At 42.6% G+C, this 537,090-nt stretch overlaps 1 protein-coding gene across 4 annotated transcripts; it reads left to right on the top strand.

Moving 5' to 3' along the window:
* Positions 1-54,170: 54,170 nt before the first annotated feature.
* LTBP1 (latent transforming growth factor beta binding protein 1) lies at positions 54,171-451,223 on the top strand (the record flags this gene model as incomplete). Of its 4 annotated transcripts, none has more annotated exons than XM_080814316.1 (34): positions 54,171-54,667; positions 55,690-55,760; positions 98,423-98,720; positions 191,690-191,859; positions 218,081-218,248; positions 261,431-261,655; positions 262,852-263,126; positions 284,538-284,640; positions 289,199-289,270; positions 309,692-309,814; positions 318,633-318,800; positions 321,670-321,738; positions 323,898-323,920; positions 326,972-327,071; positions 327,582-327,680; positions 338,775-338,900; positions 340,211-340,336; positions 340,741-340,863; positions 344,338-344,457; positions 355,718-355,840; positions 360,806-360,928; positions 362,923-363,045; positions 370,516-370,638; positions 376,064-376,189; positions 403,652-403,777; positions 407,104-407,247; positions 420,982-421,158; positions 421,910-421,996; positions 423,978-424,106; positions 424,791-424,931; positions 425,556-425,726; positions 445,001-445,123; positions 448,841-448,990; positions 450,177-451,223. In XM_080814316.1, 34 exons carry the CDS (start codon positions 54,171-54,173, stop codon positions 450,356-450,358), a joined length of 5,004 nt encoding a protein of 1,667 aa, XP_080670442.1. In that variant the 3' UTR covers positions 450,359-451,223. The 4 variants fall into 4 exon arrangements, with proteins under 4 accessions (XP_080670442.1, XP_080670441.1, XP_080670440.1 ...); XM_080814315.1 differs by having other exon boundaries at positions 321,511-321,738; XM_080814314.1 differs by lacking the exons at positions 54,171-54,667; positions 55,690-55,760; positions 98,423-98,720; positions 191,690-191,859; positions 403,652-403,777 and having other exon boundaries at positions 218,026-218,248.
* Between the last annotated feature and the right edge of the window lie 85,867 nt (positions 451,224-537,090).

The raw sequence follows: 537,090 nt of genomic DNA, 5'->3' as shown, positions 1-537,090 counted from the left end.
AGAGGAAGGCAGGTCAGTGGGCCTGGAGGCCCCAGAAGGAAGCTCTGCCTAGGAGAGCCTCTTTGAGATCAGTTGATGGGAAGGTCTGTCACCCCAGGGGACTCACTCTTCTGGCTCGAGGAAAGGTCTAGGGGGCAGGAGCCAGATCTGATTTCCCCGCTGGTGACTCACAGGGCCTTGCACAGATAGAGTTAGTGATTGACAAGTGTCGAGGAGCTGACGAGCCTTTTCTGTGACTCCTTATTAGTGGGGCCAGAAAGTGAAGATAGGAACGAATCAGCGCTGATGGGCTCCACAAATTCGTCATGTTTAGAGACAGCTGCGTTTGGACAGTTACATCCGAGATCTGGGTTCCTTCCTGGAAACTCAGCAAGCAATGGTTCTCTTAAATCAGCATGTGGTGAACTCATCTAATGGACGGTCTGGAGTCGGAGGAGGCTGGGGCTCAGATCTCCTCTCAGCTCCATGAGCCCAGAGAATGTGGCCAAACCACCTGAGGGCACAGTTTTCTCTGCAGTGAAATGGGTTGATCCCACACTGCCTGTGTCATAGGCTTTTCTTATAGGTCAGATGAGCTCATGTCTGCATGCTGCACCCCAAGGACTTAACAAGTGATGGCCAGGTCATCACAAACTAGGGAATGATGTACTATGTCACCAGATCAAGATACCTCAGCAGCAAAGGGGGCATAAAAAACAAGTGGAATGTTAACTTTCTGAAAAGTTTACTTACTCACCAATAGACTGTTTGTTACATAGGTGGACCTACAGAATGGTTCTATTCAGGGACTCTTCTCAAATATAAAAGTTCTTTTGAACAAATGAAAGAACATAAATCCGTTATATTAAAGCAAATTTGCATGAAATCTTGCCATTTGCGACGACGTGGATGGAACTAGAGGGTATCATGCTTAGCGAAATAAGTCAATCGGAGAAAGACAACTATCATATGATCTCCCTGATATGAGGAAGTGGAGATGCAAGGCGGGGGAGGGGTTGGGGGGAGGTAGGAAAAGAAAAAATGAAAAGATGGGATTGGGAGGGAGACAAACCATAAAAGACTCAATCTCAAGAAACAGACTGAGGGTTGCAGGGCGGGGGGGACGGGAGAGGGTGGTGGGGAAATGGACATTGGGGAGGGTATGGGCTATGATGAGTGCTGTGAAATGTGTAAACCTGGCGGTTCACAGACCTGTACCCCTGGGATAAAAATACATTATATGTTTATTAAAATAAAAAAATTAAAAAAAAAAAGCAAATTTGATCTGGACGTTAAAAAAATTTTCAGCAGAATCATTATTCTTAATACATATTTATGTACTTTAATCCATTTCTTAGCGTAAGTGTCATGGTGTTTTTTTGTAGAATGTATTTTTAAAAGCTTTATTTATTTAGACAACTCCCTCGAGCAGCAGGGAGGGGCAGAGAGAGAGGGAGAATCTCAAGCAGACTCTGCACTGAGCACAAGCCCAATGCGCATCTCGATCCCATGATCCTGAAGTCATGACCTGAGCTGAAATCAAGAGTTGGACACACAGTGGGCTGAACCACCCAGGCGTCCCTGCAGAATGTGTTCTTAAATAGTTTAATTATTTTTAACTTTTTGTACAAAATTGTCTGCATTTGGGGCTTAAGAAATTTGAAATTGCTGATACTTACATTGACTTCTCTATAGATCATAATATATTTAACTGAGAAAATATTCTCTTTACAGGGGCAAGAGCTATCCTGCTAAACGAAGGCTATTCTCAATTCTAATTTTTTAAAATATTGAAAAGTGTAAATAATTTGGCCCAGATGTTTGCTCAGGTAATTTTGGCCTTCATTCAGAGTTCCTATTTTTGACAAATATTTTTACAATACGACTTGTTGAATAAATTGTCTCTGTGTATGATTCTTTTGAATGGTTCACCAAATTTAGATGATTCAAAATTACAGACCTTCTCAATTACATTCTATTCTGGGATAGAATTTAAATTTATCCAAATAAAAATAGAAGCTCCATCAAAATCTTCTCACAGGTTGAGATCATCTAGAGGACAATTACAGAATTTCAAAATACTTCATTAGAGCATGATTGTGCCCCATTCCCCCCACTTTTGCGAGGTACATTTCAATGTCTTCCTGTTTGTGGACTGGCTTCATGGGCTTGTGACTTGTGCAATCACACAGAACCCAGGACTTAGATGGGCTCCACACTTGGCTGACTCTTCTGCTGTTGCCATCTTAAAATTCTTAATTTTTTAACAAGCATTTTCATTTTGAATTAGGCCTTGCAAATTATGTAGCTGTCCTGCTTGTTTGTCTTGGTTTTCAATAATTGCAAATTTCCAAAAGCTTCAAGCTCAAAAGCTGAATTTAAAACAAAACAAAACAACAAAAAAAAAGGGACACCTGGGTGGTGCAGTCAGTTAAGCATCTGCCTTTGGCTTAGGTCATGACCCCAGGGTCCTGGGATCGAGTCCTGCATCGGGCTCCCTGCTCAGTAGGGTGCCTGCTTCTCCCTCTGCTTGCCTCTCGCTCTGCCCGCTGCACCCCCTGCTTGTGCTCTCTCTCTCTCTGACAAATAAATAAATGAAATCTTTTAAAAAAAGAAAGAAAGAAAGGAATTCCAAAATTACCCAGTACTTTGAAGACTTCCAAATGATTTTGAAGTTCCAAATGCAACTCAAAGTTGTAAGACACTTAGGATGATTTTAAGAAAATCATTTATCGTAAAGACTCAGATATTCTGAGTCATTTGATGGGCAAGAAGGAGAATTCTATGATCCAGTTACTTGTGTGTGTGTGTGTGTGTGTGTGTGTACGGTTTGACAACTCAGCTTCCACTCCCCTTGAGAGACCCCCACAGCTTGTTTGAACAAAAGCACTAATTATACATGTTCCACTACCCAGTCCAAGTACATTTCTGCTCCACAAGTTCTTATATTAGTAAGAATACTGTTTCTACCAGGATTCTGTAGCCATCAAAATACACCACCTCAAAAACCAAGTTTCTTTTCAATGATGACATTTTTAAAAAAGATTTTATTTATTTGTTTGAGAGAGAGAGAGAGAGAGAGAGAGAGTGCACAAGCAGGGGCAGGAGTAGAGGGAGAGGGAGAAGCAGGTTCCCCACCAAACAGGGGAGCCCGATGTGGGACTTGATCCCAGGACGGTGGGATCATGACCTGAGCTGAAGGCAGATGCTTAACGACTGAGCCACCCAGGTGTCCCACCCTGAATTAGGTTTTCAAAAAAAGGAACCATTATTAGAATTAAGACGTTTCTTGTTTGAAGTATCTGAAGCCCCTTATAGAAAGCTGGAGTCATTTCTCAATTGACGTAGCGCTCCTTCTGCTAAAGGCGACTCATCAGCTGCTAATACTTCGTTGTTCAGTTAGGCACACGAAACACTGGCACTGAACGTGGAGGAGGGGAGGAGTGGAGGGAGAGGGGGAAGCAGGTTCCCCACCAAACAGGGCAGCCCGCTATGGGGCTCCCCACAAGTGAGGAAGTCAGTTTAGAGGAGCAGTCACTGCATCTGAATAAAAGCTCAGCTGCACGGAGTAAAGGAAAACGCACCTGTGCACCTGCTTAGTGCGAGATGGCGATCTTTGTGTCCTGTCTCTGTATCCAGTTCACTTTTGAAGTAAAAGCTGATGTTTCTTTAGCAAAATCGTGTTTTTGGGTTTTCACGATGCTATCCCCACAGTAGAATCAAGAGGTCAGTGATATATGCAAGTTATTCATTTTATCTATGACTTTAATATTTTAATTTTCCCCTAAACGTGTGCTTTGATCTTTCCGAGCTGATTGCTGCCCCAAGAGTCTATTGCGAAAGAAAAAGATGTTATCCAACAGGGTAATAAATAATAGTTGTAGATACACCGACAAAATGACTGTAAGCAAGAGTATTCACACAGCAGTCTGTGCTCTGTGATGGGGACACTCAGCTTCTGTTTCCTGCCCGTGTATCCTTTACCTCTACCCTGGGCTTTCCCGCATTTCCCACCGACCCTGTGGGTGTGTGCACCTCCTGGCCCCCCAGCAGAGACTAGGGAGGGGCGGTGGGCAGTGGGATCACTCACCACCACCCAGTCCCTAGGAACTGGTGGCTGGCCATGCTGCATTTTACCATGCTGTCCTCCAAAGGTGGTGTGAGCTGCACCTTCTCAGGAAATGGTTAGGGAAGAGAAAAGGGTGTTGCTGGTCCTCTTTCTGAGTTTACCGAAGAAAAAGTGAGATCTGAGGGTATTGCCCTTGTGTCTCAACAGTAGTGTTCAAGACTGGTAGAGGCTGGGAATGCCACGTGCAGGCCTAAGCCCATCCAGTGTGTTTGATTCCAGTATTATTAATAAGGTGTTTTAAAACAAAGCATCTGATAGGTGTTAAACTGCCTGGCATTGTCCCAGAAACACCTGGAGAGATAGCCACCCTGATCACCCGCGATTGCTTTGGTTGTCCTATGACTTCCTGATGAAACATAATATGACACGAATTTTATCAACAACTTCTACATCTCATTCCATTTAAGCGTGAAGGAAAGAGTGAAGTTGGTATAGTCTAGAACAGGACGGTGTAAAGCAACAAGATGAATGTCAACTCAGGGGGCCCATTTGGATACCACGACTTACCTCTCCTGGAAGCCAGATCCCAGAGACCATTTCTGATCATTTCCTTACTGGTCTGGAGCTATTTTTAGCTAAAGCAGGCTGGATTCTTGAGGAGAAGGGGAAATCTAGGTAATTTATCTTACTCTTGCTCCGTAAGCCTGGGGCCTATGAACGTTTGGTTGGGTCTGTAACACTGAAATCCCCTTTTAACTGTGCCCTCAGTGAAGTGTCAGGAAATCACTACCTTTTTTGGGGCGCGGGGGCTGGTGTTAGAAGTCCAACATTGTATGGGAGACCAGCTACATACAAGTTGTGTAAACTTTATTGTCTGAGGGCTTCATCACCTGTGAAATGGCCCTCACAGCAAGGACTGCCAACACATCTGGGTCAGAGCAGCTGGGAACAATTTTCAGTTGGAAAAATAACCTATGTGGAAAAGCAGCATAGACTTTCATCATATACTGGCTGGTTGTAAACTAAGGCCATGTCAGGGAGAAATTCCAAAGGCTTGTTTTTCTATTCAGTTACAGTCAGATATTTCTGGGGCACACAAGGTGCACATTTCCCAGGCGACAGGTCATTACAATAAAATGAACTGGGTCACCTTATTACCTTTCTTGAGTCCTTTACTAGTGGATTTTGGGAAACAGATGCTGAATGTTTAACAAAATCCATATATGGCTTTGTTAGGGCTTTTCCACAGGAACCTGATCTACATGAGGTCCCCATGGAGAAAACATATCAAGGTAAACAAGGATGATCTAACACAGGTTAAAATTGTAGTTTTTGAAGGATTTACTTGTTTATCTCAGGGAGAAAGAGAGCATGTGTGTGTTCACACATTAGGGAGGGATGAGAGAATCCCAAGCAGACTCCATGCTGAGTGTGGAGCCTGAGGTGGGGCTTGATCTCGGGATGCTGAGATCATGATCTCGGGATGTTGAGTCAAAACCAAGAGTCGGACACTTAACTGACTGCACCACCCAAGTGCCCCCAAATTGTATTTTTTTTAATATCAAATAATGCCCCGTGAACTTAGGTGACCAGATGACTGATAATCGGGACGTTCAGAGAGAAGAAACAGCAAAGAGGGTTTTTAAACCAGGAGGGATATTTTAAATTTGGAATTGCTTATGTTTTAAGTGTAAGATATCCTGCTCTTTTCCTGGTTTAGAAAGCAAAAAGCACGAGTGAACCAGAAAAGACCTCGAATAGCTAAAGGAATATTGAAAAAGAAAGCCAAAGTTGGTGGCATCACAATTCCGGACTTCAAGCTCTATTACAAAGCTGTCATCATCAAGACAGTATGGTACTGGCACAAAAACAGACACATAGATCAATGCAACAGAATAGAGAGCCCAGAAATAGACCCTCAACTCTATGGTCAACTAATCTCTGACAAAGCAGAAAGAATGTCCAATGGATAAAAGACAGCCTCTTCAACAAATGGTGTTGGGAAAATTGGACAGCCACATGCAGAAAAATGAAACTGGACCATTTCCTTACACCACACACAAAAATAGACTCAAAATGGATGAAGGACCTCAATGTGAGAAAGGAATCCATCAAAATCCTTGAGGAGAACACAGGGAACAACCTCTTTGACCTCAGCTGCAGCAACTTTTTCCTAGGAACATCGCCAAAGGCAAAGGAAGCAAGGGCAAAAATGAACTATTGCGACTTCATCAAGATCAAAAGTTTTTGCACATCAAAGGAAACAGTCAACAAAACCAAAAGACAACTGACAGAATGCGAGAAGATATTTGCAAATGACATATCAGATTAAGGGTTAGTATCCAAAATCTATAAAGAGCTTAGCAAACTCAACACCCAAAGAACAAATAATCCAATCAAGAAATGGGCAGAGGACCTGAACAGACATTTCTTCAAAGAAGACATCCAGATGGCCAACAGACTCATGAAAAAGTGCTCCACATCACTCGGCATCAGGGAAACACAAAACCACAATGAGATACCACCTCACACCAGTCAGAATGGCTAAAATTAACAAGTCAGGAAATGACATGCTGGCGAGGATGCGGAGAAAGGGGAAATCTCCTACACTGTTGGTGGGAATGCAAGCTGGTGCAACCACTCTGGAAAACAGCATGGAGTTTCCTCAAAAAGTTGAAAATAGAGCTACCTTATGACCCAGCAATTGCATTACTGGGTATTTACCCTGAAGATACAAATTCAGTGATCCGAAGGGACACGTGCACCCGAATGTTTATAGCAGCAATGTCCATAATAGCCAAACTATGGAAAGAACCTAGATGTCCATTAACAGATGAATGGACAAAGAAGATGTGAGATACACACAGACACACACACACACACACACACACACACACACATATACACAATGGAATACTATGCAGCCATCAAGAGAAATGAAATCTTGCCATTTGTGATGATGTGGATGGAACTAGAGGGTATTATGCTTAGCGAAATAAGTCAGTCAGAGAAAGACAACTATCATATGATCTCCCTGATATGAGGAAGTGGAGATGCAACGTTGGGGATTTGAGGGGTAGGAAAAGAATAAATGAAACAAGATGGGATCAGGAGGAAGACAAACCAAAAGAGACTCTTAATGTCAGAAAACAAACTGAGGGTTGCTGGGGGAGGGAGGTAGGGAGGGGGTGGTGGGGTTATGGTCATTGGGGATGGTATGTGCTATGGTGAGTGCTGTGAAGTTTGTAAACCTGGCGATTCACAGACCTGTACCCCTGGGGCTAATAATACATTATATGTTTATTAAAAAATTAAAAAATTAAAAAAAAAAAGCATGAGTGGACTTCAATCCACAGAGTGTTTAAGAAATAGAACTACACCTAGGGTGCCTGGGTGGCTCAGTCGTCAAACATCTGCCTTCTGCTCATGATCCCAGCATCCTGGGTTTGAGCTCTGCGTCTGGCTCTCTGCTCGGCGGGAAGCCTGCTTCTCCCTTTCCCACTCCCCCTGCTTGTGTTCCCTCTCTCGCTGTCTCTCTCTGTCAAATAAATAAATAAAATCTTTAAAAAATGTAAAAAAAGAAAGAAAGAAATAGAACTACACCTGATATTTATAAACTCTACCTAGACTTGTATCTTGTCAAAGTTGAAGGCTTTCTCTTTGCCCCAAAGACAGGATAAAATCTTAGTTTCCTACATTTTCACTTGTAATTGTTATTCCACTATTCTTTAAATATTTTGTGATTTCTAATTTCAAAAAACTTGTTACTGTAGGGAAATATAACATTGCCCATTTTAATCATTTTCAAGTGTACAATACAGTGGCATTACATTTATATACAATTTTGTGTAACCATCTCGACTGTTTTCAGAGATTATTTTTTTATTTTTTATTTCTTAAGCTTTACCAAGATAGGATGCTTAAGAATTAAGAGGGAAAAATACATGACTTTGCTTTAAAGTGAGATCAAGAAGCAATTGTTTGCCATCTTCCTTCCTGGGAAAACAGACTGACTGTTCCTGAGAGAGCTCTTGGTAAGTATATCCGTTATCTGTCAACATGTTGTGCTTACCCCTGTTTTGAACTCTGCTTTTATTCTAGGATGGTCGTAAACCAGGGAAAATCTACAAAAATCTGTAAGTGCTCTGAAAAGAAATTCCAAGCCTATATGGCTGGCATGGGAGCCGAGGGGGAACTTTATTATGTTCTTATTGGGAAGAAACAAAAGTCATTCAAGCCCCATAATGGTTGGATGTGACAGTGCATGTCAGCTACCTAGGGGGACAGAGAGGAGTTGAGTTGCTGAACTTCTGCCATTCAGATTGTGTATGAATGTTATTTAAAATGGAGATGCTTATATAATGAAATCTCGGAATGTGATTACATTAAAGGAAATCAGTAAAGTAAAAGTAACTTTAGACTTTCTGTCTCCCCGAAGCCCATGATCTTCAGATCTAGCCACTCTCCTGCTTCCAGGATGTTTATCTCTCCTAAATGTCCCATATTAATGTCCACACAGACTCCCTTGTCAGCTCTAGCCCACCTTCAGGCAGGAGCAAAGCTCTGTTGAAGTCCTATTTGAAATATTTATGGTCTCTTCTGGAACCTGTCTCTTCTGTTTGGAAATCACAGTTGCAGAAGACTCAGAAGTGAAAGGTTTAATTGTAAATGTCCCTTGAAGAGAAACATGGAAGTGGGACTATCAGTTTAACTTAACAATTTATTCCATCGAGATATCCATCGTGATATTTATACATGACAGAAATATGGCAAAATAGCGCATCTGTGAAATCACTATGGTTACTATGTAAGTGTTGCTTCTATTATTCTCTATACTTTTCTGAGCGTACTGTGACAAAAATGAATAAATGCAATTTCTGGAGTTGACAAAGCAGGAGAGATCATCTTTCTGTAGGCAAAGGCTACTTCGCCATTCTGTTAATTTGGAATTGACGGGCCTTCCTAGAATAAAGTTGCTCGCCAACTCCCAAGCAGTCTTCTCTGCACATCTTTTGACACGGATTGAATCGTGGCCCCCAGCCCACAGGCTCATCTCATGACATTGGTCCATGGGGGTACTACAGCCTTTTCACTACAGTGAAAGAACATTTTCAATAAGTACTAAAGATTGGGCCACATTGGCCGGTTTGGAAACTGTGATGAGTGAGTTCAGAAAATAAATTGTTCTGATTCTTTGGAGCTTTTAGGCTTTGAACAAAATAATGAATAACCCTTGGTAATTAAATGCCTTGTTTGTTTTTGGTTCTTTTGAATGCAGTCAAGGGAAGGAATGGAAAGGAAAGAAGTGCTCAGGAGACCCCCAAAAGCACTTTGGCACTCACCAATGCAGCCAGATGATGAATAACACAGTGGGGGTGCCTGGCTAAGTAGGTCCTATTTCTGTGTTGTTCAATAACACTAGGAAACATGCTTTAGTTCAAAGCTTTACTTCTCTTCAAGTGTCTCCAATCAGCATCACATAGCCTTTGGTAATGCTAGAGTGATTTCAGTGTACCAAGTGTCTTTGAGTGGTTGTCTGAGGGAATAAAGCTAAGGAGAGAAGAGGGCAGACAGAGGGCATCTGACCACAAAGACTGGGAATTTCACTGGTTTGTGGGAGAATTCCTTGGCTAGTACCTCTGGGAAGTGGGGTGATTTATAGCAAAGATTCCCAGGCGTACATGCTCTTAATAACAAAGAGGTCTTTGCGACGCAGGCTTGGCGAGGATGTTTTTAGCTGCAAGTAACCACAGACCCAGCCGAGGGTGGCTTAAGCCCTGAGGGGGTTCATGCTCTTGCACACGTCCTAAAGTAGGCACACTCCACCCAACCCACGCGGACTGCTGACTCCTCTTCTCATTGGCTTTCCGGATTTCTCCTCCTCTCTGTGTATCGGGAGCATCATGTCCATTCACAACAGCGTCTTGTGGCATGGTTAGCCCATCCTTGGGGTCCCGATTAGGGTCCCAGAAATTGACTCCTCTTGGTGAGGAGGTGCTAAGAGCAGTGCCACTGAGGACAGTTGAGACTGAAAAGCCTGAGAAGAGCAATACAAGTAAGAGAGAGATGTGTACTGTGAACAGGGTCCCTCCGGTTCTTAGAAGGACCCATCTACCTACGGTCACTGTTTCCTGACTTCTGAGATAAGGCAGCCAGTCAGTTGAGTGAAACCAACACTGTACTCCATAGACTACTGTTGGCACAATGCCTTGAGGACAAAACATCTTCTCAGAAGTGGTCGTGAATGAAAGAGTTTACTCTAGGTAGATGTACATTTTCTATGTTAACACGATAACATCGCCTTATATTTGTGTGATACAAGCACCGTGAGGGCCTGGATTTTGTGTTATTTACTACCGGACCAGCAGTGCCTAAACCAATAAACAGCATATAGAAGGTTCTCAAATATTTGCCTAAAGATTGAGTAATGGTAGTGGCATTTTAATTTGCTAGTTAAGAGGCACCTAGAAAAAAAGTGGGAGGGAGAGAAAGATCTGGGTTTAAGCTCCAGCCTTGTGGAATCCTTTCTGTTGAAGTTAGTTTTGTTTTTTTTTTTCTCTGTAAAATGGGGCTAAGAGAAAAGTGTTTTGTCAGGTTGTGGTGAAGATATAAAGAATTAATACATGTAAAGTGCTTGGAACCGTAGTTCTCAGAAAGTGCTAACTATTTATTATCATTACTACTGCTACTAAGTTCTGAATTTTTCGGTTGGCTTATTGGTAAAATGAGGATAATAAAAAGGTTATCCCATTTTGAGGATTAAATAAGACAGCGTCCGTTCCTTCTTCATGCTGTTAGGTATGGTGTTAGAAACAGGGTAAGGATATCTGAATAAACTATGACCCATAGTTAATTCTAATGTATCAATATTGGTTCAGTAGTAGTGACAAATGTATCACACAAATATAAGATGTTAACAATAAGGGAAACTGGGAGTCAGGTATACCAGAACTCTCTATACTATTTGGCACCTGTTCTAGAAATCTTAAAACTATTATAACATTTAAAGTTTAATAGAAATAAAATAACCAGGCTAGGAGGACAACAACAACAACAACAACAAAGGTGCAAAGAAGAAAAAAGAAAAAATGGGACAGATCGAAAACAAAGAGCAGATGATGTATTTCACCCAACCTTATAGACAATTATGTCAGTTGATGGTCTAAATATTCCAGTTAAAAGCCAGATATTGTCAGATCAGATTTTTCAAAAAAGAGCAAGTTCTAGTGTATGTGGTGTATATAAGCACTTTAAATAAAGATGTAGGCAGATTAAAAAAAAATAACAACACGTATGCCAGTCAAACACTAAACAAGAGAAAGCTGGAGTATATGTAGTAATATAAGACAAAGTCAAGTTCATCACAAGGAATATTGCCAGGGATAAAGAAGAATGTTTCACAATAATGAAGAGATCAGTTTATTAAGAGCACATGGCAATCTTTAACATGTATGTACCTAATAATAGACAAAGGAAAAGAGACGAAAAGAAAAACTGATTAAACTGAAAGAAAAATAGAGAACTGGACAGTTTTCATCAAAGATTTCAACCCTCTTCTCTCAGTAATTGTTAGAAAAATTAGCAAAAAGGAAATCAGTAAGAATATAAAAGATAAGTGAAGATAGGACTGGAAAAAAGGTATCAACATTCCTCCCCCAAACAACAGAATCAACAAAGTTCATGTCCTATAAATAACACATAGAAGGTTGCCACTTTTTAAGTCCAGTCTACACATCTCAACCTTTAGCTGAAATGCTTAGTGTCTAATGTTTGATGTAATTTCTGATAGGTTGGGTTTATGAATAATCTTGCTTTGTTTTCTACTTATCTCACATATTCTTTGTTTCTTCTTTTTTACCTTCTCTTAGACCTATTTATTATTATTATATTATTTAAGTAGGCTTCACACACAGCATAGAACCCAGTGTGGGGCTTAAACTCATGACCCTGAGATCAAGACCTGAGCTGAGATCCAGAGTCAGACACTTAAGCCATGAAGCCACCCAGGCGTCCCTGGTTATTATTTTTATATTCCTTTTATCTCCTGTACTAGGTCTTAACTACGCCTCTATTTTTTTGAATGGTGGCTCTAGTGTCTTCAATACACAACTTTAATATATCACTGTCTACATTGAATAAATATGATAGCCCTTCATGGACAAAATAATAACCTTAAAACACTTTAATTCCATTTTACCCCTTCATTCCTTAGCACTATTTTGTTATACGCTTTACTTCTACATATGTTACAAACCCCACAATACTTGCTATTATTTTTATCTAAACATTCAAATATTTTTTAAAAATTTAAAAAGTGAAAAACTGTCTTCTCTATTTACCGACATATTTACTTTTTTCCAGTGCTTTTCATTCCTTCCTGTAGATTCAGGCTTCCATTGGGCATAACCTCCCTATTCACATAAGTCTCCAGAGACTGTAGTGATGTAAACAAAATGGCCCATTTATTGTACTGTGGATCTGCTGGTAACACATCTTCTCAGATCTTGTTTGTTTGCAAATGTCCTTATTTCTTCCTTATTTTAAAGTATCTTTTCACTGGAGATAGAATTCTAGGTTGATAATTGTTTTTTGTTGTTATTGTTCAGCACTTTAATGGTGGTATTCCATTGTTTTCCAGATTCTACTATTTCTTTTCTTTAAAAAAAATTTTTATTTATTTATTTGAGAGAGAGAGAGAGAGAGGGAGGGAGCACACACATGCGAGAGCAGGGGGAGGGGCAGGGGAAGAGGGAGAGAATCTCCAGCAGACTCTGTACTGAGGGTAGAACCCAACGTAAGGCTTGACCCCACAGCTCTGAGATCATGAGCTGAGCAGAAATCAAGAGTCAGAGACTTAACCAACTAAGCCATTCAGGTGCCCCTTTAATATTTTTAATTTCTCTGTATTTTTTGTTAGGTCATTTGTATTGACCTGTTTTCAAATTCTCCAATACTTTCTTTTTTCTGTGTCCAGTATTCTTAGGAATTTAGTTCACTTACCTTTCTTTGTGTCCACAGCTTTTCACTGTTCACTAGCTTCAAAGACTTAAAGACACAGATACAGATGTAGATATAGATAAAAATTTTCCTTTGGCAAGAGCAACAGGCTTTCATAATTGTCTACATTTTGGTAGGAATTAGAACCTGCAGTGGTTCTTGAATAATCTTAAATCATCCAGGGAACTTGTTAAAAATTCATATTCCTAAGAAATGTCATTGGACACCAGACAATATGTAGGGTACTAAAAATTCTCCAAATGGTTCTGATCAAGAGTCCCCAGGTGCTCTTTGAAAAACACTTATTTGTTAAAAGCCTGAAGTCAAAATAAGTAGTTGGCAGTTGGAAAATGCAAATCAGCCTCAACTGAGATCTAAGTAACTATCAGAAACCTGTCAGATTGCTTTACTAAACACAAATTTAAAAACAAAATAACATAATTTAAACAAATGGGCACATGTGGAATCAGACACAACCTAAAATGGCCAAAAGCCAGGTAGTTACTCCATTTCAGAAGGTATTAACTCACGTTGGGCTATGGCTCTTCAGTAAGCCAACGGGAGACATAATTAGACAACTCGGGGGAAGCAAGAACATCTTCGTAGATAAGTTTGTGGGTGTCGGTGTTCTGGCACAGCTCTCGAGGATCTCTAGAGAGGAATATAAATGAATGAAAACACCTGGATTGACTCTGCCCCAAACAATCCTAAGGCTTCGAGCCCTGGAACAAATACCAAGAGCCAGAGTCATTAACTGACATATTATGTGACTAATTTTTAAACAAACATACCGGAAACTGTACATTCAAATGAGTGCTGTCTATCAAATGTTCAACAGGTATAATGCAAAAAGACAAGTTGAGTATCAATTCCACATCATTGGTTGGGTGCCATGAAGAGCTGGATCCAGCTCAGCAGGAAAGAGTGGCTTCATCTACTGTCAAGATTGCCATGAGAACGATGGGAGACAGTGGGAACTCATGTGCTATATGTCTATATCTACCTTCCTGGTTTAATGGTAAGATCCCTGGAATTGGGGTTTGAAGATCTAAACTTGAAACTTGGTTCTGCCATTTACCAGCTGTGAGATCTTTGAAAAGACATTTTGTAAGCCTCGATTTCTTTAATTTAATGACAATTCATCTTAAAAGATATTTCCACTCTCTGTTTTATAGATATAACCCCTTAATATTTTATAAAGCAGTGGTTGTAAACTATTCAAAGAAGTCACATTGGTAGCCTATAGTCATATTCACAACAGTTTGGTCATTGTACATAATACTTTGGGAGTGCATTAACAAATGGTTTGAGCAACTTGGAAAAAACACTTTGACATGTATTCTTTTTCTTATAATTCCAGCCAGATCACTAACAAATTGATCAAGAACCAAATAACAACATTGGTTCTTTACCAAAATAAAATCCACTATCAATGGATGAAGATTTGCTACCCATGGATTCTTAAATAGGGTATGCCACAGGCTTTTGAAGATTCTTCCCAAAGAAGAACTCCTAAAATGATTTGTGCAATGGAAGTTTCATTAGTGTAAGAGTATGATCTTCTAAAAGTATTATACTGAAGGCCAAAATTCACTTGAATGTGTAACTTCCTGTTAGCTTGTTTAATAAACCAGTCATTTTGCATTAGGCTCTCATGCCACGTATAACATATCACCACGTATTGAATCAGAATGATGCTCACAGGCTAATCCTGCAGTAATCTCTAGGAAGGCACAAGTGATGCGAACAAGGAGCCCAGGTGAATCCTCAGCCTCTGACGGAGATGGAATCGGAGTTCTGGAAATCTTACTGATAATGTTAATATCCAAGCGACCAACTGTTGGCAACTCCAGAACTATGAAATATGGACTTCATACAGCTGCAAAAATACTGTCATGTTCATAAACAACTACTGTGACTATAGTGAAATAAGAAATACTGAAAAAAAAGCAACCAAATAGTCCTTGGGAGGAGTGTCTTTTAGCATTGCTGTCTGGGCTTTTGAAGAGGATGTCGGTACAATTCTAATCCTAAACTATTGTGGAAGGTGAACTGGGTCTTGAGGGGCCCCTGTCCTGGGCCCTGAACTTTTGAGGGTCATACTCTTGTCTTCCTGTCTCTATGAGGGGAGGAGTCACAGACACAAAAGGACATACCATCTTAAGTCTACTTTAGTAGGAAGAAATCTAGGATGGTACACTAGATTCCTATTTTCCTCTTTCCTTGAATGCAGCAAGACCTATTAATATGATGGTTGTCATTCATGCAAATAGGTTATATTACATGGCAAAAGTGAAGGGCTTTGGAGATGTAATTATAGCTTCCAATCAGTTGATTATAAGTCAATCAAGAGACTGTCCTGGGTGGTTCTGACCTAATCAGGCAAAATCCCTTAAAAGGGGGACTGAGCCCTTGCTAAGAAGAAAAATTCTCCTACTGGCCTTGGAAAAGCAAGTTGCCACAGGTTCTACAGCCCCGAGGGACTGAATTCTGCCAATAACCAATGAGCTTGGTAAAGGACCCTGAGCCTCCGGTGAGACCCCAGCTCTGGTTGACATCTTGACTGCAGCCTGATGAGATCCTGAGCAGAAGACCAAGCTAAGCCATGCATGGACTCTTGGCCCCTGGAAACTACCAAATAATAAATACCTGCTGTTGGAAGCCATTACATTTATGGTGATTTGAGGTGACAGCCTAGAACACTGGTTCACCCATGTTCATCTTCTGGCTGGTGGTACACAACATATGGTCTGTTACTACTGGTCCATGGTGAGATAAATACAGAAAGTAAGGGTAAATGTTCCATACTTTCTATGGCAATTCGATACTTCTTGAACATTTTAATTGTATTTTACAAAAGTATGGGTCCACAGTAGAGTGGACATTTAAAAAAAAAGAAAAACAACTGGGAGTAGCTCTTCACCAGAGAAGCACAGTTTCTAGTTCATGATCTAGGTAACTGGAACCCCAAATTCCCTGCACAAATTGTGGCAAGCCACTTTCAGAGCCTGCCCAGTCCTCTTCTCTGGTCTGCCTATCCAATGACATGCGGTGCTGCTGCTGAGCTAATCCTAGGCCTGAGTGTGGCCAAGGGGCAGCTCTTTATAGGGGAGGGAGGCTGGAGGGAAGCATGGGTCAGAGTGTCCACAGGTGAATGTGAGCCCTTGAACATGCTGGTGAGGAGATAGGAAGAGACGGGGAAAGGAGGGTATAACCAGGGGTCGGGGGCTATGGATAGCTTTCTACACACTCTCTCACAGTTCCCTGATGAACCGTTGGGAATCCATCTTTCGAAAATGAGATATGGCTTTCATGTCATTGTGAAGGTCTGTTGATCAAGGTAGGAGGAAAGAACATATTTTACTTAATGTTGTGTTATTTTTATTTGTATTTTTAAACATTCTAGACTGAGGCTCTGTGGGCTGCCATTTGTACTCTTCACTGGCCTTGCAGAGGCTGAGTGAGTCTGGTGTGTGATCATTACTCATGGGTCACTTCCAAGTTCTTTTTCCAGGGCCTGCAAACCTAGAACCCTGGTTTGCTAAAATGCTAAGTGAAAGATATTGTTCATTTTGTCTCTAGTGAAGGGCTCTCTGCACTGATTAACTTTTTTCCCCATTTTTTCTTAAGAGTGTGAAGTGGGTTATCCTGGATCCACAATATGCAGCAGGAACCAGGGGATCCAGCACTTTTCTTGAACATTATTTCAGATCCTCAGCAGTAGACGGACACTGTAAGAGACCACGCATTTGCCACAGTGTGGTACACTAAATAATGGCCCCCTAATCCCTGGAACTATGAATGTTACCTTACGTGTTCAAAGGCATTGTGCAGATATGATTAAGTTAAGGACTTTGAAATGGGGAGATAAATTGGATTATCTGGGTGGCCCTTCAATGCAATCCTAAGTGTCCTTACAAGAGGGCAGCAAAGGGAGATTTGACTCAGAAGAAGGAAATAAGACACTGAACAATGATGTTCCACTGCTGGCTTTGAAGAAGGAGTAAGGATCCCAAAGCCAGGGAATGCAAAGAACGCAGTTCTAGAGCTGGAAAAGGGAGGGAAAAGGATTCTTCCCTGGAGCCACCAAAAGGTGTGCAGCCCTCCTGATACTTTGATTTTGGCTCAGTCAGCTGATTGCGGATTCTGACCTTTCAGCTGCCAAATGTGTGATGATTTGTTACAGCAGCCATAGGAAACGAATACATTAGGCTCTTGCCTTCCATCTGAATTAAGAGTCTGGGGTCTTGGTGTGCACGTGCAACCATTACCAGTTTTCTAGATGCTATTCTGGAGATAGGCACTGTGGAATACGCCATATAGAGGAGAAGGAAGAGAACAATATAGTCCCAAAAGGCATGCTTCCAAAGCAGTGTGGAAGGTTGGGTCCCAGCTGATATACTACTTTAGAACACAAGGGTGTTTCCTTAAAAAACAAAAACAAAACACAGAAGGAATGCTGAAAAGGGCTATATATGTGTTCAGCTTTATTCCCACAGTGGACATTTATGACGTCTCAGCCCCTGCTGATAGCTTGACTGACAGACAATCAAGGGACACGTAGGACTTCCATCTATAAATGGCCCCGAGCACACCCGAGAGGGAGTGTGCTTTAGGGCAAGCTTTGGAGACCAGATGGAAATGAAAAGTTGAAACGGAGCAAAGGAAATTCAGGGAGGCTAGGGAACAGATGTTCCCAACCAAGATGTCTGAGCTTGGAGTCATCTTCTGATCACTAGGAGAGAGTGAGTGAGAAGCTCTGGGTCTGAGGTGACTGGCGTGTGATGAGTGTTTGTGGGCAGATAAGGGGAGCCTCTCACCTCTCCCTCCGCTGAAGCTTTGGGTCAGACCCAAGGACTGTGGATGCTGTTGAGACCCTAGGAGTGCCGAGGGGTGGAGAAGACGAGACTCACTTTCTCCACCCTCTTCTCTGAGCCTCAGAGGGGAGCTCAGACTATTTTGGAAAGATCCGTAGGCACTTCTCCCAAATGGCCTTTTTTGGGTCCCTTTGGCTCCAGCCCACGAACACATTCTGTATTTTTCTATTTATGCACGTGTCTGGGTCCAGCCCGCAAAAGTGTTGCTGAAAGCCACTGGGTAGCACCTCTGTCATCCCTGAAGGACTTGTGGTCACTCACTTCCATCTCGGCTTCACAAATGTGTTTTCTGGTTTTTTCTTCTTTTCCTGAATCAAACTCACCAACCATAATATTCTCCAAATAGCTGCAAAACCATCTCGCTTAACTAGTCTAACTTTGGATCCAACTTACATCAAAAGCAAAACAATAGTGAATAGAATTTACCACCCCAAATCCATGTACCTCTGCTGGCTTCTCAAGAGTTCAGTGTTCACCTGTTGTGAATGGCAGTGACGCGAGTGGTGAGAAGCCAGCTGCCCTCCATGTTTGCTCTGGGCTTCAACTCTTTCTGCCTGAGACTTGGTGTAGTATGTGCTTCTGTCTCTCCTGGGAGAGGGGATCCGTGGGGCAAGGGAGCGTGCTGTTCTCATTTTCATGTTCTCTCCTCTTGCCCACCCCCAGGCCTCCTCCCCTGCCCTTGGTTCTCCACCGATTTGGCAACTTTGACAACTGCCACAGTTTGGCACTGAATGAATAGGAGCCTTCACACGTGAGTTATTTAGCAAAAGGGGAGCAGAAGTATCTCAAATGTGCATAACCAGTTTGATAGGTTTTTGAATATCACATCTTATGGTATCTCTACAATGTCCCTGTGAGGTCAACATAAGTAGTAAGAGTTCCATTGAACATGTCTAGAAAATCGAAGTCTGGAAGTGTTGGGATTTTACCTAGGTCACGTTAAGTTCTGTTTCTTACTCTGCTCTCTTTGCCATGACACCGTGAAGCTTTGGTTCATTTAGTTGACCTCCAGTAAAGTTCTAACCGTTCTCATTTTTGCAAGTGGGGAGGAGACTGGGACCTAGGCATCTGAGTTTTGACCAGCGGTAAATCGTGCCAATAAGGTTGTAACTGGGGTCCCATAGGTTGGAAAGTCTCAGTAAACCCATCACTCTATCTGTAACCCAAAAGGACACCTTGGTAATTCTGAACCACGGCAGTTAAACCACAATACCGACTTTTGTTTTCTGACTGCTGATCTCTTACTTACATTAGGTCATTTTGTTGGGAGTGAGGGTGGGAGGCTCCTGGTAGTGATTTCCGGAAAGAAAACTCTTACCCTTGGGTGCATATGAATGAAGACTCACAGCGCCCAGAGGGTCTGCCAGCCGCTTGTTCCCCTTTCCATGGGGCGCTGCCACTCCACATCGGAGTCCACACGGGAGGCTAACTGGGATTTCCTTTCTCTTGGTGGCCCAGTCCCCTCACAGTCCCGTCTGCCTTTAGACCCACCGTTCCCAGGGCTCTCTTCCTCAGCCACGTATATTCAGCCTGAAGGGACAGCAGCAGTCGGTGAGGGGAGGGCCTTCCAGCATGACAGCGGTGTGAGAGGCACTCTGGTTTCGCCACAAGTAAGAGCCTCAGGGTCCTCAGAGTGGGCCTGCGAACAGCTCAGCGGGGGGGAGACTGAGGAGAACTTCCAGACACAAGAAGACAATTTCTAAGAGGTCCCGGGAGGAACTGATGTGATCACAGTATGAGGTGTGAGGGCTTTGGGGTTCCAGAAAATTCCTCAGGGTGGGGTGAGGCGAGGCGGGGCAGCAGCAGGGGAGGGAGGTTGAGCAAGACCGCAGGCTGCACCTGATAATGGTTAATAAGTTTAGCCTCTGCACCTGTCACTTCATCCCCTCAACGCCCCCAAGAGGGAGAGTCATTCTCCCTCTCTCGCTGTCTCTCTTTACTTTTTTTAACTATTATTTTTTCCTCTCTTTTAGTATTTTTTATTTGTAGGGAGAGAGAGAGAGAGAGAAAGCATGTGTGTGGTGACAGGGGAAGGGGAGAGGGAGAGAGAGAATCCGAAGTGGGCTCCATGTCCAGTGCGGAGCCTGACACGGGGCTCGATCCCAGGACCCTGAGATCGTGACCTGAGCTGAACTCAAGAGTGGGGTGCTCAACCGCCTGAGCCACCCAGGCTCCAACCCTGTCTCTTTTTTAAACGGATGAGAGAATTGTGGCTTCAGGGGGTAAGCTATTCCTTCCAGATGGCCCCCGGAGTGTGAACCCTGGTACCCCGACTTCAGAGGCCGGGTCCTTGGCTGCTACATTGATGCAGAGACCAGAAGAGCCTCGACGTTAGGGTGAATCTTCAGATACCGGGTATTCGACTAGCGCAAAAGGGGGCTTCAGAGTGTACTAGCTGGCTACTGACTACCTGTTAAGGGCTTTATCTTATTATTTTTTTTAAAGATTTATTTATTTGAGGGAGAGAGAGAGTTGGGGGGGAGGGGCAGAGGGACAGAGAATCTCAACGAGACTCCCTGCTGAGCTCAGAGCCCCACACGGGGTCAGTCTCACGATCCTGCTATCCCGACCTGAGCTGAAATCACATGTGGGACGCGTCACTGACTGAGCCACGCACGCTCCCCAGGAGCTCTATCTCATTAATCCTTACAACCTCTTCCCGAGGACAGCGGAGTTACTGCCCTGTTACAGGTGAGGACATTGAGTTACAGAGATGTTAAGCAACTTCCTCCACAGTCACACAGCTAGTACGGTGTGGGTCAGAACTTGAATTCAGGTATGTCTGATTGAAAACAGGTATGTTTACATGCTTACCATGGTGATACGCAAAGTATAAAAATAAGCTGATGTCACAAATGATGTTTTGATGTTCTAAACCAGGGGTTCTTCCCTGGGGCAAGTTTAGCCTCGAGGGGATGTGTGGCAATGTCTGGGAGCATTTTTGATGGACACAGCTGAGAGGGGTGTGCTACTGGCATCTCACGGACCAAGGCCAGGGATTCTGCTCCACGGCCTATAATACAACAAAGAATTCCCAAAATGTCAATAATGCCAAGGTTAAGAAACCCTGGTCTAAATTTAAATAAATTCGAACGCACTTGGAAGAAATAGCATGTTTTTTATTCCACTATAAATTCCAAGGTCAAAGGATCCTGATTCCGGTTTCCTTCCAACTTTGCTCCTTGCAGAAGCTTTTGGGCAATGGAACTACAGTGCCCATGGGGATGAATGGCGTGAGTGCCACTGGTGGGCGGCCCCTAGCGCTGCCCACCTCACGAGAAGCCTACCTCACCAGCCCCCGGGGCAGGCATGATTAGGGCTCCTTGGAGATGGGGCAGCTGTTTCTTATTCGCTAGTTGTTGGGCATTCTTCAGGAGACAGTTAAACCCTCTCAAATGTAAAGAATTTTTTGAATATAACAATATATCAGGGCTGCAGCCTATCCTCCTGCAGGTCCTACCCTGAGGCTGAGTCAGGGCTGAAATCCCTGGCGTGACGGGCTCTAATTTGACATGGACACCAGATAAGCTAGCAAAGACTCAACCCTCCCCAGGCCTAGGTGTGAGCAGCTGACTTGTCCATTTTTTTGATTGAGAAAATATATAATGACCCCTTAACAACTCTGAACTCAGGAACACCTTAAAGTGAACTTAACATTTTATTCATCGTGGCAACATCTACACTTTTGAAAAATTGTAGTGCCGGCATAAACCAGGGGTGACTTAAACGCGGTCTGCAGACAGTGCTTGGCCCGTACGGGTTCATGGACTGTGCTGTTATTCCAAGTTCTCCCAGGACTCTGGGGCTGCGGGACCAGCAATGCTGCCCTAGACCTCTGTGCACAAAATTTATTCTATTCCCTAGTTGAAGAATTTATTTTGGGGCAGAGGGCCAGTTGGCAAAATAGGAACATTTTACACATTATTGTTGCACAATAAAAAATTCAAATGTTAAACATTTTCGGTTTTCACAGTTGTTGGAAAGAAATTAAGCCCTTGGATGAAAACCAAAGAAATAATGGGATCTATGACCCCTGTCCCAAACTCTCCTTCTCCTGCTGGCCTGCCACAGCCTTGCTGTTCTTGCATTGGAAAATTTTCCCTTGTCCACTAGACGAGCACCATCCAGTAAAAATATAATGCTAGCCACATCGGCCATGTAAAACTTTCTGGTAGCCACACTAAGAAAGTAAAAAGAAAGAGTTGAAATTAATTTTAATAGCCTATTTTATTTAATCTAATATGGCAAAAATATTATTGTTTCAACATGTGGTCAATATTTTAAAAAATATTCATATATACTGGAAATAATATGTGTGCTGACATGTACACTGTAACACTAATGTTGTACATGATCGAACAATGAAGTGTAGTACTACCAAGACAATAAAGTTGTGTTTAGCAGGAAGGTATTTTATACTAGTTCCATTTTAAAATTTAGAATTAAATTAATCGAAAGGATATAAAATGTAAAACTCCGTGTTTCAGTCATACGGGCCCCATCTCAAGGGTTCAACAGCCACATGTGGAGAGGCAACTGTATTGGACAGCACAGCTCTAGACCTTACATGTGATTTAACAGGCCTCTAGAAACCTCACAGAGCCCATCATCATGGGTCAGTGGTTTTGGAGAGAAGTTCTAGAACCTTCTCTGTGGGACATCAGAGCAGACCGGTGGTGGAGGTTGGGAAGATCTGGGTTTATGTTTAACATAAAAACTTCCTGTGGTGTTAGTGCATTTCAGGCTGGTGTTCCCCTGTGGAGATGAAGTATTATCTGCCATTTTGGGCCCAGTGGTCCCAAGCAGGCTGGTTTGCTGGTCTCCTTTGACTTTGTTTCAAGGAGCCTGATTTTCAAAAGGATTCAGAAAGGCAAACTCCTGAGAAAAAATTTCATGGATGAACGTCAGGCTGAAGCCAATGGGGGATAAGGATGGCAGGCTGGAGGGGGTCCCTTCTCTGACAGAACACCACCCCGGTGCTGGAAGAAAGCACTGTGATTTGGTTAAAGCTGGGAGGAAGATCATCAAGATCAAAAGCTTTTGCACAGCAAAGGAAACAGTTAACAAAACCAAAAGACAACTGACAGAATGGGAGAAGATATTTGCAAACGACATATCAGATAAAGGGCTAGTATCCAAAATCTATAAAGAGCTTATCAAACTCAATACCCAAAGAACAAATAATCCAGTCAAGAAATGGGCAGAGGACATGAACAGACATTTCTGCAAAGAAGACATCCAGATGGCCAACAGACACATGAAAAAATGCTCCACATCCCTCGGCATCAGGGAAATACAAATCAAAACCACAATGAGATACCACCTCACACCAGTCAGAATGGCTAAAATTAACAAGTCAAGAAATGACAGATGCTGGCGAGGATGCGGAGAGAGGGGAACCCTCCTACACTGCTGGTGGGAATGCAAGCTGGTGCAACCACTCTGGAAAACAGTGTGGAGGTTCCTCAAAAAACTGAAAATAGAGCTACCCTACGACCCAGCAATTGCACTACTGGGTATATATCCTAAAGATACAAACGTGGTGCTCCGAAGGGGCACATGCACCCGAAGGTTTATAGCAGCAATGTCCACAATAGCCAAACTGTGGAAAGAGCCTAGATGTCCATCAACAGATGAATGGATAAAGAAGATGTGGTATATATACATAATGGAACACTATGCAGCCATCAAAAGACATGAAATCTTGCCATTTGCGACGACGTGGATGGAACTAGAGGGTATCATGCTTAGCGAAATAAGTCAATCGGAGAAAGACAGCTATCATATGATCTCTTTGATATGAGGAAGTGGAGATGCAATGCGGGGGGTTTGGGGGGAGGTAGGAAAAGAAAAAATGAAAAGATGGGATTGGGAGGGATACAAACCATAAAAGACTCAATCTCAAAAAACAGACTGAGGGTTGCAGGGGGGAGGGGGGACGGGAGAGGGTGGTGGGGAAATGGACATTGGGGAGGGTATGTACTATGATGAGTGCTGTGAAATGTGTAAACCTGGCGGTTCACAGACCTGTACCCCTGGGGATAAAAATACATTATATGTTTATTAAAATTAAAAAAAATTAAATAAAAAATTAAAAAAAAAAGCTGGGAGGAAGAAAGAGCACCTTAAAAAAAAAAAAAAATCAAGCAAATCAGGCAGAGAAGTTGAAATGGCCACAGAGCAGCAAACCAAGGTCTACACAGTTACCGTGAAATAGTATGTGCTCAGTACCTCTACTGACCTCTTAGTTCAGAATATTTTAATAATTGGACACACCCAAAATATGTTTAGCATCGCACCACCTGCTGCTTTCTCGTGGCCACTATTATTGTCATCAGCTCTGATCCCAATGTTTGCCATATTATTGGATATCCTGTGAAACAGAATCTAAAAATATATCCTTTTTTTCCCTCTAAATTGGTCCTAACCTTACAACTGGGGTAGCAACTACAACACTGTTGCCTATTTTTTTTTTTACTCTCACGGATTAGGTAATAATATTACATTTCCCCAGCGCATGCTAGTCTGTTTGCCCTTGGCTTGGTATTTGAAGAATATATTTATAAACCAAGGCCGGGCTACATTTTATCCCATGCAATTGTCCCATGCGGTTACGGGTTTATAGATTTGTGGTCTCCCAGTGTTTTCGGTCTCACACTGAACTGACTCTTCCCACTGACGTTCCTCCGCCCAAGTTATTTCCATCTCTGAGAATTTCTCAAGCGCTGTTTCTGTGGTGGGAGGACAAAGGAGTAACAGGCTCCACACTCAAAGCCTCTTTAAATGCGGGACTTGCATGCGGAATCTCCTCCTCGAATGGAGAAGGTCTGGACTCAAGGATGGAAGGATTTAGGGAGGAGTCGAAGCAGCCGGTTTGCCTGGCCTTGTGCGTCCCTCTTGGGTGGCTGCTGTTATGAGGGCCTTCAGGCATGTTCTGAGAAAGCCAATTAAAGCAGAAAAGCCCCTTAGAACCGATTCTATTGCCCCCGATATGGCTGTTAAACTTAGAACTTTCAGAAAGCAACCCAGTGCTTCCCGTGCTCTGAGAGCAGCTGAGACGTACGGCTGACTTTTTCTGCGACTTTCTCAAACAACCCTGTTATGTTCGTACATTTATTAGTAGATGACTCTGTTAGAAACAAAGAGGGTGAGAGTCCTTGACTGTAGGATCAGCTCATGGAGAAGAACACACGTTTCTGTTTTCTTGTGCAGAGCACCTGAGTCAAACACACGGATTGTTTCCAGGGTCTGTGGCCGTACCACATTTTACCTGGGAAGGCTGGTTTAAGAATTTTATTTCTGTTTGGTTTCAAATAAAACCCAGCTAATTTATTTTCACAAACGCACATTGCCTCTGTTAAAATAGAAAACACCTGATTTTCTTCTTGCTTTCCCTTTGTAACTATCGTTTGCCATTTGTCTTCATCCTCAAGAAGGAGTTGAACTTCTTACAGACATTAACCCAAGTGGAAATAATTGACCAAAGTCCTAACCTTGTTCTTTATGAGAAATACGAGACTCCAGGGATTCGAACTCTTGGCAATCATCACAGATTTTGCCCAAGAAGCAGGACCTGGGCAGGAAGGAACTATAGGTGTCTTTTGCCGTGTTTATATGGAGGTGGATTCTGGGTTTTACAAATAGAGAAATACTGTACAAGTCCATGGGGATACTGAAGTGAAATGAAGACAAAGAGAAAGATCCTTTTGTATTTTAAGACCGAATAGTAGAGCCAAGTCAGAGAAGTGAGAGCATAAAGGTAAAGATATTACAACATTATTGTTTGCTCTCTTTACTTCCCTTTAGGGGACATCTCTCAGAGGGAGTTCCGTTTCACAATGTGGATGGAAGATGTATTAAAAAAATTTTTAACCCAGAGTAGCCAAAAGCCTTAAAAAAAAGGAACAAAGTTGGAGACACACACTCCCTGATTTCAGAACCTACTGCAAAGCTACAGTAAGCGAGCTCGTGGTGTATTGGCATAGGATAGGCAGATGGGCCAGTGGAATAGTACTGAGATTCCAGAAATAAACCCATAAATCTATGACTAGCTGATTTTCAACAAGAATGGGGAAAGAACAGTTTTCTCAATGGTGCTGGGACAACCGCTTGTCCATATGCAAACAAATGAACACAGAACCCTACTTCACCCCATACATCAAAATTCAAAATGGATCAAAGATCTCAACGTAAGGGCTGAAACTATGAAACTCTTAGAAGAAAAGATAGGTCCGGCAAGTGGCTTCTGGCCCCAGGCCCTAAGATTTGGTGTGTGGGCCACACGAGCCTCCCTGATCAATGGACTAGCCCATTCTGAGAGCTCTGAGATGCCACTCCAGAGGAAGACAGGCCTTTCTTGGAGTGGGCTGTCAACGTGGGCACCAACGCCTCACAGTGGCTTAAATCAAATTAGTAAGTGGCGGGGGGGGGGGGGGCTTGATTTCTGAGCACCCGGAGATGCTACTACAGTGGTGTCCCTTTGCTAACCGGGGAGAAGCTTTGAGGAAGTGGTAGCTGAAGTCCCATGTGGGGGCGAAGAGCCGTCATAACTTGGGCTGGCTGCATTTCTAAAACAATATTCTCTGTTCTACAGCACCTAGAATATTTTATAATCCGAACGGGCGGGTCGCCTCTTGGCTTGCATTAGTGAGATGCTATTGTCTCAATGAGTGTAAATCTCAGCTCTGTTCCCTTTGGGTGAGTTCTGAGGCCTCCGACTGCTGCTCCGTGGTCTTGCTAGGAGCCTCATGAGGAGCATATGAATGTGCAGACGACAAGAACAGATGTCAGAGCCCCCAGAAGATCAAAGTGCCCGGGCTGCCTTAGAAAAATCTGCCGGGGCCACGTAGTCCTCTGAATGTGCAGGAAGACCGTCATAAATATTTAATACAGATTTGTGCAATCGAATCGACTCCAAAGCAAATATCTTCTTTACATTTTTAAAAATTTTTAAAAATTTAATTGAGGCGTAGTTGACATCTAATAAGGGAGTTTCAGGCATACAGCATAATGGTGCAACAATTAGATACACGACAAAATGCTCACCATGGTACGTGTGTTACAATATTATTGACAAAAGCGACATATTCTCAACCGTTCCATGGCCAGAAGCCTCGGGAAAAATGGTCACCGCTGTTCTCCTCCCCTAGCGGATGGCCATTTCCCTGATATCCTAATTAATTTGGTGCAAGGAAAATGTTCTCTTCTCTGTATGAAAACTACCCTGAAGTTGTTTTTGCGGTTGTCTTTTTGAAACTGAAAAGAAGAACACATTGGAAACCAGAAGGGTTTTATGACTCAGGAAAAGAGAGCTCCCAGAGGGGCCCGGGCTGTTTTTCTTCCATCTTTCTCTTTTACATTCTCTGAATCTCTTTTTGGATTATTTTAAAAAAGTTTCTTCACTTGCCCCTCCGCATTTCCAGACTTCTCTTTCTGGTCCTGGCACCATTTCCTCCAGGTTAGTTTCCTGCTTTCTTTTGCTTCTCCGCATGAGGAGGCCCATATTATTGCCTGGGCTTCTTGCTCATGTATACTTAGGAGCTCATACTTATTTTTTTCTCTTGTGGATAAAAATGAGCAGAAAGCCAAGAGGATGATTTTTAAAAAGAGACTCTCCGCACAGGCCTGCTTCAGATTGAGCTGAATCCTTCCTGGGAGGTCACACTTAATGGACACTGCATTGTTTGTACCCTTTGGTTCAACGGGCGAATTCCATTATCTTTCACATTGTGCGCTTTTCTGGGAAGACGGTTCCCGGTACATCTGGATAAAACAAATGTCGAATGGGGAAAAAAAAAAAAACCGAAAGTAGATATTTTGAAGACCTATCCAAACATCATTCAGGCCATCTATGCCAAAACCCGCATGTGGTACTAAAATCTTTCTTTTTCAAACATGGTTTTCTCCAAAGAACCATCCAGAAGTCGCTCCTGTGTGAAAGCTCTTTAACCATTTCTACTTTGTGGTTTTTAACAGGCATGTCTTTGCCTGGTCGAGGTTATCACCCAGCGTTCCATAGACATGCAATTCTGATGAGTCCATGACGTCTCATTTAAGAAATCACCTGCCGCTATGGGTAAAAAGTGACAAGGGCAACTCGTCTTGCCATATGGTATGAGCGATCTCTGTCCCCAGATATGCACTTCCTGTGGTGTGACCAATGGTCCTGTGGGACAATACGCGTTACGACACAGACAGTTAGACAAAACACCCCACTGGAGGTGAAACTGCAGTCTGAGCCCCTGAGCCAGAAACACGCAAACTCACACCTGCTGGCCCACGTTGCAGCTTGCTTTCCTCCTCTAATTTTTTTTTCCTTTCCGAAAAAGAAAATTAAACATCAGACAAATTTAATGTGGAGGAAAGCATGCAGGGTGAGGTTCCCCCAGATACTTAATTCAGTTAGTGATTCGTTAAGTGGCCTAACTACAGATAGCTTGAGGGGCTTGACTGAGGCCAAGCTGTTTGTGATTTGAGGTTTAAACCCTCATGTTTCACTGTTGTCGGACATTGGACGTGGCGTAGCTGGCTGACAACACGGCGGATCTTGGCTCCACAGTTGTCTGTGGTTTGGTCCTTGTTCTCCTTTAAAGACTGGTATATTCTAGAAAAGCATCCCTGCCCCAATCGAATTCTCGTGGATACTGTTGTTCGTCCCCGATATTTATGACTCTTGAAGGCAGGGATGTTTCTGTGGGTGGAAGGTGGGATTATGTGGAGAAAGATAGGGATGAGAGGGTTCATTTTGGGAGGGTCATTCTGACACAAAAAACTCTTCAGGCTATTAAATGTCAAAAACCTTCTTTTAAAAGAGAATTTCTCCTGATGCTACAAGAGGAAGATGTTTGTGCTGCCTTTAGTCACATTTATGGTATTCGTGTCTGGTAGGTATCAAGGTATATTATGTGCTTTGAAAGCATAGGTGTCTTCTATATTTTAATTTATGAATAGCCTATAACTGTACAAGCTATAAGCAAATATTATATACAGACATACATATATGTAGGCAAAGTTTACATTCAGTTTTCCTAGTATTTGTGTTGTTTTTTCCCAGGAGCACTGTACGTTCCCCTGGAAATGATTTATCGGTGCTTGTGATGGAAGATTCTAACTGGTGGGAACTGAAGTCTGCTTTCTGGAGCTTTTGGTAGACTTGCAGCAAAAGCAGTTACCTTCGCAGGAGTTCTGTTCTGTTCTCTTGTCATCGTTGAATCAAATATAGCCGTAGTCTTTCCAGTCCTTGCTGTGGGCTCACTTCTGGGTCCCATCCTGCAGCATCCTTTCCTGTGGCTACTCAGGGCCTGCCATCCCAGTCCAGTCTTATACCATTCTAGCCATGGGTCTTCAAACTCCCTTTTTGATTCATCAGTAAATTCTGTCTCTTGTACCTCAAAAATTTTTTGAATGGACTGCTTTCCAGCTGGACACCACACTCTCAGTTGACACTACTGTGTCATCTAAATGCTGCAGTCACCTCCCCGGGGCTCTCTCTGCTCCCCCCACCTCCTGCCCCAGCCAGGCTCCCTTTAGTTCTGGGAATGAGTCAAGCTCTTTTCGGTCTCAGGAACCCACTGTTCCCTCTGTCCCAAAGCATTCACATAACCCTACACTTGTCATGGGGATCTCAGCCCAGATGTCACCCCCTCAGAGTAGTTTTGTCCCTCACACCATCTTTCAAGTAGGGACTCACTGTTACTCTATATCCATCCCTATTCTTTCCTTCCTGGCTTTTGCTTTGACCTGTAATTATGTTCCTTGTTTTGCCTATTGTTGATGTTCCTCCCAAAGACTCTCAGTCCCAGGAAGGTAGGAACTGTATACTTTTTCTTGAGCATCATGATACAATACAATTTTGGAAATACTTTAATAGTTTCCATTTTTCATGTATCCTCGGTGCTTAGTATGGGCACAAGGTAGGTGCTTAGTAAATGCTTGTGGAATGAATGAGTGAACAGAAAATATTTTTAAAAGTTCAGGAAAAATCCACCTACTTAAAATTTTTGCTGTTGGTCCTAGTTCTGTTTTCTAAGGCAATGCAAAATGATTCTACAGATCCTTGGACATGAGCACATTTCAAATCTTTGCTATGTTTCTTAGTCATCTCTGATTTCTGTGCTGTGTACTTCTCTCAACCTTCTTTATATGGTGTGGCTGCCACTTCTCATGACAATGATCACTTTCTTTTGGAAGACCCTAGTTTGACAACAGCCCTCATAAAAAAAAAAAAAAAAAGTTATGTTCTGACCCACAGGGTCCTTTTGGGCTCACCCTCCTTGATGAGAATCACATCCAGCTTATAGATCTTTAATTTTCAGGGTCTTTCTCCCCCCTCCCCCACACCACCTAACACATTGCAAAATAGAACAAATTTCCTAAGATTTCTGACATCTTTCCCATTCTGCGTGACTTTTCAAACTCACTCTCAGTGACTCTTCAAATTCTTTTTACACTCTGGAATAGAATTTGTCTGGACTTAGAGGTTTGAAATCACTTATTAGATTTTTCTTTTCCCCTCATTTACTGTGTATGGGAAGCTGTGTGGTCTCCTTTGCCCCACAGTGAGAATTCAGAATCTGTCCTCATTGTGCTGAGTGTTTGAAAATTTGGACTTTTGGTCGCCTGTTAATGTTGCGTTGTCTTCTTGACCCTGTCACTTCCTTGTTTTTCTCCTCCTTTCCTTCTTTTATCTTTCTCCCTTTGTTCTGTCTCCTCTTTCTCCCTCCTTCTCCCCTTCCAACCCTCCTTCTTTCTTCTCCTCCCACCCCATTTTTTCTCTCTGAACAGAGCCTTTCACGGAACAAACACTTTTCTTATGTTTCTCTGGGGAAATCTCTCCCATTTCTTGCATTTCTCCTTAGCTGAGGATTTAGCCTTCCTGAAAACCTTCATTTCTTATATTGTTCTTGGGTATGTGTCGTGAACATGTCCTTTAAAACACATGAGTTCATGAGAAAGTTTCTGTAGGACCACACTGGCTCAGGAATTTACTTATCCGGTTCCTTTCCCCTGGAATTGTTCATTATTACATCACCTTAGAATTTATGTAATGTTCCCCTTCCTTGCTATAATCGACTCCCAAATGGGACAAGATCATGTTCTCCCAGGGTCCCTATAATTTCTGTACAGAAAACAGGTTATTCTCATTGGTTAAAATCATATCCAGAATGGCAGTTTCTCCTTCTATCTGAGAGCTGGAATTGTTAGCAAGGAATGTAAAAAATTTTATAAGCAACGCTATTTTGGCAAAATGTGACTTCCAACAGATATAAAGATAGCTCAAGTCCCCGTTGGCTTGACTGCTTGCTTGTGGTTGTATGGCTGGCTTTCCGAAAGCCTCCTCCTTGCCTGGGCCATCCACAGTGAACACCCACCCTAGAAGGATGCTTGTTTATATTTTGGCTATAATTCTACGCTGCTTCTCCCCTGAATCAGGGCCTTTCTGTACAGAACCAGGCCATCTTTTTTCATCCCTTGTTTGTATATAAGCCTGCTTCTCCTGTTTCCCTTGCATGGTCTACTTCCTGCTTCTGCCACATTTTGGGCAGGTGTCCCAGCTCACCTCTGTGAGGATGGCCATGCATACGGGAAACAATCAAAGTCCTCTTTCTTTGGATTTCATCCACTGTGAATCAAAGTCAGAGGTATTTTAGCATGTAAGGGCTTTTCCTGAGGTGTTTCTATTTTCAGCTAGGACTTTGGGATGAGGTTTGGTTGACCTGGTCCAGTGATTGTGCCTGTTCTCTCCCTTGATCCCATCTCCTTGATAAGACTTTCCCTCTGAGTTCCTTGTATTTCATTCTTCTTTGTCCATTTTTGCTAAGAATCTTGTGTATGGGAAATTCCTCTGGGACTTTGTCTGTTCCTCCGATCGCAGTCAAAGTTACTGGTGACCCTCCAGGAACGAAAACAAAACATAGGCCATGCAAACTGGCAGGGAGAAGGAGACGTAAGATCTTTATTTGGTGGACAGTGTGGTTTTGCTCTTATGCTGTTGATTGGAATGCAAACGGGTACAGCCACTCTGGAAAACAGTATGGAGGTTCCTCAAAATGTTAAAAACAGTGCTGCCCTACAACTCAGCACTACTGGGTATTTACCCCAAAGATACAGATGTGGTGAAAAAAAGGGCACATGCCTCCCAATGTTCATAGCAGTGATGTCCACAATAGCCAAACTGTGGAAGGAGCAGAGATACCCCTCACTTGATGCATGGATAAAGAAGATGTGGTCCATACATACAATGGAATATTGCTCAGCCATCAGAAAGGATGAATACCCAACTTTTCCATCAGCTTGGATGGGACTGAAGGGTACTATGCTAAATGAATTAAGTTAATCAGAGAAAGACAAGTATGCTATGGTTTTACTCCTTTGTGGAACATAAGGAATAGCACAGAGAAACATAGGGGAAGGGAGGGAAAACTGATTTGGAAGAAATCGGAGAGGGAGCCAAACGATGAAAGATTCTTGACTCTGAGAAACAAACTGAGGGTTGCTGAAGGGAGGTGGTGGGGGGATGGGGCACCTGGGTGATGGGCATTAAGGAGAGCACGTGATGTATGAGCCCTGGGTGTTATACACAACTGGCGACTCATTGAACACTACATCTGAAACTAATGATGTACTGTACCTTGGCTAATTGGATTTAAATTAGAAAAATAAAGTTGCATTACACACACACACATAACCAGATGAGACGTACACACAAGGGGGGCACATCTTGACCATGAGGCTTCCTGCCCATCACTGTGTGGCTCTCTCAGGGGCACAAAAAGCAGCTCTCCCTTTGTTCCTAGAGTAGAAGAAGGGGCTGTGCTTGGGTGAAGGGGAGATTTGAGGAAGGAGGTAGGACTGCAGGAGGGATAACGGGCTTTGGCAGGGGACTGTCCTGCACGGTTCGGCCTCCTCTGCCCTCATGTCCAGCAGATAAACCAGACTGTCTTTCTGGCTCCCGTGGGGCTGGGAGGAACATCCTCCCCACCCTGTTCTCACATGGCCTCCCCTCTTCCTGCTAGGATTATGTCCCACCTATACACATACCACTTCCTGCCCTGCCTGCCCTGGTGGCTCCCCTCCCCCCAGGACCTCATGGAAGCAGGCAGCTTAGTCCCCAAGCTGCCCACACCTGTGGCCCACACCCTCCACTGCTTCCATCCCCATGTCTCCAGGACCCAGACTGCTGTCTCTGCATCCGTGCTTTTCCCACTGGCCTCCTGCGCTGTACCTGAGGCCGGACACGGGCAAGTGGTAGGGACTTCCGGACCACAGGTGGAGGCTTATGAAATGGCCCATTTGTAGAATGTGTGGGGTATGCAGTTGATGCAAGATATAGACTTGGGTTCTTTTTTTATTCATTTGAGAGAGAGAGCAAGCAAGAGAATGAGTGGGGGAGAGCAGAGGGAGAAGCAGACTTCCCGCTGAGCAGGGAACCCGATGTGGGGCTCTATCTCAGGACCCTGAGATCATGACCTGAGTCGAAGGCAGTGGCTTAACTGACTGAGCCGCCCAGGTGCCCCCAGACTTAAGTTCTAAATCCAAATTTTGCCATTTTCCAGTCAGGAGATCATTCTGAGTCTCAGAATCCCTATGTGTAAGAAATGGGTAAGAACCCTAATGAGGCCCTCACCTGTTTACACACACAGAATACATGCTCACCACATATGTCAATGTTTCCTTCTATAAAATGGATAAAATAATATCAACTTTTTGCATTTATTTTGAGGGAAGATAAATAAGCACATTAAATAGTACCTAGAATTAATAGCTCTTGTGGGGAGATGTGTACACTACTGGTTAGGGTGATTAACTTTGGAGTCAGATTGAGTTTGAGACTTGCCTCTGTCACTAACTAGCTGTGTGGTGCAGGCAAGACATTGAACCTTTCTAAGTCTAGTTTTCCTCAGTTATAAAATGGGAACAATTATAGAACCCACCGTCTAGAGCTGTCACGATGACATGAGACTATCTAGGCAGACGTGCAAGGCAAGGGCTTGGTGCCTACTGAGGGCTCCAGGAGATGTTGTTACCATTCATATTGATCATTTTGTTCTCCCTGCTGCCCTCTCCTGCCCTGGCTGCCTGGTAGGTGAGGGAAAGAAGGGGGACCATGGGCAGAAGACCCCAGAAGGTGTAAGAGAGATTCAAGCCCTTGGGAGAGAGGGAGAGTGGGCCATAGAAGCAGCTGGAAAGGACGAGCTCAGAGAGGATGTGGGTTTACAGGATGAGCACCTGGCACTGGGTTCCTTTTATTCTTAAGCCTTTTCCATCATTTTTATGGGCTGGTGGGTAGACGTTTGCTGAAAGGGCCTCTCCACCTGGATCTCATTGGAATCGTGCAGCCTTTCTCTTTGCTGAACATTTTTCTATCCCAGTAACCATATAAATGTTCCATTTGTGATGTAATTGTTCTGTTTCAGATTTGCTTTCCTAAACTGAGGAGTGGAGTATCCAAAACATCTGAGACAATGGCTTGAATGTAACACTTGGTGTGATGAACTCTTTATTTCCTGTGGTTTACATTTCTTTGTCCTATTTAGTCGTCTACACTCTGGCTCTTGGTGGAGGCTCCAAAGGTCAGAGGCTGTACTGTGAGGAGGATGGAAAGAGGAGGCCAGTTACTTCTATTGTAAATTTTCCACATCCTGGAGAGTAGGGCTAAGCATCAGCTAAACAGAGCAAGCTTTCACTTGTTTGGAAATACAGTGCAATCATGATTCTTATTTTTGTTGCTTAAAATGTCTGCAGAAAAGAACCAGTTTCTGCCAAAATTATAAAGAAAATCCTGTGTGGCTTTAGCTGTCCATCGCAGTGACTTTTTCTTGGAGCCAAGGACTCCCTCCCTCTTCTTGGAGCTGCCAGATAACCACACATGGAGAGAGGAAGGAGGAATCAGGAACAGGCTAGACTTTAACACTGACATTTCCAAGGGTAGAAAATGGACCTGATCTTGTTCAATGAGGAGAGGATCTAGAACAATAATTATTTAGTTGTCAGAAAGTGAAAGGAGGAATGGGTCAAAGTCAAAACATGTGGGTTCAAGCCCCATTTCTCTATTCACTTATTTAAATGAGATAATTTCCCTGTTTCTGACCCCTACCCCTAGCCTCGTGCATAGGGTTTGGATCAGAGCAGAGCCTTGCCGTCCAGACGATAAACCTTCACTTGAAGATGGGGCAGAATGACTATCCTCGTCCTGCCCAGAATCTGTGGCGGCCCAAGGGCTTGGGGCAAACATCTGCATCCACGTGCAGCTCTCAAGTGGCCTGTGGGCTGTGGGTATGTGACCATGAGGAAGGACGAGCAGATAGGTGTTGCACACTTATTCATGAGCTCATCTGTGACATCTTCGAGAACACCCAGAAGCCACGGGGGGAGGTTTTAGGTAATGAAGGCATTGGGTGGGGCGGTTGGGTAACCCTTAAGGGCTTATAGTCCCACTGACAGAGCCTTCATTTTAAGGGGACCTCACAAGTTGGTGAGGCCTGGGGACATTTGAGGCACCTGTACCTTGTAGGGTTTCAGTGTTGATGAAAAGAGAGAAAGGCCATGAGAAAGCACTTTGCAAATTTTGAAGTGCTTTCGAATGGTATTATGGGTAACACTTTCTGGAATCTGGTGTGCCTCCTGCTAGGATCTCACTGGAGGCTCTGCCAAGGTCACATGTAGGTCGGATAGAGTTGCAGGTAACCAGGATACAGAAATGGCCTCCCGAGGAGTCCCATGGGAGTTTTACTGAGTACTTGTTGTGTCCCAAGTATTCTTCTATCTGCTTAGGATGCAAAGGTGATGTTCTTTAGGAGCTCACAATCCAAACAGGGTCTCTCTTTCTAGGCCCTACACCCTAAGGCCTGCTCTGGAATGGATTCGAGAGCCTGAAAGAACTCACCCAGCCTCCTTTGAGCCTCCATCTTCGCCAGGGTCCGGGCTGCCGTGAGATCCCCCAGATCCAAGTGCCCAAGGTAACAGGAGTGTGTTGCCCACTTCGGGGCTGGCTGCAGCCTCCATCCCCATCAGCAGAAGGTAGGGGACCTCACAGCTGAGTTTACAGCCAAGAAGAGGACCATGAGCTTTCAGTAGACAGTTTGTCTCTTCTGCCTCCAAAGTATCAATTTTACTGCAACAATGGACTGAGTAGCTCTTGGAAGTAACCACAAGGGTGAAGGCCCCAGCCGGGGTCAGGAGGGTAAACAGGTTTCTGCCCTAAAGCAAGGGCACCACGGGAGTGTGAGTGAGTAGGTATCGTGAGTCAAGGAAACTATCCAGGGAGTTCTTCACTGATGAGGAGGCCCCGCTAAGATTCCTTCAGACAACTTGGTTCTGTGTTCGCCGCAATCCCTACTCTACAAGGGCCGGTGGGTGACTTAAAAGGAAGGCATTCAGCACCGCTCCACCGACCCAGTAGGCATGTCAGATGTATGTGTGCGTGGGCGGCCCCCCAGAGGAACCACACGGTTGCTGTCATCAAGAACCCACCATCTGGGTGGGCAAAATGGGTGAAGGGTGTCAAAAGGTACAAACTTCCCAAAAAAAAAAAAAAAGGTACAAACTTCCAGTTACAAAACAAGAAAGTCATGGGCATGTCATGGACAGCATGGTTACTGTAGCTAGTAATACCATATTGTGTATTTGAAAGTTGCTAAGAGAACAGATCTTAAGAGTTCTCCTCACAAGAAGAAAGGTTTGCAACTGTGTGGTGATGGATGTTAACTACACTTACTGTGGTGATCCTTTCACAGTATATACAAGTATCGAACTGTTATGTCCTACACCTGACCCTAGTATAATATCATACGTCAGTTACATCTTAGTTAAAAAAAGAAATCTCACAGGGGCCCCTGGGTGGCTCAGTTGGTTAAGCATCTGCCTTTGGCTCAGGTCGTGATCCCAAGGTCCTGGGATGGAGCCCTGCATCAGGCTCCCCACTCAGCAGGGAGTCTGCTTGTCCCTCTCCCTCTGCCGCTGACTCCTACGCTCTCTCTCTCTCCACTCTCTCCCTCCAATAAATAAATAAAATCCTAAAACAAACAAACAAACCCAAAAAACAAAAAAACCATGTCACAGTCTTCTGCAGGGCTTGGCAAACTATGGCATGTGGGTTGAACCTGGTTTATGGATTCTTTTCGTAAACAATGTTTTATTTGAATCAGACACACCCATTTGCTTACATATTGTCTATGTCTGCCTTTGTACCCACTCTACCAGCAAAGTTGAGTGGTTGGCACAGAGGATTTATGGTCCACATAACCTAAAATACAGACTGTGGGAGGCTGTAACTCTCCAGAAAAAATTTGTCCACCCCTGTTTTTGTGAGAGACACACAGCCATGCCTGGTTAATTCTAGTTCTTGGCTGTGGGAGACGATGGTGGTGAGGGGCAGAGAGGGCTGGTTGGCTGGATGTTGCCCAAGGGCTTTGCCATAGTTGGTGGACCTGTCCTCAGCCCTGCAGGTCCAGAAGCTGGACTTTGTCAGTCCCCCAGTCATGACAACAGAGTTCATGGTGGGCCAACAGGCACCAAAAGCAAAGACTGATGGACTGGCTGAAAACAAAGATACTGTGAGGGATAGTCCTTTCAGGGACTAGAATGGCTTCTAGGGGGCTGCCCTTTCTGCATACTGTGACACTTACCCAAGTGTGGCTCGTTTTCTTGAGCTTTCCTGATGAGCATGACTAGATTGTAGGAAGCCTTCCAGGAGAGCTGGGGTCAAGTGAGACTAGAAGAAGAAACTAGCCCTGCCCCTGGCCAGACAATATCATTCCAGTGTCTGGAGTCTACTGCCCTCCACTGTATACCCTCACCTCCCATTACCATCGTCCTCCCTGGAGAAGGTTGGGAAAATGCCAGAATGTGCTGCTTTGGAGCCCACCCTACTCTGAGAGCCCCGGCTTCTGTGTTTTTTTAAAAGATTTTATTAATTTATTTGACAGAGAGAGAGAGATCACAGGTAGGCAGAGAGGCAGGCAGAGATAGAGGGGGAAGCAGGCTCCCGGCTGAGCAGAGAGCCCGATGCAGGCCTCGATCCCAGGACCCTGAGACCATGACCTGAGCCGACGGCAGAGGCTTAACCCACTGAGCCACCCAGGTACCCTTCTTCTGTTAACACAGGCTTTCTGCAGCTACATTCACATCGCTGGCTAAAAGCTATGGCTGTTGCTGGTAGAGGAGTGGCTCCTGTAAACCTAGCAGGCTCTTTTGTCCTTTTGGGCTCACGGGAGGAGGGCGACCTCCCATCTCTGTGCTCAGGTTCTGGAGGGCACCTCACTGTCTCCCTCTGTCCAGCCGCTGGCAGCCGACAACCTTGAGCTGTGCTCTCATGGAGGCGTAATCAAGATGCTATCTGACGGCAGAGGAGGGCGCCCTTCATCCTGACTTAAGTTTTGGGAAAAGGCTTTTTAGCAGAGGTGATACTTGATCTGGGCTTTGGAGGAGGCAGGGCCTTTAAGAGGCAGAGCGGTGGGAGAAGGGCATCCAGGCAGGGAGGAATGTGAGCCGTCCCGGAGGTGGCCTGAAGGCTGCAATGACCGCCAGAAGCGTGGAGAGGCGGAAGGAGAGAGAGAAGGAGAGAGAAGGCTCTGGGGACGCGGGACGGGAGATGGAGCAGCAAAGAGACCAAATCGGACTGGAGGGGCCGGTGTGCTTGGGTTTTCTTCGGAAGGCAGTAGGAAACGTCCTGAGCTTTTGGGCAAGGTGGGAACTTGCTGAGTTCTTTTTTTTTTTTTTTTTTAAGATTTTATTTATTTATTTGACAGACAGAGATCACAAGTAGGCAGAGAGGCAGGCAGAGAGAGGAGGAAGCAGGCTCCATGCTTAGCATAGAGTCCGATGTGGGGCTCGATCCCAGGACCCCGGGATCACGACCCGAGCCGAAGGCAGAGGCCTCAACCCACTGAGCCACCCAGGCGCCCCGAGTTCTTGCTGAGTTTAGCAAATAAGCCCAGCAGCCATGGGAAGTGCAGATTCAAAGTCAGGAAACTCTTCGGGGTTTGGCGAGGGTCTGGGTGAGACAGGGGCGGTGGGGATGGGATAGAAGCGAGGGAGGCCGCTTCAGAGAGACAGCAGCCCTCATCAGGGAGGGCTGCAGGAGGCTAATAGGCCCCTTCAGTTTCAATCCAGAATGAGGGGTTGGTGGTGTTGATGGAGTCGTGTTCTTAGGAGGAAGCATGGGGAGAACATGATGAGTTGGGGAGGAGAATAAGGAATGTCTTAGGTCCAGGTGAAAGCAAATGGGACAACAGGTGACAACAAAGAGGTGAGTTGTCAAGCTGGACTCATTTCCCTATGCGTGTTAGCGAAAGCAAAGAGAAGACACATCAGCCAGGGGAAAAGTATAGAAGAAAAGATAGAGCGATTGAGCCCGGAGTCTTGGAGAACGGCCCCTGAAGAGATGAAGCCTGCACACCCATTCATTTCATTCATTCATTCATTGGGTCAGCAAAATTGGGCATCTACCATGGGCAGGTCCTGGGCACCAAGGGTGCAGAGGGAAACCAATCCTGCCTCCCAGAGCTCATGGTAAGGGAGGTGTGGCACCCTGTGGAGGAGGGGAGTGGGGAAGAGCAGGGTCTGACAGTGTTGACTGCCCCCCCCCGGGGGGGGCCAAGAGGTGGGGTGGAAGGGGGGGCAAAGGAGAGAGCTGGGGGAGGAGAGATGGAGGCACAAAGGGGATCCCTGCAACTCTTTCTCCTGCCTCACCTCTGCCCTACAGTGAATGCTGGCCTAATCAGGTTTACCTCCGTAGCCATAGCAACCGCTGGGTGTGGTGTTGTTGCACATTCTTGAAACCTGAAGGGTGGAAGTGACTTTATATCAAGTTACGCACAAATTAGAAATACAGCCATTTCCCTGTCTCTTAAAACGTTCTCTTAAAGGCTTGCCATGTTTTCTCTCTGCGGAGCGCATTTTCCCACTCTCTTTCATTCACCAGGACCCTGAGCCAGGACCTATATCTACTAACAGAGTATTAAAGATGCAAAATGCAATTATTCTGTTTTCTGATGATGAAAGTGCTCATTGTAAAAACTTGACAAGGAGACTATAAAGTGGAAAATACAAATTATTCATTTCCTGTCACTCTTAAAATTGTTTTCCCTCCCAATCCGGTTTCTAGATGCATTTTACAAATTTGTGATCATTTTGTATTCAGTTTTATGGATTATTTTGTTCACTCATTAGAGCATGGGTATTCCCCAATGTCACTAAAATAGCTATAAAAACATTTTATCCCACATAGGCTTCACACTTTAACCACTCCTATGTTATTCATTTAGGTTCCTTCTAATCTTTCTCATTTGGATGCAGCAACTCTCCACCTTCATATATAAATTTTCGTCCCTGACTCTCAAAGCCCTTCTCACTTCAAAATGATCTTTTACATAATTTTTCCTAGAATCCTTGCATTTAAACGAGTAATCTCTCACAAATATCAGAGTTATTAATACGATGAAAAGTGATTATATCATCCTTTGCCTCAAAAAGCAAGTTACTGGGCGCCTGGGTGGCTCAGTTGGTTGAACGACTGCCTTCGGCTCAGGTCATGATCCCGGACTTTCAGGATCGAGTCCCGCATCGGGCTCCCAGCTCCTTGGGGAGTCTGCTTCTCTCTCTGACCTTCTCCTCTCTCATGCTCTCTCTCACTCATTCTCTCTCAAATAGATAAATAAAATCTTTAAAAAAAAAAAAAAAGCAAGTTACTTTGAAATTTTATCTGATTATTTTGTAAACTTCATTTGTAAGTCAGGAAATGGAACCCAAACTAGAGTAGTGATGACATGCATGTATCCATTTATTTAGGTAAGGGAGAGGGGGAGAGAGAGAATCCTACGGAAGCTCCACTCCCAGTGCCATCCCCATGGTCCTGAGATCATGACCTGAGCAAAATGGAGAGTTGGATGCTTCACGGACTGAGCCATCCAGATGCCCCAAATTGCATTTATTTTAAAAATTAATTGATTTTTTAGTTGAAGTATAGTTGACGGATTGCATTTATTTCTGACTCACCACGAAACCCCAGTTTTCCACCAATGCTTGCTTGAATTCCACAGAGATAACACTAGTGGGACTATTTTTTCATATTTTTAGGTTTGTCAGAGAATATTAACTTTGAACCTCGTTTTTTTCTCATGTCTCTCTTTACATTTAATTTATTTTCTTTGTCTTATTTTAATGTCATTTTTTGTGAAGATCAGAGGTTACTCCAGAAAGCAAATAGTCATTTTTGTTTGCTGGAAAAATGTGTTTGCCTTATAGATATTTCTCAATTATTTTACTTTCAAACATTTGTGGTACTTCTGTTTTAAGTGTTTCTTATAAGAAGAATATGGTTGGGTTTTTAAAAATATTTTAAACTGGGAAGTTTAATTCATTATTATCTTTTGTGATCATTGATGTATTTGGGTTTATTTTTACTATCTTTTTCATGTTTTCTATTTGTCTTAGGAAGTTCTAATTCCACCTTTTCCCTCCTCTAGTGCTTGGAGACTTAGAGTCTGTTGTATTTTTTAATGTGCAAAGTTGTTATATTTACTCTTTTCCTAAAACTTAGTGCTTTAACTCTTTCCAATTTATAAGCCATCATTGTCCAGTCTTTTATTTCTATTAAAAATGTTTCGCAAAATGCACGTGCATGCCGACACTTAAGAACACTATGTATCTACTATTTTACGAAACAGAATATTACCTCTATTTTAGAGGTCCATGTTCTACCTCCCTCCCCAATTTTTTGAACTTCACAAATCAGGTGTTACCAGTAGTGTTGATGTTTATTTCTGTGTATCCATAGGATCACCATGTCCTTTGCTCAACCATCCTTCTTACACCTCACATCTCCCTTCCGTGGTCTTTTTCCTTTTTCCTAAAGTATATCCTTTTAAGTACTTCCTTTGCTAGGAGTCTGATGACAGTAAATTAGCTTAGCTTTTGTTCATCTAAACCCATCTCTATTCGGTCCTCATTCTTCAAGCATAAATTTCGCTGGATAAGCAATTATAGATTGACAATTCTTTCTTTCAGCACCTTCAAGACATTATCTTACAGTATTTTTGGGGTCTGTTAATTGTTCATGAGATATCAGACATCAAGTAGGTAAGCTGTCTTGTTTGGGTTCCTTTTAAACTATTCAATTTGCCTTTAACATTTAGCAATTTCACCAGGATGACTCTGGCTATAAATTTTTTTTTCAGTATTTTGTATGTCCTAAATTTAGGGATCCATGAAAATTCTTGAATATCGTCCCTCTCCCAATTTTTTCGTACTTAGACTTCCACATCTATTAATCTCTCTTTCATAATTTCCTCCTCTTTATCTCTCTGTATTATATCCAAAGTAATTTTGTCATATCCAGCTTTCAACTTACTAATTATGTTTTTTAGTCATTCTAATCTGTTAGTTAACACATGTATGGAATCTTAAAATTTCAACTACATCTTCTACTTCTAGAAATTGAGAATCTGCCTTGATATTTATGATGGTATTTTATTTTTTATTTATATATTAAATTAAAAAATGAAAACATACTTTTTTCATTTTTACTTAAATTCAGTTAATTAATACATAATATATGATTTTTAATTTTAATAAACATATAATCATAATGTATGATTGGTTTCTGAGTAGATGTCAGTGATTCATCAGTCTTATATAATATCCAGGGCCCATTACATCACATGAAAACATACTTATTTTATGAACTATGACCTGCCAGCCAACACTGGCACACTGTCTTTGTAAATAAAGGTTTATTAGAACATAGCTAAATCCATTGATTTACATATGGCCTGTGTCTGCTTTCACTCTAGAATAGCAAAGTAGAGTTTTTAAAATTTTTTTGCTTTTGCTTTTGCTTTTGTTTTTGTTTTTGTTTTTAAATTGAGTCTTCTCGACAGAGACTGTGCAGTTTGCAAAACCTAAAATATATACTACCTGGCCTGTTGGAGGAAGTTTGCCAAGCTCTCTCTCTACACATGGTAACGTTAACACCTGAAGACCTCATGTCTTTGATTCTGCTGCTTGATTATTCCTGCTAAGTCCCTTTCATGATGTCTTGTGATTTTTTACTGGGAGCTCATTTTTATTGGGGCATTATCTGTGAGAATTTTGTGAGACTTCACTTGAGAGAATATTCTTTCTATTTGTGTTTCCTTTGCCAAGTACCTAGGAACTACTAAGCCAGGACTATTTTAAATTCGTTTCTCTGGCTTAAAATAGTTTTGCAATAGGCAAGTAGAGTGAATTTGAACCACAGTTTGAGGCCTGGTTTGTGGTTATTAGCTTTGGGTGCGGGGGGCACTGGGGTGGGGCATGAAGGACTCTTTCTTCCAACCGAAATCAAAGCTGAGGCACAAAGCTTTTCTTTGCTGTCGCCCCTGCAGGGCAAATACTTTTTAGTCCACTCTTTCACTGAAAATGTGGGCTTTTGGGGACTTATTCTAAAGTCTCTATGCTGACACTCTACTGCCTTGTTTTCTCTGCGCCTCACCCCCCCAAAGGCAAAGGCCCTTAGGGGTCTTGAGGCCTTAAGGCCTGACTAAAGGAACATTTACCAGCTCATTGTGGATTCTGGTTTCTATTGCATTTTTCACCTCTGAGGATATACCTTAATTTCTTGCCAACTTGGCTATTCATTTTATCCAGCATTTTATAGGTGTTTTTCAGGGGAGGATTTTTAGGATACGGAGTTTGTCATGTTGCTGGAAATAAATGTCACGAAAAATTTAAATTAAAAAATGTACAGTTAGAATATTGGAAACAGGAAAATTTTGTAACACCTCTACAGGTTCCAGGCCTACCTGGTATTTACCTCTGTCTGAATTATGCGTCGTGTCTCTGGAGTCTGAAACCAGGCCTCATATAGAGTGGGGAAAGGAGGGGAGGGGCAAAACTGTTTCTGTAAAGGGATTTGCAGGCCGTACTCAACAACTCAGTTCTGCCACAGTATTGGGAAAGCAGCCATAATTACGTACTGTGTAATTAATGGGCATGGCTGTGTTCCAATAAAACTTTATTTATAGAAATGGGCAGTGAGCTGGAGGTTAATGAACCCCTTTAAGCATCAGTTTCCTCCTCTCTAAAAATAAATATAATAATACTACCTGTGTTGTACATAGGTTGTGTACATTAAATTAATGAAATTAAATTAATGAAATTGCATAAATGCTAGTGTTAGCTATGATGATGATGCCAGCAAGAGGATAATGATTTCAAACCAGTGCCCTGATTTTTCAAGATTTTTAGGGCATCTTCACTTTAAAATATCCCACTCAGATTGAAGTCTTGCTTATACTCCATTTCTATTACAGGTTGATAGGAGATTCTGTTCACTGTTGTTCCCCAGGGGCCCAGACTGATGGAGCAGCCACTATCTTGAAATTGCTGGTCACTACAAAGGGAAGAAGCTCTGGCAGGTCTTGCAGCAACAATTAAATGCTTGGTCTGCAAGTAACCATGTCATTTCTATGCGCACGTCATGGTCAGAATTGGTCAAACCTTCTCCTCCCATCTGTGTCCCCCTGGTTGTTGGGAACACTGTCAGCAGAAAGATGTCACCTATTGGAGCTTCCAGAAGTACCTGAACTGCAGGACTGCCTTATCCAAGGTTACCCTCTTCCTAGGACAGCCCACATGCAGTACTGTTGCAGGTAAGGTTACTGAGGCCCGACTACTTTAACCCAATGTAGGGCAACTCAATGGCCATTTTAGCTCCAGAGATCCCTGTGGATTTGGCTTAGCCTGTTGGGCAACTTGACGTCTTCCTCTGCCCAATCCTGCTTCCTTCTCCTCCTTTCCACAAGGGCTGCTCCCAATGACACTCCTTAATGGATATCCTGTATACTGAACTGCATCTCAGGGTTCTGAGAATCCAACCTCTGACACCCATGCCCAAGAGGGAAGGGCTGGGAATATCTCCTGAGGAGCTCTGAGGTTTACCCACTCACTAAAAGAGAGTCTAAAATTCAAGCATTGATAATAGTTAATATTTATTGAGCAATGACCTGCCCATATGATATACTAAAAAGTGTTACTTGGATTAGCTCATTTAATTCCTAACACACTATGCATCGGACCAAGGAATTAGATGAGGAGATGGTGAGCTATGGCCCACAGACCAAATCTGCCCCTGCCCACTGCTTTGTGTAATGTCTATGCTTCTTTCATACTGTAATGGCTGAGTTGTCGCAGTAGAGACTATATGGCCTACAATGTTGAAAATATTTACCATCTGACCCTTTTGAGAAAAAGCTTGCCGAGCCGTGGGTGGGTATTGTTTCCATTTTATAGGTAAGAAAATAGACGCTTAGACCTGTTCATGATTCATTTGTCACAGAATGCCATTTTTTAGTTATAGAGACAACCTGCTATCGAACGACTTCTTTCTGTGACGGCAGGTGCAGAACCTTCCTATACCATTTATGGGCCTTTGTAAGGGCTCAGTGAATGAATACAAAGGATTCTCTTCCCTTTACTTCCTTCCACCACCTCCCTTTGTCAAACTGAAATCTCCTCTTCCATTTCCATTTTTAATCCTCTCCTAGACTGATTCTGTCTTCTGCAAACTTGAAATAGTGAACCTCGTGACTTCTCTCCACTGGGTGAGGAGCGCGAGGAGCTCATGGGTTTTGGTATCTGTGACTCTCAAACCGCTGGAGAAAGCTCCATTGTTCCAGAATGCTTTCTTTCCACAGGAAAGTGTTAGGGCAGTAAACGTGTAGAAGCTGAGCTGAATACCAGGACACACTTCAAGATCACCGAGAACTTACTCTGTGTGCTGACCCATAAAGTGATCAAATAAAGTGGAGCCTTGATGGTCTTTGGATCTAAGGCCGAGATGATCGATTTCCAACTGCCTCCAGCTGAGAAGTGGTTCCCGGGACAGCACTGAGTAACTCAAAATCATTCCCCCATAAAAGTGATTGTTCAAGGGGGATTCAAGAGCTTCGTTCCTTAACGCCCAGCCAGCTGCTTCCTAGATTCACCCAGAGCATGGGGCTGGGCTCCCAAATTTCATTCCCATACTTGGAGGCCGAAGGAAGAACTGAGCTCAGGTTGTTTGGCACCAAAGTCTGTCCTCTTAGCGGCACATTCTATTCCTTCCCGGCATGCAAATACCCAGGATTCGGTATGCACATCGGGTGGGTGCTGCTCTGTGCACACAGACAGACTTTCTGCCAGTGGTTTTCTAGCATTAGCTGCCGAAGGACTGTAGGAAGGGACTCCACCTAGACACTTTATCCGGTGCCTTCTAACGAATTTCCCCAACTTTCAGAGAGAAGCCTGAATCTAGTCAGCAATATTAGGTCCCTAAGCAAAAATTTCGGAAGCCCTTTCCCATTTTTGTTATTTGAAAAAAACGTTGGTCATCAAAATTGTCTAGGGAATGAATGAATGATAGAGTCAATGACTGAATCTATCTCCAGATCCTTGACAACTTAAGGATCTTGGACAAGGTGTGTGCTCATGATGGAAAAAAAAAAATACAGTTTTGTTATTGTGGACTGAAGTCAGGTGTCTAATGAGATAGTCATTTACTCTCAACAAACACTTCTACATCACATTTACTATGACTTGCCCACTCTGTTGGGCAGTGGGGTTATGACCCACAAGATCTCTGTCCTTAATACAGGCCTCCAGGGATGAAGTGGAGGTCTGGAAGACAGTGTGGGTGTGGACAGGTGACCTGTGACGCGGGGAGGAAGATGGGTGGGGGCGGGCAGTGTTGTGGGGAGTGATGTAAAGACCGAAGATGTTCTTTCTAGTAAGTGAAATGGAAGTGTAACCTCCATTCGGTGGGTTGGAAAGGGTTAAGAGGAAAGTTCTGGGGCAGCTGGCAGATGTAACCTGATCCCTCTCAGCAGTAGCCTGGGCTTTAAAACCTGGAAACCAGGAGGAATCACAGACACTGGGCTGGTTTTACTGGTCTCCCCTCACTGTTTATAAAGCCAGGCCTTTCCTTGCAGAGCTGGTGTTTCCTCAGTGGTGTGAGTTACTTCTGCGTGCAGCTCAGTGCGTCCATGTTACATGGATTTTTACTAGTTGCACTCTCTGAGTACATCTTGGTCTTCAATAATAGGGCAAGATGAGAGGGCAACCAAGAAGAGAAGCTTTAAAAACACTGACTATTTTAATATATATCTCTGGCAGTGTAACAGTTTTCAGACACAAGTATGACAAAACTCTTTCTATAGAACTTTCCAAACCATTAATTCAGAGGTAGGAAACTTCCTACCACTGCTCCATTTGGGTAGAGCAATTTCATTTAGGTTGGGGGGAAGCTTGGGCAAACCCCCGGGCTCAGCAGGACCCTGCCTGCAAGCTAAAGTTACTGCATCAGAATCAAACCTCAATGATGGTTAACCACAACTTGCCTTAATTCTGGTTCATCTTCCTAGGACCAAGAATCAAGAAAAAAAGCTTCCCCTGCAGGAAATGTTCTACATCTGTTACAAAGCATGTATTGTGTGCTTACTGCCTAGGATGGACAATAGATGCTCTAAGGGTTAGCAGTGAGAATCAGATGAGGTTTCGATGGCCCCAGGAGCTTCATGGAAGCAATTTTGAAGGAGGGAAAGGACTTGGTTGAGCAGATGATGGTTTTTCCGGAGCAGAAGCTAGAGGAAGGAGTATGAGTGTCCCCCCCCTTTTTTTTAGAGAGAAAGAAGAGATATAGGTAGATAAATGTAGCTGGAACACAAGGTTCATTTGGGGGAGTAGCCCAAGATGGGTTGTAACAGTGAGAAGGAGGCAATTTATGAAGGAACTTGGATCTCAGAAAACAGAAAGACTGGCTAGGAATTGGTATGTAGAGACGGTATAGTAACTTCTCTCACTTTCTTCTTTTTTCTAGACTGCTTTTCTTATTTTTAAAGATTTTATTTATTTGACAGAGAGGGAGAGAAATAGTACAATCAGGAGGAGCTGCAGGGGGAGTGGGAGAAGCCCTGTCCCCCACTGGCCAGGGAGCTGGATGCGGGGCTCTGGGATCATGACCTGAGCTGAAGGCTGCCACTTAACCCACTGAGTCACCCAGCTGCCCTTCTAGGTTGCTTTATTTACTATACGATCATCCATTGGGTGGAAAGCAGAGAAAATATTACGAAATAAAATTAGAACCATGTGTTAAACTCAGGCAGCATCACATTCTAGTGCCATTGGGTGAAAATTCTAAATAGGGCAAGAGACGTAACAATTACTAATGCCCCGAAATTTAAATTGAGAAGCAATTCCAGTACCTCAGCAACCTGGGAAGCACTGAAGCTGATGTACAGCAGGAGGGTGCCTTTTAAAATCGGATCACAGGGGGCACCTGGGTGGCTCAGTGGGTTAAATCTCCGCCTTTGACTCAGGTCATGATCTCCGGGGTCCTGGGATCGAGTCCTGCATTGGGCTCTCTGCTCAGCGGGGAGCCTGCTTCCCCCTCTCTCTCTGCCTGTCTCTCTGTCAAATAAATTAAAAAAAAAAAACAACCTTATAAAAAAAAAAGAAGAACAAACATTTTTTAAAAATTGGATCACAGTTTATAAATAGTTGTATCTGAGCGAAGAGAGCCTTACTTTGTTTGCCCACCTGGTCCTCCACCAACCTTGCAGGTGTCTGGGCATCTTGAAATGTAAGTTTAAGCCGGGGAAACCAGGAATGTTCCTTGACGGAATGGGAGGTCAAAGGAGTGTTTAAAACTGAGATGCCAAAGTGCGACGCAAGCATTTGGGATCCAGTCTCTGATCAGAGGCAAGCATTTCGTAGATTGCTTTGGAGAGGGGCCCCGCAGGTCAGCGTACACATGAGTGTACACGCGAGTGTACACACGAGTGTTTTCCAAGATTCAAACTCCTTGAGATGAAGAATATAATTCAGTTGTGCTCCCTTGAATGCTGACCTACCAGTGGCCCAATGAGGATTAGGGGCTGTGAATGACAAGTGTACAATTGTATTGATACCTGTTTAATTATTATGCAGCTTCAGGTTTTATGTTCAAAAGCTCTGAATAAATGGCTAAGAAAAACTTCAGTGAGAGCTAAACGAATACACAGTTTTTAGTTAGCAGGAAGAGAGGCGTTTTGTTGTCTTCCGAAGCTGTCATTACGTGATACTCAACCTTAATTTTATAAAGGCAGGTGAGAAGGGGACCAGAATAATTAGAGTGATTTAGTGCACACAGAACTGTACTTTCAGTGAGTTTACTTTTATTGACTGGCTCTTCTAAATTTGTAGGAAGGCAGCCCATGACCCTGACCTTGTTTCCTCTTACGGGTTTCATTTCTCGGTCTGACGGTCCTTTAGCAGTACTCACCACCCCTGTCATTATTTGTCTTGGGCCTGATGAACCCCATTCGACTGCCTACTCCATGGGGACAGGGTCTGTATTGCCACGGTCAGGCACAAAGGCACTTGCTGGCCCAGGGGCATCTCTGGGCTAGTCCAACTAGGCATTATTTTCACGTCTTCCTCTGAAATGGAAGTCTGGTTTGGTTTTGCTGGAAGGGTCTACCTAGGCTAGCTCAAGGCCCCAGGGTGGTTCAATAAATGTTTATTGAGGGACAACTGAAGATGTTTAAATTTCAAACCTGAAACTTTGCAGGGAAGGGAAACACTGGGCTAAACCTCGATTCTGCTTGTTTCTCAATTCCAGGGGTGGCTCATCTTTCTCTGCGAATCAGGCCCGTCTCCGTGTTGCTCACACAGCTGGCTGACACGCTGACATCTTCATCAGATGAAGCTCTGCTGTATTTCTTCATTTGTAAAGCTTCATGTGGCTTTTCCTGGAAGTTCAGTGAAATGTGGAGGAGATCACACATGTCTCATCTCCCTCACTCCTGCTTTTGGATGGAATGGTTGAAAGAACAAGGGAGACAGCAAAGGAAGAACCCAGTTGTGGGCATCTGAGCGGAAGCTGGGGTCCTTGGCTACCTGCTGGGGTGGGAGCGTTTGGGGTTTCGGGACCCTCCTGCCTCATGTGGAGGTGGGCAGCCAGACAGCCACAGCCTGCTAGCCCCTTCTGGGGTCGCAGGTTTACTTCCAGCCCAAACCTGGACAAGCTGTTGCTCAGGTCAGAACTGACAAACGTTCCGCCGTCAGGATCCTAGTGAGGAGCCTGAGAAAATTAGCCCCCAGGTTCTGGGTATAATCTTTGGGTACTTACACTTCAGTGGTAAGTTTTTCCTTTTTGCCTCCTCCCACTACTCTGTGTATCCCCTTCCCCATTCACTGATTCCTACTGCATTCCCCCGTTCATTCCTCACCCATCCTTTCCTCTGTGCTCCTCTGCTCCTCCCTCCTCCACCGCGGCCCCTCTTTCTGTCTTCACGCGCTTTCTCTCCTGTTTCCTGGGCTCCTTCGCTTTTCCGGTCCTCAGTCTCTGTCTCCTTCTTCCTCTACCGTTTGTCTGCGACCAACGAACTTTCTGTTGCTCTCTTTCCTTTTCTTTTTTAAAGAATTTCTTGATGAAATGAGAAGAGGACTCAAAGGGGCTCCGGGAAGTCCTCGGCTGGGAGAAAACTTAGGCAGAAGCGCTTCTGATCACAGGCAGCCACTAAATTTGATTTGTAGTTGATCCTAAATGTAGGAAAAGATTTTCAATGACAAAACTCATAACGTGTAAGGATGAGGGAACCTGGCTGCATTTTGAGTTTGACTAATGGTTTCAAAGTGCTTTAAAGCGTTAGGCATTTGCCAGCCTTCCTTTCTTCCCCTAATCCTCAAACCCATGAGTTTTATGGGAAACATAATCCTCTTTTCTGATTCATTTACACTTAGCTCATCTGAGTATTGTTTTGTAAAAACCATCTAAAGTCCAAGAAACTTTATGAGATCTTTAAAGACTTTTTTTTTTTTGAACCAGGAAGTTGGATACTGCCAATATAAACGGACCTTGAAACCTAGGGGGCGTGGGTCCAAAAACCATGGCATTAAACTGGGTCTAGAATTGGCAAAGGCTGGTCCCCGTGCCTGACAGGAACTGGGCTTTCACTTTCAGAATAATAGTGAGTTGAGTGTTTAGATGATTAACCATCTCATATGGGTAACAGCATATTTTTCTAGGATCATCTTCCTAGTCATGTAGATAGCAAGAGACTGATGGTGGAAAACTGTTACTTTGCCAGTGTTTTCTGACTAGATTGGGGCTGCTTACTTATTACCAGATTAATAGTTGTGTATACACACATGTATACCGACCCATATGTAGATCCTTTAGGGATGAGACCTACAATCACACTGGAGATTCTTTGTGTGGTTACATTTCAGAGTTGATCTATGATATATCCGACTCTGTCATAAAACAGTTTGTAATCAGGCTGAAGATCCGTTGAATACCCACTTGTTTATTGCTTTGGGTCGAGAGAAAGGAAGCCTGCATTGTATCTTTTTTTTTTTTTTTTTTAAAGATTTTATTTATTTATGTGACAGACGGAGATCGCAGAGAAGCAGGCAGAGAGAGGAGGAAGCAGGCTCCCTGCTGAGCAGAAAGCCCTATGCGGGGCTTGATTCCAGGACCCTGGGATCATGACCCGAGCGGAAGGCAGAGGCTTTAACCCACTGAGCCACCCAGGCGCCCCTGCATTGTATCTTTTTTGACGGTGGAAAACATTTTTCTGCAGAGCCATGCAGCGTGGTTATGGTCATTGCTCTCCCCAAATGTGAGGCCTCAGGGTGACCTCGAGGCCCTCTGGAAACAGGCTCAAACAGGTGAAATGAGTTGCTCAACTTCCCCAGGGAAGCATGGTCGCAGCGACAGAGCCCAGAGTGTGGCTCCATATCCAGGCTCTGCCCTCTACAAGGCAGCTGCCTCTTACTGACTGAAACTGGTCCATCTGTGTGGGTCCTGTGAGTGGCCCCCAAGAAGAGTGTACCCGGCACAGCAGACTAAAATCTGGTCCTCTGGTGATGCTGTCCTTCACTGTTTCCTGAGATTTCCCTGCCTGACACCTCTCCTCTTCTGTCCCACTGCTTCAGAATGGACTTTGCTTCTAGACAACTCTTCCTCCCATGCGTTTCGACTGCTGCTGTATAATCCCTACTTGAGAGGTAAAATCTCTGTAGGCTGATTTGAATTGCAGGTAGGAAATATTTTCCCTCTATATTGTGAATTTTCCATGAGATCAAAAAGAATAATGGGTAGTACCGTGACACTGGCCTCATACAAATCAGGTCCTGTTTTATGAAGCTTTTATTATCATTATCTCAAAGTGTCACTTAATTCAGTTGTTACTTATTATCCTTATTTTTTAAGCTTTCATTTATTTACATCTTGTCTCCCTAACCAGATAGGAAGCTTCTCCAAGACAAAGGGGTTATGCCTTGGGGTTCTGTGTATGTGCAGAGGGTCAGCCTCTGTCCTTGCCTCAGTAGTTTCTGGGTGGATATTTACTAGCTCCTATCGTGTCTTTTTACAGAACTCAATGCTAGGAGGCAGTTTCTTGACCCACCCTCCTTCCTCAATCTTCTCAGCTAGTTCTCTTTGGCTTGGCTCAGAGACTGACCTTGAATGACCTCACTGATCCTGTCCATAGGGACCCCGGATGTTCTTAGAGCCACAGACCGTTAGTGCTGGAAAGTACTTTTAATCCAACTTTTCTGTAATGGAGGAGGAAGTGGAGGTTCAGGGATGAGAGGTGGACTGCCCGTGGTCTTTTGGCTCATTAGCTACAGTGTTAGGACTGAACTGCAGTCTTTCCCTCCAGTCCGGTGCTATTTAATCTATGGCAGTGGCTCTCTTGTGTTCTCACATGAAACTGGAGCTCAGGCAGATGCACTGAGGCCCCCCTCTGCCGAGTCAAATGCTGGAGGTCTTTCTCCAATGTACAGAAAAAAGAGATTAATGAATTATCTTCGACTTTACATTGTTTTCCATTAATTTTTTTTTTAAGCCATCATCACCTGCTACCAATTGTCTATGAGCCAATGCCAGCAGACAACAGGACAAGATTACCCACAAATAGATATGAACAAGAACAATCACAGCCTTGGAAGCGAAATCTCATTTTTAGTTTTAAGAAACTAGACTGCTATGCCTATGGGTTTTCTAATGCATTCATATAATAAACTTGTACATTCTGCCGGAGACACTGTTTTAAGTTCAAATGCTAGAGTATATCATTATTTCACCGCTTTCCCCAGAGAGCACTATGAAATCCAGGGACTGTCCCTGGAACATTCTGCATTTCCCTTAATGTGATTTTGGGTCATCGGCAGTGAGTGATCCTTCCCTTTCAGATGGGGGTCCAAGAAACTGAGCTCACCTTTTTAAAAAAATACTAAATGGCTTCGGGTTGTCATGGATCCCAAAGTCTGTATTCCTATTCTAAAGGCCTTTTCACCAAAAGCGGGATTGCTTTTGGGGTTGACTGACGCCAGCCGCGGTTTTCCCAGTCCACGCGGGCGCCCCCTGCTGCCCACCCCGCACCGTCGTCCACGCCGAGCTGGGAGTAGGGTACCAGAAGCTGCAGACCGAGACAGAGTCACGCGGGGTTTACGATCTCAAAGAGAACCATCTAAACGCTTTCCCATGGACAGCTCGGCGCCTTCGGAGCAGTCCTTCCTAGGGTTCGATCTGGTATTTTAATCCAACACCTCGCATGTATCCGAGCAAACACGGGTGAGAAAATGCCTTCCAAGCCATACGAAACGAATCCTGTGGGGCTTCCAGCAGGAAAGGACCGGTCAGTGGCTCTGCCGAATCCTTTGTCCTTCCCCGGGACACGGGGCCGGGGACCTCTGCCTTGCCGCCCCACAGTAACAATCTATGTGGATGTGGAGGGTGGCGGCGCGTTCTCGGGCTCATCTCACGCTTTCCCCAATTAGGATTTACTGCCTGACGTCACGTCTGCCGGAGATTGGCTGTTCGGATCTGACACTCGGTTCCACGGCGAGAGCAACTTTTTAAAGACTTTGCAGCCGCGGCTGCCTCCGAGCGTCCCGCGCGCTCACGCTCGCCCTCGCCCGCTCTGCCCCCGGCCCGGCGCGGCGCCCCCCTGCACCCGCGGCCACGCGAGCGGACCCTCACCTTGCGCAGCCCGCTCGCCTCGCCCCTCCCCTCCCCTCCCGGGCTCCGCTCCCCACCCCACCCCCACGCCCGCCCCCTCCTCCCCGCCGCTTTCGGCTGGGGTCTGGGGCCGCTCGGGCGCCCGCAGAACTTCCTCTCCGGCAACCGAGTTCTCCTCGTCCCGCCTCCCGGGCTCTAGGGCAGCCGGAGCGCGCGCGGGCGGCCGCACCGGGCGAGCCGCACGGCCGGGGGCGGGCGCCGGGGCAGCCGGCTCGGGCCCGCGATGGCGGGGCCCTGGCTCAGGTGGGGGCTGCTGCTCTGGGCAGGGCTGCTCGCGTCGTCGGCGCACGGCCGGGTGCGGAGGATCACGTACGTGGTGCGCCCGGGCCCCGGCCTGCCGGCGGGCGCCTTAACCCTAGGCGGGCCCCCGCGCCCGCGGACCTTCAACGTCGCGCTCGACGCCAGGTACAGCCGCGGCTCGGCGGGCGCCGGCGCCCCCAGCCGCGCCTCCCCGGGGGCCCCCTCCGAGCGGACGCGCCGCACGAGCCAGCCCGGCGGCGCGGCCCTGCAGGGGCTCCGGCGGCCGCCGCCGCCGCCGCCGCCGGAGCCGGCGCGGCCCGGGGCCCCCGGCGGGCAGCTCCACCCCAAGCCCGGCGGTCACCCGGCGGCCGCCCCGTTCGCCAAACAAGGCAGGCAAGTCGTGCGCTCCAAAGTGCCGCCGGAGAGCCAGAGCGGCGGGGGCTCGAGGCTGCAGGTTCAGCAGAAGCAGCAGCTGCAGGGGTAAGCCCACACCCTCCCTCCGCGGCGCGTGCGGCCCGCGCCCGGACCCGCGGAGCCGGGGCCCCTGGGAGCCCGGCGGCGGCCGTGGGGCTGCCTCCTCCTTCCCCGCCCGCCCGCGCCGCGCGAGGAGCCGGGTGTGGGAAGCCCAGGGACTTGGAGGACGGGCTCCGAGGGCATTGTTTCTCAGCTGCGGGTAAACACAAAAGGCATTTCTGCCTGGGGCGTAACCTCCTGTGCGCGAACCTAACTGCTCCTAGAAGATGGGCGGACGCATGAGGTCACTACAACTCACTCCCTCAGCATCAATTAAACTTTGCAACTCAGTTTAAAATTTTTTTCTAGTTAGTGAAACAAAAAACGTCCTGGGAGGGCTGGCTGTAAAGATCAGCCCCTGTTCGGTGGCCTGAAGCTTCTCAGCGTCCTAGAAATTGTGGGTTGAGCTTCCGTGCACCTGTGGGGTCTGCTTTCTCCGGGCGGGGGTGTCTCCGCACTGACAGAAATTTCGGTCGGAAAGTTTCTGTTACTGGGCGCGGATAAACATCCTTACTGCCCCCTTCCCCATTAATCACAGGTCCAGGGTATGGGGGATAGCTTTTTTTTTTTTTTTTTGCCCATTTGGTTCTTTTCTTCATGGCTAGTTCCAGGCATTGATGGTGATCTCACCCGTTTGGACGCTTCTCTCTCAAACTCAGATTGAGTTTCAACTGCGGGTGAGATAATGTACAAAAGACACTTGGCTCTACATTGGGGGTTAAGAAAATAACTTATGTGGATCTCGTTCTTCCCTCTTGTGTTATGCAGGCGTTTTGGTTCTCCTGTCTTCCCGTGATGCATGGTCTTTACCCTTCTCCCTGGGGACCCTTGGGCACTCCCCGCTTGGGCATCCTCAGTGTGGCTTAGGACTCTCTGGAAGCCAGAGGAATGTGGAAGCAGGAGGCTGGCTTGCAGGAACCCCTAGAAGCTTGGATTCTCTGGAAGAGAACGTTGCTACTGCTGGACTCAGAGGTCTTGCTTTGTTTTAGGGTCAATGTCTGTGGAGGGCAGTGCTGCCATGGCTGGAGTAAGGCCCCTGGCTCCCAGAGGTGCACCAAACGTAAGTTTCCCTGTTCAGTGTGGCCCTGCACAGTGGGCAGAGTGGGGCTGTCCACATGGGGGGTGAAGGATTCCACAGGGGTCACATGAAGGGGCTAATGCTGTCCTGGAGAAATTAACATCTGCAATGCAGTGTACCCCATCAGCCTCAGCCTTCATCACCACCCATAAAGGTTGGGTCACAGTAATGATGGTACGAGTGCGGCAATGTATTGTACAGAACTGGGCCATGGGTGTAGGGTTCCCTTGTCCCCAACTGAGTATTAATCATGGTCACACCGGCGGATCAGGAGCTAGGAAATATTTCCCAGTGGAGAATATGCCATACACCAAACCAGTACAGTGAACTCAAACCTGGATATGGATGAATGAAAAACTTCAAGTTGATGGCGGGAGGGGAATAGGTAGTAGGTGGCCCAGTTCTGGAATAAAATATCAGCAGTTTTTAAAGCTTTCTGAAAACAGCAATGAGAATCCTCCATCCTTGAGGCCTGATTGTTTCTCACGAGGTGACCACTTTGACAAGTAGGGTTTCCTTTCGTGCTTCTCCAATTAATTCACATTGTAGCAGTGTTTTAGAAAAATGTATTGTTGGGACATACAGGTTTGAGAACACCAGAGAACATTTTCCTGATCAGTGTAAAGTTAAGGATTCAGTGAAAACATATTTTGAGGCTCTGCTGGGTAAGTTGACTCTGTCTGTTGCAAATTAGAAATTTAAAAATCTTCCACTCAAACTTTAGCATTCTTAGGTGTTCTCAGCATGGAGCTTGAGCCAAAAACGTTGTGGATTGGAATCCAAAATTTAGGTGCTTATTGGTATTTAGCAACTAGGATTTAGCAATTTGCCTTATATATCATTTGGGTTTTAAAATACTGTTTTAATATTTTAAATATCTTGGGACACCTGGGCGGTTCAGTTGGTTGAGTGTCTGCCTTCAGCTCAGGTCATGATCCCAGGATCTTGGGATCGAGTACCACATCGGGCCTCTTTCTCAGTGGGGAGCCTGCTTCTCCTTCTGCTCACCGCTCCCTCTGCCTGCTGCTCGCCCCCCTGCTTGTGCTCTCTTTCTTCCCTCTGACAAGTAAATAAAAATAAAATTAAATTTAAAATTTTTAAAAATATTTGAAATTTAAATATTTAAAATAAAAGGTAGTTTGGATTTTAAAATACTGGAAAAAATTTCTCGTGCAGTCATTCTGGTGAACTTGCTTGTTAAAAAAATACCTTCACTCCTTGAAAGAAACAGGAGGACTTTGGCATAATGGCCTGGGTTTTGTAGAAAGGAATGTCTGGATGGGTTAGGATTTAACTGTGATCAAGGAGTAATGGCAGATATGAACTCACTCTCCGCCTCCTGATTATTGAACTCAAACCATTAGATCAGAAATGCTGAGGGTTGTAGGCATTTAAACTGTCATAATTTTTCACTTTTTCTTAGATTACACTTGACAATAGTGCACCAGCATTTTCTTGAATTTACGAAGAAATCAGGTCCAATTACACACAATTTCCTCCCTTCAGTATCTCCTTCTGCTCAAAACCTGATAGGATATCAGAACATGGAGATAACCCACCCATGACAACACCATGGCAGTGGGATGCTGCTGTGTAAAGACTGGAAATACAGAGCAGGATTTCATAGACAGTGGGTGGGTTCTCTTCCTTGATGCCCATTGGGATGCACCAAGACTTGAAGACATATACTTCACAAATGATGCAATCAAGTGCCTTTTCTGAAAAGGTTGTCTGAGGATTTGGGTCTCCAAAGGTGTCTCAGAAGATCCTAAGATGCCCTGGAAAGGAGAGCAGCCGGAGCTTCAGGAACCACTTCATGGCTTCCTGCTTCCCTGGGAGAGGGAGGCAAGGGCACAGTTGTGCCTAGGTTTGGCTGGGTTTGCCCTCTCGTGACCCTGGAAGAAGCTGCAGAAGGCTGTGGGTCAGAACCCTTACTGCGTGGTCCCAGAGGAGGCTGCTACATTGATTGAGTCTAACAGTACCTACAAGAAATATGCGTGGCTTTTGGTTTAGGTTCTCTTTCCGATTCCTAGAAGTTAGCCCTTGGATGGCATGGGGTCTAAGCACCGCAACATCCCTTTCTTTTTTGATGATCTTCAGCATTCAGAGAATTGGCCTTCCTATACTGCCCAGTCTGACAAGTTAATTCAGGCCCAAGTGCTAGAAATGTATAGCACAGCTCATTTCAGGAATAATTTTTAAAAGTGATGCTGGGGTAGGCCAGTGCCCAGTGTGAGGTAATCTACGTGCCAGGTGGTTATGTTTCAATGGGAGACTTGTTCTGAGTATGTGGGAGGACCAGAGAGATGAAGGACTCTTCTGCCTTTGGACAGGACGACTGGGGTTCCTGCTCATGCTGTGGAGCTTGTGTCCACGCTTGAGCCTTATGCTACTAGAAAAACCCCTGGCTGGGAGTTCAAATCCTTTGTGGCCTGAAGGGATTCACTCGACCTCTCTGACCCCATATTTTCCCATCCAGAAATGATTGTGCTAAAACCTTGCCCGCTTTGTTGGATTGTTCCAGGTATCCAGGTGAAAGAGAAAACGTATAAAAGCCTTGATGAAACCAGAAAGAGTCTTAGTTACTGTTGGATTAAGCCAAACAAATCCTGACTCATTACTTGGTTTTCTTTTTTTTCCTATGTGTGTCTCCCCAGCTGGTGTCATCATTGTTTTCTTTGTAAATAATATAGATATGGATCTGTTTTTGATGTAGTTTAGGGTCGGGGGGAAGGGGAAAGAGTGCTCAGGGGGTACAAAGTTTCAGTTACACAAGATGAATCAGTTCTGGGGATCTAATGGACATACTGTATCTGTCGTTAGCAATCCTACTTGAAATTTGCTCAGATTGTAGATCTTAAAGTGTTCTACTTTCTAAACGGCATTAACTGTATGAGGCGATAGCTATGTTAATTAGCTTGATTGTGGTGATTCTTTCACAACATACGTGTATATCAAAACATCACGTATTGTAAATATATACAATTTTTATTTGTCAATTAGTCCTCAATAATGCTTGGGGGGGGGCGAGAATAAATGAAAAAGCCAGTTACTCCCATGCTGTCCTGGCTTTGATTACCAAGAAAAAAGAAAGCAGTTTGTTCTGAATGATTTATTTTAATAGAACTTTAAAAGTGACCAAGTATTAGAGTATTTGTGTGTCTCTAGTTTTCTTTGGATAAAGCTTGCTATTTAGAGGCAAGAGTACTCCCCTAAGGTGTACATAATTAAATGGAAAAAATCCCGACACCATTTTTGTGACTGTAACTACTTCAGGAAGTGCTGGTGAACTTGGGATTGCAAAATAAATTGATTTGTGGTCTTTTTCCTCTCTCACTTCCTTATTTTGCTGAATTGAACAATTGCGCCTGAGTATTCTATATTGTCCTTAATACACAAACATGAAATTCCCCCTTAAGATAGTCGTCATCCTAAAATGGATATGCATGTTTAAACGTACCACCCAGGATGCCTCCTAATTGTCATTATATTTGGAGGATAATTGACAATTAGCTAAAGAATTTCAGTTTATATAGGTCGTGTCCAATGGATGCCAAAAATATTTCTGTGTGAGAGATCGGTTGTGTTTATGTTGTTCAGTTTGCTTAATCCAGTGAGGAAAATAAGGTGCCCCTGCAGCCAGACTGCATTGTTTTTAGTTGATTGAAACTTAATTTAAATGTGCCACAGGCAAATGCTTCTCAAGACTGCAGATTTAGTGAGCCTTGCATTGCAAATCCGATGTGAGCCTGGCAGGCAGCAGACCCACACTGCAGCAGGGAATGCCTTTGTGCGTCCACAAAGGTGGTTTTAGGGGCTCCAGCCACCCAGTCTTTTCTAGACGTGCCCAGTTGCATGTTAATGCTGCTTTTCTAGACATCCTTTGTGTGTGGACCTCTAGAAGCCGAATGTATGGTGCGGGATATGCCTTTTTAGTTCTTACGACTGAGATGATAGTGATCGTCTGTTTTGGGCAAAAGTGATGGCATCACATTTGTTCTCTTTCCAAAGAGTTAACATTTAGAGGAGGGTCTTTGTTGCTTAGACACTCTATCTTCCACTCGGGGCGTTAAATCCCTGATGGGTACTGTTTTTGCCTCTCCTCATTTTTGCATTTTTTCCCTCGGTTCAAACTGAACCTACCCCTTATTGGTTCTTGCAGTCTTTTTTGTTCCCTCCTCGGGGTAGGTGTGGGCTAGAGAGAGACACAGCCAGTGGGCTCAGCTTGAAAGGAGACCGGATTGGGAGCAGAGGACATAAAAGAGTGGAGGCAGATGAGGGTGAGGCCAGCTTGGTGGAGGGAGGAGGACGGAAGAGGAAAGCTGGCAGATAGGGGTCCCGTGCGGGTGCCTGGCACTTTGCAGACCCTCCGTAAACGTATGGATGGTTCTTTCATTTATTCAGCGGATATCTGCTTAGCTTTTACCATGTGCCAGGTTCTATGAATAGAGGAGAAATGCAGCCAGCTGCACGGAGTACAGGTCTGTTTTTACTCACTGAACTCATGGCACATCAAATGACTTGTTCTCTCCTTAGCAAGAAACAGAAAAATCGATATTCCATTGCTTTTCCATTGGCATTCAGCCCACACTGCTTTGGAAAACACACACACACACACCCAAACCTAGCAGTGTTCCGTAATTGTACGCAGAGGAGACAGCTACGTATACCCTTAGTGTGCAGAGACGCAGTGGATGGCATCCTCTAGGAGGGAGTAGTGTGGCCGGAGTTCAGGTGACCGAGAGCGCTCTTCAGGCCGTCTCCTGTTCCGCTTGGCTCCACGTTGCATCAGCCAAGCTTGGGAGTCAGGCCCAGAACGATTGCACATTTTTCGTATGCCTGCTATGGCCATTGACGGCTGCTTTGCCAATAGATCTGCCGTGAGGTTTTACCATGGCAGCTGCCGGGAGCAGGGGTGGGAGGGTCGGCTGGAAAATCTTGTCATGTGGCACAGACAGCCCGGCAAAGGGAGAGAGACCCAGAGGTCAAGTTCACCCTGGGTCAAATATGTGTTCTCAGCACTAGTTAAAACAAACATGGAGGAACCATAAATTCTGTGTTGCGATAGAGCTTAAACCTTGTCAGTGAAGGCCTCCTCCAGCCCTCGGGCCGGCCTGGACACCCTGCCTGCTCCTGCCTGGCCTGGTTTATTGAAGTGTTTCTCTGCCCAGTGAACCCTTGGCCCTTAGGAAGCCTGACTTGTTGAAAGGACCTTTGGCAACCTCGGGAGTTTGCCGTTTCTGACCCTGTTATTTGTTGTCTTGGATATGCCAAACATACTCAAACATGTTTGGGAGCTCGAACTGAATTTTCCTGAAACGCACATTTTGTTTCCAAGTCCTTCCCAGCGATGAGCAGGGGGAGCTGGAGTGCTTGGGGCTGTGTCATCCCTCTTAACACTGACCAAGATCAGAGCAAACACCGAGGTGCTGCGGGGGGAGGACAACTTGCAAAGTGCTTTCTTACACGTGGGGAGTGTTTTCTTGATCTTTGCACCCTGTGCGGGTGGGAGAGGCAGGTATGACTTATTACCTCCTTTCCAGGCAGGGGGGCACCTGCTTGGACCCTATCTCAGATCTTGTGGCTCCTGATTCCTGGTTCTTTCCGCTGCCTTGGGCTCCCTGGACATCCAGTGCCGGGGCCCCTCCTGTCAGCCTCGTTACGGGTTGGCTCTTATGGCCTGAATTCACTTGGTTGAGTTCAGTTCCCAAGCTGTGTGAGTTTGCAAGGGCTGGCCATAACATAGCACCACAAACTGGTGGCTTAGGACAGCAGAGCTTTATTGTCAGAGTTCTGGAGACTGGAAGTCCAAAATCAGGGTGTGGACAGGGTTATAGGTCCTTCAGGGCTATGCAGGAAGGGTCTGTTCCGGGTCTCCCTTCTTAACTTGCAGAAGGCCTTCTTCTCCCTGTCTTCCTGCATATCATCCTCCTCCTATGTGTGTCTGTCTTTGTGTCAAGTTTCCCCTTTTGATCAGGACACCAGACCTCCCCTAATGACCTCATTTTAACTAAATTACCTCCGTAGACTCTTGACTCCAAATAGGGTCCATATAAAGTCACACATGAAGGTACTGGGGGTCAGGACTCCAATACATTTTGCAGGGGGTGGGGATGGGAGGATATAATCAGCTCATAGAGTAAGGCCAAAGATGCTGTGCACATGACTTGAGAGGCAGGCTACTTAAAACTTGGCGTCCCGGGGCACCTGGGTGGCTCAGTCAGTTAAGTGTCTGCCTTTGGCTCGGGTAGTGATCCCGGGGTCCTGAGATTGAACTCCATGTTGGCCACCCTGCTCAGCGGAGAGTCTGCTTCTCCCTCTGCCACTCCCACTGCTTGTGCTCCCTCACTCTCTCTCTCAAATAAATAAATAAAGTCTTTTAAAAAAAAAGACTTGGCGTCCCTAGCAACGACCCAAAGATGAGAGGATGTAGAAGCCGAGTTGGGCCCCTCCCATGCAATCTGTGACTGCGGATCTGTCTCCGCGTTTTCCCCAGTGCAGGAGCTCTGGCTGTTCCGGGGAGTGGGAGAAATAACGAACAGGCTGCTGGTGATTTTGGTTATGACTGTGGCCATTTTTACGTGGCCTGTTTATAACTGTGGCACAGTGGTTAAGGGTCCTAGTCCTGGTTTTGGCTCAGGTCATGGTCTCAGGGTCTCGAGATGGAGCTTCGTATTGGGCTCTGGGCTCCCCTCAGAGTCTGCTTCAGATTCTCTCTCTCTCCCTCGCTCTTGCCCTCTCTCAAATAACTAAATGGATCTTTAAAATACTACCACTACTACTACACTACTACTACTTCTAGATTGGTGGTTCCTAAATGTGAATGTGCAATTGATCCCAGGAGGAGTTTATTAAACTGCTTTATGGAACCCGCGTCTCGGGTTTTTAGCAGGCACCGCAGGTGATGCTAATGAGGGTAGTCTGCGTTTTGAGAAGCAGTGATCCAGAAGGAACCCTTTCCTGGACATTATTTACAACTCTGTGTATGGATCTCTATTATTTATTTATTTTTAAAGATTTTATTTATATATTTGGCAGACAGAGATCACAAGAAGGCAGGGAGGCAGGCAGAGAGAGAGGAGGAAGCAGGCTCTCCACAGAGCAGAGAGCCCGTTGCGGGGCTCAATCCCAGGACCCTGGGATCATGACCTGAGCTGAAGGCAGAGGCTTTAACCCACTGAGCCACCCAGGCACCCCTGTATGGAACTTTAAAAGCCCAAGCACAACATTTAACAATTTAGGAACTCCTCAAGGCCAGAGCCCTTGGAATACTGGTTTAGCTTGGTGTTGAATAGTACATACAGAGATTACTGCAGATAAGTTTACTTCATGCAGTTTTTCTAGTTAGTTGAATGTCTGATAGATACATGTACATCATTGTAAGAGTTGAAAATATGCAAAATTGTTAACGATACATACATAGGTGCTCTTGAAATGTTTTTCAAAATGGTTTAAGCACTTTGAAATACATTGGTTCCCCCCCCAACTAGATGTTCTATTTTTAATTATAAAATATTTTAAATACACAAAAACATAGAACATAATACATCCAACAGCTGCCCATCAGGGTCATGTTTTTAAAAACTTCCCGATGTGGTCATTAAGCACATGATTTATAGATAAGGGAGAGACTACGGTCTTATCTTGCCCTAAATGCGTGTTTTACTAATGATGTTTCCTGTCTTGTTAGTGGAGAGAAAATAGTACATAATTTGTTAGTGTGACACAAATTAGTTGTTTCGGGACTTATGGAAAAACCCATCAGAGCTGAATGTATTTGTATATGCTCATGTGTACCTATTAATTTGCCTCGCTTATTAAGGATTGGACATTTCATGTAGGCACAGTGCATCGGATGTCAAGAATCTGTGTGCCTAAGACAGTGTGGTTACGCGAAGGGAATACTGCCGATTACTAGTTCCCCTCCCCCTCCCAGCCTACCTACCTTTCTTTGCCTTCCTCCTCTTTCTCCCCTTACCAGGTCTGTATTTTCTTACCCTGAACCAGAAGGCATTGTAGGTCATTGGTTAGAAGTTCAGTGCTTGGGGGCACTTGGATGACTCAGTCGGTTGAGAGTCTGACTCTTGATTTCGACTCAGATCATGATCTCAGGGTCATGATATTGAGTCCCATGTTGGGCTCCATGCGAGCATGGAGTCTGCATTAAGATTCTGTTTCTCCCTCTGTTCCTTCTCTGCCATCCCACTTTTTAAAAAGAAAAAAAAAAAGAAGTTCAGTCTTTGGAGTTAGGATACAGGGCTCCTGTCTGGATGTGAACACCTCGTCACTGTGAGACCAGGGAGGTGGGGGTGGGGGGGAAGACTAGGTTACCCCGTGGACAGAACTGCTAGAGTAATTGTCTGGACCACCAGAGGCTTGTTGGGGAACCAACAAGTAACATACATTACTTCATGTTGGTTCCCCAACAAGCCTCTGAATGGTGGTCCAGACAAACGTGCATGCCGAGCTGGACTCCTGCCCAACTGTATTCAAGCTCTCCGGGGTTTCCATTCTGCCCTGGTGCACCCCCTCCCGGGCACCCCTGCCTTTTACACATCCCTGTTTGTGTTTCTCAGGTCCCCTGGTGAACACCATGGCTCCCTCTTCCCTTCTCTCAGAGGACCGTAATTTCACTCTTTCTTGGCTCTGGGGATAGGTGGACCCGGCGGGGAGAGGCGTCGGTCTCCCCATCAGTGTGGAGCGAGATTTTCTCTGTGTCACATTAAGCACCCAGGCTCCGTTCCTTGTGGTGGCATCAGCGCTAACCCTAACTGAATTGAATAGAGTTGGACTAGCGTCTCTCCGATGTTGTATGCTAAATACTGTCCTCGAAACCCTGTCTAGAGAATTCTCCTTCCTTTCTTCTTTGCGTACTGTCACCTTTTGGCAATCATTTCCATTTGGATTTCTTTGCCCTTGTGCTTCTCCTTGCCTGCCAGACACTGCTTATTATGACAGCGTTTCAAGGGCACACCACCTTACTCTGTTTCCTCCAGCTTTCTTTCTGGAGGCTGCCCTGGCATGGCCCAAACTTTAAGACAACTTTTCCTTTCTCCCTGCCAATTTTAGAATCTTTCTGCTCAACATCATCTGATAGAGATTTGGGACCAAGTAAAATGAATGTTGTATGATTTTCCCTGTAATTTTAGATCCCTGAATACTGCTCTTGGCCAGCTCTCCTATTCCCCGTGGCTCCCTCACTGCACCACATTTGAGTAATATCGTTGGCACAGACGTACGTAAACAGTTTGCGAAATGTCATGTTTTGTAAATTAGATGGATGGGCTGGTTTCTGAATCCGTGCCATTGGTTCTGCTGGACCAGAGGAAAGATGAGTTTGGCTCATGGATGGGAAGATGAATTTGAGGAAGGTGTTGCCACTCTGGGATTGACGAGGGCCAACCGAACTGATGGGATCTGTTCCTCAAAGGGGAGAACTAAAGGCTGGATGTATTTTGGTGATGAGTTAAGGAACGATCTTCACAGAGGAGATAGTTGTTCCGAGGTGAGAACAGGTAGCGCAAAGTTATGGGAGAAGGTAGCTCTGGCCCTGTGCAGGGACCTAGAAGTGAAGTTGGTTGCGTTATCTGAGAGGGCCAGAGAGATAGGTGATCAGGGAGCTAGAGCTATATCCTGGTCAGGTCTTGTGGGCTGTGGAAGGCCATAAATAACACAGGGAACTTGTAAATGCAGGTGGATTTTATTGTTAAGGAATAAAACGCAATACAGGATTTGTTTTTTTACAGCACCTCTTCGAAGTCATGGACAAAGAATGATTTAAATTGAAAATTCATTCAATTTTTTTTCTATTGATGTAATTTTTTTTTTTAATGGATGAGAAAAACTGCATATGGAACAGTGAAGGCCAGTGGCACAAATGACCATCATAACCTGACTGACTGCGTTGTGCCCAGATCACCAGACCAGCCCCTGGGCTGATGGCAGCCCCAGGCCTCTGCCAAGCTCTGGGAGACACGAAAGGTGAACGGTTCTCCAGAGCCACTGGCCAAGATTTAGGAAGAAAGCTTGAGGGTTAAGAAAAGAAAAGCCTCTGGTCACTGCTGTGTTCAATGGCAAATTAGTGGGGATCTGCATATGGGTCTAAATTTTAAAAAATGTTAAATTCTTTAAAAATGACAGCTAAGAATCCCATTTGCCACCATGGCAAATTCAGAGAGCAGTTAGGATGTGTTAAATTCAGAGTATACAATTTTTGGAATACACTGGAATGCTGTTCTGAGGTTTCGTTCAATGCACCGCTCCAAGCCCCATCTAATTTGACAAATTGTGGGGCGAGCCTGGGGTAGGAGCAAAGGCCACCTCGGCTGGGCCTTGGGGGCAGTTGCTCACTGTCCCTGGGAGATTTTGTTCTTGTTTGTAAATGAGGTTAATAATACTGTTGGCTAGCCTCCCGTTTTGTAGTAAACATCAAATAAAATGAGGTTCATGAAAATGCTTCACAAAAAAGCTGTCAAAACATGCGGTGATGTTATTATTAAGTTTTTTCCTGGCTGTTCCGTGAGAAGTTTTCGGTTTGGGGAATTTTTTTTTTAAAGGTTTTATTTATTTGAGAGAGCGAGTTAGCGAGAGAGCACAAGCTGGGGGAAGGGCAGAGGAAGAGGGGAAGCAGACTTCCCACTGAGCAGGGAGCCCGACTCGACTGGGGACTCCATCCCAGGACTTGGAGATCATGACCTGAGCCTAAGGCAGATGCTTAACCAAATGAGCCACCCAGGCGCCCCCAGTTTGTGAAATTTTTGTCTATAATGTGTTGGTATATTTGTTGTCTTGAAAAATTGGAGGCTTAGTGTATTACAGTAGGTTTTTGATGATTACAGATCTGCGTCTTACATCTTTATATTGATGGGGCTGTTTACCGAAGGTTAATAGTCTCTGTGGGGAATGGCCTGGAAGTAGGTTTGAAAATAAACAAAAATACCTAAATCCCCACTTTTATGCCCCCTCCACTCAGTTGACTGGCTTTGTCCCCTTAAAAGTAGGGTGTAAGCAAAGACAAGTATCCTTTCAAGAGAGCTATGTTTCTTTCTTAACTGTGATAGTGAAAAGATTATGTTAACTTAGTCCAAAATTTCTTGGTAATTGGAGGTGAAATAATATGGATGATAAGGAAATTAAAGGCAAGGACCCTGTTTTTGTTTTACTTTTTATCCATTAGGAAGTTGGCCTACACAGTGGTTCTGTGTGCACAATAGACCCTCAGTAAGGTCTCTTGATTAATAAGCATTACAAGTCACGTTTGTTTCTGAGGGAGAGACCAGCTGAAATTCATTTAAATCAGTGGCTACTGAGATTATGTTATCAAGCAGGTCCTTTTGTAGGAGAGACTGTATATTACAGCCAATCTTCCTGTGTAACCATTTTTAATGCTCAGTTTTGAGTCTTTGGGGCTCTTTCTTGGGTAAAATTGCCCCATTCCGTCCGATAGTATAGACGGCTTGACTGGCACTCCACAAACCTGGTGGTTCTCAAGAGTGTGGTCCCTAAACCAGGGATAGTAGTAGTGCCTGGGAACTTGGAAATGCAGAGTCTCAGGCCCTGTCCTGGACAGGCTGCACCAGAAACTAGGCAGGGGGCCCAGCACTCTGTGTGTGTGTGTGGTTTTTTTTGTTGTTGTTGTTGTTGTTTGTTTGTTGTTTTTAAGATTTTATTTATTTCAGGTAGAAACAAGTGAGACCACATGATCGGGGGTGAGGGGCAGAGACGGAGAAGCTAGCTCCCGTCTGAGCAGGGAGCCTGATGTGGGGCTTGATGCCTGGACCTTGAGATCATGACCTGAGCGGAAAGCAGATGCTTAACTAACTGAGCCACCTGGGCGCCCCCAGCGCTCTGTGTTTTAACGGGCCTTCTGGGCAACGCTAAAGCAGCTGGGTTGAGAACCAGTGCTCTAGATACACCCAGTCCCTCCTCCTTTTCATCGTGTAGACAGAGGAGGGGTGCAGGGAGGTTGGTTCCCTTCGGTTCTAGGCCTTGGGGACTAGAAGCTTGTCTTCTCGCCCTTCTCAAGGGCATGAGGGCAGCTCCCCAGTCTCAGACGGGCACCTTGTAATCCAAGCCGTGCACATCACTACATGTTCTGTTCTGCACGCTCCTGGCGGGGACCTCAGAAGCCATTTTGCCATTCAGTGAATGTGTGTTTGTTCCTTTGGGACTTTCTAGCTCTTTTCTGTTCTTTACTGTGGATGACGCTTAAATCACACTTCTTCATATTCTTCATAGCTGCTTGTATCAAGGTGTGGTGCCTGGACCCCTTGTGTGGTCCCCCTTGGGATGTGTAACAAACCAGGGTGTGGGGCCCCACCCCAGTCTTACCAAACTGGAGCCCTCAGGGGTGACCCCATGAGCCTGATTTTCACAAGCACTTAAGGACCAAGCCACACTGAGGGTTGAGGATGCTGGGCTTAAAGGGGGTACACCAGAATAAAAGATGCAAAAGGCCAGGAATGAAGAGAAAGGTATTAACAGCATTAGTAAAAGTAACAGAAGTGAATGTGACATTTTGTTTTGGAAGCAGGTGCCATTACTCGTTTCCAAAATAGTTCAAAAGTGAAATGAAGAGCGAGCTCTTGTCCAGAACATGCCCTCAGCGTTGGCCGGGACCAAGCTTTCTTGTGTGAGGATGAGGACGTTGGGATGGAGAAGGGATGAGGCGGTGTTGCTTGGCCATTCCTTGGGGTCCTGCTGGCTCCGTCCTGCACGTTGCTGAGGGAATGCATCAGATGTTTGGAAACAGCCCAGTTAAGAATTTCAGCAATGAGCCACACTTTTATTAGATGTGTTTTTAGGAAAGGAATTCCCTGTTATGAGACCAGGAACCTTTGTAGAAAGAGCTGAAAGAGTTGCTTTACTTTTCCTGTGAAATAGGGGGTCCCCCCCCATTAGGTATTTTTGTTCTTTCTGCAAAATAAATGAATGCAAAGACACTTCACCTGAATATCGAGAAAAAATTAGGTAAAAAAAAATATCTATTTCCTTTCCAAGTAGAAAGATTTGGTGGGGAGCGGGGGCGGGGGCAAGGCTTATTTAAATCATCAGTTTTTGTGATAATGGTTCTACCTGGTTGAAAGTAATTATTTTATCTTCTTTTCCCAATGTGAGCAAATTTTCTGCATGTTACTTTTGATAAAGCACCCAAATGTTTATCCTGTAGACAAGCACAGCCTTAGAAAACGGTATTCACATTTTGAAAAGACCCAAATTTGAGGAATTGCTGGGTTTTAAAAATCCTTAGTTCTTACTCCTTTGGTCTTAGTGTGGGTAAACACTTTTTTTTTTTTTTTAAAATAACTGCTAATGTTTTAATAGTTGATTCGTCTCTCTATATATGTCCTCGGAAGTCTATTTCTTGTGTTGACCTCAACTTTTCATTTCCCCTCACTAACTCTGAAGCGCCTACTGTGTAAAAGGCCGGGAGCTAAGACTGCAGTCAGGACGTTGCTCTGCGGGGCTCACAGCCCAAGTGGAAGGCCAAGAGGGTCGCAGCACTAGGATTGTGGCAGATACGCCTTAGTCTAGTTCCCTCCCCTCGAGTGCGGGCAGAACCTCCAACTCGCTTCCAGTCAGTAGTATTCTGTTCTAGGCAGAGGTGATGGATGTCCCCTCCTTGGTTATGTTACGTTGTATAGGACCCTTTCTTAGCTGATGCCAGTGAGAGAGTTCTGGCTGGCTTGGAAAAAGGAAGCTGCCCATTGTGCTCGTGGCTTGCCTTGGAGAGAGCCACAGGGCAGGAAAGTGGGGGTGGTCTCTCACCGGTAGGCAGGGTGAAGCTGGAGCCCTCAGTCCTATGGCCACCAAGGAAATGAATTCTGCCAACTACCTGAATGATCTTGGAAGTAGTCTTCCTCAGTCCAACCTCAGATGAGACTGCAGCCTGGCCGACACCTTGATTCAGGGTCTTGAGACCCTGGAGTAGAGGACTTACTTATTCTGTGCCCAGACGACTAACTCATGGAATCTATGAGATAATGAATGTGTATTCTCGGAAGGTACTAAGGTGTTGATAACTTCTTAGACAGTAAGAGGAAACTAATACCAGGAAGGATGTGTAGATCTTGGAGGGTCCTGCCTGGAGGCCTCCAGGCCCGAGGGCAGTGGGCGTCTGTAGGATGCTATAGGAGAGATGATGGACTGGAGGTCATTTTAGGCAGGACCCTTTGGTCTAAGTGAAAGATACACAGACCAGCTAAAGGAAAAGAGGCTGTTTATTGGCAGGTAACTGGGGATCCTAAAGTTTATGCTGGCTTCAACCCTTACTGGATTCAGGGGTTCAAATCATCAAATCAAGACCAAACCAGCTACATCATTTACAGGGCCCAGTGCAAAATGGAAATGGTAGGAACCATTGTTTAAAAAAAAGCATTAGGCTAAGTGTTACCTATTGATAGTTTCTAAGCAAGAATAAGCATAACCAAGTGTAAATCTTGCATTATCACCATTTTGGGAGCTGCTGTGTCAGTCCGTTATTGTGCTTACCAATATTCTGTTCATATGCATTTGGCAGAGGTCTGGCTGGGTAACTCGAAGTCTCCTGTGTCTATGGGGTGTTGTGATCTCCAGGCATTCTGTGGGACAGGACTGCTTCTAGAGCTCCTGTTTAGTTTTCAGATTTCAACCCAGGGATCCATATTTATATCATATCATATGGGACAAGTACTGGGTATGTAAAAATGCACTTTTTAAAGTGCGATTCAGTTTTAGTAACCTTTCTGTGAAGTTCTAATGGAGTTCCATTTAAAAAAAAATGTCACTTGGAAACAAATAGAGTGAGTTTTCCAAAGCTTAACACAGTTGGGTTGGAGTGATCTTACCCTTTACTATTTCCCTAGATGCTTGCATGAAGACTGATATCTGGGTCCTTAACCACATTTTCATGGATTTGGATGCTTTTCCTATAGGTTTCTTGAACACCGCTTTTGAGGACTGTTTTATAAACTGTTGCGTAGATTGAGGTGTGTATGGGAGTCATCCCCAGGTTCTCTGGTCTCATTCATAGCACGGCATTGCAGAGCAGCTGCGTGGGTCAAGTTATGTTTCATTAGTAAACGTTATGACTCATTTTGGACTTCAGATCCTACCTGTCTGTGCAGCATTTTCATCTGGGTAGGAGACCACTGAGGCTTTTGGGTGACACGTCCACATGCCTGTAAGAGAAGTCAGTCGTCCTGGGACCGTTGGAGGGAAGCAGATCTGCTGCTTTGTTCATTCTTCATGGTGACGGTTCATCCCTCACAGATCAACCGTTTATTTTCAGAGATTATAATGGCTACTCCCCCTGGCTCAAAGTGGGATTACTCAGTTAATAAAGATAGCCGTAGCATATTTTTGAAAGTGCGATGACAAAATTTTGACTCGGGCAAAAGAGAGTGTTTATTTTGTTTCGCTTGAGATTGTTACTCATTTGACTTTTTATCTCCCGTTGCAGAACTTGTTGTGGATAGTTATAAAAGATGACCTCACATTAGCTTCTCTTTTTTTTTTTAATATTTGTCCACATCAGTGCCTGTAACTACAGAGGATTCAAGCCCATGCCTTTTTCTCAATGGACCTCAGGTGTCCAGGATTGCATGAATCCTACCTTTTGGTTCATTGTTCATTATCATTATTACTTGCAGGCAAACCTTTATGAATCTAAGGGCTTAAATAATCTGTCTTAGAGTTGTGTCATTGAACTTCATTGAAGTTTGCAAAGCAATCACGTCCTGAATTATCTACATATTAAGCTGGCTTTTGATGGATCTGGAAAATGTTTTAAAATCACATGTAGAAGGAAAATGAGAAAAACAACGGTTTGGGATCAGAGGACGAACTCTCTGGCTTCTTTGACTTTTTATGGCACAACTTCAGGGTTAAGGGACAGTGATGCTTGGCTGAGCGACACAGGGTAAGGTTTCAGGACACTGTTTTCAGTTGTTACAAGATGGTACGTGCTCATCATCTTCAGTGGGCGAACTGGGTGGCTTAGGCTCCTATTTGGAAATGACCTAGGAAGTCAGACATTTAATTCAACTCCCCCATCCCTGTTCTAACCCAGGCATCCTCCAGGCTCTTACAGCGCAGGCCAGCGAGCCTGTACTTGAATCCTTTTAGAGAAAGAAGCTCATTTTTCCCCGATACCCCTTTTATTTGACATGCAACTTTGTGAAAAATAAAACTGATTTTTGTGTTGCTGAAGTGTGCTTTTTAAAAAATAATTTTAAAAAATTTTTATGAACATAGAATGTATTATTAGCCCCAGGGGTACAGGTCTGTGAATCGCCAGGTTTACACACTTCACAGCACTCACCATAGCACATACCCTCCCCAGTGTCCATAACCCCATTACCCTCTCCCTACCCTCCTCCCCCCGGCAACCCTCAGTTTGTTTTGTGAGATTAAGAGTCTCTTATGGTTTGTCTCCCTCCCGATCCCATCTTGTTTCATTTACTATTTTCCTATCCCCCAAGCCCCCTACATTGCATCTCCACTTCCCATATCAGGGAGATCATATGATAGTTGTCCTTCTCCGATTGACTTATTTTGCTAAGCATAATACCCTCTAGTTCCATCCACATTGTCGCAAATAGCAAGATTTCATTTCTTTTGATGGCTGCATAGTATTCCATTGTATATGTATACCACTTCTTCTTTATCCATTTGTCTGTTGATGGACATCTAGGTTCTTTTCATAGTTTGGCTCTTGTGGACATTGCTGCTATAAACATTCAGGTGCACATGCTCCTTCGGATCACTACGTTTATATCTTTAGGGTAAATACCCAGTAGTGCAATTGAAGCATGCTTTCTTATAAGTTCTGTCCATTTGCTAGAGTTGGTTTTTACTTGTAGGTGATAAAAAGGAGTCCTCATGTGGATAAGAAATTTTTCAAAATATTGGAAGAGGTGAGATGATTATAAACAAGCTTATAACTCTTGTTTCTCCTTGATAGCATCTGAAAACATCTGCTAATACCAGATGCTAGTACCAGTTGTGTGGGAAGCACTCTTCTAGCGGGCGCTGGGGTAGAAGACCTTTGTGGGGACACAAGGAGGGTTTGGTTCCTACCAGTCAAGAGTCAGCCCAGTGTAAGATAGATCTGAAAAGCACCTGGGCTGATACAAGTGCGGATCAAGTGCCGCTGGGCTTCAAAGGCAAGAGACTGATCTCAAACTCAGTCAGGCGTGTTAGCCAAGCTCCAGAGCAGGATCGGGAGGGAGTCGAGACAGCCGTAGGGTGTTTTTGGAGGCTGAGTCTGGGAGTAGGGCCTTCCAGGCAGAGACCAGTGTGAACAAAAGCCCAGCGGTGAGAACCAGAAGTTGTGTCCTAGAAGAGGATTTCCATTTGCTCAGACTATAGGCTCCTTGGAGAGGACGGAAGGTGGGGGTAGGGGGGTGAAGTGGTAGGTTGAGCCCAGAGCCCGGAGAAGCTTGATTCCTCACCTCCTTTGTCTGTCCAGCAGCACCATGATTCCATGGCAAGGGCACAGACCTGGATTTGAATCCAGGTCTTGTCCTAGAACCTCAACGGCGGAGCCTCAGATGGAGATCTGTGTCCATCATAAAGGGGGTTGCACGACATGTGAAGAATCCAGCACCCTGCCTGGTACTTGGCAGAGTCCTGGTGAACAGCAGCTGTTAGGATTTCTGAGTTTGACAGGCTTAGAGAAGCTGGGGGGCGACGTGAACAGACCCTGCCGTGGGGATGCGGGGGCGTTTTCAGGGGAAATCCACCTCCGAGGCGGTGCTCCAGGTTAGGAAGGAAGGTGTTAGAAAGAGGCGGCACAGACGTGGATTGAGGAGGAAGACCCAGATTTCAGGTTTTGGGCGGGAGGGAGAAGGGAGAGAAGTTGCTTCAGGATTCTGTGGGGGAAGGAGGGTGGGCCCGACGGCTGTGGCGGGTGTTGGGTGTTGGGCACGCTGCCGTGCGGGATCTGGCAGGCCCTCCAGGTGGAGAGAGAGGCTGGGCCTGAGAGGTGAGCTGACCAGTGGGGAAATTCAGTCCAGGCGGGTGCACGAGGAGCCGGGACCTAAAAGGGGCTCATTTAAAAGCAGAGAAAGGAATGAATTCAAGAGACACAGTGAAAGCAAACTTGGCGGCGACAGTCTGACAGATGATTCCCGGTGTCTTAAGAGTTCTCAGGGAAAACCCAACACAATCGTCACATTGTTTTTACACACGCACGCACACACACACACTCACTCTCTATACACAAGTTCAATCCAAACACCATCTATTATTTAGGCCTGTTAGTTTCCTCAGAAAAAGCCTTCAGGAAATCCTCTGCTCTCCCAGAGAATGTGTCTATATTTAGAAGACTTTTAGAGAAAGCCTATTGTTAAATTCTCGTTTACTGGCTAATCACTAAGAGACTGTAGAAATGTAAATCACACGGCCATAGGGAGTGGGCAGTGGGAAGAAAGCGGCCGTTTTTATTCTATTGAAGACCATGAAGTAAAAACATGATTTGGTCCTTTGTGACCCCCCGGGAACCCAAGAAGGGTGGCACTGGCAGCGACCACAGGGATCCTCTTGTATAACGAAAAGGGAGCTGAGGCCCAGAGCATTGTGACTGGTCCAGGGTCACACAGCTCATTAGAGGCAGAGCCTGTAGCCTGATGCTAAGCATTCCTGCCGCTTGAATTAACCCATTCTTCCCAGGCCAGGACCTTGGGGCTATTTTCCCAAGTGGGTGGCCCAGACGCAGGGGTCTTCAGTGAGGAATGTGTGCTTGTGTGCCTGTGCTGGCCCATCCAGCTGCAGGACTCGAGACCTGGACTGTGACAAAGAACTGAGGGCCGACCTGCATGATCATTGCTATACCCTCATGACTGTGAGAAGAGCTTTCTAACAAGTGTCCCACAGAGGAAAGGGCTTAACGTGAAACATGAACCCCCTGTCCTTGGCAGTCCTGCGGCAGAAGCTGTCATCCATCCGTCTGCTCACGTTAACAGTAGTTAACATTCCCTGAGAGCTGACCGTGTGCTTGGCACAGTTCTGCATGTGTTCCAAGGCTTATATCTCATTTTATCCTTAGTATCTCTATGGGACAGGTACAGTCATGATGCTGATTTTATGGGTTAGGAGAGTAAGACCAGAGAGATTGTCGGTAGGGTAACCTGCCCACAGTGACACAACAGGGAGTGGTGGACCAGGATCATACCCACCCATGGGACCCCAGAGCCCTCAGGCTTACTCCGTGCTAGTGGGTCTCAGTCTTTGTTGCCAGTGGAGTATCTGGGGAAGATTGTAAAAATCCCAGGTCTGAGGCTACGTCCCATATTAGTTGAATCAGATTCTCTGAGGGTGGCACCTTACATGAGTATGTTTTTTATATGTTTAGTGTTTTATATCCATATCATATCAGTGTACCTTACAAAGCCTGCTTGCTGTGGGGTCTGCAGGTGGGTAGGGTGGGAAACCAGCGCTTGCCTGAGTATTTTTTTAAAAGCTCTGCAGATGATTTCAAAGGGGCAAGGTCGAGAACCATGGATCGGTGCCACAGCCAGTGGGTTAGTGGAGCGCCGTGCTTTTCAGACTAACGGGCACGGGAATTTCCCGGAGGTCGTGTTAAAATGCAGCTTGTGATCCAGAAGGTCTGGGCTGGGCCAGAGGTATGGCATTTCTTACAGGTGCCCAGGGGAGGCTGTGTGATTACTCTTTGAGTTTCCTTTATTGGCTGAAGACTAAGCATCAAGGTCCCTTCCAACTCTAAGAGTCGAAGTCTCTGCTGTCAGAACTATCCCGTGTTTGTGGTCTTACTGAGTAGCAGCCCTCTGCTGAGTGCGTTACAGACATTATCTCCTGTTCTCTTAGCAACACCCAAAGGAGATACTGTTTCCCCCATTTCTGAGATGAGGAAATGGAAGCCTCATGAGTTTAGCCAGCATCCCGACCTGAGTCTTCTGAATCTAACACGTGTGTGATTAACCACCTTATCCCACCTTATACACATAGATGTTGTTCCCAAGACGGGCTTCTGTGGCAGGTCCTCTCTAACCCCGTGCATTAGGTTTACAACCCGAGAGGAAAGGCTCCCAGGGAACTCAGTGGTTACCTGGAGCTTTTCTGGTTCCCCGTGGCCTTTTTCTCTTTTCCTTCTGGTGGACCTAGTAGTGGCTGCTGAGAAAGTGTCTCACGTGTGCAGTGGTGGCATCTTATCATGAAGTGTGTTTGGGATGTTCAGACTGATTTCCAGTAAAATTGGGTGTCAGTCCCAGAAATGTTGATTGCATTTACAAGAGGCAAATTCTCGATCCATGTGTGGTCTCGGGCTTGGTGGACCACACGAGTCCCTTTTGTGAAGCTTGTTGAGCTGTAATTTTTGGGCTCTTTCCCAGGACGCCTGTGGATTGGGCCTGGTGACATGCTTTTGAAAGTTCCTCAGACTGTTCTGATGTACCTAATATTTAAAACCATGGTCTTCATGGTTCTCCAAGTGTGGTTTCTGGGCTGTCAGCATAAGCATCACCTGAGAACTTGTTAGCAATGCAAAATGTGGGGCCCTACCCTAGACGTGTTGAACTAGAAATTATAGGGGTGGGTCGAGGAGTTTGTTTTAACAAGCCCTCCAGGTGATTCCAGAGTTCGAGAACCACGAGATCCTTGCTTCTCAAAATGGGATCCAGGGGCCAGTAGCATCTTTGACTCTGTTGGACATGCAGGGCCTCTGGCTCCAATTCCAGCAACTGAGTCAAAATCTTCATTTTGATAAAATATCTACATAGTCCCTTTTGAGAAGCCTTGCTCTAGACAGTGGTTTTCTTCCCTGATGGTGCATTTAAAAAAAAAAAAAGGTTGATTCATTTATTTGAGGCAGGGAGGGGCAGAGGGAGAGAATCTTCAAGCACTGAGTGGGGAGCCCGACGCAGAGCTCAGTCCCACGACCCATGAGATCATGACCTGAGCCAAAACCCAAGAGTGAGATGCTCAATCTCCTGAGCCACCCAGGTGTCCCTGGCTGCGTCATCACCCAAGAGGCCTTTAAAAAATACCCAGGCCCTACCCCCACCCAAAGCAATTAAGGCAGGATCTGTGAGGTTGGGTGGGACCTAGACATCTAGTTTGTAAAATTTCTCAGGTGATTCTTGTGGAGCAAACCGTGGTCCGCTGGTCAAAGCCATTCTTTGGTACCTAGTTGTCTGCAATTCTGTTCTCAGTCTTAAGCGGTAAGGCTGAACCGGAGTCAGGGCTCCAAGCCGTGTCTCCTTCCTGCTGCCAGCATGTGACTGGACATCCAGGCTCTGGGGATGAAGGCCCAGGGACTGGGCAGGAGAACTCCCTGTCCAAAGAGATGAGGAAGGATAACTTCTTTTGATATTTTCAGGTAAGAGCGGGAGAGATTGAAGGAGATTGGGGTGGGGAGATGCATAGACAACATAGTTTGGTGTGGGGTGTGGAAATGAGGGATGGTGTCTGTTCTCTGGCCTCAGGCCACAGGATTTCTCACCCCTGATGCTCATAAGAATCACCCTAACAATGCAGATTCCTGGGCTCCCGAGAGCCGGTGTCTGTAGGGCTTGGGAAGGGCCCAGGAGCTGGCAGGGTTAACACGCTTCCCCAAATGATTCTGATATAAAACTTAAGCAACCCCCTTGGAGACTCACACTGCTCCAGGGTTCTATTTAGCTGGTCCTCAGGATAGCCTGGAGGAACGGAAACAGGTAGGTCCTCAGGGCCCAGACCCAGCTTTGCTAGTTCGCTGGATCTGGTGGGGCTCAGGAATCATATGTTTAATAAGCAGCCTCTGCCTTTCAGATTGCTCTCAGAAACCCTCAGGTATCCACTGAAATATGTCAGGGGCTGCCCGAGGGGGAGAGGTGAGAGGAGATGTAAGGTGTGTGGAAGGTGCTCAGACACCCCTTGCTGTTTTATATATTAAGCTTCAGTGTAAAATTGCATTTGAAGGAGGATTTAACCTTTTAAAAATTTGGAGAGTGAGTCCTAGATTGATGCACATTGATGCAGACCACTCTGAATTTGGCCACAGTTGTGGCTTAGACACATCTGTGCTTAAGGCACATCTGTGCCATATGGCACCCCCCCCCCAATCCTTTCCATCACTTGACCTCAGTCTCTGAGCTGCTTTGTATTTGGCCCGTGGTGCTTACTGTGCTGAGTGACCCCAGCCCTACTCCTATTGCAGGATTGCCAGACTCTGCCTTTTGCCCCTGGTACCATGCTCCTTTGCAGCTAATGGAATGCTGGTCACCCCAAAGACCCCATTTGCAAGCTCACGGTACCTTAGACAAGTGACCCTCAAACATGACCAGGACTCTCAGTTTTTCGTGCATCAGAATCATCTGGAGTGCTTGGTAAAGCAGATTGCTGGATTCCACAGATCTGAGGTGGTGTATGAGAACTTGCATTTCTAGTAAGATCCCAGGTGATCCGTGCTGCCAGTCCAGGGAGCACCCTACCAGCCCCTGCCTTCAGATTAAACCTGTTGATACAGGTGGGGCCTAATTCTCCTGCCACATGTATTTTCTCATTGGGTAGTCCCGGTAGAGGAAATGTCTTGCTGAAGAGTAACCAGTAAGTGGAATGAAGAACTCAGTGTCAGCAAGGATTATGGCTCAGTCCTGAATGTGCTCATTAAGGTTGGCTGGGCTCGGCCTCCAAGCTGACCGCTGTCTCCTACATGGTTTCTGCAGGAAAGTGCATTGCACGGGGTGTTCTTTGCCTCTCATCACACGGACTTTGCCAGACGCGCTTGGGTCAGTGACGGATCTGGCCAAAGCTTTGCATTGCCTGTGGCTTGGTCAGGCAAGAGTGTGTCACTGAACACAGGTTATCAGGAATGCAAATATTTTCTCCCCCCTGAAACAAGTAGTGAAAGGAAAGAGTGTTATTAATGGTCTTTTCCAGGAGTTCCCCCCCTTACCATCTCAGACTTCGGCGCAGAGCTGGGTGTGGTGCGGTGGGAGAGAGGGCCATCCTCCCGGTGGCCCGGCAGACACAGGCTCGTGGTCCCTGCCCTGTGGGCAGAGGTGTCGCCAGTCACTGGTGGGAAAGCCCCCTTGGTTGTTGAACGGTCTGACCAGGCAAATGACTATAATGATTGTTACAGTTTTAAAAAAACAGCCCTCAAGCTTCTTCACTGCGTAGCGGTTCAGCTCTGTGGTGGAAGAGATTTGGTTTTAGTTTTTAGCAGATCACCCAGGTGACTCCCCTCGCTAGTCTTGAACACACACAGTTTTAGTTAATGAGGTAATTACGTTTGTGCAGGTGAGAGGGCAGGCATCTGTGGGGTGGTGAGCGGAAAATGTGTTTCATGTTCAGTGGGGTGGAATCAGCAGAACCACCCTCTCCTTTTGGCCCGTGCGTGGGGGTCCGCGCTGTCTGGGAATCCGGATGACTCCTTCCAGATGAGCATGGGCACAGCTGCTGATAGGCACTAGGTGGGGGGGACCCTGGAAGGGCAGGACCTGGCGCTCGTCTCCCGGGTGCTCTTGGGGGTTTTTCAGCCCTCTTCATCTTGCCCACAGATGGAAGTAGATCATTAAAAACAGAAAAAGGCTTCTGGGCATGACATTAGGGAAAAAAAAATCCTTAGCACTGTCCCCTTGTAGGTCTTTCTTGTTCTGCCCTGGGCTGCCCACCTTAGAAGCCTCAGATTAGATTTTGGCCTTCCCTGCTAGAATCACAATAGGTAGAATAATAAAAACTAAGAATTTGGGTGGGCTTCTTGGGTTCCAGACACGGTGCTAGCTGCTGAACGTTGAGGTGGGTCCTTCATAGCGTGGTTGCATCTTGTGTGCATAATAAGCTGGAGGTACTTGCGTGGGCTTGGCTGAGGGAGAGCCATGGTGTGTAAATGAAGAAATGGGGACCTGTTCAAACGCAGAAAGACATTTGGAGAGTTCAGAAGTTGGCGACCCTCGATTGATACATACGCAAGGGTAATTCTGACTACATGTGATTTTCATCTTAGGTACTCAGTCCCATCCTGGTTCCTCTCCAAAAGGTGAGACTCCTTTCTACTATCTCCATCTTCCAGCTGTTGAACTTGAAGCTTAAAAGGCTAAGATGACTGGCTAAAGGTCATGTGGCTGTAGGAGATGGGACTCAGATTTAAACCAAGAGACTCTGACTCCAAAGCTCATCTCCTTGGGATACTGAGACATACCGTATGTACTCAGCTGGGCAGCGGGGTGATGAAGGAGCTTGAGACAGTGCCCACGTGAGGAACAGCTGCAGAATGAGTATGATGTCAGGAGGAAAGAAGCCACAGGTGGCGTGGTAGAGCCTTTTTCAAATATTGGGGAAAGAGGAGTCATTGAATGGAAGCAATGGGTAGATGGGTTTTAACTCAATATAAGGAAAAGTCTTTTTTTTTTTTTTTTTAAGATTTCTGTATCCGTTTTGGAGGGAGAGAGAAAGAGCATGAACAGAGGCAGAGAGAGGAGAAACTCAAGCAGACTTTTTGCTGAGTGTGGAGCCCAGTGCAGGGCTTGATCTCACAACCCTGAGATCATGACCCGAGCTGAAACTGAGTTGGATGCTTAACCGACTGTGCCACCCAGGTGTCCCAACGAAAAGTCTTTTAAAAAGATGGATTGTTCAGGGCGCCTGGGTGGCTCAGTGGGTTAAGCCTCTGCCTTTTGCTCAGGTCATGATCTCAGGGTCCTGGGATCTTGTCCCACATTGGGCTCTCTGCTTGGCAGGGAGCCTGCTTCCCCCTCTCTCTCTGCTGCCTCTCTGCCTACTTGTGATCTCTGTCTCTCTGTCAAATAAATAAATACAATCTTTAAAAAAAAAAAGAAGATGAACTGTTCAAAGATGACCTGAGCTGTTGGTGGGTGGAGATCCTTATTGGAGGTGCTTGACTTAGACTGTAGAGGAATTTTAATCCTTGATGAGGTCCTGCTTATTCTCACAGTCTCTGACGTAAGCTTTGGCCACAGCTGGGCCAATTTATGTTATCCTAGATTCCTTGAGCTTTATAAGCCGGTTGATGGAATTGCCTTATATGGGCATGGCGGTTTTGTTTTACTGAAACTTATCAAGATAAAACTCATATATCATGTAATTCACACACTTAAAGTGTACAGTTCCAGCATCCCGGTGGCTCAGTCAGTTAGGCATCTGCCTTTGGCTCAGGTCTTGATCCCAGGGTCCTGGGACGGAGCCCTATATAAGGCCCCCTGCTCAGGAGGGAGTCTGCTTCTCCCTCTGCCCTCCAGCCCCCAACTCATGCATGTGCTCACTTTCTCTCTCTCTCGCAAAAATAAAATCTTAGGAAAAAAGTGCACAGTTAGATTTTTTTTTGTTTTGTTTTTGCATATTGCATTATTTATAAAATGGCAAACTGTGTATAACAAAATTGGTAAAATAGTATTTGGTTGCGGCAATTATTATCAAACATGAGTATTTTTTTCTGTGCCTGGTAACTTGGTCAGATACTCATAGGAAGCTGGCCTTATATTTGATCCAGTTCAGTGCTCGAGAATACATAGGTACGGAGGTCTGTGCTGCGTTTTCTCCCTGCTTCACAGGGTTCCTGAGGTTATTAATCACATCTGTGCTAGTGTTTAGTGAGAGGACTTGATCACACAGTCACCGTTTGAAGTGTTCTTACAGGGCGATCAAGTGTGGTGGAATTAGCAGAAGCCCTGGCATGGGATGTGGTGAATCTTCTTTGGGAAGACTATTTCTGCAATGTGTTGTTGCAAGACAAATTACCCTACTTTGTGGCTGAAAACAAACATGTATTTACTCATGATTTTGCAATGTGGCAGGGTTTAATAGGGACACCTCATTCCTGTACCATGTGACATCAGCTTGGGTGGCTTGTGAGTGGCTTTACTTCCAAGGGAGAATACGTACGTGACTGGCAAGATAATGCTGGAGGCTGGCTGGTTGGGAGCTCAGAAGGGGCTGTTGGTTAGAGGTCTCAGTTCTCCTCCATCCAGGTCTCTCCAGGTGGTTGCTTGGGCTTCCCCAGAACCTGGTGGCTGGGTTCCAAGATGGAAGAAGTGTTGCTTCCTGGCCTTTTTAGTGCTCAGGTTGTTCAGAGGTCTCAGAATGGTACTTCTGCATTTCCTGGTGGAACAGTCATAGACCCAGCTCAGGTTTGGGGGAGGGGAGAGCATAAGCTCCACCTTTTGATGGGAGGAGAGGCATCTGCCACTAAGGAGGGGTGGAATTGTTTGGGGTCATCTTTAGAGACTAGCTGCCACAAAGAACCACAGTAGTCCTTTCTCTCTTTCTTCCTCCTTCCCACTCCACAGAAGCCTGCTGCTGGTCACAGTAGGAGCTGGTGATGAGCCATGGGAAGAAATCTAAGAAAAATACAAAAAAATGGGTACTAGGAATACACTATTTTTAGGAGATTGTGGTTTAAGAATAAATGACTTCATAGTCTGTTAAATAGGTAGTTGTGAGAAATTCGTGATTGTATTTTTAGCTTCATTAAAATCTCTGCTTCCAGAATTGTTGTGTAAAATGTCCTTATTTTCTTTCTCTTTATTAGGTTTTTCCAGAATGGATTAGAAAATTTAGCAGTTCCGGGGCACCTGGATGGTCAGTGGGTTAAGCCTCTGCCTTTGGCTCAGGTCATGGTCTCAGGGTCCTGGGATCAAGCCCCGCATCGGGCTCTCTGCTCATCAGGGAGCCTGCTTTCCCTTCTCTCTGCCTGCCTCTCTGCCTACTTGTGATCTCTCTCTCTCTCTCTGTCAAATAAATAAGTAAAATCTTTAAGAAAAAAAAAAAAGAAAATTTAGCAGTTCCACTTTGTAAGAAAACAGAGGCAACCAAAATTACTATTAATAGAAGTTGGTTATATATGGAATATTTTGAACAATAGAATTACTTTGATTAAATCTTTAAAAACTTCTGTGACCGTTTACTGAAAAACAAAAGCATTAAGAATTTGGGAAGAGTAACACCCAGTTATTATCACTTAATAAGTTTGCATAATGTTTTAGAGGGAAATAAAATTGACGACTTCTAAAAAAATAATTCTTGCTTTTAATAATTATTTAAATGTGTTTCCTAATGACGTAATTTTTACTTCTGATCAGATGTGACAGATTATGGAAGAGACTTTAGAGATCAGTTAAATTAAAAGACAATTTAGATACAGGGGCGCCTGGGTGGCTCAGTGGGTTAAAGCCTCTGCCTGGGATCGATCCCTGTGTCGGGCTCTCTGCTCAGCGGGGAGCCTGCTTCCCTTCCTCTCTCTCTCTGCCTGCCTCTCTGCCTATTTGTGATCTCTGTCTGTCAAATAAATAAATAAAATCTTAAAAAAAAAAAAAAGACAATTTAGATGCAGATGGAAAGGCAGGCCCACCGTATGGGTAAAAGGAGCCACTAAACTAATTTCTCTAGCAGGATGTTGTAAATGAGAATGCTCTCTAAACAATTTTTGATTTTATATATTAAGGTTTTGAAAAGAGAGCTTTTGCTTGTTCCTTTCAGCTGCTTGCTGAGGAGCCCTCAGACTCCACGGTTCTATTTCAGCTTCAATGCTGAAAATACTATCACATTTCACAGTAAGAGAAGGACTAATTATTTACAAATACATCTTCTGCTGGGCAGCTTCTTTCCATTAGAGGAATGGCCTTAGAGTTCACCGTGAGGCTTGACCTGTTCTCTGCAGGATATAAGAGCCGAATTACCATGGTCTCTGTAGCAGGGGCCGTGTCCACAGCCTGTCCGATGTTTGCGTTCTGCCGTGATGCTCGGGCATCAGTGACATTTGCAAGTGTTTTTATTTTAGCGAGGAAAGGCTCTGGCCTGACTGGGGCTGTGTCTTCCAGGGTCTTCCCGTCCTTGGTTATGTAAACTCCTAACATACCTTAAGAAATGCTGTCAAAATAAATGGTAATTTTTAAAAAGATTTTATTTATTTATTTGACAGACAGAGATCACAAGTAGACAGAGAGGTTGGCAGAGAGAGAGAGGGGGAAGCAAGCTACCCGCTGAGCAGAGCGCCCGATGTGGGACCCGATCCCAGGATCCTGGGATCATGACCTGAGCTGAAGGCAGAGGCTTTAACCCACTGAGCCACCCAGGCACCCCTATAAATGGTAATTTTTAAAGGCTCTGTGTCACTCATGTAGCCATGATTCTTTATTCACTTAAGAAAATTAGTTTGTAAATATGAGAACAATTATGTAATATTCTAGCCTAATGATACTGTCACTTTGTTCCCGCCGCAGTTCTACTCTGGATGATTAAGTGTGGGAGAGAAAGAGGGAAAAAAAAAGGTAGTTGCTTATATTTAATCCATTCTGAAAGGCTGTTTTGTTTTAGGTAAATGTAAAGTTCTAATAGTAGAAATACAATTATATCCCAGATAGAGATATGATCTGTTTCTTAAAAGCTTCCTTGAAGGCTATTTTGGGGCACATGTGGGATGAATTTGGTACATAGGGTAATAATATTAATAGCTGACACCTGTCTAGCGCTGCTCTGAACCAGGCACTGTTTTAAGTGGGCTTGGTTATAGTCATTTAATCAATATAGAAACCCTCTTTTTTTTTCCCTCATTCCCATTTCACAGATGGGAAAACTGAGTTGCCAAAAAGGTCATGGAAACAAACCCAAAGATACACAGCTAGTCACCATCTCAGAGGGGCTTGGTTTGGGCTGTCTGGCTTTGGTGGGTTCTTTACCACTATGTGATACTCTGTAATCAAAGTAAAGTTTCCTTAGTCTTTTTTTCCCTTTATTTTAATCCAAGTTTCAGATAGTTTTATAAGGCAGTCGTTTTGGCCTTATAAAACTTATTTTTTATTGCTCTGATTTTTCAAAAAAGCTTCTCTTGTTTAAGATATTTGGTTGATGAAAATAAAAGAAGTCAGCTTTTCAAACAGATTAAACATGTTAATAATAGAACAAGACCTATTACCCAATCATAGTATACTAAGAATAAGTTTTAAAGTAAAAAGTGTAAGTTCTAATATAGTACAGTTACCATAAAGTGTCATGTATGGTGCTCTGTCTCACGTACTGTTTCGATTGTGGAAATTACAGCCCTTAAACAGTTAAGCATGTTTAAACAAGCCCTTAAGTGAACTAACATTTCTTTTCCAAAAAGTATTGTTAATTTTTGCCATACTACAAAACAACAGGTTATTTTTTAAAATCTGGAAAGTATAATATGGCATAAACAAAATTAATAACATATAATTTTACCACTCGTAGATAAATAAATCATGTTCACATTCAGGTATGTTTTTCTTCCCAGCCTTTATTCATGTGTCCATTTATTCAACAATTATTATCTTCTATGAGCCAGACTTTATTCTAGGCCTTGGGGGAAAGAGTTGTGACTAAAATAGTCTGTCTTGCTGTGGAGGGAAGAACAGAACAGACAGTGAATAGATAAATGTCCGGTAGGGATAAGTGCTTTGAAGAAATAGGAGGCAGAGGAAGGGACTAGAGAGAGGCCCAGAGGCTGCTGCTTGGGAGCAGCTGGTCACAGGGGAGGCTGAGTGACGTGAGGAAGGCAGCTTGTAATATCTGGGGGAGAACATGCTGAGTGGGGTGCACCCAGTGCAAGGGCCCTACAGTGGAAGCCGGTGTGCTGGGAGTATGGCGCTCCAGGAGTGCTGGGAAATGATGGGGGGCACGTGGCAGAGACTCGCGGCCATGGAAATAAGGGCTTAGCAGGGGTGAGATGGAAGCCCTGGAGGGTTTGGAGCAGAGGGGTGATGTTCTCATAACCTTTGGTTCTAACAGGATCTCTCTGGCTGTCCTGGTGAGCACAGACTGCAGGGGACAAGGTGGCTGGAGGAAGGGTTTGAGGGAAGGTGGTGAGAAATGGTTACATTCAGGATGTATTGAAAGGTCAGGGTCACAGGGTTTGAGTTGGATTAGATGTGTGGTATGAGATAAAGAGAAGACTCCAATATGTCAGTTGGGTGTGACACGTTGAAATATTACCCTGTTCTAGTTCCCTTGTGGAAGTCCTAAGTTCCAGGTTCCCAGAATGTGACCACCTTTGAGAACATTATCACTGGAGGTGTGATCGGTTAAGAAGAGGTCCTACTGGGGTGGAGGGGGTGGCGAATCCAGTATAACCAGTGTCCTTATGAAGGGGGTAATTGGACACAGACACTCAGAGAGGGGAGACGTGACGGCACAGAGAGCTTCTCCAAGCAGCTTCTCTAAGCCAGGAGTGCCTGAGACTACCAGGAGCGCGGGGAGAAGAAGTGAGACAGATTCTCTCACCGCTCAGAAGAGACCAACCACTCTGACCCCTTGGTCTCCAACTCCTGTCTCCAGAGCTGAGACAATGACTTTCTGTTGTTCCAGCCATCCTGTTTGTGGCACTTGGTGATCGCGCCCCAGCAAACTCGTGCACTCGGTGAGCACCTTGGTGAATGGCAGTGCTTTCCAAGGAGATGAATGCTGAAGGGGGGCCTCTTGTGGAGTTTGGGGTGGGTGGGGTGGGGGAGCCAGGCTATGCTCGGTTTGAGAAGTCTGTTAGCTCTCCATGTGGAGCTGTCGAGGCGGCAGCTGAACGTGGATCTCTGCAGTTCAGATAGAAGGACCTGGCCTAGATCTAACTTTGGGCACAGTCTCCGTGGAAATCAGAGCCGTGGCCCTGGATGAGATCACCAGGAGAAGGGTCCAAGGACCAAGCAAGCCTTGGGCATTTTCAGCAGAGGCCAGGAAGGGGAAAAATAGCCAGAGGGAGACTGAGGGGCTGGCGGTGTGTGGCCTCTCAGCTAAGGGAAGAGGGTGGTGAGGAAGGAGGGACTGATCCACTGTGAATCAGAGCACTGGCTGGCCTTGGCCAGGAACGAGAAAGCCCATTAGACGGGCAGCCCGGAGGCCACAGGCAACTCTGACAAGATCCATTCAGTGGACAGGGAGAGGTGCAAAGCTGACTGGAGTGAGTTCCAGAGCGAGTGGGAACTTTTTAATGTATTTCTTTTTATCCCATGCCATTAAAAATGTCTTGGAAACATTGTTTTTTAATGATTACCGCATTCCATGACTTTTATCCGTTTGTTGTTATGGGTAAGATGTTTCTATTTTGTACTACTAAGGTGATTGCAATACTGTGGTGGCCATATTTGGGTATCCGATTTCCTAGGTTAGGGATAGCAAAACACAAACCAAACAGGCACTAGTGTTTCTAGGTCTGAATCCGACAATATGGCCGATCGCCGTACAGAAGGTCTGTACCTGTGGACGGTCTTGTTGGCAATGTGAGAGCTGGCTTGTCTCCCTGCACGCCTCGCGTCCACCTGTTTCTGGGTTGACTGGGGCATCTGGAGGAGCGGTAGGTTACACAGAGGATGATGGGCGTCAGAGTTGTGTTCCTGAGGTGTGGGATAACCTCTCTGCTGGTCACAGTAAACTGTACTGTGGCGGAGTACAGGACACATAGATTTAGGAACAGCTTGTAATTCCTTCCTCACCCTGCTGAGCCTGATCTCTAACGAAAAGTTGCTCTGGAGCCAGCAGAGTCCATTTTTTATCTTGATTCATTAAAATCTTCATTTTTTAAAAAAGATCTATTTATTTATTTGAAAGAGAGAGAGAGGGAGAGAATGAGGCCGGGAGGGACAGAGGGGAAGGCAGAGAGAGACTCCTCAAGCAGACACTGCTGAGTGCAGAACCCAGTGAGGGTCTTGGTCCCAGGACCCGGAAATCATGACCTGAATTGAAATCCGGAGTCCGATGCCTAACCGACTGGGCCACCCGGGCACCCCTGCATTTTGCTTTTTAATGGCCTTGTGGCAGGTTTCTTTGCTCACATTTGGCTCCATACTCCAGGGCCAGGCCTATGTGTTACCCACTTCTCTCAGCTTTCAGATCTAGTCCTAAGTTCATGATCTCAGGGAGGTCTTTTCTAATCTCCTAAATCCCATATGGGTGGGCCCTCCTCTGTACCATCCTTTTTTTGAAATGCTTATAATAGTGATAGTCACTGCTTCTGTCAGTCTTCTTCCTGGGCCATGAGTTTCCCAGGGCGGAGGTGGCATTTTCTCATGTGCAGTTCTAGTCACAGGGCATAGGATAGTGCCTGGTACAAAATGGAATGCAGGATTGCCCCTCAGTGTTTGGTTCAGTGAAGGACCACGAAGGCGCAGGTCAAACTTAGCAATTGGTCACAGGGCACACAGCAAGGGTGTAGGGTTGGGGCGTTTCAGACTCAGATCGGTGTGGCTCCAAAGCCCAGTGTCATCTGCTTCCATCCGTAGGTGAGCTTGGGCAGGGGGATTTTCTCGCTCCTCCAGGAAACAAACCATTTGAAGAATTCTTTGTATCCTTTGTGGTCCCCTGGATATAATACATCAGAATATTTGTCATTTACCCAATGAGGGCCCCTCATTTCTCATTCCTTCTATACCTTTTGTTCCAGCACATAACTGTACAGTAATTTTTTAAAAAATACTAATCTTTCCTAACTGGCCTCTGATCTCCTTGAGAGCACATTTGTCTCTTCATCTTTTTATCCACAGTTCTTGGCACAGTGCTAGGATGTGGGTCTTAATGTGTGAATGAGTGAAGAAGGATAATATGATGGGATTAAAACACATTATAGATTTATTACTTAGAAATACGTGGTCTTCTTTTTTTTTTTTTTTAAAGATTATTTATTTATTTATTTGACAGATCACAAGTAGGCAGAGACACAGGCTGAGAGAGAGAGGAGGAAGCAGGCTCCCTGCTGAGCAGAGAGCCCGATGCGGGGCTCGATCCCAGGACCCTGGGATCATGACCTGAGCCGAAGGCAGAGGCTTTAACCCACTGAGCCACCCAGGGGCCCAATATGTGGTCTTCTAATGAACTATAAAGATGTCAATTATAATCATACTCCATATGTGCATAATATTTTACAGTCTGTAGAACTCAAGATTTGTCACAGACTTGTGACAGAACTCAAGGTTTGTCACACATATGTACGAGCATTAGTGCACAAAACAAAATTATACTGTTGGAGAAGGTGGTCAGTAACTCACAAAATAACATTGGGTTTTTATTCATAGTAAGAGTATCCACATTTAAAAAACTTAACAGTATGACATTAAAATTCTAATTTTGAATGGTTGTAATCGCATACTTGACCTGTGTGCTTCTTTTGGATTTTTCGTTGGCATAAATAACACTGCTGTGGCTGACTTATGTATGTGCCTAGTTATTTCGTTTTTTTATTATTAGCATACATTTCTAGAAATGAGGCTACTGAAATATTTGAAACCTATTGTTAAACTGGTTTCTGAGAATATTACTTTTATTTATATTAATACTTTTAGGGGACTTTAAAAAAAAAAAAACTAGCCGAGTATTGTATCTCCTCATTTTTGTTTGTATTTCTTTTGATAATTTGGACATTACCCCATGGATTTATTTACTAACTGCATTTTCTTTTGTCTTCATTGTCTGTTTCTGTCCTCCTTTCTTTTTTTCCCCTCCCAATTTTGGTCTTAATTTGTTAAAGGCACCTTTTATCTTTTCTATATAAGAGCATTTCCTGAAAATTTTTTTCTGTTTTTTCTCTTCCTTTTGCTATTTTAAATTAAATGTTGATATGGTCTAAACTGTAGCTCTTTGACGTTGCTTTCTTTTCTTTTCTGACTGACTTAAAAAAAAAAGTCAAACGTTAATAAAATGGCAGTAATAAGGGCAGAAACAGAACCCAGCAAAAACCACTGCTGGTGGTTTTTCATTACATGACTTACGACTTAATTACGTTATATTCCATGAGTGGTTTCACCGTTCTGGATGGCATTGGGAGGACTCTGCTTGGCCTCTGCTGACCACCTATTTTAAATTAAATCACGCAGTAACAAGCTACTCCTGCTGAGCTCAGGCTTCCAGAACTTCTACCTTCCAGAACACAGCTCCCGGGGAATTAGGCAGATGGCAGCTCAGTACTTGACATCAAGGCATTAAACTCCTGAAAAAGCCGGGAAATTCTGCACCTAACCTTTGTGACTTGTATTCTGTGTAATTTGTGCTGACTGTCTGCACAACCATCTGACTGTCTGCTTGGGTCAGTTGTCACTTGAGATAGAGAGTGGATGACAAAAGCAAACAGGATAGGAAAGAGTGGGGAGAAAGGCCGGGCTAGTTGGCAGCCTGACCTGGAAAGAGGACCTGAACACACGCACATAAACCACTGCCCCCCACCCCCCACACCCCTGCCTGAGGTACTTCTCACCGGTGTCCCTAAAGATTAAAACCCACAAGGTTTAGTATATGTGTTGGTGCTTGGTTCACCTACCAGAAAATTCGGTGATGGGGAATTCTTCATTATTTCATGAGGCTGGATAGAAAAGGCATCAGGATGTTATGCTAATGTTTTTTGCTCTTGAGGGATTCGGAGGAAGCTGACCCAGAGACATTTGCAAGGCAAACACAGCATTTATTTGGGTTTGGTACAAGGAGCAGACAGAGTTAGACTAAAATGTGTGACCTCATGCTATGTTTCTTGTGATCTGATATCCCTTAGTGTTGTTGAATAACTTCAAAGGGCAGCTGGGAATTACTGTGAAGACACACACAGCAAAGCCATTTCTCACCTGCTGTCTCTGATCACAGAAGACACAGTGAGACTCACATTTCTCTGCGGGACACATGCAGGAGACATGCTACAACTTGTCTGGAGAGAAAAGCGAGGGGGTAGAGAGTCATCTTGTTGGCCCTGTGTGGGCCGGGACGAGTTTTAAATATAACGAAGAGTTACTTTTTTAGAATTAAAAGCAGTAGAGGCTGAACCTCAGGGTATGCGTTGTTTCCTAAAAATACAATCGTCGAACTTTTAAAGAACATTAGGATCCGCTTGTCCACCGGCGTAGGAATCAAATAGGGAAGATATGGGCGAGTATTTGTTTAGGGTAGAACTTGAGAATTTGTTTCAAATGACGAAAAGGTGTTTTCAGAAGCTTGCTCTGGCCTCCAGGATACAGTAAAATTTTGTCGTATGTCCTCTTCACCCGTGTCTTAATGTCAGCTTTCTGCAAGCCCAGGCTCTGCAGTTGAGCTCATCATTGTCATGGGGGCAGTTTCTGACACTGACCTGCCTCATCCTCGTGAGCCCCTCCTCACCCCCTGTGTAAGGAACAGGTGTTCACTGCCTTCTGTTCTTAATTGCCTTCTGTCGCATTGTTTTTTAAAAATTATTTTGATTTTGAAAAATAAAGTATACAGAAAAGTACAAAGGGTACAGTCGTAAATCCCAATTCATATACTATGCACAGCTAATATAGGTAAGCTCGTTGTCTTATTTGCTATCCTTCTTTAAGAAAAAAACTCCAGTAAAGTGATTTATTTTCTTCTCTAGTATTGTTCTGCTTCTAAGAGGTGATCACTGTCACGAATTGAGTGTGAATCCAGTTTTTATGCTTTTGTTGATTTCCTATGTCTATAAAAATGATTAGCATTTTATATATTTTAAAAATTGCAGGGATACTTATATCAAGAAGAGTATCACAAAGTAGCATCATGTAATTTACTTTCTCGATGAATGTATTTTCAAGATCTCTCCATGTGGCTGGGTATAGACCTGGATCGTGATTTTACCTGCTGTCTAGTGTTTCATTGTACAAATATATCACAGTTTATCAATGCCACTATTTTCCTACTGTTCATGGTGTGCAGTGAACATTGCTTGAGTACATGACAGCCTAGAAGTGCAATTGCCAGCCCTTAGGGATTTCACATTAGAACCTTACTGAATACTGCCAAACTGCTCTTTGCAGAGGTGAATGTAAAATAACCTGTGAGCATTATGTAAGAGTTCCCATCTCCCTATATCTTTGCTAACACCGGGTGATGGCGAGTCTCTGGACTGTAGAACTGCATCCCAATGCTGTTTTGGTCTGCAGTTCTCAGATAATGGGAGAGGTTGGATATCTTTTCAGATTTATTTGTCACTCCCATTTCATGATCTGTGAATAACTAATTCATATCTTTTGTCCATTTTGGGGGCATTTCCTTTGATTTTTAGGAATTCTTGATCTACCTGGTTATAATCCTTTGTTAAATCTATCGCAAGCATCTTTGTCATTTGTCTTTCAATTTTGTGTATAGTGTCTTTTAAATTATATTCTAGTCAAGTTTGGGGCGCCTGGGTGACTTAGTTGGTTAAGCATCTGACTCTTGATTTTCCTTCAGGTCATGATCTCAGTATGTGAGATTGAGCCCCGTATCAGGCTCTGGACTGGGCATGGAGTCTACTTAAGATTCTCTCTCTCTCTCTCTCTTTCTCTCTGGATATAGTCAGGTTCATCAATCCTTTTTGATTTTTACTTCCCGTTTCAGATTTGAGAAATTCTTCTTTACCCCAAATCAGGAAGAGATTCTGTCACATTTTCATTTCAAGTTTTTAAAGGTCTAGAATGTATATTTCTTAGGTGGGTAGGGCTCAGATTTTAATTCTTTAGACGAATGTCTGTTTTCCAACACCATTACATAGCCTAGTGCTTCTCTACAGATTTGTTGTGTCGCCATCATGTCGCAAGACTTCATGTTTTCGTCCGTTTCTAAGCTTTATATCACACTGTATTGATCTGTTTCTTTATCTCTGAACCAGTTCTGCATTATCGCTTATAATAGTTTGTAGAGTCTTTGTATTTACATAGACATTTACTTAAATTGAAAATTTACTTAAATTTAAATTTTACTTAAATTGAAAATAATGATAAACTTGTGTCTTCCTTCTGGTTCTGAGACCTTTCTTTTCTTTTTCTTCGTGTGTCCTGTTGGCTGGAACCTGCAACACAACATTAGCTACTGGAGGTTATGGGAGGCATTTAGACCCTACGTCTCCCACTTTGATAGGAAGCCCTCTACAGCTTCCTTATAGTACTTGCTGTAGGGTTTGGTATGCTGTTTGTTGTGGGATTTGGTGTAGGTACTCTTTACCAGAACAAGGAAATCCCCTTGTATTCCTAGTTGGCTAACAATTTTTGTTATTATGAGTAGTGATGGGTTTTATTGGAAGACTTTCTGCATTCATTGGGATAAGTTCTCGTTTGATTTTTTAACACGGGGAATTCCATAGACAGGATTTGCTGACATGAAAGCCATCCTGTATTTCTGGAATTCTGCTTGCTCTTCTGTTTTTCAAATACTAATATTTTATTTAGGTATTTTGTATCTGTGTTTTTAACTGGTTTGTGTGTTAGTTTCCTTTCATGTACTGTTCTTGGCCTGATATTAACATTGAAGTCTTCCTATCCTCTTTATTTATTTTTTTTAACTCACATTTTAGTTAAACTACAGTGCAGTATTGGTTTCTGGAGTAGAATTCACTGACTTAGCCCTTAAGTACAACACCTAGTGCTCATCACATCAGGTGCCCTTATTTATTTATTTATTTAAAGATTTTATTTATTTATTTGATAGAGATCACAAGTAGTCAGAGAGGTAGGCAGAGAGGGAGGGGGGGAAGCAGGCTCCCTGCTGAGCAGAGATCCCAATGCAGGCCTCCATCCCAGGACCCTGGGATCATGACCTGAGCTGAAGGCAGAGGCTTTAACCCACTGAGCCACCCAGGCACCCCAGGTGTCCTTTTTTAATACCCGTCACCCATCTAGCCCACCCCCCACCCACCTCCCTTGCTATCCTCTTTAAAGGAGTTTAATTCTGGGGACCCTGCTGAATGTCCTGACTTTGGTGGGGGCAGGACTGAGAATTTGCTCACCATAGGTCCTGGCCTCCTGGTGTTCTGGCCTCTGCCTGTGCAGCTTCACCTGCCGGTCAAGGTTCAGGGGACAGTCTGTAGGTCTCCGAACCATCTCCACGTGCAGGCTCCTCACAGAAGGTCTTGTTTGTTTGTTTTGCGTCTGAACTTCTTAGGCTAATCCCCTTAACATGCTTTTCCACTGGAGGCTTAGTAACTTATCACAGCTCTTACCGTAAGTGCATTGTGATGTTCTTTTCCGTTAGTCCTTCACCAGCTTGTTTCGGAGAGTCGCCTCCCTTCAGAGTTCTTCTGGAACACATTGGGTCTGAGCTTCTGAAATTGTTTCTTTAAGAAAGTAGACTCCCCACTGCTTGATCCCAGGACCCTGAGATCATGACCTGAGCTGAAGGCAGATGCTTCCGCTGACTGAGCCACCCAGGCGCACCCAAGAGCATATTGTTTAAATGCCACTACAGATCTACATTAGCAGAGTATATTCAAATACTGATTTTTGTTTAAAAACGTCTTTGAAGGATTGGACATTTGATCAAAGATGCCACATGCAAATGAAGTCCAGAGGTGTAGACTGTTGTGATGTAACAGCTTAGGAGTGTACTGATTATATTCTTTACAGATGTCCTCAGATCACAGCATAATTTGGAAAGGAGTGGCGCTGCTTTCACACCATTTAGTTGACCAAGATGCAGTTAAAGCTGCCGTCCTAGGCTGCAGAAAGTTCTGCATTAGCCAATTACTTGACCTCAGTGGATAATGTAGTTTGGGAAATGCGAGGACTTGTTGGGAGATGATTAATGATGTGCGGCCGTACATGGGGACTGTGATAAGAATGATGGGAGGGGATGGGAGTTTGGGCGATGAACAGGTCGTGGTAGGAGTGGGCAGGCATTTGGGAAGGACTTCAGAGAGAAGGAAGACGTTCTATACAAGTCAGAGCTTGTGGGGCCTGTGTTTTAGGACAGGGCACCGTGTGCAGAAGCAAGGAGTGGTGGGCTTCTGCAGAGACGGGCCGACAGCAGTGGGGGTAGAAAGGGGGTCGGGGCAGGTGTAGGGGGTCTTAAAGGTGTCTCATGGGCAGCTAACATATGCTGAAAGCTTTTGAATGAAGGAGAAAAAGTCCAAAGAGCTGCATTTTACGAAACCCAGTCTGTCAGCAAGTCTGGATTAGGATTTTGCTCAAGTTTGGCTGCACATTGCAATTACCTGGAGACTTTAAAAAAGCAAAAAGCAAAAACCAGAACTGATGTCTCAGCCCCTCCCCCAGAGATTCTGGTTCAGAGCCTGGCGTTAGCCTTGGGTTTTGAGAGTTTTAAAAGCTCCCCAGGCGATTCTAATGTGGGGCTAAGCCTGAGAACCGAGGCCCAAGCTGCTGGTAAGATCTTGATGTAGTGTTTACTCATTGTGTTGAACCACTTCTGGCTGGGCCAATGCAGAATCACTGGTGGAAAAAGTATTTTTAAAGTGCTTCTGTAACATTTATTTATAATATTCCACATACTTGAGTGCCTTGGTTAGAATACCTTTTTTTTTACATTGCCTACAGATTTTTACATTGGAAGTAAATGCTGACAAATAAACTTTTGGAAGGGACCTATAATCATCTTGGGAATTTGGTCCTAGGGAAGTTTTTAAAATTTTTTGCATTAAAAATAAAAGGGCAACAATGTAAAACAAACACATTTATCACCGCAAGAATTCAATAAAATAAATGCAACTGTAGTGTGAAAACACCAAATTTGCCCTTATAAAAATATACCTCCTAATGTATGGAATTATTGAGCCACTATATTGTACACCTGAAAATACTATAACACTGTATGCTAATGATAGTGGAATTAGAAAAAAAAAAAAATCCTCAAAGACTGGCTGGTGGAAGAGTGCCAGTTTCCAAACACTGTATGTCTGTCCGTGGTTTTCACACTTGATGATACATCTGCCTCACGTAGAGGACGGTCGGACTGCTGGGCTGCCGTTTCCGGTTCGCAGGCCCCGGGGCGGCCCGAGAATGTGCATTTCTAGAGGGCTTCCGCATGCGGCTGCTGGTCCGGGCACCACGCTTTGGGAAGCGAGAACCGCGCCTGTGTGAGGTCCCAGTTCCGAGGAAAAATGGCTTGATAAAATGTGGTTGCAGGACGTGAGTTTTGCTTGTCTTTTCATGTCAGGGGAGGGGCTTATCTTGGCAATTAGGGACTGTGTCCCCCGAACCCCCTGCCCCAGGTCGAGCCAGCCCCCACTGTCTGCGTGCTCCAGGAAGCTGCTTCTAGAGGCTTCCTGGGGTAGGTGGGAGAGAACATTGTCTACTTGTTCTCCTTACTGTTCTTTCAACATTTACTGCAAAAGGGTGGTAGTGTATCCAGTCACACTACTATATAACACGTCCTTTCTCTTACAGTAGAACATTTTTGGCAAATTTGTTGAAAATTCTTTCCCTGCCTCCCACACTCTACCAAATTTGAAGAACTAAAAAAAATCTCTACCCTTCTCTACTTCCGAACCATCCACGTCCTCCTCCTAAAGGCAGGTTCTTGTTGTGTACTCTCAGTGGTATTTTGGAAGATTTCACGATTGGTCCCTATCTAGGTACCAGCTTTTGTCAGCTGCTCTGTGCAGCCTTCCTGCTAGATGAGGGGACGTTTGCAGTACACCTTGGTTGGGAGGAGAAGCGGAAATCATTCTCAGATGTTCAAATGAAACGTGTTTCTAATTGAAAGCATGAAGAGAATGTGTATGTGAGAGTGCCTGGGGGGTGATCTCTGGTACAGGCGTAGCTTCGAAAGCCCAGTCCTGTTCTCCCTCGTGGCTACTTCTGTTCTCTCTGGGTGGAGCCCATTTCCATTCTTGTGACATTCCATAAATAACCGTGGCAGAGGAGGGACCCAGTGGTCATCAGTTGGCCAAGAAAATGCTGATGAATTAGAATCCTGAACCCTGGAAGTGCATAGTTTTGGGCTTTGAATTCTAGAAGCCTAATTTGAGCTCTTTAAGAGCTCTTCGGGACCATTTTAGAAAAAAGCAGTTACTGCCCTCCTCCTGCCCCCAGACATGTACAGGTACAGAGGCCAAGGTTAAATAACTTACCCCAAGGTCATCAAAGGAGTTGACTGCATTTTTCTTTGCTTTTTAAGAATCCTTTCCCACTTTTGGAAAATTTGTCCGCCTAGCATTCTGACATTTGACGGTCATTTCTTATCATTATTTGCTATAACTAATATGAATCATATTGTACGACGATGGGAAAAGTATCTTCTCTCTTTTATAAAGGATCAGGAGGTCGAAGGGCTTTTAGGTCTTGGTCATTCGGCTTCTCCATTAACTGAGCCTCCTCTGTTCATGTCCCTCATCTATTTTGTAAATGTTTGTGGACTGAATCTGGCATTGAATGTTACGGATATTTGTAGTGTGATCTATCTGAGGACCAAGAGTTAAAGTTAAAAGTGGACTGTTAAAAAAATCAGTTGGCATAAATCAGTGCATTTGGGCAAATAAAGAAGAAACTGAAGGAATCCTGTCCATCAGCCTATAACGTCAACCTAATACACCTAATAAAATTTAAGTCCGTAACCGCTAAACTCCTCTAGTACCTTGCCTACGATGAAATCCGTTGACCTCAGGTCAGTGATTCGGAATACATGCATCCTATCGGATAGGAGATAAAGAGCTCATTTCTTTTTGGTTGCCTTCCGTTGTAACATGAGGAATGGTGTACAGGGCACTGGCTTTTAAAAACAAAAGTATGAAAGTGTATGTTGGATGCTTCTCAATCTGTGCATCCTTCTGCCCCGTAAAAATAAGAAAGTGGGTTGGACTACATTTCTCAGTCACTCCAAGCTCTGATAGCTTATGCCAGATGAAGTCTGTCGTTTTGGGGGTTTGAAGTGGAACTTGTTTTTTTGTTTGTTTATTTGTTTGTTTTGCTGAGTCTTATTTGGATACCTAAAATTGACATAGAGCACAGTTTAAGAAGAAGGGCAAAGCATTTTCTTAAGTTTTTCCTTTGTTTCTGATGCATTTCTTAGCGGCACTGTGACAGAGTGGTTAGGAATGATGATGTTGTAGCCAGGTCACTTGGATTCAATTCCCAGCTCTTCTGTTTACTCTCAATCATGTGACCTTTGGCAAGTTACATAACCCCTGTGTGTCTGTTTCTTCCAACAGTTAAATAGGCAAAATAAAACATCTACTTAACAGCAGTTGCCAGGGGATTAAATTTGTCGATACCTCATGAGAACAGTGCCTAGCACAGAGGAAGCCATTAATAAATATGAGCTATCGTCATCGTCATCGTTGTCATTGCCATCTTGTTTTGTCTAAAATTATTTTTTGTTTTTGAGAGGCAGTGTGCGTGGTGGTGGGAGAGGGACAGAGAGAGAGAAGGAGAACCTTAATCATGCTCCTGTCACAGGGCTTGAGCTCAAGGCCTTGAGATTATGACCTGAGCCCAAACCAAGAGCTGGAAGCTTAACCAACCAAGCCACTTAGGCACCCCTCCATCATGGTTTGTTTTTTTTTTTTAATTTTTTTAAAAAGATTTTATATATTTATTTGACAGAAAGACACAGTGAGAGAGGGAGCACAAGCACGGGGAGTGGGAGAGGGAGAAGCAAGCTTCCTGCTGAACAGGGAGCCTGATGTGGGGCTCGATCCCAGGACTCTGGAATCATGACCCGAGTGCAAGGCAGCCACTTAACCGACTGAGCCACCCAGGTGCTCGTCCATCATGTTTTTAAATACAGTTTTATTTTTTGGGGGAAAAATACTGGTGCTAATGTGAAGGCTTTGGAAGAATTTGTGAAGTCTACAAAACTTTTCTTTTTTAAAGATTTTATTTATTTATTTGACAGAGAGAGATCACCAGTAGGCAGGCAGAGAGAGAGGGGGAAGCAGGCTCCCCGCTGCGCAGAGAGCCCGTTGCGGGGTTCGATCCCAGGACCCAGAGATCATGACCTGAGCCGAAAGCAGAGGCTTTAACCCCCTGAGTCGACCAGGTGCCTCTACAAAGCTTTTCTTCAAAGTCGTGTCTTCTGTTGTCTTTCTGCAGCAAGCTGTGTTCCACCGTGCCAGAATGGAGGGATGTGTCTCCGGCCTCAACTCTGTGTGTGTAAACCGGGGACCAAGGGCAAAGCCTGTGAGACCACAGCTGCCCAGGACACCTCATCACCAGGCTTTGGAGGGCAGAGTCCTGGGGCTGCTTCCTCCTGGGTCCCTCCTGAGCAAGCAGCAAAGCGCACCTCACTGAAGAAGGCAGACGGTCTACCACGAGTCAGTCCCGTGGCCCAGATGACCTTGACCCTCAAGCCGAAGCCTTCAGTGGGACTGTCCCAGCAGATTCATTCTCAGTGAGTGTTTCAGCTTGCCTCCGCTCAGGAGCACCTTCATTATTGTCCTGGATGCATTGCTTTTAGTCACTCCACTTGTTCTGCACAATTTGCTGAAATCACTTGGATAATAATGTCTTCTCTTGCCTTAAGGTTGACACATCAAGTCTCTTAAACATTTTTGGTGGATGTGTTTAGCCCCTGCAGGGAAGACTGACCATAAACATAAACCAAAGCCTCAGAGGGGACTAGGGGAATCAAGGTGGGACAAGGGTAACAAAGATAGCTGTTTGTGATGCAGTCGTGAGTTAAAAAATTCTTCTTTTTTAGCGGGGTGGGGGAAGTGTCTAGAGTTTTGAAATAATTTAAGAAGAGAAACAGGAGGGAAGTTTGCAAAGACACATGGAAATGGCAGGAACGCCACACTGCATGGAGACGGTATTCAAGTGAGCAGGAACCCTGGGAAAGAGCATTTCTCAACCTCGGTAGCAGGTTAAGTGTCTCTTCTAGTAACACCATGTTTACGTCCTAGTTGCCACCCAGGTCCATTTTTGGTGAATGAGCTTGTGTTCTATTTATGGGAACGTGGTTTTTTTCTTAGCGTTTGGAAGTAAGTGCCATTCTGCACACAATGAGGACTCCTGGATGAGACTGCTTATCCCCGCCCTCCTCTGAGCGGCTGGGGGAGCAGCTCCTCAGCACCCAGCGGCCTTATGTCCATTGTTTCCTTCTAATTAGCTCCTCGACAGAGATAACAAGACTCAGAATGTACTGCAACTCTCACTTGTCATTTGTCTAGGAATGTAAAATACAGGAAGTTCTCCACTTGAAAATGGGCTCGACCCAGTGGTTCATTTGTAAGTCATTGCTGGGAATTTGGAATACTTTCCCCCCCTGGAGACAGCTTCCACATGGCAACTGGTATCCAGGCAGCCCACAGGAGTTATTTAATCTGCTAGTATAGATGAAATTACCCTAATTTATACTTCCCCTTCAAGTAGGCCACCTACTGTCCCAGCTGAGTGGGGTCCTCATATTTTTTCCTCTCTCTTCTTCTTCCCTCCTCACCGTTCTGTTTTTCTTTCATTTTTCTCTCTAATTCTTCTTGTCCTTCTGTCCTACCATGATAAACAGATGGGGGGAGGGCTGGTTGGAAAGCTGACCACTTTGTTAGCATTTCCTTTGGAGAGTGCAGCCCACGACAAGGATTGGCAGGTCCGGCGAATCCGTAGTCATGGCTCACTCTGTGTCAGGGACTCTTTCAAGTGCTTTGCCTGTATTCTGAATTTACAACTCACAGGGACCCCCGTAAGGTGGGTACTATGATGAACCCCATTTTACAGATATGGAAACTGAGGGTGTACAGAGTGGTATGTAATATGTAACCCTTAATAAATGGATAATATTCACACATGTTAGGCTTTAAATAGAGGCAGTTAGGACTCGGCATCTGTGCCTTGAAGTAGAGGGTGACAACTTTTTCTGCAAAGGGCCGGGTAATAAATATTTTCAGCTTTGTGATGGCTTCTGTTGTAGCTTCTCAACTCTGCTGTTGTAGATGCGGCCACAGATGATGCATAAACGAACGGGGGTGACTGATTCAATAAAACTTATTGACAGACACTGAAATTTGAATTTCGTATAAATTTCACATGTCACCCAATATTCTTCTTTTGTTTTTTCCCCTGCTCAACCATTAAAAAAATGTAAGTGTATAAGAATTCTTAGCTTGTAGGTTATACCAAAACAGGCTATAGGCCAGCTTTGGCCTATGAGCTGTGCTTTACTGACCTTTTCTCCAAAAAGATAATGGTGCTTTTTTGGGCCAGAACGCGGATGGAACTGTGTGTCCTTGAAATGATACAAAGCTTTGATGATCTCCTAGCTAGACATCTCTCTTCTAGCATTGGTCTTGATCTTAAAAACAAAGAACAATTCCGTGTTGAACCGTGCCTTGGCAATCAAGAGTCAGGTTACCGTGCATTGCAATTATTTTTTTCTTGCCTTACTACTTACATAAACTGTGAAGTAATTTACAAGCGATAGCATTCATCTTGAATATCACCGTCTCCTGTTACAGTTTGACCCTCTGTGATGTGTATATATAGGTTGTTAGTAAGAACCATATGTCAGAAGTCAGATAAAGGAGGAACTTTTTCTTTCTTTTTTTGGTAGCAGCCGTATAATTTAGACAAGAATGTTTTGAGTCAAAGAGGTGGCTAAGGTTTCAGCTCAAACACGGCTTTGGAAAAATAAGTCAGTAGATAAATTTGCTTCAGAGGCTTCATCTGCTGAATGAAGACACTTTTTACCCTGGTGTTGTTACAGGGTGTGTGTGCGTGGGTGTGCTTTTGGGTAAGGAGACGGGATAGCCTGAGGCACTAGCAATTCTGACAGTTTCTTAATAAACTTTTATAGGTTACCCTGTTAGCTGGGCACTGCAAGGGGTACTAAGAGGTACACGATCCAGTTCTGCTTTTAAGGAACTTTTGAAATGATCGATGAGCTGTAACTTTCGAGGGACACAAAGTCAGGGGGTGCAGCTGGCCTGTGGATGATTTTAGGTAATGACTGAATCACCTGAAACCGCATTTAATCAAACCGCCAAAGAACACATATGATGGGACCACTTTCCGCTGCTTTTGGGAGATGGAACAATTCTTAAGTTAGCTTTTTTTTTTTTTTTTTTTAAGACTGCCTACTTTAGGGGAGCTTCAAGGTTTTGTGTTATTTTAATCTACTGAGGGAGGAGATTGATTAAGCCCCCTTGAGGTGCTTGTAGACATAAAGATAGCTACAATATCAAAATGTGTGTTTAGTGTTCTACTCATTCTGTGACATCTGAAGCCCTTCAGTCTTGATCATTTATTCCCCAAGCTGTTAACTGAGCACATGCTAGGTACCACACATGCTGGGTACGGAATGAGCGGATAAACAAAATGTGTGCTTTCTTGGAGTTTAGGGTCTCCGAAGAGGGAGACCATTGCACTTGGCATAATTAAACCATTATGACAATTGCTGTGGTAAAAATTGCAATGAGGGTCCAGGAGTGCTGGGTGGGTGCAGGGTGGGACGGCATGGGGGCTCTGGTGATCTTAATAGGCTGTCAGGGAAAACCCAACTGAGAAGACGACCTTCAAGCAAAGGCCTGAAGGAAGTGAGAGCATGAACCCGGAAGAAGGGTGTGTGCCATTACTTACCCACTGCTGTGTAACAGATCACCTCAGAACTCCATAGCCTAAAGCAGTAAACATTTATTGTCTGACAGTCTCTGTAGAGGACAACCCCAGAGAGTTGTGGCTCAGTGTCTTTCATGAGGTTCCATTCCACCAGGGCAGCTCAACTAGGGCTGGAGTTCACTCACTCCCCTGGCTGTTGGAAGGAGGCTTCCCTTCCTCTCAGCACGGAGCTCTCTGAGAACCGCCTGAGGGTCCTCACAGCATGGCTGCTGGCTCCCTCCAAGACCAGTGATCCCCTGCTGGAGAGAGCAAGGAGAAAGCCGCAGAGCCTTTGTAGTCTTTAGCCTTGAAAATACACACCTTCACTCCCACTGTATTCTCCTCATTAGGAATGAGTCTAAGTCAGATGTACCCTCAAAGGGAGTGAAATTAAGCTGCTCTGCTTGAAGGGACAAATATCAAAGAATTTTAGGACGTATTTAAAAAAGACCACATTTAGGATATGATTGGATTGGAACTTGATCTAGATGTAGACCAGTGGTAATAAAAGGTTTTAAGGATCGGTTGAAAAACCAAGTTAAACACTTACGATTTTAACAAAACAATTCCAAAAATCTACGACAAAGCAAAATAGAGAAAAAGAAAGGAATACAGAGGGAAACTATAGTTTAAAAGAGGCTTAAGAAACATGCTAACTAATCACAATGTTTGGCCGATGTCTATCCTGATTAAAAAAAAAAGTAAATAAAAGCAAAAAGTGATGTATAGGTGAATCATGAAAATGCTGACATTGACCAGAAACTTAGTGGTAGCAAAGGATGATTGTTGAGTTGGGGGGCTGTGATGAAAACATTATAGTTCCATAAGGAGAATGATGTTAAAGTATTTGCAGATGAAATCCCATGCTGTCTGAGCTTTGATTGAAATTATTCAGTGGGTTGAGGTGTAGAGGTAGTGAGATTGGCCATGAGGGGATAATTATTGAAGGGGGATGATGGGTCCCTGGGGGTTTCTCACAGAGCTCTATTTTTGATGTTTTCTGTAACAACGATGATAGAACAAACCAAGAGAGAATTTCAAGTGGGAGGAACGTTGTGATTTTTTTTTTTTTCTGCCTTGGAAAATTAATCTGGCTGTAGTGTCTGCAGTGGATTAGCCGGAGAGGTCACTGGAGGATGGCTCCGTAACAGGTGTGAGGAAGGCCGTGAACTCAGGAGTGCCTGTACGTGAAAAACCTTGGCATGTTGTGAAATGTGGGAGGCAGAGGTGAAGAGGATTGGGTGTGATCCAAGCTTGGGACTGTGGGAGGAAGGAGAGATACGGAGGTCTTCCCATCCTGCTGTTTTTGAAGGTTTCTTCTGTAATATCATGGGTCTCCAAGGTCTCTGAAGTATACTCTGATACTTGGTGAATGGATGGTCTCTGACAGAGCTTTATGGGTGAATAGCCGGGATCATTCTCTGTACTGTTCTGTCAGGGACGAAAAGCTAGTGGACGTCTGTGGTTCACGGAAGGACACTTGAGTAGCTCTTGGTTTCGAAAGACCCCGACCGGGGCATTCTGGCAGGAGTCATTGCTGTAGATGGTCGTTTCATTCACGCTTTTCATGGAAGGTGTTCATTATTACGGTGTTCCTTTTTCCGGTTTTGGCAGGCCACATCACAGCTACTCTGTGAGCTAAAGAAAAGACCAAAGGATGCCTCCTCCTCCTGTATGCAGATCTTGGCAGCCACTTCTGATTCTTTGAACTTCTTCTTGACCTTGGGAAATTCCGTATTAACGTTTCAGGTTACTCTCAGAGCATATCCTGTAGATGTTATCTGCATACGGCTCTCAATGACTTTGTCGGAGAATTGCCACTGGTAGGTCACCCGTGCACCTCTAGTGTCTGTCTTTCGTCCTCTATGCAAAAAGGTGTTAATGCTTATAAGTTGTGGTGGGGAGATTCCACAAAGGAGCAAAATTCAAAATTGTTCAGCGTTCCAGAACTTTTTCATCACCTGTCAGTATCATTATTCACATATATATTGAAGTGTCCCATAAAAGTTTGCTGTCAGTCCTCTGCGTTGCTCACTGAGACTGTTTGGACTTGTATAAAATGTCTGTCTTTATCCTTGTTAATCATGATGGGTGTTACAGGCACTGACCATGGAACCACACGGGGAGGTTGTGAGGGCCAGTCTTTAGCTGCTGATGTCTTTTTGTCACTGGAGAGGGTTGGTACAAATGACCGCTGCTTTGCCAAGTGGGAGCTGTTATCTCTACGGTATAAAGAGGAAGCACTTTCGCGGGAGACACTGTACCCAGTCCCCTCTCTTGGAGCTTGAGAAGGAAGTCTGGTTTCACTCAGGATATGGATGTCAAATCTATCTGGGGAGCTCACATGTGTCTCATCTTTTTTTTCTTCCTTGATGATGGCTCTTTTCATCATCTTGTGGTGTCCTGATGTTAGAGAGGATGGTGGTTAGTTTCCCTGGAAAAATCCTGTCCTGTCTCAGTCCAGGTGAGGGGACTGCATTTATCTTATGGCATTAACTTTCCCTCTTTTTCATTCTCTTCTTCCCAGGAATATGGTGAAGAGAAAGGAAGCAAATGAGCCAGTGTTCTTTTAAAAGACAAGAGTAATTCAAATGCATTCTATATTTATCAAGTGAGCTCATAGTATGCCAGATATTTTCTAAATATAGGCAAGGCCCTTTAGAATCCACATTGACATGACGGGTTCCACTTTCCAAGTTCTTGAGAACTGAATACTTTGCATTTACCATGGGTTAGTGGATAGGAGGCAGTGCTGAGTGATGTCTGTGCCGGGGAGAAGGGGGTGCTATGGTGTCCTTTATCTTTGTCTCATTCTTACCTTCCTGTCACTGTGGTTGTGAGTCTTAAAAAAAAAAAAAAAAAAAGCCCAAACCCCAAAATTATATGCCGTGATATCTGTAAGCTTGGGGGGCTTAGTGTAATGTTCTTTCTTTCCAGTACTTTCTTCTACTTAACAGCAACAACAACAATGAAATGTAAGCTCCTTCCCTTTATTTGGGTTTCCTCATGCTACCCTGAAAGGGGGGGGACCTCATTATAAAACTATACCAACAGGGTGCCTGGGTGGCTCAGTTGGTTGGGTGACTGCCTTCAGCTCAGGTCATGATCCTGGAGTTCCGGGACCGAATCCCACATCAGGCTCCCTGCCCAGAAGGGAGTCTGGTTCTCTCCCTGACCTCTCTCCTCTTATGCGCGCGTGCTCTCTCTCTCTAATAAATAAATAAGAAAAATATTTAAACAACAACAACAAAACCTACACCAACAGTTAAAACTCTGGGGAGAAATTTTAAACTTTTTGTAGCATAATAATTGAGATTGGGATCTTACCTAAACTTATGAAGCAAGTCAAGGAAATGGTCAGTACTTGAATGGGCAGTTTCCCCAAATGATCTCTAAGCCTAGAGGTGGGGGACCTTGCTCAGTCTTGACCCTCACCCCCTACTCTGTTGATCATCCCACGGGGCTCCTTTCTATGCTTCCTCTACCCCCCATTATCATAAGACTCACTACACACTTTTTCATCTCTTTATCGCCATAGGTACACAGAAGGGCTTTGATAAATGTTGAATACATTTTTTCAGTTTTTTTCTAGAGGAAAAAAAAATAAGGTCTAAGTCCTTGTCTGAGTATTGTCTCATGAATACCTACCTGTATTGCAAAGAGTTACGTTTTGCTCTTGGAATAATGCTCTTTGCCTTTGTAAAGCCCTGAATGCTTTGCAGAGTACTTTGCATTCCTGTTGTATCTGAGCTACTTAACATGTCTATGCAATGAAGGTCTTGATCCTACGTGATGGTGTGGGAAAAAAGGCAGAGTGGCAGAAAGTTGATGAAAAAGAACTCAATCCAAGGATTTTAGTGTACGTTTTATGACACTGTAGGGATGGGTTGAGAACTCATAGTTTGAACCAGTGATTGCTTTTATCATTTTATATGTGTATTTTAAACTTAAAAAATTGAAGTTTAATTGAGATTACATACATAAGAGTCCACAAATCAAAAGTGCATTAAGCCGAGCGATTATTCCAAAGCGATAACACGCTTCTGTAAGTATCACCCACGTCAGAGTAGAACATGCCAGAACCACATAAGCCCCCGTGTTCCTAGATCTGCCGTCTCCCTCCTTCCTAAAGGGAGCTGCTGTCTTGACGTCTAACACCAGAAATCCAGCTCTTTAACAGTGTATCTGTCAACGAATCATATAGTTCATGTTTTTTCACTCCTTGTTATGTCTCAGATTCGTCTGTGTGGTTGTGTGCGGCTGGAGTTCAAGGGCCAGTGCCAGAGACTACTGGATGTTTAGAGTTTTTCTAGTTTTTGATTCTTGGGACTAAGGCTGTGGAGGTGGGTATGTGTGGGAATTCCAGAAGATGACCTTCGTGAATTCATCAGAAAAACACGCCCAATGGGACATAACCTTGTCAAGGTTTGAGAAGGACTTCATGAGCCGTTGTGCAGTGTGTGCTCATATTAGTATCATCTGTTGGTCAGCACTATTTTGTTTGTCGGCACTTAGGGAAAATGGTGAGGTGAGAAGGTGTTTGAGGACCTGGAAGCAGGGCACCTTTTCTCCTGAGTGGGACTTGGCAGGAGGACAGAACTGTGGGATGGGGATGGGAGAGGCAGGGGGAGGGGAGGGGAGGTGACTTGTGCATTGCCCTGTCTGCACCCCACTGAGTCCCATGAGGAAGGCTGCGCCAGGAGTAGTTTTGAGATAGAACCAGCAGCTGGCTGGGTTTAAGTTCTGGTGAAAGGTACATAAGGAATTGGAAACTCAAAAATGTGCAATTAAAAAGGGCAGGTGTGCAACGATGTGCATGGAACCAGAAGGTATTATGCTGAGCAAAATAAGTCAATCAGAGAAAGACAATTATCATATGATCTCCCTGATAGGAGGAATTTAAGAGGCAGTGTAGGGGGTTTGGAGGGTAGGGAAGGAAATAATGAAGCAAGGTGGGATTGGGAGGGAGACAAACTATAAGAGACTCTTAATCTCATAAAACAAACTGAAGTTTGCTGGGCGGTGGGGTGTTAGGGAGAGGCTGGTTGGGTTATGGATACTGGGGAGGGTATGTGCTATGCTGAATGCTGTGAAATGTGTAAGCCTGATGATTCACAGACCTGTACCCCTAGGACAAATAATATATGTTAATAAAAATAATTTTTTAAAAAAGGGCAGATAGAATTTGCTTTCCAGTTTCATTGCTAGAAATCAGGATGTTGTTTCAGTGTTTTATGCTGTCCCAGTTCTCTTTCATCTGCCTCTTCCTTCTTCCACTTTTAAGGACACTTGTAATTATATTGGGCTCATCTGGAAAATTCAGGATAACTTCCTCCATGTCAGAGTCAGCTGATTAGCAGCAGCCTTAACTTCATTTGCAACTTTAATTTCCCTTTGCCAGGTACCCTAATATATTGACAGGTTCTGGATGTGGACATCTTTGAGGGGCTTGGTAAAATTATTTTGCTAATAATGCTAAAGCCATTATTCTGACTTCCAGAATATTTTCTTAAGGACTCAGCCTTGTTTTTGTGATCTTCCCTGATATTCAAGAGTGAGCCATAGTCACAAGGGATAGTAATCATCAAGGCACCCTTCCATTAATAACATAGCCAGACCTTATGACTCTGATAAAAGTTAGATTTAAGCATTTCACATAGATTGAAGAACTAAATGTAGCCCCCACTGTTCTCTGAAATCTTGGGACCAGCATCCTCAGGTACGTGGTGGCTGGAAGAGGGAAAAACCAAGAGCCTAGAGCTGTCCAGGAAGCAGGAGGGGCCCTGGTTCTCCTTATGCCCTTAGCCTTGTGGAGCTGGCATTGAAAAACCAACACCAGTCACGAACAAGTACTTTTTGGCATACAACAGCCCCAAGCACTAGACAAGTGGCTTGGGGGCTCTGATTGCAGTGCTCTTTGTGGCGGGCAGTTAGGAAGGGGTGGGCAGACATGTAGAGGAGAGGGGAAAGAGCCAGGCATGTCCCTTCCTTCCACAATTCGACTGGAGCTCTTGAGCCTGATAATGAATTCCCCGTAGGATTATTTTGTGTTGAAATAAATTTGTGCACCGGAAATGAATTAGTTGTCCAAGGACTTGTTGCAGTTGATGATGGAACTGGGATGGAAACACACGTGAATCCCCTGATAAGCAGTTGGGGCCAATTGCAACATGGTGGACACATGGAACCCATGAGCTTTAGGCCTGGCTGATCCCAAAACGGAGAATGATTTTTAGAGCCTGACTTTGGGTGTTGCCTAGATTACAGTAAAAATCCTTCTCTACATTTGGATATGTCTGGCATTCTATAGATACTGCCCGTGAATCCTTCCAAGGTGCCCCTAGGGTTGCACTAAATCTTTTTTCCTTGTTTTCCTTGGCTTAACAGTTTGTTTATGTTCAAGCAGCATGTAGACTAAATTTTAAGACTAAACTTTTATAGCTGTTCTCTGCCCCAGCATTGCCTGGGATCAGAATAAAGAACCTGTAAAAAAAAAAAAAAAAAAGAAAAAAGAACCTGTAAGACGTACATCCTCTGTGAGGGAGGTGATGAGCGCAACTCACATTATAAAAAATAAGCATAAGAAGGAAATGACAAAACAAGTTCATGTGTATGGTAAACCTGCTTAGAGTTAGTACGTTTTCACTGTGGCTCTCAAGGTTGAGTATATTTTTGACCTTTTTATCTGTTCCTTGAATTCGTTAGAGATGACCTAGCAAAAAGAGCCGGTCCTGGGGTTCCAGAGGCAGGAACTTCGAAGTGGGAAGAATGTCTCCTTAAACCCTGTGAAGAAAAGAAACCCTAGATTTCACCAACCCAGGGAAAAATGTCTGTCATTTTTCAGGACTGCTATTTCTGGACAAGATGTTTATGTGTTTGTGCAGGATAGCAGGAGGAACCGGGAAGACTGGATGAAATTAAACCGTGGATTGGAGAATGTTCCTGTACCCGCTAGAGTTAGGTGGATTTTCTCATGAGTAGGGTGGGAAGGCTCTGGCTGGCCCTGTATCCCAGGTGCCTGGGATTTTATCAAGTATGAAGTCTGGTCCACAACTGGAGGATCTTTTCAAAATACAAGTCTCGTCTTGCCTTGCTCCATGTAAGAGCCTGCGGTGGCTTCTCTGTGCTCTGAGGAGAAAGATGAGTTCTCCCCTCCTGGGACATCAGGCTCCCTGGTCTCATCTTGCACGCTGTCCCCTCGTTGTCATCATGCCCAGGCACTAGCCTGTCACCATGTCCCAGGCAGCTCCTTAACCCTGTCCAGCTCCTTCCTGACACATTGCCTGCAGTCTGCCCCCTCCCTCGCCTGTGCTCCTCTTCTCTGCTAACACCTGCTCGTTTTCCTGCTTTCCGTTTTCTCAGGGAAGCATTCCCTGACACCTCTGTTACTCCCTCAAAGATGCTGTCATGACACCGTTTCCCCATCCTCTCCCTTCACAGCATTCATTTCAGTTTGTGTGATTTACTCTTCTTGGCACAAGGCTTCCTCGGTGAATGAATAAATGTAGGTGATACTTGGACAGCTCTGGATCCAGAGGTCTGGCCATGCAGGAATGCAGATAGTAGCCCATCGGTGAAGCTGCCTCAGTTTCCTCCAAGTAATCTGAAGAGACCAGTTTAATGAGTCATTGAGGAGAGGAGGCAAAAGGTGACTCCATCTCCCCCAGCCCCATCTGGGCCAGCAGTTCTGCCCCGACACATCATTCTATGGTGGTGCTTCTAGGTGACGGTAGGACCCACTTGCTGTCTATCTCTGACAATTACAGATTCTGTTTAGTTCTCCGGATCATCTCTTCTTGGCCTTTGCAAAGTCAGGTCTTCTCGCTCCTTGCATTTCTTCAAATGCCAATGACTGCTGAGAGGCACGTTAGCAAGTAGAAAAGGGACTGCTAAGCCCAGGCAGCCAGTTTCTTGGGAAAATGGCTGAAATGGACACTGAAAATCCATTTTATGAGCTTGAACTTCCTAGTCCTCATGAGTATTTAATGAAATATTAATTGATTTGCACCTTGATGGAAGATTGGGTGCAGTTCTCAAAAGCAAACAGGGAGGGGCAGGCAAACTTAATTTTTTTCATTTAGAGTTATTTTTCACTTAGACTGAAACCATTTTTCACTTAGAGTTCCTATGGTTCCAGAGTACATGATTCATGGAGTTGGCTCACACCTAAATGCAAGGAAATATTTTATCAATATCAGTGTCTTTGAAAAGAATTACTCCTGGGACGCCTGGGTGGCTCAGTCATTAAGCATTTGCCTTGGGCTCAGGTCATGATCCTGGGGGTCCTGGGATTGAGCCCTGCATCGGGCTCTCCGCTCTGTGGGAAGCCTGCTTCTCCCTCTCCCACTCCCCTTGTTTGTGTTCCCTCTGTTGCTGTGTCTCTCTCTGTCAAATAAATTTTTAAAATCTTTAAAAAAGGAATCCTGGTTATTTGTCCCTTTTGAGAGTTATTTGAGTGAAATGGGAAATGGAACAAGAATGCATTGGGTACAACCTTTTTTCCATCAAACATCTTCATCCAGCACAGATCATAAAATTTTATAGCATAAAAAGATGAATGTCTTGCCCAGAGTCACATGGGTGGGTAGTAACAGAGCTGTGACTTGAACCCGACCACTTCTTAGTCTACATTCTCCTTGCTGTTTTTTTTATATGCCATTGTCAGACTCTTTGCTATCAAAGTGTAGGAAAAAAATTTGCACAGTATTTTTGAAGCCAAAAACCTAAAAAAGATAGAGGGGTGATGAAAAATTTGAGTCATTTCATGAATTTTCAAATAAAACACTGTTGTTTGACAAAAAGTTGTTTATTTTCTAAACAATCAAGGTTCACTTACCAAAATGTGTCCTGTCTTAAGAAAATGTGAGTTACTTCTTTATCGTAAGTTACCAATGTAGAGGCTGTTTTCAAATCCTTAAAAAGCTATTGGAGTGTCTGCCACAGATACAGAATTTACTTTTTAAAAATTCTCATATTATGGCTTTAAAAAAATATTTTATTCACATTAGAGATAGATAGAGCATGGGCAGGGGGAGGAGCAGAAGGAGAGAGAGAAGCAGACTCCGCACTAAGCGGGCTTGGGAAGTCCCACGTGAGGCTCAGTCCCACGACCCTGGGATCATGACCTGAGCTGAAATCAAGAGTTAGACGCTTAACCAGCTGAGCCACCCAGACGCCCCTCGTCTTCAGGCTTTCTTGACGTAGGCATCACTTTTATTGCTTGTGAAGCACACCGCTTTTATTCTTTGCCGGATGTTGGTGTTTTGCCAAGTGCTGGTATTTGGGGATTTGATGGACAGAGTCTAAAGTGAGACATCATTCTTCCTTAATTTGTTCAAAGCCTCTTTCTGCAGCAGCTAATCCTTCCTAATTATATTTCTAGGAAGGATGTTCTTAACTCCAAGATGACATGGACATTTTGAGATGATTAAGATGCACTTCACTGAGTAAAGGAATTTGAAAGGAAATGCTTTCTGTTTTTCATACCTCACTCAGGAAGTACAACAGCCATTCACCTTCTAGGCGCTCCATGAAACTCTCCCCTTTCCGTTCCTCTTCCGTTCCTGTAGCTCCTCTGGATCTCCTGGCTTTAAGAAGCTATTTTGAAGGAGAAAAACAGGATTCCTTAAAAAAAAAAACAAAACAAAACAAAAAAAAACCCATGTCCATGAGTGAGGCAAGCACTTCACAACTTAATTGCCTTCATGTCTTAAAAGGTGACTTGTGAATGTAAATAGTTGGAAAATTTAGTGTATTAGAAATGCTTTATGTAAGGTTGAAACACTTTGCCATCTCCTTGATTTTCTTTGTTGCCATGTTGCTTTGTATTACTGGAAGGCAGTGATTTTTATGTGAAGAATAAATAGATTAGTGTTGTGTGTATTAGATCATTTCAGATCCTTAATATTTTGAACAGAGTATGTGTGGTCACTGATAAAACAAATGAATGATAGTCTGTAGAGCATTAGTGGTTCTGAATATTCCTAAGGAGTATGATTTTATCACATTGCTCACAGATTAATTTCAGTTTGTTTTTCTTGTTATTTTTTTACTGAGGTTGAACAGTTTCCAAATGTTTATTAGCCCTTTGTGTTTTTATGTATAGTCTGTTAACATTCTTTATCCCATTTAAATTTCTATTTGCAGAGAATTTCTATGTAATTTCTAGAAATGTTCTTTTTTTATTTGTAAGAGCTTTTTAAACATTACAGATCTCTTTGTGAGACTTTTTTTTTTAAAAAAGATTTTATTTGAAAGAGAGAGCATGAGTGGGGGGAGGGGCAGGGAGAGACACAGACTCCTCTCTGAGCAGGGAGCCTAACATGGGCTCCATCCCAGGACCCTAGGATCATGGCTTAAGCCAAAGGCAGACACTTAACTGACTAAGCCACCCAGGTGCCCCCTTTTTTGTGAAACATTTCAAGAAATCTCAAAGTTGGGGGGGGCTTGTATGCAAAGAATGTTATTAGTACCTACTGAATTTTTTATTCCCTAATTTGGAAGAAACTTCTTAAACTGAATTTTTGAAAACTCTACTCACCTGGGAGGACAAGAATACAATCAGTGACTCGGGTAATGTATTTTAGAACACTTCAGTCCTATGGGAGGCTTGTTGGTTGACACAAATATAAATCTTTAGGTACTGTTGAACCATCTTAATTTTCAAGATGATTAAGCTTGTATAGTTCTTCGTGTATTTTTAACTCTGTTGCCTTATCCCAGGTTCACCATAGTGGAGACAGAAACTCTGTTCTCCTCACCTCTGCGATACAAAAATAAATTTACTATAATTGTTTCATTTAGTTTGTCAATAAATAGTGCCAACCATATGCCAAGTGCTGTTCTAGGCATTCTGGTTGGAGGATCAGGCTAACATACTGATAATAAGGGATAATACCGTATTGACTGGTAAACTAGGTAGTATCTGTTACAGATTCTAGTGGAGAATAAGGAAGGGGGCCATCAGTAGGGACTGGAGTAAAGGAAGACTTACTAGAATCTGGAGGACTTCGAAAGTGAAGGGGAGGCTGGCCTTTATTTTATTTTTTTATTTTTTAAAATTTTGTTAACATATCATGTATTATTTGTTTCAGGGGTACAGGTCTGTGATTCATCAGTCTTATATAATTCACAGCACTCACCATAGCACAAACCCTCCCCAGTGTCCATCACCCACCCACCCCACCCCTCCCACACTCCCTCCACCCCAGCAACCCTCAGTTTGTTTCCTGAGATTAAGGGTCTCTTATGGTTTGTCTCCCTCTCTGGTTTCTTCTTGTTTCATTTTCCCCTCTCTTTCCCTATGACCTGTCTTGTTTCTCAAATTCCTCATTTCAGTGTGATTATATGATAATTGTTTCTCTCATTAACTTATTTCATTTAGCATAATATCCTCTAGTTCCAAACACATTGTTGCAAATGGCAAGATTTCAGGTATTTTGATGGCTGCATAATAGTCCATTGTCTATATATACCACATCTTCTTTATGCATTCATCTGTTGATGGACATCTGGGCTCTTTCCATAGTTTGGCTGTTGTGGACATTGCTACTATAAACATTGGGGTGCACGTGGCCCTTTGGATCACTACATTTGTATCTTGGGGTAAATACCCAGCAGTGTAATTGCTGGGGGGGTGGTAGCTCTATTTTCAACATTTTGAGGAATCTCCATGCTGTTTTCCAGAGTGGCTGCACCAGCTTGCATTCCTACGAACAGTGTAGGAGGGTTCCCCTTTCTCCACATCCTCACCAACACCTGTTGTTTCTTGACTTGTTAATTTTAGCCATTCTGACTGGTGTGAGGTGGTGTCAAAGGGCTACTATCCGAAATCTATAAAGAACTTATCAAACTCAACACCCAAAGAACAATCCAATCAAGAAATGGGCAGAGGACATGAACAGACATTTCTGCAAAGACGACATCCAGATGGCCAACAGACCCGTGAAAAAGTGCTCCACATCACTCGGCATCAGGGAAATACAAATCAAAACCACAGTGAGAAGCTGGCCATTACGTAAAGGATATGACAGGTTGGAAGATATGGTGGAAATGAATCTCTGATTTCCGTAGGACAAGTGGAAGGTTGATCTATTTGGGGGGAATTGAAGAACAGTAGGAGGTGAGATTGAGTGGATGGATCCAGATACTGGCTTTGACCGTTGGGGAGAGAGCCTTCGAGTGGGGCTGTGAGCAATGGAGAGGTGCTCCTGAAGAAGGGTAAGGTTCCCTGTGGGGAGACGGGTCAGACTAGTACTGTGGAAATGTGAGGAGGGCCCAGGTGGTGGTTGCGTAGGTGAGAGAAAGGTTCCTGTGGGAGCAGGCCTTGTAGCCCACCTACTTCTCACAGTGACTTCTGGAATCTAATTTTCTTTAAAAATAGAAGGGATGCAGACTAGCAGTCCAGGAAACCCTTCCTTTGGTTCCAGACTAAGGAGTTACGTGGAGTCTAATGTTTCTCTCTCTCTCCCTAGATACATTAAGTCAAAGAATCTGTCATCTTAGCCACTTTAGGAAAGAAGGATGGGGGGTTGTCTTTGAAAGCTTTCTTTTTTTTCTTCTTCCACTCTGCCCCTGAATTCAAGTTCATGGACCTGTAATCAGAAGCAGGTTCTATTTCCTTCTGTGTTGATCAAACCAACACTCTTCTGAATGCATTTGGTGACCATTCGTCATGCTCTGTAGAAAAGTCGGGGTCTCTTTTTTCTTTGTCAGATGTTTCAGACTCCAGTTTTCTACCTTGACGTTTTTTGGTTCTATGGCTTTTGCCCTGGTGTGTTATCTTTGCTCCTTCCAGTATAAGTCTCTGTGCATCTGCTCTGTGGTTTTCGTGCTATGCTAGGAGTGCTCAGCTCACCAGTATTCCCCCTCCAGTAGGTGACTGAACTCCCACGTTGTTTATGATGTCATTACTGATCACTGAAAAGTGAGCCTTGGCTACTTGGGCATGTGTGCACACACAGGTGTCTAACAGCCTCCATGATGATTGGCTCTAGATATCTTTCTAGTTGGATTGCATTATCTGACTTCTAGTTGGATTGTATTCTCATTAGTTGTTATTGAAAATAATGTAATAAAAAGAACAATAATTAAAATCTGAAACAGAGTTCATTATTTATTGTGTAATGTTAAATCATAAATTTTGTTTCAGATTTCACTTATGTTTGTTGTTTAGCTTAGCTATGGAGGGCCTGGGGGTTGTTAGGAAGTTTTTTGATTTGCTCTGGGAAGTAATTGGTCCACCCCAGGTTACCTGAGAGTAATGCTAGTATTGTCTTTCACAAAAATCAGAAATACTTTCCAAAGCCAGTGAAGAAATACTGTGCTTCTCTTAAAAAAATACCTTGTATTTATCACCTTTATATTCAGATTAATTTAGGATGTTCATTAAAGCATAAGGATTTTCTCCTAATTTGAAGGGATACATGTACCCCATGTTTATAGCAGCATTATCAACAATAGCCAGTAATGGAAAGAGCCCAAATTTAAAGAAGATGTGGTGTACACACACACACACACACACACACACACACACACACCCCACAGAAGAATATTACTCAGCCATAAAAAAGAGTGAAAACTCACCATTTGCAATGACGTGGATGGAGCTAGAGAGTATTATACTAAGTGAAGTGAATTAGAGAAACACAAATACCATATGATTTCACTCAAGTGTGGAATTTAAGAAACAAAACAAACGAACCTCTTACAGGCAAACCAAGAAACAGACTCTTATCCTGATTTTTTTTTTTTTATTATGTTCAGGTAGCCACCATATAGTACATCATTAGTTTGTAATGTAGTGTTCAGCAATGCATTAGTTGCTTATAACACCCTGTGTTCATCACCACACGTGCCCTCCTTAATACCCATCACCTGGTTACCCCATACCCCGACCCTCCTCCCTTCTGTAACCCTGAGCTTGTTTTCCAGAGTCCAGAGTCTCTCATGATTCGTCTCCCTCTCTGATTTTTTCCCATTCAGTTTTCCCTCCCTTCCCCTATGGTCCTCCGTGCTATTCCTTATGTTCCACATATGAGCGAAACCATATGATGATTGTTTTTCTCTGCTTGACTTATTTCACTCAGCATAATCTCCTCCAGTCCCATCCGTGTTGATGCAAATGGTGGGTATTCATCCTTTCTGATGGCTGAGTAATATTCTATTGTATACATAGACCACATCTTCTCTATCCATTCATCTAGTGAAGGGCATCTTGGCTCCTTTCACAGTTTGGCTATCGTGGACATTGCTGCTGTGAACATTGGGGGTGCATGTCCTCCTTTTCACTATGTTTGTATGTTTGGGGTAAATACCTTATAATGCAATTGCTGGGTCATAGAGCAACTCTGTTTTTAACATCTTGAGGAGCCTCCATACTGTTTTCCAGAGTGGCTGCACCAGCTTGCGTTCCTACCAACAGCGTCAGAGGGTTCCCCTTTTTCCACATCCTTGCCGACACTTGTTTCCTGTCTTGTTAATTTTTGCCATTCTAACTGGTGTAACGTGATGTCTCGTTGTGGTTTTTATTTGTATTTCCCTGATGGCTAGTGACGTCGAGCATTTTTTCATGTGTCAAGAAACAGACTCTTCACTGTAGAGAACACACTGATGGTTGCGGGAGGGGAGGTGGGCAAGGGGGATGGGCTAAATGGGTGCTGGGGAGGAAGGAGGGCACTTGTGATGAGCACCAGGTATTGTATGTAAGTGATGAATCACTGAATTCTATACCTGAAACTAATATTACACTGTGTGTTAACTAGAATTTAAATAAAAACTTGGGAAAAAAAACCCCATAAGGATTTTTGATCAAGCTTTACTAGACAGTCTTTGGCAACAAATCAGAAGAAATGATTTGGGAGCTCCAATTTCACATGTATTTATTGAGTAATTTACTGTGGTCCAGGTACTGTGCTAGGCTCAAGTAAATGTTTTTGAATTTCAGCAAATAACCTGTGCCTGTTGTTTCTTTCTTCCTTTTCTATTTCCAGAATGGGTAATTACCTTGGTGTTTTTAGTAGAGAGCTGCTTTTTTTTTTTTTTAATAGAACAAAGCCTATGTAGTGTTCTTCCCTTTGCTGGCATGAAGTCAGATGTTTGACTTGTTCCATCAAAGTCCAGTCAAAAGGCCTGAAATTAATTAATCAAAAGATTAGCTCCCTGTCTCATCACACCGGGCACCATTTCTGACTTGCAGACATGGTACCCAGGAAGACGGAGCCAAACCCTAACACACCTTACAAACTAAAACCACTTCAGTTGTGGGCAAATAAATGAGAACCGGGAAAGAGATTTTTGCCTGATCAGAAACACGCAGCGATAATAGTGCGTCGATTCCTCGCTCCTGTTGAGTTTTTGAAGAAAGGGGTAGGCCAGCCGCAGGATGAAAGGGCATCTGTGTGTGTGTGATACTTCGCAGAAGCCGCATCTGAAAGCTTAACTGGCTGCAGCTGGACAGGCTTCCTTTCGTATGGAGACGCTGCCTCTAGTGTTGAGGGAGAAAACACACCCTAGGAACTAGTGCGACATTATGGTGCCATCTGTCTTGAAAATGAATTATTTTTTTTTATTGTCTGCTTCATAGCAGTTCCCAGATAACCGAGAAACGTCAATGAGCCTTGGTGCTTTGCACATGGACACATTCCTGCTGGCCAGAGCCTTGCAAAGGCTTGATTTCCAAACGGTAATCACGTCAGGACCTATCGCTGTGGTGTGATGAGGCTGCTTGCCCTAAAGCTCCCAAGAATTGCACCCTGACCCAGGTTCCTGGGCGAAAGAAGAGTTCATGGGGGCCACCTGGGTGGCTCAGTTGTTAAACTGTCTGTCTTCGGCTCAGGTCATGGTCCCAGGGTCCTGGGATCGAGCTCCGCACTGGGCTCTCTGCTCTGTGGTAAGCTTGCTTCTCCCTCTCCTGCTCCCCCTGCTTGTGTTCCCTCTCTCACTGTCAAATAAATAAATAAAATCTTTAAGAGGAAGACAAAAAAGAACACACGGAACAGCCCTCACACCTTCTCTCTCCAGATCCAGGACATCTTCCTCTGCGATGGTATTTCCCCCCTGCCCCAAATTCAGAGTTTCACTTTTTCCTATGAGCATTTTGAGTTTCTTTTCAAGGGGATGATGGCATGGATACACAAATCTACAGAGTTGAAAAATGAGACAAAACTTGAAGGTTGGGTTCTTAAGGGAAAAAAAAGCTGAAAATGCTCTTACTGCTCAGTTTTTCTTAAATCGAAACGAGGAATACTAGAAACATTTGGGTGATAGAAGTGCTCATCAATATTAATGAAGATTTTTAAAAGTTTAAATGTTTAGAGTCGACAAAGCAATGGTGCCCTACGGGAGTGTTTTTTCTCTTTGGTACGCTGGACTGCTACTTGAAATTGTGTAATGTAAGTGTGTAGAAACCTCCGTTAAACTATTAACATTTGCATTTTAAAGTCTGCCTGGATGAGAAAATGGATTTAGTATTTCATATCCTCTAGAATGATGACAGGCTATAGAAGTGCAGGACAGTGCTGGCAAGTTTTCAAAGGCATTCTTCCCTGGTCTGGATACCATCATAGACGCAAATGGAGTTGGTGGATTTATTATATACATAACATGTATAATAGTTTGGAAGTTGGGTGGGTTTTTTTGTTGTTGTTTTTTGTTTTGTTTTAAGCACATTGGTTAGAGTTGATTAAAGTGTTTGAAATAGTGTCTGGTTTAAAAATCTTGGGGGCTGATTGTCTTTCGTTTAAAAAAAGACTCAGAACTAATGAACGAATATAGAAAATGCAGGCATCCACGCTGATCAGTTCCTGAAAGGATTTCGGTTGAGAAATGTGGACATGATTTGAACTTTTACGATTATGCCATCGGGCAGCAGGTGGCAAGCTTTGCTTTTCAATGAACTCCGGTTTTATTTTTGAACCACGGAATGCCAAAATTTGAAGGTGGTTTGAATCCACTGGAATATGTCATTTCTTGGCAGCGCAACCTCGAACCACCTCCTTTGCTCATTGTGCATAATTGCCTTTCTTTGGATGCTGAAGCTGATTCCCTCAGTTCCCTTTGTTGCAGATGGATAGGAATTAATTCATACGAGCACAACGCTTTATCCTCTTGTGATTTTAGCAACACATTGCGGGTGGATAAAATAAATTAAAAACAAATGAGTTTTGGGGGGCAATCCCTGTATGGTTTGTATGAGGTTTTGTTGTACAGCCTTAATACTAACACACACACACACACCCCTTATTTTGCTTCCACTTAAAAAAAAAAAATCACTTCTAACTGACTAGAAATCTTGATGCGGAGGTCTGACAAACAAAACTGAGTGGAGTTCCGTGAAAGATTTTTTGGAAACTTCAGCAAGAAGAATACTTTTTGAGCCCCGAATTAAAACACATTGTCTTCCCGTAGGCTGTACGGTGTGTTTAGTCTGGAGGTGATCTCCTGTCTGGTAAAGAGACTCAGTGTAAAGATGGGAGTGATAGTAAGGTGGGCATCGGATTATTTTGTCAACTGTTATACTCTATATCAAATTTTCTTCTTGGTAGTTATGCATTGTGGAAACACCTGGGGGAACAGAAGAATGAAGAAGCATGTGAATCATTGTGAACATTTGAACATTTAATGGTCTACGAATATTCAGCACCTGCTGTGCGTTCCATTTTTCCTGTGCCTTTTGTTAGAAATGAGTTCATATGGGCTATGCTATTTTATGTACATAATTTTTTATGTGTTCTCAAGTTTTCCTCTTTTCTAGTGCTACTTAAAAAAAATTTTTTTTTGGAAGTACCACCTACCAAAAACTATGCTTTACAACACATGCATCAAGGACAGTAATGACAAATCAAAATTCTCAGACGCACTGCCCAACTGAAGAAATGAAACCCTGTCATTGTTAGAGGCTCCTGGTGTGACCTTTCTCCATACTTTATCCTCTTTCTTCCACAAAGTAACTTGTATTAAACATTTTCTGCTTTTTAAAATAGCTTTATTATGTTTTTCAGTACTTCTGAACACTTACTTTAGCCAGTTTTTCACTTTTCAGTAAACCTATTTATATTCTCCCGAGACTAGCTTTTCTTGCACAGGTGTTACTGATCTTCACCTGTAGTAGGGGCTCTCAAACTTGTGTCTGTCTGATTCACCTGGACGATTTTTTTTTTTAAGTGTCCTCCATGCCCGGCATGGAGCCCAACGTGGGGCTTGAACTCATGTCTCTGAGATCAAGACGTGAACCAGGATCAACAGTTAGACACTCAACCAACTGAACCACACAGGTGTGTGCCGCCACTGCCCCCCACTCCCCCGAGGATTTCTAAAACCTGACTTGCTGCCCTCCCCACCTTAGTTTCTAATTCAGTAGGTCTGGGGAGGAGAGTTTGCTTGGTTAACAAACTTGTAGGTGATGCTAATGCTGTTGCTGTCGGGACCATGCTTGGAGAACCAAGGATGATCCTGAGGGTTTATAGTGGGACTTAGTTTGTTTTTCCTTTTTCTGGTGTCCAATTATAGGAACACACCACAGTTTGTATATCCTTTCTCCTGGTGAAGGGTATCTGACTTTCCAGTGTTTGGCTGTTCCAACAGTGTTGTTATGAGCATTTTTCTTGTAAGTCTTCCGTTAGACATTTTTAAGAGTTTTACGCAGTAGAATAAAAAAATCAGTATTTAAGGGTAAGTTTTGTTTCATGAGACTTATGTTTTTTTATATTGGCTGAAAGAACTTTTTATTCTTTTTATGTGTATCAGATTCAGTGGACACTTAGTTCAGTTTGGTGGCCAGTTCCTTAGCTTTTGCCTTTCTCAGCTTGGCAGTGTGAGCCACAGACTTTGGACCCGGACGTTGCCTTTCCAGTGACCGCAAATCTCCTCCTATCCGTCAGTGGTCCTGGTGGCTTCCCACAGCTTAGCCAGAGCTCCTTTGTCTACCAAGTTAACCTGTGTGAAGGCTACAGTGGTCGAGGTCTTCCTGTGAACCAGACACCCCAGCCTGGCCGTCCCCTTGATGATGTCATAGGGAACCCCCATCTTATGACACAGGGTAGGCAGGAGGACAGTCAGATCAATGGGACCCACACTGTGTGCAATACTTGTTTTCCACCAAGGTGGTCACAGTATTAAGCCCAACTTGAAGGACCCCCTTAGGGGGGCCATCCCTTTTGCCGGCAGCTTTCTCCTCCACCCAGGCCAACAATCTCTGCTGCTTCTTTTTGTCTCTGGTCTGTTGGGCAGTGCAAGGCCTGGGGGAGCTGATTAATTGTGGGAGGCACTTTCAGACAGTCCTGGAGATAGCCCTCTGCCGCATCCGCCACAGGTAGTGGGGCCATTTGTTGAAGTGGTTGAGGTCCCTTTTGGGTTGGATGCCAGAATTGTCTGATGCCAGAATTCTTGGGCCTTTTCTCAAGGGATGGGCCACCTTCTTGTCCTCCTGCTTCTTCACAACAGCATGGTCAGGGGCCACCTTCTTCCTTTAGCCTGCCTGCCTTTCGGCATCTTGGATGGCTGGAAGAGAGAGATGGCGTACCTCTTTGTAGTGAGCTCTTGTCAAAGCTTGAAACCACTCATCTTGGGTAAATGGATCAAAGTTTTTGTTTTATTGTGTTGTCTTGATTTAAAAAAGAAATCCTTCCCTGGGACGCCTGGGTGTCTCAGTCGGTTAAGCATCTGACTCAATTTCGGCTCAGGTCCTGATTTCAGGGTTGTGAGATCGAGCTCTGAGTCTGGCTCCATGCCGAGCCTGGAGCCTGCTTAGGAGTCTCTCTCTCCCTCCCCACACCCCTCCCCCCCAACAGAAAAAAAAGATCCTTCCCTAATGCATTGTTTTTGAGGTAATTTTCTATTCTTATTTTCCTTTCACATTTGTTTAATGCACCTGGAATTGAGTGTGGTGTGATTTTATTTTCCATATGGATAACGTACCATTTATTAATTCCTCCCTGCTCAAAACCTGATACCATAGCTATCATTTGCAAACTTCTAAATAGATTCGAGTTTCTGGATTCTCTGTCCTGGTCCATTGGTCTCTGTCCTTGAGCCAATACCTCATGTACTATAATTGTATCTCAAGTCTTGGTAGGCAAATGCTCCCTCTTCATTTTTTAGCTATGTTTCCACATAATTGTAGAATTGGCTTGTCACTTAAAAAACCCAGCAAAATCTGGCTAGCATTTTGATTGAAATTGCATTGAACTAGTATATAATTTTGATGTGAATATGCATCTTTTTTGTACTTTCTATTCATAAATGTAATATCCCTCCATTTTATTTAGATCATCTTTAATGTTTTTGAATATTTTCTACTCATTTTTATGAAAATTCTGCACATCTTTTGTGAGGCCTATTGCTCCAATACTCCTGGTTGCTGTTGTAGTGGAATCTTTTCTAAAATTTCATCTTTCAAATATGCTTTCCTATAGAAATGAGGTTTCCTGTTTTTCTGTGCACTGAAACTTTGCTAAAGTTACTCTAGTACATTGGTATTTTGAGGTTTTTTTTTTTTAAGATTATTTATTTATTTATTTATTATTTGAGAGAGAGTGAGAATGCATAATGAGAGGGAATGGCAGAGGGAGAGAGAGGAGCAGACTCTCCGCTGAGCAGGGAGCCCAATGCAGGGGTTGACTCCACGATGCTAGGATCATGACCTGATCTGAAGGCAGATGCTTAACTGACTGAGCCACTCAGGTGCCCATATTCTGAGTTTTGTACAGAGAATTACATCATGTATGATGCCTTTGTTTTTCTTAAGATTTTATTTATTTGACAGAGAGACAGAGAGAGAGAGAGGGAACACAAGTAGGAGAGTGGGAGAGGGAAAAGTAGGCTCCCCGCTGAGCTGGGAGCCCGATGCCGGTCTTGATCCCGGGACCCTGGGATCATTACCTGAGCTGACGGCAGTCGCTTAACCAACTGAGCCACCCAGGTGCCCCCATATGATGCCTTTCTTTTCCTCATCTTTATAACTGTAATTTTTGTGCCTTGTGGCACTGGCTGGGGCCTTTAGTTCATTGTGAAACAGAAGCAGGGATAGTGGGTGTGGACCCTTTCTTTTCTTCATTGGAGACCACATTTGCTGTAGGCTTTTTGTAGATACGTTTATGAAGTTAAGAACAGCTCCTTCATTGCTAGATTGTTGAGAGTATCTGCTACAGGTGTTGAGTTTGGTCTGTTGGTTTGATCATATCACTTCCTTTTATCTTCAATGTGGAGATTAAAAGAGTTGGTAATGTTGGAATAACCTTGCATTTGTATAATAAATTTCAATGATGTCTTTTTTAAACCTGTCATTGCTTTCAGTTTGCATCACTTTTCATGAGTGAGACTGGCGTATAATTCTGCTTTCTCACATTGCTTTGATAAGATTTTGTTATTAAAGTTATGTTAGTATAATAGAAAGAGCTGGAGAGTGTTCTTTCCCAGTCTGTTCTTGAAAATTTTGTGTAAGATTGGATGTTTGGTAAAACTGGCTTATAAAACTGTTTGGGTATTTTCCATGTAGGGTGATCTAATTTTTAGTGTCATTTTGTACTTTAAAAAAAAAATTGTATTTATTTGACAGCTCACAAGTAGGCAGAGGCAGGCAGAGAGAGAGGGGGAAGCAGGCTCCCCGCTGAGCAAAGAACCCGATGCGAGGCTCGATCCCAGGACCCTGAGATCATAACCTGAGCCAAAGGCAGAGGCTTAACCCACTGAGTCACCCATACGCCCCTGTACTATTATTATTTGCTAAAATTTTTCTTTCTCTTTCTTTTTTTGGGGGTGGGGCGATGGTTCTCTTAGATTGATTAGTCTTCCTCTCGTCATTCCTCTCTCCTTCCCCACAAACTACTTTGCATGATACACCCTGTTTCTGTTCTTCCTGGTTATCACACATGTTTTCCTCAAATCAACATGTATTTAAATTAACCAAGGCAAAGGTATTCTGTATTTTTACCCTCCTACCAAACAACATAAGGCCTTAGGCTACTTAAGCTTGGGTTTCTTCCTCCAGAGGTCTGAGCTACTATTTTTCAAGCTTTCAAGGAAAAAACAAAAACAAAATGAAAAAACTTTAATTCTACGAAGTAGATAATCTGTCGTAGCTTTATATAGCCAATATTTATTTTTGATCGTCACACATATTTGCCACTTTTTTTGGTTTGTTCTCTATTCCTACTTGCATTTTATACATTCTCTCTGGGACAGTTTTTCTTAAAGTGCCTGTCTTAGAAATTCCTGTGGTAAGGGTCTTTTTATTCCATCAAATCCTGGGTGTGCAGTGGTCGCTGGTCTGTTAGCTTTTCCTCAGTATTTGGGAGCCATTTTGCCACTGGCTTGTGGCTGCCCTGGTTAACTGTCGGTGAATCAGCTGGAGATCTGACTCTTGTTCCTCTCTGGGCAGTCACTTTTCTGTTTAGATTTTAAAAATTTGTCTTGCTTGGAATTTATTAGGATTGCCTGTGAGGATTCGTGTTTATGCTTTGGGAAAGTTTTTAAGTCCTTTTTTCTCCCTTCGACTTCTTGCCTCTTCCCACGTTCCTCCTTTTACACGTGCGATTAGACAACTATTATACCTTTTCCTTGTATTCCCTGTGTCTCTCCTGTGTTTCCTTGTCTCTGAGCTGCATCGAGGTTCTTTTTTTTTTTTTTTTTTGACAGAGAGACGGAGAGTACAAGTGCGGGGGGTTGGGGTGCAGAGGGAGAGAGGGAGCTGCATCGAGGTTCTTTTTTTTTTTTTGAAGATTTTATTTATTTGACAGAGAGAGCGAGTACAAGCATGGGGGGTTGTGGAGAGAGAGAGAGGGGAGAAACAGACTCCCCGCTGAGCAGGGAGCCCAATGTGGCACTCGATCCCAGAACCCTGAGATCATGACCTGAGCCAAAGGCAAACGCTGAACCCACTGAGCCACCCAGGCACCCCTCGAAGTGCATTTCTTGTAGTTCTCTAATTCTTGATTGAACTCTGTTATACCTGCTGTCAGTTTCCCCATTTCAAATGTTAATTATTTATGTTTAAAAGTTCTGTTTTTCAAACCTCTCTAGTCTATAGCAATCTTTAATCAACCAGTCATAATTTCAACATCTTCCCTATGCATACTAAATACACTCACATCCTGTATCTTAAAATCCCGGTGGAATAATTGGCAGTTGTTACTGGACTGATCCTACAGTTCGATTTGCATGCGTCTGTGCGTGCTAATCTCGGTCTTATTTCTTTGTGCATTTTATGTTTCTGATTGTGAGTAAATGTTCACTGGCTTTATATCTCTAGCATTCCTCCGATCTAAGTTTTCAGGTATGTCCCTATGGAGGGTGTTTGTGTTTGCGTTTCAGAAGTTCCTGGAGGTACCAACTTTTCCCCCAATTGGAGTTGCTCTTGTTCTGGTCACTCAGGTATTTTTCAGTTGACTGCCAGACATCTACAAAGGTCGACCTGTCATGAGGAATTCTCACCTGAGGTTATTTTTGTCGTTAGCCTAATTTTTCATGTTCAGCCAAAGCCGTAGCTGAGACAGCCACGTATCCTCACGTGCCCGCTGTAGGGTGGTTTTCTCTGGTTCACTTACTAGAAGTGTTTGTTTTGTCTTATGTGGAGTCTGTTACCTTGTACAGTTACCAGGTTTGTTCCTGTGCCCCATGCAGCACATTGGAACCTGTAATCGAGGCATCCAGAAACGGCAGATGCCCCTCCAGGGCACATTCCTGTTCTGGTGCCAATTCATTTCCCTGGATTCATCCTCTCTGGTTGTTTCTGGCCTCCGAGAGTTTCTCTGACTCTCGTGCCAGCTCCACCGTAGTTGGATATTTTGTCCAGCAATTTTCTTTGTTTGATAACTGGCAGATTTTCTCTGGACATCTAACCCTCTGTTTTGCCAGAAGTAATTTATTTTAAAGAGTTTTCATTCTGAGAAATTAGAAACCTAATATTTGGGGGATAAGCCATAAAGTTCCTTGTGCTGCAAGGAGCTCAGATCACAGTTGAATAACCAGACGCCAGGTCTTTGGAGAGATTGGTGCATTCTTTTCCTTGTAATTTGTAGCATGAGAAGTCTTGTGAAAACCTCGCTTTTGGTGGGGGGGAGCTCTTTCAACTGAATGGCCAGTGAGCCTGAGGGATCTGCAGAGTACTCTGGGGCAGCTTTTCTCCGCATCTGTTCCTTGGCACCCTGACTGGGATACCTGTGCTTTGGGCTGTGCCTCTAGTTCTTGCCCTTTGTTTTTCGTGGCCATCCTAGTAGTTAAACCCTGTCTCCTGTTGCTTTATTTTGCTCAGTAGTTGCATGTGGGCATTCTTTAGCTCTCACAAACATGTGAGGGAGAGTACTGATGAGTATATGCGGAGGCTAAATTGGCTTTTATGTGTTCTAATCCCACGTTTCTCGTTTAGAGTTTGAGAGAAAATTGAACTGTTTATTTTAAGGGAGGAGGAGAGAGATAGTAATTTGGGGTAGGAAAAGGGCAGACACATACTTGTTGCTTCTACTCCTGTGGCAGAAAGAAAAACATAACTGCTGTCACAAGAAAGAGTAGAAGCTCCATCGATAGATATTTTCTTAAGCCGTGAATACTCCTGAATTAGTGTACCTGCATAGTAATGGAAATAATTGATCTCTTTGACCATGCTGTTTTCCTGGGTTTAAGTTGTAATCCTTTAAGTTTAGATGTTTTAGAGTCTTCCCTTACAGTGACCACCTGTAAACTTGGCAGCCTGTAGAACCTTGCCCAAAATATCAGGACACCAAGTAAAACATCTTTTCTAACCGAAATTGAGATCAAATATATCTTTGGCTGACCAATTCTAATCCCAAACTTGTCTAAGTCATTGAGAAATTACATGTTATGTTTGTGGGGGGTATAATAACATAATCATAGGTAATTAAATTGAATTGAGGGAGTCAATGAAATTACTTTTTTTTGGTCCCATACTATTTCTTTTTCAGGAATCTGGGTTGGAATTTGATAACCAACACTTTAGTATGTCAGTATCAAACCTGGGGTGATACTTTTGGAAAGGGAGGTCCTGAGGTGAGGGAAGGCTGACTGTGGTTGCTTAAAGTTGAGGTTTTAGATCTGAAATGCTGTATTTTGTTCTCTATTCTTTTCTATTCTGTTCTATTCTCAAGGAGAGATCAGAGAAGAGATCCAACAGGACAGGTTTTTGGAGTCCAGAAGTGGTGGGTGAAGTCTATGTAGAGCAGAAGACAGAGATCTATGGAATTTTTATCTCTTGGCATAGAAGAACATGAGCCTGGGTTATTTGAAGGCTAAGCTTGGGTTTGCCCTCCTGAGTAGTGATTACCCGAGGCCATAATCCCTAGTGCCTGAGGATCTGCAAGCAGAAGGGGACCTGTTAGTCGGAGGGAATGCACTGGGGATTAGAGCATGGCTGTGGACTGAGGTTTGCTTGCGGTGGGCGTTGTGGACTCCAGCTCCAGAGAGAGCTTCCTCATCATGTGTGATGGGAATGGAGCCCTTTCTTTGCTGTTGAGGAGCTCACGGTCCCATGGTACATACACATGCACACACACACAATACTACTTTCTTGCAATAAAGATCACGGGAGAGGTTTTGCAGCAGGTGCTCTGGGAGTTGAGAGGACGACTTACCATTTCCTTCTCCATCAGACCTAAACCCTTTGTTAAGGTCTTCCATCATATGGGCCCACCTACCAGTTGCTCAGCCCTGTTTTGCACTGTTCTCCAGCTGATGCCTCCTGCTCCCTGGGGACCACTTTCCTCTCCTGACTTCCCCTGTGCTCCTTCCCAGCTCCCCACTTCCTTCCTCTCACCTCTGTCTTGCAGATCCTCCCTTGAATCATGAGATACAGTCTCTTGTTCCAAGAACTTCCCAGGAACTCCGATGACAGCCAGCATTTATTCATGCTGGAGTTCTGCAGACACGGTCTCGTAACAGGGACAGGGTTCGAGTCAATGACTTTACAGCAGAGACCCAGAGTGGCTGGAACAGAGCCACCTCTAGGGTGACGCAAGGTTGTGTGCTATCCTGGGTGGGGGAGGGTGTGATTCTTTTTAGTGCTGAACTGTCAGGAGGTCTGGGAGAGCTTCCTGAGTGGAGCTGCCCTAGGAGGTAGGTGCCCAGAATTGCATGTTTGCCTATCTGCTCTGTAAGGGTACAAGCATGTTTACCAAGGTAACACTGTGCTGGTGGGACCTACCCGCCAAAGTGACAACTAGTAAGACCTTGAGCCCACACCTGTCTGACCTTCAGAAGTGATCCTGAGCCCCTTAACCCCGCACCACTCCACACAGCTTGTGGGTAGCCATTCAGAGTCTTGTGTTTACCATTTCCTCTGGGTCTAGCCTATTTCTCTTAGCTGGATGGCTCTCTGATGGTAGCTGACTACAGGTCCTTTGGCAAGGGTGCCCTTTACTTTCTAAGAAGCTGCCAAACTGTTTGTCACAGTGACCGTCCCATTTTGTATTCTTCACATAGCGTGTGAACGTTCCAGTGGCTCCATGTCCTTATCAGCACTGAATAGTGTCAGGTTTTCTTTGTGCCATTCTAATAGATGTATAGCAGTAGCTCACTGTGGTTTTAATGTGGATTTTTCTGGATTAAAAATGCTGAGCTTTTTTTTTTTTTTCATCTGTTTATTTGCCATCTGTATATTTTCTTTGAAGGGTCTGGTTCTTTTGCCCATGTTTTTAATTGGGCTGTTTGCTTTCTTGTTACAGCTTCTTTTTTCCCTTTAACAGAACTTCCTTTTCAGGGATTTGTTAATTAGGTTTTCAGTGCGTTTGATATAAACAGTTTATAAAGTGCTTCAAAGAAGATGCTCTAGGAGTGGTTGCCAAGGAAAACGAAGATGGACTTTGGTTCTGACTAGGGCAGGAGTGGTGAGGGTGTGCTTTCCTCAGTGTGGTTTTGAAACAGGAGGACACAAAAAAGAGAGAGAGAAGAGCCAGAAAGCACAGGAGGGACTTTGATCTTCAGTCTAAAAAGGAAAACAGGGATTTGTTTGGTTGCCAGTGAAAGCTGGGAGATTTAGAAATGCCAAAGCGATGGTTTACCCTGAAAAGAGCAGTTGAACAACAAGAAGAAGAACTGTCCATCCTTTTCTGCCCAGAATTGGGTGAGGCCAGGCCAGTGGGAGATTACTACCACTGGACAGTGAGGTCAAATTATTTTGTAACCTAGAGTGAGCGGATATTGCATACTTTTAGGAAGGGTAAGAATGTCTTAATTTATGCCTAGATATTGACAATAGGTATGTATTTTCAACATCCATTCTGATTTTTTTTTCTTTTTTTTTAAATATTGGTTGGCGTCTGTGTGAACTTCTGAGAAGGAATCTGTAAGGCTGAAGCACTCCCTGCCTGTCACCTGACTTGTGGAAGAACCAACCAGCGGTCTCGTACTGGGGTTCAAGGCTGGAAGGGCTTTGGACTCCATCCCCCACCCCCGTGTTTTTTAACACTGTTGTGTATATGAGTGTTTTTAAGGGGTATGGTGACATGGGCTCTTTGGGGCTCTACAAGAGCTTATAGTCCCCAAAGGCAGTGAATCTCCGGTCTAGAGGGTGTGCTTGGCAAATTGGCTGTGGTGATGGCAGTGCAAACACTCCGTGTCTCAGCTTGAAAATATCACGGCAGGAAGTCCTGCGTCAGATGAAACTGGTGTACGTTAAAGCCGTGAGATTGAGCCCAGAGTCCAGAGTCTTTTCTGCTTTTGCAGAAGCAGCTTTGATTCTCTTTCCGACATAATTAGCAACTGGCCAAGAAAACACTTTTTTCACTTATTAAAAGGACTCCAGATAATCTGTGTTCCTGATTATGTGGCTATAATTGTAGAAAAATTTATAGTGTTTAATAAAAAATAAACCCAGCTTCTAGGGTGGGCTGAATTTATGCAGTACCATGCTCTGTATTAGAGAAGACAAAACAGGGTAAAACGTTGTTGAGATGATGAGGGCCGTCTACGCAGAGCGTGGAGCACGAGAGCAGTCAGAGGGGAGAGCAGCTTGGGCTAGAGTGACAGTTATTACCTGTGGATGGACGGTTAGTAGTTGATAGGTCCAGAGGGGAGGACATATAAGGAGAAATTGGGCTGATTGTGCTTTACCTGGAGTATTCCAGTAGGGGAATAGATGCAAGTGAGTTTAAAAATGCAACATAGGGGAAATGCTGGTTCGGAAAATGAGCCTGATGGTGGAGGGCCAGGCGTGTTGTAGAGCAAAACAGGGGGCAAGGAGCAGTGATTCTATTGACTCATAGACTCTGGGCTCAAAGTATAGATCTCTGCTCCGTTAAAAAAAAAAAAAATCCCATATGTTCAGAAGGAAAAGTGCTTCGACCTCTTATTGTGTAAAAGTTGTTAAAAGAAAGGACAGTTTTTTTTTTGTTTTTTTTTTTTAAACAAACTACCATGGAGGGACCCTGAATAAGTTGGGAGCCATAGTGTTTCCAGGCACCATTTGGGAGTGGTGGGTTCAGAGAGGTGTTGTAAAGAGAACAAAAATGCAATGAGGCATTTGGAAGCATCTGGGGATTTCAGGTGGCCGACGGTTGTCTTGGTGGAAAAGAGATGAAGAGCGTTCATTTAGTAGAAGGAGGTGTATGACCGTAATTGAACCCATTCCTTAGAGTACAGCCAAGTGCTGGCAGGAATGACAGAACCAGAACTAGGAAAAGATTTTGGAGGGCAGTACTGGTCCTCCAGATTCCTCCCGGAGGAGAACACTCTTGTTGGTTCTACTAGTAGAAGAAGACCAGTTAGCTGGGTTTGAAGTGCTTGCAACAGTGACACTCTTGACCTGACATGTGGATGGTGACAGTAGCACTTTCGAGAGTAAGGGGCTCACTGAGACTCCAGACCTGAGTAAGACATTCCTCTGGGGTACAAGAAAACAACAGATATTCTGTTGATATTTACTTCTGTCTGAAGATAGGAATTGTCCTTTACTAATAGTCTAGCTACAGATTGCCCCCCCCCCCCCCCCCCCCCCCGCCTTCAGTATACAATGGTTGGGAACGAGGTTTGGAGCCCTGAGGCATTTTGGGGGAAGAGTGTGCATTCTGCTGACAGGGGAGGCTGACTCTGGACAGCGGTTTCTCTCTACCCAATTAAGTAGGTTAACAGATTACAGCATCTTAAATAGCCAAAAAATCTTACAGCGCATCACACTGGCATGGGGGGTGATCCTTGTAATCTCTGGTGCCACAGAAGCTGATGGGAGCAAATTACCTAAAGGAGCTGTGGAGTGTGGATTAGGAAATTTTCTCACAAAGTCAGGCATTTCAAAACTTTTGGCCTTTTAAATGATACTTGGCTGTGGTATTGTTACCCTTTAGATATTAAAAAAAAAACGAATGCACATAATCTGCTTTCAAAGTTAGAGGTGATAAGTTAATGAATAAGAAAGTGAGCTTTTCCTTTTAACCGTCTTGTGCTACAAAGTGAACATCTGTAAAATAAGTATGGACACACTTCGATCGTTAAATGGTTTTCATCGGGGAAAACAATCGTTGGGTGATCTGCAGACTCCTTTCTTGATACTTGAAAATCTTCAACTAAAATCTTGCAAACAAAGGGTTTCAAACCCAGTGGAGACTTTTGTCAAAATGGAACACTTTCCAATTAGTTTGCAAGACCAACGGACTGACAGGGAAAATGGAAAGTTCCTAATTTTAGTACAGAAGCTTTTGGGTAATTAGTGTAGGAGACTGAAACCAGAGAATTAAAACCTTAAGAAGAGTTCTGCCGTTTGGATCTGTGTGTCTGTGTCAGGTGTCATTTTTAAGCTAGAGCAGATTCTGAAGCTAAATATTGAAATACACTGTATTTCAGCCATTTCCAAGGTCTGATTCCACCACAGAGTGTTAAACCAAGATTTAGAAAAATAACGAAGCACATTCTGTGACAGAGTCACTGAAAGAAATGTTTTTAGTGAAAACAAAAAGGATTAAGAAGAGCAGAATGCATTTTGAAATTTTTTTTTTTTAAGATTTTATTTATTTATTTGACAGAGATCACAAGTAGGCAGAGAGGCAGGCAGAGAGAGAGAGAGGAAGAAGCAGGCTCTCTGCTGAGCAGAGAGCCCAATGCGGGGCTCCATCCCAGGACCCTTGGATCATGACCTGAGCTGAAGGCAGAGGCTTTAACCCACTGAGCCACCCAAGTGCCCCACGTTTTGAAATTCTTAATGTCATCTTTATCTCAGCCTTCTCAATTGATGTTTTTGAGTATGTTTTAAATGTACGTGTTAACGGAGTGGAACATGTGTATTGGGGGTTAGACTAAAGTTCCCCCCCACCCCCCCGCAATAAAGGACATGACTCTAAACGTTGGGAGGCCGCTGGTCAACAGAAGGAGAGCTGCTGGGAACTTTCTTAACACAATCATCCGGGTTTCTGAGGGATCGGGGGATGTCGCTGGGATCTGAGTCTCTTCCACCCCGGAGTGGGAGCTCCAGTGGTGGAGGAGGAAGAAGAACTAGGAGCCTTCTTGGAAGATTGGTGGCGGTGGGGGAAGGGGTGCTTATTTTCGGGGTGGAGGCCCCACCTGAACTAGGCTGTGGGGAAGGGTTCCAGTGAAGGAGGCAGGACTGTGTCCTGCTGGTGAGGGCCTGGCACGCCGGAGGACGGGAGGAAATGCCTTAACAGAGGTTCTGCCTGGCCTGTTTTGCTTTCCATCTCTGGCAGCAACGGTTTTGATCCTGAATTCTGTCTTTAGAATGGCACTGTCCAATAGCAATATAATGTGAGCCACATGTGTAATTTTAAATTTTCTGGTAGCTATATTAAAAGGTGAAGCAGATGAAATGATTCAGTAACACTATTTAACCCCAGATACCCAAAATATCATCTCCTCATGTAATCAATATATGAATGAGATTTTGGGTTTGTTTTTTTTCCCCCCTCGCTAAGTTTTTAAAACCAGCATACAGTTGATGCTTATGACACCTCATTTGAGATGAGCCACGTTTGAATGCTCATTGACCAGTGCTGGTGCAGCTTTAGACCATCAATCAGAAATGTTACAGCAAAGTGAAAAGGAACCTGGAGATCATCCAGCTTGTGGGTTGAGGGGCCTGGCTGGCTTAAGGATCTTCTCCTACCCACTTTTTTTTTTTTTAAAGTAAGCTCTATGCCTTACGTGGGGCTTGAACTCACAACCCTGAGATCAAGAGTTGTACAATCTATCGACTGAGCCAGCCAGGCGGCCCTCCTACCCCCCATTTTTTAAAAGCTGGAGTCCTGTGTGTGTGTGTATGTGTGTGTGTGTGTGTGTGTATGTATGTATATGTATATATGCTGTGTTCTCGATCACTGATTGATACAGGATATACCTATGAGCTCTTACTCCAGAATTTGCTAACAGCAATATATATATATGTGTATATATATATATATTTAGAGATTTTATTTATTTATTTGACAGAGAGAGAGAGATCACAAGTAGGCAGAGAGGCAGGCAGCGAGAGAGAGGGAAGCAGGCGCCCCACGCAGGGCTGGATCCCAGGACCCTGAGATCACGACCTGAGCCAAAGGCAGAGGCTTAACCCACTGAGCCACCCAGGTGCCCTATATTTTTTTAAATAGATTTATTTATTTATTTGAGAGAGAGAGCGCACATGTGCTTGTGTGCTCGTCCGAGTTGTGGGAGGGGCAGAGGGAGAGAAAGAATCCCCAGCAGACGCCCTGCCAAGTGCAGAGCCCGACAGGGGCCTTGATCTCACCACCCTGAGATTGAGACTTGAGCTGAAACCTAGAGTTGGCTGCTCAACCGACTGAGCCACCCAGGCCCCTCAGACTCCTGTATATTTGTAAAGAATACATAGTAGTTAACTGATTTGAACACCTTTTTGTAGCCAACATACAGGTGCCTTGGGTACAGTTCCTGGAACCTCAGGTTTGTTTTTTTTTTCCAGGCAGGGAAAGATAGAATGACCACTTTTTACCTTTTGACAGTGGCTCAACGAAGAGAGATTACATATAAGGTCATGCAGATGTCTCTGTCCCCCGCACGTGCTCAGGGTGGTGTGGAAGAGCTCAGACCCGTGGGGGGTCGTGGGGAGTGGGGGTGGCGGGCAAGGCCCCAGACTTGGAAAGAACACTTGGCTTCAGGTTTCTTTTTTCGTTCCACACCAGCTTCATCATTCGGGCAAGTCTGGGGACCTCCCGGTGAGGTTTCCGAAGCTAGAACGTGAACGTGATCGTTGGTCATGGTGTTAAGGTCAAGTCTGAGGGGGGGCAGGGGAGCACGGTAAAAAGCGCTGTTAAGAACTGCGGAGCGCTCTGCAGGGCTGCCGAGTGACGGGTGAGAACCGAGAACGGAGAGGCCGTCAGGTAGCTGCCGAGCGGACATGGAGCCTTCTCCAGCCGGGCCTGTGAAATATTTGTACTGTTCAGAGCTGGGTTTCGTGGTGACTTGGTTGTCTGCCAGGCGGCTCCTGGGTTCCCACAGCTTGTGTTGCCAAGGGGGGTGGGGGGGAGCGTGCGCCGAGCTGCGCCGGTCTGCTGCCCTGGCCTGTGCGTGGCGTGCCCAAGGGGCCCCCCGGGGGCCAGGCGTGCAGGTGCCTCATCACCAAACGGCGGTTCGTTGCTGCTCCCACATCTCGCTCTGTCTCCAGCCCGACAACCGTCTCAATCCTAGAAAGCTATCAGCTCTCGTCAGGGAACGCAGAACCCGAGGAGTCAGGCACATATTTTCACTTCCTTTCTGAAGGCTACAGCCTCTTTTCAAGTTTTACTTGAATCCCGACCCGTGGTTTGCGGAAGTTGTGTGAATTTTAAACGTGTGTGTGTACAGAGCTCGGGGTTAGCTTCGCGCGTCTCCGTCCAGTGTCACAACAGTGCTTTTGAGGGGGGCACAGCCTGGTCTTCTGCCTGTGCGTCAGGGGGACAGGCTGCGAGGACTTGCCGGCGCTTTTCTGTCAGGCGCCACGGAACTTGGGTGTCCTGGGGGTGCGGTGGAGGAAGGGCTGTGTTCTCGACCACTGATACGGGGACTACCTATGAGCTCTTACTCCAGAATCTGCTGACAGCAAATACTCGCCCGTGTGCTATTTGGGAAAACTTAAGGTGAAAATCTTTTAGTGATGCTGCTTCTTTGAAAGCGGTGTTTGCTGATGTTCACTTTGTGAACCAATTTTAATGTTCGTATTTAGCGAAGATTGAGTTAGGGTCTTTATTTATTTTTTTAAAGATTTTATTTATTTATTTGACAGAGGGCACAAGTAGAGGGAGAAGCAGGCTCCCCACACAGGAAGGGGAGCCCGATGTGGGACTCGATCCTAAAACCCTGGGATCATGACCTGGGCCGAAGGCAATCGCTTAACAGGCTGAGCCACCCAGGCACCCTAAATTAGGTTCTTTAAACATATTTAAACATTGTCTCTCCAAGAGTGAATGGGACAATTTGGGGGAAAACAGACAGACAAAGCCCCTTTTATTGAAATCTGGGAGAATGGGTTTAAAAATCCCAAATCGTTAATGTCTAATATTATGTGAGATAGTCAAGAACCTGATTTACTATTTGGCAAATATTTTTGACCAAAAACTTAGGCTGTCTAGAAGAGAAAGACCAAGGTATAGGACAAAGCAGAAACGGAGATGCTAAGGGAAATTAGTTTATTGAGGAGATACTAATAACAAATTTTTTTTTCCCCCTTAAGTGTTATTTTAGAATACAGCCTAGTTAAAATCTGTTATCTTGGATTCCATGATTTTTGGGTTGCTTTCACTTTTGAAATGCCAGTCTCCTATTGAATTTCTACCCATCCACCTTTCCCCCCTTAGATTTGGGCAAGAGGGACTGGGAGAAGGGACTGGGAGAAGGAACTGGTGCGTGGTCTACTCTTTCCAGGCTGGGGCAGGGAAGAGGAGTGAGTATAAGGGACAGATGTCCATTGGTGATGTCAATGGACAACCACTTTTGGTAGGATACTCACAAGAAAGCTCAAGCTCTCTTTAATCTTCAGTGAGGACTTAATCTTTAATTATCTTTAGGGATAAACGAAGTTATGCTGTGACTAACAATTTCAATAAACGAACGTATTTATGTCACTGTCCAGTGTGGCACCATGGCTCATATGCCAGCTCTTCTCCAGTAGGGAATCAGAGGCCCAGGGGATTGCATTTTGTAATTCCTCATCTTGTGGTTCTTCACTTTCATCTCCAAGTTCAGGAGAAAGGAAGAGAGCAGGGGAGGGGAGGGAGGGAGAAAGAGGAGATTCATGCCTTCTCTCTCTTTGATGATGGGTTTTTTGTTTGTTTTTTTCTAATACACCTACAATTACCTGCCTGTTGCTCAGATTCCCATGGGGGGAAACTTAGGGGTCCTAACTTAAATCCAAGGAAGCCTAGGAAATGGGAGTCCCTCTATGGGCCCCAGGAAGGTAAAAACAACAACAACAACAAAACAAACAAAAAAACCCCCATCCGGCAAACACAGTATGTTGTCACTGCTCCACTGCGTTTCTCTGACATCCTCCTGACTCATAGGAAGGTCACTCTACTGTGGCCCACACTAATGGAAGCACAGGCTGTTTGCCTTAGACTCCGGCTCCATTCTGCCCGGCTGCTTGTTTTCTTCTCTCCTGTTCCGACAGGCACCGTGCGCTGCAGGACAATTGCCAGTCTCTGTGTGTGCTGGGAAATCCCAAATTCTCTAAGAGGTTCAAATGGACTATCTTTCCTTGCTTCACTTTCAGAAAGACCCAGTTCCCTACAAGGTGATTGACTTGATTACTCTCTTCTGTATTCTTTTCTCAGTCCTCTCCTTTATAGTTCGGGCTTGGAGTTACAGGGCGGACATCAACTGCCCAGCAGATACCTCTTACATATAGAACGAAGGCATCTCTTTTATGGAAAATGAGAGGATTTTCTGTTTAATTCCACAAAATCATGAGTTGCCATAGAAACAGTTGACAATTCAGAATCTTTTAAAATGATTTTTCTTCTGGGAATATTAACAAGGTGCTCAAATGTTTATTCAGTATATTTCAAAATTCCTTATAGTATTGGCATATTTTATTTCATTGAGTTAATATGAAGTATGAGTCACCATGGAGTAAATTTGACTCAAGTATTTGATTTGTTATTATTATACAAGCTTTATTTTGGAATAACTGTAGATTTACAGAAAAATTGCAAGGATAATACAGGGACTTCCCATATATCTTTCACACTGGTGCTTAAGATGATGATTTGAATTAGTTCTAATATACTCATTAAGAGGTTTCCTTAATGTTAACATCTTATACAACCTTGGTAAATTTGTCACAACTAGGAAATTAACACTGGTATACTGCTATTAACTAAGCTATAGATTTCATCCTGATTTCACCAGTTTTTCCATTAATGACCTTTTTCTGTTCCAAGTTCAGTCTAGGATACCACTTTGTACTCAGTTGTCTTGTCTCCTTAATAAACTCTATAATCTAGTACAGTTTTTCATTCTTCTCTTGTTTTTTTAATAAACCTTGACATTTCTGAAAGTATTTTTGTAGTATGTCACTCAACTTGGGTTTAATCAGTGTTTTTTTTATGATGGGACTGGGATTATGGGCTTGGGAGAAAAATACTACAATGGTGAAGCACCCTTCTCATCACCTCAAATAAGGAGGTATATGATAAGACATCATCATATGACATATCATAAGACATACCATAAGACACATTATCATATGACATGTCATATGACATATCATAAGACACATTATTTCACTGGTGATAACCTTGACCACTTGCTAAGGTTGTGTCTCCCACATTTTTCTACCAGAAAATTACTATTTTTCTGTTCCATCCTTTCTTATAAGTCACTGAGTACCATCCACATACAAGGGGTGAGGAATTAAGCTCTACCTCTGGGAGTGTAAATGGAGAACTGTCTTTGTATTTTATTTGGAATTCTTTTGTAAGGAGTCCTTGTCCATTGTCTCCATTTTATAATTCAGTTCCTTATTTATATTAGTTTAGCCAGATATTTATTTTATTCTTTAGATTATATGATGATAATTGTTCAAGTCATTCCACCTTTGGTCACTGAGAGCTCTTTCTGGTTGATTTGAGTAAGAAGAAAGCTAGGAATGTTTCCAGTTACTTTAGCTTGGGTAAACTGGGACTTCTCCACTTCCTCAAAGTGTTAGCTGTTACATGAGAAGAATTTTATGATCTTTTTAGGCCAGTAAGAACCATTTATAAGGAAGTATATAGAAATTTTCCAATGTTTATGAAATTAGTAAGCATGTAGTAATATAATTAGCATTAAAAGATATCTCAAAGAGATTAATTCCTGCAAGAGACCATTGATAATAGATTCTTAGGGGTTTAGAGGAAATTAGGAGTAACTACCCTACCTCTTTTATTTTATAAATGAGAAACGAAAGCTTCCAAAATTTAAGTGATTTGTACAAACGTTGTACAAAGCCAGATCTAACATTTAGTTTCAGTGACTTATAAGCCTAGCTCTTCCCACTGAATTACGCAGTCTTCTTGTTCTTTTTTCTTTTACAAAAACGAATACTCTGAAACATTTTGCAGATAATAGAATCTTAGTTGTTATGAATGATAAATATGCAAGAGGATGAATTTTGCATATTTGACCTTCATATTTGAAGTTGTTAGCTTGCATCAAGAGCACATTAAAAAATTTATTGAATTTCATATTTTGGTAAGGTTTTCAGCACAGAAAACCAATGTTTCAGGTTTTTTGGATATACTTTGATTTCAGAAGTTCTGTTTAACTGGTACTAATTCAGTTGCTTCTATTTTATTTTGAGAATGCCAGCTTTGGTATAAAGGTAGCAGGATAAAAAGCATTTCCTTTTATGCTCAGAAAGTGACATGGCATGTGTATATTGGAATGACAATGCTGCAAGGAGAAGATAGAAAACAAGTGGCACCAATTTGTTAATTTTACCTGTGACTTATCCAAATGTAGGTGTTTATCTTATTTTCATAGCCCTATACATTCACTGCTACTTGGTGTTGTCCTTACAAGTGATTACCATGAAATTAACTTTGCCTTATAGGAGGAGAAAGATGATGTGAATTTCATTTTTTCCAAGGCAGCATTAGATAGTACAACCTTTAAGAAGTGTTTTGCCTATGCCCATAAAAAAACTATACCATTATGTTGATGGATTTGCTACTTTGTGTCCTATTAAGTATGAAATGGGACCATATATTTTGGATTCCAGGGTCTTTTCTGGTTTGTTGAACACACTGGTGCTTGAGATGATGATTTAAATTAGTTTTAATGTACTTGGGTAACCAAGCGTACAGTGCTTTGAAGCCCCTAGCAGAGAAAAGAAGAGGGATATTCCAGCCTTCCCCACTAATGAGACCCATAAATCAACAGAATGAACATGGAAACTTCAGGGAGCCTTGGGATCTAATTTCAAACACCTTAAAGGGACTCCTTTTCTTGGGTTCAGACTTGCTAGCACCATGGTGCTCAGGGTAATGGCTGAGCCAAAGAATCTAGGTACAAAATGGAGAACTTCTATAGGACGAAAGCAGTCCCACACTCTCATGCTTAGCCTTCGGATCGGACAGGCTTGTGGTTGGAAGTCTGGGCCCATAGAGGTGGAACAGTGTTCAGTATCGGTATTCATAGGTTCTCTGAGAAATCCCAAGATGATTGCGAGAGGGACAGTACATTCCTTTCAGATGTGATTATGGTGGGCTTCTGAAACAAACTCTGCAGTGATAAATTTGGAGCACAACAACTTTTTGACTGAGACAGAGGGAAGGAGTGGGCACTTTAGAGGATCAGTTGGACACCTCCCTAAAAGAACAGAGAAGTGCCTTCTAGACTTCAGGTACATCTGGTGCAAATCTGAAAACAGGCTGTTTCTAGGGTTCTGGTGGCCTTTCCCTCCGTTCTTAAAAACAGAAAGAAAACAGGCAAGAGATGTTTGGAATAAGACATCCAAGGTCTCTAGATGTTGTTGGTTCAGGCAGCGCCAGAAATTCTTAGCTCCTCTCTTGCAAGCTGACTTTGGACCACGCACAGAGGCCTATTTTAGACAGCCGACTCCATTTTACTCCCACGTACTTCACCCTTGTGCTGGTCAAGGGCCCACACCCGGGATTGTTGAAGGCCTCCTGGCTGGTGCATGATGGGATGAGAATTTAGGCCTCCGAAATGGTGTTAGAGGTGGGCTGAGAGGAGATGACTGTGTAAAAGGGGTCCTTCCCTTTTTAATGTTCCCCCTTGAAAACGCACTGAAGTGCTGAAACACACAAAGGTACTTGATTTTAATAACTGTAGGAAATCATTTGCATACCGGGTAGGTTTCTATGGATTTTAGTGACATGTTAGTTTTGATTGTTACTGGGAACTGTGTCAATCTAAGGCGTAATGGTATGATTATTGCCCATAAAGGTTTTTATTTTAATTTTGGCTGTGTGTAAATCATCTTAAGGGGAGCATGTGTGCACTGCATGGAGAGGAGTGGGCTTGGGTGGGGAGGTAGTGCTTAAATGCCATTGGTTGCACTGAATTTAAAATTACAAGGTTTTTTTTTTTTTGCGTTTTTTATTTTTTTTCAGAAATACATTTAGGATGGCTAAAATTAAAATATTTGTGGTCTTTAAAAGCAAAGCAATCGGAGACAATGTATTATTTTCATATTCAATAGAAAATGAGGGGGTGAGAGAGGCTTCTGGTTTTGAAATGAAAAGCTCCATGTTTGTATTCTTTTAAGACTCAGGTTTTATAGCTCTTGGAATTGTTTGGCAGCTTTTTTTTTTTTTTTTTTTTTTCCCAACTAAGAATGACATTACTTAAAATGTTTTCTGAAAGGGCTCCTATAGACATCTGAACAAAAGTAGCTGTAGCCTTGTACTTGATTCTATCATGCAGATCATAGAACTTAATAAGGGGGTTTTGTTGCCTGGTCCTGAGATGGAGAAACTGATGTTCGTGGGGCATGTTCCTTTCACTTAGGGGGATTTGAGGGATAAGGTGATCAAAGTGGTTATGGAATATAACTTAGTCTGTATTTATGGAAGATTTCATTTTCCTAACCGAGCATCTCATATGGTACTGCGGTGTGTGTTTGTAAAACCGTTTTGGCTACTTGATCATTTTCAGACTGAGTTGCCATTGTTAGTGCTACCTTTTACCTATACACACTTCAGCATGCATATTATTAACTAGAAGTCAGTATTTCCTTATAGTATTTTTTTGTATCCAGTGTATATGCCCTGAAATGAACAATTCTTACACGTGCGCCCTTTGAATTTTGAGAAACATCTACGCTCGTGGAACCCAAATTTGAGATAGAAAACTTAACCCTACCTGAGACGTCTGTCAGCCTTTTACCTCTCAGTCCTACCCTCTGTCCAAGAGACCTTCACTGTCCTGGTATTTTCACCATAGGTTAGTTTTCCCTGTTCGCAAACTTCATATAAATGAATTTATGTGGTGTGCACTCTTGTGTGTGGCTTCTTTTATTCACTGTACTTTTTTGGAAACTCACTCATGTTGCCATCTGCCTTTTCGTTGTTGCGTAGTATTCCATTGCATCAATAAACCACAATCTGTTTAGCCATTCATCTACGGATGAATACCGAGAATGTTTCTAGTTTGGGTCTATTATGAATAAAGCTGCTGTGAACATCATTGTGTTAGTCCTTTTATGGACATATGCTTTCAGTTCTGTTGGGTAAATACCTAGGAGTGGAATTTCTGTGTTGGAAGGTAGGCTTATGCTTAGTTTTATAAGAAACTGTTACGATCTTTTTCCAAAGTGCTTTTACTATTTTACTCTCCTGCAGAGAAAGAATGAGAGTTCTGTTGGCTCCATATATACACCAACACAGGGCATTGTCAATTGTTTTAATATTAATTTTTCTTAGTGTGTAGTGTATCTCGCTATGTTTTTCATTTGCATTTCCCTGATGACTAATGATGGTGAATGGCTTTTAATATACACTTTGGCCATCTGTGTATTTTCCCCTGTGAAAGGTCGGTTCAATCTTTTGCACACTTACTAATTGTTTTTTCTCTGAGTTGGAATTCTTTATGCTGGATACCAATCTGTTTTGTCACACACACCATGCATTTTTTTTTCCTCCCAGTCTGTGGCTAGCCTATTAATTTTCTTAAACTGCTTGTTGGTGAGCAAAAGATAGTAATTTTGAGGTCTAATTTGTCTGTTTTTACATTGTTGATTTGTACACCATTTAAGAAATCTTTGCACCTTCCCAAATTATATCTTTTCCTATGATTTCTTTAGAAGCGTTATAGTTTTAACATGGTTAATGTAGAGTTAATATTTGCATGTAGCATGAGGTAAGGATCCAGGTTCATTTTTCCCCCCCATATTGATAATCCAGTTCCAGCATCATTTGTGGAAAAGTTTTTTCCCTCCTTCGGGGCACCTTCTGTCAAAAATCCATCAGCTATGTCTGTAAGTGTCTATTTGGTAGTTTCTAGTCTATTTTATTGATCTGTTTGCTGAACCTTAAGCTAGAACCACATTGTCTTGAATACTGTAGCTTCAAAAGTAGGTCTTCAGACAAAGTTGTGTAAGTCTTCCAATTTTGTTCATTTTCTTTTTCTTTTTTCTTCAAGATTTATTTATTTATTTGAGAGAGAGAGTGAGAGAGAGAGTGAGTGAGAGAGCAAGCACAAGTGGGTTGGAGGAGCAGAGGGAGGGGGAGAAGCAGACCCCCCACTGAGCAGGGAGCTCAATCCCAGATTTGAGCTGAAGGCAGATGCTTAATCGACGGAGCCATCCAGGTGCCCCTGTTCTTCATCTTCAACGCTGCTTTTTAAAAAATTTATTTATTCATTTGACAGAGATAGAGCACAAGCAGGCAGAGTATCAGGCAGGGGGAGAGGGAGAAGCAGGCTCCCCGCTGAGCAAGGAGCCTGACATGGGGCTTGATCCCAGGACCCTGGAACCATGACCTGAGCCGAAAGCAGTTGCTTAACCAACTGAGCCACCCAGGTGCCCCTTCAACACTGCTTTTTGATGTTTGATATTTGTAGGACCTCTGTATTTCCATATAAAGTATAGAATCAGCTTGTTACTTTTTTAAAGCAAAATAGGAATCATGGTGGGACTATGATTTGCACTGTATTGAGGCTGGAGTCCTTGATGTTTACCAGATGAAACTATTTTCGTAATAATACTAAGACATTGCTTGTTTTCACACTCGATTTCTTTAGAGTGTGCAATAGTCTTTTAGAGGCTACATGATGTGTGATCTTGTAGTAGACTGAATGCAGAAGCTGATAGGAAAAACCAGCTGTCCTTTCTTATGCTAAATATGAAAAATATTTGCAAAAATATAAAATCAATTTTACTCTTTTAGGAGAAATTTTAATAAAAGTTGTTAATGTTTAATGAGTATTAATTTTAAACGAATTGTAGCATAATTTTGTTATAAATTTCTCATGGTAAATTTGGTATCATCCACATAAATTAAAGCTTTTTGGATATCCCTATTATTTTTAAGAGTGTCAAGGAGTCCTGAGAAAAAGAATTTGAAAACTGCTGCTATAGATCACATTTGGGATAACTGACATCTTAACAGTATTCATTTTTCAAATCCATGAACATGATACATCTCCACATTTATTTACATTTTGTAGTTTTCAGTGCAGATGTTCAAAAGTTCCTTCTGGTAAGTGTGTCCCTAGGTATTGTACGCTTTCTGATGCGATATAAGTCTTTCGATGGTTTGTTAATGTATTCAAAGACACTTGATTTATATTGGGTGACCTTGTGTCCTGCAAAGTTGTAAAATTCAGACCTCAGTCTGCTAAGTCGCATTTCAAGAACTGTGAAGAGCTTTACCTGTTTTCCTGATAGCAGGCTAACAGTTCAGCCTCCCGCAGTTTTGTGGATACTGACAGAAGATATGAGAATCCTTAGAGACAAAGGACTTTATTACTCAGGGTACAGCAGGCAACACAAACTTCAAGTTCACATTCATTCCTATAGCTCCTAAGTCCCATAGGGCTACTGACTTGTGGGTTTGGGTCATAGTCAGGGAACCCTGAGCTTAGGAAACTCCATTCTCCACAAGAAGCTGCTGAGGAATTTTGCATAACCTTTGCCCTAGAGAGACCTGTTCTTTTCATTTTCCTAGGCAGCCAACAAACCTTTTTTGCTCCAGATGGAGACACTATCTCTGTCGTTCAAGGCCTTGTGCTTTCCAGACATCCTTGAAAAGATTATCCAGATGAAAATCTGGTACAAGACCTGCGGAAACACAGCAGTGTTTCTCCTCCTGATTTCCACCGTAGGTTTTTTTTTTCCTTCTGGTTTTTCTGATTCTACTTCTTAAACTTTATCTTTTGTATAGATGCTTAATCTAATAGTTTCCTAGAACTTGTTTTGAAATATCACTTCATTACTTACTGGGGGCTTAGTTCTGTAGTTTTGAGTTTATGGTTCTCTGACACCTTGTTTGTCCAGCATCATTTGTAATATCCTCATCAGTCCTAAGGCTCACTTTTACTCTTTGACTTTTCTGGAGACAGTTCTCTTCCCTGGCATGCTGTGTCCCTTCTGCTTCTCCAAACCCTACCTCTTTTTCAAGACATAGATCAAACCCCAGTTCTGTTAGGTACTTCCTCAACCTGTTCGCTCTCCCCACAACCATTAATCTTCTTTTCTTAACACTGGGGCCATGATTTAATAGCCATATATCCGTTAATACATAGTCAATTGCAGTTACTTAATTACAGAATGAGAGAGTATTACTATTTAAGAAAAAGGCAGAGGTTAACCATTTTATGTTTTTTTCACTAGACAACACTGGTCTGGTGGCTCTTTACTTGTGCTAATTTTGTTCTCCCAAGTAATGTGTGGATTGATTTTTATGCCTTGTGTGTTGTTCAGTGCCCATCCTAGTGCTGGGAACTTGATAGATGTTTTAGTCGTGAATTCAGCAACTAAATATTTATAAAGTCTCTATGTTTTAACCTCAAGAATGGCTTCTGAAACTTTATCAGCTATATGGGAAATGTGATTTGACCTATAGGGTGTACAAAAAGTTCTAAAATTGGAAAATTTTTAATTGAATAATTGCCATACACTACTAGTTTCAGGTATACAACGTGGTAATTCAATATTAATATATTACAAAGTGACCAAAATTCTTATGTTGCCAGCATTCAACATACTTTTGAGGGAAAGCAAAAGAACAGGAAATTAAAAAATGACTTAGTGCCCCAGTATGTTAGTTCTATTCTTTTTAGTTGTACTGCTAACTGTGTGTCACTTGAGGGAAGTTAGTTTGCCTGTCTACTTTCACCTTTAGTAAAACATGGTAAATAACCATGTCTACTTTCCAAAGGTCAAAACACCTTATAGTATGTAAGGATTGGGGAAATACTGGGCTAGGAGGTAGTTGGAAAGATATGTTGGAATACAGACCGCTATTAAAAATGAATGGACTTATTCATGAATTCTTGGGTCATCTGGAAGATGTGGTAGAGTTTTTGGAGGGTTTGTGAGTAGACACGGAAAGGGGGGCCCTTTGTAAAGATTTTCTTTTTTAGGGGGACCAGAAATCAGAGTTTGGAAGACTAACAATATATTAAAGGCTGACAATGGCTTGTGATGTGTTCCTTGATAAGTTCTAGCATTCTAATCAGGGCTTTCTTCATCTGTTCAACTGGAGCTAGTGGTGAGATTTGGGTGCTCTGAAACCTTATCTTACTGCCAGGCTCCAGGGCTACCTTAGAGCAAGGTCATTCTCTTCAGAAATATGGAAGGGGCCAGAAACCGGATGGGATAGGAATCAAATTGGATAAATGCTTTCCCCTCCCTCTTCCTATCTCCTATAGGCCTGGAGCAGGCACACAGGAAGGATAGAAATCAGATGTCTGCATGGGTCCCACACTTGCCATTCTTACTGGGAAAAGGTCATTAGCTGTGCTGTTCCGCGTACCTGCTCTTAGCAGTTGTAGCTGGCTTGTTGAGAATCAGTCCCCTCCTGTCCAAACCATGTGTGCTGGTAGCAAGCCTTAGTCTTGGTGAGAGAGAATGACCCTCCCAGGGAGAGGGGCTGTTCTTGCTAAGGGACTTTTTTTTTTTTTCTTCCTGGCCTCATTTGCTGTTTTCAGAAGCTCACTTCTTCTTTTTTTAAATTAACATATAATGTATTATTTGTTTCAGGGGTACGGGTCTGTAAATTCTCAGTCTTACACATTTCACAGCACTCATCATAACACATACCCTCCCCAGTGTCCATAACCCAGCCACCCTATGCCTACCCCCCCACCCCCCAGCAACCTTCAGTTTGTTTCGTGAGATTAAGAGTCTCTTATGGTTTGTCTGATTCCATCTTGTTTCATTTTTTCCCTCTGTACCCCCCACAACCACCCGCCCTGCCTCTCAAGTTCCTCATATCAGAGAGATCATATGATAATTGTCTTTCTCTGATTGACTTATTTTGCTTAGCATGATACCCTCTGGTTCCATCCACATCATTGCAAATGGCAAGATTTCATTTCTTTTGGTGGCTGCATAGTATTCCATTGTATATGTATACCACATCTTCTTTATCCATTCATCTGTTGATGGACATCTAGGTTCTTTCCATAGTTTGGCTATTGTGAACATTACTGCTATAAACATTGGGGTGCACATGCCCCTTAGGATCACTACATTTGTATCTTTAGGGTAAATACCCAGTAGTGTGATTACTGGGTCACGGGGTAGCTCTATTTTCAACTTTTTGAGGAACCTCCATGCTGTTTTCCGGAGTGGCTGTACCAGCTTGCATTCCCACCAACAGTGTAGGAGGGTTCCCCTTTCTCTGCATCCTTACCAATGTCTGTCGTTTCTTGACTGGTTAATTTTAGCCATTCTGACTGGTGTGAGGTGATATTCACTGTGGTTTTAATTTGTATTTCCCTGATGCTGAGTGATGTGGAGCATTTTTTCATGTGTCTGTTGGCCATTTGGGTGTCTTCTTTGCAGAAATGTCTGTTCATGTCTTCTGCTCATTTCTTGATTGGTTTATTTGTTCTTTGGTTGTTGAGTTTGATAAGTTCTTTATAGATTTTGGATACTAGCCCTTTGTCTGATATGTCATTTGCGATTGTCTTCTCCCATTCTGTCAGTTATCTTTTGGTTTTGTTGACCATTTCCTTTGCTGTGCAAAAGCCTTCGATCTTGATGAAGTCCTAAAAGTTAATTTTTGCCCTTGCTTCCCTTGCCTTTAGCAATCTTTCTAGAAAGAAGTTTCTGCGGCTGAGTTCGAAGAGGTTGCTGCCTCTGTTCTCCTCAAGGATTTTGATGGATTTCTTTCTCACATTGAGGTTTTTCATCCATTTGAGTCTATTTTTGTGTGCGTATAAGGAAATGGTCCAATTTCATTCTATTGCATGTGGCTGTCCAATTTTCCCAACACCATTTGTTGAAGAGACTGTCTTTTTTCCACTGGACACAGCAGCTTATGTCTGTGATAGCCCAGGTGCTTTATCTTGAGTTGCTTAGAGCAGTGTGATCAGTCAGACAAGTTCAAATTCTTGCTCTGCTCTTTACCAGGAGGACTGATGGGCAATCACTTACCGTATTTGTGGAATAATACCCACCTGTTTCATGTTATAGAGAGGGTTAAATGTAAAGGTCCAAAATCATTACCTGGGACATCAGTTGTCAATCCATAGATTGTGGTGCTTACCATAATAATAATAATCACACCTGTAATCAGACATCAGGAAATTTGTCATCTGAGACTTCTGTGAATGTAAATGGACTTGACTTAGGCAAAACTATGAAATGGGCAAGCCTTGTGCTCGCTTCGGCAGCACATATACTAAAATTGGAATGAAATGGGCAAGCCTTATCTGTGGCATCTCTAATTGCTCTTCATTCTCTGTTGACCTCTCGTTTCCTCCTTCATGTACCCAGTGACATTCTACTTTCTGGCCACTTCCTCAAATGGAGAAAGTAGGAATCTGACAGTGGGTCGTCTCACTATGCTGGTGGAACCAGAGCTCATGTAAATAAGAGCTTGTAAATAAGAGCTTGGCAATCAATGGCCGGCTGCCTTTGTTTGGCCCAAAAGCTAAGAAGGATTTTTACACTTTTAGATGATTGAAACGAATCAAAAGAAGAATAATTGGTGACACATAATGTGATTGTATGAAATTCAAATTTCAGTGCCGTAAGTCAAGTTTAATGGAACACACCCCTGCTCATTTGTTTCCATGGGGTCTATAGCTGCTTTCTCAATACAAGGTTGAGGAGTTGTCAGCAAGGTCGAAGAGTTGTGACAGAGGTTCACTGAGCTGCTGTTTGGTGCGCTACAAATCATGATGCAGGTGTAGCTTGACAAGTGTTTTGAGTGCCCTCTGTATCCCTTTACGGCCATAATATTCACTTGTAATTCAAGGAGATGGCAAAGCACTGTGTTGATTATGTGCTGAGACTAGGCGGAAAGAATATGCTAAAGGTGTCTTCTTCAGCAGACCAAGCGCTCGACACAGTATGCCCTACTCACAGGAGAGCAGCAGTGAACAATGAGAATTTAAGACCAATATCTCATTATCGTTTCTCTCCCTAACCAACATCTCATTATCGTTTCTCTCCCTAACCCCTAACGTTAAGTGAGGCTGCAACCAAAGTAAGTTTTCAAGTGGCTCGTTAGCCCAGTCAGTAAAGCCAGTGAGGTGCTGAATTAATGTCGTCATATTTCATTGTAGCAGTGAAGAAATATGTGAAAACAAAATTGTTTATACCATTAGTGTTCTCTGAGAGTTGAGAATATTGTGCTTAATGTCAGTAGATAATTAACAAGGCAAATGGTTTCCCTTGGTTCTTGAGTAGTCCACAGATAGGAACTCGGCTCAGTTGTTGTTTACTTGGTCAATGTAGAGTTGGAAGTGATGGAAGGTTAGTGTCTATGAACAGTCTGTACAGAGCAGGTACGTACCAGAGAGAATATTCTCAAGGAAACCAAACAGTTTCTACTTCAGACTGTACTGAATTCAAGGTGGTTTATGACTGGTGATAAAAATGTGTGGCTCAGGCATACCTGGTGGGCTCAGTAGAGCATGTGCCTCTCGATCACAGGGCTGAGTTTGAGCCCCATGTTGGGCATGGAGATTACATAACCATAAAATCATTAAAAAAATGTGTAGATCAGGAAAAGAGTTAGTTGGATATATTTACAGAGCTTGTGAAAATAGAGGGTTTGAAAGTCTATGGTTATTTTATTTATCACTAGGTAAATTGGAGATCACTTGAATTTGTCTTCTGTTACTGAACAAGTGGTGCCCACGATAGACTTAATTTGTTCTCTTAAGTCAGTGACTTCTGTGAATTTTGGTCAAGGATAGAAGCTGAATATCCTGATTTGACCGACCACTCAGCACTTGGATGGGTTAGCACTGGTAAAAGTGTATGTGTGTTTTGTCAGTTTTTAAAATTTAGGGCCAAGATGAAAATTCTTCTGAACAGGAAGAACTGCCTTTAGCCACTAGTACTGAACATCGAAATCAACTTTTGTTGCAGACTTGGTAACGAGCTAACATAAAACTACAATGTAAAACAATGCTTATATGTGAAACTTAATACTGGAGTACTTATTTAGATAACTGGCATTGTTTGAATCACTAGCAATGTCAAACCGCTTTATGTACTTCCTATGTTGTCAAGTTAAAATAAGAAATGAGATCTCTGGGTTGCCTGGGTGGTTGGTTAAGTTGGTTAAGTGTCTGCCTTCGGCTCAGGTCTTGATCTCAGGGTCCTAGAATCTGAGTCCCACATGGGACTCCCTGCTCAGTGGGGAGCCTGCTTCTCCCTCCGCCTGCTGCTCCCCTGCTCCTGTGTTCTCTCTCTCTCATTCTCTGACAAATAAATAAAATCTTAAAAAAAAACAAAACACAAAAAAAGAAATGAGATCTCTATTTTCAAACCAGTTTGTAGTGGTTAATTTTCTTTCAGCTCAAACAAAATACCAGCAGTGCTTTTCAGACCTCAGTGCAAGTACAAAAGATATTTCCCTATGTCAAAATCCATTTAACTGTGCAAATGAGAAACTTCCACCTAATTTCTTTTGGAATCTGCTATATGATGTGGTAGAAGGAAAATACCAAGAGAAGAATCTAATAGAATTTCTTAAATGCCATCCATGTGCTGAATATAGTTAATTAAAATCATACTCATGGATCAGTATTACATATGTGTGCGAAAAGAAATTTCAGAGCCGAAATACAGAAAATCACATTACAGATCAGTATTAACAGGTAAACATTTGCTGCTGATTTTGATGATAGGGAACGTTAACTTTCCACCCCAGCTTGTCATCTCCCAAATAGAGTAGCATTCTTCACGTTAGGAGGCTAATATTACAAATCATTGTATTTTATTATGTTTTGTGAATTTTGTCAGTGTAAAATTTGTGGAAAGATTTCTTTTTTTAAGTACGCCTGTGATGTCCTTGATACTCCCTCTTGGCTCACGAAGACTAAAACGTTTCCTGTGTGGCCCTAAACGGAAAAATCCTGCTAATCTCTCATTTATCTGTGTTTATTTATGCTGTATCCATATTCAGGGAATGAATGCTTTTGTGTCCTGGCAAAGGTCGATGTCCACAAACCGACAGTGGTAAGGGAACTTTTGTTCGAGGCTGAGGTTCTTTTGTTCTCGATGTGAAGCTCACTTAAACTTTATTCTTGTTCTTACGTAGTGTCAGGTTGTCTCGGAGAGAACAGACTGCAAAACAAGGCTTGAGATTCCCTCTCCCTGTACCTCTTAGGTGTCCTTCTACCCTGAGAAATGGCCCCATTCAAGGCCTGGTTTCTGAGAGTTTGGACTGAGGAGAAAGAAGAGGAGGAGGAGGAGGAGGAACAGGAACAACCACTACCACACGGCCGCTGGCTCTGTGCGGGGATCCCTCTGTGCCCCTCCTTTGGCCCCCACCCTGTGCCTCTCTTTCTCCTTCTGTTCAAGGAAACATATCTGTAATCTGTCAGAGATCCAGCACCCATTCTTACCCTTCCCTTTGGGTGATCCATTTTGGTGTAGAAGATGGTGTTACTTCCTTGGAGGCTTGGACATGTCGGCGCGGAGCTACCTACCCCAGAGTTCTTGCTCTTTCTAAAGCTTCCCTGTGTAGAAGAGGGAAAAGGAAGTGGGTAGCAGTGATCCTGGGGCCTTTGACTCCCGTGGTGAGTGTGCAGGTGTGTGTGTGTAGCTACACACAGACACACGCTCATAGTCTGTAAGTCCTGGGTCGGGATTATTTTCAAGCTTACAGACCAAGGATCCCGTGGCCCAGGCTGCCGTCTTTTTGCTCATAAAACAAACAGATCAAGAGTGACTGCGGTGCAGTTGCAATGTTTGCCTCTCGGTTTCTTCTTTTCCTCTTTCCTGTACACAGTTGCCCATTGTTGTTACTCTTCCATGCAATTTTAATTTGTCTGGGTTATTGGGGGGGGGGGCGTCTATTAACACTTCTGACAGACTGAGAATATCAAAACCCTCTTCCCCAGTGCTGGATACAGCCCACAATCCAAAGGAAGCTCTCGGAGAACTGGGTCTGTTGATCATGTCGGAAGGGAGCATAGCATGTGGGAAAATGACTCACTGGTGTGACTTCACCATTGCCCTCATTTTAAACTTCTTCCAGGGAGAGCATAACCTAATTCTGACAAAGATTTTCAGCCAGGGCTGGGCTTGCCTTTGACTAAGTGATGTGTCACATTCTCTCTGCCGGAAACTCACATTCTTAGCACCAGTCATCATGGTCCTGGCAAGAAACCTCTTTGGAGAGGTGTTGGTATTTGGGAGATTTATTATTTTTTTTTCCAGCTGCCCACAAAAAACAAACTCAGAAATATCTTCCCCCCCCCCTTTGTGGAGTTTTTTGGACTGGTTTGTCATTTCTCCATCTGGAGTTGTTTGTTGTTGTTTTGCCAAGGAGGGTTTGCTGAGGGCCATGGCAAGGTGACTGTGGCCCCAAGGGAAGGGTGAAATAAACTAGGGCTGCGTGCCTGTCTGGGAAGGTGAAACCTCCCAGCTGATGTCCGGCGGTGGGTGGCTAGCCGTGGCTGGTGGCCACGGGTCCTCACTTCAAGTGTGGCTGAGAGTTGCTCAAAGAAGGCCTTTAAGTGATGCCTGCCCAGTTGCTCCCCAAAGTGGATGCTTCCTCACTGTTGAGTGGTTTTGTGCCAAGAGAATGCCTAAACTTGCTAGCCCGTGCTGAGAACTTCCCAGAAGCCCGAGGACCACGCCTAATTTACAAGAAAAGGAGCTCCTGGTTCTTTCTTCTTCCAGCTTGTGGAAGAGGCATGTTCTAACAGGCTCCTTCACTCCGAATGTATAGATCCTGTGCAAGCTGTGCCATGAAGGCTGGGGCCTTGCTTCGGTGTTTGCCCATAGTGATAGCTCACAGCAGACCCCGGTAGGGAAGGCAGTGTGATATGGGAGATCTGAGTCAGAACTCCGGGCTGGTCAGTAGCTATAAGATTGTGGCCCAGGGTGTTGATTTCTCTGGCTATCTCCTTGTTATTCAATGACTAGTTCGAATGAGGGATTGTCTAATACTATGTTTCTCATCCTTGCTATACATCCAAAACACCTGTGGACTCTTCAGCCTGCAAATACACATGATTGGGGTCACCTCTTAGGTGGGTAGAGCCTGGGGAGGGAGTATTTTTCCAGAATTCTTTATGGCCATGTTTGAAGACCACTGTCTATAGTCACATCTGTCCATTATGAATAAATTAAAGGACTAACTAGATAGATAATAGGAGCGAAGACTGGCTAAAGATACTTCGGATGATGTGTGTTAACATGTCTTAAGTAGGACATTTGGGCAGGTTTTAAAAATAGTGAAAATGGAGTGAGGTGAAATAGGACGCTTTTTTTTTTTTTTTTTTGGCCTTAATAGAAACTTCAGGATTGTTTTGTGCTCTGACATGTGGAACATCCTGTTCTGAATGAAATGGAAGAACTCTGAGGCTAGGTGAGAGGGAAAATGGGACTATAGCTTAGGGACAATAGCAAAAGATATAGAGAAGTCTTGAGCACAGGGTTGGAATTTCTGGTTTCTACAAAGGCTGAAGGTGGTTTTTAAATTTTTGATTTTCAGATCTCTGAGTTAGACACTGAAAGGTGTTCTGATCTAATACATTTCTGTTTAGTACAATATGTTACCTCTTACTGTGGGCTGGGCTCTGGGCTCGATGCTGGAGGTCCTCAGAAGACAAAAAGCTCAAAAGAGGAAGATAGGTTTATGAAAAGTAACTAGAATACAATCTGCTAAGAGCAGTCACTTGTGAATACAGAGGAGTAATTTACTCTTGGGAATGTGAAGTGATCAGGGAGGGCTTCACGGAGGAAGTGATGCCTGAGTAGTTTTGAAGGCTGGGTAGGAGTTGACTTGGCATTCTGGGACAGGTAGATGTGTGAGGGAGAGGAATCAGGGTGGGGGGCCATACAGGTGCGGCAGCATGACATAACAAGCTGAGCGTCAAGCACTACAGATGTTACTTGTTTGTGAAGTGAAAGGAGTGTTAGAAGACCGGGTTCATCTTGAAGGGTTCTGGGTTCCAGACTTGGGATTTGGGTTTTGTATCCTAGATTTTTGAAATCTTGTAAATGGGAAAGGGACATAGTTAGGTCTGTTGTTTAGACAGGTCAAAGTGACTAAGCAGTGGCCAGCTGAAGTCAAGTTGGTAAAGCTTGGTAATTAAATGTTGGGAATAAGGAGAGGAAGTCAAGACTGATCTTAGGATATTGGCTTATGTAATAAATGGAAGGTCTTGACATCATTTGACATATGCATTATAAGGAGCAGAAAGCAGAGGCATTGGCTGAGAGGTTGAAGAGATGTGTGGACATTTTAGGCAAAAATATCTGGTGGGCATTTGAGACGGGTCTGTGCTCAAAATAGATTCAGGAGTGATGAGTGTGAAGTTAATACTATGGAAAATAATAAAATTACCCTACACATGGAAAGTAAGGGAAACCAAGAAACACTTGAATCTACATTAGTTAGCTATTGCTGTGTAATAAAATTATCCCAAATGTTGACTTAAAACAATAAACATTTATTATCTCATAGTTTTTGTGGGTTAAGATTCCTGGTGCCTCTTACCTGGGAGTCTCTGTTGCAAGTTCTTGTAAGGCGGTAGTCAGGTTGTTGGTTGGAGCTGTGGTTTTATCTGAAGGATTGACTTGGGAAAAGATACACTTCTAAGGTCACTCAAGTAATTTTGGGTAGGTCTCAGTTTCGTGCTGGCTTTTGGTTTAAGCTCATTTGTGTCTTGCCACTTGGGCCGCTCTGAAGAGCATCTCACAACATGATAGGTGGGTAGCTTCCCTCAGAGTGAGCAGGAGGGTGGGCAAGATGGAAGCCGGGGTCTTTTCATAACCTAATCTCAGAATCAGAAGTGACTTCACTTTGCCATGTTCACTAGAAATGATCTACCTGGTCCGCCTCACACTCCAGGGGAGGGGATTACGTAAGAGCCTGAATCCCAGGAGGTGGGAACCATCTTGGAGGCTGCCTAGCTCAGCACCCAGGAGGTGAGCTGATGATGAATGGGTAGCGGAGCTGCCCCAGTTCACAGTGGGAAAGGCAAGTAAAGAATCAGCTCTCACGAGCTAGTAGAAGGAGGAAAGAATTCAAGTAAAGGCCGGTTATGATGTGGTTTTAAAAAATGCATAATCTTGGGCTTAAAAACAAAGATTGTTTCCTGTCCATGTCGATATTCATTGCCAGTAGCTTTGGGCTCTGCACCCACATAACCGTCCCTGGGACTTGTCCATTAAGGTCTTTTAGGAATTCTTCCTGTCATTTTTCTTATGGAACCTCCACAGACAGAGCTTGACTGAGGGAATTGCCACTGTCTGAAAAGTTGCTGGTTGCCGTGACGGAGAGGGAAAGTTAGGGAGAACCAGCTGTTAGCTCTCAGGACATGAGCCCCTGTGACTCCTTTCACAGCTCACTGGCCCAATCTAGTCCTCTGGCCTGCCTCACCTCCTGTTATTTATCTAGACAGTGGGGGTTTGGAGCCATCTGGTCATCTGCTCCAGTGACAGCCCTGGAGGGGAGAGTCCTGAGTGTCACCCCCCGCAGCGAGGACAGCATGACTGAATGTGGCATTGAGATTGACATTGAGGTCCCTGTCATTGGTGTTGTGGAGAGCTGAGGCATACCCTAATTGCAGGGGGTTGAAGGCTGACTAGGAGATGAGAACGTGGGGAGAGCTCACAGGAAGAAAGAGTCCAAACTGCTTTCTCAGGCAGAAAAGAAGCTCTAACCATTGCCTTCTTTTCATGCGCCATTGACTGGTATCGTGGTGGGTTTCTCTGTTGTGCGTCAAGTCCTTGTTGGCTGACTCTCCCTGACTTGCAGCGTGCTGCTCTGCCCTCCGGCTTTGAGGATGGTTTCAGCAGTGACCATTGGGAGTTGACTGAATTCTGTGTGCCCTTTCAGGACTGCACTTAACCAAGAAATTGTGCCTTTTTATAGTTTTCCTGTTGGGCCCAAATGGGGTTATTATGAGAACTGCCAAGCTGTTTGAAGAAACTCACTTTATGTTTGTTCTTGATATTGCCTTTATTATTATTATTATTAATTGCTTTTGGGAGTTTGGTTAAATAAAATCTGATACAATCTCCATATTTGCTCCAGAACATCAGTTTTCCATTTTAGCTGAGTTCAGTCTTTCAAGCAGATATGGGGCTCACAGAGTGATACAGACTCAATCTGTCCATGACTTTTTGGTGGTCAAGGAGTGACAGAGCGTGTATTTTCCCATTGTGAGCTGCACTCAAGAGGCAGGTGATCTGCAGCTGGTAACTGAGGTGTCCATTATCTTTGATCACACAGAATTTTTTAAAAAGTAGCTTTAACATACAATATGTCATTCTGAACTAAATATTTAGGTAAGTTGGTACTCCACTAATGCACGAATTTGGAGAATAGACCTAGCTGCAAACCAGGTCTGATTAGCCCAAGTGCTGCCACAATTTCTTTTTTTTTTTTTTCTTTTTCTTTTCCTTTTTCTTCCTTTTCCTTTCCCTTTCCTTCCCTCCCTCCCTCTCTTCCGTCCTTGTCACTACTTGTCACTAGTTTCCGTTTCTTTTCATGACACTTTCTTCCTGCAGCAGCTTCTGTGGATTCAGTCACTTCTTCACAGCTCTGCAAAAGGTGCAGATGGAGAGAGGAGCGAGCCTGCACTCAGGAATCAAAAAGGATATTGTGGCGGTAGAATTTGAAGTGAGAAGAGGGGGCTTATGAGAGTGGACCTCTGAACATCCCTAAAATCTCCGAAACACCTGCAATTCTCTTTCCTTAGGAGGCTGCCCTTAACACAGCATGGGTTAGGATGTCAAATATTACCTTGGATTCAAATAACGTGATTATCCCTTCCAGATATGTTTTCTATGACCTATGGTTAATTGAGATTTGATATGTGAAAAAGTAGAAAATATTTGGGGGATAAAACTTCCTAGCAAGGATTGGATCTGTGTTTTGACTTATGAAGTTGGCATTGTGATTTTTAAACTTCAAAATTTGAAATGCAGTCAAGTTACTAGTATGATTTTAAATGATTATCTTGAGAAATCTGCAAAAAACATGTATTTGTTGGTCCTGTCAAAGTGTTTGACGGTATTCAACTAGGAGAGTTATCTTGGAATTACGTTCATGAAAAATTCCTTCCAGCCTTCTTGGCAAGACGCAAGAATGATGGACTGTAAAATTGTACCTTTATGATGGCCTTAGGTGTCTTTGAACCAACATCTGACTTTGAAGTTACCCAGCTGCCTGTTAACTAATTTGCCTGTTTCACTGGGTGTTATTTTTTTTTTCAATGGGGGGGTTATTAAATTTAATACTCTAAGTGATTTAATCCATATTGCTTAGAATATGATGGTATTCTGCTAAAAAGTCATTTCCAGGTGCTTTAAAGTGAAATGCTTTAGCAAACGTCCTTCAAAGGGTCATTTTTCCTAATTAATGTAAATTTGCTTGTTTATTTTTCTAGACATTGGACCTTTTTTTCAGGTTATTATGTATGTCGTTTAGCTCTTAGAATATTGGAGTTAAGTGACCAAAGCTTTTCGGTTTCCTAGGAATTAGTGAAACCTCTTTGAGTTGTTGAAATGATTCAAGGCTGGTCCTCTATGCCAGTGTGCCAACAAAGGAGAAAGGAGTATGTCGTTGGGATTGTCAGTATTTTGAGTATGAGTGCTTTGTGACAGATTCGTGTCTCTACTTCTCTGCTGGTAGAGGTAAACTAGATGGAGCTAGGGAGGTGATATTGCTCCCTGTTACTTAAGGTGGGTAAGCCGTGAATTTTAAGAGGACACAGCTGTGGCTGAAGATCACATGGCTAAGCGATGTCCCATACACACTTTGTAAGCCAGTGGCCAGGCCACAGTTCTTTTACCTACTTGGAAAGTTGTTGCATTGCTAGACTGAAGTTTTTCCTTGGGCTCAACTTGTACTCTACAGAATTACCTAGGGTAATTCTTCTTCCATTTGTTTATTTGCTTTGGGGAAAGAATTACTCCTTTTTTTTTTTTTTTTAAGATTTTATTTATCTGACAGAGACACAGCAAGAGAGGGAACATAAGTAGGGGTAGTGGGAGAGGGAGAAGCAGGCTTCCCGCTGAGCAGGGAGCCCGGTGTGAGGCTCGATCCCAGGAACCTGGGATCATGACCTGAGCCTAAGGCAGAGGCTTAACCAATGAGCCACCCTGGCGCCCCTGGGAAGCATTTTTCTTATTCCCAAGTTTTATTTAAAAAATGCTCAAAGAAATCCAGTGTTAATAGAAGGGATGTGTGTGAGATGAATGATGGTCATTCGGAAGCCTTTCCATTTCTACCACGTGGATAAAAATCTGACTCTTTGAGAGTGAAGCTTGTGATAGTAATAGAAATACATCCTGTGTGAATATCTGACCTAAGAAGGATCGTGTTTTGTTTGTTTTTGTTTGTTTTGGAAATGCCCATGTGCACTCTTGTTCTGAGGTGCCTGCTCGCCCCACCCCTCAAGTTCTAGTCCCAGGTCCCTCTACAGACAACCAGGCTGTTCTAGACCGCTGGCGCCACCTAGGGCCTCTCACAGGGACCGCGTTGTGCAAAAGCTCCCTGGTAAGCTTTTCTCTTGCTCCTTAGAAAGCTTTTGGTTTGGTTTTGCTTTTGCTTTAACCACTTGCAGAGCAGTTAATTTTCCAACACACTGCTTTTTTTTCCCATATGTTCTTTTAAATCCATACACTACTGCTTTTTCTTTTTTTGATGTTACCCTTTCTTTACCTTGTGAATATAGACCAAAAAAGCCCTAAACATGGGGGCGCCTGGGTGGCTGTCGGTTGAGCCTCTGACTCTTGGTTTCGGCTCAGATCATGATCTCAGGGTCGTGAGATCACCCTGCATTAGGTTCCCTGTCAGTGGGGAGTCTGCTTGAAATTCTGCCTCCCTCTACCCCTGCTCCTCCTCGCTCACTTGCACACTCTCTCTAAAGTAAATCAATAAGTCTTAAAAGAAAAAGAAGTCCTAATCATGACTATGAAAAATAATTAAAACATGATATTGCCATGTTAGAGTGAAGACAGGCCAAGTTTTGAAGCAGAACCGATGTCCTCATTTGCTCAAGCCCTTGAAAACTCCCAAAAGCTCTATTAAAAAGCTCCATGTCTCTGTCTGTTTGTCCATCATCTACTGAAATCCGGGTTCTTCTTTTTATCATATCTGTGTTCAGGCCATAGATGAATTAATTTCTATTTTAATATACACACATGTACCTGACATGCTTCATGTGCATCGTTAACTCATGTTCTATACACACATGCGTAAGCAAGTGCAGTGATACTGAGCTAGGAATCGAAGGATGGGTAAGGGTAAGAGGATAAAATATGGGAACGTTCAAAGTCGGAGGAATATCCTGCTCAGGTAGGCTGGGGTAGGGCATCGCAGGGTATGTAATGTTAAAGGGAGTTGGGATTGTTGCCACACTGGGTCTAAACAAGCGGGGAGTCAGAAAGGTAGCATAGCAGGAACACATCTCAGTTCATAAAGTTACTTGTGGCGGAAATATTAATGATTATAACTCCACTTACTTTTCAAGCTCATCTCTGCCTGTGCTGTGGGAGCATCTCCTGAGTCCTTTTTTGAGTTCTCCCTGCCCTGTATCATGATTCTGGAATCTCAGATTTGCCAAGTGAGTGTGGGCATCTGCTCCTCATTGCTGGCCCATGTAATTTACCGTGGAAACCTAAAATGACTTAGTCCTAATGAACCTGTGATTCTCTTTTGCATGGGAGCCCTTGTGAGGCTGCTTATGGCTGAGACCCGCCACTGTGCCCTACGCTTGTTGGAGTCTTGTTGCTTCCCTGGAAGCTCTGCTTCTGAATCTGGGAATCAACCTTTTCTCCCCTCTGCCTGATGAAGTCTCCTTATAGTTTCTGGAAATGCCCTCTTTGGTGGTTCTGGCTGGGTTATGTGTTCTGTGTGAGAGAGCCATCTGTCCGTCTGTGGGCTTGGGCTTTGGGACATAAAAGTTAGGAACGTTTGCAGGCTGGTTCTGCTTTTTCCCAGCCACATGCCTCTCTCAAGATGATGAACATAGGACCTAGTTTGAATGGAGAGAAAAGGGGGATATACCGGGAAAAAAACTGGTTCAGGTCACAAACTATTGCCCCCCCCCCCCCCCCCCGCCCCTGGCTGCAGTAGGATGGGTCTCAATATTGAGGAGAGGCTTAGAAATCTGCTTGAGTCTAGATTCCTCTGGGGGGCAGATGATAGGGAGCCCAAGTGACACGGGGTCAGGGTTGGGCTTTAGGAGCAGTCACCTGACAGCGGGGTCCGCAAATGGGACAGGGAGGGAAGGGTCTGGGTATTCAGCGACATTGTGGAGAAGGCTCTGGGTGTGGTCCCTACAGCAGGCAAGGTGGTTGAGACTTCTTGTGCAGCAGTCAGTTTCGCTAATGGCACAGCTCAGGTCCTGGGAGCCTCAGCCAAGGCTTTGGTTCCTGGCTCTTTCTCCAAAAGGGGTTGTATTAACTCTTACCTGTGTGTGATCGCAAGGCAGGGCTGAGGTAGTGCAGAATGTCACCGTTCAAATGAGGAACTTGAGAGGTCAAGAAACAGTCACTGAATGAGGAAGTTCCAGAAGGTCACTGATGAAGGAGACTTTGTCCTGACCTCCTGATGCACCGTGAAATGGAGGAAGCCAAAATTCCTCATGGGCTTCTTGATCTCAGAGGGGATTTGATACTCAAACAGAGGAAGCTGCTCCTACTTGGGAGACTGTCCTGATAGGTGGGCTTTCAGGCTGTCAGATAGGCTGCCCAAATGGTTCATTAGCCTGGGAGACCTTGCTGAGCGTTAATTAAATCTGCATTACAGGTGAAGGGATCTGAGGTCTGAAAGTGCTTCCTCATTCCACTCAGAGAGGGGTGAGCTGAGAATCTCCAAGGCTCTTTGTGACTCTTGAGAAAACAGACAAAGAAGCCTTTTTATAGGGTGAAGACGGAGCATTTCTTGGTGAAACTTGATGAAACTATATGTGTAGTACGGAGATGGACCAGAGGATGCTTTCTGGGGGGGGGGTGTGTGTGTGTGTGCGTGCGTGCGTGCACGCGCACATACGCATCCAGATAGGGATGTATGTGTTTCAGTTTGTAGCTGAGTTGTTCAGATAGTCCTCTCCAGGGGAAGATAGGAAGAAAGAGGCTTTGAGGTTGCGCAGGGAACCTCGGGGCTGACAGGCCTCTGGGGACTGCGAAGGTGCTGTAGGCAGGGATGTCTCTGAGGTTTCTGTCTGTATTCTCATTGTTTCTGCACCAGTTCAAGTGGGGGCTTCTTGTGGATCCTGGGTAATAGTAATAACCTGGATTTAGGGAATTCTGAAGATCCTACAGGCAAGCAGATAGAAACTCAAACTGTTGAGAGGAGTGTAACTTAAAAAGGGCCGCCGTCCTGGCAGCCTCCCTCCACACGGTGTCCTACCCTCCAGAAGTTGTCACTGAAGAGTTTCCTGTTCATTCATGTAAAAAACAAACAAACAAAACACCTATGCATAAGCAGGCACACATTTTAAAAAACATTTTTCCCTCATTTTTAAAAAAAAATTTTATTTATTTGAGAGAGAGAGAGTGCAAACACAGAGGGAGAAAGAGAAGCAGGCTCTCCACTGACCAGAGAGCCTGATGAGGGGCTCGATCCCAGGACCCTGAGATCATGACCTGAGCTGAAAGTAGACGTTTAACCCACTGAGCCACCAAGCCCCCTCCCCACCCCCCCCAGCCATCCTGTGGCCAAGAATGCCTTCAGGTGCTTTTGGTGGATCGTCCCACTCAGCACCTCCCACAGCTGGGAGGATTCTACCCCATTCCGTGGTTGGTTTGACCAGGTCTCTGTGATAAGCACCACCCCTGTCCCTGCCTTCCTGCCTTTCCTGTTACTGCGTGCCGTGGTGGCCCTCTTCAAGGAGAGTCCCGTCCTCATCCCGGGAACCTGTGAATATGACCTTATTTGGAAAGAGTCTTGGCAGATGGATTTCGCTTAAGAAACTTAAGATGAGATCATCCTGGGTTAAACAGATAGGCCCCAATTTAATCATGTGTCCTCAGAACAGACGAGGAAGAAGCCCAGGGACAGGGAGAGAAGGCCATGTGCGGAGAAGGAGGCAGAGAGGGAGGGGCACCGCCAGATGCCAAGAAAGGCTCCAACCCTCAGAAGCAAGGGGCAAGGGGGGATTCTCTCTTGGAGGACTTGGAGGGAGGGCAGCCGTGTCAGCACCGGGGGTTTGGACTCAGTTACTGTGAGAGAATGTGTTGCTGTTGTTTTAAGCCTCCCAGTTTGTGGTGATTTGTTAGGGCAGCCCTAGGAAGCTACTACCTTGCATAAACTCATCTACTGACCGTCCTCTCCAGAGCCCTCTCCACACACCTGCTGAATCTCATCTGTAAGACGGGTCTCCAGAAGTGGAAATCTGGTTCTCCGTCCTGGTCACAGTTTCCCACTCAGATACAACAATACACGCATCCCCGCTTGAGGAATAACGTGAATTGCTGTAGCAGCTGTGGGTGCTGAGTCCTCATGTGTGTCAAGCGCTGTGTATACACTGTCTCATACCAACCCTATCAAATATTTATTAACATCCCCATTATACAGATGGCAAACTGAGGTTTTGAGTACTGAAGTCAATTGCACACGATTGTATATCAGTAGGAAGCAAGGCCAGGATTCAAACCAACCATTTATCTGACTCCAAATTCTGCGTTCTTACCCACGATACTAGATTGAAAATATGAACCCCATTTGAAATGTCTGGGTGCCATGTTGTATAGACATGGCCTGGCTGTAGCGGGTCCTTGGGGGGGGTGGCAGGCTCAGCTGCACCTGGGAATGGGTCTGGTCTGGTAGGTGGAAGGTGGGATCCTCAGGACACGGGGAGTCTGAAACAGCACCGTGCGTTGGAGTAATGAGACCGTCACAGGTGGAGTGAAAATGTAGGAGTTACAACGCTAGTAATGACAAACTTCAGGTTATCGTTAGTTCTGACGTCACACCAGCATTGCTGTAAGTGCTTCCCATGTGTTAGTGCACTAGGAAGCAGACACTGTATTAGCAAGGGTGGGCACTACCTATAAGCACCTGCTTAGAGTTCAGGTACAGAGAAGTTCCCCAGTGAGGGGATGGCAGGAATACACAGAACTCTGGTCTTGAGGAACTGAGGTGCCAGATAGGTTACCAAGAAGGAGCTGTTGGCTTGAACCATAAGGTGGATATCCAGTTAAGCAAATCCCACGTACAGAGATGGACCCGCGGCCCATGGCCAGAGGGCCAGGTTCACCAGAAATGATTGACTTCAAGTCAAGAGGTCAGTTGGCACTCACCGTGGGGAGTGTGGTAGCAGCAGCTGATGATGGGAAATAGGTAGACCTTGATGTTGAGACCCCCCTAGGGTTATGATCTCATGGGGACGATGACCTATATTAGGCTTGAAACTTTGAATCAGCCTTTGATAGCCCCGAGGCTTGTTCTCATTTACCTTCTCCGTATAATTAGGGAACAGAGGGTTCGGCTGCCTGCTTCTGGGCTTTCTGTGAACTTGATGATGTAATCTTTAACTTCTTCTTTTAGTAAAATTATCTTTACAGTCATTGTTCATGTCTTTTAATTCATCAGAAGCATTAAGAACAGTTTCTGTTGACTCAGCGACTGGGATAATTTTTATTTCCTTGTCTCATTGGGCCCTGTTCCATCTTTTACCTTGTGGCAACAGAAAAAGGAATGACAATTTTTTTTTTTTTTTCTTAAATCGGAGACTGTCCGCCTCTTGTGGAGAAACTCACTTGTCTGGGCGCTTCATCCTAGAGATTGTTCTGTGGTCTCCAACTTTTGCTGTCGTGTTGGATTCTGGACTATCTCACTTATGCTGTGTTTCTTTACATTTACCCTGGTATTTCACTTTTCCCATTTTCAATGTCTGCCCAAAATGATGGTTTCATTTGCTCATCTATGCAGCCTTAAGGACTAGCCTGCATTTTCTAAATGAGGGCATTGAGATAACATGACAGTAAATCAGTATTCGATCTCAGGTCAGAAATTTCTCATCCTCTTTCTGCCAATCACTTACCACCTCCATCCCCCACCTGACCCAACTTTCCGCATGGGAGAAAGCAGCATATAAATGACAAACAGTGTCTGAAATCATCTTTGAGAAAGGTGGCCGTGAAAACAGGTTGTTTTGTTTATGAACTGTCGGTGGAATTTATCCAAACAGAATTTTCTGTGCCTTAATAATTTAAGTAGGTTTCACCAGTTTGCAGGAATTGAAATGAGCTGACTTTATAAGCTGTACCATAATGTTCTGATTACTACTTTAGGAAGTTAGAGAACTTCAAAAACTGGATGGGATTTGTGGGTAGAGTAGATGATACAGGGGTGCAAATTTAGGACCTAGAGTGATTTTTGTCTGGTATGCAGAAAATTCCATTAAGTACCGTCAAAGTGAATTAAAATTTTTTGTTGTTAAAATAGTAAATTTCAGGGGTGCCTGGGTGACTCAGTCAGTTAAGCATCTGCCTTTGGCTAAGGTCATGATCTCAGGGTTTTGGGATTGAGCCCCACATAGGGCTCCTTGCTCAGCGTGGAGTTGGCTTCTCCCTCTGCCCCTTGCCCTGCTTGTGCTTTCTCTCTTTCTCTTTCTTTCTCTCTCTCAGATACATAAATAAAATATTTAAAAAAATAAAAATAAGGGGCGCCTGAGTGGCTCAGTGGGCTAAAGCCTCTGCCTTCGGCTCAGGTCATGGTCTCAGGGTCCTGGGATCGAGCCCCGCATCGGGCTCTCTGCTCAGTGGGGAACCTGCTTCCTCCTCTCTCTCTGCCTGCCTCTCTGACTACTTGTTATCTCTGTCTTTCAAATAAATAAATAAAATCTTTAAAAAAATAAAAATGAAATAGTAAATTTCAGTCTTTAGGCATTTACTTTGGTAAAATTCCTGGATAATATCAAGTATATGAAGCATAAAAGGTTTGACAAGTAGGATATCTAAGGCAGTTACTTTCATTCTACAGAATAATACAACAGAAATCTTTCATAAATTCCTGGAGGTTGGAATTAGAAGCAGGAATCCTAAGGAAAATTTGTGATTTGCCTTTGCCAGTGCCTTCCCATGTTACATTCTGTTTGGAAATACTTCACTAGATTCTGAGCTCCACGAAGGCAAGAACTCTGTCAGTTTTGTTCGTTGCTGAATTCCTTGGCCTCAGACAGTGCAGAGTAGGAACTTAACGTGTATGTGTTGAGTGATTTAATGAATGGGTGTATAAAGGGGATAAGAAATGAGGTAGGTTTTTATTGGTGACATGTGAAATGAAAAAGGTCCTTGTGTGCTACTCAGTGGTGATCATGGTGCTTTGAATATAGCATTTAAAATAATACCTCATGGAAAAATAACTGTATTATAAATGAATGACAAATTGGGCACATTTTGGGCTCCAGGACTTGAAAGACTGCTCTGGCCATATCTTTCTTTAATGGGGACAAAATAGGATCGTGAGACCAAGCGAGACGTATGAAGAACACGATGCAGCATCCCTGTTGCAGAATAATAGCATGAAACGATTGCTCCTTCATCTCATATGTGTTTTCCAGATGAAACTGAGAAGGAAACAGTCATGTCTTAAGTCTGTGGTTTTCAGCCATGGCAATCTTGTCCTCCCCTCCCCCCCCCCCCCCCCACTCCACCAAGGGACATCTGGCAATGACTGAAGATATGGCTGATTTTATAATTTGGGGCAGGGTCCTATGGGCTCCTGTGGCCAGAGGCTAGGGATGTTGCTAACTACCCTACTGTGTAGAGGACAGGCCCCCACAATAAAGAATTATCTGGCATGGGGTGCCGGGGTGGCTTAGTTGGTTAAATGTCTGACTCTTGATTTCAGCTCATGTGTTCTCAGGGTCATGAATTCAGGCCTCACCTTGGGCTTCAGGCTGGGTGTGGAGCCTACTTAAAAAAAAAAAAAATTAGCTGGCAGAAAGCATCAATAGTGCTGAGGTTAAGAAATCATGTCCTAATCAGTCATGAAGGTATAATATTAAAATATTGAGCAAAGTAGGGGCACCTAGTCAGTTAGACATCTACCTTCAGCTTAGGTCATGATCTCTGGATCCTAGGATCTAGCCCTGCATAGGGCTCCCTGCTCAGTTGGGGTCTGCTTCCCCTTCTCCCTCTGCCCCTATACCCTGCTCATGCTCTCTCTCTCAAATAAATAAAATCTTTTTAAAAAGTAAAAAAAAAAATTGAGCAAAATAAAAAGTCCGTGTCACTGTATGAATCCTATGTTGGACCAGGTATTACTTACCAACTAAAATCTGTTAGTATGTAGCATGTAAATGAATTTTTTCAATTTGTGATACTTTGATTCCAGACCTAAAGTAGTTTCTATAAGTATTGGATTTTTTCATTAATATATTTATATATCTTGGAAAGTTATTTGCTTCCCAAACAGTAGAATAAACATATAGATAATGAATCCTTGCTTAGCTCAATAAATAATACTATTTGATACAGTTACAACCACAATGGAAGACTGGAACTATTGACTTGTTGAAAGTTTTATTAAATTACGTTTGATCAAAATGCATTTGATCAAATTGGTGATGTCGATTGGCTAAACTTGTTTGACCTTATATGCTTCATCTGTACTTAACAACCTGCATTTAAAATCTGAAAAAAAATACATATATTTTTTAACATTAAAAGCTACCCCGCCTTGAAAGAATATTGTGAATTTCCAAGGTAAGAGAAGAAAGTTGGAAATTTGAGTAATTCCATTGTTTCATTTGCTTTCTTATTTAGATGTTGTACAATGTATCATGTTTGAGGAATTATATGGAGGGGAAAAGACTTTGAAGATATTCTGTGTTTATTAACATTGTCTTCAAAGTTGACCTCTTTTTTTTTTTTTTTTAGACTTTATTTATTTATTTGACAAAGAGAGAGGGATCACAAGTAGGCATAGAGGCAGACAGAGAGGGTGGGGGAAGCAGGCTCCCTGCCGAGCATAGAGCCTGATGCAGGGCTCGATCCCAGGACCCCATGATCACGACCTGAGCCGAAGGCAGAGGCTTAACCCACTGAGCCACCCAGGCGCCCCTGAAGTTGACCTCTTTTTCTGGATGTTTCATGACACATCAGTCACTCACTCGTTAGGGTAACAGGCATTGTCTTGGGTGGTCTGATGTTTTGCCAAAAGAGGTTTTGATGTAGGATGAATCTATTTCATGCTTGTGACATTGTGTTCAACTCCCAGTTGTGAAAGTAGGCAACGCTTACTGAATACAGTGCAAAATGCTCCTCATGAATGACCGTTTTGTCCTGATTGCAGTGCTGTTAGGTAGCTACTATTATGATTCCCATTTTAAGAGTTAAGGAAACCGAGGCAGGTTTATATTACTTTTTCACAGTTATTATAACTAAAGCATGGTGGGGCCAGGAGAGATCCTGCTAAGGATCTTTGCTGTGTTGGAAGGAAGGGCCTGGGTGGTGGCCGTACTTCCAGTACTAGAGAGAAATCCGACCTTAAGGATAACAAAGCATCAGCGAAGTAGAACTCAGTTACCATTTCCTACTGCTCTGCAAAGGCAGGGAAGGTATTTGTTGGTAGAAGAAGTGGTGTTCAAAGAGGATTACCTTGTGAATTGTGTTTTGGTTCCTTTTATTAGCCACTGGGGCAGAATGGGGATGTACAGACAGGGATTAGCATGGGTGATCTGAGGAGATGCCTGCTCCAGTCAGGCTTGCGGTGTTCAGTCTAGACGCACCTCTGCTTGCCACGTGGGGCTCAGGTTGTGCCCCGTCTGTCTGGGACTGCTGCGCCTCTGGGTCGCAGCCCTTTTATGGAGACTTCTTGTCCCGGAAGCCGTAGGAATGGAGGTTTGTACGGTGCCCCGTCCATGCGTGGGTATCACGCGTGACTCCCGTTGGCAGTGACGGGAAGGTGGGGACTCCTCCCTGGGTGCTCGGTGGGAGAGCTCAGGTCCTGTGGGAGGGGAACTCGTTCCTTCTTCCTCCTGCTGTCTTGTCTGGGAGCTCCTCTGGGATAGATACTGTGTTGCCGCTGGTAGTCACAGAGCCCATTTGTGTTCTGAGCGCGCCTGGTTTTACTGATGAGGCAGTCGAGTGTCAGAGGCAGAAAGAGCTGCCCGAGGAGACTCAGCCAGTGGCTGGCGGAGCTAGGATCCCTCCACCAGGCTGTCTGATGCGACGTCTCCGCACTCGTCACCACTTCCATCTTGTCTTCGTCATTTTTTCATCTTTTTCATCTTTGCATTTTGGGCATGTGGTACTTAATCAATTGAGTGAATGAGTGGATAATGCCCGTGGATGCTTCTAGGTGAAGCTAACCATTTCTCTTACCCGGGTATGAAGCAGACGGGGAAATGGGAAAACAAATAGGAATAAGTGGCGAGAGCCCCTGGTCCCAGAAGCCCGACTGGCCACGGAGGGAAGCTCTGTGTCCCGAGTCTCCGCCCCGTCTGTGTCTCCACAGGTCTGAATTTCTCAGTCTCCAGTCTCGCTTTTGAATCTCTTTCCAGAGCCCTGGCAGAGAAAGCTTCCAAACTTGCTTGGATGCTGTTTGGATGTTGACTTGCAGTGTGATTCTTTATTCCGACATGCCCTGATGGGGCTTCCCCCGTTGCCATGAGAAGGAAGTCCTCATCCTACCCCGAGGTCCCCGAAACCACAGTGACCAGGAGTGGGCAGCTCTCGCTGTGTGACTGTGGACAGAGGTCGTTCTCTGTGTGCCTCGGGTTTCTCATCTGTAATGGAAGGGACTTGAAGTAGCAGGTTATGTGAAGTAGTAGCAGTAGTACCGTGTGTGTGTGTGTGTGTGAAATTATTGACCTCTTAAATTGCCAGAAACACAAAAGTGCATACATACATAGTTAGTCGTGCAATTCTGTGGGATTCAGACTCCCCTCACCCAAAGCCCGCCCACCTGCCAGTTATCCCATGGAGAGGATCTAGTCTTTACCGGATCCTATCTTTCACAGTGTATGGGATGCCTGGATAATATGGGCTTTGTTGTTATTGTTGTTTTAAGCAAATTTGTGGAAAAGAGAATCTTGTCTATTAGCCCTTGAACTTGTAGGCAAACAGCCTCTCCTCTGCTGTCCTGACCCGCTGCTTCCTTGCGTTGTATTCAATAAACTTCTATTTCCTTAAAAAAAAAAAAAAGAACTTTTGAAATTCATAAACCTTACAGCCTGTGTTTTGAGGCACACACACAAAAAAGACTTAGGATTACAGTGTAGACTCCTATCAAATACGTGTTGACAGCTCTGGACTTTAAGACTTCTGGATTATTCCTTCTGACTCTTGACTCCTTGCTCTCCTCAGCTGTATTTCATACAAACAATGGGATAAAAGTGTTTTCCTTAGAGGAGTACATAGCAGAGCGATAGATCGTGGGAGGAGTTTTAGCCATAGGGAAACATAAGCAACTCATCCTTAGTTTTTGTTTAAATACTGGATCAAGTATTTGAGGAGCTCCTGGGGCCACAGAAAAGTTGGCTGTTGCTCTCTGCGTGCAGGAATGACCCCTGAAGAGTCCCCATTCCCATGACCCTAAACTCTGCAACTCTTCTCCCTTCTCTCCCCCTCTGTGGGCCCGTTTGCTGCTGGTGCATTCTGTCCTTTCTTGTATAAATCCCACTCACCCGATGGGGCTGCTTTTGAGACTTGGGCTGCTCCTTCTTAGTGGGAAGATTTCAGTCACTTCTAATTTTATATTTCCTTGATTCCTGTCACAGGTGGAAAGTAGGAACTCTGAGGGTAAGAGAAAGAGACCACCCCACAGGGCATTCAGAGCACCAGAAAACCACGTGCTACCTACACCCGTTCCAGCAGACATTCTCTAAGGTGGAACATACCTTTCAACAAACTAGTGTTTTGCTCATAACGTGCTCACCAGCCCCTCATATATTTGAATCAAACCTTTGTTTCATGTGCATGTATTTTCAAAGGGAAATAAGTGAGCAAAATCAAATATTTGGTTTACAGCAGTTAAGATGGTTAAATGCAAACGTTTTTGGCTTGCCCTCTTCCCTCCATATTCTTCTGCTCTCCCTTCTGTTCAGGGAGATAGACTGTTGCCCAAGGACTCTGGGATTTTATTTACTGCCTGGTGGAAACAGTTGGGAGGGGAGAAAAAAAAGGCAGAACAATCCAAGCATTTTGAAACAGTTTCTTGGCAGGTTTTTTTTTTTTTTTTTTTGGCAGCTAAGATAGGCCTGCTCAAAATATTTTTTTAAAAAATGTTTTACCTTCATGGGCTCTGTGTTTGCCAGTGTAAACGTTTCCAAATTGTTCTCTTGATTTCTCTCTTAAGAACTCAGGCAACTGGTGTAACACACACACACACACACACACACACACACACATTACTCTTGTTCTTTTGGTTTTAAAAATGCAATTATTTTTGTTGAGGAATCATTGTGAAGCTGCAGTTGTTAGAAGATAACTCGCAGAATTCCGCGGAAGAGGCCTGTGACAGAAGTGATGACCACAATGATGACCTGACAGCACCTGGTGTTTGTGGAAATGCGGCCTTAGAACTTAGCATCTCCCAGATCCCACGTGGGTAGTTGAATGTGGGACTGAAAGATGTAGGAAGAGATTTTAATGGGATGAATGGATTCTGGTGGTAAAAGGTAGTGGATGAGTGATGTTAGTTAATGACCAACAATTGGCAAAGGAGTTTTTCCAGTTATTCATGTTTACAAGCTCTTTGTAGTTATTTTTCTTAAACATTTTATTTATTTATTTATTTATTTGATAGAGAGAGCAAGCGAGCAACAAGCAGGGGAGAGGGAGAGGGAGAGGGAGTAGCAGGTTCTCCACTGAGCAGGGAGCCCTACACGGGGCTTGATCTCAGGACCCTGGGATCACGACCTGAGCCGAAGACAGATGCTTAAGGGACTGAGCCACCCAGGCACCCTTATTTGTAGTTGTTTTTATTGATATTTCTGTAAGACAACTCTTTTGGGGTAAGTTTATTTTGCTATTTGAATTCTTAAAAGGCATAAAAAGGCTAAATTCCTGATCTTGTAGGAGAGTAAAAATTTGGGGGTTTTGTTTGTTTTTCCCTTGAAACTTTTTACCTCTGAATCTTTCATATGTAAAAATGTTTTTTGTTTTTTGGTTTGTTTGGGGTTTTTTTTTGCTGGATCTAGGACAAATAATGGAAGATACTGGAACAAGCTGTTGCCTCTATACTTGTCAAGAGTTAGTTTTTTGGTTTTGAGTAAGTTACTTAATTCCCCAGGCCCTCAGTTTCCCCATCTGTAGAATGACATGATTGGGCTAGATGATATCCAAGACTCTTCTAGCTGTCTGAATACTGCTTTTCATCAATGAAGTTATAACTGGCCGTCTTGCAGAATGTAGAATACCAGACCGTTATCACATGAATTGCAGATTCAGTCTGGGGAATTCCACAAAGCCATTTACTGTAATTGGCTTGTCGTGCTCAGTGAGGACCACATAATGATGTTATTTTATTGTTCAGTGAGTTGAATTTTACAAATTCCCCAGTTGCCAGAAATGTGATGAATCCTGCTGGCCTGGGCAAACATACTGCTTTCCCGAGTTGCATTGCACATGATAATAGACCTCATGATTTTCTGAGCTCATGTGCGAGGTAATGCTATTTTCCAAATGGGAAAAAACGACATCTGTCCCTCTCTCTAAAGAGGACATTTTTTTTTCTCCACTTTAAAAATAATTCCATTATCAAATGTAAACATGCATGTGATCACTTCCAAATTTATACCCTTTGCTTTAATACTAGTGTAAACAAATCATTGCTTAGAAACTGAAAACTAAGATCTTTATTCCTTCGGTAATCTGATTACTTAAAAATTAATTGGAAATAGATCTATTCTGTGCTTTTTCAAAAAAACTAAACATATCCATGTAAACTGCTAGTGGTCTTGATTGAAGGAAACATTTTTTTTTTTTTAAAGATTTTATTTATTTATTTGAGAGAGAGAGAGACCATTAGAGGGGAGAGATCAGAGGGAGAAGCAGACTCCCAACCCAGCAGGGAGCCTGATGTGGGACTCGATCCTGGGACTCAGAATCATGACCTGAGCCCAAGGCAGTTGCTTAACCAACTGAGCCACCCAGGTGCCCCCCCCTTTTTTTTTAAGATTTTATTTATTTACTTGACAGACAGAGATCACAAGTAGGCAGAGAGGCAGGCAGAGAGAGAGAGGAGGAAGCAGGCTCCCTGCAGAGCAGAGAGTCCGATGCGGGGCTCGATCCCAGAACCCTGGGATCATGACCTGAGCTGAAGGCAGAGGCTTTAACCCGCTGAGCCACCCAGGCACCCCAGGAAACATGTTTTTAAAATATAGATGGGGAAGGTTTTTATTCTGATGATGGTGATAGGAATAGAGTTTTATCAGACTAAGCTTCCTGCAGATAACATTTATAAACTCTTGGTGAAATATAACATTGATGACTTGAAGATACCAGAGAGCAACTGAAAGTAGGCAAATTGGAGAAGAGTTCATTCTTAAAAGCAGTGAATAGCCTTTGGGTAAAGTTAATGTTTATATGTTTTGTTTTTGCCTGGTGGCATTCCCCAGTCTGTGCAGAGTAGGGTCGCTAGACCTAGAACAGAAAGTGGCAGTTACTGACTCGAGTCAGGAGATGAATAGCATTTGTGACTGCCAGAGTGACTGCAAAGTGAGACACTTCCAGGAAAGGAGGGAGTCGCAGTAGGGAAAGCCCCAACATCTGTATATAAACTCTGCCCAAATTCCTGGCTGATCCATGGGGAGACTCTACAGTTTCCGGTGAAATGCAAAAGCTGGAAAGCTGAAGAAACTGAGTAGTTCAGCCAAGGCACACCGTAGGGAAATAGAATTTGGAGTTTGAATCTAGCCAAGTAACTGTCTGGCCAGAATTCTTCAGAAGAAGATAGTCTCTACACCATGATGTTCATCATATTCTTTCCATAATACCAATCATGAGAAAAAAAAGAAATATGACTCAGTCAAGAGAAGAAGCAGTCAGTAGAAAACAACCCCAAGATGACAGAGATGGTGGAATTCATGCAATGGGACTTTCAAAGCAGCTCTTGTAAATATTTTCAACTTCAAATATCATAATGAAACAACAGATGGGGAATTTTAATAGAAACAGAAAACATAAAAGTGGAAGTAGGATAAAGATTAAAGAAGAAAGGAAGTTACCCCATCTGGAGAAAAGAGAAAAGTGATAAAAATGGAAAGTCTCAGTACATTGGGATAAAATAAATTAATACATATGTATTTGTAATCTCAGAGGGCAAGAAGAGAGAGCATATGGTAGGAAAGAGGTTTGAAGGATTACCTGGCTCAAGCAAGGTAAATACAAAGAAAACCATACCTAAGGCACTTCAGAGTAAAACAGCTGAAAATCAAAGATAAAAGATAATCTGGAAAGCAGACGAAATAAAGAGATATACTGTGGAGCAATGATATAAATAACAGGTCACTTTTCATCAGGAACAAGGGAGATTATAAAATGGTGAAACATTTTTCAGGTGCTGAAAAATCCAATTATCTACTTGGAATTTTATGTTGAAAGAAAAATAGTCACAAATGAAGATAAGATAAAGATATTTTCAGAAAAATGAAAATGGAGACCATTTGCTGTAGATTGGTACATCAAAAAATTCCAAAGGAAGTTCTTCTGGCTGAAGGGAAATGGCGTGAGATGGGAACTAAGTATAATAGCATGGAGATTTATTATATAAGTAGATGTTAAAGTCTTACATTTTTCTATATATCACAAGGTGTAGAGTGCTGTAGAGATTTCAAAGGTAGTGAGATCTGTGAAACTTTTTCTTACGAGGATGAGAGAGTAATCAATGGCAATTTTATGGTTCTTTTAGTTTTCAGAGTTTTTTAATAGTGGCGTGTATTCACAAGATCATGCTCTCAGGATTGTTCGAGAACAGGCATTTAGAAGATAATATGAAAGTCAGATTAAGAAAGAAGGAGGTGGTGATAGTGGGGATAGATTGATCACATATTAAAAGGACAGGAGCTAGATGCAGGAGCAGATTAAAATAAATTTTATTTTTTTCAAAGAACAAGCTCCTGGTTTCATTGATCTGTTGGATTACACTTGTGGTGAGCACCAGGTGTTGTGAGGAAGTGTTGAATCCCTGCTTTGTACACATGAAACTAATATTATGTTTATGGTGATGAACTGGAATTTAAAGACTTAAAAATATTTAACTCCTGAGAGTTACTTTTTTTTTTTTTAAGATTTTACCTATTTACTTGAGAGAGAGAGTGTGTGTGTGTGTGCGCACAAGCTGGGGTGGGGGTGTGTGCAGAGGGGCAGGGAGAAGAAAAGGGAAAGAATCTCAAGAACACTCTGCACCCAGCTGGGAGCCCAACATGGAGCTCAGTGTCACAACCTTGAGATCATGACCTGAGCGGAAACCAAAAGTCAGATGCTTAATGGACTGAGCCACCCAGGTCCCCTGATTGAGGGTTAGTTCTTTTTTTTTTTTTAACTTGCTGACTCTGAGAGGGTAGGAAGGGAGAGGAAAGTGCTGATAACCTGGTCCTAGTGGGAGCAAGAGCCAGAGCCAATCTATATGTTTATAGAATCTACAGATTCATAATTCTGTAGGTTCTGTAAGTAACTAGGTGATCAAAACCTGATGGGGTTTTGATGTTAAAACTTATGCCCTCTTTAACAGTACCCCTTCCCTTTCACAAAGAACTAATAACAATTGGAGGACAGTCTTCTGTATTTCTTATGCCCATATAGTCATGTGTGTTTTTTAAATTGTTTAATAAACCACAGGGGCATAATACATAAATGTTTCTGAAACACGATCTTCTCACTTAAAAGCTATCATAGAAACTCTTCCATAACATGAATAGAATTCCTTTTAATGGTTATAATATTCCACATTACCAATATTCTGATTTATTAGATGATTCTTCAACTAATGGTCAGTTTGTTTCCAGTATTTTTTTTTCTTTGCTATTATAAACAGTGATTCGGTAAACATGTCAAATATATGCTTACATTCTAGGTTTTTATTTCTTTTGAGTGAATCATAGGCTGTGGTTACTAGGTCAGTGGGTATGTTCATTTTGAATTTAGGTTTCTCTAGATTGATTTCTAAATTCTGTTAAAATTCATATTTCCACCAGTGATGCTCTTCCCGCTTTATATTCCTGTCAGCAGGAGTTGCCTTTTTTTCCCCCCCAAATTTTGGTAATTTGAAAAAATAAGCAAAGTAAGTATCAGAAGCAATTTAAAGTTTGTATCACTGGTGTGGTTGAGATGCCAAAATGTTTTAGATTTACTCTTCAGAGCACCTGCGTGGCTCAGTTAAGGTCCGACTCTTGATTTCGGCTCAGGTTATGATCTCAGGATTGTGAGACCAAGCCCTGCATCAGGCTCTGCACTGGGAGTGGAGCCTGCTTAAGATTCTCTCCTCTCCTTCTGCCCCTTCCCACCTCTCCCTTTCTAGTTTAAAAAAAAAAAAAAAAAGATTTAGTCTTCAGTACATTGCCCATTCATATCCCTTGTCCATTTTCCTATGAGGTTTTGTTTCGTTCCTGTCGGGTTACCAGTTTTGTCATTTCTTTAAACGAGATCTCTGTATCTAATACCCTTACGTCTCATGTGCCTTGCAGATTCTCACTCTCATCTTGTATTTAATAACTTTTATAAAATGTCTTTTTATATCCAAACCATTTCTATTTCTTAAACTCAGTATAATTTTCCCCGAAGTCAAATTTGAGTTATTGGCTTAGAAATTCCGGTGGAACACATGATGGCTACGCTCAGAACAAAGCTCTCCTAGCGGATGGGAGCTGGAGAGGCACTGCCTTCGTCACCTTCTCTGAATAGGCCCATCACGCTAGGCCTTCAGTTGGATACCCACCAGCCGAAGCTAGGGGTTCTTTAGTTCTAGCACAGGAGGATCCAGTGTGGCTTGATTTACTTGGTTGGATTTTGCTTCTCCTCATGGACTTCTGTACTCATTGTTCTCCAGACATATTGCAGTAGCCACATTTTTTTCACCAGGTATATTGGTTTTAGGAAAAAGCCCAGTGTTTCCAACAGTGTGGATCTTGCAGGTCCTGTAGGGCAGTGGGTATTTTGTTTCAGCTGGATCAAGCCCTAGAAGAGGATTGGAACAGATGTTTGAATTTGGTTAAATGGTTTCAATATTTATTACTTAGGTGACCTAGTTTAGCAGCAATTGTAATAGAAAAAAAACAAGGCCATTTGGGGAAAACAGAGTTTATTGCATTCACCTTAAAAATCGAAAGAATTTTCTTTTTTATGTAGTTTCAGGGTGGGGAAATAAAACATTGAGAGATTCTCTTTCTACTTAACTGATACCTAAATGTATACTACATTAAAAACAAATATATCTCACATGAAATATTTCTTAATGTGACTAGAGAACTCCCTAACTGGAGTTAGGGTTGTTGATGTGTTTATAACTGAATTTCAGAGCTGGTGAGAGGGAGGTACTTGGGAGGTTTTCTCATAGATCCCTCTGTTTTACGGATGAGGAAACTGAGATAGGACTCTAACCCTTGGCTCAAAGGTTCAGTGGTACAGGCAGAATTATGATTTTAATTGACCAAATCTGATCCTTCTGCCATCTTGAACACTGTGAGGACCTTGCCTTGGAGAAGTGTGCCCTTGGATCCTCGTACCCATTGTATCTGTCCTTGACACTCTCTAGATGCCCCTCAGAGAGCTCAGTGTAAGGAAAATGTTGGTAATTGGGAAGGGGGAAATAGTGAAAGAATAGTTTTGTCTGACATGTTCCCACTATCAGTTCTATTTTTCCAGGTTTACAGGTAATGAGAGGGAGTGTATGAAGTTAACATCCCAAACCAAAAACCATGAGTGTCTCTTCTTGCTGCCACCAGGGTCCATGATGGAGAGTTGACTTAAAAAATTCATGTAAATACAACAGCTACAACAGGGCTGGGGGAAGAATTTGGAGAGAATGAGCACAATTAAGTATGAAAAGCTTTCCAGGCAGGTGGATAGAGGTTATTTCCCATGTCTGGCAAACAGGATGTTAATTCCTCCACTGCTGTAAGGAGAGGGTCATTGGAGAATGTAGGGCGTTAGGGCTGCTGATGCCAAAATCTCAGTGGGTTCAGGGAGTGGCTACTCAAGTGAAGAGTGTCAGAAAGCAGGAAGAAAAAAGACTAAAGTGATAATATAGGGGATGGAACCATATTCCTGGTCATTACGTAGAATTGACATATGAAAAAGTTGGCTAAAAGGGACAAAAACATGCTTAGAATTTGCTGAGATGAGCAAGTGTTATTGCTGTATTGCCATAAATACTGGAGGCTGGAGGTCAGGGGCTTAGAAACCTGCCTTCTCCCTTCCTCTCTGACTGCAGTGCTATTTTTTTTTTTTTTTAAGTAGATCTGGGATCTTTATTATGTAATTTTTTCCCCCAATGGTGGTACAACATAGATAACAAAATTTGCCATTTTAACCATTTCAAGTGTATAATTCATTAGCATTAATTACATTCACAGCGTCATACAACCATCACCACCATCTGTTTCTGAAACTTTCCTCACCCCAAACCAGAAACTTTGTACCTATTAAACAAAACTCTCATCCCTTATCCCTATTCATTCTTTGTGTCTATAAATTTGCCTATTCTTAGGCAAATTTATATTCCTGATAAAGTGGAATTGTACAAAATTTGTCCTTTTTAATCTGCCTTATTTCACTTGGCATAACATTTTCCAGGTCCTTCCACATTATAGCATGTGTCAGGACTTCAGTCTTTTGTAGAGTTGGGTCATGTTCCATTGAATGTGTACATCACAATTTGTTGATCCATTTGCCTATGAAGGGCATATCTTGGGTTGTTTCTACCTTTTTGACTATTATTAATGATGATGCCACGAACATTGGTGTACACTTATCTTTTTGAGTCCTTGCCTTCAGCTGTTTTGGGCTCATACCTGGCAGTAGAATTGCCAGATCATCAGTAATTCTGTGCTTAGTTTTTTTGAGGAACTGCCAAACTATATTTCATAGCGGCTATGGTGCTGGGTCCCTTGACTCCTGCACGAGCATGGAGGGCTTCCTTTGTAAGTGTATCAGTATGAACAACTCATCTTAAGGTTGCTGAAGGGGAACATTCTGAACTCATGGTCTTAAAAAAAAGTCTGAAGTTACTTATAAGACTTTGAGACAAATGTTGCTTTCCTCTTAACTGTACATTTGAGTCATTTCTGAATATGAACTCTAATATAACCAGAGCAGTGAAATTGTGTTTTTGTGTGGTCCTCCTTACCTGGTGGAGGAGAAAGAAAGAATCGAATACCCTTGTGGGCATATCAGATTTTGTGCTAGGTGTGCTAGGTATTTCCACACATCAGGGGGAAAAAATCACATTTTGTGTTTGTCTTCATCTTAACTTTATGAGGTGGATGTTATTCTTCAATTACAGTGAGGAACTGAGGTAATTCTCCCCTTCCTTCCCATAGTAAGTAGTAGAGTCAGGATTTGGTTCCTAAAATTTGATCAAAAAGCCTTGCAGTTGGCAGTTCCCCAATAGAGTAGAAGACTTCTTGTTTACATTTTGGGATTTTTTTGGATTGTATTCAGTTAGGTTTCCTCTGGGCTTTCTTAGTTCAGATAAATAGATGCCTACAATTCCTTTTTAGTTTATGTTCAGGGACATTGTCCCAAGTAACCAAATGTGGCAGCTCATTTTTGACAAAACTTAGGACTTTAGTTATTAATAGTATTTCCTTCCATGGTTACTTTCTAAATAACTTAATCCATTTCAAGGTTTTGATTATTTTAGTCTTCTGGATTTTTTAGGGCCATTGAATAATTATCTCATTCTTGGTAGATAGGGTATCTGTCTCATTAGCATGTAGCTTCGATAATTAACAATAGAAGGAAAGAGGATATGCATTGCTGCGATTTTCTGTTTCATCCTTTTTTTCCCTCCTTGCTGTTTATTGGTCTCCTTTTTTCTTTTTGTGAATAAGTAATATTGGTATCTTACTCCCAGAGTGCTTTCTCCTTTTCAGAGTACCTGTAGTTACGTGATTTGATACAGGTTAAAATAAAATCACAAAAGGTAATTGTGGTAGGATACTTATATTTTGTAAACTCATAGAATAGTTTAAACACAAAAATAACAGAGAACATAGTATTAAAAAACCTTAAATATCCATGCACGTTTTCATGCTTAACAACTCAAAAGTTAGTTGTTTTGTTTATACTCAGTCTGCTTCTCTGCCTCCCTCTGATTATTTTGAAATCAACCTATAAATGTTTCAGCATGTAATCTGTAAAAGATACGGGCCCTTAATAAGTAGCTGTAAGACTATTAGCCTACCCAAAACAAATAAAATCGATAAAATTTCAGGTATCTAAATTTCCCCAAATGTTTCATAAGTACTTCCTAGATGGAAACCATGTTCATCTATTGCAATAGAGTTCTGTTTCTCCCATCTTTTAATCTCCCCTCTTTTTACTGGAAGTTTCTTGCAGAAACTATAGAGTTTGTTGGCGGTACCCCTGTGATGCTCACGTGTATCTGCCCTGCTGAATTTCCTATAAATGTGTATAGATCTCGAGGCTTGGTCAGATTCGAGTTTGACTTTTGATTGGACTTCTTCATAAGTAGGCTCCTCTCTTCCATCGGGGAGAACATGTTGTCTCTCTTTGCGATGTTAGCAGCCATTGATAATCAACACCTACATCTTATCAGGGTTTGCCAGCAGTGGTGTTTTAATCCTGTTCCTTTTTCATTTTCTTTTCTCAATTATTTGGCTGGGGTTCAGTTTGTATAGGGAAGTAGTGGGCATATTAGGCTTCTCCAGAGAAACAGAACCAGCAAGTATGTATATATGTATAAAGAGATTTATTGATGGGGAATTGGCTTATGTGGTGAGTCCAGCAGGTGCAGACGTAGAGAACCAGTAGTTCAGGTAAATTTCAAAGACAGTCTGCTGCTAAGAGTTTGCTGTTAGCCAGGGAGGCCTTCAACTCACTCACATTGTGAAGGGTCCTCTGTTTACCCGGTACAGAGACTTCAGTGTTAATCTCATCCAAAATTACCCTTCAAGTTGATATACAAAAATACCCATCACATGATGGTATACTATGCTTGATTCTATCCTTTCATGGACCAGTTTTGAAATGAGTTGATTATCCAGCATTTTCCAAAGGTGAGTTAGGAATTTTTTGTCTTTTTTTTTTTTTTTTTAATGACTTGGGGCTTCAACTCATGACCCTGAGATCAAGAGTCAGATATTAACTGACTAAGCCACCTAGGCGTCCCCACTTAGAATTTTTTTTACATGGATGGATGGATTGAATGGATGTATTTAAACACATGAATTATTTCAGATAATCACTTTTTCTTACCAATGCTGAAATTTTTTCATCCTTGGCTAATGGGGCTTCTTCAAATTATTCTGTCAGACCTTTTGGGTATATAAGTGACATCACCCTTCCCATTTCTGATAGGGAGAATTTGCATCTTATTTTGTTTTTTAAATCAGTCTAGCTGTGATTTTATCAGTTTCACTGATCTCAGATAGCTTTTGCATTTAGTGATTTTTCTCTGTTTCTCTATTTCATTGATTTCTGCCTTGACCTTTATTTCATTTCCTCTCCATTTTGGGTTTCATTTTTTTCTAATTTGTCTATGTGGAAGCTGAGGTCATTGATTTGAGACCTTCATTTCTAATACAGGTGCTTAGCCTTACACGTTCGCTCCTTGATAGTGGTTTATCAGCAGCCCATAAATGTAGATAGGTTGTGTTTTCATTTTTCAGAATTCAAAGTAATTTTGAGTTTTTCTTTTGATTTCTTCTTTGATCCTTTTTTTTTTTTTTAAGATTTTGTTTATGTATGTGACAGAGAGAGAGAGACTGTGCAAGAGGGAACAGAAGCATGGGGAGTGGGAAAGGGAGAAGCAGGCCTCCTGCCCAGCAGGGAGCCTGATGTGGGGCTCAATCCTGGGAGCCTGGGATCATGAGCAGACGCCCAAAGACTGAGCTACCCAGGCGCCCTGATCCTTTGGGTTTTTTTTTTATAGTTGACAAAAATTGTACATATTTAAGGCCTATAGTATGATGGCTTGCTATGTGTAATTATAAAATAATTACACAATCAAGCTAATTAACATTTATTCACAAGTTATTGTGATGAGAATACTCACAATCTACCTTCTTAGGAAATTTAAACTAATAAATATCATAATATTAATTATAACCACCATGCTGTATGTATGGTGTATTTCCCAGGACTTGTTCATCTTTTTTTGGGGGGGGGTATTTAAATCCAGTTAGTTAACATATAGTGTAATATTGGTTTCAGGTGTATGATATAGTAGTTAGATACTTCTGTAGAACACTTGCTCACAGCAAGTGCCTTCCTTCATCCCCGTCACCTATGCCACTCAACCCCCACCCACTGCCCCTCTGGTAATCATTAGTTCTTATAGTTAAGAATCTTTTTCTTGGTTTGTCTTTCTTTTCTCCCTCCGTGATCTGTTGTTTTATATCTTAAACTCCACATATGAGTGAAACCATATGGTATTGGTCTTTTTCTGACTGATTTCGCTTAGTATGATACTCTCTAGCTCTATTCCAATTGTTGCAAATGACAAGATTTCATTCTTTTCTGTGGATATATCTATATATCTATATCTATCTATGTATATATATGAGTATAAAAGATCTTTTTTCCTGTGGCTATATACACACACACACACACACACACACACACACACTCCATTGTGTGTGTGTGTGTGTGTGTGTGTGTGTGTGTGTACATATGCATATATATACACACCATATCTTCTTTATCCATTCATCAGTTGATGGGCATTTAGGCTCTTTCCATAATTTGGCTATTGTAAATAATCTATAAACACTGGAGTGCATGTATGCCCTTGAATTACTATTTTTGTATTCTTTAGGTAAATACCTAGTACCACAATTGCTGGATCTTAGGGTAGATCTATTTTTAACTTTTTGAGGAACCTCTATACTATTTCCAGATAGAAACTGGCTGCACCAGTTTGCATTCCCACCAACAGTGTAATAGGATTCCCCTTTCTCTGTGTCCTCACCAACACCTGTTGTTTCTTGTGTTGTTAATTTTGAGCCATTCTGATAGGCATGAGATGATATCTCATTGTAGTTTTGGTACATATTTCCTTGATGATCAGTGATGTTAAGCATTTTTTCACATGTCCGTTGGCCATTGGTATGTCTTCTTTGGAAAAATGTCTTCATGTCTTCTGCCCATTTTTTAACTGGATTATTATTTTTTTTTTTAGTTTGATAATAAACTCTTTATAGATTTTGGATACTAGCCCTTTATCTGATATGTCATTTGCGAGTATCTTCTCCCATTCAGTAGGTTGCCTTTTAGTTTTGTCGATTGTTTTCTTCGCTGTGCAGAAGTTTTTTATTTTGATGAAGTTCCAGTAGTTTATTTTTGTTTTTGTTTCCTTTGCCTCAGGAGACATGTCTAGTAAGAAGTTGCTTATGGCCGATGTCAAAGAGGTTACTGTCTGTGTTCTCCTTTAGGATTTTGATGGTTTTCTGCCTCACATCTAGGTCTTTCATCTATTTTGGAGTTATTTTTGGGTATGGTATAAGAAAGTGGTCCAGTTTCATTCTTCTGCCTGTTGCTATCCACTTTTCCCAACACCATGTTTTGAAGGTGTAGAGACTCTTTTTTCCATTGGATATTCTTTCCTCCTTTACCAAAGATTAATTCACCGTGCAGCTGTGTGTTTGTTTCTGGGTTTTCTATTCTGTTCCATTATCTTTGTGTCTGTTTTTGTGCCAGTACCACGCTGTCTTGATTGCTACAGCTTTGTGATATAACTTACATAAGTCCAGAATTGGGATGCCGCCAACCTTGCTTTTTTCAAAGTTGCCTTGGCTATTCGTTGTCTTTTGTAGTTCCATGCAAATTTTACGACTGTTCTAGCCCTGTGGATTCTGGTTGCTTTGAAGTTCACAAATTTAGTTTAGTTTTTAGTTTACAAATATTTAGAAGATTTTCCAGAGATCTTTCTGTTATGATTTCTGATTTAATTTCATGATGGCCAGAGAACATAGTTTGTATGACTCAAGTCCTTTAAAAATTACTGACACTTTTTATATGCTGAAATTATGGTCTATCTTGGTAAATACTCTGCATGCATTTTGAAAAACATGTGTTCAGCTGTTGTTGGGTGGGGTGTTCTATGAATGTCAATTAGGTTAAGTTGGTTGATAGCATTAAGTCTTTTATATCCTTACTGATTTTCCAATGTACTTGTTCTGTCAGTTTTTTAAATGGGTATTGAAACAGGAACTAAAACAACAAAATTATCTGTTTCTCATGGCTTTTTTTTTTTTAAGATTTTATTTATTTATTTGGCAGAGAGAGACATAGCGAGGGAGGGAACACAAGCAGGGGGAGTAGGAGGGGGGGAGAGTGGGAGGGAGAGGGAGAAGCAGGCTTCCCACCCAGCAGGGAGCCCGATGTGGGGCTTGATCCCACGGTCCTGGGATCATGACCTGAGCTGAAGGTAGACACCGATTAACTGAGCTACCCAGGCACCCCCTCATGGCTTTTTTTTTTTTTTTAATATAAACAGTTTTTACTTCACATACTTGGAAGCTCTGTTATCAAGAGCACAGCTGTTTAGGATTCTTGTGTCCTCTTGATGAATTGACCCTTTATTCTTATGAAATGATCCTTTTTATCCTTAGTAATATTCTTTGCTCTGAAATCTACTCCGCCTGTTATTAACATAGTCCTAGCCACTCCAGCTTTGTTCTGATTCATGTGAACATGTGTAATCTTTTCTCAATCTTTTGCTTTTAACATGTCTGTCATAATAGTTAAAGTAGGTTTGTTGTAGGCAGCTGTGTAGTTGGGTCTTGCTTTCTAACCAGTCTGACAAGCTCTGGCTTTTAATTGAGTTGTTTAGACCATTTCCTTTTTTTTTTTTTTTTTTTACCCCAAGCACTTGATTTCAGCCAACTTCATTTTTTATTTCCGAAGTGCTGGGATTATTTCATTAAACTTTCCAAGAGGAGGTCTTTTTCCCCTTGCTTCTTAAAGTTTCCTCTTCATTACAGCTCTTTGATTATATTTTCCCCTCTTCTAGGAACTTGGGATTAGATGGGTTGAGAATTCCTGGGATGTTTTCTTGTAGCAGTCATGTTCAAAAGAGTGTCTCCTCACCAGGGCTGTGTGGCGACACGGGTTCCCTCTCGGGGGCCAGCTGTGAGACACCACAAGTTAGACATTTCTTTAGAGAAGATACGGAGGACCATTTGAAGAAAGGGCTGATGTGGGAAATTGTAGGTGCAGCTCTCAGCCTTGTCCATTACCCCAATAGGTCACGCCAAGCCCTGAACACATGTGACCTTCTTGGCATAACTAAACACGTGTGGTTGATTGGACTCGCCCATCTTAGGAGGCAGCGTGGCAACTCTTCCTACCGTCTCTTCACGGTGCGCTCCCTTCCCATGCTGAGCATTTTAACAAAAAGTTCTTTCCAACTCTATGTTGTACTGTTCCTGCAAGGAATTCTAGTAAATGATTTTTCTTAAAATTGCTATTCCATGCCATTTTCCGTGATAGGCCAGCCCCCTCTTCCAGGTTGCCAGCAGGCAGTCTGAGTCCAGGGCTACGTCCCTGGCCTCATAGGGCTTACAGAATACATAGGAGGTTGTGCAGATTTTCATCTCCTCTGGAGCTTTTCATGGCCATTCCCACAGGCCATTTGCTCTTTACTCATGTCCCTACTGATATTTGGGGCCAGATAAATTCCTTCTTGTGGAGGACTGTCCTGTACGCTGGAGGACATTCAGTAGCTCCCTGGCTCCTCCCCACGGGATTGAGCCCCTCACCTCTGAATCGTCACATTTGAAAATGTCTCTGATATTGCCACATGCCCCTGGGGGCAGAATCACTCCCAGGAAAGAACCACTTGCCAAGACCATTGGTTCCCAAAGTACTTGGTTCTGTTTTCCATGTTTATTAATGATGACCACCACAGTTTACTTCATTTCCAAGCGTTCCCTCCCCCACCCCCCGCAATATCTACCTTCTTTCATTTCATTTCCTCAGTCCCCTACGGGTCTCTCCCCTACACTTAGCTGTTTCATATACTCTTCTCTTTTCTTCTGTTCTCCGGATTTTGTGTTTGCTTGTTTCATTGTACTTCCACTGTGTGTGTTCTGGCAGACTCCGGCTCTGGCCTTATCCTGTTACTGGCAGTCTGTCTGTCTGTGCTGCCCTTTGATCTCATCATCAGCAGTCTTTTACCTCCTAATCCTTTTCTTGGTCTGAAAGAAAATTCAGTATGAATGGGCTCACCACAAAAATTAGTCTCCCTTCACATGTGTGTTATGCTGTCCTACGACCTCTTCTGAGCTGTATGTTTTTTTTAGTCCTTCCCTCTGTGCATCTCAGCCTCGAGAGCTCTGTTCCCTCCACCAAACCATAGCTGGCATCTCGTGAACTTGAGTGTACTGCTTCTCCCTTGAGTAGCCTGTACCCATGCTTCTGAACAACTTGGAACCCATGTAGGACACCTAGGATCCCTTGAGTTTTGTCGGCAGAAACTGGCCCTGAGAGTCTGGACGTAACTCTTTGTGGCCTCCTCTAGCTCTGTTTTCTTCCCCTTCTGGTTTCTCTTAGTCTGGATTATAAACCCGAGTACGCTACACATAGGGAAAAGGTTTGGATCGCGTTAGACTGGACTTCTGTGGGAAACATTTTATGGCCTGTTGGGGGTTTCCTTCTGTGAGGTCCAAAGCTCTTTCCTTAAGTGGAAAGGGGCTTGTGTTTTGCCAGATCCTCCCACCCATTCCACAGGTCAAATAATGAATCTAGTAGAAATATGGAAAAGTTTAGTCTGTACGTGTGCCAAAAATTGCCACTCTGAAGGCAGCAGTGTAAACAGTGTGTGACTAATCCTTTCTTTTAAGGAAAGAAATTGTATGCGATTGTTTCCCCTCTGCTTATAAAGATACAGAGGTTTCCACGGACTCAGGTCTTCAGATGGCCAGCGCTACCCCTAAGCTCCAGCCTCTTTTTCCTTGTCTGTCTTGTCCATGTGTCACAGCACGCCACCTATCAAGTGTATGGCCCGTTGCAGCCACACTCCTGTCACTACAGAAAACACACTGTGGATGGTACCAGTGACCTCCCAACCCAGGCATGACCTTTCCTCATTTCATTCCTTGCTTTTTCTGCTGCAGTTGGCAGGTGATGTTCTCTCCTTTCCTCCAAGGAACTTTCTTCCGTTTATTCTTTCGGGACCCACATTATTCTTGTTTATCTCCTAATTCCCCCCCCCATTTTCTCTTTATGTCCCTACCCTTAAGTGTGAATATCCTCCAGACCATGTGGCTCTGTGTTCTTTTTTTCTGAAACATTTTTGCCTTTGAAGAAGTTGGCTCCTCTTAGAACCTCACTTTTCCACATCTTGGAGGCTTTCCCGAATTGCCCCCCGGAGACTTGCTCCGTGTTCTGTCTCAAACATAATTATTGTCCTCACAAACTGACCCTTTCTTCTGCCTGCCGTAACTCAGCATGCTTCTTTGCTGTTTCTTTTCCCCTTGGCCTTGAACAAAAGTAACTGTCCAGCCAGCTAGGCTTGAAACCTTCATTGTCACCTGAGTCCTTTCCCTTTTGCCCCCAGCTGTCCTGCCTTTACAGCTCAAGTCCTATTGGTCCTTCTGGTAGTTTGTCTCCACCCAACCAATTCCTCATGTTCCTTTTAGATGCTGTCTAAACACTTCTTGCCATAGAAAGTGAAGATTTAGCTCACTTACCTCACCTCTCACTCCCCACCCTTTCTCTCAAAATCATTATTTCATTTTCGTAGCCTGTGCACACCCCAAGAGCAGATTGTGCCTCTGTTTTTTCTTGTCAACATCATCTCTCAAGGTCATGAATCTTATCTGATGACTTTGCATTTCATAAGGTGAGGGCAGTGGCTGTCCCAGTCTTGCCTCCCCTTCTCCTCTTCTTCTAGAATCTTCCAACCTTCTCTGGCTAACTCTGTACATTAATATCACCAAAGTTGGGAACCTGGTTGTTCCTGACAGTTACAGCATTTGCAATATTTTGTCCATGGGAGTACCACTCAGTGCTGGGGTTTCTCTCCGTGTGTCATGGTTCTCTCTCTTGTATGCTCCTTGAAGAAGAGTGTTACTGGTATCACGTTTGAATGTATTCTCCATTTTTCTTTCCGGTGGTTGCATTTTATACCATATAGTCAAGTGTCTCCAACATTGCAGTTGTATTTTCCATTCCTGTGACTCCTTTTCCCCCCTAGGATCATTCTCCTGGAACTCCCTGTCTTCCCGATTTCCTGGCAAGCATCTTTTCAGGGGGAAAATGGGAGACCAGTCTTTGAGCTAGAGGAACCCAGAATCCAGAATGAGAAGGCCTTACTCTGGGAGTGGGGAGCAGTAAGTTTTGTGGTTTATACAACATAGTTCCATTCTTTTAGAGAAGAGTATTCATTTTTCCCCCCTCAGAAGGGTAGAAGTCTGACTTCTGGATGTTCTGTTTGCTAGAGTTGGGGAGGATAACTGCCTTTATATAAAGATTTTTAGTTAAGACACCAGTGTTCAGCTCTACTTTTTTTTTTTTTTTTAATCACCCTTTGCTTTACTTGGTTTCAGATCCAAAACTCCTCTGTGTTTCCCTGAGAAGATTGTCTCCTTTGTGCCTGTGCCCTCACAGAGTGATTCTTGACTAGTGCCCTTACGCCTACTGGTTGCAACCCATTAGGGAGTCATGAAGTCATGAAATCAATGTAGTGGTTCAGGACTGTCACTTAAAAAAACAGATGAGCAGACAAAATCTCAAAGTGTCCTACACATGCTAAGGGTAAATACTATTTTATAACTCTTGTTTTAGTTAAATAAAAACACAGACCTATATGTATATACACCGATTGGATCTCCAAGTAAAATGGACTTCTTACTGCAGGTTGAACTAAAAGAAATTAGGAAGGTATTTTTCAAGCCACGGCTTCCTCCTGGCTGCTACAACAGTCAGCATTTCTCAATCCAATTTGAATCTTACAGATTTGTTGAAATATCTCTTGTGTGTTTATTAATGGGTACAACGAACCATGTTTAGTCCCCTCTGTGGCACAGGTATTGATGGATCCAAAGCCATGCTGGTACAGGGACCTAGAGATCCAGCTCGGCCAAGTGTTAACCCCTTCTTTACAGGATTGAAGGGCTGTGTATTCTGGGAGGCCCAGTGCTGGGAGGAGGGAGGGGCATAAGGGCCTTGGGATAGCAGCTGTTTATTAGAATGGAATATTTCCATATTTTAATGACTTATGTGGCTGTACTGTTGTGTAACAGCCAAATAACTCTGGATTTAAATTTTTTTATTCCTTATAATTTTAAGGACATCTTTGGAGATAGGTGAGACATTCTAGGTATCTAAAGCAAAACAAAACAAAAAGCCCCCATTTTGAACCAGAGGTCCTACAGTTTTCATTTTTAGCTTAATTTTCTCAAATATTTTAGTTCTCTTTTTTAAAAAAATTGTAATGCACGGCACCTGGGTGGCTCAGCGGGTTAAAGCCTCTGCCTTCGGCTCGGGTCATGATCCCAGCATCCTGGGATCGAGCCCTACATCAGGCTCTCTGCTCAGCGGGGAGCCTGCTTCCTCCTCTCTCTCTGCCTGCCTCTCTGCCTACTTGTGATATCCGTCAAATAAATAAATAAAATCTTTTAAAAATAAATAAATAAATAAATAAAACTGTAATGCTCTGACACATCTTATGCTCACTAGTGATTGTCAAGTCTCCCGCCCCCACCCAGCCCCGGGAGGAAGGAAGAATGGAGAAAACCCAATTGAAATGAAAGGAGGGAGATCATTCCTGAAATACTTAGGCAAAAGAGAAGAGTTAAAGAGGATATGTATTTGTAGGAGTTAAGGAGGTGTTCCGGAGTAGAAGTGACTGAATGGTGACATTAGAGGGAAAAGTGGAGGCTGGCCGTGAAGGGAGGAAGAGAGAAGAGAGTGCGAATCGTGTCTTTGTGAAATGAGTGATGGCTCGGCTTCCTCCGTTTGCCCCAGGTGGTGCCTCCGTCCGTGGCTTTGCTTCTTTCTTTGTGGGGCTGTCATGTACAGTAGCCTCAGTCTGTTCCTGTGTGTTGCACTGGGGGAAAGGAAAGGTGATGGAGGAAGGGGAAGTGCCGTTCAGGTGTAGCTCCGTATCTGGGCTGTGTTTGCGACTTGGCTAGTGTTTCTACTCTAGGGAGACTTAAGTACCGTTACAGTGGCTCATTTCCCTAAGTCCATGCTGGCTGAGAGTCGTCACTCAAGTTCGAGACCCGGTAAGCCTGTCTTCCTTGTTTGTTCATTACTTTCCAGGTAGGGGTAGGGAAAAGGAGCCCATACATAAGCTTTCAGCTCATTTCATGGTGCCTCTCACTTCCTTGATTCGGAGGGGAGAGAAGGGAGGACCTCAACTAGCAGGCAGACCCCCCTCCCCGCCTCCCACCTGCCCCGCCCTGCGTCCATCCTACCTGGCAGTGGTCAGAGCTGGAATGCTGTCCTCTTGCGAACAGAAGTACTTCTGCCAGCAGGTGCCAGCAGCATCGGGACAGGATGACAGCATAGTTGGGTAGTGAGTTGCTCCGGAGATGAGAAGAAGGGCTTCCCGTTTGCTCGAGGCCGATGGAGTAGACGTGTGGTTCTTATCATTCACCACCAGATGTGTCCAGCTGTTACACTTTCTACTCGATCCCAACCAAACATGCTTAAAGTTCAAACCAACACTTACATCATCAAAACAAAAGTGTTTACAGCATTAAGCCTTACTTAGGCTTTTAGTAATTTAAGTCATTAGTGATAGAGGGAATGCCCTTCCGTGGAATTGTGTCTGGGAAAACTCAGGCCCAGGGTGGATTTTCCTAGGCTTTCCTGCAACTCTCAGTTTTAGAATGGTGGGTCGAGGTCCCTGACTGGCTAAGAGGGAAGCACTCTTCATCCCAGCCTCTCCTTTCATTTCCCATGAACCCCTTGTCCCACAGAAGCACTCATTCATCAGCTCTAGTTAGAGTCAGTCAAACAGGCTGACTTTATTCAGGACTGCTCCTGATTTTGATGAGATACTGTGTGGTGCTGTTTTGGGTGGCTTGACGGTTAACCTTTCATACTCACCCGTCACAGTGTCATTTCTTCCTCTCATATAGAGTCCCTCTTTAGGGACACTCTTTGGGGCTTTGGGGTACCTTATAGTGTGATTCTATCCCAGTCAACCATTTCCTAAGTTCCAGTATCATAGTTTGGAAATATTTTGATTGATTGAGGTGGTTTTAATGTGCCACATTTGATAAAATTCAAGGTTACACTGGAAAGGTCTCCTTCCATAGGCTCTGTTGGCTGTTAAAATGCTCTGTCCCAGCAGTTTTGGTAGCAATTAAGCATTTTCTGGAATTAGTTGGCATATCTTCTTTATATTATTTGATTATTTATTCGTCTGGTTTAGCTAATGATTTTAGTCCTGTTCCCCAGGGAATTATTAAATCTGGGCAAAGGCTTATTATTTTAAAGTTGACATGCTGAATAATATTCTGTCGTGTACATATTACCACATCTTCTTTATCCATTCATCTATCGATGGACACTTGGGCTGTTTCCTTGTCATGGCTATGGTAGATAATGCTGCTGTAAACATAGGGGTGCATGATCCCTTTGAATTAGAATTTTTGTATAGTTTGGATAAAATACCCAGAACTAATATAACACTTTATGTTAACTCTACCAGATTAAAATTTAAAAAAAAAACCAAAAACTTAAAAGAAGAATGGTTTCCATTACATGGAACAAAAGAGAACTGTCCTAGAAAATGGCTGGGCAAGAGAGTGAGTACACAGTAATTGTGTTCAGGAGTCCCCAAGGTTCTGGACTCGTGATAGTGAAGAAATGAGATTGTGCTTAGTTATTCTTACCATTGTTATTATTCTTGGGAATTAATCATTATAAAACATTTAACCAGAATAGTACAGTTTTTAATTATTATGAGATGCAGCATAAAATATTGAAATGTTAACTAGAAAAAGTTGAATGTTTCTTCCTTATCATAATTATATTTCAAGAAATAATTTCAAAAATTCTTTTTTTCCAGTTTTTATGGGTTCAGAATTTTTTTTTTTAAAGATTTTATTTATTTATTTGACAGGCAGAGATCACAAGTAGGTGGAGAAACAGGCAGAGAGAGAGGAAGGGAAGCAGGCTCCCTGCTGAGCAGAGAGCCCGACACGGGGCTCCATCCCGGGACCCTGGGATCATGACCCGAGCCGAAGGCAGAGGCTTTAACCCACTGAGCCACCCAGGCGCCTCCGGGTTCAGAATTTTTATGAGCCTTTTCTTCCTTGCGCTGTGTGACAGAGGTTCTATGGTACCGGTTAGGAGGGTGAGGCTCGAGGAGCTCGCCCATCTTCCCTTCTGTCATTAGGAAGGTCCCACCGTCAACTGTTCAGGCTCTGATTGTTGACAGTTAGTTTTGCATAACTGGTCAACCTGGGAATTTCTTTCATAGCCCCCTTTCTGTTTTTCCTTCTTCCTTTCCCCTCTTTGCATTTCCAATACTGTCTACTTACCAGTATATATAAAATGCACTTTTTAAATATGTGAACCTTCTCACGTATAGGTCATTGTCTTTCTTACGTATAAATGTCATGTGTTCTGCGTATGGGCTGTACTAACTTTGCTCTGAATCCTGTGATAGACTCCGTCTGTGGTGGTCTGTTCAGCCTGTTCTTGACTATATAGGCAGAGTCCCTTTTTACGTTAAGGTTCCTTCCTTCCTTCTGTCTTTCCTTCCTCCTTTCCTTCCTTCCTTCCTTCCTTCCCTTTAAAGATTTATTTATTTTAGAGAGAGAGAGAGAGAAATAGAGCACACGCGTGTGGGTGTGTGTGTGTACGCGCACACGTGTGCACAAGCTAGGGAGAGGGAGACAGAGTGTGGAGCCTAATGCAGGGCTTAGCCTCACAACCCCCAGATCATGACCTGAGACCAAACCAAGGGTCGAATGCTTAATCGACTGAGCCACCTTGGTGCCCTTTGTTAAGGTTTCTAAGCATATAAGTGTTTAGTCCCTTGTATTATAAATGGTCAACTATAGTATTTGAAGGGAAAATTGAGCTTTGTGTGGAGTCTCTTTCCTTTCTAAGTTAAATTTCTTATTTTTCCCACCTTATCTTTAAAAATCCATGATTAATTTCCCTATCCCGGCTTTGTTTCTTCCCAGAGTGACACCCCTTTCCTCACAGAATGTGATGATTCATCATGGCCAGACCCAGGATTACGTGCTCAAGCCTAAGTACTTTGCAGCCCAGAAGGTGATTTCGGGAGAGCAGTCCACTGAAGGTTCGTTTCCTTTGAGATACGGGCAGGGTCGAGTCCCGGCACCTTTTCAGTGTGAGTATAGTCCAGTCAACAATTTTTCTAAGTTATAGTATCATAGCTTGGAAATACTCTGTTTGGTTTAGATGGCTTTAATGTGTCACAGTAGATAAAACTTAAGAGTTGTTAAAAAAAGAAACCAGAAAAACCAAAAAACAACCCAAACACAACAAACCCACCCTGGTTCCCAAAACAACCAGACAGCAGCCCATTTTCTTTATTTTTGAGGAAAGGCAGTTTCCTTGGTTGTTGGCGAAGAGTCCGTAGTGACCTGCCTGTAATTTCTGCAAGATGGCGCCATTTCTGAGACATGCTTGGTCTCCTTTTAGATACAGTTGTATGCCTGACATGTTTACATTGATAAAATATTTTCTTTAGTAAAATAGCCAGGATTCATGCCCTGTGAAATGTCTGAAATGCCCTGCATTACTCTCTGAGGTTCACCTCCAGTGGATATTTTTATGACCCGAGTTCCACTTTTCAGTGTATGGCGCTGATGGCGTGGTAGTTTTTCGTCTGAGTTTGTAAAGAGTATTGTATTGGTGCCCAGCTTGGTTAATACCTCACTATGTGGGGAGCTCAAGGACAAGCCCTGGCTCAAAGGGTGGGGAATGTGATGATTTGTGGTTTAGGTATTACAGAGTGTCTGCTGGCAGCATCTGGAGGAAACGTTCTGGAGTTCAGAGCTGAGAGCTAGACGCACGCGCTCGTTCCAGCAGCTTCCTGCTCCGTCTCACGTTGACTGATTGCCTCCGCCACAAGTAATGAAAGAGAATGCCAGTTGTTTGGTTGGAAAGGAGTGTCTTTCACCACCAGAAAGAGTGAGGATAGCCGAGAGAGAGTGTTTACTGCTGTTGGGTCCTTCAGACGTCTCTCTCTGCGTGGGTTTGGTTCCATGGGCCTAGGGCCACCTCGCTGAGTTGGTCACTGTTTGAGAGTGATTGACTCTTCCCTTAGAATTGGTGACTTAACAAAAAGAGTATCTCATGTAAGGTTTGCACATTGCACTTTTCTTTTTTTTTTTTTTTTTCTGAGAAAATTCTGCTCAGTGACCTGAGGCTGGATTCCCCAGAGCAATAATAGTTGGATGAGGTTGACTGGGCCCATGAAGACAAGCAAGCTCTGGGGATTTTCAAGAGGGAAGAATGGAGAAATCCTATAGATGATCTCCTTGTCCATTAGGCAAGATACTTCCCTGTTATTTGCAGAACAATCGAGGTGTCCATCTTGTTTTTAAAGACCCTTTGGTGTAAGTGCTTCATAACTTATTCTTTGTGAATATCCCTGAGTATATAATATTTGTCTAATCTTAATTAAAAAAATTAACCTCAAAGAGGTACTAATTATTTCCTTGGATTTTTATATAGATCAGGGATTTCGTAGAAGCTTTCCAGATTTAGATTGTGATGGGAGGAGAGTTTTTGGAAATTTATAATCATACTGGTGAGGAAGAGAATTTTGAACTATATGGTAACATCAGGAAAAGGTGGTCTGAGAATCACTGGTATAAGACTAGGGATGATACTGGTTTTGATTTGTTGATGATTTGTTATTGGAATGACGGGTCCCACAATGTGTGTGTATATTTTAAACTCTCAGACCTTTTGAGAGGTCTTCTGGACCAGAATGTTCTTCTGGAAGATGAAATTATATTTTAGAAAAATAGGAAGAGAAGTTTATCTGTATTGCCCATAAATTTCTCACCCATTCTGTTTAAATGTAGTTTTTCCACAGCTGGGAACTAATAAAGTAATTCAGACTAACACATAATCACCGTGATGGGGTTCTCTGCTCAAACTCCCCAGAAGTTAGTGGCTGTTCAAAAAAAAAAAAAAAAAAAGCTCAGGATAATTGAAATAGGCATTTGGGAAGGCCAGGAAAGGAGATGTGGCTGTTTTCTGCTGAGCCCAGAACTCTGTTGAGAGCTGGAAGGCTAATGGGAAAGTTTTAGAAAGAGGTAATTTGGCAGGACTATGAGGATACGGATATGGCAAAATTGAGTGAAAACAACAATAGAAAGATTAAAACTAGAAAGGAGGGACAAGGAATACTAAGAACCTAAAAGTAATGTCTTCACCTTAGGTGAAAAGAGCCCCCAAGGAAACCTTATATATAATGGAAAGGGAGAGAAAGTTAGCAAAGTCTAAGGAAAAGCAGGAACTTCTAATGTCTTTACTTTCATCCTTATAGAAGAGATCAAATGTAAACAGACGAAACTCTCACTTTGCTGAAGAATTTTAAGGTCCAATTTTAAGTGTAGATCATCCTGACTCATGAGAAAAACAGAAGATATTACCAGCAGGTAGGGATAATATGTCTTGGAAAGAGACTTAGCAACCAGCGTCCACCGTCGTTACTTTTGGGAAGCTTCGGCAACTAAAGAAAACATTGAGGTTGGCAAAAGCCAAGGGTTGTTTCCCTGTTGAATTGAAATAAAAGACGTGGTCTGCTGTAGTGAATTTAAGTTTAATAGTACCATGCAAACAGCATTCACGATACTTACTGGGAGCTCTAAGCATGGTGTAAATTAACCACCTTGTAATAGGGGAGCCATAGCCCTACAAGCCCAAGTGAATAAGGATTTGCTGTTGATGCGCAGGAGGACAAGAGAGAAAATGGTCAGAAGAAGAGGGAAAAGGATGACAGTGGCTGGGGGGGTGGGGGGTGATGGGTCCAGTAAAGCAAAGTGTGTTAATATGCTATGTCTAGCACTCTCTAGATAAAGTAGATAGGCAGAAACAAACTCCCACATTGCTAGGGAGGTGTTCTCTGCTGTAAAGCATGAGCATTTTATTAGAATTTCCCAGAGATTTGTTGACCTGATGCGCCATCCCTTACCACTGTGCACACTCTGCGTTCCCTATTTTCGTTCTGTGCTTTGCCATCCTTCTGAGTCACTTCCCAGGTCGCTTGACATCCTGTATTGGGCGTTGGCTGCTTACTGGTTATCTCTAGTGACAGATTAATAGTGGGGCTATGCTTTATTCATTGGTCTTAAGAATTTAATTTGCATGAGTATCCACTACAGCAGGGGTCTGTAAACTTTCTTTTGAAGGATTCGATAGTAAATACTGCAGGTTTGGTGAGCCAAGGTTCATAATTGTGAGGATGTCACAGATAGGTTCTTACGTAACTGTTACAAATGTGACATTTAAAAATGTGAAAAGCGTTCTTAGCTGGCAGGTTGTAAAAAAAAAAAAATTATTTTATTTTTTTTTGAGTGGCTGGCTTGATTAGTCTCCTGGGTGGTCAAGTGCCGATCTAGTGACTTAGTCTCTCAGTGTACAAAAAACATCTATATTTTGGGCCTGTAGGTACCTAGGTCATACCCATTGAGCTAAAAGCTGTCCAAGAGGCTCTGTCACCAGCTGTCCTTCATTGTCACTGTCCCTGCAGCCCACCCTCCTCACCATCATGTTCTCAGATAAATCTCCATTAGTTCAAAAGCAGCCAAAAATGTATGAACTACTAGACCACTCTTGTCTGATAAGTCCAGTTTCCTTTCTTGTTAGAATGGCAGGCCACACAGCAATTGGGAAAATAACGGATGTCACTCCTGATTGTTTAAGGAAAGTCATTTAATATTGACAGAAATAACATTTTTATTGGATGAACCGGTAACTGCCATCTGGCTAGACTAAATCACATTAAGCCATCACCTGAAGTCCTCCAAAAGTTAAACATAGTGACTATAGGACCCATCGTTTCCACTTCTAGGTATATATCCAAGAGAATTGAAAACACGTGTTCACACAAAAACTTGTATACAAATGTCCATAGCATTATTCATAACAACCAAAAAGTGAGAACGACCAAAAAGTCTCTCATCTGATGAATATGGAAACCAAATGTGGTATATCTTACAAGGGGTCGTTCAGCCATAAAGAAGGAATGGAATACTGATGCATGCCACAGCGTGAATGAACCTTGAAAACATGTGGAGTGAAGGAATCTAGACACGAAAGGATTCAGATCACATATAATTCCATTATACGAATTGTCCAGAACAGGCAAATCCATACAGACAAAGTAGATTAGTGATTGCTAGGAGTTGAGGAGAGGGGGAGTGATTGTTTATGGATAAGGAGTTTCTTTTGGATTGGTACGTATTGTGGAATTAGATAGTCATGGTGGTTGTATGACCTATGAATATATTAAAAGCCCTGTTATGTTAAAAAATTTTAAAGTAATATATATATACATATATATATTTTGTGTATGTGTCATGTAGGTAGTTACAAAAGACTTAGCATGAACTCCAGGAATGGAACTTCTTGGGCTCTCTCTAAGTATGGTATGGGCTGAGGGGTCTGCTTTATCCAATATCTTCCTTGGTGACGTCTAGGAAAAAATTGAGTATATAAACCAAATTCTGTTGTGTTTATTTTAGTATTTATAACCCAGAGGAAGAAAAGTTAAAGTGACTTGATAACATTTGAAAGATCATTTTACAAAAAACTGTGGAGATTATTAGTACAGCGTACGTTCAGGGGCAAACCCAAATAATTTGTATAAAAAAGAGATTAGTTTGGCATAACTTGCTAGAAAAAGGCCTTGAAGGTAGTGAGTATCCATACGACTGTCTGCTATTAGAGTAAAAACACCATGGGATGCTTGATGATGCTAAAAGCAGAGATATTTGTTATAATCTATGGTGGAAGGACATTTTTATCTTCAGGGTTATAAGTACTAGACAGCTTCCTAAGAAAGGCAGTAGACTTACTTAAAAAGGAGGTCATTAGGATGAGCAGAAACATTCATGTAACTGAAGTGGTTTGGAGGTTATGCAAAGAGTTCTAAGAGCTAAAGGACTGGGCAATCCCTGTCTTAAATATACATCTGCTTCGTCTCCTTTTCTACTGCATTTTAGTATTTGGAAATATTTAGAAATTTAAACTTCTCTAAATCAGATTTTCCATTGTCAGTTCCAGCTGTTTTCCTATCAAGGTGGACCTAGCTTTTAAAACAGGTTATTTGTGTTTCAAGGTCACCTCAAATTTTAATTTCATTTCATTTAAATTTTCTTTAATTTCATTTAAATTTTAAATTTAATTTCAAGTTTCATTTAAATTTTAAATTTCAGGAAAGACACACGTCCACTTTTCCATACTACCTTTTTAAAGTTTTAAAAGCAGGGGCGCCTGGGTGGCTCAGTGGGTTAAGCCTCTGCCTTCGGCTCAGGTCATGATCCCAGTGTCCTGGGATCAGGTCCCGAGTCGGGCTCTCTGCTCAGCGGGGAGCCTGCTTCCTCCCTCTCTCTCTGCCTGCCTCTCTGCCTACTTGTGATCTCTGTCTGTCAAATAAATAAATAAAATCTTAAAGTTTTAAAAGCAGATACAAGTCAGACTCTTAAAAAATTGCCAGTTTTTCCCCTGATGTGCTGAAATACGGGGGAGAGGTGGATTGCTGGCCTTTCAGACACATGGTCCCATTAAATTACAAAAGTTCAGACAAGCTCACTATTTTCAGTGGTAAGTGTAGACTTGCTGCTTGATGAAGCAGCCATCATGGTGTAGGAAGCAGATACGCCGCCCTTGCTGGGCCCCTCTTGACAGAAGAAAATATAATCCTGCCTGCGCTGGGACCACCTTAGCCCTGGATCCTGTGGTGTCTGTTGACTTCTCTCAGGTCCTTGCAACAGATCAGCCAACTCAGCAGCCACCAAGTGGCTGATCACAGGCTACCTGGAGCAGTCACCCAGGTCTCAGGCTGGAGATGGGGGGGCAAAGACGCCATTGTTCTTACAGCGGCAGCCTCGCTGCCGAGGCCCCTGCATCTCAGTTCTGGCCTGACTTTAGCCCCCAGTCCCAGGCAGTGAAGAGTATGGGCCCGTGGGCACAAGACCTCTGCTTTGTACTTCTAGTGACACTGGTTGAGTGTGCTAGCAAGAGCCCTCAGGCTTTGTTCCAAGTGACATCAAGAAGCATAACAAGGTGTGGAAGCATCTCAGGGTTTGCTGGTTAGGTCTCCCCCTTGAAACAGCAAGTTCCTGTGTTTGGAGTGAGGAGTGTGTATGGTTGTAGACTGATACAGCAAAGAGATTCTCCGTAAAACCATGCACTTCCTGGTCGTCCTCACTGTGAGAAGGCAGTGCTTCTGCAAAGGCTCAGAGCTGACAAGGAGTTTTTTCTTTGGCAAAACAAATCCAAAGGTTACGAAGCCAGCCCTGTTTGGCCAGGATGGTTCTGCTTATCCCAACCACTTCAAGGAGGTAGATAAGAACACTGCTAAAATGCTCTGGTGCCCAGTGCCAGTCTGAGTCCTCACAGGGGGAGAGTCTGTGGTATAGCTCAGACAGCCCAGACAGAAAGAAGGTGATGTGAAGAAGAGAGATCAAATTCATCCTCCACCTGCTGGCCCTTCCCAAAAGAAGAGAGAAACCCTGAACCGGCAATTGGGTAAAGACAAATGTAGATGCAGTCGGGAGGAAATGCAAGCCAGATTGTTCTGCGTGGGATGGACTGTGATTGGGAGATCTTCAGGGGAGGAGCAGTTTGAAAATGCAGGTCAAGAGGAGTCGTCCTGAGAACCACCCAAGCCTCACTTTAGGATATCAGTGTGAAGAGAGAAAGGAAAGAGTGGAAGGAGATATTGCACGTGCTGGCAACTCCCCGTGTCTGTGATGCCCTCACTGACAGCGACTGTCAGTGAGGGCATTGCACTCACTGTGGCAGAGTTGCCCCACTGGGGCAAAGTTCTGCCCATAGACTGAGTGTGCACTTCAAGGGAAGGAGAATTCTGTAGGTGCCCGTTCTGCTGCCTGATAGCCCTCCCTGCATGGAGAACACCTTTGGTGGGTCATGTGCAAATAAATGTCTTGGGGATTGGCCCCACACCAGTCCAGTGGGTACGAAGTGGCAGTGGGAACCAGCCAGGAGCTAGATCTTCCAAGAAACCGATGAAAATTAACAAACAATTTAGCATTTAAAAAGCTAGTTGTGAAAAAAGACTGCTTTAAAGAAGGAATTAGGGTAAATCTCCATGCTTTTTTGCCTTATGAAATCAAGTCCTTGATTGGTCTGTTCGGTCACCCACACCACACTTTGTGTGGGCATAAGGAACCTTGAGCCAGTTTCCAGCTGTATGTCAGTGTGGTTGTTAGCACTATAGATGACTAGAAGAATATCACCTCTTGGTGGCTTCAATGCCTAGATGCCAAAGCCACAGCATTCCTTGGTACAAACTGATGTCGAGAAAACATTCCAGTGAATGTGGGTGAAGGATCAGGGTTTTGCTGAGCTGATGTCCTTAAAAATCTATATTCCATTGAGTCCTTCCCTGCTGTAGGGAAGGATTCATGTGCCGTCTTGCCATGGCCACTGTGCCTCTGGGGGGTGGTGAGGGCAGGTGGTATGTTTTATCCAGGAGTTGTCTGATCACATCCCAGTCCAGGAAGGTAGGTGAATATTAACGTTCTCTTTGCCTCTTGATTGCTTCCACACAGTAGAAGATTGCTGGGCAATGGTCGACATAGACTGATTCGAAACACTTCCAGGAAGCTTATCCAGCAATATTAAAAACAACAGTGGAGGAAAACCTAGAGTAAAGGGTTATGTAATCTAAATTCTCCAATGGGCAGCCTTTCATGCCAGAGAAGGAGGTTTCAATCCCAAGGGTCCAAGATTTCATAACAAATAAACAAAGTAATCCAAGGATATTTCTGGGTGTTGAGACCAAGTTCAAGATATTGAGAAATAGATTCTGTATGGTTCCAGAATATTCTGTGATCAAACAGTGATAATGGTGGGGGAAAATGCCATGAGTGAATTTACAGGTTGCCTGGAAAGTGCAAAACAGCATTTTGGGAGGAGAAAATCTGTGTTTGAAAAAGAAGAGATGCTTTACTCAGGCTTTGGATTTCTTTGCCAGAAACAGAGGGCTTTACTTTGATTTTAATTCTGAATAAGAAAATAGTTTCTAGGGAATAATCATTGTTAAAGTTGCAGTGATAGTTTCGATTCAACAGAAATGAGACTATACAAAAATATTGCTAAGGAGATATTCCAAAGGGAATTGATATAAAATTTGTATTTACTCAGGTTAGTCCCCTTAAAGAGGGGTCTTCTTAGCATTGGAAATTACTGCCTTGTGGTGAGTCTATCTTCCCCACTTTTGAGGTAAAGCCCTCCCTACCTCCCTTACATTTTATGACCTTTAAGAGTTTGTGTTGTAATTTTCGACAATTTTAGTTCTGCATGATTTTTTTTGATATTAGTATTAGCCCCTCATGAAATTGAAATGTGCCTTTACTGAAACCCAGTTGCCCAAGTTGTGTTCCTGTACAGAGGAAGTACAAATTCACACAGGGTTGCAATGGGAGGGAAACTTTCTTCCCTAAGAGGTAATTGCAGTAGGATTGTATTTGAGTACTTCTTCTGACAGGAAAACATTAAACCACGAAATGTGTATGTGTGATGCATGTATATGCATATATACACATACATGTTCAATCACATACATAAACATGTGTGTTATTTAAAGAGTTATTTTTCTGAAGCTGCCTACGTTATCCATCTCACCAGGATCTGTTAAAAAAAAAAAAAATTTCATGGGGCCCCTGGGTGGCTCAGTGGGTTAAAACCTCTGCCTTCAGCTCGGGTCCTGATCCCAGGGTCCTGGGATCGAGCCCCGCATCGGGCTCTCTGCTCAGCGGGGAACCTGCTTCCCCCTCTCCCTCTGCCTGCCTCTCTGCCTGCCTGTGATCTCTGTCAGTCAAATAAATAAATAAAATCTTAAAAAAAAAAATTTCATGTAGCCCTCACAGCGCTTCCCACGTTCGCTCTTCCCAAGGTCCCAGCATTTTAACTAAATGAAAACTTTAAACTGGCCGTGGTTGCTCTTGTAAAAAACATCACAGTTATTTCAAAACCTCCATATCCTAGGCACAGACCTAGAAAGCTTCAGGGAAGAACAAGAATCTGGACAGCAGGTGGGAGGGCAGTGGTTGCGGCTCCCTTTGGTAGATGACCCCTGGGCGGCTTGCGTGGGATCGAGTGCTCGCTGCTAACGATGCCTGGAGCCGCAGCTGTGCTGCTTGTTCTAATGCGGGCCACTTAATGGCTACAGGTGCATCTCCTGATGGCCACTGCCTGCCTCAGATCCGGCCAAAAGCCGAGCTTTTCCTCCCACATGTTCAGTTTCCATGCCCCGCAGAGCTCTGCTTCCCTTTGGAGGGGTCCAGAATAACACTCCCCGAAAAAAACCTTTTGATATTTTTTTTTCCCCTTTACTCATCCTTCAGGAATATTATGCCGCCTTTGGTGATACAGTTGGGTAGAGGCTATCGGGTCTGAAGGTCTTTTTCTTTGTGTTTGTAACTGTAGATATTTAACAAAGACAATGCATGATATAAGTGTGATTTAGTTTGTTTTTACAGGGAGAGAGGCACATATATTTTGTTAACATTTTCCTGACCTATTTAACCTTTTTCCATGACATTTTTTTTTTCAGCCCAGAATAGATAATAAAAATGTAGATCTTGGGGCGCCTGGGTGGCCCAGTGGGTTGGGCCTCTGCCTTTGGCTCGGGTCATGATCTCAGGGTCCTGGGATCGAGCTCCGCATCGGGCTCTCTGCTCAGCGGGGAGCCTGCTTCCCCCTCTTTCTCTGTCTGCTTCTCTGCCTACTTGTGATCTCTGTCAAATAAATAAATTAAAAAAAAATGTAGATCTTATTTCTATGTAATTCTTTCTTCCCGCCTCCTCCTTGCCATGGCCTCCTTGCAGGTATAGTGGGTTTTCCCGCCACATTGACTTGGAAGCGTGGCTGTGTGACTTGCTCTTACTAATGGAGTGCGGATGGACAAACAGGGTGCCGGCTCTGAGCTTTAGGTTGTCTGGTTCCCCTCTTCCTTGTACCGCGAAAACCCCATGGATCCAGTCTGCTGGCCTGCCAGTTCCTTTGACTTCTGCTTTTCTTAGATTGCCTTAGCAGGGCACGAGATTGACTTTTTAAGACAATCTGGACAGTTGTTAGTCTCAGAGCAGATGATACTGTTCTAATCAGCTAGGATACATTTAAGTAAAAATGTTTGAGGTCTGGGTGACCTCAGCTTCTCACCACAGTGGACCAGAAGATGGGTGGGCACTCGACCCAAGAAAACCACCCTGAGTTGGCCAGCTGCTCTAAGGTGGCCTGACAGAAGAGCGTTCCCTTAGAGGGATGATACTGATGAAGTAAGATTAATCAGAACCTTTCAAGAAATTTGTAAGTTAGAGTTGAACAGTAAGCAATTGGAGCAGAAGTAGAATACCAAGTAGAAGTAGAAACAGCCGGGAGAAGCTTTGTATCATGTCAGTGTTCGGTCCAAGAAAGAAATCCAACAGCATTTTTTGAAAGGCATTTTCTGGATATAGGGCAACATATAATGGGTTGCTGGAAGTACTACAGATTCTTTTTTTTTTTTTCCATTTTATTTTATTTTATTTCTTTCTAGTGTTCCAGCATTCATTGTTTATGCACCACACCCCATACATGCCCTCCATAATACGGATTCTTAATGTCTTCCCAGTCATAGAAATATATTCTAGTCTCCACCGGGTCTGGCCTGTGTGGCTGACTGTTCTGGGTTGTTGTGAGACTCGCATCTCCCGTTTTGCTGCGCACAGCTTTACTGTTCAGCCCTATCACTTGGGAGTGTGTGCAACACACCCCCAGGGTATTGTAGGCAGAGAACCCAGCGAGCACACATTCTGTTTGAACCTTTTTCCCCTCAACAACTGCATGTCTTCATGTCTCAGAGCACCAACGACTGTCTTTTAGAGAAGGATAGTCCAGCTGCGTTACTCTTCTTCCCTCCCTTAGGCCAGTCTTTATCCTCTTACTCCTGAGAAGGCTTGGGGTGTTGGTAGATGCCCAGAGAAGTGACTGGGGTCAGTTCCATATGTTCCCCAAGACCACTGAGTACTCAGAATTGTTCTGCCTGGCCTGGGGTTTCATAAGGCCTGCGGTGTTACCTAATTTGTATATCAGTACCCATTTGGATGTTTTTTTTAAAAGATTTTATTTATTTATTTGACAGAGAGAGAGAGAGGTCACAAGTAAAGAGACAGGCAGAGAGAGGGAGGGTGGGGGAAGCAGGCTCCCTGCCGAGCAGAGAGCCCGATGTAGGGCTTGATCCCAGGACTCTGAGACCATGACCTGAGCGGAAGGCAGAGGCTCTAACCCACTGAGCCACCCAGGCGCCCCTCCCCGCATTTGGATTGTTAATAGAAGTGTTTTCAGCTCTCGGATTCTTGCTCACATGGAATGGAGAATGTCCAGCTTCTGTTCATCAGTGAGTATGGACAGGAACCTTTGTAGTAAGACCCCGAAATCCTGTCATGCCTCCTATTCATCTTTCTCTGGTTTGGGGTTTTCAGGCCACCACAGCGGGCTATGTGTGTGCAAATACCTGTCAGGGAGGCTCTGCCAGGTCTTGAACATGGAAATAGAGCAAAATTAGATGCCTCTTTTTTAAAGTTTTAAAAAGACTCTAAGTGGAGAAAGTGATTCATAATGTTTCTTGTCAGAGATCCCAGTTTCCAAACCACACCTTAATATACCTCAAGACCATATAATATGTATTTCTAAAAACCTGCTGAAGGTACTGGAAATTATATTCTTGTCTCTGAATGTCAGGTAATTAGGAAATTTGGACATAAGTTCATTTGTTCCCACCAATGGCACTATGTAGGTTCTGTCGTCCTCTTTTCCTTGTCTATGGGGTACTCAGTGCACGCCAGCCACTGTGCTGAGAGCCTGATACACATTTAGTCAGGGCTTTACATTGTAATATTAGTATATCGACTATTTAAAATTTACCCTACCTGTATATTCATGTAAGTAGGAACCAAAACTGTAATGAGTTAAGAATTGCCCAAACCTGGATGGTTGGTTAAGCATCTCGGTGGCTCGGTTGGTTAAGCATCTGACTCTTGATTTCAGCTCAGGTCGTGGTCTCAGGGTCATGGGATCAAGTCCCGCATCTGGGTCCCCATCAAGCGGGGAATCTGCTGGTCTCCCTCTCCCTCTGGCCTTCCCTCTGCTCACTCTCTCTCTGTCAATTAAATAAATAAATCTTTAAATAAAAAATAAAAAGAATTGCCCAAACCAGTCTCATTCCTTGAGAAGAGAGCTGCTATGTGTGACATGGTACCGGATGGTGGCTACAGTTATGTTGAGTACAGCATTGTGAAAAACTGTGTTGTATACCTGAAGGGAATGTAACATTGTGTTTCAACAATACTTCCGTAATAACGGTGGGGAAAAAGGGTGCTACTTCAGCTCTTTGCGTATTATTTTTAAGTGAATGCAAAGCCAACTTTGATGACATTAAAAAGAAAAATCTGTCAGCTTTATTGGTATATGTAGGGCTTTCATGACAGTTTCACTTGAAAATGACCTAAACATAGAGCTCCTGGTAAGAATTGTTGAACTTGGGGCGCCTGCGTGGCTCAGTGGGTTTGGCCTCTGCCTTTGGCTCAGGTCATGATCCCAGGGTCCTGGGATCGAGCTCCACATCGGGCTCTCTGCTCAGCAGGGAGCCTGCTTCCCTTCCTCTCTCTCTGCCTGCCTACCTCTCTGCCTACTTGTGATCTCTGTCTGTCAAATAAATAAATAAAATCTTAAAAAAAAAAAGAAAGAAAAAGAATTGTTGAACTTAGTTACTCAAATGGAAAATAGCCATTCTAATTAATGGGTTTCATTATTCATTGAAATCCATTTTGATACCTTTCAGACCAAGTCAAGCCATCAGATCTTATCTGGAAATTATGGAGGAATCAAAGTCCACAGTGGAACTTTCCTTTATTCTAGAGTCTTAAATAATAATTACGATCATAAAACAAACATCTTGAGATGAAATTTTCCATATTTAGAAGCGCTTGTGGGTTTTGCTATATAATATATCATGGGGTAAATGTCACCACTAGGTTGAGCTTTCCCGCACAGTTGCTCCACTAAGAGCTGGCCACATGCAACGATATCCTCTTGAGTTTGCCCAGTGTTTAACAGCTCATGAATTATACCCATAGAGATTATTTCATGGCCCCTGCCATGGCCTCATGTGGTGGATGGGTCAGGTAGCATTATTCTGTGTGTCTTTTTTTCTTACTCTACTTTGCAAGATCCTGGAGGTTGGAGCCTGTGACTCGTTTCACTGTATTCTATTCCATTGAACCTCTGAATCTTCATAGCACTTGTTCCATAGGTCTGTTGTAAGAATGGAATGAGGTGAGGGATATGAAACCCAGCGTACTGCCAAACACGTAGTATGTGCTCAGTCTCTCTGTTTCCCTCCCTTGCTGCAACCTTCGCAGGTGCTTGGTATCCTGAAGTTTTCAGAGTGCATGCTCACTGGAAGTGTAGGGGAGGCACTGGGTAGTGAGGAGAGAGTGAAGGCTCGAGCTAAAATGCCAGCTCTACCAAAATGACCTTGGTCAGGTTTCTGATGAACATCTCTGTAGTTTCCTAGTCTGGGAAGGGATGAGTATCATTTAAATGATTGTGGTGTTCATGTGAGCTCTGTCGTTTAGTTAGGGAATTGGTACAGGCTTCATGAGTCCGTCAGTCATGCAGACAGTGCCCTGTACCTGTAGAAAGGTCCATACATTCAGCTTCTTTCTTTTCAGAATCTAGGGAAAAAGAAAAACAGCGAAGTGTGTTTGTGTGTTTATACTTCTAATGAGTGACAAATTAACCCAAACCTTAGTGGTTTAAAGCAACAAACATTATCTTACACTGTCTATGCCTCAGAAATTCAGAAATACCTTAGCTGATTGGTTTTGGGCTCAGATTCTGTCATGAAGCTGCGATCAGGGTACCAGTAGGGGCACCATCATCTGAAAGATACGCTTGCAGGGTGGCTCACTCAGATGGCATTTGGCAGGAGGCTTTGGTTCTCTGCCATATGAGCCTCTCTGTGGGCCTCTTAAGTATTCCCATGGCATGAGAACTGGCTTCCCCCCAGAGTGAGTGACTGGAGAGAGAGAGCCCAAGACAGAAGCTACAGTGCTTTCTGTGATGAAGTTGAAACCATCGCTTCTGTTTTATTCTGTTCTTTAGACATGAGTTGCTAAGACCAGCTCATGTTCAAGGAGAGCGGAATTAGATTTCAGAAGAATTTGTGGAGAGATTTGAAGACCATCACAGTGTTCAACAGGAGAGGCACTATCTTGATGGGAGAGGAAGTTGAGAATGAGTAACCTAGAAAGAATTAACTAAAAGCTGGAAAATTTACAGTGTGTGATGACACATCAGTAATTCATTTTTTATTGGCAACTAATCATTTTTCAATTTTATTTATCACAGGATAAATAAAAGCTAGATATAATATGACTTTGAGAGAAGGGATATTTAGGCTGAAATCTTTTCTAATGATGAGTTCTATTGAATTTGGCAGTAATCCCTTGGAGAGAATATTTGGGGCCATTTGATGGATTCATTTAAAAACTGAGCCAGAGAGAAGTTTCTGCTGTAGGGAAGAAAACAAAAAGTGAATGACAGAATCCGTATTCTGCAAGCTTGGTTATCTCTGATGCTATAATGGTAAACTCAGAGATTCAAAGATACTATTTTTCTTCTATATAACTAACCAATTGCTTCGACAGATTTTTTTCTTTCAACCAAATCCATCAAACCTAAGAGTTGTTTTGGCGGCTATAAAAATGTTCATATCTTCACCTTCCTTGGGGCTTCTTCTTTTTTTTTTTTTTAAGATTTTATTTATTTATTTGACAGACAGGGATTACAAATAGGTCGAGAGGCAGGCAGAGAGAGAGAGGAAGGGAAGCAGGCTCCCCGCTGAGCAGAGAGCCCAATGCGGGGCTCGATCCCAGGATGCTGGGATCATGACCTGAGCGGAAAGCAGAGGCTTTAACCCACTGAGCCACCCAGGTGCCCCCAGGCTTCTTAAAATAAAATGTATTCACATTATAGTATCTCTTTGCTCTGGATTTTTATTGACTCTGTGGCCAGATTGGAATTCCTGAGAGGCACAGCAAGGTATCTGCTTCTGGCCAGGCCAGCTCGTTCCCAACAAGACACAGGATGTTTTGGTCTCCAGACTCTGCCCTATCTTTTGAGTTTTTTCTTTCTTTCGGTAGAATTTAAATTTTGTAAAGTATGATAGATCATTTTCTTCCTTGTGTCTGCCTGTAGTGTAGGAGGAAAGTTTCTATGCCCCCTTACGAAGGCAATGGCGCCCTGATTGCTTTCAACTCCTTTCAAGTTTTGTGACTTCCAGTTATTAGTTAGAGTAAAAGTTGCTTCTTTGCCCTTGCAGGAGACAGTTGAACGCCTGTGTATTCCTCTTCTGGGTTCATAATACCTTCGATTCACTTCTTTTCATTTCCTACCCCTGCATTCTTTCCTATGGCACTCCCCTCCCACCACATACTCTTCTGTTGTTCCCAAGGAAGGAAAACCACCAGGTGGGATATTTGTTACAAATAGAGGAGGATAAGAATACAAACTGTTGGGGCGCCTGGGTGTCTCAGTGGGTTAAAGCCTCTGCCTTCATTCGGCTCAGGTCATGATCCCGGGGTCCTGGGATCGAGCCCCGCATCGGGCTCTCTGCTCAGTGGGGAGCCTGCTTCCTCCTCTCTCTCTCTGCCTGCCTCTCTGCCTACTTGTGATCTCTGTCAAATAAATAAAATCTTTAAAAAAAAATAAAAAATAAATAAAATATTAAAAAACAAAAAGAATACAAACTGTTTTCTTGGGCTTGACTGAGGCCAAAGGAAGATTGGTAAAGTAGGAAAATAGACATAAATAGACTTATGTGCTAAAAGCCAGGGGAAAATGAGAGCTGCATTGTTCAAACTGGCATGCCTAGGTTGCTGAAAATTGTCTAGGGAGGGGATAAGTGGGTTGGTTCCAGAGGATGAAAGATGGTTTTCTAGGGGGAGAAAAGTGCACGTGAAGGAAGTAGGCCTGTGAGCGAGGACCGTGGGGCAGTTGGGTTCAGCTAATGCCCAGGCTCTGTGTGGAATGCTGCAGGATGTGAGGCCAGATTCAGTCAGATGGGAAAGGATCTCAGCTTTCTTTAAGGAGTTTGATGTTGTCAGAAATATTTGTCAAAGATATTTCTCATAGCCAGTATGTAAATTCTATGGAATCCTAATTCTCAAAGCATATGATAGATATAATCTGGGACCCTCAGGAAAAGTGGCCCCCACTTAATCAAGCCTGTGATAAGTCATGAAATTTGTTCCTTGGTAAACAAATAGCCCAATAGATTTTCTGCCTTTGAGTCAGACTTGCTTCTCCACATACAAACAAACAGATGTTATTTATGGAAATGATGAGTGATAGACTGATAACAAATGCCTCCATTTACTTCTCTTTGGAAAAACAACAAATGTGAGGATAAATAAAACCAAATTCTGTTCCAAAATTAAGGCACAGAAAATTCAAATCATGTGAAGCATATCTAACCCATGCTTTCTGTCAGGAGACTGTGCAAACTAGCCAGATTGTGTGAGGACTGGAGCTAGAAGACACCTAAGTATTCATTGCTCTGCACCTTGTTCTCTGGGTTCAGGGACAGTCGCAAAGTCCTCTCTTAACCGGTTGTAGGAAGCCTGGCTTCCCAGGGCTGTTTGCGAGATCTCAAGCTGTGTTGCTTCGAAGACCAGTGTGGGGTTTTTTTTAAGGGAGGTAGAGATTTTCACATGAAAAATGCATCTTTTAAATGGTATTTCTCCCTTGGGAGACAGACTCTGAGAGGGAGTAGCATCTTGAATGTTGATGTCAAGAAAGAAAATAAACAACCCCCCTAAAAACAAACAAACAAAAAACCCAACTCCCTGGACAAACTCACTTAACCCTCCCCAAGTATGTTTCCCATAATTGTCAGGATTCTAGGTCTAGGTAGTGGATTACATTCTCACTTCAGAATTGAGAACATGGATGCAGTGAGTCCCTCCTGTCCCCCTTTGTTCTTTGCTCTGTTTTCTGTAATCTACTGAGTTAAGTCCTGTTACCTTGGGGGTGTGTTCCTCTCTCTCTCTTTTTTGGAAGATTTACTTATTTGAGAGAGAGAGTGTAAGAGCATGAGTGGGGAGAGGGGCAGAGGGAGATAATCTACAATCTCCCTGCTGAGTGGGGGAGCCCCGACGTGGGGCTCGATCTTACGACCCATGAATCATGACCTGAGCTGAAACCAAGAGTTGGACGCTGAACCGACGGAGGGGATGTGTCACAGCATCAAATGCCACTACCGCTTCTGGACAGATTGGGAATAGTAGGTTCTCTGGTATTCAAGATTAGGAGCAGAGATTTCCAGATATGTTCTAGACAGGAGAGTTTTTAAAGTTACGTCCAAGGAGCCCCTATGAAACAGCCTGGTGCAGTTACAGGACACCAGGGCTCAAGTGCCTTAGGGCGTGGTCCCCTGTTTCCCTGGACTGCAGTCCAGAGCCTGCCCTGAACTTTCCAGGGTGTTCCTTGTCCGTTAGCTGAGATATGCCTGGACGGTTGAATCCCTTCAGGGGATGTTAAAGTATTTTACAAAAAAAGTCAGAATATGAAAATGCCAAAAAGCCGTCGGTTTGTTTTGCTAGTTTTCCATTTTTCATACCAACTGTATTTCTTTCTGCAAACACTGGACCAGATCCTGCTAGGTGAACAACTTGTTGGGGAAAAGTTAAGTCTTCTGACTGTAAAATCTATTATACCTTCAAACATGCTTGATTTTGCTCCAGAGATAAAGATATGATCTTTTAACAATTATTTGTAGAGAAGAGAACTTATGGTTGGTATTTAAAGAGTAGTAACCCCACGTAGGAGAAGGAAGAATGAAAACAAATCCCATGGTCTCAAGGTGTGTGGCTTAGAGTTCTCCTGGGGCGGTGGGGTCTGGTTGGCAGGGAAGATTGAAGGCTAAGAAAATGTGGCAGGTAATAGGTGACAATCTGAGATTTTATGTTTGAGTCAAGGTAAAAAAAAGACTGAGTGAAATAGGAAATTACACCTGACTCCTGAAATATGTGGAAATTTGGGATGAAATCTACTGTCTTCGTTGGTGAATCTCTGGCTAATCTCTTGGCCAGTCTCCCTGAGCTGGGAACCAACATGTATTTCATGAGATTTTATTGATTTGTTTGTTTGTAAGAGAGAGTGTGCGTGCAGGTGCGTGAGCAGGGGGAGGGACAGAGGGGGAAGGAGAGGAAGAGCATCTCACGCAGACTTGGTGCTGAGCCCTGACATGCGACTTGATCTCATGACCCTGAGATCATGACCTGAGGCAAAACCAAGAGTCTGAAGCTTAACTGACTGAGCCCCCAGCTGCCTCCCAACATGGGTGGGTTATGGGTGGGTTTTATGGTCCAGTGGCAATTCATAATAGGCTCCTGGAATCTCAGTAGGGATGTTTTCAATTTCCTAGTTCTTTGACAAAGGGGATGGATACTTAGTAAATAAAAAATGGGTTTTAGAAATCCTTACTCATCGTGGTAACTCTTCCTGACAAAATTAAAGGAGGTTTCTACCATGTGTCAGTTTGATTTCTGCATAATATGTTGTGAAACTTCAGGAGCAAATAATTGTTTTTCTTTTGAAAAAGCGTTTGAGAAATTTCTGTTTCCTGTTTATTCAGCTCTTCTCTCATTGGCATGTTTAAATGAAAATTTTCACTTTTTTATGTCATTGCCATTTTTGGGTAATGTTTTAATGATTTTTGGGAAAACTGTGTTTTGTAATGACTGCAGGGTTTCCTGAATAACAACGGTGTTTTCGCTTGATTTGAAACTTTTATGGCTAAAACATTTCTCTTTGACAAATACAGCATACAGCAAGTATGTTTTAGGGCTAAAGGCTTAATAGGAGTATTTTTTACTATTTTAACACTACTGGCACTTAACCCATAGATAAATATTATTTATTTAATTTCTTTTAGTGAAGTTTATTCATTCAGTTATTGTTTTTGAGCACTTACTAGGAGAAACATGTTGAGCATATAATAGTGACCAGATATATTCCTGCTATCATGGAGTGTGCATTCTCAGGATGATCATCAAAGACCTATATGAAGTATGTTTATTGTAAATAGGAAATGTAGGGCAAGGTATGGTGAATAGGTAATGCGTGGGGCTGTTGCAGTTTTATGAAGGTCGTTGGGAAAGGCCTCCTGATGATTTGACATTCTGGAGAAGTCTTGAAGGAAGTGAGGGAGGAAGCTGTGTAGGGCAGAGGGAGAAAATTCTAGGTGGAGGGAGTGGCAGGTCCAAGGGCCTGGGACGGAAGCACACCCATCCTAACAAGGAAGCCAGAGTGAATGGGTTGAGGAAGGCTGTGGGAGATGAGGTCAGATGTCGCCGCTGTGGAGGCCCCTGTTGGCCATTGTGAGATCTTTGGCTTGCGATCTGATAGAGAAGGGAAGTCCCGGAAAGGAGGAGCCCTACGATGTCACAGACAAATTAGAATAGATAGCCTGAGTGCTGCGAGGAGGATAAATTGGAGGAGGGCAAAGGTAAAAGCAGGGAGTCTGGTTTAGGAGTCTGTTGACATAATCCAGACCAAAGATGACGATGGATTGTACCAGAGTGTTCATCATGGAAGTAGTAAGAAGGTGTTACCTTCTAGAAAGACAGTTAACAGGATTTGCTGTTGTTTTGAGTCTCAGATGGACACCAGTCAAGAATAGGCTTGCCGTTTTCTGAGATGGGGGAAGACCTGAAGAGGAGCAAATTTGATTCCTTTGAAGGAATCAAAGTTTAATTCTGAATACATGTTGTTTGGGGTGTCTGTTAGGTGTTAGATATTTACTTAGGAAAGGCCCATCAACGGTTGGACCATTGGTTGCTTGGTTGCACGCACATATAAGGTAGAGATGGTCCAGGCTAGAGTTTAACATTTTCTATATATAAAATTCATAGATACTGTTTAAATCCATGAGATAGAACAGGATGGTCTTATCTAAGAAGTCTTTTTTTTTTTAATTTGACAGAGATCACAAGTAGGCAGAGAGAGAGAGGAAGGGAAGCAGGCTTCCCGCTGAGCAGAGTCCGATGTGGGGCTCGATCCCAGCACCCTGAGATCACGACCTGAGCTGAAGGCAGAGGCTTTAACCCACTGAGGCACCCAGGTGCCCCATAAGAAGTCTTTTTAGAAAAGAGAAGGCCACAGAGACTGAGCTCTGGGGCTGTCCCCCAGAGAGGGTCATGAGGAGCACTGGCCAGCAAGGTAGGAGAGAACCATGAAAGAGTAGAGTAACTTAGGAGACTGGAGGAGAAAGTGTATCATGAAGCTGTGTCCTTGTGTGTCAGAGAGGCTGAATGTTGGAGGAAGAAGGACTCAGAGAATTTGCCATTGAATTTAGCAATGTGGAGACCCTGGTGACCTTCACAAGGGCAGTTCTGGTGAAGTATGGACAGCAGCAGCTTAAGTGCAGCAAGTTCAGGAGAGAATAGTTGGGGAAGCAGTGGAGACAGCCAGTAGAGCAGTCTTTTGAAGAGCTCTGCTGTAAGGAGAGCAGAGAAATAGAGCATCACTTGCACTAGAGAGGAATGGAGACAATAGGAAGTGCTATTCTTGATATTTGGGCAAGAGTGCAACGTGTTTGCATGCGAACGCAGATGAGAAGAGAGCAAGTCTTTGAGTCTGTAAGAGAGGGAGGGATCCATTACTTTAGCTGGGGAGGGGACCGTGGTGGGGGAGGTTGGCTTTAGCTAGAAACCCATCCTTCATCAGGGGGAAGGCAGGACAGCTACAGATCCAGGTAAGTTGGTAGGCCTGGGTCATTAGAGCTTTTATTTTCTTAGTGAATCAGGGAGTGAGTTCATACAAGAGAATGTGTGACTAGATTGCTGCTGCATTTCTGCCCAAGTGGCTATTTTGGGGACTGTATTTACGTTTTCAAACATGGTGTACTGTTGATGCCTGTTTTCTTGATGCGTGGTAGCCAATTCCATAAGGAACTCAGAATATATCCAGAAACTTATTCTTACATTAAATGATTTAATGGACCCACAGAAAGGTGAAGATGAAGAGTTCATCTCCTTAAAAGTATAAAAAGGAAAGGAAATCTTGTATGGAGATGTGAGAGAGAGAAGTAATTGACCTAGTTGCCTTGAGTGGATATTAATGGAGAATTGAGGGGCAGGGGAAACTCACATGGTCTTTCTTTCAAAGTGTATCATATCAACTGGGTAGCATGTAGTTCTTCCTCTACTTCTTCATTTAGTCACATCTACCTGGAAAAGACCTCAAGAGATGGTCCTGGAATGTAAGTCCTAGAGTCTCATCTGAGGAGGTGCTCCCATGACAACTAGAAATCTGTTCCAGGACTAGAGCCACCTGATGAAGTAATAGATCGGATGCTAGTTTGCACAGCACCTTTCTTGAGGAACACAGTATTCTGTGGCAATTATTTTAATAGTCCATGAGGAGTTAAGCAAGCCTGGAGAGCAGAACAATGAACTGTTATTCTAAGCATTATTTAATACTTTGATGATTTGTCCTTCAAAGAATTCTTGGCCTTCGGGCAAGCAATGGACTGCAGCAGGAGAATGAGCTCTCAGCTCCTTTTCTTACATGGGACCTGGGTATTGATTGAGCTCTGAAGTCTCTTTAAGCAGCCTCCATTAATGGGCAGGGTGATGGCTTTTAACTACAGAGGGGGTGCTTCTCCTTTGCCGAGGACACTTCCTGTGCGCCTTGGTCCCTGTTGTTCCAATTGGATGAAGGCTGATGGGCTGTCACAGCCTTCTGTGTGGATGTGGAGGAGACTGTGTGCATGACATCTGACGTGAGTCTTGAACTTGTTTATTTCTTTGGCTGCCTTCGCTTTTGGTCCCATCCTAGGCCAATGATGGAAAGATGGCAGCTGGGCACTTTCCTAGACTGAAGTCTGTTTGTTAAGAACAGTTTTCACATTTTTGAGTTTTTCTCCATCATTAGTGATCGGGAAGCAGAAGTGAAATCTTTTCCTGTTGGGAGGATATCGGCTTCACTTCCATCCCGTTCACCATATGCTCTGAATGTCTGTGGTTTGTTTTAAACTATGTGCCAGTGCGTCTTCTTGGAGGTTTAACTTTGTGCAGGGTCTGGCCGGACCTGCAGACAGGATGTTGACTCCTGAGTATCTTGACTGACTGACTGACTAGGAGGCCCGATGGAGGTGCTTCATGGCTCCAGGCAATCTATGTTTCTAGCCAAGGCCTCTAAAATGCCAGGTTTGAAAACACTTGCTTAAGATTTCTGGGGCTTATTTACCTGCGGGGATCTAAAAATTACATTTTTTTCATCAGAGGGACCAAGCATGAAGGCTCTGGCAAGAGTTTTCCGTGTTAAGTCCTGACTGGCCTGACTTTTGCTTTCCAGATTTGTAATTCTTTTCTTTTCTTTTTTAAGATTTTATTTATTTGAGAGAGAGGAAGAGTGAATGAGAGAGAGAGCACAAGCCTGACGGGGGTAGGGGGCGCTGGGGAGAGGCAGAGGGAGAAGCAAGCTCCCCGCTGAGCAGAGAGCCCGACCTGGGACTTGATCCCAGAACGCTGGGATCATGACCTGAGCCGAAGGCAGACACTTAACTGACTGAGTCACCCGGGTGCTCCCCCAGTTTTGTAATTCTTAATCAGCTATTAGCACTCCAGGGACAGTCTTTGACCACTGATTTCACCACGGGCTTCAGTCTCCTCTCTGGTGAAACAAGGCCTTAGACCAGAATGGCTGCCAGCATCCGGCGAATCCATGATCTCCGTGGGGTTTGATAGTCTTCTTGGGGTCACTTCATGTATTCTACACTTCATGCATACATGTATGCAGGCGTGTGGGGTTCTTGAGTTTAGTTTACTCCAAGCATTTGAGGAAGATTATAGACCAAGGGGTCTCTAGAGGAAAGTTCACTGCCACTGTTGGTGAATTCCCTGTAAACTCTTAACAGACGAGCGGTATTGTCTTGAGCTTGTCACATGTGAGGAATTCGAAACTCAGAGGCGTTTACCTTACTCTTGGGTACTTTGAAAGTCAGACTCTACATGATACCCTAGTAGGAACATAGAAATGATTTTACAAGGGGATGGGAGAGTGTATTTTCTAACTCATTTAATATTTTCGGAGATCCTGTGAGAACTACAAATGACCATCTAATGTCAAAGAAGTTGCGAGTTTTTCAATACTGATTGTGAGATTGATGTGGAAAACAAAAGCTAGTTATAATGAAGAAATCAGTGCTTTGTGAAGACAAGAGGACCCGCTGAGATTAGGTGTCTGCTTTAGAAGTAGACTACTTTATAGCAGAAAGTTAGTAAAACACAAAGGGAAATATGAAATGAAATGTGTCTTCTTCCAAGACGCTGTGAACATTATAAAAATCAGAATTAAGTCATATGAAACTGTCTCCGCCATTTGAAAATCCAAATGATTCCAGGCCAAAAAAAATTTTTTTGGCAAAGAAATAGAATAAGTTTTTAAAAACAATAGGCCCGGAGAATCTCAAGTGCCTATAAAGTGACTACTGTAGCTGAGAGGTGAAATGGGAATAATGATTAAGTGCTTGCTTTCTTTGGATGTCTCTCTTCGCCTAAGTGAGCATAATTTAGGTGACGGTCTGAGCATCTGCATGGCAGCTGCTGGTGCCACAAGTTAATGCCAGAGAAGACAGAATAGTTGGCACACCATTTCTAATTTCATTATTGTACCAAGAGCCAGAAAAAATAGAAGTTTATATTCTTTTGAAGTGGGACGATGTTGTCTCTCTCTCTCTTTTTTTTTAAATGGGCTCCACACACATAGATACACAAAGTATTCTCAAGATATTTGTAAGCACGGTCTGACAATTTTGAGCATGAGCTGGGCTGTGTGTGTGTGCGTGTGAGTGTGTGTGCTACTGTAAAAAAAAGAAAATATGTCGAGCTACATGAATTTTTCCTGATTGTGGAATTAACATTCTGTTGTAGTTCTTTAAAGTTCTGGGTACACTCAAAAATTTTAAATACTGTATAAGCATTCAAAACAGTGGTTCACAAATTGTTTCTTTAAATAAAGTTTTATTGGAACACAGCCACCACCATGCATTTGCATAATGTTTTTGACAGTCGGCTTTCCCGCTACCACAACAGAGTTAATAGTTGCCAACAGAGTTCATTAGGCCTACAACCTTAAAATATTTACTATTTGGCTCATTATAGAAAAAACAAAGTTTCCACATGCCATTTTGCAAGGTGCTAGAAGATCTGGTCAGGCCCCTAGACTATCTCCCCACTTCACACTATGTGTCCTGATCTCTTGTGTTAGAACCGCTGAATGAGAATGGGAAATCATCTTGGAAAAACATTTGAAAAGAACTGAGGTTCTTTTTCTTCTGGAAGAATCATTTTCTTGTGTTAAGTGAGTGGGCCAGCCCAAGCTGATCTGTTCAAGATCCTTCTAACGTGAGCTTTCTTTGCTTACTTGGTAGTTCTCTTTGAGTAGTTGAAGGGCGCTCATGTGGAAGAGGCATTGTTAGATTGGGAGACCATGGGGAGTGGGGTCAGGATGAATGGACGCAACTGCCACGCTTGAGCTCCAGAAGGAAGAGCACTTGGTAGGAACAGCTTATAACTAGAACGTACTGCCTTAGTGGGTAATGAGCTCCCTGTCACCAGAGATGTTTAAATAAAGGTTGTGTCATACGACCTTTGAGCCCCAGTTCCAGCTTTGAAATTCTAATTTTTGTTGTTGTTGTTGATTAGGTTTTTGGTTTTCAAGCTCAGATCTGACCATAGTTTATTTTGTTGAGGGCTTATGGAGGCCTCTTAGATGACTTCCTGAAAATATAACCTTGGTCAGACCAAAGGAGTATATACAGAGGCAGAATTGCTTCTGGTAGGCAGAGGGTGGCCGCAGAAAGGCTGACCCAGAGCTAGTCTCCCCTTTGACCACAAAAGTAACACAGTGACAACAGGATAGGCACTACTTCTGAGCCCCCTTAGTCTCACAGATGAATAATCTGTCTCCAGCTTGCGCTACCGTCTTTGCTTTCTGCCTTAGGCACTTGGAAAGAGGAAGGACCTGGATGGGGGCATATCACAGCTGTAGAAGTCAGACTAGAGTTTCTTACTGCACTTTGCCATGGAGCCTAGATTGGGACTTGGCCATGAATGGCAGTTCTGGGTGAGCTCATACATTCTCTGTGCATCTCTGCTATGGCCGCACGAAAGCCTCCGTAGAGAACATGTAAAGGAGGAATGTGGCTGTGTTCTAATAAAACTTTATTTATAAATGCAGGCAGTGGGCCAGGTTAGATCCCATGGCCACAGTTTGCTGACCCCTGGTAGAGACCCTGAACGTTAGAACTAGCTAGAAAACATCAGCTGGAAAACATCAGCTGTGATTCTCTCACGTTTTATAGAAGCGGTGAAATGACGTGTCCAAAGTCACACTACGGCTGTGCCAGGGTTAGGAGCCAGACAGAGTCTGACCTTGAGATCAGTGCCCATTTCGTGATACTCTGCTGCCTCTGCTGTGCAGTCAGGTTACAGCATTTGGTTTTGAGGAGAGGGCCGCGAGAAAGCAGGAAATACCTGCCTGAGGTGGACTGTCTACCGGACGGTCCTTGAGCAGAGGCAGCCCTTGGGCCTCGTGACCTGGCCTCCCTTGCCCTTAGGCGGACCCCGTTTTCAGTACGACAAAATACAGGTCGCATGAATTAAGATGGAGAAATAATGCCCCAGAGTTGTGAAAAAGAAATGGGCTCCCGCAGCTGCCTCACAGGATTTGATCACTTCAGCTGAGAGTGCCAGGAGATTTGAGACAGATGTTTTCAGACATGCCGCATGCCTAAAACATTTCCAGGGGTCGGGCTGCAAATAGTGACTTAATAAGTGGAGAAACAGGGAAAGTATGCAAGCTGAGGACACAAGAGTTTATTCACCGTGAGGTACACGGCCAACCTCTTTGCATTACATGTGCCTGTCAGGGTTGGCTCTTTCATGTCGTGCCCTCCGTGTTGCTCTTTGTCTGCCCGTGAATAAAGTGCAGCATTGTGGTTAGTAATCCCACTCCAGTGACTCGACTTCAAATGTGGTTTTGGAGTGCATCCCAGAGTTCTGTTTGCTAAGCTTCCTACTCCTGTTTCAGACACCACTGGATACAGAGCAGCGAGCACTGAAGGCTTCCCTCTTTCCTTAAACCTGTCGGGTTGTGGGCTCTCCCGTTCCCCCTCTCCTCTCCTTTCTTTTTCTCCCCCCCCCTTTTTTTTTAAACCTTCCAAGGCACGTTCATGGATACTAAGCTGATGTGTTTGTTGTTCTTTTTCTCCCTGCCTCCGCTCCTAGTGAGTAACCACACTGGCCGCATCAAGGTGGTCTTTACTCCGAGCATCTGTAAAGTGACCTGCACCAAGGGCAGCTGTCAGAACAGCTGTGAGAAGGGGAACACCACCACTCTCATTAGTGAGAATGGTCACGCTGCCGACACCCTGACGGCCACGAACTTCCGAGTGGGTGAGTTCCTCCACGGTCCCTGACTGTCCTTCCTGAAGAGAGGTTTATGAGATCGAAGCCTTTAGACAGCCCCCTCCACTCCCACGGCTCTCTGCTCGAATGGGTTTCTGTCTGGGAGTCTGAATGTGCTTCTTGCGTGAGCTCTTGTAAATGACTTTCGGAATAATTTTTAACCTGCTTTTTGGCTTCTGAGAGCAGTGGCAGCTAGCACGTTGCCCCTTCTTGCCTATCACTTATGCAGCCGGCGGTGATGGGAGGTAGCGATAGGACAGAAGGGGATCGGTTTTAGATGAAGACCCTCGCACACGACTTGGCCCGATCGGCTTCAGATTTTTATCTGCTCGGTCATAAGGAGAGTTTGCATTAGATCTGACTCATGTTACAAAATGTGGATAGTGGTGATGGAGTTGAAGTTTTTACTGGATGTGAATAGTCATGTTCTAAAAAAAATTGTCAAAAACTGTATTTCGGTTGTAGGAAGGAATACGGACTTGCGTCTTGCGCCGCGTTGCTGCTCTGTATCAGAGGGCTGAATTATAAATTGATATATGACAGGGATTCAGGGGAAAAATGCGAGTGGCTTACTGTCAGCACTCAGGACCTTTGAATCTCTCATGACTAATTTAAATATGAACTGTGGAGGTTACTGAAAAGAAAGCTTTTTACTTTAAGAATTTTTGTGTTGTTTTTACTTCTTCGTAAAGGGAGAGAGCATTGTGGTCCGCTGAGTACTGTCACACTGCCATGTTGTCATGCAATACGGTATTTTTGTCACGGAAAAATGTCTTTTATTATTTTTTGACCAATTATGGTTTGCCATGTGTACTCAAATAATCACAGACACCCACATTACATTATGAGCTACTCACAAGAATAACCCAAATGTCAGACAGATAATAACACTGGCTAGATCTGGTCTTTTTATGGAATATTGCTGTTTAGTCTTGAGTGTGTGTGTCTGGGGGGGGCCAGGAGAGAGGATGTCTCTTTCAAACTGATGATCAGCAAGACAAAATACAAGGGCACAGCCTGAAGTCCTTATTAGCTCTTTGATTATTCTCCTGCTTTATTGTGACTCCCACTCCTTCAGAAGTCAAAGCAGTATTCGAGATAGTCTGTACTTGGAAAAAACATGTGCCCATAGATACTATTTAAAAGGGTATTGTGAATTTCCTGGCTACGATAGGGGTGTTTGGGCATATTTTAAAAAAAGAATGTAGCTGGTAGGTGCCAAGTGGCACATTATACTTCTCGGGGCAGAGAGCCGAGTCTCATGGGAAGTGTGTTGAACCGAGGATCGGGAATCTAGACTCTGGTCCCGGTCCCGCCACTACCGACCTAATCCACAGGGTGTGACACTTACTGTTTCTGGACCTCGGTTTCATCTCATCCATAAAACAAATCGCTTATATTTAGAGACTTCTGAAATTCAGTCTATCTTTAAAATCTTAGGACTTTTTATGAGTAACAAGTAATCTTATTTTCTGGAGGACTGTAGACAATGAGGGGAAGAGAAAAGGCAGCTCCCAGGAGGTTGTTAGGGGCTTAATGACTTTTTCCCACTTTTACTATTCTTGATTGCAGTCCGCTCTCATGGGTTTCCCAGCTCCGTCAACAGTGTCGGCCCTCCCTCCTCTTTCTCCTCCTCCTCCTCGCATTTTCCATAAATCTTTACATAGGAATGACAAAGTAATCGGATGGGTGGTAATTTTTTGGCTTACAGTGTATTCATTCTGAAACTAAATATTTGCAGGCTTTGAGAAACAGAGGAAGTCTACTTGTTAAAACACGCTGCACACTTTCCTGTCTGGCATTTAAGTAGATGTTTAAGAACAGGAGAACAGGATACACGTAGCCTGGTCACAATATGAAACGGAGCAAACTTATTGACACACACAAAAATCTCAAAACCAGAACTCAACTCTGCCACAAAAGGATTGGCAGAGTAGTTTAAAAGAGAGAGACGGAGAGGGCTCGGGAGTAAAGTTTCACGTTGGTAATCCTGGGAAATACTTCATGTATGTCCTGAGCAATTTTCTTCTTCTCTTTATTCAGATGCAAATGTTAGATAATTTGAGGGAGAAGCTGTACATTTCTTTTAATTAAAGAAAGGTGATTCTGTAGGACTTACAGATTATGATCCTTCAGAGATACAGAAAATTTTAGAAATTCATTTTTTAGACCTGTATCTTTGGGGACTTAGCTGGTGTAATATAACTGGATTACTTACAGAAAAAGTGGCTTTCTAACTGCCTGTTTTTTTTTTTCTCTTTTTGTATCTGCTTACAATACGTTGCATCTTTTGACAAATAGGATATGTATAGGGAAAATAGAACAGCTTGGGGACAATTAAAAATTCATCATAACTTGCTAGCTACTCTCTTTGGCCTCTGGTATATAAGATGTGGGGGGCTGACAGACTTCTTCTGTAAAGGGCCAGATAGTAAATACTTGAGACTTTGCAGTACAAACTGCACGGAGTGCAACTCCTCAGCTCTGCATATGCAAGCAGCCATATGGACAAGCCCGGGCGTGGCCCTGTACCAAACCCTCGGTGGGCCGGGTTTGACCTGAGTGCCGCCGTTTGCCGACCCCTGCTCCAAGGAGTCAACATAATACTGGGAAAACCACGTGGACTTCAGAGTCAGGGCAGCTTCACTAAATAATCCATTTGGAATATCAGAACACAGAAACATTTTTGAACATTTCCATGATGGTTTATAGGTTTATTTGTTTGTTTTGAAGGAAGTGGGGACACATAATAGTAACATTTTTTTGATAAGGAAACTCGGGTGGTATAAGTGAGCTTGACTTAGTTACACGGCAAGTCTGCTACCTAGGACCAGAACTTAGATCTCCTTAGGTCATCTGTTTACTTAATTTCCTGGGGTCAGACCACAGCATTTGGAAGGGACACAGGTAAAGGACCTCATGGGGTTGGTTTTGTGGGAAGGACAGGTGTCTGAGAGAGAACAGAGACCAGAAGCCCTGGGTTGCTGTCTTGGCTTCATCATGGCCATTGGGCATATTCTGGCCTTAGATCCTCCTGGGCTCTGGTCATTGAACACATAGAACAGGTAATAATGGCCATACAGAGGGTGGTTCTGCAGCAGACACAGGGGTGATATTCATTTCTTCCTTTTTTTTTTTTTTTGTGCTGCTTCTGTGGTAGTTGTTCTGGTCTATGATGACCGTGAGTCTGGGCTGTTTCGATATGAGAGGCAGGTGTATTTTTCATGACCATTAAGCATAGAGTCTCTGTTCTTGAATATTCAGTTGGGGAAATATATATATATATATATATTTTTTTTTTTAAGATTTTTTTAAAGATTTTGTTTATTTATTTGACAGGGAGAGACAGATCACAAGTAGGCAGAGAGGCAGGCAGAGAGAGGGGGAAGCAGGCTCCCCACTGAGCAGAGAGCCTGATGCGGGGCTCGATCCTAGGACCCTGAGATATGACTTGAGCCGAAGGCAGAGGCTTAACCCACTGAGCCACCCAGGCGCCCCAAGGTTTTATTTTTAAGTAATCTCCACACTTAATGTGGGGCTTGAACTCACAGCCCTGAGATCAAACCCTTGACAGAGCCAGGCAGGCACCCTCAGTTGGAAAAATCTAAAGTATGACTTGCACTGAGTGTGAGGCCCAAATGACGATGACATCCAAGGGAAGTACTCTGAGATTCTAGAATAAATTCATTTTTATGAACATGATATTGGTATGATATAACAGAATGTTTACATTAAATGGCATTTCCTTTCGAGCAGATTTCTAATGATAATAACTTTTTTGGTGACATTCTGAGCTTTGCCTCTTTGCTCTCCCCAGCTTTGCCTTTTTAAAAAATGGAAACATATTCCCAGTTGGGTGGGCCGGCAGGTTAACCATTGTTGTTTTAATGGATTCCTTCCCCTCATAGGGATATAACGAAGATGACCTTCTGATATTTTTAAAGTTGTTTATAGACTCGTAAGTTCCCCTAATAAGAAGAACACAGGAATTCATGTTGTCACAACTAGAATATTTGAAATAAAATAATACTATCCGTGGCACAGCTTATTTGTAGAACCAGTGAAAAGCAATCGTGATAGCTAAAATAACACATTTGGTTTATATGATGCTGTTTTCTCTGAGGACTTACAGGGGACTTAGTTTCCATCAGCATCAAGTGAATAATTATATAAATTATTGGATAATTTAAAAAGTATGTTCCCATATGTTACTTCATTTGATGCGTACTTCCTCTGAGAGAGGTAAATTACAGTATTCGTATTCTGTGGATGTGAGTATCCAGGCCCCGGTGGTTTGATTAAAAGTGGCTCTCACTTAGGTTTTCTGTTCCCGAGTCCAGATACCTCCTTCTCTCCATGTTGCCAAGCGAGTATGTATAAAACACGGTACTAGATATTCCAAGACAAATCATGAAGCTGTCCCCTGAGAGCTTTTGCTTTACAGAGATGAGGAGTGTGTGTAAATAAATCTAAATCAAGGTAGAAGATGTTTCGCAGGAGCCCGGAGAAGGAGATACCACATCCAGCTGAGGGAGGGAAACTTTGAGAGAAAAGGAATGGCGTGTGACATTCTTGTTTAGTTCACCGTGCTATCCCAGCTGCTACCCAGGTTGGCTCATAGTGGGTACATGCACATTGCCTGATTGTAGACTGTTGGGGGCAGTGGTTCCTGAAACACTGGTTAAGTTCCAAAATGTAGGTGGATGGGAAACAGAGAGAAGGGAGGTAAAGCTGATATGCGGGGAAGAGTTTACCTGCTAGAATATGGCATGGAGACAAGAAGGCACAGGTAGTTTCTGAGAAGCGGGAGTAGTTTCACTTAAATGTAGAACGCTCCAGAGGTAATGATGCGATCCATGACAAGTCTGGGAAGGTAGGGGCAAGGCTGGTGAGCACCTTGAATTCCAAGCTTAGGAATCTGGACTTCTTCAGAACTTACTAAAGTTCTCTGAGAGAGGGCAGAGATACTTATCATTTTGAAAAAAAAGAGGGACGCTTTCTTGTTTTGTTTTGTTTTGTTTTTTTAAGGAGGGTTTTAATAATGTAAAGCTTTTGAACAACTCATAATAGCTGACAACCTCTAGCCGCTTTTAACAGTTTAGACGTTGGCTTGCTGCTCTGCACTGGGAATGTTCCCCATATGTCTCACAAAACCAGCTTCATCCCGAAGTGTTTTTGAGGCAGGGAAGCAGTTCATTTTGTTACACTCATTACGTAGGATCTCTTTGTGATGAGGGATGACCAATTCCCTCTCACCGAGGCAATCCGTAAACCAATACCTGCTCAGGGAGGAGGAAGCATTGAGATTTTTGTCTGACAACTTAGTTCAGACGGTGAATCTTTTGTCCTCCTCCAGTTGTCTTCGTGTGGATCCCTTGATGTGTATCCAGCATAAAAACCGGTGAAATGCCAGCATATCACTCTTTGATTAATGGGTGCATATATTTGCCCCTTGATGCATTGTACAGAGCGTATGTTTTAAACACGGGATCTAGTACAAAACTAAAAGAAAGTGGCTGCTTTTCATCTGGGCAATTTGGAATTTTTAAGAACTTATCAAAGAAATTATTACCAAATATACTGAATCTTCTCAAAATATTTTCTGATACTGAATAAATGCTATAATGTAAAGCAATTTCTTGTTTATTCTATTTGAGCTGTGGAGGTGCTATTAGGAAATTAATTTATTTAACATACTTATCGAGCACCTATCGTGTGCCAAGGATTGGTGTGGGCATTAGGAATGCATTAGGAGTACAGCAATGAACAGAACAGACACTTGCCCGTGCAACATTAAAAAAAAATACAGTGTGTCTAAATGATGTGAGTGAACCTTGATGATGTTATGCTAAGTGAAATGGGCCAGTCACAAAGTAACGAATGTTATAGGATTCTACATGTATGAGTTACCTAGGTAGCTGGATTCATAGAGGGAGAGAGGATGGTGGTTACCAGAGGCCAATGGAAGGGGGAAATAGGGAAGTGCTGTTTAATGGGTGGAGAGCTTCAGTTCTGCAAGATGAAAAACTTCTGGAGCTTGAATACTTAGCAGTATGAATGGACTTAACACTACAGACCTGTACAGTTAGAAATGGCTAAGATAGTAAATTTTAGGTTACATGTATTGTATTTTACCACAATTTTAAAATTTTAAAAACTTAGGGGTACCTGGATGGCTCCGTTGTTAGGCGTCTGCCTTCCGCTCATGTCATGATCCTGGGCCCTGGGATCGAGCCCCACATCGGGCTCCTTGCTTGGCAGGGAACCTGCTTCTCCCTCTCTCACTCCCCCTGCTTGTGTTTCCACTCTCGCTATGTCTCTCTCCGTCAAATAAATAAATAAAATAAAATAAAATAAATTTAAAAAACCCAGGCTATCGTGTGAGTATACACTAATGTTGAATGTATGCTAACACAATATACTACAGATAAGGAAAGTTGGACATACGCCAAGCAATGATAACTGCTATGAAGAAATAGAAACTTGGGATGGGGATAGAGTTGGGAGTGGTGGTGGAAAGTAGATTGCTATTTTAGACCTGTCCCAAAGGGCTCTCTGGTGAGAGGATGTTTGAGCAAAGACCTGAATGGAGTGAGTGGTGAGCTCTGGGAGGGAACATCACAAACTCTGTAATCTAACTCTGTCGCTGTATTTGTTTAATTTAAATTGCGGTTCATCTCTAGAGGGTTGATGTTTGGAGTGTTCAAATTTGTCCTATACGTCCTCTTGGATTAGGTTTTATCGATCTATATATAGGTATACACACACACACGCACACACACATTTTATCAGGGAATCCTGTTAATAACATCTGTAGGTAAAGAGTCTTATACACAGAGGATGCGTATGCAAGCATGTCTCTTGGTGTAAAAATGATCCTGGAATTATTGCAGAAGGAATCTTGGTTATTTATAATAAAAAGTATAGGGTCTTCGATACAGGAAAGAATTACCAAAGAAGCTGTGTTGCCTCTTTCTCCAATATTTTATGGAAGACAGATCATGTGATTTTGGTATGGAGCTTGCTTTTAATGGAAAGAAAACTGGTTGTGAGGGCAGGTGTGTGTGAGTGTATGTATGTGCGTGTGTGTGTTTGTGTTAAGAGGGAGGGTCCAGTGTGGAGGAAGGCCGCATGGAAGGCGATTCTGGGGGTTCGTTGGACCAAGGAGAGGCCACGAGTTGATGCTAAGAGCCAAAATCAGGAGGGAATGAGGTCCTTTTGGTCGAGGAGGAAGATCTTTGAAGCTGAGAAGTTGAAGGGCATCAGTGTGGTTGTATATGAAAGTTTGTCTGTAGTCAGGACAGTTAAAAGAAGAAAGAAAAGAAATGACCGTAGGTAAAAGGGTTCAGCAGTTTGCTAGCTCTGTAGGAAAGGCATGTGTGATCGATCGTTCCTTGTAAGCCATGCCTGGCCTGTATCAAGGGGCTGACTGGGACTCCTTAATGGGGTTCTGCTGGCTCGCCTAGAATAAATGACCTTTCGGAATTCCTCGGAGTCCGTAACGCGGTGTCTGAAAGTGTATATTCTTTCCTCGTCACTCAGCTTGAGCACATGGCTTGATCTCTGGAAAACCAGACTACTTAGCTTAGCGTGCTGGGTCTTCCAGGAGAAGCTGCCGCCTGGCTTCCTGGCTTTAATGGCCTTAATCTCTGCTACCCAGGTGAGGGTCTGGGTTACCGAAGGTCCACAGGTGCGCCCAGCCTTCTGTGCTGCTGTGCCTCTGCTCACACGGCTGGCTCTGCCCGCCAGCTGCATGTCCCCGGCCAGCGTGCCTGGGCAGGCCCTCCCCTCTCTGTCGGGAGTCGGCCACACGCCGGTCATGCCAAGAAGCCTCATTTCCCTCATTTGTTGTCATACCTGTGTATTCCACTAAATTCCAACCTGCTTGGGGACAGGGACCTGTCTGCTTTTTGTTGGTCTCCCTGGGGCCAGCATGCTGAGTTACTTCAGGAATGCTTATGGCCTCTGGGTTGACAGATCAAATGGTCTACGAGGGTGCCTGTTGTTAGGACGCAGAGATTTTATCCGACGCAGCTTCCTCATAAATCCTCAGGCAGCCGAAATCACCCCAGTACAATAGCCCTCTGAGCAGTCTTTATAGAGCTTGGGGACGCAGAAGAGAACACCTTCCAGTGACTCAAGATGCATGAGAAAGGACACCTTTGTAGCACTTTGGGTGGAGTTTGGAGTTTACATTTTGAACATGGACTATGGGGTACTTTTTGCTCATGGCCAAGGGCAGTTAGCTTCCTATACCTTTAGCTGCTCCCGCTCCCCATTCCGACATCTAAATACCCACAGTCTCTTAAGGAACATCTTCAAGCTCTGTGTCAAATGCTTCTCTGTGTGCTGCTTTTTCTCCTTCCTTTTCTTTTTCTAGCGATCACCTTGTCAGTTGGCAGTGGTGCTATAGCTCAGGTGTACTCTTGATCGATCTGGAGCCCTAGACTGGTGATTTAACCTTATTCCAAACTAGTACAATGACTCCAGTAATGACCTGACCTTTGTGCAGTGCTTCCCCGAGGCTTATGAGAAGGCGCAGACCGAGAGCATATATGGATTCCTTGGGTTGGGTTCAAGAAGAGCTTTGTTGGGGCACCTGGGTGGTTCAGTAAGTTAAAGCCTTTGGCTCAGGTCATGATCCCAGGGTCCTGGGATCGAGCCCCACATTGGGTTCTCTGCTCAGCGGGTATCCTGCTTTCCCCCCTCTCTCTCTCTGCCTGCCTCTCTGCCTACTTGTGATCTCTGTCTGTCAAATAAATAAATAAAATCTTAAAAAAAAAAAAAGAAGAAGAAGAGCTTTGTCTTTCCCAAACATAACCAGTCACAACTTCTGTGCCCTGTGATACAGGTCGGTGTGCTTACATCTTCTGGAATTTGGATAGGGTATGTTCCCTTTGTACCACAGAGACCATAGTTCCTTCATTTACTGATCCTGATGACACACTGTCTTCGAAAAAGACACGGGGGCACCTGGGTGGCTCAGTCTGTGAAGCGTCCAGCTTTTGATTTCAGCTCGGGTCGTGATCTCAGAGTGTGAGTGAGATTGAGCGCTGCATCAGGCTCTGCACTGGGTGTGGGGCCTGCTGAAGACTCTGTCTCCCCTTCTGCCCCTCCCCTTTCTGCTCTCCCATTCTTAAAACACACACACACACACACACACACACAGAAGGATGTTTCTGTTCCTCCTCCACTTTGGTCCTCTGCTCCTAGTGCACAGAAGGCTCTGCACTTGCTCACATGTAGGCTAGCTCTGGGCAGGTTAGACTGCATACAGAGTAATGCCGGGTATTGTTGTCATATGGTGGAGACAATGGAATAGCACCATGTTCCCTCTGCCTTGGATCCGCTCCTCCTTGAGGGGTCCCCTGGGCTGACCCAGGAAGCTCTTGCCCATTGCAAAACCTGCTGGCAAGGGTGAGAGCATTGAAACAGTGTAGCACATTCTGGAAGGATAAACAGTCATCGTGCATAGATGGGGGAATCTCCAGTGATGTATGATTATAACATTTGATCTTGCTTTGTGCTACTCACTTTGCTGTCATTGCATAATTCACCTCTGGGCTCCCTGGTTATAGTAAATTTAAGGAAGTTGGACTTAACATAAATACTGAACTCATATTTATGAGATACGGTATATATCTGCAGCACTTACTGGCATACACTTTAGGCTCAATTTTGCATCTGTTGCACAAGAGTCAAACTTTAGATCAGCTTTTAGTATCGAGGTATATATATATGTGTGTGTGTGTGTGTGTGTATATATATATATATTTTTCCCCCCCAAGTGGTGGAGGAATAATGCATTTGTGTATTGTTGGAAAAACCTTCTGGAACTCACATCACAGATGATATGAAAATGTTTTTGAGGGCGGCCACACGGTCATCTTCGAGTTATGCAGTCCAGGAAAATAAAATAACTACCAAATGGGGAAGGATAAAGCTAGTTAGGAAGTTTGAGATTTACTCTCCAAAGTCATATCACAAATAAAATGAAAAGAGCCAGATGCCCTTTCTTTGCCAATGTAATGTAATGCTGTCATTGATACACTTATTGAAACTTGATTTAAAAAAAAAAAAAAAAGGAAACTTGACTTTCTCTTTTGTGGAAGAGTAAGGGTTTAAGGGAATGGTTTCCTGCTCAACACCATTATCTTGAATTTAGACTCACGCAATAATTTTAAAAAAAAAACAAAACCTGGCATGACTGCAGTGTTGGCTTTTATAAGATTTGGTGGGAAAAATGAAAACTTTGGGCAGTAATGAGAGATTTCTTCACTCTGAGACCAAACTTCACATGCCCATCAGATTCAATAAAAATTTGTTCTGGATTATGAAGAGTTTCTAAGCTTTCCTAGTACAAAAACTCAACCTGATTTTCATCTAATTTTCCTTAGACAAGGTGAAAGGGAAACTGGACGTTAAGATTTTTTACAGTAAGGAAGGCAGACCACTGCCCTTCTTTCTGGCAAATTAGGAAGTACACTGGAACATTCTTAACCAGCCTTATTTAGCAAGATTAGAATATGTCACTTCTTGCCACTGCATTGTCCCTTTCTGAAGAAAGGGTGATTTATGAGCTCTCTGGATCTTCTTGTGGTATTAATAACATTTTGAGCCAGCTGTTTTATTGGGTGTACACAGAGGGTAATTAGAAACATCTGAGAGTCCCGTAATGTGCCCAGAAAACCATGACGTTGTATGGAAAAGAAAAAAAAAATTCATGCCAAAGTTGTGTACTTGGTAAATAAATGAATTAGCATTAAACAGAATTTACTCTGTATTATACACGTTTTGAAAAAGAAGCTAACTCTTCAGGCTGAAAATATCCTCTTATTGAAACACATTCACTGCAGAAATCATAACCTTATTTGGTAAAAGACCTTCTCAGTGTGCTGTTCATACAGTAATTATCATTTCCCTTCTGTCAAACTTCATCATATTATAGACCGTTTTCTGCCAGAAGTATTTCTTCTTTTTACCTGGCAGTCGCTTGAAATCTTCAGAATCCTGAGGGATCTCGTTTAAGGAAATTAACTCTTAGAAACATACTGCACAAGGGACGAATAGTGTCCAATTTGCCTAATAGTCCATCCTAGAAATCAGGGTGGGATTCAAGAGCTTGGGTTCTGTTTTAGCTGGTTATTTGAAATTTGATCTGCTCCCGTGGTGGCTGAGTTTGAATATTTGGGTATGCAGCAGTAACAGCGGCTCAATCAGGGTCTGATTTAAATCAGGTCCTGTTCTCTCTTTCCTCAAGACAAAATCTAGACAAGAAACCCTAACAATTTGCTGGTGGCTTGTGAATGGTTCCTTTCATCTTCATTCACAAATAACAAGCCCTCCTGACAAGTCAGTGCTGAGTCAAACTGACACATCCCAGGCCATGGATAGGGTTCAAGTTGGAGGCGTCCAGTACCTTTTCAACCTGTCTTGCTTTGTGTGTCTCCATTGGGTGTGCCATTTTGGTCCTGTTTGATCATTTTGAATGGGGTTCCTCATCAGTCCTGAGATGAAAGTGTAGCTAACTGTACGTTCTGTTAGAGGTTGGCGGTGACTTAACGAAGCCTCTAGAAGGAGAAGTGGATTCACCTGCATAACAATGTTTATGGGGGTGAGGGAGGTAAGAGAATAGTTAGGACCTCTGGCTGAAACCCGACTTCAAATGTCTGCCTTTTCCAACCTCTGAATCAGTGGTTCTCAGTCCTGGTTCTACAGGAGGAGGTCCTATGGATTACTGAAAGGTACAGATGCCCAACCCACCTGGCTCGTCTCCTGAATCATAATGGCTGGGTGTGTTTTGGATGTGTGTATTGTGAAAACCACCGATGTTGGCAATTGTTAGATATGGCTCTGATAGAGAACTGTGGTCTAAGCCAGTACCTGTCACCATTCGATGGTCAGGAATCACTGCGAATCTTGATAAAATGCAGTTTCTAATTCAGGAGAATTAGATTATTCTCCTGAATTAGAATTAGTTATTAGAATTAGTTCTAATTCAGGAGATTCTGCATTCCTAACAAGCCCCTGGGGATGGGATCCTGCTGGGCCATGGACCACCCACAGAGTAGCAAAGATCTAAGGTGTTATTAATTCATAACAAAAATGATTTGAAAAAGATACATTATCATTATTTAATGGTACTTACCGAGACTTACTGAGTCTGACACTATATTAGAAAATGATTTCCAAATGCTATATAATCAAAATATGTTAACCCTTTGCAACATTCCTACCTCCTTTCCTTTCTCCCTTAAAGCTGGCATTTCCTCACCTGCCAGACAGCCTCTTGGGCAGGGTCACAAAGGGTAGCATCTAATGCCTGTGTGCAGGGCTGCCTTCTCTCTTTACCCCTCCGGTTCAGCCTGCTCTAGCTGGTCTCCTGCCTTAAGAATTTTCTGCAGAAAGTCTCTCTGTTCATCATGTCCCCGGAATTTCAAGGGATATGTGACAGGCTCTCCAGATGATGGTCCCCTTCCCTCCCTAGGGCAGCAAGCTGGTTTCTGTAGTGCAGTCAGCACCCCACACAGTGAGATGACTATCACTGACTTCTGTCAGCTTTGGAATGCAGTGCAAATCCCCTCATGGAGGTTAAGCATCAGACTCTTGGTTTGGGCTCAGGTTCTGATTTCGGGATTGTGGGATCAAGCCCGGTGTCAAGCTTTGTACTGTGTAGAGTCTGCTTGAGACTTTCTCTGTCTCTCCCTCTGCCCCTCCCTGCCATGCTCGCTCTCTCTCTCTCTCTCTCTCTCAAATAAATGAAAATAAAAATCTTAGAATCATTCCATTTCATAGTCTGCACAATGATATGCAAGGGCAATACTCTTTGCCTACTAGTAATAGGACATAAATTTGAATTGTTTTTCTGGATGAAGTGACATGGGAGATAAATTTGCACAGATCATCCTTATTCCAATGAAGCTCTCCTTGTGATTAATAGTAAGCCTCCGAAAGGACTTGAGAATACAGTCTTCAAGATAAGGTATACTCGAATGATACCAACTTGTCTAAACCCTTTATGCAACCATCATCCTGGATCTCTGATAACATCATCTCTGTCCTGCACTTTGTTACACCTAAGCTTCCCAGGGGCACCTGCAGTGCCGAGATTTTGACTCGTGAAGATGATATGAGGGAGCACCTACAGCATCTTAGAGAATTGACTTAATGGGAAATAAAATAGAAATAAAATAAAATGAATTCATTAGCTGGGATAGCAGAGCTAAAACTCTCTCTTCCTTTTGTCCCCGCAATCCCACTGTATTTCCTTCCCCTCACTCTGGCCTCTTCCTTTTTCTTCACGTGCCTCCAACAGGCACTTCCCCAGTGGCACATGCTCAGTTCCCTCGGTCACCATGCAGTCTTTGGTTCACACCCAAAATGCAGATGGAAAGGGGAGAGCCGAGATTGGTAATGGCTCTCAACATGGGGAACTTTTGTCCCCCACTTCCCACCAGGAGACATTTGGCAGAGTCGGACATTAGTAGTTGTCCATACTAGGGGGCAGGAGGGGTGGGTTTACTCCTGGCATGTAGTCGGCAGATGCCAGGAGTGCCCCTGAACGTCCCTCCAGTACAGGATCGTCCCTACAACAAAGCATTATTTGGTCCTCAGTGTTAACAGTGCTGAACTGAGAAGTGTGCTCTACGCATTGCTGCTTTTCCTTATTGGACAGTATCTCAGACCTTCTCAAATGTTTTGTCCAGGTCCCTGGAGAACCCCCCCTCTTAAATCTCAAGATTGTTCTCTAGCTAAAGCCATCAGTGTTCTGTCACAGTGCACTTTTTTGGTGATGGTGTGGGGGCTCGAACTGACAGCTAGTTCTTTCAGCCCTCTTGTACACGTATTGGCTCCCGGAGGCCAAATTCGCATTTGATAATTTATACCTGATGGTCATGTTGGATTTCCAAGGGTGAGGGATTGAGATGATTTGTGGCGTCTCTGGGTGACTCACGTGGGCTTGATTGGCTTTTATGGGGATTCTTTGGAAACTGAAGAAATAACAAGTGGGAAAATGCTTAGCATGGGAGGCATTTTTTGCACATCTCAGAAGTGATCGTATAATAGAAACCACTTTTCAACACCAAGCGTTGCTACCGTACACGTTCATTTGCAGAGTGTCTGTGCTACGGCCGTTGGAAAGGGAGAGAAAGCTGAGTGTGTTTATTTGAACCATAGCATCATCACATGTTCAAATAAACATAGCACCTTGGGAGGGTTGCAGGTTTGTTATTTCTAACCCAAATGTCTTTCCACATGCCTTTTGAAGGGTCATTTTTGCCAAGTTTAAAGGAGAAAACTATCCAAGCATTGAGAGTCTGACATATTATTTAACTTGTTGAAAAAAGAAAAGCCTCTTTGTGGCCAAAACACTCCAGGTTAGCTGGACAACGAGGTACATCATGTTTTTAAAGCATTCACTTTTGACCTGAGAAACAGCCCCAGAGAGCAAGTAAGACCTTACCCTCACCTGCGTATAACCTCTTACACAGTTTCCCCTTAGGTTTTGGTCATCTTGCCCAGGAAACTTGGAATCTGGTACTTTTTTTTCCTTGAGTGAAATGCCTGTTCTTAATTCCATCAGCACAGCAATATTTTATTGCCGCTTTTCATGAGACCCTCAGTCCATAATTCATGTGGCTGATTTTTTTTTCAATTGTATCTTTTCTTTCTTTTTTTTTCTTAAGTTGTGGTAAAATATACATAACACAAAATTTACCATTTTAACCAAATTCAAGTATGTACTTCAGTGGCATTGAGTATATTCACAGTGATGGGCAGCCCCGACCGCTAACCATTTCCAGAACTTGTCATCATTTCAGACATGCTCCGTACCCATTAAATGATAATTTCCCATTTCTCTCTCCCCTCACCCAGCTCCTGGCAAACTTCGTTCTACTTTCTGTATCTCTGCATTTGCCTGTTTGTGGTACTTCATATAAGTGGAATCATACAGTATTTGTCCTTCTGTATCTGGGTTATTTCACTTAGCCTGATGTTTTCAAGGTTGATCCCTGTTGCAGCATGTGCCACAATTTCCTTCCTTTTTAGGACTGAATAATATTCCCGTGTATGTGTAGAGACCTTTTCTTTATTCATTCATCTGTTGGTGGACATTCAGGTTTCCATTTGCAGTGAATAATGGTGCCATGAATACTGGTGCACACGGAGTTGTTGGGGACCCTGCTTTGGTTTCTTTAGGGACTATACATAGAGGTAGAACCAGTGGATCCTACGATGATTCCGTTGAACTTAGAGGAGAAATTGTCAAACCATTTTCCACAGTGGCTGCACCATTTTCCATTCCCACCAGTGGCATGCTAGGTTCTAATTTTATAATATCCTCGCCAGTATTTACTACTCTCCCCCACTGCCTTTTTTTTGGTGATACCCACCCTAATATGTGTGAAGTGATATCTCTTTGTGGTTTTGATTTGCATTTTCCTAATTACTAAGTAGTTTAGAGTCTCTTTTCATGGGCTTATGACTGTTTGTATATTGTCTTTGGAGGAATATCTATTCAAGTCCTTTGCCCAATTTTGAATTGGCTTGTTGTAGATGATTTTTTAAAAAGTGAGATTTCCAGGGGCACCTGGGTGGCTCAGTCTTGGGTCATCTGCCCTTGGCTCAGGTCATGATCTCAGGGTCCTGGGATCGAGCCCTGCATTGGGCTCCCTGCTTGGCGTGGCTCCCTTTCCCACTCCCCCTGCTTATGTTGTATCTCCAGCAGTGTCTCTCTGTGTCAAATAGATAAAATCATTAAAAAAAAAAAACCCTGAGATTTCCACTATGCTACATACTTAATCAATAGCCAATACTGAATGCAAGTCTTTTGGGAGACCTGAGTTCTGGTCCCGGTCCTGGCCCTTGAACAAGACTCATTTTGAAGTTTCAATTTTTCACCTGCAAAAGGATGAGTTTAGGCAGTTGATGTTCACGATCCCTTGTAGTCCTAAATTGATACTATCCAATCTCATATAAGGCCCATTTTTATGATTAAAAAAATACAATAGAAGTGGGATTGGGCTTTCTTCAGTATGTTTTATTCTTTTTTTTTTTAAGATTTTATTTATTTATTTGACAGACAGGGATCACAAGTAGGCAGAGAGACAGGCAGAGAGTGGGGGAGAAGCAGGCTCCCTGCTGAGCAGAGAGCCCGATGCGTGGCTCGATCCCAGGACCCTGGAATCATGACCTGAGCCGTAGGCAGAGGCTTTAACCCACTGAGCCACCCAGGTGCCCAGTGTGTTTTATTCTTAACATATTTACTGTTATTTCCTAGTATATGCAGTGTGTTCCCTTTTTTAGTTGTCTGGCTCTGTTTTCTGGTTTAAATCAAAGCGTGATTTTATATAAGTCTAGTGACCTATTGTGTGGTGATATGTCATTGCCCTTGACAGGTTTAAACAGAAAATGGGAAGCCTGAGACATTTGATAAGCTTACAAATGACTGCTGGTTGTTTTTTTTTTTTTTTTCCTTGATTAGTTATTTAAATCAAAATGCTCAGAAGTGTTTGGCCAGAAACAGAAGGACTCCATGGTGGCCTGAAGGACACACAGCTCTTGTAGGGTGGAAAGGGAGGATGTGGATTTGGGTTGGATCAATCAGGTTGTAGAAGGTTCATTTTTTTTTCCTTCTTTTTTCTTTCCTTCTTTGTCTTTTTTTCCTTTCTTTTTTTAAAAATTTTTTCAGAAAACTGCAATGAAGGCCTACATGCCTTGGAGTACGCTGGGTCTCTTCTACAAACTGTAACAGATGTGTGGTTTAGGATTAAAAATCTGAGCTGCAAGGATTTAAATCACCTTATTGGGGGGAATAAAGTCAAAAGCTCATTTTAAACTGAAGGAGCATGGTTTTTATAGTAATTGAAGAGGTAGTTTTTTCCATCTGATAGATGTTTGGCTTCATTGATCTCTTGCCAATTCTTCTGGTTATCTTAATTTACTTAGATTAACAGCTCCTTGAATTTTTTCTTTGTGCGGACCTAAAGAAAAGGCCAGATGAGTGAGCATTCTTCAGCAGCCAAAGGACAGAGTTTAATAATGCTTCTGCCTGAATTTCCACCCCAGCTCTGTGTCCTTGGAGGCACCAGTGGACTCCCTTCCGTAGGAGACTGGAGGGCGGAAGGGGAGAGAGGTCAGGGTATTTATTCCCAGCTGCTGCCTGCAGTCTTTCTGGGGTCTTGGTGATTTTCCACCTGAGGCCACAGCCTCTGTCAGGAGGAGCCCTCTTTGCCAGTTTCTTTCTTTTGTAGTTCCAGGGTGCTGTTCTCACTGTGGTTTTCCCGAAACTCAGTCAAGTTCCTATACAACTATGTCAAGAGTCTGTTATTAGGGGCGCCTGGGTGGTCAGTGGGTTAAGCCTCTGCCTTCAGCTCAGATCATGATCTCAGGGTCCTGGGATGGAGCCCCACATCGGGCTCTCTGCTCAGCGGGAAGTCTGCTTCTCCCTCTCCCTCTCCCTCTGTTCTTTCCTTCTCTTTCTCTCTCCCTTCTCTCTCTCTCAAATAAATAAATAAAATCTTTTTTAAAAAGAGTCTATTAGACTGCCTTCAATTTTGCCACATTTTAATGTGCCTCTTTGTCCTGACTGTGCCTTGATTGACACTAAAATTACAGTTAAGGACCCGAATGCAGATTTTTGAAACAGTTGACTTGCATGGCATCTTCTTTTATTTATTTATTTATTTTAAAGATTTTATTTATTTGACAGACAGAGATCACAAGTAGGCAGAGAGGCAGGCAGAGAGAGAGGAGGAAGCAGGCTCCCCGCTGAGCGGAAAGCCTGATGTGGGGCTCCATCCCAGGACCCTGGGATCATGACCTGAGCTGAAGGCAGAGGCTTTAACCCACTGAGCCACCCAGGCGCCCCTGGCATGTTTTTTTAAAAAAAAATGTAATGCACTTTTTGGATTACATAACATATGGCACAAGATTGGAAAAACACGGCAGGACCTACCCTGGAGTGAAAGTCCGTCTAGTTTGTTTGCTTAACAGTTAATATCCACACAAATGAATCTGCCTTTTTTTTTTTTTAAGGCTGCATACTATTTTATCCTGACATATACTGTAACGCAGTAAACTTGACTAGGGTGTTCCCGTATTTGCCTTTTGAACCACTGCCGTTGTCATCTGAGCTGTAGTGAATAATGAATTCTTAGTATACATATGTGACTGTCTTAAGGATTCATCAAACCTTAGAAATGAAATGGCTGCATCAGAGGAGAAGTTCTTGCTTAAGTTTAATGGATAATTACCAAATTGTTTTTAATATAGTCGAACTTGTATACATTCCCAGTCCAGAGAATTTACATTTGGGTTTAGAACCCCGATTTGCATCTCCCAAGGCAGAGATAGTCTGTTTGACCGTACCCTTTCTGATCTAGATTATTAAGCATTTTGAACTCAGAGTCTTCTCTTGTGTCTGCAGTAGGTTTCTCAACCTCAGCGTTATTCCCATTTGGGCTGCCCAGTTCTCTGTTCTAAGGAGCTGCCTTGTGCATTGTAGGATGTTTAATAGAGTCAAGTAGCAGTCTCCCCTCTACCCCTTCCTAAAAACGTGGCAACTAAAAATGTCTCCACTCCTTACCAAATGTCCCTGCGGGCAAAAATCACTCCTGGTCGAGAACCCAGGTGTCCAAACATTTTTCTCCTTCGCTGTTTTTCTTTTCTACTGGATTGTTGGTGTTTTCACTTTAGTTACGGTAGTGTGTTTTTCTTTATAAGCCGTGAAGAAACTTGTGATTTTTTTATGTGGTTAGGGTTACCGGTGTGTTTCTTCTTCCTTATGTACAGCTGATAGGGAAATTTGTTTTTGATAAAATTTTGATAAAATTTTGTTCATCAAATCAAGGTACTGGATTCTTCTTCCTTTGATCAGCAGTGATCCCCTCTTCAGTACTACGCAACAAACTGTGAGGGGTATTCCAGGATAAAGCCTGGATTTTGTTGATGACGGGCATGTAAACATATTGGAGTTTATCAGAGATTTTAGATTACCACTTAGGGAGTGCCTTCTGTATGTACAGTGCAGCGCTAGACATTTTATATTCATTCTGTCTTCACCTTACAACAGCCCTGATTGTTCTCACTTTCTGGGTGAGGAGAATAAGGTACAGACAAGGTAAGTAGCTTGCCTAAGGGTACCAGGCAAGTGAGTAAGCACAGCGAGGCTTTCCTTAGAAGCCGCGCCCTGCCCTGTGCATAGTGGTGTCTCATACCTCCCTCTGTGCCAGCATGGGCACGAAGCCTCAGAAGAAAGAGTGCGTTTGATGCGTCTGATCCGTCTTCTTTCTGCTGGGCGTGGACAGACCCACATCCTACTTTCATCCATCACATCTGATTCAAGTTGTTCACTGACTCTTGGGTCTTGGGGGAAGCTTGGTCACATGTGTGTGTGTGTGGAAGTCCTTCCCCATTTGTAGAACGGAAAGTTGATTCCCACCTCAGAAAGTTGTTCCGGGGGTTCACTGAAGCATGGTTTCTCAGAATGCCTTCTGACCACAGCAGTGTCCACATGTTCACTGTTGTTATTAATTGCCTGATGGCCGTGTAGCATATATTTGATGACATCAGAACGCAATTCATTAACCAAAAGCTGAGCATATTTTGACACACTGTAAGCTAGGAGATTGGCATCAACAAATGTAACCAGTTTATGTCTAATTTCTTGTGTACATTAAACTTGAAAAACATAAATTGATCGCATTGCCTAATAAGTCAATCTTTTTATGTCATTTAGCTGCAGTGTTCAGTCTGATACAAATTATCTTCTCTATATAGCTTTAGTTAATTTTAGGAGCACCCAGAGAACTTTGATTCAGTTTAATTTGCTATATGGGGTTTCCATAAAGAATTTAAGCATTTCACAGTTTCACATATGACAGATTTTACACAGTTGATAGTCACTCCATTGGTAACTAAAGAGTGGTTTTTTTATTTGGACTCAAGGCGTGCGTGAAAAGCGCATGGACTCTCTCCCCCCACCCCCACCCCTTCTGAAGTACTTGGCCTTTGAAATTTAATATATAATTTAATCTTAAAATTATAGATGTCAAAAAATTCATAAGTCACACATCAAAGGTGTTTGGATTCCAGACACTGGCTATTGTCTTGGTTCTTAAGAAGTTGTTATGGCAGAAAGCATTAAAATGTGGTTAATGCCTGTATGGGAATGACTTGCTGTGAGGACAGTAAGCAGTGAAGGAGGGAAAATGGCATTCCAGAAATGGCTTCTCTGCGGTCATTGGTGTTCCGGAAAAGTCGAGAGCCAGTGGTCGTACCAAAGAGTCCTGTGAGTGGGAGATCCTTCGAGCTGAGAGCATCTAATTCACATTTTTCATTTTATAAATCTGAACACCGAGGCCCAGAGACAGAAGAGGACTACCGCACTGTCCAGCTAATGGCTGAGCGCTCATTTAGACTCAGACTTATGACTCTCATTATATTGCCAAACGCGATTTTGAGGTTTAAGTTTCTATATCTGGAGATTTCTTGAAGTGGTCTGCTGTTGGAGGATGCCGCTGTGGGGTGATTTAGGAGGGGGTATTAGAGCTGGATTCTGCTCTAGCCTTTCCTACTGACCCCGTTCCCACCCAAACAAGATGATAGTCACTGGGGGAAACGAGGATGTCGATACTCAAAAAAGAATATATATGCAAAACAGAATATTCCCCAGTCATTACGTAAATTTTGCTCAACCATAACAGTGAGTAGATAACGCTGAAAACTTCAGATAGAGATTGACGTGTGGAATACCAAACCCAGATATACAGGGATTTAGAATTAAAAATGCAAGCAGTCATGCTGAAGAAATAACCCAGGGCTCTGGCACACAGGCCCTCTCGTCCCTGCCCCTGAAGGCAACTTGCTGCCCACAGCACCTTATGCAGGGCATGGTAAAGCCTGGGTGCCATAGTTATATGCTATTTTCTGCAGTGAACCCAAAGGAGAAATTGAGAGAGGATGTCCCGTATGAACACAAGTCTGGGAGACTCACTTTTCCTTGGCTAATTCCTAGAGGGGGTCCTGAGTAACTTTTTCTTAGCTCATTGAAAGGAAGTCGAGTAATAAAGGACCTATGATTCATTGACTTTGTGGTTATCACAGGAGTCACCTTTTAGCCCGAAAATGGAAGATTTATTTCCAGTGATTCACATGTATTACCCAGAACATTTTGACTTCCTAGAACTTAAAATATAAGCGAAAATCCCTTAGTGTGATAACTTCTAAATGATACAAATCAGTGAGTCTTCCATTCTGTCTCTCTTCTCCCCTCTCTACGTCTCCTTCCCCATCCCTTTCTCCCCTTCTCCCCCTCCTCTGTAACCCTGATCCTTCATCTGGACTGTACTGGACCTGAATGCAGAGTAGCTGTGAAGACAAAAGTCTTACCCGTCTTCAAAATGGTAGAAACCCAGAGTTCATCTTCTTTTTTTTTTCTATGAAACTGTTGACACAGGCTTAGTCTAACACATCATGTAATGAGGCAGGAAACACATTTCTTTGGAGAACTCAGTTAAGGTAAGATGAAATGTCCCTTGTGCTTCTTTGTCTCACGACCAGACAGAAGGCATTGAGATGGGAATGTGGGGTTCGGGTCTGCCGAATCCCGGCCCCGAGTGTGCCTCTCTGAGCGAGGGAACAAAGCTGTGGCCATACAGCAACAGCCGCCTTTAGCTTGGCTCCCTCCCCTTGGCCTTGACTGAGCCCTGCTGGTCTGCTGGTCTTCACAGAGAGGAGGAGCCTTCTGCGGCTGTGCGCCCTGCGACCGAAGGGCTTCCTGTCCTGAATAGCGGAAAGATATGGGTCCTTCTGAGCTGCAGCAAGAGGAACGATAGTAGCTCCTCGGAACCTCGTGCTTGCTGTCAAATCAGGGCTCAGCCCGTTCAGCAGCCCCTTAACCAAGCGGTGGAGTCTGAGTCATCAGAAAGCCAGCACGGCCGTCACCTCCCTACCCCAGCCCATCTACCTTTTAAAGACAACATCACTGGTTCCGTTGCCAGAGGAAGAATTCTGCTCCTCCTCTCTTCTGTCGTTCATCTTTCCGTCTGATGATTTGACTCGTGTTTCAGTCACCGAAGGACGGAAACTCCAGTGTTTGTGCTTCTGTGTGGAGGGTCCCTGCTGAAGCCACATGCTGACTCTGCCCCTGGGACCTATGGGTAGGACCGGTGGGGCTGCTTTAGCTTCCTGTGTGATAATTGAGTGACTTTTGAGACAAGAAAAATTCCTAGAGTTAGAACTCTGGGGAAAGATCTGGCCTGCAGGGACAGGAGAAGGAGAACTGTTTATCGAGCACCCTCTGGGCCCCCAGCGCAGTCGTAGGCATGGTTCACACAGTCTTTCTCCTCTTCCCGAGAACAATAGGGGTATTATTCCCATTCACCGATGAGAAAAGTGAGGCCAGGCAAGTCCAAGTACTCAACCCAGAGAATTAAAGATTCACTCCAACTGTAAAAATAACTGTTGTGGACAATTTCCATTTCTATAGCCACATGGAGAAAATTTATTAGGGTCTTGAAGAGACCTGCCCCTTTTAATTGTTGGTAGATGAATAGCCAGACTGGAAGCTAATGGGATCCAAGTGCCTTGGAATTCCTTGGAGCGGGTCATTCATGTGGTTAGGGCAGTGCTGCTTCCAAGGGGATATTTTGACTGATTGTGTCAGCGTCCTTGGGTGGCCCTCCCCAGAGTTTCAATGCCTGTGTAAGTTTGGTTTCCTCTAGCTAGCTTCTAAGCTTTTACAGATGACACACCACATCTTCATTTGTTCTTTTAATAATGATTCATATACGAAATTGGAAAGTATGGGAATTCAGTGCAGTGGGTTGACCTCTAATAGAAATAGGCTTTTTCAGCTCTGTTGGGAATAACTGCATTATTAGAGACAAGGACCCTGGTAACTAGGTTTTGGGCCTTTGCAGTTAGCAGCAACTACTATTTCTCCCTCATTATTATTATTATTTTTAAAGACTTTATTTACTTGAGAGGGAGTGAGAGAGAGACAGAGCATGGGATGGGGGGCGTTCAGAGGGAGAAGCAGACACCCCGCTGAGCTGGTAGCCTGATGTGGGGCTCGATCCCAGGACCCTGAGATCATGACCTGAGCTGAAGGCAAATGCTTAACCCACTGAGCCACCCAGGTGCCCCTCTGCCCTATGATTATTGATCATTGCAGTGCTTAGGGATGGAAAGTAGAGTGTGCAGTGTGTTGAGAAGGATTCCGAGTCTACGTCTAGGCCCAGTAGGAGCCATGAGAGGTTAGAACTCTTCATTAGGAGGAGAGACTAGAGCGCCTGCCCTGTGGCTGCTTCCTCCATGGGTGTTTACAGCAGCCACTAGTCTTAACAACCATGACTGGGCCTTTCCATCACCTGACCACTCCAGAATCTTTTAGGACAATGTGCACACTTTGGAGATATCATGGTAGACTGTAAATATTGATGGCCATTTATTAATGGTGTGCCTTGAAAAGAATATTAATGGTCTTAGAATCTCAGTTATCTCTTCTGTGGTTTGACATGAAATTGCCATTCGCAGGGTTGCTATAAAGAGTAAATGAGACAATGACTATAGTATCCTAAAAAGAGTAGAAATCCATGGGGCGCCTGGGTGGCTCAGTGGGTTAAGCCTCTGCCTTTGGCTTATGTCATGATCTCAGGGTTCTGGGATTGAGCCCCGCATCAGGCTCTCTGCTCGGCAGAGAGCCTGCTTCTCCCTCTTCCTCCACCTGCCACTCTGCCTACTTGTGATCTCTCTCTCTGTCAAATAAACAAACAAAATCTTAAAAAAAAAAAAAAAGAGTAGAAGTCCAACAGTTATTAGCACCTTTCCCTTACATAGAGGACAGATAGCCATTTCCTTATTGAAACTTCATTGTCCTTGCCTTGTGCAAACATTTTCATGTGGATGGTTAGATAATGTCAAAATTGGCATAAAAGCATTTTAAGATAGGTTATTTCCATCACTTAAGACTAGATGTATTAGCTGAAAAGTGTTAATATATTTTAACTTATTAATGAAGTAGAGACTTTTCAACAGGTTTATATTGGGCATATTGAAGAACTTGGATCTTAGACTAAACATTGATGTGTGATAACTTTTACTAAGAAGTCTTAGAAATTTCGGATCGTTTGGTTCCTTAGTAAATAATCTCTTGTGTATTTCAGGACCACGATCCTTCAGCTCTTTGTTCTGTATCTCCCTTGGCTTTTGAATTGCTTCTTTTCAAATGGAAGTAAAGTAACAGTGAGCATGTTTGCTGGCAGTCCTTGATAGTTCCATCGGCATCTGAGGAACCCGTGTGGAAGAACTTACTGATACTTAAGAATTTAAGAATAGAACGATAGCTGCAGATAATTTGTTTTGTGAGGCTCAGAAGAGCAAATGTGGAAGGAGGCAGTTGTATTGTTCCTCTCTACCTTTTGTGGGGGGAAGAATTTAAGGTGCTTGAATAAAGGGTAGGGTTTATCAGTCCTGAATGTTGATTTGGGAGATTTGTACTGGTTCATATGTGCGTCAATAGATTTATACACAAGAGCATATAAAGATAGTGGTCAACACAACATCTTAAAATCAAAATGAGTCCTTAAACATTATTTTTCTTGTTGGCTTTAGGAATTCTGACTGGATGTCATGATCATATATCTAATAATTGGAAAATTCCATCAATCTCTGTTTTTTTTGGTGTGTTTTCTATGGAGTGTTGGTTCATGAAAACTAGAATTTTCCATTTTAATTGTAAGAAGTCTGTAGTTTTATGCAAATGGCAAAAGCAGAAATTTTGTTCTTGTCCTCAAGTCAAAGTGTAAGCTTTCCTCATCTGGACCATATTGGTTATACATGTTGACAAATAAGAGTCACTGTCTTTCCTCTGCATGGCTGTTGATCAGCTTGTTAGAAGCTGGAAGATATCTCATCATAAATCACTCATGAAGATTAGGAACAAGCTGTGAGTTTAGCCACATGTATAGCATTTCCCTTTCACTGGTAGTAGAAGCTTTTCTATAGGGAGAACAGTGTAAGTGAGCAATTAGTCGGATTTTGTAGGAGGCATTCAGAGGAGACTTGCCAGATACAGACAAGGACTCTTGTCCTCAGACCCTTGACTCACAGACGTGGCACAGATGTGTCTGAGAAGCAAAGGCAAGGGGCTCTGGTAAAGAGAGGGAGTGTTCATTTTAGACACAAGACATAGGAAGCTTTAAGAGACTTTGAATCATTGCTTAACACTGGAAATATTCAGTATATTAAAAATTATGGAAAGAATACAAAATACGGTTTAGAAATATTCTGGATATAGTATTAAAAGTTCTAACACAATCTGAGGCTTGCGACCAAGGTAGCAGAAGTGTTCACTCTTTCCAGGATTGCTGCTATCTAAGTCGTGGAAAAAGCGCTAGAGGGAAGCTAACATATCATGGAATGTGGCGGAAACTATCCCTTCACTTCAAGCATTATTACTGTACTTATTTTGGTGTCATTTGGAATAAAAAGAAACAGAAAAGGCTGTACTGGGAAAAATTCTTAACTGGTCCCTGCATAAACCCAGGCAGAGTTTAACTTCGGGTCTTCTGGTCTTCCGTCGGAGGGCTGGCAAGCTGGCTCCACTGGGCTTCGTTCAAACCACTGCATTTATTGGGCATCTACTTAGGCATTCTAGGTGCACAGGCAGAGCTCCTAGGCCTGCAGGGGGCGATCAAGGAAGGCTTCACAGAAAGAGAGGACCTGGAATGGTGGTGGGCCCAAGTACCGAAGAAGAAAGGAAGGTGTGAATTCTTCCAGAATCTAGCCAGAATTGGATGACTGGAAAAGAGAGAGTGGTGTGTTCCAGAAAATCACACATAGTTGGATTTTGTGGTCAAAAATGCCCAAAGCAGGACCCGTGGAGATAAGACCACAGCGCTTGGTGTTTGATGCACTATTACCATGAGTAGAGCTGCTCATTCTTACCACAAACCCCATGAGGCACTTACCCCCTGGGACTTTTACCTCAATTTCATTGAGAAAACACATTTTTTTCTTTCTTTTTTTTTTTTTAAACGATTTTTATTTATTTATTTATTTGACAGAGAGATCACAAGTAGGCAGAGAGACAGGCAGAGAGAGAGGAGGAAGCAGGCACCGTGCTGAGCAGAAAGCCCGATGCGGGGCTCCATCCCAGGACCCTGGGATCATGACCTGAGCCGAAGGCAGAGGCTTTAACCCACTGAGCCACCCAGGTGCCCCGACATTTTTTTTTTCTTTTAGGCAATAGAGAGCCACAGAAAAATGATGTAGGGTCATGAGCTAACTGAGTATCTATGTCAGGAAGTACTACATTTTAGACACAGTATGGAGAGAGGTAAGAAAAATCAAGAAGGCTTTGCCATAGTCCATGCAATATCCAGTAGCCTGAACTTGGACAAAGGCATCAGGGAATGCAGAGGAAAACAAATAAACAGGAGGGTTCCTGAAGGTGAAGAGGGAGGAACAGTAGGACTTAGTCACAATGTGCAGGTTATGGAACAGAGAAGAAATTGGCTCCAGTATTTGTGGCTCAGAAGCAGTCGTCTCTAACATTTTGTACATCATAGGATTTATAAAAGTTTAGCACCAAGAAGGAAATGTGTATTTCAGTTAGGTCTGTTGTTTGACTAACTAGAGAACCAGGTCCAGGGAGCCAGATTGAATTGCCGAAGGTCATTGAAACTGTGTGATGCCGAGCCAGGGCTGGGACTTGGGTCCCTCGGCTCCCAGGAGAGAGAGCTTCTGATATATTAGACTTTCAGCTTGTACAGAAAAAAATCTTTGTAGTGAAGGTGATTTTATTACATCCAGGAAGCATTATTGTTATTACTATGGTTATTATTATTATTATTATTGTCTGGGTCTATTTCTTGATAAAAGTTACGGACCAGAAAAAGTGAATCCCATGGAAAGTGCTTAAGTCGTGGTGAAGTTGCTTAAATACATCAGTTCCAGGTTTAGTAGAATATTAAGGGTGAAACGTTTTGCTCCAAATAGCTTGTTTGTGAAAATACATCTTTGGCATTTGATAGGTTTCAGGCTCCAGTGGTGCTAAACCTATTAATCGGTATAAAAGTTATGAAATGTTTCCCTTTTTCCCCATTAGCTTTTTCAAGTTACCAGGTTAGTTGTGGAAATTACCTCTGCCAGAACAGAGAAGCTCTAAAAGTAGATACACATCTAAGAATAATGTGGGCTTTTTCTTATTGTTTGGATTAGATTGTTGTATACTATATTTACTATAAGTATACTTATAGACTATATAACTTCATGTTGAAATCACTTTTGTAAATTTTTTAGTTTGTAAGACCTACAGTATTTCATTTCATATCAGTAAAAATGATTGCATGGTGCATTTTGATTCTGAATTAAAACATCCTTATATAGTTGCCTTAAGTTCAGTGTCTGACAGGCCATAAAAGGAGAGGGGAAACAGGAGGCATATTAGGGAAAAGTTTCTGAAATTCTTCTTCGTATACCCAAGTAGTTTCCCTGATGATACTTGGTTTATTTAGGAAAGTTGCCAGAAGGATTTGGAAATTTTTCTAGTCCTGATTAATGATGGTAGTTTTAATTTACTTTTCTTCCATGTCTCTGATTCTTATCCTGTACAAAATCTAGACCTCCAATTGTTTTATTGTGGTGACTGAGTATTAGCGTGTACACTAAGATGTTTCAAAAGTTAACTTAGTCTGAGGCTGAGCTACATCTCAAGAGAATTAATTAGAAACATACCCATGGGCCAATACTGGGGATTAGAAAGAATTATCTTCAGGAAGTCAGTTTTGATACATATTGTCTTGATTTAATGGAATGTTCCAGATCCAGGAAGTATATATGGAGCCCTGAGGAATGAATAGGCATATTTTAATAACCTGAACTTGACATATCAAGTTATTTAAGTTAAATGGAAGGAGACATCTTGGCTCATCTCATCAGTCAGTAATGAATCACATGGCTTTGAATAGCGTTAGCATTTGACTCTGGAAAGTTCTGCTCTGTGATTTTAAGCAGTCTGTGGTGGAAGCTCTCTAAAACTACGTCTGTCTGACTAACTTTTCAAATTAACCAACTCCCTCCACTCCTTATTAAAAATATACTGACTGATGCCCACCACGTACTGGCTCTTCCTACCTGACAGTTCACCCCATATATACTATATCCCACCCCCGCCCCCACACCCAGTTCTGAGCTCAGTGGCTACAAAGGGTCAGTTCTTTTGTTTCTGACCAGAAATTACATCACTGAATGAAATATTATGTAAACCAGTCAAAAAAATGAGCGCAAATAGAGATTTTTTTTCCATGAAAATCAAGTCAAATGATTTGGAAAGGCAATAAAAGCAAATGACTAATACAATATTCATGGTCACTTTAGGGTCAGCTAAGACAAAGTTTAAAAATTGGAAACCGAACTATTAAAAAAAAAATCTAGAACTTGGCATTCATTTGGCTTCACAATCAAAAAATGTTTTGTAAAAATTTCCATTTGCTCAGTTATTCCTTCAAAAAATATCAGGTACCCACCATGTGACTAGCATTTTGCTAAACTCTAAGGATGGGGCGCTGAGAGAGGCAAGGTCTTGACCAAGATTTCCTCCCTCTGTGGGCTCATGGCCTTTTGGAGAAGTCAGACAGGCACCCAGAAAGTTCCAGTTCGTTGCTCTCTGTGCCAAGCTGCCCTGCACATAGGTGTCCTGCTCGTCCGTGGCAGGGAGTAGCATCTATCAGCTCTTCTGTCGTATCAGGGAAGGCCTAGGGATGAGGTAAAACTGAGTCAGAGGCTTGGGTTGAGGTAGTAGGGTTGGAGTGGTAAGTTGTAAAGGAGAGAAGAGACTGTATAGAACCACACATGTGAGACAGAGCGTGGCACACTTAGAACCGACCAAGGGTTGGGTATAAATGGAACTGAAGAGGACATGACAGCAATAGTGGGAAAACAGGCTAGACGGGTAGCAAGGACTAGATTAAGAAGAGTCCTTCTGCCATTGCTGGGTTTTGATGTCTTCTGCAGGGGATACCCAGCATCTCTGATATAAATAGGCAGGATATTGATGTGTTCAGCTTTTAGCTCCGAGGAGTCTGTATCTCAGAAGGAATGATCCAGGAGAAGCTACTCAAGAACTTTTTTTTCTACCGTCCACGTAAATGGTAATGTCCGTAGGTCACCCTCTGGTTCCCGTTAAACATTCTTATCCTTCTCTGCACACAGATGCAAAATGAAAAATGGGATACTGTGTAAGATAAGAAACGTGGATTAAATTTGTTTTTACTCTAGCAGGTTGTAAAATTGAAACTCGGGATGTGGTCTTAGAAACTTTCAGTATTGGGGCTCCTGGGTGGCTCAGTCAGTTAAGTGTCCAACTCTTGGTTTTGGCTCAGGTCAGGATCTCACAGGTCGTGAGATTGAGCCCCACATCCGGCTCTGTGCTTGTGTGTCGGGGGGGATCTGCTTGGAGATTTTCTCCCTCTGCCCCTCCCCACACTTGCAGCCTCCCTCCGTCCCCCCCTTTCAAATAAATAAATCTTTTTTTTTTAAATAAATTTTTAGTATTTCGTATATGTAAAAACCCATTCTTCTGTCTGTAGCCTCAGTACCTGCAAATTAGGCCTGTAAGTCTAAGAGGCAAAGAGTGAAAAAGCAGTTGTTTTCTTAGTATCTGAAGTAACAACTGCTGAGCAATCATGGCAGCGATGGTCAGGGGGTTATTCAGCCCATTTTGACTGTGAGTGTAGGCAATCTCTGTCTGCACCTGTGTGTACCCCCTGCGACCTATGCATAAGACTTTGAAACTGTCAGTGTTGGCGAGAGCTTCCTCACCAGCCTGGAGAGGCCTCTAAACTGGTTTTCCTTGGGCATTTTTGTGTCGCCTGGAGGTTTCCAGGCCACACTCTCGTCTGGGCTCTTTGCTATATAAAGAAGGCCTGGGGAGCCTGTTGTCCCACCGGAGGGTTTTCCATTCAGGAATCTAGAAGGATCCAAGGCTGAGCTTCTCCAGTGTCTGTCCCTTCAGCAGCTACACAGGCTACCCCACTCTCTTGCAAATGAATAATTCCTTCATTGTGGTGGTTTTGACTCTTGGTGCTGCCGCTCAGTGTTCCCTGCCTTACTGCTTATCAGGAACTGCTTACTCCTCAGGATGAGAAGGCTGAAAGAGTTCCCTGCCCTTTACAAGGAACAAGGCGAGGATAGAGAGATCGGCCTCGTGGTGGCATATCCTCGCCGCGGCCGTGCAGTTAGGTGGGAGCCACGGGAAAGTAATGATCCATGGAGGGTGGGGATACAAGGAAGCTGTCGAGGGCCCATGCCAACGGGTGTTTATAGTAGTGGTTCCCAAACATTGTCTACCCAGAATTTATCCCTTTTGGCATCTGCCTGGATTTTACAGACCCCATTTCATTTTATTACCCAGTATGTTTCTTCTTTCATGTCTCACAGGGAATGTTTTCTCGGCTCGTGTTAGTCCTGTGCCTCGCCTCCCGTTTACCCTGCATTCTTCCCGCCGCTCCCAGCCGCAGTTCCGCCTGAAACTGCCACATTGCTTTTCGTTTTTTCTCCCCCACCACGTTGTGTTTTCCTGATTTTGAAACCTTCTATTCAAAATAGCTGCTTATCTTCAAAAAGTGGGAAAGCAAGTTTTATGTAATAACAAATACTAAGATATTTAGATTGCAGTATGAAACGAAATTAGTTATAATCCGTATTTATCCCCTGGGTAGAGACTCCAGATGGGATGAGTTACACAATTTAGCAGAAGAGAGATGAAAATAATCTAGAAAGTTAGCATGAAATAGGTTATTTATCAGATACTTGGAGGTATAGTAGGTTTTAAAGGAATGAAACTGGGGAATATGTTATCGAGAAAAGAGCGTACAAAGTTAATTACATGAAAACAAGAAAATGTGTGTGTCCAAACCAAACTAAACGAAAAGGAACAGGAAATATATTTACAATGATTATTTCATCAAAGGACAAACAAGATCTTGAAATCTCTTGTCCATAAAGCATTGTAAAAGTAATTAAAATCATCAAGACTCTAAGGGTTATGGAGAATATATAAACGTGAATAGGTCAGACAAGAGGAAATAAAAACAGTAAGCATATATGTAGGGGAAATGTCAAAAATCCTGACTAAGTAAAGATTTGCAAAATTAGTGTGATAGTATAATCTGATCACAGGTGTAATATTAAAGCAATGAAGTTAACATTTTGTAACTATTAAACTGGTAGAAATATTTGAAAGTAAGATCCAATTTTGACAAGGTAGATGTGAAATTGACATGGTAATGACAGATTCTGTTGATGTGAATCATGTGCTCTTTCTGGAATATTCGTCAATTGACATACTCGGCAATTCAGCAGCAAGTGAAATAATGCACAGTTTAGTGCACTCTTTATAAGGATATGCACGTCCCTTCCTTGTCACAGTGCTAGTTTGGTTTCCCCTTTTGTATGATTCCACTGCACTCTAGTTCATGAAGTTGATGCTGATTTGCTGGGGCTCACATTCCCGGAGTACTTACTCTGTGCTGAATTCTCAGTGCTTTGAAAGTATGACCTCATTCAAGTCAACAACCCAGCCAAGCTGGGTATGGTTTTATTGCCATTTCATAGGTGAAGAAATGGGGGACAGAGAAGTGTTCAATAAATTGCCAAGGTCCTAACACTAATGATAATGAAACTGGGATTCACACCCTCTGGAGGTCTCGTTCGAGGCCCTTGGATTTAGAACCTGGGCTCATCTGTCCTCCTCACGATGAGGAAGGCATAACTGACTCATCAGTGTCTCACTTGTTCACTGTTATCACCTAGCACATTGCCTGTTACATACTAAACAATCAGTAAATATTAGTTTAATGCATGAGCAAATAATTACTAAGAAAGGTAAGACTATATACCGGATAACATTCCTTGCTTTATCTGCTTTATCTGTGATAGTTAAAACAGAAATGTCATCTAAACAAAGAGAGGAGTGGCTATGTAGTTTATCCTCTGTCAACTTAATAGACTGTTATGTAGCTCCTATGAATTTTAAGGCTCTGTAGCAGTATCTAACATGAAACAGTGTGGCTATGTAGTGACGGAAGAATGCACATGTGGACTGTAGTGTCGTAACTGTAACCCAGATGTCCTTGTAGGCTTCACCAGCTCCTGGGTATAGGTAACAGAGTGATAATGAAAAACCCAGTGTATGCTAGCCCCAAACCCTTACCTTCTTACACAGAACCTTTATCCCTTCTGCCCCTACTCTCCCTGCAAGTGTGTCTGAGGATCCCCAAGGGTGCTTTGTTCCTCACCTAGTACTGGTGACCTGCAGTCACCACATGGCATCTGCCCAGGTCTTCCTGTCCAGATCCTTCCAGGGCCACTACAGATGGAGCCTCAGGAGAGAACTGTTCCCCTGCCCCATGGAAGGCCCTTCCCCAGAACTCCAGCTCTCTGTCCTGCCTGATGCCTCTTCCCACTCCTTGAAAGGGCCAGATTGGTGGTAGTAGCCTGCAGAACTGGGAGAAAAGTTCTTTCTCCGACCATGTCCTGTTGATTGACTCCTGGGCCCTACAATAATTCTCCTTCTGCCCAGATTCTCACAGGGACTGTAGATGACAGATGCGAAGTGCCAGGAGGACAGAGAATTTTGTCTGTTTTGTTGACTGATATTTGCCAAATGCTTGGAATAGGACATGCCCATGGTAGATCTACAATATATCTTCATTGAATGAGCAAACAACCACTTTTGAGCTTCTAGCCTTCACTTCCATCCTCAGCGGAATTCAAGGGGACATGTGATAGACCGTCAGTGATGGAAATGGTCCAATCTATGCTATCCAACAAATGCTGTTCATTTCCTTTTTGACTGTGTTGTTCTTGAACCTATACCCCTACTCTTCCTCTAATGTCTGTAGCCTAGAAAACCCATGTGTCTCTCTGTTAGAAGAACAAGAAGCCCTGGTGTGATTCAACTTACGTATTTAGATCCCTTGAAAAGTTCATGAGCCTCCCTGATCTGCAGTGAGCTAAACCCTCCCATCTCTGTTAGTAAACTCTATGAGGACCAGTTATGAAACACATGCTTCTGGAAGAAGAATTTAAAAGGGCTTGAGGCAAGACTCTGGTGAGATTTGAGGGACAGCTCTTGGTCCTTCCGTCCTAAGGGCTGCGTGGGCAAGAGCACCACACCAAGGTTTGGGACACCTGTGTTCTGGTCCCATTTCTGTGACTACATGGCCATGATGTCCTAAGCACACACGATGTCTGTAGCTCACTGTCCGTAGAATAAGGTGGTTGAGTTAGATTATTTGGTAGATACTTTCTAGCACCTCTGTAGAACCTTAGCACTTTCTGGAACATCGTTAGAAAGTTAGTAGTTAGAAAACTACTCCAGTATATACTGAAGTTATCATGTGTCAGGAAAACAACAAGAACAACAACAACAACGAGGAGTGTTAAAAGAGGAATAGGTACTTGCTGGGTTCTTTCCCATTTGGAATTTTTGGGAGATTGGTGTGAATTTTTCATTGAGTTCTTATTTGTAAAATACTGTGCTATGAAATACAGGAGGTACAAAGGCGAGAACACCATAGCCTCTTTCCTACCATATTCAAAACAAAGTAGAAGGAAAATAAAAAATAATTGTAACACAACATAGACTGATAAATGACACAAGTTGTTAGATGCCGGCCCCAAATTTGCAAATGGCTCTAGCATTCTTTCTTATGCAGCATGCCCCTTTCTTTGGAGGAACATTCCTTCTTTGGAGGCCATCTTTGGACCAGACGTTAAAGCGCTGCCAGAATTTGTACTGGCTGTGATGTCAGAAGGCTGGAGTGCAATTTTGTGTTAGATATGTGTTGTTGAGGTTTTGACTTTGCAGGTATTTTAAAATTTAGAATTTAAAATTCTAAATTCACATGTAAGTCCTTTCTTGAGGCTTAGGAATAAACAAATAACAAGCAGGTGTTACTGAACTTAGTGGGAGTCTGAACTTGGTCTCTGGAGACACCACAGAGCTTGAAAATTACAGTAACTACTAAGAGGTTTTTAACCTTTATTTGTAATACTATTGTATGTAGCTTAAGTGGTGTTACTTGGTTTCTGAGGAAGCGTTCTGCAGTGATATCAAAGAACGTGCCGGACAGCGGTGACTAGAACGGCATTGTGTCTGTACAGAGTTTTGCAGTGACAGCATTGTAGAAGGTGGGGTCTCTGAGGATGACACCTGCCATCCTTTGATGAAACCTGTTTCCCTGCCCATGAGGGGCAGCATTACCATCCCCCCAGTCTGATATGCTTGTATGACTCCGCCAAATGAAGTCCACTTTTCCTAACTCCTTGAGCATTTTATTAACTGCATTGTCAGTAAGAATGAAACTTAAGTTTGATTTGGTGTCTGATTATACATTATACATATAATTCAATAAAGCACAACAGTTAGCAGAGTAACCCCAGTCACTTCTACACAAATTGCAAGGGTCTGGATAGTCATTCTTCCCCATTTTAAAATGTAAATCCCGCTGTCCCCATTAGATGAGAGGGGGCCGTCTGGATGTCACGGTATTGACTGACTTGGTTAAACTCTGGAGAACCAGAATTTCAGGGATGGAAAAGAACCTGCAGATTGTATTATGGAGTCACCCTTTTTAACAGAGACACCCACAAAGTGAAAACCTGCTTCAGTTTTCAGAGGTTGTTTCTAGAGGATACCTCCATCCCAAGGTGTCTGGGATTTTTGCGTTGACTCTGCAGCCTGCAAAAGCTGCTGTGTTTCTTTCCAAAGGGTGAAAGAGCCCTGGTGTTCAGGAATTTTGAAGACATAGCTGCACTAACCACTTCTGTGGCTCAAGGGTAGAAAGTAGAATTTTGTGATAGCGTTGATGAATGGAGCTCCTTAGGTCATGCAGAGGATTCAACGAGATCAGACTAGATAGCTCAGTGCTCTGGTGAGGTTGAAGCTAAAGGAACAGAAATCCATAAACAAAGCTGAGATGATGAATGGCCTCATCCCAAGTTGGAAGCTCTAGTGTGCATGTGTGTGGCAGAGCTCCATATCTCCGGGACTGTAAACAGAACATGGTATTGAAGCATTTGCTAATGCACACAGCATTAAAAACTAGTGACATTCTTGGAATTCTTGTTTGTATTAAGGTTGATATTTTGCATTTGTTGAAATCTGCAATCCCTTTAATTCGAGCCCAGTCATAAACCTCAGGATTTGGTAAGTGGGGATGGGATGAACGTGGTCTTCCTAATTACCAGAGCAGGTAAAATAAAGAGATTCCCTCTGATGGGGAGAGAGTGGTGGGTGGCGTTTTTAACTCCTATGAAAGCTTTTTGCCCTTCGCCCCAAGATTTCTTTGGACTCCTTTTTTTTTCCTTTTGCATGTATTATCAAGAACGTGAATCTCTCCTCTCGCACATTAAAAAAAAAAAAAAAAAAAAAAAAGGAAAAAAAATCCTCTTCCCAACGGAATGATTCTATATCTAATGAGTTTTAAATTAAACCTTCTGGAATTTAACTTGTATCTGGCTAAATAGTTACTCAAAAATGTAAAATGAGGTCCAGGAACTCAGGAACACAGATTTATAGTGCACATTTTGTGTGTTCATAATAGAGAAGCCTGTTTATCCTTACTTCTCTGTCCTCTTTCTTTTTGCCTGGTTCTGACTCCTGTGATGGCTGTCCGTCCTGGTCTTGAGTTGTTAGTTTCTATTTCTACTCATTCTGTTGCTCTGTATCTGCCTTTACTGGTTGGGAATCTGGCTCCTGTCGCTCTCTGTCCAGCCCAGATGCTCTCACTTTGTCCTTGTCTCCCGCGCTCCTGCCACTTTCTAACCCCTGTCTCCCCTCAGGATCTTGGCTCCTGTTATTTCTTCTTTTGCTGATGCTCTTCTGCCAACTCCTGACATCACCAGATTCTTCTCCTCTTAGGTTCAGTTTAAACGCCGCCTTCTCGGACAGGTTGTTCCGGACCCCTGTATCTCAAATGTTTTCTTGGTGGAGCCCGTGAGTCCATGTACATTAGCAGACAGATGACCAAGAATTGGCTACGGACAATTTTAGAGCAGAACAATTGTCAATCTCTACATTCCACAAATAAAACCCAAACCTAAATTATAGTAAAGCCTGCTAATCTCCATGTTCTCTACCTTGGCTCCTGCGTAGGGCTAGACCCCTTCCGCCGTCCTGTCTGCGCTTCAGAACGTGACCTCCATCTTTGCTCTCAGCTTCTGGGTCTGGTTTTATTTGTTTTTTTTTTTTTGTTTTGTTTTCTAGAGATGCCTACTGGATTAAAAGGCAAGTAGGCAAGGTTTATTTTTGTTTTTTGTTTTTAGAACAGTGGAATAGGTTCTTAAAGGGAGCCGTGGTTTGTAGCCTCTAATTATTAGCTAACGTTTGTTACCTAAAAGCTTTAGACAACTGCAATATGAACCCTCTTTCTGGCTGAGTAGACTTTAAGGATGCCCTTCAAAAGAGGGGGCGGTGTAGGGATGTTTCGGGGGAAGAAATAAAGTGATAACGTTGACTTTCTAAAGATATTGTTGCTTTTTTTTCCCCCCATACTCCCAGGGATATCAGCAAAAATGGTGCAGCCCTTCCAGGGAACATTATTCTTCTAATCAGAGACCAGTGGGAAACTTTAAGTAGCTCTTCAAATCAAAATCATGTGTGTGTCTGTTCTGTGAAATGACAGATGTAGGTTTTTCTTCAGATGGAGGTTTGTTTTCCCTGTTCTGCCTTAGCCACAATAACTTGAAACGGTCTGTCTGCTGGCACGAAAACCGAGGAGGTGGTTGGAGGGGCCAGGATGTTGCTGCAGGAAAGTCGAGTACATTCCGAGGGCGCCTTCTGGGGACAAGCAGCTGAAGCATTTTTATAGTCAACTGAGATAACAGGAAAGAAGGAATATGGCTTTTTATCGTCCGACTCTTGAGAAAATTCAGTCCGCTCGTATTGGCCAGTTATCTCCCCAATGGGTATCTCTTCGTTTAAGTTCCAGCTTGTGACGTAAAATGTGACTGTTGCATCAGCCCGGTTTTTCGAGTCCGGCAAGTTGTTTTCTAGACCAGAGCGAATGGTGGAACCCACTGAGACACTTGGCATATTTAAAACCTCGAACTTGGATCCGTCTGCTCGTTCTGACCTCGTAGAGTAGTACCGCGAGATATACCGAGTGGTTGTCGCAAGGTTAGACTTTCTGGAATAACAGGCTGTGGATCCATCTACCTCGTGATTTGCAATAGGTCCCAGGTGACCATGGGATGCCCTAGGGTGAATTAGTGAATTATGGTGGTGGCGGGTGAAATGTCAGGCTGCCAGGGAGATGGAATTTCTCAGCCAGCATTCTACGTTACACCCCCTGGTTAGACGTTCTAAAATATATGTGCCATAGCTAGACCTACCACCAGCATACCGCAGGCTTCTCAAGTCAGCCTTAAAGATAACTTAGTCTTTTTCCTCTTCACGTGATGAGAAGGTTTTAAAGAACGCTGGTGACACAGACCATATATCACTAGATGATTGTTTGGAGAGCGGCATGAACTTGGGAAACAGAAAGAAGCCATTCATAGTTAAATCCTGAAGTTTGTAGGTTGATTTTTAAATTTGTTTTCTTTGATATAAAAGATTATTGAGCTATAAAAAGAGAGCTTGCCACAAAGGACTCGACCTGTAGTTATTGAGTTGAGGCAGAGAACTTGATATTGTAATTTAGATTTTAGAAAATGCTGGAATGGGGGATTACGTATTTTACCTCTCAGTCATAAATAGTAATAAAGAATGCCCACTTATGGGTTAGAATAAGTCAAACAGAAACTGTTTCCTTTATGAACAGAGAGAGACACGAGGTTACCAGAGCTGTGTGGCGGGATATGACTGTATCTGCATACTCTGGTGCATCCTTTTTTTTTTTTTTTTTAAATTTTTTATTTATTTTCAGCGTAACAGTATTCATTGTTTTTTTCACCACACCCAGTGCTCCATGCAATCTGTGCCCTCCCTAATACCCACCACCTGGTTCCCCCAACCTCCCACCCCCCGCCCCTTCAAAACCCTCAGGTTGTTTTTCAGAGTCCATAGTCTCTCATGGTTCACCTCCCCTTCCAATTTCCCTCAACTCCCTTCTCCTCTCCATCTACCCTTGTCCTCTATATTATTGTTATGCTCCACAAATAAGTGAAACCATATGATACTTGACTTATTTCACTCAGCATAATCTCTTCCAGTCCCGTCCATGTTGCTACAAAAGTTGGGTATTCGTCCTTTCTGATGGAGGCATAATACTCCACAGTGTATATGGACCACATCTTCCTTATCCATTCGTCTGTTGAAGGGCATCTTGGTTCTTTCCACAGTTTGGCGACCGTGGCCATTGCTGCTATAAACATTGGGGTACAGATGGCCCTTCTTTTCACTACATCTGTATCTTTGGCGTAAATACCCAGCAGTGCAATTGCAGGGTCATAGGGAAGCTCTATTTTTTTATTTCCTGAGGAATCTCCACACTGTTCTCCGAAGTGGCTGCACCAGTTTGCATTCCCACCAACAGTGTAAGAGGGTTCCCCTTTCTCCATATCCTCTCCAACACACGTTGTTTCCTGTCTTGCTAATTTTGGCCATTCTAACTGGTGTAAGGTGGTATCTCAATGTGGTTTTGATTTGAATCTCCCTGATGGCTAGTGATGATGAACATTTTTTCATGTGTCTGGTAGCCATTTGTATGTCTTCATTGGAGAAGTGTCTGTTCATATCTTCTGCCCATTTTTTAATATGATTGGTACATCCTTGACACTTGCATGAAAGCTGCTTTAGGAGTTTAAAGGTAGATTTAAATAAAACTGATTAAATTCCTGTTAGATTCAAAAGCAGTTGATGTTGGAAACATCTCAACGAAAGTGAATTGGTTAACATTTCTGTGAAGGGGAAAAATGGTTACACATATGACGTTATTTTAGCATTGATTGTAGGCTGTCTACATGGCACTGGAGGACCAAATGATCTGCAGACTGAAACTGTGCAAAATGACCTTAGTAATCAATGGGAAAATGACCAGTTCTATGACCTTTTCAATCTTTTGTCAAAATATTAAAGCTTTCTTACTGTAGGTTATAGATGTATAGGGCAATGCAAAAAAAACAAAAGTGAAGCTAAGATTAATTTATTGCTGGGACGCCTGGGTGGCTCAGTTGGTTAAGCAGCTGCCTTCGGCTCAGGTCATGATCTCAGCGTCCTGGGATCGAGTCCCACATCGGGCTCCTTGCTTGGCGGGGAGCCTACTTCTCCCTCTGCCTCTGCCTGTGCTCGCTCGCTCTCTCTCCCTCTCTTTCTCTGACAAATAAATAAATAAAATCTTTAAAAAAAAGATTAATTTATTGCCCTACAATTTAAAATGTTAGGAACACTGAGAATCAGCCTGTTTTATTTCTTTGAGGAGAACTTACCAAAAGTAGTTTGAATACGTTTGCTTTCTTATTGTGTCCCGTACGACGTGTCTGTCTTTTCTCTGCTGCAGTGAATTGTCCTGTTCCTTCCTGAGTCTGGATCTGCTTCCAACGTTGGTGCTTTCACAGCTGTGAACTCAGTGTTCCTTCCATGTCACTGCCTCTGGGGTATCTTCATCTTCTTCCTTACAGTGACTTTCCAATTTAGTGAAATTCCACTGTTACCGCTTTTTATTTCTTGGTTACACTTGTTTGTGCTGACCCCACACCTTCTGTGGGTTATGCACTTCTGTAAAATGTCCGGTGAGTTTATTCCCATGAGATGGGGGAGGGCAACACGACTGCCTGCTGTCTGTCTGTCTGTCTGTCTGCATGTGAACTGAACGATGGATGAGCAGGGACCGGATGCCGACCGTCGTGGAAGTGACACGATGGTTTAGCGATCATGATAGGCATCTGTTATTCACGCGGGGATTTCTGGACCAAAATGCTAGCAGTGAAGTTTGTGCTTTATGTAGTTCAGCATTAATATACTGTGACAACTGAAGTTGGAACCCTGCTGTTTGGGGGCTACTGGTGTTGGGTGACCAAACGATGGTCCCTGAAATTCAAGTGCTTTGGAACCATGCAAAGTGAAGAGTGCCTTATTCTGGCGGTAAGTTGTTTGTAATACATTTAAATCTTGGCCTGACGCCCCTTGCCTGTTACACATCAAGTGAATCCACTGTAGCCAAGTGACCTAGAAATTGAATTGAGAAGTAAACTGGGAGTTATGAAGTGTTTGACTCAACCACGGAGTCTGCTTTGACTCCTCTCCTCTCACCTAATACCTCAGTGGAGTGGGCGCTGGAGAGAGCATATCAACTTCCATCCAGCATGGGCAGGCCCTGGACACGGTGTCTGGGTGGCCCCCTTGGCCATTTTTTCTGGCTCTCTCCTTCCTCCTCCACGGTCCCTGTCTTCCTCAGCCTGTTCTTTACTTCCTGTGTCCTGTCTCCTGGTACTGATTCTCCCCCCGTCATTGTATTTGTGTGTGCCTCGGTTCCCATTGCTGTGATCCGCATCTGGGTGGTTTTCAACGTGTGCTTCAGTGACTACAGTCACCTCCTAACTGAATTCCCCACCTTCGTCGCTCAGTCCTCCAGCTACGCTCACCTGCCATCACGAGAGAAATCTTCCTGATAGTCTTCCTGAGTTCTCTCCTTGGGGCCTCCCAGCTCCCAAACCGATTGCAAAGTAAAACTCACACTTCTTACCAGGCAGGCCTTTAAGGACTTGCATTGTCTGCCTCAAGCCTGCCTCTCCCACTTTATCACCTCGCCCATTGCCTCAGGAACCCAGAATTTTAACAAGACAGCTGTACTCATAATCTCCCAAATATGCCTGCTTCCTTCCTTCATTTTCCTCGAAAGCACTCCTCTTTGTTTTTCTGACCCCTGCCCGTTTTCAAAGACTTACCCCAAATGATCTTTCCCGTATGGTCTATTTTGATTTCTCAGAAAGGTGTTTTCTTCTCTCTGATAGCCTACCATATTTGCATTTTATAATTTCCAGTTGTCACTTCTATGCTGATCTGTGTTGATAGTTACCCTGTATCGTCTGCTCAGTTAGCTTTCATGTTCTCGAAGGGCAGGGGCTGGATCTTCAGGAGCACCTGGAGTGGTATTGGACAAACTGTTTCATTGCTTCATTTAGTGTTTTATCCACCTCCGGCTTTCCTCTAGAAGCTGAACTGCATGCTAGAAGTAAAACATAGCAAGATGAGGTCCCTGACCTCACAGAATTCTAGCTGAATGAGGCATGCACAAAAGTAGTCAGACAACCCACGCAGCGGTAAGCTCAGTGCCAGGACGATCAGTGAATGAGAACCATGGAGGCACAGAAGAGGGACACCACGCCCCGGTGAAGGGCAACTGGGAATGCGTCTAGAAAAGGGGGCAATTAAGCAAAGTCTAAAGGATAAGGAGGTGTCAAGTAGGTGAGGGGGGCTGGAGTGGAAAGAGTGTTCAGGTCGTGGACACGGGATGGATAAAGCCCAAGAGCACCCTGAATACTGAGGAAATGGATGGAATTCAGTTTAGCTGGGTAGTAGAAAATGAGGTGAGACCCATAAATGATAAGCCTTCAGAAGGACCAGGGGTCCTGTGATGGGAAGGAACTGGACATATCTGATGAGTGTTTACAAGGGAGGACCTCCAGGACTGGGTGCTTGGATGGGTAAAATGCGGGAGCAACAATGAGGTTTCTGTTAAGGACCACTAGGTGAATGGAGGTATTGGGGGGAGATGATGAATTTGATTTTGGATATTTCCAGTTTGAGTTGCTTGTGGAATCTCTCCATGAAGAGATATTGTAGTAGAGAGTTTGGAGCTCAGTGGAAAGCTTTGGTTAAGAAATACAAATTTGGGTGACATCAGCATCTGGCATGGTAGAGAAGGAGTATATAGCATTCGCAAAGATGAGGAGGTTAACATCAAACCTTAAAGCATACCGATACTTCAAAGGCATAGGAAGTGGAGTCTGCGCAGAATATTAAGTTGAGATGGGCAGAGAGGAAGGAGCACGATGGGTAAGTGAGATGTGATGGAAATCAAAGGAAAAGTGAAATGCATTCATTGGGTTTAGCAACATGAAGCCTGTAAGTCACCTTGGTAGGAGGAGCGTCCTGTAGAAAACAGACAGGGTCCAAGCTAGATGGTAGTGTGTGGAGAAGTGGACAGTTCTTTGAAAGGCTGATCACGGAGGAGAACATTTAAAGAGGGTAGAAGCCGGAAGGAAATGGAGTGGAGGTGCTTTTACTGTTCAAGCTGGTAGGAATCTGTTCATGTTAAAAGGCTGATGGGAAGAATTTGTTAGCGATAAAGAAGTTGGCTATAAGCTGAATTTAGATAGAATTTAAAACTCCCCTTACAGTTCTTGACCCCATGTGTCCTTTTATCTTTCTTTATTCTAAAGCAGTTAAAGTCCATACTACTAATCACTCACAAACAGATCCACTGTTTCACTGTGGTCTTTTTATCCCAATGAGACTGCAAATTCCTATGCAGCAGGGCCCACACTGTTCTCCCTGGTTCTGGTTACCACTTAGCTCCCTGTCTTAGAGAAAACCCTCAACAGATACTTTTGGCACTCTCCTGTGTTTCTTTGTTTATTTTTTGAGGAGATAACTAATGTCTCCTGTGTGCCAGAAATTATTCTAGATGCCGAGGATATAAAAATCACTAAGCCAGACATATCTCTTTTTCCCAAGGACTTTATAATCTTGGGAGACAGTTAATAAACAAGTAATAAAACACAAAAGCAAAGTAATTATAGAATGCAATAGATAGATAATCTTGAGTGACTATGTGTGTGTATAAATATACACACACATATACATATATATGTATGAATACATCTGTATCTATATATACATATATCTATTTATATACATCTATCTCTCTCTATATATATATATAGATAGATAGATATCTTCTTCTCCCTGAATTCTTTCCATTGTTGGAGAGAACAGCCATTAGCAATTGGAGAGTTAAATGACATAAGAAGACAGTGAGTAACAGAGACTATTGTTTTCTTCATGTAGTTACCTCGTTGTTGACTATTTCTAAAGCCAGCAGGAATGTGATGGTTATAATGGGCTGTGTGTTTTGGGAGTTTTTTTGGTTGGTTGTTACTTAGCATTTGAGAAACTAACCAACTCTTCCCATTTTCTCTTTTCCCTTTTAGTCATTTGCCATCTTCCATGTATGAATGGCGGCCAGTGCAGCTCAAGGGACAAATGCCAGTGCCCTCCGAATTTCACAGGGAAGCTTTGTCAGATCCCGGTCCATGGAGGCAGCGTGCCGAAACTGTATCAGCATTCCCAGCAGTCAGGCAAGGCCCTGGGAACGCATGTAGTCCACTCCACACATACCTTGCCTCTGACCATGACCAGCCAACAAGGAGTCAAAGGTAAGCTTATTTATTTTGTTTTTGCCCATTCTTGAGACTTCTGGTAACCTGTCAAACCCACACGGAAGCGAGTATCTGCCCCTGGCAGGGCTGGTATTGAATCAGAAACAAGTATGTGATCTGTGGCCCAAGAAATGGCAGCAGGGACAGAATACGGGCCCAGGTATGTGGCTGCAGTACTTTCTAGACCATAGAGATTTGGTATCTAGGAAATAAACCAACCAGAAAGGAGCCCATCCTTCTGTGCTGGCTCTGAGCACCGAAAGCTGTTACACGCACATTTCTGGGAAGGCCCAGGAAACAGAAAGATGAGCAAGGCCGTGTTCAGGACGAATAAGCTCGTGGATCACACGCTACCTGCTGGGGAATGCCTGGTTTATTTTGTAGTTGAAGGGCGCTTGGTTTTAGTTATAAACAATCAGTTAACCTCACTGGGCTTCAGTTGATCCCTCTGTAGAGGAAGGTAAACTAGGTCACTTGGAGCTCAGGAATTCTATGACTAACTCATTCTTTTAAACCTGGCATCTCCTCCATGCCCAGTTTTTGGAAAGGGGTCAGAGAAGTGTGACTGGCCTTTACTCTGTAAAACTTGAATGTTAGCATCGCAAGATGAAATTGTATGTGAAAGCAGCAGAAAGTAAACACAGACATAAAATATCACACGTGGGTCTTTGGTGGGACACAAGGTGCACACGAGTACGTCCACACTCCGCTGTTCGGGCCAAGAGAATGACGCTTTGTGAAATTGTTATTTCCTCTGTTGATGTAGAAAGGTGAATCTTCCAAGTTTGGCAATGGAAACTCCGAGAGATGCAAAAGTAATCAAACTCTTGAGTCTTTACTACTGTCCTTTGATAAAATGTACCCAACAACCATAGGCAGCATGGATTTCATAGTTTCCTGACTCTGAAAAACGAATTTTTGTCTCATGAATGGGTTACTGGAAGAGGCTTTAATTTCTCTGTATATGTCCAATTTTGTCCCTTAAAAATACATAAAGTCAGGACTAGCTTGTATTTGAGATGTATCCTCTTATTCTCCAGAGTTGATGGCCATATAGCAGACATGCATATCACACTATATTTTGTGCCCTGGATGGGGATACACATATAGCTACATATGTGTGTATGTAGTATTTGCTATCGTACCAATTTGCATGTTATTCATGACTGACTTTTTGTCCTGATCTCTTTTAGTGAAATTTCCTCCCAACATAGTCAACATCCATGTGAAACACCCTCCCGAGGCCTCAGTCCAGATACATCAGGTTTCAAGAATCGATGGCCCGACAGGCCAGAAGGCAAAAGAAGCTCAACCAGGCCAATCCCAAATCTCTTACCAAGGGCTTCCTGTCCAGAAGACCCAGACAGTACATTCCACATACTCTCACCAGCAAGTCATCCCCCATGTCTATCCTGTGGCTGCGAAGACGCAGCTTGGCCGGTGCTTCCAGGAAACTGTCGGGTCACAGGTGAGCAACACTGTCTAGCCCGTGTTAGGAAATGCATTCTAGATACGGTCTTGTAGTAGTAGGAAAACCAGAGTTGGTAAGATCGTCTTCTACAGAAGGGGCTGGCAGACTGACCCACGAGCCTGTTTTTAAGTTGTACTGGAACACAGACACATCCGTTCATTTACATATGTCTATCCTTGCATTCATGCTATATGATAAAATTATGTCATGTCGGTGAGATCATGTGACAGCCAAGTCCTAAAATGTGGTCTGCAAAGCCCTTTACAAAAAAAATTTGCTGACCTCAGTCTGTAATATCAAGCAGTGATCTTTCTTAATTGCTGCTTGGAAGTCCATGATTGCCTGCTTATATATTTTCTTCATTTAAGGTGATCTGTGTGTAAGACATGTGTCTGATGTGAGACATAGTACGTGAGATGAATTCTGCAAAGATGTTTGAAAACCGTTTTGCCTTTTTGCAATAGCTTGTAGGTTGTAGGTACAGAGGAAATTTGACCCCTTTGTGTAGTAATAACTTGTCATCTTTCCTCTCCTGATAAAAATTCATCACTAGAATGGTGATGCAGGAGTTGTTTGAAATGCGTTTTAATATTGAATTTACATGTAACTTCAGGCCTATATAATAAAGTGGGAGAAAGGCTTGACTTTCTTTAAAACTCATTGTTGAATGTACATAGCAAAGGCAATGGAAATACATTGGTTCCTCTATCCCAACTACTTTGTGCTGCTTGCTTTGGGATCACGTGATAGTGATGTCGATTTGTCCTATGGTTCTCCTTGTCATTTTGATATGGTTTGGATCCCCCATGAGAAGAGTAGATGAGGTAACTTTATTATTATTTAGCTGTTGTTACCTGAATATTAAAAAAAAAAAATACTGTGTGTGGGAATTATTTGTAGAATCAGTTGTTACTGCTTTAAACACCTAGAAAATACTTTTTAGGTTCTGGACAAGTCCATGGTAGGGTTATAATCTTTCTTCCAGGGCAGTAAGACAAAATTGGTTTATAGTCCCAAATAGAAAAGAGCACCCATGGGGACAGAGTTAAGGGTCTTGGCTAGCGCCATGGGCCCAGCACTGTGCTGGGAAACCAGCTTCCTTATCTGTAAGGTAGAGGTAAGAATATGGAGGTGTGTCAAGACGAGACAACATAATGTGAGCCCTGCTTTGCAAACATTAGAGAACTCTGCAAATGTTAGCTTAGAAGATGCTTATCTATCCAGGTAGAGTCAAACTTAAAAATAGAGTAGGTGATTGCTCATGTCCTGTAATTTCAGTAAAGCAAGGAAGGCTCGATTTCCCCAATCATAACCTTTGTCACCCCCCTGCAGATACCTGACATATGCCCACTGAAGGGTACCTGTTCATTCCTCAGTTGAAGACCAGGCTTGGACAAATGCTTTTTAGAGAAGGAACATCATCAGTTTAGCTTAGAAGTAAAAACTGGATTCTTGTGCTAAGGGCAGGTTTTGATAGGGTCAGTGGTCTAAAGAAGCTTCTTACTTCACCGTGTTGCCCTGGGTTGGCCTCGGAGAGAGAGGATGATTTTGGTGCCATTGTTTAGTGTTTAGTTTTGGTGCCATTTTGGTGCATTGTTTAGTCCTTCCGGCTTGGGTTGGTCATGAGAAAGGAAAAAGCAGGTCCTTTTAAAACTACGTGCCCAGTATCTTTCTCCCTAATTTCCAAGTTGGAACACAGAGCCTAAAAAGTAATAAAAGGAGGCATTAACAAACTTACAACTTTGGTATAATAGTAGGGAGATGATTGCTAACCAGAACGGGTAAAAATAAACTGTTTACTTTTGAGCCTCAGCTGGACAATACAGTCAAAGTGAATTGGGTAATTGGTGGTGTTGCCCAAATAATTCGAACCCCGTGGAATACTTTTGCCTTATCTGGATACTTTTCTGACTTTGGGTCTGAATGGTCCAGACAGTGATCTCAGTTCTTAATTTATTTTGCATGTGTAGTCACTAATACACAGCTTCAAAATGAGACCTGTTTTCAGAAAACATTCTCAGTGTATATTTGTCTTCTTGTTACTGGGAAGTGTTGCCGGGTGCCTGTGATTGCCCAATTAATTTTTGTAATTAGGATGATCTAGGCATTTAAAAATATACACTACTGGGGCACCTGGGTGGCTCAGTTGGCTAAGTGTCTGCCTTCGACTCAGGTCATGATCCCAGCGTCCTGGGATGGAGTCCTAGTGTCGGGCTCCCTGCTCCCTGCTTCTCCATCTTCCTCCGCCCCTACCCCTGCTTGTGCTCTCTCTCTGTCTCTCTCTCTCAAATAAATAAAATCTTTTAAGAAATGAAAATATACACTACTAGTACATAGTCAGTAGTATACAAGATACATCCTACAGGGGTGTTGGAAAAACATGTGTGCTTTCTTGCTGTGGTTAGTTTGCAAATAAAACTCCAGGAGGAGGTGTAGGTAGATTTTGAATGAATTGCAGAAACAGCTGCTTACATTCTCACTCAGGGCGCATTGCTTGGCTGAGTTGAAACACTCTTATTAGCTGCGGATTTTGGCTGTTGAGGCTTTGAATGCCTTAGAGTCATCGGTAAGCACCTCAGTTTTTGTGTTGCCATGAGAGGTCATATACAGAACAAATTTGGCATAAATTGCCCTTGTTTCTATGGCACATTCTAATAATTAGACAGTAAACTTGGGGTTGAAGTACGGCATTTGCACATCATCCTTGAGGTACTCTTGCCAAAAATGTTTAACCTGAACCTACTCAAGCTGTTACACCGTGACCTCTTCAGCTCATCAGGAAGGAGGAAGCCAACTAAAAGTATCACACACATGCCTCCTCCCTCAGACAGGTTCATAATGTGGGACATTATTGTCTGGTTTCTTCAAACATCTTCTCATGGGAAAAAAAGGGCAGAGTGACTTTTCCAGAAAGAGACAAAGGGACACAGTGACAAATGTAACATATGAACCTTAATCAAATCCTGGTTAGAAGAACATGCACACACAACACCCCGCTCTAAAGGACATTCGGGGAGCAATTGGGGAAATCTAAACAGGACTGGATATTTGATGATATTTTGGAATTGTTGTTGTTTAGGTGTGATAATGGTGTTGGGGTTATTATGTAGGACCATGTCCTTATTCTTGAGAGATGCATGTTGAAAGTTTTAGGGGTAAAATCCCATGATGTCTATAATTTATTTTCAAATGCATTTTACATGGAAATATGGTAAAATCTTAACTGTTGTTGGTCCTGAGAGGTGGGTATTCAAGTGATCATTGTATTATTCTTTGAATATGTTGGAGTCTTTGATAATTTCTTGAGGAAGAGAAACAGAAAAATGATCGCTTTCTCAACTTAGAATAATCAAATTTTAAGCTGAACTTAAAAGCTATAACTTTGATACATTTTATGAATTTTAAGAAAGTAATTTTAAGGGTGCCTGGGTGGCTCAGTCATTAAGCAGCTGCCTTCGGCTTAGGTCATGATCCCAGGGTCCTGGGATCGAGCCCTGCATCAGGCCCCCTGATCAGTGTTGAGCCTGCTTCTCTCTCTCCCTCTGCCTGCTGCTCTGCCTACTTGTGCTCTCTCTATCTCTCTGTCAAATAAATGAATAAAATCTTTTTTAAAAAAGGTAATTTTAAAAGTTTCAACTTAGGAAAGAATGGGGTGGTTGGATGTGGGAATGGTAGACATAGGGAGGCCAGGGAAGAGAAGTTGGCCTTGGTCCATTTGTGAATTGACCAGGGTCCAGTCAAAGAAGTGAAGTTGAAAATAAAGATGAATGTCTGAGCTTTTGTGAAGAATCAGGCATCAGGATTTGATTATGGGCTGTTGGAAAGAAAAAGATGGTGATGAGTTGGACCATTCTGAACTTCCTTGCTTCAGAAATCAGACAAATGCTAACTCTCCTTGATTAACTGACTCTGAGGGAGGATTGTAAAGTGAAGATGAGTAGGTACATCTTTGTTTTAAGCAGCCCCATCCCTGACTGACGTCAAGAGTGGTGTATTCTTGAGTATCAGTTGGGAGACCCAGTGAGGTTTCAGAGATGGAATGAGAGTGAATGAATGGAGAAGACTTAGTGGGCAGCAAATAGATCTAGTGGGGATAAATTCATGAGAACAGAGGGCATCTCTTTGGTTTGTTGTATTATGAAGAGAAAAGAACAGGGATAATTTGTTGTATTATGAAGAGAAAAGAACAGGGATAATGGAATTAGAAGTTTATAATATTTTTCACCTTGACAGAGTGTATCAAGATACGAGGGAGGGGGGTGGAGTGGGGAGGAAGAATCAGTCCTATTGTTTTACTGTTCTAGAAAGTGATGTCCCATCTTTTTTTTTTAAGATTTCATTTGTTTATTTGTCAGAGAGAGTGAGCACAGGCAGACGGAGTGGCAGGCAGAGGCAGAGGGAGAAGCAGACTCTCTGCTGAGCAAGGAGCCCGATGTGGGACTCGATCCCAGGATGCTGGGATCATGACCTGAACTGAAGGCAGCCGCTTAACCAACTGAGCCACCCAGGCGTCCCGATGTCCCATCTTTGAATCCTCGAAACAATTTCTTATTCTTTAGATCATATAAAGTATTGATATCTGTGCGAATCTGTTGGGTACAGGCATCATTACATTCATGTTAAAGTATTAAAAGGATAGAAATTAATAGACTGTATGGTGTGGCTGAGAGAAATGGGTTTCTTGAATATAGACCAAATCTGAGGTCGTTAACAAGTCATAATTTTGGCAATTAGGTATCTGTGCTATCTGAAGTAAATCGTGGTATGTTTGAAAACATTTTGGAAGGTTTGCTTACTGTATTGATCAAGTTAGAATTACATCTACAGTGGTTACAATTACCATCTACTTTTAGGAAAATCTCCTGGTATTTCAAATGCTTAAAACATTTCCATGCTAGTTTTCATCCCTAAGGAGAGGCTAAATTTCAGAAAATACCCCTCCAATTTCTTTTTTTGCATCACAGGGACATTGAATATATATACCTTTTCCATTGTACAAGGGTTTCCTTTGTTTTAAATTGGTTCTATTAACAGTGACCTAAATTTGAAATGTACTTGGCATTTGAGTTTCTGGTTGTTTTAAGCATGTTTTATTTGTTGCCCAGTTGCTGGAAACAAACATTTGCAGTGACCTAATGATGCCAGATGGTATGAAAAGACCTCGTCTGAGAAGTGATTAGTATCATGATGTAGGGCTTGGGGTCCAGCGTCCATGCTTCGGTCTGCCATTGCCTAGTTGTGCAATCATGTGCTCTTTGTTAAACACGGGAACATGTCCCTTAATTAGACACAGACATTACAAAATGAGACAAAAAAATTCAAGTGCTTCAAGACCTTCCTGTTGAAAATGCCAAAAGAGCAGAAAATTCCATGTATAAACACCTGAGTTAACTAAGAACAGAAATACTGGAAAACCTGAAGTAGGTGTAAACAGAAAATATATTTTTAGTACAGTGCTTTAACACAGATAAAGATGATCAAACAACATACAGACCCTCTTTTGTAGTTTGCAACCATAAAATGTCCACACTTTAAAAAAAAAACCCGTAAGAAACAAACTCTAAGATTAAATTCTATGATATGCATTCTGTAGAAAAAATAATCCTTATGTGGATTAGGAAGAAGAGAAAGGAGCAGTACTTGTTGTGAAATCCTGAAATTATTGGAAAAGCCTTTCTTTCCTTTAATTCCTGCTCATACAGTTAATAAGAGCTGGGGCAAAACTAAGTTAAGGCAACCCAAGCATTATATGGGGGATCCTCTTAGGGGTTCCAGACGTTGTTTTATCAGTTCTCTTTAGACACGAAAAATGGAAACAGAATGGGCCTTTGGAGAAATAATTGGATATAATTGGAGATTTGTCTTTTTTGGCAGATAAATTCAATAACATTCCCAGTCTCTAAACCTTAGTACTAAGACACACACACACACACACACACACAATTTTTGAAGGGTCAAACAGATGCACTTAATTTTTGTTTCAAAAAAAATTTTTTTAGGGGTGCCTGGGTGGCTCAGTGGGTTAAGCCTCTCCCTTCAGCTCAGGTCATGATCTCGGGGTCCTGGGATCAAGCCCTGCATCAGGCTCTTGGCTCAACAGGGAGCCTGCTTCCTCCTCTCTCTCTGCCTGCCTCTCTGCCTACTTGTGACCTCTGTCTATCAAATAAATAAATAAAATCTTTGGGAAAAAAAAAAAAAGACTTGCTTTCCTTTTAAAAAAAAGTTTTTTTAGGGCACCTGGGTGGCTCAGTGGGTTAAAGCCACTGCCTTCAGCTCAGATCATGATCCCAGCATCCTGGGATCGAGCCCCGCATTGTGCTCTCTGCTCAGCAGGGATCCTGCTTCCTCCCTTCTCTCTCTGCCTGCCTCTCTGCCTACTTGTGATCTGTCTGTCAAATAAATAAATAAAATCTTTAAAAAAAAAGTTTTTTTTAAAGTAAACATCATGGAGAAATTAACAGGAAACTGTGAGCTCATCAAAGTGGAAACTATCCTAATTATGGCTGAAAGTACTTTAAAAAAAAAAATCTCAATTCTTCTGTGACAGACTTTGAAGAAAAATATTTCTTGGTTTCTACCACACAGAAGCCAGTGAGAAAGTGGGGAAACAGATGCCAGGTCTGTCAGTTCCACATGGCAGAAAAAAAATACAGATGGATGGATAGATACCCGTGTGGCTTGTTACCGATGTGCATATAGAGACAGACTGCAGGCTTTGAAAATCTCTTCTCGGTGATGGAAAATGAATTTAGTGCTCAATTAAGGGGGCTGGGACATGAAGTTCTGCTTAGAAATCTGTTCTTTAGTTTCCACAGAGTCACCTCGGCCGTGACCGCAAGTGCACTGCTGGAACGAGGCGTAAGGCTGAGATGAAATAGCTGGTTGAGGGTGTTCTGATGGGGAGGAGGCCAGAATCATGGTAACATTTCGTATTGGTCAGTTCCCTCAACCGAGTCCGCAAGTGACATAAGCAGCTGAGACTTCTAAAGAAGGAACAACTGTAAGACGTTTTACCAAAGACGCTTGGCCTCTCGTGGATGTATTACCCCTTCTGTGTGAAGGGGAACGGAGTCCGCCAGGCTGGGTCAGCAGTGGGTACAGGTGTGCATGTGGCCCTCGGCCCATCCCCATTTCCCCAGGAACATACTTGGAGGGGCAGGGCCATCCCCCATGAACTTGGCCTTCATCGTCTCGCAGATAGACTGCCGGGCAGTGACTGGGAAAGGATGGGCCAGGGCTACCAGACATCAGCCTTCTCTGTGAGCGGAGCGCCCCACCGGGGGTGTCTGATTGCATTTACTGACGTTTGGCCTCCTTCGGGTGGAATAAGTCATTAACACCAGGCACTTCCTCTGACATCTGGGTTTTTCTTCAGTGTCCCACTCAAATACTCCTTTGGCATAATCGAAGAAATTTTTAATTGAGTGTTAGTGAGTCTGGTTGTTTCCAGTGGCTCTAAAAAGGCCACCCTTGCCAAAGCTTACCTGTATCGGCAGCAGAGCTATCACTGAGCGTGTCCCACACATGTCAGTGATGGGAGCCCGGGGCTCTCTGGCGGGGGCTGGTCTTGTTCCAGCAGCCTCGGCCAAACCGCCTTCGTGCAGGCCCCTCTTCCTTCGAGCTGTAAAGATCAATAAAGACAGGGATAAAATCCAAAGGGAGAAAGAGCTGCATGTCACTGGGCTTCTGCCAGGGGCAGGGAGAACTGCTAGTTTGACTTGGAGCGAACGTAGGACTAAGACATTAGGATAATCAAAATAGAGATTGGTAGAACTGCAGTAGAGTCCTTCAGAGAATGGACGATGACCCAGACATTCCCCTTCCCACTGGCTAATACCGGTCTTCACCTGGGCCAGTGTTTCTGGGTGCCTCCGAGTGTCCACTTTGAGTGTTCACGGCCCCTGGCCTGTTTCATAGACACGTTTACGCTTCCTGAGTCCTCCTCGAGCCCCTGCTCTCAGATGGTTTTCATTTTATTGGCAATGAAAATGCCTTTATCATGACATGGAATATCAGATTTCCATATTTTATACCTCTAGGGCTCACTAAAGTAAGACACCTATTAATAATTAGACTCCCATGTTTGCTGAGCAACAGGCAATGAAGGAATTTAAGGGGCAGCGGAGAGTGGCAGTGTGATAGGTCGCTTCAGATGCTGGCAACGTGGCACGATTTTGTGGTTCTGACGATTGACGGTGACAGTTCTGAGTTTGCTGAAAGTAGTTCGAAGGAACCAAGGCTTGAGATGTTGGTTGACAGGGGCTCTGTACATTACAAAATTGTTTAGAGTCACAGCTGATATTCTAGGGTTTGTTTTTTTGTTTTTCGTTTTTTTTTTTTTTTTTGGCTTCATCTACATGATCCCTTAGAATTGAGATTCGCTAAAACAAAGTGGAATCATCTGGTTTACTTAAAAAAAAAAAATCAAAATAAACCCCAGTCCTCTGGAATCTGACCCATAAATTTGTGGAGAAGAAAGCAACATTGCCCTGGGTTGAGAGATGACAGAATGTCTCCCCTCGGCTGTCCTGCCTCTTCTCCTACAGTGATGATAGTCCAGGTTTCCTTTTCTTTCTCATCCTTCCATTTTTTCCCCCCTGTTGTTTCCTTTTATATATCAGAAAATGTATATATGAGATAGAATATTCTGTCTCCTTGAGGTCTTTTTCATGAGACTGTGTCTTTATTCTAGCGATGCTGTCGTACAAACAGACTTGCCATAGCTCTTTTGAAGCTGCTGTTTCAGAAATCGGTTTATGAGCTGCCTAAGAAAATTAGTCTCTCTCTCTATGCACCTCACTCATTTGCTACAGTGTCAGTAGATCGAAGCCTTCCAGTGGTCACTTGAGCCTCCCGCAAGCAAGGATGTGCACCATGGAGGATATTTAAAATGTGCGTCTTCAGCCCTGAAGAGAATTCTGAAATCCAGACAGAGTAGCTCTGTTTTGAACAAAAACAGCAATGCTTTCGAGATGAGACTTTGAAGAGGTCTGATTTAGAGAATGTGCAGGCTTTAACGGAGTTGTTCAGAAGATGGTATGAGCGTTCTGCGGCTTAGCAGCAGGCGTCCTAGTAAGACAGTGCGTTTGTATAAAATCGATAGTTTATAGACAACATTGCCATTTAGAACCTTACTCGACCTTTAAAACACAAGGCGAAGTTGGCATTTTTGTCTCCCATTTACTTATGTGAAACAGAGGCTCAGAAGTGGGGACCAGCTCTGTTGGTGTTTCCACGTCTGTAGATCTTTCTCCATTTTTTTGCAAACGTGCCCTACCTCTGGCCCTCAGGCTTTTCATTTTTTCAAATAACTTTGGCTGAGAAGACTACCACAGCCTCCTCTGGTCCTGCAGTCCTCCGATTGTGGTAATTTTGACATCTTTCTTCTTTTCTGGTCTTACGTGCCACTGATAGTTACATATGCACAAGATCTGTGGACAGAGCAAATTGTGCCAATATAAAATATATCAAGACCTACCGATCTCCCAAATCTGGCCTGACCTGAGAGCTTCCTCTCCGGTGTTGGCTCCTCCAGAAAGCCTTCCAGTCCTCCGGCCCATGTTTGCTCTCTCCTCCCTGAACTCTCACTGCATTTGGAATCCAATCAGACTATTTTGAATGTAATTCTCTTAAAATGGTTCGTTTCGACCCTCTTTCCCCTACAAGGCTGTGCTTCTTGTGAAGGGAGGGCCTTTTAGGAATTGAGCTCAGTGCAGGGCACAGACAAATAGTCAGTAAATACATTATTAGGTTCGGCTAGGTTGCCCTGTCGTCAGAAATTAACATGACACAAGCTTGCATTTTGCAGAGAGCTCTCTGCTTGATCTCCTTCCAGTGCCAAGCTGATGGGCTTCCACCACCTTAATGCTGCGCTATTGGCCATATGTGGCCTCCTTAATTCCTACAATGGGGAGAAGTGCTGCAAGGGACCCTCCTTTTCCTACAACCCTTGTTCAGAAGGAGTCACTCAGCCCTGCCTATCGGGGCTGTGGACTCATTTGTGGCCCTCCCAAAATGTATGTGGAAATCTCAACCTCGAACGTGACTTTATTTGGAGGTGGAGTCAATGAGGAGGTCATTAAGATTCAGTGAGATTGTAGGGGTGGAGCCTTGAGGTGACAGAATTAGTGTCCTTTTAAGAAGTGATCCCCGAGGACTCCCGTTCTCTGCCATATGTGGACACAGCAAGAGGGCAGCCTCTTATAAGCCAGGAAGAAAGACCTCCCCAGAGCTGACCATTCTCTTACTTTAAGCCCGCAGAGCTGTGAGAAATGCACGTCTGTTATTTAAACCCCCCGCTCTCTGCTGTTTTGTTAACAGGAGTCTGAGCTGACCCATGGTAGTTAGGAAGCGGGCATATGTGGGGAAGCTAGGACAAGTGGTTCTTTGGTGAGCAGTGAATGTTCCTGCCACAAGCGGTGGCGTGTGGTCAAGACAGACCCGGTTTCCTGCTCCCAGGGAACTAAAGAAACCTATTAATATGATTTGTGGCATTCAGTTTTTCTACACTATTTGCAACCAAACCACAGGTAATTATTAGTTTTGAGTTCTGTGTACTTGGATAAGGCACAGAAAACCTGGGAGCGTAACCAGATGAGGCACGTGTTAGAATTTGCACAGTGGTATGAGACCCAAAATGTGTTTTGTTCCTTGCAGTATCTCTACATAAACAAAAAAGAACCTAAGACGCACTGAAGCTTAATATAGAAAATTTCCCTCAATACAGTTGTAGAAAGAAGCATTGGGGGGAAAGAGGCGTTTATGTTCATCATTTTGGGAGTGATCTGGTTGTCATGGTAACAACAACCATGCCTGGATGCCCATCTTTATTTCCCTCTCAACACGAGTCTGTCTTTTTAGTCACATCCTGGGTAATGGAACTTTGAATAAATTTCATGTTCTCAGCATCGCGGGCAGGGATTTACTATGTGATTTGTGTTGTTTTGCTGCAGGGACAGGCTAATGGGAATTATGATGTCAGAATATAATGATGACAATACTTATTCTTTTCACAATGTACGAATAGCAAGATACATATATATTACAACTGTTGAAAGGCTTAAATCGTTGTAGAGTTGGAGAAAATAGCCCAAATTTAATTGTTTCTTTAGAAACGATGTCAAGCAGAATCAGAAGTTTCATGCTTAAGAGTTTTTCTTCCCTTTGTATGTTACTTTTAAAACCATGTTTGCCTTCGTGTAACTTTTAAAAGACCGTTTCATAAACTAAAGTAGTTGTCTGGAATTCCTTGAAGCCCATGGTTTGGCTTCAGCAGGCTTTAAACAAATACACTGTCAGAAATCAATGTGGGTACATTTCCAGCAGTTAATGCCCTAGTCACAGTAGATATTTTGTAAAATCAATAGCCTGAAATATCAGAGGATTATGGTTGTATCAGATACCCCAAATGCCTAAATTGTTTTAATTACTCTAATAAAAGAAAGCTGGGTGGATTTAAAACAACAACAACAACAACAACAACAAAAAACCTTGCCTATAAAGAATGTTCTGCTCAAGCCAAAGCAAATTTTTTTACAAGTTCTTTTAGAAAATCTGGAAGTATTTAAGAATTTTCCTCTTCTTAGGAGACAATGCCTGTTATCCTGCCAGTGCTCCCCCGTACAATATTCTCCTTTATGACAACAGGCCTTTAGGACAAGTTGATCAAATATGTTGCTGTAGTTGCATTGATGATAGGCTTCGATATTTGGACCCTCTTTCTTACTGGCACGTAGAAATAAGCATATTTAATGTTGTAGTGCATGGACACTGAGGAGCTCTCCTGAGGTTTTCCAGTTTAGTTTGGGGCCACCATTGGTCCGGAGGCTACAGGAACACCGTTTTGCTGGGAAGATGGGTAAAAGTCACTTTGCCAGAGTGGAGATGTGTTTATATCATAGTGGAAAAGATTGATGATAGGAATAAAGAAGAACTGTGACAGAAGTTTGGATGAACCCCCCCCCCATTATATACAGTTAAAACTTTCCCCATCAGGGACCTCATTCTGGTTCTTACGAGAAGTCCAGGATTTCCAAAAAAGGGATTCACATTCCTCAACCAAATTTAGAGTACTGAGGGTATAGCTTCTGTTTGCCAGAAAAACTCAGTTTTCTGCCAGAACGTTGGAATGAGATTTTTCTAGCTCTGGGTGGAGATGAACATCTCAACGGCACAGGTGGAAGAATTTACAGGAGACCCGTGCAGTGGGGGTTGATAAATCATAATGGATTCTATATGGGTCACAGCTCACAATATTGCAAAATCCACATCTCCATGACTCTCTTGAATGATTTCTGATACTTTGCCTCTTGATAATCATAATGTAATTCACTATAATTACTATAATCTAGAAAATAGCTGTTTAAGAGCCGACACTATTTTCAGGAAGACAGAGCTGCCTTTTTTGTGTGAGTACTGGCTCGCAGGAAAGGGGTGAGCATGAAGTAGGGTCAAGAAGAGGAGACCCAGGGCCGCCTGGGTGGCTCAGTGGGTTAAGCCTCTGCCTTTGGCTCAGGTCATGATCCCAGGGTCCTGGGATCGAGCCCCGCATGGGGCTCTCTGCTCAGTGCGGGGCCTGCTTCCCCTTCCCCCTCTGCCTGCCTCTCTGCCTACTTGTGATCTCTCTCTCTGTGTCAGTAAATAAATAAAATCTTAAGAAGAAAAAGAGGAGACTCATCCTGATCATCACTGATCACCCTGATCTCGGTCAGGGCATGTCGTTAGGACTGGCGAACACACGGCATCAGAGAATGTCCTGCATCAGTCTGGTAGGCAGGGGACATTTAAGGAACACTGACCTTCATAGGATTTCCCTGATATGGCAAACCATGCCACTCATAGCTCCCTGGTTATTCTCTACTTCTGCAACGGAGCCTTTATAAAATCATAGAATGTAGGCACATCGTTGAGTATGAGCAGTTAGTCTATACTTAAAAGTTTATTAATGAGGGAGCTGAAGTCCAGAGAAGTGAATTAGTTTGGTTCACATCTGGTATTGACTTTGTGGCTGGTGAGGACTAGAACTGAGGCTTTGTGGTTCCTACTCTGGTGTTCTTTGTACTCGTCCCTCTTGGCTCTTAGGCCATTTCTTTTGGACACGGTATATTCATAAGAAACCATTGCTATCTGTATAAATCGGCTCAGGCTGCCATAATGAAATTCCGTAGTCTGGGAAGCTTACACAACCAAAACTTACTCTCTTACAGTTGGGGAGATTGGAAGTCTGAGATCACGATGCTCACAGATCCAGTTCCTGGTGGGGCTCTTTTCCTGGTGTCTAGACACCCACCTTCTTGATGTGCTCACGTGATAGAGAGAGAGGGAATCTGTGCTCTGGTCTTTATTCCCCTCCTAATAAGGACAATAATCCCATCATGGCAGCTCCGCTCTCATGACTTCATCTAAACCTAATTACTTCCCCTACAGAGAACCAAGCGGGGTTGATAGAGGGAAGGTGGACAGGGGATGGTCTCAGTGTGTGATGGATATTAAGGAGGGCACTAAATGCCACTTCTGATGAGCACTGGGTGTTATATGTTAAGTGATGACTCACTAAATTCTCCTCCTGAAACCAATATTCCACTGTGTGTTAACTAACTAGAATTTAAATAAAACTTTGAAAATAATCTAATTAAAAATGAATAAATGAAGTAAGCATAGTAAGAGATTAACAATAACAACAATAATAAAGTAGAGCAATTATAATAATATACTATAATAAAAGTTGTGTGAGTATGGAAAAAAGTAAGTAAATCTCATTACTTCCCAAAGGCCCCACCTCCCCATGTCATCACATTAGAGCTCGGGGCTTCAACATAGGGATTTGGGGGATGAGGCACATATTCACTCTATAACACGAGGTGAACCGAGAAGGACAGATAGATTTTCTGGGACCTATTTTCATGAGTACCATGTTCTGCAGTATTTTATGACTAAACCATGGGTGCTTGTGGGCAAGAGGTGCAGAGTAGGCTCTGCTGTTTTGGCTTCATGGTCTTGATCTTCCGGCACCAAGACATGGTGGGTGACCGAAAGGATCTCGATGTCCCCAAAATGAAATTTGCTGCTGGAACGTTGATATTAACTGGTTGAATTACGGTGATTCAGTGACATCATGCTGTGTTTCCTGAGGAGAATTAAAATGAAGTCCCTACAATTAAAAATCTTCTACAGCATTTATTCTCTAGGCATTTATTGTTTTTCACCAGCCAGAAATAAGAATAATCTGAAGTGGTTCACAAACGTGCACTTTTGTGAAGACCTCAACAACATTTTTAGCAAAATTTATGGAATATCTTCTTTTTCTTTTCATAGTTCTATATCTAAATTATTTTTATATCTCTTTTCTTGAGAAACTGAATCTGGGACATCACATACTGAATAATTGTTAAGTTACTTAGTCCTTTGTTACATCAACCCTGGTTTCTAGGCCTAGAGAAAGGGATCTAACACTGTGAGCCTTGTGCATGCTGGCCATCTAACTGTCTCATAGGTAATGGCTCACTCCTCTTGAGAGCTCTGTGAAAATGGGCATTTTTTAGTTATGTTTTATAGAGGAGGACATCGGCAGTGGGAGGCTGAGAGTTTTGTCCATGGTAATAATACATGTGGTAACTGGTCAAGTCAACCAGCACCCGCCCGTTTTGGTCCAACCTCAAAAGCTGTGCTCTTGGGGCGCCTGGGTGGCTCAGTGGGTTAAAGCCTCTGCCTTCGGCTCAGGTCATGATCTCAGGGTCCTGGGATCGAGTCCCACATTGGGTTCTCTGCTTGGCGGGGAGCCTGCTTCCTCTTCTCTCTGTCTCTGCCTGCCTCTCTGTCTACTAGTGATCTGTCTCTGTCAAATAAATAAATAAAATCTTAAAAAAAAAAAAAAGCTATGCTGTTACCATTTACTCTGGTTCAGTCATCTTCACACGACTTCTCACTTGGTCCACAGGGACTGTGATTGTGTGAAAAGGTCAATTTCACCTTCAGAGAGGACCAGTTCTAATGGACATGTAGATGCCTGGGTGTGTGTTTTGTGGGGGATAGCATTTGTTGGGGAAGAGCTCGTTTTGTGCTGAACTTAAAAACTCCCTTGTGGGACACCTGGGTGGCTCAGACAGTTAAGTGTCTGCCTTCGGCTCAAGTCATGATCCTGGAGTCCCAGGATCGAGCCCCACTTCGGGCTCCCTGCTCCGCTGGAAGGGAGGCCCCTCACCCGGCTTATGTTCTCTGTCTCAAATGAATAAATAAAATCTTTAAAAAAACAAAACAAAACCCTCCCTTGTGCTCTTTCCTGGAGGAGAAGTATTGTGAATGGGCCTTTAATAATTATCCAATTTTGGTTTTTTTGGTCCTCTGATAACTGTTCTTATTGACTTTAGATATAATTTATTCCCCACCCCCCCATGAATAATATACTCTATGTTGATAATTTTTTTTTTACTCTTGAGGGAGAGTTTCAGATGTAGAAAACTGTACTTAAATAAAAACAATTTTTTCCTCCTCTTCCGCCTCCTCTTTTTTTTTTTTTAAGATTTTATTTATTTGACACAGAGAGAGCACAAACAGGCCGAGAGGCAGGCAGAGAGAGAGGGGGAAGCAGGTTCCCTGCTGAGCAGAGAGCCTGATGTACTGGATGATCATGACGCGAGCCGAAGGCAGTTGCTTAACCCACTGAGCCACCAAGGCGCCCCTCTCCTCCTCTTTATCAGTATTTCTGTGTTTGTCATCACTTCAAAGATGCCATATATTCACTGGAAGCAGCCCACAACTTCTTACTTCGGGGAAGGGAACTATCTCCTGATTAATTTTGGTACCTAACCACAAACTGAATCCCAAATTTGGAGAATTCTCCATGGCTCAGCTCTATCTCATTCTCTGACTTTCCCCACCCACTCTCTCCATTCCTCCGTCTTTGGCCTGCCTTCCTCCGCCCTTCCCCTCCCACCCACCTGCCTCTGGGTCCTCTCCCAGTCGGTGGTCAGTCCTGGGCTCAGCCAGAGCTGCTACATCTCTTTGGAATCTGTCTCTCCAGTCCAGCGGTTGAGTCACTGCCTCGCTTCGGCTCTTGCCTAAATACAGTCCTGCATCCTCTTGCAAGAGTTGCAGTGAGTCAGCCTTCTCTGTTCTTTCATGTTTTACTATAGTGCATTTAAAAAATCTGTATCACTTTAACATTTTAAGCTGTTATTTGTTTTTTTGGCTCCAGTGCCTTTTTCTCTTTGGGAAAACATTCTTTATTTAAACTCAGTAATTTATGCTTCATTGTAGCATGGTTCCTGATCGCAAAGTAAAACGAGTTCTGTACGTGTGATAATGGATAATTCCCAAGAGTATTTTCAGATTGTCATTTTTAAATGTTTTAATAGGAAAGCTAAATAGTAGGTCTTTGACATGGTGGCCATCTCCATTGAGTGGCCATTTTACTAGTGGAGTAATCTAAAGTGTTTTATTTTATTTAATTTTTTAAAGATTTTATTTATTTATTTATTTGACAGAGAAAGATACAGTGAGACAGGGAGCTCAAGCAGAGGCAGTGGGAGAGGGAGAAACGGGCTCTGCACCAAACAGGGATCGCGATGCAGGACTCGATCTCAGGACCTCGGGATCATAACCCAAGCCAAAGGCAGCTGCCTAACAACTGAGCCACCCAGGCGCCCCATCTGAACTGTCTTAATGATTGTATGCTAGGAAGCTAACAGATGGCCAGCTATTGAACATTTTATAAGTTGTACTCAACATAGGACACCAGCTGAGAGGGCAGACAGGGATTCAGCCCATGCTGTGTTTATTGAATGCTGTGTCCTGATGCAGAACATATCTTAAGGGTCACTTTCTCCCAGTCCCTGCACGGGGGCTGCAGGGATAGGGCAGCCCTTCTCAGACACACATCATTTACTCTCACCACAATCCTTGGCTGTTGGGATTATTGTCCCTTTGTCCCATTATTAGCCCAGAGAGGCTGGACAGTCTGGTGAACATCTCACTGCTCATGAGAGAGAGAGTAGGGATCTAGGTCCGGGTTTACTAATTATAATCCAGCACCATCGTCTTCTACCCACTGCTGGATCTTCCTTCCCCAGAACCTGGCACAACACAACAAACACTCTCAGAATGAGGATACTGTTGGTGCTAGTGATTTTAAGGCTTGAAAATTAAATTGTATGAAGCCATGCTCCAATATTTATCACAACCTCCTCAAATTACCATTCATCTCTGAAGCATCTCCAGTGGTGAGTTTTTAATTGACAAAAATGACAGCCCTTCGTTGCCAAATGGTAAGTTTTGAACTATCATGCCTGCTCAGGTGTTTATAGGGAGATCTGAAAAACCTGCAATCACAGCTTAACTTCGAATCTCAAGAAAACGCCATCCTTGGTAGCACCTCAAAACCGAGGTTGAAATCTGAAGTTTTCTCAAGCAGGCCAAGATTTAGAAAAGTACATTATTCCACAATCTGTTTATTCTTAACAACTGCTTTAAAAATGAAAGGTTTTTGCGCCATCACGTGTGATAATTTTGTGTTGTAAAAGGTAAAACGTGGCTATTCATGGAGCCGTTGTAACAATTCTTGAATAGTTTTACCTTCTGGGGCGGAGCGCTGACACAGGAAGGGAGGAAAGGTCGCTGAATTGTTTTCTTGCACTCAGTCTTCTCAGAATCATGGCCAGCGCACTGGTGGATTGGGGCTGGGCGTTGCTCTGTTTGTTTTTCTCTTTTCTGTCTAGTTTACGTAAGTCCTGTAGGAGGAAGCTCAGTCTGGGGTGAGCATCTCTGGAGAGACTGATGTGAGGGAGGAAGTGAGACTTGAAAAAGATGGTTAGGAGTGTATCTACCCAGATACAGTCTTGAACACAGTTGAGAGAGCAACAGAAGTTCTTGAGGTTGGCTCCGGCGTCTTGTAGTTTGCCTTCTCTAAATCAAGTACTGTGACCTACCGATAGGTATTGAACACAGAACCCCTGACCTGGCAGAAACCATAGAAGTCACTCACTTTGTGTCCTGGACATTCCTGTCAGGTGGTCCCCCAGCTTCTGCTCCCAGGGAAGCTGTCCGCCTCTTCCATCACTGAGGAGTGTTCGCTGTGGAAATGGTTTCCTGCTGGATGACGTAAATCCTCTCTTCTTGTGATCTGTGGCCTTTAGTCCTGCTCATCCCTTCCTCCTGCACCTGGCTTCGGGCCACCAGCTTGTTGAGTGTATCTGAACCCTGTCATCCCGGTCACACCAGTCTCGCCTCTCCTTTCTTTGCTTAACGCTCACAGGACTTGGTTGTCAGAACAGCACTGTTCTGCTTGCTGCTCTAGGGGGGTCACGCAGTTGCCCAACCCTAACAGGGACGTGTGGAGCAACAGTGTCCCCGGTGTGCAGCCGGAGGGTGGGTGAGCTTTTCGAGGAGCTCCAGCACAATGCTTATTTGACGGGAGAGATTTTTTTTTTTTTCTGGCTTGAGATAACTAAATATGGGTTGTAAGTTTTTTAGCCTATTTCTTCTGGGTTACTTATACGTAAGTATAAGTACTTGAAATGAGAGATAGGCTTTCTCTGAAGATGTGGTGAATGAGACACTGAGGAGAAATTCCATTTGTGTTTCTCACTTGTCAAAAATCACCTCAATGTGGGCATAAAAATGCAGTTAGGCAGAGCCAGTGTTGGGCCCTTGTGATGGCGTCTCATGAAGAAGCAGAATCCGCTACTCAGAGAGAAGGGCATTCTGAATGCTAATTCCTCCTATTCTTTGTGAGTCTCTCCAGTGTGACCTTCAGTGTGGAGGAGAAAAGCTCCTCTTCCTCCTTCTTTTTCCTCTGGCCACTTCTTACATCCAAGTAAGACTTCATGGTGGTAGGTGTAGTCTCTTGTGTGAGAGCCCACATTAGCCCACATTAGATCTCTCAGGACTTTTCTGGCTCACGGGGAAGCCTCTTCATGATTAACTACCTCAGAGGGCATGTGTGAGACTTTGTGCCTTGTCAGAAGCCCGACTTCATGCCTTGCAGCCTGTTATTATCTTGTGCAGGCCCAATTTTGAGAAGAACACACAGTTTCGTGGTACCACCTACACCGTCATTTATTTAATCGATTTGGATGGTTTGTGCTGCTCTTGGCCTTGGACCTGCAAAAACAAAGCCATGGGATAAAGCAGCCCGAATCCTGTAATGAAAACCTTGTACCTTTTCTGAGGCCTGGTAGAGAGAGATGATTTATTCTTACCCTACCAAATAAAACATTCTAGGAATCTGAGGTGAAAATTGGATTTTAACTGCTACTAAAATTTTGAGCATATAAAATCAGCAAGTGTTGAAAGTTTTGCTTGATGAAGAGAAGGACCTGCGGAATCTGGTACAAGAATGATCTACATCTGAGGTACGCTGGTGTCTTGATACAACAGGAAATAAGCAGGAGGGACCCTGGCAGCCGGACGCAGTGGTGGGGACAGACCTCTGTGTTCTCAGCATCATCACTGGTTTCGAGTCTTGGGCCTGTAGCACAGTTCCCTCTTCCTTCTTCCTGCTTCCTCTTTCAGATACGAGCCTTCTGTGACTGAGCTGAAGCAGTCCGGGGACGACCTGAATCCAGCCCCTGTATGCTTTTCTTCTGTCAGGTTCTCATTTCTTGGGGTGTTCACTTTCCTCCCCGTCTCCCTGCCCTTCCCCCAAACCCTCATCACTTACTGCTTCGAGAACACACAGCATCCTGTCAGAATCATTAAAAACTACGAAAACCTAAGGACTTCAGAACCAGGATGGAACTAAACCTTCATTAACGGTGCCAGGGTTTCCCTGACTTTGTTTTACGATTTCGAACCTGCAGGCACTTAGAGCCTCCGTCAGAATGCTGTCTGCCTGGGCCTGGAGGCCTGCCAGGTGCCTGCTGTCCCCTGCCCAGACTCTCTGTCACCACGCTGCGCTCACTAGCCTGGGTGCGTTCGCTACCCTTCCCTGGTTCTCACAGAGCCACTCCTTGTCTGGATGGACCGCAACTGGGTTGTTTCTTAGTTCCTTGGATTGTTTGCTCCTTCCTTCCTTCAGAATTTATGGAGCATGTGCACTGCGTATTGGGATATAAAGATCCGTAAGATCCATCTGCATTTAATTAAAAAGCGTAGTGGAGGCGGTGGAGCTGTGTGGTGTGCCAGGGGGCTGAAGAGAAACTGAGGAGACAGGAGGCTTCCTCCTGACAGCTTTTCAGAGCTGGAGTTCACAGGGTGAAGCTTCTCCGGGCAAAGGGAAAAGGAAGGGTATAAGGTATACGAGAGAACCAAGACAGCTCTTGGAAAGACATTTGTTCGGAAAATCAACAGTCTTTTAGTGTGCCCGAAGGCTAGGTGTAGAGAGGTGGGGGAGGGCAGAGGGAAAGTCATCTGTTCTGAGGCAGAGTAAGGAAGATCTTGTATATCATCCCAGGGAATTTGCAGTCCTCAGACTATGGGAGTCACGGAAGGTTTTTAGTCAGTAGAGTGGTGTCCTCAGATTCGTCTTTGGAAAGATGACCCTGGAAAGTGTTTGGAGGACTTTTGTAGAGGTTGAGGCATAGGAAGGCAGAGCGGCCCCTCAGATGTGGGGTCTGGGCTTAGCCTACAGAGTTTCGATGGAGAGCCATGTGGCCTTCCTTGTGCAAGTAGCCTCAGGATGGGTACACAGCGTAGGTTCTTTTCGGCTAGGCCCTTCCTGACCTCATTGGGTTGGTCTGACTTCAGGCCCCTGCTTCTCAGCCTCTTCAGGCCTTCTGTGATTTACCAGGAGAGGAGGTGGGTCTTTATACTTGACTACTGTAAGCCCCCTTCTTCTGCCTACTAGCCTTTGCTTAAACCTGCCAGCACCTTCCTAACTTGGCTGACCTCCCCTGGGTCAGACCACTTGGCTCTCTGGAGCTTTCATCTGCCAAAGCTGATCTGGCCAGTGATGATTTCTCATACCATTCTCTCCTGTCCTGTTCCTGCCAGGGCCTTTGTGGTTATAGGAAGACCCAAAGCCTTCTGTAGATGGGACCTGGGCCACATTCTCAAGGTTGACACCCCTGCCCCACCTCCTTACAGCTCTGTTCCTGCAGCAGAGATTTTCCAGCCGACAGTTACACTAAATTGTAAAAGTTTATGTTGTACTTTTGAGTTGAGACTCTTCTAAAGGGGGGAAAAAAAGGAGGGGGGCACTGGAAACGTATGTTTTATGAATTGCTCTGAGTAGTGACAGATTTTTCTAAGACTCTCCAAATGCCAAGAAGCTCTTAAAAATAGGTTTGTTCGTTAGTGTTGTATTGATTCTGATCCGGCGTTTTGTTTCAAAGTTTGAAGTTTTTTTTATCCTCCCCCAAGTTGTGTCGATAACAAGGGAACTGTTTTATAATGTGAGGGGGAAGCACAGCAGGGCTCCGGGGCTGGGCATGGTGCACTCAATTAACCTTCATGTTTCACATCTCATCACTGCAGTGTGGCAAGGCGCTCCCTGGCCTTTCAAAGCAGGAGGACTGCTGTGGAACTGTGGGTACCTCCTGGGGCTTTAACAAATGCCAGAAATGCCCCAAGAAGCCATGTAAGTGACATTTCATCATTCCTTTGAATGTTAATGTAGCCTGTCTGTTGCCTTACGATTACTGGTTTAACGGTGAGATAGCGTTAGACTCTCAAAGAACTCTCAACTGAATTCTGGAACATGGTACTCTAATTTGCATTTCCAGAAACCTTGCTGCAAACCTGAGAAAGATTTCCTGTCGATTCCATGGTTTAATAAGCAGCTCTCAGTCGCCTTCTCCCGTCGGATTACTTATTTTTAAAAAGTGTTTGAAGAGCTCAACTAGGCTCTTGATCCTTTAGGTGAAGAAAAAAATAAGATGTCCTTAAAAATCGTAAATGTTTCAAAAACTGATAAAAAGTTAGTGAAACTGTTATTTCTTAGGTTAAATTCCTTAAATGGAATTTTTATTAATAGCCACCATAGAAGTTTGTGATACTGTTAAGTTTTCAGATTTCACTTAAAAAAAAAAAAAGGCTTAAAAATCACGAGGATACAGTACTTTCCCCTTAAAGTCGCCACTTTTTTTAAAAAAATTTTTTTTCCTTGAGGGGCAGAGAGAGCGAGTGCATATGCCCTTGTGTACACACATGTAGGGGGAAGGGCACAGGCAGAGGGAGACGGTAGGGGAGAGAGAAGCAGACTCCCTACAGAGCATGGGGCTTGATCCCAGGACCCTGACATCATGACCTGTGCTGAAGCCAAGATCAGACTCAACTGACTGAGCCACCCCAGCGCCCCAGTCACCGCTTTTTTATACCATCCCAGTTCTCAGTGACTTGAATCTATATTGATACCACACATTTTGGTTAGTCTATAAGTTCTGGTTTTTAGAACCTATTGATTTGAGTAAATCCAGATTTGCGACACTCTCTTACTATTTTCCCAATTACAGTTAGTATTTTTAGTTTTTGAATGTGGCATTAACTCCAGCTGATTCCTAAGAGGAATATTTTAGAAAAATAGAGGTAACCTGATTTTTTTTTGATACTTACCACATTTTTCCCAAGAAAGCAAGGGATATTTTTCTGTCATCTTCCTTTGCCTTATATAACAGAAGATTTTTGTAGTAGGTTTTTACACTTCGTGTTGCAAGGAATTTCTCATTTACTTCAGTTGGATAATTTCTATTTATTCTTCTTAAGCACCTGTTGACTTGATATTCTCAGTTGCCTTTCACACCTCTGTCCAATCCAGAATCTGCCGTCTCAGAATCACCGCTCCATAGCTTTGTTTTATGTCCTACTGTTCTGCCATCATAGTAATTTGTTGTCAATAATTGTCTCATTGCCTCTCATGTGGACCTCCTTGTCTCTCAACCTTACGTGTTTTTTAACATGGAACCCTAAAATTACTACGAAGGCAATTGAGAACTGCTTATTAAAACACGTAATGCCTTAAATTTCATTTATTTTCTTGATACTGCCTTTTTTTTTTTTTTTTGAGGACTAATTTTTGAAAACACCCACCAAAGTTTCCCGTAACTAGTGAATTCTTCATTTAGGGAGTCACATAAATAAAGACCTTCATTACTGAGAATGTCCCCCTGTGGACTTTTATGCTGATTTAATAATGATTGGTAATGTGGATTTCCAGTAAGTGGGTTGAGTGTGATAGCTCCTCCTCACTGAAAGATCCATGTGCCTAAAATTATTCTGGCAACCTCACCAGAGGGATATCCAGGAGAGATTTGATATGATTTAAAGAGCATGGAGTTTGGAGCTCGATAGACCTGAGTTTGACTCCCAACTTGGTCATTTGCTTATGGATCATGAAACCAGAGTCTGTTTCTAAAATGTTGTAAAAGCTTTGATGTTTTTTTTAAATGGACTATCCCTCATTATACTGTGTAAGTTTGTAGAAATATTGTGGAGGGGGCAGTGTGTTTCCTGCCTCTAGGTCTAAGGACTGCAGAAGCTAAAGTCCAATTCTTCCAACTTTATTCTGGGGCCAAGTCCATGTTCTCTAATACTTGTTCTATCTTTTCCCTTATCTTGTTTCTTTTTCTTATCCCTCCTTCTCTCTGTGTTTTTTGCTTAACTGCCCCCCTTTCCTCCATTTTCTGAATTCCAAAGTTGCAAGAGAGGGACAGAAGTTAGGGGTAAAGTGAATCCTAGATTCTTGTTGTTTCTTAATCCCTAACCTCTATTCTTGACCTTCTGTTGTTTTTATTTAAAATTGTGTTTTCTTTAAAAAAAAAAAAGAAGAAGAAGAAGAATTGTGTTTTCTGAGCGTAAATAAATTCATTGCTATAAATGGTTTTGTTAATTCTATATTTTAGTGCTAGTAATAATTTAAGGAGAATGTGAAAGTACAAAGTTGCTATCACTTCTGACTAAATGCTGATGAAAATAAATTCATGTTGGCTCACGTAATGTATAAAATTGAAGCGATTGATTTCATTTCAGGAAGGGCAATGTGGATTATGACTGAAGTAAACTATTAACATCTTGACATTTACTTTGTTTGTGCTGTCCTAAGTGACTCACTCCCAAGAAACACACTCAGGGTCACATTCTTCCTGTGTCATTTAGAAACTTTCCTTTCCTTGGTTCGTACTACTCTCTAAATCATATTCATTTTGGAAGAGAGCAGACTTTCCTTGGCTTTATATGCTATGGTTTTGTGTTCCATGCCCTTTTTTAAAAAAAAATTTCACTTAAAGTAGTTCAAACTTCAGTTTTCAAGTGGCTTTTATTTAATGTTTGAAGTTTTTGTTCAGCCGCATACAGAAAGACCTTTCACCGTTGATCAGTTTTTACTGCGAAAACTTAATTTTAAATCTGCAAATGATTTCATTAGATACTCTGTAATCTATTAAAAATGTACTTAGCGTGAACAAGTCACTGGTCCTTTTAAAAGTTTTTAGAAGAAAATTAACATCGAATCCTAAGCTTTGGAGGACCTGAAGAGATCATCTGGTCTGGCTCTCTGCCTTGAGGTGGATGACTGGTGGAACTTTCAGAACAAGATAGCCTCTCTTTTGCCTTTGAACAGTTCACGGACAGAGATCCCAAAATGTCTGGAGGCACCCTGCTCCAGAGGGTTTCCATTCTGTGGGAGACGAGTTATGTGGCCAAGGAGCTTGAACAGGGTGACTCCCCACATGTCACTTTCTCCCTCCTTATAAGTCACTGTTCCAGGACTCCTCACTATAACCCTCTCCCAGAACTCAGAAGGATCTGAAGAGACAGGATGTATAACAGAGAAAGGAAGTGAAGGAGGAGAGAGGTGGTGAGAATGAAGAGTATGTGTTAGGGCCAAAATAATTTTATTTTCCAAAAGGAAATTTCCTTTTTATTTTGAATTTTCCTTTTTTACTCCTTGTTCAGGTCTTTTTAGTGGTCTCACCATCCTATTTTGATTAATGCCCATTTTCTCTTGCTCATGGTCGTCGTCGTCTTTTTTTTTTTTTAAGATTTTATTTATTTATTTGACAGAGATCACAAGTAGGCAGAGAGGCAGGCAGAGAGAGAGAGGAGGAAGCAGGCTCACCAGTGAACAGAGAGCCTGATGCGGGGCTCGATCCCAGGACCCTGGGACTATGACTTGAGCCGAAGGCAGAGGCTTAACCCACTGAGCCACCCAGGCACCCCTGCTCATGGTCTTCTTAATGAAAGAATAGCTTATGGCAGAAAATAAGGGCATTTGTCATCTTGTGAGTAGTTTTGTCAGGCACGGTGGTGATCATTTTGCATAAATTATATCTAAAAATCCACAATAGCCCTGACCTGCTCAGTAGATGTGAATACTCGCATTGTATGGACTCACCATTTGAAACCCAGAAAGCTTGTCTCCTAAGGTCCCAGAGCTTGATAGGCAGAGCCAGGATTTGAACTTAGGTCTGCTTGGTCCCTGAAATTATCCTGTATCCAATATGCCACAAAGTCTCTTGAGTCTCACTTTAAGGGTGTCAGAATCAGTGAATACAGTTTTGTTGGTGATTTGATAATGTCAACATTGTATTGTTGGTGGAAATTCTGGGTGATGAACCACACCCATGATCACAGCAGCCCTTCTCATCCCCTGGCTTCTTCTCTTCATCTCCTATTATTCTCAGGTTCCTAGTAGTAAGAATCCCTCATTACCAGAATATGTGAGCCAGTATTTAGGTGAGCACACCGTTTATTGTTGAAACTGGGATACGTGAGTGAGATGGAGTGCTATTATTAATGAACTTCTCTAGAACAACTGTCTTAACCCAGACCTGTCCCATGCAGGCCAGGATGTATGTTCAACTTATAAGGAAATTCAAATGCCTGTAGCAAATCACTGGGGAGGAATAGATCCTTTGTAATGTAAATAATCACTAATTGGAAGAAAATATAAAACAGTCTTATGATTCTTTGGATTAATATAATCAAGATTTGCTGACAACTACTCGGGACTATATCTATTGCAGACTAGGAAGTATACTGAAAAACAGGGATAACATGAAAGAAACTGCTATATATTGAGTTGTGTATCTTAGAAATGAATAAGACAGAACACTGATGACTTCGGTGGCTTGGGTTATCACACTGGTGGTTTAGGACTATAAGAACTTAAGCATGTAACAAAGAATTATTTCTTCTTACAGCTTATCACGGATATAACCAAATGATGGAATGTCTACAAGGTTATAAGCGGGTTAACAACACCTTTTGTCAAGGTAAGCTTAACTGAATTCATTGGTGTGGACTTCATTGTTTTGGCTTTTGAGGAATCTGAGTAGTTTGGTCATGTTTTCGCTCATTAGCTCAGTATGCAAAGGTCATAGCGGTGACTACCTTCTCACTCAATTTAGCTCTAAGGAAATAAAAGAGTTTTAGTGTATGGTTACTAGAATTAGTATTTAAATTTCATGGACTTTTTATCCCCTTATATTAATTTGCGATGAAACCCACAGGAGATTAGATTCCATTATGGAGCCCCTTGTGGTCTCTGAGTTAGTCACTGCCTGTCCACGTGTGGGCAGATGACTACACACATGTACCTAGCAGTACTGCTTCCTTGCAGACACATGATTGGGTAGGAGAGTTCTTTTTTTCCCCTCATCAGAATATTGCTGGCCACCTTGCTGGCCACCTTGAAGCATTGGGGTCTTAAATATCAGGGTGAATGCACTCTTAGGCAAAGTTAAAGCTGTGTAGCTAAATGTGAAGTGTCCTGAGTACTTTTGCTCAGTTTTTTCTGAACCACGTAGCAGAGTTGAGCAAGCAGAGGGTTCCTCAGAGATCATTTAGCTTGGCCCAGTGTCTGTACCATATAGATGGAGACGTTCAAGCCCAGACTGGCTAAGAGGCTTTCATGAGTCTGGAGTGGAGGTTAGAACTCAGGTTGACTAATGTGTTGTTTAGTACCCAAAGATGATAGGAAATTTCGTATCACTTACTTTGTGAAATGTTCAGTTAATGCTCCTAATTTCCCCTTACATGTCTGGGATAAAGGTATTATTAGTAACTTGAAAGTATGTCTGTGTTGAAATAAAGAGCCTTCAAGAATCTTAGTGAACCAAGACCTGTGTCAGGAATACAACACATGTTTTCTGACTTGTTGTTTCGGGCTTTGTATCCTTGACCAGTATGTATTTATAGGACAGAGTAAATTAAGGTAATGTTACAAAGTATGGATTAATTCCTATTAAAAGGGCTCATTTCAATGGACTGTCTTAATTACCTGAGAATTTTCTCAAGTTCCATATTGCATCTAACTTTTATGATTTGTAGAGCTTTTTAGCAAACAAAGAATTTTCTTTTGAAATTCACAGAGGTGTACCATGTGTTTAAAAAAGTTTTGCCTTAAAATATGATAAGCCCTCATGTAAGGAGTATTGGGAAAGTTAGATTTAACTGCTCAAGACACTTACTGGAAAAACCTCTGTAAACCTTAGTAACGGGAATAACAGATTAATCAATATTACCTAGGAATTGGTAGAATTTAAGACATCCTTAAAAGATTCTGTGAAAAGAGGGAAGATTGAATTAAATGGATGGAAGAAGGAATATGTCGAATGAATATATGTTCTACAGTGTAAATGAAGTAACTGCTTCACAGATTTGTGTACAAATCTATATGACAAGCCCTAGCCCATTTTTAGAATGTGTTAGTAGAAGCAGAATGAGCTTGGAAGTAACAATCTTGTCCTCTGCCGTTCAGACTGCATTTGAGGTTTGGGTGTTTGGTGCTCATTGTCTCTTGGCTGATAAGGACAACAAAGCTTGCAAAGGGCCTGGAAAGCTGAGGGTGTTTGGCCCTGGAGAAGTGCAGACTGAAGAGAAATGTAGCGGCTGCCGTACAAACCTGCCTTTAAATGTTTGATTAACTGTCCTATAAAATGAGTCTCTGATGAGTTCCTTCAAAACGCCAGTCCACGGGATGGAGTTGAAAGGAAGCATATTTATAACCACAAGCAAACTTTTTGTGTGGACTAGCATTTGCCAACACTGAAATGCCTTTGGAAGTGCTGAACTTCCTGCATGTGGAGGTGATCCAATAGACCCTTATTACAGTGAGCCAGGGATGTGTCTGTCCCGAGCAGAGCATGAGGTTGTGTGACTTGGTAGGTACATTCTGGTTGTCTGATGCTCTCGGTATTCTGTTGGCTGTGGATGAGAAGAAAGAAATGACATCTTGGTCTGTCCCCCAGATTTTGACCCCTAGACAGGAAGTTTCCCAAAGCGTGCCTTGTGATGAGATGTACCTGCCTGCTCCTTAGACTGTAGACGGAGGAGAATCCCTACTTATCCTTCCCCATTGTAAACCTGTGTGCCTCAATGGCAGACACTCTCCAGAACGTCGTCACCTTTTCCCAACTGCAAATGATGAAGAGTGTACATGTTTTTGTGGTGGCGATGGGGTGGGGTGTGGGATATGGACATTATTAATCCCAATTAAAACTGAGACACAGAGAGTAAGTAACTTTACCAAGATCACACAGATAATAAGAGGCCCGGCCAGGCTTGAACTCCTAAACCACATCCTTTTCCATGTGCCGCATGACCTCGTTTACTGATTTTATACGTATCTGGAAGTATGACTAATGTAGATATAGCTCATTAGAACAGAAGACACACCATCTGTTGTGAGGAGTAATAGTAGTCAAAGTAATTAATAATAATTTGGTGTTTTGTGTAATAAGAGAGGATGGTTATCCAATATATTCCTCCTTCTAGCTAGTTCAAGGTTCTACCAGTATTTAAAAAATACCGTGATGGAAGTGGAAGTAAAAATTTGCACCTATTACCCTGGTTGTCTTATTTAGCAAAATAGAATGAAGAATCCTTTAAATAATTGCTTGATTATTGTTGTTAATTTTGTATTTTCCTCCTCTGGTATGGCTGGTATGGAGTGGCCTTTTGCAAGTTTTGTTCATACTGAGCCTATCTTAATGGTCCCATCTCGTTCTTTGCACTGATGGTCAGTAACACCAAATCCTGGCTTACGTTTGTCTCAGGAGGATATTTGCAGAACAGCGTTACGCTTTTTGGCATGGATTCTGGAGTGAAGTATCACAGAAAATTCTATTTCATGGTGCCTCCAAAAGGCACTGCTAAATTACACTATAGAGGAGGTTGACTCATAAAATAAAATGATTTCATTCATCATAACCTATTAAAATTACTTTTGAGAGAAGGGCTTAATTTCACTCCCTTTGTGACACTATTAGTCAGCAAAATTAAATAGAACTTTCTCACATTACATATGTACACTCTTTTTTCTGAGAATGTTGAAGCTTTTGACTTTGTTTTGCTAGAGTTTTTCAAAAAGAGCCCATTAACCACTAATTGCTTGTGCATTCCACATTGTTCTTAGAGTTTAATGTCTTCTCAGTTTACAAAGCACATTTAACATTAAAGTGATTAATAACTAGAATTACATTATTTCCTTCACCTAAGCGAACTAATGTCCTGAAACAACGTTTAGTAATGTGGGCTCAGTCACAAAGAACCAACTGTGCACAAGTTAATTTGAGGAGCTTTGGAATAATTGCCCTCAAAGTCAGGCTTTTTTCTCCTCTCTAGCGGTGCTGCAATTATCTTTTCAAAGGAATGATTTATTACATATACACACACGGAGCTTAAAACCTGCCCTCGCTACCCTTAACATGACGGAATTGTTGTAATTTCCTTCATTTATCATAACAAACAACACAAGCGTATTCCGTGGTGGATCTAGAGTAACGTTTGTCGTTCAATTATTGTGCGAAAGTTCGATGTAGAGTTAGAATTAAAGGGGTTCGTGCCTCCTGAATAGGATAATGAGAATGCCTGCTTTCCTACTCCCCGACACTAGAGCTCAGTTCTTCCTGCATTTTGAGAACTCTCGCTTGCCCATTACTTTGTCACGAGGTGGATGAACTCTTAAAAAATTAGACATAAATCCAAGCTTTAAAAATACATTTGGTTCTGAAATTACTTAGGGACCCATCTGTTCAGTGAAATCTTTTGTTAAAAACAAATACCTCTTTGGATCCATTGAAATTACCCACTTCATGAGCTATAGGGATAAAACCCACCTAGTATTATTTTGTGCATTTTTTAGCAATGCCAAAATATGTAAGTAAGAGACATCTACACTTTCATGATCCAGTGTTTGTATATTCCTTTTTCATAGATAATGTCAAAAATATTAAATTTAAAAATAGTCAGTGATCCCCAATGATTAATTGGCAGGGCTCTCCTGAGCTACAGACTAAGGATAAGTAATGACTAAGACATCCTTCCTGACCTTGGACTTAGTGTAATTAAATCAGTTGGAATCAGCAGGACACAATTTGCTTTGTTCACTCTCCCAACGAGCTAAATTTTAGCTGACTCCAGATGAGCCTGTTAAAGCAAATATGAAAGAGCTGCCCACATAACTTTCTCTTGGTGTCATTTTATTACACCGGTTTTTCTGCTTTAATAAAATAAATTTACAAAACAGATACTTGGGGCATCATCATACCCAATACAAAACTTTCACTCTGGAGCTTCTTTAAGATGTTGCCCCACACTGCATTTGAAACCAGATTTCGTTTGGACATTTTTTTTTCAGGGGCATTTCCCAGTTATTAAATGAAACTTGCTCCACATCAGTAAGCCATACATGGGATTTTTGGGTTCTGAAGAGCTTGGCTGAACTATAGCTTCTATTTCAGACGTCTTAATCATTATAAAAAATTGTGACTGCAGCATGGTAAGCGTATAGAAGAAGACTGGTCTTCCGGTGCCTTGAGAAAACTAGAAAGTACAGGTTTTAAGAAAACTTGCTTGGCTGGAGAAAAGAATGTGGCTGTGGCATAGTGCTGGGTTCACGTAGAGTCATCATTTTACAGTTACTTTCAGAGGTACAGTTAGTGGAAATTGAGATTTTTTTTCCCCATATAGTTATTAAATGAATTTAATCTATTTTATGAGGTTTTGCAGTCAGCATCATTTCTTGTATCCTGTGCTTATTTTCTGGGTTGTTTTTTTTTTTTTTAAGGTAGGTTTCCCAGATAAAATATAGGACACCGAGTTAAACTTGAATCTCATATAACTAGCAAATAATTTGGTTGGGACATACATACTAAAAAGTACCTGTTTATCTGAAACTCAAATTTAATTGTGTGTCCTGTATTTGCCAGTCTGTATTTCAACATGATGTTCTTTCACAGTTCTTTAAATGAGGGCCCCTGAGAAGTACATACTTTAGAGGTCTGAAAAAATTTTTCTTTTGAGCTTCTTCTATAAGGAGACTGGTCAGGGGGTGCCTGGGTGGCTCAGTAGGTTAAGCCTCTGCCTTCGACTCAGGTCATGATCTCAGGGTCCTGGGATCGAGCCCTGCATCGGGCTCTATGCTCGGCGGGAGGCCTGCTTCCCTCTCTCTCTGTCTGCCTCTGTGCCTGTTTGTGATCTCTGTCAAATAAATAAAATCTTTAAAAAAAAAAAAAAGGAGACTGGTCAGGTGTACAGCTCTAGGTGGTTTTCCAGCAATACATTATACTGATGTATTCTGACTTCTTTTTGATACTTTTCCTCCTTTGGAGATATTCTCTCTTTCTCTCTTTTGAGATCTTTGAATCCCTTTTTTTCTGCCATTTTATCATGCTGTATCAATATTTGCATTTATTTTGACTTTTCTCAGTAGACAGAGTGTATTGGCCATCCAAATAGTCATGTCTCTTCTCAGATTTGAAAAATGACCAGCTGTTATCTCTTCAGATTCTGTTTTTCCACCTTCTCAGCTAAACTCCTGTTGACTAGTTTGGGGAACCTCTCTGTATTTCATGCCTCTGAATAAGTCTTTCGTGCTTGTATCCTTTTGTCCTTTCTTTCTTTTCTCTCTTTCTTTGGCTGCATTTTGAATGAATACCTCAGTTCCATCTTACAGTCTTCTAATTCTTGCTTTATCTTGCCTATCTGGACTCTATCCCATCCATTATACTTTTTGTTTTGAGACTGTTTTCCTCTTCTGAGGTTTCTGATGATTTTTCAAAGCTACCTGTTCTTGTTTTTTTGAAGGTATTCATTCATTTAACTTTTTAAGCATGTTGAAAAGTTTAGCGGGATTTCAGTTGCTGAGGAAGAAGTTTCTGCACAGTTGCCTGCAGGCTCTTGTCTTCAGTTGCTAAATTCTTGGCTGCCCATGTTTCTTCCTAGTCACTAGCCCCAGAAATTCAATGGCTCCATCTACTGCCATGTATTTCTAGGATAGTTCAGGTTTACTGGGATATTTGTCTTGTTTTGTTTTGTTTTGTTTTTTAATCTTCTTTTATAATTTATCTGCAGTTGCTGTGTATTTGGAACAAGAGAGAATGCCAACGCATCAAGTGTCTGTGTAACATTTCTTTGACATTTATCCATATCAGGGTTGAGCTTTTTAAAATTCAAGATAACAGTATTGGAATGTGGTATTTAATGTGTACATATTTTTACAAATTTTCTTTGAGGATGCTAAAAAGCATTGAGAAAGCTTCAAATTATAAATTAAATGTTATTCAAAGATTGTCTTTTCTCCTGTTGTAATTAAGCAGCCCACAACATCAATATATTAACCATCTGCCATTCATTATCTCATTCATTTTACAGTTATTTAATGATGTTTAAGTGGGAGTACTTTGAGAAATATTAGAATATAATAAGACTCAATTCCTCAATTCCTTGCCCTTAGAAGATCACTGTTCTCATATAATTAAAATATCAAAGCAGCATATAGTAAATGCTTAAGAAATGAATCAGAAGAGGGGCATCTGGGTGGCTCAGTGGGTTAAAACCTCTGCCTTTGGCTCAGATCATGATCCCAGGGTCCTGGGATCAAGCCTCGCACAGGGTTCTCTGCTCAGCAGGGAGCCTGCTTCCTCCCACCCCGCCTGCCTCTCTGCCTGCTTGTGATCTCTTTCCGGCAAATAAATAAAAATCTTTTTAAAAAAATGAACCAGAAGAGAGAAATTTCTGATTTAAAAACCTATTCTTTAAAACAAATACATTGTCTCTGCTGTTTGTAAAATAAATGGTACCTATTGTTTGAAATTTAGAAACTAAAGAAATGTATAGAAATATAAATTACCTTAACCTCCCTCAAAAACTGATGCATTTTGCTATAGTTCCTGCCAATCATATGTATGTATATATTTTTTGAGATTATAATTCATGGATAAGTGCGAAGTGAAACTTTTTCTTTTTTACTTAATAGATAATACATTCTGATGTTGTTAAATCTTATAAAAATTGTTTTAATGCTGACCTAGTATCCAATTAAATGGATATAGGATAATTCATTTAGCCATCCCCCTCAAGTGCTATTTTCAGATTAGTTTCTATTTTTTTTCATAGTATATATACTGTTGCCAGCATACTTGAACATGAAGCTTCAATGAATCTGTGGTTATATTTACAAGAGAAATTATGGGTTCCAAGCTGTGATTCTTCCTGTGAACATTGCACGATGTCCATTTCCCTTCTCACTAACACTAGAGAGTTCATTCACTGTGTCCCTCCTCTCCTCTTCTACTTCCTTTCTTTACAAATTTGAAAACACACAGAGGGCAGTGAAATAGTATCTTTTTCTTTACATAGGCCCTGTATATTTCTATTTAAATATATAAAATATTATATTTTAATATCTAATTAGTCTAATTAATTGATCTAAATCTAATTTAACATATAGATATAAAAATATTTATAAAATATACTCCCCAGGTATTTTTTTTAAAGGATTTAATTATTGGGGGGAAGGGAAGAGGCAGAGGGAGAGAATCTTCAAGCAGGCTCCATGCTCAGCAAGGAGTCCCTTGGTGCAGGGCTAGATCTCACCACCAATGAGATCATGACCTGAGCCAGAATCAAGTTGAATGCTTAACCAACTGAGCCACCCACTTGCCCCCGTTGCTCTATTTCTAATTACTGTTGATTTTAGTGACTCGAGGCTTTTCTCCTTATGGTATTACTTGCATAAGAATAACTTGATGGTTTTCTTTTTTCTAATGCAATACATTTCCTTTCTGGTCATCATTGCTTACATATGTTTCCCCGCCCATGTATGTATCTTACTAGCATTTACTTAGTCCAGTTGGTGGAGCCACTGTGTTGGATGCCTCAGGTATGTCATAATCCAACAACCCTGTGAGATAAGTAGTAGTATCTTTTTTTTTTTTTTTTTGACTGATAATGAAACTGAGTTTTGAGGCTCAAAGAAATTAACTAATGGAGGATCACATAGCCGGGGAGTGGTAGAATTTACTTCTGCAGCCTGGGCTCTCCTTCCTGTGCTACTAGCATGTATGTAGCTATTTATAGTTTATGAAAGTACTTTTTAAAAAGAAATTTATTTATTTGAGAGAGAGACAGACCATAGTGAGGGGAAGGGGCCGAGGTGGGGGAAAATAGAGAATCCCAGGCAGGCTCTAGGCTCCACACTCAGCAGCAAGCCTGACTTGGGCCTCGATCTCACAACCCTGAGACCATGACCTGAGCCAAAATCAAGAATCAGATGCTCCTACTGGGTATTTACCTTAAAGATACAAACGTAGTGATCCGAAGGGGCACGTGCACTTGAATGTTTATAGCAGCAATGTCCACAATAGCCAAACTATGGAAAGAACCTAGATGTCCATCAACAGATGAACAAATAAAGAAGATGTGGTATATATATACAATGGAATACTATGCAGCCATCAAAAGAAATGAAATCCTGCCATTTGCGACGATGTGGATGGAACTAGAGGGCATTATGCTTAGCGAAATAAGTCAATCGGAGAAAGACAACTATCATATGATCTCCCTGATATGGGAAGTGGAGATGCAATGTAGGGGGTTTGGGGGGTAGGAAAAGAATAAATGAAACAAGATGGGATTGGGAGGGAGACAAACCATAAGAGACTCTTAATCTCACAAAACAAACTGAGGGTTGCCCGGGGGGAAGGAGGGTAGGGAGAGGGGGGTGGAGTTATGGACATTGGGGAGGGTATGTGCTATGGTGAGTGCGGTGAAGTGTGTAAACCTGGTGATTCACAGACCTGTACCCCTGGGGCCAATAATACATTACATGTTTATAAAAAAACATTAAAAAATATTTAAAAAACAAAAAAAGAGTCAGATGCTCACTGAACTGACTGAGCCACCCGGGTTCTCGGAAAGTACTTTTTTTTTTTTTTAAGATTTTATTTATTTACTTGATAGAGCATGTGTGAACACAAGTAGGCAGAGAGGCAGGCAGAGGGAAAGGGAGAAGCAGGCTCCCTGCTGATGTGGGGCTGGATCCCAGGACCCTGGGATCATGACCTCAGCCAAAGGCAGATGCTTAACCAACTGAGCCACCCAGGCACCCCCTACTGGAAGTACTTTAACACATTTTGTCAGGTTTTTAATTCTTGACAGTGACCACACCTGTTTGTTACAGGTGGGGAAACCATGACAGGCAGTGTGATGCTCGCCAATCCTTTCACAATCTGTGTTTCGCTCAGGCTCCTTTGCTGGTTTGGTTCAGAAATCATAAAGTTCTCCAGACATCATCATTTATTTTTATAGCAAGTTGTCTTGTAAATGTGTCTGCTGTGTCGTTTAAAAGCTTTTTTTTTTTTATATTATTAGTAAGTCATTGTACCTCCTCAGTTTTTTCCAGAAGTCTTTAATGAGCAGAATATTTATGCTTCTAAATGCATTTGTGTTAATTTGTATGATTTTGTTTTGTCTTTATGCTTCTGGGCTTTTGTTTAAGCTCGAGCTCCTTTGGATGCCGAGGCACTCCTTTTCTGGTATCCTCTCTCCTCGCACCAGGTGTGGGTGAGCTCAGCCAGGCTCAGTCATGCATCTGTAATCTGCCGCTTGGTGCCCAGGGCTGGATGGTCTAGGATGGTCTTGGCTGGGATGTCTCCACTGTCTTCCGCAATCTCTCATCTTCTGGGCAGCTAACGTGCGCTGTTCTCGTGGTGGTAGCAGGGCTCCAAGAGAGAATAAAAGCACACAAAGCTTTTTAGGCCGAGGCTTGGACTTGATACACTGTCTCTTCCACCGTAGTCTAGTGGCTGAAAGTCAGAAGTCACAAGACCTGCTCCCATTCAGGGGGAGGGGAATTGGACTCTATCCCTTCGTGGGAAGACCTGTGAAGTCACATAGTGAAAGGCAGGAAGAGGTAGAGAGGCGGAGAATTGGGGTCATTTTGACAATCAGTCTGCAACATCCTGATGCTTTACCCTGACTCAGGAAATAGAAGTGCCTTTGCCTGGGGAAAAAGGAAATGAAGATATTTACTTATATTAATGTGAGGTCGCTTTACATCTATGTATGGAGCCATATTGATAAAGTATTGGTGAAGAAAAACACTATTCTGGTGATTATATTAGAAACTGTGTAGTTCATTATGTATTTTTTAAGATTTTATTTATTTATTTGACAGAGAGATCACAAGTAGGCAGATAGGCAGGCAGAGAGAGAGAGGGAAACAGGCTCCCCGCTGAGCAGAGAGCCCGACTTGGGGCTCGATCTCAGGACCCTGAGATCATGACCCGAGCGGAAGGCAGAGGCTTTAACCTACTGAGCCACCCAGGCGCCCCTAGTTCATTATATTTTTAAATAAACTTTGTATCTATGTGTAACCCGTGTGTAGAACAATGCACTCTCTTTTCCAGAAATAATCCTAGCCTGACTCTTATAAGAATAGATCAATTTGGGGTTTTTAATGAATTTCCAGAGTGTCTAGTCTCTGTTCTTTCATGTCTGCTCCTTTCACTCAGCAACATGTGGCCAGTACCAATTCCTAATATTCACAGTTCTGGCCAGTGACGTGATAATATCCATTGATGTCTTCATTTAAAATCTTTTCAATACGTTTTTCCCTTTCTTCAGTGTGTTCTCTGACTTCTCTGTCTATGTAGTATTCTCTAGTTAGCATTGTCTCTAAAGTTGCTTTCTGTTCCACAATCTAAGGGCATTAATTTTTGTGATGTTTATTTCTTTCTAGGAAGAAATAGGGAATGTGTATATGACAGCAGCGTGGGTATAAATATGAGATTTAGAATCCATTGTTCTTGCTATGTATTTGGAAAGTTACAGTAGAAAATCAGTAGGTAGAAGTTAAGTCTGGAGCCCACCAGACTTGATAAATCAGTTCTTCAAAACACTTAAAAATGTTTAAAATTCTTTTTATTTAGCTGCCAGAAATTCATCACAGCGCTCTGCTATATTTAGTGTTTTAATCTCAGTGCTGTGGTACTTAATGTGATTCTGGATCAAGTTTTACAGAAGTCAGTGACTAAGAGAGGATTGATGTGTTACTGATTTGAAGGGGTTCTTTTACGTTCCTAGGCATTTTTCTGGAGCTTCTGCTGCAGTTTCTAGTTTAAGTAAGCACAGAATTTTCGGTAGAACTTAAACAGCTTTTGGTCTGGACTTGAGCATCATGTTTCAGCATTTAAGAACCAATTTGGGACTCATTCCAATACATTTGAGAGTCTTTTTCTAGTGTGTCTTCTTACTGTGCTTATATCACTGGGATAGGATTCAAAAAGGAAGTGTCTGTTTATTTTATTCACTTTTCTTCAGGAAAGACAGTGGTGAAGTGAGTCATTAGCACGTTGTATTTTCCAATAGCTCTTTGACCTGAATCTCTGAGGCTATAAAATCAATGGGAAGATGACTGTTGTATCACGAGTGATGAGGAAAACCCATGATGGATTCATGTTCCTGTGAATGTTTCAAGGAAAAATGAATGTCTAGAGTCAGAAATCCAAGACCAACAGAGATGTGTATGTTATTAGCGTTTTCCATGTGTAGCACACATGTAGCAAGAAATAAATACTAGCTGTTCTCTGGGCTCTGATAATTCTTTTATCATGTTACTCTGAAGACAGAACTGGAAGGAAGGGAGGTGCTCGCATGGCGGTTCGCCTCCTCTCAGTGAGTCTAGCGAGCAAATCCGTCTTGGGCTACGTTATTGTTTGCGAAGGTGGGACAGTTACAGGTCAGGAGGGGAGGCTACGGCACTGAGGCCGGGTTTGAGACAAACACGACTGCAAAGAGACCTACGGAGTGGTATTTTGGGGGGCCATCCCCAGAGAGCATTTCACAAAATGTGCTCCACAGACCACCCGTTCAGAGAGATGTTAATGGACGGTGTGTGAAAAACACCAAGTTAAAGAAAACCGAGGGTCCTTGCCAAACAACTTCTCTGGGTCTGTAGTGTGCTCATGAATGTAGAACGTGCAGTGTTTCTCAAACATATTTGGCCACAGGACCCTTTTAGAAGCTCACAAATCTTGTTGGACATAACGTACCTTGGGTAAAGTTGCTCTAGAACGTTGGCCTTCAAACATTTTTTTTTTCTGGTTCACTTATCTCCTAAAATAATTTGGAAAAGCTTAGTGTTCACCCATTTTTAAGCTGACGTCTGCATTTTTCCCATCAAAATTAAGTAGACGCAGTAGAGTCATTTCTGGGACATATATGTTAGATATGTGTTTTAAACATATTTTCATTAAAACCTTGGAGCTTTGGAGATGGCTCATTCAGTTTATGAATAATGTCACCACCTAACCTAATTGACAAAAAGATAAAAAATAAAAATTGACCAGACTTAACACTTCTCCTGTGACTTGTCCTCAGGAGGGATATATTTGTGAAATGTTTGTATGTTTGGTGCCTTTGAGAATCTCTGTGCTCACATAGAAAAGATTGCAGATGAGCAAGAGGTGTGCCTCAACTTTGGAAAGAGGACAGAGGCTCTTAGGGAAGGAGGGATAGGAAAGGAAGATTGGCACATGTGTTCTTGGGCAAATTACTTTTAGAGAAAGAAACGTATGAAGTTGGTTCCCTTAAGTAAAAGTATCCAAGCCTAGGGGCGCCTGGGTGGCTCAGTGGGTTAAAGCCTCTGCCTCAGGACATGATCCCAGGGTCCTGGGATCGACTCCTGCATTGGGCTCTCTGCTCAGCAGGGAGCCTGCTTCCCCCTCTCTCTCTGCCTGCCTCTCTGCCTACTTGTGATCTCTGTCTGTCAAGCTGATCTCCTGCTACCCGATGTCGTCTCAGCCTGCTACTTCTCCCGATCTCTGTCTGTCAAATAAATAAAATCTTAAAAAAAAAAAAAGAAAAGTATCCAAGCCCGTGTGTACCTTTTGACATACTGTCATATGCCTTTACAGTGCACCCAGTGTGAATCTGCTTCTACAGGAGTTGAAGGAATCCACATGTCCTCTGGGAGAATGCATTCTCTAAAGCAAGTGATCCCTATTAAGTAGCCAAATGGTCTGTCTGGCTAGGAAAAGTATTGACCTTGAGACGTATTTTTTCTGCTTTCAAGTGGAAGTCCTATTGCGAGATCGTATGCTAGAATTTCTGTCCATCAGCAAAAACTGAATAGCCACAGCAGAATCTGTAGAAAGCTTCATAGTTCCACGTAGTATAAAGATCTTCATGTGCTCTGCTCACCTTGTACTTAATTCCTTTCAGTTACTGGACATGCCTCATTTCCTGTATAAACTTACGTCACTAAAAAAGGCAGTAAATTATGACTCTGTTAAACATATATACTTTCCTTTAGGAGAATGGATACATCAAAGTGCGTTTATTTCCCATAAGGACACTTAGGCTGTTCGTAATATATTATGCACGAACTGTCATACTTTATTTATTCCTTGGCATTTCCAACCAGGTTGTTTTGAAGTCTGAATATTTAAGCTGGAAGTAACCTTGGGAATGATCTGGCTCAGCCCCTTTGTGTTACAGAAAAGGAGCGTCCATCAAGAGAAACTAAGTGACTTGTGCTCGTAGGTAACATAAGTTAGCATCCCTGTTATACCAAATGTAGGTCATAATGGGATAAGCTTCTCATTAGATTTTCACACATGCCCCCCCCAACCCTTTTAAAAAATAAGACCTTGGGGCAGCTGGGTGGCTCAGTTGATGAAGTGTCTGGCTCACGTCATGATTTCAGGGTCCTGAGATCAAGCCCTGCGTAGGGCTCTGCACATAGCACGAAGTCTGCCTGACACTCTTTCCTTCTTCCTCTCCCTCTCTCTCTGCCCCTCCCCTCAGCTGACACGTGCATGGGCACGCTCACTCACTCACTCGCTCTCTCGCTCTCTTTCACGCTCTCGCACGCATTCTGTTTCTTGTCTCTCAAATAAGTAAGATCTTAAAAAAAAAAAAGATCTTGGCCAAATTTTGCTTGTAAAATGAGAATAACTATTGTGTTGCTCACCATCCAGAGTTGTTTTGAAGTTCCAGCGGGAGGAGGTGTGCTATACACGCATAAAGGAGGAGAGAGAGGGTCCTTGTCTCATTCTATTAGATTATTGTGCCGTTCCCTACTATTGAGACACTAAAGCTGCGTTACATTAAGTTGTTTCAAGAGTCTCTTGTTAAGCATATTTTCCAACTCCTCTATTTTTCTGCTATCTGCTAATAGATGCCCAGCCTTCAATTTTGGCTGTATGAGGTTGAACCATGTGACGTTGCTAATATTCAACCGTTTTTTGTTTTTAGATTTTTATTTATTTGTTTGACAGACAGAGATCACAAGCAGGCAGAGAGAGAGAAGGAGGGGAAGCAGGCTCCCTGCCGAGTAGAGAGCCCGATGCGGGGCTTGATCCCAGGACCCCGGGATCATGACCTGAGCCGAAGTCAGAGGCTTTAACCCACTGAGCCACCCAGGCGCCCCTATTCAACCGTTTTAAACTCACGAGAAGAGAGTTTTGTATTATTGAACCTGTTACGGCCAGACGCACATGGTAGGCTGTAGTGGGCAGAGAAACTCTATACATGTTTTAAGTGAGTTGAGAAGTAGGTTAAGTCCCCTTCATGTTCCCTGTAGCCCTATAGATTTTTGCCTACCAGAAGGGAGCATGTAGGGCTGAGTTTTCTTTTCTTCTTTCTGCTTCTGTCAGCTTCTGGACTTAACAAAGCAGCTCAGCTTGGGAGCTAGAGGGCCTGGCTGTTCAAGAGGGCCGGCTCCTCTGCCTTTCCTTTGGATCTATATTCGTTAACTCCGTGAACTGTGAGGTGATACCATTCTTTGGAAGGATAGATTTCCACAGTTGGCTAGAAAAATTCAGTGCTCTATAGAGGGAGAACAGAGAACACGTTCATTTGTTTATCTGTTTGTTTAAACACTAAACTGTTTTCAATTTAATCAGAATATAATAAGGGATATTGGCTGACCCTCTAAAATATGAGACTTCTGAAACCCAGTCATGTTTGTCAAATATGTTATTTATAAAAAGGATCAAGTTAGAGGCTTTTATTTGATTTTTAAAAATAGCCGTAGGAATTGGGATCTAAATAGAATTATAATTCATAATTTGCCCATCATGTTCTGTATAATTGTTAAAGTTTTGCCTGATAACATCTCTTGGTGTACTCTTCAAACCTCTCATGTCCAGATATAACGTGTTTAGCTAATACATCTTCTTTCTTTTTTTTTTTTTTAATTTTATTTGTCTCTGACATACAGAGATCCCAAGTAGGCAGAGAGGCAGGCAGAGAGGAGGAAGTGGGCCCCCTGCTGAGCAGAGGGCCTGATGCGGGACTCGATCCCAGGACTCTGGGATCATGACCTGAGGCAGAGGCTTTAACCTACTGAGCCACCCAGGTGCCCCAATACATCTTATTTCTTAAAGCATTTTGAACCTCTCATTTCCTTCAGTTTGTTTAGAAAGATTTTAAGGAGCTTGGCTACCTGAGAAAGTCGTTTGGATAACTTTTCATGTTTCATATTATTTTCTAAGGTTCTAAATTAAAAATCATGGGAGATCTGTTTTTTATCTTTTTTGTTTTGTTTTTATTTTGTTTTTAAAGATTTTATTTATTTGAGAGAGTGAGAGAAAGCATGAGCGGGGGCGGGGTGGGGCAGAGGGAGAAGCTGACTCCCCGGGGGCCTAGCAGAGACGGACACCCCTCCCCCCACCAAGCCAAAGGCAGACCTTAACTGACTGAGCCAACCAAGCCCCCCTTGTTTTTGTTTTTTTAAACACAAAGCATATAAACTAACCACCTACAGTTTCCTTGGGAGCAAAACTGGGGATGGAAGAAGAAAGTGGCCCCCCGAAAAAAAAAGGACCATTTCTATCTAGCTTTTAGGTGTAAAATTTTGTGTGTTGGGAATTAACAATTTATGACTGGAATGCTTTTGAAGGTTTTGTGAGTGAGTTGTTGAAACAGGCCGTATAATTTGTCACAGAAATTAAAAGTTGGGATATAAAACTTTTACAAATTTTGACAAGTGCCATCTTATTATAGAAGCTCAATATTTGAAGCAAATGAAAAAAAAAATGGCCTTGCTTAAAACAGCTATACCCGTTTCCCAGGGCGCTGAGGACAGCTCAGCAGGTGACAGTTAAGTCTGATGAACCATGCCAGAGACCTGGTCAGACTTGGTAGTGAGGACTGTAGCCTTGTAGGTCACAAACCACATAGGCCCAAACTTAGGGATGTGGGGGACCCAGTCTCTTGTGCTTTTAGCTAAGACCACAGCACAGTTTCTGTGACAACAGAAGACTGTCATTTGAACAAGATACAGGTGGTGAGTCAAAATGGACCCTCTGTACTTACAAACTCGGAGTTTAATCATCTCTGTGTGAATTTCCCAGCGAGGACATTGTGGACATTTTTGGCTGAGCAAGTCTTTGTCAAGGGAGACAACCCATACTTCTTGAATGCTAGACTCCCTAGTATCTACTCTCTCTACTCTCCAGTCCCTGTGACAACCCAAAATGTCCCGTAGGCAACCACACACCCTTCCCCCTTGGAGAATCATCCACTGATCTCCTTGACTACCGAGAGGGAAGCAATCTTACTGACCTACAACATTCCCTAGATATTTGCATTTTAGAAGAGAATGTTTTCATATTCAGATGACCAATAAATATATGAAAAGGAAGTACAAATTAAAACCATAGTGAAACAACACTGCCCTCCCACCAGAATGGCTACAATGAAAAAGACCGACAATAATTTGGTGAGGATGTGGAACAGTTGGAGCCAGGGATGGAAATTGGCATAACCACTTTGGACAACTATGTGATTATTTACTAAAGTAATCACGAGTCTTCTCTAGTGAGTTAGAAATTCTATCCTAGATACATACAGGAGCATAATAAGTACCATGGCCTACCAAAAGACGTCTGTATTAGAACGTTCACAGAAGTGTTGTTACTGATCGCCAAAAATTGGAACTAACCCAAATGTCAATCAACAGTTGAATGGATAAATTAATTTTTATATCCTCACACAATAAAATATAACAGCAGTCAGAGAATGAATTGCTGTATGCAATAATGATGAATCTCACAGGCATAATAATGAGTAAAAGTCAGACGAAAGAACATATGCAATAGGATTCCCTTTCCATGAAGTGGAAGAACAGAGCAGACTAATGGGTGAGGGCAGTTACCTGTGGGGGCAGAGATGTTGATGGGAATGGGCAGTAAAGGAGCCTTCGGAGACGATAGAGATGTTCTAGATCACAGTCTGGATGGTGGTTACGCAGTTATGTATGTTTGCACGCATAGATAGACGTATACATATGTATGTGCGAAAGGTCATGTGGCTGTATACTTAAGATCGATATACGTTGCTGTATATACATTAGGAAGGAACTTGGAAATTTAATCTCTTTAATTTATGGTATTTGGGAGAACAGGTTAAAAAATAAATTGAGGTGGTTAAGGGAAATAGAAGTTTTTCTGGAAGCCAAGAAAGTGTGAGGGAGAAAGTTGCATACATCTAGGGCCAAAATTAGGGGAGGTGGTGTGGCTAGTTAGTGCCGGGGGCACAAGCTGATAAAGGTAGAGGTAGTAGGAAATGCAGGATTCCCCTTCCTCTTGAATTTTTCTCTTCCTGTCTATCGCCAGGGTGGGGGTTTTTTTGTGTTTCCTTTTTTTAAAGTCTTAATTCCTGTCCTCCATTCCCATGGCATCATGGTTGAAGCAATGGACAACGTTGAGGAGAGTCAAAGAGGGGATATTGGAAGAGGGCACAAGCACGTGGTTGTACATCAGATATTTATGCATTGGAGGAGAAACCCACCATCGTAACCTGGCAGCCAGCAGTGAGGCTGGCACACCACTTCATAGAAAACTCCAGTCAAGGGACGATTTTGAATCCCAAAGGTGAACGTGGAATATGTAGGAGGGCAACCAATGAGCAGGAGTAGGGGCCACTCAGAGAAGGAGGAAGGCTCCTAACTCACAGGCAAGTGGGGACATGAGGGAGAACAGGAGAGTGCAGATTTTGTCCTGCCTTTTGCCCACAACTGGCTGGTTACCCAAATTTGAGGTTTAACCTGGGACATACGATAGGGGCTTTACTTGTACCATGTAGTCCCAACCGGACTTGCCATTCTTTCTGGTCCTCCATGGTGGTTTTCTTAAGGATAGTGAGTGATAAGGGAATATTTTCAGTTGCATGCTGTGCATGAGCGTGTATCACAGCACAGTGTAGGCTGATAAAGAGTGAGATGACCAGGTGCGGGACCATATGCCATGCCAGGTGTGGTCTAGCAGTGCCAGCTTTCAGCTGGGTCCAAGTTAGAAAGCTGTAGGATTTCTACAGCAAATGTATGTGTTCTTTTGTTATTTGGATGTCATTGAAAAAGTGTTTTATCACTGAAATTACAGACTGTATGTGTTCAATAAAATACGTCCATTATGGAAATCAATGGCTACTTAGCATATGAAATATAAGCAAATAAGGATTTATTGAGGGCTATATTTGCCTTATTATGTGACAGTTTTGCTGGTAATATTTTGCTACCAATTGTGTCCAATTTTAATATAGAAAAATTTGAAATCATTAATGGAAGTTTTATTGGAATTGATGATTGAAGCAGGCAAACATTATTGGAAATGCTAATAACCATGTCTGTTAATTGTTAAACTTCATAAGCCACCATGAGTAAAAATAGAAATGACCATTAATTTTTCACTTTTATCTTGTCCTATTCTGTTTTTCATTTTTAATTAATTACCTTTACAAAATACTCTATAATCTTTTTTTTTTTAAAGCACACGTTTTTATCTCTCCTCTTCCAAATCATTTTGATTTTCCTTTGGATTGCTGTCATAGCCCATTCGGGCTGCCGTAATAGAATACCACCAAACTGGGTAGCTCTTAAACCACAGATACTTGTTCCTCACAGTTCTGAAGGCTGGGAAGTCCCAGGTCAAGGTGCTGGCATGGTCCCTTCTGATGAGGGCCCTCTTCTGGTTGCAGATATCTCTGTTGTGTCCTCAAATGATGGAAGGGACTGGGGATCTTCCTCATGGCTTAAGCGACTCCCAAAGGCCCCCTTACTAATACCATTACCTTTGGGGGTTATGATTTCAATGCCTGAATTTTGGGGGGGACACAAACATTCAGACCATAGCAATCACCCTATATGGGTGACCTCAAGTCTCTATTTCTAGCCATGTTGTCTCTTTACTTCATTCCTGAATCTACCACTGTTGCTGGATTTTATACTTGTGTATCCTTATGTGACCTTCAAGTGTAAAACTAGTCTCTTCATTTGCCTCTTTTTTCCTCAGAACTTTCCACAAAACCAACGATGTCTTTTCCTCTTTTCCCAGATTAGATACCTCCCAGGCATCTTCAACTCCTTTCTGTTCCTTTCCAGTGTTCTGCTGGCCAAACATTATCTACGCATTTGGCCCATTGTTCTTTTCAGAAGAAAAATTCCTTCCTGATGATTCTCACTGTCCCAACCTGGCTTGTCCTGTCTCCTACTTGCATTACTCCTTCAGTCATCAACTTCTGGTCTCTTCTCACCAAGCCATGTGTTGGCCAGATGAATTTCCTTGGATCCTGCCTTTGGTGCTATCTTCCTTGTGCTCAGAAACCTTTAGGATGGCTCCTTGTCTCAGTAACAGTGAATCCAAAGCTAGCCTGGCTTTAACTGGTTCTTTTTCCAACTGCTTACCTTCCAGAAACTACTTTTCCAGCCAAGTTTGACTCAGTGTTTCTTGATCCCCCTTCCCTTGTGCAGTCTCTGCGCCCATGCTCTGGGGTCACTCTTGTAGGTCACCCACCCATTCCTCCCTATCTATCCACCCATCCTTCCACCTTCTCCCTGACCTTGATGCCAGATGAAGTCTTAACCCTTCCCCCAAGGCTCTGGTCTCCCCTACCTTCAGCTAACTCCGTCAGCTCTTACTATCTACATGGGCAGTTTCATAATTTGACTTCTTCAAGTCAATGACCTTTCTTCTTATTGTGATAAGTTCAACTGCTTTTCACTTCTTTAATTGGTAGGTCATTGTATGTCCAGCTAGATTGCCTGCGTCTTTAGGGCGAGAGTCTTTGCCTTACCTGTATGATCTCTAAAGCCTGATACCTATTAAGGTAAGCATTGTGAGGGCTGGAATCTTGTCAGTTTGATACACAAGTAAATTTCTAGTATCTCGAACAGAACTGGGTACATCATAGGTGTGTAATAAATAGCTATGATATAAATTGTAGATATTCACTGAATGCTTGCTTTGATTTGGGTCACTCATACCCGCTGCATTAAAAGCCAACATCTCTCATTTACTGTCACTAAGAGATTATTGTAGTGAAAAAGAAAGTGAATACTGTTTACAGCCAGAATCTGTGCAACTGGGCTGGACTACCCCTTCTAAGAGGATTGTGTTTTCCTGCAGATATTAATGAATGCCAGCTCCAGGGCGTGTGCCCTAATGGTGAGTGTTTGAATACCATGGGCAGCTACAGATGTACCTGCAAAATGGGATTTGGGCCGGATCCCACCTTTTCAAGTTGTGTTCGTAAGTAATGATCACTTTTTATTCCTTATTATGGATCATTGTTTTGTTTTTTTTTTAAATTTGAGGAGGGGGGTATCCAAAGGAAGATGAATACTCAGCAGTCAACTGAATGTTGTAAATGTGTGGGGAAATCTCATTAAAAGGACAGCTGGAAGGAGGCAGACCTACTAACATCCCTGTTTTGGATCTTTCTGAAAATTAAATTTTTATTGCAGTCCTATAATAGCTATAACTCAAGGTAGGGAAGAAGCACACTGAGAAAATAAACTCTCATGGAGAGTTATTTAAAATTTTCATACCTGAAAGATGACAACAGTTTTTCCCTTCCTGAGCATTTTAAGCATTATTTAGGCTGGGTTAAACTTTGTCCCAGCTTCTGTCTTTAATTAGTCCAAATTCTGAGTCACCGGTGTCTGATTTAATAAGGTTTCACTGTACTTGCTCCGTTGGTAGAGTCTGGGAAAGAGTTATAAAGACCCTGCATTTCAGATTTTCTATTCAATTCTAATTTCTAAGATTCTTCTCTGTTGTCCTCAAAAACCACCAAAATGTGTTTCCAGAGTTAGACTGTTTTGCCTTACAAATGTTGTCTCTAAGTTTTTCTCTTGTACCTGGTAAGGGTAAAAATTCTTTGTCAAACCATATGTCCTAATATTAATGCAGAAAATATATAGTTTCTCCAAAGAAACTCTCTAGCCACAAAACCTAATCCAGTGTAATCCCTAAAGATCACTCGACAACCAGAGATGGATGAATTTAGATAGAAAGTTCTCACATGCAGATTTTTTTTTAAAGATTACCTTACTCTTTAAAGAACGGTGTTTATTATGGCAAAGCAGGTAATCGCTGCAGTTGTTTAAAAGCCATATACAATTGAAGTTTAAACATTGTAAATTAATGTATGGCAGAAACTGTTAGGATAATTTTAAGAACAATTCTGTATTTCTGCCCTGATAGGTTTTTATTTTTATTGCCTCCTTTTTAATGTGACTTTGGTATATGTTAAGCTGTGTCCTTCTGGCCTCCATTTTTAAACTGGGTCTTTGGTCAAGACGCGTTCCTGCCGGACGTTATCTATTGTTTTAATTGTGCAACTCTCCCTGAGATACATAGACATGATGAACTATGGACAAATGTAGTAAAATAAAAATGACAGTCTCATTTATTACTTTTAAAAATCTGAGTTCACAGAGTCTTCTGGAAAATTGTTACTAATTACTACTATTTTCTTTTAAAAACTGTCAAATGCAGATTAGGACATTTTGCACGTAAGTTCTTTTTTCCGTGTTCTTTCACAGACAATTCTGATCATGAAGCAGACACCTAATCATAGGGCGTTTTTGGTGGGTGGTAAAATTAGACTATGAAATGATGTTTGCATACAAGGTATGTTTGAAAACTAATGCAGGGATTTGAACATTTCAGGTCAAAAATCACATCGTTGACAATACCCAGATAATTTAGAGATTCTTTCTGGCTGATTAGAATTACATGAGTAAATATTTTGAATAGTTTCCTAATTTTAAGCATAGAAGATTTTAGAGTTTGGATATAGAATTTGCTTTGAATGTTTGGGGTTTTTTTCCCCTCTTCATTTGACTTGTCTGGTTAAAATGACCACATTGAAGATTGCAGATTAGGTAAAGTTGGAGAGCTGGTCGCGAAGTGTTTTATTGAACTTTGACTAGATCTGATGTCTAGAGTCAAGGGCAGACGTCCAGGTTTTAACAAGATTGTAGAAATCTGCCAATGAGCTTTTTCAAACACTTACACGTTTCCTTAGCATTTATTTTCCCTGTCGTTGCCCAAATAATACTGAACTTATTAAACAACTGTTCATTCGTATTTGAAAAATAAATAATTCAATTTTATGGTTCAGCTGCAACAGCTGAAATGATAAGTATTAAGAGAGGTTTGTTGCTCGTTAACGTTCCAGTTCAGAGTTTGAGTTAAAACCTGGGATCTTTACCAGTGTTGAGTGGCAGATTTATTTCTCTTTCCTCTGAATTTACTACACATCACATCACAGAACTGTGGAGTTCTCTCATGATTTGTGACTTGGTTCAGTCCAGCGTAATTTGTTTGTGAACTGTATTTTGAAGGAATCTATGTGGGGCGCCGAGGGTGGGGGGAGGCAGAAGTCTGAAAACAGTTGAGAAGAATCAGGAAGGTAGGTGATGTTTACGGAGTAAGGGAAAAATGTTGGCAAGATGGTGGTATCCTTAATAGTCATGGGGAAATAGCAGAAGGAGACTGGGATGTCACACATACTCATGCACACACATAGACACACGTGCCCAGACACACAAAGGCACCGAGAGGAGTTGTATAACGTTTGGAATATCTGTTTTTGAGAGGTGTAGAAACCGCCACGGATACAGCAGGTAAGCAAATGGGAGAGACTGACCACGTTTGCTCAGGCATCGTGAATTTAGGGCATAGCCAGGCCATAAAAGGTGTGGCTGACTCTGAACGCAAAGAAAGGCACTTGGCCATGGCCAAGGAGTAACGGGAAGCTCTCCCTGTTCTCAAATGCACTGAAGTGAACACCCTCAGAATTCCTTGACTCTGGCCAAAGGTTGCAACCATTTCTCTTTCTCCTTGCCCACTCTCTGTCCTTGACTTCGCAAAGCTGAGAGAAGGAAAGCCAGAGGGCTCTGGCCTCTGCTGTCCAGACCTCTGGGTCTGCACCTTCAGATACTGCCGCAGCATCTTCAGACCTCCTTCTCCCTTTCTATGGGGAAAGGGGAAGTTGTAAGATTTGTCAGAGCAAATCCAAGAAAAGGATAATAACCTTTGCAGTTGCAAAAGGGAAACTTTCTGACTTTCTGAGCTGCAGTTCTTTTGGGAATTCAGGAGCTCCAGGATAAGAGCTACAGTGGGTGTGTCCATAGGTTTGGTAGAAAAATGCCCACAGGAAAAGTCTCTGAGCCTGCTATCTGGTTGCATTTTTGCCCTGTGGCCTGGATGCTAATTTAGAAATAGAGAGTTGGAGAAATGCGCTTAGAAACCTGGAAATCATGAGATGAGGAACACATTCCTTCTGAAAGTTAGTCATGTGTATGCCCGTCATCTTTTTACTTCTCTAACGTCTTAATGAGATACCATTTTTCTTGTTTTACGTATTAGGCAACTGAAGTCCGGGGAGCTTTCCACAGCTTCTTACGATGATATGGCTAGTAAAGGGAATCTTGAGATTTACAGATTTATTTATTTATTTTTGAGAGAGAGCACAAGCACGAGAGGGAGGGGCAGGGGAAGGGAGGCCCTCAAGCGGGCTCCATGTTGAGGGTGGGGCAGGGGCAGGACGCAGAGCTTAATCTCAACGACCCAAGATCAGGACCTGAGCCCAAACCAGGAGTCAGAAGCTTCACTGACTGCACCACCCAGGCCCCCCACGGACTCTTTTGGGATTTAAAACTGGGTTCTGTGCCTCTACGTTTAGGCTCCCAGATCAGGGATTGGCAAGATACGGCTCATGGGCCAAATCTGTTCCGTTGTCTGTTTTTGTCAAGTTTTGTTGGAACACAGCCGGGCCCTGTCATTTATAGGTTGTTCTCATCTTGCTTTAATGACATGATGGCAAAGTTGGGAAGTTGTAGCAGAGACTGGAGGGCTCACAAGGTCTAAAATAACTATTTATTATTTTGCCTTTTACGGAAGGAGTTTGCTTACTCTTGAGCTGTTTCAACACTGTCCAGTAGGACTTTCTGTAATGATGGGAATGTTCTGGATCTGTGCTGTCTGATGTAACAGATGTTATTCCCATGTGGGCAGTGCGACTGAGGAATTGAATTTTAAGTTGTGTTTCATTGAAATTTTATCAAAGTAGTAACATGGGGCTAGACGTTAATGTATTGGATAGCACCGTTCTAGATCATTGTTTGACACAGCTGGTGGGGAAATGACTGCTGGGCCTCCTCCTTTCTTCTTTCCTCCTTTCCCTTCTGACTTAGTGGTTCTGTGCATGTGACACCATTTTCCAGGCAGTTAGGCTGGGAGCTCCTAGGCCACTTTTGACCCCGTCCTCTCCTCTGGTCTCCAAGAAAGTCATTCATCTTTGTAATCTGTCTTGCACCTTCTCTTGTCTTTCTACCTCCTCCGCGGCCATCCCCACATAGGTCTCTCACTTTGGGGTCTTGCAGCATCGTGGCCTGGGAGCTAGACAGACATGTCTCTGCAAAGTGTTTGCCCCCAAGTGAGAGTAACAGCAGAAAGCAGAGCAGTGACATCAGTATCTTTATTGTGCATTTTATAAGCATCAGGCACGAAGCCCTTGGTATGCATTAGTAGGTAAAATACTTCCAAGACGTCCATGAGGTTTATGTGGCTGTTCTTTCTGTTTTAGAAATAAAGAAATGGAGGCTTGGAGGGGTTAGTAAGGATCTTGTGGAAAGCTACACAGGCTTTAAGTGGCAAAGCCCACGTTTGAAGCTGGCTCTTACTCCACAAGCTGAGCCTTGAATCAGGAAGAAGAAATGGGTCTGAATGGATGGGAGCGAGTCCTTTATTTACCAAGGAGAGCCGTGATTTAGTCTTCCTTGCCACACGATAGAATAGATGGCGTAACTCTGCACTGGCTCCCGGATCACGGTTTCTTTTATTTTAGTTCTCCCAGAATTGAATAGCCCCTTTCCCACAAAGGGTGCCTGGTGGCTCTTCTTTCAGCAAATTCATCTCTCAGACTCCTCATCAACATTTTCCCTCTCTCCCAACACTCCTCCCATGGGGGGTTTAAGCGTAAAGGGATGGAACTCTGACGTGGAATTCACACGAGAGATGAATGAAGATATTGAAGGTGTTGGGGCTGGGCGGGGGGTTGAAAACAGGCTAGCTATATACCATCTTCTCTAGTCTTTTATATTTTTTACCTTCCTCTAAGTGCCAGATTAATTTATATCTGCTTAGTGATACTTATCATTCATGTGTGGAAGATGTCTTTGAATGTATGATCAGAATTTACTGTCTAGCCCTGTAATTAAGTTGGTTGATAGACTACAGGGGAACCCAAATAAGAGAACCATAGCATCTTTCCTTCATGCTGTGCTTTGTAAGTGGGCACCGTCAGCATTGGCTATATGGTGATGATTCAAGACAAGAGTATGGAGCTATATGTTTATTACTTTGGGGGATTTCTATATCTCTAGCTAAGAAAAAAAAGAATTAGGCTCCTGACTGACTGATGTGGCATTTCCAGTAGGTTTTACACTCTTGAAATGTGTTTCCATCTATACAGAGCACCTGAATCTTTCCATCTTAATCTTAGCAGTGCATCTTGCAAAAATATAATCTACAAAACCCACTGTTTCAGTGTGTCTACATACAGGAACCTCAGTACTCCATCCCATACCCACTTCCACTTACTTTTTTGAAATCTTGGGGCAGTACTGATTTCTTTTAGTGTAGCATAAAACCTTATGACTCAAGAGAATACATGATCAAGTGTGCCATGTCTTAAAATAATAAATGTAGTGTATAATGAATTACTCATTATGACTGGCCTTCCAGTCTGTGACTAAAGATACTCAACTTCATGATTCAGAGCATATTGTTTCTGGATTTACATGTCATGTTGACTAGAATGTGAAAGTGCTAGAGATAAGTAGAATTGCCATGTGAGAGATTGGAGATGATAAAAGAGTGACAGGTAATGTAGGGGTTAAAATAGTGGCTTAAAAAGGCACACCCTGTTAGAAATCTGTGGCATAAATGAACACTTTTTCCTCCACGTAGTTGTAGGTCAAAGGAAATTTGAATCATGGGAGCACCAGTAGACCCTCTCAATGGCTTCCTTCTTGGTTGTCTTCCATCTTTGAAGGAGTACATTTTTTTAATTAGTTTCTTGTTCCTATATGTAGTTGGGGTAAGGCATGTCTAATTAGAACATGGTCTGACACACCCATACTCAGCAACAATTGACTTAATGACCGTAAGCCAGTGATTCTCTTAATACCCCTAAAAACCCCAATTTGAAATGCTTTGGAAGCAACTGATGGGAAGACAAAAGTCTATAGATGGTTTGTATAGAACGAATTCGTTCACTAGACTTCTATCTTTATTCTCCAGATGATAAAATACCCCAAACTGTGTGTGTGTGTGTGCGTGTGTGTGTGTGTGTGTAGTGCACAAGATCTCAACAACCATCAACTCACTTTAATGAACAAGCAATTTCTCTAAAATTCACACATTTAAGTCCCTTAAAACACTGGATTGCTGATGTGACGTTTTGGTTTAATTTTGGGAACAGGCATGGTAGGAGGTTTCTTTAGAGTCCTTGGGTAGGGGAGCACTTGGAATGTAACAAAGATGGTGCCTGATACAGTATCACTTGCCTGAGTGTGAGGGTGAGGTGGATACATAGAAGGGAGAGTGGAGAAGGGAGTGGAAGGGAATCAATGTCACCATTAGCCAGTGTCATGGATTTGAGGAAACTCTCTACCGTGCTCTGAATGGCTCTCGTTCCTGGGATCTAAGCTAACATTAATGCAGTTAGTGTTATAATTAAGCCCTGCCAAGTGGGCTCCTGTGAGATGGCCTGACATTGTTTCTATGGAAATATGTGTTGTAAGTCCAAATAATTTGAAGAGGAAATTTTTTGGTAGAATCCCTTATAGGCTGATTCTACTAGAACTATGTATATGTTCTTAAGATTGTATGACCTATAGGTACATGTGCACACACAGACACATACACATACAAACACACACATGCTACGTGAGTGATGTTCAGTCATTCCAGGGACTCATTATCCCTTTGGGGATGATAACCATGCTTACATTTTCTTTTATTTTTGCTTGTGACCTTTGATCTTCATCAGTCTTACACGGATTCCAGAAAATAAGTGGGAGAAGGGAGAGGAAAACACTCAAAGTTTTCCCTCTGAGCACTTTTTTAGTAGCCCTGGACAAAACTGGCCTTATTAGACATACTTACTGCATAAGTTCTGAAGCTTCAGGAAGGTCTCCTCTGCTCCCCTCAATCTGTTGTTTCCACACCCCTATTCACCAATAATAGCTGTTTTTGAATATCTTCACTTTGTTCAAATTTTGCCGCCAAGCAGCGATCAAGAGTGAGCGATCAGTGTGCCCATTGAGAGGATTGAGATATATACTTTCATTAAAAAGAGTGGCTGGCATGTATTTTGTGTCTACTCTGTACCAAAGGTTTATGAGCATATGGTATTTCTAATCCCACTGAGCCTCTTATTCATAGGTGAGAGTTAGTGAAGCTCACCCAGTGTAGCATGGTTCTTTCCAGAGAAACAGAGCCATTGAGGCTGTGTGTGTGGGTGCACGTGTGTGTGCAGAGAGAGAGGTTTTAAAGGAAATGACTCGCATGATTGTAGGGGCTGGCAAGTCCAGAATCCACACGGTAGGCTGGTAGACTGGAGACCATGGGAAGAGTTAGTGTTACAGTGTTTGTCTGAAGGCAGTCTGCTGGCAGAATTCCCTCTTCTTAAGAGTTCCGTCTTTTTCCTCTTAAGGCCTTTCCACTATTAGGGTGAGGCCCAATCACGTTCTGGAGATTATCTGTTTTACTCAAAGTCTACCAATATAAATGTTAATCTCCCGTAAAACATACCCTCTGAGCAACTGTCACACCTGTGTTTGACCAAATACCTACTAGCTGTGGCTTAGCCCAGCGGGAAGATCCAGGTAACCATCACAGTCCCAGTGACTTCCATAGGTTGTCTTGGTGGCAAGTGGTAAATGTCCTATGAGAATCCAGAAATGCCTGGCTCTACAAACCTTTGCTCTTTTCACTGTGTTGTAGTACCTTAATTTGATCAGAAGCTTTCTTAGAGAATCTACCTAAGATGTCAGTCCTTTTAGAACGATTGAAAACTGAGATCTGGGCAGGAAGGGAAGGTGATTTTGGAAGTGGCAGGAGCCAGAGGAATTGGGTAAGGGAAAGGCGAATTGGAAAAACCTCATCTGGCCAGTGATACAGTAGGGAAGAACTTTGGTTGGGATGGGAGAAGGGACAAAGAGGGGACCATCAAGCTCAGTCTGTTCAGCTCTTTGACTTGGCCTAGATCTGGCTCACCTTTACATTAGAAAACGAACTTCTCAATGGCAGGACTGTATCTTATCCTCGTAGCTGCCTTATGTGCTCTGTAGAGTGTCTAGCGGTTGGTTTAGTGAAGTCTTATCTACTAAACTTAGAATAGAAGCATCAGGAATCGGGCTTAGGTCTTGATGACTATGGGCTGGTGTGCTTTTGCATGTTTTCTAAGGGACTGAACACATCGTTGCCTTCCTTGATATGCTGTCTTGTGTAGCCCGGCAGGTCGGAAGCTGCTCCCTGCCTCCCATCTGCTGTAGACGGGCCTTCAGCGAGGCCTGCAAGTTCTCACTGTCCTTAGGAGGGGCAAGAGCTGGCTTCAGCATCAGCTACGTTGAGTTCCTGATGTTCACAGCGCCTGCTTGTTCACCAAACTCTGCCCTAGACTACCCCTGTTATGGCTAAATAATAGAAAATAAATGGCGTCATGATTTTGATAATAGGTACCCTGGTTTAGTTGGGCAGCTGATTTCGGTTGAAATGGTTTCTGTTTACTTCATGTACACATACCTGATCTAATGCTTGCTGGAATGGAAGAAGGGGCGAGATGGGGACAGGGAGGTGGGACCCTGATTCTAAAATGTATTTGGTAAACGGACTCTAAATCAGGAAAGGCGATGCCCTAAACCTACATAAATTTGTTCTGAAATACGGTATCTCACTGACTTTAGGGTTCATTTTATTATGACAGGAAAAGTCGATGTAGTCTTTTGTTGTTTCTTGGGTGACATCAGGCCTTATCTCTCTGCTTCAGCGGATACCCCTGTGATCTCTGAAGAGAAGGGGCCCTGTTACCGTCTGGTCAGTTCCGGAAGGCAGTGTATGCACCCTCTGTCTGTTCACCTCACCAAGCAGCTCTGCTGTTGTAGTGTGGGCAAGGCCTGGGGCCCACACTGTGAGAAATGTCCCCTTCCAGGCACAGGTAAGACATGACCAGCTGTACGCTCCTATTCCTTCCCAGCCACACAAGGACCCAGGAGGATTCTGGCAGCTTGTGTTCTTTTTGGTTTCCAACTTTTAATTGACGTGTTAATAATACAATGTATTTTTATCAGTTTTGTACAAACCATGACCATAGAAGGTTGAATCAATGGAAAAGAGATTTTCCTGTTTCTCTGTAACATGACACTTCCTCTCGAGTCTGGCATTCAGAAGTGTGAAGAGACCAGAGACCTTGCTGGGCCGCGTGCCGTCCTAACGACGTGTCCCATGCGTGTCCCATGCACGGCCACGAGGCCCTGTGGAGGTTGACTCACTCACTCACTGGTTGAACATGTGCTCGTCACTTTCTCCACTTGCAAATGGAGGGAATCATCTTCATGATTGAATTTGTGTTGTGAAGATTAATAACTCAGAGGCAGATCCTGTCAGGGAACTGAGGAACTTCCAAGTCAGAATATTAATGGAAATTTAATCAACTTATACTTTATAAACCTTATACTTTAGTTTGGTACATATTTGCCTAATGCCCTGAAAGGATAACTACATATATATATATAAAAACTATATTTACTGCTACCAAGGAGTCCTCAACTTCTCAAGCAGGAAGAGAAAGAAACACACCCTGTGAATACCTGGCGTGATATTACCAAGGGAGGAGTGGTCCCTATTTCACAGCATGTGGTGGCCATAAAAAAGTCTTACCAGGTGCTTGTTTGATAAGGTGCTTCCCACCTAGGGAAGTACATCAAATCTCACGGGACTGTTGAATGTCTCAAAGCTGTAGCTTACACAGCAGCAGACAAGGTTTAAATATCAACGTAAATCTCATGATTCACCTTTGTTGGTGGTTAGGGTCAGAAAGAATTGGTAAGGCAGGGGAGAGTTGATGCTATTTTGGTAGCTGTGTAATTTTAGACACCTTCACGAGGGCCTAGTATCCCCCTGTGGGATCTGAACTATTAGTTATTGAAAAGTAATAAAAATCCATGAAATAAATGACCTTCGGAATTTATAGACCCATTTCTCTTCAAGTTCAATTTTAATAGCTTTGTAACTCTTACATGATGCATAAATCAAGACGATGAATATAACACAAGGCAATTAATGATGTATTTTATGATGACTAACATAACACAATAAAAACTTTAAAAATAAGCAAATAACACAGGACAACATCTCCGTGACATCCAGTAACTAAACTGGAAAATAACATTAAAGCCAGACTTTCTGTACTTACCCAATTTTTGGTTATATGGTGATTTTCCAACATTTAATTCATTAATACTGCAAATATTTGATAGGAAAACATGTTGTCTTCTGGAAACATCTGGTCTTTCAAGTAAGAATTGTATTTCATAGTTAAATTTAAGAATGAATTTCCACCATTTAATGCGCAATCCTTAGAAAAACACTGTTTTAGTGTGCTTCAAGGAGTATTTTAGAGTTTCCTTTTTATTGAGGACTAATTTTAGGTCCAGAACACTCAATAGGGGATCTCTTGTTGAGTAGAAGGGAGAAGTGACTTATTTTACTTTCAATTTGAAAAGTAGAAATAAAAAAGTTGACCATAAGCTCCTCAGTGTCTGCGTTTGGTAACTTGCCTCCAAGACCAACACCAAAGGGATTAGGTGGATTTTCCTTCTCGGGCCACACACTGCCTCGTCACCCCTGTCTTTCTCCTTCACTTATTCCTGGAGATGATGCAGTGGAGGTTAGCAAATCCTATGTGCCCAGTCTGCCTTTTTTTTTTTTTTTTAAACAGGCAAGACCACTTTCCTGGCAAGGAAAGCAGTCCCAGGGCACAGAACATCTCCTTGTCCTCTGGATAATTAAGCCAGCTGGTCAAGATCAGGCTGTTGCCTCCTCGTCCCTTTTTTTGAAAATAACTCCATTCTGACTTGGCATATCCTGTTGTTCTTGACTTTTCTCCATCATCCCTTTAGTTTTTTTGCCGGATTCCTTCTCACTATCCTGAGACTGTCTTCAAAAACACTCCCCTTTTCAGTCCTTCTTCACCAACCTCACCGTATCAGCTGATACGCTCCATTCCGGCTGACTCTTCAACTAGAAACAAATTATGAGAATTTCAGCATCTCATTTCCCTGACCAGTGATTGATTTTTCTCTTTTAGCCTTCTTATTAGTCATCTAGTGTAGAGAGATGTTCCTGAGTTCCTTGTTAATAACTAAGGCAATTATACCAAAGCAGGAGGAAAAGAAGAAAGCCTGTTTTTTGTCGATCTTATACACATACCCTATGAAATATGTATAGTATATATGGTATCTTCTGTATGTAAAAACCTTCTAATATATTACATATATTCCATATATGTGATATATCATATGACAGAAAACTAAATATAGAAAATGTATATATGGTATCTCTTAATTGGTTGCTGATGTATATAATATATATAAATATATGCTTTCTATGTGCTATGTAGGCTATATACATAATATTGATAAGGAATTAACAGATGGAGAAGTATTGAATAAAAGAAAGGGTTGGGTTTTTTTCTGTAAATATGCAAGTTTAAGAGAAATTCAAGCATTATGCATCTGTTTTTGAAGTTTTTAAATGTAACTATATTAATGATGATTTATTAAGAAATACTCATCATGATATTTTCCTCTGTATAAGTTTTGCACTTTTAGATTTTTAAAAGGAATATTTTCCCATCCCAAATCTAGCTGCTTTTAAGGAAATCTGTCCTGGTGGAATGGGTTATACGGTTTCTGGCGTTCATAGACGCAGGCCAATCCATCACCATGTAGGTAAAGGACCTGTATTTGTCAAGCCAAAGAACACTCAACCTGTTGCTAAAAGTACTCATCCTCCACCTCTCCCAGCCAAGGAAGAGCCAGTGGAGGCCCTGACCTTCTCCCGGGAACACGGGCCAGGCGTGGCGGAGCCAGAAGGTGAGAGTGGAAGTAGATCAAGGACCCAGCCCTCCGTCTTGTGTGTCTTTGGTTTCCCTGTTAATACCCTTCTCGAACAGGGTTTTTAACCTCAGCTCTATTGATACTGTAGGATAATTCTTAGTGAGGGGCTTCTTTGTGCGTGGTAGGATTTCATCAACCTCCTTGGGCTTGAACTTTTAGATTCCAGTAGCATCCTTCCCCCTCCAGGTGTTATAACCAGAAGGGTGTCCAGCCCTGCCAAATGTCCCTGTGGGGTAAAATGACCTCTGATTGAGAACCACCTCTGTAGAGTAATATGTTTGGAGCAGGTAACGATATTCTGTGGTGATCTCAGGGCATGCTGGGGGCTACTTTGTCTTGATGTTTATTCCTGAAGGGTAATTTACATCCTTTAGCGAATAACCCTAGTTCATTTCTTTGTCTAGAGGGCCATTTAATAAATAGTTATGTACTTCACTAAGTGGAATCCACAGACTTAAAGAAGTTAAAGCATTGATGGAGCTTCCATGAAATAGAGGGCAACAGACAGTCAGGGATCATGGGAGAACAATGAGGCAGGACAGGAGAGTCCCCAAAGGGATCTTGGAAATCGCCTTGTGTAGTCCTTTCATTGACTTTCTGAGAAGCCTGAGACCTAGAGAGGGTACATGGCTTGCCAAGTGTCATAGGCAGAGTATGTAATGGGGCCGAGGAGCACATTTTTCCAAGAGAGAGGGTATGGCTTTGTATTCTAGGAGTCTAGAGACAATTGACCTTGACTGTGTCTCTTTATATAAGCCAGCATATTCAATCCCTTGAATATATCTTTATTATCCTAAGAGTGTTTATCCCACATAGGAGGAGCAAACATTTTAGATTTATACAGAATATGTATTTTCTTTAATGACGCTCTTGTTGGCTTCTCACAGTTTAATGGGTCAGAATATAGGGTGCCCATTTATGGATTTTGTGAGGAGAGAAGGTATCTAGGGTAGTAGAGAATCAGGCGCTTGACCAAACTGCCTTCTAGAGAGGTCTTTTTTCAGATCTCTGAATTTTTCTGTGCTCTAGCCTGTTTTATTTCACTCTTCTACTTGTGGCCCTTCTTGTTAGGCAGAGCAGGGAGGCCCTCACCTAGAATTGACAGTATTGACTGTTTTGCTCCTCTTGGGGTATGTTTGGGGTATGTTTGCAGATGTTTGCAATGGCTCAGACTCTTGGGGTATGTTTGCAGATGTTTGCAATGGCTCAGACTCTGCACAGGCAGGAGGAAATGGGCTCTGGTCCAGCTTCTGCCTCAGGACTTCCTTGGTGGGTTAGGCAGGACAGGCTGTTCGTTGATTTTTTCCAACCATGAGAATATAGCAGCAGTGATAAGCCATCTGGTTCCCTCATTGCTTTTGGAAGTTAGGCATCTACCAACACTATACACTAATGTTCATGGAGATGATGACTAATGAGAAAAACCCCAGTAGTTGTTAATCATAAGCTGGAGGACTAATACTAAAGACTGATTAATGAGAAGCAAGTCTTTCTAAATCCAAAGGCATAACCACTCCCACTGCTTCACAATAATGTTATGATTGTGTAATACGTAATCTGTTCAATATACTGATGCTAATCTCTAATTAAATTTTTTTGGCTTGTGATTTCTTTCCCTCTAATTTAGTTAGCTTATCTTACTGACGATGCTCACAGGGCTTCAATAAAGGTTAGGAGTACAGTACCCAGTCTTAGATCTCTTATTGAAATAAGTGGCTTTCTTTTTTAACATTAACATCCAGTATCATATATTATGTTGAGGATAAGTACATGACCAATTAATGAAAATATTTTTTGATGTGGGAAGTTTCATAAAATTGAGATTAGACCTAAAATAATGAACCAGAAAGTATTGTTTCCTTTAACCTTTTCAGTCAATGAGAGAGTTGGAAAGAATTTCATCACATCTACCTGAACTTTGGTAGTTAAGGAATGCTATAGCATGGAATATTTGTCTGTTGGTCATGTGTAAAATTCTCCAAAATTGTAGATAACCATAATTCTGCATTTTATTTTGCTTGATTCTTAATCCTTTTGGAGTGACAATTGACTTTTATTGCTTTTTAAAATTTTAACCATTATGTGGTGTATTGACTTAGATTGTACTAATGTCCTTCTTTCTTTTCTGGTTTTAGTGGCAACTGCACCCCCTGAGAAGGTAATTCATTCATTATTTGCAAGTCTTTGTTTTTTTTTTTTTACTATCAAAATGATTTTCTTTTAGAATACCTATTGATAGTCTGGATTTTTTAAACTTAAATACAGTAACATGCCTAGTATTCATTATTTGGTGTGAGGAAATATAGCATTCATTCAGGAAATATTTATTGAGCATCTATTACATAACTGGCACTATCCTGAGTATTAGGATAATAATCGAGAACAAATCAGACAAAACTCCTTGTTCTCATGAACTTAAATTGTAGTGAGAGAAAAAGGTGGGACTGATGGAATCAGAGGCTTAAACAGAATTCAGGTCAGTTCATGGTGGCCTGGACTGTGGATAGAAAGAAAGATTATATGCAATTGTGAATTCTTATATATATAAGAGTGGAGATATATATATATATATATATATATTCCGCATATTCTCATATACTGAGTGAAGTACTTAAGTCAACTAAAATTTAACATGTGTGGTGTTTGGTTACATTAAAAAAAGAACAGAGCTAGCTTACCGTTGGAAGTTACAATCCAATACTAGAATATTCTTAGAAATTTTAGAGAAATATTAAGTCAGCCTTTTGGGTTTTTTGGCATAAAAATGGGACCATGAATTTTGAGATTTATTCATAGGAAATATACAAATATGCTGGATCTAAGTCCTGTTTATGTAATATTGTTCCCTGTCTGAGTCTTGCTCTGATTCTTTAATAACATGAAAATTAGATCATTGTTAAATCTTCACACACAAGTGTTAGAATTCAGATGGCATGAACACCTGTAAATTATTATAAAAGTTTTAAAAATTTTTAGCTTATGTATATGGGATAGAATAACTTCAGGGTTCTACCCTAAGTTCTGAAAGAATCCTGAACAACAAAGAAGTAGGATTTTAGAGTGACAGCAGCCAACAAAGAAGAATGTTGTTATATTGACACCAAAAGAAGTAGAACACATGTGCCTATTTTATATGCACATTTACAGCTCCTGGATTGTGTTTCTAAAGGTCAGTGGTGTATAGTGGTTTGCAATTTTGTTGATTTTGAATTCAGTCTTGGTTGATATGTGGAAGGAATCACTCAGGGCATAAGCAGACCAGCCAGCTCCCTGATAACCTATTTTCTTCGCTGTTAAGGATGGAGTTTATGGTAACGCTCGTTAAATTCTGAAAGAGGGCCTGAACTTTTCCTTGTATACTTACATTGTAAATTTTTTGGAGATGAGACAGTGGCGAAAATGCTGTCATAGTCTTTGCGGTCTTGACTCCTCACGGAGGTCTCACGATATTAAGGATGGATAAAAAGAAAGCAGGGTAGCCTGTGGGTGGGAAATTATATGTGCATAGGTGCAATGGAGGGGATAGCAAGAGGTCAATTAGGGGAACAGGGGAGGCTTGGTTAGAAGGAGAACTTGGGGCTGCTGAGGAAGGCTTGAAATCCAACTGCAGTTGTAATCAGGGGGGGATACTGTGCTCCTCTCTCTCGACTCTACTTGTCCAGTGGAGAAGTAGCATTGATTAGGAAGTCTGCTGCTCCATGCTGATGGGGGAAATGCTGTCTATAAGTTTCAGGAGTTCATAAACACCTGATGGTGGTCTGTTCCTTGCAGACATTGACCATGGGCTGCAGGGAATGGGTTGCAATTGTGACTGATTGAGGTCCCCTTTAATAGGTAATGGAAGATTAGTCTGTATTCTTAAGATGGAAAAATGTGGGGGAAAGTAATAGGTGCTCAGTCTTTATAGAAGATGAATCACAGCAGGATTAACTGAGATAGGGAGATGAGGGAGCTTAAGAGACCAGTTAGATGATTATAATAAACAGGATGAGACAGAGAGTCCAGACCAGGGCAGTGGGGGCTGTGGGTGTGAAAAGGTCAACAAACATAAAGAACAGTGCAGCTGGGCAGGGCTTGGAACGAAGAATGAAAGAGCAGGGACCATAGCGTGACTTGAAACCTGATTTAATGCCTGTGGCATTGACAGCCACGCAGACCGCGGAATGAGAGCCTGCAGGGCTTTGGCGGGGATGGATTGGAGGTACTCATGGAAGATCTAAATGGAGTCACTCTAAATACTCATGCCAAGAAATTGGGTCTTTGATGAGCTACTCAGGCAGGATATCTATTTTATAAAAAGCAAAAGAACAGATCATTGAAATTAGGACGGCGATGAAAAGGGAAACAGACCTAGGGAGTGAGCTTTGGGGGAGATGGCAGCGGTGTGCAGGGCAGCCGTGACCAAGTAACCTGATGAATGCTTCTGAGGTCATGGGGAGGGGGCATGCTGGCCCCAGCTGCTGTCCCTGCTGGCCTGCTGGTTCAGTCTGCAGGGGCCCCAAGCAGCTCTAACGGGAAGCTGAGTCACAGGTGCCGCCAGTCTGTGTTTTCACCTCCGGTCCAGGGGACGGGATGGGGCCACCGGACGCGTGAGGAAGCCCCGGGTGCTTCTCCAGGTCCCTGTGTTTGTGTTGCTCTGCTTGACTACCACTATGCTGAGAGCTGGAGGTGCACGGTTACTGGATGGGAGGTTCAGAAAGGCCTTACTGACTGCCTGGCTTAAAATATTTGAATGTATTGTGTGTTCTTGGTTGACACATGTGCTGTTCCCATTATTTATTTACTCTGCAAAGTGTGGCTGGTCATCTTGCTAGGGCTAGGGCACCATGTCCGTGAGAGGACAGCTTAGTTCTCCATTGGGGTTTGTTTTGCCTTGTTTGAGACCAGATGTGGGCCCCTGAGCCAATGCATTTGTTTATGGTGTCTAAAGGGACCTTTTGCTTTGGACCCCACGGACACGGGTCGGGGTGTGTATATGCGTCAGCACTGCTGGGGAAATTAAAGGCTTTCTTTAGTCATAGCTCAGCAACACTTCTTATATGCATTTTTCCCCCACACAACTGCACAGGTCATTGTCGAGTGTCTCATGATACTTGTTGGCTTTCTAAGAGTAGAATCAACTAAAGATAGTAATGTGTGGAAACTAAAGATAATTCCTACTTTCAGTACTTGCTCTCTCTCTCTTTTTCTTTTTAATGCAACCGCCCAGGAAATACCTTCATTGGATCAAGAGAAAACCAAACTTGAGCCTGGTCAACCCCAGCTCTCTCCAGGCATCTCAACTATTCACCTGCACCCACAGTTTCCAGGTAACCTCTGTCGATCTGTGCTATTTGTAAGAGTATTATTGATGAATAAAAGAGCAAGATAAGGATTCTTTCGTCTTTGATTTTAAAGTGTGATAAATCATTAGAATTCGTAAGTGAAGTGCCACATGAAAGATATGCTTAAGAATATTAATATACTCGTAATGTTAGTGTAGGGGTGGTCTTGTACGTTCTAGAATGGTAGAAGGAACTTAAATTTCTCATGGTTTTCAGTGACCAGGAGTAGGTATATATTATTAGAACACTTTTGAGGGTCATCATTCGATGAAGGCTCATTTTTCCTTGGCTTCTGAATTGTTCTCATATATTCTTGCTGAATGTTGAAACTGAGGCTATAGGTGACTACCAGGGGCTTTCGGGAGCTGTAAGAGTCCTTTGTATCCAAGCAGGACTGTGATATGTTAGTAGACTTAAATTACGTTTACATTTTGGAATGGGACCTCCAAGCACCTGACAGGCTTTAATTTTTTTCATCCCCTCTTTCTCCTATAGTAGTGATTGAAAAAACATCACCTCCCGTGCCTGTGGAAGTAGCTCCTGAAGCTTCTACATCAAGTGCCAGCCAAGTCATTGCGCCGACTCAAGTCACAGGTGGGTGTGGTGGTACGTGCCGCAGCCTGCGCTTGAGATGTGGGGGTGAGCCTCCTGTCAAACATAGTATCAAAATTGTATCAAAGGTATGAGATTGCTCAGGGCAGGTTAGTCATGATAGCAAATCTTTGGAAATCATCTAAATACTGTTAAAAAGGAGGAACATTTAAATTAATTATAGTACATATACAGTGAAATATCACATAGCTTTAATGCTGTAAAAGGCTATTTAATGTCACGAGGAGATGCTTCTGGCAAAATGAGCAATACAGAACACAGTATGATTCCAATTTTATTTTTTAAATGTTTGCAAACACAAAAAAAGAGACAGCATATCAAAGGGGTGCCTGGGGGGCTCAGTGGGCTAAGTGTCTGCCTTTGGCTCAGATCATGATCTCAGGGTCCTGGGATCGAGCCCCGCATTCTCCTTCTCCCTCTGCCCCTCGCCTTGCTTGCACGCACGCTCTCTGTCTGTCAAAAAAATACACAAAATCTTAAGATAAGTAAACAAGTAAAACACCAAAAATACATAAATAAATTAAAAAGTACATCAAAGTGTTCAACCGTCACCAATTCATAGGATCACAGATAATCTTTGTTCTTCGATTTATTTTTATATATTTTCAAAATTCCTTACAATAATTTTAATCATTAGTGACACATTGTAAACGTTTATCATAATGTGAAACAAACCAGGAGCATAGAAGTTGGTATCCTTAATGTATCGTGAGCTCTTATAAGTCAGCAATAAAAATACTGATAGAAAAATGCAAAGATAATGAAATCAAGTAATTTATAGAAAAAAACATATAATAGGAAATGTCAACCAGTAATCAAAGAAATGCAGATCAAAATAATTATTATCAAATTACCATTTAATTTTTACTGGAGTAAAATTGAGGTCAGACACATTGCTGAAAGGAATGTAAACTGGTTCACCACTTCTGGAAAGCTCAAACTGGCATAACGTACCAAGGATTTTAAAAATAGGGCACCTGGGTGGCTCAGTGGGTTAAGCGACTGCCTTTGCCCCAGGTCATGATCTCAGAGTCCTGGGATCGAGCCCCAAATTGGGCTCCCTGCTCAGCGGGGAGCCTGCTTCTCTCTCTCCTTTTGCCCCTCCTCCTGCTTGTGCATGCTGGCGCTCTCTCTCTCCCTCAAATAAAAATAAAATCTTAAAAAAATTTTTTTTTAAAATATTCAGAACTTTTTTTTAAAAAAAGAATTTATTTATTTATTTGAGAGGGAGAGAGAGAGAAAGAGACGGAGAGAACACATACATGAGCAGGGGGAGGGAGAAGCAGACTCCCTGCTGAACAGGGACCACCCCCCTCCCCCGATGATGTGGGACTCGATCTCAGGACCCTGAGATCATGACCTGAGCCAAAGGCAGATGCTTAACTGACTGTGCCACCCAGGCACCCCCAAAATATTCATAACTTTTGACCCAGTAATCCTATATTAAAATATCTAGTGTGAGAAAATAATGTCCCTGAAGGCTGAGATAATGATTTATATAAATGGATGCTTACCACAGCACCAGGTGTAATAGCGAAAAAGTAGGAACAATCTAAATATTTAACTATAGGGAAATAGATAATTATGCTACATCTAGGCATTGGAACATGATGCTACCATGAAATACACTATTTTTGAAGAATTTTTATTGAAATCTAGCAGAAAATGGCCACAAAATGCTGTTAAACACAAGACGAAGTATATGAAAATGAAGGAATGGAGAACACTATTTAAAAAAAACAAAACAAAACAAACAGGAGTGCCTGGGTGGCTCAGTGGGTTAAAACCTCTGACTTGGGCTCAGGTTATGATCTCAGGGTCCTGGGATCGAGCCCCGCATCAGGCTCTCTGCTCAGCGGGGAGCCTGCTTCCCCCTCTTTCTCTGCCTGCCTCTCTGCCTACTTGGGATCTCTGTCAAATAAATAAATAAAATCTTTAAAAATAAATATTAAATAAATAAGTAAATAAACACCTTATACATTGAGAAAATCCTGGGAGAAAATATGCCAGATATTAACAGTGATTGTTTTTTATAGTAGGATCCAAGAGATGTGGGGGTATTGTAGAATATTTTCTATTTTCCATATACTGTATAGTGGGCAAATATTTCATAGTCAGAAATAGATCAGAAATGTATCATGCCGACTTACGGTCAGGATGAGGTTGGCTGTATATAACAAGAGAAATCAGTAGAGGAGTCTGCAGCCTTTCTTAAAATATTCCTTCCTCAGAAACATGATATGCATAATTTTTCAAATAAAAACGTGCTCAGTTTGTTACTTAGGTGAATTACAGTGATCATGTCACAATGCGTATGTATATCAAAACATCAAGTTGTGCACCTTAAGTATGTATAGTACAGTTACATAAGTGACATATATATAAAATAAATCATATAAAAATATGTCATTTTTATATGTTAAAAAACCTTTTGACTGTTTTCTCAAAAATGTGGTTGTAAGTTCTCTTAGATATTTGAATTGAGACATCAGACTGGAAAGCATTTTGTTTTGTTTTGTTTTGTTTTTGAGAAAGAAAGAGAGTGCATGTGTAAGCGGGACGTGGTGGAGTGGGAAGGGAGAGAGAGAGAGAGAATCCCAAGCTGGCTCCAAGCCCAGCATGGAGCCCATCACTGGGCTTGATCTCAGGACCCTTGATGTTGGCCCTGAGCCGAAATCAAGAGTTGGATCCTCAACCAACTGAGCCACACAGGCACCCCTGGAAAGTGTTTTTAGAAAGCACCTGTGTGTTCCAAGACAAAGTGCACTTGACAGAGGAGTATGGAGTCACATCATGGACCACACTGTGTTTTACCCAGCTCGGGGCACCTGTAGCCAGAGCTGTAGCCTTCCCCAGTCAATGCATGGCAACCGCTCTTTGATTTTACTCTTAATACTGAGTTAAGTGATAGAGAAATATCAGATCTTCTCAGTACTTCTAGAGTGATGCAATGAAATGATAGTGTTGTTATTGTTGTTTTTTAATGGCCGGGGCTAAAACAGTTCTTCTCTATTCTGAAGTCATTTATGAGTCTGCTTGCTTTATTAAGCACATCTGTAAGAGAATCTGCTATGCACTGAAACATACACCAAGATACGATACACCATCTTGGACAGCAAAAATCTTCGCACTGTTGACCTCATATTATTAGAAAGGAAAATTGCAGTGTGACAATGCAATGTACTAGGTCTGAAAACTGTATATTTCTGTTTTCTATATTTCTATATATTTCTATATTTCTGTTTTCCAGTGTGCAAGTTTAGTTTTGTGCCTTTTCAACAATGGCAGACTTCAATGGGTGGACTTTTTGCAAGCAAGCTTCGTAGAGGTTGAATAAGGTTGACTAGATGAATGCAGTTTTGCCATGTAAATGCAGCTGTGTGAGGAAAAACAAATTGAAGATACTTAGCTTCAACTGAACTACAGAGCTTTTTCCCAAAAAAGTGGCTGTGCTCTATGAAGTTGTTAGGAGACAGCTTAATTTGGGGTTGGCAATGATACAGGGCCAGCACCTGCTATCACATGTTTGAAGCACGACTGTTTCCTTCCAGGAAGGGTGACGTCGAAATTTTATGCAGCATTTATAGGTGTTCCTACATCCTATAGTAGAGGAATCTTTCTGAAACAATCCAGGGGGAGAATATTAGAGTCTTTGAATTAAAATGGTCTGCAACTTTAGAGCTACACAATAATCAGCATTCTACACCAGAACAAGAAGATTGTTTTGTATCAAATTTAATTTAAATCAAACTATAGATGTTCCCATTGGTTTGATATGAGAGCCAAACATATAGATTGAGGGAGCAGTCTGATCCGTTCTGTCTGGATTGTTACACACTGGTTTTTTTTTTCCCTAAAACACAGAGGAGGTAAATCTTACTTGTCACTATTAGTTTGTCTCACAAGTTGAAGAAAGGAGTAGAATAATACATAAGAATCTAAAATAAACAAAATCAGCTCCACATTGCTTAGTGATGATATCTTTATGGTGGTGAGATTGGAAGGAGCCTTTTCAGATTCCTTCAAACATACTTTGACATGCAGTAATTATGAAGTGAGCCACATATTTGCAGGACATAAGTGTGATATTTTCCACTCATAACAGCTGATTTGGTGGCTTGTGACATTATTGGCATACTGTTTCCAAATAAATTATACATTTCAGCATATAAATTCTTGATTTAGCATAGTGTCTTAATAGCTCAAGGATAGGTTGGAAAATCAAACCTCTGGCAAATAATTGCGAAGTGGAAACATCTGTTTCAATTGTTGTGGGACAATTTATGCTCACTGTGGGGCAGCTAGGAAGCCAGAGCATTTTTGTAAACCTTTCCATGAATTAACATTTGACGCCTTCTTCCTCCTCTTCCCAAACTTCCTCCATGGTCCTCGCATAACAGCCAGAAATTATTCTTTGACTTCCATGACTACCTTGTGGAAACCTTTGTAATGATCACGGCCCAACATTATAAAAACTATTTGCTCATCAGAGCTTTTCCAAAGTTCAGAATTGACCCCTTTAAAAAATGTTTGTCCCTAAAGTGTATTGCCGGTCATTACGGCTTCAGTAAACTATGTATGCTGATGGAAAATGAACTCCTTTTTTCATTTAAAATCACCATGCTTTAATATTTCCAGGCTTGATTTATTTATTTATTAACTTACTTACTTTGAGTAATCATCTGATGAGGAAAAAAGTGAAAGGTCAGCATACTCATTCTCATATTTTGCCAAAAAGCTTTCTTTTTCATTTTGGAAAAAATATAATAAATATACCAAATTCATTTTTTTAATTAGCATATAATATATTATTTGTTTCAGGGGTACAGGTCTGTGAATCATCAATCTTACATCTTTCACAGCACTCACCACAGCACATACCCTCCCCAATGTCCATAACCCAGCCTCCCTACCCCTCCTCCCCCGACCCCCCAGCAACCCTCAGTTTGTTTCCTGAGATTAAGAGTCTCTTATGGTTTGTCTCCCTCCCCAGTCCCATCTTGTTTCATTTTTCCTGCCCTTCCCCCTCTGACCCCCTGCCCCACCTCTCAAATTCCTCATATCAGAAGGATCATATGATAATTGTCTTTCTCTGAGTGATTTATTTTACTTAGCATAATACCCTCTAGTTCCATCCATGTCATTACAAAAGGCAAGGTTTCATTTTTGATGGCTGCATAGTATTCCAGTGTGTGTGTGTGTGTGTGTGTGTATCACATCTTCTTTATCCGTTCATCTGTTGATGGACATCTGGGTTCTTTCCATAGTTTGGCTATTGTGGACATTTCTGCTATAATCATTCGGGTGCACGTGCCCCTTCGGATCACTACATTTGAAGATATCAAACTCTTAAATCCACTGTTGGTCTTATTGCTGGGATATTGGTTTTCCATTGGCTTTTGGTCAGGGCTCTTTTTCCAGGTTCTAAACGGAACTCTAAGTGAAAGAAACAGAATATGGTCCTTGACCAGGTGAAGGTAAAGTTGTCTCGGGCACAGAGAGTAGGAAACGTTCAGGTGTTCTTGAGGAACAGGGGACATGTGATGAGCGTTAGGGATGAATCCAGTGGAAAGAGCCTCTTGATGATCGCTTTGAGAAACCAAACATGCTAAAGAAGTCTAGACCTTTTCATTAACTAGAGTACCCTGGAGACCAATAATTAGTGCTTCCTGTGTGAGGTTTTGCAATAATTGTTGTGCTTATGTCCACACAGTCTACTCAAAGAATTGTACATTTTAACATAAGCTGATTCATTATATGGGAACAGGTTCACATCCCTATGTATGAGTGGCCTCTTAGAAAAATAAAAAAACATAATGTCTTTTTCCTAAAAAAAAAAAAAAAAAAGAAGAAGAAGAAGAAAGAAAAAAATGAGAGATTTTTTCCAAATCTTCCTCAAGATAGTACCTTCAGCACTCGCCTTTCTGTGTAATAATACATCCTGGAGAATGAAAATCTAATAGAAAAGGAGGGGAAAGCACAGGCAGAGGTGGTTAGGAGACTTGTTTTAAAAATTCTGAGATGTTTTGATGGTGTTACAACTCTTTTTTCTACTTACAAGAGTGGAATCCTGCCTCACAGATGGATGGAAGGGAGCTCTGAGGCCACACTGATGAAAGTTACATTAATTAATCACTTACATTAAAAAAAAAATGGGACAAACAGGGTAGAAATCAAGTATGTTTTAGTACATGTCCCTCCACTCCTTTGATGTATCTCTTAGTACCCTCTAGTGGTGTCAGAGTAACATTTTCTTACATACACTAGTACCCTGCCAACTGGGATCAAACTTTTTAGGCTGTATCTCTATAAATTTTATCGGTGAGGTAATCAACTAAAGATCCTCAAACATGCCTCATAAATATTTATCCTCATAGCTTCTACTGAAGATACTAGAATGGAAGAAAAGGCCATTATATTCACTTTGTTTCCAAAGACTAAGCAGCACATTTCTTCAGTATTTCCCCTATTTTAGAGCTGATATAAAAAGGAACAGTTTAAATATGTTGGCAGACTATGGTGTAAGGACGTATTATATTTGATTTAAACATCACATAGTTTTGAAGATTTTTGTTCACACATGTAAAACTTCCATTCTAAAGCTACGCTTGGAAAGTTATAGATAATTTGGTGATCAGCAAATTGGTATGTGTGGGCATTAGGGCAGCGAGTCCTGCTCAAGCATTGCCTGAAAACCCCAGATTATTATAGACTTTGAACTTGTTCTGAATCCTTGTCCCCGACGATATTAATTAATCTTCTGATCTTTTTTTAAAATCTGATCAATATATGTTTTCTGTTTTAAGAAAATGTCAGAGAAAACTGTAAAGGAAGATCAGTAATTACAGAGAAAGTCGAGAAAAGTAAATATCAGTAATTTTCAGAGAAGGCATCTACCTACAATATGGGAGAGATGGCTAGAGATGCGATTTTCGCACTATTCTTGTAAGGAATTCCTGTAAACAGAGAAGAGAACGCCGAGCATCTAGGATTTTAACCTGGAGAAGGTGACTTTTTACCTTCAGATTTTTGTGGCATAGAAATGATTTTTTTTTTTAAGGAAGACTTCTGATTATAAAAGTAATTATACATGCTCATTGTGGAAATTTTGAAAAATGAAGAAAAATATAGAGCAGCAAATACTAATTCCCATAATCATAACATGGAGATTTCTTTCTTTCCTGTCTTTTCTGTGTATGTTGGAATTTAGATTATATTCTATATTTGTAACCAACTATATATTTTTAACAAATAAGCATTTTCCTATCCTGTCAATGATGTATTATGCTGTATATGTTTCGTAATTCATTCTTTCCATTACTGCCAGTCACTGAAGTTTAAGCAGTCATGTTAGTTACCCATGTTTTTAGCCTTTCAAGTTACTGTATGTTTTCTGTGACTTTACATTAAACAGACTAAGCCAGTCTATTTTTCTGGTAGTGAATTAGCATAAATAGGCTCACTAAAGGTCTGGGTAGTTTTAAAGTACGGGGCATCCAAGTGGATACTGCAGCTCTGTATTCATATGCTTCCTTTTAAAGTCTAAGTGACTTTCCAAATGATTTGCACCAATTGTCTTAAAGTCGAAGCACAGTGAATAGTAGTTGATGAGAAATGAATTCTGTGGTTTGGGTTTTTGGAAAGCAGCCTCAGCCCTAATTCACGTCATGTCCATAGTGAGTCTTTGTTAAAGCACTGCTTTTTTCACGTTCTCCTGCAGAATGCCTGGTAGGTTATGGGTGATGGTAGCACACCTGTTTTTCTTCACGCTCAAACCACAGACCCCCTCGGCCAAGGCTGTTGCTGTAGCTTGTCCTGCTTGAGGCCCCGGTCTGCTTGCTCTGGGGACTCAGACTCTCCCGTGGCAGCATGCCTTGTAAGCATTGTTTACTTGGTGGTGGCAATGGGATCATAGTCCAAGGTAACATTGTTATAAATGTGCAGTTTCTTTGTTACATAGTCTTAAATGACCTCAAAAGGAATAACATCTACAATGATGATAATAATGGCTAGCTGGGCTTTCTTACACATAAAAAGTTATTGGTTTATAATTCACTGTTAAATCAGTAAAGTAAAAAAAAAATTTAAGTATATGGATTACTTAAAGGAACTTTCCTCCCTTATTTCCTTTTTTAAATTTTTATTTTTTTAATTTCTTAATTTTTAAATTCCAGTATACTTAACATACATTATTGTATTAGTTCCAGGGATACAAAATAGTGATTCAGCAATTCTGTATATTACTCAGTGCTGATCATAAGGTACTTTTAATCCTCTTCACCTATTTGAGCCATCCCCCTACCCAGCTCCCCTCTGGTAACCATCAGTTTGTTTTCTATAGTTGAGACTGTTTCTTGGTTTGTCTCTTTTTTTCCCTTTGTTCATTTGTTTTATTTCCTTCATTCTGCCTATGAGTGAAATCACATGGTCCTTGTGTTTCTCTGATTGACTTATTTCACTAGCGTTATGCTCTCTGGAAATCCATCCATGTTGTTGCAAATGACAAGATTTCATTCCTTTTATGGCTGAGTAATATCCCATTGTATATATATACTCCACATCTTCTCTGTCCATTCTTCTGTTAGTGGATGCTTGGGCTGTCTCTGTAGTTTGGCTATTGTAGATAATGCTGCAGTAAACATCTCGGTGTATGTATACCTTTGAATTAGTGTTTTCATTTTCTTTTGGTATGCCCAGTAGTGGAATAACTAGATCATATGGTGGTTCTGTTTTTAATTTTTTGAGGAACGTCCATACTGTTTTTCCCAGTGGCTGCACAGGTTTGCATTCCCACCAACAGTACAGGAGGGTTCCTTTTTCTCCACGTCCTCACCAACATTTGTTTCTTGTGTTGTTGATTTTAGTCACCCTGACAGGTGTGAGGTGATGTCTCACTGTGGTTTTGATTTGTATTTTCCCTGATTATAAATGATGTTAGACATCTTTTCATGTGTCTTTTGGCTGTCTGTAGGTCTTTGGAGCAATGTCTTTTCATGTCTTCTGCCCATTTTTTAAGTGGATTATTTGGTGTTGAGGTATACAGGCATTTCAAGCACTTTATATATTTTTGAATACTAACCCCTTATCGAGGTATATCATTTGCAAATATTTTCTCCCATTCAGTAGGTTGTCGTCTAGTTTTGTTGATTGTTTCCTTTACTGTGTAGAAGCCTTTTATTTTGATAAAGTCCCAGTAGTTTATTTTTGCTTTTGATTTCCTTGCCTCAAGGAACATATCTAGAGAAGTGTTGCTATATCCAGTGTCAGAGAAATTACTGCTTGTGCTTCCTTCTAGGGTTGTTATGGTTTCGGGTGTCAATGTAGGTCTTTAATGATTAGCTTGCATTGAACATGTGTAGTGTGCCGGACATTGGGCTGTGTGCATTAGTTGTTTTTGAACCTGACGCTCAAGTTGGTGCTCTGTTTATTCCCATTTATCTAACACGCAGAAAAGTGAGACATAGAGTGTTTGAGTAGCTGGCCCCTATGTTATAGAACAAAAAAAGGGCAGCAGGATTTGTGTTTGCACTGTCTGTAAACTGGCCTGCCCTGTACCAGCTGGCCTGCCCCACCACCACGATGCCATTATAACATCTTACAAAGTCATCGAAAAAAGACTATCTAAGGAGAGTAATTCCTCTTAGGAGGCCACTTTTGAGTCCTCAGGTAATCTTATATCCTTTTGGTCATGAAGCTCATTTTGATGGCCTTCACTAAGCATGGATTCCTGCCTCTACCATAGTGTGTTCCCCGAATGAAGTGAGGACTCAGGGCGAGTCTGCTCAGGCCTTACAGAAGAAGCGAGGTTCCAGCAGGAGCCATTAGGATCACAAAGGATTTAGCAAGGAAGATTGGGAAGAAGATTCTGCTTTACCTCAATAGAAATATGCTCATGCTGAAATTAACAAATTAAGAGTGAATTACACTCAGAAGTTTGGCTTTGATGAGAAATGGTAAACCTTTCTTGAGAATTAAAGAGAAATTTTGGAGGAGGTTGGACACAGTTGTTGGAAATTGAATTTGACCTGCTAATGAATAAAACGTTACCACGTATTTCTTATCAGGAGAACTCACCTGATGGTTCCGAGTCCATCCTGTCAGATGAACTGGAGTGGATAGAAACTCATTGCGGGCCCTCTCAGAAGTTAGAAATAACTCATTATCTTGCAACTTCCAAAGTACCCTTTTTCTGAGTTACTCCCCGCTCCCGTTCATTTTAGAGGTTGTTTCATTAGGAGTTATTGATGATTTGGGGCACAACTAATTGAGCAATTATGAAGTAAGCAAATGAATTTATACTTGATTTTTAGAGGTCACTGTCTGTTTTTTTTCAAATTGACATAAAGTGGACACAGTGTTGCATTAGATTCAGGCATATAACCGAGTCGTTCGACAGGTCTGTTTGCTGTGCCACGCTCACTCACACGCAGCCGCCGTTGGTCACCACACGATGCTATTGCTGTACCATCGACTAGAGTCCCTGTGCTGTGCCTTTCATCCCGGTGACGTCATCTTCCCATAACTGGAAGGCTGTATCTCCCACTCCCCTTCACCCACCTTGCCCAAACCCCCACCCGCCTCTCCTTTGGCAACTATCGTTTGTTCTCTGTATTTATAGGTCTATTCCTGCTTTTTTGTTTGTTTGCTCATTTGTTTTGTTTTTTTAGATTCCATACGTAAGTGAAATCATGTGGTATTTGTCTTTCTCTGACTTACTTCTCTTAGCAGAATACTCTCTAGGTCCACTCATGTGGTCACACATGGAGAGATCTCATTCTTCTTTATGGCTGAGTTATCGGCCACTGTCTATATATACCACATCTTCTTTACCCACTCGTCTTTTGGTAGACAATTGGGTCACTTCCATATCTTGGCTATTGTAGATAATGCTGCAGTAAACATAAGGGTGCGTGTGTCTTTTTGAAGTCAGGTTTTTATTTTCTCTGGATAAATTAGAGGTAACCTTTGTCTTCTAATTGCATACCTGACAATAAGCTAAGCAGAAAATTCACAGGGATGGTTTGAAAGCAGTGAACTCTTTGTTGATGTCTGTTTTTTTCTCTACTTATTTTTAAGAAATCAATGAATGTACTGTGAACCCCGATATCTGTGGAGCAGGACACTGCATTAACCTCCCCGTGAGATATACCTGTATTTGCTATGAGGGCTACAGGTTCAGTGAGCAACAGAGGAAATGTGTTGGTAAGAGACGCTTTTGACAGATGAAATTATTAAACACCAAATATTTACACATTAAGAACATGTTTTATGTAATTATCATGGGAAATGTTATTGTGTTTAATTTTTTAAAATTTTTATCCCTGAACTAAGAGAGCCCAAGAAGAGGTTTACTAATCTCCTGGGATGCTCTTTTCTCCTGGTTCAATGTACCTACGTACCTGGCCAAATGTAATATAATTAGATAAAAGTGGAAAAAATTTTTTAAAAAAGATAAAGGTGAAAAAATTTCCAGAGATTTCTAGGTATAGTAGAATAATATAAGAAAATATAGAACAATAAAATGGTAGAAATAGCTACCTACAAACATGTATTTAGCAAAATAAAATTAATATATACTGCAATAAAGACTTACATTCATGTAAGTGCATAAAATCTGATTTCTAAAAGCAATTTCTAAACTGAAAACAAGCTGACACAAAGCTGTTAGTGAATCTACAAAACACAGGGTCTTGTACACCGTTCTTTGGAAAAAAATGTATCTCCGAGGTATAATAGCGTTATGGAAATCATTTGAGTACATTATGTTAACACTAAACTTAATCTCTCTCTTTTATAGAAAAAGGAAATTCAGCACTAAGAGTTATAAAGCAACAAAGGCGTAGACCCAATTAATAGAAAGCAACAAAGGCGTAGACGCATTAATAGAAAGCAACAAAGGCGAAGACCCAATTAATGTGGCTTTAGTGTGCTAACTGACGTTCTGCAGGCTGTGTGACTTGTGCTGTGTGGTTTTATATGTACATGTGGGTTAGGTCAAGGGAAGAATCCACCTGCTCTCTCCCACAGCTGTTTCTCTTGAATTTGCATACATACATCCTATGTATTCTGTTTGGAACCCTAGAGTATGAAGTTGAAAGGGGCAGTCGAGATGATCTGGTCTAGCTTCACCCACATGCACAGCAGAAGAATCCCTTTCAGTATATTTCCGGCCACCTCTGCTGAGCTGACCGGGGAGTCACACAGCAAATTATAGAGCTTAGATGACTTCATGAGTCTGGCAGGTCCTTCCTTGTTGTCCCAAATCTGTTTCTCAGAAACACCAGTGTCATGCTTGTAGTTTTGGCTCTTGAAACAATACACCGTAAGCATATTCCCTGTTCCTGGTAACCATCCTTCAAGTACCTGAGGACTACGATCATGTCTCCTTTCACTGTTCTCCTCAGTTAGGAAGATTTGGTGCACAGGGCATAATACACTGGTATTTTATGGACAGGGAGACCGAATTTCATGCTACACTGCACTAATCCTTTTATCTGTATTTTTGTTAACAGATATTGATGAGTGCACTCAGGCCCAACAGCTCTGCTCCCAGGGACGCTGTGAAAACACCGAGGGAAGTTTCTTGTGTATTTGCCCAGCAGGATTTATGGCCAGTGAGGAGGGTACTAACTGCATAGGTAATGGCAGTGTTCTTCCTGGTGCATAAATTCCCAGATCTGGGTTGTTAGCTCCCTTAAGATCCCATCAATCTTATTGCTTATTCAGGCAACCCAGAATTTATTACTGAACACCTTTTATGACATAGTCATCTGCGAGGTACTGGAGAATATAAAAATGGAATCTTTTCTCCATCACTTTTGAATGAAGGGTGTCCAATGTGTGCAGAGCCCTAAGTGGTAAATGTTTTGGGCCCCCCATAAATCAGACCTGCTCAATTTTTTGAAACATGTCAAACCAATCAAAGAGATGGTGGTAGGAATAGGTTATTTTATTCTTGGCTTCAGACCGACCTGGGAGATGGGAGAGGTTTGAAATTCTATTCTGAGAAATAAAAGTTGACGATGTTTTCTGCTTCATGTAGATGTTGACGAGTGCCTGAGGCCAGATGTGTGCGGGGAAGGGCACTGCGTCAATACCGCAGGGGCCTTCCGGTGCGAATACTGTGACAGCGGGTACCGCATGACCCGGGGAGGCCGTTGCGAGGGTGAGTCTACGCCACGCCCACGTGCAGGGTGCATGTGAGCTTGAAATGCAGGGCTGAGTCCACAACCGAGGCTGCCAGGCATCCAGCCCAGGACTTACCGTCCTCTGCCCATGTGTGTGCAACACGAACTCATCCACACTCCTCCTGCCTTCTGGACTCACAGCCTCTTTGCCTCTCCTCAGTGGCTTGGTCCGGGTTACCATCCATCTTCCCGTTCTCCTTGTTATCTACTTCAGCACCTGCCTTCCCTGGCATTTAGAGTAAATCACTTTGGAACAATTAATTGCCGAGTATCTTAGCATAAACCCAGACTTAATTCCGTCTTCTGGATCTTTCCTCTGGGAGCGTGGTGCAGGCTTACCCACTGTTGACAGTTAGTTTCCAACCTTTTTGCCTCGTTACATCCCTTTCGTGTGTTTTGGGACTAGCTCACCGACCCTCCACAGAAGCACCCGTCTGACTAACTGCGGGTCGCATTCCAGCACGCGAGATAAACTTGCCTTATTATTGACCACAGCAATGAGGTTGCTAGTGTTGTGTTTAAAAAAAAAAAAAAAAAAAAGTTCTGAAAAGCTTTTAGAGCATGGCCAGAATGATTAACCACTTAATTTTTCTGCTCATGTCTGCATCCCAGTTGCAAAGGTTCTTTTTGCAAGAATTATTTCCATGAAGAAATATATTGTGCTGCCTCTTCAGAGCTGCGTGGGTGTCTGCCCACAGAAGAGCAGGGGGTCCCTGAGCACATGTCGGAGGGGCCAGGCCGCCGTGGATGGTGCTGGTTCCGTGGGGCTCTTTGCCTGCCTGCCCGAGGAGCAGCCTCGTTTCTAACGTGGCTGGGCTTCCAGGCCGGGGCAGGGACAGCCACGCTGAGGCAGGCTGCGCTCAGCTGTCCCTGGCTCCTCTGGGTTGGTTTTCTTCATGATCTAATGACCCGCGCTCGGAGGGAAAGCTAATTAGATGTTTTTTGGCAGCCTGCACCTGCCTATCCGCCTGGCCTCTTGTTCAGCCCCTTGTATTCTGATCTGGACAGAAACAGGAGCATTTTTCATGACTGAATCTTTGACCAGCTCGGATCAGAATGGAGCTATAAGGTCTCCCCTGGCAGCCGAGGGCCATGGGACAGCAAGGGGTGGAGTGTCCCCACTCTCCTCTTACAAGGGACCCTCCCTGTGCCCCTGAGAGGCAGCATGCCCAGGAAAGGCCAGGACTGTGGCCTTGGCTCCTGGCTCCCACGCTTAGGAACAGTCTGGCTTAGAGCCAGTGACTTAGCCCCTTTGAAACCTGTGAAACGGGAGCCGCAGAGTTAACTTTCCGGGCTGTCGCGAGAATAAATGCACGCTGTTGTATCTTGTGTGGTGCCTCTCGCCTCACTGGTTCTCAAGAACTCGTAGTCTCTGGAAACCTCCCCCTTTTCCTGATAATGTGTTTTTGCAGAGACCTTCTCAGTACATCTGTATCGGAGGGAGTGGGTTTGTTATTGTTGTTTTTTTAATCGTGTAGGTTTACCTGACAAGCATGGATGTGCGAAGCCACACTCCCCAGAGGGGTCAAATGCTGATTCTTAAGTTCTGCCTACAGTTTCAGGATGAGAAGAGAGGACGTTTAACTAGTAACTGTGGCGTAGGGATGGAAACTGGGAAGGAGTAGGAAAGAAGTAGGAAAGCTCTGTAAGCAAATGGGAAGCAGTCGGGGACTTTTCGGGACCATTCAACGTGTGGAAATTAACAGAAATACTACCAGGGTTCCCTGAATAAATAATATTATAATTCTATCCCCATGAAATGGCTTGAAAAGAAGAAGGAGCCAAAAAACATGGCTGTTTTCTAATTTCGTCATGGACCGGAACCAAAGGTCCCCAGGTTTCTGGCTCACCAAAGATTTTCTCAGCTGCCACTAACAAAGCTGCTTTCAAACAGCGCCAGTCTCCAAGGAATCTATTGTAGTTCACAGACATTATCTCATGCGTCCTTCCTTTGCTTGGCTAAGGTATTCCCGGGCAGGTAGTCCCTCATCTACGGATGAGGGTACAAGCAAGCAGAGGTGAGGGTAGTGGGAAGTTCAAGGATGTTGTCTTGTATTGCTTAACGTTGCACCTTATTTATTGGACCAGGCTTTTTCAATGACCTTCTCTGACTTAACAGTTGTAGTTCTATTAAAAAAAAAAATTCCTTCCAGAGAAGAATGTAATGCTGTTTGGAAAATGAACCTGGCAAGCATCATCTTTTTGTAGAACAAGAAGTCCCAGAACATCTGACCTAAAAAAAAAAACACAACACTGTGTGTCATTGTCTATTGGCAAGGATTTTTCACTGATAGGAAAAAAAAAATTACCACACTGACCTGTGCTGTTCTATTAATATCACCCTCAACTTTTTTACTTTGAGCCTCTTTTTTACTTTAAGCATCTTTTCACACCCATCTCATGATAAGGGGGAGATAATTTTTGAAAATTTACCAGAATGAATGGCTGTAGCCATTATATATCTCTTTTACTTTTCAGCTTCCGTCCTGAAAATTCTGTCTCTATTTTAAGTGTGATCAGGGGTCCTATATACATTTTAAATGAGAACACTTAGACATTAAATCCAGTCACATGAATTCAGTATCCAATTCTAGAAAAATGATTATTTCCAATGGGGCTGGCACCCATGGTACCACCCGTTATGTTAAACTCTTGAACCATTTCCTGTCTCCTTCTGTCCCCCATTCTGTTGTTCTACCATTCTTCAGAATGTCACTGTAGTAGCTCCCTGTGCCACAGCTCCAGCCAGATTGAAGGTGTTTTTTTTCCAACACACATTGAAAAGAACGGTGATGAATAACTTCAGTTAGCTGTGAATGTGAAAAATAAGGTGTATTTTTGTGAGGAAATATTACCCTGTGATCATATCACCATGTTTTCTGGAAACTCTTGGAAATACTTGATGAGTTCATTCTCTCCTAATGTGTTTTTTCCACCTCCAAGGAATTCCTATCCTATGAAAGGCTTTAAAATATTCAAACCCAGGGTATTCTTGGGCCCGTGAAGCCAGAGCAAGGATTTCCCTAGAGCATCCATTGTCTGCAGAGAGAGCCTCTGGCCAGGTGGATTTGTGGCTTCGTCATTCTCATGCCTGTTTGTTACATTTCTATCTGGCAAGCTGCACTCTTGCCTCAAAGGTTTGGTGTTCCAGAAGTGGCCCGCGAGGAGCTGCCAGCTCCCAGGGTGAGAGGTCTGACCCTGCCAGTTGGGCATTTGGGGCCAAGTTCTTCTTTTGAATGTGTGTAAATATTTTAATCAAAATACACCTGGCCGTGCTTTATCCCTGTGGTGTTTAAGCATAGACAGTGTTTGACTTACCTACTAAACGTTTTCTCCATCAAAATGTAGCTAGAACACACCTCCCCTACCCCACCCTCCACTTCATCAGCAAAGTATGTTTCTGCTTCAGAAGTCTGATAAAATGTTTGTGACCTGGTTTTTTGGTTTTCCAGATATTGACGAATGCTTGACCGCAAGCACTTGTCCAGATGAGCAGTGTGTGAACTCTCCTGGGTCTTACCAGTGTGTTCCCTGCACAGAAGGGTTCCGAGGTTGGAATGGGCAGTGTCTTGGTAGGTACTAGAGTGTTCTTATCATGGTCTCGTTTCTTCTATCTAGTGCGTTTTCTGACAGTGGTGTAATGCCAAGTGAGTCCACTTTCAAAATTAAACAAAAACAAAAACAAAAACATGGACTATAACAACCTTATGTCCTTCTGAGAAAATTTCTAAGCAGTGTTCTAAGTAATTTTTAACAGGGGAAAATATAAGAAAGCAAGTTGGCACAAAGAATATGAGATTTTATCTGGAAGAAATAATTCTGATGGAAGCAAATCGTCCTTGATGTGATGAATAACCAAGACCAAATAAAATAATAATCACCACAGGGTGGAGAGTGGTGGAGAACAAAAGACCAAAAAAAGAGAGAAAAGGCATAAGAAGAAGCAAGCTACTAGAGGCTAGTAGAATTAGGAGCATACAGACACAAACATGCAGCAGAAGTAGAAAGAGAAATCTTGATGGATTGCCACGCCTCTTAAATTTATTCATTTAGGTATTGAATAAATACTTCATACCAACGCCAGGCACTGAGGAAGATAAGCGACAGCTTTGCTTTGGTTCTAAATAGCTTTTCCCCTTAATGGTTTTCCTCTCTGTTTCTCTGTGTCATCTTTTCCTTAGAAGCTGAGCTCTTGTACACTCAGTGCCAGACTCTGATGATGTGAGTTCAACTTCTCATTTATTTATACCTTCTTTCTTTTCATCCACAAATGCTGAAGAACTTACTGTAATATACCCAGAGTTGTGCTGAGTGCTGGGATACATTGAGGAACCAAAAAAAAAGTGCCTCCTCATGGCACTGTCTAGTGAGGAAGAGTGATACCGAGACATCTCAGAAATAAATACACAAACACAAATGAGACAGTGCTAGGAAGGAAGGTTCTGAGATGCTGTAAGAATGTGTCAGAACAAGTTGCTTCCGGGAAAATTCCTGATTGAGGTTTAACTGGGGAAGGGGATAGGAAGGAGATAGTTTTAGACCGAGGAAAGAGCATATTGAGGGGGCTTGTGGAAGGAGGAAGCAGTCATGTTCCAGAAGCTGAAAGGTGAGTGCAGCTGAAAGACAGAGAACAAGAGAAGATTTGCTGCAGGGTGAGGGCCCAGACCCCCTCATATTATGCCAGACCCCCTCAGTCCTGTTTAAAGTGTTCATCTTGAACATTACATAAAAAACTAATGATGCACTATATGCTGGCTAACTGAACATAATAAAGAAAATAATAAAAGGTTCATCTTTACTCATCCGTCTCTGGGAAGGACATTTAGATGTTGCAGAGCAGGCGGGCAAAGTAGTCTTGGCAGAAACAGTCCCAGTTTCAAAGCTTTGGACTCATCACCAGGTTGCACACGCTAAGCCTCTGTTCATGGTTCAGGTGGCCCTCTGCCCTGAAGGTTGTGCCCATCTCCGAGAGTGTCTGTCGTTGGAATTGTAAGATGTTGATCTTTGCGAGAAGAGATTTTTTGCTCATTAATTGCTTATTTGATATGCCTTTGTTTATGTGATCAGTGCTGGTCAGAACGTACATTTGGTTTTAATTTCCCACTTGGCATAAATTTCAAGTTGCCTATCAAGATTCCACTCATGTTCTCATTTTCACATACTGCTGCATATTATAATCCAAGAGTAGAGCCTGAGTTTTACCTTAAGTAACTAAAATCCATAATAGTGGAATCCACAGCCCTGATTCATGACTTTACTAATGTCATATGACTGACCAAATTGGCAAGCGATTCCTCTTCAAGATAAATGTGTTTATCTAGACTGGGCAATAAAAAATAAATGAGTTATTATACCTAGGTGTATGCAGTCAGTCTAAGCGTGACCACTTTGCTCCGGTTTGGTGACAGAAACACGGTACCTCTGTTCAGAGTAACTTCACTTCGCCAACCGGATGAGTAGGATCATAAGCAGAAATATTAGGTCACTGTGCAGTTGACCGAAGTCACACAGTTAGCCACTTTTCATTTTTGCCTTGCTAAGATCACAGATTTCCTATGAAAAATACACCATGTACTTTTTCCTTCAGCCTCGGGTAAAATTTCAGGCTCTGTCATCTACAGATGAAGCTTCTCTTCCATGATATCATTTCAGTTCCACTCACTGTTCATCCTGGACGTGAAGCTCCTCTAAAATTCTCAGGAGGACTTTTGCAGATTATACCAAGACGGATCTGCCTTCATTTTTTATGGTAGTAGAGCTCTCACACATTAAAAGTTGAGTGTGACAAAAAAGTAGATAGGGCAACATGCTTTTCTGTTCTTATCGAACCAATGAATGAATTAGATTTTTCTGCTCAACTCTGCCCATGCTAGTGAATACCCAGCCATGCTGCATACATGCATACATAGTTCTCACCCTTACCCTCCTGGTACTCTAAAATACCTTTTAGAAGGTATAGTCATTACTTAAGCTTATCACTGAGTTGAGGTCATGGACAACAACTTGGCTATATATTTATTCATTCAGTTTAACAGCTGAGTGCCTACCCAGAGGCAGGCATTTTTCAAGACCCGGAGGATTGAGAGCGAACAAAATAAATGTCCTCCCCTCACTGCACTTGTACTCTAGAGCTCACATTGTGCTCGCAGATAAACAAATTGGCAAGCAAAGCATATGGTACATCACATGCATTTTGAGTGCCACAAAGGAAAAAAGAAAAAAAAGAATAGCTTAAGGGAGACAGAGAGTGTCAGAGATTTTATGGGGGTCAAATAATAAGTTATTTATACAGTGTTCTTTCTATTTGTTTTTGTCTCCAATGGTTATTTGGGACTAGTTTATGGCTTTATAATATCCTTGTAGTCCAGATAATTCAGGTACATCGATAAGACTCCCCCCTCCCAATTTTATATATGTGAGAACTTAAAGACTTAAAATTTTCCCAAATCTCACCATGTGAAGAAAAGTCTTACACTTGGCATTTGTGAGTCATCTGTAGAGAAGATAATCCCTACCTCACAGGGGATTCTGTCCCATAAGTCTTAGTGTTCTCCTTTTTCTACCACCGTACTCTCACTGACTGAATATTTTTAAGTTGTAAAATTAAAGCTGTACGGTGTTACATGTAATTCTACTTTTGTGTGGCATGATGTTTATGGTTTTTTCTAAAGTGCATCAATCCGTACGTTGATTTGAATTTCTTTTTTCTGTGAAATGGATTCATTACGAATTGAGAACTGCTATTTGGATCCATATGTTCTGCAGGGATTTGAGGCGAATTACACATGCTTCTTTCACTGACTCAAAGGTGGACTTGGTGAAACCATTAATGGCCTCCTTGTAGTCATGCCATGTGGGCTGGATCTCACTGACTGATGCTTCTCCCTGATTTATGAATTAGAACAGAAATTGTTTGGGGCAGAAACAGGTCAGATGGTAGCAGGTGTTTTCTGGGAGAACATGCTGTGTCCTAGTGTTGAGTTGGGGGCAGCCGATCCTTTATTCTCAATGGTTTATTGTCCACTTTCAAAATATCTATCCCTTGATGCTTTTTGGCAACTCTTGTTGGCTCCTCTCCTTCTTCTTTCAAGTTGTGGATTTCAGTCCTCTCTCGAAAGCCACTTTCATCATTCAACATTGTATTCCTTGGACCTCACATTCAGCCTGGAGTTGCTGCCCGCTGCTTGATCCCTGCCCCTAATGACTATCTCATCACCCTGGGTCTTGGCTGGTTCCAACTGGCTGCTTCAACCAGGCCTTTCTTGAGGGAAGCCAGCCTATCAGGTACTCAGTTAGCAGGTTTCTCTTCACTCATGAACAGGCCTGACTCAAACCCTACGGAGTCATCCTCCAAAAAACATTCTCTAATATTTAATTATTTAAAGGTACCTTCAGCAACTCTGATACAAAGATCATATTTCCCTGAATTTGGACAGATTTGGGGTTATATATGACCTCTATGAAGCTTGGTTTCAAGATCTTTAAACTACTCTCTTCATGGGATTTACTGTCAGAATTAAATAAGCAAGATGAAGCACCTAGTGAGGCATGTGACACAAGGTAGACCCCAATAAATGTTATGACCCTTCTTCCCCCAACTCTGTTTCCTCCCTTTTACCCCTCTAAGCCTGAAATAGAAGAAGTGCGATAACTCGTACTCGTTTAAGTAAATTTTATGTCAAGTTTCTACATGTAACTGTCTTTGACTTCCTTTAATAAGTTCATTTCCTGTAGTTCTTAAATCTCTCTATCTGATAGGAGTTTCTTTTATGAATCTAAGTAATCTTAATTTCATAGTTACCTTTCAACTTCCAGCATGTTTGTTTAGGTAGGATCTATTTCTTGAGAACCACAGTGCTTTTCTGTGGGGTCATCAATCATCCCTAACAAATGTTTTACCTTCTGCCATGCTACCATCTCCATCCTCTTGCTTCATTTTCTTGGTTCACCTTCATAAGACACAGTATCTATCACCTGGTCGATGTAGGCAGCTACCCCTCATTGAGTTTACTTTATCTTGCTTTATAATGGAGTCTGCGAAAGACCATGTGACCTGGGAAGACAAATTTCTGAGATTTTTATCACACAAATCCTTCGCTGTCAAACCATCATTAATAGTGACTTTGTGACTCCAATTTACATTTTCTAAATGTAATGGGTCTTAGGCATCTGAAGAACTTGGTGTCATTTGATCCACTGACGACTGGTTAGCCAGAGTCTTCACCAAAACCAGGTGCACAGAACATGCATGGTCAACATGGAAAGCTCCTTGTTCTAGGACTTCTTTGCACACTAGGATTTATTTTCAAATTTTAAGAAGCATTGTTAACCTTTATGGAATAGGTGTGTATTCATAGACTTATCTGAAATTGAAAGCTTTCATGCTACATTTATTTACTTTGTGTAAGATGGCAATAGAACTGAACATCTGCCTTTTGCAGACATTATTGAATGTGCAAACGCCGACCTAATCCCAAATCGCTATAGCTAAACAAGTCTAATTAGTCATTATGTTATTATCGAATACCTAATTATGTACTTCATTCCAGAGAAGACTTGAAGTTGTAAATAAGCAAAACAAAACAGAATAGAGTGGTGGTTATCAGGGGCTGAGAGTTAGGGGAATTGGGGGGATGTTGTTTAAGGGTACGAACCTGCAACTGGCAGGTAGATAAGCCCTGGAGACCTATTGCACAGATCAGTGGTTGTAGTCAACAGTGCCATCTTACAGCGATTATGGGCAACAGTGCTGTATTATAAACTTCAAAGCTGCTAGGAGGCTAGATGATAACTATGTTCACAAAAAAAGGAAATAATTATGTGACGTAAGAGAGGCATTAGCTAACTTTGTTAATCACTTTGCAATATATAAGCGTACCAAATTATCACTTACCCTTCGTCACATGTCAGTTATATCTCCACAAAAGCAAACAAAAAGCCACTTTTAACAGCAGGAAACATACCTGTGTGAGAAAAGACCAACTACCATAATAACAAAAAACTTCTCTTATGTCGCTACAGAGGGCTTTGACTTCATTATTTTATTTGGTATCAGGACAGTCATCCCTATAGTACAGATACAGTGATTGATTCCCAGATAGGTTAATGGGCTTGCTTATGGTCATAGATAATAAATGGCAGAGCTAGGACATGATCCCAAGTCTTGTATCTCCAAAACTAGTGTTCTGTTCTATATACTGCCTCTTCCTGTACACATAAGAAAATAAGAGAACAAAGCAATATGATTAAGATAATGAGGAAAGAAAAGTTCATAGAAAGAGAGAAGATCTGTCCGGGTGGAATGGGTGGGAACCATCCCTGGCAAGCAGCAATAAGAATGGCTGAGGAATTATTGATTCTAAGACAGCAGTCTCCGCCATAGATAGCCCCAGTTGAGTTTTGCTGAAAGACAAAATGTTCTTTCGGAAAGGGGAGGTAGGAAGCCAGTGATGGGGTAGGATTAACGGGTTGATTTTCTGAGATCATCTTTGGCTCTTTATCTGGGATGTACATAGCACTGGCTCTTCTCCAGCTTTGAAGAACAGTGATGAGTCTTTGAGGGATGCGTAACATATTTTTGTGGGCTGCACTGCTACTGCTTATCTTAACTTGGTCAAACTTGACCGAGGGCGCCTGAGATCTTGAGGATTTCCCGTACCGTGAGAGTGGGTTGTTCCATCCCACTGGCCTAAACAGCGTCAGTGTCTGACTTCACCATGCTTGCTTTTGTGGCAAAAATGTCCTGCCATCATCTTCACTGTAAAAGACTATGTATACAGAATAGTTGAGGGTTCACTGAAGTAATGTCATTTTGGGGGTGGGGAGGAATCTTGTATTTTCCTGTCGTCATCGTGACGATAAGATGTTTACTTCGCATATCAAATGGAGCTCTCTCGTTGAAGTCTGTGGTGATCACTAAGGAATTCAGTGAGACTCAATGGCCTCTGAAGAATTACTGGTGTGCAGTGTTGAGAGATTCATTTCCTTGAAAGCACAGGAAGTAATACAGGTAAACTGTTGTTCTGGAACCAACTCTGACTAACGTCAAGGAACTGATGGGTAAAGTGGAAGGGGGCAGCACAAACTTGGACTTTGAAATTTGTGTGAGGCCAGCCACTGACTACCCTCTGGACCCTCAGAGGGGGGCTTCAGGCTATCTCGTGCTCTCCCAGGACAGTAGGAAGGGAAATTTCAAAACGGTTCCTGACCCAGAGAAATTACATCCCAAGGCAATGAGAGAATTTGCAGGTGGATTTGCTGGCCAGCTGAAAGTCATCTTTGTAAAAATTGTGGAGAATGGAAAGTTGCCAGAGAGCTGGAAAGAGATTAATGTCCTCGTTTCCCCCCAAAGAAAAAAGAAGCTGGAGTTCAGGAACTAATGACCAGTGAGCTTCTTCTTAATCTTGACAAAGAACTGTAGGCTGCAAGATTCAAATGATGAAGTGAAACTTTTTTTTTTAGAATTTATTTGTTTATTTGAGACAGAAAGAAAGAGGCAGAGGGAGCAGGAGAGGGAGTCTTAAGCACATTCCATGCTGAACATGGAGCCTGACACAGGCTCGATCTCATGACCCTAAGATTAGGACTGGAGCCGAAACCAAAAGTTGGATACTTAACTGACTGTGCCACCCAGGTGCCCCAAAGTGAAACATTTAAAAAAAAAAAAAAAAGATGATCACAAGAATCAGCCAGGTTTGGGGCGCCTGCGTGGCTCAGTTGGTTAAGTGTCTGCCTTTGTCTCAGGTCATGATCCCAGGGTCTTGGCATTGGGCCCCACATTGGGCTGCTCAGCAGGGAGTCTGCTTCTACTTGGTCTGCCCCTCCCCCCTGCTGATGCTTTCTCCCTCTCTGTCTCTCTCAAATAAATAAATAAAATCTTAAAAAAAAAAAAAAAAAAGGAATCAGCCAGTGTTCACTAAGAACAAATCATGTCCACTGTTGTGACTCCCTCTTCTGATAAGCTTCTGAGAGGAGCAGATCATGAAATCCTATAGACTCTGGTTTTCCACAGGCCTCTGTTAGAGTCTCTTGGGGTGTTGTAGATGACAATGATCAATTTGGATTGGGTAATAGTGTACTGGGATGGATGCATAAACTTTTGAACAATCATATCCACAAAGGGCTGACCTCATAAACCCCTGGCAATTTCCTTACTGTGGGAGGTTTAATTAATTCACTGAATAGCAGATGCCAAATTATGTCCCAAAAGCCCATTGGTAAATTGTGTTTTGGGAATTTGGAACACATTTTTCTGTGGACAGAGTGTTTTTCATGACGTTTCTCTTTTGAACTGATTATGTGTATGCATCACAAGAATTTGGATAATCTGACTCTTATACAAGAACATAACCCTAGAGTAAGATGAGATTTGAGCTCCAGTACAGAAAACCAAAGACTTAACCATCTCCCTCTGCCGAAGGGTGAGAGGCTATGGGTGTTGGATGGTGGAGTGGGTAAGGACTGCCTTGTTTCCCAAAACACTGATCCTCCCAAGGGTTTGAAGTAAGAACTGAGGGCACACTTTCTGTTGATAACACTCAGGGCCCTACAAGTTTGTATCTTTGACTTAATGGAAGAATGCTGGAAACCACGGAGGGTTTTTAAAGGACCCATACGATTGATTGTATTTGTATTTTAGAAGACTGGCTATCGGCTGGATAGTGGATTAGAGAGGGCAAGACTTGAAGTAGAGAAGCAAACTATGGCAGTAACCCATGTGGGACAGAATGGTGGTAGTAAGAATGAAATGAAGCTGGTGTAGTTGAGAGATATTGGGAAGATAGAATTGAATTGACTGTTACAAATCAAATGTGGGGTAAGAGGGAGAGTAAGGAATCTAGAAAGGATGACTCCCAATTTCTGACTTGGGCATCTGAGTGGATAGTGGTACCATATATTGACCTGGAATAAAAGAAATACAGGGGGAAAGATGAGTTTTGGCTGTGAAGACTTGGAGGTGCCTGTGGAATGTCAAGGGGAGATGGCCAGTGCACTGACCAACTAGGTTGTGTGGGTCTGCAGTTTAAGAGACAGGTCTAGGTGCAAGACAAAACAATGAGTTTATTTCACTCCTTTTACATCCATCAAGTGAAGCCCCACTCCAGGCACCTTCCTACTATGTATTCTGTTGTTGTTTTATATTGAGGTATGTTACATCTACAACGTTATATTCATTTCAGGTTTACAGCACAGTAATTTGATATTTGTTTACGTTACAAAATGACCACAGTAAGTCAAGTGAAAGTCTCTCACCCTACATAGTTACAGAATTAAAGAAATTTTCTTATGATGAGGACTTTAAGGTCAACTCTCTCAGCAGGTCTTAAATATGCACTGTGGTACTCTTCATTCAAGTATCTTAGAAGTGTCAAGCATTTTTTTAAAGATTTTATTTATTTGAGAGGGAGAGGGTATGTTTGCATTTTTTAAAAGATTTTATTTATTTGAAAAAAAAAAGATTTTACTTATTTGAGAGGGAGAGAGTGTGTTTGCAAGTAGAGGAGCGGAGGGAGGGGGACAAGAAGGATCCAAGCTGAGCGCAGAGCCCGATGCGGGTCTCGATCTCACGACCTTGAGATTATGACCTGAGCCAAAATCAAGAGTTGGATACTTGACCGGCTGACCCATGCAGGAACCCTCGTATCAAGTATTTTAAAAGTATTTCATGATTGACCATCTAAGCTGTCTTTTAATCTGCTTTAACGAGAGAAAATACGGTCTTAGAAATTGATTTTGTTGTTGCATTCTGTGCCCTATCATCACATTTCCCAGTGCATGAATAATCAGAGAGAACAATCCATACATTTCTCAACTTTTTAACGTTTTGAAACCAATCCAGATACCAAACGTGACATTTTAACGTTGCTGTCTGGAATTTACGTGCCTAGTGTCTCGGCTCATTCTGTCCTATTATTTACTTTGGCTCCGGCGTTTGGCTTCTTCTTTCAAGTTGTTTGCATTCGGTGTTTATGGAAGTGGACTCCCACAACCAAAGAAACGATGGATGATGAGTCAGTCTGGAAGTGCTCTTTTTGTTGTCATAGAGTAGGGTCTAGTTCACCATAGTGAGTGATTTTATGAAAGCGAGGCAGAGCACGCAGACAGTGCAGGTTCCTTGGCTGTTTTGTTTGCATATGAAACATTTGCTGGTGTGCCTGTGTGCCCCCCCCCCCACCATTGCCTCATTTTGGTAATGCTCTATTTCTAGAGATCATTGTGGGAACACCAGAATATAGTTTTAATGAAATGCCGTGCACACAAATGCAGTCTGAACTCTGGAATGCTGAATTAGAACTCGACCTCTGATATGCATGGGTTTGCAACTCCCTGCCTGTTCATAGTAAGAGGGTGGGAAGTTTTATTGCTTTCATGGTGAGCATTGCCAAATGAAATGGATGTAGTCAAGAGCATTTTCCTCTGTTCTGTTGGCCTGCCTTATGATTAAGATGCTTGGATTAAGTTACAGACTGCAGTAAAATTAAGCCTACATCATGACTTTGTGTGTAGTTTCAGCACTTCGTGGTTTAAATTTTTCCCCTTAAGGTGAGGAAAAGACGCCGTGTGTCTTTTCACTACAGCATACAGTGGGCTTACCAGAAGCAATCAGACATAGAACCCAAGTTTTTTTTGAATTATCAACATTCTTTTTTTAAAAAAGAGTTATTTATTTGTGGCGGTGGGGGGAGAGTGAGCGAGCCGGGGAGGGACAGAGGGAAAGGGAAGAGCCTCAAGCAGACTCCCCTGCTGGAGCTCAACGCGGGGCTTGATCTCACAACTCTGAGATCATGACCTGAACTGAAATCAATCAAGAGTCGAACGCTGAACCAGCTGAGCCACGCGGGCGCCCCTGCATTACCTACCAACATTCTAGTGAGAATGTGATGAATGCTGAATGGAATCAGTGGCACTTCAATGGTAGTTTTCTGTGTCAGTGCTGTGTTAGCAAGTAATAAGCAGACATTCCTCATTCTCTCTTCAGCGGCTTCTATCACCACACTTTAACATGGGTGACTAGAAACAGATCCAAAGGAGGGGATGGTCTTTGGGGTTACGCTGACGGGATGCTCCTATGAGCCCCCAGTTTCAAACTATGTGGCCCTGAGCAATCTGTTAGAACTTCCTCGAATCTTGGTTCCTTTGTCTGTAAATGGTCGGCTTGTATGGCCCCTGTTAGGATTAAATAAGCTCAGACTTGCACGGCCTTTCGTGCTTCCATGCGGTGAGTGCTTGGTGAATTTGAGTATTATTTTCTCTGTCTCTGCAGCCTGTCCCCACCTTCAAACTGCCCACTAGGCTTGTTCGTCCCCTCGACTGGTTTTTCTAATACCGATCCAGAGCCATCTTTGAACATTGTGTCAGAGTCTTTTTCACCTTTCTATTAAGAACTCTTGTGGTTTCTCCAGGTCCTAAGTCCTGCCTTGGGCTTTAGCGCACCCTCACGTCCTGCTGAACTCATCAGTCCCTAGCTAGACCTCAATACCTCTTTGATTCTTTGGAAGACTTCATTGTGTTGGGGAGGCTGCTCTAAAACTACCCTCTCTTCTGCCCTCCCCTCTACAACAAGCTTCCCGTGGAATTGGTTCCTAGAGCATGTTTGGTTCCTTTCCTGAGTTACTTTGCACAGAGTAAATCATGGCATGGAGCTGTCATACACGCAGCTCACACCAGAGCTCCTCTTCCTCCTTTGGGCTCATTTGAAAACTTACCTTAAAGAATCTGTTCCTGTTGGAGGATGCACCGTTTCTATTTTTAGCCAAATTCAACTTTATTCATGTTTTCTTTTTTTTTCTTTGTCTTTGTGGGTTCTCCTCGCCTTCTGCAACATTCTTCAAGACGTGGACGAATGCCTGGAACCACAGATCTGCACAAACGGCACATGCTCCAACCTTGAGGGCTCCTACATGTGTTCATGCCACAAGGGTTATTCTCCGACGCCAGACCACAAGCACTGCAAAGGTAAATGCTCTAATCAGATTTCTCCTTTTTATTTGAACTACACTTGAGAATATGTTAGAGTAATTAGCTTAGAAAAGGGAACCCAGGGGCACCTGGGTGGCTCAGTGGGCTAAGCCTCTGCCTTCGGTTCAGGTCACGATGCTGGGGTCCTGGGATTGAGCCCCACATTGGGCTCTCTGCTCAGCAGGGAGCCTGCTTCCCCCCACCCCGCCCCCGCCTGCCTTTCTGCCTACTTGTAATCTCTCTCTGTCAAATAAATAAATAAATAAATCTTAAAAAAAAAAAGGAAGAAAGAAAAGGGAACCCCCCAAAAAAGAGAGAGAGATAGAACCATGCTAACTCTCATTTATTTTGACTGAGCTACTCAGAGCACATTTTTGTTGGCATGTTTGGAAGTCACTCCTCATTGTGGTTACATACAGACCATATCTATTTACATAGAGGAAAACAGCATATTTTTAGAGAGCATCTGTAAACCACAGACCTGTTTATTTCGTTTCTTCTCGTTATAAAAACAATACAGTTCCACCACTCTGTGAATATACTAAAAACCATTGAATTGTACACTTTAGATGAATAATGTGGTGGTGAATTATACCTCAATAAAATCACTGTCACAAAACATTCATCGTAAGGGCGCCTTGGGTGGCTCCATCCATTAAGCATCCATTTTCAGGTCAGGTCATGGTCTCAGGGTCCTGGAATTGAGCTCTCATTGGGTTCCCTGCGCAGTGAAGTGCCTGCTTCTGTTTCTCTGTCTGTCCCCCTTTGCCTGCCTCGTGCTCTCTCTCTCACTCCCTCCCTTTCTTGCTCTCAAATAAATAAAATCTTTTTCAAAAAAACATCCACTGTAGAAAATCTAACAAACACAGAAAATAAGCAAACCGGAAATAACAGTTTCTCAATCTCCTTCATCATTAGTCCTCTATTATGGATATTTTCTATCACTAAGATCATGTATGTACAATTTTGTATCTTGCTTTTTGTCACTTAATAGTGTATCATGAGCATTTTATACGTCATTAATAACTCTTCTCAAATATTATTTTTGAAAGCTGCTTAATAGTCCAGTGTATTACTATTTCAGCATTTTCTTGCTGTTCTTATGTTGAACAACCACATTTTTTTCCCAGCTTCTCATCATTATGTAAAATAAAAAGCAAACCTAACAAGCTTTTTTTAAAATAAAACTTGGTCTGAATTTTAGGATCCTTTTCTTATTTATAAAAGTGGAATAATTGGGTCAAATGTTTTAATGTTTTTTATTATTTTGACAGAACCCTAATTTCTAAATTTTTAAAATGTGTTTTTTTTAATTCTAAAAGAATCTTTATTATTTATGCCTATATCTTTTAATTCCCCAGATGCTTCTAATTATTACAACATTTGTTTCATATGTTTGTTAAACATTTGTATTTTTCGTGTGTAAATTTATGTTAATATCTGTTCCCATTTATCGGGTTTTTTAATCATTCTGTATGAACACATTATATATAACCCATGCATAAACTTATATACATGTGTCTGTGCATTATAAATACATTTTTAGGGGGTATATTGTTGTAATTTGTCCAAGGTTTCTCCAATTTTTCTTTGCATGATTTTTTTTTTCTTAAGTTTAAATTTTTTCTGTGGTCAAATCTGTGGACGGCTTCCTTTCTGCTCCTAGTTCTTTGTACCAAAAAGCATGCTCTTTGCAGGGGAGGAGGAGAGGAAATAAGTGAAATTTTTCTTCTTTCTGAAGTGTCTCAGTGAAAGTGAAGGAAGGATGGAAGTTAGTTTCTCACCATGGTAGGCAAGTAGTAAGCTGATATCTTACAGTCTTGTAAGAATTGTAGCATCTCCCACTGGCACTAGCAAATTCACTGACGTCTGCGCTGGGGTCCCAGCTCCTTGTGGACAGTGGAACACTGGCCACTCCCAGCAGAGCAGGGCAATGGGCACATATCCCTTCCCTCTGGATCCTTTCCTGCCAGCTCGCATCTACACCCTTCCTGCAAGGCTCTTCTAGTGGTTGGCCATGCAGCCTTGGATTAATAAACTCGAATTTCCAGGTCTCATATCATCTTTAAAGTTTGGGGATTGGACTCTTTCGAGGGATACTGCTCTGAGTACACACATGTTGGGTGAATGACTTATAACCACTTTTTTACTCTTTCTGACTCAGCCATCCCAGCTGAGCCTGCTCCTCTCTAAGAAGGCTCCCCAGCATCCCCAAATTCACACTGGTTGATGCCAGCCCTGGGAACACTCATTTTCCCCTCTGTGTGACCCTCTGCTGGGCTGCTGAGGATGCCCCTCTTCATCCTTCCCTTCCTTGGGGGCGTATGGAGGAACCCACGTGATCTGGGCCCTTGTTCAAATGCAGATGCTACTGAGAGGTTTTAACCTCTCAAAGAACTTGTATTGGTTGGGAAAGATAGAAACGCAGTACAGAAAATTATAAGTAATGCAGTACCAAGCAATGAAGTTTAACAGTATCAGTGATATCATGGAAATATCATGTACCCCTGACCTTCTTTGAGGGCCAGAGCGTTGCACTTCTGTACTATTCCTTCCCAAAACCCAGAACCCCAGTCTAATTATGAGAAAAAATATCAGACAAATCCAGACGGGGACATTCTGCAGGAGTCTGGCCCACACTCTCAAGGCTGTTAAAGTTGTGAAGAACAAGGAAAGACGGGGGAGATAGGACCCCTACATACAGTGTGGTACCCTGGATTGGGTCCTGGAACAGACAGGGCATGAATGAAAACACTGACAAAACCCAAATGAAGTCTAGAGTTCAGTTTAAAAAGGAGTGGGTATCGGAATATTGGAACCTAGCTCTGCCACTCAGAAGTGTGAGCTTGGATAAGTTTTCTTCCTTTGCTAAGCTGTACTTGCTCATCTGCAAAAAGTAATGTAACAATCATGGTAATCGCTCAGGGGGATGGGACGATTGTGTAAAAAAATACAGAAACAGAGAGAATGCACGGAGAATGAGATAATGCAGGGACTGAGTCTGACACGTAGTTGATGTTGTTATTCACCAAGTCATAGGCAGGTACAAAGTTCTGTTAAAGCCAAAAAGTGCTTGTGTGCTGCTGGGAAAGCTATCCAAGGTGCTGCTGTTCGACCTTGGTCTTAAAATTTTGAATACGGAAGGGAGAAAACCTTAGGAGGCAGAGAAAGCAACACATGTCAAAGACTGGAGGTGCGAAGGGGCTGTTATCGCTACTTGCCAGTGAACCTTGCCCCCCTACTCTGGTTTTCCTGGTGTCTGCATTGCAGTGTGGGGTGGGGTCAGGCAAGACCCCCATCTGCTGCTCTAGAAACCTACATATGCACTGATTGTTTTCCCTACTCTCCAATCAAAGCCCGCCCTTTTTACGATAATAAATTATATAATGTACTTCCTCTGTATTTATTTCGTAATCTTTCCCAAACCACCTCAGCTCACCGATGTCAAATTCTTCCCAGATCTTAAATCTGCCCCTTTTCCAATTTTCCAGCAACTGCCAAATTTCACCTTGGTGCTGAATATTGACTTTATTTTCACCTCACTAAATGTACTGACAACTTCTTTCTATGTTGTAAATATGCTATCTAATGTATTAATTCAGTACTTGTTTTTTTATTTCTTTTTTGTGTCTGTGTTCTTGTATCTCTTTGTACATTTTAGCATTATATGCTCTAAATGTATAAATACCCAGAGATAGTCTCTATCGTAACTCTGAGCTGGATTCGTCATAGTGATATGCGTGAAAGTCCCTTAAAGAAATCCTTTTTCAGGGAAAACGATAATGCTCTGTTTATCTCTTGGCACAAAAAAGAGAAGACATTTGTCCTGCGTGCCTGTTTTTTTAGAAAGCGTTCTTTTGTCGTAGAAATTACGTGCCTCATCAGAAAAGGAAAAGGCTTCTTTATCTGTGGAATTACACTGCCTCTGTCCCTGTGGTCATTTTAAAGACCCAGAGATCACCTTATTCAAGATAACTGGGTTGCCGCAAGTTGTTCCAAGTGTGTGTGTCATTACCGATAATGAATTACTTCTGACAATATTCCCGACATAAATGAGTAACTTATGTAAGATGTCTGGCGTACCCTGACAGGACTTGGAATGGAGGGTATAGTCTTGCCGCAGACATCTTCACATGGGAATGCTTAATTTGTCATCTTCTTTGAGAAAGTCTAAAAGAGTCCAAGGCACTAAAAATGTTGTCAGACATTACGTGAGATCCAACCAGCTCCACGCTGCTGTTGTTGGTCTTAAGTTCTTGGACTGACGTCTCAAGTATTTAATAGAAAGTGCTGAAAGAAAATGTGAGGTAGGCAGTTCCTTGCTGTCAACCACTCCTAAAGCTAATGGACCTGGAGCATTTGGAAAGGTGCAGCATCATTCTGAAAGTGACATTCAGCTCGATTTAATTTCCCTATTGGCAGCCAATAGTAGGCAGCCGGGACTTACTGTGGTGGTGATCCATTTTCTTAACAAATAAGTGAAACAAAAGTTTCTAGTAAACCAAATTAATTTCTCTAAAACAATGATTAAAAAACGCATTCATGAGCTGCAATTACATTCATAGTTCATGTGGGCTCTCTCAGAAAACGTGGGATAATGTGACACCTTCCTTACATCAGGATACAGTTCCAAAGGTTAATGCCACACGAGAGGCTAAGAAATATGGATTTGGTCAGGAAACGGGTGATCGTCAGTCGTACTCGAGGGGAAGGACTGTGCCCCACATGGAGTTCTGAAAGGCTTCAGATGCATTTTAAATAATAAGATAATAAGATATTTTCAGAAGAAAAGAGTAGTTAAACATTGATCTTTAGGACATAGTTTCATAGCTTGATTTATAGGCTCAAAGTTTAGGTAACAGTGTGTTCTAGATATATAGATATGTATAGGTAGATAGATATCTTGATATATAGATATAAATAGGCCTGATTTAATGTAATTGTCCCTGTTTCTATTTACAGATATTGATGAATGTCAGCAAGGGAATCTGTGCATGAATGGGCAGTGCAGAAACACGGAAGGCTCCTTCAGGTGCACCTGTGGGGAGGGGTACCAGCTGTCAGCGGCGAAAGACCAGTGTGAAGGTAGGAGCATGGCCCCGTGAACTGCTGTGGTTTTCGCTTAAGGCCCCTGGCCTGAAAGACGGTATTCAGGAAAGGGAGTGTCTCTCAGAAACTAACTGGATGGTTGCATACAACACCAGAAAGCAAGACCTCAGCCGAGGTCAGAAGAGTCCATAACACAGGATGGGAAAGGGTTAAATCTGAAAAATAAGGTATTTGTGATCAGTGGCTGAGCATTCGGCTTAGGAAGAAAAAGCGTTGCTCTCTGTGTAATTCCTTGCTGTGGAAAATCAGTTCTATTCAATTCATTCGAAAGTTTTACCTACTCAGATTTCAGTAATTGGAAGGTTGTTATATCAGCCCGGCATTATGCTATGGAATGTTAATGACCTTCGTCTTGGTGTCTCTTCCCCTTTCTAAAATTTTTCCTTTTAAAAAAAATTTTACTGAAGAAGGCTTTTCAGCAAGACTGAAAGAAACAGCATCCCCCTTATATCACAGATAAAGTTTGTGAAATATGTCCTGTTCCTGCAGGTGTTAGTATTTTGGATCTCGCTGAGGCTGACCTTAGACTTAAAAAATGTATTTCATCGAACTTCACACAGAATTACTTCACTTCTCGATAAGTATGTGCTTCTTGAGTTTGAAGATACTACGGTATCCTGGTGACAAGCACCAGAGTCCAGAGTTCTTAAAAAGAAAGGTCATTTAAATGCCATTTATTTAAAAACAGAATACACACTCTACTGGGCCAATAAGGAAGCAAATCATATCCATGTCTGTATGCAAACTCTGACTATTTAATGAGTACAAATGTCTTCTGAGATGCTATTATAAATGATGGTACTAAGAAGAGATCTACCAGATCTATCATGACCTTCCTCATTTTCCCTTCTCTTGAACAAAGGAAGACATTACAGTTCCTAATCTAGAAGTTGAGAACACACACAAGTATACTCATACAACACAGATAAATTAATTTGTTCTAGATTCTACAAGTCCATCTCAAAGTTTTTTATGTTTTTTTTTGTGACTCCTGACCTTAATTAGCTAAGCATTTATCAGATGCCCACCGTGCATAGAGAACTACAAACGAATGTATAATAAGAGAAGAGGTCTATCTACAGGTAATACAATAAGGCTCTCATATGCATAATCCTTTCTGTTGAAGAGCCTATGATGTCACTACCAAAAATAAGTCAGATACATGCAAAACCACCCACCAAATTATCACTAGGGGCAAACCAAGGTTAGGTGCCCAATGAATGCCATGATAATCAACACGATGCTATAACAGCGAGGGAGAGCGGAGTCATGTTGGGTCCCTGTGGAAACTGATGTTTGTGTTGACTCTTCTAGAATCCCAGAAGTAGGTCAGTGTGCTCAGATGTGAAGAACAAAGCCTGCAACAAACAACATGAATTAACGCCTGCCCACCATAAAACGCTAGATCATCTAAATCAGAAAGGATGTGGTAGACATAGTCCCCCCACCCCCCGCCGGCCTCAGGAGACTTAAAGTCTCATGGTAAAAGTAGAGGAATTGAATACACGCAATGTATCATTGTGCCTTCTGTTGTGTGGATATGATGCATGTGTGAGTAGTAGGCAGTGAGCTGTCGTTTGCTGACCTCTGCTTTAGACAATGACAGACCCAAGTGCTTTTAACCTCAGTGTTCTACTTGAACTTCTAAAAGAGATTCAAAAAAATAAAAAAATAAAAGATTCAAGAAGCTAAGTTGAGGTTTACAGATTACAGCAAAGTATTTGCCACTCATTGATGAACATTGGAATTAATATATACAGATTCTTAGCTTCCTGGTTAAGATTTTAAGTTCATCTGGATTTTCCCTCCTGGGGGATTCATGACCTTTTACTAGAGATCAGTTTAATTCACATAACCAAGAGTCTAAATTGGTTATAAACTAGATAGTTCATAGACTTCTTTACACGCATGATTAAAAATATTTTTAGAGTACCACTCACACAATTTCCTTTTACTCTCTTGCCCCGTAGATATTGATGAGTGTCAGTACCATCATCTCTGCAGTAATGGACAGTGCAGGAACACAGAGGGCTCTTTCCTCTGTGTTTGTGACCGAGGCTACAGAGCATCCGCCCTTGGGGACCACTGTGAAGGTGAGAACTGCTCCTGACTGCAGAATCCCAGAGAAATCTGGACATCGTCCTGCCTTCTGTCCTTGAGTTCAACCTTTTGACCTCACAGTCAGGACACTAGGTTCCTGCAAAATCATTCCCCTGTGGTCACACAAATAACGAAAAGAAGCCAGTAGAATCCAGGTTTCCGTTGCACTGCTCAAAGCTGGGTTTTAGAAGTGTGATTCCAGCTTAAATGCAGAAAGAATCAGTTTCACTTTTCTCTGCTTCAGATGGTTTATCCCAGGTCTGTAGTTCTGAACGGTAATACCTTATTTAAGCAGGACCAGCATCTAAATACGTAAACACAAGTTAATTTTCCAGATAACTGTGAAGCTTTTTGTGAGCTAAGTTTTATTCAGTTTTGAGCTTTCTGCATAAGTATTTCTAAAAGATACCCCAGGTGTACAGCACCGGGTAATTGTTAGCCACCCACTACCCCACCACCTGCTGTACCTCACAGCCTCGGGGTGGGTCAGGGCTGCTGAGCTGGTCTTTCCCCACCATCACACGTGAATTCTCTGTGCTCATTGTCTGCTCAATTCACTGTGTTTTTTCCTGTTCATCCTCTGATGTCCCGCATGTAGACGCTGTGAGTTGTGTAACCAGAAATGTGAACGAGGCAGGGTTGTGCCTCACATGGAGAGTTAGAGTCTGTGAGTGAGGGGCTGAACCCCACCTTGGAGAGAAGCACATGAGCTTTTTGGTGAGGGGTTTTGTGACACAAATGTGACGCACATTGAAAAATGGCCATGATACTTTCTCACTTGTCATCCCTCTTGTTTGGGAAAGAGCTATTATACTTCCTAGCACCCTACTTTACTGATCAGAGAACCTGGCACAACCAGAGACAGCCTTCCAGAGGGCAATCGGGGCAGTTTCAGAGGCCTTAAAATGAATGTTATTGCTGAATAAGTAAATCATCTAGGATTTGATCCAAAGGTAATGATGGTGTTCAAACGGGTCTTCACTCCAGTCAAGAGGTGTAATCAACATACGTATTGAAAAACAGGCAAACAAGTGATGAATCAAGATAATGAAATTTGATTGAAAAATTGTGTGTTGGGAACTCTATAACTTATGGATAGCAGTTAATGACTCAGCACAGTGGCTTTCCAAGCTGGGAGAGGCAAGTGTGTAGCTGGGGACCGGCCATGGAGGAACCTCTTCCAGAGTGAACAGGTGACGGGGCACATGGTAAGGCCCTGAAAACCTAAGCCAACCACCAGCATCTCTTCTGTCCTAACCCCTGACCGACCCAGGGGGCAACCAAGGCCATTGACTGGTCCTCGGTGGAGGGCATGTTGCTCTCTTTCGGCTGTTTTAATGTGTTGCCCATTTCATCAGAAGTCCAGATTTTTAGTCTGTCAACATCAACCACATGAAAAGCCAAATAAAAGCTTTTAGCCCACTTTCATCATTGTTAACACAGATATTCGATAAGAAGGCTTCTTTTGGAGTATATAATTGGTCCTTTTTCTCTTAAAGTCAGGGATAATTTCCCTAGTGTTCTAGGTTATAAATAGGGTTGGAGTCCATTCAAGTAATTCAGTGCTGTCTTTGAAACTCTTAATAGCACTTCAGCCTGCTAATTCCCAACCAGTAGTGTTTCCGCCCCTCCCCAGTGGTATTCAGCTGTAATTAACGGAGCCCTTGCTGTTCACATGCCTCCCCCAGCTGTGGGAGGAAGAACCATCTTTCTTGTTGGCTCTTATATTTACATGTGTAACATCCCTCTTGTAACTCTGCCAAAGGCCTTGTTTTCTTGCAGTGTTTATTCTCAGTCCTTCCGGAAGTCAGAATCCCAAGTATTGTGATAATCTCTGTGTGTTACTTGCTCCAACACGCTCAGTAGCCATTTGGTCTGTGAAGGCTGGCCTCCATTGTCGTGGTTATTAGAGATCTTGGCATCTCAGTCTTCAAAGGCTCTGCTTCTTCTTTTTTTTTTTTTTTTTTAAGATTTTATTTCTTTATTTGACAGACAGAGATCACACAAGTAGACAGAGAGGCAGACAGAGAGAGAGAGAGGAGGAAGCAGGCTCCCCGTGGAGCAGAGAGCCCGATGCGGGGCTCAATCCCAGGACCCCGGGATCGTGACCTGAGCTGAAGGCAGAGGCTTTAGCCCACTGAGCCACCCAGGCGCCCCAAAGGCTCTGCTTCTGACTTATTCCCCTTCTAGATACAATCTCTCCTTCCATGCCCCACCTTAGCACCTTCCCCAGCCCATCACTGTGATTGGTCCATGCTAGTCCCTTGCAAAGCCTGAAAAAGATTTAGGACTTACTCTGCTTTTCTCTGGCCCCTCTCTCTTGGTCATTTTTTGGGGGACCAAATCAAAAAAAGGCGAGAAAAGAAGTGCTTGTATTTGTTTCCTCGTGACATTTCTTTCCAAGTCAAAATCATTCATTCTTTTCATGCATGCATTCATTCCACGAATAATTGTGTGCCCAGGATGTCCCAGGTATTGTTCTAGGTATAGGATATACAGCAATAAACCAGACAAAAATGCCTCCCTTTGTGGAGCTAACATTCTAGTGAGGGAGATATACATGATATATAAGTAAAATATGTAGTTTGTTAAGTGACAATAAATGCTATGGAGAAAAAACGGGGGTATATGGAGAGTGGGGAGAGGGGATGGGGCTGATCTTACAGAGGCTGCCTTGAGATCATGGCATTTGGCTATTGATAGCAAGACGATTCCATTCAAAGGAATAGCAGGTGCAGAGGTGCCAAGAAATAGGCTTTGTGGAAGAAACTAGGAGTTTGACTTGGGCACTTTAAATTCGGGGTGCCTATCATGAGTATCCAGACGAATATCTCTGAGAGGCAGTTGGACTGGTGTGTGTACAATTCAGGGTTGAGTCCCAGGCTGTGAGTCATTAACACGTAGCCAGTGTTTAAGCTGTGAATTTGGAAGACATCACCGAGGGAGTGAGCATAGCTAGAAGAAAGAAGGGGTTAAAAGATGGAGTTCTGGCCCGTCATGCTAAGTGAGGAGGAGGATAGGAAGCAAGCAAAGGGATTAAGAACAAGTGGCAAGACAGGAAGGAAGGAAATCAAAATCCAAGAGAAGAAAACTTTTCTGGGAGGAGGGAGTCATGAACTATGTCAAACATTGCTGCTCAGCAAAATGAGGACCAGAGGGGCGCCTGGGTGGCTCAGAGTCCTGGGATCAAGCCCCGCATTGGGCTCTCTGCTCAGCAGGGAGCCTGCCTCCCCTTCTCTCTGTGCCTGCCTCTCTGCCTACTTGTGATTTCTGTCTGTCAAATAAATAAATAAAACCTTTAAAAATTTTTTTAAAAAAATTAAAGAATGAGGACCAGAATCAACCAGGGATTAAGCAGTGTGGGGATCCCTGGTGACTTTGACCAGTGCATTCTTAGTGAGGGTATGACCAAGGTTGACATTGTTTCCTTAAAGCCTCCTGCCCAAATCCTGGAAGGGCTCTGTCACACCACCCTAGGCAGTGGTACAGAACTGTCCCATGTTGGGCTCTCTCTCAATCTTCAACCTACTTTTTCTTTTTCTTTTTTCTTTTTTTTTTTTTTGCTTTTGAAGATAAAGGTCTTTCAAAAAATTTAGACTAAATTGCGCTCTAATGTAATGCAGTGTTTTCAAATCTATACAATCACTTATAAACACTTAGAATACTGTTTCTTTTCCTCACACAGGTTCTCTTAGATTTTGAAAAAAATCAAATGATTTTAAAGTAGTACGAACAAAGCTGACGCACTTTGATATGCGAAGGCAAACATCTCGGTAATGTAGTGTTTCCCTTGTGGGTGAAATTCGTGTTCTTAGGACTCTCCTTGATCTTTTTTAAGTTGAGATTCTTCACACGATGCTGACAATGAAATATGCCTTTCCTTGGTTATCCCAGTTTCCTACAGAACAAGGAAAGGTACATCTAAAAACCAAAGGCCTACATAACACCCATGAAAACAGCGGTGGAGCTGTTAGAATAAGTGTGGAAACTTGGAGCTCTCATGGCTGCCCGATGGGAAAGTAAAATGGCGCAACCACTTCAGGGGGCCGCTCCGTCCCAATTTAGACCTACTATAGATCCAGCCACTTCCCCTAGGAATTTACTCAAGGCAAATGGAAGCCTGTGATTACACAAAGTCTTACACAAACTGTATTCATAATAGCCAAGCTATAAACAGTCCGGACACTCATCAAAGGTGAATGGGTCAACAAATTGGGGCACATTCATACGGTAGAACACTTCATGGCAATAAAGAGGAGAGAGCTATTGGTACACACAGTCACTTAGGTCAGTCTCAAAAACACTGTGCTGACCAGAAGAAGCCAAACAGAAAAGGGGCACAAGGAAAACTTTAGGGTGATGGAAATGCCTACAGCTTTCTTTTTAATGGTTGATCTAATATATTCACTTAATCCATGTTTTATGGCAGAGATTCATACACAGCAGACTAGCGTTTATCCCCATGTGGCACAATCATTATTGAAAAAAAAATCGGAGAGTTGGAGCTTATGAATTATTTTCATAGAATTTATATCAAAAATAAATACCTAAAATATTTCAAGGAACTTATATCTATTTTATATCTAAAATTTAAAAATTTATATTAAATCTAAAAAATATTCTCTATTAAGTTTGTTTCTACTTTTAGAAATCTTGATATGCCAAGTGTCAGTTAGCTGGCGAATAAAACGTTCTTTGGCATGGGAATGAAACCTGAAGGTTTCAGACGTCATGGGAGACCCTGGTTCCTGCATGCTCTTCTCTGCTTGTGCATAATTTTCCTGTAGTGTCTCTTTCGTGGTTAATTAGGAATGGAAATTTCAGGGCAGACTGGAAAAAGAAGCAAAGAGAAATATCACCAAGCCTTATTTTTCTAACTACAGAATAACATTCTTACAGAGATACCTCACAGGTCCTTAAAAAATGATTGCATTTGCAATGAGTTAAGAATCCAGCAGTGATCCCAACAGATATAAACGGATAAAGAAATGTCTGTACTTTGTACGGTGGTCACAAGAATGTATCTACATTTGTTCAAACTCACTGAGCTAGACTCTTAAAATTAGATGCATCTTTTGTATGTAAATTTTACTTGAGTGAAGTTGGAAAAACACACTAAAGAAGAAGGGATACCCCACTTTAGTTGTGACAAAGTCACGTCAGCTGTGTTTTATGTTTTAGGCTCAGTATTCAGAAACATTTTAATCTAGAGGGACAGGCTGACTTGTGTTTCTTCTGGTGGAGCAAAACTGTAGAGGTGTTTTCTTGTTTCTCTTTTATTTGCCTCATGAACGGTATTAATAAGTGGATTGGGTTCCATGAGGAGAATTTAATTTGGTGTGCCAACGTTTTGAACAGGACAGTGAGGAGACTGAGACTGCGACTGTCTCCATGTTCACCTCTTCCTGGAACTTCTCGTGCATTTTCGCAGCAATCATAATTATTGGCAAGAAATGCCATCATATGCCAAGTTCTGAGAAACAAAGAAGGTTTTGTTCCTTAGCTTTCTTCAGTGCTAATAATTGAAGTCCTGCACAGACAACAGAAGAGGGAGTCATGGACTGTGTTAGGAGTAATGAGCTCTGACTGGAAGTAAATGTGGTAATAAACAGCCCTCGTGAAAGATCTGCCCAGCGTTCGCACAGTGAGGGGGGTCATTAATTGTCTCACATGCTCACAGTCAGAACTCATTACTGGTTATGTAAACCATGTTTAGTTGCATATGCTATAAATATATGCATTAAAAAATCCCGTCAACCTCAAACCTATTGGTGATAGCTGCTGAGTAAGTGACTTCAGTGGAGCTTTTGATCTTGCTGGTGCCCCTTCCTGCCAAAAGCCCCCCCTTCCTCCCCTCCTCCACTTTCTACTCTGCTGTCCCAGCTTCAAGCAAATCCCTCCTGTGACATGAAGCCACCTTTGGTTTTATGATATCTCTTATCTGAATCCATGTGACACATGAAGTTGGTACTATTCTTTTGACAAGTAATTATATATTTTGGCAACTCTTGGGTCGAATTTTTTTGGACTTACAAAGCAATGTAATATTTTGTGTTTATTTTTATTAATATAATTTAAATCATTTCTGTTTGGGAGCAGAAAGCATGCCAAATACTTTAAAAATTTTCTTATAATGCATAGTACAGGATCTTGTATAAATAGATGCTCCAAATCATCATTTTTTTCTTTTCTTTTTTGAGAGGGAGAGAGAGGTGGGGGAAAGGGCAGAGGGAGAGGGAGAAACAGAATCTGAAGCAGGTTCCATGCCTAGTGTGAGCTCCACTCAGGACTTGGTCTCATGACACTGAGATCATCACCTGAACCAAAATCAAGGGCCAGACACTTAACCAACCGAGCCCCCCACCCCCACTTGCTTTCTTTGCTTATTTATTACTTATTTTGGGGGGGAGGGGGAAGAGGGAGAGGGAGAGAAAGAATCTTAAGGAGGCTCCACACCCAGTGCAGAGCCTGATTTGGGGTTCAGTCTCAGGACCCTGAGATCATGATCTGAGCCCAAATCAAGAATGGGATGCTTATCTAACTTAGCCACCTGGGCACCCCTAGATGCTCAAGATATTCTTAATATTTATTTATCCATTTATTTATTTATTTATTTTGAGTGGCCTTCTTCTTTAATGAAATAAAATAAGATTCACATTCCCACAAAAGTATAGGTAAAGTGTATGATGGAAGTTAGTTCTATTTTCTTTCTTTCTTTTTTTTTTTTTTTAATTAACATGTAATGTATTATTTGCTTCAGGGGCACAGGTCTGTGAATCATCAGTCTTACACAACTCACAGCATTCACCATAGCACATACCCTCCCTAATGTCCATCACCCAGCCACCTTATCCTCCTGTCCTATCCCATCACCCCTCAGCAACTCTCAGTTTGTTTCCTGAGATTGAGTCTCTTATGATTTGTTTCCCTCCTGATCCCATTTGTTTATTTTTTTTTTAAATTTTATTTATTTATTTAAGAGAGAGAGTGAGAGTGCAAGCAGGGAGAGGGGCAGAAGGAGAGGGACAAGCGGACTCCCAGCTGAGCAGGGAGCCTGACTCTGGGCTGGATCCCAGGACCCCAGGATCATGACCTGAGCCGAAGGCAGATGCTTAACTAACTGAACAACCCAGGCGCCCCTCTTAATACATATTTAAAGAATATTTTTATTCCCTCTTGTCACCAAGAACAGCCAAGTAAATTGCTTAGTACAAGACTTTGATGTTTTCTCTTCCCAATTTCATTTGATGTTAAAGCCTTAATTTATTTATTGTTCAAAGCCAAAATCCTTTCAAATTGTTTCATTTTAAAAAATTAAAAGTTAAAAAGCTGTCTTCCATTAAACATTATGTTCTTGTGAACGATGTAAAATAATGCTCATTTACATGAACGCGTGTAAGAGTAATGCTTAATTTTTAAATATAGTTTATTCTGTCTTTTAAATTGTTAAAATTGACTTACAGATATCAATGAATGCTTGGAGGACAACAGTGTTTGCCAAGGAGGAGACTGTATTAACACTGAAGGGTCCTATGATTGTACTTGTCCAGATGGATTCCAGCTAAATGACAATAAAGGATGTCAAGGTACTTCTCTGCTTTTTAGTCCTAATTTACATAGTTCAGTTCTGTGATGACTCCTGATGGTAGTCTGTGACTTTATCCATTTATAGATAAATGAGCTATGCCAAATTATAGTTTTGAAATCTCTTTCTTGGGTCTACATCAAGTATGGAAAATTCTCACTTTCCATATTAACTGAAACTCGGGCATTTTGAAACTGTGTCCTAGCTCTGCAAACTTCTGTGGTAGCTGAGATCACCTGTACTTTGCTGTTCCTTCCATGGACCAATCTTGGTGCTACATTAAAAATTATCTTCTGGTTTTTTTTAATGTCTTTTGTGGGTATGTTTCATTTTGTCTCATGGATGGTATTTATCCTTCCTTTCCGTGATCCCTGTTTTTTAATATATTTTATTTATTTATTTGTTAGAGAGAGAGGAAGAGAGAGCGAGCGAGCACAGGCAGACAGAGTGGCAGGCAGAGGCAGAGGGAGAAGCAGGCTCCCCGCCGAGCAAGGAGCCCGATGTGGGACTTGATCCCAGGACGCTGGGATCATGACCTGAGGTGAAGGCAGCCGCCCAACCAACTGAGCCACCCAGGCGTCCTGTGATCCCTGTTTTTATCCAGTATTCAGCTTTTTCTCTTCCTAAAAAAAAAAAAAAAAAAAACTCATTAATAATTTGGCCAAAATTAGAGGTATAGAGGGCAGGGTTTTATTATTTTCTTCAAAGTGCTATCACATTGCATCTCCCAAAGGTATAGAGGACACAAGGTACTTATAAGAATACAGCACCAATCACAAGAGCTTTCACTGAACACCTACTATGTGCCAGTTGCTGTAAGGAGCTCATGAATTTGTGGAAAATTTAAGAGGCAGCTTTTCTTATATCCATTACACATGAGTAACTAAGGCTTAGAGAAATTAATTAGCTTGGTCCTCCCAAATAAATAGTAGAGATTTGAGCCCAAGATCTTTTTCCACTATTCTTCCCTCTGTTGCCCTACCAATTATTACTACGTTTATAGCAAAAAGGGAGAAGACTGTGAGACTCCATATTTTTCCCCCAGTATAGTACACTGAATTACTGGTGATGCTGGGACTGAAAAATCAGATTGTCGGGACACCTGAGGAGCTCATTCTGTTAAGCATCTGCCTTTGACTCAGGTCATGATCCCAGGGTCCTGGGATCGAGTCCCACATTAGGCTCTTTGCTCAGCGGGAAGCCTGCTTCTCCCACTGCCTGCTGCTCCCCCTGCTTGTGTTCACTTGCGTGCTCTCTCTCTCTCTCTCTCTCTGACAAATAAATAAATAAAATCTTTTTTTTAAAAATCAGATTGTCTAACTCCTTCATCTCAACTTTCTTAGCTCTACCTCGCTGCCATGCAAGGTTTCCTTTGTATTAGTCTTAATAAATCCACACCTATTTCTTCCACCAAAGGCTTTCACTTATATTTACCTTTATACTTATTTCTGCTACTTGGATAATTTTTTATCCCTAATTGTTTCCCCTCCATTAGCGAACTCTGCAGTATATCCCAAAGTACGTATAAGTTAAGGTTGTTGGAGTTCTCCTTTTCCACTGATACTGGACATGAATAACTTTTTAATTCTGGATTGTCCTCAATTATGTCTTCTCTTTCATGTCCCAGATATATAGTACGTGAAAGGGAGGATTTGTGTACCCTCTAAGATGTAGCATTGGAATCACACTATACCCTATATCCATAGTATTATCCACAACCATCTATATGTCCCTGTGACACCAAAGACATGGGCCTTTGTCTCATGATTTTTAAAAATTAATTTACTTCCCAATCCCAAGATTTAACTACACTGTGATGTACCGCATTGGATGTCCTATATTCATTTGTCATTGTGATGCAGTAAGGTGAATTTAAATTTTTTCAGTATTTTCAATGCAGAAAGTAAATGTGCTTGGATTTAATGCAATAGAGAAGAAACACTTGAATTATAAAATTACTGTGTGACTATTTCCATTTTGGAAGTTTTTCATCCTCAAATGAATCTTGATTTCTATAAAAATGCCAAGAGTTACCCCCTAAAAAACCCCGGTATCCTGTTTTTATTGCACACGTTTGGGTCTAAAAGCAATACTTTCTTTCCTCCTTCCTCTCCTCCACAATTTTTGACTAAACAGAGGCAAAATAAGTCTTCTTTAAATGGACAGTGATTTCATATTGCAGATTTCACAAACTCCTAGAGTTTAATCATAAGGAAGTAATTTAGTCATCTGATTTATTAATTATACTACTGTCTTCTCTCAGTACATTAAATTTGTGATTTGGTATCAACTCTAATATGTCACTTCTCCAAACATGTTTTATTAACTGTAAATCCTTATTAAATTGACTTCATGCTCAGTCACATTGGTGATTCTTTTTTTCCAGAATAAATGAATATGTCTGCTTAAAAAACTTAAATCCAAACAAATGAAAAATATTCCTGAAACAGGTTTTAATGCCATTTGGAGTATTATCTATGAATCTGCTCCATCACCCACCTTCTCCGATTAAAGGCTGTTTATAACGGCACTGCACACTCATCTTGTTTTAAATCCTCTCCCTCTGGCTGGGCCACTGGAGGCAGCCTTCTGATCTTTCACTCCGCCTAAGGTTACTAGCCTACTTCTGTCTAAGCTCATGACCAGGTCACATTCTGTACCCACGCGTCAATTTCAGAGTTTGTTTTAATGCTGAAAATGGGATTGACGCCCATGCTAATAACCGTGGGACATATATGAATGACAGTGTGTGACAGGCACAAGCTTTAAACTTTACCTACTAACCTGAAGATAGTTCCGTATTCAGTGGGGCATCTTCATTTGGAAGTCTTAAGAGTCTCTTCCCCCAGCAAAATTAACGCTGATATGCAGACAGCAATGCAATTCCATGTTAATAGTCTCTGTAGGAATGTGACAGTGTACATTTGAGATTCAGAACACACTTCAGTTTTGCATTTTGACTTACAGATGCCAAATTGTGAATTTCTGTGGAATCTCGGACCCATGAAAGAAACCCAACTTAAATATAGTCTGGCTTTCAGCTGAGTTACTAGCAGCATAGTTTAGAAATGCCTCAATAAGTACAACCCAAATTGAATGCATATGTTTCTCTAGTTCCAGATATTCGTGTTGTTCTTTCTTAGTGGTTTCCTGGAAAAAAGTCTGGGAATTCGTCTTCAGTTCCTGTCATCAAACTTTTTAGACAATTATTTGTTAATCAGTGAATTCTCTTGAAGCAAGCCCTTCATGCATTATTCCCTCTGCAAAGCTGCAAGTTGGCAGCTTTTAAAGGGCCACATGGAGGCATAGGATGAAATAAGGAGGAGGTTTGGAAAACCTGTTGGGCTCCACAAGGTAGATATGGACCTTGGGCTTGACCCCCCAGGCCAGTGGAACTTTATTGAACCTTGTTACCCAGATAGAGGTAACCCAACACAGCAGGCTGGAAAGAAAAAATGAAACTAAAAGCCAAGAGATGGTCAGAGTTCAAAAAAAAAGATGCCCAGTCTAAGGTATTACCAATGGGTTGGGACGAATCATAAAAGGTATTGGAGATTTTATAAAAGAAGTGAAGGGTTTCACGGGGTGAAGTCACATTGAGAAATAGTCAAGTAGAAAATGATTCATTGCTCTTCCTTGAAATGCTGTTAAATCAGTGACAGTAACAAGAGTGGGAAGATTGTTAAGAAATATGAGTAATTCCTGCTTGGTTTCTTATTTTGATTCAGCTGTGGATAAGCCAGCTACTGTGAATTATATGGCCAACAGAATGGTAAAGAGTTAAGGATTGGTATAGACAGATGAGTTAATCAGTGGTGTTGACAGAATATCTGTCACAGTGAAGGGGACAGGCCAAAAAGAAGAGCACCAGGAGATCTGGGTGCAGAGAAAGGGACGACTTTCTGGAGGAGAACTCTAGGGTTGATGGGTAAGCATGTTCTCGAGGTCACTGGAAAGGGCTCATAATCCATACGTTTTCCATGTGCCCATTAAACTTTACAGCTACTCATGTTGGCTCCTGCCTCCCCTGTTAAACTGTGAGCTTCATAATGGCAGCCTGTCCAAACTTGTCATAGGAAGCATTCAGTAAATAGTTTTAATTGAATTAAAGATGAACTTCTAAGAAGGTGCATCAAGGACTTCTTTACTGAGAGGTAAAGGAGATTTCAGGAAGGTAAGGAAATGGCCTTAGAAGGGCTCCTGCCTGCAGGGTTCCAAGGACCTGTGATAGTTTTCATGGCCCCAGTTAACTAAGAGTACCTTAACCAATCATGGTTTAATTAGGAGAGAATGACCATACCCGGGATTTTGTGGTGGGCAGACATCCCTAATACACTGTGAACGTGCTGTACTAGGAGTTGGGGACTCCATTCAGATATGTAGTTCTCTTCAAGGAGCCCTCAGTGTAATAAGGGACACAGCTGAGTAAAATACTGATTAAAGCACAGTGCAGATAGGTAGTTGCATGGGTCAGTACTGGTGTGAATAAGTGACCATTCTCCAGGAGTTATTATATCGTCACGTGGGCACTCGTAGCCACAATAATTAGCACTGGCTTGATAGAACATTTCACTTCATGCATTGGAAATGTTTAAGAGTGCATCGTGACCCTGGCCATGGGGAGTGTAATCACATTTCATTGAGAACAGGCAGGTCAGCACAAGACTTAACACTAAGACGGTCAGCACACATGGACAGCATTATATGTTCAAGAGTGTTAATAATCATAACTACCACTTGCTGACCCCTCGTTGTTTGTTAGGCACTGCACTAAGCCCTTGACCCTCATTCACAAATTGGCATCACAAAGCTGTGCAAATCATAAAAACTTCCCTGATCTGGAAGACCTTCTTTTTCTTGTATTTTATTTCTTTTATCCATTTTCATCCAAGTATAGATGGGAGGCTGTTTCATTTATATATTCAGCAGACATTGTGAAGGGCTACTTTAGGGACCAAAGGTTATTGGTAAGGCATGTCCTGTTTTGCCCTTAAGAAGTTCACGTTGTGGGAGTCAGTCGGCGTGGAGGGGACACAATGCTGTGGGGCTCCAACAGCTGTGGGAAAGAAGAAGAACACAGCATGCTCACGGATGAAGACCATTTCTCAGGAATTGTTTCTTAGTGTTCCTCAAGCCTCCAATAGGTCTTTTAAAAAAAGTATGTTTAGGTTGATCGTCTGAAAATGAAAATGCTTTTTTTTGTAAATTGAAAAGGGTTGAACGTGGGCTTATTCATATAATTGAACCAAAATTGTTTCTCCCTTAAAACTTGTGGTCTGGTATAGGTAGGTACAAATAGCGCATTTGGGCCACAGAATAAGCGTCCGACCGTTTTGTAACAGAGTTGCTTACTGTATGTCTGCTATCATATGAAACCAAAGAAAAAAAATTTTTTTTCACATATTTGGAATTCGTTTCAATTCCAGATATTAATGAATGTGAACGACCCGGACGCTGTGGTCCTCGTGGGGAGTGTCTCAACACAGACGGTTCTTTTCACTGTGTCTGCGAACAGGGTTTCTCAATTTCTGCAGATGGCCGTACATGTGAAGGTAAGATAAACCATCAGGAGGCCTATAATTATCTCCTGATAAAGCAGAGAGGAGATCGCTTTCTGTGAAGCAAGCAAAGACTGGAAGGCGCTATGAGACACTCCTGATTTAAGGCCTCCAGGCATGTATGTATCAAGGTGACTCCTGCCCGCATTCACGGCTCAGGAATTGCTGGGATTTACACATAGGATGACCTAAGTTTATGATGATGCTAGTACTCACAGGTGATTCCACTACTGGTACTGAATTAATTCATGGAAACATGCAGGACATGATGATTTTAGGTCCATGGGGAGACCCAGAGGAAACCTGTAAGCAGCCTCCTTGATACAACTCAAGACTCTGCCAGTTTCGATTACAGGACGAACCAATAGTCTTCACCATTGTAAACATGTCTTGTGTGATTCTTCTCTGAAGCACTGTCAGCAGGGATTTTCCAGTTATTTCTCTAACATCCTTAGCTGTGGGTTGGTGTATGTCCTTGCCCACTGGTATTTATTACCTCCTAAAAAGTTAATTGTTTTGTAAGACATTCAGATAACAACGTTGGCTTTCTCTTTGCAACCTCGGTGTGTTTGCAGGGATACAGAACTGTTCGTATTCCTGAGATTTATGTTCTTAATGATTTATATATATTATGTTCTTAATGATTTATTTGATAAATTGAGGAATAATTCATCCGAACCTTTCTAAAAGTAAACTGAGAAGATTCCCGTCATGATGATTTCAGTCCATCTCTTGGAACATCTAGGTCATCAAAAGCCAGCTAAGTTGTAAAGAAGTAAATCGCAAAGGTTCTATCCCAGGCCTGTGATAGTACCCAAATTCTTTGCTCCGAAAAAGAGCTCAGCAGGAAGTGCCTCCTCTCCTTGCTCGTACCACAGTGGAATCGAGCCGAGGAACAGCAACCAGGTTCATCTGAAACTAATTATTATATTGGGAAGAATGAACTGATCTTATAAAATGCAGGAGATTGTTGAAATCACTCTCCTGCTGAGTAGACAAAACATTGATGCCAGATTTGGCTTCAAGTGAAAGAGAGATAGTGTGGGTGCGGTTTGAGCAAGCAGATTTTGAGGGGTTTGGAAGCCCTCAGACGTTGGGAAATGGGGAAAAACATCATTAAAGGTGGCCATGGAGGTTTGCAAGGATTCTGTGGCACGGTGATTGGAGTTTTACCTGAATTTTTTATTTAGACCTTGAGCCTGGAGTTCTTAAGAAAGACCCTGTGTGAATACACACTTTGTGGTGCACAGACCACAGCATTCCCGGCAGAGGCCACAGTGCTAGCCCATCTGGGTCTCGGAGGACACCGATGTGCAGAATGTACATTTCCCCGCATTCCAGAAAGATGCAGGCTTGATTCTTCATTTGGATCTGGAACATGGATTATAAGGGCTTCCTTCCCTGAAAAATGGTCCACATTATAACCACCAGTGGTGGTGCTGTGCAGAAATTATGTTCAGAAAAAAACACAGGTCCTCTCCTATGCTCACGAGCCAAAGTTACTCTTCCAGAAGAATATAGCAGTATAAATAACATTCACCTCCATTTTGTCTAAGCGATTTTCTTTTAATTCCGTGTCTTTCTAAATACTGACTGCTGCAACTCAAGAGTTATATAATCACCCTAATTTACTTGCAGTTCTAATTTTGTTAGGCATCTACTTGGCAAAGACTTGAATTTTAAAATACGTTTTTAGAAAACCTCTAGGTCTTTGTAAATTACTATACTTCAGTATACTTTCTTTGACAGTTGGCCCCTATTTTTCTCTACTCTAGAAACTGGACAGTTTTATAAGTAATAAAAGAGATAATTTAGAATACTGTGTTGATAGATGGTAATGTAACTAGAAATCTCCCAGAGTATTAGGCATGTTATTCTCTTTCTAGAAGAAGCTTTGCAAAGCTTTCATTTTTTATGGGCTTACTGCGCTGTATTAAACTGGTCCAGATTTTCTTGTGTTGGACTGAGCCTGAAACTTGTGGCAGTAGCAGAATGTCCTGATTCTACCCCAGGCTGTGGTGTAGGGTGAAGCCAGCCCATGTGATCGGCGTTAGCTGTGGAACTGATGTGCACAGGACTTGCATTAACACTGAGAAGGGACTGGCTCTCCTCATGCCCGTCCACCAACTCATTTCTGAACTTCGGGTTTAAGCAGCTGGAGACTCGTGGATGCAGGGCTGGCATGGCCTGCTCTAAGCTGGGCTGTGTCTGGCCCAGCTGAGGGAAGGAGGGCCCTTCCCCAATTTCCCATGGCTTCCTTTGTGTCTGGTCCCACTTCCTGAAGCACAGTGAAGAGGCATACTCTGACAGAATCGACTATTTCGACTTTCAGGTAGTGTGGCACATAGTACAGAAATAAAAACAGCACCGTGGCATCCTTCCTTGCTCTTCTGTACATAGTGTTCTGGGAGCATGTACCTGATAGAGGAAGGAGGCACACCTTTATTCTCCTACAGCACATGAAGAACAACAGTGTTCTTTGGCGTTCAGTTGGAGTAGAGTGGGAGGTACGTGGTGAGTGAACTGTTCATCCGTTCACTCATGTACCGAGTGCCTGTCTTGTACCAGGCAAAACACTGTTCTTGTCCACTGGGAGCCTACGTTGCAGGAGGGCAATCTGGGATAAATAAGGAAATAGTACATACAGAGAATTATGTTTTTGCCCTTAAACAATATAACACAGTTATGCTTTAGGGATAGAAGCTGGGGCGCCTGGGTGGCTCAGTGGGTTAAAGCCTCTGCCTTCGGCTCAGGTCATGATCCCAGGGTCCTGGGATTGAGCCTTGCATCGGGTTCTCTGCTCCACGGGGAGCCTGCTTCCTCCTCTCTCTCTCTCTGCCTACTTGTGATCTCTATCTGTGAAAGAAATAAATTAAAAAATCTTTAAAAAAAAAAGTAAATACAGGTTATTGGGGCGCCTGGGTAGCTCAACCAGTTAAGCGTCCAATTCTTGATTTTGGCTCAGGTCATGATCTCGGGGTTGTGAGATCGAGCCCAATAGACTGGGTTCCACACTGAGTGTGGAGCCTGCTTAAGATTGTCTCTATCTCTCCCCCTGAAATATAAATATAAATATATATGTATATACTTGTATATATATATAATGCAGGTCGTTTTTCTCTCATCCCACACATGGGTGTTGGAAAAGTGCAGGGACACTGGACTCTTCTGATGGACTTCCTCCTCTCTACCTCCCTTTCTTCCTTGAACTGTGGTTCCTCTCCTCCTGCCACCATCTCTGTGTCCTCTAGCCAGAGGGTTTATCTTGTGTAGAAAAGCAAAGGAAACGTTTTCACCTCTTTAATGGAGTTTACTCTTCTGTGTCCCAATTTCTCTTATTCATGTGTTTAAAAAAATCACAGTTCTTTTGCTCTTTTATTTTTTCCTTTTTTGTGGTTGTTGTCACTGTCATTGCAGAGCTTTAATTCATGACAAATATTGATCATCCCATGTATAAATAAGCTGACCCAGGGTTTGGGTTCATCATCAACAGCAGAATGTGTGTGAACGGGAGAGCGGGGAAACTTGTGACCATCAGGTTCCTATGTGTCACATGTCTGTCCCCTGACCCATGTGAAGAGGTGCCTCCCCCCTACCCCCTGGCCTCTTACTTCGCATCGTGACTCGCATGGGTCTCTGCACACTGCTCTGGCCAGCGGCCGTGGTGTTCTCCCTACTGGGCATCCCGGTTGAATGAGAGTTTACACATTTGGGGCCATCAGACATGTCTAGACCTCACTGTGCTTTCCAGCCCGTTCACACTTTAGAATGGCCACACCAGTCTAGCAGGGACCTTGAAGGAGCCCAGCAACACAGCACTGGTAGCTTACAGAACCTGGTTAGTCATGGCTCATCAGGCCTCCAAACTATGGCCAAAATCCTTCCCTGAAGCCTTGTCTTATAGAAAGCATCGTCACTGGTTCATTTGACAAATACTACGTGTATACTAGGTGCCAGCCACCGTTCTCCGTCCTGGGGCTCTGTCGGTGAACAACATCAATGCCTGCTTTCTTGTAAACTACATAATGGGCTCGAAAGACAGAAGCCCTGTGGGAAAAGGAAGTCGAGCAGGGTAAGGGAGATCTGAGGGCTGGAGCAAGGAATGGAAAGCTGGCACCATACTAACTCGGGTGGGCTGAATTGGCCATTCTGTCTCCATATGAAGAGAAATCAGAGAAATTTTGTGTCTGGGTAACAAATGAAGCCTTATCAGTACCCTTTTTCACACCGGTCATCCCCCCGCTGAGGGATAATAGCCTGTCAATCCTAGAACTGAGGCCGTTAGTGCCCTGTCCACATGAGTTCTGTTTTGACGGGGGAGTACAACTCAGAGTACATCACCAAGAGCAAACCCTAATGTGAACTACGGATGTGGGTTGATAATGGCATGTCAGTATATGTCCATCAGTCATAACAAATGTTCAGGGATGTTGATGGTGACGGAGACTGGCTGAGAGGACGGGGGATTGGGGAGACAGGGGATTATGGGAACTTGCAGTAAAATTTTACTGTGAACTTGAAACTACTCTTGAAAATAACGTCTGTTTTAAAAAGGCATTCAAGCCAGTCTTATGAGAAACATTACCTGTTTTTCATAAGGAAAAAAAATCAAAACCCTTCATTTTAATTCTGTGTTCTCCCTATATTTTCCACCCCTGGTTGTTATTTCTTACTTTTTAAAATAATACCACAGTCGGGCTATGTGATCAGAAGCTTCTGCTCCCACTTTCAAAACATTTCTAATGCTGATTCCAAATTTGACAACTAAAAAGATGGGAAGCGGACTTCTTATAACACGGTGACTAAACCCTGAATCCCAGTGTATTCAAAGTGTATCCAGTCCTGTTGTTAAATGGCCCTAGAGACTCTAATCCTGTAACTTTTTAGGATATCTTTTACAAACTGCTTCTTGCTAACTCACTCATTGGAAAGGGAGAACGTAATCAGAGGCATGTGGTCAGGATGGCCGGCTTCCTGAACTTTGCCGAGAATGGTGATATCAGAAACACTAAAAGAAGGACTGGCTCAGTTGATAGAGCCTGTGACTTTTGATTTCAGGGTTGTGAGTTCGAACCCCATATTAAGTGTAGACATTACTAAAAAATAAAAATTAAAAAACAAAAACAAAAAAGCCTAAAAGAAGTTAGGTTCAAACTCTGAGCCTAATTTTTTGTTCGTGGGAACCAGAAAATACGGTAAAGCCAACTTTTGCCAAATCGAAGAAATAAAAACTAATCTGGAGCAAGCATGGTGGTGTTCTCAGATTTTTGGTACGTTTTCTATGGAGAGTATGGAAAGAAAGTATAAAACCATTGCTGACTGTGCACTGAGGCAGTTTGGAGGTTTTGTGGCACAGAGATAGAACTTTCTGTCACCAAGGAGAAAATATTTTTTAAAATGGATTTAGCCAAATAGGACATTGAAGTGCCCTGACTCAGTAATATATTACATCTGGCCACTTGGCCCAAAGAGTTTTCAGATTTATTTTGTTGTTGTTGTTTTTTTAAAATTTTATTTTATTTTTTTAAGTAGCTTTAGGGTCCAAAAGTGAAAAAATATAGTAAGAGAATACAACCTGGATGTTTCTTTTCTAAAGAAAGATAATTTAGATTAACAATAAGATCCTCTTTACCCACCATGTAAAAAGGAAAAGGATCTTACAACATTCCAGGTAAAGAAGGGCTTCCTGCTCTAAAGGCTACTGTTCTTCACGCTCACTCCTGTGAATGTACTTCTGCAGAAGTGAGTAAAAATGGATGTTTAAATCATTAGGGAGAGAGCTGAGGAAATTTTGCTGGAATAAGCTGCTTTTGGATCTGGAATACATATTTTCCATGCATTGCTTGATTGTCTTCCGTATATCAACATTTTTATAAAGAAATTCATAATAGTAGCAGAGAAATTCAAGAGCTCTTCCTAAGCCTTTTATCACCGCTGACCTTTTAAAACCCCAGAGCTATGGAAAATCATCTGTTCGTAGATGGAGAAGTAAACAGTTTCCTTGTAGCCAAAAAATAGGCCTGGAACTGCCAGAAAGTGAAGTCTGTAGATAGTCAGCTTCTCCCTCACACCTTCTGCTGCCACCCAGCGCTTGGCTGGGGCGTCAGTCTTCCTGCAGCTACTTCCATGTGCCTGTCCTTCGACGTCCTTTGCAAATAAAATACTCAATAGGTCACGGAAAGTTGTTGTGAGTAGTGTTTGTATACATTAGGCTTTAGTTGTAGTATTTAATACATCGATTCCACAATTGGGTATTTGTTGGGCGTTCTGCTGATGGAATATTCCCTGGTGGGACTGCCAGCGTGAGTAGGCTGGAGGTTCTTCCTATAGTGGGTGTCATGACTTTATTAAAAATGATTTCATTTGTTGACTTCTTCTTGGGAACCAGGCACAATGCTAAGTACATTGTACCAATTTTCTCATATAATCTTCATGACAAACCTATGGGTAGGGTGAGTATTAACCGGAATGCTTTTGGCTGCAATGAACAGCTTAAAACAAGGAAATTTATTACACTAAGAAGTGTAGAGATGGTCACCTCTACTATAGGTCTTTATTCAAATGTCTTTCTCAGGGAAACCTTTCTGGCCACCCTTTCTCACATTCACCCTCTAACACTTCCTGTTCCCTCCTTTGCTCCCTTTTAGCCACCTTTTTCTGCTTCTTTCTCTTGTAGTTTATTGTCAGACCCCACTCCTGGACGCTGAGGTTGATGAGACCTCTCCATCGGTCTTGTTCACAGCTGTATGGTGTTGAGAATAATTAGGGCACAATAAACAGTGCATGAATGAAAAGGTAAAGAGGAGGTCTGTAACTCATCCTGGAATATCAGGAAGCAGGTACAAGAAGATGACTCCAAATTGAATGTATTGTGTTCTTTTGTGTAGTCTTTCCTATTTTTTGAAGACTTAATTCTTTCAGGCACACCCTGCATAATTATTGGGTACAGAAATGGTTAAGAATTTAGGGTGTGTATTGGGTGCAGAAATGGTTAAGAATTTAGGGTGTGAGGGGGCATGGATGGTTCAGTCATTCGGTATCTGCCTTCAGCTCGGGTCATAATCCCAGGGTTTTAGGATCGAGCCCCACATCGGGCTCCCTGCTTGGTGGGAAGCCTGCTTCTCCCTCTCCCCCTGCTTGTGTTCCCTCTCTTGCTGTCTCTCTCTCTGTCAAATAAATTAATTAAATCTTAAAAAAAAAAAAAAAAAAGAATTTAGGCTGTGGGGGCTCCTGGGTGAGCATCTGCCTTCAGCCCAGGTCATGATCTCTGTGTCCTAAGGATCGAGCCCTGCATGGGGCTACCTGCTCAGTGGAGAGCCTGCTTCTCCCTCTACCTGCTGCTCCCCCTTCTTGTGCGCACGCTCTCTCTCTCTCTCACTCTATCTCAAATAAATAAGTAAAATCTTTAAAAAAAAAAAAAAAAGCATTTAGGCTGTGGATCCCAAGTTTCTGGGCTTGAACTCTTACTCTACCTCTGAGCTGTGTGAACTTTAGGAAGTTACTTAAGGCACATCCTCCTAAGTTCCCCACATGCACAATGCATTTATGGAGTCATTGTAAGAGTTAAGTATGTGGATGGGTGTTGATAAGTATCCACTAGAATGGAGCCTGTCCCCATAGATGTGGTCCATGAATGTGAATTCTGTGCAGTGTGTTAACACTTTTTACATTGAAACCCTAGTTATGTTGCCATTTGTTTCCTTAACATGTGGACATCTAAAAGGAGGGAGCATCTAACACTTATTTGTTTTTATGTTATCAGTGCTTACAAAATACACAACATAAGTCTAGGTCTGGATATAAATGAAGTACTACATATATCCTATTTACTTTTAAACCCCAAATTTATTTAATGTAAATTATATAAATCATACAAAATATAGGATTGTAACCCATTTATACATCATTTGCTTTAATTCCTTACCCTTTGTTTTCCCTAAGAGTTCTAGATGACTGACTTTCCCTATTGACCCCCTAAGTTTTAAAAGATGGCAGGTTTTAAAATGGTTCATGAATCAATTGCCATTAAACCAATGGCTAATGCTGATGCTTATTTGCATTTAAATGCTGAAGTTGTTATTTCTAGAGATACACTGTCAATTTTCTGTGGCTTCATAACTGATCTTTCTTGGCCTCCTATTTGAATTATAGAAAGAGAAAAATTAGAATAGTGAAAAAAAATGGGAATTTTTTTTGGCCGATCCTATGTTGCTTTTGGGGCCTATGTGTCAAAAAGATGAATCTGGGGTTTGATGTGTTTGGCCTGTGATTAGGGCTCTCTCCCGGTCCTCGTTGGCAGCACCTTTTAGCGTAAGAAAGACTATATGAAAAGAGAAAATGTACAGTGTGACTCTAAAGTTAGAGGAAGATGTATATTTTTTGGAAAATCTTGGTTGTAAAAATGTGCAGCTATTAAATTAATGCAAAGATAATTCAGTGGTTATAAATAAATATATTCAGAGAAAACAGCATTTTAAAAATTTTATAGAGTGTAAAAAAACCACAAAATCTATTTCACACACTATCTTTTGCAAGTAATTGTGTTAGCAACATGCAATTGAAGTTCAAACTATTGTCTGTAAGTATCTAAGGGGACATTTTTCTGAGTGGCATGGAATTTATTCCCCAGGGGGTATTCAAATACTTTGCTTTTTGTGGTAGTCCATTATATAACAGCAAATTAGGATTATTCTTTACCTTCAGGAGCTGAGAAGGTTTTTCTTTAAGTTTTCGTCTCATTTCTTCCCTTCACATTTTAAGGAATGTTTGTGTTTTGGGGTTTTTTTGTTTTTTTTCTGTAGCAAATGTAAATCCTTCTCATTCACTTTTCCAGTTTTTATATAAAATTTTGTCAACCCATAATGGGAAAAAAGGGCTTTTTGAATTCAGAAATATGCTGCGATCCTCTTTTTCTCAAAAGAAACCTAATAACTTGTGTATACAGGTTTAGATTTTGTCCAAAGAAAGAGTGTTTTATGTCTCACTGAAAATGCCCTGCTTTTCAACTCGATTCAGAATTTTTCCCCTAAGTGTCATAGATACTTAGTTTTGGATTTTAACCGATAATATTGAGGGTTTTTTTTTTTATTATAATTGAACAAACATCTGTCACACACAGTGGCTTCCCCACCCTGTGTCCTGGTTCTCTGAGAGGGAAGACAGGCGCCCAGGGCATACTGCAGGCTCTTGAACCTGTTTCCTGATGCATGTCCTCTCCCGCTGTAGGAGCTGAGTCTTGTGAACCCCCTCCGTGAGGATCCCCGAGACCCAGAGCATTTCCCCCATGTTCTTGGCCTCTCACTACATCAACTTGTTAAGACAATTTGAAATGTAAAGAATGAAATACTCTTCTTGGATTTTTTTTAAAGGAATGAATCTAAGATGATTTCGTTCATGAGGATTTTCATTCTTGACCTCACTTTGGATAATAAAGAGATAATCTCCTGTACCTTTGTCCCACTGCGTTGTCTTTGAAAACCCAATGCAAGTGAGAGTCAAGGACGTAATTTAAATTCTTGAAAATTCTTAGGACTCTTTCAGGTGTTCAAACAAAGTCACAAAATTTAAAATCTTACTAATTTTATATTTTACCCTCATGTAAAAGGATGTTTTGCTCACTGTGTTTATCTTTAAACTTATGCAGGGGCCGTGTGGAGTGGGGAGAGAGACGGTAACTGGGACCCACTTGTAGTGATTCAGATGGACTCTGGGGAGGAGCAGAGCCGACAAGGGCTCTGGTCCAGATCTAGTGTCTCATCATTAATGCTTAAACGTCAAATATGACCTCCCCTTCGAACATTAAGTGTGTCTTCCATTTTCTATTGTATGTTTAAATAATAATAATTCCTAAGTTAGATGTCCTAGAATATTAGAATTCTAGTCTGTTCTGAATACATAGCAATGCTGTTATAATCTTAAGTAAATGATTTAAAAACTCACTCCATGATAATTCTGACCTTCTATAAGACCAAAAAATAAATAAATAAATAGAAGCATATTAGGGACAGAGAACCACATAATTTCCTTGACTTGTAGTAGGTCACATGAAAAATGTAGTTACATTTTTAAGGAAGACTGTTGTGTCACATAGGCTCTCTTATATCCACCTATATTCCTATTTAAAAAAAAAAAAAAAGCTTTATTTTCTACTTGGAAGAAATTAAATTTCACAGTATTTGGCTTATTATGGACAGATAGGGAGTGGGGATCAGGATTACTATTCAGAGTCCCCTAATATTTTAGTCTAATATATACCTCTTACCAATGAGAGAGAGAGAGAGAGAAAGAAAATGAACTTTTTGAAACGGCTAAGATGGTCTTTAACCAAGAAATAAAGCAGTGTGGATTGGCTCTTCTTTTTAAGTAAACTTTCTAATTGCTTAAAATACATAAAAGAAAAGTGCTTGAATCATAAGAGTATGGCTTGACGAACTTTTACAGAGTGAGCACACTTGGTAACGAGCCCCCTGAACTCCTCCTCGAGCTTCTTCCTAATTTTAACCCACTCCCCTCCCCATGACCCAAACAGAGTTCTCTTTTGTCTTCGTTACCCTGACTTTGTTTTTGTATCTGTTTTTGAACATCTTATCGGTGGAGGCATATGGGAGGCACTCATTGGTGTCTGACTTCTTTCATCCAGCATTATGTTTGCAAGCTTCATCTTCGTTGCTGTATGGCATTTCGTTGTATAAAGAATGTCTCCGTGGCATAGGTACAGCCAGTTCACATGGCCCAGAGCTACTTCTGAGCGTTTCAGTTCCACATCCTTGCCAACCACTGGTGCTGTCAGTTCTTTTCAAGGTTAGCCTTGCTTAGTAAGGGATCTCTCGTCATGGTGTCTGTCCGTTTGCATTTCCTTTGTGAGGGCTGATGTTCCCCAATTTTTCATACCCTTATTAGCTCTTTGGGGATTGTTTTAGTTATCTAATTCTGCATAACAGACTTCTTCAAAATGAGGGGCTCAATACAACTGTCTAAAGAAATGAAGCCAAGTTCTTAATTTTAATGAAGGCCAGTGTTTTAATTATTTCATTTGAGATTAGTAATTTTTGTGTCTGTGGTCTTTGCGAACCGTAAAGTCATGATGATACAATTTTTTTAAAAGATTTTATTTATTTGAGAGAGAGAATGAAAGAGAGAGAGAGCAAGCAAAGACCAGGGAGAGAGGCAGAGGGAGAGGGAGAAGTAGACTGCGCTGAGCAGGGAGCCCACTGTGGGGCTCGATCCCAGGACCCTACGATCATGCCCCGAGCCAAAGGCAGTTGCCTAACCAACTGAGCCACCAAGGCACCCCTATGATAAAATTTTGTATTGTCTTCTATAAGCTTTATTGTTTTGTATTTTACTTTTGGAATCTGTAATAGTCTGAAATTGTTTTGTGCACATGGTGTGAAATAGAGGTCAAGATTTACTTTTTTCCTAAATGTATTCCAGATGGATCATCTCCCTTTATTGGGAAGAGTACAATTTTTCCACTGATTTGCACTGGTAACTTTGTCATGAGCAGTGCGTAAATATATATGAGTCTTTTTCTTTTTCCTTCTGTCCACAGCATATTGCCTTAACTATAGTAGCTTTATAATGAATGTTAATGAATGTGCTGTAAATTCTAAATTGTGCAGTTTTCTGCTTACTCGAGATTGTCAGGGTGTTATTCATGGCCCTTTGCATTTCTATATAAGTTTTATGATCAGTTGATCAATTTATACCAGAAAAAAAAATTTTGCTGGGATTTTGATTGGAATTGCATTCAATCAATAGATCAATTTGGGAGGGGTGCCTGGGTGGCTCAGTGGGTTAAAGCCTCTGCCTTCCGCTCAGGTCATGATCTCAGGGTCCTAGGATCAAGCCCCACATCGGGCTCTCTGCTCAGCGGGGAGCCTGCTTCCCTTCCTCTCTCTCTGCCTGCCTCTCTGCCACTTGTGATCTCTGTCTGTCAAATAAATAAATAAAATCCTCAAAAAGAAAATAGATCAATTTGGGGAGACTTAATATTTTACAATATTGAGTCTTCCAATACATATATATATAACATATCCCTCTATTTAGGTTTTCTTTCATGTGTCTTGGTTTTTGTTGTTTTTTGTGTAGTCTTGGACAGAATTTTTTAGTTATTCTTAAGTAAGTTTTCAGTATTTTTATGTTGTTGCGAAGGGTGTTTAAAATGTATTCTACCCCTACAACAATTTGATTTTTGTGCATTGACCTTGTACTTATGATCTTGTTAAATTTACTTGTTATTTCCCTTAGTTCATCTGCAGATTCGTTTGGATTTTGAACAGAATGGTTATGTTGTCTACAAATAAGGTAGTGCTAGGTTTATTTATTTTCTTTCAATAATTATACCTTTTCTTATTACACTATCTAGGATCTGCTCTCCAATAGAAGTGGTGGTAGCTAGCTTACTTGTCTCATTCCTGATCTCAGCAGAAAAAGCATTGAATATATTGACTATTTCTTAAATTTGATGTTTGCCATAGATGTTTTTGGTATGTACACTTCAAATGAGGGAATTCCCTTCTATTTGTGGTTTGATAAGAGTCTTTATTGTGAGTGGTTTTTAATTATTACAGATGCTTTTCCTGCATCTGTTGAAATAATTGTGTTATTTTTTAAATCATATTTCCCCCTTTATTCTGTTAATGCGATGAATTACACGGACTGGTTCTTCCCCCCAATTTGTTTGTTTTAAACAAGATAAAAGTTTATTTGTCTCTGTATAGCAGTTCAAGCATAAATAATCCAGGGCTGAGAATCCAGGTCTAGAGTGCTGGACCCCGGGTGACACCTGTCTTGTGCTAGCTTTGACATGCTGTAAATCATGGTAGCTCCCCTGCCCACCACTGCATACACATTTAAGCCATATTGTTTTTGTTTTTGTTTTTAGTGAAAAATACCTTTACATTCTTATAATAAACCTAACAGTCATCCTATAGTATCCTTGTACAGTATATCCCTGGAGTCCAGTTGCTAACATTTTGTTGAGAATATGTGCATCTGTGTTCATTAGAGAGATTAACCTTTAATATTCCTTTCTTTGAATGTTCTATGAAGTTGTAGACTCAAGGTTTTTCTGGTTTCATAAACTAAATTTGAAAGTGCCCCCTCTAGGTTTTTTTGGAAAAGTATATGTAAGACTCGTGTTGGGGCACCTGGGTGGCTCAGTCGGTTGGGTGTGTCCCTTCAGCTCGGGTCGTGGTCCCAGGGTCCTGGGATCGAGTCCCGCCTCAGGCTCTCTGCTCAGCCAGGAGCCTGCTTCTTCCTCTCCCTCTGCCCCTGCTGTGGGCTCTCACTGTCTCTCTCACTTACTCTAGCTCTCATATAAATAAATAAATAAAATCTTTTTTAAAAACTTCCTGTTAGTTCCTTCCTGACTTCCTTGAAGAATTCACAAGTAAAATCATTTGGGCCTGGAAGTTTTTGGTTTTATTTTGTGTGTCTGTGTGTGTGTTTGGGGGGAGGGAAGGTTATAAAATTGCAGTTAAGATTTCTTTAAAAGATGAAGTAATGGTCTCAGCTCTTGGACTATTCATGACAGTTTTGGTAACTGTCTATTTCAAGGACCTTATCCATGTTAGGTAAAATTTTAGGTAAATTTCCGATTCATTGGCACCAAGTTGTTGATAATACTTTCTCTTATCTCTCCTTAATGTCTGTAGAATGTGTTAGTGATGCTTTTCCTTTTTTATTTATTAATTTGTGCTTTCTTTGTTTTGTTCTTAATCAGTGTTTCATGGGTGTTAGTCTTTGCAGAGGAACAAATTCTGTTGATTTTTATCTTTGTTTTCTATTATGTTAATTTCTGTTTTTATAGTCTTTCTTTGGGCTTCATTTGTCTTTCTAACTTCTTGACATAGATCCTTAGATCATTGGATTTTCAAACTTCTTTTCTATAATATGTATATTCTTTTCTAATATGTATTTATGGCTATGTATTTCTTTCTATGAATGGCTTCATCTGCAGCTACAAGTTTTGATATGTTTTTTGCTATTCAAGATAAAAGTACTACAAATGCACTGTCATTTTTTTTTTTCTTTAACCAGTGAATTATTTAGAGGTGTTTTGCTTAATACCCAGACATTTGGGGAATTTTTATTTTTTTATTTATACCTGAATACCTCTCTAGCCAGAGAACATAATTTCAATGACTTCAATCCTTGGAATTTGTTGGGGTGCAGAATATGGTCAATTCTAGTAAATATTCCTTGTGTACTTAAAAACAACATGTATTTTGCAGTTGGATCTATATAGGCTGATTAGAGCCCAGTTTGCAAGTTGTTTAGATCATTAATATCTCTATTGTGTATTTGTCTGCTAATCACATAATTTACTGAAGGGGTGTTTTATAATATCCCATTATTATGGAAATTTACCTGTTTCTAATTTTAGTTTTCTGGGTTTTGTTTTATATATTGTCTCACCGTGGAACAGTGAAGGTTTTGTGACTTAGTGGTGTATTGACTCTTTTATTTCTTTGAAATGTCCCAGTTTGTCTCTATCAGTGCATCTAGTCTTTAAATCTACTTTGTCTTTTATCAGTATAATTACATATATCTCTTTTAATTAGATTTTGCATGATTTGTCTTTTCCCACTTCTCCATGTTCTTATTTTGAAAGGGCCCTTTTCTTAGAAGTAACCAGGATATGGTAGTTTTTTTCAATCCAGATTGACACTCTGTGTCTTTTAATTAGAGAATTTAGTTCATATACATTTAGCATAATTAATGGTATTGGGGGTTCAAATCTATACTCTGTTTTCCATTTGTCTCATCTCTTTTTCCTTTTTTTTTTTTTTTTGGCTGCCTTTTGGAGTTTTTATTATTATATCAATCCCTTCCTACCCTTCTTCTTTACACATATTGTTTGAAGAATGTTTCCCTATGATTTGTAATGAAACAGTGTATGAAAGAAAAATAAAATAAGTTTGGGATTTGAAACATATGGCCCAAGGTTTATTTTCACACAGTGAAAAGTAAAATTGCATACAGTACTCAACTGTATACTGTAGGAAAGTCATTCTTCAGTAGAAAACATTTATAACTGGGAATTTGCCATCTGTATTGGAGGAAGGGATTAAGTCTTAAGTGTTTTTAGTTTTCATTCAACAGAATCTCTGAATTAATGTTCAGAAAATTATATTTTTGGGCAGGGTCTCCAGAGTTTTTGAAACTAGACAAATACAGCTTTGTATGCAACAAACAAAAAAGAAAAAACTTGGCTAGGTTAAAAATCATGAAAATTTTTTTGTTTGCTTGCTTTCAATTGTGGTTGCAATTATTGAGAACTGCTGTGGTTTTTTAAACTTAAAATATGTGTGTACTACTATTAATAATAACATTTTTCTTGTGTAATTTTTAAAAAAAAGATTTTACTTATTTGAGAGAGAGAGACAGTGAGCACAAGCAGGTGGAGGTGCAGAGGGAGAGGGAGAAGCAGACTCCTGCTGAGGCCGAGAAGGGAGGCTGATGTGGGGCTTGAACCCAGGACCCTGAAATCATGACCCTGAGAAGTGTCTGAGCCAAAGTCAGACTCAGACCGAGCTCTGACTGAGCCACCCAGGGGCCCCTCATGTAATTTTTCTCATTTTCAAGCAGAATACATGATTTTAAAATAGAGATTTAAAAAAAAAAAAAAGACATTCTATGCTTTGTCAGTTGAATTGAAAGAGATATTTAAATGTTTTCAGTTTTTAAATTCTTTTTAGAATATTAATGATTATTCTACTTTTATTTATATAGTTTTATTTGCTTTTTCTGGTTAGGGTGCCATCTATACTTGGGTATACATTCAAATAAAAGTTTTCTCCTTTCAGTATCTTCAAATAATTCTTTTCAAATATATAATTTTTCTGATTTTAAGAGTAGCATGTGCTCATTGCAGAAAATTTAGAAAATCATTAAATACTGAAGTTTTTATGACTTCACAGATACAAAATCATTTTTCTGCCTGCCGGTTAATATTCAGCCTCTTTAATTTATTTAAGTGTTAAAATAAGATCTTTATACCTTTTATCTTTACTTTTCTGCTTTGCATTATATTATTTGTATTTCATTGATCCTTAAAAATAAATTTTTGATGACCTCATAATTCCATAGCATGATTGCACCATGTATTTGTAGAAGTATCTTCTCAATTATGGAGATAGACTGTTTCCTTTGTTGTTGTTGCCATTTAGTGCTCAGTGAATACACGTCTATATACACGTTTATTTTTATCAGTGATCATGTCCCTAGACTAGATTGTAAGACACTTAATACAAAATCAAAGGACACTGACAACCTCACAGGCCTTACCCACACCTGAGACCACATTGCTTTCCAGAAATGTTTTCCTGGTTTCTGCTTCCATCAATACCCAGTGAGACCTAGCTCTTAACACTCTCAAGAAGCATATGTTCGGGGCCCCTGGGTGGTTCAGTTGTTAAGCACCTGCTTTTGGCTCAGGTCATGATTGGGGCATCCTGGGATTGAGCCCCATATCTATCTGGCTCCCTGCTCAGCGGGGAGCCTGCTTCTCCCTCTCCAGCTCCTCTATGCTTGTGTTCCCTCTCTTACGAACACTATTTATCATAAATAAATAAAAATCTTAAAAAAAAAAGCGGGGCGCCTGGGTGGCTCAGTGGGTTAAAGCCTCTGCCTTTGGCTCAGGTCATGATCCCAGGGTCCTGGGATTGAGCCCCACACCAGGCTTTCTGCTCAGCTGGGAGCCTGCTTCCCCACCATTTCTCTCTGCCTCCTTCTCTGCCTACTTATGATCTCTGTCTGTCAAACAAATAAATAAAATCTTAAAAAAAAAAAAAAGCTTTTGTTCCTTTTTTTCTCTTCATTTGATAAAGAGAAAATATCTCATTTTAATGTGCCTTTTACTATCAGTGAGCTTAACTTCTTTTATATTTATCTCCTCTATGAAATATTTTTTTGCCTATATGAGGTGGAGTTTGTGTTTCCTGACCGATTTATGTGTATTAAGGATAATAATGATTTATCAATATTTTATAGGTATTTCCCCCATTCTTTAATTTGCCTTTTAATTTTCTGATGCTGTTATTTGTGTCCTATGTTTTTACTTTGCCATTTTCTGTATTCTGTTGTCATCAGTTGTATACTTTATTTCTTAGCATATTTATCTCTGTGGTAGTGTTTTTATATTTAACTCTTTCAAACTCTGGGATATAAACATGAATATTTTCTTGCCATTCAGCTTATTCTTTTATCTTCATCCTAGAACAGCTTTTCAAGTTTACCTTTGAAAGTTTCAAATGCAAGTTCCTACCACATAAATTGGGCTTCTTAAACTCCCCTGCAGCTTTCATGTACTGTTGCTTTTGATCAAATGGCACATGGCTGTGTCACCAGTGTTCTTCCAGCCCATCACCACTGTTTCAGTGGCTCTTTGTCCCAGGCTAAGGCTGTAAGTGCTCAGCCCTGGGTTTGGGTGGTAATATGATGCGCCATCTTTTTAGGGTCTTCATAAGTGTCTAGCAAGGGGCAGGAAGAGACCCTGTGATTAGACACATTTTCAACTCAAGGTTGGGTCAAAAAAGCTTCCAGAAGGCTCCAACTGAACCTTGATGGGCTTGGAATAAATGCCACAAGCTAATATTTGCAGTCCTGAAATATTGGATAAGTTTAAGAACACTAAGTAAAATAGTTTCAGTGAAACATGTAAAAGGGGGAAAAGTGATATATAAGACATAGCTAAAGAGGTAGACCAAGGCTGGATCATGGAAGTTGCTTGCTTTTGTATCAAACAAGTAATACACTCAGTGTTGCCATTGCACACCTGTTCTGTGCCAGACTTGGTTCCAAACTATGGACATGTGATGATGACGTTCTCTTCCTTCAAGGATCTGCATCTGCAAGGGGCAAGCAGTAAATACACAAATAAGCTTTCCAAACAGCATGTTTGGAAACCACAAACCATTATGGGTGCTGTGGAGGAAAGAGAAGAAACAGTGAGAAGGAGGAGGAGGGAAAGCTCTCTTAGGAAATGGCATTTGAGGGGCACCTGGGTGGCTCAGTGGGTTAAAGCCTCTGTCTTCAGGTTGGGTCATGATCCCAGGGTCCTGGGATCAAGCCCCACATCGGGCTCTCTGCTCAGCAGGAAGCCTGCTTCCCTCTCTCTCTCTCTGCCTGCCTCTCCGCCTACTTGTGATCTCTGTCTTCCAAATAAATAAATAAAATCTTTAAAAAAAAAAAAAAGGAAATGGCATTTGAGCTGAGCTCTGTAGAGTGAGTTAGCTGCTGGAAGGGTTGGGTGGGGATAGCAGGTAGGGTGGAGCATTCGCAGGGGGAGTTGTAGTGACAGCAGAGACGCTGAGGCAGGGAAGTAGTAGATGCATTCGGGAAGTGAAAATGAAAAAGACCTGCGGTGGTGCTTATAGAGAAGGGGGCACAGTGACTCGTGGGCTGGAGAGTCAGGAGCAGAATATGAAAGCCTTCCTGGAAACATCAAGGGTTCGGATATCATTCTAAGTGTAAAAGAAACAGACCGGTTAATTTTAAGGACAGCGATATACTATATATCATCATTTTGAAGGTGCATATTTTTAATACTATAATATTTGGATGTTTCTTATAGTTGATATGATTTTTTTTAAAGATTTTATTTATTTATTTGACAGAGATCACAAGTAGACAGAGAGGAAGGGAGAGAGAGAGGAGGAAGCAGGCTCCCCGCTGAGCAGAGAGCCTGATGAGGGGCTCGATCCCAGGACCCTGAGATCATGACCTGAGCCGAAGGCAGAGGCTTAACCCACTGAGCCACCCAGGCGCCCCGATATGATTTTTTTAAAGCAGTGTGAAACAGCTGGCAGAATTTCTCCCCCCTTGCTTAGAGGCACATAAAATATTTGTGTTCTTTTCAATGTATGTACTCTTACATTTGGTTTTACTCAGTACTCTATATATTTTAAACACACAGCACCCAGGATGCTGTTTGGAAATGGGATTAGAGGGACAAGAGAAAAGTCAGGAGGAATCTTGCAGGATGTTGTTCAGGCCAAACATATTGGTCCTCAGGCTAGAGGAGCAACAGTGTGATGGAGAGAAATGAATGACTCACGAAATCTTTTGAAAATGGAACCTGGTCTTGGGTTAGAACATAGTGTTGGGCTGGATGTAGGATAAGAAGGAGAGGGAATATTGAGGATAGAACTCTGGTTCTGGATTTAGCAAGTAGGTATTTGTTGGCACTCTGCTCACGGGACGGTGGGGATGGAAGCAGGTTATTTTTTTAAAGACCACATTTATGATTTGGGTTTATTAGAGTTGCCCATGTAGTATTCATGTGGTTGTATCAGGCAGGCAACTGGATCAATTTAGATCTAGTGCTCGGAAGAAAAGTCTAGGCTGAAGATACAACCTGGAGTGGTCAGATACACATGGTATTTGAAGCTATTAAGGTCGATGGGGTCATCAAGAGAGATACAGAATGAGAAGGAGAGAGGGTCTAGGACTAAGCCCTGAGAAACACTAACATTTAGGAAAAAGTAAAAGATTGTGTGGGAGTGGCCACAGGATTAAGAGGAAACCCAGGAGCATATAAGAAGTAGAAGGTACTTTGAGAAGAAGAGAGCGGTCAGCTATTTTAAATACCACTGAGAGTGCTCGCTCTGGCAGCACATATAATGAATACCACTGAGAGATCTGTGAAGATGCCGGTCAAAAAGAGTCCTTTGGATTTTACGAAAGGGTGACCTTATCAACAGCCATCCGAGTGGATTAGTATATATGAGAGCCACCCAAGAACTTATGAAAACTGATGGTGTGGATACAACGTGTATGGAAAGGTCCAGAAATTTTGCTGTTAGAATGTTGGCTAATTGAACAACAACAATAAAAAAGGACCAAGAGAGGAAATCAGAAGAGTGTGATGACTGAATTGTGGGTAGGTAATCAAGAATGAGTCCCGTGCTTTGGGACTGGGAGGATGTTTGTGTTTTTAGAGTGGTTTTCATTAGGATGCCTTTAATTGTGGATGGTGAATATACGCTGTCCACATAATGATTGATTAAAATCAGGGCAAGATTCGGGTTTACTTTCTCTGGAACTCCTAGCCTGTTTCCAGAAATCCAATGGGAGCCAGCTCTGAGTAATTTTTAAAGAATAATTTAAGTAAATCTTTTTTTGAAGTAGTGTGTTTCAAAACTAGGAAGAAAATTCTCTCTCACTGGCTAGCCTTCTTTTCAAGATTTCATGTACTAGAAAGTTGGATTTGAAGTCTAATTTGCTACCTCTATCATTTCTTTGCTGCTTATTTTAGGCTACTAGCTTTCAGAATGCACTTGTGACCATCAAGGCCCCCAGGTTTTTCCCCCGCCCTTCTCTGTCAGGCATCGGTGTGGCAGTCGGACTCTGCACAAGGACATAGTTTTGCTGTTTTCTGGCTCATCCCCATTTCTCAGAACAAAGTTATTTTCCATAACACATAAGGCCCAGATTCTCCAGCCTTGTTGATATTGCCAGACCTCAGTGGACCTTTTTCTTTGAAAGGCTCTTTCCATATCCTATTGTATTGTCTGGACCATCTCCAAATCCAGTTTTTAATTTCCTATTGGCTAAATTTTATTTATTTATTTTTTTTATTTTAGGCCTTGCACTCCTCTTCCGCTTAATCCTGGCTTCTCTCCTCCGCTGTGAGAGAGACCTTAATCTCTTTTGGGCCAGCCGCCATGCCATTTTAAAATTCCTTTGGGCAGCTATGCAGCTGGTTTAACATTGTTCAATCCCACTTCTTGGCTGGGATTTACTGTCTCCTGGTCGGCTTCCGCTCCTTTCAGTAAGAAGTATGAGGGCTGCATTTCCCGTGAAGCAGGAACCCTACATCCCTTCCAGTATAAGCCTCCCCCCAACACCCCCCACTTTTCTGGCTTTATTTTCCAAAGATTCTGGCACCAAATATTTAACCATTTGCAGTTGGTCAGGAAGCCCTGAGCTGAAATAGTAGGTCATTCCTTTTTAAGAGTAAATTCAGACAGCCCCACTGCTAGACATGGTCCTGGGATTTCCCAGGACTGCAACATCCTTGGAGCTTGACGGGCCTTTCTTGCAAGGATCTCCCAGAAATATAGCCTCTTCAGGACATACAGTACCTTGGGTGTTTAGTTTTCAAATATGATACTGCTTTGTTCAGACCTTGCTTTGTTCAGAATAAGAGGAGAGTACTTGATTAAACTGTAAGACAGTAGGAGGTAAGTTGAAAAGTGGGTATCTTGACTCACATCTTTGTAGTGAAAACACACCAGTATGCTTGTGGGACTCACAGACATTTATTTCTGCTTGTCCTCTTGCACTGGCCTTTTATAACTATCACCGTGGTGGGAGGCAAGAGGTCGCGATGGCTAGAGCCACAAACTTAGATTCAGAAGGGTGCTCCTTCCCTGCGCTCTGCTCCTTGGCCAGCTCCGATGGGGTAACGTTGAGGCAAGTTACTTAGCCTCTCTAGGCCTCAGCTTTCTGGTTCTTAAAATGAAGGGGTTGAACTGGATACTCTTCAAAGTTCCTTCCAGTTGAGACAAACTCTATCATTCATAAAAAAATGTTTGGATGACAGGAAGGCTTTTTCTTCTCAACCATGCAGCTGCGGAGGTTTTCCTGTGAATGATCTGCTACCAGTAATGGGACTCAGTTTCTGTCATCCACCTCTCTAGAGAGTGCGGGCAGCAGCAGGAGGGCCATTAATGAGCTTTCGCTTCCAACAGGTAGTTACGGCCTACTCAGAATAAGAAGAAAAAAAAATGGGATGCCTGGGTGGCTCAGTTGGTTAAGCTGCTGCCTTCAACTCAGGTCATGATCCCAGCATCCTGGGATCGAGTCCCGCATCGGGCTCCTTGCTCAGCGGGGAGCCTGCTTCTCCCTCTGCCTCTGCCTGCCGCTCTGTCTGCCTGTGCTCACTCTCTCTGACAAATAAATAAATAAAATCTTAAAAAAAAGAAGAAGAAGAAGAAAGAAAGAAAACCAACAGCACAAAGATAGGACATGTTAAGAAAAAAAGAGACACTTTTTTCTTAGTTCAGAACAAAAAATATGAGGAAGAAAACCAAATCATTTCATTAAAACAGTATATGCAGATAGAGATTCCTTTCTCCCCATACCCATACTTTTTGGTATATAGTACAGAAAACCTAATAGAATCATTGGGGTTTTATTAGGAATTTCATTGTTGAGGTCTTTGAACATAGTTGGTAATTTTCTGGGGAGTAAATAAGCCTTATCCCAGAACCCCAGTCCCTTTTAGAAAATCATGCCTCTTTTCCATACTTTGACCTTATTTCGTAGCTCACTTTACCTCAGGGAGAAGGTGACACCAAGTGTCTGGCCTTATGCCTTTATTTGAGGGTTTGAGGAGCGTGGGTGGGGTTCTGCTCTTATATGTAAAATCCCTGATAATAATTAGTAGATTTTGAAAAGCTTTTGTCTGTGGAGAAAAGGTACCAGGTAAAAAGCAATTAGGCAAGTAAAATAGATGTACCAAATGGGTGAAAAGTTAAGACCTTCTAAATGTGGGCCTGTGTAGTCATCGACAGCATTGCTCCATTAAAACGAGCCACTGGTAGGTAGTTCCGGCTACCCAGGATGATGCTCTATTTCTTCCAAAGGTTATATTAATCTTGTTATTAGAGAATTCATATCAGTGATCCACTATCCTTGGTCTGTGTAATTCTTCCTTGAATTCATATCTATATCTATAATATTTATATCTGCCTTGCTCTATAAAATATGAATGGCAAAAAGTTGCATGAGAAATCAGTCTTGTGGGAGCATAACTAATTCATCTGGGTTGCCCACGGAGAGATTTGTGGAAAGTCATTTCTTCATCACTCATCTGGGAGACGATATGACTGGTGATAAGATCATGTGTGGCTCTTCCAGATGCCCAAGCAAAATTGGTTTTAGTGCTTTAGTAGAATGACCCTTTCATTAAGCAGAGAGAAAACTTCTCATGTTAGCATCATTCAGAATGGAGTTTCATATTAAAAAATCAGCTTCAGTAAAACAAGATGGCGTTCACTTGTCCATGTAATGAAGCTTTCATCTTGGTAGGCTTTTATTCTCACATAATAATAAATGCTCTTACATTTGAGTTCTATTATTATAGAGTTGATCTTAATTATGGCAGATCTTAGAACTTTATAGACAGGACTAACAATGGAAAAATATCTCCTCACTCACATCATCAAAGACAATTCTAATGAGATATTGTTGTTTTATACAGGTCGTTAGAGAAGTAAAACGCATGTTGTCCTTTTGTTTGGCTCTTTCCTTACCTCATTGTTGAAAACACGGAACTGCTGAAAGTTACAGTATATCATTTTCATAAAATATGAGTTGTTGAAGAGCTAGTCTCCAGCAGGCACTCCACGTTATTTTTTCCTATTCACTCAAATCCAAAATATTGCTCATCTAAACTTTCTGGGTTAATCACTGATACATTAAGTCTGAGCCTGCAAGATGCCCAGTAACTCATAACCATCTCAGGACTTGTTCACCTTAAGGTCAGTTTCTCAGTTCCTGAGCTGGTGGCCATTAGCACGAAGTCATCATCTGTTGTGACTGTGCAGAATTCATTAGAAGGAAAGCAAGAGATGTTACTGCAAGAATCTGGGCTAAAAGCCGCCAGATTTTCGGCACTGGTTTTCCTTCTTCCTTCTTTGCCGTCTCATTTTAGTAAGGAGCTAAGTTGCCGTGACATTCTGTTGGAGGTTTTCCACCCCAAACAGTGGCCCTGGGAGAGTGGGGACAGCAATGGCACAAAATGCTCTGGGAGGAGAGAGGTGGGACCCTGAAGTCTGACACTTGGGAGGTGTCCCTTGGGCTGACGCCTGATGGGCCAGGAGGAGTTTCCGAGCAAAGCAGATGGTGGGGAGACTGTCAAGTGGAGGGAGGGAGTGGAGGGTTCCAAGTCAGTGAGAAGACAAAGACCATAGCGTTTTCAAGAACTCTGGTATACTGAGACGGCTGAGACATAAATTGGGAAGGAAGTGTTGGCTAAGAACTCTGGCTGGATGCTTAGTCAGGAGCCAGAGGAGGAAGGGTGCTCTGTGCTCTGCCAAGGAGAGTGGTTGGTGTCCTGCAGCCAAGAAGAGATACTGAATATTCTGAAAAAGGGAGTGTCACTGGCAGGTTTGCTGTTGGTGAAGAATGGGTTAGGGACATGACAGAGGAGAGAGGGAAGCATGCCCCCAAGATTTCTAGCTAGGGTGACTGGTTGGAGTCTCTGATGAAGAGAGTATAGGAGAAATGAAGGTGAAGTGAGTATGGGTGTGATTGTCAGCTCAGTTGTCATGAAATGTCCCCTAGTTTCAAATAAATGGCTTTAAATGCTGGAGGTCAACCTTTGAGAAAAATTAGGAAATCATCAGTGTATAATTGGTAATTTGAAGGATTTCTGAGTTTCTTTCCAGCTCTTCAATCCTGTGGCTCGGTGAATAGTCTCTTAGACAAATAACCATTTCCGGAAGTCTAAAATTAGTAATGGCCTGTATTAAGTGATTTGAAGATACTGTGTAGTTACTGCTCTCACTGTTGTGGTCAGTAAATAAATCATAGCCTTATGCTGACATTGGAAACCCATCAGAACAGATTTACTGCATGTCATCTCTGTGTTAGATGTTACAGGGGAGAGTCAGTTTTTTTATTTATTTATTTTTTTAAAGATTCTGTTTATTTATTTGACAGAGAGATCACAAGTAGGCAGAGAGGCAGGCAGAGAGAGGGTGGGGGAGGCAGGCTCTCTGCCAAGCAGAGAGCCCCATGCGGGGCTCGATCCCAGGACCCTGAGATCATGACCTGAGCCGAAGGCAGAGGCTTAACCCACTGAGCCACCCAGGTGCCCCAAAAGTCAGTTTTTTAGATGTGAAATAATGTAATTGAGTTTTTGGTTCAAGTTGAGGTAGGAGATTGAGGCACAAAAACGGCAGAAATAAGATTTGTCAGTCAGCTCAGGAAGTGTGGTTTAGGAAGAATACAGTGAATTTGGTTTCAGGCTTGATTAGAGTAAACGATGAAATGGAAATGATTAAGACTAAGAAGGATCCTGGCTGGAGATAAAGCTTTGGGATTCGTTCGGAGGACTGTGGTAATCGAAGTCCAGATTGTCTGGAAAGGGTGGGGCAGGGCAGCACTAAGGAAGCAGCAGGTCCCAGGGAGCCCGAGCCCTGGCAGACCCCATCTTCAGACTGTGGAAGGATGAGGGCCAGCCAACGTGGTTAAACATCTATCAAGAATAATACTCTGTCATGGGATATGGAAAGAGAGAGTCCAAAGAGGGAGTTGGCCAGCCTGGGACATCAAGGATGATGGTGGCTGACTGGAAAATGATGATCACTTTGATGGACGGGTCAGCCGTTGGTGGCCTTTCTCAGAGGAGCTTCATGGAATAAAGAGTGAGAAGGTGAGTTTGTAGGTCAAGAAGGAACAGGGGAAGGAATAATCATAACAATGGTTGGCCCGTAGTGTACGCTTCCCATGGCACATACCAGGCACTGTTCTAAGCACTTTATACATGTTCTTTTGTTGAGTCCTCCCAGTAATTTTAGGACTATACCAATGTTACTAGTACTAGTGTGGTTGCTAGTTTGTTTTTTACTGGTGAGGTACGTGAAGAACAAAGGCAATGCATATAGATAGTTCTTCTGAGATGTTTTGTAGCAGTAGAATGAATGGGAAATCTCAGTAGGTGACCTTACAGTGAAGTGAATGCTTTTCCAGGAGATTTTAACATGTTCGAAGTCAGGGAAGGGAGGAGTAACTGAGGAAGCTGGAGAAGGACGAGCACGTAGGACTCAAGGGAGGAGAGCCTGGTAGGGAAAGAGCCCAGCCTTGAAAGGAGAAGCGACAGTTTTGTTTGAGTTGAGTAAAGCAAAAGTGGGTGGTCCCTCATCGTTTATAATTCAGAAGCGAGACACTCTCTGGACTTATGCTTGATTGTGTTGGAAAATTAGGAAGAGAAGGGAAACAGTTCCCAAATCATCATTGCGTTCATTTTCTTTTTCTTCTGGAAAGTTTCCCGACTCGACATTAAATAATTTAGAAAGAGCAGGGCCCCCTGGCTGGCTCTTTGTGAAGAGCGTGTGATTTTTGATCTTCAGGGTCATGAGTTTGAGCTCCATGTTGGGTGTAGGGCTTTCTTAAATAAATAAAACTTTTTTAAAAATTGAGGAAGAGCAAAGTTCAGTTTTATTAACTCCTCCAAACTAAATTCCGTCAAGGGCTACTTAACTTACCGTTTTTTTTTTAAATCATTTGTTATCTTCCCATGTATTTGGATGCAGCAATTGCGTTTTCATAACTGTTTCTCCAAAATCCTGTATTTGGGGAGCGTGTAATCCAGAGGCAGAGAGGACAGAACCTGACAGATGAAAGCCTGTGGTATGGCAGTAAACCAGGAAAAAGGGAGGGGGAACGAAAAGGCTAAGTCAGTCACTTACAGTCAGTCACTATAAGGATAAAGACGTATATCTAGGGGCGCCTGGGTGGCTCAGTGGGTTGGGGCCTCTGCCTTCGGCTCAGGTCGTGATCCCGGCGTCCTGGGATGGAGCCCCGTGTCGGACTCTCTGCTCGGCGGGGAGCCTGCTTCCCTTCCTCTCTCTCTGCCTGCCTCTCTGCCTACTTGTGATCTCTCTCTCTGTCAAACAAATAAATAAAATCTTAAAAAAAAAAAAGTATATCTAAAAGTCCGTTTGTAACTTCATAATTGAGACATCACTTTTATGAGAACATTTTTATTAGAAAAAAAGGCATAAGACCACTATCATCAAGTTTTTAGAGAACACGTGAATTTACAAGTCAGCCACTGGCTAACGGGGGTGTGGGGGAGCAGCATTGACATTTAGGACCTTGAGTGGCTATAACTTGAGTAGTTCAGACTGGGTGGGTACCCTGCTGAACTCATCAGATTCCCTTTCTCTCCTCCCCCTCCACCTCCTTCCCCTCCTTTTCCCCTCCTCCCCCTCCCCTTCCCCCTCCTCTCCCCCACTTCTCTTCCTCCTCCTCCGTCTCCTTCTCTCCTCCCTTCCTGAAAATGCTGTTGAGATTTGTCCAAGGTTATCTATAGGGATGAGTAAGCGACCTCTGCAGAAAGAACTGTGAGCATTGACCATGGTTCAGAAAGGTGACAATACTTTGCCGGGTTTCCCTGGTAGGAGAACGTACTCTCCTTGGAAATACAGGGTTGGAAGCAGGCAGAAAACAAACAGTGGCAATTCCAGCAGCTCTTTCTGTTCGAAAACATTTCCTGAGGAAAAGTACATGTTTTCTCACAGAGCCCAGCCTTTGTCTATGAAGACATTGTCATCAAAACATTTTATTTCTATGTAAAATGTTTTAGAAGTTCATTCTGTGTAAACATGATCATCTCATACCAGTCGAGGTATGTCGAGCACCTCTGTCGATCCATTAATATCTGGTGTTTGTCAGTCTGTGTTTTGTGTCTGATGTGAAATGTCTTTTTTGCAGATATTGATGAATGTGTAAACAACACTGTGTGTGACAGTCACGGGTTTTGTGACAACACGCCCGGCTCCTTCCGCTGCCTCTGTTATCAGGGCTTTCAGGCCCCACAGGATGGGCAAGGGTGTGTGGGTGAGTGTTTAGATTTCTTTCCACAACATGTTTCACGTCCCCACCTATTGAAATGCACCCCTAGTTATCAAGAGCGGGAAAGACTGTAAGCAAGGTAATTTGGATAGAATTTCATCCTCATTCGATGTGGTCACCCAGTTTGGGGGTGTGCAGAAAGATGGCTTCTGAACTTGCTCAGGACATTAAGAAATAAAGAAGAAGAACTGAATTCCATGTATACTGAAAAAAGAACATCTGTTGAAACTCTGAGCTGCGGCTACAGAGCCCTTCTGCAGAGTCCCGCCACACAGGCAGCTGTCTGGTGTGTGGTATGGCTTGTGGGTCTTCAAGATATACCTCTTAAGCAGTGCAGTTAAGGAAGAGTGTTGGCAGGCACTTCATTTTCCAGGAATGACACCCGTAAAACGATGCTTCGGATTGTGCAACTCTGTTTCTCCAGTCTGTCTGGGTTGATGGAGCTGGAAGGCATCCTGGATATCATCAGATGTCCTGGAACAGGGTCCGGCTCACACTCCTATAGACAACACATTTTATATCTCATTTTCTGATCAGCTGTGATTGCTTTAAATCAAAATCATTACAAAACATTTGTAATAAGAGCCATGAACGGGGAAGGAAGGAAGGCTATGAAATTCAGAACATCACAGGTAACGAGGCTTTTCCTTGATGCTTACTCTGTCCATTTCATAGCAGACACTGTCTCAGGAGGAGTCTGTAACTTCTGAGTTGGGACGTCTGCAATTCCAAGCACTAATTCGTTTCCCATCCAGATTAAATGGGGGAAGCAAAATTGATTTCCCCAAAGTTTAGTGGTGAAATCGCCCCCGTGAGTAGTCACCACTTTAACACTGTCATCATTGCTGGTTCCAACTCTTGCTTTAGTCTCCTTTGCGCTAAAATGCAGGCAACGAAAAATGTCTAAATGTTTTGACAAAACAGGTGACCTGCATGCCACCTCCCAGCCTCAGCACCTCCTTCTTCACCTCGAACGCTCCCGCGACGTAAAGTGTAAAATAGCGTGTGGCTGCTCACGCGGCTGTGCAGTGATGGGGCTGCTGTTTGCTGCTTTTGCTGGAGACATCTTCCCAGCGTCCCCTTGCCTGAGTGGGGATTCATCCCACTGCCTCTTGAGGATCCTGCCCCTCTCCTCCCAGACGCTGTCCCCACTCCAGCTCGGCACTGACCCCTCCTCCTGCTTCCCAAACACCTTTCGCAGATTCAATTACAGTACTGCTGAACTCTGGGGCTGTCATTTGTGTAGACGGCCTGCATCTGCCTTCTCCGAGGCCTCCAGAGCCCGTAGTTGAGAACCTTGTCTGTCTGTCCTGGCTGGGACTAATGGTTGGCCTGTTGTAGGTGCACGGCCGATTTTAACCGTGACCTGCTGAGATAGCAGATGTCCCGCTGCTGACTCCATGTCCGCTCCTGAGCCCCCGGTAGACGTTCACATCTGACCCGTCCGATGAGCACAGCAAACCCATCCTGACATTCTGTTTCAGCCCACAGAACACCATCCTTAGAGGAGGGATATTATCATTTTACCGAACTCAACAGGAGTCATTTCATCTGTTCATTCACGCTCCCCAAATATTAACTGAGCGTCTACTATATGCACCTGCTGCTGGGTGTTCTGTAGGATTTGAGAGTCAAATCAGCCCTGAGAGCAAACTTTGGCCATTCTGTTTCCTCTACTTGGACTCTGCCTGCACCTACCGCCTCACTCCCCACACCCCCGACCCCCCCATCACCCCCTCATCCTTCAGCTAGAACTTGGCTCCAATATCACGTCCCTAACCCACCCCTTCCCTGAAAGTCCACCGTTCCATGCTTTCCTTGCACTTTTCATTCTTAGCGCTTATCTCGGCTTGTGAGATCGTCTGGCTGATTTCCCTGGCTTGACTATAAGCTCTGTGAAGGCAGGAGTTGGGCCCACCTGTGTAATCATTGTTCCCTCAGTGCCTGGCCCACAGAAGTAAACTAGAAAGTACTTTTTTGATGGAGTGAATTCATTCTCGTGGGAGAGATACCAAGAGTCATGTAAATAATACGAGTTAGAAAGTAGAAAGTTCCATTTGACATTTACCAAATTGATAAATGTGAACTGGCAAATTTCTAAAGTCAATTTTTCTGGTCTAAATTATGACTGTCTGGGTTGATTAAATATGCCAGCTCTCTGCTTTCCTTCATGTTCTAATACCTTTCATAAGCAAAACCCAGCTCATTAGGCTTATATCTGTTTATATACAAAGTGAAACGGAAAACTGAGGTAATTATCCAAATAAGTCAAGATTCATAAACTTTTTGTCCAATTAACTGGGTATAGCAGGTGAAAATAAGATTTTTTTTCCCTAAATGATTTGGATAATATTTAACTTTATATAATATTTAACTTTGTATAAACCATCTCAGAGTACGCTCATGAGAGCTGATGTTTGTACGTGTTTAATGCATAAAATACGTGAGCATTTCAGATGTCAATTCAAGTACTTTGTTGAACTGGGCATTCCTTAATAAAATTTCTTTGGACAAGACACATTAAAATGTAGTGTTGGGCAAGGTCAAACGTTAGAATTAGCCCTTTTTAGGGCCATGTGCTCGCATAATATTGAATAAAGTGTACTCAGTAGTAGATTCCTGGGCTATGTTTTAGTTAAGTATTAAGTACAGATGAATAGCGCTTAGCAAAATAGAAAGGACCTGCAGAATTTTTAAAGGCATAGCCCGTGATAAGTTCCTGGAATAGTTTGTTTCATGTGAATGACTACCGTAACCTGGTGAGTATTTACAGGGGTCTCTCCTTCATTTCCCAAAGGGATACACAACGTGATTTCTGGTTGTTAAAGTATGGACATTTTGGCTACTAGGGAATTGTATTTTCAGATATATGAAACGATTGAAAACAATTTTGTAATGAATGTAAGAAAGGTTCTTGTTTCTGGAGTGCCAGTTCTGCTAATTTTCCTGAATTCAAAAGCGAGAGCGGACTGTCATGTTCTTTAAGACCTCATTATGTCAAAAAGTCAAGGAAGAGAGAATTAAATGGTCAGGGTGTACACAGGCCGCTTGCAGCTCGATCCCAGGGCCCTCCGTAAAGTGGAACTGGAATATGGAAACTTGGCTTTGTGTTTTCATGGTCCTTTTACACGGACCTAATTGTGCAGCCCAGTCTTGAGGAACTCCTTCCCCAGAAAATAGCAGAAGGCTCTGATTGCTCATGGGGGACCCTTTGGGACCAGCAGACACCACTAGCCCTGGCCCAGCTGGTGAAATAGAGAGCCATCAGGAGGGAGGCATGCATCTGACTTGATCTGTGCTCCCTTTTCCAGATGTGAACGAGTGCGAGCTGCTCAGTGGGGTGTGTGGTGAAGCCTTCTGTGAAAACGTGGAAGGGTCCTTCCTGTGTGTGTGTGCTGATGAAAACCAGGAGTACAGCCCCATGACTGGGCAGTGCCGCTCCCGGGACTCCGGAGGTAAGTCTCCGTGGCTCCTCTTGGGGACTTATCCCTATTCAGATTTGAGCCACACGCTCTGGAAGTGAGGTAAGGAATAACCAAATGTCCTGGAACACTGCTATCTTTGGAAGTTCCGTGCTCTTTCCAAGCCTGCCTTATCAGTGAATTAGGATGTGGTCGGTGATGACTGTTTGAGCTAGATGGCCTCTGTCGTGCTTTCCAACCCAGAGACGCCATGGGTAGGGTAAAGGATCCAAAATGATGAGAACATTCACTGGGAACCGCTCACAACTCAGAGAGCCATCAGCTCAGGGTTTAACATGGCATCGTCTCATCAGGTTACATAATCTTGCTTTCTTGGCCCTCGGAGAAGCGTATCTTGACACTTCTCTAAATTAAAAGCAACATATAGGCCTCTTAGGATCTACAAAGACTTCCACTTGGAAGAGTTAAGGTGTTTTTTTCAGAAATTGGCCCGGAGAGTGGCTGTGTTTGCATTCATTTAAAATTTGATTTAGTCTGTGTCGTCATGGCACAAATTGAAATGGAGAGCTGATGGTTTTCCAGATAAATTAATCAACTTCCAGATCACTCTTTTAGTGTGTGCCATGTAGCTATAGTTTGGTTGTATTTTAAGGGAAGCAAAAGACCAAATGGTCGTTCGAGAGCCAAATAAAATGAAACATTGGCCATTTGACTTTCTTGCTCAATCTTGGTGATTATATCCATGCCTCTAAGAGAGCTCTCACTACTCGACAGGGTACACTTGTTCTGTGTGAAATAACCATCTTTGCAAGTAATAGGGAATAAAATGTAAAAATATTTTCACCTACACATATTCTTAATTATTAAGTGTAGAAAGGAGGGGTGCAAAATTAAACAAAAAGACAGCAATTCAGAAACATTGTGAAGGGGACGGGATGAAGTGTTACTGGGGTCACTCTTCATTCCAGTGACCACCCCTGTAACACATGAACCGAAGAGAAAATACTTTTCATCTCAGTTGTTCCTGTAGTAGCAAAAACAAACACGCAGGGACGCCTGGATGGCTCAGTCAGTTAAGCCGCTGCCTTCGGCTCAGGTCATGATCCCAGGGTCCTGGGATTAAGTCCTGCATCAGGCTCCCTGCTCTGCGGGAAGCCTGCTTCTCTCTCTGCCTCTGCCTGCCTCTCTGCCTGCTTGTGCGCACAATCACTCTCTCGCTCGCTCCCTCTCTCTCTCTAACAAATAAATAAATTAATTAATCTTAAAAAAAAAAACAAAAAAACACGCAATCAGTAACCTGGCTGGCCCATGGTAGGATTGGTTAAGTAACTATCTTTTTCTTATTTGTCTTTGGTTCTGTAGAGTAACACCTCACCCACAGTATTATTTTGACTGAAGTCATTCACGGAGTATTGTACAGCCATTGAATGATTCACATGAAGGTTAGGTAGTCAAGCTAAATGCGTGTGGTCCAGTGTTGAGTGACAGACCAGGCTCTTCAAATGATTACAATCTGTGGTGGGAGGGAAGAAGAGATGATATTTAAAAAGATAATTATTGGAATTAATGGAAACTTGAGCTTTGTCCTTTGTTTTCCAAACTTCTTGTAATACTTGAAATTGGAATGACCATGGTGGGCTGCTGTTTTCCAGCTGTGTAAGCTTGGGCATATCATTCACCTTTTATGAGTTTTTATTTTCTCGCTTACAAAATAGAAAGGTTGTATTTACCTCACAGAATTTTATGAATTTTTTAAAAATCCTATATGTAAAAGCCATTCGTTAATGGCAGAGTTCTATAGGAAGTAAGCTCTGATCCAAACACTTAAGTGATACCTCTTTCTTATTTTTTTTAGAATCTGTTCTGAAATAATAGACCTTTTAACTACTTTTTTCCAAAATAGATATTTTTTTGCTAGAATGTTTTAGCAACATCAAAGAATGGTTCAGGGGCTCCTGAGTGGCTCAGTGGGTTAAAGCCTCTGCCTTTGGCTCGGGTCGTGATCTCGGGGTCCTGGGATCAGGCCACATATCGGGCTCTCTGCTCGGCGGGGAGCCTGCTCCCCCCTCCCCCCGCCACTTGCCTCTCTGCCTACTTGTGATCTCTCTTTCTGTCAAATAAATAAATAAAATCTTAAAAAAAAAAAAAAGTTGGGGGGGATGCCTGGGTGGCTCAGTTGGTTAAGCGACTGCCTTCGGCTCAGGTCATGATTCCAGCGTCCTGGGATCGAGTCCCACATCGGGCTCTCTGCTCGGCGGGGAGCCTGCTTCTCCCTCTGCCTCTGCCTGCCACTCTGTCTGCCTGTGCGCTCTCTCTCTCTAACCAATAAAAAAAAAAAAAAAAAGAATGGTTCATTCACTTCACATAGACTCGAATGAGGTACATGTCTGAGATCCTAAAGCTTGCTCATTTCTTTTCTTAGAGATTAATGGTGCTTTAATAGGATTGTGAGACCACCTGAACCATTTTGAGGGAACAGGAGTAGTTCATTATAAGCTGCTTCTTAAAACTTTACAGTGATTCATTTTGTAAGCCTTGTTCCTCATCTCCTATTTTTAAGTTTTTCTGTAACAAAGTTCCTCACACTTGCTTTGCTTCTTTCCTCCCTTAGTGTCATTGCCCTCTCAGTGACTAACTCTTTCTGGAATGTTCTCCCAGTCAGAGCTCACTATGTACTGTCCTGCGTTTTTTAAAGAACTTCATTTTGAATACTCAGATTCATAAATCTTGTCTGCCAATGGATTCATAGTTTCTTTTCCTCTTAACTTTGTATCTAATCTTTCCATTTATGGTTTCTTACGTATTTTCCCCCATAGTTCTCTGGCTTTTGCTAAATATCGTGCATACCCAGTTGTTTTTATTGGTCCATGTCAGCATAATCGGACTAATTTATATGGGTCCTGGCAGCTCTGACTACTCTACCTCAATTTGCATAGTTCTTGGCAAACTTTAACTGATGATACGCAGTCTTAAGATTGTCTGTGATGACATCTTTATCTGAGAGGTTCTCTGTCTGGGTCCTGAGAGACTCGCCAGCTGTGAACCGCAGGAGATTTCCCTCCCTGACTTCTTCAGGGCCAGTAGTTGACCTGCTGTTTAAAAAGGTGATTGAAGCTGGAAATCTTAAGAAAGATAATACAGTTTTTAAGTATTTAAATTTTAACTTAAAGCGCACAAAGGAACATTCATTTGCCAATCTTAGAAGGAGGGCCACAGTCTTTCTTTGAGAAGTCCACTCTTAGAGTCCTGCATGGCTTGTCCTGCATAAACTGTATTACGCAGGATTGACATCACCCACTTTAAAGGGAGTAAGAATTTAAAGTCCCTTGCGAAGTAAATGAGTGTAAAATCCCTCTAGATTTTTATAGTTTTTCTCAATTTTTTTTGCGGTTGTCTTATCCACACCCAATTTGATAGCATTGCTTTTACCGAGTCAACGTTAGTCTTTCCAAACCTTGATCTTGTTCTATAAACAACTCTTCTTAAGGCATATTTTATTGATTTGTATACTGTTCAGTTATACAATTACAATAATTAATACGCTGGCGCAGAATGTTTCAGAATAAACGCAGCCAAGCCTCGGTCAGCACCATGCCCAACACGTGAGAGCAGACGTGTGTGCTCCTACCTGAGAGTGGCCAGCTGGCTGAGGACACTGGCCAGGGTGCTTTTCAGAGGGCGAGGGAACATTGGTTCATGCAACAGGTTGGTTAAATGGAGGCCACTTCAAAGAGTTAGTCTCCTCCAGTCAAAGGAGCTGCTGTTAAATAAAACAAACCGTGATGTAGGAAATTCAAGTGAAAGTTTTTAACAAGGACTCAGATTAATAGTATTCTCCATATGATAGACCAACAGCGCAGATCTCGTCCTTCCTGAAAAGTGATTCAGAAAGGAAAGGTGAATTTGCAGTATAGGCTGGAACACTGTTCCTCGGCTGGAACAAAGTTTCCCCAGTACCCAGGGCATTCCAGCAGTGAGCAGTGGCGAGTCATCTGCAGTGGGATCAGACTGAGGACAGAGCTGGAGCTGAGGGGTGCATGGCAGGAAGGGACACTTCAGATCAGTGTGCAGATTTGTCCCATAACTAGAGACAGCGGATCACTGTCATGAGTCTGTGGGTGTTTCCTGAGAGGTATCCCAGAACAGGTGGGAGACCCATGGCCCGAAGGGCACCCACTTCCCACAGGACATCATGCCAGGTTGTACTTTTGAATTTTCCTGTCATAGGATTTTTGTTTCTAAACTATGTCTTGGCTCCCACCTCATTTTTTTTTCTAGGTCTGGCATAATGGTTTTCACTGCCTGGGCCTTTGGCCACTAATTGACATTGCCGTATGTTGCCTAAAAGCACCTGCAATAGAAATAACTAAAAAAAGTCCACGCCACTCATCACGTGTAAGAGGGTATGCACATGAAATATAGCCTGATGCTTTTATTTCCTCAGTGCCTGTGATAATTGGTCAATAAAAACTTGATGTCCGTGGGCACTCTAAAGGAAGCAGTAAATATGTAGTCTTGCCAGCTGAAGCCCTCAGGCCTTAACCACAAAATGTAGCTCTCTGTCTTTTTTTTTTTTTTAATTTTTTATTTCTTTTCAGTGTAACAGTATTCATTGTTTTTGCACCACACCCAGTGCTCCATGCAATCTGTGCCCTCCCTAATACCCACCACCTGGTTCCCCCAACCTCCCACCCCCTGCCCCTTCAAAACCCTCAGGTTGTTTTTCAGAGTCCATAGTCTCTCATGGTTCGCCTCCCCTTCCAATTTCCCTCAATTCCCTTCTCCTCTCCATCTCCCCTTGTCCTCCATGTTATTTGTTATGCTCCACAAGTAAGTGAAACCATATGATACTTGACTCTCTCTGCTTGACTTATTTCACTCAGCATAATCTCTTCCAGTCCCGTCCATGTTGCTACAAAAGTTGGGTATTCGTCCTTTCTGATGGAGGCATAATACTCCATGGTGTATATGGACCACATCTTCCTTATCCATTCGTCCGTTGAAGGGCATCTTGGTTCTTTCCACAGTTTGATGACCTTGGCCATTGCTGTTACGAACACTGGGGTACAGATGGCCCTTCTTTTCACTACATCTGTATCTTTGGGGTAAATACCCAGTAGTGCAATTGCAGGGTCCTAGTGAAGCTCTATTTTTAATTTCTTGAGGAATCTCCACACTGTTCTCCAAAGTGGCTGCACCAACTTGCATTCCCACTAACAGTGTAAGAGGGTTCCCCTTTCTCCACATCCTCTCCAACACATGTTGTTTCGCCCTCCCCGGAGAGAGGTGCGGCTCTCTGTCTTGATTGGTGCACAGAGGAGACTCTGGGGGTAGGAACTGGGTTTTATTTTTAAAACAGAAGGTATAAGAAAAGAACACAAAAAGATGTATGTTATAATCAAGGCAAGGGTTCCTCACTTTAAGAAAAGTGAATAAGCAAGATCAGAAATTATAGAACATAAGTTGGAGGGATAATTGGCATTATAAATTATAAATTAATTGTTCTTGACACAGTTTATTTCAGGGTTTCCCTAAATGCCATTTCTCGCTAAAGTGTTGGAGAGCTTATTCTCGCCTCACAAGCTCGGGCCTAGACTTCTACAACAAGGAAGCGTCTTCGTGGTTTTCCAGCCCAGCTCCGATATTTATGTGTAAGGAAGCCCAGGCCCAGAGAGAAGTTCTAAATGTTCTCCTTAGGGCCCTCTGGCTCATGCTGTGCAGAAACCCAGCTCCCCGGTCTTTTCTACATCACCATTCCACTTCTCAAGGCTGAGGACCCCATGACACCAGATTCTTCTAAAATTGGCTTCCTTTTCACTTCCTCTCTTTGTTTTGTTTTCTTTACTGAAATAATGCGCATTCTTCTCAGAAAGTTGGCAAATACGAAAATAGATCAAAAATGAAAATCCCAGGCACCTGGGTGGCTCAGTGGGTTAAAGCCTCTGCCTTCAGCTCAGGTCATGGTCTCAGGGTCCTGGGATCAAGCCCTGTGTCAGGCTCTCTGCTCAGCAGGGAGCCTGCTTCTCCCTCTCTCTCTCTCTGCCTGCCTCTCTGCCTACTTGTGATCTCTCTCCCTGTCAAATAAATAAATAAAATATTTTTTTAAAAAATGAAAATCCCCTGCAATGGCGCCACCCAGGGATGCTCTCTGTCACCACGCTTACCTCCAGATTCTTTTTGGGGACATCCATGTTCCACCTACCTCCACAGGACCGTCTCCCATTTGATCCAGGGCCCTCCCGCTCGTTCGTCTGCACGAAGCACTTTTCCCTTGGGTCAGCAGTGAGCTCCTACATGCTAGAGCCATTAGTCTCCCTCCCTGCTGACTCCTCAAGAAAAAAATTGACAGTGGTTTCCCATCTCCCCCCACCCCTTCTTTTCCCTTTGATTGATTTTAGGACATTTGTCTTCCCTGTATCCTCCTTCCTCTTTCTCTGTTCTTTCTCTTTCTTGTTCCCAGACTCTTTTTCTGTTGCCCATTCCTTAAATAATAATGTCCTGGGGAGTTGCATGTTCAGGCCTCTTTTTACTCTCTATGCTTCTCTGGGGATATTTAATCCTCGTCTCTGAGTCAACTATTACTTACGTGGTACTCACTGCCAAGTAAATACTTTCTGCCTCCTCTTCTGTCCTTAGGGCCGTGCTCTTATTTCCAGCTGCCTATTATCGGACCTTTCTCCCAGGGAGTCTTGTAAGTGTATCTGCCCGAAATTATCCAAAACCGAATTCTTTACCATTCCTTCCCTAACCTGTGTTCACTCATTAATTGCCAAACGTCAGTACAAGAAATCCTGACATCATCATACCTTAATTTTTCTCACCATTCATCCAAGCCATCTTAACGTCCTGCCAATTCTACTTCCACAGTGTCCTTCAAAACTCTCCCTGCTCCTCACTCCTCCGGGCCAGTCCCCCAGCTTCTCTTACCCGGACCGTGGCAGTACCCTCCTGACTTCCCTCCAGCCTCTCCCATCAATTTCTGCTCCTTGCAGTTGCCACCGTTGATGTTTGCAAAACATGAGTCTGGTTTTATTATTTTTTTTTCCTTCCAAGTTGTTACTTACATTCCAGTTAACATACAGTGCAGCGCTGGTTTTAGGTACAGAATTTAGAGATCCATCACGTGCAACCCCCGGTGCTCACGACAGAAAGCTTCAGCTGCTTCCTACTCCCTACAGCATGAAGTCCAAATCCATTAGCAGGGCAACAGGACCCTGGTACGCCATCTTACTCCTTTTCTGCATCCCCTGTAACCTTGCTCACTGCTTAGCATGCATGGTGCCTGACCTGTGACAGACACTCAGTGACTCTTGAATCAAACTGCCTGTTCGATTCGAGAGCGTATCCACTTTGTATCTCACCATCTCATTCCCAGGTAGTTCTGTAGAATTAATATAATTATTCATTTTACCAGAGATACATTTTTATCAAAGATACAGTGGGGGCCACACTTGAATGAGGAATTATGCATTTATACTTCTGTGTAGGGGGGATGGTTCCTCTCTATGCTTGGTCAAATAACAAGTGGAACAGAAGAAAAAAAGAGCTTCCCTGCTGTCAAGGGGCACGTGCAAATCATCCTCATGGTTCTGACAATTAAACCCACACAGCATACTTGTTCTCTTCCTGGAGAGGTAGGTTCACTATAGGTTTTATGTATGTACAATATTTTTTTAAAGACAGGAAACCACATATAATATCATTCAACTGTTATATTTGGCAGAGTAGGGATTTTTTTATAATGTATTTAGTTAACCTGTAAAATAAATTAACATTGAAAGGGTTTTTTAAAAAATAATTTCTGATTAGAAAAAAAGGCCTTCGGTAGGAAAAAAATTAAAGACAGCGAGAACACAGTATTTAAAATGTAAACATTGTAAAATGCCATCAAGCTCCTGGGGTCTTCTTGTGTATTGGTAATGGAGCTATACCATAAAGTAAGGTAAGTCTGTAGGAAAAGTCAAATAAGGTAAGTGTCAGGAAAAAAGTCTCATTTGTTTGTGGGGAGGGGGAAGCTGGGTCAGTTTCCTTCCCACATTCAGAGAGAATAGAAAAATTTATCAAACCGTGCTTTTACTTTTAGGAAGTTTTTTACTTGCTCTGTCTAGTATCCAAAATAATATCCGAGTTTTCAGTAAAGAGATGTCCACATTTGCACAAACCAGTAACAGTTGAACCAAGTGACAGACTCCGCCTGGACGTGAGTCATTTCGTGTTCTTGAGGCTGCAGGAGAGACCCCCACACCGTTGCACTAGAAATCACATGGGATCCTAGCATTTGCCATGAATAGGGCCTGAAGAGGAAGGGTTTGTACATTTCCTTTTAAACATTTCCAGATAGTCCACCTGTCACGTCAGATGTGGCTTTACTCTCCCAGTCGTCTTTACAAGCCCTCACGACACCTGTGTGTCAGTGTTGTGACCAGGCTTTTTTTTTTTTTTTTAAGGTTTTATTTATTTATTTATTTGAGAGTGTGAGCGTGAGTGGGGGGAGGGGTAGAGGGAGAAGCAGGCAACCAGAGGCGGGGCTCCACCCCAGGACCCTGGGATCATGACCTGGGATTGTGACCTGAGTAGAAGGCAGACGCTTAACGACTGAGCCACCCAGGTGCCCTGTGACCGTGACAGTGCTTTTGCTGTTGTGACCTCTTCTCTTTTCTCTGTCTCCACATGCAACATCTGCTCACCTGCCTCGGCGGGTCACACCCATTTTTCCTTCCTGTGGGGCTTCATTCTGCTTTCGGGAGGCTTCTCTGTCCCTGGGCTCTTGCCCTGGCTTTCCCAGTTTCCCGTACTCTCTCCCTGAATCCTAAGCTGTCTCTTTTCCCCACTCTCCCCAGCCTGGTCCTGTCTCAGGCTCACTTCTCCCGTTCTTTTCTCAAAAAGGAAACGAAGACCAAGATCCTTCCTTCACCCTGGCCAGTGTTTATTTCCCATCTTCTTAGCGGAGGCCCTGAGGCGACCCTCTTCCAGCAGACGGTGGTGTCGTCCTCTACCCAATACCTGAGTCAGGAACTCAAATTTCACTTGTTCCCAGCCCGCGCATCCCTGTCGCATCCTCAGGCTCTCAGAGTCACCTTCCCTGAACAACTTCTGCAGAGCCCGCCTCCCCTCACCGTACTCCACCCACACAGACTTCAAGACAATGGTACTTTCCATTCCTCCTCACTCCTGTCATACCTTATTTCCTGTCCAGTTTTTCGGAATTTATTTTTTAAGATGTTGGCTCAAAGGTCAGCTCCTCCAGGCAGCCTTCCATGGTGGCCTTGCCCACCCTGGCCATGTGCAGTGTGGCTTAGGTCAGGGCCTGACTCCCCACCTGCCTGACTGCTTTAAGGATAGGAACTATGTGGAGAAATCCTCTCCCATCTACTTTTTCTCTTGTGCTTGGCTTTCTCATCTCCATGTTGACGTTCACACCTTTACCATTGAAGTTATTAGCCCTTATTTCCAGTCTTCCTTTTTACTTGCGTCCCTTCCTGTCCGGCTCCTTCCTGTTGTCAGTGCTTGTTTTCTGAAACTCACCAGTGGCTCTCTCCTGAATCCCACTCAACACTCACACACACTTTTCATCTTGCAAGTCGTTGATCGAGACAACCAGGGGGGGAAGGAGGAATAACGAATTTCCAATTTTTCTTTTATTCCTCCTTGGAATATTACACTAGAAATTGTTTTCTCGTAAAAACATGAGTTGGTATAAAACAGTAGTACCTGTAGAGATTTAAAAATTTTTAAAAAGGGACTAAAGCTTCATGAATGATTGTGTTGAAAGTAATTTACTGAACAGTACCATCATTAGAGTTTTATAAATTGATGTCTTTTTCAGGACTATGGCAGGTGTTTTGGGGGGGACACTGTATCCGAGTATTTGTGATGTTACTCTTCGGTCATTGTCAAAATCCTGACTGTCCCAGAAGGGCATGAAGAGGATTATTAGCTCATAAAGACCTTCAGAATACATTGCAAATGGAAATTGAAAACAAAAACCCATTTGTTTGTTTGTTTTTAAGATTTTATTTATTCATTTGACAGAGAGAGACAGTGAGAGAGGGAACACAAACAGGGGGAGTGGGAGAAGAAGAAGCAGGCTCCCTGCTGAGCAGGGAGCCAGATGCAGGGCTTGATCCTAGAACCCTCAAACCATGATCTGAGCTGAAGGCAGACACTTAACAACGGAACCACCCAGGCGCCCTTAAAAGCCATTTAAAAAGCCCATTTAAAATGCCCATGTCCACTTTTATTAGGAAAATGTTCCAGATTTCTTCAACCTAACAGCAAACCTAAGATTAGACCAGGGAAAGAAACAGTCCTATAAATAAGCACCACATCCTCTTCTTTATGATGAACCAGAAGACGTTTCTAGAAGGTGCTCTTCATAAGTGGCACTTGTGACTCAACCCACAACTTTCTCTTCAGAGCAAGGGAACATGATGGCCCTGTATGACCTTGTAGTTGCACCCTACCCTAGCAGAGATTATCTGCTGACCCCTCCCTCTTTGTCTCAAAGAGGAGAAAGGAAGGAAAAAAGCAAAGCAAAGCAAAACCAACCCGTGCCAGTTCAGATGCTAGGAAGCTGAGCCCCATAGAAGAGGTTTGGGGAAAGCAGTAGGCATGACCCATTGAACCCAGCCTGAATTGTCTCTTCCGGAAGGTGAGGTTGCTTGATAACCCATACAGTCCACTTCATGGAGTTACTCTGGATCACAAGAAAGGGCTCCGTAAAAATTGCTTCAGTAAAAGGTCCAAAAACTCACTTCTTGTCACCATCCGTACCCTAGGATTGAACTACACAAATTGCTGTTTATGCCCAGATGTTATGCCAACCTCTTAATAAAATTAAAAAATGACATCTGAAAATACTACAGAAGAGACAGTTTATTTCATAGAAGTCTGTGGCTTGAAGTATGTGGTGTAGCTAATCTTATTCATAAAAGCTTTAAGAAAAATAAAATTCATTCCTTTTAATGTCTGATGCTTTTGTGTCCGTTGATTAGATGTCTTTAAATTATTTTGCGATAGAACCATTCCTCCTGTGGCAACAGTGACCTAAACCCATACAGAGATTCTCTAAAGAAATCACATTGCATCGTGTTCACGGCTCGGTGTTCCCCAGTGGAAAAATGCTCTAGGAAGTTAATTATTTAAAGGTTAGAAAGATAGACAAATTGCCGTTTTTCACAGAATGACCTTTGTGGACCAGTTTTTTTAAAAGAATTTGCATCTCTTTCCAAACACGGATGAGGGCCTAACCCCCAATTTCAGCTGTGTAAACACTGAATTTTCAATCTGCTTGGAGAAAAAAATAAAACCTGTAACAACCAATGTAAAACCTGAATAGTACAGTAATGTTATTGGTCGTTTCCCTTATGCAATAACTTGTGAGTTTCCTTCCAAAGAAAAAAGGAAAACAAAGATAATTTTTTTTCTTAGTTTCTGTGCTATGAGTAAAACAAACATGGTAGAAAACAGACCATATTTATTAACACAGAAGCCTTTGGTGTCTCATTACCTATGGATGTAGCAATCTTCGTGATGTCCTCCTGTATAGTTTTCCATTTTGTAAGAAACACCATGACATACCTATGACTTTGAACACAAGAAGAAAACAGTTATTCAGCCCTCTTTTAGCACAGACTGTAAACTTGACTAATTGTGGTGCTGATTTGAATAGTATTTCTAAATGCATCCATTCATAGCTAGCTGCACGTTTAGGTCCTCTGAATAAAATGAGCAGAATTAGTAGTAGTAGGCTGTCGATTTATTCACAAGTGTTGGGGAAGCATTTATAAAATTTTCTACAGAGCTCATGATGGATTTTTTTTTTAAGATTTTATTTATTTATTTATTTATTTGACAGACAGAGATCACAAGTAGGCAGAGAAGCAGGCAGAGAGAGGAGGAGGAAGCAGGCTCCCCGATGAGCAGAGAGCCCAATGCGGGACCCGATCCCAGGACCCTAAGATCATGACCTGAGCCGAAGGCAGAGGCTTTAACCCACTGAGCCACCCAGGCGCCCCGTGGATTTTAATAACTTGGAATGCCCTTACATTTCCCAGAGAATTCTGTGTGTAAGAGCTTGGAGCCCCTCCCGAGGAGAATGAAGTGGTGGTCATTTGCTCCATCCATGTGGGCAAAGCCCATTTCTGTCTTCTGCACTCCTGAAAGCTAGAGGGGACGAGGGCTGCGGCAGGTTTTATCTGATTTCACACACAGGGAAATTATTTAAAACCGCTTCATAAACTGCTGTAGAAATCAGCATTTCTGCTTTTTCCTGGACGCTTATTCCAGGTTGGAATTTGTCATCAGCTATTAACGCTAACCGAGAGTCGAGACTGAATTATGTCAAAGACAGAATGATCTGAGAAGTAGCCGAAATCAAGTGTGAGCAGGGGTCTTTTACATTCTCGTTGATGTTCTGTGTTTTGAGAGTAATGTATATGTCAGTTTTGTTTGTCGTTTTGCTTGTTTTCTTTGCCATAGGAGGAAAGAAAGGGTAGTAGCTTTTCTGATAGAATTCTGTGAACTTCTATTTTTAGGAAGACTTGCTATAGGGCATATTAATCTAGTTTTCACAGTCAACCTGAACCTGCCAAAATAAACATATAGGAAACTATTGTGAAAATACTCACTAAACTTCCCTAGTAATACAATTTATCTACCAACTGCAAAACAAAGGTAGATGTTGACATTAACGTCTTATCCTCACTGGCAAATGTTTTCCCCTTTGTCCCTATAGTTTCTTTGTGTCTAAAAATCTGGAAACAACGGTCTTCTGATGAAAATACTTCGCTGGAATTAATCTAAATAATTGTGATGGCCGTAGTCAGCTCTTTATTTGATACAGCATAAAATAAAACCTGTTAATAAGTTCTAACTAAATCATAGGCAGTAATTCGACCTCTACAGCTTATGGCAGGGAAGAGGTTAGACTATTTTACAAGCCTAGTCTGAAACTATTGATTGTTTTTTAAAAGCACCCTCTTGTTCACAGACTACGAATCTGATGGGATTAAATCATTTGTGGTATTTTCTGAAAGTAGGTGGACTTTGTTCTCATTGTTTCTTTTCTGTCCAATCACTTTGTCTTTTCTCAGAGAGGGTTAAACTGAGTCTGTTGGAAAATATATGAGCCCGACTAGAACCCAGCCTTGAAATTCTACCCTGAGGTTTAGCTGGTACTCATTATTTCCTTCAAAACCCTATTTTGTAGCAACTGAGGTAGACTTTCAGGAACGAAAGGTTATTTTATAGACTTTAGGTTACTGCAGTGTTTTTCTGGTTATCTTATGCTGCCTTGTTCTATTCAGAAATGACTGGGGCATGGTTGATTCAAATAACCACCTAAGAGTTAAATGTTTTGTGTGGCCCCACATCTCTGGTCAAATGCTGGGGAAAATTTTCATTGATTTAAGTAGGTGTTACAGCTCATATAGAACGGTTCAATGTTTGGCAAGAAAGCATGTATGGAAACTCTTGTCACGGCCAAATGTACAAGAATAAAGTAATTGGTTAACGTAAAAGGAAATGATTTTGACAGATTTACACTCTTGGGGTGTGTTAGAAATCCATCAAGATTCAGGATTCCAGGGCATTTTTATCTTGCAGTGGAAGAATCCACCACCACCGAAAGCAAAAGGGCCGCTTTGTGTAAGTGAAATGATGCTGACACACCCCACCCACCTTTTTACCGTGGTGTCTTCTGCTCTGTTGTGATACAGATCTGATGGGTCCTGGAGGTCCTCTTCTCACTTTCTCCACTCTTTTTAGACTTAGATGAAGATCAACCCAAGGAAGAAAAGAAAGAATGCTACTATAATCTCAACGATGCCAGTCTCTGTGATAACGTGCTGGCCCCCAACGTCACCAAACAAGAGTGCTGCTGTACCTCCGGGGCCGGGTGGGGAGACAACTGTGAGATCTTCCCTTGCCCGGTGGTGGGGACTGGTAAGGACCAGCTGAGTGGTGTGTTCATAATTGTAATTGGGTCTGGTCCTCTGCTGTCCAGGGCTTTGGCATGTTCTCATTTTGGTCTCTGCATTGAAGCCTTGTAACGATGGCATTGCCTGGGACCTGTCATAACAACGGAGATGAGATCACCTTGCAGTACATTTCATTTAGGCCTGGAATCCTCCCCTGTCATCCCACCTCCAAATGAAATCTTAAACTTAACTTCAGTCCCATCACAGAATACACTATTACAGTGAGGTCCCATAGGGTATTTTGGCAGAAAGGTGACTCAGTTTTATTACATTTTTAAAAACCAGTCTTTTTTGCTAAAACTGACACCGCATTATCTGTAACTAGAGCTTGTGTATTTAGACTAAGATCTTGCCTGAATGGAATCTTACTAAACCTTTAAAACACTAGAAACCACAGTAAGGGAGAAGGAAGTCATCGCATCAGCCAAAATGTAGGTAAATCAAAAGTGCATGAGCTCGGGGACTTTTTTAAAGTTACTGGTAAACTTTAAAGCCGTTAGATTTATTTGCCCCTACTCTGTAATTTTGGAGATTGTGCTGAATGTATTTGCCCGAATTAGATGACAAGATTTGCCTTAAAGTTACTGAGTCTGAGAAAGAAAAACTGAGTTTAAAACACAAATTAATGGAGGATGTTCTTTTTTTTTCTTCTTTTAACTCTTTTGCTTGTTTGTTTGTTTGTTTGTTTGTTTGTTTTGGGTCTCTCCTGAACTTAGCTGAATTCACCGAAATGTGTCCTAGAGGAAAAGGGTTTGTCCCCAGTGGAGAATCCTCTTACGAGACGGGTGGTGAGAACTATAAAGGTCAGAATCAAACAGAAACGAATTTGCAACACATGTGCATATCATCATTCAAGTAAAATCATGCCTTGGGTTCGACAGAATTAGAGTTCTTCTAATCATGGAAACTTATTAGAAAGCCTTTAATTCTTTTATTGGAGGGCCCCTACAGACTCCAGGCAGAGGTCTGTCTTAGGATTTAGAAAACGTAGGACTGTTGGCCTTGGGATGTCATGTTAACCTGCTGAGTTTCTATCTCTTCCTATCTGAGATAGGAGTAATGTCTCTGAGGTTTATTGTGAGAATTAAATGAGATAACATACTAAAAATACTTAACACAAAATTCTGTACCTACGAGGTACTTTTATAAATTTATTCTTGTATTCCAGACGTACGTTAGAAATAATATAATTTAAAACCGTGTAATTTTGTCTGCCATTATGTTGGTCTGTGTGGTTATCAACAAAGTTAAGATTCTTACCCTTTTTAGAACTCATCCCACTATGGCTAAGAGACTTTTACCAAAGGCTACAGATTCCTCATAAGGAACAGAAAAGAAGAAAACTAAAGTAGATGTGTTTTCTATATTTAATGCTATTAGTCTATAATTCTAAAATAAATGCACAGCCTTTTTGGCAAAATTTAAACCACATGTATGAATATTTCCTTGGTAACCACTCACTTTTGACATTTCCATGATAGAGGTATTATTGACATCTTATATACAATGTGGGTTTTTCCCCCCTTTACATTTTAAGATTGAAAACTGCTAAGTGGCTGGAATATAGACTAAACATTTTTATTGTCCTTCCGTTGTTGAGAATAGTGTTTTAATGATAGTCAGTAGCTGGGTAAGAAATTCCATATGTGTTTTTTAAATCTATTTATGATTTAGCCCAATTAAATAACAAGAAGACTTGGTTTGCAATATGTGTTTAACAGTTTTCAAGTTCACAAATATCCTACTTTGTTTTTGCAGGGATATAGTTAAATCTCACTTCATATTGTGGAATAGAGCCCTGATTTTACCACAAAGTCACCCTCTCTCATATAAAAATAAGTTCCTCCTCACCCTGTCTTAGCAGTGCTGTAAATGGTTGGAATATTAGTTGCAGATCCAAACAGCCATGTATTATGGACTTGACTTTGCCATTTTCCAGCTGTGTAACTTTGAGTGATTCATCTTCGGAGCCTATGATTTCTTTTTAATGAGATGACATTTGCTCTAAAATGCTAGAACTGATGATAATAATAGCAGCAATGAAAGCAAGGGATAATAGTTTTTGAGAGTCTGTGGATTCTTCTACATGGATTTTCTCATTCAGTTGTTTGAGTCCTATCAGGCAGATGTGCCTGTTGTCTGCAACTTAGCACTGAGTAAACTGAGGTTTGCAGATGGGGAGCACTATAAATTCTGTGGAGGAGTGGGCCTGCCGCTCCCCTTAGCAACTTGTGCTTTTCTTAACTGGTCATTATCACCAAGAAAGAAGCCTCATGGAGTTCCATCAAACTCTCCTTGGGAGTGTTCTTCATCTCAACTAGTTCATGGGCCAAAATATACATTTATAGAAACCACTTTTCTTAAAAGGTATATTCTTATGAAAATATCGTTGGTTGCATTGTGAAATCCATAGATTATTTCATCAAATAGGAGGTAGCAACCCAGAGATGGTCTTTACAAGAAGACCTTCTGCACTAATGTTTTGGACATTGTTCCATAGGTATCACAGAGTCTGTCTCCACATCTGTGAGTTAGGTCTTTAAGGATTTTCTTAAAATTTTATTCTAAATATCTGAAAACTTTTCTAAAAATTTTTCTAAAAAGTAGTTCTTAAAACTATTCTAAAATTCTGAAAACCTTAAGAATTTTCTGTTGTATCTGAAGATTCTTTGGGCTATGAATATCATGATATCTAATTTGAAGCCCCATATTGGTTAGACTTTTCTTTTTCGCTAATAAAAGACCGAAGCTAACTGTTCTCTTTCTCCATTTTTCCCCCCATAGATGCGGATGAATGCATGCTCTTTGGGCAAGAAATCTGTAAAAATGGCTTCTGTCTGAACACTCAGCCTGGTTACGAATGCTACTGTAAGCAGGGGACATACTATGATCCCGTCAAACTGCAGTGCTTTGGTAAGTGTGAAGAAGCCCCATTGTGCTGTAAAAATACACAGATGGAAAAGGATAAGTAAACGCTGTGTAGTAAAAAACAGTTCCCTAGCATCTGAGTCACGTGTCGGAAAGATCTTTAAATGTTTTATGGATCTTTTTCTTGAGCGAGATTTAAGAAAATAAAAAACCTCCATACTCTTATTTGAACAGATTTCAAGCAAAGAGTTAATATTCAATGTGGAATTATAATTCAGGTCACTGGTTTAACCAGAGTGTTCCTTTGGTCTGGGGAGCCTCCTGTTTCATCACTCAAACCATGCAAGTGAAAGTCATTTTTAAATACTGACCCAGACTTTAAGGCTTAAGCAGAAAACCATATACACTAGGCAGAAAAACACAGCAAAAAGGAAATAATTTTAAAGCGACCATAAAGAGACATTTTATCTTGAATTTCGAAGCATATCCTGTTCCTAAATGTTTTCTTTCTTTCTTTAATGTCAACAGCAGCAGGGCACCATTATTTTTCCAATCAATACAACTTAATATTTTTACAGTCAGAGCTATTCTCTCTTAGATGATGATGTGTAGTTACTTAACGTGTGGCAGCCCCTGGAATCTGGGCGAAAGTTAGCAGTGTGTAAAGTTTGGGACGTGTATGAGGTACAACTGATTGCTGATTGTCTTTAATAATTTTTTTCTCTTAAGATTTGGATGAATGTCAGGACCCCAGTAGTTGTATTGATGGCCAGTGCGTTAACACAGAAGGCTCTTATAACTGCTTCTGTACCCACCCAATGGTCCTGGATGCTTCAGAGAAAAGGTGTATACCCCCAACGGAGTCGCACGGTACGTTTGGACATGAGATGCGAGTCTGCGTCCCAGTAAACCTCACTGTTTATCCCCAGGGAGATGATATGCTATTCATAATTGGCATAATTGATCTATCCATCATCACTGTCAGGAGCAACCTTGGATGACGTCAGTTGAAAGGCAGGAAGTTTGGAATTGAGTACTTGAGCAGGAAGTGTCACTAGTCCAGGGCTTTGGTGGATGAATTGGGTGAGAAAGCATGAATCTGCAAAGTGTTATGTAGAAAGAATTGGTAGGATTTGACAGAAGAGTGGGTGTAAAAAAACAAAAAAAAAGGAAAGATTGGAAAATCAGAAGAGCTTTAGGATTATGGAGTATAGAAGGAAGAGAGTGCGGTGCTTTCTATAATGATGGGAAGCTGCAGAAGGAGGGATTTAATTGGAACATGATGGGCAGGTTGAGTTTCAGCTGATGGAATGACACCCGGTGGGAGATGACAGAGGTTAGATCCATGGAAAGACCAGGCTGGCTTCAGACTTGTACTTGGAAGTAACTCTCAGAAATAGAGATGGAAACTTTGAGACTCACTGGCTTCCACCACACTGTTTATAAAATAGGAATAACAGTGCGATTGTCATGGAACCATGTTTTCCCTTTCAGAACAAATAGAAGAAACTGATGTCTACCAGGACTTGTGCTGGGAACATCTGAGCGAGGAGTATGTGTGTAGCCGGCCTCTCGTTGGCAAGCAGACGACTTACACGGAGTGCTGCTGCTTGTATGGCGAGGCCTGGGGTATGCAGTGTGCCCTCTGCCCCATGAAGGATTCAGGTGAGCCCTGAGGCAGCAGCTCCTTCTGCTGGAGTTCCTCTCCCCTCCTTTGGAACCTGGTGATCCTTTCCCTTCTCTATCTTCAGCTTCGCTCCCGATTCGTTACTTTCATCGGAGGTGTGGTGTGGGACGTGTGCTCCAGTCCGGACCCCGCCATGAGTCTTTGAAACCCATTCTATTTCCCCGAAGAATGACAAAGGACCCAAAGAAACATCACGCAACTTAGCAGTTGGTGGCATGCCTCTTGGGAATTTATATTTTCTGACACTTCCTTTTCTTCCTACAGTCTTTCTCATTTCTAACAGTGTCTACTCAGAGCCAAAAGGGTTAGAGACTGTAGACAATCTTTGTAGGGCCAAGTCCTGGTGTTTATGTCAGCCTCTTGGTGAGAGGGACCAAAAAAGGGGTTAGAACAACAAAGGAAGAGAGTAGAAAGTCAATGAAAATGTATTTGGACCAATGTCCTTTGATTTCCAGGGTTAGATCGGAGGATAGACCTTTGGCCAGATGGAAAATGCAACAGCTAGGCTCCGGGTTTATCCCCTCTCCTTCGCTGGGGGAGGACCTGGCGGTTCTGACTCAGGGTGGCTTGGCGGCTGCCGGCCTGTGCGCTGACTGCCTCCTTCTTCTCTTCTGACCTCTGCGGCCACTTCCTGCTCTTTAGAGGAAAGTCCGTGAGAGTGTTTGATGTATCATTTTGTCTTTGGCTATGAAATCGATTTGTTAAAGCTGGAAAGATACTGTGGGTGGGGGGGGGGGGTATAAAGTGAAGGAGTGTATCCTGAAAACATTCTCAGAATGGTCAAGAGGGGAAGAATTTCTCAAAAAGAGGAAATGCACTGGTTTTCAGTTCATTAGAATGCAACTTTCAAGCTATTTTGTAGCTTTGCAAATTGGCAATAACCTAAAACCAATGTAGCATAAAAAAGAAAATGATTTGAAATGCCATAAAAGGAAAGGACTTGCAAAGGATAAAGAGCAAAGACATAAAGAAATCGGTGGTGATAGTAGCCCAGGACTAGAAAGAGGATGGGTAGGGGCGCCTGGGTGGCTTAGTTGGTTAAGCATCTGCCTTCGGCTCAGGTCATGATCTCAGGGTCCTGGGATCAGGCCCCGCATCGGGCTCCCTGCTCAGCAGAGAGCCTGCTTCTCCCTCTGCCTGCTGCTCTACTTGTGCGTGCGCTCTCTCTCTCTCTCTCTCAAATAAATAAATAGAATCTTAAAAAAAAAAAAAAAAGGTAAGAAAGAGGATGGGTTCTAGGGCCAGAGAGGCTCTGTTGGGGATCCAGAATGGTCCATTGAGAAAAATAACCTCACCCAGCACAGCTCATTTGTGGAGCAGCAGCGCCTATGTCTCCCTTGTTGGGTTGTTGGGGGTGGGGAAGGCGCAGGCAGGGCAGGAACACAGGGAAGGCTGTAATTGTTAGCATTACTGTGGCCTCCCTTCCCGGAGGCAGATGCCCACGGAGAGGAGAGTGACAGCCGTAGGAGGCTTGAGACATCTCGTGGTGCTGTGATACCTCAGATCATTTTACTTAGCCAGTGGTTTTGCTGTTTAACTTTTTTTCAAAAATAGCATATACCCCTTCTGAAGAAATAATCAAAGAAGGTGTTCCGGGCACCTGGGTGGCTCAGTGGGTTAAGCCTCTGCCTTCAGCTCGGGTCATGATCTCAGGGTCCTGGGATCGAGCCCCGCATCGGGCTCTCTGTTCTGCGGGGAGCCTGCTTCCTCCTCTCTCTCTCTGCCTGTCTCTCTGCCTACTTGTGATCTCTGTCTGTCAAATAAATAAATAAAATCTTTAAAAAAAAAAAAAAAAAAAAAAAGAAGGTGTTCCGTCCCTCTCCACCTACTGCACCACAACTGAACTCCGCTCCTCCTTAACGATATTCATTCTTAACAGTCGGGTCTTTTTTTTAATCCTCCAAAGGTTTTTTCCTTCACATTAATTATTGTTATGTAGCTGCATTTATATTTGTACTTTTTAAAGATTTATTAGAGAGAGAAAGAGAGCGAGCGAGCACGGACAGAGGGAGAGAAGCTTCAAGCAGACTCCCTACTGAGCCGGGCTCGAAGACATGGGGGTAGAGCTCACCACCGGTGAGACCGTGACTCTGAGATCATGACCTGAGCCAAAACCATGAGTCAGACGCTTGACCGACGGAGCCACTCAGGCGCCTGTGTGTTTAAGAGCAGATTTAAAACTGAATTCCGTATCATCCGTAACACACGCTTTGTTTTTCTGTTTTACTCTTCAGCATCTCTGAAATTGGGGGCATCGTACAAATGACAGCATCAAACAACGGCCACGAGCCTTTTTTTTTTTTTTTTCCACATTTTAATGTCTGCTGTATCACAATGCTTGTTACGATCTGCGGTATCTGAGAACCGCTGAAAGATGGTAACTCTTACACGGCTACACAGATTGTTTTATGGATGCGTCAGGTTTTCTTTCAAGTCACCTCCCGCCCTGGACATCATTTGTCCCTCTCACCCCTTGCCTCGATCTCGATTTTCCTGTTATAAACCCAGCTGCAGGGAACCTTCACATGTGCGTCTTACAGATACCTGCGGGAGAAAATTCCTGCAAATGAAAATGCTGGGTCGGGAAGTATGTGCACTTTCAATTTACTGTATTACTCTGAACTTATCCTGCAAATTTGTACTCACCTTGGCAGCATTTGAAATGACTCTTTCCTCATACCCTTCTACCACTGGGTATTTGCAGTCTGGAGAACTGTTTGGTGGTGTTGTTGTTGTTTTTAAATAAAGACATTATTTATTTATTTGACAGAGAGAGAGATCTAAGTAGGCAGAGAGGCAGGCAGAGAGAGAGAGGGGGAAGCAGGCTCCCCGCTGAGCAGAGAGCCCGACTCGGGGCTTGATCCCAGGACCCTGAGACCATGACCTGAGCCAAAGGCAGAGGCTTAACCCACTGAGCCACCCAGGCGCCCCTTGAGAACTGTTTTCATCAGATGGGTGAGAAGAGTATCTTACATGCGTCTCACTTATTTCTAGGGAATTAGATCATCTTTTTCACGTTTTTCCTGTCTTTCATGTTCAAATGATAGGCATTTCTTTGTCAGTGAACTGTTTATCACATCCTTTGCCCATTTTTTTTTTTTTTTGGTTGGACTTGGTGTTTTTTTCTTATTAATTTATAAGAGCTTTGTGCATATTCTGTTCACAACCCCAACATTTGGGTTATGGTATGTATGCTTGTCTTTCTACAAACTCCTTTATGGAGATTCTGCACATATTTCCATTTTTCTTCCATCCCTGTTCTGCTCCTGTGATATTAACTAGTTACTGCATATAAATCTGACAAGCCATGCCTTTGAAAATCAAATTTAATTGACATAACTTTTGGAAGAATAGTCAAGTATGTTGCTGTTAGGAACTAATCTTAGAATATTGCATCAGTTATTTTTAACTAAGACAACACTTTTTTTAAATTTTTTATTAACATATAATGTATTATTAGCCCCAGGGGTACAGGTCTGTGAATCACCAGGTTTACACTTCACAACACTCACTATAGGACATACCCTCCCCAATGTCCATAACCCCACCACCCACTCCCTACCCCTCTTCCCCCAGCAACCCTCAGTTTGTTTTGTGAGATTAAACGTCTCTTATGGAAGACTAAACACATTTTAAATGTAAATTTGAACGAATATGTGTGAACAAACACATACTGTATAACATTTTTAGGAGAGTATGGGGTATCAGGAAAAGAATGGTACCTACTGGCAAATTAAAAAAATAATTAGCATTGCTAATTATAATAGCATTATATAATTATAATAACTAGCATCGCCACACTCTTTTAATTTATATATGCACAGTACAGTACTTAGGATAAATTCTCCAGAAAGATTCTCTAGCCTATAGTCCACCAAATCCTCAAAGCCAGTGGTTTTCAATCTTTATTGTTTAAACATTGGTAATCTTTTGTCCACTGAATTATTATTTTAAGCTACAATATATAAATTCATTAACCTCAAAGATGCCGGGGGAACTGGCTGGGAGAATAGCTACTTAGGCTCTTGAGGTATCTGTGAAAGACCCCAGGGTTCCAGAGAACACATACTGAAAACTGTTGTTCTAAACGGTTTAGTCGGAGGACAGGAGTAAGTTAAGCAGCCCTGAAGGAGTATTTCTGTTATATCCCTACGATTATGGTTTTAGGCCCTGCTTAGGAGTCATTCATTCTGAATCCACAGAGAAGGTCCATAGTGAAGTTAAAGAGGTTTCCCAGTGGTCCCCTGACCAGCCTGCACTGCCTGCATTAGCCCCTGACATTCCGGTTGTACCTACAGCAGACCATCTCCTGCTGGGCGTTCTGCTGGAATAGAGTCACTGAGGGGAGCCAGGGCATAGCGGTCAGCACAGGGGCTGCGTTTGACTCCTGCTTGTGCAACTTCTTATCTACAGAACCTTGTTAACTTGGTCACTCTGTGCCTCGGTCTCCTCATGTGAAAATTATTTCACCTGCCTTAGCACTGTTTTAAGAACTGAGTAAGTTAATACAGGAACACTTAGAGGAGTCTTTGACAAGCCAGAAGATAGTAGCAGCTGTTGCTACTTACTGCTGAGTGACTCAGGTCAGATGCATTTTTCACATGTACCTGAAATCGGAGGGTCTTATAAAATATACAGTTACCTGAGAGCGTCTGGGCATGAATGAAGGATAGACAAATGCAGAAGTAATTGTTCTCGTAGAAGACTTGCTTTTCGAGACAGCTGCTTCATAAATATCAGTGGGCGTGCCAATTACCTGTGCCTGGAAATCTTACCAAAAACCAGATTCTGGTTTTTAGGTGCGAAGAGGTGAGCAGGGCTCTGCATTTCTAGCACATCCCAAGATGATGCAGATGCCGTTGGTCCTCAGAGCAGCTCGCAAGATGTTCTAAAGACATCTAAGAGCATCTGCCTTGATTTTGTTAAAAACCAACTCTAAAGCTGTTACCAATTCTCCAACCAGGAAACAAAGAATGTGTGATTTTCAAACGCATTTCTTCATCATTTCAGTCACTGAATCTTTTAAATATGCTGTTCATGGATATCCTGAGAGTCGAAAAGGACCACATCGTCTGTGTGGTAGTATAAGCACTAGATTCATCCCAGCCTCTCGGGCACTGAACCGTCCAGTTTCCCTAGGAGCTCAGCCCTGCTTCGGAGAACAATTAGTTACTGATGGAAACAGTGCCGGGGAACTTGAGGAATAAATCGCAGCTTGTCATCAGCCTCGAGCATTAAAGTGCGGTGTAAAGTAAAGCTTTGGCTCTGGGGCGGGCTTTCACACTTCTGGTCCAACAGGTCACGGGCACTAATTCTTGCTAAGGCAGCAGCTCCGTCTGAAAATACCGGTCGTTGGAGAGGGTAGGAGGGGCTGGTTCAGTAGTGTTCTCTGAAATTCAATGGCATCTTGAGGATTGGTACCACATGCCGGGGAAAGGAGTGGAGGGGGACACGTTGTGTCCGGGCAACTTTACATGAGGAGAATTGCGGAGTCATATAATTCAGTACATTCCTGGGGCCGCTTAGGTTCCCGTCTTCATCCTCTGCTAGGATCATGGAGGCCAGACACCAGGCATTAGCCGAGGTTCCAGATGACTGAGGGCGACCCTGCAGGTAGGACAGCGCATAGTCTGTGGACGGCATCGTGTGCCTTCAGCCTTCCCATCCTAGTCGGGAGGCCTCTCTTCCCTCATTCCCACTCCTGCCTCTTTTTCTCCTTTTCCTCTCCATACCTGTGGATGCTGCCTGCTTTTAAAATGTTTGAGGAGATGGGGCCTGAACTGCTTTGGGTGGACCCACAAGTTTGATTTCTTTGTCATGATGTCTCATTCTAGACTCTGGGAGAAAAAACACTGTTTGGAAAACCAAGTCAGGGAAAACAAACTGTTTTAACCACATCATTGATAGGACCGGGAGAAACTACAGCTTCAGAACCAGGGGATAAGGGTTAGCCAAAGGAGAGCCGGTGTCAGAGTCATCAGCTCTGCGTCAGTCTAGCACACTGCTGCGAGTAAACACAATATATATTTTATGAATTAAGGGACTAAAGCAAGGCAGTAATTCTTGGTAAGTAAAACTTGGTGATGCCTTGCATTTATCGAAAATGAATTTTTAATATTTTTATTGCTCTTCTTAAAAGCATAAACTTGAATTTTCTGGAAAATGTACTTGTGAATTGCAAGATATATGGGATGCTGTTATTGCATGGAAATAAAAACCCATTAACCCACATGTGAAAGAAAATTAGACACACTTGAATACTGGAATCTAAAATACCCAGGGCTGCAGTGCCTCAGTGGCTCAGTCATTAAACGTCTGACACTTGATTTTAGCTCAGGTCATGATCTCAGGGCCCTGGGATCAAGAACCATGGGGGAGGGAAGGGGGCCCCCTCCATACTCAGTGGAGAGTTGAGAATTGAGAATTCTCTTCCTCAGTTCCTCTCCCTGCTCAGGCTAGAGTGTTCGCATGTACACACGCACGTGCTCTCTCACTCTCAAATAAATCTTAAAAATAATAATAAACAAAATGCCTAGGTTTCCCAATGTCTATGGCTATCTTGTTAAAATAATTAGGCTTCTGTTAAATAAATTATCAAAGTAATTAGACATATCGTAAGTAAATTGAAGATAAAGACTTAAAGTCCTGACCTAAAACTGAAGAAATTTGATGGGACACTTTAGTGTTGGGATAGTGCCACCTATTGGTAGTATGGTGTACTGCACTACAGGTGTTGGACCCTCTGAAGTATTCTTAATGCCTAACGTCAGGTGTGGGAAGGTGAGAGTAGTTTAAAAATAAATAAATAAAAAACCTCTAAGGAAACTAGTGCTGCAAAAGAGATGGGAAAATGTTAAAACAACTTTTGTAAAATACTAGTATTAATCAAAATGAGAGGAATGGTCCTCTCAGTTTTGCTGAGAGAACAGTTGGGAGATAGAAATGTAGAGATACATTTGGTGCAGAAATTGGTGCAGAAATGCTTCTACTTGAGTGCTGGGGGTGGGGAAAATGTAGTCATTACAGCATAAGAAAAATTTGAAATCAATTCTGTCATTAGGGAATTTTTAAACCATTATATGCAAGGTATAATTAGGAATAAAAACTGTGGTTGAAAAGCAATCTTAAATTATTTATAGTTTACCTGTTTTCAGTTTTAGTTAAATTACTTACATATTCCTTCCTTCGTTTCATTATTTATTACACACCTGGATGCACTAGCCAACAAATTTTGGAACAGGTGTACAGTTTGCCTTTTACATGAAGTATAAATTATAATTCTGTAAAACTAACATACTATACAATTACCTTACTAAATTAGAAGAGTTTTTTCCTAAATATTGTCTCATGCTAATGTGTACATGATACCCTTATTTAATAAATTCTCCATTTGCTGCAACACCAATTTTTTTTAACACTTTCTAATAGCTAAGCTTCCCCCAATTTTTTCATACGGTTTTGCAAAAAGGAAAGACTTTAGAATCTGATTCTGAACAACTGAACTGGTGATTTCTTCCATATCCATGTCCGGCTCTTACATATTCCCAAATATCTCTGTGTAAGAAGTTTCATAATACCCTTGGAGGTGTGAAGGAAGGCAGGGATTTGAGTCATGGACTGAACTTGAAAAAATATTGTAACTGGGCAGTGGTTCCAAAGGTCCTTTCAGCAGTCATGGCTTAAAGCCTTTTCCAAGAAACATGTTTCCAAAGAATGTTAATAATAACTTTGGAACATCCTCCAACCGAGGCACAGTGAGTGGTCACTGCCTTCGGCTGAGGCAGCCCAGGGATCTCGTTCTCTTTCTGGCACTGCTTCAGTCAACTGCCCTGGACAAGTTACTTTAGTTTCCTTTATCCAAAGTGGAGAACTCTTGTGAGGGGATATGGTAATTAATACTCTCTGAGTACAAAAGCATTGATCATTTTTGATCAGAGATCCTGAATATGATGATTAAAGGAAATGTAGCTGTTAATAAATTATAGTGGAGCATTGAAGTCGCCCTGGAAAGATATAAAAGGCCTCCTAAATTCTGGCTACTAAACCTGCACACATAATGTCTGCCGTAGATACGTAGAGCGGTAAGTGGTCCCGTTCCCGGGGACATAATCCTTGGTATCCGTGGAACTAGATTGAATTGGATACTGTATGGCATGGCAAGTGAGCAATTTATGTTTCTTATGGAAAAGATGTATTTACTTCCTCTTACGCCTTCTAGAAATGAATAAAAATGCTTTTCTTACTATAAGAGGACTGTTGCAAAATAAAATTTAGTAGCAAATTAGGCACACACAGCTTTGTGATATAATCATTACATCAGTTTTCTTGCTTGTCAAATGGCAGCAGCAACAATAGGTCGTCCGAGGGTTAAATGTGATAAATGTATAGGAGATGCTTGGATTGTAGATGTTAGCACATCAAATCTTGTTCCAGGAAATGAGTTGAGCTAATGCTTCTCCCCACTGCTACCTTGTTATTCGGTGCTAGAAGTCTTCTTTGAAAGGAGGCAAGAATTAAAGACAGTGAAAACTTGGAAGAGTATTTGGGGACTCACAGAGTCAAAGGGCTCGGTGAATCCCAAGAGACGCTGCTCCTTTCATGTCCTTCCAGTCTCCAAATCTACGAATATGTAAGCTAAGGGAGGCTTTATGGCTGAAAAGGATCATTTAATGTTGGCTTTTAAATGAACATTCAATATGTTCAATATATCGATTTTTTTAGTAAAAAAGCAAAATAATGTTAGAACCTAGATTTTCCTGAGAATTTATACATTTTGCCCTGCTCCTTATAAGTCCATTATGTTTATAATAAGATCAAACTTTATTTTCTGATGAACCTTTAAATAAATCAAGGAAGAAATAAAACTTTCATTTAGAGTGTCTTCTATATCAAAATTGTGCTAATTAACTCTCTTAACACTTTGGCCTCCGTTTATAAGTTTTATCTATTTGATTTTCTCTCCAGCACTTTATATATACTGGAGAGGGCAGCCCACAATCCTAATAAGCATTTTCTTATTAAGTGCTGAAGCAGCTTTTATAAATCTAATAAATGAAACTTAAAATGACAAATTTAATTTTCTAATAAGTTTAAATCCTGTTTACCAACGTAATCAAGTTCTCTCAATTCTCATTCAACACAAATCCTAATCTAAAGTCAGCTTTGTTTCAGATTAAAATCATAAGGTCTCTCTGTCTGACTCTCTATTACATGGTTCTCCGAAACATTATAAATATACAAAATAACAAAAACCTCATTCTCAAACCTTAACAGATGAGTATTCCTAGTCTAGACTTAATGTACATCGTTACTAGCAGAATTTCCACCTCAGGCCAGCTGAAGTCACTGGGTGGAAAGTTTCGTGGCTGTGATTGTCCATTATTAGAGAATTAGGACCAGCATATGGGGTGTATGTACTCTCGTGGGAGTCTGAGCATCCGTGTGTGATATGCTGGGCACATTTCATTCCTTCCATGTGAGCGGGGTTTTTTATGTTTGAGGTTTTGAATTCAAATAACATTGTGCTTATCCTGACCTTTTCTTAGTTGAACTTAGGAGATAGCTGTGCTTAGAACAAAGCTGCTGGCCACCCATGCCTTGAAATGCTGACCTCTTGGCCAGAATAGGCAAGCCTGGCAGAGCAGGGTCAAGGGGAAGTTTATCTGGTCTCCCCTTAGGCAACACCCAGACTGGGTCTGTGATGTTTGGGAGAAAAGCATCGAGAAAGTGCTTAGAAAGCAATCACAAATAATATAGAGGACAAGGTAGATGGAGAGGAGAAGGGAGTTGAGGGAAATTGGAAGGGGAGGTGAACCATGAGAGACTATGGACTCTGAAAAACAACCTGAGGGTTTTGAAGGGGCGGGGGGTGGGAGGTTGGGGGAACCAGGTGGTGGGTATTAGGGAGGGCACAGATTGCATGGAGCACTGGGTGTGGTGAAAAAACAATGAATACTGTTATGCTGAAAATAAATAAAAAATTTAATAAAAACAAACAAACAAACAAAAAAGAAAGCAATCACACTCTTGTCTTTGTGCTGACACAGATCTGCAAGGAGTAGAAGCTAGGGAGGGCACTGTTTTTGCTCCATATTAGTAGCCAGTATCTTAAGAGAAAAGCAGATTTCAAAAGATTAGCTCACTGGGGAGTTTAGGACACAGCGTGCCTTCCTCCTGCTTCCTTCTGAGATTCAAGTCTCGGTGGCCTACAGAGCTGTTGTGAACGGTTGTGCTGGTTGTGCACTGCTCCACCCTAGAAGATGCCATTCACGTGGTCATCTGTGAGCCCCTACAGAGTTTAGCTAAAGAAATCACTGCCAGGAGCAAGAGCTACTGAGACGTTATCTGATTCTGAATAGATCCAGAGGGGAAGGTAAAAGAGAGTCATTTCAGATTAAAATAAATGGCAATATATAGGAAAATCATCTTTAAAAACTCAGTTTTACTTTGTACTAAGTGAATAGATAATAATATTGGTCTGTTTAGGATTATTTTAATATTATATAAATTACCTAGAATTTGTTCTTCAAATTATAACAGATTAAACAGTATATCTTTATCTCATAACCTTGAGGTCTGTATTTCAGAATATTAAGATAGTTTTTTTAATAATGATTTTATTTAAGAGAGAGAGAGAGACCAAACACGCAGGGACGGGGGTGGAGGAAGGGAGAAGGAGAAGCAGGCTCCCCGTTGAGCAGGGAGCCTGACAACATGATGCTCAATCCCAGGACCCCGAGATCATGACCTGAGCCAAAGGCAGACGCTTAACCGACTGAGCCACACAGGCGTCCCTCAAGCTAGTTTTGAACAAATACTAATACAGCTTTCTTTGCTTCAAAACTTAAAAGAGCAATGTTAAAATAATGTACTTTGAAACCCAATAACCTTTACCCTTATATTTTAATAATTTGTTTTTAGTAAAAGAAAATGTTATATTTTGAGAATTTATCCTCACTCGGTCTTTGGAATGTCATTAAGTTTTTCTGGACCTCCATTTCCTCAGCAGAGAAGTGAATGAGAGACTAACCTTACAGGTTACACTGACTTCTTACAGTGTGTTAAATTCCATGATTGTCCATCATTCTGGAAACATCTAGGTGAGCATCGCTGAACTTGATACCGGCATCTCGTGGTGTTTACGTCCTAGCACAACCACACGTTTCCATGACAAGTTATCTTCCCTGGATTCTGCAGCCTAATAGTAAAGATTTTCTATTCAGGATTATAGACTATGTAAATTAGAAAGGACCGCAAAGATCAACTAGTTTCCTCATTTTACCAGTTAAAAATAAAGAGGTTAGCTGAACTCCGGTACTATTTTTGTTTCTCATGACTTTTTTTTTAGGTGAAATTCACATAGAAAATTAAGCATTTGCAGTTTACTTTTTTTTTTTTTTAAATAGACTCCACAACCAGTGTAGATCTGAACATCGGGCTTGAACTCACAACCCAGAGATCAAGACCTGAGCTGACATGAAGAGTTGGACACTTACCTGACTGAGCCACCCAGGTTCCCCATAGAATTCTCCATTTTCGAGTGAACAGTTCAGTGGCATTTAGTACATTCCCCACATTGTACAACCTCCCCCTTATTCTGAAGCACACCCTTAGCTGCTATTTTAAAGTAATTTTTACTTGGTTAATGCAAAAAGAGAAAAACCAATGTATTCCTGATACATAATACTTACTAATTTTTGCTATTTGTTGCCTTCTCAGATTGTCACTGCAGAGCGATTTTTTTTTTTAAGATTTTTTTTTATTACTTTGACAGACAGAGATCACAAGCAGGCAGAGAGAGAGGGGGAAGCAGGCCTCCCTGCTGAGCAGAGAGCCCGATGCGGGGCTTGATCCCAGGACCCTGGGGTCATGACCTGAGCCAAAGGCAGAGGCTTTAACCCACTGAGCCACCCAGGCGCCCCTGCAGAGTGATATTTAAAGAGCAGGAAAGAAGAAAATAAAATGGTGTAGGTGTCTTACAGTTAGAAAATATGAGGTAAATCAGTCGAGAAAATGAACATGTTGAACTGTCCTCTTGTTTGCCTGTTTATTGTACTGTTCGGTCTTCTCCTATCAAACATTAGAGGTTACCTCATTCCCATGTCCCCTGTGATTGCCTGAATGTAAGACTTAAATGCTCTATTTCCAAAGCCCTGAGTATTTAGAAATGGGGAAAACTCTTCATGCCGTCCTTAATAAGAAATTCATAAGAGATCAATCATTATTTTAGGGTTTTCGTATGTGGTGGGATTTAATACCATTACAAGTGTATAAATTTTGGATCCAGGTTTTAGAAAGCAGAGGGAGCCTCCACTTTTTGGCATTCGTACCCAACTAATCTGTCTCTCCGGGAGAGTCCGGCTAAATAAACAGCAATCTGTTGGAAACGCAAGGAGTGACTGAACTTGGAAGGGCAGCATTAGGTGACTGCTGGGGTGGGGGAGCCCGGCTGGTCTGTGGTCCATGAGTTTCCTTAGAGCATTAACATTTACGGGAGTCCCGCAGAACATAAACCCTGCCAAGACTTTAGACTTCATTACCTCCCTGTCCTCGACAAGTACAGTTTAATTGAACATTAAGCAATTTGATCTCTTTCACCTAATAAATCGAGCACATTCAATAAACATAAATCCTGCTAATGATAGAGCTGACCCTGGTGGGGCTGAGCTCATCAGCATTCATGGTTATTACTCTCCCTGGAATTTCAGTCGCAAATGCTTATTGCTGAACTACGTACTTACCTGGGGCTTACGGTCTAGGGAGCGCACTGAATAATTTTCTTGGCGGTGTTTCTGAAAGGCAGCTGCGGAAGAGAACCTGGTTTTGCAGATGGACCAGTTTCGGTTTGAATCTCTCACCTAAACTAGGACAAGTGACAGGATAAACCAGAAACAAAAGGAGTTAATGGCGATAATTTCATAGGGTGTTCTGAGATGGAAGTGAAAAATGTGTGCAAAAGCCCACAGCAGCTGACGCAGGGGAACTTAATTATTCCTGAGAGCTCACGTTCCTTTTTCTCCGATGTTCCTAAAGAAGGGATCTAGAGTAGCCAGTGTTTACATGGTACTTTTTTTTGTTTCTCTTAAGCTTGCTTTTTTTTTTTTTTAAAGATTTTATTTATTTATTTGACAGATCACAAGTAGGCAGAGAGGCAGGCAGAGAGAGAGGGGGAAGCAGGCTCCCCACTGAGCAGAGAGCCCAACTAGGGGCTCGATCCCAGGATCCTGGGATCATGACCTGAGCCGAAGGCAGAGGCTTAACAACTGAGCCACCCAGGCGCCCCTCTCTTAAGCTTTCTTATCCGTTAACATATGCCTGTGACTCTGAGTTACCTTCTTCCTTCTCTTCACCTAGTTGGCCTCCGCCCTACAGATGCTCACCTCCAAGGTGAACCTTCCTGGCTGGCTGTCGTCATCACCTTCTCTGTGGTCCTGATCAACTGTTGCACATGTCACTGTGTATGCACCCTTGTTCACAGCATCGCTGTGACCTTCCTCTCTCCCATATCCCACCCTGCCCGTAATAACTCTCCGTGTCTGGTGGAATGTGTGAATGAGTCAGTCACAGAATGAAACAGTGACTTGCTTTTAAGAGTGCAAGGGCAGGTACCCTAATCCTGTTGAGCAGATGAAGCTCAAAAAAATGGGTCCAGTCTGAGGAACTAGAAAGCAGAAAAGCAGCTTTGACTCTTGGTCCTTTTCCTTGTTAGTATACCCTGTTTTCTCTCACAGCTCAGCAGGTTTTAATATCCGGGAAGCGGGGTTACAGCCTCTTCCCCAGGCTCTGTGGGTCAGAGTTTTTTTCTGAGCAGAATATAAGTAGAGACCCACACACCCACCCCAAACAGGTGTCCAGCTCCTCAGGGTGTGACATGGCCGGTAGAATGCTCACTCACGATCCTCTGTCATCGGCGCTGGCTGGCATTTTCTGTCATTGGTGACTGTGTTTCTAATCTCAGAGCTTTTGCTGATTTCGGTCTCAAATGCCTGTTTATACTGCCGGCTCGGCGTGCACGGGCGGAAATACTCATTCCATTCTCCCTGTCCTCTCCCTTCATGTCCTGCCTGTGCGTCTGTGTTTTCCAAACACCGTCATCGATCGGTAATACGTGTGGAAGACTCAGAAAAACACCCAGTCTAGAAATTTGAGCAAAATATGACCGGTTCTTCTTAATGTAGGAGCATCAGTCCTTGGTCCTCCTGTGTTTGAAAATAATGCCCTTCAAACTTCAGAGCCCTGAGTTTTTAGCCTCGGTGTATAGACAGTGAAATGCAGCCTCGTCCTCATTTCTCAGAGCAGCTGGCTTTAATCTGTCTCAGGACTAAACCCGCACCTCCCCATCTCCACACATGCCAGAGTGGCATCGTGGCGTGTGACGGTCCAGACCAGCCTTGCAGATGGGCCTGTCATCAGGAGAGGAGATTTCCTGCCAGGATAGAGTAAAGTGCTTCTCAGTGCCGCTGACAGCACAGGCCCCAGACCCAGTGGCTCCGGGGGGTAATTTCTGAACTTTTTTTTTTTTTTCCAATTTAAAATCAAAGCCGCACCATCTGTCATATGAATCTTCCATGCCAGGGAAAGGAGTGTGATCGATGGCCTGGATCTTGTTTAGACCAGGTTGTGATGGTGTCCCACGCCATCCCATGTGTGTCTTTCATAGCTTTGAGCAAGACCTTCTCATTTGTCCTTGGGGTGAAGAATGCACGGCGGGGGGGGTGGTTTTGAGGTGTGAATATTTCCATTTCCTGTTCATTTCACATTCGTATCGGGCTAGATCCCAGATGAACACATTGTATGGTGGCTCAGAAATGGTATTTGCCTCAAGTGTTAGCTTTGCTAAGCCAAACTTTTCTCTGTATCCATCCCCAGGCAACGGGGCACGTAATCATCATTGATGTATTTAAGTAAAAGGTGTTTTAGAGAAGGCAAGGCACAGTACGTGTTCATCCCCACACGCTGAGCTAGGTGAAATGGAGAGCTGAGGGAGTCTCGTGTGCTCTCCCGGGAAGTTGTAGAAATAGTTCAGGGACCTTCTTTTCTTTTCTTTTCTTTTCTTTTCTTTTCTTTTCTTTTCTTTTCTTTTCTTTCTCAAAGACTTTATTTATTTATTTGACACACAGAGATCACAGGTAGGCAGAGAAGCAGGCAGAGAGTGAGGAGGAAGCAGGCTCCCCGCTGAGCAGAGAGCCCGACGCGGGGCTCGATCCCAGGATCCCGGGACCATGACCTGAGCCGAAGGCAGAGGCTTTAACCCACTGAGCCACCCAGGTGCCCCAGGGATCTGCTTTTCCTGGGTTCTGTACCTTCCGCCCCCCACAGTTCACTGTGTCCCCAAGCTGGAGTGTAGCCATGTCCCAGCCCTCAGGATGACCAAGGCCATGCACCTCCAAGCTAGAATGGGCTCTGGTTGTGGCTTCGGGGTGCTCAGAGGCCCAGCAGGTGCTAGAAATGTGCCCATGCCCAGTTCCTGAAGGGGATGCCTTGCTGAAGTCTCAGAAAATTCTGTGATACTCCAGTCGCTCCCCTGAAGAGGATGAGAAGTCTGTGTACTCAGGACCTCGATAAAGGATTCAGGCATATACTGAGAGTTGTTGAATGTCAGTCCCCTTCTCTGAGGTCCGTTGATCTCATGTTACTGCTCTCACTGCCTGATCGGTGTGTCAAGGCAGCAAATGATTCTGTCCCCTGTTGTTTGAGATCAAGTCCATGAAGGCATCTTCCTGTGTTTACTGAGCAAGAGTTTCCCTCCATGGATTTAAAAATTCCAAATAATCTTGAAAGAATATTTAAAAACATCTAGAGCGTGCTTTATTGCTCTTTATTTTGCTACCCACTTCTTTGCCCGCTGACGACTGCCTTTACCTTTTGTTAACACTGAAACTTGTTCTTTTACTATCTTTGAAAATCCTTCTGTATTTGCACTTAGCAATTCTTACTTCTGAGATAAATTGGAACCTCCATTTCCTTGGTGATTCAAAATTCAGGACAGTTCCGTAACGCTATCTCATTTTCATACACCAATAACCCAGAGGTGGACAGATGAGAATTGTTACCCCCATGTGACAGATATGGAAACTGAGCCCTGCCTGGAATTGCTAAACTGGAAAGTAAGTGGTCCAGTCAGGCTTTAAGCCCCAGCTTCCGCCTCCAGAAGAGCCCGTGTTCCTCCCGTCACCCCGACGCTCACTTCACCCTTGACCCTGGCCAAGAACGAGAGCAGATGTGCACGACGGGAAGGGCGGCACAAATGGAGGAGGGTAGAGCCGTCCGTGCTTCCAGAAAAATAATCCAAAATGCGTGTCCTGGTGATGATGGGAACGTAGCTCATCTCAGATACGAGAGAGCGTGTGTTTCATGCAGAAATCGTGTTCCGATAACTGACCAAGACTGTTGTGAAATGTGGAATGTTTAATGTGTAAGAGAAAGTAAATCAGCAAAGGACAGTAAGTTCTAGAATCCCAAAAATGCATGGCTGAGGAAGAAAGCACGGGGAAAGAAGATTCGGTGCATCCCTGGGGTCCCACCCCCACTCCTCTCTTCCCCCTTACCAGCCCGGGTCCAGTTAGAAGCCCACCTTAGGAACCACGTGGTAGTGCCCAAACACAGAGTACAGCTTGCTTTCTTGACGCCTTCGGGCAAGCTCTTTCAAATAAATCCCAAATACCTTTTCTGGCAAAGTGAATCCTACTCGTCGTCTTCATTTCGGGTCCGATGCCCCCTCTTCCAGGCAGCTGTTCCTCCCCTTCACACTTCCCTTCGGGCCCTTTTCTTTGGCAGTACCTGCTGGTGAGATCTGGGAGGGGAGGACCTGCTCATTTCGTGGAGGCGGAAGGATGATCTAGGGGAAGACCCAGGCCTAAGTGCTAGGCAGCCCTGAAGGACCCAGTGTCATTCAACAGCTCGGGACCCTCAAGGCTCAGCAGGGCCTCCCCACCCGCAGATGTCAGCTAGGACCGTGCTCAGCCACCTCCAGATTCAATTTTACAAAATAAGAACATGAATTTATTTTTAATACCTACTCTTGATCCACAAGCATTGCTTGGGTGTAAGATACTGAACACTCTCCCTTTCGGATGTACAACGAACCTACAGAAAACGTCAGGAAAGAAAATGACCTCAGCTCTTGAAACTTGTAAACATTCTAGCAATCTTGCTCTCACGGAGAAATCCTTAATTCTTTTTTGAACTTGAAGCGGAACCGACAACCATTTGTGTTCTCTTTGTGGATTTGAGGGCAGGGGGAGTTGAGGATCTTTTTCCAGGTTTAGCTGTTTCCTTAATGAAATTAATATTTCTTCTGAAATGGTTTCGTTCAGAGGTGTTGGCGTATCTGGGGTCTGCATGCTGTTCCTGGAATGCTTTCATACAAGGAGAATTTGAGGAAGGGGCAACCATAATCCTACCAGTCCAGGGTCTTTTCTGGCCTTATGCTTCCTTTGTGCAGTTCTGGGAGAGAATTGCGTGAGTGTATGTGCATACATGTGTGCTCTCGCGCGCACACACACACACACACCTTTGCCTCCTTTAAGTGGGGACAGAGAGTGAAAGAAAGCCCAAGAATTCACACTATTGCCCTAATGCATTTCTTTTTCTTTTCTTTTTTTAAAGATGTTATTTATTTATTTGTCAGAGCGAGTGCACAGGCAGGGGGAACAGCAGGCAGAGGGGGAAGCAGGCTCCCTGCTGAGCAAGGAGCCCAATGTGGGGCTCCATCCCAGGACCCTGGGACCATGACCTGAGCCAAAGGCAAATGCTTAACCCACTGAGCCATCCAGGCATTCCTGTCCTAGTGCATTTCTTCAGTTTCATACGTCACAGGAGGAAACAAAAGAGAGGAAAACTCCCCTCAATTTGTGGTCTGGACAAGTGTGGCTTTTGCCTTGTGTGACTGTCCTGAGTGTGTCCATCCAGTTCTGGGGCCTCCGGACAGGGCTCCCCAGTTCTGGCAGAGCCTCTGAAGTCTGGGGAGCCCCAGGATTTTCACCATCCTAGATAAATCCTTGGGCAGTATATTTCTGTGCAGCATGTGTCCAGACCGTGAAGCTCCCCCTTCTAAAGCTCTCTTCTCTAGACCTTGCCACAACTCTGCTCCAAAACTCAAGCAAGCGCCGAGGACCATGAAATGCCTTGAATGCTCAGTAACCCCAGCACATCTGGAAAACCAAGATCCCATGCGCCGGCTGGGTCCTATGAGGGAACTACTGGAGAGTTTGGAAGGTGGCCTGGGGGCTGACCCAGCTTAGAGTAGGAATATGGCCTCTGGAAAGTGGTAACTGTAGAAGGATCTGTCTGGGGTGTGGAAGAGGTAAAGGCAAGGATTTCAGAGGAGGTGAGACAGTAAAGTGGAGGTGATGATGGTGTCTCTTCATAGGCCGGTGCAAGCGTTTCAGTGCCTTAATGTGTAGGAAGTGCTTAGAACGGTGCCTGGCACAGAGCCAGTGTCCTAGACTGTGAGCTACTCTTGTTACTACCACTGTTACTACACTAGGACAGTCGCCCTCACCATTACGGTAATACTTTGTTCATCCAGACCGGCCTTGAGCACAGAATTAGAATAGTCACAATACATGGGGCGCCTGGGTGGCTCAGTGGGTTAAACCTCTGCCTTCGGCTCAGTCATGATCTCAGGGTCCTGGGATCGCGCCCCACATCGGGCTCTGGTCAGCTCAGCGGGGAACCTGCTTCCCCCTCTCTCTCTGCCTGCTGCTCTGCCTGCTTGTGATCTCTCTCTGTCCAATAAATCAATAAGATCTTTTAAAAAAGAGAAAAAGAATAGTCACAATACGGGCATCATTGCTAGGTTGTATTATTTTGGGATCACCAGAGATCCAACTTTTCTGTCGCTTCTGAATGAAAACGAATGTCCCTGTCGGTAGGAATGACTGTACCTTCACAGCAATTAACACCTGATGTTGCAGATAAAGTATTTCCTCTAAAACGCCTGCTGTCCTCTGAGCGCCGGCTCATGTCACGGTTCCTTACTCTCCTGGAACTCGGCCTACCAATGGCTCGGCCGCTGCGTTTGGTCTTCCATGTAGGATCAGAGTGACGCCCTCCAGCATTTCATTGTGTGAGGGGCTACTACAGCTCCCCTAAAGAGTATGGAGACAGCTCTGGCCCCAGTGGTGCACGTGCAGTGGGAGGTGGGGGGTGGGGGCCCTGGCCAGACCCCGGTGCTCTGAGCTGTGAGGGGTGTATCCCGGTGCCGGCAAACAGCCATGACATCTCACACGGCTTGTCATTTCCTTCTCAGACGACTATGCCCAGCTGTGTAACATCCCCGTCACGGGACGCCGGCGCCCATATGGACGGGATGCCTTGGTGGACTTCAGCGAACAGTACGCTCCAGAAGCTGATCCCTACTTCATTCAGGACCGTAAGCCAAACTTTTCAGTTATGTTGAAGCTAAGCTGTGGTTAAAGGTTACTCAGTGATTCTCAGAAGTGAGTCCCTGGGGATTTGTCAGACATGTAAGCTTCTGGGCCCCACTCTAGACCTGCTGAATGGGACACTGGGGTGAGGCCCCACAGTTTTACCCGCCTCTGCGTAAGCCTTATGCATGCTCGAGTTTGGGAGATACTGGATCAAATTATTGGCATGCTGGCGGGATACTGATATGTCCACTTTCTTTAAAGTTAAAAAAAGATCTTCTAATATCCATAACAAAATCATTTCTTTATCCATTACATGATGGTCTAACATAAGGGGCAGGGTTTCTTGAAAGCCTGAGTATAACTGCCATCTTTTTTCACACAAGGAAATGACATGTCAACTGTGCCAAGTTGATCTTTACAGGTATTTTAGAGTGGGAGGTCAAAAAAATTGTGCTTCTGGTCACAAATTGTGAGAATCCACTCACAGGGGGATTTATTAAGTAAGGAATGATGCATGCTGACTTCTCCAAGATTTGTGTGCAGTGTTTTTTTCTGAGAAAGGTGGAGTGTGCCTGTGGGATCGCTGATCCCATTTTGGGGAAAAAAAAAAAAAAGTCTGACAGTTAACGGGAGTGTTCTGGATGGGGAAGCCACAGCTTTTCAAATTCCAAATGCTGTATTGGTAAAGAATAGGTTGCTTCACTTCAAGAATGGGAATGGGAGAATGTGGATTCCAGCCGCCTTGTCCACATCTCCCAGAGGGGCCCTCCTTGCAGTGGGGAAAGTGACACCACATTTTTGAGGCACGGAATCCCTGCAGACCAGGGTGTTGGAGTTAGGGCTTTGGAGACACTGCTGAATTACAGACTACGGTGAAGCCTTTTCTTTCTTTGGACCCTGTTACCTGTGAACAAAGCACACTAGCCATGACCTGATTCCTGAGGAGCAACCCAAGCTTTGTGGCTGCATGTGGAATAACGTCAAAGAGTGTTTCCTTCGTTCCCTTCCCTTCTCTTTCTTTCCTCTGCCTTCCTTTGTTTTTCGTGTTTTGGGGGGGAGGGGGGGTTTGATGGAAATATATATTGATCATTCACCAGAATTAACAGTGCTTCATGAAAACAGCCTTGTATCCGTCCTGCCAAGTTGATTAACACAGCCCTGTGTAACCCTCACCCAGGTGTAGAACATTACGAGCATCCAGAAGGCCCCCTGAAGCCCTTTCCCAGCCAGGCCCCCCTGCCCCAAGCATAACCAGTCTCCCAACTTCTAATACCTCTGATTTTTGCTTTTAATCAACAGCATACAACCATGCACTACTTCATGAAATGTGTCTAAAGACACTAAAAGGTCTAAGACTGTGCACTTAAACTTTCTGCACTTACCTATGACTATGTTACAGGGCAACGGGCATCTACCTTTAAAAAAAATAAAAAGGGAGAAGAAATATTAAGGCTGAAAGAAAGCCCGGCTGGCCTGCCCCATAAATCCCAAGTAACAGGTTAAGCCTCTAAGCAGCTATGCGGCTCCTGTGTGCACTTCTGTCACATTAGGTAGAGTCCAGATTCCAGGAATTTTCGTGTTGAAATGTTCTGACTTGTGTGCTTTCTTTTTTTTTTTTTTTAATGCTGATGTTGCTTTAAAACTCTTTTCTAATCCACTACAAATGTTAAGAAATAAACATGTTGGTGTCACATCAGTTTCCTATTTAGCAACATAGGAAGCTGAGATGCAATTCTTAGACCTTGACCTTTGAGTATGTCAATGGCCTTTAAACTTACAACAGGTTACGAGAAATAGCTCCTCCTTCCCAGACCAGGAGCAAGGACTTTCTGGCCCTGCTGAAGAAATGATTGTATTGGGTACAGAGTAACACAGAGGGAAGGCTGAGGTTTCTTATCTCCTGACTCTGGTTACTTAAGAAAGTTGAACTGATAGCTTGGGGGTAGCTGTGGTTAAGGCAGTATTCTATAAAAGTAGAATCTCCTAGAGCAGAAATCAGTTTCTTCTTATAAAGGACTAGAAGTAAAAATTTCAGACTTTGCAGGCCTGTGAAAGGCTCTGCAGGTCTTCCCAGCCCTGCTAGGATATCGCGAAAGCAGCCATAGACAGCCTGTCATCGAATAGGGATAACTGTATTTCAGTACAATGGTATTTACAAAAGTATTTGGAGCAGGGGCTGTACTTTTCAGACTCCTGTAGAAGTATTTTCGGGAGTCTACTTGATGTGTGTGTTTAGGAGTTTTCAAAATTTAATTCCATGTTTTAATTTCTGTAATAATAAAAAATTTTAGTATTTATAAAGTCAAAATGATTTTGTAGTACCTGGAATTTGAAAATATTTTCATAGATTAAGACTTTATTTTCTAAACTATTTTTCAAACTGGCTTTGGGGCCCTAGAGACATAGTCTGGATGGCCTTTCACTTTTTTTTTTCTTCTCTTCAAAATTTTTAAAAGGGCCTGTCATGGATGTGTTAATTTTTTTTTTTTTTTTTTAATCATTTGAGTTACACCTTACAGCCCCGCATAAGCAGTGATGTTTTGCTGCCCCCTGCAGTTACACTGGAGAATTACTTCAGAGGCCAGATAGAGAGTTACAGTCATATTTTGATTTTTTTTTTAAAGCAGATACATGATGAGGTTCAGAAGTGCGGTAGGGGGTGGGGGGGGTGGAGAGCCTGCATCAACAGTGTGTCTGTGTCACCATGGATTTATATTTACAACTTTTCTCTCTAGAAAGAGAGCTGAACACTCGTGATGCCTGTTAAATCTGTTTTTATATTACTAAACCCTAGCTCTAAATCAGTTTAAAGATATCTGAACTATAAAAAGAGCCAAACAAGGACTTCTTTGTTTCCCTTAAAAAAAGATTTTTGGCTTTCTAAACACAAGTATGATGTACTTTTCTCATTTATCAGAATGTTTCGAGTCCCTTTTACTGTCTTTATCCTTTGATCTCCTGAGAGCCCTTTTGTAAGGCTCATTCCAACACTAGAGCAAACAAACAGACTTTATGGGGCAAGGCCAGCCTGGCTTTTCACTGCTTTCTGGGGAACTCCAAGTGAAACACTACAGCCTGAAATTCTCTACAGATCTTCCGAGCAAATGTCTGTTGCCCTGTGATAGTGACTTCCATTGGTTCCGTCCTGAAAGATGTTCTGCCATTTGCCCTACTGAGAACTCAGAAAATTTGGAATTTTAGATAAACACTTCTGTTAAGTAAGGGCAAGACCAAAATCCATACTTTATCATTTTTTGTGATTTTAATATACACTATCAGAATTCAAGATGTGGGGTTACTCATGGGCAATATATACAGAGTTTTTAATATCGTGTGCTTAATGTTTTGTACAGGTATATTCAGCATGAGATTTTACTGCTAACTTGAAGGCATTTGAAACAGGTGTCTGAAACATGTCTATATGGTGAACCATAACTTTAATAATTACGTAGTTTTAAAAGATGGTATAAGAGGCTGCAATTTATTTATTTGAGATTTATTTATTTGAGAGAGCTAGAATGCAAGTAGATGGAGAGAGAGGGAGAGAATCTTCGAGCAGACACCCTGCTGAGCACAGAGCCTAAAGCAGGGCTTGATTCCACGGCCCCAAGATCATGACCTGAGCCGAAATCAAGAGCTGGCCACCCCACCGACTGAGCCACCCCAGGCGCCACGGAGGCTTCAAATTTCTAACCTGGCTCCTGTCTTCTCCTTTCTAGGTTTTTTAAATAGCTTTGAGGAGTTGCAGGCTGAAGAGTGTGGCATCCTCAATGGGTGTGAGAATGGCCGCTGTGTGAGGGTGCAGGAAGGTTACACCTGTGACTGCTTCGATGGGTATCACTTGGACATGGCCAAGATGACCTGTGTTGGTAAGGGTGCTGTGTGTCCTCTGGCTGGTTATTCTTGCCCTAACATCCCCTGTGGCCAGATCGCATATAATACTGAGTACATTTAAGAGGGATCCGCAGTGTCGGCTTGGGAAGAGGAGAGACGTTCTGGAGGTGGACGGTGGTGATGGTTGCCCTGCAGTGTGAACATACCGCATGCCACCGAATGATCTACTTAAAAGTGGCTCAAATGGCCAATTTTATGTTTCGTGTATTTGACCACAACTTTAAAAAATAACACTGACAGCTCATTTAAGAACTCACACAGTGGTACTTCAGGAGGAAAGGACAGAATGTTCCAGGTAATTAGTTGGATTCTAACTTCAGCGTTTGACTCTGCAGCAAGTAGTGTTTTCCCCCAGTACCGACACCAGCATAAGGGATTGTAAACATCTGAAAAAAATATAACTGTGATGGTAATCATTCTGGAGAACGTTCCTCCTAAAACCCCTCTCCCTCCCTTCCTGTCTCTCGCATGGCCATCCCTTCTATTTTTAAAAGACTGGTCAGAATACCTTTGTTCTTCCTCGTGTGACCCGTTCCACCTTCCAGGGCCTGGCCCTTGAATTATGGGTTTTTCCTTTCTGTGGCGCTTCTACTCCCTCCGGCAGCAACCCCCTTCCCCAGTTCAGTTTTGCTTGTCTCCGTCAGTGGTGGGTCTGGAAAAGAGGTAAACCTGGGTTATTACAGGTGTTTTGAGTGCATTTCTTTCCTGTGGAAAGAAATTGAAGAAGGTAACTCGAGCCTTTACAGAGGCTGCCTCGAGGGCTCTCTGCTCACTTGTTTGGTTCTTTTTTTTTCTGTGTATTCCTGTCGACCAATCTGAATCATTTTTTCTGTACCTGCAGAAGGGCACTTAGAAGTAGGAAAGTTCTTCCAGCTTTCTCGAGTTCTGACTCTAAAATGTCAAGCCGGCAGAATGTTCATGTTGTGTTAAATAGGGAAGAAAATTCTAGAACCTCTCAGATGTACAAAGTTGTATTATCTTGAGTATGACTGCAAGAGACAGTAGTGAGGAAGACTGTCCAGTTTACTGGCGGGGGGAGAGCAGAGAACCACCAGGCCGTGCTCCGGCCGGACGCCCCAGGGCCTCAGGTAAGCTCTAGGTTACATCTCCTCTCAGAGTCATGGGGGAGCTTGTTTACCTGCGTGGTTTGGCTTATTGCAGATGTAAACGAATGTGACGAGTTGAACAACCGAATGTCCCTGTGCAAGAACGCCAAGTGCATCAACACCGAAGGCTCCTACAAGTGCGTGTGTCTGCCTGGCTACGTCCCCTCCGACAAGCCCAACTTCTGCACCCTGTTGAATACCGCCTTGAATTTAGACAAAGACAGTGACCTGGAGTAAAAGAGAATCCACATAACCGAAGCCCATCTACTCTGCACTGTGTAAAGGAGAAGAGAGAAACGTATTATACTTGAGACATTGCCCCTAGCCCGGAACGGCAGAAGTACGGCCCCATGGTGGAGTTGTGTGTGTCCTCGGAAAGCAGAAGAGAGGATCCAGCATGAGCCTGACTGGTGTGTGACAGACCAAATGGACGTTTCTCTGAAAAACCAGTATATATAGTCTGTTCATATGTAAAATTCAGTGGAAAAGAGGCGGAACAGTGCTGTTATTTTAAACAGAAGGTTGTATTATGATGTTTTGTTTTGTTTTGTTTTCACTATTGCTTGATTAAATTCGGCATTTAAATAGTGGTGGAAATATTTTATATGATTTTCATTTTTGGTTGTGCAGTTCCTTGGCTACTGTTTTTCTTCAGATTTTTTTTTTTTCATTCTCAAGTGCACACATCTTTGATAAAATATTGTTAAACTGTATTATAAATGTTGTTACACAGGGTTATGTTATTCCTGGTCTGGAGCATTTTTTTTTTTTTAATCCAAACCGTCTGTCCTGTGGAGCAGATGGTGAATTTTGTTTCAAAACTTTTATACACATTTGGAAGAAAGTACTTTATATTTACGGCGTATTGTCTGATTTTAATGTCCATCCTTAGCCAAGCTGCTAGTAGGCGTCCATTGGATCCTTTGCTGCATTGAAATGGAAGAATTAATGAGCTTACATTAGTATTGTAATTGTGTAAAGTCAGCCCAGCAAAAATTTTTGGAAACTTGATGATCCCACCGTATTTACCATTGTATGTTAAAGCAAAATAAATCACCATTTTTTTAGAAAAAAAAAAAAAATCTACCTGAGAGTAACTGTCAGTGAGTATCTGTGTCCAAGTTGCATTCCCCTGCCCTGTTGATTTTTACAAATGGTTCTCTAGTAATGTAAAGGTTTTTACAGGCTAATTATTAAATCTCTTAGATATTGTTAGGGACTGAGTTGTGTCCATCCCCAAAATTTATATTGTTGATGTCCTAGCCCCCCAGTACCTCAGAATGTGACTGTACGTGGAGACAGGGTCTTTAAAGAGGTAATTAAGGTAAAATGAGGCCAGTAGGGTGGGCCCTAACCCGATACGACTGGTGTCCTTATAAGAAGAGGAAATGAGAGACGGAGGAAAGAGCATATGAAGACCCAGGGAGAAGACCGCCATCTCCGAGCCAAGGAGAGAGGCCTCAGAAGAAATCAGCCCTGCAGTACCTTGATCTCAAACTTCTAGCCTCCTGGATTATAAGAAAATTTAATTTGTGTTAAAGCCACCCAGTCTGTGGTACTTTGTGACGACAGCCCTGGCAAACAGGATGCAGATCGCAGACATATCACAGGAACAGGGAAAACCGCTCTCAAGGTTCTAGTCCCTGCTCAATACCCAGCTCTCATTACGCAATTGTTAAAGTGAGTTTCAAGATCCATTTTTCTTTTTACTTCGTAAAAGCATCCGAGTTTAAAGAAAAACATGAAACCGTGTATAGGGATACCCAGCAGAAAATCTCATTTAACCCTTTCCTGAAATACAGGACTTTGTTTTTAATACCTGTAGTAGGAAGAATAGTGGGATATCGAAGATGTCCGTGTCCTCTTTCCTAGAGCCCGGGACTATGTTACTGTATGTGGTAAATGGAAATTAAGGTTACAGGTGGGATCGAGATTGGTAATCAGCCATAACAGGGAGGTTATCCAGGTGGCCCAATGTCATCACTGGAAGAGGAAGATAGAAGAGGGGAGTCTGGGAGAGGTGTGAGATGTAGGTGAGAAGGACTTTCTTGCATGCTGACTTTGAAGGCAGAAGAAGAGGCAAGAGGGTATGAGCCAAGGAATGTGGCTAGCTTCTAGAAGCTGGAAAAGGGTAGGTACCATTCTCCCCTAGACCCTGCAGAAAGCACAACTCTCTTGACATCTTGATTTCCAGCCAGTAACATGGATCCACGTCTAACCTCTAGAGCTGTAAGATGACAAATGTGTGTTGTTGCAAGTCATTAAACTTGCGAATAATTGGGTGCAGTCGTGACAGAAATCTAAAACAACACCCGTGTATCATAAAATGGACCTCTCAACAACTCTTTACATATAGGAGAAACTTAAAATAATAAGCCCTCAAACTCAGCACAAGCATTTTAAATAAAATGACTTGTTGGTGCAGGTCTTGAATTAAATTCCAAATGTTAGCATAGTTGGAATCATGGTGGATGTTTGAGAAGCACCAAGACGATCAACAAAGTAGAGAGGCTCTGGGATGTTGCTGGCCAGCTGGTGTGCTTGTGTTCAGTGCATTTCCACAAGGCTTTCCACGTCTCTCTACCCATTGTTTTTACCTAGTTCTGTGCACATCCCCCAAAAAACATTTTGTGTTTGTAATAATGTACGATTCTTTTAGCTCCTTTCAGTAGTTACTGCAATTTTACCTTCAGTGTCTATTGTCCCTGAAACCACAGGTTTCGGATTCTGTGCCAGAACTTCTAAGTCGCTGGCCATGGAGAGACAGGGGCATCGTCAGTGCCCTCTGATCATTATACTGGTTATATAATCTGTTGTGCCTACTGCACGTATTTTCCAGCTGCCCGAGCAAGAGTCCATCCACAGAATGAGTCTGTGTACCTTAAAATACCAACAATTACATTCTCTTCTTTTGTCGTAAAAACCAAACTCTGCACCAGAAACACTAGACCTGGCTATCTGATCGAAACTTACGTAAATTGAAGTTACGTTCTTGAAACCTGCCCTGTTATTCAAAGTGAGCACTAAACGCAAACCTAGCAAATCAAGCCCTAAAACATATCAGAGGTGTTTTATACAACTGCTTCCACATTCCTCTTAAAAAAAAAAAAAAATGCTTATGCATTCAAAAGAAGATAGTAATTTAGTATTTTCACACACAAAGGACTTTCTTACTCTAAAATGTGCCTAAATTTTCCTGGGTGATCTTAATGTCTTCGTATTGGCAGAAACGACAAATCCGATATACTTAAAAATGAGGTTCATGAACATTTCATTTGAGTCATCAGTGCAAGAAAACATGCATGTCGGTATTCTAGGTTCCTCCTTGTGCAGACAAACCACAACCATCGATTAAGGAATTATTCCAATTCCAGCATTAAAATATTACAATTCTAACACTCTCTTCACCTTTCAGATAGGAATGACCTGAATATGTACTGGGGCATCTGTAGCTGACTGCTCAAATCTTTGTAAGAAGAGAACCAACGGCCGTCATCGATCAGTGTCACAGGGATGGGGAGTCACAAGTAGGAGAAAACTCTACGGGGAGATATCAGCTGCAAAGTGCAGGAATAAACCACAGTCTGATAAGACAAAAGACACCTCAGGGGAAAGAGTTCCTTCATTTCGAATAAAAAATTTACAGTCATCACAGGAATATGAGATTTGTCTAACCAACTCCCCCTCTCTTTGAGAGTGTAGGATGGCCACTACTGGAGGAAGAAATTATCTCCCAAGTCATTTATGAAGAGGATTTTTCTTTCTATTGTGACTCTGAGTATAACTAGAGCAGGCTTTGCTATCTTGTGACCAGACACAGAATATTCAATAGGACACTGATAATCTACCTTAATGTCCTCCACCCCTAACACATACACATAAGTAAGAATTCACTGAAATCTGGAATGGTTGAGTGGTTCAGTTGGTTAAGCATCTGCCTTCAGCTCAGGTCATGATTCCAGTGTCCTAGAATCAAATCCCACATCAGGCTTCCTGCTCAGGGGAGAGCCTGCTTCCCCTTCTCCCTGCAGCTCCCCCTCCTTGTACCCTCTCTGTCTCTCTCGGACAAATAAATAAAATCTTTTTTTTTCTTTTAATTCACTGAAATCTGTATGAGTACCTGGATTTTTCTAGAGAAAAATCTTCTGGAGTCAGACACACTCAGAGTGTGATCCTCAGACCAGTTATGTTTCCTGAGAGAGAGCAAGAAATCCAGAATCTTGGGCCTGTGTACCAAGACCTTCCAGATGGTTTCTCTGCATATTAAATTTTCAAACACTTTTCTGAACAAGAAGTTTGGTTGGTTTGGCTGGATGTGATTTGGGGAGCTTGAAAAACTGATGACCCTGTCAGCAGAAATTATGGTTTAATGTTCTGAGTGTAAAGAAATTCTTAGTGAATTGTTACTCTCTGTGCAGTGTTCCTTATCTGTAAGATAAGGACAGTGACACCTGCCCTTACTACCTTGTAGGAGTTTAGCAGTGATCAAAATAAGATCATATTTATAAGCCAGAATTAATTGTCTGCAGATGAGGAATGATTATTTGTTGCTCTGTGCCACTAGCCGCACTTTAAAACCTTGACTCTTGTACACGCTCCTTTGGCCAAGATGAAGAGTAGGTCTGGACTCTTTCTTGATTCCCTTCCCAGCTTCTTTCCTCCAAAGCTGAGGCTTCCCTTGGTACACTTTGATTTAAACTCCTCATATCCCCACAATCTGGAGACTTGACCCTTGTGCGTTTGTTGAAACAATTTTTTGAAGGAAATTGCTGCAATGAAGCATCAGAAACAGTAGATCTTGGACAGACTAGAAAATGGATACGTAAGTTCAGGAGTCATCTAAACCTTTTGGGGAAAAAATAAGGCAGGGGATTTTGGAGACAAAAATGCAGGAAGAAGTATTAGAAGTAGATGGGAGGGAAGATTGGTCTGGGAACAAAATGACCTCACCTACACGAGGTAGTTAAGTGTCATTCAGGTTAAGTCTTCGGTGTTCAAGATTTTCTTGGATCCTCTTATTTTTGGAGAAAAATGGCCACACTGACCCACATCACCTGGAACATACCTGAGCTTTTATTCTCCACCTTCGAACAAGATCCTGAGGCACAGACAGGGACCTAGAAAGGAGGTCCTGACATCAGAGTAGTCTGGCCTTGGTGATTCAGTGGGAGGAGGCCAGGAGCCCTGTCTACCACCATCTGGCTGTGCTCCACTGATGGGCAGGCTGTTCCTGGACAGAGTAGTAGCCTTGGTCTGGGACCAACCATGCTGCTTTTCCTAGCAAAGGCCATGACATTTTGCTTGAAGACTAAGAAGTTGTTGGGTAAATAAGGAGTTGACCATAAGAGTAGCCAAATCCTTCTGTCCAACTGCCATTCATGATTTTCAGCCTCTAGTTTCAAAATGACTTGGCTGGAGGCAGGGGTTGGGGGCTGGGACAGAATCTGCAGACTCCTTGTACCTATGGACATTGAGTCAAAATTTGGAGAGTAATTAAGTATTCTCCAAAGTCTCCCCAACCTGGTATGGGTGGGGCAGAAACTCACTTCCTACAGGATATCTTTGCTTTCCTCATCATCAAAGCCTTCTCTTCACCAGTGCTCCAGATCAGCACTGTCCCACAGAACTTTCCATGATGATGGAAAGTTTCTGTATCTGAACTATCCAGTGTGATAGCCAATAGCCACAAGCGAATATTGATCACTTGAAGTGTAGCTAGTGTAACTAAGGACCTGAGTTTTAAATTTCACTTTTCTTAAAAATTGAAATAGTCACATGTGGCTAGTGACTACCATGTTGAACAACGAACCTGGGGATCTGACCTTTCACTGGCCCTTCACCAGGACCCATTCTCTTCCAATCTTTTCTCCCAGCCTATGGTCCCTAGTGCATTACTAGGCAGAAAGCTGTTTGTGGTAAAGAAAACAATGTCTTTATTGCTATAAGTGCCCTCCAAAGCAAATATGCAGTCAGTTTAAGAAAGGCAACAAATGAGGATGCCTGGGTGGGTCAGTCATTAAGTGTCTGCCTTTGGCTCAGGTCATGATCCCCGGGTCCTGGGACGGAGCCCTGCATTGGGCTCCTTGCTCAGCGGGAAGCCTGCTTCTCCCTCTCCCACTCCCCCTGCTTGTGTTGCCTCTCCCACTGTCTGTCTCTCTGTCAAATAGAAGAATAAAAGCTTTAAAAAAAAAAAAATGAAACCACCTGACTCAGCTTGTCTCATCTTCAGAGATAGCCAACATGCTTCATTTTTGAAAGATAAAACCAGTTTTGCTATAGTAGCAGAGAATGGCCTGAAGAAGACATTGGAGCCCTAAACTCTGAGAAAGAGCCAGACATAGATGCCAAGAGAGAGAAAACCCCTCTTTAGTAACTCTGGCCTTCTTTATCGTAACTCCGGGTTTCTCCAAGTGTGGTCACCAACCAGGAACATCAGCATCACCTGGAAACATGCTAGAAATGCAGATTCTCACCTGTACCTCAGACCCACTGGACCAGAAACTCTGTGGGTGCCAGACAACAATCTGTGTTTTAATAAGCCCTCCAGAAAATCCTGATACATGATTGTTACCCTAAATAACCATGGGTTCACTAGGCAACAGGTGCTCACTGGGCCTCAGGAATCATGATAACTTTTTTCAGGAATGTCCAACCCATTCAGTATCCTCCACTGGAGGGGTCCCAAAGAAATGCTGACTTTCTTAGTGCACCATCCAACAGATATTTCTCTTTACTGGAGGTCTACTAAGGCACAACACTCATTATTTTTTGTGTGTTGCACATTTAACCAACAACCCTTAACCTGAGTATGGAGAAGAGAGCTAACTGTGCATATCTAGTCCCAGCCACATTGGTGGCTGGAAATTGGCCGTGGTGAGAGTATTTACACCACAGACATTGGCAAATAGCTGATGATTACACATTTACCAGTGTACCACTGAATCATCCTTCCTTATAAAAGGAAGGAAACAGGATCGGTGAAGTTGGGTTGGCCAAGATGACATATGTACGAATTTTAACCCAGATCTTAGCAACTCTCAAAACAGTCTGCTTTTGTTACAGGGCTCTCTTGGTGATACTTGAGTTTCACTTAACTGGGGGCATCCAGAATATAAATAGGAGAAATAGAGTCCATGCCTAGAAGGCACCAAGCTCAGAGTTGCCTTCTATAGTCACCTTCTATAGAGAAGACTTAAGAGCCTCAAACAGGTAAGTGGGATTCCTATGAGGGGAGATGTATTAATCACATAACAAAGCCATACCTTCCAGGACAGGCTTAACAATTTCTCAAACCATTCCCCTTTAAGAATGTCTTTCATGTTTAAGATTTTCTTGGCTCCTTTCTTGGAAAACTTGGCCACCCTGACCCACAAGTTTAAATCTCAAGTTTACCTGGGGATATATTCTCCCACCCTGACCAGGATCTTGAGATGCAGACAGGGATATTGGTAGGGAGTACATTGAATATGTAGATCCCTTTAGGGAGCAATGTCATCTTCCATATTTAAATATTATATTTATTTAACAGAGAGAAAGCGAGCCCATGCAAGGGGAAATGGCAGAGGAAGAGGGAGAAGCAGACTCTCCACTGAGCAAAGGGCCAGCCCTATGATGTAGGGCTCGATCCCAGGATCCCAGGATCATGACCTGAGCTGAAGGCAGACGCTTAACCAACTAAGCCACCCAGGTGTCCCGAGAGCAATGTCATCTTAACAATACTAAGCCCATGAACATGAGATGTCTTTCCAACTTCAGAATATAAATGTTACATTAATTTTATTCTTTTTGATGTTACTACAAATGGAAGTGTTTTCTTCACTTTCATTTCAGCTTACTTATTGCTAGTGTATAGAAATACAATTGTGTTTTCTATATTAATCTAATATCCTACGATCTTGCTGAACTCGTAAGTTCTAATAGTTTTTAGTGAATTCCTTAGGATTTTCTTTTCTGCATTTCTTTCCATTTAAAAAAATTTTTAAAGATTTATTTATTTGAGAGAGAGAAAGAGATTGGGGGAAAGGGGCAGAAGGAGAGGGAGAGAGAGAATTCTCAAGAAGACTCCCTGCTGAGCGTGCACCCTGATGTGGGATTCAATCCCAGGACCCTGAGATCATGACCTGAGCCAAAGCCAAGTTTGGCTGCCCAACCAACTAAGCCACCCACGTGCCCCAGGATTTTGATTATGCAAGAGTATGCCATCCACAAAAATAGTTATATTTCTTTTCCAATCTGGATACGTAGTGTTCCATTTTCTCCCTTAATTGCCCTTGTTCAGACCTCCTTTACCATGTTAAGTAGAAATGCTGAAAGCAGACATCTTTGTGCTGTTCCTGATTCATAGGGGGAACAGATTCGGTCTTTCCCCATTTGGTCTGATTGATTGATGGATTGATTTTTTCAATGTTAAATCTGATTTAACTGAAGGTTTTCATAGATGTCTTTTATCGGGTTGCAGAAGTTCCTTTCTATTCCTAGTTTGTTAAGGCTTTTATTATAAAGTCCTGTTAAATTTTGTGAAATGCTTCTTTTTTGTCTATTGAGATGACTGTGTGGTTTTTGTCTTCTGTTAATGTGGAGTATTACATTAACTGGTTCTCAGATATTAAACAAATCTTGCATTCCTAAGACAAATTCCTTTTGGTCATGGTATGTCATCCTTTCTCGTATGTTGCGGGATTCAGTTTGCTAGTATTTGGCGGGGAGGTTGTGTCTCGGGGTTGGGCGGTTTCTTCATGAGAAATACTGGTATGTAGTTTTCTTTTGATGTCTTTGCCTGCTCTTGGTATCAGAATAGTCCTGGTTTCAGAGAGTAAGTTGAGAAGTGTTTCCTTCTCTTATTTTTAAAAGAGATTGTGAAGAATCAATTTTAGTTCTTCCTTAAGTGTTTGATAGAGTTCATGAAATTGGCCATAGGCTTTTCTCTGGAGGAAGGTTTTTGCTAACTAATTCAATCTCTTTACTTGTTATAGGTCCATCCAGCTTTTTAAAAAGAGAAGACCTTTTCTCTTGTCGATAATGTACTCACCTCGAAAGCACCATCCCAACAGCCAAACCTACCTCAGCACTAGTGTCCTTAGGAGCCAGGGAAAGATACAGCTGGGACCTTTTCAAAGGCACCTGCCAGATCCCTCAGTTGCTCCCCTCTCAACTATAAGTGACAGTGGCTCTGCTTTCCTTTGGCACTGTGCCCAGGGCGACTTGGCTCTGGAGCTTTCTATCCTTCATTTCTGTCCTGATGGACACCCAGGGATGCAGCCTCAGCTCAGCTCTCCTTTTGGCTGCCTCTCCTTGGGAATCCCTTTGGAATCACCCTCGTTACCTGGCCTGCATTGTCCTCCGGGACTTTGTCCACTCAGCAACTCCAGATGGTTTTCTCCAGGCCAACCCACACAGCAGTGCGTTCTCCTGGGGACTCTCCTCTGTGCACCACCCTCATCGAATCCACTCTGAAAGCTGATTTACCTCCTCCACTGTAAGATTTTCTGCTTTTCTTTTAACTTTCATCCCCTTGCTCTCCTGGGATGTTTATGGAAAAGCTAGGTTCTTGTATATATTTGTAAGAGGCCCTCTCCAGGAGATCTGCCCTCATTTTACAGGTGAGAACTTTTCCCACAAGAGGCTGATCACCTACCCTGACCAGCGCCCCCTAGTGCAGGGACTGGGATGTGCCTGGCCCTGCCCCCAGCAGGGTGCTTCCGGCCGCACCTGTATTAACCTTCGCTTTCTGTGCCATCTCTTTCTGGTCTTCTTTTTCAGACATGAAAGCTACTATTCACTGATGACTTCTGCAGCAAGCCTGTCCTCTAATACTCATCAGAACTGTCCACGTTACAGAGTTCGGGAGACTACGGGCTTTGTTCAGGGTCCTGCAAGGAATAACACCCAGAGCTTCAACTCAGGTCCCAGCCCATACTTCGACCCGCTATGCCCGAACTTGCCATTGCTTAGGAAGAAAACACACACTTCTCAGTTTACAACAGAAAATAAAAGTGAGTATAGAGGAGATGCTCCTGTAGAATCTTTCAGGGCAAACCGTTTATCAGGCTCCTGGTTAGCAGCAGTGAGTCCCAGGTCGCAGAGGAAGAGGCAGAATGTCAGGCCGCTGGTGTTGAACTTTTCATCCCTTTCATCCCCTCACTCACTCAGTGAAGATGAGCACTGCTGGATGCCAGGACCCAGCAGTGATCTATAAGCAACAGTCCTGTCCTCGTGGACCTTCCACTCTAGTGGGGGGACAATAACATCAACTCTAGTGTTACTTGAAGAAAAACTCTGAAGGTAGACGAGGGCGATGGGAGGCGGCTAATGTGTGGCACCAGGGAAGGCGTCTCTTGGGATTGTATTTGAGCAAAGGCCTCAGCGAAGTGAGGGTATGAAAGGCCCGCAGAGATGTGGGGCAGGAGTTCCTCTGTCATGGAGGTGGCGCCAAAACCCTGAGGTGGGAGCACGTGGGGAACTCTCAGACCAGGAAGGCCAAGTGTGGCTGCCGTGGACGGAGCATCTAGGAGGGAGTGGGTGACGTCTTCAAAGAGTCAAGGGAAGGCGTGATCCTGTGAGGATTATTGGTCAGAGTGACAAAGTTTTTCTACCTCCTAAGTTATTGGAAAGTTCTCTTTCAACCCTTGGGCATCTCAACTTTTCAGTCCGTTCCCAGACGCAAATGTCCTTGAATGACAAAAAGTCTTCCTGTTTGTAAGCAAACTTCTCTCTTCCTCTCCGTAGGGATTATCCTCCCTGGTTCCTTCCCTTGTGGCTTTCATAGTTCCCTAAAGATTATTCTGGGCTCTAAAAATCCCAGAGCCTCCTAGGGCACATACAAAACAGGACGTCATGTTGCTTCTTCAGCCCCAGGTGGAATGTCCTCCTGGAAGAGAACCGGTTCTCTCCTCTCACCACCGGGAAGCGCAAAGAGCAGAAGCAAGTACGATAACGAGACCCTCATATGGAAATAGTGAGGAGGCGGGCACTGAGAACTGCCCATTTCAGCTCCTCTTCTAGAAAACGGAGACTTTCCTAACAGGTGGAATCCTGGGGGTGCGGTGTGCACCTTAAAGTATACAGGGAGCAGAAGGGAAAGCAGTTGGAAAGGGGAAATTGTTTGTTCAGAACTTTCCCATGTAGGAAAATTGGATAGGTACTACTTAGCCTGTGCTAAGATTTTAATGGCCAATGGGAGTTGCTCATATTTTGTTATTTGGTGAATATTTGCTAAATGCTTGTTTTGTACATTTACCAGGCATGGTACTTGCTTGACCCTGGGAGTACGGAGAAGAATGGCTTAGAGTGTCCCATGTTGCAGCTGGCTCAGAAGACGGGGGTGAACCAGCTAACCATGCTCCAAACAGGTAAGGGATCCAGAGGAAGCTAGAACTCAGGGTAATGGGAACAAGGAGGTACTAGTTAACTCTGCCTGGCTGGGGTGTGTGGTGGGTGGGAGAACTGGGATAGAAGTCCTACAGAGAAGATGAAAGAAATGGAATTTTATGGGTCTTAAATCTTACTAGGAAACAGAAAAGAAAGCAACAACTTGGCCACTTCAGCTGTTCCTTCCTGTTTGTCACACAACCTGCCTCTGGTCTTACAGAAAGAACACTAAACTTGCTGCCTTAGAACACCTACCTGGGTCCTAATTCATGGCCCTTCCATGGCCAGTTTTTTTTCTCTTATAACTTGGTTTTGTCATCAGTAAAGTGGGAGGTCCCTACTATGTCAAAAATTGTCTAATTTTTTGGGACGCCTGGGTAGCTTAGTCAGTAAAGCATCCGACTCTTGATTTTGGCTCAGGTCATGATCTCAGCATTCTGGGATCAGAGCCCCACGAGGCTCTGCACTTAGCAGAGAATCTGCTTGAGGAGTATTTCCTTTTCCCTCTCCCCCTCGCCCTGCTCATGCACGCATGTTCTCTCTCTCTCTCTCTCTCAGATAAATAAATCTTTATAAAAATTACCTAATTCCTTGATTTCCTTTTTGTCAAAATGTCTTCTCTTTCTCAACCTTATTTCTTTTTGAAAAAAGATTTTACTTATTTGTCAAAGAGACAGAGAGAGAGAGAACAAGCAGGGGGAGTGGCAAGCAGAGGGAGAAGCAGGCTCAGTCCCAGGACCCTGGGATCATGACCTGAGCTGAAGGCAGACGCTTAACCATCTGAGCCACCCAGGCATCCTTCAGCCTCATTTCTTAATCCCATTAACTATAATTACATAAAGATTTACCTTTAGAATGGTTTAACAAAGCCATTTGGGAGCATAGCCCCTGTCTGGAAAAGTCTCTGGAAAGCTGGGTGTTTCTAGCTTCCCTAGATGCATAGGGACAGGTGGCAAGTGCTCTAACAATATACGGGCTTTCTGCAAGCTAGAGCTTCAACACCTGAATAGGCTTCCTGTGAAAAGGATCAGTTAGGTTCTAACGACACTGGCATTATGACAAGACATTTCAAATTACATTTGTCAGTGTGAAAAAGGAAGAGCGGCCTTGAATATAATTTTAAATGTCTAAATTTCTGAGTGATTTTTAGAAGACCTAAAGTTTTAACATCTATTTGTACAAATTTTTCACTGGTGGTAACTTAAGAATCTGAGAGATCCGATTAAAAGTCTTGATCAGGAACTGCAAGTGGTCATTTAAAAGATAAAACATAAAAACGTCTGCCCCTGCAAGCTCAAGTTTCTCGCAAAGTTTGAAAAATATTTATTAGGAAGTGTTAGGAAAATTCTTCAATATTTACTATTATACTACTACTTCATATTTTCTTTTCTTTTTTCTTAACCTTTATTTATTTGAGAGACTGTGTGTGCATGCGTGAGTGGGGGGAGGGGCACAGGAAGAGAATCTTCAGAATCTCAAGCAGACTCCATGCCCAGGGAGGAGCTGACATGGGACTCGATTCCGCAACCCTGAGATCATGACCTGAGCTGACATCCAGAGTCAGCTGCTTAACCAGCAGAGCCACCCAAGTGTCCCATATTTTATTTTTCTTAAAATGATTATATAATATAAAGAAATTTTGGTTAATTTTTTTCCATCAAGCTCTACCTAGAGGCCTCAAATCTCCTCCCTTTTACTCCAGTATATCAAATGAGTATCCTGTGAAATGCACTTTTTGCCATTATTTGAAAAATACTGGGAAGCATTATTTCAGGCTATACATTTAATAGTCATTCCCCCTCCCCCTCCCCCACTCCCACAGATCTACAGGGACAGCTCTGTCATCATAGATCAAGTTTTCTTTTCTTTCTTTTTTTTTTTTAAAGATTTTATTTATTTATTTGACAGACAGAGATCACAAGTAGGTAGAGAGGCAGGCAGAGAGAGAGGAGGAAGCAAGGTCCTTGCCAAGCACAGAGCCCAATGTGGGGCTCGATTCCAGGACCCTGGGATCATGACCTGAGCCGAAGGCAGAGGCTTTAACCCACTGAGCCACCCAGGTGCCCAAGATCAAGGCATGGGTCTATCTCTGAGTTCTCTGTTCAATTTTATCAATTTTGATCTCTCTCTGGATCAATGTCATACTGTTTTCATTATTATTAGCCTTTTTAATCCTTCATTGCTGATATCAGGTAGATCCTTCCATGTTTCTTTTTTGGGAATACATTCACTTTTTTTTTTTTTAATTAAAACACTTTTTATTTGAGCAGCTTTACGTTTATTGAAAAAATTGAGAGAAAGGGGAGCTTCCTGGGTGGCTCAGTTGGTTAAGCATCTGCCTTCGGCTCAGGTCATGATCCTGGAGACCTGGGATCGAGTCCTGCATTGGGCTCCCTGCTCAATGAGGAGTCTGCTTCTCTCTCTGACCTCTCCTACTCTCCTACTCTCTCTCTCTCTCTCTCAAATAAATAATTTTTTTTTTTAAAAATTGAGAGAAAGGATGGAGAGTTCCCATATATACCTCAATTTCTACCCCTTCCCGCCATTAATGCCTAGCATAAGTGTCATACCTTTGTTCTAACTGATGCCACTATTGATACATAATTATTAAGTCTATGGTTTCATTAGAGTACTCCCTTTGTGTTATAGATTTGTAAGTTGTGCCCAATGTATGATGACGTGTGTCCCCTATTACAGTATATCATACAGAACAGTTTCACTGCCCTAACTCCCCACGGTACTCTACATATTCAGCTCTCGCTCCTTTCCCCCCAAAACCCTTGGCAATCACTGATCATTTTACTGTCTCCATAGCTTTGCCTTTTCCAGGATGTCATATCATTGGAATAAGATCTCTTGTAGACTTTTCAGATTGGCTTCTTTCCCTTAGTAACATGCATTTAAGTTTCATGGCTTGGCAGCTCATTTCTTTTAGTGCTGAAGAATATTCTATTTTATGGATATACCACAGTTTATTTATCCATTCACATAGTGAAGGACACCTTGGGTGCTTCCAGATTTTGATAGTTATGAACAAAATTTCTGCAAACATTCATGTGAAGGTTTGATCTGAGTGTTCATCTCATTGGGGTGATCAGTTATTTGACTCCTCTTAACAAGTGAAATTGCGGGGCACCTGGGGGGCTCAGTGGGTTAAGCCTCTGCCTTCGGCTCAGGTCATGATCCCAGGGTCTTGGGATCGAGCCCCGCATTGGGCTCTCTGCTCAGCGGGGAGCCTGCTTCTCCCTCTCTCTCTTTGCCTACCTCTCTGCCTACTTGTGATCTCTGTCTGTCAAATAAATAAGTAAAAAAATCTTAAAAAAAAAAAAAACAAGTGAAATTGCTGGGTCATATAGTAAGAATATATGACATATAGTAAGAATATAGTCATATAGTCATATAGTAAGAATATGTTTAGTTTTGTATGAAGCCGCCTAACCATCTTCCAAAGTGGCCGCACTATTTGCATTCCCACCAGCAATGAATGAGGGTTCCTGCTGTGCCACATTCTTGTCACAATAAGATATTGTCTGTGTCTTGGATTTTCCGCATTCTATTAGGTATATTAGTGGTATTTTGTTTTAATTTGCAATTCTCTGATGACACAGGATATTGAACATTTTTCACATACTTATTTGCCATCTGTGTATCTTCTTATATGTTCTTCTTTAGATCTGTTGACCATTTTTAATCGAATTGGTTGTTTCTTATTGTTGGTGATAAAGAATTCTTTGTACGTTTTCGGTATGTGTTGTCAAAGATCTCCCAGTCTGTGGCTTTCTTTGCATTCTGTTAAACACTTTGCTTTCATATATACATTTTAAAATCATTTTGTCAAGTTAAAAAACAAAACAAAACCCTGTTATGATTTTGATTAGAATGACATTGATTCTATGGATCAGTTTGGGGAGAAGTAACAGCTTCACAGTACTGAGTCCTCGGGTCCACAACATTTATTTAGGTGTATTTTAATGTCTTTTTTTTTTCTCCAAGATTTTACTTACTTGTTTGACAGAGAGAGAGATCCCAAGCTGGAGGGAGTGGGAGAGGGAGAAGCAGGCTCCCCATGGAGCTGGAAGCCCAATGTGGGGCTTGATCCCAGCACCCTGGGACCATGACCTGAGCCAAAGGCAGACGCTTAACGATTGAGCCACCCAGGCGCCCCTACCCCCTTTAAAAAAAAATATTTTGTTTAGTTTAATGTCTGTCAGTAAAATTACATAATTCTCTTTCCACAGACTTTACAAACATTTTAGTAGATTCATTCTTAAGTATCTTATTTTTTGCTGGTTTTTTTCTAGAAATGTTATATGTTTTAAAAGTCTATGTTTAAAAATAAGGTCTATGTTTAATAGTTTGTTTCTGATATCTAGAAATACATTGACTTTTATATATTGATCATAACCTTGCTAAATTGTCTTTTTAATTCAAGCAGTTGATCCTTCGATAATTTGGGGATTTTATTGAATCTTCTATGAACATCAACAGTTCTGTTTCTTCCTTTCCAGTTTTTATATTTTTAATTTTTTTGTCTCCTGAACTAGTTAAGACTTCCAGAACAGTACTGAATTGTTGCATAGTGACAGCAGACATCCGGATTTTAAGGAAAATCTTTTCACTGTTGCCCTCTTAAATATGACACTTATGATGCTTAACTGTTTTTATGTAGGTTATTATCTGATGAAGAATCTTTCTTCCTATTCCTAACTTGCTAGTGGGCTGAATATGAAAATAAATATGTAATTTCATTGAATTATTTGCAGCTAAAGAGAAATTTCCTCTTAGTTTTGTTGCTTACAGAAACCTCAAGCATAAATCTCTAAGCTGAAACATACCTAACCTGGTCTCTGCTGGGGATGAATATTCCATGCATCATCCAAGAAACCCACTTTGGAGTATTAAAAAAATTAAAATTAAATAAAATCACTTGGGAGTATTAAAAAAAAAAGGTCATTGATTGAGATAAAATCTTTTATTATTCCCCCCCTTTAGGCAGGCAATTACATTAGCCACTTACTAGAAATCATAACTTGACTTCTCTTTAACAGTATGCAAGTTCAAGTACAAATCAAAGTACAAAATTAAAACCACAGGTGTCTTGTATTTGCAGGAGGTTTGTCTAGGAAATATTCAGTTCAAGGTCATAGAATAGTCAAATGCAGTACCCTCAAATCCAAGAAGCACTGAGTTATGTTATCTGCTCTGGCCGCCTATATCCCATCTCTCCCACCCGCCAGTGTACCCGTATTAAAGACGCAAGGCTCAACAATGTGGAGTGGGGGAAGGAATAGAAAACAGAATGACAGTAGCAATGATGAGACCCCCTGGTGGCTGAGCATAGTGTCACCAAACATCAGAGCAAAGTGGATGTTATCTATTTGTGAGCCCGTGGAGGAATTGCTATAATCTTAGGAGATCCTCTTTTGTATTAGAATCTATGCATTTTCTTTCTGTTGTACTGTCTGCTAAATTGAGTGAAAAAGTTACTTTACTGTCTATATGAGTGTAAAGCATGTATTCCTTTACCTTTATTTTCTTGCTCTGCTTTGTACCAAGTTTTCACTGACTCCCTTGGCTACTCTGTAGGAAACTGTTCTCAGGTATTTTGTTTTGTTAGTTGATTTGCAGTCGTTTCTGTGAAACTTAATTCAGGATGATTTCATGTTGCAATTTACTTTTGGTTTTCAGTATTTGTTGGAAGATTGTTTTGGTATTTATTATAGCATTCCATGTGGGATGTGGGATTTCATTTACCAGTACATTTATTTTATTTTGTAGCCTACTCAGTACCAAAAGTCACTGACATGTTTCTTTTTAACCATATGCTTTAGGGTTTTTTTCAGGTGTAGTAGAATGTTATTGTATAACCATAACCAATGATTTTCATCTGGAATCCTATATATAGTATACTGTATGTACAAAACTACTTAAAATATCTCTAAAACAAGTGAGGTAGAAACTATTTCAGTTTTTTTTCCTCCAAATTTCACCCCTGCAAATTTCCTTATAAGATTAGCATCTTATCTACCAGTGAATACTATCTATCTATCCATATATATGTATGTGTATATACATACACACACACACACACACACATACATATAAGTATACATATAAGTATACATACATATAAGTGTGTGTGTGTGTGTGTGTGTGTGTGTGTGTGTATAGACATTCTTTGGATGCCAACTGTGTGCTTTGGTCTTCCCACCCTTATGAATTATGTAAGCAGAGTCTGCACAGCATTCTCTGTGTTTTTTTGGTCTGGCGCTGTCCCTGGAAGCCAGTTGCTCGAGCCAGTGGGCACAAGCAAAACCCTGTGACCTCTCAAACCCCTGCCCATTGGCCCCTCTACAATGGACCATAAACCTCTGGAGGCAAGGAAACAGAACTCTGGGTAGTGTTTGTTTTCAATGTCAAGGAATGACATCACTGCCAGAGATTATGACAAGATTATTGGACAAGCGGGTGGGTGGGCTTGGATTTACAGCACAGAAAGGTCAAACCCTGGTTAACACATCATTAGTGCACAGAGAACACTCTATGTACATTTTAAAAGTAGGAAATATTAACATTTTTATGAGCTTCATGTAAACTGGTGAGTGTGAGTCAAGGCCAAAAAGTGTGCTTCATATAAAATTTACATGATGTGCTACAGCCAACTTTTTCTTTTATTCTAAATCTTAGGATAACAGTATTTTTTTTTTTCCTCAGTGGGTTGGCAAAGGCTCTTGCTTAGTTAAAATCAATGAGCTGAGGTTTGGCCAATTCCTTCTTTTGTTTCCACGGGCTCTAAACAGTCAGGCAATCCAGAAGCTCACATTTATAAAAGCACAGATAAAAAATGACTTGGAAATGTCCAGTAGGGACTAACAGGTGAATCAGTGATGACCCTCTCCATAAGGGGGTGTATATGGGGTGGGTTAGAGGAGGACAAAGATAGGAGCTTGGTGTGTCATCAAGACAAGGCTCTCATGAGCCAGAGCCTCCCCACATTGAGTGTTCAGAAAACAAAGGTTTTCTCAAAGTAAACTGGTCATTAAGGAAGCCTATGGGTCTCCTTCAAGATCGCAAGAGGACCAATTGAAGTTCATACTTGAAAATCAGGAAAACATAATACAATTCTCATGGCAAGTTAATACTGCAGGTTAATCCCTACACTTGAATGAATGGCATTTGGGACTCTACTGTGGAAAACAGATTAACCGTGGGTTTAGTACCATATTTGTCTGAGAATACCACCACTGGATGGCAGTAAAAATCCTTGGATTGCCCTCTAATCAATCTTTCTTCTTTCTTTCTTTCATTCCCTCATTAGTTAATCCTACTTGACCACTTAAAAACACCATGCTTTTAGAATTAGCATCTTGATGTGAAATGTCTATGACATGTTGTGCTCATGTTCCAAAAGTGAAAAAAAAGGAGGGGGGTGGACAATTATGTGTATTGTGGTCAAAACAGGATAAAGAAATTTGGGTGACCACAAAGGCAGGCAATTTCCCCCATTAGTTAAGGTCAATATTTAGTCACTGTGTCATTTTAAAATCAAATTAGGTCCAGAGTGATGAGATATTGATTTTATAAGGTCTCATGGGGACTTCAGATTTCCAAATACTAGGGAGAATTATCATCTCAAAATAAGGACACAGGAGTTATCTTTTCACTGGTTACCTTGAGAATGGATGAGAGGTTGTATATACAGTTCCCAGAGTCTGCTTTCAGAAGAGGACTCATGGGTACTCATTATCTTCACTTCCACGATTGTTTCTTTGTTCAACGACTGCTTATGGAACACCTGCAGACGAGGGCTGAGCATTGAGAATATGACAGTGTCCAATACAGACAAGGCCCCTACGTCCACGGACCTCCGATGTTTCCTGCCTTATCTTGTGGTCCAACCCATAATCTGAAAGTTCCCCTCCCTGCCTGCACCCCGTCTCCCACAGCCCATCCATAGCAGGTGTTGTTGATTCTGCGTCCTGCATCTCTCCGGATTCCATCCACATCTCATCATTCTCACATACAAAACTCTGGTCTACGTCATCTTCCTGTTGCCAGAGTCTGCCCTCACCGGTCTGCCTGCTCCAACTCTTGTCACCCTGCAGTCATTCTCCCTCTAGCAGCCGGAGAGAGGTTTCAAACATATAAACCTGATCAAGTCCGTCCCCTGCTAAAAACCATCCAGTGGCCTGCCATTGTCTTGCAGCTAAATCTCCATGTGACCTCCTCAGACTCATGTCATCTCCAGTGAGCGGTTACCCCTCCCCCTTAATTTCTTTTATTTATTTATTTTTTTAAATTTATTTGTTAGAGAGAGAGAGTGAGCGAGCACAGGCAGACAGAGTGGTAGGCAGAGGCAGAGGGAGAAGTAGGCTCCCCGCCGAGCAAGGAGCCCGATGTGGGACTCGATCCCAGGACGCTAGGATCATGACCTGAGCCGAAGGCAGCCGCTTAACCAACTGAGCCACCCAGGCGTCCCCCCCTTAACTTCTTTTAATTCCATGGTGCTGACTCCCTCTTTCTTCCTTTGGGTCTTTCCCATAGCCTGTTCTTGTTGCTTGGAATACTCCCTTCTTTTTATCAATACTTCTTGGTCTCAGTTCTCCCTCAGGTGTCATCTGTCGCTTTTCCAAGGATATCTTCCTTGACCCAGTTACCTAGGTTAGTCCTTCTTTGTAGGTCATCTCTTGGTACTCTGTACTTCCTCTCGCATAATACTCAGCACACTTTACTGAAATTACTTGTTTAATGTTAACCTTTCCCATGCTAGTAGTGGTTCGAAATCCCCGGGGAGTTTAAAAACCAAAAAAACGAAAACAAAACTGATGCCAGGACTCTACCAAGCAAATCAGAATTACTGGGAAGAGGATTAGGTCTGGTCGTTCTATTTTTAAAAGTTTTCATTTTGATATAAAACAAACTTACAGAAAAGTTACAAGAAGAATATGAAAAACTCCCTTATACCTTGTACCCAGATTCACCAGTTTTCACATTTTACCCTATTTCCTTTTCCCTTTCTCTCTCTGACTTTCCACCTCTTTGTGTACATTTTCTTCTAAATTATTTCAAATTAAGTAGTAGATATCTTGTGCCTCTACCCCTACTTACTTCAGTGTGTTTCCTAAGAACAAGGACATAATCTTATATAAACACACTATGTCATCAAAAATCAGGAAATTTAACATTGATACAGTCTTATAATCTTTTTTTAAAAAAAATATTTTATTTACTTATTTGACAGAGAGAAAGATCACAAGTAGGCAGAGAGGCAGGCAGGGGGTGGGGGGAAGCAGGCTCCCCGCTGAGCAGAGAGCCCCATGCGGGGCTTGATGAGATCATGACCTGAGCCGAAGGCAGAGGCTTAACCCACTGAGCCACCCAGGAGCCCCAAGATACAGTCATATACTCTAACCAAGAGTTCATATTCCAATTTCATCAGGTGTCCCAATAATGTTCTTGTGGAAGGATGGGTTTCCCAGGAAGCAGACTCTGGGAGGGAGATTAGTGTGCAGGAATTTTATAAGGAGCACTCTTAGGATCAACATTGTAGAAGGGACAAAAAGGAAGCAGTCAGTATTGGACAGAAGCAGTCTCAAAAAGGACTGGGCCAACTCTTGGGGAACTCTGAAGCTGTCATGAGCTTTCAGTGTTGTCCTGAGATAAGAGGAGAACTGTGACGTTTTATACTGTACAGTGACCAATTATTGGATCCAGGCTGCTCTGGGGGAAGGAAGCATGTCTTTGTGCAAGGCAGAACTCTCCAACCTAGGGTAATTTCTGTGACTATTGGCACATACCCACCTTGGGAGTGGGAGGAATGAGCCCTTCACTGCAGTCTTAAAAGAGTCAGCGTGGTACATCCCAGCTTTTGCTGTAATCTACCATTTGCTCTCCTCCGATCCAGCTCTCCCTATCAATTCTGGAAAGAGTTCCTCCAGGATCCCGTTGGACCTCTTTTCCTAGGAGAAACAGATAAATTGCAGCCCCAGATACAAGCAGTTGGAACCCAAGCAGTTGGCGCCACCATCGCTCTCCATCCCCTACCACCTGTTTTGGATTGCTTCATTCTCAGCCACTGTCTCTGCTGAGCAGATAGCTTGCTTCCCTACTGGCATAATTCAGAGCCTTATCACTGAGGCCTCTGAGCTCCTGAGCTCTGTGCCCTTCTTAGGCACAACTGCGGTGTCTGTCCATTTATCATCAAGTTGAGCAAGGAAATCTCAAGTGGCATCCCAGTAGATCACCAGGATGCCATTGCATTCTTCTCTGTAGCAGCAGCCCTCCTCCTTCTGATGATCTGATTGTCACTGTGAGCTGGCCTGTGGGTGACAGATTCGGAATCCCCTGTGTACATCTGTCTTCTCAGACCTGCTAGTGTTGCAAGTTGAGTTTCCCAGGAAGCCAACTCAGAGATGGAGACCAGACAGAAACTGAATTAGGGAGTGTTCTTGGGAACGGTGCCTATAGAAGGGAAGGGAGGGAACAGTATTGGGCAGAAGAAGAAAGCGAGTCATGATGCAATTTCGATAGACTTGCTATCTCATCACAATCTTGTGAAGTTCTGCTTTTGAAGGTTTTCATGAAAACTAACATCAGTGACATCAGGTGACATCATGTGCCCTTGCCACATCAGTTTCTTGGCCCCACTGCCTCCCTTCATACCCAGTGAAGTATTGGATGAACACCACAGAGCCAAGCTCCCCACCACCCCGCCAACACCCCTCCCAAGACCCGCCCCCCCAACACCCCTCCCAAGACCCCCCCCCAGCTAACACCCCTCCAAAGACCCCCCTCCCCCCGCCCAGGTCAGGGTCTCCCAAAACCTTCCTCTCTTTCCTCTCCAGGAATACCTTTCTTTCCTCTGAATTCAGTGGTGACATTTCCACAGTCTCCCCAGAAAATACTGTTTTTATTTATGAAATCATTTATCATTGGGATAGCCTGCGGCAGGATTTTTCTTCACAATGCCTCAGGAGAAAGCAGTTCTTCAGGAATGTAACCATCGAAATAGAGGCTAACAAATACCATAAGCTAAGACATGTTACAGACATTTGTACACTTTCACCCAAATGTGTGGCCAGTACTGAGTAATCTGTTCTAATATTTGTTTCTTCGGATTCTCAGCAATGTTTTTCTGTGTGACTTTCCAAAAACTTTGCTGACAAAGGAATGCCTTTTAGTTTTTTGGTCTTTTGTTTTACAATTATTTCAACTTTTTTTTTTCCTCCCAATGGCTGAACAAACCAGAGACCCTGAGGGTTTGTGTCTTTTGCTCCTTCATTATAAAGTGAAAAAATCTCAAAAGAAACTTCTAAGCAATTATCTGTTAAGTTTTGTGAGCTTTGTCAAGATCTGGGTTTGTTCCACGTTATTTATCTTTCATCTTTTACTTTTTGCAATTCTGTGAAAAGTTTTAATGATTTCTGTGCCTACGCATACAAATGTGTATAAATAGGCGTTGCACGTTGCTTTCCATAGCTCTGAAAAATTCAAGATTCTCTTCCTGTTCTGGATGCTTCATTTTTAACTGTCTTGCTGATCACAAACATTGCATTATTACTCAAGACATAATATGCTAGCCAGTTAAGGGAGAGTTTTACCATTAATGGCACGGGATGTAAATCGACCTTCTTGACAATTTTAACTTTGGAGGGATTAGTTACCCATAATGCAGCTGATGAAGAGTTTGTACTCCAAATAAGTTGTGCTCTGCCATTTTCTTTTTGTTTATTTTGCTATTACCTTTCTTTCATGTGCCACTTTTTTGCAGAAATCTTTTTAAACCATTTTTCCCAAAATGAATTTAACTTAGGTAAAATGATATAATATCTAAAATCCCCTCCCTGGGCATGCATTAATGGAAATGTCTGAAGACATGCTAGAAGCAATCAATTGATTGAGGCATCATGGGCCTCCCTTTGGCACTTTCCCCCCATGGACTATTTTAAGAACACGGATGCTTGGGAATTGTAATTATAGCAATCAGCTTATCCAGATCGACATAACAGCAATGATGATTTTAAAGAGTATGAGTTCCGGTAAGTTCTATTCTGAACCTGAATGAATGGTCATTTTGGACTTCGATGCAGAATTTGACATTTGCTCCAACGAATTTCACCTCTGTCATTAATCCCTTTACTTTGGCCGGTCAAGATCGTTTGAGATTCTGATTCTATCCTCCAATATGGTTGCTGTGTCTTTCAAGTTTGCATACCGCCTACGTCTTTACCTAAGACATGAATACGAATTTTTAAAGAAGGCTATCTCTTTAAGACAAAAACAAAACAAAACAATAAAACAACTTCCTTTTGCTCTAGTTGCTCCACCCCTCTCGGGACTGACAATGGCAGGATGGGTTAGTCTGGAGTCTCCACAGGGTTTCCTGCCAGGGGACTCCTGCGTTTCAGAATCAGGCCAGAGTCAAACAGCTCATAGAGCACTTCGTTCTCATATGCCTCCTGCAGATCAGGGCGAGAGTCCTTCAGAATTCCCTCCCCATTCCCCTTCCTTACCACCAGCACTGCCCTCACTCTATCAGTCACTCGTGACTCCCTTTTATAAGAGACATTCGAATAAAAAGTCTTACTCACATTCATTCACCTTTTATGGATTTTCTTTATTTCCCCAACTAGGCAACAAGACTTCATCTTTTTCACTGATATGCCAAACAAATTATCCAAATGGTCTGAAACCAGTAAGAGAAAAGGAAGAAGGAAGGATTCCAGAAGGATGCTAGATTTCTGGTTTTGGTGGCTGCTTCGAAGGAAGCTAGAGCTTCATACCTACTTCCCACTGGGAAAACTGATGAAAAAGATTGACTCTCATCTTGCCCCATCTCTACATGGGGCAAGTACTCTCACAACTTTGGTCTCAAGGTAGTTTTGGTCCTTGGAGTAGATATCATGGGCCAGAAAAGCCATGAAGCAAAGCGACCTGTTTTCCATGTCTATCGGATGCTATGACCTTAGACAACTACAAAATAGAAATCATTTTGCAAGCTGCCCTTGGAAGTCATCAACCCCAAAGCTAGACAACTTATGTCCACTTTGCCTGGAATTTTTTTTTTTAAGATTTTTTAATTTATTTATTTGACAGAGAGAGAGAGAGAGATCACAAATAGGCAGAGGCAGGCAGAGAGAGAGGAAGGGAAGCAGGCTCCCTACCGAGCAGAGAGCCGGATGTGGGGCTCGATCCCAGGACCCTGAGATCATGACCTGAGCTGAAGGCAGAGGCTTAACCCACTGAGCCACCCAGGCGCCCCTGCCTGGAATTTTTAAGCCAGCCCTACACCACCCCCCACTCCGCCCCTGGATACTGAATTACCCAGCACAGCACCTGATCCCTTTGAGGGTGGAGTGGGTTGATCATGATTCATCTTCATAACAATTGACCTAAACCTACCTTGTTCCAGCCCTACTATTGTTTTGATTCTGTTTCTGTCCAGCTTCAACCTTCTGATTTTCATGATTACTACTTCAAATCCTGTCTCTGGTCCTTATATTTGGTATTTGAGCTTGTTCTCCCTGGCATGTAAATCTCAATTACGTTACTACTACAGATTTTTTTTTTTTAAAGATTTTATTTATCCATTTGAGAGAGAGAGAGAGCTTGAGAGGGGAGAAGGTCAGAGGGAGAAGCAGACTCCCTGCAGAGCAGGGAGCCTGATGCGGGACTTGATCCTGGGACCCCGGGATCATGACCTGAGCCAAAGGCAGTCGCTTTACCAACTGAGCCACTCAGGCGCCCTACAGATTATTTTTGAAAGGAACATTTCTGTATCAGCCAGGATCTATTGAGGAGGCAGAAACCACGCCTGATATGTGAACAGGGAAATTTTAATATAAAGAATGGTCTGCTTCCATACTTTGGTTATTGAAAAGAATGCTGCTATAAACATAGGGGCGCCTGTATCCCTTGGAATTAGTGTTTTACGATTCCTTGGGTAAATACCCAGTAGTGCAATAGATGGATTGTAAAGGAGTTCTATTTTTCACTTTCTGAAAAACCTCCATACTGTTTTCCACAGTGGCTATACCAGTTTGTATTCCCACCAACAGTCCATAAGGGTCCCCCACCCATTCTTGCCAACACCTGTTGTGGTGTGTGTGTGTGTGTGTGTGTGTGTGTGTGTATGTGTGTGTTTATTTCAGCCACTCTGACAGGTGTGAAGTGATATCTCATTGTGGTTTTGATTTGCATTTCCCTGATGATGAGTGATGATGAGCATCTTTTCATGTGTCTGTTGGCCATCTGGATGTCTTCTTTGGAGACATATCTGTTCATGTCTTCTGCCCATTTTTAAACTGGATTATTTGTTTTGGGGGTATTGAGTTTTTTTAAGTTCTTTGTATATTTTGGACGCTAACCCTTTATCGGATATGACATTTACAAACATCTCCCATTCTGTAGGCTGCCTTTTAGTTTTGTTTATTGTTTCCTTTGCTGTGCAGAGTTTTTTATTTTGATGCAGTTCCAACAGTTTATTTTTGTTTTTGTGTCCCTTGCCTCAGGAGACACCTAGAAAAAAGTTGCTGTGGCTGATGTCAGAGATGTTACTGCCTGTGTTTTCCTTTAGGATTTTTATGGTTTCAGTTCTCCTTAGGTCTTTAATCTATTTTCAATTTATTTTGGGGTTTAGTGTAAAAAAAGTGGTCCAGTTTCATTCTTTTATATATGGCTGTCCAGTTTCCCCAGCACCATTTGTCGAAGAGACTATCTTTTTCCTGTTGGATATTCTTTCCCGCTTTGTCGGAGGTTAATTGACCATATAGTTGCGGGTTTATTTCTGGGGTTTTCTATTCTGTTCTGTTGATCTGTTTGTCTATGTATGAGCCTGTACCATGCTGTTTTGATCACTACAGCTTTGTAATATAACTTGAAATAAGTCAAAGAAAGACAAATACCATAAGATTTCACTCATATTTGGTGTTTAAGAAAACAAGGAAAGGAGAAAAAAAGAGAGACAAATCAAGAAACAGACTCTTGACTATAGAGAACAAACTGATGGTCACCAAAGGTGAGGTGGGGGGATGGATGAAACTTGTGATGGGGATTCAGGACACAAGTGATGAGCACCAGGTGTTGTATGGCAGTGTTGAATCACTATATTGTACACCTGAAACTAATATTACACTGTATTAAGTAACTGGAATTAAAATAAAAACTTGGGGCACCTGGGTGGCTCAGGGGGTCGAAGCCTCTGTCTTTGGCTTAGGTCATGATCTCAGAGTCCTGGAATCGAACCCCCCATCCGGCTCTCTGCTCAGCGAGGAGCCTGCTCCCCACCCCCCGCCACCACCTGCCTCTGCCTACTTGTGATCTCTCTGTCAAATAAATAAATAAAATCTTTAAAAAATAATAAAATAAACACTTAAAAGATAAAAAAAGGATTGCCCGTAGAAGCTGAAACAGTCTCTGAGGAGTTTGTACTAGGGGGCAGTTTGAGTGGGGCGCTGGTGTCTCTGAAGGGGTACAAGGAGCTGCTTATGTAAGTGGGACGTAATTGAAAAGTAGAGTCAGCTGTTGCTGTGGAAGGCGGTACCTCTGACGGGGTGAGAATCTTTGCCGACACCACGGGAGTAGGGACAGGAAGGCGCAAGTCGTCGCTTCTTCCAGGCTCCCTCCAGCGCCCCCTGCCGACCCTCAAGGGCATCCCGCTGGAAAACCAATGCCTTGTGGTCGCCCGCAGCACACAGCCGCCTACGGAAAGATAATAACTGAAAATGGCACCGCCTCACTCTCCTTCTGGAGTCCTAACCCAGACTCTGATCACTCAGCCAGCTCCAGCTCCTCCCCCACTCCCCACCACCCCCACCAGTGGAGAACAAGGTCTTTAACATTTTCCGTGTCAGCTCTCAGAGACACTGCCCTTGCCCAGGCAGCCATGAGCAAACTGCTCTCATCTCCTCCTCCCCGGACTCCTGGTGCAGTGATGCCGCAGGAGGACCTTAGGGCTCTGGGTAGGAGCTGCGGGGCTCGGGTCAGCGTGGTGGGGGCAGAGAGGCCGCCTTACCAGCACCCTGACACTGTCCCCAGCTGCTCCTGGATCTTTGACCCGCCTCCGCTTCTTTCTTTGGAGAAGTCTGGTTATTCCAGGAATCTCTCGGGTTTTCTTAAGCAGTTTGTTATTCTCAGGCTCTGATCTGTTATTGAATGCTGTGTAATAAGTCACCCCAAAACTTAGTGGCTTAAAATAATAAGCACTTGTGGGGTGCTTGGGTGGTTCTGTCAGTTGAGCGGGTTGTGGGATGGAGCCCTGTGTCCAGCTGTCCGAGGAGCATGGAGCCTGCTTGGGATTCTCTCCCTTCCTCTCACCCTCTGGCCCTCTCATGTGTGCACACACTCCCTGTCTCTAAAAAAGGAAAAGGAAGAAAAAGGAAATAACAAGCACTTATTGCCCTTTATGGCTTTAGTGGGTCAGAAAGTGGGAAGCACCTTGGCTGAGCATTCTGAATTGGGGGCTCTTATGACACTGTCATCAGGGGGTGGCTGAGGCTGGTATCATCTTGAAAGGTTCTGGCACTTGGCCCAGAGAGATTCAAGTAGTTGGGGGCAGGAACACCTGGAACAACAACTCCTCCGTCTCCCCCTCCCCCTCCCCCTGTCCCTTCCCCTCCCCCTCCCCCTCCCCCTCCTCCTCCTCCTGTTCCTCCTCTTCCTCCTCCTTCTTTTGATCTGCACATCTCAGTTGTTTTTATTAATCCCTGCTACAGATACTGTACAGAGTGAACATTTATTCATTATAAAAATGGCTTCTAAACCATTAAAAATGGAATAGGAATAAGAGCATAAAATGGAACAGTAACATCACAGCTGTTAGGAAGCATTCAGAGTCTTCACAAAGAATGTTATAATTAGCTATTCTGATAAACCAGAGAAAAATTGGAGACGGTTTTACAATCGCTTCATGTCAACTACAAATGGCAATGAACAAACAGGTTTCAGCTTTATGCAGCATTTTGCAACATCAGTGTGTCTAGGTTTTTGTTTTTTGGTTTTTTTGGGTTTTTTAATCTGTGAAGTTTGCCACCTACTTGCTTGTCATACGGGTACATAAAAGCAGCAGCTGGTTTTTCCTTTAAAAGGAATCTAATATACAGAATTTTTGGCCTCTAAGGGTTTATAGCTCTTCATTTAAAATGCTTTCTATGACATTAAATGCTTTAATGACATTAAAATGGCATAAAAATCTACCTGTGTAACATCACAGCGAAACATGATGAACAAAATTACAGCATCAGAAAGAGGGAGAAAGCTAAAGTCACCGAGAATTTTGGCACATAAAGATTTGCACACAGTCAGGACATGTCCTAAGGGTACAGAGCTCTTTAGGTCTCTGTCTCTCTCTCTGTGTCTCTCTCTCCCTCTGTCTCCATGGGTTCTGAGACCTAATGGTCTCAGAATATCTAGATTCATTATATAGTAGCTATGGTCTCCAGAACAAATGTCCCCAAAGAAGCCAGCAGAAAGTCTTTTCTTTTTCTAATTTCACCTGGAAAGTCATGCTTTATCATTTCTGCCATGTTTTGTTTCATGAAGGCCATCCTAAAAGCCCACCCAGGTTCAAGGGAAGGGAACATAAGCTCCACCATTTGATGGAAAGGGTGTCAAAGAATTCTCAACTATTTTTAAAACCTCACAGGCACCTACTTGTTAGGATTTGGGGGAAATTTTAAACAGTTGTTTTTCTCATATCTAGAAATGGGTTCTTTGAGGAGCAAGATTTCTGACCATACTTTGTGGCATGTTTTGTTGGCTGTACTGGAGTAAAGCAAAGATGGTCTGGTCCCAGGAGGCCTCTGAGAATGGCTGCCTGGAGAGTTAGTTTCCTTATTGAGCCCAGAGAGCTCCAGGGGATGAATGCGAGCTGGGGTGGTGGTTAGAGCCAGCGTTCTCTGCTGGCACCCCCAGGTGGGCACAGAGCTATGCATGGATGGGCCTGGGGGCACGTCACTTTGTCCATGGGGCCTGGCCTGAGCCACACCCACCCTGATGTCTAGAGGGTTGAGGTCGTCTCTTGCTTGGTAGCCTGGAAGCCGTTCTTGGAGCCCTTGGTAGGAAGTGGCAAAGGGCTGGGTTAGCTCTAACAAATTACCACAAACCTGAGGTACCTGAACGCAACAGAAGCTTATTCTCTCAGTTCTGGGGGCTAGAAGTCTGAAATCAAGGTGTTGGCCGGGCCACGCTCCCTCTGAAGTTTCTACGGGAGAATCCTTCCCTACCTCTTCCTACCTTCCTTGAGGTTCATTGAGTTGTTGCCACATCACACCAGTCTCTGTCTTTGTCTTCATAGGGACTTTGTCTCTGTGTGTCCTCTCCTCTTCGTACAAGGACACCACTAAATCACTGGAGTTAGGTCCAGTCTTAAACCCAGGATGATTTCACCTTGAGATCCCCAAAAAGTACACCCGCAGAGATCCTCCTTCTAAACACGGTCTCATTCTGAGGTTCTGGGTGAACATGAATTCAACTCACATGCACAGCCTGTGAATTCCCTTTAGTGCCTTCCCAGTGTTGAATAATTCCTTTTTATCACATTACTTACATATTCAAGTATAAAACATAGACTCCCTGTGCTCATGGCTCCTTCGCAAGTACAAAGTCAAAACAAATTTTCCATTTATAAGCCAGCAAAACAGTAAAGTGATTTTTAGTAAGTAGTATTAATTTAACATGACTAATGACATTTTCTAAGATTAAATTCTTTCACTTAGATGAGTTATGGTGTCTGCTGTGATGTATGTTCTTTGAGGTCTGGCTTCAAAGTCTGGCCAAAATGACCATTTATTTCTTTAATCACCTTTCTCTCTTCTAACTATTCTGAAATTTGGTTCATATAGTTCCCCACTGATTTATTCTCTATGATAAATGTATCCTTTACTTATTTACACACATTCTTTGACATCACACTGCAAAACTTAGCTAGAAGGTGGTGATCAAATGATCCAAAGTATTTGTATTCTTTAAAGGTTGTCATTATTTCTGTTAAGTCCAAAATCAAATATTTTTTATATCTACACATGGACTCCATTTTTGGAAATACTGATGTTTGGCCCTGAATGATGTGAACTCTGAGTATAGGTGCTCTCTATCCAGTCTGCAGAAGCATTGTTTCCAGACTCCAAATCAACATTTCAGTAGACCAGAAATGGAATTCCTGAACTCATTTCTGTGTAGCTAATGCCGTTCATGTTCTAGCCTTGGTGGAAGCTCAATGTTCATGCCATCAGCTAATTCCCAGAGATTTTTCTAGGCCCAGGACTTCACTCCTCCATTTGCCCACTCTTCGTGTCCTGTTAACAAATACAGGAAGCAAAAGAGTTATCTTTGCTTAGATACAGGCCCCCAGGCCTGATTTTGAGAACTGCAAACTCTTCATCTTTACTTTGGCTTATCTTGATGTAAAATTTCCCCCAACCCTTGGGGCCAATGCCTTTGGTACCGAGAGGAAATGGGAGGTCTCCTCTGGATCCCCATTATTCTGTCTGTCAAGACCCTTCCCCACCCTCCTCTCCAGCAATCAGCCTCTCTGACTCTGGGGATGGGCATGAAACTCGGCCTGGGCCAGTCCTTTGTGGTTACAGTGACTTCTGTAAGAAGTGGACGTGTTGCCCAAGCCAATCGAAGTTCTGCCACGGGAGTTTTCTTACTGGAACGGGTAGAGGGAGTTCCTTTCCTCTCTAGTCACTGTGAAGATAGGAGCCCAGGGCAGTACATTCCTAGTCTCAAGGAGAATCCAGTCTGACAGTTTTTAAGATTTTAGCCAAAGAGCGAACCCTCATGATGGTCCAGTGTTGGTTTCCAGACACTCTCGGGCCACTTGTATTGTCGACAGCTGACAATTTTGCTCTAATATACAAGCCTGACACTAGCTTCTGACTGCAGAAGCACCCACTTCAAAGACAGCCACCTCCAGTAAACACACTGATAGCAACACAACTGGATGAAGGGTCAGGCCACCCCACCCATGAAGTTTCCTTTTTTTTTTTTTTTTGAACCCTCAACTCCCCATAAAAGTAGAACCCCTGGTCTTTGCATATTCTCTCTCTATCCACAAACTTGCCCTGCGGCCCCAGGTATGACATATACCCTCTAGAACTTGTGGGTAATAAACTTTATTTGTTTGTTTGTTTTCTTCCAGAGTTCCCTAATGGTCGTTGCTCAGGTGTGCCTTGCAATCATAATAAGAACCACATGGGCCAGTCCAGCTACAACATTGGCTCCAAAATGGGACACGTCTGTGGGGGCTTGCCTCCGCCCGGGTGGTCCCCCCAGGCGTTTCATCACTGGACTCACTATATCAAGCCACACCTGGATTTTTTTTCACTTGCAAGGGCATAAAGGTAATAAAACAGATTTAATTCAATACTCTAATACTTAAAATGCCTAAAATACTTAAAAACCACGTTTAAGAGTATGTAATCTTTAAGGACCAGACTCCCTGTGATGAAAATCTGATGACTGGAGTCTGCATCATTTAAGACAAAGCAAAAATGAGCCTCCCTCCGTCTCTCCCTTCCTCCTTCTCTCTCTCCATCTCTCCCTCCTGCTCTCCCTCCCTCATCTTACCCCCTCTTTCTTTCTTATTTGAATTCCACATACATTATGGGCCAGACAGCTAAAAGAGCTAAAAAAAAAAAAAAAATCTCCTGTTCTGCACATTTGAATAACAGGGTGTGGCGGGGACCACTTTGCGGCTATTCTGATAACAAAAGCAAGGACACAACTTGTCACTATTGTTAATGGCAATAACCATTACAACCATTTATTGACTGCTCTTGGATCAGGTATGATGCTAGTATTTTGCATGAGTACCCTTAATTTTAAAAGGTATTGTCCCAATTTGAGGTATAGATGAGGAAATGGATATTTACAAGGTTGAAAGATCATCCAGATGTTAAGAGGCAGTTAAATTTGAAGGGAGATGTGTCTGACTCTAAAGCATAGTTTCTTTCTATGTTTTCCTTACTTCCTTCCCTATAGCAGGACCTGGATAAGATTCACAGCTACCCAGCATACACAGCCAAAGAGGTGTCTAGTCCCCCAAATTAATGTCTTGGGGGACACCTTCATCTAAGTCCTCGACTTCCCTCAGGCCATCTCTCCAACTGTGTTAGATCCTCATGGTCTATTCAAAGCATGAACCATGGCCCTCCAGAACTTAGGATGGCTTTGCATTTGGAACGTTTTATGCCTTTTGACATAATACTTAGGACAACTGTGCCAGGAACGGAGAGATCCACGGTGCTCCAAGGACTACCTCAATCACTCCAATCCTAGCAAACCATCACAATGGATTTTATCACAGAGGTGCCCATCTCCCAAGTCTGCAGCACATTTTGAAAGTGGAAACTATGCTTTATAATCACCAGTATTTATCCCCTCACCTCCCTCCCATCTACTTTAGTCATAGTCATTTGTTCACCAAATGTAGGGGGAGTATCTGAGAGCTGACAGTGACTTACAGCTCATGTTCTGGCTTCAAAGAACATGTCTCATGGCACCCAACACCCATAGCCAGATGGCCAAACTCAGTTCTGGGAAATGCCTGCTTCCACATCAGTCTGTCTTGCTTTGCTCCTTTCTTCTGCTTTATGATTTCATTTCTTAAATCTAATCCCTGGTTTTGATGTTTGACTCTCCTTACTCATAACTGGTACTTTGTCTTCAGATTGGGTTTTAAAAATGGTCTTCTCAAGGGGCACCTGGCTTAGGTCATGATCTCGGAGTACTGGGATCGAGCCCCGCATCGGCCCCTGGGCTCGGTGTGGAGCCTGCTCCCCCCGCCCTCTCTCTGCCTGCCTCTCTGCCTACTTGTGATCTCTGTCTGTCAAATAAATAAAATCTTAAAAATAAAATAAAATGGTCTTCCCAAGATGGGATTGGGAAGGAGACAAACCATAAGAGACTCTTAATCTCAGGAAACAAATGAGGGTTGCTAGGGGGTGGTGGCTGGGTGATGGACATTAGAGAGTGTATGTGCTATGGTGAGTGCTGTGAAATGTGTAAGACTGATGATTCACAGACCTGTACCCCTGAGGCAAATAATACATTATATGTTAATTTAAACATAAATAAATTCTTAAAAAAAAAAAGGCCTTTCCATCATAGAAACAGAAGGTAGAATGGTGATTACCAAGGATTTGGGGGGAACGAAAAGGAAGAATTGTTGTTTTGGGGTGTAGAATTTCAGTTTTGTAAGCAGTTCTGGAGATCGGATTCACAACAATGGGAATACAGTTAACACTCCTGCAATGTACACTTAAAAATTGTGAAAGTGGTAAGTTTTATGTTAGGTATTTTTGTTAGGTATTTTTACCATAATAAAAAAATACAAAAAAAAATTTTTTTTCAATACCTAGGGGAAAAAATTTCCTCCATCCAGCTCATTCCTAAAAGCCACAAACGGTTGCTATAATGCTGTATTACACACAAATTGGAACCGACTTTAAAGGACGTTTACACGTTAACCCGTGTTCCAGTATGGAACCTTGATGTTGGCTATAACTATAATCAGAGTTCCCCCAGTACTTGCAGAACGTGTTCCCCTTGGGTCACTCTCTCGTACTAGTTAAAAATGTATGTTTTGAGGGACACCTGGGTGGCTCAGTCAGTTGAGCGTCTGCATTCAGCTCAGGTCATGATCCCAGGGTCCTGGGATCGAGTCCTGCTTCCCTTCAGGCTCCCTGCTCAGTGGGGAGTCTGCTTCTCCCTCTCCCTCTGCTCTTCCTCACCACTTGTGTGTCTCTCTCAAATAAGTAAATCTTTTTTTTTTTTTTAATGTATGTTTTGACCCCGGGGTCACTGGTTCTCAAACTTCAGTGCCTAATAACAGTCACAAGCTTATTACAAATGCATATTCCAAGGCTTACCCTGGACTTAACTGAATTAGAAATCCTCAGAGGCTGAAGCCCAGCAACCTGCATGTTCAATAAACTCTATGTTACTCTGATACAGGTGGTCCTTGAACCATAATTTGAGAAAGTCTGTGTTAGAAGGTATGCTACTTTTATTTTATTTTATTTTATTCTTTAAAGATTTTATTTATTTATTTGACAGAGATTGCAAGCAGGCAGAGAGACAGACAGAGAGTGGGGGAAGCGGGCTCCCCACTGAGCAGAGAGCCTGATGCGGGGCTCGATCCCAGGACTCCAGGATCGGGACCCGGGCTGAAGACAGAGGCTTTAACCCACTGAGCCACCCAGGTGCCCCGATATGCTGCTTTTAGGACAAAGGTCAAATGTTTAATTTTATTTTTTTCTTCCACGGTTCAAGTTCAGAGCTTTGTACTTAGTAGGGACTTACATGTGGTTGGAAAAAATACAGTAAAAAAAGTATTTTGCTAGACTTGTCCAAACAAAATATAATTTGTAGCATGTGGTTTCTTTCAGAATTAATTGTGCATTAATACTTGGTATTTGAGCAAGCCATATAATAAGGAGCTATAATATGAGGCAAGTTCCAAATACGTGGCTTTAGTGTTTAGTGTTTTGAAATCCAGACTCTCAGATCCTCTGAGCTCATAGAACTCTAAAAAGTCATTTCCTTCTTGAACTTTTTATCCCTCTTCCGCCTTTAAATGGAGATGAAGTATTCCTGGTCTCCACTGACTTAACAGCTTTTAATCTGTGTTTTTAATGAAGTATTAGACAGCATTGTGGTATATTTCATTGTGTAGTCCATCCACACAAGAATAACTGTGAATGTATGCTTCAAGTTCCATGTACTTTAGGGGAACCTGGGTGGCTCAATGGTTAAAGCCTCTGCCTTTGGCTTGGGTCATGATCCCAGGGTCCTGGGATTGAGCCCCGCATTGGGCTCTCTGCTCAGCAAATAAATAAATAAAATCTTAAAAAAAAAAAAGTTCCATGCACTTTAGACTTTCATTTTTTGCCTGAAGAAAAAGAAAAGTTCATTTATCTAGTGAGCAAAGCAATTTGGAGTTGCCTCATTTAGATTAAATTCACGATTTTATTTCTAACAGAATCATTTATATTTATGATATCACAAAAATGTGCCATGGCAGCTCTTTACTTGGAAATTAATAAGATAATTAGTTCTTCATGCTCTGGAGGAATTTTGCCCATCAGATGGGCGGTGGTCTGTGAAGGCTTTGTAACCCTGAGTCTGTGAATTCACAGTGCCAGAGTCATTTCTTGATGCACTCAGCGTTACTTGGATGTAATACGAAATGTAATTAGTTCCCCACAGAGGACAGAGTTTTTTGCTCAGAATTTGCCTATGCAAAGTGAATTTCATTATGGTTTTATCTCCGTTTATTTTTTAGAATGACATCACGCTGTAGAAATATAAACATTTGAATGGAAAATCAAAAGTTGGATCAGAGAGTAACAACCCGATAGATTTGGCTTTTAACTTTTCTAAGGGACTAACATGTTATATATTCTCTTTCTCCCCAGTATTGTTTTATTGAGATGTCGACAGTAACCCCGAGGTCACCAAATGCTTGGTATGAATACAACCGGGAGTTTGTGGTTTTCTGAAAGGTCTTCAGAGGTTTGGAAGGCCGGGTCCGAAGTCACAGGAACTTAGAACTGAAAGGACCTCAGAGATGGAGCCCGAGGACATTCAGGTAACAGAGTTGCTCCAGGGGGCAGGATGGTCAAGAGACATCCTGCTTCTCTCTCAAGGCAGTGCGCTTCCCTCTGCCTCGAAAGAGGAACCGTTAAGAAGTAGTTCTGTCGGGGGGCACCTGGGTGGCTCAGTGGGTTAAAGCCGCTGCCTTCGGCTCAGGTCATGATCCTGGCGTCCTGGGATCGAGCGCCGCATCGGGCTCTCTGCTCAGCGGGGAGCCTGCTTCCTCCCTTCTCTCTCTGCCTGCCTCTCTGCCTACTTGTGATCTGTCTGTCAAATAAATAAATTTTAAAAAAAAAGTGATTTGTCTTTTAAAAAAAAAAAAGAAGTAGTTCTGTCGGTTCTGTCTCTGGGTAACATCGTCGTCCTAATTATTCTTCAGTAATCCACCAGATATTATTACATGTATTTGTTTCTTCTTTCTGGGTCTTTTATTCGTTGAGGCAGATAGACTCTAGGGAAGATGCCGTGATCCCCCATCTCTTGGTATTCAAGCCCCTTGATCCCCTCCCCCAGAGCATGGGCAGGACCTGTATTTGCTTCTAACTGATAGAATGCAGCAAAGGTGATGGGATACGCATGGTTATGTGTATATGATTACCTTACCTATGACTGCAAACCATCTTGATAAGAGACTCTGCCATTGCCTGCCTGGCTGGACATGACTTAGCCTGGTGCACGTCTTCTGAGACTTACAAAGCTTCAGTCAAGGTATCAGCTAGAGCTTTGGTTTTATCTGAGGCTCAGCTGGAGAAGGAGCTGCTTCCAAGCTCATGGGATTGTTGGCAACATCCGCTCCTTGCGTGCTCTTGGATTGAGGGCCTCGGTTTTTTGCTGGCTGTTGGAAGAAGGCTACCCCCAAGGTCCTTGCCATGTACTGGTCGCCCGAGGCAGCTCCCAACACGGCAGCTTGCTTCTTCAAAGCCAGCAAGGAAGAGAGACTCTCTTGGTTGTATCGGATATGACCAGAAGACTCACTTATTTTAACTTACTGTATCTCTTTGGGGTGATTTTGCATGCCATAATTTGTGGTAAAGTTCTAAACCTTGTGATCATGTTCACCTTGACAATATCAAAATAAACCCATTTTGGATTTTTTTCATTAGTGACATAATTATATGGCTCAGGGGATAATGGGATGTATTGACTCCATTGTGAATTCAAACAAATGTTGTTTTTTCAGCGAGGAAACTGTATGCCACTATTAAATTAGCAACCAACTTACTACTTGGCCTTTACCAGACCAGAGTGGCTTTCAAAGCAATAAATTTTATTTTTTGCTCAGCAAACCAATTTCACGGCCACGTTCTTTCTCCTCCTTCCTTCCTTCCTTCCTTTCTTCCTTCCATATGTTGCACAGAAATAAGGTAATGTTTGGACACCAACGCTCTTGGAGCCCATGGTAACCTGCCTCTGGCTTCGGAAGTGTGTCACGCCCTGTCCCTGCAACGATCGGCTTTCTTTCCTGCATTTCTTCCCAGCAATGGCTTTGCTTCCCGCTGCCTCCAGCAGTGATTCCTTCACAAACCAGCTTATGGTTGAGTCCAAAGTCGTTCCCCAAAGGGACACATAAGTGGCAGAAACAGCAAAAAGAAAGTGTCCCTGTTTCATTTTTTTAAAAATTTATTTATTTATTTATTTATTTAATTTTTTAAAAAGATTTTATTTATTTATTTGACAGACAGAGATCACAAGTAGGCAGAGAGGCCACCAGAGAGAGAGGAGGAAGCAGGCCCCCTGCGGAGCAGAGAGCCCGATGCAGGGCTGGATCCCAGCACCTTGGGATCATGACCTGAGCTGAAGGCAGAGGCCCCAACCCACTGAGCCACCCAGGCGCCCCAGTGTCCCTGTTTCAAAATCAATACAAAAACTTCTACCTCAGCACCCATTATGATTTCTTTGGTAATGATGACATCGGATTTTAGTCTTGACAAAATTGATACTGCTCAAGGTGTTTATTATTGGAGAGACTCAGGATCCTTTTTTTTTTTTTTTTCCCTTCTTCTTCTTCTTCTTCTTTATTACATGGAAACTAGTGCTGTTTTATTTTAGGTGCTTGGCGGGGACCAAATACCAAGAGGGGCCAAAGCCAAAGCCAGGGAAGGCAGGCGGTCTGGTTTAGATTTTCCCACTGAACTTTACCAAGGCTGGGCCTCTCCTGGGAGAGATTCTGAACTATTTCTTTTGTGCCAGGATTCTTGGAATTTTGCAACGTAACCTTGACATTACTGTTTACTGGCAATTAGACTAAGTAAAAATAAACTACTGACGAACACAATTCAGTATTAATGAGATTAATGGAAGAGTTTTATTCCTATCCCACTATGTACTCTTGTTCTTTCAAAGAGTTGTTAACTTTTATATATATATATATATATATATAAAAGTTAACAACTCATATATATATCTTTTATATATATCTTTTATATATATATATAAAAGATATATATATATAGTGTATATATATATATATATATATATACATATATATATATATATATATATAGTAATGTAGGACTCCTTCCTAACCTCCAGTCATCTTTTCAGATTTCCTACTACACTGTAGAGGTCCATCCTTTACCAGCATTCTTTCGGTTAGTCATTCCAGGAGTTCTGGCTTATTTTCATTAAGATGATACAGTTCAAGTCAGAGGAGCACAGTTCCCCTCAACGTGTAATCACCTCGCACTTCTACACATTGTAAACAAAGATAGGCTTTTCTTTTTTTTTTTTTTAATAAAGATTTTATTTATTTATTTGACAGACAGAGATCACAAGTATGCAGAGAGGCAGGCAGAGAGAGAGGAGGAAGCAGGCTCCCTGCAGAGCAGAGAGCCCGATGCGGTGCTCAATCCCAGGACCCTGGGACCACGACCCGAGCCGAAGGCAGAGGCCCCAATCCACTGAGCCACCCAGGCGCCCCAAGATAGGCTTTTCTTAAAATATCTATGAGGCCTTTAGGTACAGTGTATCCACTCAAACGATAATATGAAGTTTTTTTGCGTTTTCTTTGACAACTTTTGCTTGGGTTTCCTCTCTATTGTATATATAGAAATACTTTGTAGGTGACTACAGTAAAAAAGTGTGTTTCTTTCCACTTGCAAAACCAAAGTAGTGGAAGAAAGTCGCACATGACCTTTCCCCATGAGCCCTTTCAACTTTTTCCCCTAATGCCCTTTGAGAGAGTCTAACATTAATTTTAGATTAAGAACACAGAGCTTTTCTGTTCCCATATATGTTTTAATGCTTCATTTCCGGAGATGGCCTATATGGGGAGTTCTGTGAAGCTGTTCTTTGTGAGAGGGAAAACGCTTCCCCACAAAAAGACAAGGAGCTTTTCCGGTGAACAATGAAAACCCGGTAAATACACTTGGAGCTTTATTGTGTGTGTGGACTTCATGCTTTGCGCATGGTTTGCTCCCAGAAACATCCCACCCCCTGGCTGGCCATTTTCTGGCCAATGTCAACTCATGTCCCTTTAATCACCTCTGTACATTACAGCTGTTCTATCCTGACCACCACGGACTTCCTTCTTCCTATCTGCTGTTACCACGGGGTCATTCACTCCTTTCTCTCTTTCTCTTTTTTAAAGAAATCTTTTCCTCCCCATCTGCGCCTGGGAATGCACATACTCTTGCTTTTCCCCCCAACAGTTCTGGCTGAGCTCCTTGTTTAACCGATTCTTTCTAATATACAGGTCTTCTCATGAAGGCTACAAACAGACGGCGAGAAACGGCTGGCTCCAGAAACGATAATCAAAAGACTAAACAAAAGCAGGGAAATGGGACATTTTGTTTTCATCCAGAGACTTCATTTCTTCCTGTTTTCTTAGGTTTCGTCTTATTTCAGGCCACGTATCATGTTCAAATATACATAGTAGTAAAGTTAGCTTTGACTTTATCCATTTTTATCATGACTACCCCAATGAGAGAGAGCTCTTGTCTCTCCCTTAAATACCATCAGCTTGTTCCTGCCACTCCTTTTGCTTTGCTTCCGGTGGTCTCTCCAGGGCAACAGGGAAACTAGTGTGTCTTCCTAACATTATATGTAAATATGATCTGGTCTTCTAAACGGGAGTCGCCAGCTTAAAAAGCATTTAGAAGTTTTCCTTATTCTCCTGTAAAATAAAATCAGTTGTCCTCAATCCTGTTCAGTTTTGTTTTGTTTTTTTTTTCATTGAGATAATATTGACGTATAACACTGTGTCAGGGTCAGGGATCCAACATCATGACTCGCTCTTTGTATATATTATGAAAGGGTCACCACAGTAAGTCGCGTTAACATCTGCCACCAAACATAGTTACAAACTTTTTTTTCCTTGTGACAAGGACTTTTAAGTTCCACTCTTTCAGCAGCTTGCCAATATGCATTACAGTGTTCTTCACTAGACTCACAAATCCTTTTCAGAAGGTGGGGTATTCATAAGATAATTGTATAGACCACTGCTTCTCACACTGTAGTGAGCCTCGGAGTCACCTGGGGTTCACGCAGATTGCTCCCCCCGCCCCCGGAGAGTCTGATCCAAGAGCTGCTGAGGCTACTGGTCCCCAGACAGCGGACAGCACGCAGAGTAGCCCCTCCTATCAAGAGATTGTCCAGCACCCCCTGTGTTGCTTCTCAAAGTGTCCCCCCCACATAAAGAACAGCTTGTTGACAGACGGTGATTGCGGGATGACTGACAGAAAATGGTAGATAATCAATAGATCACTAATAGAATCATAGGAAAGACCTTAAGTAATACCAGTTTTTAAAATTCTATCTTTAAAATTAGTAAGTTTTTAAAGATTTTATTGATTTATTTTTCAGAGAGAAAGAGCGCACAAGCAGGGGGAGCAGCAGGCAGAGGGAAAAGATGCCGCCCTTGCTAAGCAAGGAGCCCATGTAGGACTCGATTCCAGGACCCTGGGATCGTGACCTGAGATGAAGGCAGATGCTCAACCAACTGAACCACCCAGGCTTCCTGAAAATTAGTAAGTTTTTGAAGCATGAGATGCACATTATAAAAATTCAAAGAGCACTAAATGTATCTATCACAAACTGAGCTGTCGCCACATTCCAGATCTGCTCTCCCACTTTGCCACATCAGCCGTGTTTAAGTATTTTGTTAGAGTATGTGAGCGTCACATTTTGAAAGCAATTGGGAATTGCCCTCCATACGGTTGATGCCCGTTGGTACTTCCGACGGCCTTATGGGAATTCTTATTCCTCCACACTTGAATGCTATCAGACAATATCAACATTTGGATCTGTCCATCTGATGTGTGAAAAATGAGGTCTAATTTTTATTTTATGGCATCTGTAATTATGAGAGAAGTTAAACAACTTTGAGTAGCAAAACTGCGGACCGTCTCTAGTTTAATGCCAATGGATGACGAGTCTATAAACTTAGCTTCATCGTTTCTTATAAGGCAAAGCATCTACTTTCCTCGTCCACCTGCTGATATCTTCTGTTGTTGAACCTCGCCTCCAAAAGGATGAAAAGAAATCAGTGTGGCTATCCCTATAGTCTGCCCCCTCCCTCGTCTCCCCCAGGAGTTTCACTTTATAGGTCATTCCCTTGGGAAACGAAGGTGATATAGGTTTGTGGATGGCATTTTATATAGAAAATGGTACCTCTCCAACCCCAAGCTTTGTTTGTGGGAAATGTCCATTTAGCACAACCAAGATGATAGAAGTTAAACTTTGACTATGGTACCGTGACCAAAGCTGAATTTCCCTTAGCTTGTTTATTGGTATTCACTTGAAAGAAACACACACACACACACGCACACGCACACGCACACGCACACCCACCCACACACACACACACACACACATGCACACGCACACCCACACACACACCTCAGACTGCTTTTTGAAATCAAATACATTTCCTGCCGTCTTCTTTCCTCAGTGCTCTTACGACCAGCCTATTTATAGCCCAGGAAAGGAAAAAGCTCCAGGGGAGGCAGGAAAACTAAGTTCAGAAAGAATAGGAGGAAGTGTGCCTGCCATTAGCCAAACAACCTTTAATTCATTGAGCTCAAAGCTTAGCAGCTTCACTGTCGTCCTGAGGCGTAAACAGCTTGCAAATTTGAAATTTTTTCCTCTGCCCACTTTTGACCAGTGCTGGGGCAATGGAGGTGATGGCAGCATTTTAGAAGGCAGAACAGAAATCTCTAAGAGTTTGCATGCATGGAAGAGACGCTTGGGAGGGGTTCGTGAAGCGGAAAGAGATCGTTCAACAGAGGAATGAGCTGGAAATGATTCCACATCTGTGAGTTAAGGTAAGTGTCATTTTTAAGACCATCCGTTGTTGTGTCTACATGCGTAACGGGAGCAGTGGGCATCAACCAGAGACAGTGTGTATCCTGTGAGGGGCCTCATGAAGAGCTCGGAAGCTTGCTTGTATTTCTGAAGAAAGGTAGAAACCAGTCTCCGTCATGACATCTTCAGTTTTTAACAACGATAAATATTTTTTTTGAAAAGATAGCTCTAAGTTTTCTTCTGCTTCATCATCACCAGGGTTTAAATAGTATAAATAATTTTACTAAAGATCATTTTTGAAAAATAATTTCTTGAGTTTGTCTGTCCAGTCCTTTCAAATTGCTGCTTAATTATCCATGTACCATTCCTTCAGTCACTCCTGGTTTAGAATACATCTAAATCGGCTCGCAAGCAAACATAGTCAACTTTAGAAAAGTTGCTTTAATTAAAAGTTAAATTTTGCAGAAAAGTAAGCGAAGAGAAAGTTGTTGTTGTTGTTGTTGTTTTTAATACAGAGCTTCTTTTCCTGGACATTCATTTTCAGACAAAGGAGAACCTTCCAGAAGCACCAAAACCATCACTGACCAGCTCCAGTGATAGAAACTGTTCGCAATAACTATTTACATTTAAGTCGTGATTTCAAAACATTCGTGTCACATACATTTTCTGAGTGACCTGAAAATTGCCCCTGGGGTTTGGAAGAGGAAAGGTGGAAAGGGAATGGTTAAATCCAAGAACAGTCGATGCTGCCCACAAAAACTTGGAAAGCTCCTAGGGACATTCCAAATTCTTTTAGCATTCCTTGCCATCAAACAAGTACGTTTGTTTAAATGATGCACTGTATTTGCATCCACTGCTGAGAATACCCACATTTGTGTCCTGGCGGAACTTGATTAATATTGTCACAAGGACAACAAAAGAATATGTTTCTTGTGGTCTGTTGACAAGAAAGAGCAGAAGGAAACGTGTTGCTGTTATTTTGCCTTATCCCAGTTTGAGATTGGTATGTTTAGAATCTGTCGCAAGGAGATAGCAAAGCTGGGAGCCAGAAAGGCTGAGGTCACCAGATTGCGACTGGGGAGAGGATGCCAGGACACGGATCTGTCTCCACGTGGAGTCCTCTGGCTGCTCTCTTTCCTAGGAGAATTTAAGGTTTTTTTTTTTTTTATTTTAATTAGAATATTAGAATTCATTCCTTGGAAACTGTAGTCAAGTGTGGTATTCTTGACTAGTGAGAACAAGTTTTCTTCATTGAACTTCAACCGTACAAAGAAAGAGGGAAATAAAATTAATCTGGATAAATATGATAGATCTGAAGAGACAGACTCTTTGCATGCATTTCCAAGACATTCCTGTGCTGCAAAGTTATTTCTGAATCTGTTTTCTTATTTCCGCAAAGTGAAGCCCCAGGTAACGTCTTTAATTGCCCCTCCACGTGGGTCTAGTGATAGAGATGGTGCTGATGGTGATCTTGATTTCTGGGAACGTTGAACTCCCTGCTCTTAATGGTTTCAAAACAACTTTCTCATCTGACACATTTGTATATTTACATTACGAGAATAAAAATGGTTTCAATACCGTTGAAGGTTTAAATAATAGAGAAAATTTGGCATTATGCTTTTTATTCTAAAAATATATATATTTTTCACTTTTAGAAACCTTATGGTTGGTCATTGGTTTCTGGAGGCCCCACAGATGATTATAAATATATTCATGAAATCCCAGTCATTTAAAATAGATTTGGGGGGACGATTGTTTAATCGTTTCACTGGTTTCTTGATGTAATTTCAAGCTCCTCAGACTATGTGAAGGTAGAATTAGCCAATTTTGAAAAAAAAATTGTCAACATGTTTTTTAGGTTTTCTGTTAAATAGAGATGTATTGCTTGGTTTCCAACATGACTCTTATGATTGCTCTGTGTTTATAGGTCTCATGATAGAGCCACCTCTGGCCATCCCATTTAAATACAGGGGAAATCAGATTATTGAAGGGATAGTGCGAAGTGTTGAGAGCTGGCAAAGTCACTGCATGTGGTCCATGACTTGTGGGATGTGTTGGAGTGGAGTGTGGGGAGAAGCATGCTAAGGCCAGGCAGCCGTACCCACCTGGCCAGGTGCCTGGAGGGGGTCACATTTTGGTTTTAGTTTGTCTGTGATAAGTGGTCTCTGGAGTTTTCTCATCCCCGCATATCCCTATGTGACAGGTTAACAACAACACGTACCACCAAAGCATATTTATTGAGTTTTCCTTCTTATCCAGTAATCTTTACCTTTGCTAACTCAGCATTTACTCAGAGAAAGGGAATTATGTAAGATACAAAGCCTCTGACACCAACTTCTTGATTCATATTAACTAAATGAACAATTAGGTGGTGGGTACCAGGTAAGTCCTAATCCAGGCGGGCTTTGTGGAGTTCTGAGGCTGAGCGACTTGCAGGGCAGAACAGCTGATGACTATGGCAAGAGACAAGAGTGTCCAGAACACGATTGGAGCTATGTATGTGGGCCTCTGCGCATGCCGGTGGGACAGCAATATTCTTGGTGTACCCAAGGAAGAGGACTGCCAGACAAAAAACAGGATTCCCAGTTAAATGTGAATTTCAGCTAGACAATGAACTTTTTTAGTATATCTCTGTCCTATTGCACAGGTGTGTGTGTGTGTGAAGCCACTGCACAGGACATACATGTTCAAAAATATTATTTGTTGTTTATCTGAAATTCACAAATACGTGGGTGTCCTCTGCTTTAATTTCCTAAATCTGGCAACGATAGCAGGGAGTGTGCATCAACAGTTGACGGGGGCTGAGGCAGTGAGCATATGGGGCTGGAGAGGGGCATCTGGAGGAGGTTCGGGGTCAGACTGGTGGGACTGTGATGCCGGACAGAGGAGTTTAGAATCTAATTTAAAGCCACTGGGAAGCCACTGTGGGGCTTTGGAAAAGGAAATGACATCAATAGAATTTTCCCGTCCAGGACAGGACCTGGTGGGGCAGAGAGAGCAGGTTGCCAAGGCCTGGGCTCTGGTGACAGCAGAGAGAAGGAAACCAGATGGAGACGGATTAGAGAACAAATCGACATGTTTTGTAAACTAATTGGTGATGGTTACAGGAGGAGAGGAAGCATCAGAGAGGATGTTATGTTTCGTATTATGTTTCTATTCTAAGAAATAGCCAATCAGAGGGATAGCAGCAGGTCAGGGAGTGAGGCAGAGAAATGAGGACTTTGGTTTTAGAAGTCTTAACTTTGATGCCCTGATGGGACAGCCAGGTAGAAATCCTAAGTGAGCAGCTGGAAATGGGAAACAGCTTAGGAGGAAGGAGAGAAGCAGAAGAGATCACAACCCAGCCCTGATTGGGTATTTCCTTCGTGCCAAGACTTTTATGGGATGCTCCCAGCCGCCCCAGGGGCAGGCTGCATCACCAGCCACCTTCTATTAAAGAGGAAATGGAGGTTCGGAGAGGTTAAGTAATCTGTCCATGACTCCCTAGCTAGCGAGAGACAGAGAGTGGAAAACAGGTGTGTAGGAGGCCCAAGCCAGCAATCAGCTGTGAATTCCCCTTCCGCATCTGCAAAGATCTAAAGGCACCAATTGTTCATGCTGTCACCCGATTTTTAGCTGGATTCCTGGTCTTTAATTTTTTCTAACTGGTAGCTCTCAAAATTCTGCACCTTTTGGTTAATCTCCCCCAAAAGGGAAGCGTGTATACTCGGAGAATTTCGTATTTCTTTACTTTCATGGTTATTTATTTCCGAAATGGGTTTTACCTTCCATGCCTCATGTTTTACTTTTCCTTGTTTATCAGGTGAGTTAAAGATTATGCCAAAACAGGCCTACGAATATTAAAAAAAAACAAACAGGGGCGCCTGGATGGCTCAGTGGGTTAAAGCCTCTGCCTTCGGCTCAGGTCATGATCCCAGGGTCCTGGGATCGAGCCCCACATCGGGCTCTCTGCTCAGCAGGGACCCTGCTTCCTCCTCTCTCTCTGCCTGCTTCTCTGTCTATTTGTGATCTCTGTCTGTCAAATAAATAAATAAAATCTTTAAAAAACAAAACAAAACAAACAAAAAACTCCTTTCTCTGTCCCCGGCTGTCCTCTAGTGGCCATCCTGGGTAATGACGCCCAGGCCAGGCAGGGGCCGTGCAGGCACCATCTAGCAGCAAACTTGTTGGGAAACCAAGAGTTCATAGAATCACTGCAGAATCATCCGTGGGCTCCTAAATGGTTTGGAGACTAGTTGTGCTAGGAGATTCTGGAAAAGGACTTCGTGGAATTACATACCCGCTTACAGTTGGTTGGCCTGAAGGGCCTTTGGAATAAATACGTTTCAGATTTACCTTGAACTTTGTAACCTTGAAAAATATGTTACTTCTTTATCTTTTTAGGACACATATTATCAAGTTTGGTTATTAAGCTTTTAATGCACATACGTGCTTTAATTGTTAAGAACGTTTCCTAGGCTTTTTATTCTAAATATTTACTTGAAGATACATACATAGTATAGTTTTTAGTCAAAAGTGAGTAATCTCTCTCTTAGGAATATATCCTAAGGACATATTCATAGATTGAGACCAAAATGTATGTGAAAGAATGCGTATCTATTTGTAATGGACACATTTTGGACAAATATACAAAATGAGGAAATTGTCAAATAGTGTTCCACAATGTGGAATTTCACATAGCCATTAATTAAAATAGTTAATGTTTTTAGTAAATGTTAAGTAAAAAAGAAGGCAAAAAATTACATACATGGTGTGAACTCATTTACCTAACGATTATATATGTTTATATGAAAATTAGTTACCTAAAAATTTACAAATCAAAATATTAACAATAGGAATCTCTCCTAGGTGGGATAATAGGAATTTTTCTTTTCTACTTTGTTTCCAGGATAAGCATGTTCTCCAAGATAAGCATGTACTAACTACTCTTATAATCAGGAACAAAACCCAGTGTGTTTTAAAAAAGTGGAGAGCTAAGTGCCAGGGTTGATTTCTTGCTGTCATGGCTGACAATAATGTCTGAGCTAATTCAGCTCCATTTACGGCCTCTTTGCCCAGTAAAGAGCTGTATCCTGTTTGTGACAGCATAATTCATTGTAATGGAAAAGATTATGATGCACTAGCCTGGTCTGTGACTTCACTATATTCATCAGCAACAGGAAACAAAGACACACACTTTTTTTTTTTCATAATTGTTTTAGTAATAATTGACAATTGGAGGAAATGAATGGCAGAAAACAATTATGGGCAGACAAGATGGTCAGCAGATCGGACTGGGAAATGCAAAGGAGCCAGTCTCAATTTTATTCCTGCAACAATTTCAGAACATTACAAAGATGTTATTGTTTTGTTTTCAATCCACTCCTGAAATCACTGTTGTTTTTACCAGCAGTTACACAATTCTTTGCTGGCAGCAGTGACCCCCCCACCCCCAGTATGTTTTTGATTCAGTAATCTGGTAATCCCACATCAGGGTTTGGTACTGAACTTTTTGTGTATATCAACACTTGGGATCAGTGTGAACTTTTCCCTCTGTGTGTGTGTGTGTGTCCCCGCTAACAGTGCTCCTCTAATAATAAACTTGCCATTGCTTGTCCATACCTAAAACTCTAAAAGCTCTATTTTTCTATTAAATGTAAAAATATCAAATTCATAGTTCTATTTTCCATGAAAGGATGCCTGGTCTTCCTTTTAGAAGCAGTGGCTGGGGAACAAACAACAAAAACTCAAAGCAAGTGAATTCTTGATTCACTCGCTAGTGGGATGAGCACAGTTAGCAACCACAGAGCTGAAATGAAGGCTGCGTTATCGATTAGGAAAGAGCAAAGGAAGGCAGGTGTTGCATATACTACAGTAACATTTCTCTTCCCTAGCGGCTTTTGCCCATAAGTGTAATGTCATTGTCAGGTTGGGTACTCTTAAAATTCTTTGGGTGGATCGGAAGGGAGACAAACCATACGAGACTCTTAATCTCACAAAACACTTGAGGGTTGCTGGGGGGTGGGGGGGTAGGGATAGGGTGGTTGTGTTATGGACATTGGGGAGGGTATGTGCTATGGTGAGTGCTGTGAAGTGTGTAAGACTGATGATTCACAGACGTGTACCCCTGAAACAAATAATACATTATATGTTAATAAAAAATAATGAAGCAAATTCTTTGGGTGGAGAAACTAAACACACAGGGCATGCTTTAACTTTTATTCCAAGTCAGATTCTCCTCTAGTTAGCCTGATTGTGAGCACAATCCTGCAGCAGCTCTGGCTTCCAATCTTAAAGACCATGTACAGACCATGCTGTTTTTTGCGGAGGCTTCTAGACCAGGACTGTCCAGTAGAAATAGAATGTGAGCCACAAATGTCATTCTGTATTTTCCAGTCACCACATTAAAAAAAAAAAAAAAGAAAGAATGAAAGAGAAGAAACAGAATTAATTTTTTTGAAGAGTTTATTTTTGAGAGAGCGAGAGCATGAGCAGGAGAGAGAATCTCAAGCAGATGCCACATTGAGCCACTCAAAACCAGGACCCTAAGATCATGACATGAGCAGAAATCAAGAGTTGGCCCCTTAACCGCTGGAACCACTCCCGTGCCCCCAGATAGAATTGGTCTTTTAAATGTAGTTACAGGGGCATCTGGGTGGCTCAGTGGGTTAAGCCTCTGCCCTCAGCTCAGGTCATTATCTCAGGGTCCTGGGATCAGGCCCCGCATCGGGCTCCCTGCTCAGCAGAGAGCCTGCTTCTCCCTCTCTCTCTGCCTGCTGCTATACCTACTTGTGCTCTCTCTCTCTCAAATAAATAAACAAAATCTTTTTTAAAAATGTAGTTATATAATCCAACATACCAAAATATCATCATTTTGACATGTAATCAATATAAAAGATTATTAGTGAGATAGTCTACTTTTTTTTTTTTTCTTTTGGACCAAGTCTTTGACATCGGGTGTGTATTTTACTCTTAGCACACATCCCCATTGGGACGAGGCTCATGATAGTGGATTCAGGGACCCGCGGCTCCTGTATTGGCGCAGATCTGAACAGAAGAGCTAGAGTTACATCAGTAGCATGTGAAGCTTGGTCTGTGAGATCCTACCGTCTGTTCAGGACTCAGTCTTCTCCTTTGTGATCGATTCTGCTGGCCACTCTTACAGGAATCAGCTAAAACTGAAGGACTGAGAAGCAAACAAAAGCTTGGCACTTTTTTAGTTTCTTCCTTTAGAACAATTCAGCTGTTCATTTAGACCGTGTAACCAATGGATGCCCCAATTGAGAAGAGGGTAATAGAGGTTAAAAAGTTCCCCATTTTTGAAATCTGGGTTACGTGATGGTGAGAAGCCTTACTTCTTAATGTTTTCAAGTGAGTTTAGGCGTAGGCATAGATTTCATTACACAGCCTAAAACGTATTTCCAGGAAGCATTATAAATATTGTGTTTCTAATAATGCATACTAACTTAGTACAAAGAAAGAACCCTTTAGAAATTCGTGCGTGCACACACACACACACACACACACACACACACTCCTTCTAACATTGTGATCGCTTGCTGATGTCTTTTCGGCATTCTGCATTGTCTTATTTCAAGAGTAGGAAGTATGCTTCAATAATCTTGTATAACTCTGATGCCCTGGGGACTCGCATGCTAGTCAGCTGGAGCGATAAAGATAGCTGTGTGTGCTAAATATGGGGATACAAAAATAGAGCCAGTGGAAGTGGATCAAACTAAAGGACTCTGTAGGTTCTTGTGGCCCTGCCCATGGCAGAGAGCTGGAGACGAGAGCCCCGAAGTCCTGGCAATGAGTCCCAGTCCCCTAGACCCCTCATAGTTTGGGTTCATTTCTTATTCTATGAGGGTCTGTTTATAAGAGCTAGATTGAAAGCAGTCAGAAAACTCAAAAATCAAAATAAAAGTTAAAGACATTTACAATGTAAATAATGACCATCTATTGCGTGATTTACAAATTGGTAGTGCTCCAAAAGCCTGTTTATAAGAATTTTCTTGGCCCTCTGAATTCTCTTTCCATTTTTCCCACAGAAACAAAGTCATTAAAAAGAAGAAAGTCAAAAATAGTGATGGGGTATGTGCAGCTAAAATACTGTATACTGGGGCGCCTGGGTGGCTCAGTCAGGTAAGCGTCTGCCTTTGGCTCAGGTCATGATCCCAGGGTCCTGGAATCAAGTCCCACATCGGACTCCTTGCTCAGCATGGAGTCTGCTTCTCCCTCTGCCTGCAGCTCCCCCTGCTTGTGCATGCTCTCTCTCTCTTTGACAAATAAACAAACAAAATCTTTAAAAAATAAATAAATAAAAATGAAATACTGTGTACTTACAATGAAATTATTACAATGTATTTACTTTATATTCACAATATATTACATTAAATTATTATTCTTTATTAAATCATGATTAATATAAATCTTTTATATATTATATGTTATATATTTATAATTTTTATAAATCTATATTAGCTAAATTATTACAATGTATTTATCACAAAATGCAGTTACTAATATATCACTTCTCCATGAGTATATTACATAATACATTAATAATATGTTAATAATTACATTCTATTAATAGATTAATAACCTATGAATAATTAAAACAAAAAAAGAATATGCAGAATCAAGGCACACGTCACCTTATATCCAAAGCAACAAACACTGGTAGAGAAGGTAGCAAGTGCCAGGTGTCCCACTGGGTGTGGGAACAAGTGTAAAAGATATACCTATTTTGTCCCTTAATGTTGGCAGGAAAGCAAATTCACTGAAGAATGAGAAAACAGGTGGAATTCTTTTCTAAGGAGGCTGCCTTACCTCTATGACCCGCCGGTGGAGATGGCCTTTTCATTTGCGTGTCTGAACCTTGCATTTGCCCTTTCCTTACGGACGAAGTATGTCTAGCGCTGCGTTTGGTGTGTAGCCATAATTAGGATCTTTTTTTGTTCCCAAATAGGGTGAGGTTTTCCTAAGTAACATTTGGTAGAAAGGAAGGTGGAGAGAAAGGTTGCAGTGAAGGAGATTATGTGGGCCCATGAGACCGAGATGGGGCGCAATGGCTCAGTTCTGCGGAGGGGAAAGGAAGGCAGATGGCTAGGGACTCTGTATCTGTGTTTCCCCTGCAGTCTCCAGGGTGGGAAAGAGGAGCGGAGCGAGGCATGTGCAGCCGGTCTCTGCACATAGAGGGCACTTTCTGACTCTGTTTTCTGCATCTCCGTGAGTGCCATGAGCTCTTGGATCTTGCGGATAGGACCATGGCTTTTTCTCATCACCAGTAAATGAAGAGTGTGTGACAAAGTGAGACATTAACTGCCCTTTGGGCAAGGTCAGGGGCCGCTGGTTGGTCTCACAAGTCAGCAAGAGAATTCGAGGATGTACGGGTGAGTGGAGATTACGTCCGTAGCTCAAGAACAGGAGCCTCGTCCAGGAGGATAACGTATGCCTGTGACTTCTGTCTTCTAGAACGCCTTCCTGTCCTTCCTTCTGGTTGGGACCTGGGGCTGTCTCCCTGGGCAGGGAGGTCCGCCAACAGAGACCGAGGGTGGGTGCTGTGCCACGTGCTGCTCAAAGAGGCAGGCCACGTCTGGGACACACACGTCTGTGCTTCCCGTATCCGAAACGACCCCTAACCCTCCTGTCTGATAAACCCATCCTTCTTCAGGACCCTCTCTCTTAATTTCTTTGGATTCTAGGACGTTTTCTTTAAAACTTTCACGTTTTTCTTGGCTGTGGAAACTCTGACCCAGACCACCTAAATCTGCCGCCCTCACGAGTTACCCATCTGAATTCTCAGAGTTCACCCCTTCCACCTCTGAAGCTCTCAGTGTGTCTTCTGGCACATAACACCTTTGTTTTCTCATTTCTCTTTCAAGATTTTAAACACATTAAATCAGCCACTCTGTCCCTAACCCCACTGAAAGTATAATGTCAGAAACTTTCTCAATGATGCAGGAAATAATCCCTTTCCACTTTTATTTCTCTCGATCCCTGCACCATTTAATATCCTAAAGTTGTCCTCTATTGAAATCTGAGACGCCACATTGTTCCTGTTTTCTTTCAATCCTGACGAGTGTTTTCTTTTTTCTTTGCCCTCAAACGCAGCCATTTACCAGAGATCCTTTTCTTCCATTTCTCTCTAAATCCTTTCTCCCTCAGAGAGCTCGTTCATGGCTTCCATATGTAAAGAACTCTGAACTCGCTTCTCTGGCTTTAAGGGGATTGTAGCCTGCATTCTAGGACCAGGTGTCTGTCCGTATGTTTCTACTCCATGTTCCATCATCACTTCAAACTTAGCACGTCCAGGATAAAAACCTTACCCTTCTTCCCTTAGCTATGCAGCCGCCCCGTGTTCTTTCCTTTGATGGTGACATCATCCCATCTGGGTTGGAGCCATCCTTCCTCCATCTTGTTCTTCACCTCCTGGTAACCCAGTAGATTATCCTTCCTGTTGAACGTGTCTCACATTCAGCTCCTCCCTTCCTGTCACCACTGCTTCTCTTCTTCGTCCTTTTTACCTAAATCCGGGACTTTGCCAGTAGCCGTCCAGCTGATTTCCTTCCCTCAGGCTCTCCCATTCCCCCACACGCACCTCTCCACACTCCTGAGAGCATAATCTGGCTTGGAGGGTGTTACACTTCATGAAGTTAACATTTGTTAAGTAGAGCCCTGCAGAGTGGCTGAATGGCGAGCAAGACAGAAGACCACGACAGAAACCGAAACGGAGAGATTTACTACTCACAGGTTCTGGGGGAAGCGCACCGCATACCTTGAGGGGCTAAACAAGGAGGTCAAGGCCAGGTGCAGGCACAGGACCTGAGCACATGCCTTTGTCAGCGGCTGTGGTTGGCCTGCTTTGGGGTTCCTGGGCTAAGGCCTGATTGGTCGATTCAAACCACAAAGTGTGGATTTTGGTAAGTTCCACCAGGTTTTACCCAAGGGTAGCAGGCGGGAAGGCCCTGGGAGGTGGGGGAGACTATTGATCACAAGGGTCTTTAGAGAAGTCCTATCGGGAACTGATGTTAACCTGTCCCTCTGCAGGCTGTTATCTAGGGAAGGCCCTTGCGTGAGGGGCTGGTGTCCATTAGCTAAACTCTTGACACAAGGCTGCACACGGCCTGGGATCTTAGCCAAGGCTCAGGGAATGGAAATACATTCAGCAGAGCTACATTGGTTATAAGAAAACATGTACGTCACAGAAACACAAGTAATGAAGTGGAGAATGGCAGGGGCCTCCCTCCAGAAACTCGATGATCAGAGCTGAAGGCCATGAATTCTGGAACATGATGGTTTCTGCCCCCATTCCTCAGAGGCTCTGCTCACCTCCCCCCACCCCGGCTGCTCTTCTTGTCTCTACTTCACCCAGCACAGCATGGAGGACGTCCATCCTCTGCTCGTTTGAAGGTTCTTTTTCTTCAAGCCCTGATCGAAATGGATACATCTCTTGCTCTCCATTCCAAATTCTCTTTAGAAAGAATCTGATTAGGGGCACCTGGGTGGCTCAGTCAGTTGAGCCTCTGCCTTCAGCTCAGGTCATGATCCCAGGGTCCTGGGATCCAGCCCCGCATCGGGCTCCCTGCTCGGCGGGGAGCCTGCTTCGTCCCCTCCCTCTGCCCGCTGCTCCCCTGCTTGTGCTTTCTCTCCCTCTCTGTGTCAAATAAATAAATAAAATCTTAGGGGCACCTGGGTGGCTCAGTGGGTTAAGCCTCTGCTTTCGGCTCGGGTCATGATCTCAGGGTCCTGGGATCGAGCCCCGCATCGGGCTCTCTGCTCAGCAGGGAACCTGCTTCCCCCCCTCTCTCTGCCTGCTCTCTGTCTACTTGTGATCTCTCTCTCTGTGTCAAATAAATAAAAATAAAATCTTTAAAAAAAAAAACAAATAAATAAATAAAATCTTAAAAAGAAAAAAAAAAAGAAAGAAAGAATCTGATTATCAGACTGGCCTAAGCTTGCCTCAGGTGTCCATTCCTCGTCTAGTCATGTATAACATTGAGAGAGGAGTCACAGGACTAATCCAGAGGGTGGGGGCCGCTTTCGGCAGAGAGGCTCGTGCTCGTGAAGCTATGTCTTACACACCTGGCCATTGGGCATAATAGAGCATTTTATTTTTTTTTTACTTCTCTCTGCCAGACCCCAGCCAACAACATGTCTCCTAACTTTGCCTCTTCCGACGTGTTATAACACGCTCTCTATCACAAGATGTTTGGTGATATTTCTTTTATTCAGTCGTTAGATGCCTGGTTGGTTCATCTTCCAGGAGTTTCTTCTCTCGTCCACTGAATTATAAATTCCTGGAGGTATAAGCCGTAAGAGGGTCACTGGGACCATCCATATGCTGGTTATCATGCATATAAAGAGAAAAAAATTTTAAGAATCGTGTGATAAGAGTTGATCTTATTTTTCTTCTCTATGCTTTTCTATACTTTTCAGATCACTTGTGGTGAACATACATGAGTTTTGAAATCACACACATACAAAGAAACACAAGTCACTTCAAAAACCATAACTATTCCAAATAGGAGCAAGTCGATCCCTGATACCTCAACATAAAGTTGGGTTATCAGTTGACTTTTCTAAGCTGGGTTAGGCATATAATCCTGTAACTTAGGAATATCATATGGGAAGAGGAATAGTTTTGAAATCTGGAGCATAAGACTGGGAAGGGTGGCCTAGGTAAAGAGCCTGGGGGAGGCCTGGTGCACAGGGACCACCAAAGAGAGTTGAATATTATGAAGAGTGACAGTATATTGTACAGACCTCGAGTTTTCTGCTAAAGGAGGGTGTAACACAAACATTTAACTCCTCTTCTGTTTTCTGAGATCCATTCAAAGAGATCACAGGGCTTGGTGTGTTGTTTTGTTTTTAAGTCATAAATAAGTCATAAGACAATATTTAGAAAGCTAGAAAACAGACAGTTGATTACTAATTCAACAATAGAAATCAGAAAATTAATTCATTTTGCACCAGAGCACACTTGCACGACCCGGGAACTAGTGGCACCAGCCACCCCTGAAATTGTAGGTGAAAATGAGGCCAATTTGAGGGAGACTGGTTTGAAATCTTCTTAAAAAGTGGCTAGCTTGGGGAGCGCCTGGATGGCTCAGTCTGGGAAGCGTCTGCCTTTGGCTCAGGTGATGATCCCGGGGTCCTGGGATCAAGCCCAGCATTAGGTTCCACGCTCAGCGGGGAGTCTGCTTTTCTCTCTCCTTCTGCCCCTCCCCCTGCTTGTGCTTTCTCTCTCTCTCTCTCTCTCAAATAAATAAATACAATCTTTACCAAAAAAAAAAAAAAAAAGGTGGTTAGCTTGGGATGCCTGGGCTACTCAGTCAGTTAAGCATCTGCCTTTGGCTCATGATCCTAGGGTCCTGGGATGGACCCTCAAGCCCTGTGTTGGGCTCCCTGCTCAGCAGAAAACCTTCTTCTCCCTCTGCCTGCTGCTCCCCCTGCTTGTGCTCATGCTTGCTCTCTCGCTCTCTGTCTCTCTCTGACAAACAAATAAATAAAATCTTAAAAAGAAAAAAAAAAGCAATTAGCTTTCCAGATGCCCTCTCCAACTTCACATAGCTTGGAGGCTGCCCCTCTCTTGCTAGAGCAGGATTCTGACAGTTTGTTCTCTCAAGAAGTTAAAACATGGGGTGTGTAGACCAGGGACCCTGAACTTTGGATAGGGCCCAGCCGAGGGCAGGCATTTTATACCTGAAACTAGAGAATTACTTGAAGGTTAACACCAACCCTCTACTCCCTCTCATCTCCTAGAATGGTATAGGCCAAGCAGATAATGTGAGTGCCGATGGGTTCTAGGTTTTGCGTCTTAAGATTTGGCCACAGAAAAGGGTGTTTTGGCTCAGTGTCTGAAAAGCATGGGACAGGGACTCGTAGTTTAGGGAATCATCTGCCTGAATCAAGTCAGATGTTCATCCCTGAAACACTCAAATGTGGCCAGAGCAAGAGAAGTATTAAGACTACTCCCCTTTGGATCACATGCCCATCCCTGGACCAGTGAACTCTGCCCAAAATACCAAAGCCGTTCCAAAGGTAGGAGAGGCAGAAGAGATTGTCACTAAGAGTGGGCACGTTAGGCCCATCATAGATGTCAGCTGAAACTCCGTGGCCTCCCCTGCAGGCAATGGTGTTATGTAGGCAAAGGTACTATGAAGCCGTAAGCCCATCTCACCAGTGTAGGAAACGAGTACACTTTGCATTCCCACAATATAATACAGATTTCAAAGTACTTCATTTTATTAGCTTTCCAGAAAGACCTGTGAGACAGATGGCGTCATTTCCACTTTGTTGATGATTAGGGGGACTTCTAGCGGTAATGGGGCGGACTGGCTCACTGTTGCTCAACTAGATTAAGGCAGAGCTGGTAGGAGAAACCCTGTTTTTTAGGTCTTGTTTTGTTTCGTTTCCAGGAGTAGAATTCAGTGACTCGTCGCTTCCATATACCGGGCAGCGCGCAACGGGACAAGCGCCCTCCTCAATACCCCACCCGCCTCCCCTCCAGCAGCCCTCGGCTTCTTCTCCATCATAAAGAGTCTTTTGTGGTTTGTCTGTCTTTTGGTTCTTCCTCTGATTCCAGCCCTATGTTAGCACCCCATCGGTGAGACTCCCAGGTAACTGGGCAGGGAAGGATGGGTGGAGGTGCCCCCCATCCCTGGGCAGCGGGCTGTAGGGCGGACCGTCCCTCGTCACCTACGGTCTCCCCCACTGCCGCCTGCACGGCCGCCCCAACACGTTGTCCAATCAGCAGAGGCCGGGAGGGCGCTGCCAAGTGCACAGGGTCAGAGGAGCCACGTGGCCTCCTTTTTTTTTTTTTTTTTTGGAATAAGAATAAAGAATTAACTTCTGGGAAGAATTTTCCATCTGCTTTCCAGATAAGATGGATTAGAACCATCCACCCAGTTTTGCAGATTGCATGAAAGGGTGGATGAGTTGGGCCGTCTGACCGGCCGCGTTCAGTTCACAGGTCTCTGAAGAGTGCCGGCTCCGCCAGGCTGGGGAGGGCTCTGTACCTTCAGCCCTCCTCCGGAGAGGGAGCGCGAGGGTCCGGAGGGGAGCCCCCACGCCGGCCGCAGGGCCTCACTGTGGGTAGGAAGGGTGGCCCCCTTGCGGGATCCGCTGACACCTCCCTGCGTCTTGCATCCCCTCCGCTGAGGTCCTGGCAGACAAACACGCTGTCCGCTCGCCAGTCGTCTTTGCCTCCCTGACACTTCCCTCTCCCTCTCCCCTCCCGACCGAGTCCGTTCCCTTTGTTATTTTTGGTATAAAGAACTTTCCTTCCATTAATTTCAAGGCTTCAGAAAAGCAGTTTAAAAACGTTGAGTTGAGGGAAGATATCGGATCCTCTTTTCCGTAGACACGCACGTGCGCACCCTGTACCTGTGAGGCTGAACTGATTAAAAATGAGTCCCTCCTTTTGCTTCTTTTTTTTTTTTTTTCCCTTTGTCCTGAAAGATCTTTCTCTCTTTATTTTTTTTTTAATTTTTTTATTTTAATAAACATATAATGTATTTTTATCCCCAGGGGTACAGGTCTGTGAATCGTCTGGTTTACACATTTCACAGCACTCATCATAGCACATACCCTCCCCAATGTCCATTTCCCCACCACCCTCTCCCATCCCCCTTCCCCCCCCCCCCCCCCCCGCAACCCTCAGTCTGTTTCTTGAGATTGAGTCTTTTATGGTTTGTATCCCTCCCAATCCCATCTTTTCATTTTTTCTTTTCCTACCTCCCCCCAAACCCCCCCACCTTGCATCTCCACTTCCTCATATCAAAGAGATCATATGATAGTTATATTTCTCCGATTGACTTATTTCGCTAAGCATGATACCCTCTAGTTCCATCCACGTCGTCGCAAATGGCAAGATTTCATGTCTTTTGATGGCTGCATAGTATTCCATTGTGTATATATACCACATCTTCTTTATCCATTCATCTGTTGATGGACATCTAGGCGCTTTCCACAGTTTGGCTATTGTGGACATTGCTGCTATAAACATTCGGGTGCACGTGCCCCTTCGGAGCACCACGTTTGTATCTTTAGGATATATACCCAGGAGTGCAATTGCTGGGTCGTAGGGTAGCTCTATTTTCAGTTTTTTGAGGAACCTCCACACTGTTTTCCAGAGTGGTTGCACCAGCTTGCATTCCCACCAACAGTGTAGGAGGGTTCCCCTCTCTCCGCATCCTCGCCAGCATCTGTCATTTCTTGACTTGTTAATTTTAGCCATTCTGACTGGTGTGAGGTGGTATCTCATTGTGGTTTTGATTTGTATTTCCCTGATGCCGAGTGATGTGGAGCATTTTTTCATGTGTCTGTTGGCCATCTGGATGTCTTCCTTGCAGAAATGTCTGTTCATGTCCTCTGCCCATTTCTTGACTGGATTATTTGTTCTTTGGGTATTGAGTTTGATAAGCTCTTTATAGATTTTGGATACGAGCCCTTTATCTGATATGTCGTTTGCAAATATCTTCTCCCATTCTGTCAGTTGTCTTTTGGTTTTGTTAACTGTTTCCTTTGCTGTGCAAAAGCTTTTGATCTTGATGAAATCCCAATAGTTCATTTTTGCCCTTGCTTCTGTCGCCTTTGGCGATGTTCCTAGGAAGAAGTTGCTGCGGTGGAGGTCAAAGAGGTTGCTGCCTGCATTCTCCTCAAGGATTTTGATAGATTCCTTTCGCACATTGAGGTCCTTCATCCACTTTGAGTCTATTTTCGTGTGTGGTGTAAGGAAATAGTCCAATTTCATTTTTCTGCATGTGGCTGTCTAATTTTCCCAGCACCATTTGTTGAAGAGGCTGTCTTTTTTCCATTGGATATTCTTTCCTGCTTTGTCGAAGATTAGTTGACCATAGAGTTGAGGGTCTATTTCTGGGCTCTCTATTCTGTTCCATTGGTCTATATGTCTGTTTTTGTGCCAGTACCATACTGTCTTGATGATGACAGCTTTGTAATAGAGCTTGAAGTCTGGAATTGTGATACCACCGACTTTGGCTTTCTTTTTCAATATTCCTTTGGCTATTCGAGGTCTTTTCTGGTTCCATATAAATTTTAGGATTATTTGTTCTATTTCTTTAAAAAAAATGGATGGGATTTTGATAGGGATTGCATTAAATGTGTAGATTGCTTTAGGTAAAATAGACATTTTCACAATATTTGTTCTTCCAATCCATGAGCATGGAATATTTTTCCATTTCTTTGTGTCTTCCTCAATTTCTTTCATGAGTACTTTATAGTTTTCTGAGTATAGATTCTTTGCCTCTTTGGTTAGATTTATTCCTAGGTATCTTATGGTTTTGGGTACGATTGTAAATGGGACTGACTCCTCAATTTCTCTTTCTTCTGTCTTGTTGTTAGTGTAAAGAAATGCGACTGATTTCTGTGCATTGACTTTATATCCTGACACTTTACTGAATTCCTGTATAAGTTCTAGCAGTTTTGGAGTGGAGCCTTTTGGGTTTTCCACATATAGTATCATATCATCTGCAAAGAGTGATAGTTTGACTTCTTCTTTGCCGATTTGGATGCCTTTAATTTCTTTTTGTTGTCTGATTGCTGAGGCTAGGACTTCTAGTACTATGTTGAACAGCAGTGGTGATAACGGACATCCCTGCCGTGTTCCTGACCTTAGCGGAAAAGCTTTCAGTTTTTCTCCATTGAGAATGATATTTGCGGTGGGTTTTTCATAGATGGCTTTGATAATGTTGAGGTATGTGCCTTCTATCCCTACACTTTGAAGAGTTTTAATCAGGAAGGGATGCTGCACTTTGTCAAACGCTTTTTCAGCATCTATTGAGAGTATCATATGGTTCTTACTCTTTCTTTTATTAATGTATTGTATCACATTGATGGATTTGCGGATGTTGAACCAACCTTGCAGCCCTGGAATAAATCCCACTTGGTCGTGGTGAATAATCCTTTTAATGTACTGTTGGATCCTATTGGCCAGTATTTTGGTGAGAATTTTCGCATCTGTGTTCATCAAGGATATTGGTCTGTAATTCTCTTTTTTGGTGGGATCCTTGTCTGGTTTTGGGATCAAGGTGATGCTGGCCTCATAGAATGAGTTTGGAAGTTTTCCTTCCATTTCTATTTTTTGGAACAGTTTCAGGAGAATAGGAATTAATTCTTCTTTAAATGTTTGGTAGAATTCCCCTGGGAAGCCGTCTGGTCCTGGACTTTTGTTTGTTTGGAGATTTTTGATGACTGTTTCAATCTCCTTACTGGTTATGGGTCTGTTCAGGTTATCTATTTCTTCCTGGTTCAGTTGTGGTAGTTTATACATCTCTAGAAATGTATCCATTTCTTCCAGGTTGTCAAATTTGTTGCCATAGAGTTGCTCGTAGTATGTTCTTATAATTGTTTGTATTTCTTTGGTGTTGGTTGTGATCTCTCCTCTTTCATTCATGATTTTATTTATTTGCGTCCTTTCTCTTTTCTTTTTGATAAGTCTGGCCAGGGGCTTATCAATCTTATTAATTCTTTCAAAGAACCAGCTCCTAGTTTTGTTGATTTGTTCTATTGTTTTTTTAGTTTCTATTTCATTGATTTCTGCTCTGATCTTTATGATTTCTCTTCTCCTGCTGGGTTTAGGCTTTCTTTGTTGTTCTCTCTCCAGCTCCTTTAGGTGTAGGGTTAGGTTGTGTATTTGAGACCTTTCTTGTTTCTTGAGAAAGGCTTGCACTGCTATATATTTTCCTCTCAGGACTGCCTTTGTTGTGTCCCACAGATTTTGAACTGTTGTGTTTTCATTATCATTTGTTTCCATGAATTTTTTCAATTCTTCTTTAATTTCCTGGTTGACCCATTCATTTTTTAGAAGGATGCTGTTTAGTCTCCATGTATTTGCGTTCTTTCCAAATTTCCTCTTGTGATTGAGTTCGAGCTTCAGAGCATTGTGGTCTGAAAATATGCAGGGAATGATCTCGATCTTTTGGTACTGATTGAGACCTGATTTATGACCCAGGATGTGGTCTATTCTGGAGAATGTTCCATGTGCACTAGAGAAGAATGTATATTCTGTTGCTTTGGGATGGAATGTTCTGAATATATCTGTGATGTCCATCTGGTCCAGTGTGTCATTTAAGGCCTTTATTTCCTTGTTGATCTTTTGCTTAGATGATCTGTCCATTTCAGTGAGGGGAGTGTTAAAGTCCCCTGCTATTATTGTATTACTGTCGATGTATTTCTTTGATTTTGTTATTAATTGGTTTATATAGTTGGCTGCTCCCATGTTAGGGGCATAGATATTTAAGATTGTTAGATCTTCTTGTTGGACAGACCCTTTGAGTATGATATAGTGTCCTTCCTCATCTCTTATTATAGTCTTTGGCTTAAAATCTAATTGATCTGATATAAGGATTGCCACCCCAGCTTTCTTCTGATGTCCATTAGCATGGTACATTGTTTTCCACCCCCTCACTTTAAATCTGGAGGTGTCTTCGGGTCTAAAATGAGTTTCTTGTAGGCAGCATATTGATGGGTTTTGTTTTTTTATCCATTCTGATACCCTGTGTCTTTTGATTGGGGCATTTAGCCCATTAACATTCAGGGTAACTATTGAGAGATATGAATTTAGTGCCATTGTATTGCCTGTAAGATGATTGTTACTGTATATTGTTTCTGTTTCTTTCTGATCTACTACTTTTAGGGTCTCTCTTTGCTTAGAGGACCCCTTTCAATATTTCCTGTAGAGCTGGTTTGGTGTTTGCAAATTCTTTCAGCTTTTGTTTGTCCTGGAAGCTCTTTATCTCTCCTTCTATTTTCAATGATAGCCTAGCCGGATATAGTATTCTTGGCTGCATGTTTTTCTCGTTTAGTGCTCTGAATATATCATGCCAGTTCTTTCTGGCCTGCCAGGTCTCTGTGGATAGGTCCGCTGCCAATCTAATGTTTTTACCCTTGTATGTTACAGACTTCTTTTCCCGGGCTGCTTTCAGGATTTTCTCTTTGTCGCTAAGACTTGTAAATTTTACTATCAGGTGACGAGGTGTGGACCTATTTTTATTGATTTTGAGGGGCGTTCTTAGCATCTCCTGGATTTTGATGTTTGTTCCCTTTGCCATATTAGGGAAATTCTCTCCAATAATTGTCTCCAATATACCTTCTGCTCCCCTCTCTCTTTCTTCTTCTTCTGGAATCCCAATTATTCTAATGTTGTGTCGTCTTATGGTGTCACTTATCTCTCGAATCCTCTCCTCGTGTTCCAGTAGTTGTTTGTCTCTCTTTTGCTCAGCTTCTTTATTCTCTGTCATTTGGTCTTCTATGTCACTAATTCTTTCTTCTGCCTCATTTATCCTGGCAGTGAGAGCTTCCATTTTTGATTGCACCTCATGAATAGCTTTTTTGATTTCAACTTGGTTAGATTTTAGTTCTTTTATTTCTCCAGAAAGGGCTTTTATCTCTCCGGAGAGGGTTTCTCTAATATCTTCTATGCCTTTTTCGAGCCCGGCTAGAACCTTGAGAATTGTCATTCTGAACTCTAGATCTGTCATGCTACCTATGTCTGTATTGATTAGGTCTCCAGCCTTCGGTACGGCCTCTTGTTCTTTTTTTTGAGGTGAGTTTTTCCGCCTTGTCATTTTGTCCAGGTAGGATTTGCTTTCTCCTGCTGTGGAATTCCGCTGTTCTTGGTGACTGAAGTTGGTTTTGGATGGTTTCTTGTTGATCTTCTGGGGGAGGGGCCTGTTGTAGTGATTCTCAAGTGTCTTTGCCGCAGGCGGAATTGCACCGCCCTTGCCAGGGGCCGGGCTAAGTAATCCGCTCGGGTTCGCTTTCGGGAGCTTTTGTTCCCTGAGCGCTTTCCGTAGAGTTCCGGAGGACGGGAATGAAGATGGCGGCCTCCCAATCTCTCGGCCCGAAGGAGCCGAGAGCTTGGGGTTCCGCTCCTCAGTGCGCTCTCAGAGCAAAGCGCCCAATAGCCCCGCCTCCCTGGCTTGCGGTCGCGCCTCGAGGAAAGCAGTCAATTGTTGGAGCTGGAGAAAAGCGCCGGGTCGCTTTTGTCTCCGCGGCCTCCGGCCGCACTCCGAGTCCACCCAGCCTGCGACCGGCACAAGGTAACCCCGGGCTTAGAGCTCACTCCTCGGCTTTGTCGCTATAGCCGGCTTCCCCACTCTAATACCTGCGAGCTCTGCGGCACTCAGACACCCCCAGTCCTTCTGTGACCCCGCGGGTCCTGGGGTTATGCTGACCCCGCCTGGGTTTCCCCCCAGTTTAGCCTCTGGAGCGATGTCTCCCAGTGGAGCCGACTTTTAAAAGTCCCGGTTTTGTGCTCCGTCGCTCCGCCGCTTGCCGGGTGCCGGCCCCTCCCCCCGGGGTCTATCTTCCCGTCGCTTTGGATTCACTTCTCCGCAGGTCCTACCTTTCAGAAAGTGATCGATTTTCTGTTTCTGGGATTGTTGCTCTTCTTCTCTTCGATTTCCCGTTGGATTTATAGGTGTTCACAATGGTTAGATAAGCTATCTAGCTGATCTCCTGCTACCCGATGTCGTCTCAGCCTGCTACTTCTCCGCCATCTTGACTCCTCCCCTCTTTCTCTTCCTTTTGCTTCTTATTTAACAAGCGTCTATGCATTTTCATGGTGAGTTCAGTCAGGCTACGCTGCTACGAAGAGTCAATAGCATTATTTTCTCTTTGAGGTTCATTTCCTCTCCTGTCCTGCTCCTTTTGGATTTTTCAAGTTTTCCTTATTCTAGTGTCTCCCCTCTAGTGTTCTGGAAGCTGTGTCCTCTATTTCTTTTCTTGTGTTTGCACATTAAAGACATTATTTGATGTAACAAAGTCTAATGCTAATGTCTTCACATGGACAACTTCTTGTGCATAACACAAAGACCTTAGAAACCTTTGACTCTGATCTCATTCTCCCATCTGTCGTCTTATTACTGCTGAAAATTTTAGCTCCACTTTTTTCTCTTTTAAACAATTTTGTCGAGGCATGATTGATGTATAATAAAAGGTGCCTATTGCAAGTATACTGTTTGCTCTCTTGACTTATGGAGGTAGCCAGGAGGCCATCAGCACATCAAGATCATAAACAGTCACTTGAAAAAAGTAAACGGGTCAGGGTCACACTCGAGCCTAACTGGCTGCATGTTACCAAGGTCTGCTTGCTTTCCATAACCTCATTTTACTTAAGAAGTTCTGTGGTTTCTGGATAGAATTAACTGCGATAATCACCATTCATCAAAGCCCGCTAGGCCTTGAGCCAAGTGCTTTACGGTGATTAATTTTCATTGCATTCTTCATTGTCTTCAATTTTTAATTGTAAAAACAGCACAGGTTTATTATACATCAATGCACTCAATATCAAAAATGAATAGTGTGAAAAAGGGAAAGACTTGCTACTCTGGCAACGCTTTTGTTTTCTTCAGGGTGGGTATTTGCTTGATATCATCGTAGATATTTTCTACGTATTTGAAAACATACCTGATTGTGATAAAAATGGAACTAAACACATAGTGGAGGATTCTTTTTGGCTTAAAACAATAATCATTTATACTTAGTGATTTTTGCAGCTTGCTTTTTCCACTTCTTACAGCAAAGCCATCTTCCCATTTAATCCTTTTACTGGCTGCATAATGTGTATAGCATTGAATTAATGCACTGTGATTATTTTGATCAAGCTCCCTTTCCTTTTTTTTTTTTGGTAAGATTTTATTTATGTATTTGACAGAGAGAGAAAGCACAAGCAGGAGGAAAGGCAGAGGGAGAGGGTGAAGCAGCTCCCTGCTGAGCAGAGAGCCCCATGTGGGACTCGATCCAAGAACCGTGAGATCATAACTTGAGCTGAAGGCAGACGCTTAACCAACTGAGCCACCCAGGCGCCCCTCAACCTCCCTTTCTTTTTAGGTTATTTTTGCTTTTCTGGTGTGATTACCACTGTCTCACCGAGCTTGTCTTAACATTTATTTTTGCACACTTGCTGAGTATTTTTATAGGAGAACATCCTGAAATACAGCACATTATCCCCAACCCATATAGCCGCTTTTTGAGTTGGGTATTATCATTTGCTTTTTGCAATTGAGGAATTTTATCCTGAAAGGGTTAAGCTTACTCAGCGGGTGAGTGGCTGATGAGGAAATGAGAATCCTGACATCCCAGTGCCCCAGTGTGTCAAAGTCCTCAACACTCAACACACTGCCTCTCCTACTGGCTTGGAAAAATGGTTAAAAGAGAAAAAGGTTATTAATGTTGGAATTGTCAGGAGGATTAGTGGGGATTTTCAGCTAATGGTAGTTCCTATGGAATTAGAATACAGGACGTATTTCAAGCAATTTATATTTTCACCTGGCCCTTCAGCAAAGGAGGCTAATGTGAGCCCAGAGGGGCTATTTTTAGCAGGTTACTTTAAGCCCTCTGGGGGGGGGGGGGAGTTTTGAAATAGCCAGTCCATCACAGGCAGCGTAGAATTACTTGCCCACTTTTGTGTTCTGAAGGAAAGGACACAGACCATCTGGGCCAGTAAGTTGGGTCCAAAATCGGACTCATGTTTATTTTTACTTAATAAATGTTCTCTTGAATAATACGAGCTAAATTTTGGTTGGTTGAATGCCATTGTTAATGCACCAGAGGCGCACACATTTCTTGTAATCCTGTGACGAGTAGATTTCTAAAACAAAGAACGCTTTGGAAATGTGAACAAATTTCCCTGAATTTATGTTGACTGTAACTTAGTGTTTCTGAAGGCAAGGAACCTTATGCCTGGTCACTTGTGTCTTAGAGAGTGTTGGTGGCTGTAGCGGTACCAGTTGGAAAATATATGCTGTGAAAAATATAGAAAAATGTTGCCCAACTTCTCATTCCAAAGCCCCAAGCCAAATGTCATGGCAAAACCATATAATTTTGAAGAGGTGGTTTTAGAAAACTAGGAGGAGTGGAGCTGTAGACCGTGTGTACACTTACCCTTGTGTTTGGACAGCGGGACCCATTCCTGTCTCACGGAGACGACAGTGGGCTCTTCAGTTACTAAGACCCAAATCCAGAGAATAAAATCAAAACAAGGGAGTTTTTGACCCTTTTTGCACTAGCACCACTGCGTTCTTTGAAAGTTCAGTGAATCAACTTTAGTCCAACATTAACATTTTTGTTCTTCATAACATATCCGTTCGCATTCACTCATGATGTTTAAAAATTAATCAGCAATTGACTCTACAATTGGAAAGGGCTTTAGAGTTTATGGAATTTTTGGTGTGTGAAGATAATAAAGACTAGCTGGAGGGAAATAGGCTCTAACTTTTAACTTTGACACATTTTGAGTCGATTTGATTAAATATTTTGGTTTTAAAAACTATCATTACTTGTGAAAAGTCAGCCAATATCTTCAGTATAAATGATGTAGTTAATATACCTGATGGGAAATAATTCTGAAAGGAAATGTTAATGCTTCTCAGATTAAAATCTTGATCCTCTAAGTTGATATTTACTGGTCTTCTTAAGGTCATTGATGTTTGCACTGATTTTAAGTTAGTTTTGGGAAAATAACTAAGACTGTATAGTGAAAAGAGTAATTCTGCAAACCCAATAATCCCAGTTTTGGATATCTCTACCATGGAATTAAAAACACCAGAAACTAAAGGTGTATGGGTGAGGATAATCAGTACAACATTTTATACTAGCACAAAACTGAGAGCATGATGAATGTTCATTAATAGGGTGAATATAGTATGATATAACTATGCTGTGGAGAAGTATACAGCTATTGAAAAATATAAGTTAAATCTCTGTTATTGACCATATACATGACCATGATATGATAAGGGAAAAAATAAAATACAGACTTTTTTTTAAAGATTTTATTTATTTATTTGACAGTCAGAGATCACAAGTAGGCAGAGAGGCAGGCAGAGAGAGAGGAGAAAGCAGGCTCCCCGCGGAGCAGAGAGCCCGACGTGGGGCTCGATCCCAAGGACCCGAGACAAAGGCAGAGGCTCTAACCCACTGAGCCACCCAGGCACCCCAAATACAGACTTTTTTAAATGGAAAACTAGAACCCTATATATGTATGTATGTATGAGATACATTTTTCGTAGGTGTATGTCATCTTGGCAAGATGGAAATGGATAGGTTACTAAATTTTTCTGTATGTCTATCTCTGTATCGTTTGATTTGCTACAGTGAACATTATTGCTTTTTAAACTTATATATTTTATAAAGTACAAAAAGAAACGTAGGAGTCCTGCTTTTCCTATTTTGCAAAAGGAAACAAGACTATTCTTTCATGTGATAATGTAGTTATTCTGACCGGTTACAATATAAATTTAAAGTGAATTTATAGGCATTCAGTACCTATCAAATACCATGTAGGCTGGTATTGTTCAGTTGTTTTACCCCGCATGCCCCTGCATTGATTTCCCAATACCATGTGTTTATCTCCACCAGCCAAGAAGCTTTGCAAAGTTCCTACTTCCCATGGTTATATTAAAGAAACAACACCCACTCTCAGTTCTGACCCCTCCCCTGCACCTGCCCCTCAGTTTGAGAGTTTGGACACAGCATGCATCGATCTACTGCTTTTCACGAATAGGAACAGAAACACAAAGATGAGCCCTGAGAACAAAAACCCCCTGCTTAATTAAAACATGAAGGAGAACTGGAAATTTTCCTACCCCGTTTTTATGTGTTTCTTAAAGTGTTTTCTTAGTTTACCCCCTCTGATCTACAAATCAGAAAATCCGGTTGCAATACTATTAGAGCCTTATTACTCAGTGGGTTCCTGCTCTGTCGGTGGCTGCCTTTGTGCTCTCCCAGGCAGTCGTGATGAAGAATATCTTATCCAAAGGCTTTCTATACACAAAGGTTCTAAGAAATCCCAAGACTGCAGCCAAAAGTTTGAGCAAACACCGTGTAAGTAAATCATGGCGATGTTTAATGAAGTGTGTGATAAAGGTAATGATACTTTAGGAAAGGATATGGAAATGAGGTTAGAAGCTCAACCCTCACAGATTTATAACCGAGGGATGGTGATGGTTGGATTAAAACGTGAGCAAGTAGTTTGGCACAAAGGACTGAAAAACAGGACTTGCAGTCAGCTGGGTTTGGATAATGGGATGGCTAGAGTGAAGAGCGGAATGATCATGCAGAACGTGTAGAACATGGACATTGTTTAGAATTAGTACAGGTTTTCCCAGGTATTCAACAGTAGAGCATTCCCATGAAACCTCGTGTAAGCCAAAATGGCATAAAGCAATAAAACAATTTATTTACATTAATAACTTATTATTAATTTTTTTAATTTTTTTTAAAGATTTTATTTATTTATTTTACAGACAGAGATCACAAGTAGGCAGAGAGGCAGGCAGAGAGAGAGGAGAATGCAGGCTCTCCACGGAGCAGAGAGCCCGATGCGGGGCTCGATCCCAGGACCCTGGGATCATGACCCGAGCCGAAGGCAGAAGCTTTAACCCACTGAGCCACCCAGGCGCCCCAACTTATTATTAATTTATATGGGACTTTCAAAAAGATTTTATTTATTTATCTGACAGAGAGAGACATCATGAGAGAGGGAACATAAGCAGGGGGAGTAGGAGAGGGAGAAGCAGGCTTCCTGTGGAGCAGGGACCCCCCCATGCGGGCTCCATCCCAGGACCCTGGGATCATGATCTGAGCGGAAGACAGACACTTAAGGACTGAGCCACCCCAACACCCCTATATGGAAAATTTTTTGAGTGTGCCCACACTCCAAAAAATAACTTCTCTTAGGCTTTTCTGCTATCACATCTTACTAATAGATGCACAAAATAAATCCACGAAAAGCACAGATGCTCACACAGTTCAAAACTACGATGGCTTGATACTGAGATGCTCAGTGTAGTTCCTGGGAAAGGAGCTTGGTGGCACCACATTCTCCCCTAGAGAGGGGGGCAGTGCCACACACGTGGCTCAGGGGTGCGCCCTGCCTCTGTGAGGGCTCGCTGCCAAGCGCGGAACATTATTTTCACTTGTCACCCTTTTTAAAAAATTTCTGTTGGTTAACCAAAACAGGTGCTAATGCAGCTCTTTCATTGTAAAAGTTAAGTAGCCCAACTTGAACTTTCAAAAAGCGGGGGATACCCGCATGCACAATTTTTTTTTTTAAATTTAATTTAATTTTTTAAATTTTTTTATAAACATATAATGTATTTTCATCCCCAGGGGTACAGGTCTGTGAATCACCAGGTTTACACACTTCACAGCACTCACCATAGCACATACCCTCCCCAATGCCCATAACCCCACCACCCTCTCCTGACCCCCCTCCCCCCAGCAACCCTCAGTTTGTTTTGTGAGATTAAGAGTCACTTATGGTTTATCTCCCCCCCACCCCGGATCCCATCTTGTTTCATTTATTCTTTTCTTACCCCCCAAACCCCCATGTTGCATCTCCACTTCCTCATATCAGGGAGATCATATGATAGTTGTCTTTCTCCGATTGACTTATTTCACTAAGCATGATACCCTCTAGTTCCATCCACGTCGTCGCAAATGGCAAGATTTCATTTCTTTTGATGGCTCCGCATGCACAATTTTAGTGGATGGATTTAGTATCAAATTAAGATGGCTATTTTATCATTACAACCATGGTGTAAAAGTTCCTTCCTTCATTCAGAAAGGGTACCCTGAGCATCATCTTCCAGCCAAGACTGGTGGGCTATGGTATGAACCCAGTGCAGCTCAGCAGACTCAGAGTAGAGCGGCAGTGGGAGGGTGGGGAGAAGGCAGGAGGGTCTCAAATTATCATATGAGAAAAAGGAGAATTTGGAGCTTCCAACAGCCCTTTTCCTATGATTTCTGCAAAGAGCAAACTGTGCCCATCTCATGCATTTAGCTATCACACATTTCGAGAAAAAATTTTAAAAAATATTTTCTTAGCCTCATTTTCCCTGAATCAGCTTTGTATTTTCTCCTTTGAAACAGCAATGATGCCAAAACTTGAATAGGAAGGAAATTATAAATCTGAAATTGCCCTTCTATTATTTTCTGTGCACTAAATGATTCTCAGAAAAATGCACAGAGGCAGCCTTAGGAAGCCTTTTTTTTTCCCCCTAAGCAACTTCTTCAAGAACTAAAACAATTCCGAGGGGGCATCTGGGTGGCTCAGTGGGTTAAGCCGCTGACTCTTCACTGTGGCTCAGGTCATGATCTCAGGGTCTTGGAATCCAGGCGGCATCAGGCTCTCTGCTCCTTGAGGAGTGTGCTTGAGATTCTCTCCCCCTCGCTTTGCCTCTCCCCTTCCCTTTGCTTCCCCCCCAACGCGCATACTCTTTCAAATAAATAAGTAAGTCTAAAAAAAGAAAGAAAAAGAACTAAATTCGGAAAGCAGCAGTAGTATGTTAGAAGATTTAGATTCAGATGAATTTGACCACTAGTCTGTGGTTTATAGGGGTAAGATCTTCAAAGATTAATGCAAGTTGCTGTCAAATCGGGGTTTAGAAATAAAACTACTGCTTTATTTCTTGTATTTAATATAATATTTACTATTTTATTTATTATGTAAGTTATTATTATTATTATGTAAGTAATTATGCTAAGCGAGGTGATTCGTGCTGTGGATGCTAACTCTTCCATCTCATGTTTACTGAATCCAGCTTCAGCTAGAAATCTAGCCAAGTCTGAGAGGCTGATTAGATGGAGGAGAAGAAGCTGCCATAAAGGTAAATGTAAATGAATTAGATTAAGTAAATGCAACACTAATATGTAATGTGTTTTTAAAAAAACAAATGAAATTTAACACAAAGGAAGAAAGAAAAGAGAAAAAATACATGAAAAAGAAAGAGACCAACAGAGGAAGTCCATTTTTAAATGTCCAGAAATTTGGGGATTTCTCCAGAGATGCTGAAGAAAGGGGGCACGATGCCCAGACAGGGTATGGGAGCAGCTTCTGCAGCCTATGGTAGAGGCTGTCCTCCTGACTCAGCCACCTTTTTACTTTTATACAGCCCAACTCCAGTTTGTGAATGGCTTGTGTCAAAAGGTTCACTTGCGAATTGGTCAGTTACAACTACTGTTGTAATGCCAGTCATTAGATGCCACAGTGCAATGCAGTTGACTTGGCCGTTGTGCGTGAGTGCGAGCAGGTTTAATTAGAAAAAGACGAGCAAGTCTATGAAAACTTCCATGGACACTAAATCATTTGATTGGGTGGAGATAGTAAACATGGAAGGTTTGGAGTCAGAGAGACCTGGGTTTGTTTGCATCTATATTTCTCTCTCTTTCTCTGCTGCTTACTAGCTGTGGGCAGGCTAGTTAATCTCATTAAAGATCATCATCATAGTAATAATAGCATCTCCTTAGGGCATTGTTGTGAGAATTAAATGAGTATTTTGCACAGATGTTAGCTTGTTATATATTATTAATACTATATTAGTATGGTACAATATTAATAGATACTAAGTGTTATGATATATTATAATTAGAATTCTTTATGTATGGCTCTCTGCATGTTCCATTTTCTCCAAGAGGGACTGTCAGCTTTGAGAGCAGAGATTTTTGTCACGACGTGCTTTGGTGACTCCTTAAATGCAATGCACTTTGAAAGCAGACACTATATTTCTTTATTTGTTGACAATGGTTTGCTTTGTTCAAGGGCTTTAGAGATTAAGAACTCCACGCTCTGATTTTTTTTTTCCACAATTTTTTCTGTTTGTTACAGACATGTGGCTAGCACAACTCTTAGGAGAACTGATGGTGTCTCGGGGTTTATTTTGGCTTGAAGGGGAGAATAGGGGATGAACAAGAGTGGGAGAGAAAAATCCCCCAGGATACTTAGACAGATGTTGGAAGAAACAAGAAAGAAGTGTATGTATCTGAGAAAGAGATGACCCAGTAGAAATAAGAAAGTAATGTGTCAAAGGTCTGCTGAAAAGAAAGGCAGGTAGGGATGGGGATACAGTATGGCGTTAGTACCTCAAATTGCCCAGGAGGTGGTGTGTCACCACGTTGGAGTAGGAGTTGGGCACAAGGTGAAAGGATGCTTCCCGTGGGGGCAGTTGGCAGAGGACCTTCCTGCTCTCTGACCACGTGTGCATAGGATGGAAACCATTTGGGACTTTCTACTTAAGGGAGTATCTCAGGTAGGCATAGAGGCCCATCAGGCCATCTCTGAACCCACAGTGCTCAAGCAAGACCATACTTCTCTCCTCTTCCTGCGTCCTCTGAACCTGCTCGTTCTACCATGTCCAGTGACTTGCTGTCCAGTCCAATATGGAGTCCAGACACAGAAGGGTAGAGAACTGAGACTTAGGAAAAAGTGTCTTACCTTATCAGGGGAAGGTGAGACATTGCAGCTCTGGGTCTTTTTTCATGACCACATTTCTTATGGCTTTCTCCTCTTTGTGTAGATAATTAAAGCATTTAAAGCCAAAGGCAGAGGCTTAACCCACGGAGCCACCCAGGTGCCCCCAGGTTTCATTTTTTAATCTCGTTCTGTCATTTGCGATTTAATTTTGTTTATGGTGGGGTTTTTTTTTGACATACATAAACTTTACTTTTTACTTATTTAAATATTTAAGACATTCTTAAATGGTTTTCACTTTTGTGATCATAATTAAAATAATTTTCATGGTAAAAGCATTTAGTCATGATTAAAATAATTAAAATTAAAATAATTTTAAGATGTTAAAAAAAATCACATGATTTTCTTCAAGTTTATGTGGGGTCTTATTTTCACTTTTAGCTCCTTTGTCCATTAGGCATTTATTTTATGTATGGTATGAGATAATAACTGATTTTATTTTTGTGAGGTAATAATCGATTTTTATTTTATTTTAATAATTGGTAATAATTTATTTTATTGCTCCTCATACTTAACTATTCAACCAGTCATTATATAGTCCATTTCTTTCCCACTGGGCTTAAGTATCATATTTAACAAATAAACATTTTTTTTTAAGATTTTATTTATTTGACAGAGAGAGAGAGAGATCACAAGTAGGCAGAGAGGCAGGCAGATAGAGAGGGGGAAGCAGGCTCCCCACCAAGCAGTGAGCCCGATGCAGGGCTCGATCCCAGGACCCTGAGATCATGACCTGAGCCGAAGGCAGAGGCCTAACCCACTGAGCCACACAGGTGCCCCAACAAATAAACATTTTAATCTAGTACTTGTTTTTATATTTCTGGCTTTCTGTTCTGCTATTGGTCTACCTCTTTTGGCTCCAGAATCAAACTTTTAATTCTTGATTTTTCAGCCTATTTAGTACCAGCCTTGACCAGCCTTGTTTTCTGGAATTTTCTTTACCATTCTCAGCTTTTTATTCTTTCACATAAACTTCAGAATTTCTTTTTTGACCTGTTGTTTAAAATCTCTGGCATTTTAATCAAAATTTAATTATGTGTATTAGTTAAATAGAGTAGAATCAACAGCTTGACAACGTTGAGTCTTCCAGTCCTGGAAAATCATAGAATGCTCCATTTATTGAAATATTTCTGAGGCACCTGGGTGGCTCAGTCCTTCAGTGTCTGCCTTCAGCTCAGGTCAGGATCCCAGGGTCCTGGGATCAAGTGCTGCTTCCCTTCAGGCTCCCTGCTCAGCGGGAAGCCTGCTTCTCCCTCTCCCACTCCCCCTGCCTGTATCCCCTCTATCACTGTCTCTCTCTCTGTGTCAAATAAATAAATAAAATCTTTAAAAAAAAATTCCTATTTTCTCAGTAGAATTTTATAAATTCCTTTATATTTTCTTCATTTTTCTTGTCTTTCCTAGAAATTTCATTACTGTTGCCATTCTGAATGAGATTTTTTTTCCCATGATTTTTCTAACACTTTTAGGCTGTTACGTGGGAAACCCAATAAATTTATTTTGTGATTGTTCACTGACATTTCTAATCATTTAAAATATTTTTAAAAGTTGATTCTACTGGGGTGCCTGGATGGCTCAATGGGTTAAGCCTCTGCCTTCGGCTCAGGTCATGATCCCAGGGTCCTGGGATGGAGCCCCACATCAGGCTCTCTGCTCAGCGGGGAGCCTGCTTTCTCCTCTCTCTCTGCCTGCTTCTCTGCCTACTTGTGATCTCCGTTCAAATGAGTAAATAAAATCTTAAAAAAAAAAGTTGATTCTACCGAGTAAATGATTATAACATGTGCAAGTTGGGTAATTTTGTCTCTTGCTTTCTCCTAATTCTTTAGTTTTTTGGCTTGTTTGTTTGCTTGTTTTTATTCTTCTCTGGTCTGATTGCAAGGGCTTGAATGTCGGGAACAGTGCTGTGTGATGGTAGTAACAATGAGCACCTCTTCCCTGTTTCTCAGTTTAATTTTAGTGTCTCTACTACTGTATCATTTAATATCTCTACTACTATACTATATGACACTTGTGTTTGGTTTGGGATAATCTTTATCATGCCAAGAAAAATTCTCCTAACTCCATTTTATTAATTTAAAAAATTGATACTAAATTTTATCAAAAGACTTTTCAAGAGTACCTCTTGTGCTAATTCAAAGGCTTTTTACCATCACATCGTCATACTGATGCATTCCTTAATATTCAGAGCTTTTTACATCTCTCTAGTAACTATGTTTATATGTGAGGTTAGTCTGTGGTTTCCATTATTATGCTTTATCAGTTCATTTGTTTGTGTGCTTTTGTGTCTGGGGTATTATGTTAGCTTTCTGTTACTTTTGTTCATTTGAACATTTTATACAGCCTGGGAATTATCTGTGGCTTGAAACTCAAGGATAGCTTGATTGTGTAAGTAATTTGGACAAAAAACTTCTTTGGAAACAATTTCTTAATAACTTTGGCATTTTCTCATGCTTATTGATCCATTGTTTTTCAACTCCTTGGGTCAGTTTGCTTCTCATTAACTCTTTTGGCTCTACCCACAGTATTGGATATGGTATTCTCATTACTGAGACCTTCTAAGCATTCTGTGATTGCCCTTTTGATTTCTTTCCAATCAATTATTTTCTTAAAGAAGAGTCATAAAAATTTTCCAAGAGCTTGGTCCTTTTTTGACTTACACTTTTGCAATTATTTTATAGTTGTATTACAATGTGGTCATAGAACGTGGTGAAAATAATTTCTTTGTGGGGGGACGTTACTTAAGATTTTTTGATGGTCTAATATAAAATGAGTTACTGTAAACTTTTCTTACATCTTTTCTGAGAGGAATAAACAGAAGATCTTTCTCTTGAATCATTCATTTATTCATTCAGCATTGTTTCCATGTGTCTCCTACAGGTCAGACATTGGATTAGGCACCGCAGGATATAAAATGAGGAAGTCACAGGCTTTCTTTAAGGTTGTCAACGTGTGAATGGGACACAGACACATTAAGACCTACTTATAACATAGAGTAAGAAATGCAACAGTAACAGAATGTGCAAAAGAAGGATGTAAGCTTTGTTCTAGGTTCTGGGAATACAAAGATGCCTAAGGTTCTACCATAGTTTTGGAGAGGCTTAAGGTACGAAAGTGTAAAAATACAACAAGATAAATTTTTGTTTGTCAGAGACAGGCTTTCGGAGGCAGGACAAGTAATCAGGAAACTACTGCAGTCGTTCAGCAATAAAGATATGGGAGCTGTTAGAAAACAGGAAGAACAAAGGGGATTTTTACATGTGAGAGCAGCGGGTATTAGAAGAGTCCACGTAGGAGGCTGAAGGAGGTAGGAATGAAATTTTACAGAAGCCCAAAGAGAACACATTAAGGAGTGCTTGGCCAGTGAGGTCAAGTGCAGCCGAGAGGTCAAGTCAGATAAAAGCAAAAACGTGTCCAGTAGCATTGGTCTTTGGTGACTTGGGAAAACGGGTTTCAGTGAAGTTGGGCGAAGAGCCAGACTGGAAGCCGACCTCAAGATAAATGGGATGTGAAGATGATGGACACAAGAAGTGCGTCTCTAGAAGCTCACCTGTGCTGGGAATGAGTAGGTTAGGGCAGTAATTAAGGAAGGAAAAGATCCAAAAAGATTGTTTTTAGGACGTAAAAATAATGTGAGCATATTTTGATAATGAGGAGGGTGAGTGGACTGGGAGAGAAGGCGTGATGGTTGGCAAAGGATCCAAGGCGAGACAGAAAGCCGGGGCGGGGCAGGGGTGGTCTTTGGCGGGAGGAGGGCACTACTTTTGGAGTTGAAGGAGAAGATTGATACCTATAGGTGTTTGGGACACAAAGGGGGGATTTCCCCATTTGTTTGCAAGGTTAGAAGAGAGTCTTTTGGAACCTCCGGGACACTCCTGGACGCTGTCAGAAAGGCCCAGGATCTTCGTCTGTGTTGACAGTTCACTTGCTATCCATTCCTTCCTCTCTCCCAACGGAATGAGAGAATTTCTATGCTTACCTTTCCTGATGCTGTTTTTTTCATTGTTCATTGAAGGGTTTCCAGAAGCTCTGCCTCATTAACTATGTGGTATGCAATGGATCATCAGAATAATTAACACCACCAATTGCAAATAAGGTGCTTGATGGATGCCACCAGATCACAAAAGTTTCCATTACTGTTAAGTGCGAAGTATAAATAAATCAAAATAACATTTCCAATCTTCCGTAGGCCTCCCTTTCTGTTTCTGATTCATGATTGTCATACGAGGAAAAAGGGTTATGAAGGTGACATATTTTAGCACATTGTATTTTAATATCTGTAGTTTCTTTGTATTACTAACTTTGAACAAAAGGGGTATGTTTTGAAGCTTGCAAAACATTTTTCTATTTACACTTTGGTCACTCACATATTGGTAACAAATTAGTCCCCTGAAAGAATGGCAAGACTGAGAGGTTTTGGTCTTCTGTTGTTGTTGTTGTTATTCTGGAAAAACACTCTATCCTCTGTATGGCGGGAAACTTCTGGTTTGATTAATTTTGTAAATAATTATGAGACAAAACCCAGATCTGGAAGATTGCCCACACAAGCTCCTCTATTGAGTAATATCTCACTTATTAAAAATCAAGGTTGACAGTTTAACAGGCTCATTATGGTGCAGAAATCCCCTGGGGCATTTTAACCTCTTAAAATCTTTTTTGGATGTTCAGTTGGCCAAATGAGCTGACTGCCTGTCACTCCTACCTTCTACCCTGCTTGGGCTCTGCTGTTAGAAGGTGGCACAAGAAGCCAGGTGCTATCCAAAGCCAGAGCGTCCACAGGCTTTCCTTGGAGAGGGGGACATCAGCTCAGGTGAGAAGTGTGAATTCAGCAAGGCACCCAGAACGTCTGCCACCTTCATGAGTTGCACAGGAAACAGCAGGTCCGTTCAACTTCCTAGCACCAAAGGGGGCAGCAGTACATCTGTAAAGTGGCTTGTAAATCTTGTGATCATTTCTGTTTCCACTCTTGAGTCCCCCGCTGATAGTCTCAACGGCTCTGCTGTGCTCCCCCAAATGTTGATACGCTCCAACAGATAACTACAGTGCGCGGAAGCTCGGTCTCAAGTTACCTGAAAGTCATTTCCATTGGCTCTAGACGAAGCTGCCTCTGATAATCTTCCTTAACCCCTCACCCACTCGCCCCTCAGCATCGCCTGGCACACACAGCAGCCCTGGCCTTCGAAGTTAAACCTAAACATCCTGAGATGGTTAGTCCGCCTTCCTCACAACAGTCTGCCCAGTCTTACAGCTCTTCCCATGAACCGGAGCTTGGACGCTGAGCAGACAAAACCAAGACGGAGCAGCATCTTGATGGACCCTGGGGGCACCCGGACACAGCGTGGTTTCCACCCGCTGCACCGGTTAGTCTATGCCTCCTTCTTCCTGCTGCTCAAGAACCCCAGTGAAAACCTGATGAGATGAGAGACCATAGGGACGGCAGCTCCTCTCCCCACACCCCTTTCCACCTCTCCCCCCACCCACACACACATCAACTTTCCACTTGCAGTGACCTGCCCTTCAGGGTGACTTATCAGCTGTTTGGGGTTTGCCACTGAAAGAAAACAAATTGTGGAATGCACCGCTCTGCGTGCTAATGAAACAGCTGAGCCAGCTCAGGGGTTAGGAGGCTTGCGAATTAGGAGAATAATGATCTTCAGTTTCTGACCTCCTGGCACGGCAGCAGTATTTATCAGGAGGCGCATGTGACTGGTTAAGACACAGAGCCGCAGCTTGAAGGAAACAGCTGCTCGAGGCATGCTCCAGCACTTGGCAGCCGGACAGGCAGGGTGCTGATGTGAGGAGGACGACGGAACCGCCCCAGTAAGTAACTGGAGAACTTTTGAGAGAGGGAGGGAAAGAGAGAGAGTATGTGTGTGTTTTGCAAGACACTGACAATTTTTAATTTTGATCTTGGTTTCCATTTGGCATTCAAGGAGGTATTTTATTTACGTTATCTGTTGTTAATAGCCTTTTGCATTTTTACTGATTTAGTAGTAGTAGTAGTAGTAGTAGTAGAATCTGTCATTTGCAGCAATGTTTTATTCTAACTCTAAGGGTGAATAAGGCATTTTGCTTGATTCCTACCTAGGAAGCTATTAGTTGATTTCCTGGTGTCTGGGATTTTTATGGTCTGTGGTGTTTAGGTTCAAAGCCAAGATTCAGGTTATGAAGAAGAGAGCTTACAATAAAGTGGACTGATGACTGGATTTGATTTGAATCGATTTCACTGTTGAAATTTAAAAAAAATAGTGCTTTGAGAAAGGTGTATGTCTCACTTGATCGGTCAGCTTGGGAAAGGATCTCATTTAACGGTGTATAACAATCTGCAATACAGAAAACTAACAGAATGATATGTAGATTTAGATGAGGAAGCATTTTTTTGACTTCAGGCATGCTTTCCAACTCACTGAAGATACATTTAATAGCTCTTTTTGGGAACAAGCTAATTCAACCTCTTTACTTTAAAGCCAATTTTTTTAGTCACCCCCTGGTCCTCCTGGGGACTTTAGATAAGGGAAAGTTAGCGTTTTGATGATGCTCAGTGTCCCTCCTTGTTGATGACCTGGATGATGAAAGTGCTGCCTGTGGCTGATTATCAGCTCTGGGGGCTTGAGAGCCGGCTTCCAAGTAACAGACCTGCTCTCTCTCGGGTTCGAGCTTGCTCTCGGGGAAGCAGCACGGCAGGCACCATTCTGGAATGGGGCTGGTGTTCAGGGACTTTTGTCTTTCTGTGGTAGTCACCAGCCAGAATGTTTAAGAAAGGAAAAGGGGAGAGGGAGAGGACAGAACCCGGAATCAATGAGGTAAACCTCTGGAAGTGACAGGCCTCTGAATGAGAGCCCTGGGGGAGATAACCAAACAAGTTCCTTTTTCTGGAGTGCCCGGACATTAGGAAGAGAGGCGGGGGCAGGTTGTTTGGTTCGATTCTTAACCAGACAGTTGTTTTGCTTGAGACAAGCACAGGGTATTCCGAAGTGAGTTTGTTTCCCCCGGGTGACTGATGGATGGTCAGATATGCTTCAGGGGTCCAGCTGTCTTGCCATCTCCGCTCCCTGCCTGGAGGGAGCTCTGCTCTCCCCGCAGCCCCTCCACCCGTGGGAGGCAGAGGGTGGACTGAAAATGACCAGAGCACGCTGGGCCTGCGGCGGCTTCCCTCGGTGCAGCTGGTCTTGGGTACCACATCAGTCAAAGATCCGGGACGGATGCACCTTCGGATGCCCGTCTGTAAAAGGGGCTAGTCTGGCACTGGGAGGTTTCTCCCCTTCTTCTCCTTAAAATGTAGAAGAGTCTACAAGACCTGGAATGTTCAACAAGCAAAAAATTCCTTTTTATGCCATTTATGTGAGGGCCTTGATTTAGCCCATGGCCGTGTGGCTCAGTGACTTCCCTGTTGGCCGGCAGGGCTGCCCACTGGACCACTTTTTAAGGGAGTTTGCTCATGGTTTAGTTTCGCTTTTACCGCAGGCATCGTGGAGAAGAACTAGCAGGTGAAATTTTGTCTCCAGAATAATAGAGACACCCACAATAAAATGGGGGGGGGGGGTCTCCTTGACAGGGTATCCTTTGAATTATTCAAGTGCTGAATTTTTCAAGGCCTACAGATGATTTTGAAAAACCCCATTCTATCTTGAATATTAACAGCATAATGAATAATTATTTTACATGCCAAAAGAATGCCTATAGAGTCACAGACTTTGAGATTTGCATAGAAATTCTGGAATGTACCATCCATTTAAAAGTTGAGAAAATTATAACACATTTATCTGGGTCAAAGGGCTAGTTTGTTGCAGAGCCAGCAAAGAGGGCTCAAGGCTTCCGCCACTATTATTATATTATGATTATAACATTAATCCTAATAATTATAACTTACATTTATCGTGCACTTACTCTGCCAAATGATGTGCTAAGCAAGTGTATTCATTTTCATATAACCTTCACAATACATCTGTGTACTCGCTATCATTATTCCAGTTTTATAGATGGAGAAACTGAAGCCTCAGGGTCCCCTTCCGCCACTGGGCCGTCCATGGCACAGACAGAAGCGGCTCCTGGATCTGACTCCAGAAACTGCACACATGAAAAAAAAAAAAAGCATGGAACACATACACTGATCCCACACATTCAAACTTAAAAAGCGTAATGCTTAATGAAGTGCTTAACTGAATGCAAACGAGAACATTTCGGTTGCACACGACACACACACACCGCACACACCCTGCGGGGAAGGCTCTTTCGAACGCTCCCGGGCAGGAAGGGCGAGGTTTCCCCTGGTGACAGTCCAGGCCCGAGCTGTTCAGATCACTGACCTGCAGCATGTTTTTCTCGCTGGGAGTAGTTCAGGGATGGCTCTCCCATTGGGAAGAACGGCAAGTTGGAGCTTTACCGTCAGCCTGGAGCACTCCGAGGTCCCTGCCCTTTCTGGCCTTCTCCGCAGCTTTTCCTGTCACTCCTTTCCTTTGGAGGACAGCTGCTCCACCCCTGCCACACCCCAATAGCTGACTTTGTGGTGGTAACACTGTTACCAGACCTGTTCGTGGTTAATCCACCTGGAAGGCTGGTTGTCCCAGCAGGTGGTGGTTATTCATGAACAGAAACAATGTAGTCCTTCCCTCTGTTTGCTCCGGCTGTTTTTTTTTTTTTTTCTTCTTATTTTTTTTTTAATTTTTTATTTCTTTTCAGCGTAACAATATTCATTGTTTTTTCACCACACCCAGTGCTCCATGCAATCTGTGCCCTCCCTAATACCCACCACCTGGTTCCCCCAACCTCCCAACCCCGCCCCTTCAAAACCCTCAGGTTGTTTTTCAGAGTCCATAGTCTCTCATGGTTCACCTCCCCTTCCAATTGCCCTCAACTCCCTTCTCCTCTCCATCTACCCTTGTCCTCTATATTATTTGTTATGCTCCACAAATAAGTGAAACCATATGATACTTGACTCTCTCTGCTTGACTTATTTCACTCAGCATAATCTCTTCCAGTCCCGTCCATATTGCTACAAAAGTTGGGTATTCGTCCTTTCTGATGGAGGCATAATACTCCATCGTGTATAGGGACCACATCTTCCTTATCCATTCATCCGTTGAAGGGCATCTTTCCACAGTTTGGCGACCGTGGCCATTGCTGCTATAAACATCGGGGTACAGATGGCCCTTCTTTTCACTACATCTGTATCTTTGGGGTAAATACCCAGGAGTGCAATTGCAGGGTCATAAGGAAGCTCTATTTTTAATTTCTTGAGGAATCTCCACACTGTTCTCCAAAGTGCTGTTTTGAGCCTGAGGGGGAGATTGTAGGCTGGGGGGAGTGAGGTGAGGGAGGAGAGGCCTGCTTTTCTCTGGCAAAGGAAATGCTGCCGGCTGCAGCCTTTGCCCAGGTACACTCTTCCCCCTGTACCTGTCGAGTAGCTAAAGACTGATGGTTCTTCACTTGTGGGCCATGAACCTGAAGCTTCTCTGGGTCATCGGCCAGACAGAGGCCAAGCCCTTAAAGAAACATAGTTCTTGGGGCACCTGAGTGGCTCACTTGCTTAAGAGTCTGCCTTCGGTTCAGGTCATGATCCCAGGGTCTTGGGATCAAGCCCTACATGAGGCTCCTTATTCAGCGGGGAGCCTGCTTCTCCCCTTCCCTCTGCCTACTGCTCCCCCTGCTTGTGCTCTTTCTCTCTGTCAAATAAATGAATAAAATCTGAAAGAAAGAAAGAAAGAAAGAAAGAAAGAAAAAGAAAGAAAGAAAGACGTAGTTCTTGAACCCTTCTAAAAATTTAATTTGGTTCCTCCCTGTCGTTAAATGTCCAAATTAGGGCTGGTAATGAGAAAGAGTACTGAGTGATATATAGACAGCAGAAGGGTCGTGTGCTTAATCAGGAAGAAAATTAAGTCTGGAGACCAGTCATGGATGTCTTTGAGAAAGTTAGCAATTTTTTTTTTCAAGGCTGTTACATGGCAAGATTATACATTCTGAAGGTCAAGCTATTTACAGCAAGAAAGGGGAATTTTTAATCAACTTGTCACCTGCCAATGCTTCTAAACCGGCTCCAGAGAAGTCACCAAAACAGTCTGCTAAACCAGAACCACTAGAAATTACCTCCAGTTTTTGCTGGGAATGGCTTATTTCCATGGCAGTGGGTACAGTCCAGTGCGATAAACAGAGACACATGAGACAGATTCAAAATCACCGCAGAGTTTGTAAGTTATACTCCAGAGCCGGTTTAAAGCAAAATAAAGTGTTTGGTTATCTTCTTGGGAGCTTTTAGGATGAGGAAACAAAATTTGTGGTACTGTGTTGGTTGGCTTTGTTTCTTTGTTTTTTTCCAGATGGTGTGTTCCAAAGAACCTGTTACCAGAGTTCCCTCCCCTGGGTCCCACTTCCCCTTTGTACTGATCGCTCATTCACAGTCCCTAGAGTTGTTCCCCTACTTGCAAGTCCCATTCCCTTCATCTGATGGATTCGAAAATCTGGGGTTTTGTTTGTTTGTTTTCGTAGTTGTAAATGATCACAGTAGCATCTCTGAATCTGTGTAGGTTTGCTGTGTTTGATCTTGAGTCCATTTGTAGTATCTAGAAGACCAACTCCTGCATTTATACTGGAATGTTCTGGGGTAAGGCACTTTCTTGCATTTTGCCACAATCCTGTGAAAGAGGGAGGGCATCATCACGGTTCGCAGTGAGGAAACGGAGAATGAGGCCAAGTGAGTGACAGGGAACCAGTCCCTGGCAGAGCTCAACGAAATCCTCCGTCCTCTGACTCTGAATAGTACTATCTAGAGAATAGTCCTCTGTGATCAAAAGTGCCATAATTTGTATTATTTCTGGTGGGCCAAGGGTAAATGGGAGACTGATTCAGAATGTACCATCTTGTGCATGTCAGTGAGGGTATCTGTGCAGTATTTCTAAATAAACTTAGTGGTCGTTTTCCTCCCCTGCACACACAGTGTGTTTAAGCTGGGGTCCTACTAACTAGGGCATGATATAATATTCAACTTCTATAAGGGATCTGGGGTTTTTTGTTTGTTTGTTTGTTTGTTTTAGGTACAAAAAAATACAGCCTGTTGTTCAGCATGCCACTCATTGTCCCACAAAACCGTCAGCAATCTTGGAATCCTCCTGGTTACAGTACCTGGACTCCCATGGGAAATGTATAAATCTGACTACTAGGAACAGGGTCCACTGTGACCATTTGCCTCCACAAAGTTACCTCAAGAGTCCTAGCTTGCTAGGATAATTGAGCATCTCCACTACTAGTCCCTTTTCTGTTATGGCCACCCAGTTCATTGTATAACAATGTTATCTGTGTGTTGGCAAGGTCATAAACATGACAGCGCCCAATGCCTGATGATTTTACAATGTAGCTGCACATTTTAATGGCTGTGACTTAGAGGTGGGGGTGGGGGGAAGCAAGGGAACCGCCCTTTGACAGTAATTAGCCATTACAGTCTTTCTTTCAAAAGTTGCTCCCCCCTCCTTTTTTTAGTATGAATGTAAAAGGTAGCCTTCTTTGAATTTAAAAAATCCTGAAAAACATTTAATTCATGAATTGACTCAAAGAATGTTTTTCTTAGTAACTACTGTAATAATCAGAACTTTCTATACCTCTCAAGAGGACAAAAGGGGAAAGAACATTTTTTTAAAAGCGGGAAAGAAAGAAAATGAAATGGTAGATTCAAGGGTTGGTGTCCTGGGGGCGCCTGGGTGGCTCAGTTGGTTAAGTGTCCAACTTTTGGTTTCAGCTTGGGTCATGATCTTAGGGTCATGGGATGAAGCCCCATGGGGGGGGGGCTCTGTGCTCAGTGCAGAGTCTGCTTGAGATCTTCTCTCCTTTCCCTCTGCTATCTCTCTCTCTCTGTCTCTCAAATAAATAAATAAAATCTTAAAACAAAAAACAGAACAATAACAACAAAAAACTTAGTGTCCTGGATTTCAGTGTGTAGAGTAGGAAGTAATATAATATCCCTCTTGTAATTGGAGAATTCAATTCAGTATACAAATGATTTATGTAACTGCAGGTACCCCATCATCTTGGAAGTTTCCATGGGATCAAATTGGTCATTTTATTTTTTGAAGGCTCATCTATTCCAACTGCTGTCCTATCTTTACCCTTAATTTAGTGCTGCTTTAAAAGGACATGTCCCTACCCCACAAAATATTCCAAGACCCGTGCCGAGATCATTGTGTCCTTGATTTGTTTTTGTGTTGTAAGTGTTTATAAGAGAATGCGTTCTGGGTACGGTCTTTGATAGAGAATGAGTGATGGGGAAAATAACATGGAAAAACGTTCGTCATTAATTCCAGAACTTCATTTTAGTTACTACCTTGCTGCTGCCTCATTGTTTCGAAAATCACAGCCAAGGTCTTTGTACTGTGGTGGCGACCTGAGCGATTGATGAAAGGGCCAGAAGGAAGTCAAAGGGCTGGAGAAGAATTCAAGCAAAGAGGACATCAGTCTGTCAGGGAATCAGAGGAGAAAGCAAGCAAACAAGCAGGTGGGAGGGAGGGAGAGAGAAAGAAAGAAAGAAAGAAAGAAAGAAAGAAAGAAAGAAAGAAAGAAAGAAAGAAAGAAAGAAGGAGGGAGGGAGGGAGGGAGGAAGGAAAGGAGAGAAAGGAAAGAGAGGGAGAAAGAAGGAAAAAAAGCTATTTAGCCAGTCATCTGTTTTGTTTTGAGAGAGTAGTAATTTTCCTTCCAACTAACAATTCAAAATGAGCTGAACCAATTTTCCTTGGAGACTTGTATCTAAGTTCACTTGAGGAAGGTACCACCTGGGGGTCTGTTCCTTTTTAGGAATTGACACACTGGTTTGACAGAAACTTTCTGGGCAGAGAGTCAAGGAGCTAGGAAGGACAAACAGCCTTCCCCAGCCATACTCTATCAACTTGCCCCTGATTATCAAGGAGTAATGTTCTCAAATCTCAAGTTAATATAGAATCCTAAAGCTCAAAAACTACTCAAGAATTTAAAACCATTTTGAAATAGAAGAACTGAGTATAGTTTCCATACTTGGCTCTGGAAAAATCATACCCTGGCTTCAATTTGACTGAACTTAGGATTCTGCTTTCCTTTCGGTTCTGCTTTTCAAAAGTAGAAAGTATTTCATGTATGCGTGGAATGCCTGCCACTCAAAATCATATGAGTTGACAGGATGTTTTGCAGATCCTTGTTTGTTTATGGCAAGGACAGTGCTCCATCTGAGTGGCAGTGCTCTAAATTTCTCTGTTGTCTCTTTCTCTCCCCACTCACTCCGGTTCTAAGAGGAACCCATCTCTCTTTTCCTTCTGTAGTTAGCATCTAAACAGAATCTGCGGCTGGGAGAGGAAAGAAACGGATATTTCTTTTCACAACTCCCAGAGGTAGACCTCATCACTGATGCTCTTACAGAAGAAAAAACTAGATTTCAGAGCAGTCGAGTATCCTCGGTAAAGTCACGAGCCAGCGAGTAGCGAAGCCAGGATTCTGGTCCTAGTTTACCCGTAAACAAAGTACGTACCTTTTTTATTGAGCTTCACATGTCTCTCACTCTATATATGTTAAAAACTTCTGCTCACTGTGGAAAGGGTAGCCTTTCTGTGGAGTCTGGATTCTGCTGGCTTTGCCACGCAACCAACATTACGTTATGCTCGAGACATAGCCCTTTCCATTAGAGGGATGCTGCTAAATGACAAAAAAAACTTCCTAGGATTCTGGATTCATGAGTGCGTATTGCAGTCTCCTCTTAGCCTCTCCCCAGAATGCACTCATCCTGTTCCTGTTGTTGAGGTGTTCTTTCAACTCTGGTCCTCTGAACCTTGGGCTGGGTTCTCTTCCAGAGCCAAGCCTCTGGCTATGCTTGAAAATCATGACACTATCTCAGACGATGACAGGTATAAAAAAGATCATGACCGAAGGATCTGGATGATTAGCCAGCAATGACAGTTTGCTTTAAATTATATTTGGTTTTTATAAGAAGTGACATAATATTGGCATCAAACGAGGCAATCATACTCACTTAATAAATTGTGTCTTGGGGCCATGATTACAAATAGATAAAAGGACGAAGCAGACCTTGAAGCAGGACCCGTGGAACATATCTCATGCTATTTTAATTCTCTGGGGTTTTAGAAGAAATATTTCCTTCACCCTCTCTTGGAAGCTGCAGGAACTTTGGTTGACTTAAGTCAGTCATGGTGGTTTTATTGTGTAAGATTTGAGGTTTTATCTTTTTGGCTGTAAGGATGACTGAGAAATGTGTACGCCTTAAACTCTGCAACTATGTGGAATATTCTCTGATATTAGAGAGGCCAATATGTTTGGAAAACTGTTTTGAGTTTTAATCCTCAGATACAGAAATTTTACTCAGCCAAAGTTACCAAAACGTAAGTATGGTCTAGTTTATGAGACTTCTTATGTAGAAGCCAGAGCTTATGTTTACATAACAAAAGAGGGGAAAAAGACCCCAAATATATTTTCATACAATTCATTTGGCAAGTGTTTTTAAACATATGCATTGTGTTGCTTGTTACACTAACATGAATAATGGCACAGA

The sequence above is a fragment of the Martes martes genome, assembly GCF_963455335.1.
Source record: "Martes martes genome assembly, chromosome: 9".
In the NCBI taxonomy this organism is placed as follows: domain Eukaryota; kingdom Metazoa; phylum Chordata; class Mammalia; order Carnivora; family Mustelidae; genus Martes; species Martes martes.
Note: the sequence above shows the minus strand (reverse complement) of the source record. Positions and strands in the feature narration are given on the sequence as shown.